Source organism: Bubalus bubalis, chromosome 3, assembly GCF_019923935.1.
Source record: "Bubalus bubalis isolate 160015118507 breed Murrah chromosome 3, NDDB_SH_1, whole genome shotgun sequence".
NCBI classification, from domain to species: Eukaryota; Metazoa; Chordata; class Mammalia; order Artiodactyla; family Bovidae; genus Bubalus; species Bubalus bubalis.
The window spans coordinates 81,993,424-82,519,733 of NC_059159.1; the positions used below are offsets into that span (position 1 = coordinate 81,993,424).

Below are 526,310 nucleotides of genomic sequence, written 5' to 3' on the forward strand. Positions count from 1 at the left end.
TATTCAAAAGCAGAGATATTACTTTGTCAATAAAGGTCCATCTCATCAAGGCTATGGTTTTTCCAATGGTCATGTATAGATGTGAGAGTTGGACTGTGAAGAAAGCTGAGTGCTGAAGAATTGATGCTTTGAAATTGTGGTGTTGGAGAAGAGTCTTGAGATTCCCTTGGATTGCAAGGAGATCCAACCAGTCCATTCTGAAGGAGATCAGCCCTGGGATTTCTTTGGAAGGAATGATGCTAAAGCTGAAACTCCAGTACTTTGGCCACCTCATGCGAAGAGTTGACTCATTGGAAAAGACTCTGATGCTGGGAGGGATTGGGGGCCGGAGGAGAATGGGAAGACAGAGGATGAGATGGCTGGATGGCATTACTGACTCGATGGACGTGAGTCTGAGTGAACTCCGGGAGTTGGTGATGGACAGGGAGGCCTGGTGTGCTGCAATTCATGGGGTCACAAAGAGTTGGACACGACTGAGCGACTGAACTGAACTGAACTGAACATAGCAGGGAAATTCTCTCAATAAGTAACAGAATTATGAATGGAAACTACAGATTAATCCATTTTGGTTAACAATGATTTTGTTGATTACAATATCTGCTATTTTTTGATGTATCAGAGCCAAGGAGATTATATTTGGATTCAGGATCAAAAAAATTTCCTTGATGCTTTTTATGTGATTCACTGTAGAACTGAGTTTGATAGTGACTTTAGAAATCTGTTATGAGAAAATATTAGAAACTTAGGCAGGGACTCTCAGCTATAGAGACTCTCATAGGTTCTACAGAACCTATGAATTTAATTCATAAATGTGCTCTTTAGATTTAGCATCAATGTATTTTCTGTCCTCTCAATAACCTCTCTGAACTTGGCTTTTCTTCCCTCTAAATCTTTCTACTTCTAATCGGAATACTGGCTCCTTCCGTCCTGTAGTTAAGAACTTATCCACCCTCCATCTTTTCACAGGAAGTTTTTCTTAGCTCTTGGTGTGACTGATCCTGACTTTGCTTCAGTTTCTATATTGGAAGAAGTCTTTAAATTCTGCCACCCTGGTGGCTCAGTGGTAAAGAATGCAGGAGACACAGGAGACGCAGGTTGAATCCCTGGGTCAGGAAGATCCCCTGGAAAAGGAAGTGGCAACCCACTCCAGTATTCTTGCCTGGAGAATCCCATGGACAGCAAGCCTGGTGGGCTATAGTCCATAGGGTTGCAAGGAGTTGGACATGAGTGAAGCGACTTAGCATAACATGCATGCATCTTCCTTTTATCTCAGGACCTAGATGTCATGTGAATATTCACTTGTTTCCTCATTGCCAATTCCAGGTCATTATTTTGCACCAACATGCCTATATGCCTCCTATTTTAAATTGCATGGTAACCTTATATTTATGTTTGTAACTCTCATATATCAATAATACCTTAGCAAAGTCTCTCAATTCACCAAGTGGGAACAGTTATACTTATCACTTTAAGCCTTCATTCTGAAAGTAAAACATGCTTCCAAACAACTCAAACAATGCGGTAGCTAAAAATTTCCCCTCCTGTGGGATGAACATAAGCCTTACCTCCTCAGCTATCAGCTTTCTAGTCCAAAGTGGACTTGAAATGGACCTGAAATGGACTTTTCAAGAATAAAATTCTAAAGCTCTACCATTTGTGCCAAGCTTCACATCCTTCCCTATGCATTACTTAGCCCTAGCACAGTGTTTCGTACCCTGTCACCGTGGTCTTTATCAACCCCTTTCCCTAGTTTCAGAAAAGAAAGAAGTTTGCTTTTATCCTTTTCAGAGCTGGACCCAGATATCAGCTCTATCTTAATTAATTATGTGACTAGGAAAAACATTTAGGTCTTTAAATTTTCAGTCTAGACTCTCATTTGTAAAATGGGGTTACTGAACCTTCATCAAATTAAATAATTAAATAAAACAAAACTCATGAAAGCTTAGCAAACTTCCTGGCATTTCAAGGATTCTAAAATGCAGTGACTATTTTATTTATTTTCTTTTTAGAGAAGCAATCAGATATGCCTGCAAAAATGTATGTCCTAGGACTGCAGCGAGGTGAATGAAGGCAATTACCATAAGGCCACACAGTGAAGGTTAAGGGACAGGCTTTCTTAGGAGATTCTGAGGGCCAGGCAATAGAAGAGCCATGGTTCATTGTATTAGCATCATCCTGCCCCCTGACACTTCATCAATTCATAGTGTAAACTTAGAAACATACTTTAGTAGGGATAAACAGGAAGGACTTAGGCATCAGGTAATCTACTGGTCAACTCTAGGTATAAAGAGAATTTTCTTGAATTCTTAAAGTTAGCATTTCAGATCTTTATTAAATTCAGATTCAAGCTTCTAAGAAGAAGGCACAATTTGGTCCTGTAGGAAACTGAGTTCATTCAAACATTCCTACTGAGGAAGAGGGAGCCCTCTCTTCTGTTCACTCTATTGCAAGGCAACTTGATATTCTGGGACCAGTCACTCTAACACTTCTTATTGCTCTACAAGAGGATATTTGGTGAAATTGTATACAAGGGTAAAATCAGACTCAATCTCCACTGGGTAACAGTTTAAATAAGATAAGTGATATCCATTTGGTGGAAAATTATAAAGTGAAGTCACTCAGTCATGTCTGACTCTTTGCGACCCCATGGACTGTAGCCTACCAGGCTTTTCCATCCATGAGATTCTCCAGGCAAGAATACTGAAGTGGGTTTCATTTCCTTCTCCAGGGGATCTTCCCGACCCAGGGATCAAACCCAGGTCTCCCACATTGGAGGTAGATGCTTTAACCTCTGCGCCACCATTAAAAATGTTTCTTACTGAGGATTTAAATTTTGACAAGGACAATAATTCAGAATTGTATCTTTTAAAATAGCCTATAAAACATGATAGGTAAGAGAATCTGGTATACATTTCAATTTTGCAGAAATCATAATGAGTTTTCTTCTAAAGAAAAAGAAACAATATTAAAAATATAATAATAAAATAGACAGAAAAAAGTAAGAACAATAAAATTAATATTATATAAAATACGTGCACTAATTAAGGCAATAAAGACTATTCTTAAAGAGAATTTAAGTACTTTTGATTAGTATTTTCAAATGCAAGGAAATTCTAAGATGAAGTTTATGTATGGTAGCAAAACTAAATTAGGTGGGAAAAGTACAAATATACAAGTAAGTAGTCAACTTAACATCACTGTCAGTCCTTTCAAATTATAAGATTTTGTGGAATTTTATTCATTCGCAAGTACATTATTCTATTTCTGTTCTTAAAGCCAATCTCAAATACCAACAGTATTGAGAAAACCACACACACCAGAACCGAGCATCAGCAGGAGTAGCAGCATTAACAATGAAAGCAGGAAAGAAAAAGCCATAAACATTAATTTAGTTCACTAGAAGCCCCATTATCATCACTGTAATCTTCAAAGTTGGATCACTCTGCAGTAGCTTCAGATTTAATGTTAGAATCTTCTGCGAGTAAATTGAAGAAATCAGTTGCTATCATCTTCTGAGCAGAGAAATTTATTCTGTGTAATTTAATGTAAAAGAGCTTTTTATATTTGTGACCATTATGCCCTTCCACATTAGAGCAATAGCAAGACACACTGAAAAGCCAAAGGAAGCTTTACAAGCTAGATTGCTTTATTGATGCCACAAAGAAATAGAGAAACTTGCAACCCAGGACACTGCATGCTGATGATATTTCGAAAGCACTTTTCCCCAGTCTGTACATTGATCCAAAATTGGATTTTTATACACTGAACTCAAACCAATGTTTATGCTGATAAGGGTCAAATGTGATGGTGAATTACAGACTCTCTTAAAGAGACTTGTTTGTACTTTGAGTTTGACCTTGGATGATTTTTACTCAAATAATCATTTTGACACAAATAACCATTCATAAAAAGTCTCATAATACTTATAATCTCCACAACAAGGACTGATAGGTAAGAACCAGTATCCCTTTATGCCTTACCTGCCGTTCATGTTGAGTGGGACCTAAGATCTCTACAGATGTTAGGTTTCATTAGCATTAAGACAAAATCAACATCTATAACATGGTCTCTAAAGTCTTGTAGGATCTGGGGTCTGCCTAATTCAAGAGCAATGTCTTAGGCTTTGCACTCTCTTCTTGTTCAATGGAAATTTGCCCACAGGAATTCCACCATAGTTCTTCAAACTTGCCAGGTTTTTTTTTTTTTTTTTTCCTGATTTAGGACCTTTCCTCTTCGTCTTATCTGTGCTTTATATTCTGACTCAGAATTTCTCTGCTGCCCTCCATTCCTCATTTGTTAGTTGTTATAGCATCCTGTATTTTTCCTTTGTAGCACTTCTCACAATTATATGTATTTAATTATGCAATTATGGCTAAATACCTTCTGTCTCTGTGCCAATCCACGGACATGCACATTTCAGGAAATTAGAGTCTATATACCTCTAAAGGTCTTTATGCTTCTCCCAGTAATTAGACAATAGCTCCACAAAGGCGCTCTGTATGCATTGGTTGATAAATTTGGGGATGCCACTGCCAAGCTCTTTACATATGTCAATTAAGGAATTTGGGCATTAACCTGACAGGGTTATGAAGTTAAGTGAAGTGATAGTCACTCAGTAGTGTCCGACTCTTTGCAATCCCATGGACTGTAGCCAGCCAGACTTCTCTGTTCACAAAATTCTCCAGGCAAGAACAGTGGAGTGGGTTGCCATGCCCTCCTCCAGGGAAGGGAATAGAAGTAGGAGCCAGTGTATGTGGCCTCTGATGGACTATCAGTCCCCATCATTTTGGAAAAGATTGATATCTCTCTTTGATTGATTGTCAGATTCTCTGAGGAAGGAAAAATAAACGTTCTGATTGAGTAAGCCCTGAAGATTTCTATATGCAGACTTCAGGTTCTTGTCATCTACTTGGGAGAAAAGGTAAATATCAGTCTACCTGGTGTTGTCCTGCCGTTAATCCATGTGTTCTCTCCATTCAAGCATTTTTACTGAGTGGGTTCTCCCTAATAATCTCTCAACTAACCTTAGGGTTTACACTCCATCAGGGCAATATAAAGTACAAGCATAAACACTTCCTAGAAGTACTACATTTAGGCACACAGAAGATTTGCCAAAATTCTTCCTTTCATATTCACTATGGGGCCTAGGGTCACTCGTAAATGGACACTGATGACCAGCTCTGAGTTTAGATTCCTAAAGATACATAATCAGCTGTATATATTAATATTCTTGGCATCTATCGGAGTGAGATGGAGCAATGGCCTTACCAACATTTTTTCTTTTTAGCCTTGAAACAAAATTTTTTTCTCACTCAAAGAGGTATAAATAATAAAACTGGGGTTCCCTGGTGGCTCAGACAGTAAAGAATCTACCTGCAATACAGGAGATCTGGGTTCAATCCCTGGGTTGGGAAGATTCCCTAGAAGAGGGCATGGCAACCCACTCCAGTATTCTTGCCTGAAGAATCCCCATGGACAGAGGAGTCTGGAAGGCTATAGTCCATGGGATTGCAAAGAGTCCAACATGACCAAGCAACTAACCACAGCACAAACAATAAAACTAATTAAGAAAGTGGTATTATAGGCACTGTAAACATACTACAATGAAGCTAATAAGGGAAGTATAAAAGTATTTATGATATGCTGTGTTCTATCACGACTCAATTGGAGAAGGCAATGGCACCCCACTCCAGTACTCTTGCCTGGAAAATCCCACGGACGGAGGAGCTTGGCAGGCTGCAGACCATGGGGTTGCGAAGAGTCAGACACGACTGAGCGACTTCACTTTCACTTTTCCCTTTCATGCATTGGAGAAGGAAATGGCAACCACTCCAGTGTTCTTGCCTGGAGAATCCCAGGGATGGCGGAGCCTGGGTGGGCTGCCGTCTATGGGGTCACACAGAGTTGGACACGACTGAAGCGACTTAGCAGCAGCAGCAGCATCATGACTCAATAGCAGAGTAATGACATAAAAAATGATCCAGTAATCTCAGGCAAACATTTAGCTAATATACTTGCTACACTACACAATATAAATCTTTGAATTAAAAAAGAGCATATATTTTATAATTTAAAGGACAAAAAAGCTAAGTTCATGACCAATAATGTAAGAAAGACTCCAGAATTTTAAATTTCAAAAATGCAATTTGGTTATTTCATGTACCATAAATCAATGTCCTGTGTAATCAAAAAAGGAAAAATGAAAGTCTGTCTAAATTAATAACAGTTGAACAGTCCATGTATATTAATCTAATCTAACAGGTTTTATTACTCTGCAGAAATTTTCTCAAGACTTAATATCTCTTATATAAAAGAGAAAGGATGATTGGGAATGATTAAAAAATATAATTGGGGAAAATGTTCATTTCAACTATAAATGAAAACTGGTAATGAATGAGCAATGAATGACCATGAGCTCTGTCATTGCTCAGTAATCATATTTAACAGAAAAATATAGTTCAGATTAAAATATGTTGAAATGGAGCTTGAAAGAAATTAAAAAAAAAAAAAACACCTAGGTATTTTAATTTCTAATTAGGTGCCTTGAAGCAGTGAGCAATTTCACTGAAACTAAATTGCCCTTGCTACTTAAAGCCTTATAGCCAGATGACATGGTCTAACAATCCTAACACCTTTACAATTGAACTATGCAGGTTTTTGTATGCTTTGAAATGTTTGAATAAAGTTTTAAAATACAGTGATATAAGCAATAATTATAAAGAATTTCCAAACTATAAAAAACATAGATATTAAAAAATAAAATACAGTTTTGTGTATACAAAGGTAGATATCTATGTGGTATATATTTAAAGTCTATAAAAATAATACAAAAAACAAATAAAACACAACTAAAATAGTTAATAAACATTAAGCAAAAGGAAAATATTCACCCTAAAAAATTTAAATCTGATCTATTAAATCACATATACATCAGTTGTTAGAAGAGGACCTCAAAATGGACTGAATTTCTTAGCCAATAAGAAAAAAATCATATCATATGATTCAAAAACATGTCAAAAAGTACACCAGATATTTAGAAGAATTAATAGTATGTAAAACACAAGGTTTAGTAGAGCAAAGTTCCCCCTACGGCTTATCACAGGGCATGGTCAAACAATGAACAATAACCACAGTGACTACGACACGCTTGAATTAATTAACTATTTATGAATTATGCTGTGCCCGGCAACATACTGGGTAGTAGATATTTTAAAAAGTAAGTAAAACAAAAAAAAATCTCCATTCACTAGATTTTTATTCCAACTAGGAATATCATAAAACAAAATTTAACTCAGCTTGGAAAATGGGTATGTTGGGGAAGCATCTGTTTACTACTGGAATGCACACCTACCATGATGAGGTTGAGTCTTTTGTTTATAAAGGTATAAGTGTGCCTGGTTTAGATTAAATGCATCATACCAGAACACATTTCAATAGAAGCAAGCCTTTTCTGGTACAGAAGAATGTGGTATCTGTGCAGAGTCTTTTAATGCTCTACTTTAATTAACTCATGTCCACCATGAAATAGACAGCTGCATAACCTTCAGCCAGCCATCCTTGTTTTAGACAGGATAGGCCAGGTTACAATGTAGTAACAAGGAGTCTCCATAACTTGATAGCTTAGAACAATAATGACTCATCTAACCCACATTACACATCAGGCATGCTTGGTGTACATACTCTACAATATGGATGATTACCACAACACAAAGATGGGGAGGCAATTTATATACTGGCTTTTAAATGCTTCTGTCCTGACAGAATGCATGTCACACATTTCTCTGACCAAAGTAAGTAAATGACAGTATCAAACTTCAAGGGAAAAGACAAAATCAATCCTATCCTGAATAAAAATTGGTAATGAAGACCATACCTCATAAGTAATGTCTACAAGGTCTAGAAGATGCTGAGAATAGCTGTGAAAGTCTATTACCCAAGAAAGGAAGACCTGTAATACCACTAGGGAACAACTAAAATCTTCCTATAAAATTTAAGGAGAAACAAAGTCATGTGAGAGGGGAAAGTGTCCATAAAATCTGACATTTTCTTCATAAATTTGGGGATAATCAATTTCAGTTCAGTCATTCAGTCATATCCGACTCTTTGTGACCCCATGGACTGCAGCACTCCAGGCTCCCTGTCCAGCACCAACTCCCAGAGATTGCTCAAACTCATGTCCATTGAGTCAGTGATGCCATCCAACCATCTCATTCTCTGTTTGTCCCCTTCTCTTCCTGCCTTCAATCTTTCCCAGCACCAGGGTCTTTTTCAATGAGTCAGTTCTTCCCATCAGGTGGCCAAAGTATTGGAGTTTCAGTTTCAACATCAGTCCTTCCAATGTATATTCAGGACTGATTTCCTTTAGGATGGACTGGTTGGATCTCCTTGCTGTCCAAGGGACTCTCAAGAGTCTTCTCTAACATCACAGTTCAAAAGCATCAATTCTGCGGTGCTCAGCTTTCTTAATAGTCCAACTTTCACATCCATACATGACTACTGGAAATAACCATAGCTTTGACTAGATGCATCTTTGTTGGCAAAATAAAGTCTTTGCTTTTTAGCATGCTGTCTAGGTTGGTCATAGCTTTTCTTCCAAGGAGCAAGTGTCTTTTAATTTCATGGCTGTAATCACCATCTGCAGTGATTTGGGAGCCCCCCAAAATAAAGTCTTCCACTGTTTCCACTGTTTCCCCATCTATTTGCCATGAAATGATGGGACCAGATGCCATGATCTTAGTTTTCTAAATGTTGAGGTTTAGCCAACTTTTTCACTCTCCTCTTTCACTTTCATCAAGAGACACTTTAGTTCTTCTTCACTTTCTGCCATAAGGGTGGTGTCATCTGCATATCTGATGTCATTGATATTTCTCTCAGCAATCTTGATTCTAGCTTTTACTTCACTCAGCCTGGCATTTCGCATGATGTATTCTGCATATAAGTTAAATAAACAGGATAACAATATACAGCTTTAATGTACTCCTTTCCTGATTTGGAACTACTCTGTTGTTCCATGTCTGGTTCTAACTGTTGCTTCTTGACCTGAATACAGATTTCTCAGGAGGCAGGTAAGGTGGTTTGGTATTCCCATTTCTTTAAGAATTTTAAGTTTGTTGTGATCCACACAGTCAAAGGCCTTTGCATAGTCAATAAAGCAAAAGTAGATGTTTTTCTGGAATTCTTGCTTTTTCAATGATCCAACAGATGTTGGCAATTTGATCTCTGATTCCTCTGCCTTTTCTAAATCCGCCTTTTATAAAAAATAATACTATCTGCCTTTTCTAAATACTAATAATAGAATATAAAGGCCTCAAAGTTCTGAGCCATATTGTATGGCCATGGTTCTTTAAGCCTGTTTTTTTTTTTTTTTTTTTTTTTTTTTCCCATATAGGTGATAACAGAAGTCTACCTGATCTACAGAAAAGTCTCAATAAAGCATCAGTGGGATTCCCAGAATGGTTACAAAAACAAACTAGTTACAAAATCTATGTCAAGGTAACAAAATGAGGATCTCATTGGATGGGTTTATTAGAGATAATTTACTTAAAAGTTGTGAAATGTGTAACCCACATGACTGATTTTAATTTGAGAACAGATTTAAAAATCCTTCTTTCTGGAAGTAGTTAGAATGGACAGAAACACCTCAAAAATCAACACAGATGAGGTTTACCTAATAAGTCAATAAATAACACATCTTTCATTCTTTTCACAAATCCAAGCATGCATGTATGCGCAAGCACTAAACACACACACACACACACGACCCTCAATTAAAGAAAATGCACTTAACACACTTGAAGATATTGGCAAACAGATTTAACATGTAGGTAGAATAATAGCTTGATTGAAAATATAGATTGCAGAGAATAAGTTCAATATTTCAGATTTCCTTTCCATGAAAGAGCATAAAGGCATATTTTCACTGAGCACTGCTAGATATTGCATACTAGTCGACTGTACCTTATATGGGACGATGATTCTCATCTTTGATTAACCTGATAATTACTCAATATGGTGAAGAACATCTTCATCCAAACTGAAGATGAGATAAAAATGAGATGTAGGTAAGGTTCAAGCTAAGATTATATTCTCAGTCTAATTTGTAAAGCCTCCATTTATTCCACTATACCCAGGTTAAAACTTGGCATATTCTCTCATTCTGGGAACAGGTATTGTAAACTCATTAATTAAGGTTATGTTGACACTTCTATTTTCAACTAAAACATCTGTTAATTTATACAGAGGTTTTCTTGGTTTAAACCAACTTGTCATTACTTCCTCTCAATGAGAGATAATGTGCTTAGGTTTTACAAATGCTTTAAGTGTGAATTGAAAAGATTAACACTTCTTGCCAATGGGTACTCTCTGTTCATATTTTTACATAATAGTTATCAAGAAGTCATAGGGTCTTAAGATAATAAATCATCATTCCTCATAACATATCTATAAACAGGATCAGGATTAATGAATTTCCTGGCAGTTTTTGGTTTCAGTTAGCCCAAATTCAACTACAGAAGAATCATAACTGTCCAAAAGATTTGGATTGTGCTAATACAGATCCCAAACAACCACTTCTGTCAATTTAATAAAGCAATTGGTCAGCAGTTTAAAGTCAGCAGTTCAAGCAAAAAAAATTTCAAAAAAAGAAAAAAAAACCTAAAACAAAAAACAATGTTTAAAATTTTCATATTTTCTGTTTATTTCACTGTGGTTTATATCTTTAATCAAATCTCTTACTCTACTTACCTGCCTTTTTAACTACTTTCAATGCAATATCATTTATCTTGTCTCTTTATGTGTGTGTGTGTGTGTGTGTATATATATATATATATATATATATATATATATATATATGTTTTTTCTTATGTGTTTTCTTACAGACTTGCCTGATTTTCCTATTACCTTTCTTATCCTGGACAATTGCAATCAGTTCTCAGCATGCTTTCTTATCTTGGCTGTCACCTCCTCTCAGTTCTCTCTTAACCTCACACTAGATTCTAACTTCCAATGATATTCCTAAATATCATTTGAGAAATTTTCTCTTGCTGGGCTGGAGTTGTATAACTGTTCATTATTTTTTCTAACTGGACTCTTGAAAAACTAACCTCTTGAAAAATTAATGGAACTTGCAGGGAAAGTATGTTTAATAGCCCACTCTTAATGAAGTATTAGCAGTCTAGCTATCAGATTTAAAGAGCCTTTATATCCTGTCTGCTCTTTAATTGAGAGATATAATATCTGTACCAATAAAAGAAATTTCCTCTGCTACTTGTGTGCTGTTTCATGCAGCTAGTTTATGCTGACGCCACTCGTTCATTCCTATTCAACTCTCTTCATTCCTTAAACTTCCCTCCCTGGTCTGAAGAAGCAAGCACCCAGAAATTTAGCAGGAATTTCAGGAAAGATTCCTGAAAGAATACAACGTCCCCTTAGAGATAGTGTCCCCAGAATTACAAAGTGGCTACATAGAGATTCTGCATTCTGAGGATTGGCATTTTGAAACAAAAGATCAGAAAAGTTCCTAAAAGTCAAGAAGATCCGGGTAGGAGCTGAGTATAACTTAGACAAGCAGAATCTCACCAGATGAAAACCTTTCAACAAAGGGAAATGAAAGGCATGTTAAAAGAGTCTTTTACTCACTTCTAGACTTGAGAAAAAGTGAGGATTAGAAATCTTGTTTGGGTCAGGGTGACAAGTTCTAGCGGTTAATGAAGGAAGGATAGGAAATGAATTTGCTTATGTTTGAGCAATAATTAAGTTGACTTACTTGTAAAGAATGATTGGAGGTAGATGAGGAGGCAAATCTTGACACTTCAGAGGTACTGAGATCTGGCTGTCTACGTCTTCCTCAAACTCTGTGCTTAGCCCCTGCAATATACAGCCAGTACTACCTAAAACGGAATCCCAGCATACTCTGTAGGAGAAGGCACTGGCAAGCCACTCCGGTACTCTTGCCTGGAAAATCCCACGGCCGCAGGAGCCTGGCAGGCTGCAGTCCATGGGGTCGTGAAGAGCCGGACACGACTGAGTGACTTCACTTTCACTTTTCACTTTCATGCATTGGAGAAGGAAATGGCAACCCACTCCATTGTTCTTGCCTGGAGAATCCCAGGGATGGGGGAGCATGGTGGCTGCCGTCTATGGGGTCGCACAGAGTCGGACACGACTGAAGCGACTGAGCAGCAGCAGCAGCAACATACTCTGTTGGATTTTTAGTTCCTATCCATGTTATGGTCCTTATGCTGAGGAGCTCCAATCCTCCAAGTATTTTATCTCATTACTGATGTTTTTCTTCTCTCTTCCCAAAGCTTTGATACTTAGTCCTGCCATTCCAGTTATAACTTTCTTGACCACAGTTTGGATTTTCCAGTTTACTGTCTAACTATAGAACTCAGGGGAATTCTCTTGGGAACTAGCTTTGCTTCAGGAACCCTCCTAATCAAGTCAATAGCTGTTTCGTTGTTGGTGTTGCTGTTTCTTTCTTTTGATTGTTTTCCTTCCTTAACAGATTGAAATGTTATTGAAATGTAAAAGTTAAGTAAATTGAGGTCCTTATTGACTAAAATCTTTTGACTCCCTACCAGTTTTAAAATCTACAGAAGGCAATAAAAGAGAGATAAGGTAAATTAATTTGTGACAGATCAGGGGTACTGATGTGTATGTTTCTGACACCAAATCTCCTTTTTTTCTTTTTTTTCTTTCCACTATGCTACTCTCTTTTCCTATGCTTATCATGTAGGATCATTAGAATTTGAATTCATACTATCAACAATTATATGCCAATAAATGGACAACGTGGAAGAAATGGACAAATTCTTAGAAAAGCACAACTTTCCAAAACTCGATCAGGAAGAAATAGAAAATCTTAACAGACCCATCACAAGCACGGAAATTGAAACTGTAATCAAAAATCTTCCAGCAAACAAAAGCCCAGGACCAGACGGTTTCACAGCTGAATTCTACCAAAAATTTAGAGAAGAGCTAACACCTATCCTGCTCAAACTCTTCCAGAAAATTGCAGAGGATGGTAAACTTCCAAACTCATTCTATGAGGCCACCATCACCCTAATACCAAAACCTGACAAAGATCCCACAAAAAAAGAAAACTACAGGCCAATATCACTGATGAACATAGATGCAAAAATCCTTAACAAAATTCTAGCAATCAGAATCCAACAACACATTAAAAAGATCATACACCATGACCAAGTGGGCTTTATCCCAGGGATGCAAAGATTCTTCAATATCCGCAAATCAATCAATGTAATACACCACATTAACAAATTGAAGAATAAAAACCATATGATTATCTCAACAGATGCAGAGAAAGCCTTTGACAAAATTCAACATCCATTTATGATAAAAACCCTCCAGAAAGCAGGAATAGAAGGAAATTACCTCAACATAATAAAAGCTATATATGACAAACCCACAGCAAACATTATCCTCAATGGTGAAAAATTGAAAGCATTTCCTCTAAAATCAGGAACAAGACAAAGGTGCCCACTTTCACCATTACTATTCAACATAGTTTTGGAAGTTTTGGCCACAGCAATCAGAGCAGAAAAAGAAATAAAAGGAATCCAAATTGGAAAAGAAGAAGTAAAGCTCTCACTGTTTGCAGATGACATGATCCTCTACATAGAAAACCCTAAACACTCCACCAGAAAATTACTAGAACTAATCAATGACTATAGTAAAGTTGCAGGATATAAAATCAACACACAGAAATCTCTTGCATTCCTATACACTAATAATGAGAAAACAGAAAGAGAAATTAAGGAAACAATTCCATTCACCATTGCAACGGAAAGAATAAAATACTTAGGAATATATCTACCTAAAGAAACTAAAGACCTATATATAGAAAACTATAAAACACTGGTGAAAGAAATCAAAGAGGACACTAACAGATGGAGAAATATACCATGTTCATGGATTGGAAGAATAAATATAGTGAAAATGAGTATACTACCCAAAGCAATCTATAGATTCAATGCAATCCCTATCAAGCTACCAACAGCATTCTTCACAGAGCTAGAACTAATAATTTCACAATTTGTATGGAAATACAAAAAACCTCGAATAGCCAAAGCGATCTTGAGAAAGAAGAATGGAACTGGAGGAATGAACCTACCTGACTTCAGGCTCTACTACAAAGCCACAGTTATCAAGACAGTATGGTACTGGCACAAAGACAGAAATATAGATCAATGGAACAAAATAGAAAGCCCAGAGATAAGTCCACGCACATATGGACACCTTATCTTTGACAAAGGAGGCAAGAATATACAATGGATTAAAGACAATCTCTTTAACAAGTGGTGCTGGGAACTCTGGTCAACCACTTGTAAAAGAATGAAACTAGAACACTTTCTAACACCATACACAAAAATAAACTCAAAATGGATTAAAGATCTAAACGTAAGACCAGAAACTATAAAACTCCTAGAGGAGAACATAGGCAAAACACTCTCTGACATACATCACAGCAGGATCCCCTATGACCCAACTCCCAGAATATTGGAAATAAAAGCAAAAATAAACAAATGGGACCTAATTAACCTTAAAAGCTTCTGCACATCAAAGGAAACTATTAGCAAGGTGAAAAGACAGCCTTCAGAATGGGAGAAGATAATAGCAAATGAAGCAACTGACAAACAACTAATCTCGAGAATATACAAGCAACTCCTACAGCTCAACTCCAGAAAAATAAATGACCCAATCAAAAAATGGGCCAAAGAACTAAATAGACATTTCTCCAAAGAAGACATACAGATGGCTAACAAACACATGAAAAGATGCTCAACATCACTCATTATCAGAGAAATGCAAATCAAAACCACTATGAGGTACCATTTCACACCAGTCAGAATGGCTGCGATCCAAAAGTCTACAAGTAAGAAATGCTGGAGAGGGTGTGGAGAAAAGGGAACCCTCTTACACTGTTGGTGGGAATGCAAACTAGTACAGCCACTATGGAGAACAGTGTGGAGATTCCTTAAAAAACTGGAAATAGACCTGCCTTATGATCCAGCAATCCCACTGCTGGGCATACACACTGAGGAAACCAGAAGGGAAAGAGACACGTGTACCCCAATGTTCATCACAGCACTGTTTATAATAGCCAGGACATGGAAGCAACCTAGATGTCCATCAGCAGATGAATGGATAAGAAATCGGTGGTACATATACACAATGGAGTATTACTCAGCCATTAAAAAGAATACATTTGAATCAGTTCTAATGAGGTGGATGAAACTGGAGCCTATTATACAGAGTGAAGTAAGCCAGAAAGAAAAACACCAATACAGTATACTAACACATATATATGGAATTTAGAAAGATGGTAACAATAACCCTGTGTACGAGGCAGCAAAAGAGACACTGATGTATAGAACAGTCTTATGGACTCTGTGAGAGAGGGAGAGGGCAGGAAGATTTGGGAGAATGGCATTGAAACATGTAAAATATCATGTATGAAACGAGTTGCGAGACCAGGTTTGATGCACGATACTGGATGCTTGGGGCTGGTGCACTGGGACGACCCAGAGGGATGGAATGGGGAGGGAGGAGGGAGGAGGGTTCAGGAGGGGGAACACATGTATACCTGTGGTGGATTCATTTTGATATTTGGCAAAACTAATACAATTATGTAAAGTTTAAAAATAAAATTAAATTAAAAAAAAAAGAATTTGAATCCAAAGACACCTTCATCTAAAATATAATTGTCAACACACATTTTTGTTCCAGTCTATTGCTATACTCCTCAAATTAGTCTTTGTTACATTTCTTACTTAATATAATCTAAATATTTTTGGATTACCCATGTGTCTACCATTTGCTGTGTGCATTCGCCTAATTTCTTCTAGGTTTTCTTCTTCCTTTAAATGTGGGCTTGTGAAAGGTAATTTTATTGAATATAGATATATAAGTTGATAATTATGTCCCATCATCACGTTGCAGATAGTATTCTGAATTCTTCAAGCCTCCATGATTGCCACTGAAAAGCCATTTACCTTTATGGGTCATGACTCATTTCATTCTGTTTTTTTTTTTTTTTTTCTTATTTTCCCTAGACTTTCTCTGTTCTGTTGCATTACTTGTGTTTAGAGATATATCTATCGCTACCAATCTAATACATGTCTACTTTTGCTTCTTCACATTGTGAATGTGAATGCATTTTTTATTATGATATATTATTAGCCGCAAACTCTTCAAATATTGCTTTTCCCCAAATTCAAAACATTCTCCAGTAAAAATTTTATTCAGCCTAAGTTGGAATCTCTCATTTAATTGTTGTACATAAAAGAATTCTCAATTTCTTAAGTTTCTTAAACACACTGACATATTTGTATATTTTATACCTATAAATATAGATGCACACATTTTATATTTATATATGCTACTGCATTCTGAATTGCTCTCAAGTTTATTTTCTGAGACTATGATTCTTGCTACACAGGTATAAAGTGTGGCTTGGCACAACTATTGAGTTGTTATTTTAATCATTCTCCTTTTATCATTCTCCTTTTATAATGTGTTTGCCTTCTATTTTGTTTTTTTATATTATATTTTCTTTTTATCCTAGTATAGTTTTCTTTCATTATATATTTTATAACAGTTTTACTGAGATATAATTCATATACCTTAGCACTCACCTTTTAAAGTGTATAATACGGTGGTTTTCAGTACATTCATAGTTAGGCAATCATTCTCACTAAGTTTAGAACACTTTTATTACTCCAAAAAGAAACCTTATATTCATTAGCAATAATGCTAGCAAGAAAGAGAATATCTAGATAATCTTGCCAAATATCATTTAACCATAAATGTAAGGGTTTATTTCTGGCCCCTATTCTGTTCTGTTGATCTCTGTCTATATGTTTACCCCTTTGCGGGTACTGCATGGTTTTGATTTCTGCCCTTTTATATTAAGTCTTGAAATTGGGAAATGTAAGTATTTCAAATTTCATATTTATTTTTTTCTTCAAGATCTTTTGGCTACTGAAGTTCTATTGCATTTCCATATAAATTTTAGGGAAAGCATGTCTATATCCCCCCAAAGTTAAGCAATAATTTGATAGGTACTGGGTAGAAATAAACTTGGGGAGTATTTCTCCCTTGACAACAAATTTAATATTCAAAAGCACAAGTATTCTTTGAATCTATAAATATGCAATGCCATTCCATTTATATACTATTTCCCTCGTTTCTTTCAATAATGTTTATAGTTTTCAGTGTACGGGTCTTTCACCTCTGTTAAATTTATTCCCTATTCTTATTCTTTAAATACTTTTGGTGCAATGGTAAATGAGATTGTTTTTCTAATTTCATTTTTGTAATTATTCATTGCTAGTGTAGAGAAATACAACTGAAATTTGATAATGTTCTTGTATCTACTTTGCTCACATATTAGTTTTAATAATTATTTATACATAACTTAGGATTTTCAAAATACCATGTCATCTGCAAATAGATATAGTTTTATTTATCATCATATTAGAATGTCTTTTATTTCATTTTGCTGTCCAGTTGTCCATACCAGCACCCCCTGAGCAATGTTGAAGGAGTAGGAACAGACAACCTTGTTATTCCTGATATTAAGGGGGAACCATCATGGTTTCGTTGTCTTCTTTTGTGTAATTATCAAAATCAACATTAACACTTTCTTTTTAGTAGTGAATAGTACTCTACTGCCTGGATGTACTACAGTTTATTTACACATTATCTACTGAAGGATATTGTGGTTTCTTCCAAGTTTTGGCAATTATGAGTAAAGCTGCTATAAACATCTATATGTAGTGTGTGAGTGTGTGTGTGTGTGTGTGTGTGTAGACATATATTTTCAACTTCTTTGAATAAATGCCAAGGTACAAAACTGTCAGAGCATATGGTAAGAATATGTTTAGTTTTGCAAGAAACTGCTGAAATGTCTTCCAAAGGGGCTATGCCTGCTTTGTATCCCTACCAACAAGGAATGAGTTTCGGTTGCTCCACATCTTCACCAGTATTTGGGATTGGCAGTATTCTGGATTTTAGCCATTTTTATACATGTATAGTGATATCCCATAGCTTTAATTTGCAATTCTCTGATGAAATGTGGCATACCTTTCATATGCTAATTTGCCATCTGTACATTCTTTTTTTTTTCAATTATTTATTTTTAATCCAAGGGTAATTGCTTTAATATTGTGTTGGTTTCTGCCATATATCAACATGAATCAGCCATAGGTATATACATGTGTCCCCTCCCTCTTGAACCTCCCTTCCTGACTTCCTCCCTCATCTCACCTCTCTAGGTTGTCATAGAGAGGATTGAGCTCCCTGAGAGATACAGCAAATTTCCGATGGCTATCTATTTTATATATGATAATGTATATGTTTCCTTGCTACTCCCTCCATTGGACTCACGCTCTCCTTCTTCCATTGTGTCCACAAGTCTGTTGTCTATGTCAGTGTCTTCATAGCTGCCTTACAAATGGGTTCACTTTCTTTGGTGAGGCATTTTTTGAGGTCTTGAGGTCATTTTATAATCAGGGTGTTCATTTTCTTATTGTTAAATTTTACAAGTTTTTATGTTTGCTTTTTTATATTAATAATTGTAGATGATAGTCCTTTATCAGATATGTCTTTTGGGAAGATTTTCACACAGTATGTGGTATCTTCTCTGTCTCTTGAAACATGTTTTAACAGAACAAATGTTTATAATTTTAATGAAATCTAGTTTATCAATTATTTCTTCCATGGATTGTGTGTTTGGTATTATATCTCAAAAGTCATCACCATACACAAGGTCATCTATATTTTCTCTTTTTTATCTTCTTGGAGATCTATATTTTTGTTTTATCATGAGGTCTTGATTCATTTTTAATTAATTTTAGCAAGAGGTGTTAAAGTCTACGTCTCTGTGAAGATTTTGTTGTTGTTGTTATTCTTGCTTTCTTTTGTGTGCATGTGGCTGTCCAGGTTTTCTAGAATTGTTTGTTGAAAAGATGACCTTTGCTGCATTAAACTGTCTTTGTTCCTTTATCAAAGATCAATTTACAATGTTTATGTGGACCTACTTCTGGGCTCTCTATCCTCTTTCATTTATTTATTTATTTATTCTTTTAACAATACTACCCTGTCTTCTTAAAATGGAGAAGACAATGGCAGCCCACTCCAGTACTCTTGCCTGGAAAATCCCATGGATGGAGGAGCCTGGTAGGCTGCAGTCTATGGGGTCGCGAAGAGTCGGACACGACCGAGCAACTTCACTTTCACTTTTCCCTTTCATGCATTGGAGAAGGCAATGGCAACCCACTCCAGTGTTCTTGCCTGGAGAATCCCAGGGACAGGGGAGCCTGGTGGGCTGCCATCTATGGGGTCGAAACAGCAGCAGCAGTCTTCTCAAAAAGACCCTATTATTCATTTTGACTAGTTCCTCCAAAATTGGCCAAAAATTTACCTCTTTAATTAATATTTGTCAACTTTGAAACTGAACAAGAACAAAAATATTCATCTCATGAGTTCATTCCCTTTCTCTTCTATAGAAGGGTCAATTTGCACATGTAACATAGGAAAATTCTTTCTATTAGTCAAGAAGACAGAGAACAAAACATTTATCCTACAGATCGGTTCAATAATCCTCTTGATATTCTTTTTTCTTTGTTGGTCTGATAGGCATTTTATAATTTCCCTAATGATTCTCTTATAAACTCCCATAACACAGAGACTCTTTAATTTTTCTACTCACCAAGCATCATTTAGTATGGTGATAGGAAACATTGTTTCATCTTACAACTCTCAAATATTTCCTTCTATTCCTCTTTTTAGTATAAAGCATTTGGAATTAAAGTAATTAATATTCTTGAAGTATTAACTCATACATTCAGGAGACATATACTATTCTTTGTAGCAGTAAGTTTTTTCTACATAAAAAAAAATCTTAAAACATTAAACAACAAGCATTTATAATTTCTAATAATTCTTCAGGCGGCCTAGCCAGCTTTTCTGATTTGGGCAAGATTTGATGGTATCGAATTGTCCAAGAAGGCATCCCTTGCATTTATACAAGTTGTCAGGCTGGTTGGTCTAGGCTAAAACAAGTAACAGACCCAAGCTGATATTCAAGAGATGGGGAAAAAAATATCCCATATCTTAATAGAAAGAATAACAAAGTTATATTCCAGCAGGAATGTAAAACAATCAGGAAAGCATGTGCATAACCCTTCTATGGCAATATTGAGACTCACAGTAAGTCATTTAGAGATAATATAGTTTCAGATATAATAAAGCATTCATAGAGTATAAAATAGATACCCATTATCCTGTTAGAATGGAAGGCCTCTCACATGTTATCGATAGTTAATGCAAGGCTCAGATTAATGAATTAATAACTAACTGTGATAAAAATTATAAGCTATATTTTTACTACTGTTTCTTACTAAATATGGCCATAACATGCAGTTCCAATGATCTTGTCTGCATTTTAAATGTGAATCAAAGCTTTAACCCAATAAAAGTTGAAAGTTACATTTTATATTCTTCAATATGTAACATTGTCCCATGTTATAAATGCCAAGCTAAAAATCTTTTCTTATGTTATAGAGTATATAAATAATTACAGAACTCCACTTTACTTTCACCACTGTGTTGTTGGTTAAAGCACAAAACTAACATGTATGCAAAAATATAAAATATCAGAAAACTTGCCTATGCTTCAGTCTAGGCAAAAGTATCAGGGACCCCTCTGCAAATCCCTTTTGATTTTAGGAAACAAAACCAGGGTTGAACCTAATTTTAAGACACTGATGGGTCTACCACAGACTGAATTAAGCAGTGCACAAGGCAGATTTTCTGGGTTATCTTGCTCTTGTCCAAGGCTTAAAATCTGTGAGGACTTTTAAAATGGACAGAGCCCTTTCAATCACTTTCTCTTTCAAAGACTTCTTATGAAGGTAGATGAGCTCATAATAAAAGAAAGACCATTCACTTTGTCTTTTAAAAGGAGTCTTGAAGGCAATGAGGCTTGATATCAAACTGGCATCAGATTGTACCCATTTCCATAATTTTCTGTCACCTTGCTACTAATCTCTCTCCTGGGTTCATTTAAACATCTAACTCCTAAATTCTTTGCTTGATTCCTTCTGTAAACTATATCCTAAAACCTCATATTGGATTCTGGCTTCACTCTCTCTTAAATTGAAGACTGCTTTTCAAGTTTGATGGTTGTCACCTCAGCTAACAGAACCCAGCCTAGTTTTATTTTTAGTTTACAACACCTGGTCTACGTATGATCCTTTTCTTCCTGCTCACTAACTTTTCTTCAGTCACTCTTTTTTATGTCCAACTAAGATGTTCATCTGTCCTTGAAATACTGATGAACAGTTTCAAACATATTTGATCCTGAGTAAACACATCTTTGGGAAATAATCTAAGGATATTACAAGCTACAAAGAACATAAAACAATCCCCACCCCCACACACAAGAAAAGAAAAACCACACAGCAAACCTCTGTGCCTATGAGACAGGCAAATGTGGCAGAAGAGATGAACCAAATGGAATGATTAATATGTGTAGTTTTATGGGTCAGTTAACTTGTCTAGGCCTAAGAATACCCAGATAGTGAAAAAACATTACTTCTGAGCATCTGTGAGGCTGTTTTTGGAAGCATGTGAACTGTAGACTGGATAAAATAGATCTCCCGTACTAAAGAAAGGGGTCTTCATCCAGTCTCTTAAGAGCTTGGATAAAACGAAAAGGTAGAGGAAGGGAGAATTTAATCTTTCCTTGACCTGGAACTTCCATCTTCTTCTGCCTTTATACATCAGTATTCTTGGCTCTTGGAATTGAATCTACACCATTACCCTTTCTGGCCCTGATTTTGGGGTCTTTGGACTATAACTGAGACACAATCAGCTCCCCTCATTCTCAGCCTTTAGGACTGAAACATACTACTGGCCTCTGGTTTTCCAGCTCACAGATGATAAATCACAGGACTTCACAGATTCCATAGTAGCGTGAACCAATTCTTGTAATAAATAAAGAATATATAATTGGAGCTCTAATTATATTTATCTATCTCCTATTTGTGCTGTTTCTCTGGCGAATGCTGACCAATACATGAAACTTTACAGAATGACTGGGCTGGACAAGGTAGTATATCTGGTCCTTTGCTTACACTGTCTTAGCTAATGCTCAGCAAAAGATGAATTATTATTATTTCTATTTTAAAGATAGTATTTAATTTCTATTTTAAAATATTATTATTTCTATTTTAAGGATAAGAAACAGTGACAGACTGTATTTTGGGGAGCACCAAAATCACTGCAGATAGTGACTGCAGCCATGAAATCAAAAAACATTTGCTCCTTGGAAGGAAAGTTAGGACCAATCTAGACAGAATATTACAAAGCAGAGACATTACTTTGCCAGCAAGGGTCCATCTAGTCAAAGCTATGGTTTTTCCAGTAGTCATGTATGGATGTGAGAGCTGGACTATAAAGAAAGCTGAGCGCCGCAGAATTGATGCTTTTGAATTGCAGTGTTGGAAAAGACTCTTGAGAGTGCGCTGGACTGCAAGGAGATCCAACCAGTTCATCCTAAAGGAAATCGGTTCTGAATATTCATTGGAAGGACTGATGCTGAAGCTGAAACTCCAATACTTTGGCCACCTGATGTGAAGAAATCACTGACTCAATGGACATGAGTTTGAGCAATCTCCAGGAGTTGGTGATGGACAGGGAACCTGGCGTGCTGCAGTCCATGGGGTCACAAAGAGTTGGACACAACTGAGCGACTGAATTGAACTCAAGTGAACTGTACTGAAAGACAAGAAAGTAGATCTAACAAGATGAAATACTCTTGTCCAGGAATGTAAATGGTGGACTGAATGTAAACTCAGATTTTATGACTTCATGGCCACTTTTTGCATTGGACCACGCAATATTTTTTTCATAAGAACACCTAGACTTATTATACTCCCTTAGACAATGCATTATAGGAAAAAAAACATTGAAAGATCAGGTGGGCAGAAATGTATTAATAGTGATAGCAAGAAGAAGTGGGAAAAAATAGGGTCCAAATAGTGTTAGATCATCTAACATGAAAATCATGGAAAGTCAAATGCTAATTTTTATCACATAATTTCTCTTTTAAACATTGAGTTTTTTAAAAGTCATAGAGTTTCATATTATAATATAGCCTATTTTTTTAAAGACAAAGCTTATTAAAATTAAATGTTCTATAATAAGAGAGATTTCAATAAAATAAGAATTTGCTGAACTACAAAAATGTAAATATGACACAAAAGCACCTTTCCTCTGTGAAGCAAACTATGGATATTATGGATGGGTAGTCTCACTAATTTCATTTTATCTGAAATACATTTTTGAGTAGACCAAACCGTTAAAATCAAAGCCAGCAATATGAAGTTCATGTTGATGAATTTGTATGGCAAAAGCCATCACAAATTGTAAAATAATTCCCCACCAATTAAAACAAATTATTTAAAAAATAAAATTAAAAAGAAGAGTTCCCACTACAGACACCTGAAGACTGGTGACAGTTACTTTCTCTATTTGTAACCCCCACCCCCCGCCCCCCCCGCCCAGCACCAACATTTAAAAGCTAAGACTTAACTAATGTCTTCATCCCTGAGGATAAACCAGACTTTAACTTAAATCTACAACTGGGAAACAGTTATTAAATAGTAATTATGACCCCTGTTTTATTGTCAAATAACATCATTTGTTTTAAATAAGTTCTTAGCTAATATAGTCAGTTGTTATTCTTCACAGCAAGAAGTCTTATGCTTATATTTTTAAAATATGAAATGTTAGATGTTAGCTAATGTTACATTTTATGAAGAAAGGATCCAAAGTAGGTGATATTTTCATAAACTGGTTTATCAATAAGGCAGATGTCTTATTTAAATGATGTCTTATTGCAAGTGATTATTATTTGCTATGAATTTGAAAAGCTGTACTGTAACTAATACTTGTATAAATACCTATTAGCAAATGATTAGCAGTTGAAAGATTGATATTGAGTTCATAATGTTTCAGTAGTCTTTCTGTATACCATCCCCAGATCTGAGAAGGAAATTTTTCTTAAACTTAATAAAGAAATACAAAGGTAAAGACATATTAAGACATCTCTATACTATAATAAGTCATCCTTTCTCGTTACCTTGGTTTATATCCATTACCTTAGAACTTAATTAAATATAAATACCATTTATAAGAAATGGAGACTGAAAGAAAGCAGCTACTGTTTCTGATACGTTCATACAGATATCACTTTGAATGACCTAAAGACAATTAGTCATTTTAAGATATCATGATTTTTAACCAAAATCTTTGAAAAAGATATGTCTCCTTACATAAAGCATATATCCCCATTACAAATTGAAAATGAAATACATTTTGCAAGTGGGCACATAATGTTTATAGATACCTTCTTGATGTGTTTAATGCATGTGAATACAGTTGATATCTAAGGGTAAAAAAAGGAAGACTATCTGATTTGAATAAGAACATGTAGTGGAGGCAGAAATGAACTGTGTAATATAGTTTATGGCATAAAATTCTATTCATATCTGGCTTTCACAGACTATGGACTTCTCAGAGAGAAATCTATCCAATACAATGCATTTTTAGGGAAGGTGTACTTTAATTCATAAAGGTGTAAAATGAATTACAGGGTTTTCAGAAGAAAAAAAGACTTGTTTTAACAATAGCCTTTGAAAAACTAAAAATACATTCATAAGAAAACTCCTTTTATAATAATCCTATTTTGAAAATAGCAATATAAACTCACATTTTCATCAAAATCACACAGATCAGTCCTACATTGGGTACATTCTTGTTTCACTGACAATTCAAAAAGAAAAATATACTTAACTTGCTGCTGAGTTGGAGAATTACAAATGTTATTGCAAAGACATACACTCCTTATTTACTACCAATGTTACCAACTTTTGAATATCTACTTAAAAATATCAGATTAAAGACACAGATAGCCCCCAAGCTAATGGATAATCTTACCAATATATTTGGCTATGAAATGTCTTCTACATCTGTATTTGGAGCATATTTCTAAATATATTTCCCTTATACAAATTTAAGCTGTATTGTATCTAATTCATATTGCTTTGGTAAAAACAAAAAAAACAAAAAGAAACCAATAAGACCTGTTAACTCTTCATCAAGTAGCATGGTAATTATCAAAAATTGTATCAGATGTCTTTTAGAATTCTAAAAGGGTCTACAGTACAAAACCACCTCAAGGACATCAAGACTGCATCTAGAGACCCACCAGAGTTCTCTGAATTTCTATGTCTATCAATATAACTCATGGATCTCTCAGATTCTATTTAACCATTTTTTAAAATTCCTTTCACATTTATTAAGCACCTATTTATTACATGCCAGGCATTCTTCTAGGAAGTTGAGTTTATGGTAGTCAACTAAACAAAGTCTTTTCCTTTGAATGCCTTATATTACAGTGGGAAGAGATAAAAATAAGTATCACATGTGTGTGTATTTTGAGAAGTAACATAAAGAAAAAGCAATCTGAGAAAGGAGGATAGAGTGCTGTGTATTTGTGGCACTGGTGATGAGTGGGTGCTTATTTAACACAGGGTGATCAGAAACAAGTTCTATGAAAATGTGGCATTTGAGCAGAAACATGAGGTAGTGAAATGATAAACGAGGATAATATATGAAAGACAACATTAAAAGAGAGAACAGCAAGAGTAAATTCCCTGAGTTGTGAACAACTTTTGTCTTTTTTTTTAACCCATTATCAACTAGATTCTTCACTGTCTATAAGTACTCTTTATATGATCTACTTATTTTAATTACTGCTTCCTCATTATGTCTGACTTCATAATGAGATAAGACCTTTAGTTTACCCCATTATCCCATTTCTCAATGTGTTCTTTTAGCTTCAACACCCACTGCTTAACTATGTGACTGCCCATGATTCCCAATTCAAATTATGAAAGGCAAAAATCTCATAAGCATAGTTTCTCTGGCTATTTATGATTCTTGCCTAGTTTATAAAGTGGATAGGAGAGTCAAGAGTTGAGTCATGTAATATCAAATATCAAGAATATGCCTCATCAAGAATTACAGATGAGCATTTGTCTTTAAAAGTGGCTAAAAACAAAGCAGAACTCAAACATTCAGTAACGTTACTTGTCTTTGCCTCATATTTAACATCTATTGAATAAGCCAGGAGAAATATCAATAACCTCAGAAATGCAGATGACACCACCCTTATAGTGGAAAGCAAAAAGAAACTAAAGAGCCTCTTCATGAAGGTGAAAGAGGAAATGAAAAAGCTGGCTTAAAACTCAGCATTCAAAAAATGAGTATCATGGCATCTGGTCCCATCACTTCATGGTAAACAGATGGGGAACAATGGAAATAGTGACAGACTTTATTTTCTTGGGTTCCAATATCATTGCAAATGGTGACCCCAGCCATGAAATTAAAAGACACTTGTTCCTTAGGAGAAAAACTATGAAAAACCTAGATAACGTTTTAAAAAGCAGAGCCATTACTTTGGTGACAAAGGTCTATATAGTCAAAGCTATGGTTTTTCCAGTAGTAATGTATGGATGTGACAGTTGGACCATAAAGAAGGCTGAAGGCCAAATAATTGATGCTTTGAACTGTGGTGTTGGAGACGCCTCTTGAGAGTCCCTTGGACTGCAAGGAGATCAAACCAGTCAATCCTAAAGGAAATCAATAAAATCCTAAAGGAAATAAATCCTGAATATTCATTAGAAGGACTGATGCAGGAGTTGAAGCTCCACTACTTTGGCCACCTGATGTGAAGAGCTGACTCATTAGAAAAGATCATGATGCTGGAGAAGATTGAAAGTAGGAAGAGAAGGGGATGACAGAAGACGAGATGGTTGGATGGCATCACTGACTAAGTGACATACGTTTGAGCAAGCTCCAGGAGTTGGTAAAGGACTGGGAAGCCTAGTTTGCTGCAGTCGAAGGGTTGCAAAGAGTCAGACATGACTGAGCAACTGAACAACAACAACTGAATAAGTCTGAATTTTCAGATTCTAAAATATTTAACATTCTCAACATATCTACATGTTATTACAGAATAGATGTATCAATATTTAGATTTTTGACCAGTTTCCTCAGATGCTGAAAGCTCTAATATAGAGAATTGAACAGTGTCTCCCAAAAATACATGATCACATGGAATCTCCAAATGTGACCTTATTTGGAATGAGTCTTTGCAGATATAAGTTAAAGTTCTTGAGACAAGATCATGCTGGATTTAGGGTGGGCTCTAAATCAAATGATGGTTTTGTTTATAAGAGAAAGCAAAGGGAGATTTCAAACCACAGACATGAATACACAGAGGGAAAATCATGTGAAGATAGAGGAAGCAACTGGAGTGAGGCATTTATAAGCCACACAATGTCAAGGATTGCCAGAGTCATCAGAGGCTAGGAGAGAGGCATGGAATAGCTTCTCTCTCAGAGGCTCCAGAAGGAATCAACACTATCAGTACCTTAATTTCAAACCTCTAACCTCCTGAAAGGGGAGGTAATAAATCTGTCTTGTTTTAAACCACCAAACTTGTGTTAATTTGTTAAGGCAGGCCTAGGAAACTAACACATCCGCACATGTATTAGGATATCTAAATCAATGCAGATACCCAAGACAAAATTTTCAGAAAAGAGAGAAATCAACACATAGGAAGAATAGATTTATTATCAAACTTTGCTGCACACCTGGACAACTAGTTCTAAGTAACACTTCATCTTTTTTGTTATTTGTTTTGCTTGTTTATTTTTCATTAACCACATGATGCTCATTTTCTCTCAGTTATACATATAATACATGCCTTATTTTAAAACATCGTCTTTTTTTCTAAAAGCATATAAAGGGAAATCAAGGTAAAGATAATAGTTTGAAGAGGTGTGTCAGAGAAGTACAAGGTAGTTTAAGAATCCAGTTCTTTAGTGATCTGAATGAATACAGAGAATTAGCCTTGAATATCAGGAAGAAGAGGGATAGACTCCATCCCCTTTAAGCATTAACTTCCTTGAATGATACTATCTCAACAAAGTTTTCAATAAATATTGAGTAACATAGCATTCAAGATTGCTGTTTCTGAATTATGACTATATTTCTGTTTTTCAATCCCAGTTGGAAAAAAAGGCCATACACTCTAATAAGCAAATGTACTGTAGGTAAAACTGTTTTCTTTTTTTTGAAAGCAGAAGAGTCTGATGAGGAATTTTAACCAATTATAATGCCATTCCACCTCTCTCTGAGTTGTGCCTGGAGTAAACAGGATTCTATTCTGATGATTGTTTTGGATTTGCTTTAAGTATAGATAAATGCATAATCAAAACACTAAAATTCTCTGCTATATAGAATGACTGACAGAGTTAAAGCATGAAAAAAATAAGGCAGATGTAATTATACATATATTTTGACTAAATTAAAATTTTAATAAAGTACTCATAGCATTGCACAGCTCTGAGGTATGCTGCTTCCATCTGTAAGATATACATTATTTATTAAGTGAAAAACAATATTATATGATGTATCATGTCTTTAAAAAATTGTTACATTAAATATCATTTAATAATAGGGGAGGTGATAACTCTACCAAAAATCACAACACCAACTTTGTAATGGTTTAGCTTTAGTTCTTCTTGGAGGCATTAATTTCCTTGTATAGTCTACTGACTATTCAATTTATAAAAATATATATTATGCATATAAATAATATTTTTTCCAAACTAAAAAGGAAGAACAAACACATCTACTTTTTAAAATCTAGTATCATGTCATACAGAAAAATAAAATTTAAAAGAAGATTCCTGAAGCAGTCATTATCAGTGACCTACCTACATTTCTTCTGAATTCACATCTATCTAAAAAAGCACTTACTGTGAATGCCTAGAACTCTCTGCTTGAAAGATTTTGCCACCAGATCATAGGAGGCCTAATAGTGAAGCAAGCCATAAATGCCAGAAAAGCCACGTATCTGAAAGTTTTCCCTAATAATGAGGTTCCTGAGCAAGATATATGCACAGAAAGAAGTGGAGAAAAAAGCAACAATTAGTTATTAGCCAATACACAGTATTGAGCAAAGTTCCCCCAAATCCACAACTACCTGGAACCTCACAATATGGTCTTTTTAGGGAATAGGTTTCTTTGCAGGTGTAATTGAGGCGAGGTCATACTGGATTAGGATGAACCCTAAATCCAATGGATAGTGGCTTTGTAAAAAGATGTATACCTGAAGGCATTCAGTAAAGAAACCCATAAAACAAGGGAGTCAAAGATTGGAGTAATGAAGCTACAGTTAAGGAATACCAAGGATTCTGAGCAGTCACCTGATGTTAGGAAGTTAGAAAGAGGCAAGGTAGGATTCTTGCTTAGCACTTTAAAGGGAGTATAAGCCTGCCTATATCATGATTTTGGATCTGTAGACTCCAGAACTAAGAAAATAAATTTCTATTCTTTTAAGCTATCAGTTTGTGATACACACACACACACACACACACACACACATACATATATATTTATGGCTAGGATATAAAAACACCAGGTAAAGCAAAAGAAGCATGAATGAAGCCTGCAGTCTCAGACAAATCTAAAGAACCTCCTCATTTTGTCACTCCCTTAAACATACCTACCCGTGTTCCCTTCTCTGTCCAAATCTTACTTTTAGCACCTTCCACAGCCCAGATAGTTGCCTGGAAGGAAGAGCTAAAGAAAAAAATAGACTCTAGGAAAAAGGTGGCCTGCACTGGCCTAAAAAGTAGATTCTGGGTCTGTTTACTTGAGTAGAAGAAGACAAGAAAAAGCACATCCACATTCAGGCTTTCAATGAAAATTGACTCTATTTACAAATGAATTATACCAATCAGTGCTTTGAAATTTAGCTGGTTAGATTATTAGATTGGCACAAAGATAATTGCAGTTTCGGACTGTGATTTTAAATAATTATAACTAGGCACAAACACATCTTTATTAATCAAAATAGGAATCATTTCAATCAACATATCTTTGCCAATGAGAAATAAGTTTTATTCCTGTAGTATAAAAATCTGTGTTTTGAGATTCAGTGAACTCTTGGAAAGCATTTTCTGCCTCCTGCTGTTTGTGGAAGCATTTTCCCTGCAAAAAGTTGTTGAGATGTTTAAAGAAGTGATAGTTGGTTGGCAAGAGGTCAGGTGAATATGGTGGATGAGGCAAAATTTTGTATTCCAATCTATTCAACTTTTGAAGCATTGGTGGGTGACATGTGGTCAGGCATTGTCCTGGAGAAAAATTGGGCCCTTTCTGTTGACCAATACTGGTTGCAGGCATTGTAGTTTTGAGTGCATCTCATTGATTACCTGAGCATACTTCTCAGATGTAATGGTTTCCCCAAGATTCTGAAAGCCATACTGGATCAGATTGGCAGCAGGCTACCAAACAGTGGCCATGACCCTAATTGGTGCAAGTTGCGCTTTGGGAAGTGCTTTGGAGCTTTTTCTCGATTCAACCACTGAGTCGGTTGTCACCAATTGCTGTATACAATCCACTTTTTGTCGCACATCACAACCCAATTGAAAAATGGTTCATTGTTGTTGTGTAGAATAAGAGAAGACAACACTTTAAAATGAATATTTTTTGATTTGCAGTCAGTTCATCAGGCACCCATCTATTGAACTTTTTCATCTTTCCAGTTGACTTCAAATGCCAAACAACCATAGAATGGTCCATGCTGAGTTCTTCAGCAACTTCTCATGTAGTTGTAAGAGGATCAGCTTCAATTATGGCTCTCAGTTTGTAGCTGTCAACTTCCAGTGGCCAGCCACTATGCTCATCTTCAAGGTTCTCATCTCCTTTGCAAAACTTTTTGAACCTCCACTGCACTGTATGTTTGTCAGCAGTTCCTGGGGCAAATGTGTTGTTGATTTTGCGAGTTGTCTTCCCTGCTTTATGACCCATTTTGAACTCAAATAAGAAAATCACTAAAATTTGCTTTTTGTCTAATATCATTTCCATAGTCTAAATAAATATAAAATAAACAGCAAGTAATAGTCATTAGCAAAAACATAAAGTAAGAAATGCACATTAAAATGATGTCTAATATAACCATATTTATTGGTAAGTATTCCAATATCAAACAATAAATTTCAACAATGCAAAAACTGCAGTTGCATCAACCTAATATTAACTTCTCCAAAGATAAGGGGAAAAAAGAGAGGATATTTCCTCAGATAGTCCTCTTCCACCAAAAGATGATTATTTCATATTTTGTTCTTTAATGGAGACTTTGAGCTTATTATTCAAACCTTTGGTTAACCAGAGCATAACTGAGACAGGGAAGACAAGAGTACAGCTATTTAGGAAAAGGATCAGGGACTGATTTGGGGCAAAACAGGCCTTGGAAGCTAAAGAACAAAGGTCCCGCGGGCCTGGGTCCCAAGAATAAAAACCAGGCTCCCAGGAATAAAAAAAAAATTAACTTTTATCTCTGTTACACAAGCAAGTATACTTAGTTGGCACAAGATAAGAAACTCAACTATAAATTTTAACCTTATCTCTTCCAGGGCTTTCTTGCAGAAAATTCTCATGGACTCCTTTTGAAACAGGAGGGGAGGGGGCAGGGCACAATTTTTAAAAGAATGCCACAGGACATGACAAAGACTTTTTGTGGCACTGGCTGTGTCATTTACCATGCTACTATATTACAATGAGTGTATAAAGAGGCTCAGCGTCTATTGGGTCCAAGATGGTAAAAGAGTTGACTTCCACTAGACCCTGAGCCTCATTATAACTCACTGTAACACAGTAGCATGGCAAATGACACAGCCACCAGCGCCACAACAGTTCTGAGCTAAATATAAAAGGCCAAAAAGGTGGGCAGGATGGCCCAATTTCTAGAAATCCCCATCCCTTCTTCCAAAATACCTGGAATAATTCTTCCATTCCTTAGCCTATGAAATTTCCTAGCCCATAAAAACTAACCACACTGTATTTTGAAGCTCTCTCAACTTCAGAGATGTCCCACACTCTGTGGAGTGGGTTTCTCTCTAAATAAGACCACTTCTTACCTATCGCTGCGTCCCTGAATTCTTTCACAGTGAAGCAAGAACCTTAAATTCACAAGCAACACACTTTCCCCTCACAGAAGAATTGCCTATTCCTGATAGCCACCATGGCGGCTACTGCAGATAATCAAATGAGTTTAACGATTTCTGGAAATAATCAGTGATCATGAGACAAACTCTTTTTTTTTTTTTTTTTTTTTTTCTTTTTAACAAAAGCAACTCGCCTCTTCCACTCAAGAAGCAGGCAGGCACTTTTTTCCACCTTCTCCCTTTGAAACTGAGCAGGAATCTGTGGGCCTCCAAGGCACAAAAGCCTTTCTCTGTCCCTAAATCTTCAGTGTAGGAAACAGGCTTCATTCAGCCTCCAAGACCATTCCCTGTTCCAAAGGGCAGGATCAAGCAGTTGCTAATCAGGGAACGAAGGGGATACGGAGACAAGGGGGAAACAGTCAAGAAAAAAAAGTGCAGCCTTCCTTCAGGGTCCTGATGGCCCCTGAAGAGATATGCATAACAATATCTTTGAGGCGTTTGGCAGATATTGAAACCCCTACCAGGTAAAAGTGATCTGCTGTCCACAACTATGTAGATCTCAGGCCAGACGGAAAAAAGTTGATGAAGTTGACTCCAAATTACCTCAGTTCAGTTCAGTCATGCAGTCATGTCTGACTCTTTGCAACCCCATGGACTGCAGCACACCAGGCTTCCCTGTCCATCACCAACTTCTGGAGCTTACTCAAACTCACGTCTGTCAAGTCAGTGATGCCATCCAACCACCTCATCCTCTGTCATCCCCTTTTCCTCGTGCCTTCATTCTTTCCAGCATCAGGATCTTTTCCAGTAAGTCAGTTCTTTGCATCAGGTGGCCAAAGTATTGGAGCTTCAGTTTCAGCATCAGTCCTTCCACTGAATATTCAGGACTGATCTCCTCTAGGATTGACTAGTTTGATCTCCTTCCAGTCCAAGGGACTCTCAAGAGTCTTCTCCAACACCACAGTTCAAAAGCATCAGTTCTTTGGTGTTCAGCTTTCTTAATGGTCCAACTCTCACATCCATACATTACTAATGGAAAAACCATAGCTTTGACTATACAGACCTTTGTCACCAAAGTAATGTCTTTGCTTTTTAATAGGCTGTCTAGGTTGGTCACAGCTTTTCTCTCAAGGAACAAGTGTTTTTGAATTTCATGGCTGCAGTCACCATCTGCAGTGATTTTGGAGCCCAAGAAAATAAAGTCTCTCACTCACTGTTTCCACCGTTTTCCCATCTGTTTACCATGAAGTGATGGGACCAGATGCCATGATCTTAGTTTTTTGAATGTTGAGTTTTAAGCCAGTTTTTCACTCTCCTCTTTCTTTTTTTTTTTTTTTATTTTTTAAATTTTATTTTATTTTTAAACTTTACATAACTGTATTAGATTTGCCAAATATCAAAATGAATCTGCCACAGGTACACATGTGTTTCCCATCCCGAACCCTCCTCCCTCCCCCCTCCCCATTCCATCCCTCTGGGTCGTCCCAGTGCACCAGCCCCAAGCATCCAGTATCGTGCATTGAACCTGGACTGGCAACTCATTTCATACATGATATTTTACATGTTTCAATGCCATTCTCCCAAATCTTCCCACCCTCTCCCTCTCCCACAGAGTCCATAAGACTGTTCTATACATCAGTGTCTCTTTTGCTGTCTCGTACACAGGGTTATTGTTATCATCTTTCTAAATTCCATATATATGTGTTAGTATACTGTATTGGTGCTTTTCTTTCCTGCTTACTTCACTCTCCTCTTTCATCTTCATCAAGAGGCTCTTTAGTTTCTCTTCACTTTCTGCCATTAGGGTGGTGTCATCTGCCTATCTGAAGTTATTGATATTTCTCCCAGGAATCTTGATTCCAGTTTGTGCCTCATCCAGCCTGGCATTTTGCATGATGTAATCTGCATAGAAGTTAAATAAGCAGGGTAACAATATACAGCCTTTACGTACTCCTTTCCCAATTTAGAATCAGTCCATTTTTCCATGTCTGGTTCTAAATGCTGCTTCTAGACCTGCAAACAGGTTTCTCAAGAGGCAGGTGAGCTGGTCTGGTATTTCCATTTCTTTTAGAATTTTCCACAATTTGTTGTGATCCACACAGTCAAAGGCTTTAGCGTAGTCAATAAAGCAGAAGTAGATGTTTTTCTGGTACTCTCTTGCTTTTTCAAAGTTCCGACAGATGTTAGCAATTTGATCTCTGGTTCCTCTGCCTTTTCTACATTTTATTTATTTATTTTTTATTTTATTTTATTTTTAAACTTTACATAATTGAAACATGTAAAATATCATGTATGAAACGAGTTGCCTCTGCCTTTTCTAAATCCAGCTTGAACATCTGGAAGTTCTCGGTTCATGTACTGTTGAAGCCAAGCTTGGAGAATTTGAGCATTACTTTGCTCACATGTGAAATGAGTGCATTGTGAGTAGTTTGAACATTTTTTGGCATTGTCCTTCTTTGGGATTTGAATTAAAACTGACCTTTTCCAGTCCTGTAGCCACTGCTGAGTTTTCCAAACTTGCTGGCATATTGATTTCAGCACTTTAACAGCATCATCTTTTAGTCTTTTGGCTTGATGTCCACCAAGAGGCAAACTCAATTTTTGGGTAGCGCTCCCTCTTAAGATACAGGGAAAGAACAGAGCCAATAAAAACCTTATCAAAATGAGAAATTAAAAACCAAATAGCCCCATCTCTAAATCTGAATCCCTTCTTTTCTGGCGTAACATGAAACCAACTGACAATGCTGAACTTTATCTAAGCCCTGAGTTCCCAGAAAGTAACAAAGTATGTTAAGAAATCTACCCCTATCTCCACATACATTTTTGTGTTCCAAGAAATATTATTACTGTTTAGTTGTTAAGTCATGTCCAACTCTGTGACCCCACAGCCCAACCAGACTCCTCTGTCCGTGGAATTTCCAGGCAAGAATATTGGATTGGGTTGCCATTTCCTTCTCCAGGGAATCTTCCCAATCCAGGCATCAAACCCACACCTTTTGCACTGGCAGGCAGATTCCTTACCACTGAGTTAGGGAAGCCGAGATCCAAGAAATATCTAACTACATAATATAATGGACCACTCTGCCCTCATATACATAATATCCAAAACGAGCCACGCATCCCTTCTCTCTCCATGCTTCAAAACTACTCACTTGTTTATCTGTCTCTTAAAACCTAAAGTTTTCTCTCTCTTTGACATGTTCCTCATGAATGAACACAATTCCTATTTTGACATCCTGAATAAAAGCATCTTTTTAATTACTGGGGCTATTTTGTCTTTGTTAGGCTCAGTCAAGAGCCTACCTTGGGTTTGAATCCCTTTAAGAGCAGGTTTAGGTTGAGTCATCACCACTACATGTGCTACTGCAGGTTCAACACTGAAAGTTGGATTCTCTATCTGATGGTTATTAAGTCCTTTCATGGCTTCCTCCTTCCTCTTTCTAACTATTCAGTGGTCACTAGGATTCATAAAAATATCATGTTATACATTTCACAGATACAAAATCCAAGAAACATAGGCAAGTCTTCTGGCACCAAAATAGTTGCTATCCTAAGTACCAACCTCCTTAAAAAACACACAAACATGTATTTTACAACAGAAAACAAAAGCTATGTTTCCTGAATTTAATACATATTCCATTCTCTACCCACATGTTTCCTCAATAACTCTGGAGGTCCAGGATCCCAATGTAGAAATGGACTAGAGAAGTTAATGAAGTCAATATATTTTGACAGAGACGAAAAGAGAAACTCAATACAGGTCAACTAAAAATGAAGTCTGCACAACCTTGCTTAGTCATCTCAGTTATTCTTTCCTGAAACCTCTTCTCATTCCTATAATTAATGATCAGTAGTTTTCTCATCAGCCTCTTATTTTAGCCAAGGCTTTTTCAAGGCAAGAAAATTTATAATTACCTTTGCATTTTATTTGATTTGAGAAACCATTTTCAAATTTTGTATAGAATAACTATCATCTTCATTAAAGTTTTATTAATTTATTTGGCTGCCTGGTCACACTCATCAAATACAACATTTGAAATAAGAGACTCATATTTCTTTATCATTTTAGAGTTAAAGCTGGATTTAAGATAAGGGAGGAGGGTTCAGGATGGGGAACACGTGTATACCTGTGGCGGATTCATGTTAATATATGGCAAAACCAATACAATATTGTAAAGTTAAAAAATAAAATATTAAAAAAAAAGATAACCAAAATCAGCAGATATGGGAAAATAAGGAAAACTTTAAAGAACTTCTCAAATAATAAGAAGCAGAGAAATAACTGAAATCAAGTCAATTCATTCTTTTTGCCCTCTGACCTTGATACATATATAATGTATGCAAACAGCCTCTGAAGGAAGGTAGTACCTGGTTAAAACAGGGGAAATGATACCTTCTAAATGATGTTAAGAAAGATGACAAGTATAAATATGCTAACAGAAATACAGTCTATAAAACTGACTCCAAAGCACAGATGGCCTTGTCCTCAGGATGTTCCTTTTTATTCTGGCTGTGCCATGTGGCATGTGGCATCTTAGGTCCCTGACCAGGGATGGAACCCCGGTCCCTTGCAGTAGAAGCATGATGTTCTTCTAACCTCTGGACTCTCAGGGAAGTCCCAAGGACACTCCTTATTTTATACCATGGAGTAGTTTCCCTTCATTCCTGTAAGTTTTCACTTCTGTGAGCACCACAAAAAACTCCTTACCATAGTTTAGTCAGTAAGTAATTTTCTACATTTCAAATATTCCTCATAGTATCTCACACTATACTGGTAACATGAATGATGTTGAAGAAATATTTATTTCAAAGGAAAGACAGGGGGAGGAAGGAAAGAGGAAAAATAGAATATTGGAGAATATTGTAATAATGCGCAATGAACAATTACATAAATACAAGAGGATGATGTACTGAACAATTACATTTGTATTCTTCACATTTTTAAATCTATACATGAATCAAAAAAAAGTTGAATTCACAGTTTTGGCAGATACCCTGCATCCTCAGTTATGCTGAACATGATGTTCCCAGTTGTCTTAGTTACAATGAGATCTTTAATTAGTTTTCTTTTGCTTTGGCATAGAGTACTCTTCTGCGGGAAAGCTATGGTATGTGGAACTGTTGTTACTTTTCCAGGCAATATAAGAATGAATTCGTAGTGATGATGGTGACAGTGGAGTGCCAAAGAGGAGTAAATAAAATTCTTCCTAGAGGCATAAAAGAAATAACATCCAGTGAAAAATGTGCAAAATGTATCCAAAAAGACATTAAAGAGCAATCAGGAAATATGCTTCATTGCAAACAAAAGAAAAAATAAATTCTGGTTAACTGAGCAGAAAGACCATTTTATTCAAGCTATTGGAGTGTTCATTAAATCAAGAATATGGCAAACCAGGCTCATAAAAGAAGCCATAAATACAGTCATGGGGAGAGTTTAGCTGTGGAAAAGATGTTATGAGTGCTGCCACCGTCAGACAGCATTGTCTAATAAGTCTGCTGGAATCTCAACTCCAACAGTACCTCCACCCATCCCAGTGGGCACTAGGCTCCAGATACTAAGACCAGAGTAAATTCTAAAGGTCCCAAGAGTAGTAGCCGATTGACCAAGCCCTTTATTACCTGCCTTCTTCAGACCAAGAAACATAGCCTCAAAATTTCCTTCAGTTTGACTAAACTTTAGATAGGTTTCTTCCTGACTAGAAGGCCCTGATATCCCTTTTCTTAAAGAATTTTCTTTAGAAAATTGCAATAGTAAATTCTCTGCCTCTTTGAGATGTAAATCTTCTCAGCCCCTTGCCAGTTTTACAACTCAGAAATGTCTTTTTCAAGGACTTGAGAGCCATCTCTTTGAAATATCATCATCAAAGAGGATAGCACCCCTATCTCCAAGTCTTTATGGAAAGGTAGAACTCTGATTTTGATGAGATAAGTGCCAATTAGCAAACACAAATGATCTAATTATTTTGTTAATTGACCCGCTCCCCAGTAACATCCTCTAGTATGTTTACTAGCTTATCCCATCTTTCATTTCAAGAGTCTTGAGTTTAATCTCTTTCCTCTATTTCTGGACTTCCCTGGTGGCTCAGATGGTAAAGCATCTGCCTACAATGCAGGAGACCCTGGGTTGGGAAGATCTCCTGGAGAAGGAAATGGCAACCCACTCCAGTATTCTTGTCTGGAAAATCCCATGGACGGAGAAGCCTGGTCAGTCCATGGGGTCACAAAGAGTTGGACACGACAGAGCAACTTCACTTTCACTTTTTTACCTCTTTTTCTATAGTATTGAATAAGATCTTCCTAGTCTGTTGAACTTTCCTGATGCAATTTTTCATTGATGTGCCCCTAGCTCCTATGAGTCTTGACAGAACAAATGTCTGGTCTTTGACAATTTTCATGGGTAGAGGCAGAATCATCTCTTACCTAGACTCAGACTGTAAACAAATCCTTGGAACATAAGCAGCAAGTGAGATGGCAAAAAAAACAGACTAATAGTCACTACTCCTTTAGAATATAATGTCTCTGTGTTCAGTACTTCAGTCGTGTCTGACTCTTTGCAATTCTATGGACTGTAGCCCACTAAACTCCTCTGTCCACAGAACTCTCCAAGCATGAATACTGGAGGGAGTTGCCATGCCCTTCTCCAGGGGATCTTCCCAAAGATTGCAGGCAGATTCTTTACCCACTGAACCACCTGGGAAGCCCAGAATATAATGTCTACAGGAGGAATAATGTCTTCAGGAGGATTATTCTTTCTTGCCTACATTGAATACTAACATACTTATAAAATGATCTCTAAGGCTGTTTCTCTGTTACACAGAATTTCTTGAATATCCTTAGCCTGGGTTCTGTGTCAGTAAGCAGCTTCCAAAACTATCTTAGCTAGCCGAAATTTCATATGTTTGGTTGAACGTGGTAAGTGGTTCTCAGCACAAAGGTAATTAACATCTACTGAGTGCTTATCAGACATTTAGAACTTTTAAAATCAACTCTTCAAAATCTTAGAATTTTTAAGATGTTATTTCATTAAGAACAGACATCAAACAATGAAAGGAAAAAGATCCATCAATTACTATCATCTCACAGGTTGAAGGTGACTCCATGTCTATACTTGTAACCAGAACGCTATAGAAATAATTCAAAAATTTAAACCTTGAATGTATAGATTTGAACTTGGGCCTTCCTAACTCCAAAATCCTTACTTTTACTGCAAAAATAAAAACTCTATTGAAAACATTAATAATGAATAGCCTATACAGTGCGCTCCTTTCCTAGACAGGTTTAGTTGTCATCTTTTTTACTTCAGAGAAAAGAACACACCTAATACTCCTGGCTGGACACCTTTATTATTCCTAATTCAGTTGAATATATAACTCATGTTAAAAAGGCTTTGAATGGCATACATACTACAAGCAATCTTTATCTAAGAAATATAGCTTTCCTTTGACCCAAGTCTGTCTCACATCTCTCTCTTCTTAACAGCTAAACCCTTCAATATAGTTATCTGCCCGTCATGTCTCCTCCTCTCTTGAATGCAATGCAATCAGGATTTATTACCACTCCAACCAAAATTGCTCTTTAGAATGTAAATTCTTATTTATTTGAGCTTTGGTGATACTTATTAAACTTTTCCTTTTCTTGATTTTGGGACAGTTTTGTTCTCTTGGTTCTCCTCTTACCTCCCTGGCTCCCCTTTCTTGGGTTCTTCTGGTTGTTATTCTCCACTATCCTGAAATCTGAATTAATTGAAAGTGTTAGCATTTAGTCTTCTGGTATCTTCTAAAATATATTACATTAACTCCACAGGAGTGTTCATCCAACCCAAGGTCTTTAAATGTTGCTGAAATTCTGGTAACCCACATATGTTTTTTTGTATACCAACCTCTGCTTTGAACTGTAAATGCATCAATATTATATACCATATTGGCTACCCACACCTCCATTATAGGAGGTAGTTGCAGTAAGATATAAATAAAATTAGACACTACTTTTAAAAAGACAAAAATGTGTATCCTGCTGCCTATTCCTTTTGCAACCCCATGGACTGTAGACAGCAGGCTCCTCTGTCCATGGGATTTCCCTGGCAAGAATATTGGAGTGGGTAGCTATTTCATTTTCCAAGGGATCTTCTCCACTCAGGGACTGAACCTGGGTCTCCCGCATTGCAAGCAGATTCTTTGCCATCTGAGACACCAGGGAAGCCAGACATAATTAAAACTAGACACTATTTTTAAAAAGACAAAAATGTGTATCATGTTTTCTACTCTCTCAATCAGAGTTGGTCTTAGTCTGTCCTGTTTCCCTGTACTAAACAATGTTGTATCTACTATACCGAGATGAGGGTGTACGTCAAAGCAGGATGTCTTTACATAAGCCACTTGTTATGAGGCTAAAGGTGACTAATTCATGGGTGTTTTTTCATGGTTTTGTTAAAGAGGACATCTGAGAAATGTTCTATAATGTTAAATAATGACCTACGAAACAAACCAGCAGGATGTGATTGTAGTAAAAACTTTCAGTATAGAAATGAACTTCTAAATTTAAGGAGTTGATGTTGAAACAATCTGACTAAATTTGAAATAAATTTAATATACTTCATGTATTTTTCCTTCAAATTGAACAGTCAGGAAGAATTGAAAATTATTTCCAATAGAAATAAGTTCCAGTAAATTCCAATAGAATATTTCCAATATTTTTGGTCTCTCAAGAAATATCAACAGTCAATTCATACATTGGTTTAACTATGTATTTTTTTATCAGTATTGAAAACTATATATGAAAAAGACTGACTTTTAAAATGCTGTCTAATAATTCTAGAGTACCTATTTTCACCCCTGCTTTTTCTTTTTAAATGTGGTTCATATTCAAAAATCTAACCTAGCCTTGGATAATTATACAGAAAACTATTAGGAAATGGAAAGTATAAGATAAGTATTTTCTGTCATTAATTAGCCAGGTTTGGCATACAGTAATAGAATTTATTAGGCATCAAAACAGCATGGAAATGAATTATACAACTTTGACTTTAAAAGTTAAGAAATCTTCTCCAGGGCTTCCCTGGTGGCCCAGTGGTAAAGAATCCACCTGCCAATGCAGGAGTCATGGGTTCCATCCCTGATCTGGGAAGATTCCACATTGAGGAGCAACTAAGCCCATGTACCACAACTATTGAGCCTGTTAGTTGCAAAGAGAATAGGCAGCAGGATACACAACTCTAGCCTGTTGGTTAGAGTCCACGAGCTGCAATTACTAAGCCCATGGGTCTCAACGACTGAAGCCCACACACCCTAGAGCTTGTGCTCTGCAACAAGAGAAGCCAGCATAGTGAGAAGCCCACACACAGCAACTAGCAGCAGCCCCTACTCACCCCAACTAGGAAAAGGTCCATGCAGTAATGAAGACCCAGAGAGGCCAAAACTAAATAAATTCAAGTTTAAATCTTGTCTAGTGGGTCAGCTATCCGTCACAATTCTCAAAATATGCCAGGAATTTTGGCCCCCATTCCTTCCTTTCCTTGAGTTAGAATTCCAGAGTTTGACTTTTAGACTAAGTATTCTACAACATGGAACCCATTTGCTGTCAGTCAGGAGGAATTCAAGAACCTCCAATTCAGTGCATATGAGATTTGGCATCTACATCATTTTCTGATACTCCCACGGGAAACGGGTGCTTCAGATCTAAAGGCAGAACATTTTCTTCTGTGATGCTGCAACTAAGGCTCTACCTTTTCACTTCATTTCTGGTAACTGGATTTCTACTTTGTCCCTTTATGCTTGAGCCCAGTCTTAAACTGTTTGCAAACTTTGGGGCTACCCAAAGCCCTTTCCAGTTCCCTTCTTTTCACCAAGAAACTGAGCCCTAAGCTCCCTTTCAAGCAAAATCTAATTCATCTGCAAGGATTTCCCAGATCCTAACTTCCTTTTTGCATATCTAACTGGATCTTAATCAATTTATTTGATTAAAAATAGTGACTATTTTGATAATAACCATGCCAGGGTTTTGTGATATTGAGCCAAACTGATCCTGTGCTCCAAGAATCTTTATGAAAGTGATTCAATATTGGATCAGAGTTCTTTAAAGAGGTTAACTGTGCTCACCTTGCACAATAATAAGTGATTAGCAGAAAAAGCACCACAGAATAATGAGTAGACTATGAACACAGCATGGAAATTCAAACAGTTGTCATGTCAAATATTTCATAGCCTTTATGAGAGGTGCTATTTGAAGAGATTTTTTTTTCCCTCCATGCTTATTTATTGAAGAATGCTAGACCATGGTATAGCTGAATATTTTAAAATAAATTCATAGAGATTCCCAAATACAGTTTTTGGGTAATAACTCTCTTAGAGTCCATAACATTTTTGCTGTACATACAGACATACACACACACATACACAAGTACACATACATACACACAAGCAGAGAGTTACTTGAAAGCATTTATGTTAGATCCACAATAGAGAGACCTAAATGACTTCCTATGAAGGCCATTTATTTTAATTCCCTGTCTTAAAAGTTCATGGTGAAAATTCATTGTAAAAAATAAATTTTGGATAAGACTGTGGTAATAACGGTCCACAGTCCCCCCTAAAAGAAATGTGAATTACTTTTCTTTCAAACAGTTTTATAATGAAAACTTTTACCTTCAAGTAAAAGATACTGGAGGTCCTTTATTAGAAACTCTCTTCTATCAAGACTGCTTTTTTGGTGTGGTTACATTACCTAAGAGATGCCAACTAGCTCTAACTAGTACTCACTGAATCAAAAGTGTTTTGATAACTATATGTACAAATCTAACTTCCCGCCCACAAAAGCTCTCTTTCAATTTGTAACTTCTCCATGATCTACCAAGTCACCGTATTCACTGTCATCTTTTGCTTCTCCATCTCCACCATTTTCTGACCCGTAACCAGGTTTTTCTCCATTGTATATTTAATGGATTGTATAGAAAATTCATCTCTGACACAAGAGTGAAATTCTTTCTAAAGAACTGTAGAAATTTATCAACATCTGACTTCCCAAGGTGCCAGGGAGGTAATACTTATTTCCAGAAATACCTGGCCTCCTTCGATTTAATCTAAAAGTGAAATAAGAAATTTGAATTAATAGCTCATTGTTACAGAGTTGAGCAAACCTAAGAGTACATCAATAAGCTGGAGACGAACCGGAATATAGAGTATGGAGAAAAGGCAAAGTAGAATTACTTGAAGAAAAAGAAAATGGGAAGCCAACAAGATATACTAAAGTTGAGATCAAACTCATAAAAGAGATCAAAAGAGCTACGAGTGAGAAACTGAAATCTAATTGTCTCTCCTCTTTACACGCCATCTTGTAATGTTTCTGCTGGGCATGGAATAAAGTCATGAGTAAAATTCAAAACTTAGAATTTGCTAACACAAAAAGTCATAACCTTCAAACCAAATCATCAATCTCATTAATCCAGATGAACAATACCAAGACTTCTTCCAAATCATTTTAGGGAATGTATCCTAAGATCCATCATTATATACATTCCACCTTAAACACTCTTCCAAACTTTAACAGTACCATAGTTAAGTAGTTAAAATAAATATTAAGAGATTCAATCATGCATTAGCTGAGTCTTCTAGGCAGCAGAAGAAAAAAATTACTAAACCTCCACAGAAATTATCCTCTAACATTAATAACTAATTTATAAACAGTTAATTTGACTTAGTATCTTTTTTTCTGATCAAACTTATTGTTGATCTCCAAGTGTCAACATGAGATTTCCCTCTTCCCAACTCAAGCTCAGAGTGTCTAGTCTTCTTAACCTCCATTCAGGTCTGACAATGGACTAATAATTGGACTCACAATTCTTTTATTTTGCTCAGTAATCTTGAATATTCTTGAAATTGTGATTAATTTTATGGTAATCTTATGATAGTTCTTCAATATAAAATTACACATAAGCCTAGTCAAAACAATGAGCATGACTCCTTTTAGTGAATAGCATAAAGTATTTTACTTCTGAACCAAAGTGTCAGAACTAATAGAGAAAGTCCAGGACATGGATACCACTTCAATAAATACAGAAATAGATCAGAAAAATAATTTTCCTATATTTTCTTCTATAAAGCCAGCCAATTACTTTATCATTCATGTGAGATGAAACATAAAATACTGCAAGGCAAATTTTATTTTTTGTATGGGATATTTCTGTTGGGCAAATATTTGATAAGACAGTTTGAGCAAAAAGCTGCATTTTTTCCAAAGCTGTCATTCAAAATTAGTGTTATGATATTGGGACTTGGCCTTTTTAATTATATCTTAGTGTTTATCATAATATATTTTATTAGAAAGTGATATTTACTGATTCTGAGATAATATTTTATTACCTTCAAAATAGTACATGCACTTTCAGAAAGTATGAGGGTCACTAGTAAACTCTTCCAACTTAATCCAGAATATCCTGGACCAGTGAAAGCAATGGGCATGTGTTTGTTTAGGAGTCTTTTCCTGTTACAATATCTATTGCTAAATATCTCTGTACTGCTTCTTCAGTTGATCAAATTATTATACCATTTTCTTTCAGCCATTTGAAAGAATTTCCCATTATAGAATTTTTCTATCAGTATCCACTGAAAGTGCCCCATCTGCCTGGCTTTATATTTGCTATTCTACAGGAGTGTCAAAAGCAATCTGAGGGCCAATGAATGATGAAGTCCACTGTGTGTAGTTATGACTTCTTCATTTTCTATCCTGCCAAATCTCTGTTTAGTTGTTTTGCATTCTCTTATCGTTCTCCTGGTATTTCTGGCTTTATTTCAGCTTATTCCTCTGTGGATGTTTTCAAAAGAGACATTCAATTAAATGGTTTTTATTTCATTCCAAATGGAGTTCATTTCATTCTTTTAGCTATTCTCTCATATTTTAAGTTTTATTTTAGTGATATACATTCCCAGAACTAGAACTAGATCAGCGATTTAAAATGTCTTTTTTTCTGTGGAATATATTTAATGTTTACTATTACTTTGTATATTTATTTATTTCTAAGAATAAAGTGCTATTTTAGTCTTTGAATCAAATGTAAAGACTGAGTTGGTAGTTTATGAATCTTGTGCATTAGGTAGCCTCACCTCTATGGAGCTAAAATTAAAGTCATAATAAGAGTAGCAAAATATTTTGTTCCTTTCATTCCATTCCTACCTACTACCAGAGAATTCCCTGGCACTCCAGTGGTTAAGACTCCACACTTCCAATATAGGGGGGCTGGGATCAATCTATTGTCAGAGAACTAAGATCCTCCATGCCACCTGATGCAGACAAATTTTTGTTTAAAAAAATCATCAAATCTCTAGTACATTTTCCATAATGTTCTAGTCCTCTCAAGAGAATTACGTTAGGTCAATTTTTGAAGAGGTCTTTTTGCATCTTCCATCTACCATCTACCACATGCCCATTGCCCACATGCCCATCTACCACAGTCTAGAACACCTATCCACTGATATTTTATTGTCTAATACTACTTTAAATTTAGCTGAAGTTTTCCAGTTGAGGTCACATGGAAATAATAAACAAGTGAAATAATCCATGTATTTTTTCAAAAGAGAGGGGTAAATTCACATTCCTTTCTAGCATTATGTTTAACATTGACTCTATTAGACCAGTGGGGAAATATCTTCAACAAAGAGGCAATCAATTTTTTAAGGTCCTATCTCCAAAAGAGAAGTATTTTATAAAATCTCTTCCACTGGTTTGACAGGGCAGATAAACTCATTAGTGCAAACATTAAGCTCTTCCAAGTGATGGTTTGTGCCCTCGTTTAATAGACTTAAATATACATTCTACCCCATTGACTGCTGAGCCAAAGAACAGGCCAGTCAAAATCACCAGGCCATTCAAAACAAGGTCATAATAGCAGATTCATCCTAAATCAAGCATAAAAGTATTAAATTTTAGGAATATCAGATACTGCAAAGGGGTCCTTTGGGAATGAAAGTAGACACCAAAGACCAAAATATACATGTTGGTGATTATTTTGTTTTTGGAATCTTCATTTTCAGGTCAATTTATTTCCTCACATAATGTAAGATGAGATTTCCTAAGGGAGGAGACAATCATTAGAGTACCAGATAATATTGCTTAATAAGCACTTGTCATTTGTGCTTCTAAATATAATCTGTGTACATAAATGTTCATCCTTTCAAGGAAAATCTCAGATCCTTTTAAAAAGTTCAGACTTTCATTTTCAGATTTTCATGCTTCAGATTCTAGGCTCAATGCTCCTTCTTGTTTAGAAGGATGGAGATATTTGTTCCTGTAGTCACTTCTCCCTGTTTCTTCCTGCCTGAAATTAACTTCTTTTCAAGACAGTTAAGAATAATGATTATTTTTTCATTAGAAACTACTGCAAAGTAAGCCCCATCATTTGGTTCTAACAAGGTAATCACTAAAAGTCCAACATTAGAACATTCCACAAAATTGGGTAATCATGAATATCCATAGTCCTGCCTACCACACAAGTACACCTCTGTTTAAGTGCATGTGCATTGTGGATATACATTGTAGATATCATAAAAATCAAAGCTGAAAGGTATCTCAAAAGATACTCAGATCTATTCTTAAGTCTCAAAAAATGCCTTCTAAGTGGTTATGCATTTATGCTTTAATATCTCCAATTACTGAAAGTTCAGTATTTCACTAAGACAATCCATTCCAATATTAGATATTTCTGACATAGAAATATCAATCATATACGAAGTCAAAATTTGTCCCTCAATAGTTTAAACTCAGTTCTATTCATTAAAGGCTATATTGTCCAAGTTTAATTCCTCTTGTGATAGTCTTTGCAGTATACACACACATATACACATACTAAGTTTCTAAAAATCACTGTTCTAACCCTTTCAAATAGGTGTCTTCATACCGCATATAAAGAAATCTAGTTGTTTTGGGAAAAGGAGGAGAAGGAGAGGTGAGGCCAGGGGTGAAATAAGAGAGTTGGGTATTTTTTTCAATGAAAAGGTTAAAAAATCTGTATGTGAAGAAAACAGTCTGGGGTACTGTTTGTTTTAATCACCATAATTAAAAGACATTATGGCCTATGTCAAGGTTGCAGAAATTTTCCTTAAGAACTTGTTCAATATCTACTCAGAAACCTGGTACAATAACTTTTTTGCCTCTCTTAGGAAGAGGAAAAACAAGTTATTTTCTTTACATAAGTGATGTTTTGTCATTGCTTTCAGTTTTCATCTATCATTTCCCTCACAAGCAATTGCTCGTAAATCTCCTTGATGTGGAGCACTAGTAAATTTTAGAAAAATAAAATCCAACAACTTTTGGATATTTTCACCTTTCATTTTTGGAATTTGTTTGAGTGACTTAGGGAAGCAGATGCTTCTTTACATCATGAATAGACCAAGCAGATTCAAAGCTCAGTGCAAATGGCCCTGCATATTCATCATACTCCCCAGTAATAAGTGGCAAAGCAACAGTGACCCTGTTTATCAGCACTAAGCGTCTGATACTCAGGATCATGGTGAACTTATGGGAATGTTCTAGGTGTCCTTGAGTCCAGAAAATTAAGAGATGGTGAAAATAGACACAAAAGTGTCTTGTAAACAAACAAAAAAAATCACCAAATGTTAATGCCAGCATCCATATTCATCTTAATCTCCTTTCATACACATTTATAAGATGTGATACAAATTAATGCATTTACCATGTGGTAACAAATTATTGCTAATATATTTCAGCAATATTATTGTGAAACAAATGTCCCCCTATTACAGGATCAGCCAACAAAACTTTGACATGATTCATAAAGATTGTTATGCTATTGACTGTGATGTCTAAAGAGCAAGCCATGGAATTTATCATCATCAAAATACATTTTACGCATTAGAGTTAGACAGTAGGACTGTATAAATAATCTTTAATATTTCATATATTATAACCAGCAAAGAAAGAATGAATTGATACCATTATTGCTTATTCTAGAAGATCTGAGGCACTGTAAAGAAATCTCTCCCAGATTACTTAAACGAAGGAAGATTTCAGAGAAACCTTAAGTCTTCTTTTATATGAGAAAAATATGAATTGTTGTATATAAAAGTGACCAAATCCACCATGGAATATGGGCATATAAAGGCAACAGTTGAGGGAAGGAGTATCTATGTGTCAGAGGAAAACTGCACTTTACTGCTCTTATATCCATGTTTTGAAATCAATGCTGAGACCACAGCTAAGCCAGTTTTGAATGTTCCTACACTTGTTGCTAACAGAATAAACATAATCAGGTTGATTATGTACCCTAAGAAGAGAGGGAAGACTCCTCATATCCCCACTACTCCAGACACTATTTACCATTCAGTCTTTTAAAGAGAAGAAAATCTATTCCTCTATTTTATCAAGAAATTATGAATTATAAAATTTCACTAGTTCCAATCTGAAGGAAGGTGAATCACTTTCAGAGATGCTGAGACTAGATGATAGTATCGATGGCCCAGCAGTTCTGTATTCTCTCCAGCGACCCAAAGTTTTGGTGACCCACCTAAACACTCACCTAATTCTGACCTTAATTTTAAGCTCTGTTTTCATTCTCAAGTTCTTAATACCCTGATGGTATTAATTTTCTTTACACTGTAAAATATTGTAAAAATTATGCTCTTGCATATGCCAAGCACTGTGCTTGAACATGTTTTTATATAGTCCTCACCACATCCTTGTGAGATAGGTATTATGAGCTCACTTACTATGAGAGGAAATAAAAGCTTTCAACTGGTGAACAATAGAATAAATATCCTACAAATTGTAAACAGGGGGGCCGGAATTCAAACATGGGACTGTACAACTCCAAGGTCCCAAGCAGTATCTATTAGAGATCAAAGTCAACAATGCAATTCATTTATTTTACTGGGCCCAGAAAAATAAGAGATGGTACATATCTTACATCAGGAGTAAATAAACTTTTCTCTGTAAAGGGATCTATTGTAAATATTTTCAACTTTGTGGGACAGATAGTCTTTGTTACAATTAAAACTGCCCTCACAGTAGGAAAGCAGCCATAAACAAATGAACATGACTGTGTTCCCATAAAACTTTATTTGCACAAATAAGCAATGAGCCAGCTTGGCCTATGGGATATAACTTGATGAACCCTTTCTCATACCATTTCATGAAATGTTCATCTTGATAAACAATCAAAAATTTATTACATGCAATAAAGTTTTCAATTAGAACATCATATACATAAATCATATAAGAGTTTTCATCACATTATCATATAAACATGACCCATATCAGGAGTCAACATGAAGGCCTCAATGCTGTCTGTAGAATTAGTCCTCAAACTTAAGTCAGAAGCCCCCACTCTTGGCATGGATGGGGTCAGTGGACGGAGGCCACACTCAAGATATCTAAGGGTAGGCTGCGAATCATTCTAAGGTCTTTTCTATATAATTATACCCATGTTTTCATATATAATATACTATAGTTGATCTCTTGAAATAAAACTTCTATATTTTAAAATATCAAGGTAGAATAATAGGTAAAATTTACTATTAGGCCTGGGCTAAAAAAGAGAGATACATAATATATATATGGATTAACATTTAGAAGAGACGTTAAACTGACCAGTTGTCACAACTGGAGAAGGTCATTATTCATTCCAATACCAAAGAAGGGCAATGCCAAAATTTGTTCAAACTACCACAAATTTGCACTCTTTTCACATGTTAGCCAGGTCATGATCAAAATTCTCCAAGCTAGGCTTCAACAGTACATGAACCAAGAACTTCCAGATGTTTAAGATGGATTTAGAAGTGGAGGATTAGAAGTGGCAGATGCTCAAGATGGATTTAGAGCTGCAGCTGCGAGGGTGCAGGAGCTACCCCTCGTCCAAGGTCAGGGGCTGCAGTTGAGAGGAGCTACCCCTCATCCAAGGTAAGGAGCAGCAGCTGCGCTTTGCTGGAGCAGCCCTGAAGAGATACCCCACGTCCAAGGTAAGAGAAACCCAAGTAAGATGCTAGGTGCAGAGACAGGGCAATTACAGGCAATGAGCCAATCAGATCACACGGACCACAGCCTTGTCTAACTCAGTGAAATGAAGCCATGCCATATGGGGCCACCCAAGACAGGCAGGTCATGCTGGAGAGGTCTGACAGATTGTGGTCCACTGAAGAAGGGAATTGCAAACCACTTCAGTATTCTTGCCTTGAAAACCCCATGAAAAGTATGAAAAGACAAAAAGATAGGATACTGAAAGATGAACTCCCCAGGTCAGTAGGTGCACAATATGCTCCTGGAGATCAGTGGAGAAATAACTCAAGAAAGAATGAAGGGATGGAGCCAAAGCAAAAAACACACCAAGTTGTAGATGTGACTGGTGATAGAAGCAAGGTCTGATGCTGTAAAGAGCAATATTGCATAGGAACCTGGAATGTTAGGTCCAAGAATTAAGGTAAATTGGAAGTGATCCAACAGGAGAAGGCAAGAGTGAACACTGCATTCTAGGAATCAGTGAACTAAAATGGACTGGAATGGGTGAATTTAACTCAGATGACCATTATATCTACTACTGTGTGCAAGAATCCCTTAGAAGAAATGGAGTAGCCATCATAGTCAACAAGAGAGTCCGAAAGGCAGTACTTGGATGCAATCTCAAAAACGACAAAATGATCTCTGTTCATTTCCAAGGCACATGCTTCAATATCACAGTAATCCAAGTCTATGCCCCAACCAGGAATGCTGAAGAAGCCGAACAGTTCTATGAAGACCTAAAAGACCTTCTAGAACTAACACCCCCAAAAGATGTCCTTTTCATTATAGGGGATGGGAACAAAAAAGTAGGAAGTCAAAAAAATACCTGGAGTAAGAGAAAAATTTGGCCTTGGAGTATAAAGTGAAGCAGGGCAAAGGTTAATAGAGTTCTGCCAAGAGAATGCACTGATCATAGCAAACACCCCTTCCAACAACACAAGAAAAGACTGTACACATGGACATCACTAGATAGTCAACACCAAAATCAGATTGGTTATATTCCTTTCAGTGAAAGATGGAGAAGCTCTATACAGTCAGCAAAAACAAGACCAGGAGCTGACTGTGGCTCAGATCATGAACTCCATATTGCCAAATTCAGACTTAAATTGAAGAAAGTAGGGAAAACCACTAGACCATTCAGGTATGACCTAAATCAAATTCCTTATGACTATACAGTGGAAGTGAGAAATAGATTTAAGGGACTGGATCTGATAGATAGAGTGCCTGATAAACTATGGACACAGGTTCATGACATGGTACAGGAGACAGGGATTAAGACCATCCCCAAGAAAAAGAAATGCAAAACAGTAAAATGGCTGCCTGAGGAGGTCTTGCAAATAGCTGTGAAAAGAAGAGAGGTGATAAACAAAGGAGAAAAAGAAAGATATACCCATTTGAATGCAGAGTTCCAAAGAATAGCAAGGAGAGATAAGAAAGCCTTCCTCAGTGATCAATGCAAAGAAATAAGGAAAACAATAGAATGGGAAAGACTAGAGATCTCTTCAAGAAAATTAGACATACCAAGGGAATATTTCATGCAAAGATGGGCTCAATAAAGGACAGAAGTGGTATGGACCAAACTGAAGCAGAAGACATTAAGAAGAGGTGGAAAGAATACACAGAAGAACTGTACAAAAAAGATCTTCACAAGCCAGATAATCACAATGGTGTGATCACTCACACTCACCTAGACCCAGACATCCTGGAATGTGAAGTCAAGTGGGCCTTAGGAAGTATCACTATGAACAAAGCTAGCAGAGGTGATGGAATTCCAGTTGAGCTATTAAAATCCTGAAAGATGATGCTGTAAAAGATCTGCACTCAATATGTCAGCAAATTTGGAAAACTGAGCAGTGGCCACAGGACTTGAAAAAGTCAGTTTTCATGCCAATCCCAAAGAAAGGCAATACCAAAGAATGCTCAAACTACCACACAATTGTACTCATCTCATACGCTAGGAAAGTAATGCTCAAAATTCTCCAAGCCAGTCATCAGCAAAACATGAACTGTGAACTTCCAGATGTTCAAGCAGGTTTTAGAAAAGGCAGAGGAACCAGAGATCAAATTGCCAACATCTGCTGGATCATGGAAAAAGCAAGAGAGTTCCAGAAAAACATCTAGTTCTGCTTTATTGACTATACCAAAGCCTTTGACTCTGTGGATCACAATAAACTGTGGCAAACTCTGAAAGAGATGGGAACGCTAGACCACCTGACCTGCCTCTTGAGAAACCTATATGCAGGTCAGGAAGCAACAGTTAGAACTGGCCATGGAAAAACAGACTGGTTCCAAATAGGAAAAGGAGTACATCAAAGCTGTATATTGTCACCCTGCTTATTGAACTTATATGCAGAGTACATCATGAGGAATGCTGGGCTGGAAGAAGCACAAGCTGGAATCAAGATTGCCGGGAGAAATATCAATAACCTCAGATTTGCAGATGACACCACCCTTATGGCAGAAAGTGAAGAGGAACTCAAAAGCCTGTTGATGAAAGTGAAAGTGGAGAGTGAAAAAGTTGGCTTAAAACTCAACATTCAGAAAACGAAGATCATGGCATCTGGTCCCATCACTTCATGGGAAATAGATGGGAAAACAGTGGAAACAGTGTCAGACTTTATTTTTGGGGGCTCCAAAATCACTGCAGATGGTGATTGCAGCCATGAAATTAAAAGACACTTACTCCTTGGAAGGAAAGTTATGACCAACCTAGACAGAATATTAAAAAGCAGAGACATTACTTTGCCAACAAAGATCTGTCTGGTCAAGGCTATGGTTTCTCCAGTAGTCATGTATGGATGTGGGAATCGGACTATAAAGAAAGCTGAACACTGAAGAATTGTTGCTTTTGAACTGTGGTGTTGAAGAAGACTCTTGAGAGTCCCTTGGACTGCAAGGAGATCCAACCAGTTCATCCTAAAGGAGATCAGTCCTGGGTGTTCATTGGAAGGACTGATGCTGAAGCTGAAACTCCAATATTTTGGCCACCTGATGTGAAGAGCTGACTCATTTGAAAAGACCCTGATGCTGGGAAAGACTGAAAGCAGGAGGAGAAGGGGACAATAGAGGATGAGATGTTTGGATGGCATCACAGACTCAGTGGTCATGGGTTTGAGTAGACTCCAGCAGTTGGTGATGGCAGGGATGCCTGGCTGCTGCGGTTCATGGGGTCGCAAAGAGTGGGACATGACTGAGCAACTGAACTGAACTGAACTGCTTTATTGACTATGCCAAAGCCTTTAACTGTATGGATCACAACAAACTGTGGAAAATTCTTAAAGTGATGGGAATACAAGACCACCTGACCTGCCTCCTGAGATATCTGTATGCAGGTTAAAAAGCAACAGTTAGAACTAGACATAGAACAACACACTGGTTCCAAGATAGGAAAGGAGTACATCAAGGCTGTATATTGTCACCTGCTTATTTAACTTATATGCAGAGTACTTCTTGAAAAATGTTGGGCTGGAATAAGATTGCCAAGAGAAATATCAATAACATTAGATATACAGAGAAAACCACCCTTATAGCAGAAAGCAAAGAAGAACTAAAAAGTATGTTGATGAAAATGAAAGAGGAGAGTGAAAAAGTTGGCTTATACCTCAACATTCAAAAAACTAAGATTATGGCACCTGGTCCCACCATTTCATGGCAAATAGATGGGGAAACAATGGAAACAGGGCAGACTTTATTTTCTTGGGCTTCAAAATCACTGCAGATGGTGACTGCAGCCATGAAATTAAAAGATGTTTACTCCTTGGAAGAAAAGTTATGACCAGCCTAGACAGCATATTAAAAGAAGAGATATTACTTTTCCAGCAAAGGTCCATCTTGTCAAAAGTATCGTTTTTCCAATAGTCATATATGGATGTGACAGCTGGACTATAAAGAAAGCTGAGTGCTGAAGAAATGATGCTTTTGAACTGTGGTGTTGGAGAAGACTCTTGAGAGTCCCTTGGACTGGAAAGAGATCCAACCAGTCCATCCTAAAGAAAATCAGTCCTGAATATGCATTGGAAGGACTGATGCAGAATCTGAAACTCCAGTATTTGGCCACCTGATGTAAAGAACAGACTCATTAGAAAAGCTCCTGATGCTGGGAAAGATTGAAAGCGGGAGGAGAAGGGGATGACAAAGATGGGATTTTTGGATGGCATCACTGACTCGATGGACATTTGTTTAAGTAAGCTCCAGTAGTTGGTGATAGACAGGAAGCCTGGCGTGCTGTAGTCCATGGGGTTGTAAACAGTCAGACACAACTGAGCGACTGAACTGAAATGAATGCAGAGTACAATATGCGAAATACTGGACTGGATGAAGCAAAAGCTGGAATCAAGATTGCCAGAAGAAATATTAATAACCTCAGATATGCATATGACTCCATCATTAAGGCAGAAAGCAAAGAGGAACTGAAGAGCCTCTTGATAAAGGTGAAAGAGGAGAATGAAAAAGCTGGCTTAAAACTCAACATTCAAAAATTGAAGATCAGGGCATCCAGTCCCCTCACTTCATGGCTAATAGATGGGGAAACAATGGAATCAGTCACATATTTTATTTGTGGGGGCTCCAAAATCACTGCAGACAGTGACTGCAGTCATGAAATTAAAATAAACTTCCTCCTTGTAAGGAAAGCTTTGACCAACCTAAACAGCCTATTAAAAAGCAGAAACATTACATTGTCAACAAAGGTCTGCATAGTGAAAGCTATGGTTTTTTCCAGTCGACATGTATGGATGTGAGAAGGCTGAGTGACAAAGAATTGATGCCTTTGAAATGTGGTGTTGGAGAAGACTCTCAAGACTGCAAGGAGATCAAACCAGTCAATCCTAAAGAAATCAATCCTGAATATTCTTTGGAAGTACTCATGCTGAAGCTGAAGCTCCAATACTTTGACCACCTGTTGCAAAGAACTGACTCATGGAAAAGACCCTGATGCTGGGAAAGATAGAAGGCTGGAGGAGAAGGGGACAACAGAGGATGAGATGGTTGGATGGTATCATTCAATGGACATAAGTTTGAGCATGTTCCAGGAGATGGTGAAGGACATGAACCCTGATGTACTGCTCCATGGGGTCACAAAGAGTTGGACACTACTGAGCGACTGAACAACAATAACAAACTATTATTAATTGGATAAAAAATTCATTTAAGAATTGTTAGTGATAGTTTTTGTCAAATAAAAGAGGCATCTTCATTTGATGACACTGATTTGGAAGCTTTGCCTTCAGATCTGAAATATTTTGTACAAGTATAGAGTAACTAGCCAAAGCAAGTGTTCAGCTTAAAGGAAGATAACCTCAAGAGAAAGGTCAAAGGTCCCTGCTTCTCTGTGATGACCTAACTTTATATTCCCTTTGTCTATTTATTACCAGCATGATACATAGCTACACACTTAGGCATGCATCATATTCATGTAATTCCTTTCTGTCTTCAGGTATTCCAAAGTCTTTATCAATGTTAATAAAAATATAATGATGTAACCTAACAAAGACTTTATCATTACAGTTTTATGAATTTTTTCAGTATTGCTTTTCTAAAATCAGTAAGGTTCTTATTGGTCAGTTGAATTTTTTATGCATACTTTTCTGAATTTGGGGTAAAAATCACATTTTAAAATTGACTTTATGGATTTATAAAATTAAGAATTCTTAGGGCACATTTCTCATGAGTGTGAAAAGGCATGTGTGTGTGTGTGTGTGTGTGTGTGTAAGTATTCAATGTACAAAGAAAGTTTCCATTGTGCTTCTTTCTTATACCTCGTTACATCATTTTGTACTGATTTGTGACATACTGAGGTGCCTAATGAAACATGAAATGTTTAATTAACTGTCTAATATTATTCTTCCATGATAGATTAGAAAATCCATGAAGGTAGGAACCATATTTTTCTTGTTTCCTGCTGTGTCCCCAGGCACAAGTACAATATCTGAGATGTAGTAACCACTTAATAAATTATTGTTGCCACAGTAAATTAAATCATATTTTATTTTATTTAGAAGAAATATAAAGAGAAAATTGTGTCTCACACACTCTTCACACAAATAATCTTCAATGGGTCTGTGAGGAGTGGATATCTCATTTTAAAGACTGAGGTTTACATTTATTTTCTAGAAGGTGCCGAAAACACCCTCACAGGCAAGCACCAGAGAGAAGAGAATGCCTTTGTCTAGTTCTTGGGCTTTGTCAGAGAGGAGAATCAGTCTTCAAATGCTGTCAGCTTAGATGTCTACACTGAAACTGTTCAATTAAGCCTCTGATAGAGGATCAGGCAGACTGCCACTCTGGGCTACTAGATCAATAATAATAATTCCCTGTATTTGTATAGCAAGCACTTAAACTTCCGAAAAGTACTTTCACATCTACTGTCTAATTTTATCTTTACAAGAACAGGGTCAGATATGAGGGTCAGATCACCTTTTCTGTCTCACAAATGGGAATAGTTCAGGACCTGAAAAGTTAACTACCATTGTCAGCAGAGATGAAACAAAGCATAAGACCCTAGCTTTCCTACATCTGAGTTAATTGCTCTGTTCACAGGACAACCCTGCCCCACGATATAACCACCTTTTACAATGTACACATACTTATATTTCAGTTCAGCAGCAGCAGCACAGTTAACCATATACCTGCCATTTCTGAGAAGATATAAATGATAAGGATTAAAGCCAGGAATCCAATGATCTGCTACCAGATCAGAGACAGCATCCCAATGGAAAGACTGTGGTGGTACAGTGCAAAGATCACAGCGTGCAAAGAACTTGTGTGTGCGTACTAAGCCGCTTCAGTTGCATATGATTCTTTGTGACCCTATGACTGTAGCCTGCCAGGCTCCTCTGTCCGTGGGATTCTCCATGAACACTGGAGTGGGTTTCCACACCCTCCTCCAGGGGATCTTCTCAACCCAAGGAGTGAACCCATATCTCTTATGTCTCCTGCATTGGCAGGCAGGTTCTTTAACACTAGCGCCATCTGGGAGGCCCTTCATAGAACTCGGAACCAGACAAATACAGACCGTATCTATTCACAGCATTGGGACATACTAACCTTTACCATCATCTGCAAATAGGACGATTTATGGCTACTAAAGGATTTGAAGAATTAAACCTAACAATGAGAGTGCGAGTAGGCAGTTTAGCATCAAATCCATTTTTCTATACTTTGTCTGAGATTACATTGTCCCAATGTCCATTTGTCTCTTCTATATTATCCATATTAACAACAAAAAATTTCATTTAATAGTGGTAACACTGTATTCACTAAAACTTTGTTTCCCAGACTCCTGATAGAGGATAATCTAAAGGGTTTTGACCAATGAGAGGTAAAAATAAGTTGCTTTTCAGGATTTACGTGGATGTCAGAAACAGCATGTGCCTTTTTTTTCTTTGCCCTTCCACCTCCTGCCTGGTACCTGAATAGGAAGGTGGAACAACAGACTTGTCACCACAGAGGGGCACAACCCCAGGCTGAGGATGGGCAAGCAGACAGGATAGATCTCAAGCCCCTAATGACATGATGGAGCTACAGCATGACCCCTTGACCACTATATGCAAATATTCATTTTGTGACAAAAAGTAAACACCCTAACTGTTTAAGTCACTGTTTGTGAGAATTTCTGTAAGAGCCAAACAAATTCCCATCTGATACAACAAATTTCCTTTTATTCAACTTCTTTAAAGGGTTTCATAATCCATCCTGAATAGCACTGCTAGGTTAACATTTGTAAAATAAAAACAAATAGCACATTGAAGACTCTGAGTCGGCTTCTATACTAAGAATACAAACATGCCTTAGTAGCAAAATAAGTTACTGGTGGAGCCAGAGTTCAAATCCAGGAGGTACGCAATCAGACTCAGACTACGCATTGTTCCCTGTGATTTAAGGGCCTGGTATGGTATGAGTCTTGGTTTCATGACTTGCCAATTGTGTGACATTGCCATACATACACTGAAAGACTTGATTTGCAAGGAGATCCAACCAGTCCATTCTGAAGGAGATCAGCCCTGGGATTTCTTTGGAAGGAATGATGCTAAAGATGAAACTTCAGTACTTTGGCCACCTCATGAAAAGAGTTAACTCATTGGAAAAGACTCGATGCTGGGAGGGATTGGGGGCAGGAGGAGAAGGGGACGACAGAGGATGAGATGGCTGGATGGCATCACTAACTCAATGGACGTGAGTCTGGGTGAACTTTGGGAGTTGGTGATGGACAGGGAGGCCTGGCGTGCTGTGATTCATGGGGTCGCAAAGAGTCGGACATGACTGAGCAACTGAACTGAACTGAATAAAACTAAATACATCCCATGAGGTAGGGACCACTATTATTACATATTACAGATGAGGAAAGAAAGGTTTGAAGAGAGGAATCAACTTCCCAGGAGTACATATCTAGTGATGAGCAGAGCCATGGAAGCAGCTCACTGATTCCAAAGCCACACTTTTAATGAATACACTCCGCTGTCTTAATTCCACGTATAGAATGTCAACATCCAATTTCTGCTATAAGAAATTTACTACTAAAAGCAGGAAACCTCTTCAGGAAAATCTGAAAGCTTATATGCATACAGAAGCCTTTTCTGGTTGGAAATGAGGCCACATCATGTTAGATTTTCACTCGGTTCAGCTGTGTTTTAGAGGGCTCATGCTGACTAAATCCATGAAACACGATATAGTCTGCTGTTAAGTCACTAATAATATGACAGATTTCATATGCTTAAAGAGTCAAATATATTCCTCAGAATATTTTGTTCTTGGTGGCAGGTATTTACATTTGTAGCAAAGTCTGAGAATTAACCCTTCAATGCCTAGGGATAGAGATAAATCAGTCTCTACTATCTAGTACAAAATTATCCACCTTCTTATTTCATTTGGTTTTTAAATTCTCTCATGTGAAGCCAGACACCAGCATTTCTGTTTCCTTCCCCTTAGCATCTGGAATATCTATGATCCAGGAAGTATTTCTGCGAATTTAGAGCCTAAAATGTCACCACATGCTGCTGCTAATAATAACACATCATAATAACTGCTGTGAAAGTTCTTTAGCTGTCAGCTCTATTTTTATTTCATTTAAAAAATAATAATTTCAGTGCCCATTCCTGTGCCTCTGAGTGCATTTACAAACCAAAAACATATTTTCCATTTTGAAAAAAGTAAAAGAGCAACATCCAGCTCATTCAGATCTTAAGCCTCAGGCGAAAGAACTGCCTAGGCTTCCTGCAGACAAAAAAAAAAAAAAAAAAAAGTGGTGATGTTTAAGTGGCCAAGAACTGAACTAGGGTAGCAACAGAAGTTAGATTCATGGAATCCAAAAAGCAGGTATCCTTCAAGGTTATCTGATTCAACTATCATCTGTTGTATTAACATTTCCCTCTTCATGACCACATATAAAAATGCAAATAAGATATCCCCGGAAATGACTGTTTACCGTAGTATTTCCCTTCATTGATGGGAAATTCATTCTGAATCAATCAATTCCATTTTAAGTCTTTAAGTCAATGGCAAAATGTTTTTTTGTTTTTTTGCTCTTATTTGTCTTTTCTATTTTGTTTTTCTATTAGGACTAAACTGTACTCCATAAGAAGGAAATGGCAACCCACTCCAGTATTCTTGCCTGGAAAATCCCATGGACAGAGGAGCCTGGTGGGTTACAGTCCATGGGGTCACAAAAGAGTCGAACAGGACTTACTGACTAAACAATAACAGTACTCCATGAAGCTTCTACTCTAACTCTGCTTCTGAGTCCTGTAGCCAACAGACTAGTCTATCCATAATCTTTCAGTTATTCAAAGATGGCAAGCATTTCTTTAAGTCCCAGGTTTTATATTATGCCAAACAACTTATATATAAATTTTAAATGACTCTAAAACATTTAGAATAGAACATATTCGGCTGACTCTAAAAAAAAAGTGTCTATATTCAAAATTAGCAAGAATTCCAGATGTGGTTTAAGGACGTATAGAACTGAAATGGATACTTGTAAGCCACAATGGTCTTTCCTATGAAACCTTTCCTCACTGAAGGCTATAAGGATGGTCTGGATAGCTTCAACTTCACTATCTTCAACACCAGTCATCACATAAATACTTCATCTTTTCTGAGAGTATGGTAGGTGTCCCATTTTCAACCTTATCTCTCCTTCTCACTCCTCGTCTCCTCTTTACCTTCCACCTCCCTGGAGTTGCAATCAGCAGATAACTGCTAAAGGACTTTGGCATGTGATTTCTCCTATTGCAATATATTCTTAATTCTTAGTTTTCTTTCAAATGAAAATGCATTCACTGTTTTCCTGACCTCGTAAGTCAGATTTCATGTTACACAGTCTCATAACACCATTGATCTCTACATCCACAACTTGTAAAACACATCAGCCATTGTGATTTTACATTTATTCAATAACCATCTGTCTACCCATTTAGATTATAAACTCCATAGGGAAGACAGATTGCTTTTGTCTTTGCTTATGTATCCTCAGCACTAAGCTCAAATCTTAGTTCATAGTGGATGATCAGTAAATGTTTGTTGAATAAAACATTGCAGAGATGATTGAAAGGAAAATGAAATAAAATTTTCATAGAGAGAAACTAGGTAGATTGGTGGCAATAAATTTAGTGGAATGAATAAGCTAAAGCCTCACTGACCCTGTGAATGCAAGTGTGCACACTCTGTTTCCAAGTATGTTTAGGAGTCAGGTTCACATGGTAGAATGGGGATGAAGATGAGCAATAAGAATCAAGCCGAATCTCAATACTTAAGCTGGTATGGGGGAGGGTGTCAACAAATCAGGAGAATCTGTGAATTAGACATTCTTAGACTCCTGGTCCTCTTCTTGACTTATACAGGGAGGCCACTTCTGTGAAAAACAGGTGGTTTTACTTTCTGGAGAGTAGAATAACAGAAGTCCACCTTTAGACACAATACTGAGAATGATGGTAAGAGTAGATGTGAAATGAAATGAGGGGAATAAAGGGAATGTCTACAGAACTGCCAGACAAGTGTTACTTCTCTAGAGTAAGGCAGTCACATTTATGCCATCCAGGTTGGTATTCAAATATCGCTGTGTTCAGTTCCTCAGAGAAGTAAAGATCAAGGCAAGATTAGACCCAAAGGTGATTTAATGGGGAAAGCATGTTAGAGGCTAGAGTGGAGAAAGGAGGAATAAATAGAGGAGCCTTCAGACCACATGTAGTGGGAGGAGAGGGGGAAAGAGGGAGTGGTGAGGAAGGGTTTCTGATCATATTGTAGATCTAAGAAAGTGCTGCCTAGACCAGTGAGGAGTCCTTGAACTAAAGTGGTCCATTAAAGGGATTCCACATGGTACACGAAACAACTGCATCGGTACCTCAGTGGGGACTCTAGGGGTTCAGTCATTGGCTGAGACAGTATTGCAAAAGAAAGGCCTCAACTTGGAGGCAGATCAAGTGGGCAGCAGCTGTGGACATCAGTCAACTATGTTCTCTGTGACAGAGATATGAGTGATGAATTTTCACAGTCACAATTCCCTTTTGGGAAAACTGAGCTGCCTCCTTAAGTATATATTGCCATTTGGGGTTCTCCATAAAGTACAGTTAATATTGTTCATAACTACTTAAATATGTAAACAGAGTCTAAAACACAAATGCAATTGACATGTACAGCATTCAGCTCGATTTGTAATATTTTACATCTGCAACAAAACAGAGATCTGAAAACAAATATGGTAAAATGTTACTAACTGTTTAGTCTCAGTAGTGGGTATACAGCTGTTATTATGTCTTTTGCATATATTTTAAATGCTCCAAAATGTTTCATATTAAAAATCAGACATGGAGGAATGTGAGAAACAATCTGTTGGGGAATACTATGCAGTTAGTATACCTGGAACACAAGTTTTATGTGTAAAAGGAGAGGAGATCAGGAAAGGATGCATGATTAGACTTGATTATGGTCAGCAAGTAAAGGAACTTATGTATTAGGATATAGATTTCAAGCAAAATGAACAGACATCTGGGAGCTAAAGAAAAATTGAAATCTGAGAAAAACAGTGTTCTAGACATTTGCGGATACCTACCAACCATCCTATCCTTTATCAGGCAATAATTATAATTTTGTATTTTATACAGCTCATGAAGTTCTCATGGCAAGTGTACTGGGGTAGTTTGCCATTCCCTCCTCCAGTGGATGGAAAGAATACAAGGAAGAACTGTACAAAAATATTTTAATGAACTGGATAACTATGATGGTGTGGGCAGTCACCCAGAGCCAGACATTCTGGAATGTGAAGTCTAGTGGACCTCAGGAAGCACTGCTGACAAAAAAAGCTGGTGGATGTGATAGAATTCCAGCAGAGCTGTCCAAAACCCTAAGTTGATGCTATCAAAGTGTTGCACTCAATATGTCACCAAATCTGGAAGACCCAGCAGTGGCCACAGGACTGGAAAAAATCAATCCTCATCCCAATTCCCAAGAAGGGTAGTACTAAATAATGTGTTGATCATCAGACAATTGCACTCATCTCACATGCTAGTAGTCATGCTTAAAATCTTGCATGCTAGGCTTCAGCATTATGCAAACCAAGAATTCCCAGATGTCCAACCTGGGTTTAGATAAGGCAGAGGAACCAGAGATCAAATCGCCAACATTCACTAGATCATAGAGAAATCAAGGGAATTCCAGAAAAAGCATCTACCTCTGTTTCATCAACTATGCTAAAGCCTTTGACTGTGTGAATCATAACAAACTGTGGAAAGCTCTTAAGGAGATGGGAATACCAGACCATCTTACCCGTCTCCTAATAAACCTGAATGAGGGTCAAGAAGCAACAGTTAGAACCCTGTATGAAAAAATTGATTGGTTCAGGATTGAGAAAGGATTTTGACTGGGCTGTCTGCTGTCACTTTGTTTATTTAACCTATACACTGAGCACATCATGAGAAATGCCAAGGTGGATGAGTTACAAGCTGGAATCAAGATAGGTGGGGAAAACCTAAACAATCTCAGATATGAGGTTGATACCACTGTAATGGAAAAAAGTGAAGAGGAACTACAGAACCTCTTGACGAGGGTGAAGGAGGAGATTTAAACAGCTGGCTTAAAACTAAATAATAAAAAAAAAAAAACTAAGATCATGGCATCTTGCCCATTACTTCATGGCAAAAAGAAGGGGAAAGTGTGGGTGTGGAAGTAGTGACAGATTTCCTCTTCTTGGGCTCTCAAATCACTATGGATGGTGACTGCAGCCATGAAATCAGAAGATGATTGCTTCTTGGCAGGAAAGCTATGACAAACCTAGTCAGTGTGTTGAAAAGCAGAGACATTACTCTCCCAAAAAAGGTCTCTATAGCTAAGGCTATGGTCTTCCCAGTCATCATGTATGCTTATGAGAGCTGGATCATACAGAAGGCAGAACACCAAAGAAATGATGCCTTCAAATTGTGGTGCTAGACAAGACTCCTGAGAATTCCTTGGGCAGCAAGGAGATCAAACTAGTTAATTTTAAGGGAAATGAACCCTGAATACACATTGGAAGGACTGATGCTGAAGCTGAAGCTCCAGTATTTTGGTCACCTAATGCAAACAGCTGACTCATTGGAAAAGTCCCTGATTCTGGGAAAGACTGAGGGCAGATGGAGAAGAGGGTGTCAGAGAATGAGATGGCTGGATGGTATCACTGATGCGATGGACATGAACTTGGGCAAACTTTAGGAGATGGTGAGGGACAGGGAGGCCTGGCATGCATGGGGTCATTCCACAGGGTCACAAAGAGATGGACATGGCTGGGCAACTGAACAAAACAACAATTATAACTTGGCATTAAAAATACCATTCCTCCCCTACTCTTAGTCCATGTGGATTCTGTGTGGCTGATACTATCCCCTTGCATAAGGTAATACATATGACCCAGATGCAGCAAATGAAGGCATTTAATACAATACGTGGTTTATTAATAGGACCCTAATCCAATGGATCCAACAAGATTGAAATATGAATCCATACAACTGCTAAACTCCTACACCATCAGCCTGGAAATTCTGCCACAATAAGCTGAGACACAATCAGAAAATGAAATTACCACAAGGAACATTAACCCCTGAGAAGGGGAAAGTTGATGACTGATAGTAATGTTTGGATCCAGAAGCACCTAGATTTGAAGCCAAAAGCCAATAAATTCTTTTTTGTTGTTGTTGTTTAGTGAAAGTGACTTAAGCAAAAAATTGGCTAAGGCTTTAGGCTACTGAACAGAAATATTTTGAATTCTGACAATGTTGGAATAATAGAATGAAGTCAGAAGTCAAAGAGAAGGGATACTTTATTTGTGCAAATTTATTTGTATTTTCAGTATAAGTGATAGACTTAAAATTTAAAGTTAATCAAGTAATAAAACATAAGTATATTGGAAGATACAAATGTGACTCAAGAGCCAATAGATATATTGTGGTGGCAGTATGTAAGTGAAGGGAAATTTTACCACCAAAATATAGTATGGTGGTAGAAGGGAGGCGAAGGAGAAAGTTGTAGCTATAGAAAAAGCTAATCAATATTATAAAAAAACTATCGATTAATACCAGAAAACTTCTCATTTATTGATTGTGGGAGTTTCTGTTACTCTAGCCTCTAAGGGGCAATTTGGAAATTTATCTATTTAAATTAAAAATGTGCATATACTTTGGTTCAGAAGTTCTGTTCCTAAAATTTATTATGTGAACTTAATTATACAAGAACATAATAAAGCCTGCAGAAAGATATTTAATGCAGGACTTTTATTTAAAAAAAAAAAAGAAACAGGTTAAATATGAATCTATCAGTTCAGTCATTCGGTCGTGTCTGACTCTGCGACACCATGAACCACAGCACGCCAGGCCTCCCTGTCCATCACCAACTGCCAGAGTCTACCCAAACTCATGTCCATTGAGTCGCTGATAAAACCTAACCATCTCATCCTCTTCCATAACCATCCATGTCGTCCCCTTCTCCTCCTGCCTTCAATATTTCCCAATATAAGGGTCTTTTCAAATGAGTCAGCTCTTCACATCAGGTGGCCAAAATATTGGAGTTTCAGCTTCAACATCAGTCCTTCCAATGAACACCCAGGACTGATCTCCTTTAGGATGGACTGGCTGGATCTCCTTGCAGTCCAAGGGACTCTCAAGAGTCTTCTCCAACACCACAGTTCAAAAGCATCAATTCTTCAGCGCAAAGCTTTCTTTATAGTCCAACTCTCACATCCATACATGAATACAGGAAAAACCATAGCCTCGACTAGACAGACCTTTGTTGGCAAAGTAATGTCTCTGCTTTTTAATATGCTGTCTAGGTTGGTCATAACTTTCCTTCCAAGGAGTAAGCTTCTTTTAATTTCATGGCTGCAATCATCATCTGTAGTGATTTTGGAGCCCCTCAAAATAAAGTCAGCCACTGTTTCCCCATCTATTTGCCATGAAGTGATGAGACCGGATGCCATGATCTTAGTTTTCTGAATGTTGAGTTTTAAGCCAACTTTTTCACTCTCCTCTTTCACTTTCATCAAGAGGCTCTTTAGTTCTTCTTCATTTTCTGCCATAAGGGTGGTGTCATCTGCATATCTGAGATTATTGATATTTCTCCCGGCAATCTTGATTCCAGCTTGTGCTTCCTCCAGCCCAGCATTTCCCATGATGTACTCTGCATATAAGTTAAATAAGCAGGGTGACAATATACAGCCTTGATGTACTCCTTTTCCTATTTGAAACCAGTCTATTGTTCCATGTCAAGTTCTAACTGTTGCTTCCTGACCTGCATACAGGTTTCTCAATTGGCAGGTCAGGTGGTCTGGCGTTCCCATCTCTTTCGAGTTTGCCACAGTTTATTGTGATCCACAGAGTCAAAGGCTTTGGCATAGTCAATAAAGCAGAAATAGATGTTTTTCTGGAACTCTCTTGCTTTTTCGATGATCCAGCAGATGTTCACAATTTGATCTCTGGTTCCTCTGCCTTTTCTAAAACCAACTTGAACACCTGGAAGTTCACGATTCACATATTGCTGAAGCCTGGCTTGGAGAATTTTGAGCATTACTTTATTAGCCTGTGAAATGCGTGCAACTGTGCAGTAGTTTGACCATTCTTCGGCATTGCCTTTCTTTGGGATTGGCATGAAAACTGACCTTTTCCAGTCCTGTGGCCACTGCTCAGTTTTCCAAATTTGCTGACATATTGAGTGCAGCACTTTCACAGCATCATCTTTCAGGATTTGAAATAGTTCAACTGGAATTCCATCACCTCCACTAGCTTTCTTCATAGTGATACTTCCTAAGGCCCACTTGGCTTCACATTCCAGGATGTCTGGCTCTAGGTGAGTGATCACACCATCGTGATTATCTGGGTCATGAAAATATTTTTTGTATAGTTCTTCTGTTGTATTCTTGCCACCTCTTCTTAATATCTTCTGCTTTGGCTTGGTCCATACCATTTCTGTCCTTTATTGAGCCCATCTTTGCTTGAAATGTTCCCTTGTTTTCTCTGACTTTTTTGAAGAGATCTCTAGTCATTGCTATTCTATTGTTTTCCTTTATATCTTTGCATTGATTGCTGAGGGAGGCGTTCTTATCTCTCCTTTCTATTCTTTGGAACTCTGCATTCGAATGGGTTTATCTTTCCTTTTCTCCTTTGCTTTTCACTTCTCTTCTTTTCACAGCTATTTGTAAGGCCTCCTCAGACAGCCATTTGCTTTTTTGCATTTCTTTTTCTTGGGGATGGTCTTGATCCCTGCCTCCTGTACAATGTCATGAACCTCCGACAATAGTTCATCAGGTACTCTATCAGATCCATCCCTTAAATCTATTTCTCACTTCCACTGTATAATCATAAGGATTCATAATCATAATTCATAATCATATGAATCTATATGACATATATTAAATGATGCTATGAGGTCACCACAAAGGATGAGATAGTTTTATAGGACTGGTATCTAAAATATATATTTTAAGTGGAAAAAATCAAAGTGAATAATATGTAGAATATGCTGTTAGTAGAAAAACTGAAACACAGATTCTTTCAAATGTAAAGAGCTTCTCTGCAATGAATTGCCAAGAAATTAGATTACTAGTAGACAAAGAATGGAGACTTATCTCACGCAATTATTTATTTCACCCATTTATTCTTTGGATCCTTATTTTTTTATAGTATATGAAAATATTATCTATTCAAAAATAAATGATCTTTTTTATTTTAAATTAGTAAAGCACAAGCAGAACCAGAAGACTATAAATGAGATTGAAAAGGAACCGCCAACCAAGATGGGGCAGAAACAATATGGATTGCTGCAGATCCAAAAGATTTTGAGGAAGAAGATGTGATCATTTCAAAGAGGTCCCATACACCCATTTTCAGGTTTTTTACACATGCATTTATCAAATCCCTGACACCCAGATAACTCAGTAATAGCTTGTAAAAAAAAAACTGTTGGTCTGGAGAACTATTTTATATCATGACTGAAAGATATATGCTGCAATTGCCCATGGAATACAGAAAGGTGAGTAAGCTGTCAGTCCTCTCCTGAGCAAGAAAGAAAAATCTGCCAGTTATGCAGAAGATGTGAATATATATTTTTTAATCTAAATGTATCCCTAAGCATCCTCTCAGGATAACACTAGTTATTAAATCTCAGGTTACATTTTACAATTGAGCAAGACTTTAAGTGAAGGAGCCAAAGGATCAGGAATTATAATGCCTTTCATTCTGAAAATGTAACTGCCTCCAGTGTGCTACACTCTTCATACTTGAACTGTAGGGGAAGAAACTACTGGGTATGCGTCAAACCTTCGGCTGAATATTGTTTTATTAGCTTTTACTATTAATACATTATGTCTGTTCATAGTCATTTGCCAAAGTTTCCAATAAATGTTTCATCTCAAATATTTCATAAAATGTTTCTATATCTTGAAGTCATCAGGAAGATGCCAAATGTGCAGAGGGAACAGTGGGGAGGGGACACCTGATGGGTTTATTTGTGAGAAAATCATATCCTTTACGTTTTTTGTCCAGAAACTTCTATCACAACGATGTTAAAGACATCAAAATATTTAAACCATTTGTTTAGAATTCTCCACTGTTCCATCTGTTTGACGAACTCTAGAATGCAAGCCACAGAAATCAAAATCAATGTTCCACATGCAAAAAATGTGGAAATATGATAAATTGATTAAAAACAGAATATCTCTCAAATATATCATTTTTCATCATGGGGACTATTCCTCCTTATGAATCTAAGACAGTGGTTTTACAGAAATGTAGGGCTTATTACATTAGAATGCTTGATAGCAAAACTCACCTCCCTGTACTGTCCTCTTTCTGACCCCCCCACCCACTGCCAAGGTCTAGTCCAGAGCTGGATTATATTTTGATAAAACCGACATTCCACTTTCTATTATCCTCTCAACCACTGATTGGAAAGGAAAAGCTGTTCCTATCTTACTCATTTTTCTCAGCTACCTGGAAATACTAAAATCCTGTCATACACACCTTTTTTTTTATTGACAAAAGTGTTCATCAGAACCTATTAGGATGATAGGGTCCCTTGAGACAGACGTTTGTAAGAAAAAAAAAAAAAATGTCGTGTGTCAAGTATAATGACCCCGTAATATGCATGCCACTAACAGAAAATAAATTGTGTGGCTCATTTAAAGTTGATACTGCCCAAGTTTTCTGGTTCCTTCTTTCATGTCCCAGAAGATGATCTGAAGGAAAAAAATCTAAATAAGCAGTTCAAATAAAATCCATGATACTTTATATGCATAGCAGAGAACAGTGTATGTAAGTTTTCTCAAGGGGGTACCAGGAAGAAATTTGTTAATAGCAATGAAGGCAGAAATCTTGATTATTATTTCTAACATTGATGTTGGGTTTGTTGTTTTAGTCACTAACTTGTGTCCAGCACTTTGAGACCCCATGGACTTGGCCCACCAGAATCCTCTGTCCATGGGATTTTCCAGGCAACAGTACTGGAGTGGGTTACCATTTCCTTCTCCAGAGGATCTTCCCAAACCAGGGATAGAATCAGTGTTTCCTACATTGGCAGGTGGATTCTTTCCCACTGAGCCAACAGGGATGTCCATGGTATTATATCAATGAAGAAGTTGGAAAACTTTGTAACCTACATGTGATAAGTATTTTGGTTACATAAACATCTATTAATCAAGTTCATAGTGTTTTACTGTTTTTTTTCTCAGTATTAAATTTGCTTTCTTGTAGCTCAGAACTTTTAGTAAAATTCAATAGAATCTTAAGGGTATTATATTCATATATGGTAGCTGTTAATGGAAGGGCAGGGTGGCAGGTGAGAGCAAAAGCAAATACAATGCTAGACAATCATTTGACAAAACATTTAAATATAACTTCTTTAAAAAACAATATAGGTGAGGTGGTTTTCATTGAAAATAAAGAATGGTATCTTCTAATAATTGTTGGCATTTATTAGCATTAAAAGTCATCAAATATTTCTACTTAGAAAAAATGCATATTAAGTCTTGGCTAGACAGTTTGAATTAAATAAAATAGGACCTTTTCTTTGGTTCAACATGCATTTTAATCAAAGGATTTTTTCATCTAGTTTCAGAATCTCTACTTGTTATCCTTTATCCTGACTACAGTTTTTTCAATTGGTTTGATAATGAAGATCATTTGAGCTTCATTTTCCCCCATAGTTGTCTCTTTTTTGTTCTGTAAAGAAAAGAAAAGAAAGTGAAGGAGCTTAGTTATGTTTGACTCTTTGAGACCCCATGGACTGTAGCCTGCCAGGCTCCTCTGTCCATGGGATTTTCCAGGCAAGAATACTGGAGTGGGTTGCCATTTCCTTATCCAGGGGATCTTCCCGACTCAGTGATTGAACCCAGGTCTCCTGCATTGCAGGAAGACGCTTTATTGTCTGACCAACCAGGGAAGCGTGGTGAAGCTAGTTAAAAAACATTTTTATATTTAGTTCATTTCAGTTCAGTTGCTCAGTTGTGTCTGATTCTTTGTTACTTCATAGTCCATAGCACACCAGCCTTCCCTGTCCATCACTAACTCCCAGAGCTTACTCAAACTCATGTCCGTAGCGTCTGTGTTGCCATCCAACCATCTCATCCTCTGTCATCCCCTTCTCCTCCTTTCTTCAATCTTTCCCAACATCAGGGTCTTTTCCAATGAGTCGGTTCTTCACATCAGATGGCCAAAGTATTGGAGTTTCAGCTTCTGCATCAGTCCTTCCAATGAATTCCTTTAGGATGGACTGGGTGGATCTCTTTGCAGTCCAAGGGACTCTTAAGAGTCTTCTCAAACACCACAGTTAAAAAGCATCAATTATTTGGCACTCAGCTTTCTTTATAGTTCAACTCTCACATCCATACATGACTACTGGAAAAACCATAGCTTAAACTAGACAGATCTTTTTGGTAAAGTAATGTCTCTGCTTTTTAATATGCTGACTAGGTTGGTCATAGCTTTCTTCCAAGGAGCAAATGTGTTTTAATTTCATGGCTGCAGTCACCATCTACAGTGACTTTGGAGCCCCCGAAAAAATAAAGTCTCTCACTGTTTCCATTGTTTCCCTACATCTATTTGCCTAGAACTAATGGGGTTGGATGCCATTATCTTAGTTTTCTGAATGTGAAGTTTTAAGCCAACTTTTTCACTCTCCTCTTTCACTTTCATCAAGGGAGTCTTTCATTCTTCTTTGCTTTCTGCCATAGGGGTGGTGTCATCTGCATATCTCAGGTAATTTTTTTATATTATATACATATATACATGCTTGTGTGCGTGTGTGTGTGTTTATAGAATATATAGTGGGAGTTGCTCAGTTATGTTCGACTCTGTAAATCCCTGGGACTGTAGTCCACCAGCTCCTCTTTCCATGGGATTTCCCTGGGCAAGAATACTGGAGTGGATTGCCATTCTCTTCTCCAGAGGATCTTCCCGACCCAGGTATTGAACTGGGTTTCCTGCATTGCAGGTAGATTCTTTACTGTTTCAGCTACAGGGAAGATCACCATAGTATATATAGTTGTATGGTAACTTTCTTCAGATTATGCAAATCATAGAAATTTTATGTTAAGAACTTACTTTTAGTTCCATTCAATCTTCAGTTTTTAAATCAAGGTTGTTTTATAAAATTCTTTGAAACTTACACTAACATCACATATAAAGGTTTGAAAATTATCAGTCAACACTTTCTGGAAAGCCAAAAAAAAAAAAAAAAAAAAGAATTCTAAAATAAAAAACTCAGAATTCAACCTAGGTTTTTTTCACCTTAGTCATTTGCTTATGAAGTTTGGTCAGAGGAAGGTCCCGTGCTCTTTTCCCCACTGTGAGTGGTGGGAAAATGTTCTTATCTTAGTTAATGCTTAGTTTACATATTATACAAGAGCACCATTGTAGACTATAGGCCAGCGAACCAGAAATGGCAAAACAAAACAAAAAAAAAGCCTGACCTGGGTTAACAGGAGAGTACTTACTAGACTTAAATTTACAAAGAATTTGATATGACATTCATGTTTCTACACAATACGGGATCTGTTTTCAGCCACATTTCACTCTGCCAATTAAACTTGCCATGAAAATTGATCCAAAAGTTTTATCCAAAACAGACACAGACATCACTGGTGATATTTTCAATATAGTGTGGGATGTAACCAACCTTTCTTGAAGATTATCTGGTTTTCTAGTGTGTGTATCATTTTGACAGCAAATGTACAATTCGTTACTGTTTTTATAATTCTATAATATTAGAGATTAATTTTTAGAAAACTGATAGCCATGCATACAATTTATGTCTAAAAGCATTGCAAATAGTCCTTGTCTAAGTGTATTTGTTGCAAGTGATTCTTCAACAACAGCAGTTCAAATGATTTCTGGTCATAAGGGATAGTAATGCAAGGATTACTACCTCTTATTTAGCACACATTAACCATTAACCAGTCATATATTCACTAGCAAATTTATTTCTGCATTTTTTAACTAACAAACTAGAAAAACCCCAATTCCTCATATTCCTTTCAAACCAGGTTTAATATCAAACCAGTTCTTTCATTAACATTAATAAAAACTTTGACATATTCATCTTATATTGTTATGAGGCTCATGTTTTTAACTTTTTGAAAATTATACTTTAGCACTCTAACAAAAGTCTTTGACTAATAAAATAGCCCTCCCGTGATGACTAAAGGAACAAAAGGCTGATCACAGAAACACAGAATAAACTGGCAGGCAAATAGAAAATACTCAAATTTGACAGCAAGTTAAAAATCTACAGAATTAAACAAAGAGGAAATAAGGAAATCTAGTTTCTTAGGGCAATACAAAAATCTTAGAGCTCCATGGCACCAATGCGGTGAGCAAGGCAAGCTTCTCATGGAGGAAACTAATAAAGAGCAGCAAGGTGGCTTACTGTGTACCTTCAAGTGTTGCTTCAAAAACAGACATAAAAGTGAATGTGGAAGAGGAACATGAGAGGACTACTTGTAAGTAAATGTGAAACATTTCCAGAAAATCGTGATTTTTTTTTTTTAAACTGTACCACATCACATATGGGACCTTAGTTTCCCAGCCAGAAATCGAACCCATGTTTCCTGGAAGCACAGAGTCTTAACCACTGGACCCCCACGGAAGTTCCAAAAATAGCATATTGAGAAATTAAAAGCATGGGTTCCTGGATTACAGAGCATTGGGTTCAAATTCTATCATCTCATTTACCAGATTTTTTATAAAATTTAACTAGTTACTTAAATTCTCTGTGCTTGTGCTTTCTTAGGGAAATCATTATTTCAAAGAGAGAATAATGATATTATCTATCTGAGATGAATATTAAATTTGAAAATGTACATAAAGCACTTAGCACAGTGTCACACACATACTAAAGTAATTTGATAAATGACTTATTACTTCTAATGACTTAGGAAGATTTTAAAAGGTGTAGATAATCTGCAGTGCCTTGAAGAAAAGAAGCCATCAAACTTCAAATATTAATGTTGTGATCTTATTGTCTGCTGAGGCTGGTGGATCCAGGGGAATAACTGGGTTTGCTGAAGCTAAGATAGATACAAATGCTGGATGCTAAGTCTGCCCTGAGTAATGGTATTTGACAAAGAATAATTATAATCCACAAAGGAGACTATAAACTACAACACAATTCAGATTATACAAGATTAGGGTGACACACATTAGAACAGATAGAGAAAAATATAACCAAGCAAAAAAGAAGTAAAATTGAACAAGACCAGATGTGAAGCATTCAGGTTCACTAAGGATATTTCTATTCCTAATAAATTAGAAGCTTGTATCTAAATCCTTCTAATTATTATTTTAAAAATTTAGCCTACAGTTGTGCTTACATTCACCATATAGAGAGAATATATGTCATCCTCTCATGCCTCTATCAGTTCAGTTGCATGCATGCATACTCAGTTGCTCAGTCGTGTCCAACTCTTTGCAACACTATGGACTGTAGCCTGCCAGGCTCCTCTGTCCATGGTATTTTCCAGGCAAGAATATTGGAATGGGTTGCCATTTCCTCCTCCAGGGGATCTTCTCAACCCAGGTATTAAACCCATGTCTACTTCGTATCCTGCATTGGCAGGTGGATTCTTTACCTTCAGTGATTTATTTCTAATTCTTGATATTCAGAAATACCACTCTGAACATAAATGGCTATCATAGTAGACAGACTAGTGAAAAGAATCCATTACAGAAAGGTGTGAGAAGTACCAAATACTGCAAAATATAAATTTCTCTTCTCACCACATATTCCACCCGTTTATCAATCATAAAATAGCAATGTTGGAAGCATCCCATTTATCCTTCTAATCTCAGTCAAAATCTGATCTCAAGAACAATAGAAGGAGATCAATTGTTCATTTCTAACTGAAGGAAATCTAGGATAAAAGAAAGAGTAAAATCTTCTGAAGATTCTTCCTATTGATGTCAGGCCACAAAATACACAGTTTTGAGTACAATGCTCCAAGGAAGTAAAAAACATAACTCACTGTCATTCCTCCGTATCTGTTCATAACCAATGGAAACACCAAGAGTCTTCCTTTGAATCTTCCTTACAATCTCTTGCTTATTTAGTTTAAGATAAAGTAGAAGAAAACATGTTAATCTTGACATCATTTGGCCCTTAAAGGAAAAAGGACTGTTATGTATTGTCACCAATGCATTGAATTTCTAATAGTCAATGTTTCTGAGAGCCAAGGGGCATAATGGAATCTCTATAGAATGAAAGGAGAATTTCTTTGAATGATCTAAGGGATTTCTATCTGAGGTCTTTTAGTATCAAATAGAGGAATATAAAATGCTTCTCCTTTTACATCTTTGAATATTGCTAGGTTTCATATTTCAACACATCATATTTTACAGTTCACTCATAGGATATTTTAAATATTTCTATGTGAAAACGGGGATAAAATGGTTATTGAGGTAAGGTCGGAAAAATAGATGTTAAAATAGTGTAACATTTATTTCACTCCTAATAGTAGAAACAATCAAAAGAAATAATAAAAGTTATCTATTTTGTAATCCAAAATAAATAGCACATTTGAAAAACCAACAATTCTGGTATCAGTTAAATCTAAAGAAAATACATAAGAAAATAAAAACTTAAAAAAAAAGAAAATTGATAACCATAAAATAAAATGGGTAGGAAATAACAGTCAATTTGATGATTTTTTTAAAAAAAATTCCATGCTTCACTTAAATATGAACCTTCCTTTCTTGACAACAAATTTTGGAGTTCAGTTCAGTTCAGTCCCTCAGTCATGTCTGACTCTTTGTGATCCCATGAACCACAGCACGTCAGGCCTCCCTGTCCATCACCAACTCCCGGGCCTACCCAAACTCATGTCCATTGAGTTGGTGATACCATCCAACCATCTCATCCTCTGTCATCCCCTTCTCCTCCTGTCCTCAATCTTTCCCAGCATCAGAGTCTTTTCAAATGAGTCAGCTTTTTGCATCAGGTGGCTAAAGTATTGGAGTTTCAGCTTCAACATCAATCCTTCCAATGAACACTCAGGACTGATCTCCTTTACGATGGACTGGTTGGATCTCCTTCCTGTCCAAGTGACTCTCAAGAGACTTCTCAAACACCACAGTTCAAAAGCATCAATTCTGCCCTCTGGTTTCTTTATAGTCCAACTCTCACATCCATACATGACTACCGGAAACACCATAGCCTTGACTATATGGACCTTTATTGACAAAGTAATGTCTCTGCTTTTTAATGTTCTGTCTAGGTTGGTCATAACTTTCCTTCCAAGGAGTAAGTTTCTTTTAATTTCATGGCTGCAGTTACCATCTGCAGTGATTTTGGAGCCCAAAAAATAAAGTCAGCCATTGTTTCCACTGTTTCCCCATCTATTTGCCATGAAGTGATGGGAGAGGATGTGATGATCTTTGTTTTCTGAATATTGAGTTTTAAGTCAACTTTTTCACTCTTCTGTTTCAGTTTCATCAAGAGGCTTTATAGTTCTTCTTCACTTTCTGCCATAAGGGTGGTGTCATCTGCATATCTGAGGTGATTGACATTTCTCCTGGCAATCTTGATTCCAGCTTGTACTTCTTCCAGTTCAGCATTTTTCATGATGCATTTTGCATATAAGTTAAATAAGCAGGGTGACAATATACAGCCTTGACGAACTCCTTTTCCTATTTGGAACCAGTCTGTTGTTTCATGTCCAGTTCTAACTGTTGCTTCCTGACCTGCATATAGGTTTCTCAAGAGGCAGGTCAGGTGGTCTGGCATCCCCATCTCTTTCAGAATTTTCCACAGTTTATTGTGATCCACACAGTCAAAGGCTTTGGCATAGTCAATAAAGCAGAAATAGATGTTTTTCTGGAACTCTCTTGCTTTTTCCATGATCCAGTGGATGTTGGCAATTTGATCTCTGGTTCCTCTGCCTTTTCTAAAACCATCGGAAGTTCACAGTTCACATATTGCTGAAGCCTGGCTTGGAGAATTTTGAGCATTACTTTCTTAGCTTGTGAGATGAGTGCAATTGTGAGGTAGTTTGAGCATTCTTTGGCATTGCCTTTCTTTGGGACTGGAAGGAAAACTGACCTTTTCCAGTCCAGGCACTGCTGAGTTTTCCAAATTTGCTGACATATTGGCTGCAGCTCTTTTACAGCATCATCTCTTAGGACTTGAAATAGCTCTACTGGAATTCCATCACCTCCACTAGCTTTCTTCATAGTGATACTTCCTAAGGCCCACTTGACTTCACATTCCAGGATGTCTGGCTCTAGGTGAGTGTAAGTGATCACACCATCATGATTATCTGGGTTGTGAAGATCTTTTTTGCACATTTCTTCTGTGTATTCTTGCCACCTCTTCTTAATATCTTCTGCTTCTGTTAGGTCCATACCATTTCTGTCCTTTATTGAGCCCATCTTTGCATGAAATGTTCCCTTGTTATCTCTAATTTTTTTGAAGAGATCTCTAGTCTTTGCTATTCTATTGTTTTCCTCTATTTCTTTGCATTAATCACTGAGGAAGGTTTTCTTTTCTCTCCTTGCTGTTCTTTGGAATTCTGCATTCAATTGGGTATACCTGTCCTTTTCTCCTTTGCTTTTCGCTTCCCTTCTTTTCACAGCGATTTGTAAGGCCTCTTCAGACAGCCATTTTGCTTTTTTGCATTTCTTTTTCTTGGGAATGTTCTTGATTCCTGTCTCCTGTACAATGTATGAACTTCCATCAATAGTTCATCAGGCACTCTATCAGATCTATGTCTCCCTTTTTTGACAACGAATTTTGGAGAGGAAGGTTAAAAGAATTTAAAATGGTCTCATTCTCAAATGTAAACTTTGAAGTGACTTTGAGAGTAATGCTTTTTAAATAAATAATAAATAAATAAAGCCCCCAACTACAATTGGCCAGGGAAAAAAACAGACATATAGGCTTTTTTGTGATTTAACTACATTATATTTCTTATTATGAGATCTGAAAGTAATATACCTGAGTAAAAATATTTGAGTATATTGTTCCTACACAGCCACCTTTGGACACTGTTTAAGCGGCAACATTCTCTGATGTTAGTGAGTGATTGAGGTTTTCTTTTGCTCTCTTAATGTATCTATTAAGTTTCTTAACAGGATAGAAAAAAAAAAAAATCAAGGATTTAAGGAGGGTGGGGAGGGGGAAATAATATCCAGACAGCAGCTGCAGAAGATAATGGATGACTAACTTTTTTCATTTTTAATCACATGGACTAGATAAATAATTTAAAAACCTTAAATATATAATGCTTTCAAAGAAGGGAAATGGACCAGGTTTCCAAAGATATTGACTTCCAAAGTGCTATACAGAGTGGCAAAGTATTAAATTTTTAAATATTCTGATCCTAATCTTTACATTACGGACTCTCTGTGTATTGATTGGAGCAGTACGTTTTCTTTCTTCTACCGAAGGCCATTTACAGATATCACTTGCTGTCATTCTGGGAAATGCATTATTGCACCATCATTATCTCCCCACATAATCAGAATCTCTCAGAGTTTGTTTTATAAGTTTTTTTTTTTAATACATAAAACTTGATGTGTGGTCTTCAGTTTCATGAAGAAAAGTTTCTTGTGTATTTATTTTTCACTGGAGTTACTTAAATACTATGATAACCATTCAATTCTGAATTTAAATACTGAAACTGGAAATCTGCTGTTGCTAAAACTTATTTTAAAATGCAATGCAAAATCTGTTAACTTTTAAAAGGACAGAGCTGTGACTAGCTGTCATTAGGTCAGCCTCCAACAAAATGGCATGAGCAACAAGCTCTCTCTCTCCATGTGATGCTATTAGAGAGTGGGGATTTACTATGAAAGCATTTATTGATTCATATGATAAATACTACATATACAATGCCTTCAACCACTTAGAAATTTCATTTTTTAAGAAGAGTTCAGTTAATGTATCTCTAATTATGTATTCAAAGCATTGTCTACCATGTCAGGTATGAGTCAGCTCTGTCAGTATTTCTACAAACAGGAAGGTTGGGGAATCAGCTTCTATTTCTTTTTTCCTTTGCATGAAACACAAGCATCATGCAACATGTCATCTGATTTATGATATTATCATCAATTCAAAATAGTTAGCATTAGTTCATCCCTGTCCAGTGTTAAAATAAGTGGTGTTTCAGTGAGTTCAGTTCAGTCGCTCAGTCGTGTCCGACTCTTTGTGACCCCATGAATCGCAGCACACCAGGCCTCCCTGTCCATCACCAACTCCTGGAGTTCACCCAGACTCATGTCCATCAAGTCAGTGATGCCATCCAGCCATCTCATCCTCTGTCATCCCCTTCTCCTCCTGCCCCTAATCCCTCCCCGCATCAGAGTCTTTTCCAATGAGTCAACTCTTCACATGAGGTGGCCAAAGTACTGGAGTTTCAGCTTTAGCATCATTCCTTCCAAAGAAATCCCAGGGCTGATCTCCTTCAGAATGGACTGTTTGGATCTCCTTGCAGTCCAAGGGACTCTCAAGTTTCAGTGAGTACCAACTGTTTAAAATGCTAAAAATAAATATTTAGATAAAAGGAAACAAACGTGAGAAGAACTGCTTTTTAACTTACAGTAACAATGAAATGGTTCCATAATTATCTCTGGAGTCAAGAACAAGGATCCTGTTGTTCAAAAAATACTTTGCTAATTTTGTCTTTTATTACATCATTATTATCCATCAAGATTATGCTCTTTCCTATTCAGGTCCTGACTCGAACTTGCTCACATCATTAACTCTGCCTCTCACCTCAGATCTCAAGTCTAATCTTGAGAAGCTCCAGGGAAGCTTTCATCATTCTTCTTAACTAACTAGCATGCAACTCCTAGCTCCATGTAATTCTTTGTGATGATATTCACCACAGTTTCAAAGCAAAGCTTACTTCTGTCATTCTTTTTAATTCTCTGCTTAGCTCACTAGATAGTGAGTGGAAGGAAAGTTAGAAAATGGCTCCCCCACCTTCTCCTGCCTCAGTCTCTTGTCACTGAGACTCTAGAACTAAAGAAAGTGCTTAACAGCAGTCAAGTAAAACTTGTTGGATAAATGAACAAATGAATGAATAAGTAAACCAATGAAACTGTGAACCCTGAAGATGGATCATGAACAATTAAGCCTTTCTACAGATCTTATAACCATAGAAAAATGTAACAGCTCATATGAAAGTGATCTCTCTTGGCCAACCCATAATTTTACATGAAAGTTTTTCAAACGACTAACGGCAAAGATTCTTTGCACGTTGTCCTGTGCATCGATACCAGTTTATTATTTAAGATTTTACTATTAATTCTTGTCATAAACACTATGTGCATAATGTCCTCAATTACTCAAAAGGATGTCATTTTTAAGGAGTATTCCCAGAAACATATCTCCCAAATGCTTATAGTGCTAATAATAAAATGAGATGTAAACAATCTTCTGCCTTGAAATGTGCATACAAGCTAAAGGTAAAGATACTTTTAACACTGTCTAATTTTTATCCAATGCATATGAAGATTCTTATTCATTAAGGCCCTAATATCTAAAAGTTGTGTTATCTTTGCAGTCTTCTTTCCTAGATGCTACTATGACTTTTAAAGAACAGCAGAGCAATGGCACCCCACTCCAGTACTCTTGCCTGGAAAATCCCATGGATGTAGGAGCCTGGTAGGCTGCAGTCCATGGGTCGCAAAGAGTCGGAGATGACTAAGTGACTTCACTTTCACTTTCATGCATCGGAGAAGGAAATGGCAACCCACTCCGGTGTTCTTGCCTGGAGAATCTCAGGGACGGTGGAGCCTGGTGGGCTGCCGTCTATGGGGTCGCACAGAGTTGGACACGACTGAAGCGACTTAGCAGCAGCAGTAGCAGCAGAGTACCCTGCTGCCAGATCTAAAAATTCCATATATTTTAATGCATGCTGCCACCTGATGTTGTGGCATATTATACATCTTAAAAAAAAATTTTCATCTTCTTTCTCTGCTAGGAGGTGATTTTTACCCTGAAGGGAACTATTTCATGAATTCAATATCAAATATTACAGTAGGCCTAGAAGGGGCCTTGGGGGCTTTTCTTGATCTATTCTTGAATCTTCAAACAGGAGAATATCTTAACCATTACATAAACACATACTTGCCCATGTGCTGATGCCTTAATGAATTCAGGACAGGACTAATGAGAGTTAAGCAGTAGATGTTAAATTTTAATCACATCTAACTCTTTAATTCCTTTCATTCTGATTTTTCAGTGGATGCTGAGTGTGGCAGAATGCCAAAGTATGCGTTGAACTGATTTAGAGATATAGAGAACAGTATAAAGAAACGTGAAAAGTTGTAATGGGAGCTTGAAGGTCCAGCAACCGCCCTTTACCTTGATAAGAGCAGGATGCTGCAAGCCTACTAGGGAAGCCATTGTCTCAGTTCACAAATTTAAAAAAAGAGAGCGAGAGAAATAAATATTATATTCTCTTTCAAATCAGTGTATTGACATCAGCCACATGTCCAAGCAAAATCTCATATTGCATTTTAAGGTCATTTTCTTGTCTAGTCTTTATCTGCATTTCCTGGATATTTTAATAATTATTTTCCATGAAGTGAAAGTGAAAGTTGCTCAGTCATGTCTGACTCTGTGTGACCCCAAGGACTATATAGTCCATGGAATTCTCCAGGCTAAAATACTGGAGTGGGTAGCCATTCCCTTCTCCAGGGGATCTTCCCAATCCAGGGATTGAACCCAGGTATCCCACATTACAGGTGGATTCTTTACCAGCCACCAGGGAAGCCCAAGAATACTGGAGTGGGTAGCCGATCCTTTTCTCCAGCGGATCTTCCTGGATCCAGGAAGATCCAGGAATTCCTTCGACTCAGGAATAGAACCAGGGTTTCCTGCTTTGCAGGTGAATTCTTTACCAGCTGAACTACCAGGGAAGCACTGACCAATTAAAATTTTGTGACTGACTTCCAATCCAAATATCAATTCAGTTCCTACTCTAGATATTTGAATACAAACATGGGGAATATGAAAGAATACCTTATCAACTATACTGAAAAAAAAAAAAAAAAGAAACAAAACCAAAAAAGCCACCCCACACACCAGTAGCTATGTATGCTGGGACATACTGGTTACTTGGAAGACAAAGTCAAACACAGTTATAAACACATCATAAAATATAACCAGGTTGGCTACATAATTTGAAAGCTCCAGTGTAAAATGAAAACATGAAGCCTCATATTCAAAAATTACAAATTTCAAGGTGGCAATAGCCAAATATTAACCAAGCATGGAACCCCTCTAAGTGCAGGACTCTGTGTGACTTCACAAGTTGCATACCCATGAAGCTGGTTCTGAACAACATAACTTCCATCTTTTATTAATTATTAAGGATGATACCTGTAATATGTGTTCTTTTTAAAGTGATGGAGTATCAATGACTCTAAAGGAAATTCTTCTCTTTGGTTAAGTTGGCCTTTATTTGTTTGATATTTAACCTGGTTCCGATGATACTCGCTCTGTTAAAACAATATTTGATTACTATTAGTCGATTGATTGAAATAGGCACAAGTAGTATTTAAAAAAAAAAAGGCTTAATACATAATGCTTACAATCTTTCTCAGAGAAGATAATAAAATTCCAGGGAAGTTTGAGGCCTTATGATACTTAGAAATGTCTAACACTGATAGACTAAGATCATTCAAAGCATCAGTGCACAATAAAAGCATAAATTAAATTTTTATCTTAGCCCAAATAATGAATTTTGTAAGAGCTGAAAATGATTTATGGCTAAATCTAAGTGGAAGCAAGGGAGGAAAAAAAAAAAAAAGAGAGAGTACAAATTTAAGTACAAATAAAAGTTAAGTTAGAAGCAAGGTGCCAATGTGTATTTAAGAAGTGGCTGTTCTTCTCTGTTCCTGTTATGCTTTGTGCTTTACACTTAGACATGAAGTTTGATCACTAATAGATTTGTTGCGTGAGCAAACATAATAGCGGTATGAGGTTGCCGAATGATACAGCCCTGCTCTGTCTCCTGTTTAATGATGACTTGAATGGACGTGAGGCTACTGTGCTTCTTCACTGAGACATCACACATCTGCTGCAGACTTCTGAAGGAAACAAATGGCATTTCCAAAGTTAAAACTGGGTCCTGGACCTTTCCTGAAAGCAGGATCTCAGAATTACCACAATGGAAAAGCTCACTGGGAGACTTACAGGAACAATGCACTTAAGTGTGCAGCATCTTAGAATTTCAGAAACTGTGATGTTAAAGCCATTTGCCATTTATTTAGGATTTTTAAAATCATTTTATAGAATAGATTTGACTTTCAATCAGAAGCATCTCAAAATTACATATAATAAAAGGTGCATTACTGCTTTAAATGAGAACTTGAGTATAAAACAAGCATGGCACATGCCTAGGAGAAGGAATGAATCAATATATTCAATCCATTTCTGGGAAAACTATGCTTGGAGGGGTGGGAGGAAGAAAGAAGTCTTATGAATTGTAACTGATTCCTTGAAATCCTTAAAACTGATCGGTAATAACTTTATCTAATAGAAGTAATAGGTTCTATTAGGGCGATTTACTAATAGGGCTCCATGTTCAAAGTTGTAAACTTCCGTGAGTCAGAAGATCCATTTAATTACCATCCTCTCTCAATTTATTCATCTGACCAAGAAACTGAAGTTAAATTTATCAATAATGTTCACTCACAAAACAGGTTGTGTTTCCAAAGATAGTTAAGTCTGTGAATTAAAACTGAATGAAGTCGCTCGCTCAGTCGTCTCCAACTCTTTGCGACTCCGTGGACTGTAGCCCACCAGGCTCCTCCGTCCATGGGATTCCCCAGGCAAGCATACTGGAGTGGGTTGCCGTTTCCTTCTCCAGGGCATCTTCCTGACCCAGTGATCGAACCCAGGTCTCCCTCATTGCAGGCAGACGCTTTAACCTCTGAGCCACCAGGGAAGCCCATAGACTGCTAGTTTAGCAATTTATTCATTAAACAACTCACTACTAAATACAGTAATATCCTGCTCACATTAATTCAATTATCCACTACAGTTATAATAGAAACAGAATTTCAATGAGAAACATGACATTTCAATAGTTACTATGTGATGACTAAAAGCTTCACCCCAAACCACATCTGGCCATTTTTCCTCTATATCCAGCTTTGCACTCTAGGGCCTGTGCATTTGCTGTTCATTCTGCCTCAGATGCTTTTCTCCAGGCTTTCAGTGGCTGACTTCTACTAGTCACTTTCCAACTGAAATGTTGTAGAAAAGGTTCATTTGAGGATGAATCCATCTAAACATACTTATCTAAAGCAATGAAAAATTACAGTATCATCTTTGATCTATCACTCATCATATCTTCATTATTTCATTCTGAAAGATATCTTATTTGTGTATTTGTTACTTATTAACTTCCTTTTTAAGGTCAGAGAACTTCCATATTGTGCGTTTCTATGTAACTGGGACATAGGACAATTCCTGACACATATTTGTTGAGTAAATGAATAAATGTATTAATTAAAACTTAACAGCAACCTTCAACCTTCAATACTTCAAACATGTACTAATTTTCTTTATTTTTAGATGAGGGAAATTAAGTTCAAAGACATTAAGTAAGATGCTCAAGTTCTCATAAACAGAAAATGCTAGAGCTATGATTAAAAGCCACATCCGATTAAGCTTGAGAGATTGTAGAGTTAACTTCTATTACTTCAAAAGTATCCCTCCTTCTGTAAATCAGAGCTCAATTTCTTTTCTTGTTCTCCAGATAGAATCTACTTTCATCTCTTACCAGTACTGAGAAATGGACTCAACAGAAGGATAGAGGGGAATTTTTTTTCTCACTTACCCTATAGTAAATTAATCAAACATCATAATAGACTTATAGTCTCCCATCTTCATTTGATGCAATTTCTCCTTCTCCGCCTCTGCTTTTCTTCTCTCCTTCCCTCTCTTATTTCCTCTTGCTCCTTCTCTGCTGCTTTTCTTAGCCGTCCCCTCCCTCTCATGCTCCTTCTTTCCTTCTTCAGAGAATTCAGGCCTTTTCAACATCTCTTCCAAATTAATATAAATATCCACTGAGGCAGTTAAGAAACAGCCCTCATAGAATCAGCACTTATCCCAATTCAAGTCCATGTGAGAATTATAAAGGGGAAAAAAAGTGCTTTTAATCACATCAGGTACGTCTTGCTTAGGTACCTTAATAAGTATATTAACTAACTCTTTTCACTGTGGCATTTTCATTCCAAAGTGTTCTGACTAAAAGAATAAGAGAAAAGGAGGCCTCCCTTCAGGTAGGCTCATAATATAGAAGCCGAGGGCAATACAAGTTTGGTGAGGTAATATCTTCAGTATCCAGGATAAAATTCTAGATATATTGAGAGGTTTTATGCTGAATATGCCCTAGCACATGCATCTTTTTGTCATAAGTGGCAAAATCCGGCTTTTAATTAAATCTTTCCCATGGACCCCTGGAGAAGTCACCTTAGCTTATGATCACACTGTAGATGATTCCAAAAGTACTTTCTCTTGAATAATATACAGTTTAACTTATTTTGCCCTTGTTTTTTGTTTTTCACTACCCAAAGAGGACAGTGTCTATTGTGTGGCTGAAGCTATTTTGAATTAATAGTCATGGTTCTGAATCTTGCCTCCACATATGAATACTACGAAATAGGATTCATTTTAGAGAAAACGAAACTCACTAAGATAAAAAAAAAAAAGAAAAGAAAATCAAGACCAACAAAATGATACATATATTTATAACTGCACAACCAGGCTTATGGCATAATGCATTACAGTTTTGCAAACAATCGATACAAATTATTGGATATAAAATTACTTTTTGATGACCACTGTGAAAATACAAGCTGTTCAAGTCATTCCTCACACTATTATTGATTTTACTCTACTTTTTCTATTGCATTTTTAAAGTACTTGGTGTCAATTTTTAAGTCTCTAGTCTCTAGTAAAATACTAAGCAAATTCATGTAGACTAGAAATTTCTATGGTATATCAAGAAAGAAGAGATGCTTGAGAAAACTTTTGCTTTGAATTTCACATTCCAACAAGTATCTCTTTTTTTAAGATTCAAAAATGTCTTCAAAGCCACCCTCTAATAAACATTTGAAACTGTTACAGCATTTTAAGGCTAGCAGTAATTCTATTTTTATCATTTTTTTCCATAGTGTAACACTTTGTTGTTGTTGTTGTTGCTTTTTACTTGCCAGGTCATGTCTAACTCTTTTGCAACCCTGTGGCCTGTAGCCCACGTTGAATGGAACTTGTGTTTCCTGCATTGATAGGCAGATTCTTTACCACCGAGTCAGCCAAGTGGTTTCCACGAAGATGGTAACGCTTTCTCTCAAACATGAAATCACAGGCAATTATCATGTTTAAATACAGGATTTTCTGTAATTAAATACTTATTTATCAATTAGTATTTAATATTAATTTAGGATCATTGAAAATTAGATGTAGCTACCTCTATGACCAAATTTTGATAAAGCTAGTAAGTTTCCAACAAAATGCTTTAGGCTGGGGTCCCAGAAAACAGGGCTTCCCAGGTGACTCAGCAGTAACGAATCTGCCTGCCAATGCAGGAGATGCAAGAGACTAGGATTTAAAACCTGGGTTGGGAAGATCACTGGGAGTAGGAAATGGCAACCTCTCCAGTATTTATGCCTGGAAAATTCCATGGACAGAGGAGCCTGGTGGGCTATAGTCCATGGATCTCAAAGACCTGGACACGACTGAGAGACAGCACACACATAAACATCTTCCAAGGAAACAGACTCAGATCAGTTCAGTTTAGTTCAGTCACTCAGTCGTGTCCGACTCTTTGCAACCCCATGAATCACAGCATGCCAGGCCTCCCTGTACATCACCAACTCCCAGAGTTCACCCAAACTCATGTGCATTGAGTCGGTGATGCCATCCAGCCATCTCATCCTCTGTCATCCCCTTCTCCTCCTCCTGCCCCCATTCCCTCCCAGCATCAGAGTCTTTTCCAATGCGTCAACCCTTCACATGAGGTGGCCAAAGTATTGGAGTTTCAGCTTCAGCATCAGTCCTTCCAATGAACACCCAGGACTGGTCTCCTTTAGGATGGACTAGTTGGATCTCTTTGTAGTCCAAGAGACCCGCAAGAGTCTTCTCCAGCACCACAGTTCAAAGCATCAATTCTTCGGCACTCAGCTTTCTTCACAGTCCAACTCTCACATCCATACATGACCACTGGAAAAGCCATAACCTTGACTAGATGGACCTTTGTTGACAAATAATATCTCTGCTTTTTAATATGCTATCTAGGTTGGTCATAACTTTCCTTCCAAGGAGTAAGCATCTTTTAATTTCATGGCTGCAGTCACCATCTGCAGTGATTTTGGAGCCCCCTCAAAATAAAGTCTGACACTGTTTCCACTGTTTCCCCATCTATTTCCCATGAAGTGATGGGACCAGATGCCATGATCTTCGTTTTCTCAATGTTGAGCTTTAAGCCAACTTTTTGACTCTCCTCTTTCACTTTCATCAAGAGGCTTTTTAGCTCCTCTTCACTTTCTGCCATAAGGGTGGTGTCATCTGCATATCTGAGGTGATTGATATTTTTCCCACCAATCTTGATTCCAGCTTGTGCTTCTTCCAGCCCAGAGTTTCTCATGATGTACTCTGCTTAGAAGTTAAATAAGCAGGGTGACATACATATACAGCCTTGACATACTCCTTTTCCTATTTGGAACCAGTCTGTTGTTCCATGTCCAGTTCTAATTGTTGCTTCCTGACCTGCATATAGGTTTCTCAAGAGGCAGGTCAGGTGGTCTGGTATTCCTATCTCTTTCAGAATTTTCCACAGTTTATTGTGATCCACACAGTCAAAGGCTTTGGCATAGTCAATAAAGCAGAAATAGATGTTTTTCTGGAAGTCTCTTGTTTTTTTTGATGATCCAGCAGATGTTGGCAATTTGATCTCTGTTTCCTCTGTCTGCACAAATTTTATCAGGGACGGCCCTTAATAATATCTTCAAAAGAGTTAAATAGGCAGAATTGGGCAAAGAGAGAATTTTCCAGGTCATTGCTAATTCCTAATTCCAGGTCAATTAGGTCAACTAATCCTAGAGGTCAGAGAAGGTGATGGGACCCCACTCCAGTACTCTTGCCTGGAAAATCCCATGAATGGAGGAGCCTGGTAGGCTGCAGTCCATGGGGTCGCTAAGAGTCCGACATGACTGAGCGACTTCACTTTCACTTTTCACTTTCATGCACTGGAGAAGGAAATGGCAACCCACTCCAGTGTTCTTGCCTGGAGAATCCAGGGACGGGGGAGCCTGGTGGGCTGCCGTCTATGGGGTCACACAGAGTCGGACATGATTGAAGCGACTTAGCAATCTTAGAGGTAGTTTGGCAGCTGGACAGAACCTCTGGACTTGTGCAAGTTAAGAAAAGGGGAGTCCATGCATTTGTATCATTGCTTTAATGACTCCTTAGATGCAAGTCAACCCAGGGAAGACAGAAGGTATGACCTCAGGGAGGACAACTACTTTCAAACAAAGCCAGTTTCCTTTAATAGCCTGTGAAGAAATGAATGCCTCTATCCCCAAAGAGACACCTGGATGCTATACCACAGTGCACACTCTGAGTGGTAAAGGGGTATTTTTATATTATGAGACCACAGTCTAGAATTATTTGCATATGAGCTTGGTAACTCGCTAGCCATTCATATCTTGCCTCTCTCTCGATGCCTACTTCTCTGAAAATAATTTTTACTTAGCTCTTTCATTCTACCCATTGTTCATCCCTCCTTGAGTTTCAATTTCTATCTGAACTTCTGTTGTTGTTGTTTTTACCTATTTCAGAATTTCAATTGAAAAACAGTGGTTTTTGCATATTTTGCTTGAGTAATGCTAAAATAATTTTCAAAATAACCATGGACCCCTCACACATTTTAAAGATGATTTTTATAATTTTATAATTTATTTAAAAGCATGTAAAGGATATAATGTGTGGTGAACTTTAAATATTGAATATTATACAAATACATTCCATGATATTAAAAATACTACATAGCATAAATATAAGAAATATTAATATAAGGCATACTTCTTAGCCTATGGTATCCCAAATTATTCTTAGATAATTGAGACATAAATTTTAAAAAAACAATTAGTTATGAAAGGAAGGATATGACACTAGGGAAATGAGTTAGTATGAATATCCAGTCTATTGTGAAATGAGATGGCCATTCTACTGCCTAAAACCTTTCAATTCCTTTCCAGTGTCATTGGGAAAAGATGTAACTTTTCGGCCACACATACTATACTCACTTTTCAGCTTTTATTTCTGCTGTATATTTCCTTATATTGAGAGAGTAAATTCTAGGCAGGTAGATAAGAAATCTGGGGTTTTCGAATAGGAGATCAGTTCAGTTGAGTTCAGTCGCTCAGTCATGTCCGACTCTTTGGAACCCATGGACTGCAGCTCACCAGGCCTCCCTGTCCATCACGAACTCCCACAGTTAACTCAAACTCATGTCCATTGAGTTGGTGATGCCGTCTAACCATCTCATTCTCTGCAGTCCTCTTCTCCTCCACCATCAATCTTTCCCAGTATCAGGGGCTTTTCCAACGAGTCCGTTCTTTGCATCAGGTGGCCAAAGTATTGGAGTTTCAGCTTCAGCATCAGTCCTTCCAATGAATATTCAGTACTGATTTCCTTTAGGATGGACTGGTTGGATCTCCTTGCAGTCCAAGGGACTCTCAAGAGTCTTCTCAAACACCACAGTTAAAAAGAATCAATTATTCCGTGCTCAGCTTTCTTTATAATCCAACTCTCACATCCATACATGACCACAGGAAAAACCACAGCTTTGACTAGATGGAACCTTGTTGGCAAAGTAATGTCTCCGCTTTTTAATATTCTATCTAGGTTGGTCATACCTTTCCTCCCAAGAAGCAAGTGTCTTTTAATTTCACGGGTGCAGTCACCATCTGCAGTGATTTTGGAGCCCCCCAAAATAAAGTCTGTCACTGTTCCATTGTTTCCCCATCTATTTCTCATGAAGTGATGGGACCAGATGCCATGATCTTCATTTTCTGAATGTTGAGCTTTAAGCCAATGTTTCACTCTCCTCTTTCACTTTCATCAAGAGGCTTTTAGTTCTTCTTCACTTTCTGCCATAAGGGTGGTGTCATCTGCATATCTGAGGTGATTGATATTTCTCCCTCCAATCTTGATTCCAGCTTGTGCTTCTTCCAGCCCTTAGTTTCTGTAATGTACTCTGCATATAAGTTACATAAGTTAAATAAGCAGGGTGACAATATACAGCCTTGACGTACTCCTTTTCCTATTTGGAACCAGTCTGTTGTTCCATGTCCAGTTCTAACTGTTGCTTCCTGACCTGCATATAGGTTTCTCAAGAGGCAGGTCAGGTGGTCTGGTATTCCCATCTCTTTCAGAAGCCAAGTTTTATTTAAAGATGGCTTTTGAAAGCCATTTCCATTTGGCACCTCAACATTGCCTTTGGGCTCTCAAAATGTTTTTCCAGCTTCCATCCTTCCTCCCTCCCTCCTCTCTCTTTCCTTTTTCTCTTCTCTTTCCCCTCCTTCTCGCTTTACCTGACTTTAACCAAGACACCAAAAGTTCTGTGAGATGCCACTTCTCTTGTTCCCCAGCATCCCATATGCTCTTCTCTCTTGGTCTTTACCACACCATGTGTCATTACCTCCCTGTATCTCACGTTGATTGCCAGGATCTCTGAAGCTAAGGGCCTTCTAACTTGTTCACTGTTATATATCCAACGATTAATACACCATCTGGTAAATAGTTCAAACATAATTAATATTTATTGAATAAATTAAATAGTTACTGAATGGTGAAATTAATAAAGATAACTATTAGAGGAGATAACCTTTACATTTTAAAGAATGTATGAGAATTGTACTGGAAGACAAAAACTAAAGGATTTCCGGTTTCATTTCTTGAAAGATGACTGTTTCTTTAGAAGCAGGCTACTTTTCTAGAACTACATCCTAAAACCTAGCACAATATTAGTAGAAAAATAGGAAGTTATGCTCTCCTGGAAAATTTGAGTAATATATCTTTACTGACAAAATATAAAGATTACATTTCTCTATCTCATCCCCCTCTTATCCCTCCCAATATAGGACTTCCAGAAGATGGAAATACGTTTTCTGTCTAGGAATTAAAACTTAAAACAAATACTAGATAAATAATAGATCAGAGTAGTGATAAGCAAATCCATTTTTAACCGAGTACTCTCTATGTTACAAGTAGGCTTGTTTCACACATTTATGCCACACTTAATCCTGTGGCTAAAAAAACAAAAATTCTAAATTTGCTCTATCTCTTGGGTTCTGTCTATAAAATGTAAATATGTCTGGCTGATTGAAGTGTCCAGATGTTTTGGTGTGATATAAAAACATCTTTAGACTACCAAGTACTTCACAGCAATAATTGTACTTTAAATAGCTGATAGAATTATTTTATTGTTGACAGTTTTTGAACCTAATTTTGGTGGAATATTGTTCTCTTGGAATAAAACTATATTCAGGGTCATTTTTCTTGCAGAATATAGTAAAATGCATTTGTGCCTCCAGCTGCTTCTTACTGAAACTGTTTGTAAGGTCTGCTGATATAAAACTTTCATATCTACACTGGCTATGAGACTACCAGAATTCTTTTTTATCTCTGCCACTGACCATTTGATTGACTCTGAACAAATCATCCTATGATCCTGGTCTCAGTTCTTTCATCTATAAAATTAAGACATCAGAGAGGTGATTGCTAAGGCCCTTTTTAGTACTAGTATTCAATGACATTATAATTTCAAACCCTACCTAAAAAGAGATATGTGACATTCTTAACTGAGTTAAGAATCTATGGCTTGTGCTACAGATTTTGATTCTCCCACAGGTGAAGGGAGAGGCTTCTGTAACACAATATAATCTGTTCCAGTACATCTAGACTTTGCCCCCTATTTTCAGGAGCCTCTTAAATTTGATTAAGTTTATGATAAAGAGGGTATGGATTATTTGAGCATAAAGCCCATTTATAGCTCCTTTATTTACCCATTTTTATTTCAGCCTGTATCATTTTCCTATAGGTATGACAGGTAAGCAAGAATGTAGTCACTCAAGGACACATATCTTAGCTATCATGTTGGTAACAAGAATAATGAAACAACAGCTGTAAGCATTTATGAAACAAATGATTATGTGTCAGACATTAGTACTGTAACAACCCTAAGAAATATGAACTATTATCTCCATTTTTATGATGAACAATCTAAGTCTAAGAGGTACTTATGAATACTGCTAAATAACAGGGTCAGTATTAGAAACTATTTGGAGACTTTTGACATATCCATTTCTAAGGGAAGCATAGAATTTAGGGCCAATGAACACCAATTATTCTGTGTGAACTCCATTCAATTTAACCCAATTCCACAACAGAAGTCAGAAGTAAGAACAACTGGTTCTTAATATGGAAAATATTAAATATTAAGAATCTGGAATTTTCAAGAAGGAGGAAAGGACATTTTCTTTTCCATATTCCTTAGGATTGAGTGAGTGAGTGAAGTCAGTCATGTCAGACTCTTTGTGACTGCATGGACTGTAGCCTGCCAGGTTCCTCCAGCCATGGGATTTTCCAGGGAAGAACACTGGAGTGGGTTGCCATTTCCTTCTCCAGGGGATCTTCCACACCCAGGGATCAAACCTGGGTCTCCAGCATTACAGGCAGACTCCTTACCCTCTGAGCCACCAGGAAGAACAGAGAAGAATCCTTTGTCTTAGTAAGAATTATATAACAACAATGTATTCTGCAAAGACGGGGTCGATAAAGGACAGAAATGGTATGGACCTAACAGAAGCAGAAGCTATTAAGAAGAGGTGGCAAGAATACACAGAAGAACTGTACAAAAAAGATCTTCACGACCAAGATAATCACGAGGGTATGATTACTCACCTAGAGCCAGACATCCTGGAATATGAAGTCAAGTGGGCCTTAGAAAGCATCACTACAAACAAAGCTAGTAGAGATGATGGAATTCCAGTTGAGCTATTTCAAATTCTGAAAGATGATGCTGTGAAAGTGCTGCACTCAATATGCCAGCAAATTTGGAAAACTCAGCAGTGGCCACAGGACTGGAAAATGTCAGTTTTCATTCCAATCCCAAAGAAAGGCAATGCCAAAGAATGCTCAAACTACCTCACAATTGCACTCATCTCACATGCTAGCAAAATAATGCTCAAAATTCTCCAAGCCAGGCTTCAGCAATACGTGAACCGTGAGCTTCCAGATGTTCAAGCTGGTTTTGGGAAGGGCAGAGGAAGCAGAGATCAAATTGCCAACATCCGCTGGATCATGGAAAAAGCAAGAGAGTTCCAGAAAAACATCTATTTCTGCTTTATTGACTATGCCAAAGCCTTTGACTGTGTGGGATCACAATAAACTGTGGAAAATTCTGAAAGAGATGGAATACCAGACCACCTGACCTGCCTCTTGAGAAACCTATACACAGGTCAGGAAGCAACAGTTAGAACTGGACATGGAACAACAGACTGGTTCAGATAGGAAAAGGAGGACGTCAAGGCTGTATATTGTCACCCTGCTTATTTAACTTCTATGCAGAGTACATCATGAGAAACTCTGGGCTGGAAGAAACACAAGCTGGAAGCAAGATTGCCGGGAGAAATATCAATCACCTCAGATATGCAGATGACACCACCCTTATGGCAGAAAGTGCAGAGGAACTAAAAAGCCTCTTGATGAAAGTGAAAGTGGAGAATGAAAAAGTTGGCTTAAAGCTCAACATTGAGAAAACGAAGATCATGGCATCTGGTCCCATCACTTCATGGGAAATAGATGGGAAAACAGTGGAAACAGTGTCAGATTTTATTTTTTGTGGGGGGGCTCCAAAATCACTGCAGATGGTGATTGCAGCCATGAAATTAAAAGACACTTACTCCTTAGAAGGAAAGTTATGACCAACCTAGATAGCATATTGAAAAGCAGAGACTTACTTTGCTAACAACGGTCCATCTAGTCAAGGCTATGGTTTTTCCTATGGTCATGTATGGATGTGAGAGTTGGACTGTGAAGAAAGCCGAGCGCCAAAGAATTGATGCTTTTGAACTGTGGTGTTGGAGAAGACTCTTGAGAGTCCCTTGGACTACAAGGAGATCCAACCAGTCCATTCTGAAGGAGATCAGCCCTGGGATTTCTTTGGAAGGACTGATGCTAAAGCTGAAACTCCAGTACTTTGGCCACCTCATGCAAAGAGTTGACTCATTGGAAAAGACTCTGATGCTGGGAGGGATTGGGGGCAGGAGGATAAGGGGACGACAGAGGATGAGATGGCTGGATGGCATCACTGACTCAATGGACGTGAGCCTGAGTGAACTCCGAGAGTTGGTGATGGACAGGGAGGCCTGGCCTGCTGTGATTCATGGGGTCCTAAAGAGTTGGACATGACTAAGCTATGGTACTGAACTGTACTGAATGTATTCTGCTTGAGGACATGTTTCTCCTTCTTGAGAACCTTTTCACTAATCCTGTTATCTTAAATTTTTATTATGGGAGTAGGTCCTGTAAGATCATTCTATTGCTAGGTACAATCCTGTCATCTTAAAATGTAAATTGCAGCAGTGGGTCTAGTAAGATCTTTACAACCTTGAGAGATTCTTTTCATTTATTGTAGTAATCAATTAAAAAAACTATAACTCTCTGGCTTACAGAGAAGACTGTATATTGTCATCCTGCTTATTTAACTTACATGCAGAGAACATCATGAGAAATGCTGGACTGAATGAAGCACAAGCTGGAATCAAGATTGCTGGGAGATATATACATAACCTCAGATATGCAGATGACATCACACTTATGGCAGAAAGCAAAAAAGAACTAAAGAGCCTCTTGATGAAAGTGAAAGAGGAGAGTGAAAACATTGGCTTAAAACTCAACATTCAGAAAAGTAAGATCATAGCATCTGGTCCAATCACTTCATGGCAATTAGGTGGGAAACAGTGGAAACAGTGACAGACTTTATCTTTTGGGGATCCAAAATCACTGCAGATGGTGACTGCAGCCATGAAATTAAAAGACGCTTGCTCCTTGGAATAAAAGTTATGACCAATCTAGACAGCATATTAAAAAGCAGAGACATTACTTTACCAACAAAGGTCCATCTCATCAAAGCTGTGGTTTTTCTAGTTGTCATGTATGGATGTGAGAGTTGGACTATAAAGAAAGCTGAGAGCTGAATAATTGATGCTTTTGGACTGCGGTGTTTGGGAAGACTGTTGAGAGTCCCTTGGACTTCAAGGAGATCAAACCAGTCCATCCTAAAGGAAATCAGTGCTGAATATTCATTGGAAGGACTTATGTTGAAGTTGAAACTCCAATACCTTGGCCACCTGATGCGAAGAACTGACTCTTTGGGAAAGACCCTGATGCTGGGAAAGATTGAAGGCAGTAGGAGAAGAAGATGACAGAGGATGAGATGGTTGGATGGCTTCACGGACTCAAAGGACATGAGTTTGAGTAAACTCCAAGAGTTGGTGATGGACAGGGAAGCCTGGCATGCTGCACTCTATGGGGTCACAGAGTCAGAAACAACTGAGTGATTGAACTGAACTGTTTTCCCACATGCTTTCTTGATAAAAAAAAAATAAAATAAAATAATAATAATAATAATAATAATGAAAGAAAATAGATTCAGAATTCAAGGATTTTCTGATATCTCAGTTCCTTTAGAAATATTGCCTCACTTCCCTTAGCTTCAGAAACTCCATGTATCAATATGAAAACCTACAATGCTGATATTCTCTCTACTGATTCCAGTTGTCTTGTTCTCTATCTCCATTTCAGTCATTTTCTCTAGGTCAAAAGTAAATGAATACTATAAGCTGCGAACATAATTATTCTTATATACCCAAATTATAGTATTAAATGACAGAAGAGGGGGCAGAAAATAATAGTGTTTTTAGATGACAGAATACAACCTGTTTTCTCCAAAACTATGAAAAACTTGACTTATGTGTATAAATAATATAAGACAGTAGACTTGGAAAACAGCAAAAATAAATCAATAAATAAAACAAAACATAAAACAGATCATTGCAGCTACCTACATCATTACTATCAACTTCTTGACTGAAACTCTTTCCAAAATATCAAAAACAATTTCTATAAATGTCTGTTCATTTCCATTACATTGAAATGTAGCATGCATAATTTTATTCCAAATTGAAATTTATTTAGCTTTGTGTAGATACATGCTTCACCTACAAAAATCAGGGATGTTAAATTTTACTTTAAAATACTAATTCTAAATAATTATATTTATTTATAAATAAACCAATATGCAAGTTGGGCTGAGACTTCATTTCATATTTATTGACAACCATATATCTCTCTGATATTTAATTAGTGTTGTTATTTATCTTATAGTCACAGATACCTGAACCAAGCAAATAACTGAACCAAGCAAATAACTGAAAAGCATACCTTTTCATTTAGCTAGCTAGACAGTTACTTTAATACAAGCTTACCTCCTCTGCTTTGTAAAATGCCAAGATCTATCTTTCTTGTTTTTCCTACCTGTTTCATTTCATACAGAGGTTTCATGTTTGAATTCTAATTTGCTAACCTTGAGATCTGGGGTCTTCCATATATTTAATGAAGTTGGTTAATAAATCTCAGTTCTCCTCGAGTAAGCAATCCTACTGCAGACTCAGCTCTCTCTCCCTTGACTTTTCTGGAGCCCAAATAAGATTTGTGCTCTGACAGGGTGAGCATTTACTTTATCAGAAAGCATATTAAGGTGGGCATGTCTCAGCATAATGTGCACCAGAATCAGAGAGGATGACTAATTTGTTCTGCTATTAAGCGGATAATAAAATGATTTAGGCATGTAGATATGAAACAGCCAGCACTTTAAGAATTATATGTAGCATATTTCATCTTATATCTGGCCAAGACTAAAAATATTTTATGTATTAAGTGACATTTACAGGAAAGACAAGGCTTACCCAGAACTTAGAAATGTTTACCTAAGATGAGTTAAAAAGATAATAACTAAAAATTTAAGTTAGGCTCAGCTATGTGCATTTTGCAAATTTTGTTTTATACTAGCTTAGATTTGCCAATTTCTTTCATGCCTAAATGTTTTTTAAAAACAGCACAATGTCAGGAAATATAAATCAATGCAGTATAAGAACATTAATTAGAATTTTATTCTAAATAGTAACCAGTTGATTACCAAGATAACTGCTAATGTGTATGCATGCATGTGGGTTTCTGTGTATATAGAAAACACTAATTATCTTTAAAAATCCAGCTTATGTTTATAAGACAGGCAGTCTCTGCTAGGACTGTAAACTGGTGTACTCCTTCTCAAAATAATTTGAAAGTACATATGAAGAGCCTATAAGATGCAAAAATTCTTTGAGATGGCAATTCTACAATGTCCAAGAAATATCCTGAAAAATCATCAGTGATCTTACAGTAAGATGTTCATCACAGACTTTTATCATAACAATACTTATGGAAATACTCAAAATATTTCACAAGGGAGGAATGATTAAATTTTAACATGTTCATAGAGTATCATGTTATCATTAAAAATTATATTTTTCAAAGTTTTAACTGTATACAGAGAAATATATACAGCAAAATTTTAAATAAAATGTCAGATACAAACATATGTATCTTATGAGAGCAGTACAGAAAACAAAATATTTAAAATAATTACTTTGTTTATATCTGGTTGAGAAACTTATTCTCTTCTTTAAATATTTCAGTATTTCCTATGCTACAATGAAAACATGCTTCTTAGTAATTAAAAAATAACAATAAAAATAACCATCACGTAAGTTGATTATACTATAAAACACTTTTTTACTGGTCACATTTCATTAAATCAAAGTATCTATTAAAGTTCCCAAATACTTTTTTGAAAAGTGATGAGTTACGTAGACTATGAGAGTCATAACTAAAACCAATGGTTTGAAAAATACACACAATTTACCTGTGGTGTTTATAAGAAGTTTTATAAAGAGTTAACACTCTATATTTCAAGAACAAATTATCTACATTCAATTTTTTTCAATGATTTGTTTTTTCTTTAGTTTTCATACAGTTGTTCATCACTGTGCAAGTAGTCATCATCTTTTTTTTTTTTTTTATGAAGTACAGTGGTTTCAAAGCAGTCTAAAGGGCCTATACACATAGGAATGAAACTTCATTTATAAGTCTAGCAAACTATGAAAAAGTGAAATCATGACTCTTGTACAATTATAAAAAGAAACTAGTCAAAGATTTTCTTCAGTGAACTAAGAAAACTAACAGGCTGTTGAAACTAGTTTAAATGAGAATTTGACTTACAGAGATAAATATTCTGTACCGGACAAAATTCATTTTCCTTGCTATGGTCAAGAATCATTTGCATTGCCCTCAGTTTTCTACAATTTACCCTCTACTCTTAAATAGTTTAAAATGAAGTGGACAACAGAAAGTCATTCAAAGAATCAGAATGTCCTATAATCTCCTTTGTCCATTTCTAAGCCCTCTACAACTTGTCCTGACAGCCTCAAGTATTATTTCTCATGAATTTTGGTGAAACATTAAAATTTTTCAGTTAAAAAAAAAATGAACTTTATATCAGAACCAAAATTTCTCTCTCACACAAAAGCATTAGAGTTACCTTCCACAGATCATATACCTATTTGTTACCAGCATGTGCCTCTGGGTTACTGTCTCCAACTTTGTTTCCCTTTTCCCTTTATTTAAGATTAACAGGGCATGGTTTAAATAACTGACTGAAAAATATGGAAAAATCTTCCATATTCATCTAGAATAAAAGCACAGACAGTGGTTGGTTTTGGGTGTGTCTGTTTTGCTTTTCAATGCCATTAACTGCTATAGTGGCTGGAGTACAGGACAAGCCAAATGAACATTTGGGGAATGAAAAAGGGAAGTCTAAGAAATCCTCTTTGTATCTGGACATCTTGATCCCTTAAGAAATAAAATGTAGAGGTTTTACATTTCCTGGAAACTGAGAACAATGCTCTTCATTTAAACTGGTGAGTAAAATACTATTCCAAAACGATTAGTCAATTATAGGGAAAGGTGTCACTAAGAAAACAGAAAACCTCCCCTGAGATAAAGAAGAACCAAAGCAGGGTAATCATATATCGAGGTTAGGATGGTTATCAAAAAGAATTCTGGTTATAAGACAAGTTTCCACTAACTTCCCCATATCCTAAGCTGTGAAAAATCAGGAGGAATTTTCTCAAAAAAGGAACCACTACAAAGCAAATAATTTAGGCAGGTTATGAGAAAGTGGTTTGAAAGTATGTCATCAGTAGTAAGACTATGTAGAATGGCAGGAAGCGCTCAGGGAAACAGTCTCCTTTTCTTTGGGAGCAAAAAGAACTGTGGCCCCCAGTGAAGTCAGTGATCTCGTGACCCCTGAAGAGTAGAAAACTCATTACTGTAACATCAGACAGGAGCATGGGCATAAAATTAGTAGTGCTATGAGTAACACTAGTGTACTAGGAGAGAGAAACAGCAAAACCAGCAGCATGCCACCCCGAAGCCTTGGAAAAGTGGCATCTTTCTCCCTCCAAACATCCCAGATAGAAATATGAATACAAAACTGGACATATGGAAGATGCTGGCCCATAGAGAAGTGGCTAATCCAATTTCATTTTAATGGTAGGGATCGTAGTCTCTATTTTGGGGGCCAAATTTTGATTTTCCCAGTGTTGGGTAGTGTAGAGGGATATAAGAGCTATAAGCATTCTCTTAGATGCTGTGGCCTATTTACTTTAAGTGACTGGGCCTGAGGATGTGTAGAGAACAGAGCAAAAATGCAGAGCAAGCCAGTGAGCCTGGGCCTTAAATGCTGCATAGGCAGCAGCCCGAGGGCCATAAGTGCTTGTCTTTATTTCTATTTCCAAATCTAAAACTAGCTAATATCCCAGCATCACTAAGCCTCCTGAGCAGTGAAGGAAGGAAATTAGAGACTGGAAACCTGAAGAACTGCTATTCAAAGTCTAATCATTTCGATAATGCATGAAAAACTGCATGTGTTGATTGTCGAGTGCTTTAAATGCTAACTCCTGTTCTCTGTATCCTTTTATTTTCATGGAGACAATTCCAGTGGACATGGGTTACACACTTTCCCTGTGTTGATCTCTCATCTTAAATTTGAAAAACATAGTCTAGGAAGGAACTATACACCAGAATCATGTTTATTATCCTCCAGATATTGAGGCAGATTGGCTAAAACACTTGTCAATATGACCAACTTTATGCTTCCTCTAGCATATATAGGCTGTTTCTCCATAGAGTAAAATTGCTGCTAAATACAAAGACGTAACATTATAGGATTTTTACAAATTCCCAATAAACTAAAAAATCACAATATCTTTTACTAATATGTATCAATTTCCCAAACATACACATCCAAAGCCTATCAAATCAAGCCTTATATTTTCACATCAGATGTTCAAAAATCTTTTCAAAGGGTCTTTTAAAATCATTCCAGTTTGTTATAATTGAATTGTTTCAATTAAGTTCTAATTAAGCTACTTTCCTTATGATTCTTATGGTTATGGTTGTTGAAAGAATGATGGCAAGTCAAGGAGTAGACAAGGTAGTCCTGGTTAAAAATGTTGAATAGCTAAACCAGGAAGTCTAGGCAGGTTAGGAAATTAACTGAAGCCAGAACCAGAATCAAGAATTAAAGAGAATGGGATGTGACTGCTGAGTAACAAGAAACCACAACAGAAATATTGCTTAAGATCAGAAGGAATGGAATAAGAAATCTTTTAGGGATGGACATTTTGTAAAAACCTAGGCATCTCCCAATAATTATTTTCATGTCCTATAAAACACACATTATTCTAGCTATTATAAAAAATAATATAAAAGATTGATTATAGTTTTTCATTCAAAGACTTTATCATGTATTGTGGGGAAAGAAAACAATGATCACTGAATTTTCAATAATGATAAAGCTTAAGTTTTAACCGTGATTGTAACTTAAATGATGATTAAAGTCACAGAAATCAAATTTCTGTAAATTCAGCAGCTGGGAAATACATGGTTGGCAAAACAGGATATTTGAGATCTTTCATAGCTCTGTTTCTCTTTAACATCTACTCTGAACTCAGGTGGTTGGTTACCAGAAACAATAAAATGGACAATGATATTGATTACAGATAGCATGTCGGAAGACTGAAAAGAAGACACTGGAGTTCTGACAGGGCAAATGATTTGCACTAAGACAAGTAAAAGCAGATTATAGGGAAGAAGTAAAGAAGATGCTTAGACATGGTGACCAGAGAGAGGGAAGCTTAGGAGAATCACCTGATGGAATAAATCACAGGATTCAGATTTAAGGACAGAAATTCAGATCTTGATCCTATTACTACAATCTAGGTCTGTAGTATTGAACATGATAGCTATTTCTCTGAACTTAATTGGTGCTTGGACCTACCTTACAGTGTGCTGTGTGCTAAGTCGCTTCAGTTGTGTCCGACTCTTTGTGACCCCATGGACCATAGCTGGCCAGACTCCTCTGTCCATGGGATTCTCCAGGAAAGAATACTGGAGTGGGTTGCCCTTTCCTTCTCCAGGGGATCCTTCCCAACTCAGAGATCAAACCTGAGTCTCTTCTTTCTCCTGCATTGGCAGGTGGGTTCTTTACCACTAGTGCCACCTGGGAAGTTATTTTCACAAACTTCTATGGCTCTACCTTACAGAACGTAGTGAAAACAAAATGATGTAAATATATATTAGTTACACTTGTGAAAGGGTGTCTTAATTAAACATTTCTTACTTATTAAGATAATTGTATATTTTCCTCAAGAATAAAAGATCAATTTCTTTAAGAAGATGATTCAACTTATTGAATTTACTCAATTCATCTTATCATTTTATTTGTCTACATATATGTGTGTATACATATATATATATATTTATCTTATAACTAGAAATGTCTGCTTGTTAAAAATGCTGATTCCATCTCATCACCACCAAATATTTTGATTCAAAACATTTAAGATTTGAGACTCAGTCCATAAATTTATTTATTAACATCTGAGGTGATTCTTAGAAAGGATCACTACGAACAAAGCTAGTGGAGGTGATGGAATTCCAGTTGAGCTATTTCAAATCCTGAAAGATGATGCTGTGAAAGTGCTGCACTCAATATGCCAGAAAATTTGGAAAACTCAGCAGTGGCCACAGGACTGGAAAAGGTCAGATTTCCTTCCAATCCCAAAGAAAGGCAATGCCAAAGAATGCACAAACTACTGCACAATTGAACTCATCTCACACGCTAGTAAAGTAATGCTCAAAATTCTCCAAGCCAGGCTTCAGCAATACGTGAACCGTGAACTTCCAGATGTTCAAGCTGGTTTTAGAAAAGGCAGAGGAACCAGAGATCAAATATCCAACATCTGCTGGATCATCGAAAAAGCAAGAAAGTTCCTGAAAAACATCTATTTCTGCTTTATTGACTATGCCAAAGCCTTTGACTCTGTGGATCACAATAAACTGTGGAAAATTCTGAAAGATATGGGAATACCAGACCACCCGACCTGCCTCTTGAGAAACCTTTATGCAGGTCAGGAAGCAACAGTTAGAACTGGACATGGAACAACAGACTGGTTCTAAATAGGAAAAGATGTACGTCAAGGCTGTATATTGTCACCCTGCTACAGAGCATATTGAAAAGCAGAGACATTACTTTGCCAACAAAGGTCCATTTAATCAAGGCTATGGTTTTTCCAGTGGTCATGTATAGATGTGAGAGTTGGACTGTGAAGAAAGCTGAGCACTGAAGAATTGATGCTTTTGAACTGTGGTGTTGGAGAAGACTCTTGAGAGTCCCTTGGACTGCAAGGAGATCCAACAAGTCCATTCTAAAGGAGATCAGTCCTGGGTGTTCTTTGTAAGGACTGATGCTGAAGCTGAAACTCCAATACTTTGGCCACTTCATGCGAAGAGTTGACTCAATGGAAAAGACTCTGATGCTGTGAGGGATTGGGGGCAGGAGGAGAAGGGGATGACAGAGGATGAGATGGCTGGATGGCATCACTGACTCGATGGACATGAGTTTGGGTGAAATCCAGGAGTTGGTGATGGACGGGGAGGACTGGTGTGCTGCAATTCATGGGGTTGCAAAGAGGTACACATGATTGAGCGACTGAACTGGACTGAACTGAACTGAGGTGATTCTAATGTAGGAAGTCTGAGTACCACACTTTGAGAATTACTGCTTTAGTGACCTTATTGCAAATGTGATCATATACTGGACTCATGTGGAGAACTTTAAAAAATACCAAAGACTGACTCTACATGGAAGCGTTCTTAAAAGACTGGGGTTTGGCTTGCACGTTGGAATTCCAAAATCTCCCCATGTGATAATGGGAAGCCAATGCAGAGATCCACTAATTTTTAGAGCCTATTAATTGTTTTCAAAACTTAACATAGCAGATTTTGAATAATACTTAATAGTATATAGAGCCTAGAATTTAAGAGTCCTCTAGGTTTTAGTATGATATGGATGTAGTGACTTCACTTTCACTTTCATGCATTGGAGAAGGAAATGGCAACCCACTCCAGTGTTCTTGCCTGGAGAATCCCAGGGACGGGGGAGCCTGGTGGGCTGCTGTCTATGGGGTCGCACAGAGTCAGACACGACTGAAGTGACTTAGTAGCAGCAGCAGCAGGACAGTAGAAAACATAACTCATCTTCACCCTTTAAATAAGAAACTTGCCAAGGAAATCAGCTTTGAATAGTCTTATTTGATTTTCTTTCCTTCCTGTATGTCTCTTATGCTGCAATTTACTACCTATTTTCTCTCCTCTGTTCATTTTCTATGACGTGCTACATCCAGTGCTTTCTTCACTATCCCAGATGCATTAACATTAATATTCATTAAGTTTAACCCCAAGACTCCATTGAACTTCCTCCATTCTCCAAATCTTCCTGTTTCTTATAGTTCTTACAACCTATTGTGGTGGAAGTGGTAAACTAAAAATTTTAGGTTATTTATAAGAAAACAAAATAAAAATAACTTTCCAAAATACACTTTCTCTTCAGAAGTTACAATCCTCAATTCTCACTCCACATAGTCAAATGAAATTCCTAAAAGACTAGATTTATAAAGCCAATATTAAAAATATCTACTGAATAAGAATACCCAAAAAGGTCAACAACAAATTGCATTATTCAAAACGCGTTCCTTCCAGCAAGTTGAACTCCCTTTGATTTAATAGTTCTACATTCACAAATATACACAATTACATTAAATGAACTATCAGTCTCTCATTAATACAACTAGTCAACCAAATGGTTTGTTTTGGATCTACCTTTTTAACTTCCAAGATTACTGGCAAACCACAAAAGCTGACTAGCTAGGATACAAAGCATTTAAGTTCTATCACAAAAGAAACAGTCCAACCATGTGAATTTTCATGGAATCTAGTCATTACTAGCATTAAACAATTAATTAATAGAAACACATCTCACATAATGGGCTTCCCTAGTGGCTCAGAGGTAAAAAATCCACCTGAAATGCAGGATATGCAGGAGACATGGGTTCAATCCCTGAGTAGGGAAGATTCCCTGGAGAAGAAAATAGCAACCCACTCCAATATTCTTGCTTAGGAAATCCCATGGACAGAGGAGCCTGGTGGGCTACAGTATATGAGGTTGCAAAGAGTCAGGCACAACTTAATGACTAAACAACAAAACCATCTCATCCAACAGAAAATTATATCATCTAAGTAAATTATGTACACATATATATGAATATACATGACACAAAAAATATGTCCTCTTAAAGGGAGTAATCAATCCTAACAAACAAGTTTTAAAAGACAAGGCCCCAGCTTTCTCTAAGTTTTCACTAATATCATCTCAGTCATTCTGACTAAACTAAATCAAATAGTTTTGAACTGAGTTTCTAAATAACTGATGAAACCACTCTTTGGCTAATGAATATTTCTAAGCACACAGGCATATTATCAATTAAGAAATTATTTTGTTTCTAAAAAACTCTAAGAATATCACCTAAATTTGAACTGATGTCTTCTGTAGGTAACTGAATGAGCAATTTTTAACTGCTTTATGATATTTATTTTTTGTTTCACAAACTGCCTACAGCACTATGTGTTACTTTTGCAAAAGAAAAATATAAATGTTACTCTTTAAAAAAGAAAACAAAGTAATTTTACTTTTTAAAATATAAATTAAATTAGTAGGAATACTGGCAATAAAGATACCTTACACCTAATCACAAATAAGATCCTTTTTTATATCTATCTATATAAAATTTTCACTAGGAGTTTATTTTTGAAAAGTCTTTCCAGGAATACAAACATGCCCTTTTATTTAAGGTTCTGAACATTTATAAAAATAATGCATTAAAATTAGTTCCAAGTTAAATTTCTATAATAGCTACATAGTCTCTTCACTTATTTCAAATATCAATTTTCATCAACAGTAAATAATGAAGGTGGGAGAAGGGGACGACAGAAGATGAGATGGTTGGATGACATCACTGACTCAATGGACATGAGTTTGAGTAAACTCCAGGAGTTGGTGATGGACAGGGAGGCTTGGTGTGCTGCGGTTCATTGGGTTGCAAAGAGTCAGACACGACTGAGTGACTGAACTGAACTGAGCATGGAACCATGAAGTATATAAACTTTTGAGACTGGTGGTTATCACTCTAAAGAAAGACTTTGAGATCCATCTAAATGGTAATGTGTTTATCAATAGTTTGTTCCTTTTACTGTATGGGTGTACCACAGTTTATCCACTCATCTATTGACAGTGAACTGAAGGCGAATTAAGTTCCTACTGGGCACTTTTGTATAGATCTGCCACCACCATCAATGTATAAGTTTTAGTGTAATCAGTTTTCATGTCTCTTGGATAAACACACAGGATTAAGATTATTGGATCCTTGATTGGTTGTGAGAAACTACTGTATCATAAAGATATCATGGAGAAGGGAATGGCAACCCACTCCAGTATTCTTGCATAGAGAATCCCATGGACGGAGGAGCTTGGTGGGCTACAGTCCACGGGTCGCAAAGAGTCGGACACGACTGAGCGACTTCACTCACTCACTCACTCACTGTATCATAGCTCAGTTGGGAAAGAATCCGCCTGCAATGCAGGAGACTCTGGTTTGATTCTTGTGTTGGGAAAATTTGCTAGAGAAGGGATAGGCCACCCACTCCAGTATTCTTGGGCTTCCACTGTGGCTCAGCTGATAAAGAATCTGCCTGCAATGTGGGAGACCTGGGTTTGATCCCTGGGTTGGGAAGATTCCTTGGAAAGGGAAAAGCTATCCACTCTAACATTCTGGCCTGGAGAATTTCTGGACTGTATAGGCCATAGGGTCGCAAAGAGTCAGACACGACTGAGAGACTTCCACTTTCATTGTGTAACAGAAGCATTCTGCTTTCTCATAAACAAAAGAATTGCCTATACTCCATACTCTAATCAGTCCTTAGCATGCTCAATATTTTTTATTTTATCCCTTTTAGAAGGTGTGCAGTAGTATCTTACTGTGGTTTTAATGTCCATTTTCTGATAGCTTATGACATTATATTTTTTCTTTTGTGAATATGCCATCCTTTTGTACTCTTGTAAAGTACATATTTGGCTTTAGCTTCCTTGCGATTTTCTACAGATATTTTGTGTCTGAGAACAAACAATATGTATTCCTTTTAAATTGCTTTTTCCTTTCCTCATTGCACTGACTAAAACTTCTAGTGAAGGAGTAGTGAGAAGAATACTTTTGACTTATTTCCAATCTTGGGGGAAAAACTTCACATATATATGGTTTTAAACAGTTTCACTTCCCCTAGTTTCCTGTAGTTTAATTTACTTTGAAGTTGTTTATGGAGTGATAATTGCTCTGACTTTTCATATGGATTCTTTTCTTAGAAAATCAAATGAATTTATGTGTTATTGTCATTAGACATCAAGACTACTACCAGAAATTATATGGACCCAAGTTTAAAAACTTTTAGTTCCAGACATAAGCTAGAAGGGAAAAGGCATGGTTTCCTGTGGAAATTGGACTGCTATTTACTGTTATGATGGACCAAAATTAGCAAGTGCGTGTGTGCTAAGTCACTTCAGTCTTATCCAACTCTTTGCAACCCTATGCATTATAACCCACAAGGTTCCTCTGTCCATGGGATTCTTCAAGCAAGAATACTGGAGTGGGTTGCCATGCCCTCCTTCAGGTTATATTCCTGACTCAGGGCTTGAATCCTCATATCTTATATCTCCTGCACTGGCAGGCATGTTCTTTACCACTAGTGCCACCTGGGAAGTCCAATATTAGCAAGGGTCAGTGCCAGTTATCTAAGTTGATTAACATACATGAACATTAACTATTTGTTTGTAATAATCAAATCAAATCAGCTGTTGGAAAGCCACCAGGAAGAACTATGCCAAATTTAACCCATACCTTAATCCATACCTATTTATTATAAGACTACGCTCAAATGGATATGAGAAACCACATCTGAGAGATACTTCTATTGATATCTGATCAGATATGAAAATTGAAAGAGAATGAGAATTATGTTATTGTGTATGAGTCTAGTTCAGTTCAGTTCAGTTGCTCAGTCATGTTCGACTCTTTGCGACCCCATGAATCACAGCATGCCAGACCTCCCTGTCCATCACCAACTCCCGGATTTCACCCAGACACACGTCCATTGAGTCCGTGATGCCATCCAGCCATCTCATCCTCTGTCGTCCCCTTCTCCTCCTGCCCCCAATCCCTCCCAGCATCAGAGTCTTTTCCAATGAGTCAACCCTTCGCATGAGGTGGCCAAAGTACTGGAGTTTCAGCTTCAGCATCATTCCTTCCAAAGAAATCCCAGGGCTGATCTCTTCCAGAATGAACTGGTTGGATCTCCTTGTGTATCAGTAGCACTATATAATTCACAGTTAGACAAGGCCATAGGATAAACATTAGTTTGTGTTATTTTGCTTCAATGGTCAGCTCATCACAACACTATGCAATTAATTTTTAGATAACTCTTAATAGAAATGACAATGATACACTAATGAGAATTTTCTTAGTATCTCACCTGATACTATAGTATAAATATAAATTTATATTTATAAGATATATAATTTTTAAAATGTATTCCTTGAAAAAAAACAATAAAATGACAATTGCCTGTTATAGCTGTGTGTTGAATACAAAAGTTTATTATTTTATTCCCTTTATTTTGTGTATATTTGTTAATTTTCAAAATAAATTAAAAAACAATTTTCATGAAATCCCAAGATCCCAATAAAATCTTTCCATAAACACCATATGTGTAGACTTTTATGAAATTCTAATATGCTTGTGTAAGTGGAATAATAAAATGTTACCCAAGAAATAATTAAGAATTTCACATGATGCAGCCTTGAAAGATTTGGCTCAAAAATGGGACAAATGAAAAATACCCACCAGAAAAATAAGTAAAAATGAGATTGACATAAAAATTTTAAAAAAGCATGAAAGTGATAAATTAAAAATTTGTAAACAATGAGCAATAATAGAGCCATAGTATTTTTAAAGTCAGATGTTTGTTTTCTGTGTTATTCACTTTATAAATGCACGTGGATGAACAAAAGTGAAAGTGTTAGTCACTCAGTCATGCCTGGATCTTTCTAACCCCATGGACTATAGGCCACCAGGCTTCTCTGTTCATGGAATTCTCCAGGTAAGAATACTAGAGAAGGTAGCCATTCCCTTCTCCAGGGGGTCTTCCCAATCCAGAGATTGAACCTTGGTCTCTCACACTGCAGGCAGATTTCTACCATCTGAGTCACCAAGGAAGCAATCGCATGTGGGTTGTAGAGACTAAAGTAACTAAAATGGCTAGAGTCTACTTTTAATTCATTTAAAGAGCCAAACAATTTATCCATGGTATTATTTGCTAAGTTTCACACTCAACCAACTGCTTTTTGGCACGATTCACTGTAATGACCTATTTATTTGCAAGGGGATTTGACATAAATTGGTGATCAATCTCCAAATAGCCAGTTTAACAGACAATATAGATCATTGTCTGTGCTTAGAGTCAGTCTGATAATAACAACTAAAATGTATTGAATACTTGTTCTAAGTCAGGAACTCTAATACATGACAGGAGCTGGGATTCCATTTAATCCTCACCACAGAAACAGCAATGTAGGTGTTATTATTCCCATTTATAACATAAATGAGAAAACCCAGGTTTAGATATCTTGCCTTCCATGTAGTTTTAGAAATTTGTGTGAGTGTGTGCTAAGTTGCTTTAGTCATGTCTAACTCTCTGTGATCCTAGAGACTATAGCCCATTAAGCTCCTCTGTCCATAGGATTCTCCAGGCAAGAATACTGGATTGGGTTGCCATTCCCTCCTTCAGGGGATTTTCCCAACCCAGGACTCAAACAGCATCACTTGCATCTCCTACACTGTCAGGAAGAGTCTTTTCAACTGAGCCCTTCAGAAGCTTGCTGCTGCTGCCAAGTTGCTTCAGTCGTTACCGACTATGTGCGACCCCATAGACGGCAGCCCACCAGGCTCCCCCGTCCCTAGGATTCTCCAGGCAAGAACACTGGAGTGGGTTGCCATTTCCTTCTCCAATGCATGAAAGTGAAAAGTGAAAGTGAAGTCGCTCAGTCATGTCCAACTCTTGGCAACCCCATGGACTGCAGCCCACCAGGCTCCTCCGTCCATGGGATTTTCCAGGCAAGAGTACTAGAGTGGGGTGCCATTGCCTTCCCCCTTCAGAAGTTTACCTTTGTTTAAATACAGAAATTAAAGTATGGAAGACTGACAAAGGAATGTAACGATAGTTTAACACTTATTGGTAAAAGCACTCATATTTTCTTATTCCTAAAGTATACTGTAATCTTTGAAAGTATTGCAGTAAAAAGCAAAATTCTAACGAAGTTATTAAAAATTGAGTACTCTCTGCTCATGTGGGAGTATAGATTCCACCTTCTGAAGGGAGTATTATGCATATCTCTAAAATAAAATGCAAATATCACACAGAGTGGGCTGGATAGCCCAGTTGGGTTTCCATAAAAGTTATTACCTTGAAATCTTAAATACAAGAGTAAATGTATATTCAAGCAAATGTACAATTTTAAAGGAACATCTTAATGCAAGTTAGCAGAATTATGAAACTAAGTAATTAGCTGAATATGGTAAAACAAAGTGAGATGAGTGCAAGGTGGTAGAAAGATAAGTATAAAAAAATGGAGGAGGGATAACTAACAAAGCAGAAAATGGCAATATTCCTTGGGTACAGGATTTATCTGGAAAAGGCTGAGGTCTTTCGTTATATGGGAAACAGAATCCTTTCACTTAAATTTATATTTTAAATGGAAGAGTAGATAATTTCTAATTTCTATCAACTCCAAAACCTACCTTCATTTAAGACCTGCTTTGATCTAAGAACTTTAGTGCTAAGTTCCATTAAGCAGCTTAAAGCATATCATATCTGGTGTTCAAGTGCATTTTTTTCTGAAATTTTAACTCGGAAAATAATTTCAAAGATAAAAATTGATGACACAAATCAATAGCCTAAGAACAGCAAAAAGGGAATTATTTGTACTTATGTAAGTCATATGTATACTATACAAAAATGTGCATTTTAGCAAAGTGACTAATATTATAATAAAGATTTTCATATAGTTTGACAAATTCTTTACCTAATTAGATAAAATGAGCAGTTATCAATATTAATCTATCTCTTAGTTAATTTCAATTTAAAGAAAATTTACCCATCAGACTCAGTAGCTGCTCGACACATTAAAAATTTAAAACAATTTAAGATTAAAGTCAAAAATTTTACATATAATGTTCAAGCATTATATAAAATTATATGATAAATTATTTCCATAAAATATTTTAATGTTATCAGCATAAAATCACTATCAATTATATTATGGTTTACTCACACTTGAAGAAAGTTTTGCCATGTGCAAACAGTATTTAATTTTAATTGTCTCTCCAATTTTTCAATGCTAAAAGATTATATAAAGAAAACTGAAAAATAGCATGATATTGCTCAGTTTGTTTAAGGTCTATTCAATTTAAACTATATTTGCAATCTATAGTGAAAAAAAAACAGGATTATATTAACATTATCAGATCAGATCAGTCACTCAGTCATGTCCGACTCTTTGCGACCCCATGAATCACAGCACTCCAGGCCTCCCTGTCCATCACCAACTCCCGGAGTTCACTCAGACTCACGTCCATCGAGTCAGTGATGCCATCCAGCCATCTCATCCTCTGTCGTCCCCTTCTCCTCCTGCCCCCAATCCCTCCCAGCATCAGAGTCTTTTCCAATGAGTCAACTCTTCGCATGAGGTGGCCAAAGTACTGGAGTTTCAGCTTCAGCATCAGTCCTTCCAAAGAACACCCAGGACTGATCTCCTCTAGAATGGACTGGTTGGCTCTCCTTTCAGTCCAAGGGACTCTCAAGAGTCTTCTCCAACACCACAGTTCAAAAGCATCAATTCTTCAGCGCCCAGCCTTCTTCACAGTCCAACTCTCACATCCATACATGACCACAGGAAAAACCATAGCCTTGACTAGACGAGCCTTTGTTGGCAAAGTAATGTCTCTGCTTTTCAATATGCTAGTGCACTCATCTCACACGCTAGTAAAGTAATGCTCAAAATTCTCCAAGCCAGGCTTCAGCAATATGTGAACCGTGAACTTCCTGATGTTCAAGCTGGTTTTAGAAAAGGCAGAGGAACCAGAGATCAAATTGCCAACATCCGCTGGATTATAGAAAAAGCAACAGAATTCCAGAAAAACATCTATTTCTGCTTTATTGACTATGCCAAAGCCTTTGACTGTGTGGATCACAATCAACTGTGGGAAATTCTGAAAGAGATGGGAATACCAGACCACCTGATCTGGCTCTTGAGAAATCTGTATGCAGGTCAGGAAACAACAGTTAGAACTGGACATGGAACAACAGACTGGTTCCAAATAGGAAAAGGAGTTCGTCAAGGCTGTATATTGTCACTCTGTTTATTTAACTTCTATGCAGAGTACATCATGAGAAACGCTGGACTGGAAGAAACACAAGCTGGAATCAAGATTGCCAGGAGAAATATCAATAACCTCAGATATGCAGATGACACCACCCTTATGGCAGAAAGTGAAGAGGAACTAAAAAGCCTCTTGATGAAAGTGAACGAGGAGAGTGAAAAAGTTGGCTTAAAGCTCAACATTCACAAAACGAAGATAATGGCATCCAGTCCCATCACTTCATGGGAAATAGATGGGGAAACAGTGGAAACAGTGTCAGACTTTATTTTTCTGGGCTCCAAAATCACTGCAGATGGTGACTGCAGCCATGAAATTAAAAGACACTTACTCCTTGGAAGGAAAGTTATGACCAACCTAGATAGTATATTGAAAAGCAGAGACATTACTTTGCCAACAAAGGCTCGTCTAGTCAAGGCTATGGTTTCTCTTGTGGTCATGTATGGATGTGAGAGTTGGATTGTGAAGAAGGCTGAACGCCGAAAAATTGATGCTTTTGAACTGTGGTGTTGAAGAAGACTCTTGAGAGTCCCTTGGACTGCAAGGAGATCCAACCAGTCCATTCTGAAGGAGATCAGCCCTGGGATTTCTTTGGAAGGAATGATGCTAAAGCTGAAACTCCAGTACGTTGGCCACCTCATGCGAAGAGTTGCCTCATTGGAAAAGACTCTGATGCTGGGAGGGATTGGGGGCAGGAGGAGAAGGGGACGACAGAGGATGAGATGGCTGGATGGCATCACTGACTCGATGGACGTGAGTCTGAGTGAACTCCGGGAGTTGGTGATGGACAGGGAGGCCTGGCGTGCTGTGATTCATGGGGTCGCAAAGAGTCGGACACAACTGAGCAACTGATCTGATCTGATCTTATCTAGGTTGGTCATAACTTTCCTTCCAAGGAGTAAGCGTCTTTTAATTTCATGGCTGCAGTAAATGTTCTTCTCAATTATACACTTTTGCTTCCTTGTTATGATTTTCTTATATGAATGAAATGTCATATTTTATATTCATATACAATTAGGTTTAAATTTAACAAATCTCTAAAATGTATATGCATGCAATCATTTAATACTTCAAAAATAGAACAGTAAACCAATTTTTTAACTGTTATGAGATTTTACTCATAACATTAATTATAAGCAACATTAATGCCAAATAAGAATGAATAGTGCCACTTAAAAATGCTGCTTTTCTGTCAAAAACATGATTGGCTTCTTCTGAGAATTTGCTGTGGTTCACCTTAATTCTTCTATTATATTTCATAAAACCTAATATACATCTAATTGCTTTGCCAGTATCCATTTAGAATTCCTGTAGAGTATCCAACAGTGGTTGTAAGGTCAAATTCTATATAAGTTTCATCAAGAAATGTCATCTTTAGGAAGATCTAGGAATTACTGAATATTATTTTCCACTTGTCTGTAGGATGCAATTGCTATCACTATAATTGAAACCATTATATTTCTTGGTAAAAATGTATTGCTCTATATTACACATAAAACTCATGACGTTTTGGGCAAAGTTCTGTCTTACATACTTTTTTCTTCATCAACTTTGTTACCTCCATTTTCATGGACTTTTCCTTAATAATGTTTTAAAATCAGTGCTTAAAATTGAAAACGTTTTTCATCACTCATATTAGTCTAAATCTGTACTTTAAAAAAACAAGTGTAAAACCAATAAAATATTCATTAATTTTGATGTCTTTTTTTCCTGTTTAATCAAGTGTGGGGTAAGAAAATTTTTTAGCATGATTTTTATTTCTGCCACATCACAGTTAAAAGACTTTTGTCTTTGGTCTAATTTAGTTGAAGAGAAATTACTCCTTATTTTATGGATAATTTCTTTCACAAATTATTACCTACAAATTAATGTATATTTGAGCTCATACCTTTTATAGCAATTATTTTATTATTTCTATTTTATTTTCCAAGTAAAAATAACTCAATGGTATCTACTTTATCTATAAATTTGAAACACTGTGCTAATACCATGAATATGAAAACACATTTGGTGAAAAATGCTTGAAACAAAGAATATACTGAGAATAAATAAGGCTATTAAATAGTGACAGTAAAGTTATTTCATCAATTAGACATAATTAGAAACTTTTTGAACCAAATAGCAGAACTTCAAGTACAAGAGTCAAAAACTTTAAAAATTTTGAGGGAAAGTAGACAAATTCACAGTTTTAGTTGAAAATTGCTCTTAGTAATAGAGAAAACATACAAAATCAGTAAGAATCTAGAACACATCAGTAAGAATGAAAAACACTAGCAAGTAACTTAACCTAATTCGACATTTATAGAACACTTCAGTCAAATGTAACAGGATACACATTCTTTTCAAGAGTACATGAAATATCTACCAAGGCAAAACATACTATGGACTATAAAACAAGAATCTCTAAATTCAAAAGGATTCAAGTCACATCAAGTATGTTCTTTGGTCACAGTGGAATTAACCAAGTCAGTTGGATAAAGGTCACAGGAAAATCTTCCAAATGGTTGGAAACAGTGTTCTAAAAATTAATGAGTCAATGAAAGAACCATTAGCATAACCTAGATACTAGAAATATAAAACAAATTTCTTTAAGAATACCTGGGTACCGGTGTCACTGTGGATCCTGCACTTAACTCCACAAAACTCCACCCATATCCTAAAATTTCTATTACTGCAGAAAGCAATACTCAGGCATCTATAGAATGCTGCTCCACCTGATTTGTTCCATGTCCTCAAAGCAAAAGATAACTGGACTAAAATATCATGTTAGGGTAGTAGTTTGCTATAGTTTAAATTGGAGAATACTGCAGAGTACACCTTCCTTAAGACTACATTATGATATATTATTTTCTGGTATTGTTCTGTATCCATTTACTTGCTTCTTTCTGGATTTCTATTTATTCATGGTTCTGGAGCTACATATGAATTAATAGAAGACCTAAACAGACATTTCTCCAAAGAACGCACAGAGATGGCCAAAAAATACATGAAAACATGATCAATATTGCTCATTATTAGAAAAATACAAATCAAAACTAAAATGAGATATCACCTCACACTGGTCAGAATGGCCATCATTAAAAAAATCTATCAACAATAAATGCTGGAGAGGATGTGGAGAAAAGGGAATCCTCTTGCACTATTGGTGGGAATGTAAATTGATACAAGCACTATGGAGAACAGTATGGCAATCCCTTAAAAAACTAGGAACAGAATTACCATAAGACCCAGCAATCCCACTACTGGGCATACTCCCTGATAAAACCATAACTGAAAGAGACACATGTACCCTCAATGTTCCAATGTTTGTTGTAGCCCTTTTTCACAATCGCTAGGACACGGAAGCAGCCTAAATGTCCACTGACAGATGAAAGGACACAGAAATTGTGGTACACATACACAATGCAGTGTTCCTCAGCTTTAAAAAAAGAACACATTTGGAATTTAGAAAGATGGTAACAATAACCCTGTGTACGAGACAGCAAAAGAGACACTGATGTATAGAACAGTCTTATGGACTCTGTGAGAGAGGGAGAGGGTGGGAAGATTTGGGAGAATGGCATTGAAACATGTAAAATATCATGTATGAAACGAGTTGCCAGTCCAGGTTCGATGCACGATACTGGATGCTTGGGGCTGGTGCACTGGGACAACCCAGAGGGATGGAATGGGGAGGGAGGAGGGAGGAGGGTTCAGGATGGGGAAAACATTTATACCTGTGGCGGATTCATTTTGATATTTGGCAAAACTAATACAATTATGTAAAGTTTAAAAACAAAATAAAATTAAAAAAAGAAAAAAAAAAAAAAGAATGCATTTGAGACAGTGCTAATGAGGTGGATGAACCTAGAGCCTATTGTACAGAGAGAAGTAAGTCAGAAAGAAAGTGAAGTCGCTCAGTCGTGTCTGACTCTTTGTGACCCCATGGACTGTAGCCTACCAGGTTCCTCCATCCATGGGATTTTCCAGGCAAGAATACTGAAGTGGGTTGCCATTTCCTTCTCCAGGAGATCTTCCTGACCCAGGGATTGAACCTGGGTCTCCTGTATTGTAGGCAGACCCTTTACTGTCTGAGCCCCCAGGGAAGCAATAAGTCAGAAAGGGAAAGACAAATATTATATATTAACGCATGTGTATGGAATCTAGGAAGATGGTATTGATGAACCTATTTGCAGGGCAGCAGTGGAGACGCAGATGTAGAGAACAGATTTGTGGACACAGTTTGGAAGGAAGAGGGTGGGACGAATTGAAAGAATAGCATGGAAATATACATTACTATATGTAAAATAGAGAGTGGGAATTTGCTGTGTAACACAGGGAACTCAACTCAGTGCTCTCTGACAACCTAGATTTGTTGGGGATGGGGAAGGAGGTGGAGGGAGGTTCAAGAAGGAGGGGACATATGTATACCAGTGGCTGATTCATGTTGATATATGGCAGAAACCAGCACAATATTATACAGCAAATATCATTAATAAAATTTTTTTAAATGTACCTTTTATAGTGTTCCAGTTTCTTTAATGACTATTAACATTGTGTATCCTTTTCCATTACTTTACTTTTTAATCCATTTGAGTCTTCATTTAAAGAGTATTTGTTATAGACACCATATAGTTGTCCCACTTTTTATCTACTCACAAAATCTGGCTTTCACTTTAATTTACTTTTACATTTCATATGATTGATATGCTTTGGTTTATGTCTATTATCTTACTGTTGTATATTTGTCGCATTTATTTCTTTGTTCCCTCTGAATATTTTTATGATTCCATCATATCTTCTTTGTTAGCTAATTAGATATAACTCTTTGCTTTTTACTGCTTTTGCTCTTTCTTTTTTTTTTTTTTTTTAATTTTGGCCTCACCACCAGAATGTTCCTTGACCAGGGACTGAACCCAGTCACAGCCATGAAAGCACTGAATCCTAATCACTAGACCTCTAGGGAACTCCCTCTATCTGTTCTGTTTTTAATTGTTGGGGTACATTTTTACTTATCATTATCTTTAAGCAATATTATACCACTTCACATATATTATGAGGAACTTACAGTAATATATTTCCATTCCCCCACCAACTGTTATACTCTGTCATTCAGTATATTACATGTATACATAAGTACATAATATGTTGCCACTATTTTATATTTAAATCGTTATTTTTAAAAGAGATTGAAATAGGAAAAAGTTGGCTTTACTGTAGATTTTCAATATAAAACAGTGGGGAAAATAAACCTAGCTACCTATAGAAACGGCACATTTGACTGACTATGCAGTAAGCATATTAAAGACACTCAGATAACTTCTCATTATTAAAGTATAGCTCTTAGTTCTTTGCTTCCCGAAATCATAATTTCTTGCATATTATTATCTTAATAAAAATTCATATTTGTGTGTGTTTCCAATTTTCAATAGCTTGATCCCAAATTTCACACTTTTATTTTCAAGTTGTCAGATGGTTCACACCTCCAGATTTAATATTCAGTTTTATCCAATAGCTCTTCTAATGTTGATAAGTATGCAAACTGAAAAAAGAAAAATTCATCCATATGCTCTTATTTTAATTGTCTTAATGGGTTGGTTAATACAGCTTTTCCATTCATTTATTTTGATATTTCCCGCCAGATTCTCAATAACTCTCAAATAAATCATTAACAGATTAGGATCAAGAACATAATATGAGATAAATCACTTATTTTTTAAAAACTATAATAAAGATTTGTTGTCAGCTTTCCAGATACACATTTCACATTTTAGAAGGCTGCAATATAATTCAATTTTTAATTCCATAAAGATGAAGTCTCAACTCAAGCTATAATTATAGCTTTGAGGAGATAAAAGAAGTTCACATTTCATACAGAAAGACTCCTAGACATAGACACTATAAAGATTTATTCATATGTGTCAATAAATTGAGATGGTCAAAATATTCCTTATAGTTAGAAGTCAAGCCTATATCAGAAAATATTAAAATTTTGAACTATATAAATTGCATATTATCAATTAATTAACATTTACTAAAATTAAAGATATAACAAGACCAAAAAATTAAATACTACAGTAGGAAATAGGGTAAAAATTTAAAATCTTTTAAATCTCAGTGATGTGTTTATGTATGTTGGTATATTTAATTATCCATTATATAATTCTCTGAAATTTTGCTTAAAGATTGAAATATTTAATAATTTAAAATGCAAAAACAAAAATACCTTGCTTTATGGAAAGAATAATACTAATAGGAATCCCCAAAAAGTATTCTCATTATTAAACTCTCTGTCTTTTTAAAGATTTATCATGATGAGGTTGAAGATTTTGCTTTGGAAAATGTAACTTTGCTTCAGTAAAACTCTTCTTATGGTATATGGGATATTAATCATTGGTTCCTATGATGATTAAACCACCAATTAAAAATAATCAAAAGTTGAAGGGCAGCAACTTAATTGACAGATTAGGTCCTACCCTACAGGAGAATATCTGCAATAGTTAAGGCAAAGGAAGAGAGAAGTGCTTTTCATTTAGACCTGATTCAAAAAATACAAAAGTACACTCTACTCTAGACCTAGACATGGAGTATGCTCCTCTCTTAGCATGGAACCTTAAGCAGAGTAGCCATTGCTCAAGTCCCAGAAACGCTCTTTCAAACTGTCTTTTCCATCTGCAACTTTGGGTCCTATCTTGTTCCTTGATTCCTCCTCATAGGTTAGGTATCCAGACCCACAGTGTTAATAGAATTATATTCTTTACCTGTGGCTAAAAGGAAAAATCTTTTTTTTTTTTTCCTTAATGGATCCAGGTTTATAACTATTAACTCTTGCAAAAATCTAGTTATGATAGATGATATAATGGTTTTCCAACACTTTAAGACCTTAAGATGCTACTATTATGACATAAAGATTGCATGCTTTTGTAATGAGAAAACAAAAATACTATGTTACATTTGTTTAGAACTACAGTTTTATAAATATAGTCACACATTTTAGTTTTTTCATTTTACCCTGGAAATAAGAGTATGAGATTGGAAAAAAAGCAATTCATTTTATTCATATTTTGCTGAAGAGAAATATGTCATGTAAGAGAGGTTAAAGGATTTGGTTGAACAAAATTCATAAAAGAATAAAATAAACTTGAATGTGAAAATTTTGGCTCATTGACAGAGGGGGACAGTAGAATCCAGAAAATATAGGTCAGACAGTGTCATAAGCTCTTAGAAGCAAGGTAGACTCAAATATTACAAAGCAGCTGCAAGTTTTGAATGATATCCATGGGAATCTGACCTATCTATGGGGATAATTATAAGAAATCAACATCCTTAGGGACAAGAGAGATGGACAGCCAACAGGGTACTGTTCATTCTATACAATCAAAAGAAATCAAGGACAGACAGTCAAGAAAGTAAGGCACCAGTCTCAATATAAACACAGTCCTTGACTCTTTTCCAGCTCCTAGCTAGAAACTATTGACTGAGGAGAAGACAGTCCAAGGAAGGAACAGCCTTGCAAAACTTCAGAAGGTGTACATGATAGGGACTGCCCTATTCCTTTCCCAAAAGGACCCATAACCATTTACTTGGCTAAATATACCAGTTATATTTTATGGCTAAAGGGGAATACATAGATGTTTTGAGTGTGTGACTGCATATTTTAATTCAAGAAAACTCAGAGAGGCCATCCAATACCTAAACCTGGGGAATCATCTCATAGCTCAGTTCAGTCGCTTACTTGTGCCTGACTCTGTGACACCATGGACTGCAGCACCGTAGGCTTCCCTGTCCTTCGCCATTTCCCGGAGCTTGCTCAAACTCATGTCCAGTCATCTCGTAACCTCACCTACAACAGCTTTGAAGTTCTACTCCTTCTGTCCAGCTCTACCCACTCCCTTACAGTTGCTTCTATAGGCATTCCCCAATAAACTTTCTGCATGCAAGTCATCTCAGAGTCCGTTTCCCAACTTAAGACAGATGCTAAACTTGGGTATTATTACAATGACTTCATGAAAATGCAAAAGCACTATTGTTTGTTTCTATCCGAGTGTCAAGGTTAAAAGGTTAATGTGAGCTAGTATTGTAAAGGATGTGAAAACAGCCATCACGTTAAGGTGAGCTTAAATTGATACTAAATTTCTAAAGGCCCAGTTAGAAAAATATATCTATTCCAAGTGTATACACATTGATTCTAGGAATTCTTCTTTTAGGAATATGTTCAGAAAATTATGAGTAAGAGTACAGATATTATGCATATAATTTTTCATGTCAGCACTGTTCATAACAATAGATTATAATTCTATATAAAAAAATAAAGTTTTATTATATCAATATTCTTAAATAGTAAGAATTACACTGTCACATGGTGTACATGTATATATATTTAAATGTTAATTCAAATAGTATAAATATATTAAGTAATTGGTTATACATATTTGGATATACTATGAACCCAAATGTATCTATAACACAAAAAATAAATACATATTACAGTATCATTTATAGTCTTACCATGCTTATGTGTTCTCTTCTACATTTTCTGCATTTCATGACTTTTTAAATAAAAATTAATAATAAAGTTATCTTATTTAAAAATGATGACAAATCTGGGTCAGAATTTGGTTCTAAGTGAACTGATCTAAGTGACAAATTATGTTTATCCTTATATTTTTTATGTGAGATAACTTCCTAGCCTTGATGGAGTAGAAGAAAAAATCAAAGCAAGTATAAATGCATTATCTTTAGAGAGAACAATAAATTAAGATGTTGTTTACACTGTCTTCATCCATAATTTTTTTCCCCAATTGAGTTGTATAGGTTACAGGTAACAATAAATACCAAAATGGGCACATTTCTCTTTTCATAATCTTTCTCTTGTTCTCATTAAGGGAAAAGCCCTTTAATCTTTTTTTCCCCTTTAACTTGAATTTGGACTTTTGCCTATCATTATCAGATCAAAGCTTCTACATTGATAAATTGAGATAATTGGCATAGCACAGAAGCGGCACATAGGAAAGTTGTAATATATACTAATTATGTGGATTACAGGCATCGTTAGCATTGTTTAATCTGGTTGGTGGGAAACAGGATAGTCTTTTCGAAAGCCAGTAACATTTCCATGTCACTGTCCAATTATTTCTTCAGATATAGAAGTGCAATATAGGGCTTGGTGTTCCTCAGAATAATGCTCTCCTAAATCTTCCTGGCACTAACAACATAAGTGCATACTATAAAAGTCCCAGTCTGGGACTTTTATGCTGTGGGAAGCCCACAGCAGTCCAGCAAGAAAATTGCTTAATGCATATATCCTTTGTATATGTTGCTTGCCATGACAGATGGGAACAAGAAAAAAAAGGAAGTTTCAACTACATCAAATTATGGCAGATATTGACAGTATAGAATACACACACATAGTAAGGGTGATGAAAAAAATGCCTCAGCAGTTTCAGAAGGAAATTCACCCTTAGTCAGACAAGCAGAGGGAGAATGTGAGTCCCCAGAGGTTATAAGACCTTAGAAGAAATGGATAGCTTGAAGAAAAAAGAGTAGTGACATAAGGAAATAAAGAATATTTCAGTCTCAGAAAGAAAATCAATGAAAATGATGAACTGCTATTCAAAGGAAATAAACTGATTATTCCAGTTTCCACAAGAAGGAAGGTGCTGTAGGTAATCCATCAGGATGAGCAGGATTTTGGAAGGTAAGGGAGAAAGCCTACATGCAATCATCTAACTATCTCTATTCTCATCTCCCTGAAAAGAGAATTAGTTAAATGTTGGAAGCAATTTAAAATTAATTTCTTTAGTTCAATGAAGCTTATATTGGTACATATATATTCTTTATTTCTTTTCTATGCTTTTCTTTTATACTTTTTAAATAAAATGTTGCAAAAGTATTAAAGATATAATAATGTTCATGAAAAGTTTAAGAAATAATAATAAAACAAAGCGCCCATGAACCCTCCAAACAACTTAAGAGAATTTATATCTGTATCTTAAAAGATGCCCAGATTTCCCATCCTGGCAATATTTCTCCTTTATGCCACCAAGAGAAAATAACCACTGTCCTGAGTTCTGATTTAATCATGTGTTTGATTTTCTATCAACTGTAAATACACACATAACCAACATATTAGCCAATGAAATCAAATCATATACATATATACTTACTTTGCTATTTTCATTCAACTTTATGGTTTGGGATCTAATTATGTTTATTGTATATAGTCGTACTGGGGCTTCCCCGGTTGTTGAGTTGTAAAGAATCTGCCCGCCAATGCAGGAGACACAGGTTCAATCCCTGGGTCAGGAAGACCCTGGAGAAAGAAATGGCAACCCACTCCAGTATTCTTGCCTGGAAAACCCCATGGACAGAGGAGCCAAGTGGGCTACAGTCATGGGGTCACAAAAGAATAAGACATGACTTAGCAACTAAATAACAAATATAGTCTTATTGTATGATATACCATAATTTATCTGTTTAATTGATTTTTGAAAGCTTGTTGCATTGTTTCAATGTTATTACAAATGAGGATACCTTTGAACACAGGGATCCCGAGTATGTACATGTTCAAATGTATTACATAGTAAAAGTTTTTTATAGAGATTTTTAAAATCAAAATTTGAACCCCATTACACTGCATCACATAACACATGTATACCTGTGGCGGATTCATTTTGATATTTGGCAAAACTAATACAGTTATGTAAAGTTTAAAAATAAAATAAAATTTAAAAAAAAAATAAAAAAAAAAAAAAAAAAAAAAAAAGAGTTCTCTTTGTTTTTCATCCTTGGCAAACCTAGTGTCATTCTATCTTCTAACTCTTGCCAATTAAGTATTCTCCAATATGGTTTTTATTTATATTTTCTTGAAGATTAATAAGGTTGGACACTTCCTCATAAGATATTCAATATCTATCTCTTTTGTGAACTTCCCTCTCATGACTTTGCCACTATTTTGGTATGAAGGTTACCTTTTGCTTATAGTTTTGAGCAAATCCTTCACATATACTGGGTATTAAAACTATAAGTTGCTGTAACTTTTTTTTAGATTCTAACTTATTTTTTAATTCTTTTTTTCTGGTTTTCCTGTATGCAGAGACATCCTTAATTTTAAGGTCACCAAACTTATCAACTGTTTCCCATATGGGTTTGTATTTGGTGGTCTTGTATTATTTTAAAAGAATTTTTGTAAAAAAATACTTCTAACATCAGATAAAAAGAATAAATCTTCACTATTAACCTTTAAAATTTTAGATTCTTTACTTTTACATTAAAATTTTTAAGCCAAGTGCAAACCAGGAAGAGTTCCCCAGACTGGATCTGCTAAAGACTTGGTTTTGAACTTCTCGGTCAAGAGAACTTTGACAACCATATGTGTACTGTTTAAGCCACTCAGTCTGTGATATTCTGTTATAGCAAGTCATACGAGTAGAGGAATTTTTAAATATACTCTGCACTTTCCTCTTATACTCAAATGCACTTTTACAGTAGTAAGGAATACAACATTTCCTCCTTTATTTACTTAAACAAACATTAGCTAGTACTTCTAAGTTGAGTACTAAGTCTCTTGAAAGCAAATTGGAGGTATACTCTTTCAGCTGCACATATTAATATATAATAATAATTCATTTTAGGAGGTATAACAAAGTAAAAAAGATATTTCAAATCTGAAAAACTTACAGGTTCATTGCTGCTTTTTGAAAGAAGTCCCAGAAATCCAGGACTATGTACAGAAAATGTCTTAGATGTCAAAGTACTTTGCATGTGTAGAATTAAATAACCTAGATTGCCCTAGCATTACTCTCTGTAAGACAGGTTTGAGGCAAATATTTCATAGAGCAGGTACCATGGGTGAAGGGTATCTCTCAGATTCACTTAGTGCTATAAATTTGGTTAATATACTTGCTGTCCATTTGGCTGAATTCCCCAAATAATAACAATAACAACATCAATAATGATAATAATGGCTAAGATTTAACCACTTTCTATGTGTCAAACACTGTTTTAAATGATTTATGTGTATCAGCATGCTTAATACTTAAAACTATATTGCAGACTATTAGATAGCAAAGTGTATGCTTTCTTATCAAAATAATCTATAAATATTTCTGAGTTTAAAAGTACACATAAATAATATTTAAGAATAATTGCTTCCAAACTCCCGAGTTATTTACTTATTTTTTCAGCCCAAAGGCCATATATATATTGAAAGTGAAGTGAAGTCGCTCAGTCGTGTCCGACTCTTTGCGACCCCATGGACTATAGCCTATCAGGCTCCTCCGTTCAAGAGATTTTCCAGGTAAGAATGCTGGAGTGGATTGCCATTTCTTTCTCGAGGGGATCTTCCTGACCCAGGAATCGAACCAGGGTCTCCCGCATTGCGGGCAGACGCTTTACCATCTGAGCCACCAGGGAAGCCTAATTAAGCATTCAAATTAGAACAATTCAGACATGACTTAGTGGCTAATAATAACAACAAGCATTTAAAATTTTAGAAATTAGTATTAAACTACCTTTAGTATAGCTTAAAATGTAAGTAAAAATGCTGTTATCCAAAGTACTTTTGCCTAGAAAATCCCATGGACGGAGGAGCCTGGTAGGCTGCAGTCCATGGGGTCGCTACGAGTCGGACACGACTGAGCGACTTCACTTTCCCTTTTCACTTTCATACATTGGAGAAGGAAATGGCAACCCACTCCAGTGTTCTTGCCTGGAGAATCCCAGGGACGGGGAAGCCTGGTGGGCTGCCGTCTATGGGATCGCAAAGACTTGGACAGACTGAAGCGACTTAGCAGCAGCAGAGTCAGAACAGAGACAGTTGATTAAAAAAAAGTGAAAAATTCAGCACTCCCCTAGTCACCAGTCATCAATTATGACCTTACCGGGAAGGAAAGACCCTAATCCATTGATCTTAGTGTAGATTATAGACTTAGTGTCCACAACTTATAGACACACTCAAATCTAAATTCACATTTCTAAAATCAAAGGTTGAGGAAACTGGTAGGGCTAATAATTCCTCATCTGATTTGTTAGCTTCTCTATATTTAATGAATAAAATCAAATATCATCAAATTATTCACTTAAGGAATCTTTACATAAAAGAACAAAATTTCTTAAAATAAAAACATTCAGAAAAATGGAGACTGTATAGTTAATGTGATTATAAGTCATATCAATGAAACAATAATTTGGAATAAATCTTCAGTCTTTACTAAATTTGCTGGGATCATTAAAAGAAACACTATAAAAGGCTATCTGGAGGGAAAGGGTGAATTGGCTATCATTTATTCAGTTTTGCAAGATGAAAAGAGCTCTGGATACTGGCTGTGCAGCAGTGTAAATTATCTAACACTACTAAACTGTACACTTAAGATTGATTAAGATGGTAAATTTTATATGTGCATTTTACCATTTTTTTAAATGAAAAAAAAAAAAAGAAAGAAAGAAAAAAGTTGCCTTTTACCTCCATTGCTAGTAAGTGCTACTTTCTCCCAACTTTCAAGAGTAAGAAATAATAAAGTAAGACAGAAGAATAGAAACTGGAAAATTAAATCAACATTTGTTGACTGACTAATCAGAGCTTGCAATGGCAAGTACTATTAGCCTCTCCTTTTTAGATACAAATTTAAAGTCAATAATATTTGTCCAATCTAATTCAACAAGTGTTGAAACTAATACATAAACACAATTCTGGGAAGATCGAGTTCTTTTTTATGCTAGATTACTTTTCAAAATATCACACCAAATGCAAGTCTATCAGGCCAACAAAGGCTTTTATTGAGTAAGTGCTCAAAAAGAAAATACCTAGTCAGAAATTCAATGAACTTCAGATAACATTGATCTTACTGGCAGTAATTATAAATGTCATAAATTTAAAGTCTATAAAGAGCTTATACACACACACACACACACACACACACACATATATATATATAAACAGCCTTCCTTTATTTTCCAGGTTAACAATTTAATTCAATTCATCCTAATAAAAATATATCCCACACCAAGAGTAGGAAACAGATCATGACAAATTAAAACCTTCACTTCAGAGATGATAGGTTTAAAAGTAAAGATGAGTCTTCTCAGAGAAGACTATCTTTGTCTTAAATATTGGGTTAGCCAAAAGGTTCATTTGGGCTATGCCATAATATTTTACAGGAAAACGTGAATGAATATTTTTGCCAATCCAATACATGTAACATGATAAGAATGCCATATAAAACTGTGATAACATCTTCAATGAAAAAAAATGGGGAGAAAAAAAAGATCAAAGAGGGATATATATACACATGTCTTATTACCATGTTCCCTTTGTATTTGGGTCAAAGACTAGCCAGAGAGAAGAATTATTGAGATGACTGCTGTTTTCTAATGTTTACCAAGGGGAGAACAATAAACTACAGGGCAATTTTTCACTGAGTAAAACAGCAAGGAAGTCACTCTTTATCCAACCTCAGAATGGAGCTAAGGAGATAGACATGTGACTGATGAAGTGAAAAATTAATCATGGAACTCAAGATAGCCCTAGAAGCTAAAATATCCTACAATTTCTCACATTGCAGTGGGAAAAGAATTTCTTGATTAACAATGAAGTTTCTCTTGCAAGGAACCTTTTGGATTATGAATGTATCAGATCTAGCTTGTGAAACATAGACTGGCTCCAAATCACGAAAGGAGTACGTCAAGGCTGTATACTGTAACCCTGCTTATTTTACTTATATGCAGAGGGAATCATGTGAAATGCTGGGCTGGATGAAACACAAGCTGGAATCAAGATTGCTGGGAGAAATATCAATAACCTCAGATATGCAGATGACACCAACCTTATGGCAGAAAGTGAAGATGAACTAAAGAGCCTTTTAATGAAAGTGAAAGAGGAGGGTGAAAAAGTTGGCTTAAAACTCACATTCAGAAAACTAAGATCATGGCATCTGGTTCTATCATTTCATGGCAAATAGATGGGGAAACAATGAAAATGGTGAGATACTTTTTTGGGGGCTCCAAAATCACTGCAGATGGTGACTGCAGCCATGGAATTAAAAGATGCTTGCTCCTTGGAAGAAAAGTTATGACCAAACTCTACAGCATATTAAAAAGGAGAGACATTACTTTACCAACAAAGATCCATTTAGTCAAAGCTATGGTTTTTCCAGTAGTCATGTATGGATGTGAAAGTTGGACTATAAAGCAAGTTGAGACTCAAAGAATTGATGCTTTTGAACTGTGGTGTTGGAGAAGACTCTTGAGAGTCCCTTGGACAGCAAGGAGATCCAATCTGTCAGTACTAAAGGAAATCAGTCCTGAATAGAGCTAAACTTGAAACTCCAATACTTTGGCCTCCTGATGTGAAGAATCCATTTGAAAAGACCCTTATGCCGGGAAAGATTGAAGGCAGGAGGAGAAGGGGATGACAGAGGATGAGATCATTGGATGGCATCACCTACTCAGTGGACATGAGTTTGAGTAAACTTCAGGAGTTGGTAATGGACAGGGAAGCCTAGCATGCTGAAGTCCATGGGGTCACAGAGTCAGACACGACTGAGAGACTGAACTGAGTTTGTGAAAGTTAATAAAGAAAAAAACTTCACTAAAATAGTCAGGAGGCCAGAGGGGGAGCTCTCATGCATATAACACTTGAGGTCAATACAGATCCAAAGAGGAAGAGGAAGAGATGGACTTTGCTACTCCAGCAGGAAGGGACACTGCTGCTGCTGCTGCTGCTGCTGTGTCACTTCAGTCGTGTCCGACTCTGTGCGACCCCACAGACGGCAGCCCACCAGGCTCCCCCGTCCCTGGGATTCTCTAGGCAAGAACACTGGAGGGGGTTGCCATTTCCTTCTCCAATGCATGAAAGTGAAAAGTGAAAGTGAAGTCGCTTAATTGTGTCTGACTCCTCGAGATCCCATGGACTGTAGCCCACCAGGCTCCTCTGTCCATGGGATTTGCCAGGCAAGAGTGCTGGAGTGGGTTGCCATTGCCTTCTCCCCAAGAGTACTGGAGTGGGTTGCTAATACCATTAAGAGAAAGATTTTCTCCTTGCTCTGTAACAGCTCAGCCAACTAAAGACTATCACAACTCAGCCAGTGAAAAGCCACTGTACTTTGAACTCCTAGTTTCCTCCCATGGGACTTTTGTTTATAACAGTCTCTCCCAACTTCCCTTTCTCCTCTCAAGAGTTTTCTCTCCTTTGTTTTACCCACACTTGCATGTCATCCACCATAATCACACAAAGAATTGTGTTGCAATTCTTGGCTGCTCCCAGATAAACCTGTTTTACTGGTGAAATAATGAGTCATTTTATTGTTTTAGGTTAATTAATTTACATTTTAAACTATATATGTGTATATACACTAATTATTAAAACTGTAGATCAAAAATATCCTTGATTAAATACACATAAATTGATAATACTAAAGTAAAGCTAACAGTAGTTAAAATTTAAAAGTCAAAACTAGTAGAAATAAGATCACAATTTTAAGTAAAACTGAGTATAAACTCACAAAATAGCCTTAAAATTTAATCTAGCTCTCAATTCCATTCTGGAAAAGGGGGAAAACCATATATTTAGAAAAGTGTGTGTGTGCATGCATAAAGTGAAAGTGAAAGTGAAGTCGCTCAGTCGTGTCCGACTCTTTGCGACCCCATAGACTGTAGCCTACCAGTCTCCTCTGTCCATGGGATTTTCCAGGCAGTAGTACTGGAGTAGATTGCCATTTCCTTCTCCAGGGATCTTCCCAACCCAGGGCTTGAACCCGGGTCTCCTGCATTGTGGACAGACGCTTTACTGTCTGAGCCAGCAGGGAAGTATATAGGCCAGGTGCATGCATATGTATTTAGCAAATTTAGGAAAATATAAATTTCTAGATGTGGATTTATATTGGGATATAGAGTATCTCTTAATAAATCAGCCATAATAAATAATTATTTGTCTAAGTTCAAGCCACAATAAATGTAATTATTTAACTAAGTTAAAGTCCCAGTAAGAAACATGACACATTTGTTAGGTATAGAATAGCGAAAAGGAGTCCAAAATGGTGGTGGCTAAAAGAGAAGGAAGGGAAAAGCCCACGAAAATAGAACAAAAGAAGGTCTGAGAACCGAGTGAGGACCTCAGGTAAAACAAACAACACTCCTGGCTGGCCCAATTTACATAGGACAGGCCCAGGGAGAGACAAACATATAAATAGAGGAGCCAAAGCGAGCTCTCTCTCCCTCTCCTGCGTGCTGGGTCGCTCTTCTCCTCTTGTCTTTGTATCGACGTGCCCTCACACCTCGAAGATGGATTTTCCTGCTATCTTCTAAATAAAATAGAGCTGTAACACTGAGCTGTAACACTGATTTGTCTAAAAGCTATAACATGGTCCTTTCGAGACCTGAGAGCTATAACACGGTCTATCCAAGACCCAAGAGCTGTGACATGCCGAGGGGGCTTTAATGTCTGTCATTCCAAACCCTTGTTGTGATGAGACAAAGAACTGAGGAGCATACACTCGTGTGACACATTCAAAATAAATAATGTGCTAAAGGGATTATTTAGAAGAAGTGGTGGGGGAGTGGGGGGGTGGTCAAAGCAGAGTACCATGAAGTACCCTTGGGCCATGATCCGCAAGAAGAAACCAACTCTCTTGGGCCTAAAGGGTCCAGGGAGGGAATATACCCATTATGACCAACAGCTATAGGCAAAGGAACATTCAAAGGAGTTGTAGATATTTGTAGAGAAAAAGAGCGGAAAATAGAGTTGTTGGCAAACTGCAGACAGGCAAGGAGGAAGCCTGGGAGAGAGACCCCTTGACATTTCCACCTTCCCTCTCTCTTACCTGTGACTGGTGCTTCCACCAGCGGGCTGGGGATCACAGGGCAAAAGAGCCTTGTTGAAGCAGTGCCTGTGACTCAGCTCCTCTGGCACAAAGCAGGGTGGAGAAAGGCAGATTATGCCTCGGGAGGGGCAAAAGCAGGACATTCAGCACACATTTACACTCTAATTTCAGATTTTCAACAGCCATTTCCAGAAGCCCATTTAACTCAAACCATTTTCAAAGATAAGTAGAATGCTTTGCTTTGTTTTTTAAATTGAAGATTTTTAGAGTTTCTCAACACTGTCCATTTATATGGGTAACAGAGTCAGTAATTAAACTGTCTTCCAATTCCATACCCAGTATTTCTCAGGGTACTTGGATAAATCTAAATGTAAAAGAACTAAAGGGCTTAGAGAGATGCTTTTAACTCTCTTTTCTTCCATGCTGGGCCTTGAAAATGTTAATGTATAGCTGGAGTATGGACTAGAGATATGGAGTCCCAATAAATCTTCACAGTTATGCACATTTTTTAATGGCCTAGAAGAATCACAGATGCTCCAGGAGTTCTGTGTCAATCTTTAAAGAGACCCATTACTGAAGTTCATGTATATGATAAAGAATACAGCACAAGATCTAATGAAACCTTTTCACAAAGAAACAACAGAAGCTGCAGTGGAATGTTAAAACCCACATTTTGCTAGGTTAAGGAAAGTAACTGAGGAAGTTTACAGGACCAGAAAGCAAGCCCTCTGTTTACACACAGTGAGAATTCTAGCTTCCTGTACAACCCTGTGGCCTTAAAAGGTTTAGAGAGCTCTTTGATTCAAAAGAATTACACTACCTAAAGAAAGAAAGCAAAATTAACAGATCAATGGGAATCAAAATAGCCAGTACTTCTAAATTAGGCTGTGCTGTATGTTTTAAAACAGCATTAGGAGAAAGAAATGGTAATCCCAGAAAGATAACGGAGTTCAAATAAACCAAGTCCTTCAGCAAGAGTTCTGATTTGTTTTAAGAAAGCATGGTGTGTGTGATGTATAATGCTTTGAAGGTGTGCATTTGAGACACAAAGTGTGAGGAGTCTGAGGCAGACACAGAGAGTTTGAATGATAAGCCAAGGCTACTTCATAAATAATAGCAAATGAAAATTACCCTCCGCCCATATATTCTAAAACTGAATCCTAAGTGTAAATCTCTTCCGAGACAGTTCTGCAAGCATTTTGCAACCTTAGAAACACTGAGCAGCATATACATTGCATTAACAGAGGTAGAGAACTGCTGTTTTTTAACTGTACAAGCTGCATGCCATAAAGGTGCTGTATCATTCATATGATTTGTAATAAATCTTTTGTATTCTTTCCTCACAATAATTTATCTGAAATAGAAGCCAACACCTTCCAGGTTACTAAGCCTAGCTATTGAATTAATTCATGAGCTGGACTAAAAAAACGGGCCATTCTTCACCACCAGGATCATGAATATTTTAATGTCTGAATAAAGTTAAAGCAACTCAACTTTGTGGAGATGCCACCAGGAGAGAAACACCTGTACCTCTACGCTCAGAATTCCACCAATTCAATAACAAAAAATATGTGTAGAACAATTCCCCAGACTAGAATTAGACATCTTTAGTATACAGGACCAGAACTGGATATGTGAAGAAATAAGTGAAAAATCCCAGAAAAAAACAATGACTTTTCAAAACTTTTGGGCTTCTGCCAACCAAAATGATCTGCCAACACAAAGAGGAAATTGGAGAGTAGTTGATATAATTTTTCTCTGTTCTCCAACAACTTTGTCAGTTTATTTTTACCAAAATCAGAAAACATAAAGGAAAATAAACATTCACAGAAGATTGATGAGAAAGATGTATATGTGAAAGTGTGTGTAATATTTTAATAAACTATTGCTTGCATCATTGTTTTCCTTGGTCAAGGAAGCAAATGGGTGATTGTATCTAACCTAATCTGAACGTGGCAGTAAACAGTCCTTATTTCTGACAAATATTATACTATCTACAAATCCTCAAATCACCACTGCCAGAAAGCGATTAAGTTAACCCTCTAACTTTGTGATTCTCAACATCGACTGCATATTAGAGTTACTTGAAGCAGTTTGAATCAGAATTTCTGGGGATAGAAATGGGCCATCAGCATTTTTTAAAGGTTCCTGCAACAGTTAACTGTTATCCTATGCAAAGATGTTGCAAGGGGAATGTGAATTTGTTTGCAGTACTTTTATGACTTGAACATCATCAGTGCTAACTGAGTTCCCTTACTTTGTTTGATCACCAGTACAAATCACGCCATTCTTATAATTACATCATAGGAACTTGCTGAGAATTCTTTAGTGAAAATGAACAAATAAAAATTTTACCATTTTGGTATTTTAAAGCAAATTTCTATTCCTATGTGACCATAAGCACACTAATTCTTAGTGCTTGTTAACACACTTGTAAAATGAGGATGACTGCATCTACTTTCTAGGGTTATGAAAGTAGAAACCTATCATGAAACAAAATGGGTTACTACATCAGAAAAAAACTAATAAAATCTTTGCAGAAAATAGATATTTCATTATATAGTAGCTATCAACAAATAACTATAAATTGCAAGTCTGAATATGTTATTTTAGTTATAATTGCAATTATAAGCTTAACTTTTTATAAATTTTAAAATTTATGCAACGAATATTTATTAAACACTTACTACAGCTAGCAAGCAGATATACAGGAAAACAAAAGTCCTTAGTATGAGTTATGTATGAGTCAGGATACTTTATACGCTGTGACAAACAACTCAGGATCCTAATGATTTAAACTACACTGCAAGCAGATATACAGGAAAACAAAATCCCTAGTTTTCATTAAATTTACTTTTAAAGGAGATAGCAACAATATACTATATAATATAATAATAAGGACTAAGGAGAAAAAAAAAAGCATGTAATGTGTTGGAGAAGCATTTGTGTTACATAGGATAACAGGGGTAGTTCTCATTGAGATAGTTATATTTGAGCAGACTGGAGGAAAGTGGTGAGGAAGATAACCACGGAGATAGCTAGCGGAAAGGCATTTTAGGATGGGGTAAGAACATACTTGGGGTGCTCAGGTAGCTGCAAGGAAGCTATTGTGGCAGAATTTAAATCAAGCCAGGGGAAAGTAATAGGCGATGAGGTCAGAGAGGTAATGTGGATATGGGAGGTAAGTTGACTGGATAAGGCCTTATGGATTGTGATTCTACCCCCCTTCCAATAGTCTTTTAGGTAGATTTCCATGTCCTGCTCCTCATGAAATCCCATGGACAGAGGAGCCTGGTGGGCTACAGCCCATGGGGTTGCAAAAGAATCAGACATGACTTGACAGCTAAACAACATTTCAGTGTAACCATTAAAAGAGTACTGGACAAAGAGTTGTGATGAAAATGTGAGATGCAGTTCTTATAGACAAGAGCATACAGTTGCCTCACCATGGTAATAAGCATATTTGAGGTCTGCTCCACTGGTGTTTGTCCTTGGATACCCATGAAGGGTAGAACTCACAGCCTCCACAATGAACAGAAGAAGGCCAAAATGAACTGTGGTTGTTTAAATCATTAGGATCCTGAGTTGTTTGTCACAGCATATAAAGTATCCTGACTCATACATAACTCATACTAAGGACTTTTGCTTTCATTCTGAGTAAAATGGGAAAATGTGGTAATTTTTAAGACAGGTGCAAAATGATTTGACTTATTTTAGACAAGATCACTCCCATCTACTTTGGAATAGGCTGCAAGACGTGGCCAAGGGTAGAAGCTTACCTGGGCTTCCCAGGTGGTACTAGTGGCAGAAAACCACCTGCCAGTTCAGTAGACAGAAGAGACATGGGTTCATTCCCTGGGTTGGGAAGATTCCCTGGAGGAGGGCACGGCAACCCACTCCAGTATTCGTACCTGAAGAATCTCATGAACACGGGAGCCTGGCAGGCTGCAGTCCATGGGGTTGTACACAGAGTTGGACATGATTGAAGTGATTTAATATGTATGCAGAAGCTCTAGATAAAAAGAGAGACTATTGAGAACATTCATGTTCGGAGGACATGGGTTAGCAACAGACATCTCTTTAATCAAACCAGAGGTGAAGTGAGGCAGCTATCCCGCTTTAGGGCCCACACTGTTCCCACCAGTTTACCTTCTATTCTCTTTTGGGATGCTATCTTTTCAGTTTTTTCCTATGTTCAACTTCCTACAGTTTAATCCTTACACAAATATTAATTATAACTAAAGGTAAATGATTCATTTAAAAATGCAGCAATATATATCCACATCTTCTTTGTGATAGAGAATAGAAATTTAAACAGATACAAATCCTTTCTCTTGCCCTTGAAGTCTCTTAATCTAGTTGGAACCTCGAGACAAATACAATGAGAGTGCATATAATATTAATAGTAAAAGTACACAAATGATTTTTAAGAATATGTGTGTCATGCTAGTTTAAGAAAAAAAATACAGTGCTGATTTCATAAGGCATACAATATGGGCTTTAGACAAAACATGAGGCTGTCATGGATGAAAAGTTGGGAAGTCATTTCAATAAAAAATAAATATATAAATATGTTAGGAAGTGGTATATTATGGCAGTCATTTTCTGAATATATATAGAGATCATTTATAAAGGAGTAAAAAATTTTAAAGGAAAAAATGGTAATTTAGAGAAGTAAAGAAGTAACAAATTATAAAAGGCCTTTATTAACAGAATGAAGAAAGCATAGGATAGCCAAAGAGATATTTTTTTTAGTATTAATATAGATTCAACATGACCAAAGGGTGTTTATAATTTTAATATACATAGATGAAATGGCTGATTTAAAATATGATTATTACAACATTCCTGATTCAATTATTCAACATACCTGATACAATTTTGCCCCCACTTAAAAAAACAAACAAACAGAATTTTGACTATTCACTATACACAATATTATGTTACTCTCAATCCAGGAATTACAGTGAATGTCTACGGCAATGAAACAGTTAAACAAGTTGTTATATATTTGCTAGTCAGGGAGAAAAATTAAAGTAAGTAAGAAATTGTATTGAGGGTTAACAAAAATAATTTACTCTTAAAATAGTACAAATAATGCTTACAAAACATTACATTATTCATTTACTGCTGCTACTGCTGCTGCTAAGTCGCTTCAGTCGTGTCCGACTCTGTGCGACCCCATAGACGGCAGCCCACCAGGCTCCCCCGTCCCTGGGATTCTCCAGGCAAGAACACTGGAGTGGGTTGCCATTTCCTTCTCCAATGTGTGAAAGTGAAAAGTGAAAGTGAAGTCGCTCAGTCATGTCTGACTCTTTGCGACCCCATGGACTGCAGCCTACCAGGCTCCTCCATCCATGGGATTTTCCAGGCAAGAGTACTGGAGTGGGGTGCCATTGCCTTCTCCGACATTATTCATTTAGCTAAAAGTAATTCTGTGTAAGAAAAGAACTTTTGAATATTTACTAATACACTACTATTTTCAAACAAATTTCTAAAGTCTTAGAACAAATCTTATCATTTTTATTGGTGTAGTGTTCAGTTATAATTCCAGTCCTCAGTAAACGTCAAAGAATTTCTAGGGGAAAGAAAAGATTTGATCTAGTAAATAATTATTCAAAGGAAAATTGAATTAGAGGATATTTTAGAAAGGAGCCCATATGACCTACCAGTGCACAAAAGGATGCGAATAAAAGGTTCATGTGTCCTTTGGGACCTATTACACTGCCACTGTGAAATATAAAATATTGTAATTGTGTTAGTATAGTCATCAATGACAGACAATATAGAAGATTGTGATTCTCAAGCAAGCACTCATATTTCAACCTGATCAGTGACAGTCTGGATTATTTAATTGTTTACATTTGAGGGTGTTTCATTCTGATGGGAAAAAAGTATTTAATTTCGTTTAACATTTAAAAAAAAATTCTAGTTACTAATGATAAAATTTCAAGCCTCAAGACAAATTTAGAATCAACCAAAGCCTTGTTTAAAGATGAGCAGTGATTTCAGTTTCATGTGGAAGTATTTTAAAATAATTATTTTACCAAAAAAAAAAAAAAGTAATTTTGTGCTGAGAATTCAAAACTTGTATTTTTTGATGTGAGTTCCAATTGGAAAACATTAATTAGAAAAAAAAAAAAAAAAGGCACTGAATAACAGGAGAGAGAAATTAAGAGATACCATGTATATAAACCTGTATTTTTACTTATTATTTAGGACTTGATAGTAGAACTGTTACTTGATTCTCTAATAAGGGTAGAAAGATAGACAGAAAGGGTAGCTAAGTGGGGAGTACAAAGCACCATCCAATGCTGATCACCAAAGGAGAAAGTTTACTGTTACATCAAGACCCTAATGATTTCAGCTCTTTGGAGGATATAGATAACATAAAATGAGTCAAGCAAAAGCTAATTAAATAGCTTGATACATAAAGGTATTATGTCAATAGTGAGGGTTCATACTTGGACTACAATGTCAGAATGGGTGCTACTTTTGTACAGTTCATCCAACTCTACTCTTTTCTACTCAAATAACCCATTGCCCCAGATTGGTGATTTGTTTTCTAATATAAATTCTTACCCTAGGCCAGTCTGTCTTCCTATATCTAGTACAATCTAGTGATTTTCTTTTATCATTCTTGGTGAGTACCATCCAATATACAGTAATGAAGCCTCCTTAGACATCATCAAGGAGTAAAGGAATGCACCATCCCCCAAAATATTTCCTATGGTACATAGTTGACGTGTGCGCATGCACATGTGCTCAGTTGCTTCAATTTTGTCTAACCCTTTACAACCCAATGTACTCTCTTCATGGGATTCTCCAGGCAAGAATACTGGGGTGGGTTGCCATGTCCTCCTCCAGGGTGTCTTCCCAACCCAGGGATCAAACGCTCATCTCCTGCATTTCCTGCATTGCAGGCAGATTCTTTACCACTGAGCCATCTGGGAAGCCCACACATTCTACTTAGGACTTTTCAACTATAGTTAGTTTTTCCTCATACATGTTCAAGGAATCATATTCTAACTTCCTTCCATCTCCCACACGTCAGAGATTTTATATTAAGCACAAAATAACGAACAGGATTTCGTTTTTTAAAAAACACTGGCTTGTGCATTTGCTTTGTTTTCTCCTGCCCCCTTTCACTACATCAGATAAAATAGAAGCCTTATGTGTGTACAGTCTTACACTCAGCTTTAAAACCCATGTTCCAGAATAGGTGAAGATGGTTTTGAATACAAGTCATTATGAGTTAGAGGTCAGTAAACTTTTTTCATAAATGGTCATATATTAAATATTTTAAGCTTTCCAGCCACACAGTCCTCTTTCTCATATTCTCCTTTGTTTTCTTAAACAATACTTTAAAATGTAACAAAAATTCTTAGCACAGTAGGGAAAGTAGGGACTGGGATGGATATGGTCTCTAAGCAGGAGTAGATATGTGTTTCAATTGCCAAATGTTACTTAGGAAAAAAAAAAATGGCATTGAATGAAGCTCACAACAACAATTTACTTCATCTATGAGACAAGTATGAGAATTGAATAAGATATATAAAAAGCCTTGGCCCCGTTAAGTGCTTACAAATTGCTGGCTATTATTGATGGTAATTTTCTTATTAGGATGCCTAGAAGTACTGAGTTAGTTAGGAAAGAATAATGTACCTACTGCCATTTGAAGTATTTGAATGTTTATAGATACACTGATTACAGATATTCTGAGAAGGAATTAAGTAAGTAAGTGTTAGTCACTCAGTTGCGCCCAACTCTTTGCGACCCCATGGACTGCAGCCCACCAGGCTCCTCTGTCCATGAGATTTTCCAGGCAAGGATACTGGAGTGGGTTGCCATTGCCTTCTCCAGGGGATCTTCCCAACCCAGGGATTGAACCCAGGTCTCCTGCACTGCAGGCAGATTCTTTACCAACTGAGCTACAAGGGAAGGCCCCTATAAAAGTATATCTATTGCCATTACTGAAATGCAAAATGAAAACACATAAGATATCAACCTCTTTACACCACTAGGGTTGCTATAGTCAAGAAGATAATAACAAATGGTAATATTTAATAGCAATGAGTGTTTACAGTTCAGTTCAGTCGCTCAGTTGTGTCCAACTCTTTGCAACCCCATGGACTGCAGCAACCCAGGCCTCCCTGTCCATCACCAACTCCCAAAGTTTACTCAAACTCATGTCCATTGAGTCGGTGATGCCATCCAACCATCTCATCCTCTGTCATCCCCTTCTCCTCCTGACTTCAATCTTTCCCAGCATCAGGGGCTTTCCGAATGAGTAAGTTCTTCAAGTCAGGTAGCCAAAGGATTGGAGTTTCAGCTTCAGTATCAGTCTTTCCAATGAATATTCAGGACTGATTTCCCTTAGGATGGACTGGTTAGATCTCCTTGCAGTCCAAGGGACTCTCAAGAGTCTTATCCAACACCAAAGTTCAAAAGCATCAATTCTTCAGAGCTCAGCTTTCTTTATAGTCCAACTCTCACATCCATACATGACAGAGATGTGGGTAGACTATAAAAATAATAGCAAATTAAATCCAAAGTAACCAGAAGAAAGAAGTGATAAAGATCGGAATGTAAAACAAATAAAATAGACAAAGGAAAAATAACAAAGATATTAAGTCAAAAGTCAGTTATGTGAGAATATACAAACATCAATAAACTACTAGCTAGAATGATCAGAAAATTTAAAAAGTCATAAATTACAAGTATCAATACCAGTAATGAAAGAGGTGATAGCATTGGCTATTCTATAGCCATTAAAAGGATAATAAGAGAATATTAGGAAAAACTTCATGCCAATATTGTTGACATCATAGGTGAAATGAACAAATGCATTTAAATACTAAAATTACCAAAGCTCACTAAAGAAGAACTATATTAACTGAACAGTCCATGTCTATTTTAAAATTTTGATTTTGTACTTAAAATCTTCACAAAGAATATTTAAGACCTATGTGACTTTATCAATGAATTTTAGCAAATATCACATAAAAATAATAATAATAACATCAATTCCATAAAAATTCTTTCTGAAAAATTAAGAGAATGAAGTAATTTCTAACTCATTCTATGAGATAAAGCATCCTGATAACAAAAGCAAACAAAGATATTACAGGAAAATTACTGATCAATATCTATAAACAAAGATGCAAATATTCTGAATAAAATTTAGCAAGCAGAAACCAGCAATATATAAATTGTAATTATCCTGTTAAAGTAAAACAGAAAAATTTTGTTAATTATCCAACATTCACTGATGGCAAAAAAAAAAAAAAAAAAAAAATCAAGAAATGTGTAGGAAAAACCTGTGCTAAATGGCACAGACCTAAAAAATAGAGACCTAACATTGCAATTAATGGAGAAAACTGAATTGCTTTCCCTTTAAGATCAGGAATAAAAAAGGATGTCTGTCTTCCCTCCCTCAACATCATACTGAACCACCTAGTCAGTATAGTAAGGGAAGAAAAAGAAATAAAAAGCATTCAAGTAGTAAAAGAAAATTAAAGCTGTCATTATTCACAGACAATATGACTGTCTATATAGAAAATTCATTGGGATCTGCAAAAAAGCCACTAGAATTAATCATTAAATGTTACAAAGTCAATTAGATTTGTTACTGGTAATAGAAAAAATTAATAATTGAAGAATATAAGTTACACTAGTATACAAATATAAAATATGAATAAATAAATCTGCCTAATCTTAAAATTATAAAATAATGCTTCAAAAGATTTTAAAGCATCTAAATAAATACAGTAATATCATGTATTTATGGATTGGAAGACTTAGACTATATAGATGTCAATTCTTCCCAAACTGATTTATAGCTTCAATACAATCTCAATCAAAGCACCAGTGATTTTTTTTATAGAAACTGGCAAGCTTACTGTATAAAATTTATATGCAAATGCAAAGGATCTAGAACAGCAAAATCAACTTTGAAAACAACTAAGGCAGAAGACATAAACTGACCAATTTCAATATTTAATTTAAAGCTACAATGGTCAAATAATGCAGCTGGCATCAAGACAGGCAAACAGATCAATGAAATACATAACAAACAGAGACTAGAAATATATTCAAATGGTCAATTGATCTTTTTTTCCAATGGGTAAAGTGCAAAGTGTTGAAATGTTTATCTTTTCAACAGACGCCACAGCAACAACTGGATACCTATCTTACAAAATAACTGCTTTGATAGATAATTCACAAAATTATACACACACACACACACACACACACACACACACCTCAAAGTGGATACAGTCCAAAGTACAAATCCTAAATTTCTAAAAAAAATATCTAGAATATAGGAGAAAGTCTTTGTCACCTTGAGTTAGTCAAAGATTTCTTAACCATGACTCCTAAACCATGCTCCCTTCAAAAAGCATACACTAGATCTCAGAAAATTTACTAATTTCTGCTCTTTCAAAGGTATTACTAAAAGAATAAGAAACACAGTGAAAATACATATAGATCCTATATCTGATGAAATGGATAAAAGGTTTATATCCAGAGTATCTAAACATGTTTCAAAACTCAATAAGAAAACAAACAACCCAAACTTAAAAATTAGTCACAAACTGGTATTTTAGCCAGGAAATCTCAGACTAATTTTGGAGCTAAACTTGGATTTGAAACTTATGTGAGAATTAAAACTACTTTTTTGTACTTGCTTTACAAATTTGTTATCAAATTTGTGTTGTTTGTTTTTTGGTTTTTTTTTCTTTGCCCATACCTACTCCCTTCTAAAACCTGTTCCAGGAGAGATAAAAGTTAAAGCCAAATAATAAAAAAGTTATGACATATGTATTAATTTACATATATTTCCTCCTCGTAATATATTACATTGGGGTTCACCAGATGAAAAGACAGAATTTACATGCTTTTTATTTAGAATATGAAAATAAGAAGTTTATAACTCCTATGGAATTTTTAAGAGATAAGTACATTTCAGTAGGAAATTGATAGTTGGATTTGTTTGAGAATATATAAGGAATGATTCCTGATAGGAGATGATTACATCATATAAGGTTATGTATATTTTTTCTAGATTTTATAATACTTGGATATGCCTTCAGACATACATGGGCAATTATACTTTCTTCTGAAGAGTACAGGTAATTTACTGAAAGAAAATGTGTGTGTGTGTGTGTGTGTACATAACCCGCCACTTTCTGACTTTCTGTTTTTTCCTTTTTTTTTTAGCAAAGAAAATAATGGAATGAACTTTGAGCAAAGATCTAGGATCGTATTCAAGATTTAATGACCTTTTAAAATAATGGGTAAGTTTCTTTATAAAAACTCTTCTTCAAAAGTAGCATGGGGATATTAATCCCTAACATGTTCGTGAAAATTAAATTAGTGTATGTAAAGCACAAACACATGCCTGAGACTTGATAAATGTTAATTATATTCCTACTTTTACCCCTTTCCTTAACTCCATTGTTTATACCTACTTACATATGTTCAGACAAATATAAAGGAAATGAATGCAAATTAATATTTATAAAAATAAAAATACTTCTTAAAATTGTTCCATTTATGCTTTCTTAGTTTATTAGTTGAGACACTAAGGATACCTAATTTCTTTCCATAATACTTGACACCATGAATATGTATTTTAATAATACACACCTGATCCATTCTCAAAGATTTTTATGCTGGAAATGAAAAAGAGGGTGATTTGTATTTAATCAATTATTTGGGAAAAATAGAAAAGTATTCAAAGTTATTAATAGAGATCTATATTATCTTAACATAATTAATTATGGCACCAATAACAGCAATCTGAGGAGAAATAAAAGATATCCAAATTGGAAAAAAAGTAAAATTGTCATTGTTTGCAGATTACATGATACTATACACAGAAAATCCTAAAGCTGTCACCAGAAAACTATTTGAGCTCATCAATGAATTTGATAAAGTTGCAGGATACAAAATTTAATGCACAGAAATCTCCTGCATTCCAATACACTAACAATGAAAGATCAGAAAGAGAAATCAAGGAAAAAATCCCATTCGCCACAACAATAAAAAGTATAAAATATCTAGGAATGAACCTACCTAAGGAAGTAAAAGACCTGTACTCAGGAAACTGTAAGAACTTGATGAAAGAAATAACAATACAGATGGAGATATACACCTCATTCTTGGATTGGAAGAATCAATATTCTGAAAATGACTATACAACCCAAAGCAATCTACAGATTCAGTGCAGTTCCTATCAAACTACCAATAGCATTCTTAGCAGATTTAGAACAAAAGTTTTTTACAATTTGTGGAAACACAAAGACTCTGAATAACCAAAGCAATCTTGAGAAAGAAAAACAGAGCTGGAGGAATCAGGCTCCCTGACATCAGAATAAACTACAAGTCTACAGTAATCAAGACAGTATGGTACTGGCACAAAAACAGAAATATAGATCAGTGGAAAAGGGTAGAAAGCTCAGAGATAAGCTCATGCACCTTTGGTCACCTAATCTATAACAGAGGAGGCAAGAATATACAATGGAGAAAAGACAGTCTCTTCAATGAGTGGTGCTGGGGAAATGGAACAGCTACATGTAAAAGAGTGAAATTAGAAATTTTCCTAACATCATATATAAAATTAAACTCAAATAGATTAAAGACCTAAATATAAGACTGGACACAATAAAATTCTTTGAGGGAAACATAGGCAGAACACTCTTGGACATAAATTGCAGCAAGATCCTTTTTGACCTCCTAGAGTAATGAATATAAAAACAAACAAATGGGATATAATTAAGCTTAAAAGTTTCACACAGCAAAGAAAACCATAAACAAAATGAAAACACAACCCTCAGAATGGGAGAAAATATTTGCTAATGAAGCAACTGACAGGGATTAATCTCCAAAATATACAAAAAGTTCATGCAGCTCAATATCAAAAACAAACAAATAAGCAAACAACCCAATAAAAAGAGGGCAGAAGATGTAAAATATCATGTATGAAATGAGTTGCTAGTCCAGGTTCGATGCAAGATACTGGATGCTTGGGGCTAGTGCACTGGGACGACCCAGAGGGATGGTATGGGGAGGGAGGAGGGTTCAGGATGGGGAACACATGTATACCTGTGGCAGATTCATTAGGTTATTTGGCATAACTAATACAATTTTGTAAAGTTTAAAAATAAAATAAAATTAAAAAAAAATAAATAAAAAGAGGGCAGAAGATCTAAATACATTTTTCTCCAAAGAAGATATACAGATAGCCAATAGACACACAAAAAGATGCTCAACATCATTATTTACTAGAGAAATGCAGATCAAAACTACAATGAGGTTTCGTTTCGCACCAGTCAGAATGGCCATCATCAAGAAATCTACAAACAATAAATGATGGAGACGGTGCGGTGAAAAGGGTACCCTCTTGTACTGTTGGTGGGAATGTAAATTGATACAGCTATTATAGAGAATAGCATGAAGACTCCTTAAAAAAAAAAAAAAAACTAAACTAAAAACAGAACTACCATATGACCCAGCAATGCCAGTACTGGGCATATATCCTGAGGTAAACATAATTCAAAAAGATATATGCACCCCAATGTTCATTGTAGGACCATTTACAATATCCAGGACATGAAACAATCTAAATATCCATCAACAGATGAATGGATAAGAAGCTGTAGTACATATATATAAGGAAATATTACCCAGCCATAAAAAGGAAAGAAATTGGGTCACTTGTAGAGACGTGGTTAGACCCAGAGTCTGTCATTAAGAGTGAAGTAAGTCAGAAAGAGAAAAACAAATATTGTATATTAATGCATATATATGGAATCTAGAAAAATAGTACAGATGAACCTACTGGCAGGACAGGAATAGGGACACAGATATAGAGAACAAATGTGTTGAGATAGCGAGAGCGAGGCAGGGTCAGCAGTGAGAGGTGGGATGAATTTGGGAGATTGTAAATGATATATAAAATAGATAGATAGTGGGGACCTACTGTATAGCAGAGGAAGCTCAGCTTGGTGCTCTATGATGACCTAGACTGGGTGGGAGGGAGGCTCCAGAGGGAGGGATTATTTACATACATATGGCTGATTCACTTTGTTGTAAGGCAGAAATGAACACATCATAGTAAAGCATATCACAATAAATTTAAATAAATATAGAAAAAAATGTATTGCTAGTCTAACAACAGACTTTTGTTGATGTCATAGTATTCATCTCAGCCTACATAAAATAACCTATGTTGTTAAATTGTGTGTGTGTGTGTGTGTGTGTAGAGAGAGAGACAGAACAGCTTGAAATAAAATAATCAGGTTTTGAGTAGAAAGTAGTTTTGTGGAAAAGAGTCAAGGAAGAGAAATCAGCATTTCTATGGTCTCAGGGCCACATCTAACTAGGATGAAACAAATCTCAAAATGAATATAATGTAAAAAACATATCTAACTAAGTGGATGTGCATAGAGATACATAGAAAATAGAGGAAGAAAGAAAAAATAAAAAGCTCCCTGGTGGCTAAGAGAGTAAAGCATCTGCCTGCAATGCAAGAGGCCCCGGTTCAATTCCTGGGTCAGCAAGATCCCCTGGAGAAGGAAATGGCAACCCACTCCAGTACGCTTGCCTGGAAAATCCCATGGATGGAGAAGCCTGGTAGGCTACAGTCCATGGAGTCGCAAAGAGTTGGACACGACTGAGCGACTTCACTTCACTTCACTTCACTTCTGCATTATTCCTCATATAACATCACCCTGTAACTCACACTATGGGATGTAAGTATATTTTTTGTCATTTAAAAATTACTTCAAAGTGGATAAAAAAAGATAAACATTTAGCTGGTATATTCAGAGTAAAGATGATCTTTAAAAACAATTCCGGAAGATAGTGATTTCTCATTTTCCCATCTGTTTACTAATAAGTATGGATTAGCAGACTACACAGTACAACCTATTTCCAGCTCACTCTGAAGCGCTATAAGCCAGTAACATTTACCGACAGAATAGCAATTACAGCCTACACAATTCATTACTCTTTTTAACAGAGTTCCTTGGTTTCGTAGCAAAAAGGAAAAAGAAACCATGAATTGGTACCTAGTCCTGTATTGCTAAAGCTATAAATTCTGTAGAATTATATACCAAGCTACCATTTGGTGCTACGACTTGAGGGTTCTGTTTATTTGTTTGCTGCTCTGTTTTGACTAAGGGAATAAGGACTCTTCCAGAGAAACAGCTTGCCTGCCTCCCCCTAAAGCTTACTTTGTTCTTTGAAACCACAGACTTATTTTTGTTTGGTCATGTTTTAAAAACCATGTCAAATCTGACTTTAAATTTGGAACTAAACATGAATTTTCAAGTTTTTTTTTCCCCCCATCTCTTGATTCTTGGTGAAATAAATTGTTCTCTAAGAATAATACAAATATAAAAGGCTTTCCCAATATCTAATTTTTAAAACATTTGAATAAATCAATACCATATGGATTTTCTTTCCCTTACAATATATGTTTTAAGAAATCTGTAGAAGAAAATGTCTTACATTTTTACCTAAAACAAAATCCGTCAAGAGACGTCCTCAGCTGCTCAATACAGCACATTTATGCCCCTCTCCACGTGTCTAAGAGCTCTTTTTGGCCTGCTATGAAGCATTTATCAAGGATGGTTGACTATTTACTCCAGGTTAGAAAAACCTGGAAGCTGTGACAAGGACTCTAGAGCTACCAACTACTTTGAATAAAGTTTCTGAAATACTAGAGAGAGAACATGTGGGTAAAAATCGATGGCCTCTACACTATGCTTTGTTGTTGTTTTTTATAAAGACTGGAAAAAATGCTTTACTCTAGCATGCTTCTCTTAGGTGTTCAACATAAATTTAAACATGATGCTAAGCCAGGAAGATGGCACGGGAACCACCTTTCGAGAAATGTCTTGAAATAGAGTGGCAATGGGGATCTTGACAAAATTCACCTATGCTCTCTTTCCTTTTCAGTTTTACAGAAAAAGAGAATTATGTGGATGGTACTTTCTTGGTTGCATGAGACAAGACTCCTGCATTATTTCCAAAATTATGCTTCTGCTAAAAACAATCACACTGACTATATTTGTGTACTGTACTTATATGTCTTTTTAATTTCCATTTTATTCATTGCATCTTCTATTAATTAAAAAATAAAGGTAGAAAAACTTTCCTCTATAGCAGAAAAATCCACTGTGTACAACTGACGGTGGTGATAGAAATGATAACTTCAAAAACTGTCCAATTTCAGCCCTCCTGGCTCTGTCATTCTAAACTCTATTATGGATACTAAATAAAACTTTTTTTTTGGTATTTAAATCAGATAATTCATGAAAAATCCTTAGCATAATGTCTGACCCACAATGACCATACATTATCATTAAATGGTGCTGTGCTTAGTCATGCAGTCATGTCTGACTCTTTGCAACTCCATAGACTGTAGCCTGCCAAGTTCCTCTGTCCAGAAGTTTTCTCCAGGCAAGAATACTGGAGTAGGGTGCCATGCCCTCCTCCAGGGGATCTTCCCAACCAGGGTTCTAAGCCAGGTCTCCTGATTGCAGGCAGACTCTTGTCTGAGCCACCAGGGAATTGTTAATGTTAATTTGTATTTGTTGATACTTTTATTCTTTCAGTTACAAAACTGCTGTCTGCTGAAGTGAAATATGTAAACACCATCTAATATTCCACTAAAAGTATCAATATAGTAGTATAATAAAATGTACTCTAGGAAAAGAGCATTCCAGAGCATCTGGTGCAATTCTATTATTTTATACCTCAGGCAGCTAAGAATCGGAGTGATTTAGTGTGTTGATTAATATCATTCACACACAGTTTGCAGTAGAGACAGTCTACATGGAAGGCTGGTGTGCTGGTATCTGTGCATCTCTCTTTTGCTTTATTCTACCTAAGGCTACAGAATGCGAGAGTCTTCAAGTTTTACTGGCCCTCCAAATTGAAAATTCTTGGTTTTCTGAGTGCTCTAGTTTGAGGACGTGTTAATAATGTGTTTTCCTAAATGTTCCCACATTGACACGTGGTAAACAACAATGACACCATGGTCCCACCATCATTCTGAACTTTCCAAACCAGCTCCTATCAACAGCTGAGAATACAATCTGTTGGCATAGATCCAGTAAAAGAGCAATTACAGTCTTGAACCAAAACACAGAATTCCTGAACTCCTTCAGATCCTAATTTTGCCCTGCTTATGTCCCTACTGTACCAAGTATAACCATATTTCCTGTGTCACAACAGTCTAAGGCAAACTCTAAACTTGAAAATAAGACTCGTAAAGTAATGTTTCTGACCTCAAGTATCTGCTCTGCAGGAACCATTGAATATTTCAAAGAACCCTTACATTTCATTCCTGGATTAGTCTTCCAGGGCACTTTCTGAGATTCGTTTTGCTTCTCTCTTCCTCCAGCAGCTTTCACTAGAAGCTCCATGTCCATTGCCAGCACTCAGCAGAAGAAAGCGTTGCATCCACCACCACCAGTCGTTCCTAAACAAGTGCTCAGGAACACCAGTCTACACTGACTAGCAGGATCTCTTGTGACTACAACTCTTACACCCCAAGAAGCAGGTTAGCTAGTATCTTAAATGACGTCAAGATTCTTATACCAAACAGCTCATTAGTTGAAATAAATGAAATAATAAATTCCTGATCATTTATGACCAATTATGTATGGTTCAATCTAATGGAGACGAGGCCAAAATACAATCTGAATGAAGTTCTGAGCTCAGAAGTCACCTCCTCCAATTCTGACCCATTGTCTACAATGCCCTGAGTCCCTTCACTTAGGAAGAATTGTTTTTCAGAACACTGCTTGTTCCCTCATATTTTTTGTTGTTGTTTAGTCACTCAGTAATGTCTTACTCTTTGCAACCACAAGGACTGCAGCATGCCTAGCTTCCCTGTCCTTCAATGTCTCCCAGAGTTTGCTCAAACTCATGTCCATTGAATCAAGGATGCCATCCAATCATCTCATCCTCTGCCACCTCTTCTCCTCTTACCCTCAGTCTTTCCCAGCATAAGGGCATTTTCCAATGAGTAAGCTCTTCGCATCAGGTGGCCGAAGTATTGGAGCTTCAGCTTCTGCATCAGTCCTTCCAATGAATATTCAGGGTTAATTTCCTTTAGGACTGACTGGCTTCCTCATATGGGCCACTCCCATGTAATATCCTGACACATATTTAAATACAAATATAATTATAGTTTAGAAATAAGAATTGTCTTTTGCTACATATAGGATCTCTGTGATCGGTTATTGTGCATAATGGCAGTGGTTGAGCCACTTGTGATGAGTCAGAATTCAGCCACAAGATATTACTCTCCATTTAAATATGCCCCACATATTTAAATCTGAATTTGTCTTACAGATGAAACTCTTAACAGTCCCTCTATTCTGACACCTCTAAATCCTTTTTTTTTTTCTTCTTTAGTGTCACTGGCACTTCCCAATTTAGTAAACCAGTGAATTTAAGTAATGAACATCTCACTCCTCCTTCTAGATCATTAACAAAGGCATGAAATAAAAACAAACATCACACATATCTCCACATCTTCTCACTGGTGGCCCCCTCCCAACAGTACACACTGCTGTACATTATCACTAATAACTTAAAATTGTTTAGCCAAAGCAGTCACAAATGGGCCCACTGATACGAATTTACTTCAGCACACAATCAGTGTGTTAGTAAATTTCCATCACTATGTTCGTCATCCTATGCTGATGTATGAAACTAGAGAAAATATGGCTTATATTTAAGAACTATACAAAAATTGCAAACCAATATTCTCATCAATAAAAACCTAAGAAAAATTATGGGAAAAAATATCTCTTCCAGTCATCCTCTCTTTGTTTATAAAATCCTAAACCTAACCTTATTATTTATTTTTCTTCTCTCTTTTCAATACTAGCATGATCTCATATTTTCCCTATCAAAATTCAGTCCTGGGAAAAGATTTTGAAATCTTGTTTATCCATTCAACAAATTTTATGCCATTTCGAATGTATCTAGTACTGGTATAGGCACTGGACATACAAAAGTGATCAAGAGTCAAAATACCTATAGCAAAATAACTTATGTTCCAGAAATAAACTTACTAGTAAACAGATAAATATATAGTACATCAGACCATGATAAGAGCTATGTAGAAAACTAAAGCAGGTTAAGAAATAAATGGAGTGTTAGGTTAGAGAGGAGATCTATTGTCATCAGATATTTGGTAAAAGGGTCCTCGCTGATAAAGAGGCCTTCAAGCAGAGTGCCAAAGGAAGTGAGGGAATAAGCCACGTGGTTACTGAGGAAAGAGCATCCAGGCTGGGAGAAGGTTAAGTATCAAGGCACTGAGTCAGACCATAGCTGAGGTTCATGGAAGAGCAAGGAGACCACTGCAGCAGGAAGACAGTGAAAGAGATGCATGGTAAGAGAGAAAGAGGCTTTCACAGGAGGGGAGATGATGCAGAACTTTCTAAACCTGGTTAGTATTTACAGTTGTATGTCTATTGAGATAGAAATCCATTTTTGAGTAAAGGAATAATATGTGACTTGAAATGTAAAAAGAATATTTTTCTTCAGTGTTTTCATGACTGTCGTATATAGAAGAATCACCCTGGTATCATGGTAATACGAGCATTCTGATTCTGATTCTGTGGGTCTAAGTGCAGCCTGAAATTCTGCATTTCTGACAGGCTCTCCAGTCATATTGATATTGTTGGTCAGCGGAGGATACCTTAAGTTCTATATCACAGGCTCTCAAGGAATAGTCCTCAAACAATCAGCAGTTATACCACCTGGGGACTTATGGGAAGTACAATTTCTGTGACCCTGCTAACTGAATCATAAGCTCCAGAAGAGGAGCCCTAAAATCTATACTTGAAGACTTTAAGGTAATTTTGATTCATAGTGAAGTTTGAGAACCACAACTGAATGATATATTAAAATTGATGTAATGAGAGGGGGTTGAGTTGTGGATGTAATTTGAAAGTAGAGCAGATAGGATAGGTAGAGTATATGAGATTGAAAATAATATAGGGTGACCCTGAGGCTTCTGTTTCAATAATTGGAAAAGTGGAATTGCCATTTACTGACTAAACAGATTGAAGATAGAATGGATCCAAGATAGGATAGAGTCAGCAGTGTGGTTTGGACTTCTTAAGTTTGAGATATACTTGAGATATATCATATGCAAGCTGAGATGATGAGTAGGTACTGAAGATACAATTCTAGAGGTCAAGGCAGAAGAGTAGGCAAGAGATGTGAAATTGACAGTTGAGGGTTGATGTCATTACAGCCATTGGGATGAATGAAATGACCTGGTAATTGACACAAAGAGAAAAGGCCCAGTTTTAGGGGTCTGGCAGATATGGAGCAACCAGGCAAATGAGCCTCAGAAGAAGTAATCTACAAATTAGGAGGAGAAATCAAGAAAGATAAATGAGGATGGCCATGCCTAAGCTGAGTTGTTCCACTCTGAAAAGTACAAAAGCTTTTTGGACTATCAGGCAACGTATCTCAGACTGTGCATTTCAGATGAAGAGGTATGAGGCTCAGGTCAGTGGACAGAGTTCTGGAGGTGATTGCCACATAGGTCACTGCATGACTGTGGTCACTGCTGTGCTTTGTTCTGATAATCTTTTAGATGTTATAATTAAACATGAGGAAGAGGACTAGACTTATATATCTCCATTGTTATAAATTAGATCATCCGTTCAGAAGGACTACCAGTCCCAGGGGTCCTCCTTTTAATGTACTAATTAAGATATTCATTGCCAGAATATACCCGGCTCAGTGGACTCATCATTAATATCTGCTTCTTATATAGATTCACCATATGTCCGCAGCCTTCTCTATACATGTCCTTCATGTGTCAGTCATGTGTGCTCTCTGTAGTAAAAGACATTCAATAAATACATTTTAATACATTTAATGTTAAATAAGCTGATTAAAGGGCAAGTCCACTAAACTATTTCTATCAGAAGGATATGCTTTTATGCATTTTCTTTAGCTTCATAATTATATAACTGATACTTGAAAAATGCTTTAAAGCAATAGCTTCACATATATTGTTACATATGTTGTGTGTTTGTCACAACCTTCAAACATCCCTGTGATAAAGGCCAGGCATGCAACATTATTGCTACCTTATAACTGAGAAAAGTTAAGCTTCAAGGTCAGACATGTATTTAATGAAAAAACTAAGGCTACAATTCAGGGTCCCTCGGGTCTGTGCCATGTTCTCCAGCATAATACTCTACTGTTTCACATATTTTCCATACACAAATGGGAAAATCAAAGTTCAAGTCTGATTTCCTTCTAAAATGTCAACAGATATGATTTTAAATATTTTCTCATTGTACATTATTTTTTCACCAAAGTTAGGCAATTTGCATTATTTGAAGCTACAAATTAAAAAAATAAGATACAACTGTGTTTTCAATATATATGTATATGATCATATTAATTATATCAGTATGGGGGAACAGTTCTAGCAAATTTGCCCCCTCAAAGGGTGTTTTAAAGATTAATTAGAATTAATCAAGTGAGCTATTTGGACGCAAAAAAGCATTGTAGAATACTAAGCTCTGTTATCACTTCCCTTTACGATGAGTTTTTAGTTAAAAGGCAATCATGGTCAGTAAAACATTTCTGAAAATAATTCACTCTAAAGATACATGCATTTCAGATTTGTTTGTAAAGAAGATTTTAAATAGTAATCTCTTTGGTTTGATCAAATACAGTGAATGGAAAAACATTTGCTATGATAACATATTATAGATGACTGATTTATACTGTTAAAGGATATATTTGCATGCTATTTGTTTCATCATTTTCCACTTCCAATATGCAGGCATTTAATTCATATTATTATTCTCAGTATAAATTTTTCTTGTAATATACAAAAAATGTCCCTTGACAAAATCCCTATCTGTAAGAAAAACAAACAAGCAAAAAACATTCACCACATTAGGTAGCATTTAAAATGTTTAAGTCCTTTTCTTGAAATGTGGTTTTGTTAAAATAGCTTTCATTTTAAAATGTCAAAACTTATCGAAAAAATTTGGCATGACTATAGATATTTCACCTCGAGATAAGGAAAGTTGCTTTTATGTAACACATTTCTTAATGCATGTTGTTACCAGTTAAGGCAATTCTATATAAACATTTCCAGATATCGTCTTCCTTTGGCTAAATTTGTTTTCAAATCTACATACCTTACTTATCTGGAAGAATTCATTTTAATAAGAAAAAGAGATGTTAGTGAAGAATAAAGTCGATGTTAGTGACCGTTAAGATATTGACAATGGAAAATTTTGAAGTGGTTGTGGTGGTTTAGTCACCAAGTCATGCCTGACACTTGCAACCCCGGCTCCTCCGTCCACGCGACTCTCCAGGCAAGAGTACTGGAGTGGGCTGCCCTTTCCTTCTCCAGGGCATCTTCCCAACCCAGGAATCGAACCCAGGTCTCCTACATTTTAGGCAGATTCTTTACCAACTAAGCTACAAGGGAAGCCTCCCCCTAATGTTTATTAATAACAGGGCTGTAAGACAATAGTCAATAATTTCAAACACAAATCCCCAAAAGTATAATTCTATACATAACAGATATGGAAGGCACAATCAATTTCACTGAATACAGTAAATGAAACAAATCAAGAATTTTCTTGGGTAAAGAAGAGTTCTGTATTTCTCTGATGTCAGAATCCTCAGTTTAGTTCACCAGCTCATCACACTCTATGAGAAACTAATCAATGGTGAGTTAATTTGTTTAATAGATTTTGAATAAATGGTTTGCTGACTGATTATCTTCCTCCAATTACTTCTAAAAGGCAAAGCAGAGCAGTTTTTGTGAAATATTAAAATGTATTCTCTACTTTCTTTCCTTAAAAAAAAAAATGCTTTAATAGGGCATTTCTGGAAAAGACAGTGCCAACTAGTGTTTCTTTATATAGATCAAATCATTTTCAAAGTTGAGACAATATCTGACAGTCCTTACACATGTATATTATTTAATCAATTCATTCCTTATCTTTTGCAATATTTAAAATCATTGCTCACCATTGCTTAACTGGTTTTCTGAGAATTAAGAAAAGTTAAAAAATTGGAAATCTTGCTCATGTGTATTAGTTTCCATTAACTGCTATTTAAAAATTAGGGAAATATATAGTATGATTCTTTGCAGAACACATGTATACCTGTGGTGGATTCATTTTGATGTTTGGCAAAACTAATACAATTATGTAAAGTTTAAAAATAAAATTAAAAAAAAATGTAACTCTATGGGAGAGTATTAACTGCTATGGAAATGGATCATTCCACTCTCCCCCTTGCTTTTTTTTTTTTTTTTTTTTAAAACATGCTTTCCATGTTTAAGAAGTGCCAGGCAATGGAAAGACTGCAGACTGTGGAATCATTCAACCCAATAATCAAAATTGAGCTCTATCACTTACTGATTTTCTAACTGAATATAACTCTCAGAGCTTCAGTTGCTAGGTTTTTAAAGGACAATAATCGAACTCACCTTACAAAGTTGCTTTGCAGAATATGTGCAAAGCTCTTACTGAAGTACAACACTAAGTAGGCACTTAGCATACAATAGCCAGTACTCTTATTATTACTCTCTTGAAATGGGAAGTGATAGCAGCTCAAGGTTCACTTAACCTGAAAGCACACAAACTCTTCTTAAACATGCCGTTTACCAGTGGGCATCACTGATAATTGAATTGAATATAAATATACAAGTTTCAGACGCAAGTGAACAGCTGAGCAGGAACAGGGAATTACTGTAAAGGAACCAAGCCAACGCTTAACAGGAAATACATTTACTATTTCCTATAATGTTGTCAGTCTGCTTCAAATACATCACAGAATTATTTAAGTTCTAGATGAATCATTATTCAATACCCTTTTCTTGATTAATGTATTTATATAAGCTTAATGCAATATTTGTTGGCATAACCCCATAGAGAAGTTTAAACATCTTCAGACACTAATATTCTTAAATTTTGCCTGTTTCTCTGAAAAAAACTGCAGTTTCAGCATTGTGTATCCTTTGCCACATGTAATAGCTAAAATACTTAATATGCCAGTAATTTTATATTCTTTCATTTTTCTATATCTTTCAAAAAACAGAATTTATGGTTCAAACTGTACTTTCATTTTTAGCATCTTGCTTCACATAATGTATTTAATGAAGTAATTGGATCCCTACCAGTTAAAGATGAAATCATTCACAGTCTCATCCATCTCCCAGAAGCTTCATACAGCCTGATGACTTTAACATCTTTATCTTTCCTGAGACTTTTTTTTTTTTAATGTTCCAAACCTATTTGCAGCTTCCAGTGGAAAAAAATCAACCTGGATGAATTCCAAGTATTTCCAGCCAACTGTCCAAAAGTTAACTTCTTGCATTTACCCTAGTAATTCCTCTTTCTGATGTTTCTTTGTCAAGTAATGATATCACTGTTTAACCAATCACTCTAGTCAGACCTGGTAGTGTGACTCTTCCTTTTTATCTACTGGTCACTATATCAGCAGATCCATTCTATCCTGGGCATCAGCTATTATCCCCAGAGTCTATCCCATTCTTTGGCCTTAGGGCAGGCCCTAACTATCTCTTACCTAAATTATTTCAAATTCCTCTTAATCTATTTTTCTTCTAAAAATCCTTTCCAACTGGGTAAGTACCTCTCTATTGTGGCTTTGGATATGTATTTAGCACAGTGTTTTCCAATGTGAATTCTATTCTAGATGTTACTAATAGGTATCATATGAAAGGGAAGTTTTGCAGTCAAATAAATTTGGAGAGACCCTTTCCAAAATATACAAACAACTCATACAGCTTAATGCCCCCCCTTAAAAAATAAATAAATAAAAATTAAAAAAAATGTGCAGACTGAAATACATTTTTTTCAAAGAAGACACACAGATAGTCAACAAGCACATGAAAAAGAGGTTCAATATTGCTAATTAATCAGTTCAGTTGCTCAGTCATGTCCAACTCTTTGTGACCCCATGGACTGCAGCATGCCAGGCTTCCCTGTTCATCATCAACTTCCAAAGCTTATTCAAACTCATATCCATTGAGTCAGTGATGCCATCCAACCATCTTATCCTCTGTCATCCCCTTCTCCTCCTGCCTTCAATCTTTCCCAGCATCAGGGTCTTTTCCATTGAGTCAGTTCTTTGCATCAGGTGAAAAAAGTATTGGAGTTTCAGCTTCAGTCCTATAGGATGGATGGGTTGGATCTCCTTACAGTCCAAGGGACTCTCAACAGTCTTCTCCAACACCACAGTTCAAAAGCATCAATGAGGATGAGATGGCTGGATGGCATCACTGACTCGATGGACGTGAGTCTGAGTGAACTCTGGGAGTTGGTGATGGACAGGGAGATCTGGCGTGCTGCGATTCATGGGGTCGCAGAGTTGGACACGACTGAGTGACTGAACTGAACTGAAGGAGAAGTAATACTAATTTGAGGCTTCCCTGGTGGCTCAGACAGTAAAGAATCTGCCTGCAATGCGGGAGACCTGGGTTCAATCCCTATATTAGAAAGATTCCTTGGAGATGGAAATGATAACCCACTCCAGTATCCTGGCCTGAAGAATTCCGTGGAGACCTGAAACCTGGAAGGCTACAGTCAATGGAGTTGCAAAGAGTCAGACATGATTGAGCAACTTTCACTCACTTTACTCACTCACTCATTCCTATTACCCACCTGAGCTTACCAATTTTACCTGAGTTTAACATGGCAATGAAAGAGAAACACCCCCAGCATAGTCATTGGCATATAACAGATGTTCAAAAAATTTTCTTTCTCTGAATCTTCTGTTATTTCTACCTGACCATTTAATTAAAGAGCAGAGGGCACAGAATAACAGACTCTCAGACAATACATATCTCATTGTTGTTCAGTCACTAAGTCGTGTCTGACTCTGCGATCCTATGAACTGCAGCATGCCAGGCTTCCCTGTCTGTCATTATCTCCGAGTTTGCTCAGACTCATGTCCATTGAGTCAGTGATGCCATCCAACCATCTCATCCTCTGTCATCCCCTTCTCATCCTGCCCTCAATCTTTCCCAGCATCAGGGGCTTTTCCAATGAGTTGGCTCTTTGCATCAGGTGGCCAAAGTACTGAGCTTCAGCATCAGTCTTTACAATGAATTCAGTTTTCTAAATTTCACACCATTCAAAATCAAGTGAGTCTCTTGCTTACTGTTGGATATTTTTTAAAGTCATTCTCAATTTTTTCATAAAAGTAATAACCAACACACTCCTTTTTAATTATTACGCTCTTTATAGGATAGTGATCATATTCATGGGATGTGTATAGCTTTTAACTCTACAAGTCTAAACTTGAAGAAAAAGAACTTCTCTTTGAAAGTATTACATTTATGCCATAATATTTATTACAAATGAAACATTTTATTTGTCTAATTTTACAAAGGACATTCTTAAAACCAACAGTATCAAAAAGCATCCACTAGACTGTTACGGTTTTTTTCTGATCAAAGTAGAAGTCTAGTTTCAGGTAATTAATATTTACCCAGTTAACATTAGTGAAAAACCAAACATTCAAGCATATTAAATAATTAAGAACAAAGCAGCAGAGAACAGTCGGCTTTGAAAACATGAAACAATGAAGTTCATATTGGTTTGGTGGGAAGAACACAGGTTTTAACTCCAAAGAGAACTGGTGTAACTTCTGACTATACTACATACTAGCTATGAAAGCTGAACCAAATTAATCAGCCTTTTCAGCTTCACCTTCTCAGTTATAAATTGTAGATGGTCAATTTCATGTTTTGTGTATATGTGAGAGTCAAATGAGTGATGTAGTTCCTGTCACATTGCTTGGTAGATGAGAGTCTCCCAGATACTATACAAATAAATATATATAAATTGTACAATATTTCAAGTAAAACATGAAAATAATACTCTTAGTACTTCATTGATTTCTCATGCACTCCCCAAATCCATTTTAGTACTCAAAATCTTAGTTTTGAACTACTGCATTTCAATTCTGTCATCCCAGCATCCCACATCCAAGACACTTGCTGCAATCAAGATACAGAAAAAAGAATCTGACCCTCTGCCCGTTGGATAGATTTAACAAAGATTTGTTTTTACTCAGTTGGTTAAATTCAGTATTTGACTTTTTTTGGCCAGAAATATGACTGACTCCTGCATTTCTTGTATATGTGGAATCTAACTCTGTATTCAGGCCTGAGGGAGGTGTACTATATCACTTCACAGGTTGAAGAAGACGAGAAGAGTGCCTGGTACTCTCCAGTGAGCCTACTGGCAACAGACCAGTTACCTACTAGGGACATCTGCAGGCACAGGGGGCACAGGTCCTACTAATTAGCAGGGTTACACAGTCTTTTGGAGAAGGAAATGGCAACCCACTCCAGTACTATTGCCTGGAAAATCCCATGGACGGAGGAGCTTGGTCGGCTACAGTCCATGGGGTTGCAAAGAGTTGGACACGACTGAGCGACTTCACTTTCACTTTCACTTTTCACACAGTCTTTTAATCCTGTAAATACTAATATAAATAATTTGTGAATTTTTTTTTCTTTCACCTTTTCCTTCTTGTGCATTCCTCTTTCACAGTTAAGGAACAACCTTAAGACGACTCACATTTCTTTATGGAAAAGTCAGTGCCTTGATCAGCTGAAGCGATTACTTAAGACATACATTTGTGTTTTTTTAAGCTGAAAACTTCATACTCAACCTTTTTAAGAAGTGTTCAAGATTATGCTTCTCTTTCTTTGTCAAATTCCAGGTGGAAAATATTTGAGAGAGGTAAGTAATCATGAGTTGACTTAATAGAGTCTGCTTTGAAACAACACAAAGGAAATTTTACATAAAAAAAAAGTGTGTGTGTGTAAGCTTTGATTTTTTGGAAGCACACAACACTGATAATATTTTAAAGTTCTAAAAGTTGTCCAGTTTAAAACAAAATATCATGGGGTTCTATAGGCAAGAATACTGGAGTGGGTTGCCATTTGCTTCTCCAGGGGATTTTCCTGACCCAGGGATCAAAACCAGGTCTCCTGCTTTGCAGCCAGATGCTTTAACCAGGGAAGCCACTACAAAACATCTAGTCTACTGAATATTTCTAACCAACTTCCCAAAGCAACTTTATTTGATGTTTACTGAATTTGATTATCTGTCTTCCAGTCTTCAAAGGCTGGAAGCCATTTGTCATAAGGGCTGAGCCCATTCTTAGGAAATCACAAACCTGCCAGGTATTCCAACACTTTGCATTCCCTCTCCCAAACCCTGATATGAAGCTGTGTGTTCTCAGCCTTTCTTTTGCTACTTCTCAAGAATGGAGGGGATTCAGCCACCAAAGGGAGAAACAAACAGACCCACAAACTAATTATAGGTGTCAGTCAATGGAGCTTGCATCATTGAGAAAAGCACCACGATCCCCCTCAGGATTTTTCTCAGGTCTTCCTTAATTACTGCAGGATGACATATACATAAGAAAAAAGGGCCTCTTTTCAAGTAGTGACAATTTGGATTTTCCAGTTTCTTGGGCAACTGATGTCTCCTCCCTTATTTTCAGTTCAGTTGCTCAGTCATGTCCGACTCTTTGTGACCCCATGGACTGCAGCACGCCAGGCCTCCTTGTCCATCGCCCACTCCTGGAGTATACTCAAGCTCCTATCCATTGAGACGGTGATGCCATCCAACCATCTCATCCTCTGTCTACCCCTTCTCCTCCTGCCTTCAATCTTTCCCAGCATCAGGGTCTTTTCAAATGAGTCGGCTCTTCGCACCAGGTGGCCTAAGTATTGGAGTTTCAGCTTCAGCATCAATTCTTCCAATGAACACCCAGGACTGATCTCCTTTAGAATGGACTGGTTGGATCTCCTTGCACTCCAAGGGACTCTCAAGAGTCTTCTCCAACACCACAGTTCAAAAGCATCAATTCTTTAGCACTCAGCTTTCTTCATAGTCCAACTCTCACATCCATACATGACCACTGGAAAAACCATAGCCTTGACTAGATGGACCTTTGTTGGCAAAGTAGTGTCTCTGCTTCTTAATATGCTGTCTAGGTTGGTCATAACTTTTCTTCCAAGGAGTAAGCATCTTTTAATTTCATGGCTGCAATCACCATCTGAAGTGATTTTGGGGCCCCCCAAAATAAAGTCTGACACTGTTTCCACTGTTTCCCCATTTCCCATGAAGTGATGGGACTGGATGCCATGATCTTCCTTTTCTGAATGTTGAGCTTTAAGCCAACTTTTTCACTCTCCTCTTTCACTTTCATCAAGAGGCTCTTTAGTTCTTCTTCACTTTCTGCCATAAGGGTGGTGTCATCTGCATATCTGAGGTTAATAATATTTCTTCCAGCAACCTTGATTCCAGCTTGTGGATCTTGATTCCACCCTTATTTTGGTGAGTTTTATTTATTCAAATTTTCAAGAAGTTGACTCTGTTTTGTATTATAGAATCATCAGGCCTAGATTAGCAGTATTTAGAAGAGTGTTCAATATGCTTCTACTCTCCATGTCAAATTGGTTTGAAAACTGTAATTTGAAGTCTCAAATTTTTTATTGCTATTTTTTCCTATTTTAAGCAATATGACTGATGGTATTTACTCATATGTATCACCTGGGAAAAAATGCTCAGAAAAAAAAAATTTAATGTAGTATCTAAATCAGTTCTCCTCCACACACACAAAAAATAAATAAATAAAATGCAATAATACATTGAGAATATATTTTAGAAAACTGTGTCTCCTCTAAATTTCCAACTGTAGAAGTAGAAATTCTAGAATTTCCAAATATTTAATAGTCCACTTTATTGTAATAGTTTTTTATTTTACATGCTACTAAAAAGTTTATTTTTTCTGGAGCATTCCTCAGAAATAATAATTATATACATTGCTAAAGAATATTTCCTTAGAAATATCTTAGGAATAATTTCTTAGCAATAGTGATCCTTTGATAAAAACCCTCTGATAAGCTCTTGATAGCTCCTAAATGTCAATATTCTTTATTTATACAATTTTATATTGAAATTAATCAGTTGTAATAGGTTTTACATCTACAGGTTAATTCGAGGTCTCCAATATGTTTGGATTTTAGAATTTATAATGCATTCCAATTTAGTTAACCCATTAGAAACTGTTCAAAACTCAGTCCACAAATCCAGTCATAAAAACAAGATTATTTCACAGAAAGCCTTTGTTAAAAAGAAACACAGAGAAGAACAGAGACTGGCTTTTGGCTCATGCTACTTTAAGGGAGAGGCTTCTCTGTCAGTTTCTAGCCCACATGGGGTAGAAATTAAGGATCCGGCAGGTGATGGTTCACCTCTTCCCCCTTGCTGGTTCAGTAGATTGATAACAGGTAAATAACCAAGTGTTGCAACTTCCACTGGGATGCTTCCTCGCTGTCCATTTGAATTCATATTTGTTATAGTAAAAGATACGGTTTACCAGCACAAAACAGCACTTTTTTCAAAGGCACAGTCACCACATTGATTTCCCAACTCAAAAAAAAAAAAAAAAAATTCTCATCAGCAGAAGGAAGAGACACACAACCGACTGATTGCAGAAGGGAAAAGGTCAAGGAATTTTCTAGCTCACAGATCTTTTCAAGATTCCTTTCCTTATTAAAGTTTTATAATATTTTCCTTGTGCATTTGTTTCAAAAAAGAGAATTAAAAGATTTTTTTTTCAGTTTGAATGTGTGTGTCTTTGTGTTTCTCTGTGTTTCAAGTTTTCTTCATACAAACCAATGACTTTTCTTCTTGGATAGAAATTAGAAGATTTTTTTAAACCTATTTTGTAGAGTCATTTTTATTCCCATAAGTGCTTTATACAGGAAAGATGCTTTTAAATAAATTTCATTTACGAACCTCCCAAGGGTGAATATACAAGCTTACCTTCTGTATTTGCTATAGAACTGTAGCTGAAGCTAGAATTCTTCTCTCTCTTGCCCTCTAGTGCAGCTTGTCAATATAACATTGCTTATCCCTCATGCCTCCTTCAGAGTTTACCTATTTGATGCAACTGCTGTGTCTTTTGGTGGTGCTTTTCTATTCCGCCCACAGCATCCAAGGGCCCGAGAGATAATGAGATGCGATTGTGAGGGAGGGAGATTGCACTGTGTAAAGGCACTGAGGACTCAGGCGAGTAGACAACGCTGCTTAAAGAAAGTTTGTGCCACTCTCTGTTTCTAACACTAATGCCTAGAGGAAAATAAGAAAGGCACACAAAGTAAGAAATGTCTGTCTGGGTCCACTTTAGGGATAAAGCGAATAAAAGAGCATATGCTCACAGAGAAACAGGACCTTCCACATGTCCCATTCACACCCACAACAGACACATTTTAACTGCCAAATGTTATTTTTTTTTCTTGTGAGTTTAAAAAGCCATGTTGTTATAAATATGAATATCTTGGAAAGTGTTGAATTTGAATAAAGGTAAGTAAATACATGATTTTCAAAGAATTCTCTGTTTTTCTTTGATTTTCATGTCTATTATCTCTGTCCTCTTATATTTAATATCTGTCATCTCTGGGGCATTGCTGAACTATGTGCACATTCAGTGACAACATGAAGATACTTTTTATCTTCCTTAAAAGGAAGGAAAAAAAAAAACCCACCATCAATTTAGATGGCATTAGGTCCTTGTCTCGTCTGTGTCCCAACCTAATCAATCATTTATAATGCCCTTGACTACATCCCAAATTGAACTGATATGAATAAAATACATGAGATTATATAATGAATAATATAAACTCAGAACTAATGCTAGCAAAGAAAGTTGTGCTAAGCTAAAGTAATTATGCTTTTAGTCATCCACTGCAGCATTGATTCTCCATAATCCCTCTCATTTCCTGAAAATAGCTAAGTCAAAAGGTGGTGCGACACACACACCACAGAATAACTAATTCAGGTCAATGGGAGCTTCAGTTCTTAACTACTTGGCCAATTTGATCAGGAGGCAATTATCATCCACAGACGCTTATCTGTCTTAAAACCTGGAAAATCTTGAGATATTTCTGCTATGTTACATTAAGGGCAGAGGTAATTTCTTTCAGTATAAGACCAAGGTAAACAAAATGGAAAGGAAACTGAGGCCATTTGGTATAGTTATATCATAGCTTAAATTCTTGGAGTCTGAAGCAGTTAACTTAAATTACAACTTGCATATCTTCCAGAGAGTGGTTTGACTTAAATCATCTAAGCCAAGGTTTCTCAATCTAAGCATTATTGAAAATTTGCGCAAATACTTCCTTGTTATGGAAGACTGTTGTTTTGTACTGTAAGATGTTCAGCAATATCTCTGAGAAAGGGGTGACAGAGGATGAGATGGTTGAATGGCATCACTGACTCAATGGACATGAGTTTGAGCAAACTCCAGGAAATAGTGAAGGACAGGGAAGCCTGGCTTGCTGCAGTCCATGGGGTCACAAAGAGTCAGACATGACTGAGCGACTGAACAACAGCTGGACTCTACATAGTAAATTCCAATAGCACCGTCACTCAACTTGTGACAACCACAAATGTCTCCAGATATTGACAAATGTCTCTGAGGGGTGGTGGGCATAGCAAACCTCACCCCATTCTCATTTGAGAACCACTATCTAGGCCAGTCGGAGAAGGCAATGGCACCCCACTCCAGTACTCTTGCCTGGAAAATCCCATGGACGGAGGAGTCTGGAAGGCTGCAGTCCATGGGGTCGTTAAGAGTCGGGCACGACTGAGCGACTTCACTTTCACTTTCATGCATTGGAGAAGGAAATGGCAACCCACTCCAGTGTTCTTGCCTGGAGAATCCCAAGGACGGGGGAGCCTGGTGGGCCACCGTCTATGGGGTCGCACAGAGTCAGACATGACTGAAGTGACTTAGCAGCAGCAGCAGCAGCAGCATCTAGGCCAGTATTTTCATTTATATTAATTACAAGAAATATTCTAACAGTAATAAGGGAGGCAGAATCTTGAATAAACACAATAGGGAATAATAATAGTTCTTATTATCTCTAATCCTTTATGCAATCTAATGTGGAGTTTTATGCCATTTTATAGATAAGCAATCAAGTGTATGAGACAGCATTCCAATATCATATGACAACTGGAAAAGACAAGACTTGAATCCAGGTCAAATAGATTGCAAAGCCAGTATTTTTCCACTGCTACTTTTTAATACTTGATGTTTGTCAATCCCCTAGTACCAAACATTATGATTATCTCCAACTCTAAATGTACCTGATACTCTCACTTTATTTTTGGGGAAAATGCACAAAAGCATATAAGCAATTCCAAATGACTTATACAAAGTCATATATAATACGTAACACTTTATCCTGATTATATCCAAATACATCACCAATTACCCAAAGATATGAGATATAACATTAATCTGGAGGGATACAGTGGGTCTGGAAGATCCCCTGGAAAAGAAAATGGCAATCCACGCCAGTATTTTTGCTTGGGAAATCCCATGGACAGAGGAGTCTGGCAGGCTACAGTCCATAAGGTCGCAAAGGTTGGACATGACTCAGTGACTAAACAATACCAGTGGTGTCTATTTAACTGATCCCTTTACTGCACTAATATCCAAACTCTCAGAAGCTAATGTAGGACATACTTACTCTGCAAATAAAATGATCAGTGTAAGAGGCTTAAAATAAAACATGATCCCAACAGTTTTATGTAAAAATATTCCATCACCTCTGCCTCATGACCCAGAATTGGTGATGTAAATAATTTACAATAATATAAGTGAGATATCACCTGGTGTGTGTAGACCACACATAAATTTAGGTTCAAAAATGAGTGTCAAAACCTATAATGAGTTTCAGAGGAGAAAGGTTATTGTAACTAGGGAAAAGCATATTCGATTTCTGACTCCTCTTTCCTATGACTCTTCACTAGTCCCAATAAATAAAAGTATTTGAAGTATTTGATTGATACTAACATACAGAAAAAAGCAAGCTTTTTAAGAGTCAGCTTTTTTTTTTTTTAGTTGTTGGAATTACATACAATAATATATAGGTAAGCAGTATATGGGCTTACCTGGTAGCTCAGCTGGTAAAGAATCTGCCTATGATGCAGGAGACCTGATTCGATTCCTGTGTCAGAAAGTTCCCCTGGAGAAGGGAAATGCTACCCACTCCAGTATTCTTGGGCTTCACTAGTGGCTCAGATGGTAAAGAATCTGCCTGCAATATGGGAGACCTGGGTTCGATCCTTGGGTTGGGAAGATCCCCTGAAGGAAGGCATGTCAATCCACTCCAGTATTCTTGCCTGGAGAATCCCCATGGACAAAGAGGCCTGGTGGGCTACAGTCCATGGGGTTGCAAAGAGTCAGACGTGACTGGATGACTAAGCACAGCACAGCACAGAAGAAGCAGTACATGTACATTTGTTCATTGTTTTTTATTATGTTTGTTATAAAGAATTCAAAGTATAGAATATCACCTCTATGTACCATTCACCTTATCTTATGTGTCAGTCCAAACACACAATTATATATATTATTCTTTCATTAATTTATGTATTCAAACATTTACTGGGCATCAGCTATGAGTTATGAAACATATTAAGTGATCAGACTGCAAAGAAAACTAAGACAATTTATCACTTACAAGGAGACTACAGTATTCATTCAAGACTTTGTATTTTTCAAAAGCTTTCATTGTATAATTGCTCTAGTCCTTAGAGCAAAAGTGAGAAAGGAATGGGATGAGTTACTGTTCAGAGATATACGGTAATGAGCATCCTTCCTATCACATTAGCCTCTATTTCCACTGTATAAAGGAAACAGTTTTATTTGCCTACTGAACCAGAAATAAAGATCTGCTTCTAGAGACTACCTGATATCAACAGGGACACAAATGAGACAAGGACCAAATGTCATTATCATTAATACTATGAGTTTATTCTTTTTTTCTAAGTGTGATAAAACTATCTTCACATTTCCACTGAGCAACTATCCATCTGCATTGACCTGAAGATTTCAAACTATAAATATACAGGGATGAAGATGGCAAACATGAAATCAAAGAAAAACATAAGACCCATTACTCACCTGAGCTTTAGAGATTCTGCCTGCTATATAAAGGATTCTACTTTTTCAAAATGTAGAGGCACAAAGTGGCATACACTTTAAAACTACACACACACACACACACACACACACACCCCTTTAATGCAAAGGAATTTGCTGATGCTCATTCCTATACTGTCTATTATTCAAATCAATGGCAGAACAAGTGGAAAAAAGGCAGAGTAATTGTTTCTAAATGCCATGTTTCATATATTCAGAACTAGCTCATGTGAAATTAGGGGCATGCTTTTATATATATATACACATACACACATATAGATTTCTCACTGAAAGAAACCTTAGCAAGTATTTAGTCTTATTGTTCTGAATAATTTTATCCATGTGGACATGTATTCAAAAGAACTGCTCAAAGGAAATCCTCGATGAAACACAAATACAAAAACAATATCAAAATTGCTCTGAGAATAGTGTCCCCCTGTTCTATATTCTCCTTCCTTCATCCTTACCCTATCCATAGTAGGGGTTCTGCAGAACCCCTAATCTTCAAGGGAACACAGTTTGAGTATCACTGATTCTAGTTCTGATCTCTCAGTTTAAAAGGGAAAACACAATGATGCTCAGAAAAGTGGTGAAACACCCAAGATCATTCATTAGCCACACGCAGACCACATACCAAGGTGTGTTGACCATCATCATTGAAGGACCAGCATCAGCATAATGCTGACATTATTTACTCTGTTGCAAACCTAACTCTGGGCTTCCCTCATGGCTCAGCTGGTAAAGAATCAGCCTGTAATGCGGGAGACCTGGGTTTGATCCCTGCGTTGGGAAGATCTCCTGAAGAAGGTAAAGGCTCCCCACTTCAGTATTCTGGCCTGAGGAATTCTATGGGGTGTATAGTCCATGGGGTCGCAAAGAGTCAGACATGACTGAGCGACTTTCACTTTCAAACCTACTCTTGGGGATTATGTGCCTACCAGATCGCTCACCAGAATGTTTTGTATCTCGCCAGGGACCAAATGAGAATGGTCAAAATCATGAGAATCTTCTATTCTCCTTTATATCCAATTCCAAGTGTCTCCCGGGTCTAGAACTGGTTTAACAATTGTTTCTTAAAAGTGTAAGTACTCAGTAATGGAACCAGAGATAATATTGATATCAAAAAGGTCTCAGAACATGGTTGTTTTCCCTTGCATTATATCATCTCTTGTGTGGACTACTATTTGTCTTATTATTTTAGGATTGGTTCATATAACTGACACAAATATTAAAGTTACTCTCTCACCAGTGAGGATAAATCACTCCAGAGGAATAAACATCTATATATAGCTAAGGAAAAGAATACAAAATACAAAAAGACACACAAAATACACAAAGCTAGCCAGCTAAGATATAACTTAAACACCTATTCCATGATTTTGATATATTTGTTTTAACCTTTTCCAAACACAATGTAACTTGCTTATTGTTTAGTTTGTTCTGTTTGGCTCTAAGCAAACCTCCAAAACTAGAATTGATGTGTAGGAAATGAATATGAAGTTCAAGCTACTCCCTAAAGCATTTTCTTAGGGCAAGAGAAAAAATGCTAGGAGTTCACATCCTCGCATAGCATAAAACTTTCACTTTACAAATTGTTAATAACATCAAACCAAGTTATAAAGTGAGTAAAAACCCAATCCTTTTTACTACTACAGGATATTCTGAGTTGTTGCAATTGTGCAAAAAAGAAGAAAGCTCCATGACTCTGTGTGTGTGTCCCATCTGAAGCTTACATATTTTTCCTTTTAATTAAAACTCTCTTCTGAAGGTTTATTAAATTGCATCAGCAGTTAGACATACATTTTCTTTCCCAACGTTAATGTTAAGCAAAGTGCTTTAAAGCCCTCTAAAACAATAATTTCCCATTACAGCCAGCACATCAAACTCTGACCAAATTCCAAATAAGCCAGGAAATACAGCCATTTTAGACAAAACAGTAAAGTAAGGAGAAAAACAATTGTTCCTTTGCACCCAAGAGGGAAGACAAAATGAGACAGTATGAGAGAGTGAGAGGAGAAGAGAGAAAGGAAAGGAGGATTGAAGGGGGAGGGAGAGGGGGAAAAAAAGGCAATTAAGCTAATGCAAGTTGGGTGTCACAAGGTTATAGATATTTCAAGAGCTGAGCAATTTACCGTCTGGAAAAGGAGAAGAGCTCTTGCATAAAACGTCCCCCAGTTCAGATTTATTATGCTTTTAGTTGTGTTATATGTGATACAATTAGCAGGAGGTGCCAATAAGGCGTTCTCTCAAGGACGTGGTCATCCCGTGCCATCTGTTATTAATTGCATTGTCCTTTCTACATCCAGCTAGAGGGGAAAAAGTTCTCTGAGAAACACCTGCAAATTCTCTCTGCAAACGACTAGAATTTAAAAATAGTTAAAGAAAAAAGGATAGGTCAGATCTCCTAAATCTGCCCACCTTGAAATGAAAAAGAAAAATATATAATGAATCCTGATGCAACAGAATTCTGTTACTGGGACTGTTCCTCTGTCGTTGTATTCTGCTACACTGATAGCTTTTTAGGCAACATAATACACTACACAAATGAAAATGAATAATTAGAACATTCTCCTAGAAATATAGCAATCCTCTGTACAGCTTAGTGAAGATTCAGTTTGTATATATAAAATCAGAAAACAAAGGTAATGAAAATTGACTGGAAGGTTTCTTTTAGATTTTGGCATTTGGGGTGATTCATATCAGTCTTAAGAATCCAGTTCTGAAAATTAATACTCTTATAAATACACAAATATTTTCTCAATTTGGCATCTATTTTCATAGATATAATTTCAAAATGTGAATAATTAAAGAATGCTGTTAAAACACAAATATCTATTAAAACAATTTAAACTAATTTCAGAAACACTAACTTACTTTTAACCATCTGTGCTGCCTGTTCTTTTCTCTGATTTCCACTCGACTTGAATCTCTGAAGCAGGCAACAGCTACAGCCAGTCTTGTTCGAACAGGAATGGATACTCCCGATGCTACAGGGAGAAGCTCTAATGCACTTCACAGGAATGTTTTAAAACTCCTTTATGACCAATAATTCAAAATACTTTTAACAACAGCATTGAAATTCTTTTGAAGAGCTGAGCTAAGGAAGTACTTTGAAAGAAATTAATGTTATTTGACTGATACCTTCCTGGTTAAAGAACAAAAATGTTATGTAGCCTAACTACCTACAGTTTGCTTGACAGTTAAATTACCTACTTCATCTTATGCATCTAGCTGTATCAAATTCAACTAAATTCAATTTACTATAACTTGGCAAGGGAAAATAAAACCTTCCTCAATAGAGTATCATAAGTTATGGCTAATTTAAGAATACATATATATATAAAGGAAAGCATTTTCTTCACACAAGGTTTCAAATACTAAATTAGGAAAGTGTTCTATGCCTGTAACATATTGTTATTGTTTTAATATTGTTATGTTAAAAACTTGCAGAAGAATTAATTTCATGTATCAAAAAAATCAACTAGTATAAGATTATTTTGAAATGCAGTTACAATTGATTCATTTTATTGAAAGAGGTAATTCTCTTGCACCAGCATCCTTAGAAACTGCTCACTTTGTGTCCTAAGCATACTTTTCTGTTTGAGCCTATTGATTATCTTCTCTAATTTATTGGTTCCTTTGAGATATGCTTTGCTTTGTCCTCACTTAAAAAAAATATCCATTTTCTGCTGTAATTCCCATCATGTATTTCATTTTTTAAATTTAAAGCATGTAATTTTATGGTTATATTACTAAATTAATTCAAAGATCTAGAATAACCATCTTCCAATGAATATGAGAGATGTAAAATTTCCCATTCTCTTAACCTGCACCCTAGATATATTTAATTGAACTGCATATGACCAACCTTCTTTATATTGTTATTGTCTGTCTTTCAAAAAAAAAAAAAAGAGTGTATCTGTTCCTTACCATTATTCTTTTAAAAGATATCAAAATAAAATATTGCATGCATGAATAAATTTCTTGAGTCAGTAACTACATTAGTACTGTCTAAACAGTGATTTTTATTGACAAGAATCCTGCAGCTATCAATCAAAATATCAAACCACTGAAAATCCTTTCCTTTTCTTCACTTTCAAGCTTATATCCTGTTGCTATTTCAGGCTACTTTTAATTGACAACAGAGCCAAGCAAGTAACTTTAGGGTCCCAGAAGTGAATTAGTATAGACTGAGCATGATTCTTTCCTAGGGGGAAGATTCACATTAGAGCAATGATCTGATAAATTCTTCCCTTAAGAATCTAGCCTTTGGGTTCTTAGTCACCAAGGTATCAGATCTTAGCATGTCCACTGAATAGATCATCTGGAAAAAGATGTGTTTTAGTCAGCAAAGCTTAACATGAGATAATAGCATGCCATGTCAAAAATACTAATGCAATCTTAAATGGGACATACTCATAAAGGTGGAAAAAACCTTTAACAGAATGCAAATTCAATATCCTTGCACTAGCAATTCATGTGTGAACCAGAGAAGTACATGATATGTATTAATTTACATGGCTATAATAACACTCTCATCGTAATTAAGACTTAAATGAAATAATATATTTAAAGCCCCAACTCTGGATTGATAGCCTCTCTAGTATATAGGAGTCTAATCAACTACTGAAATTCTAATACTTAGGGGATTTCTTTTCAACTGTCAGTAAATCCCTAAGGTTTTAACCATATCTTTCAGGAATACAAAGATTTTTAGCATGGTGTACAAAAAAAAAAAAAAAAAAAAAAGGCAGAAAATAGAGCAACAAAGTAGAGAGGTGAAAGCTCAATTTTTTTCTGACAGAGAAGACCAAGGTTTGAGATCTCTCTCTCAGTGACTATAGTAATACAGAAGTAAAAATCACTCAATCGTAACCGACTCTTTGTGACTCCATGGACTATACAGTCCATGGAATTCTCCAGGCTGGAATACTGAAGTGGGTAGCCTTTACCTTCTCCTGGGGATCTTCCCAACCCAGGGATCAAAGCCAGGTCTCCTGCATTGCAGGCAGATTCTTCACCAGCTGAGCCACAAGGGAAGCCCTTGGTGACTATATTCAAACCTTAACACTGGTTATATGACTGGCTGCACCCCAGTTTCTAAGTAGATGATGGTAATGAAATCTGTCTTCTGAGTGTTCTTGACAAAAAGAGAATCATTGACAGCCTTACTATAGCATATAACAAATGATAAATCCTTGTTAGCTGAGGTGATAATAATGTGTGTGTGTGTGTGTGTGTGTGTGTGTGTGTGTGTGTGTATGTGTGTGTGTGTTAGTCACTCAGTCATGTCCAACTCTTTGTGATCCCAAGGACTGGAGTCTACCTGGGTCCTCTGTCCATGGAATTCTCCAGGAAAGAATATTGGAGTGGGTTGCCATTTCCTACTCCAATAATGTAAGATAATAATGTAAGAGCAGTCATTAATAATTCTATTGGGCACAACTCAAACCTTTCTGGAATCTCTATTTTGTCCTGCCCAAAATACATACAGGGATACATCAAATTGAAATGGCTGAATAATGAGTTCTTGAGAAAATCAAGTCAATTGAGAACAAATGAATGTTTTACCCAGAAAGTAGTCTATTTAAGACTCTTAATATACCCGAAAGCTAATGTTTAGTGTTACTGTACAACAGAAACTGTAGACCAGTTCTGTGAAGCATCAGAGCTTAATACCAAAGAGCAAAAGCTAAACCTAGTCACATTTTTTATTTTAAGGAAAATATATTGCAATAAGACAATATAAATCTATCTGTACAAGTAAAGAACTGCCTGATTAGGTGAGAGTATACTAATTAACTTCCAATTCTAAATTTCTAAAATTTCCTTGAATCTTATCCTTTTATATTGCTATGGACAGTGTAGTCATTTGCTAATTCATTGAGCATATGCTAAGAAAAGGCCTGATGCTAGATGTGTGTCATGTTAGAAAATATTAATAATTCTATTAACATTAAACAATATTTACTGTGCACTTACTATCAGGTATGTCTCAATGTGTTACATGAATTGCTTCCCTAATTATCACAATATTCCTATTACTACGCCCATTATAAAGCATTCTAGGTATTTTTGCCATAAGCATCTTTACTGTAGACATCTTTGTCACAAGGTTTTTGCCACAAATATTTTTGTCATATGACTAATTGACTGTAAGGCAATTTTGCTATGAAATGTAAAATAACTGATTGGCAGTCTGATTTCAACTGGTTGAAATGAGTTAGCATTTTCTCCAGTAGCAATATTATAGATAGCTTTATTGATCTGACAGATAACGATGATTTGCCCCAAGAGTTAGTTCCTCATTCTGAAACACACCACACTGGAGGAGGAAGAGGTCTCCATGGTCTTGAAGGCACACAGTAGAGCTCACATTTCCTATAGAACTTTGAAATATCTGTTAATGAACATGTGACAATATGGCAACAATGTAGAGGCTTTCATGATGCAATACAAAGCTCAGTTACAACATGCACCTCAGTATTTGGAAACTGATACCTCTCTTAACAAAGGAAGTAATTTTAGCAAGATAGAAAAAGTGCAATGCTGAATGAGAAAAAGAATCAACAAGCAAAAATAAAAACACAAAGATATAAGATGCTATGAATGAAAGACTTGGAAGAAAAGTACTTAGGTACAACTCATGAAATAAAATCAGTTACTTGCACAGTACTCCCATGAATCTGTAACATTTTAAAAGTATTCAAATATTTTGTGTTTCATAATATAGCTTTTAGTTATTTAGTTTCTATGTTTAATTATACCTTTCTAATGTGTCTCTTTCACTTTTTAAAAAATTTATTTTTAATTGGAGGATAATTGCTTTACAATGTTGTGTTGACTTCTGTCCTACAGACACATAAATCAGCCACAGGTATACATATGTCCCCTCCCTTGTGAACCTACTTCCCACCAATTTTCTTTTTTTTTTAAATCGGAGAATTTCCCTAAGGTTGATCAATTATGTGGTAAAAATGTTTGTGACAAAGATTTCTATGGCAAAGACACTTCCAATGAAAACACTGAACATGATATTAAAGATGCAGACTCTTAGGCACAAAAAGGTTAAGTAGCACCTCGCCCAAGCTAGGTGATCCCAGACTGGGATATTTTATTGAAAAAAAAAAAGAAGACCCTTGTCTCAAAGTTAATGTATAGTAATCTGAACAGAAAATACCAGTTCTCCTAGCCTCAACCTACACTTAATATGGAATCCTCATAATTAATTTCAATTTTCTTCTAATTTAGTTTCACTTTTCCCCATAGATGTTCACTAAAGAAATACTTTTGGTGTTAAGTAATATCTTAATGCACAAAACCACATTGTTAAAAAATCTTTTTTAAAAACAGTTTTCTAAGACTGTGTTAAAGTTCCATTTTCTTTACTGCATGAAATGTCATGATCCCATGGACACAATGGCTTCAGACACTTCATTACAAACATCAAGGAAACAAAGTACAGAATATAGTTAAGACCCTCAAAGGTTTTTGAAAATTTTTCCTGAATTTTCAAGATTTTGGTGACTTTATACTTGGTTTTTCAGTTGAAGCACAATAGAAATAGAGGATTTTGATTGAGCTTTTATTTGAAATGCTGAAAAGTCTCAGTATCCTTTGCTTTTCCAGTTAAGTCACTTTCTGAATCTTTGGGCCTCTTTTGTCATATTAATAGTAAGTAGGTTACAAAACTTTCATTCCTCTCTTCATATAAACTGTATGCAAACTTAACTTTTTACTTCTTCCATACAAGTTAAATGTTGAAGCCAACTAGAAAAAGGGAATAAAATAATCTCTATGTCTGAATAGCATCAAAAACTTTATGAAATTTTCTCAATTCTCAGGATTCAATTCATAAAAATTTTAGACAGTTTTGGAACAAATCTGTATATTTTAACCTTTTCCTCCAAAAATTAAAAAAAAAAGAAAAAAACTTGAAAAAAAGATATGCTTCTGTCCCAAATGAAAAGATCAATTAAGGACAAGGTAAGGACTAAGAGAGGAGAAGAAAAAGAGATCAATCAGTCCATTAACATAGAAGGAGCAAGTGCAATAATGTACCACAGAGAACGTGCCACAAGGGAACAGAGGGGAAGACCTCTCTGTTAACACAAAATAGAGCAAGCAGCTTGACAACAGAAATACACTGAGATGAACAGAAATGAAACAGATCATGTCCCTATCCTAATCTTAACCATACACAAAACCCTAATCATAATTCCTTATACAATAACCCCTCATTCTAACCCCGACAGAAATGCCAGCTTCCTGACTTGGAACACTGATTTCCCAAACAGATGTCAGACATTAGCCACTGGCCTTAGCTGCTATCAATATTAATCAGCTAATCTTAACATTAGCAAAACATATGCATCTTAAGGCTGAACCTGTGCTGCTATCATGTACAAGAAAATTATTAGCAAATTTAAATAATTAGGATGATGTCAGCACACATATTGTCAATTACAATAAACTTTAAAAAGAAAACACAGATGTCTTTCCTTGTTTTATTAAGGACATTATTGTCACTTAGAGTTTAAATGCTTGAATTTACCAAAGACAGGGTAATATGTAACATTTCTTTCCCTCAATCAGTAAGGCTACCTTTTTAAGTTATTAATCATCTATCATAATCAAGGTTTTAAATTACTAATTTGCTAATGGTGATTATTTGTGTATTGATTTCCAAGATTGTAGCCAGTAGACATACATTGGCATAAAATTTTCTAAATCGTTTATGCATAAATTGGGTTTTTCTATCTTTTTTTAATAGTTGGACAACTACATAAAAATTGTTATAAACTTTCAAGTAAAATATTATTTTCTAAAGTGAAATTTTGTGGTACATCGAAATTTTTTTCTTAATTATGATGTAAAAAAATGGCCAAAATTCTGCTTTTTGTCTGGTTTAGCATGTTTGAGTCTACAACTCAGGGATTTATCAAACCCATTAAATTTTGTGCTTTTTCATCTCTTCATACACCCACCACATTTATCTCCATGGACAATTAAGCATTACCAAGCACTTTTGTGGTTATGGCTTTAAGGCAACAACAATCATAGCAAATTATTTCCTTTCAAGATGCACCATGCATCAGATCCTGGTGCAATTCTCAGACACACCCCTTAGGGACTGGACTCAAGAAACAGCCTTTGTTATCTGGAAGTTCAATATGTCATGAAATCACAAACAGTTACACTCATTCAACGGCAAATATATACCAAATGCCTACTGGGTGCTAGATACTGTGCTGGGCTCTGGAGATACGCTGTTTATTAGGACAAAGCTGCTCCCTTTACAAGACAGTCTGTGTACAGAGTAGAGATTAAGCACAAATACAGCCCAGATATCTCCCATTCTAAATCGATCTCTATTAGGAATAATACAAGAAAAAGCAGATATAGAAGGAATGTGAAGAAAGCTTGTATACTGGGAAGTAAAAATGAAGAAAGGGGGTAATAGCTCAAAATTTAAAAAAAAAAAAAAAGAAGAAGATAGTGGTAAATTAGTGTATATTCATGAATCTATTCCAGGCATGGAGTCTGCTGCTCAAATTAAAGCAAGGTCTTGGAATAAAATGAAGGTCAAGTTATAAGAGAAAGGACAGACTGAGGAGGCTTTGGGGTTCTCTGCCACAATGAAGTTTTGGGCCTCCTATGGTTTTCACTTATGCTAAAAATGCAGCCTCAATTACCAGAGTGATAATTGAGAATTGGTTTTATCCATAAGCATTGCAAGAGTCATTAAGAATGGTCATAGTCACAGGATGGTAGCAATACTAATTTTGGTCCCAGGTATATAGCAAAAGCTAATGGGCTATCTCTAGAGTATGTCACCTACATCTGTGTACCTAAGTTGAATTTTTAGAAATGAAATAGATAAACTTCATTACTGTGGCTTCAGTACTGCTTTATTCTGTTTCCTTTATCAGGAATTTGATTTCAAACTGGAGTTCAAAGAAGGTAAAAAAAAAAAAAAAGGATCAATGGGATATTCCAGGCAATAAAAAAACATAGGTTTATATAACAGTGTTCCAATTTATTACAAATATACCAATAAATTTTCTACTCCTGAGGTATTTTCACTTGCAACATGTATAATATTTATACATATTATTTACTTTTACTCCCAAACTGGTAACATTTCCTGCAGGAAAATACTTAGAATATTTGTCTTGTATAATTGTTTTGATGTATCAAGGGTATAATAATAAGTACATACCTATAAGGGCAGATTTTCTAAGTCATGCTGGGTTATATGGACATTAGTTAAAAGACCTAAATCAAATTAGAATTCAGAAGTTCTTCTTTCAAAAATAGAGACTAAAGTAATCTTACAACTTTTCTGAGAAGCGCACATTCATCATGCCAATGTTCTCGTAAAAGTGCCCGACTAAGGATGCTGAGAAATTCTAATCCTACAAGAAAGACAAAAAGAATATCCAGATCTGTTTCTGAATTCTTTATGAAGTATTTCATAATCATCTGTCTATGTTTTTCAAGAATGCAAGTATACAGACCTACCTGACAGTAGATTTGTTCAAATAAAAGATGGCTAACTATCTTCTACCAGCGCATACAGAGTGTGACTTCTTAATTCACCACTACATATTTAAGAGACACAGAAATAAAAATACAGTTGACTTTCCAAATCTTCAGGATAGAGAAAAATAATTACCTCAAAATACTTACCAGTGGCACAGAAATGTGATCTAGATACCCTAGAAGTGGATAAAGAAGTATTCTTTGGAAAGACTTATGTGTTGACATAAACAGCCTGCCAAATCTGGTAAATCAGTTTTGAGTGAGGTTAATGGCTTCCCTGGTGGCTCAGAGGTTAAAGCGTCTGCCTGCAGTGCAGGAGACCTGGGTTCGATCCCTGGGTCGGGAAGATCCCCTGGAGAAGGAAAAGGCAAGCCATTCCAGTATTCCTGCCTGGAGAATCCCATGGACGGAGGAGCCTGGCGGGCTATGGTCCATGGGTTTGCAGAGTCGGACACGACTTAGCAACTTCACTTTAATGGAACTGAAGTTGGTGAGTAACAACTGTCCATTTGTCTGTGCACCCTGCCAGATCAACAGAAGAGTCTGCCATGCTTCTCTCTGTACCTCTGTGATTTCTATCTTTTAGATTAGAAACATAAGAGCTGTTAGACATCTAAATACTTCATGAGTATTTCATTTTGAAGGATTCATTCATTCATCAGTTCAGTTCAGTCACTCAGTTGTGTCCAACTCTTTGCAACCCCATGAATCACAGCATGCCAGGCCTCCCTGTCCATCACCAACTCCCGGAGTTTACCCAAACTCATGTGCATCGAGTCGGTGATGCCATCCAGCCATCTCATCCTCTGTCATCCCCTTCTCCTCCTGACCCCAATCCCTCCCAGCATCAGACTCTTTTCCAATGAGTCAACTCTTCACATCAGGTGGCCAAAGTATTGGAGTCTCAGCTTCAGCATCAGTCCTTCCAATGAGCACCCAGGACTGATCTCCTTTAGGATGGACTGGTTGGATCTCCTTGCAGTCCAAGGGACTCTCAAGAGTCTTCTCCAACACCACAGCTCAAAAGCATCAATTCTTCGGTGCTCAGCTTTTTTCACAGACCAACTCTCACATCCATACATGACCACTGGAAAAACCATAGCCTTGACTAGATGGACCTTTGTTGGCAAAGTAATGTCTCTACTTTTGAATAGGCTATCTAGGTTGGTCATAACTTTCCTTCCAAGGAGTGTCTTTTAATTTCATGGCTGCAATCACCATCTGCAGTGATTTTGGAGCCCCCCAAAATAAAGTCTGATACTGTTTCCACTGTTTCCCCATCTATTTCCCATGAAGTGATGAGACCAGATGCCATGATCCTTCTTTTCTGAATGTTGAGTTTTAAGCCAACTTTTTCACTGTCCTCTTTAACTTTCATCAAGAGGCTTTTTAGTTCCTCTTCACCTTCAAAACATATTTAATAAGTGCTAACTATATGCCTGGCACTGTGCTAAACCATAGGTATAGAACTATGATGAAGACAGCCACACTCCTCCCTTCTTTGACATTACACTCTACTTAACAGAATCAACAAATTATACTTCTAGTAAAACATGGCTAAATGTCTACCTGAATTTATCTCATCACTCATCCAAGGTTTCACCAAAGTGATGGTAAATGATTATAAACCCGAAGACAGAAAATGAGAATAGAAAGCAGCAGACAGTCTAGTTCACTTGTTGGACAGCAGGAAGCAAGTGGAGAAGTGATAACTGGCTTTTTAAAGGCACAAGACAAAATTATATCAGTGCCTATGGAGCAAGGAAATCCATGTGCCCACCTCTTCTCTTTGAGGAAATGAGCCAGAGCCTCCAGATTTGTGGTCATTGGTCCAGTAAAGGCAGATTTCAGGAGCAGGGCAGAAGACAGAGATAAAATGTATAGCGACATTTTGAATTGCAGAATGCTAGTTTCTTTTTCCCTAACCTATCAGAATCCTTGCAGCCAGTTGTTAATTCCCTCTCCCTAATACCTAATCAGGTTCACCAAAGCAACACACACCCAGGAGGAAGACTGAAAATTTATTTGACAAGAAATTAATGGCACATGGGAAATAACAAAAACAAACTTACAGAGAATTTCAGTTTCCTCCATAAAAAGGATGACGCAACAGCTTGCCATTCTACCAAAAAGCTCCACTGTCACAAAGACCCATTTCATCTAAACAAAACTTCCATCAGTAAAATGCCCAATTTGAAAGAAAAGATCCCCAAATAAACAAACAGAATTTTAAAAATCCATAACATGAAGAATAAAAGTTTATAGATAGCTAGAGCCTCACTGTTCTCAGAAGAAGCGATGAAAATGAAGCCACAAAATAAAAACATGGTGATTTATAAGACACATTCAAATAAGAAGGAATACTGGAAAAATTAAGACAAAACTGTCTTTAAATTAAAAAGTAGTGGCAAGTTTAGAAGATAAAGTCAAGAAAATGTTCCAGAACTAAAAATAAAATATATGAGAAAAAAAAAAAAAACTGAAAAAGTATAACATTCAAATGACAGGATTTCCAAAAAGAACAAATAAAATAGAATGAGGTCATTACACAAGACAAAAAAATAATAATGCAGAAAGTTCCTGGAAATAAATAATTTGGATCTCCAGAATAAAAAGGTCCTTTCATGAACTTAATACAAGAGAAAAGATTCCTAAAAATGTACATCATTGCAAAATTTCAAGGACTTGAGTTTAAAGAGAAGTTTCTAAAATGTCCCATGTGCTGTGCTGTGCTTAGTCACACAGTCATGTCTGACTCTTTGTGACCCCATGGACTGTTGCCCACCAGGCTCCTCTGTCCATGGGGATTGTCCAGGCAAGTATACAGGAGTGGGTTGACATGCCCTCCTTCAGGGGATCTTTCCAACCCAGGGATTGAACCAAGGTCTCCCACATTGCAAGAGTATTCTTTACTGGCTGAGCCACCAGGGAAAGCAGGAAAATTGTATGCTCTCAAACAAATGAACATTCTGAGGAAAAACAATTTTTAACCTAAACTTTCTCTTATGTTTCAACTATTTTCACAATAATGTCCCATTACAAGCTTTGCCATAATTCAGCAGCTTATAGAAACAAGTATTTTTCACCTATGATTTTAAGGAAACAGGGAATCAGAAGCTAGCAATCTATGTTTTAACAATATCTCCAAGTGATTCTGAGACACACTAAAGATTGAGGAAACACTATGCTAGAAGATGTGCTTTGGAAAACATACAGAAGAGGCAGAATTCAGAAAGGAAAGAATACAAGATAGGAGAGAGGAGAGAGATGCATAAATACCATCTTGACATCAGACCTAGACTCCAACCAACGCCTACTGAAAACACTTGTGCAAAAATATATCTAGGAAGAGGAAATCTGGTAGAGTGACCCACTGATACGTTTAGAGGAAAATGTGTGCATACATGCCAAGTCGCTTCAGTCGTGTCCAATTCTTTGTGCCCCTATGGACTGTAGCCCAACAGGCTCCTCTGTCCACGGGATTCTCCTGGCAAGAATGCTGGAGTGGGTTGCCATGTCCTCCTCCAGGGGATCTTCCCAACCAAGGGATCAAACCCACATCTACTGTGGCTCCTGTATTGCAGGTGGGTACATTACCACTGAGCCACCAAGGGAAGACCTTAAAGGAAAATACTCATTTATATATAGAAAACTAATATAAAGAACCAATTACTAACTACAGTGTGTAAGAGATGAAGGGAGTAATGGGACAGAAAAGGTCTTCAAAGCATACCACATCATTTGGAAGTGAACTGTATTTATAGTTATAACAATGAGAATAGATTCTGTTTATCTACTAATAAATTTAGAGATATTGAGATCAAAAAGACAAGAGATGATAAAGTAGAGACGTGAGTGTGGGTTGAAAGCTAAATCTTCATCTATGGTAACAGGAAATCAATAGTTACTAAAATTAGTAAATAGAGTGATTGAAATATAATCCTATTATTTAGAAATATGTAATTAAATTCTACCAAAAAAAAAAGAGATGGAAAAGTGATATATTCTGGGGAATAACGAGTAACTCTAGAAGATAAAAAGATAAAATGCTGATGACTGACCATTTTTGACATAAAACCATGTAATATAATTTCATGGTTTTTCATAATTTTCATATAATATAAAAAATAAGTACTTGTATGGCTTTGTCAAAATTAGAAATTAATTTAAAATGATGACCAATGAATTATATGTACAAAATAAGTTCAGCACACTATGAGATTGAAGAAAATTCCAATCAGGGTTGGGTTCCAAACTTTACAGTGGTCCCAAACACTCTCATATTCCGTACATATGCTATGCTATGCTATGCTAAGTCACTTCAGTCGTGTCCAACTCTGTGCGACCCCATAGATGGCAGCCCATCAGGCTCCCCCATCTCTGGGATTCTCCAGGAAAGAACACTGGAATTTTGTACATAATCCATCAGCAATTCCTACTGACTTAAAGTTCAAAGTATATCCAGAAGGTAACCATTTCTTCACTGTGGCCATCCACCCACAGATCTCACCCAGATTTTTTTCAATACACTTGGAACTAATAACCCTAAGTCTCTTAACTCTGTTTTGCAAGTTCTCTCCTCCCAGGCACACTTCTGCCTCTTCTACTGTCTCTCCCCCATGTGCCCCTCTGAGAACAGAAAAGGCAGAGGGCTCATGTGGCTTTATTCATCCTCTTTGGGGTTCACTCTCTGGGCCGTTCTGCTTGCCATTCTCCCTTTTCTTCCTGATCCCACTCTACCCTTAGAACCCACTTTCCAGAAATCATTCTATGATCTGTTTTTTCTGTCAGTGCTTATAAAACTCAAAAATATGAGTAAAAATCCTGCTTTTGCCTGAATGGGTAAATGTTTGGAAGTCTTATATTCTTTCTTAGCTAGATTATCCCAAAGTATACACTCAGTGGGGGTGCAAAAGGGAGTTCCTTTGAACACAGGGTAAGCCGATTTAACAGCATAAATCGCATCCATATTTTTGTCTCCATTGTTCTGATTCCTTTGTCCACCTCTGTTCCAAACATGTGTGATGAATTATCACTGCTAAACCTCAATAGATATTAATTGTGATGCTCACCAGTTAAACTACCATGTTGTCTGTATTCTAAATAAAGCAGAGCCAGAAGAAGTAACGACTGAAAACAATATCCAAAAGACCTCATAAAGGTAGAACTTTTATTTAAGAGGTTATTTTACGTGGTAATTTTCTTCTGTTCAATAAATTTAAGTTTTGAAACATTATATAGTTTATCCACTTTATGCTTTGCTAAGGAATGGAGGTAAAATTTAATTATAATTAATTTATAGATACTAATAAATAACACTAGCTAAATAACCATTTAATTCCCAAAACACAAGTATAGTAGAACATGTAAAGCAAGAAGGAATCTGATGCCTGACTCTGAAGTATTTACAACTTACTGATGATAATAATGGCAATTTATTAAAATTCAACAATATACCAGACTGTTTTAAATGATAGAAATTATGTTATTTTGTGAAGTTCTTACAACCAAGTGCATAATTACCATGAAAAACCTACCTCCAAAAATATCAATTTTGGAGTTTGATAACTGTTTGAAATTCTAAAGTAGCTAATAGTAAATTTCAAGACTATAATATTCAGGAAAGAATAAGAGAAGAGATGAAGACATTGAATCAAAAATGACAGAGACATAATGCGAAGACGTGGAGAGAAATTATGCAGAAAAGTAAACCAACTGCAAGGGAAATCTTTTGCCTTCATGGCATTTTTTATCTAGTCAGTCCCTAGCTATGTCCTGTGTAAAAAATTTGGGGAAAAATGGAGAGAAAAATAGGAAGAGCCCATAGGAGATTTCCAGATAATGTAAAAGAAACTATCTTTAAATCACCACATTGCAAACATAGTATAATAACTGCTTTAAAATATGATTGACAAACGATATAAAACCATCTGATGAACAATTATTAGAGGAGGCAAGAGCTGGGAAGACTACTCATATTTTTCAAAATGATATGAACAAACAGATTTGGCAGTTACCATCCCCAAGCAAGTGGCCTAACATCACCACCACCACCCATGTTGAGTCTAACATGATCTACTGCTAAGAAACAACCAGAACTATACAATAGTTTTGCAATAATCTTACAGAGGGAAAAAGCCTAATTGGAAAACAAAAACAGATTAAAAAACAAAATCAGAATATTTCACAAGTCAATTAGCCCAGACTCCTCAAAATAAAGATCATGTAAAGATCATGAAAAGTAAAGATCATGAAAAACATAAAAAAGGCAAGAAGAACCTTCTTGATTAAAAGACAGTAAAGAGACATAACTATCTGAAGCAATATGTAAACCTTGACTGGACTCTGGATTAGAAGAAAAAAGGCAGTTATAAATTAATGCAACTTTTCTTTAGGTTTAAAATGTAATTAAAGACTGGGGAACTGATTTATTTTAAATTGGTTGAAAAACTTTCAAATTTACTGATAACAATTATTAAAAATTAGGTTAGTTATTAAAAATCAATTTTTCTAAAGACAGAGTTGAAAAAGTCCATGAGAATCCCAGCAATTCTACATTTAACACTTTGGCTTCCAGTGTCAAACCACAATAGGAGTTAGAAGAAAATGAAGTGTTAAAACACTCTGAAGGTAAGTCATTAAAATTTCTGAAAGCAATTTGGGGCATATATTTGATTTACTGACTTTGAAATTCACAGGATTACAAAGAAGTATATTCACTATGCTGTGAAGATCTAACTCAGGATTTCAGGTGACATTTTGCCTTTCTTACCCTCAAGAAACTTCAGTTTAGGTAAGACTATCTACTGTACATCCAACTGTGTCCTCTATTTCAGCAGTCCCCAACCGTTTTGCCACCAGGGACTTGTTTTGCAGAAGACAATTGTTCCACGGATAGGGGTAGGGGGATAGTTTTGGATTATTCAGGCACATTACATTCATTGTGTACTTTATTACTATTATTACATCAGCTCCACCTCAGATCATCAGACATTAGATCCTGGATGCTGGGGACCCCAGCTATAGTCTGTATCTTCCCTAAAGGCGATGAGGTAACTGTGCCATAGTTAAAAAGTCCATTCCTGGAGCAAGAGATTCTGGCTATGATACTTTAAATTATGATACATTTAAGAGATTTTGATAATGACTTTAATTCTGTGTAGACAGAATTAGACAAACCAATTATTTTTAATATTGAATACTCAAGATTATAAAACAAGTACAAAGAATTTTAGAAGCAAAAAACAAAATAACCTGGGTATCTATTTAAGGACCATGCCAACCCCCTCACCTCAACAACCTTGCCCTTTTTCAACACTGCCTATGACCAGGCCCCACCTTGGCTTTAGTCTTAAAAATTGAGAGCTGTCATGCCCGTTTATTTCTTTAGTGTAATATTCTGAATGACATTTCTAGCCTCAGCAGTTAGTGGACCAACAAAGACCCAAGTTAACTCCCTAGACATTGATATCCTATCTCCATTTCCTTACTGCTCCCATACTCCCTTATTCTTTACTACAATCTGGCTTCTATTTCCTGCTTTCTTAAAATTTTCTTTATGTTCAAAAATATCCTCAACCTGCCAAAAAGAATAAGTATTCTTATCTTACTACACTTCCCAAATTGCCTATTCTACTTTGACCACATACTTATTGAAATAAGCACCTGTGGCATCACATTCTTTGATGATGAAAATAGTTCAAATCTCTGCCACAATTGGCTGGCAATGAAGAGACAATCAAAAAGCCCAGTTTACATGATTTAGATAGAACTTTACAGGACATGCTAAGCAAATTAAGATACTTATTTCCCCCCTCTTATTGCTTAAGGACATTGCATAACTATAGTTATGACTAATCAACAAGTTACATTTGACATGATAGGATTTCTGTCTGGAGCAGATTTTAGAAGAACTGGAGGAATAATCTAATTACTTGGAAATCATGGACTCCGAGAAAAGTACACCATGGCTGTATATTGTCAGCCTGTTTATTTAACTTATATGTAGAGTACATATGTGAAATGCCAGGCTGGATGAAGCACAAGCTGGAATCAAGACTATCAGGAGAAATGTCAATAACTTCACATATGCAGATAATGCAACCCTTATGGCAGAAAGCAAAGAGGAACTAAAGAGCCTCTTAATGAAAATGAAAGAGGAGAGTGAAAAAGCTGGCATAAAGCCCAACATTCAAAAAGCTAAGATCATGGCATCCAGTCCCATCACTTCATGGCAAATAGATGGGAAGCAATGGAAACAGTGACAGACTTTACTTTCTTGGGCTCCAAAATCACTGCAGATGATGCCTACAGCCATGAAATTAAAAGACGTTGGCTCCTTGGAAGAAAAGCTACGACAGACCTAGGCAGCATATTAAAAAGCAGAGACAAGTGACTGATGCACTGAACTACAGATTAGGACACTAGCCAAAGAGGCTTCTCTACGTGCCTGATGTGCTGAACAACAGAGAGGACCCCAGGCAAGGGAGTCCTCTAAGTGCCTGAACGGGTGAAGCTACAAAGAAAGACTGGCCAAAGAGGCCTTCTGACAGCCAGCTATAAGATGCTCAAAAACAGACTCTGAGAGGGCCATAACTCCTGCACTGGAGGCAGTCCATGTCCCTACAGACTTGGCGCTGCCAGGGTCCCCAAAAGTCAAGCATCCGCATCACCTTCTTGCTCAACTCTCACTGCAGCAGAGCTGCCACAGGCAAAAAAAAAATGTCTTGCATCTATGCATGCAGAGTCACTTCGATACTTTCCAACTCTTTGTGACCCTGTAGACTGTGGCCTGCCAGGCTTCTTTGTCAGACAGGGGGCTCTCCAGGCAAGAATACTTGAGCATATTGGCCAATACTGGTTGCCATATCCTTCTAGAGAACTATATTTCTTGCTTCCCTAGCCACCAACCCCCCTGAGTACCTGGTGCTGCCAGAACCCCTGTGACCCAAGCAGCTGCACCACCTCCACACCTGGCCCTCACAGAAGCAAACCCAAGGCCTTCAGGGCAGCCCCAGGAGCTAAACCCCAGTGGAAGACCCACATGTAGAGGTGGAAATAAAACCACAATTGAAACACAGGGGCATATGTGGCTAAGGAAGAAGACCCTAAACCTTCCCACCAGCTGTACAAGCTTCAGATTAAATCCACACAATCAACTAAGAAGACTCTGTGTCTATGAAATATATAAAAGGCCATTGAGAGCTCCCACAAAAGAAAATGCACTAGCTCTGATAGCTGTGGATGTTGGAAGCAAGAACACCCAGGAGTGGGACAATATTATAATCTGACCTACCCCAACAGCAGGTCCAGAGATCAGCACAGTGTTGGAGGGCATCCTAAGGAGAGGTCAAGCCCTGAGCCTTTGGAGTAGGAGCACTGATTCCAAGATCCTATACTACCAAAGAACTAACCCTAGGGAGTATCAAATAGTGAGAATTCACAGAAAGGAAACCACTTGAATACAAGACCCTGCATCACCCAACCACCAGCAGCACCCTGTGCAGGATGCCTCATCTAAACAACAAATAAAACAAACATACCAACCCAATCATCAGCAGACAGGATTATCACCTCACTCAGCCATGCCCAACAGAGGAAAAACAAACAAAAACTCAACACAAATCTCATACTATACAAAGCTCACACAAACCAGTGGACCAACCTTAAGAGGGCAGAAACAAAAATGAAGAAAGAATTCAACCTTCTTCAAGGAAAGAATTCAACTTTCCTTGAAGCCTTGGAAAAGAGACCTCAAACAGAGTAACTTAAAAAGAAAATAACCAAGAGGCAGGGAAATACTACACAAATAAAGGAAAAAACTAGAAACACAGAAGTCCAAATAAATGAAGAGGAAATAGGCAAATTACTTGAAAAAGAATTCAGAATAAGGATAGTAAAGATAATCAAAAACCTTGAAAACAAAATGAAGAAAATGCAAGAATCAATTAACAAAGACCTAGAAGAATTAAAGAATAAACATACAGAAATAAACAACACAATTACTGAAATTAAAAATACTCTAGATGGAATCAATAGCAGAATATCTGAAGCAGAAGAATGAATCAGTGAGCTAGAAGATAAAATGGTGGAAATAACTTCTGAAGAGCAGAATAAAGTAGAAAGAATGAAAAGAGCTGAGGACAGTCTCAGAGACCTCTGGGACCATATGAAACATACCAACATTCAAATTATAGGGGTCCCAGAAGAAGAGAAAAAGAAAGGGTATGAGAAAATTTTTAAAGAGATTATAGTTGAAAATTTCCCCAACGTGGAAAAGGAAATAGTCAATCAAGTCCAAGAGGCACAAAGAATCCCATACAGGATAACTCAAGGGGAAACACACCAAGACACATACTAATCAAACTAACAAAGACTAAACACAAAGAAAGAATATTAAAAGCAGCAAGGGAGAAACAACAAGTAACATACACCAGAAACCCCATGTGCTTAACAGCTGATTGTTCAGCAGAAACTCTGCAAGCCAGAAGGGAATGGCAAGATATATTTAAAGTACTGAGAAGGAAGAATTTTCAACCAAGATTACTGTAGCCAGCAAGCATTTCATTCAAAATTAATGGTGAAATAAAAAGCTTTCAGACAAACAAAAGTTAAGAAAATTCAGTACCACCAAACAAGCTTTACAACAAATGTTAAACAGACTTACATAGTCAAGAAATACAAGAGAAGAAAAAAGATCTACAAAATCAACCCCCAAAAATTAAGAAAATGGCAATAGGAACATATATATCAATAATTACTTTAAATGTAAATGGATTAAAGCTCCAAACAAAAGACACAGACTGGCTGAATGGATCCAAAAAAAGACCCATATATATGCTGTCTACAAGAAACCCACTTCAGACCTCAAGACACATATAGGCTAAAAGTGAGAGGATGGAAAAATACATTCCATGCAAATGGGAAGCAAAAGAAATCTGAAGTAGCAATCCTCATTTCAGACAAAATAGATCTTAAAGGTTACAAGAGATAAGGAAGGACACTACATAATGGTCAAGGGATCAATCCAAGAGGAAGACATAACAATTTTAAATATTTATGCATCCAACATAGGATACATACATACATATCTATGTATGCTCAATATATAAGACAAACACTAACAGATATAAAAGGAGAAATTGTCAGTAACACAATAATAATAGTATAAGACTTTAACACCCCACACACACCAATGGACAGATCTTCAAAACAAAAAAATTAATAAGGAAACACAAGTCTTAAATGATACATTAGATGAGATGTATCTCATTGATATCTTCAGGACATTCCATCCAAATGCAGAAAAATACACCTTCTCAAGTGCACATAGAACATTCTCCAAGATAGACCACATCTTGGGTCACAAATCAAACCTCAGTAAATTTAAGAAAACTGAAACTGTATCAAGCATCTTCTCTGATCACAGTGCTATGAGACTAGATATCAATTACAAGAAAAAACTGTAAGAAACACAAACACATGGAGATTAAACAACACGTTTCTAAATAACCAAGAAGTTACTGAAGAAATCAAATGGGAAATCAAAAAACTTCTAGAAACAAATGACAATGAAAACATGACAACTCAAAACCTATGGGATGCAGCAAAAGCAATCCTAAGAGGGAAGTTTATAGCAATACAATCCTACCTCAAGAAACAAGAAAAACATCAATAGACAACCTAACTCTACACCTAAAACAACTGGAAAAAGAAGAACAAAACAAACAAACAAAAAAAAAATTGGTAGAAGGAAAGAAATCATAAAGATCTGAGCAGAAATAAATGAAAAAGAAATGAAAGAACCAATAGTAAATATTAATAAAACTAAAAGCTGGCTCTTGGAGAAGAAAAACAAAATTGACAAACCTTTAGCCAGATTAATTAAGAAAAAAAAGAGAGAAGAATCAAATAAAAAAATTAGAAATGAAAAAGGAGAGGTTACAACAGACAAGGCAAAAATACAAAGGATTATAAGAGACTAATATGAATAACTATATGGCAATAAAATGGATAACCTGGAAGAAATGGACAGATTCTTAGAAAAGTTCAATCTCCTAAGACTGAATCAGGAAAAATAGAAATTATGAACAACCCAATTACAAGCACTGAAATTGAAGCTGTGATCAAAAATCCCCACCCGCCCATAAAAAAGCTCAGGACCAGATGGCTCCACAGAAGAATTCTATCAAACATTTAGAGAAGAGCTATGCCTATCCTTCTAAAACTCTTTCAAAAAATTTGAGAGGAAGGAACACTTCTAAACTCATTCTACAAGGCCACCATCTCCCTGATACCAAAACCAGACAAAGACAACACATAATACAGAAAACTACAGGCCAATATCACTGATAAACATAGATGCAAATATCCTCAACAAAATTTTAGCTAACAGAATTCAGCAAAACATCAAAAAGCTCATATAACATGATCAAGGTGGGATGCAAGGATTCTTCAATATATGCAAATCAATCGATGTGATACACCATATTAATAAATTGAAAGATAAAAGCCAGATGATCATCTCAATAGATTCAGAAAAGGCCTTTGACAAAAGTCAGCACACATTTATGATTAAAACTCTTAAAAAAAGGGGGCACAGAAGGAACTTACCTCAACATAGTGAAGGCCATATATAATAAGCCTACAGCAAACATAATTCTCAATGGTGAAAAACTGAAAGCATTCCGCCTAAGATCAGGAACAAGACAAGACTGTCCACTTTTGCCATTATTATTCAACATAGGTCTGGAAGTCCAAGCTACAGCAATCAGAAAAGAAGAAATAAAAGGAATCCAGATTGGAAAAGAAGAAATAAAGCTCTCACTATTTGCAGATGACATGATACTGTACATAGAAAACCCTAAAGATAGAATCAGAAAATTACTGAGGCTAATCAGTGAATTTAGCAAAGGTGCAGGATACAAAATTAATACACAGAAATCACTTGCACTTCTATGTATTTCATAGCTGCATTTCACTAACAATGAAAAATCAGAAAGAGAAATTAATGAATCAATCCCATTCACCATTGCAACAATAAGAATTAAATATCTGGGAATAAACCTAACTAAGGAGACAAAAGAACTATACACAGAAAATTATAAGACACTAATGAAAGAAATCAAAGATGACATAAACAGATGGAGAAATATTCCATGTTCTTGGGTAGGAAGAATCAATATTGTGAAAATAACTATACTACCAAGCACAATCTACAGATACAATGCGATCTCTATCAAATTACCAATGGCAATTTTCACAGAACTAGAACAAAAAATTTCACAATTCATATGGAAACATGAAAGACCCAGAATAGCCAAAGCAGTCTTGAGAAAGAAGAACAAAGCTGGAGGAATCAACCTTCCTGACTTCAGATTATACTACAAAGCTACAGTCATCAAGACAGTATGTTACTGGCACAAAAACAGAAATATAGACAAATGGAACAAGACAGAAAATGCGGAAATAAACCAATGCAACTATGGGTACCTTGTATTTGACAAAGGAGGCAAGAATATACAATGGGGCAAAGACAGTCTCTTCAGTGAATGGTGCTGGGAAAACTGGATAGCTACATGTAAAAGAATGAATTAGAACACTTCCTAGTACCATACACAAAGATAAACTCAAAATTGGTTAAAGACCTAAATCTAAGACCAGAAACTATAAAACTGTTAGAGGAAAACATAGGCAGAACACTTGATGACATAAATCAAAGCAAGATCCTCTATGACCCACCTGCAAGAGCAATGGAAATAAAAACAAAAGTAAACAAGTGGGACCTGATTAAACTTAAAAGCTTTTGCACAGCAAAGGAAACTAACTATAAGCAATGTGAAAAGACAACCTTCAGAATGGGAGAACATAATAGCAAATGAAACAACTGACATAGGATTAATTTCCAAAATATACAAGCAGCTGGTACAACTCAATACAGGAATACCAATACCAATCAAAAAGTGGGAAAAAGACCTAAACAGACATTTCTCCAAAGAAGACATACAGATGGCTAACAAACACATGAAAAGATGCTCAACATCACTCATTATTAGAGAAATACAAATCAAAACTACAATGAGTTATCACCTCACACCGGTCAGAATAACCATCATCAAAAGTCTCCAAACAATAAATGCTGGAGAGTGTGTGGAGGAAAGGGAACACTCTTGCACTGTTGGTGGGAATGTAAATTCACATAGCCACTATGGAAGATGGTATGGAGATTCCTTAAAACACTAGGAATAAAACCACCATATGACCCAGCAATCCCACTCCTAAGCATATACTCTGAAAAAGACACATGTATCCCATTGTTCATTGCAGCACTATTTACAATAGCTAGAACATGGAAGGAACCTAGATGTCCATCAACAGATGAATGGATAAAGAAGTTGTGATACACAATGTACACAATGGATTATTACTCAGCCATAAAAGGAATGCATTTGAGTCAGTTCTAATGAGGTGGATCAATCTAGAACCTATTATACAGAGTGAAGTGAGTCAGAAAGAGAAAGATAAATTACCGTATTCTAATGCATATATACAGAATCTAGAAAAATGGTTCTGAAAAACTTATTTACAGAGTACCAATGGAAAAACAGACACAGAGAATAGACATATGGAGGTGTGGAGAAGGGAGGAGAGGGGGGAAAGAGTAACATGGAAATTTACATTACCATATGTAAAATAGATAGCCAATAGGAATTTGCTGTATGGCTCAGGAAACTCAAAAAGGGGCTCTGTATCAGCCTAGAGGAGTGGGATGGGGAGGGAGATGGGAGGAAGGTTCAAAAGGGAGGGGATATATGTATACCTACAGATGATTCATGTTGAGGTTTGACTGAAAAGAGCAAAATTCTGTAAAGTAATTATCCTTCAATAAAAAACAAATAAAACAAGCAGAGACATCACTTTGCCAACAACAGTCCCTCTAGTTAAAACTATGGTTTTTGCAGTAGTCACATATGGATGTGAGAGTTGGACTATAAAGAAAGCTGAGCACTGAAGAATTGATGTTTCTGAACTGTGGTGTTGGAGAAGACTCTTGAGAGTCCCTTGAACTGGAAGGAGGTCCAACCTGTCCATCCTAAAGGAAATCAATCCTGAATACTCATTGGAAGAACTGATGCTGAAGCTGAAGCTCCAATACTTTGACCACCTGAGGAGAAGAACTGAGTCATTGGAAAAGACCCTATGCTGGGAAAGATTGAAGGAAGGAGGAGATGGGGACAACAGACATAAGATGGTTGGATGCATCACTGACTCAATGGACATGAGTTTGAGCAAGCTCCAGGAGTTGGTGTCCCAAAGTCGTTGGACATGACTGAGTGACTGAACTGAACTGAGAAGTCATCCTGTGGTATCAAATTTGGATGTAAATTCTGGGAGTCAGTCACATATACCTCCTTTTGTGAATGAAGTTAATGTATGTGTGTCTTAGTCATGTTAGGCAGGAACATGAATTTGGAACTGAGGGGTTCATATTATTTATTTCAGCTAAAGCATGGTATGTTTGAATTAGTACAATCATTGTGAAAATCAGGTTTCTTAAATTGGTTTAAAAAGACAGTTTACTATCAACTGCTTAAGTTGGATAAACCCACACTTTTTGACCTACCTATTCTAGTCCCCCAAATATAGTACCTGAGAAAAACATATACATATGTATATCAATAAACAGAATAAAAATGTTCTTAGCAGCATTATTTGTGTTAGTTTCAAAAGTCAAACAACGTAATGTCTATCAATATTAATATAGTACACTCATACAATGGAATATTATAATAAAAATGAATAAATTGTAATGAATTAAAATAATATGTATTAATATGAAAAATACTGTTGTGTAGAAGAAACCAAACCAAGAAAATATATGTTTCCATTTATATATTCTTCAAACTAGACAAAACTATAATAAATACAGAGTTTGTAGATACATACACTTTGGTGGTAAAACTTGGAGGGAAAGCAAATAACTTACTGGCACAAAAGTGAGGATAGAGAGTGCCTTCTAGTCAGCAAAAGAGATAGGAAGAGGCACAGTGGAGGCTTCTAGATGCTAAAGATGTTTTATTTCCTGATCTAGAGTTTATCTGATTGTTCATTTAGTGACAACTTATTAAATGTGACATCACATTTCTATAAATGTGTTATATTTCACAACTCAAGAAAAACTTTAAAACATGGTTCCACTTACTCTTTTCCCTTTTTTTCATAGAAAGATTTAAAAGAGTTGACTAAAGATAAGATTTATTCATGATTCATAATGTACATGCCTTAAGAACTCTATTTGAATTAGAAAAAAAAGCCAATGGAATACATCTTTGGTTACTTCTATATAGTTATTTGAAATCTCAACAGTTATTTCTATATTCCAAAGGAAAGTGAAAGTGATGTCGCTCAGTTGTGTCTGACTCTTTGTGACCCCATGGACTGTAGCCTACCAGCTTCCTCCGTCCATGGGATTTTCCAGGCAAGAATACTGGAGTGTGTTGCCATTTCCTTCTCCAGGAGATCTTCCCAACCCAGGGATTGAACCCGGGTCCCCCACATTGTAGGCAGACGCTTTACCATCTGAGCAACAGGGAAGTCCAAATGAAGACATTTTCAAAATTTTCAAATATATTCACTATTTATAGAATATGTTATTTTAGCTATTTCTAGACTTCTCAAAGTATTTTAACCATGTTTTAAAAGATGTAATAGGTTTGCAACAAATTTTTTTTTATCAAAATATAAGCAGCCTCACACATAAATGCAAACTTGGGGAAAATACAGCTTGTAATTGAAGAACATGAATTTATTATATTTTTAAAAATTTAGGTTCTTTATTTAAGTCAACTTGATATGAGACTGAAATACTTTTAACAGACTAAATTGAATCACTTGGTATATATGTAAGAAATTATATATGTAGAAAACTGTACCCTTTGGATAAATATTCCTCTAAAAGTATGAAATTTTAAAACAAACAAAAAAAAGTATGAAATTTTACATTGATTTTTAGCAAAGTTATGAGTAGGCAAATGCCTACATGAAATACGAATTACTGGCATTCAAATTAATACTTTGACTCATCAAGGAATGTATTCCTCATCACCATAGAATTTGATTACACTACAGAGAACAATATGGAGAGTCCTTTAAAATACATTAGGAAAAAAATTACCATCTGACCCAACAATCCCACTACTAGGCTTATACTCTAAAAAAATTTTAATTGAAAAAGATACATGCAACCAAATGTTCACAACAGCACTATTTACAGTAGCTAGGACGTGGAAACAACCCAGATGTCCATTTATAGACGAATGGATAAAGAAGATGTGTTACATATTTACAATTGAATATTACTCGGTCGTAAAATAGAATGAACTTGAGTCACTTCTAGTGAGGTGGATGAACCTAGAGCCTGTTATACATAGTGAAGCAAGTCATAAAGAGCAAAACAAATATCATATATTAATATATGCAAATATATGGAATCTAGAAAAATGGTATTGATGAATCTATTTGCAGGGAAGGAACAGAGAGTCAGATATTGAGAATGGACTTGTGAACACAGTGGAGGAAGAAGAAAGTGGATGAGTGGAGAAAGTAGCATCGATATACAAACACACACACACACACGACCATGTGTAAAATAGAAAGCTGGTGAGAAGTTGCTATATAACACAGGGAGCCCAGACTGGTGTTTTTTAACGACCTAGAGGAGTGGGGTAGGAGGAAGGGAGGGAGGCTTAAAAGGGAGGTGCTGCTGCTGCTGCTGCTGCTAAGTCACTTCAGTCGTGTCCGACTCTGTGTGACCCCATAGACGGCAGCCTACCAGACTCCCCCATCCCTGGGATTCTCCAGGCAAGAACACTGGAGTGGGTTGCCATTTCCTTCTCCAATGCATAAAAGTGAAAAGTGAAAGTGAAGTCGCTCAGTCGTGTCCGACTCTTAGTGACCCCATGGATTGCAGCCTACCAGGCTCCTCCGTCCATGGGATTTTCCAGTCAAGAGTACTGGAGTGGGGTGCCATTGTCTTCTCCAAAAGGGAGGTGATATATGTATAATTATGACTGATTTGCATTATACAGCAGAAACCAACACAACCTTGAAAAGCAATTTTCCCCCAGTTTTTAAAAAAATAAAGCCCAAAAAAAAGCACAATGTACAACAATGCTTTACTTTGAGATAGTAAATGCAGTCAGCAAGCAATTAACCAATAAGAATTCATGGGTAATAAGGGTAATAACCATCTGTGTCTAAATATGCACAACACTTGAGTAACTATATATGTACACATACACACACACACACATATATATTTGGGTAACCATAAATAAACAAATTGTAAGCTGGAGATAGTTAAAAAAAAGCTTGTCTTTTTAAAGTTGATATCCCTCACTAGAAGTAATTCAATAAAAATTAACTTTTTCTTATTACATTAGGAAGAAAACCTCCAACAAAGTGATGAATATTTTCTTGACTAGAATTATTATTCTTGGTAATGAGCAGTGTTCTGTGAAAATGAGGATTTAATATGTAACTGATTATTTAAAAAATTAAGCCAATTACCAAACACAATTTTCCTTGTTAAACATTAATTAAATTCTGTAGTATTTTTAAAAATGTAATAAAGAAAAAATGAATTAAAAGAAAAGGTCAATTTAACCTATTAATCAAAATAGAATTTATCATTATATATAGATATAGTTTTATCAGAAAAGTGATACACAGGATAAATTACTTATGTATTATTTTAAGGGCTAATTTCCTATTTTAAGTTTTAGTCATATTTTATACAACAGAGAAACTGATGGTTTAGTTGACATACAACTAAATATTATATGCAGTAAAACAGCAAGGTGATTAGTGAAGACTGGAGGAACATGAATACTAAATCAAAATTGTACACTCAGGTTAGTGAAAAATATGACATAATTATAAAGGTCAAAGATACATTTTTGGAATAAAGCGTATGAATATAGCCATACACAAACATGTACATAATACAAATACATATACACATTCCCAGGTGATGCTAGTGGTAAAGAACCCACCTGCCAATGCAGGAGACATAAGAGATACAGGTTCAATCCCTGGGTCGGGAAGATCCCCTGGAGGAGGGCACAGCAACCTACTCCAGTATTTTGCCTGGAGAATCCCATGGACAGAGGAGCCTGGCAGGCTACAGTCCATAGGGTCACAAAGAGTCGGACATGACTGAAGCAACTTGGAATGCACATACACAAATTCACATATATGCATCCAGAAATTAGTCTATGAAAAATATTTTAAAAATCTATGATCAGAATCAGTGGTTCCCAGTTCTAACCATTAGAAACAATTCGGGAGTTAAATAGCATGAGTCTCATACTGTTTAATTGATCTCGAGGAGGGCCTGGTGAATTGGTATGTTTTGGAAGACCCCATCTCACATATTCAAATTCACAGGATAAAGATTATGACTGAGTCAATGGGTCAGCTGCTCATCTCTAGTCCATTAAACTGGAGCCTAGGGTAGCCTGACTCTTGGTTGCCCACCCAGCAGAAGTAGCGGGAGAGAGAATATGAATAATGCAGTTATCTTCTGTCTGTTATATCGTCAAAAAAGAAAAATCATGTTACCTACATGTGAGAAAAGCAAAAATAAAGAGAAACACATATTTGATTATAGATAGCACAAATAAACTAGAATAAACCTTTGCACTGTGCCTACTTCTGAAGTAATTAGACAGATGACCTTAAAGCAACACCTAGATGTACCTCAGTTATTTTGTGTAGAAAACAGATCTCCAGAGAGACGGCTAAGGCGATCACCCCCTGAAAATTCCACTGATTTTATAATCCTATGGCAGAGAATGATGAAAATGTTCACAAACTGATGACTTTTGAAAAGAAGGAAACTGAAGCTCTCTGTATATAAAAGAACAAGATAAACTATTCTCTATCAACTTGCTTTTCTGCACCGTACCTGTTGCACAACGGGATTGAAAGGACAATATTTTGGAGGAGAGAGGCTTTGATTTTGGAAACATATACATTTCATTTTATAGCTCAATGATATAACTATTCCCCAGCAGTTTTAATATTATATTTCTGTTTCTCAGGTTTAATTCCTAGTAGTGAGTTGTTTCTCAGCAGATTTGAATCACTTTCAGTATTAGTAGCTTTTACAGGCAGATGAATGACAATTATTTTGTTCTGAGACCAAATTAATATGGAAAAATGGCTGATTTCAGTAAAATAAAAAACAAATTAATCTGTCAAAAATGGGACTGATTCAATACACAATGGGAATGTTATGGAGAATATTATCTTAGATGTTAATAAAGTGAAAGTGAAGTGAAAGTGAAGCCACTCAGTCGTGTCCGACTCTTTGCGACCCCATGGACTGTAGCCTACCAGGCTCCTCTTGTCCATGGGATTTTCCAGGCAAGAGTACTGGAGTGGGTTGCCATTTCCTTCTCCAGGGGATCTTCCCAACCCAGGGATCAAACCCAGGTCTCCCACATTGCAAGCAGACGCTTTACCATCTAAGCCACCAGGGAAGTCTGGTGGCTTCCCTAGATGTTAATAAGCGATATTCAAATACTATGCAATACTTTGCTAATAAGAACTTTAAGAACAGGAATTAAAGTGTGATGAGATCTACCTATAATTGGCATAAAAAAACATTAAGAGTAAGTGAAGGAATGGCTGGAAACTTTTGAGTCAATTAAGATTAAATATTTACATCTCACTGAATGCTAACATTTTGGAATACTAAATGTTTGCTTACTATATAAGAAAGAGTGCATTTATAAGAGAATAACTTGTAAGTTAACTTTTGAACCAATAACTGAGTGATAGAGGTAAGAGAGGTAGAGGTAGCATACTGCAAAGATCATACTCTTAATTTCCTGAATGTGATTATTGAATACAAGAAACATTATAATTAATTTTGAATTTATTGCAGATATCAATATGGAAGCAGAAATGGGGATGAGTCAATTATGAGAGACAAATGGTTTCTTTTTTTTTTTTTTCCCAAGGATTTTACTCTTTGAAAGTTTGGACCATGTTATTATTTTCCATTAATAATGTTTATATTTTAAAGAAACACAAAAGCAATTAAAATTTAAAATCTCCATCTGTATTTCATATAATCGTTAGTAATCATTTATATGTGTAAATTAGGTAACCTTTCTGCTACAGTTAGAGGAAAAATATAGATTTTGGTATTCAAATGTAATTAAGATTAAGACTGAAAATTGTTGGTATAAATCTTACCAAAAGAATTAAAACATTAGGCCAATTTGCACTATAGAAATTCTGAGGTAACTACATATGGAATATGAACTGGAAAACAACTTCTAAAAAGAACCTGATTAAATGTTATTTCTGGGTTAATCAATGGAGTATATTTAGAAGCAAAGTGCTTGTTGAGTGAAAAGACAGAAAATATATAGTCAACTGTTCTCTTTTATTTACCAACAATCTCTAAAATCCCCCTGCCAGCCTGTGGCTTACCTGGTAGGTGTTCTTTGTAGAAGTTTGCCCCATCAACAAGCTATGGTCAAGACATGACAAAACAGGTTAATCTATACAGGAATTCAGCAGAGCCGGTAAATAACTTGCATGTGCAAAGTGCTGGCTTCCCCACCACAAGGAGTACCCCATTTTATCTCTATCCTGTATTATTCACTCAGTCATGTCCAACTCTTTGAGTCCCCTGGACTGTCCTGCCAGGCTCCTCTGTCCATGGAATTCTCCAGGCAAGAATACTTGAATGGGTAGCCATTCCCTTATCTAGGAGGTCTTCCTGACTCAGGGATCAAACACCAAGACTTCTGAGTGCAAGCAGATTCTTTACCGACTGAGCCACCAGGGAAGCCTATATTATCAAATATTATCTTCTAAAAGATTTAAATCTAAAAACGACCTGGCTTCTTATGCTTGGTATTAGATTTCTCTGTTTTCACATGGAAATTCCATTATCCTAAACATAATTCGTTAAAAAAGATCAACTTTTCCCTGTGGTTCTGCAGTGCCAACATTGTAACCAAATGTCCAAAAAAACCTGGCTTTATTTCTGGACTTTTATTTATTTTGATCTATCTTCCAATTCTCATAGTATCAGTGTCTTAATGTAGAAATAGCAGTATTTTAATACCTGATAGAGCAAGTCCTTCCTATCTATTCTTCAAATGTCTTTGTTGTTTTGGGAATTTTTATATCTACATAAATTTTATAACCAATCTGTACTCCAACAAAAGTAGTTGTTATGATTTGGACTGAGATAATTTAGATTTTTTCAATACTGAATCCTCCAACTCATGAACTAGATTTTCCTCCATTTTTTTAGTTGACTCCTTTTTTACTTTCTCTCAACACTGTTTTTACAGTTTTCTATATACAAGTCTTACACATATTCCAATACATTTCACATTATTTACATTATTAAAATGTATCCTTTTATTTCATTTTCCAGATTTTCATTGCTGCTATGTGAAAATATACTTGTTAAACTCATTTGTTAATTCTAATTGTTTATATTTAGATTCTTTGGGATTTTCTATGTACACAGTTATATTAAATGCAAATAAGCACAATTTTATAGTTTCCTTCTCAATATCTATATTTTATTTCTTTTTTTCATCTTAATATTCTATAGTGACTTCCAAAATAATGTTGACTATAAGGGAAAATAATTAAAAGAAAAGCTTCTAAATTTCCTCTTTATCTTGTTATCAGCCTAAGGTCTTTGGAAATACATTTCCTTTTATTCCTAGTGAACTAATAGTTTCATTTTAATAAATTTAAATTCTATTCAAAGCTTTCTTTCCCTGTGTCTACTGAGTAGATCATTTTATTTTTCTCATTTATTCTATTAATGTGGTGAATTTCAATCTCATTTGGAATTTTTGTTTCAAAATTTGTGATTGATCTGCACTTAAAATGCTATCAAATTTGTCAAATTTATGCTTATTTCATGAAACAAGTTGGAAGTCATTTCAGTTTTTAGCAAAATTTACTCATTTGAGACTGAAAGGTTTGTATATTAAATTGTATAAAGAAAGATAATTACTTCATTAGTAATTATTCAGATTTTCTACCTCTGTTAGCTTTAGCAGTTTTAGTTTATTAAGAATTTTCTTATTTCTTCACCATTTTCCAATAATGATCATAAAGTTGTTCATGATATTCTCTTGTTACCTTTTTAGAGTCTCTAGATATATAGTAATAATTCTGTCTTAGATTTTGGCTATTTGTGTTTTTTTCTTTTTAAAAATTTAACCACATCCATATGGTTTTTTTTTTAATTGAAGTATACTTGTGAAGTGAAGTGAAGTCGCTCAGTCGTGTCCAACTCTTGCGACCCCATGGACTGTAGCCTACCAGGCTCCTCCCATGGGATTTTCCAGGCAAGAGTACTGCAGTGGGTTGCCATTTCCTTCTCCAGAGGCTCTTCCCCATCCGGGGATCGAACCCAGGTCTCCCACATTGTAGGCAAACGCTTTACTGTCTGAGCCACCAGGGAAATCTTAAGTATAGTTGATATACAGTATTATTTAAGCTACAGGTATATAATTTCTAAAGGCTATACTCCATTTATGAAGTGAAGTGAAGTGAAAGTCACTCAGTTGTGTCTGACTTTTTGCAATTGCCATGAACTATACAGTCCATGGAATTCTCCAGGCCAGAATACTGGAGTGAGTAGACCTTCCCTTTTCCAGGGGATCTTCCCAACCAAGGGATTGAACCCAGGTTTCCCATATTGCAGGCATATTCTTTACCAGCTGACACACCAGGGAAGCCCTTTCCATTTATAATTATTGTAAAAACTGGCTATATTCCCTTTGTTATACAATATATATCCTTCAGGAGAAGGCAATGACACCCCACTCCAGTACTCTTGCCTGGAAAATCCCATGGACGGAGGAGCCTGGTGGGCTGCAGTCCATGGGGTCGCTAGAGTCAGACACAACTGAGCGACTTCACTTTCACTTTTCACTTTCATGCATTGGAGAAGGAAATGGCAACCCACTCCAGTGTTCTTGCCTGGAGAATCCCAGGGATGGGAAGCCTAGTGGGCTGCTGTCTATGCGGTCGCACAGAGTCGGACATGACTGAAGTGACTTAGCAGCAGCAGCAGCAGCATATATCCTTCAAGTTTATTTTATATGTAATAGTTTGTACCTCTTAATGCCCTCCTCCTATACTGCCTTTCCTACTTCCCTCTTCCTACTGGTAGCTACTAGTTTGTTCTCTGTATCTTTGAGGCTGTTTCTTATTTGGCTATATATACTAGTTTGTTGTATTTTTATATCAGTGCCATATAATATTTGCCTTTCTCTAAATTATTTCACTTAGCAAAATACCCTCTAAGTCCATCCATGTTCTTTCAAATGGCAAATTTTCTTTTTTCTTTTTTTGGTCTGAGTAGTATTCTGTACCACATTATACCACAGTATATATATACCACATCTCCTTTAGCCATTCATCTGCTGACAGTTAGGTTGCTTCCATAACTTGGCAATTGTAAATGATGCTACTATGCCATTGGGGTCATATGGGGTGCATGTTTAAGTAGTTCTGGGAACATTGAATCGCTACATGTAAAAGAAGGCAATTAGAACATTCTCTAATATCAAAGACAAAAAGTAACTCAAAATGGATTAAAGACCTAAATGTAAGGCAGGAAACCATAAAACTCCTAGAGGAAAACAGAACACTTTAACATAAATCATAACAGAATTTTTTTGGATCTGTCTCTAAAGCAAAGGAAAAAGAAAAAGTAAAACTGGGATCTAATCAAACTTAAAAGCTTTTGCACAGCAAAAGAAGTAATCAACAGAACCTACTGAATGGGAGAAGATATTTGCAAATGATAAGACTGATAGAGGTTTTGTTGTTCAGTCGCTCAGACATGTCCAGACATTTGCAACCCCATGGACTTCAGTGGTTAATGTCTAAAATATATGAACAATGCATACAATTCAACACCAAAACAACAACAATCTTATTTTAAAATGGGCAGAAAACCTGAACAGACATTTTTGCAAAAAGGACATATAGATGCCCAACAGGCACATAAAAAGAAGCTCCTCGATATCACTAACCATCAGGGAAATGAAAATCAAACCACAATGAAACATCACCTCACCCCTGTCAGAATGGCTATCATCAAAATGATCTCAAATAACAAATGTTGGCGAGGATGTGGAGAAAAGGGAACTTTTGTACACAGTTGGTAGCAATGAGTTGGTGCAGTGACTACTGAACACAGTATGACAGTTCCTCAAAAACCTAAAAATAGAACTACGGTATGTCCCAACAATTCCACTCCTGGGTATACTCTCTCTCCTTTTTCTTAATTTATCTTGCCAAGGGTTTACTATTCTATTGTATTTTTTAAAATATTCTAATTTGCTAACCCTCTCCACTGCTTATTATATCATTCTTTTAATTTCTACCTTTTCTTTGTCATGTCCTCCATTTGACTTTCTTTATTTTTATTTTATTTTTTAACCTTACAATATTGTATTGGTTTTGCCATATATCAAAATGAATCCGCCACAGGTATACATGTGTTCCCCATCCTGAACCCTCCTCCTTCCTGCCTCCCCATACCATTCCTCTGGGTCGTCCCAGTGCACCAGCCCCAAGCATCCAGTATTGTGCATCGAACCTGGACTGGCAACTCGTTTCATATATGATATTATACATGTTTCAATGCCATTCTCCCAAATCATCCCACCCTCTCCCTCTCCCACAGAGTCCAAAAGACTGTTCTATACATCAGTGTCTCTTTTGCTGTCTCGTATACAGGGTATTGTTACCATCTTTCTAAATTCCATATATATGCATTAGTATACTGTATTGGTGTTTTTCTTTCTGGCTTACTTCACTCTGTATAATAGTCTCCAGTTTCATCCACCTCATTAGATATACTATAGTTTACTATTCATTTTCTAGATGCCTTAAGATACCTAGTTACAGATTTTTCAGCCTTTTTTCCCTTAATATATACATGTAAGTCTATAGAAGACCCTCTAAGCATGACTTTTCTGTCATTATACAAGTTTTGATTTCTAGCATTTTTATCATCCTTTAGTACAACATATCTTTCAATTTCTATTGAGATTCATTATTTGAACTATGGGTCATGAAGCTTTGGGTTTATAAAATATAATGGTTTCAAGAGAATCTGAAAACTTTCAAACATTATTTCTGCAAATATAAGTTTGGCATCCTTCCTTTTCTCCTCTTCTTTTGACACTCCAATTAAACACACACACACAGAGACACATCCAGACAAATAGATAAATATGAGAACTTTATACTATATTCTCTATTTGTCATATCTATTTTTTTATTTTTCATCTTTTTGAACTTTTGACTTCATTTTGAATAATTCATTTATTCTTGTATCATCTATATTTCTTCATTGATAAGTTCATTTTTTTCTAAATGCTATTAACTGTATTTAACTACTGTCTATCAAGGAAAGAAGAGCTTTCAGACTCTCAAAAAGCATGACCTCCTGCCAAAATAGGAATACATTACTAGGACAAATTCCATGCTCATTTCCCTAGACTTCTGTCTTCTTAACATCTTAGTTCTCAAATTCTTCATACATGGTTAGATTTGTGATATCAGATGTACTTCATATATTGTCCTGACTTTACAGCTACACTCTGCAAGAGGTATCCTCTGAATTTTAAGAAACAGAAACAAACCATTTTTGAAGGGTCTTATATGCCAGGCTGAGGAAATTAAAGTTAATCCTATAGGTACTGGTAGGCTGCAGTCCATGGGGTAGCGAAGAGTCAGACATGACTGAGCGACTTCACTTTCCCTTTTCACTTTCATGCATTGGAGAAGGAAATGGCAACCCACTCCAGTGTTCTTGCCTGGAGAATCCCAGGGACAGGGGAGCCTGGTGGGCTGCCGTCTATGGGGTCGCACAGAGTCGGACACGACTGAAGCGACTTAGTAGTAGTAGTAGTATAGGTACTGTGTAGCCAAAATATGGCCTGTAATTTTCTAGATAAAATATGTATACAAAATGATTTCAGAAAAGGACTAGGACAGCAACTGTATTTTAACATTATCAACAATAATGGTTTAGGTGGTAAGTGCAAAGGACAGACCAAAATCAACACTCCAGAAGGAGATCCTATAGATTGTGGATCTAGATGAAGTGAAATTTAACAAATTTTGAATTTCTGTGACCAAGAGAATGAGAAATCAAGGTGAATTGCTAATAAATGTGTGGGGCACTGATATTTTAATGTTTATTAAAAATATTTTAATATATTATGTTTTTAATACTACTGTAAATGTCTCTGTAGCTATGTCAGCAAGCAATTGAAAAATAGAATTTAGAACTGGGTTCTCAGATCCAAAAATTATTACCTTAGACACAAGAGTTAGAACCATAGAAATGAGAATCTAGTTTTAGCTGCAGCTATGCCTCTGAACCTGGAGAAGGCAATGGCACCCCACTCCAGTACTCTTGCCTGGAAAAATCCCATGGACAAAGGATCCTGGTAGGCTGCAGTACATGAGGTCGCTAAGAGTTGGACACGACTGAGCGACTTCATTTTCACTTTTAACTTTTATGCATTGGAGAAGGAAATGGCAACCCACTCCAGTGTTCTTGCCTGGAGAATACCAGGGACAGGGGAGCCTGGTGGGCTGCTGTCTATGGGGTCGCACAGAGTTGGACACGACTGAAGCGACTTAGCAGCAGCATGCCTCTGAACCACCATAGAACAAATTTTCCACAATAATTAAGTCCATGATAAAAGTGGGTTCCATTATTCTAATTCTTATTAACTCACCTATAAAGCAGAATTTGTGACTCTAATCCACAAGTAATATGCTTTCCTTAGTATATCAGAGCCAATAAAAATCAATATTACTATTGTACAAATCATAAGCAATAGGAAACATTTCTATTTCAAATCATGTAATTAATTCTGTGTTGTGTTGTGAGACTATGTAGATTTGGCATCATAGATCCTATCATGCCTTATAATCTCTTTTCCATCTACATTTGGCTTTATAGCTTAACCACAGCATATATCAAATAACAGATTTCTCTCTCCTTCAAAGAGCTCCTGTCTCTTTTTCACAGAAAGGTAGCTACTATTTCAACAAAATTCTATTTTTAAATGAGGGACTGACTTTCACAATGGTTAAGGGACTTGGTCAATGTCCTTAATTGATGAAAATTTCAGCCCCTTGCCTTGTAAGTTTATGTATTTTCTATAGTATCAGTATAACAGGGGGTGAGGTGATAATAAACATTAATCAAATAATTAAGATTTCTTGGGAACTTTGTACATCTTATTTATTTCATCTTTTAAAAATGCTATTTTCTCATTATTAGTGTATAGGAATGCAAGGGATTTCTGTGTGTTGATTTTATATCCTGCAACTTTACTATAATCATTGATTAGTTCTAGTAATTTTCTGGTGGCATTGAAACATGTGTAATATCATGTATAAAAAATAAATAAAAGTTATTGAAGAGAAAAAAAAAACTCATCAAACTCCTAAAAAATAAAAATAAATAAATAAAAAATAAAAATAAAAATGCTATTAACATTTTTTATCTCTAGAAAGTTCATTGGAAGGACTGATGTTGAAGCTGAAACTCCAGCACTTTGGCTACCTGATGCAAAGAGCTGACTCATTTGAAAAGACCCTGATGCTGAGAAAGATTGAGGGCAGGAGGAGAAGGGGACAACAGAGGATGAGATGGTTGGATGATGTCACCGACTCAATGGACATGAGTTTGGGTAAACTCTGGGAGTTGGTGATGGACTGGGAGGCCTGGTGTGCTGCGGTTCATGGGGTCACAAAGAGTCAGACAAGACTTAGTGACTGAATTGAACTGATCTCTAGAAAAAAAATAAAAACTTTAGAAACTTTACCAAAAGGAATGAAGTAACATGGTTAAATGTATATATTATGATAGGGAGAAGAATTAGAATTCAAATCGTGATTTAAATGATTAGAAAGCCCAAGCTCTTCTAATGATTTATGTTCACAAAAACAAACTGACAGGGACTTCCCTGGTGGTCCAGTACGTAAGACTCCTTGCCTCCCAGTGCAGGGGTATGAGTTCAATCCCTGGTAGGAGACCTAAGATCCCACATGCCATATGGCATGGCCGAAAAATTAAAATTGAGCTTTAAATAAAAATTAGACAACAACAACAAAAATGAAATAAAAAACACAAACTGATAAAAACACTTAAAGAAAATTAAAGAGTCTACAAATTTCAAAACTAAAATTGTGAGATAAAATTTTAAAAACTGAATATGCTATTTATATGTATTAATTTTTTTAGTTTCATGCACATGTATGGTATATATCACATAAATTTTATATATAGTGGCACACAGTATACTGCATAGTAACATACATATCACTGTAAACCTGTGGCGGATTCATTTTGATATTTGGCAAATCTAATACAGTTATGTAAAGTTTAAAAAATAAAATAAAATTTAAAAAAAAAAAAAAAAAAAGACAAAGAGCAAATATAAAAATGTCACCCTATGGTACTGGCACAAAGACAGAAATATAGATCAATGGACAAAATAGAAAGCCCAGAGATAAACCCAGGCACCTATGGACACCTTATCTTTGACAGAGGAGCAAAAATATGCAATGGATTAAAGACAATCTCTTTAACAAGTGGTGCTGGGAAAACTGGTCAACCACTTGTAAGGGAATGAAACTAGAACACTTTCTAACACCATACACAAAAATAAACTCAAAATGGATTAAAGATCTAAACAAAAGACCAGAAACTATAAAACTCTTAGAGGAGAACATAGGCAAAACACTCTCTGACATACATCACAGCAGGATCCTCTATGACCCACCTCCCAGAATATTGGAAATAAAAGCAAAAATAAACAAATAGGACCTAATTAAAATTAAATGCTTCTGCACAACAAAGGAAACTATAAGCAAGGTGAAAAGACAGCCTTCAGAATGAGAGAAGATAATAGCAAATGAAGCAACTGACAAACAACTAATCTCAAAAATATACAAGCAATTCCTACAGCTCAATTCCAAAAAAATAAATGACCCAATCAAAAAATGAGCCAAAGAATTAAATAGACATTTCTCCAAAGAAGACATATAGATGGCTAACAAACACATGAAAAGATGCTCAACATCACTCATTATCAGAGAAATGCAAATCAAAACCACAATGAGGTACCATTTCACGCCAGTCAGAATGGCTGCGATCCAAAAGCCTACAAGCAATAAATGCTGGAGAGGGTGTGGAGAAAAGGGAACCCTCTTACACTGTTGGTGGGAATGCAGACTAGTACAGCCACTATGGAGAACAGTGTGGAGATTCCTTAAAAAACTGGAAATAGAACTGCCAGCAATCCCACTGCTGGGCATACACACTGAGGAAACCAGAATTGAAAGAGACACATGTACCCCAATGTTCATCACAGCAGTGTTTCTAATAGCCAGGACATGGAATCAACCTAGATGTCCATCAGCAGATGAATGGATAAGAAAGTGGTGGTACATATACACAATGGAGTATTACTCAGCCATTAAAAAGAATACATTTGAATCAGTTCTAATGAGGTGGATGAAACTGGAGCCAGAGTGAAGTAAGCCAGAGAGAAAAACACCAATACAGTATACTAACGCATATATATGGAATTTAGAAAGATGGTAACAATAACCCTGTATGCAAGACAGCAAGAGAGACACAGATGTATAGAACAGTCTTTTGGACTCTGTGGAAAAGGGAGGGGGGGATGATTTGGGAGAATGGCATTGAAACATGTATAATATCATATAAGAAATGAATCGCCAGTCCAGGTTCGATGCAGGATACAGGAAGCTTGGGGCTGGTGCACTGGGATGACCCAGAGGGATGGTATGGGGAGGGAGTTGGGAGGGGGGTTCAGGATTGGGAACACGTGTACACCTGTGGCAGATTCATGTTGATGTATGGCAAAACCAATACAATATTGTAAAAAACAAACAAACAAATAAATAAATAATGAAGCACTCCCCCCAAAATATGTCACCATAAAAAGTACCATTTATTAACTAGAAAACCATGAAGGTTCATTCAAAATTTGATCAACTTTAACTAGTAACTACTGAAAGATGTTCTTTGTTCTGGACAATCCACTAAGCAATGGAGAAATAAAAATGAGTAAGAATTTACGTGTAGGCAGAGAAAGAGGCCTTTAGGCAATGGGATAAGTGTGACTTAAAGTGCTCTGGGAGCACAGAAGTACTGGGAGGAACAAAAGCTTCAGAAAGGAGATAAGATTTGAACAGCACTTTAAAGCTGCCAACGGGTTTATCATATGGAGGGACCAGAGCAGTGGTCATCACAATGGAGGAGACTACACGAGCAAAGGTGGGCATGCCTGCATGAGCACAGCACGCTTGGGGGCGAGGGGCCGTCCTCAAAGTGCAGGCCCATAAAATGCATAAAAGCAACACTTGCAGGACTTACCTTACTGCCTACTTTAAACTGTAGGTTGAAACATACATGGTAACTAAAAACAATGGAAGTAACCTTAAAAGAGCAGGAGGGAAACATGGATCTACTTTAGCTAAGCTGTATATCTCACTTACTTCAACCTTCTTAAACATAAATTTCAAATTCAACTTTTACATGTATACTCAAGAAGAGGCAATAATGGAGAAATCAATCACTTCCTCTAATTTTTTTATTTCATCTCATTTTCATCCTAGAATTAGCAGATTAGTGTTCATGATTCTTCAATTCTCTTTCCTTCCTGACATTTGATAGCAACGTACCGTTCTTGTTCAAAAGGTGGTGAGCAGTTAGACTTCTCATCTGTTTACTTCTGACCCCCAACTCTGACTCTGAATTGCAGAAGTATGCCAGGTCAACAAACTTTCTCCAGCCTTCATTCTCACAGATCTGAAATGGTTTGGAGGCCTGTGTTTCTCTTTCCTTTATCCTCTTTGGGTTTACTTTGGAGGATAAATCACAGTTTCTCATACCTTCTGGCAGTGTGTCATTATAAAATATTTCATACCTGATGACCTTTGAGCATTTCTTATTCAAGATTCATGAAAGCTTAGCATGAGATATGTCTAATGATCTCTGTGTAAACACACTGAAAGCTCCCTCCTACAAAGACGCAGGCAGGTGGAAGACATATTTTCGACTCTGTCTTCAACCTGAGTGTCACTGGCAGTGGCTGACAGGTCTCATTTGCTAAATAAAGTACAATGTGTCAATTTGAAATAAATGTAAATTATCACCTTTCTTCCTTGTTAATTAACATCTGATTAATGCAATGCAGGCAGTTGTTGCGAGTATAGTAAGAGAATGGCTTTTGTTGCAAAAACAAAACAAAACCCCTCAAATATAAATCATGGTCTGCCTCATCCATTGAACTTTGGGTTAGAAAGGTTATTTGGAATGATTTGTTCAGTTCGAACCTGGGCAGATGTTCACATCTCAGGCTCTTGATAAATGAATCCCAACAAGTGAATAGTAAAAGGTACTGATGCTTTAGAGGTAAGAGATAGCAGTGGAAGGACCTAGACTCATGATAAATCATGAAGGACTAAATTCTAGGCTCTGTTTCATGAATATCCAAGAAAACAAACTCAAGAACTATGCATGTTACTTAAGGAACAATTTGGTAGGCTAAAAGATGAACTTTCACATGGACCTCCCTCTTCTAGAGATTTAAGAAATGATGTATGGGTACCATTAAAGGTTTACAGGATAAAAAGAGTGATGGGGATAATTTATAAGGAATATCATACAATGACAAAACTTAATTCATTATAACCTAGAACTTCATTTGGTTAGTTGAGCAATTCCAGTTGAGCTATTTCAAATCCTGAAAGATGATGCTGTGAAAGTGCTGCACTCAATATGCCAGCTCATTTGGAAAAATCAGCAGTGGCCATAGGACTGGAAAAGGTCAGATTTCCTTCCAATCCCAAAGAAAGGCAATGCCAAAGAATGTTCAAACTACTGCACAATTGCACTCATTTCACACACTAGTAAAGTAATGCTCAAAATTCTCCAAGCCAGGCTTCAGCAGTATGTGAACCATGAACGTCCAGATTTTCAAGCTGGTTTTCGAAAAGGCAGAGGAACCAGAGATCAAATTGCCAGCATCTGCTGGATCATGGAAAAAGCAAGAGAGTTCCAGAAAAACATCTATTTCTGCTTTATTGACTATGCCAAAGCCTTTGACTGTGTGGATCACAATAAACTGTGGAAAATGCTGAAAGAGATGGGAATGCCAGACCACCTGACCTGCCTCTTGAGAAACCTGTATGCAGGTCAGGAAGCAACAGTTAGAACTGGACATGGAACAACAGACTGGTTCCAAATAGGAAAAGGAGTACGTCAAAGCTGTATATTGTCACCCTGCTTATTTAACTTCTATGCAGAGTACATCATGAGAAATGCTGGGCTGGAAGAAGCACAAGCTGGAACCAAGATTGCCGGGAGAAATATCAATAACCTCATATGCAGATGACACCGCCCTTATGGCAGAAAGTGAAGAGGAACTAAAAAGCCTCTTGATGAAAGTGAACGAGGAGAGTGAAAAAGTTGGCTTAAAGCTCAACATTCAGAAAACGAAGATGATGGCATCTGGTCCCATCATTTCATGGCAAATAGATGGGGAAACAGTGGAAACAATGTCAGACTTTATTTTTGGGGGCTCCAAAATCACTGCAGATGGTGAATGCAGTCATGAAATTAAAAGACACTTACTCCTTGGAAGGAAAGTTATGACCAACCTAGATAGCATATTGAAAAGCAGAGACTTACTTTGCTAACAAAGGTCCGTCTAGTCAAGGCTATGGTTTTTCCTGTGGTCATGTATGGATGTGAGAGTTGAACTGTGAAGAAAGCTGAGCGCCGAAGAATTGATGCTTTTGAACTGTGGTGTTGGAGAAGACTCTTGAGAGTCCCTTGGACTGCAAGGAGATCCAACCAGTCCATTCTAAAGGAGATCAGCCCTGGGTGTTCTTTGGAAGGAATGATGCTAAAGCTGAAACTCCAGTACTTTGGCCACCTCATGCAAAGAGTTGACTCATTGGAAAAGACTCTGATGCTGGGAGGGATCAGGGGCAGGAGGAAAAGGGAACAACAGAGGTTGAGACGGTTGGATGGCATCACCAACTCAATGGACGTGAGTTTGAGTGAACTCCGGGAGTTGGTGATGGACAGGGAGGCCTGGCGTGCTGCAGTTCATGGGGTCACAGAGTTGGACACGACTGAGCCACTGAACTGAAAGTAGCTACCAATACTTAAAGAATCTGTTAAGTAATGGAGTTTTTAGAATTAAAAGGAATATGGATATTATATACACACGTAGTTGAGATTATAAGAGGTAAAGTTATTTTCATAAAGAACACAGCTACTTAATGGCATAGTCAGGTATAGAATACAAGCTTTCAGACTCACAAGTACAGTGTTCTAATTTATTTCTAATTTTTCTTCCCCCTCTTTTATAAATGTTCTTCATATCTGTTGATTTCCTAAAATAATACTTTTGAAAAACTGGAAATTTTCTAACCTTTCACAAAAATATCTTCTTTGTAAATACATGAGTCCATTTTTTTAAATGCAATAAATGGTGTTTTAAATGCAATAGTTAACTGATTCTTTCATTTGTCAATATTTTTGAGGGGGTAAAAATGTGAATTTTGACACCACAAAACTATTAAGTATCATTTCTAACAAGATTTGGTTGCTATTTTTTCTGTGTATATTTCATATAAATTCTGGGAATTATACTCATATAATTTTGAAAGTGGCAAAGACAGTTTTTAAGATTCAGATCTGTTTGAATTCAAAGGTGATAAAACAAATGGTCTCACTACAACTAGAATGGATCATACTTTTGCAATGTGTGAATAAGAATTGTATTCATTTATTTATTCAACAAATAGGGCTCTAATAACCAGATAATAAAAAGGGCCTAAAGTTCTAGAAAACAATCAGTTGCAAAGTTAGACAGTATGCAAAGTGTAAATACTTTTACTCTCTAAAACAATATCAAATACACCCTTGTCTGCTTTCCTTAAGGCAGTCAGAAGTAGTGAACACAAAAGACAGTTGTCATCCGTTCCACAAAGCGGTATGTACATGATGATGGTGACCCTGTAATGAGCCCTCCATTTAATCTGATTGCCTCTTATTAGGTGTGTGGATATAAGATGAAAAAAAAAAAATCACAGATGCAGAATCTTCTAAACTTAAAGCTGATTCTCTTTTTTTTTCTAAGATAATTTTATTAAGATAAATCCAATAAAATGTTGTGAATACACATATTATCAGAACTTCCGTTCTGAAATAAACATTTGTATTTCTTTTAAAAATGGAATTTCAATTGCATTTTTCCCAAGTAATATCACAGTTATATTTGGGAAAGATAATTCTCTTACCATTACATGAAAATAGTTCACTTTCTTTATAAAAGCAACCTAGAGAACCACAAGAATTTTTGAGGAAATTCTTTTGGGATCTCTCCAATTTTTGAAATTATTACATATAGAAGTAAAATTAAAAGATTTAACATATAAATTACAGAAAAGGGTATTCACTGACAAAGCATATTTTAAAAGCATATTTTTCCTATATATTCCACCATTATAATCACAAAGTTTATAGATAATAATTCAATGTTAGGAACTTTGTGACTAATGAACAGTATGAAGATGAAACTAAATTGAAACTAAATTGATGTTAAAGAAAAGCTGTGTCTATAAAATATTTTATAAAATATTCATCTGTATTAACATTATAACATAGAGGTATATATTACCAAACTATGAAACCATATAGGGCAGCTTTAAGCAATACTCTTTCTATAATGGCACTAGATTCAATAAGTAAGAAAGTTGATAAAGTTAGTAAAGTGTCTACTAACAATGATGTTTGGAAGTGGTAGACACTTCAGTCAGTAATCCTAAAAACCCATAACTTCACAGGCATAAGTACCAGAGAATGTTTTGAATGACCCAGTGATGTATAGTCAACAAACCCATCCTATGCCTATTCTTATAAATCATTTAGAAAATATCATGGTGCTCTGAAAAGTGTACAGACTATAAGATAATTGACACTGATGAAGTATTAATGTTGTAGCCATGCATTCTGAGAAACAAACTCACTCAGAAGGACAATGCAGATAGTGGAATGCAGTTTATTACACCAGCGGGCCCAAGGCAGAGTCTCCTCTTAGCCAAGGACCTGGACCAGTTTTTGTGAAAACCTTACATACCCTAAGTGTAGGTGCACAAACCCACCTCCCCAAATTCCCTGAAACTAGTATGAACAAAGGAAAAAGAAAGATACAATCAAAGTTAACCCATGATTCATGTGCCTTAAGCATAGGTAGATAACAGTGGACAATTATCAATAGGCCTGTGGTCATACCCCAATTAGCATAATAGAATGTATGATTCTATTCAGTTACACAGATAATTAGGGTATTCTTTTAGGCAATGGAGAGCACTGGGGCTCTTCCTTCCAGGGGGCTGGTTTTCCAGTTAGTATGTCGTTTCCATAGATACTGGGCATTTAGCTCAAAGTCCACAGTCCAGCCCAAGATGGATTCCTGCTTTCAATATAGAGTCTGTACTGTTTCCTCCTTCAATGACTCAAAAATTCATTTCTACCATTCATAAACTGAATCTACAAGAAAATTTCCTGGAGGAAAAACTCATCAGATGAATGCCTAGAACTCTGCATTTATTAAAATGTTTAATGCTCTAAAATAATCTGCGAGGCTGGTAGTACTATTAAAACTTTAACAACAGTACTAAGGTTCAAAGGAAGTTTAACAAATCCAGTTAAGAGAGTTGAGAAGGAAGATACTATGAGTTCAGGGCCTATCTCTTCTACTACACTTGTCTTTACATAAGAAGGGGATGATTTGGGAGAATGGCATTGAAACATGTATAATATCATATAAGAAACGAATCGCCAGTCCAGGTTCAATGCAGGATACAGAAAGCTTGGGGCTGGTGCACTGGGATGACCCAGAGGGATGGTATGGGGAGGGGTGTGGGAGGGGGGTTCAGGATTGGGAACACGTGTACATCTGTGGCAGATTCATGTTGATGTATGGCAAAACCAATACAATATTGTAAAGTAATTAGCCTCTAATTAAAATAAATAAATTTAAATTAAAAAAAAGAAGGACAATACTATATAACTATATAACTCTGGAGTTTGCTACAGGACTACATTAAAAAATTTTTTTTTAATTTTTAATTGGAGGATAATTGCTTTACAATGTTGCATTGATTTCTGCCATACAACAATATGAATCAGCCAGGACTACATTTTTCAAAATGCAAATGACAAATGTTAACATCTTTCTCCTCTTCCTCAATCCATACTCAGATCCACTCATCTTGAAAATACATACACTGCAATAAAATCTGATATAACAAGTGAACAGTTGTTTCTTCCCTGAGGACAGAATGTGTGGATTGAAGAATTAAGTAAGAAAGAATATAATGCTAGAAATTATCAAGATACTAAGGTAAAAGGAGAAAAATAAATGTTTCACAGTAGCCAAGATTCTTAATATGGTTGAAAAATTCTGTATTGAGGATCTAAAACACAGGGGACTGAGACAGAGTCTCTTGGATGAAGAACAATAAAAGTAGGCTGGATTTTATCTAATATGCTGGGCTTTTCTTCAATTATCTAATTCAGATTTTTAACTTATCATTATGCCTTAAGCCTAGGTAGTTCAGTTCAGTTCAGTTCAGTCGCTCAGTCATGTTCAACTCTTTGCAACCCCATGAATCGCAGCACGTCAGGCCTCCCTGTCCATCACCAACTCCCGGAGTTCACTCAGACTCACGTCCATCGAGTCAGTGATGCCATCCAGCCATCTCATCCTCTGTCGTCCCCTTCTCCTCCTACCCCCAATCCCTCCCAGCATCAGAGTCTTTTCCAATGAGTCAACTCTTCGCATGAGGTGGTCAAAGTACTGGAGTTTCAGCTTCAGCATCATTCCCTCCAAAGAAATCCCAGGGCTGATCTCCTTCAGAATGGACTGGTTGGATCTCCTTTCAGTGCAAGGGACTCTCAAGAGTCTTCTCCAACACAGTGGACAAGTATCAGTAGGCCTGTGGTCATACCCCAATAAGCATAATACAATGTATGATTCTATTTGGTTACACAGATAATTAGAGTATTCTTTTAGGCAATGGAGAGCCCTGTTTTTTGTTTTATTTTTTTAATAGAAAACCAATAGAGATTTATTATGCCCCATATACGTGATAAACATTTTTTAAAGAGGAAAAAGATATGTCTCTTTGCTAAAAAGTCCATATTAGAAGCCAAAAGTAAGTCAAAATGAATCTATAAGAAGATAATGAGCCCAATTCTGGCTATTATGAAATAATTTATATTGGATATGGACTTCTACTGACTGTAAAAAAGAACACAACATCAGACACAACTGTTTTTAGGCACTGAACATCAAACAGAATGATAACCTTAGAGACAGAAAAAAAAAAAGTGCACATTCATCCAATTTTTCTAACTGGAAGTACCTTCTCTACAAAAGAAGGGAGGTGGAGCCCATGAAGAATTCCGTCTTGTTAAGCTAAGGAGAAAGTTATTGAATTTGCTGGAATTTGTAAGTGAAAGAGAAGAGAAAGTTGGCAGCGATAAGGAGCGTGGAAAACTTTTAGGGTTAATGACATGTCATTTGTCCACGTTTGGGTTGCAAATGTGTAAGTGAAAACACTATGAAAACTATCAAAGGGACATTCTTTCAGTGATAGAAACTGGAAAAAGATTCTTGAAGTCTCAGTGCTGGGAGATATTGAAATCCCAGTTTTGCAAGAATAAAGTGATCCCTGTGAGCCCTTTGTGCATTCAATGCCATCGGAACCTGGAATTGATGAGCCTTTGTGTATTCAAGGACATCAGACCACGTCCTAAAGTAAGGGACACACTAGTACTAAAGACAAAAACAAAATATACTCATTTTCATATAGAGTAAAACCAAACCTACCAGAATTAAAAAAAAAAAAAAAGCGGGGGCGGGAGGGGGGAACCTCATAAGATGTTAATATCTTTTCAGAATCAAATTCAAAAGTTTCTAAACGAAGGTAGCATAATTCAGACTACCTACATCAAACCATTAACAACAACCGTTATATAATAAGTACTCATACATGATGCAGCAGAGAAAAGAAAGCCGAAGTCAAAAATGAAAGCTATCAATAAAGAAAAAGCATAGAAAAGAAATCCAGAACAATTAATATAAATCTGTTCAAGGGTGTAAAGGAAACTCATTATTCACAACTGGTTCTTTTAATATATTTTATGCTTATATATTTATTAATAACTGTAGTCTGGGACAGCCAATACCAGCAGGTTTGCATTGTAAGAAAAATAGTGGTTAATTCTTCAGGCTGAAATAAAATAAAATCCAGATAAATATGTAAACCCACTGAGAAAAGTAAAGGGGCATTTATTCTCTTAGTTAATTAAAACTAAAATATCAACAACATATTTTGAAATTTATAACATGTACAATAACATAGAAGTAGAGAATCAGCCTGCCAATGCGAGAGACATGGGTTTGATCCTTGGGTCTGGAAAATCCCCTGGAGAAGGAAGTGGCAACCCACTCCAGTATTCTTGCCTGGAGAATTCAATGTACAGAGGGACCTGGTGGGCTACAGTCCATGGAGTCTCAAAGAGTCGGACACGACTTAGCAACCAAAACAACAATAACAGAAAAGGAGAAGTGGCTAATGAAATTAAACTGTTGTATGATTCTTAAATCTTACAAGTATTGCAATGCAAATTGTAAGTAGAGTGTGATAAATTAAGTTGCATATTACGCTGCTGAGTCAACAATCACACAGACACGCCTACAGAGTTGTAAATTTTAAAAAGAGCAGAATAATTAAAACTGAGGACTAATAATATAAAAGTACTCCATTAATCTGAAAGAGGGTGGAGAGACATAGGATATGTAGAAAGTAATAGCCTGACGGTTGATATAATCACAAAAATATCAATAATTATTGCATATTTTAAATTGCCCAAATTCTCAGTGAAAGCTAAATTATAAAATTGAAAAGTGATACCTAGTTTTATGCTGACTACAAGAGAAGTATAAAGACAACCATAGCTTGAATTAAAGGGATGTTAGACTTATGCCCTGCAGACATGAAATATAAGATCTGGACAGACTATAGTAATAGTGGACAAGGTAGGCATTTCAAGCGATGGAGAAGGAAACGTTATAATGCCGAAAGGGTAAATATTTCTGGAAGACATGAAAATAACAAATGTGCATGCAGCATAAATAAGGTTTCAAAATAAATGAAGTAAAACCTGACAGAATTAAATGGAGAAATAGACAAATCTTTAATCACAATAAGAGTTTTTAGCAATTCTTTCTCAGTAATTGATAGGAAAATGAGACAAAAGTACAGAAAGGATGTGTAAGATTTGAATAATAATGCCAATTAATTTGAACTAACAGACACTTACAGGAAAACATCCTCAATAACTGCCAAATACATATTAGATGAGGCTGTTAAAGTGCTGCACTCAAATAAGCCAGCAAATATGGAAAATTCAGCAGTAGACACATGACTAAAAAAGGTCAGTTTTCATTCCAATCCCAAGGAAGGGCAATGTCAACCAATGTTCAAACTACTGCACAGTTGTACTCATTTCACATGCTAGCAAAGTAATGTTCAAAATTCTCCAAGCCAAACTTCAACAGTACATGAAATTAGAACTTCCAGATGTTCAAGCTGGATTTAGGAAAGGCAGAGGAACCAGAGATCAAATTGCCAACATTTGATGTATCATAGAAAAAGCAAGAGAATTCCAGAAAAATGTCTACTTCTGCTTCATTGACTACTCAAAAGTCTTTGACTGTGTGGATCACAACAAACTGGAAATTCTTAGAGATGGAAATACCAGACCACCTTACCTGCCTCCTGAGAAACCAGTACGCAAGCCAAGAAGCAACAGTTAGAACCGGACAAGGAACAATGACTGACTCCAAATTGGGAAAGGAGCACATCAAAGCTATATATTGTCACCCTGCTTATTTAACTTATATGCAGAGTACCTCACGCGAAATGCCAGGCTGGATAAAGCACAAACTGGAATCAAACTTGTCAGGAGTAATATCAATAACCTCAGATATGCAGAAGATACCACAATTATGGCAAGGGTGTTATCAGCCAAGAGAAATTAAAGAGCCTGTTGATGAAGGTGAAAGAGCAGAGTGAAAAAGCTGGCTTAAAACTCAACATTCAAAAAATGAAGATCATGGCATCCAGTTCCATCGCTTCATGACAAATAGGTGGGGAAACAATGGAAACAGTGACAGGCTTTATTTTCTTGGAGAAAGGATTCATTTAAACAAATCATGCTGCAACATCAAAATAAATACATGGAGAAAAATGTACTTTGACCTCTACCAAACACCAAAATTTGAGATCAGGAAAAAAAAAAACAGAGCTAAATTTTGATTTTTTAGAAGAAAACTAGAATAGTTTAATGACCATCAAGTAGGCAAATATTTCTTAAAAGGTGACAAAATATATCTGAAAATGATTAATTGTATTTCATCAATATTAAAAACTTATTATCAAAATATGATCATTTAGAAAGTAGAGAAGGGGTACAGACCCAGAGGAAATACTTAAGATGTGTACATCTGACAAAGGGTTTTTCTGGATTATATAAAAATAAATCTTACAAGTCAATAATGAAAAGACAACTCAGTAAGAAAACAGATAAATAGGAATAACAGAAGAAGCAAACAGATGATGTATATATCTTCACAAAAGAAAATATAGGAAATGCCAATAAATATAAGAAAAGACATTCAGCAATATTAGTCCCAGGGAAATGCAAAATAAAACCAGAATGAGATTCCCCTTCACACTAGCAAGGCTAACATTCCAAAGATTGTCAACACCAATGCTAGAGTTGCTAAAGATCTGGAGGAAATAGCATATATCCAGGATGAGATATAAAATTATACAAAAACTTTTGGCAACAGTTTATAGGTGTTGTCATGCACCTAACACACAACCCAGCAATTTTCTTTCCTGATATTTATCCAAGAGAAATAAAAACATGTGTCCACAAAAACACATATCCAAAAATACATAACTGCTACAATCTAGAAATAATCCAAAAGTCTACCAATAGAATGGAGACTCAGCATGTAATAATATATTCACACAAATATTGTGCTGTGCTTAGTCACTCAGTCATGTCTGACTCTTTGCGACCCCATGGACTATAGCCCACTAGACTACTACTGCTGCTGCTGCTAAGTCGCTTCAGTCGTGTCCAACTCTCTGCGACCCCATAGACGGCAGCCCACCAGGCTCCCCCGTCCCTGGGATTCTCCAGGCAAGAACACTGGAGTGGGCTGCCATTTCCTTTTCCAATGCAGGAAAGTGAAAAGTGAAAGGAAAGTCGCTCAGTCGTGTCCGACTCTTCGCAACCCCATGGACTGCAGCCTACCAGGCTCCTCCACCCATGGGATTTTCCAGGCAAGAGTACTGGAGTGGGGTGCCATTGCCTTCACTCAGACCAAAAAAATGAACTACTGAGATATGCAACAATATGTATGAATTTCAAAACCATGCTCAGCAAAAGAAACCAGATACAAAAAAAAAAAAAGTCTGTAACCCCTGATTGTGTTCAGATAAAGTTCAGTAACAGGCAAAACTAACCTATGATGATGCGAATCAGACCAGTGGCTGTCTCAGCATTCGGGTGAGGTACAAATTAGAAAGGACACAAAGGCACTTTCTAAAGAAATGAACATATTCTATATCTTGAATGAGGTACAGCTACATTTGTGTAGAGATGCATACTTAAGAAATAAACACTTAAGATCTGTTATTTTTTTCCACCTCTGTGTTCCATGATAACATTTTGGTAGCTTGAAATTGGATGTGATGGACTTATACATGGAAATCAGGAAATTCCACAAATCAAGGTTTATTTTTCAACAAACCACTGCCAAAATCCCTTCCTTTCAAAGTGATTCATGATATAACAAATAAAAGTCTGAGACTATTGGTATCCAGCTATTCTGTGGACTGAGCCAAAGAAATCCTACCTGCAGCAAGTGAGAGAAGAGAAATAAAGGAGATACTCAAAGAAAACCAAAGAGGCCGAATCAAATATCCAACAGATCAGAAGAAGGATGGCACCACTGATAGAAAGAGGATGAACAGGGAATTCCAGTTCAATGACTTTGGCTAGCTGCTATACTTCTGAACTCACTGAACTACCTCTGAAGAGGTAGTAAAAGGTAAATTTCAAAAGAAGTAAAAAATGCTGGCAATATAAAGTTATCAAATTCCATTATCAAAATAGCAAAGAAGCTAATTTTATTCTGGTCATGTCCTTCACAGCACCTACCATTTCCTAACATAATATCACGTATTTGCTCATTTTATAGCTGTCACCTAGTTATAATGAAGGCTGAATCTTTGTCAGACCTTTCAGTATAATAACGCCAGCACCTAGACCATCTAACATGCTGTAGGTGTGTGTGTGTGCATGCTAAGTCACTTCAGTCATGTCTAACTCTTTTGCAATCCCAAGGACTGTAGGCCACCAGCCTCCTCTGTCCATAGGATTCTCCAGACAAGAATACTGGAAGGTTGCCATGGCATCTTCCCGACCCGGGGATCGAACTCATGTCTCTTACATCTCCTGCATTGGCAGATGGGTTCTTTACCACTAGCACCAACTGGAAGCCCAACACGCTGTAGATAGACAATAAATATTAGAGGAATAAATAAATAAACAAAAAGAAACAAATTTCTACGGAAGATGGGGTTAATGTTCTACTTTCCAATAGGTCAGTAACTATAGGAAGAAGAAATCTAATCATTGACAAGGGACTCACTCTCTTTCCTGCTGACTTTGAGATGTAGGCAGGATAAGTCTGGCACAAATGTATAGAATACAGCTGACTCTGGGTTTGACTTTTCAGAGGTAACAGAGTATAGACACATACATCTTCAGTAAAGGTAGTAGTTATTGCCTAAAAGAAGCTTTAGGCCAACGTTTTAGTTTATTTTTACTTGTCCTTTTATCCCTATGCCACTTGAGCATAAGTTCATTATTTTATCCAATTAAAGAGAAAACATTATGAGCATATACTGATGTGAGAAAAGAGCTATCAAGTGGTTCATAGAAGAAAAAATTTTAACAACAAAAAACAGGATCAAGCACACACATTCACAGAATTACTCATCTTCTGTGAAGTCTGGTGAACACAGACCACAACAGAATCACTGGTTCTGCAAACTTGAGCTTATGTTAAAAGTCGTAATGGAGGAGCCTGGTGGGCTGCAGTCCATGGGGTTGCTAAGAGTCGGACACGACTGAACAACTTCACTTTCACTTTTCACTTTCATGCATTGGAGAAGGAAATGACAACCCACTGCAGTGTTCTTGCCTGGAGAATCCCAGGGACTGGGGAGCCTGGTGGGCTGCCGTCTATGGGGTCACACAGAGTTGGACACTACTGAAGCGACTTAGCAGCAGCAGCAGCAGCAGCAGCATTTTCATTAGTCTCAAGTGAAGCTATCAACGTTCACTTCAAGCATAACTTCATTTCTTTACAAAGAGAAAAACAAACCAAAAAAAAAAAAAAGTGAAGCTTCCAAGTTTTCAAACAATGTGGAACAAGTTCAGTGTTTCCTATTCCTCACATCCAATGTGATCACCTTCACAGAAAATCCCTCAATAAAAAGAAGTCTACCCTCCCCCCAAAGATCTCATTGATCACAAATTATGTTCTTGGTGTAATTTGTTCGTTTTCAGTAAAGATGTCAAGTTCTGCCGAAGGAAAACTGTCTCAAGAAAAAAATTAGAGGAAAAAAAAAAAAACTTAGAATGGAATCTTTTCATCATGAATAAATAATCTTATATTGAAAACACCATAACTTTCCTGGGCAATGTACAGATTTTATTTAATGGTACGCTTGTGCTTTTCATAAAAACTCAGTGGAGATGGGAGAAAAAGTACATCTAAGGCTTCATTCCCCCACATGTCCCCACATTTACAATGGTGATAAGTGAAAGGCAATTCAGATCCTATATATCCTTTCCCTTTATCCCATTCAGTAAGACAGGTCAGAATGAATGGACATTACCAACCATCTCTGAGTCGACTTCATAGGAAATTTCACAGATGATAGCTCAATTCAATCCTCACAGTAAGCATCTGAGGTAGTTCATCAGAGATCATGTCAAAATGGTGGTGTCTTTTGATATATTTTTACAAAGGGAGATGGCAGAGACCCAGAAGCCCTGGAACAGAGCTTGGTCCACAAGCAGCTACCCCTGCTACCACTGGAAAAGCATAAACATACTGTCATACCATCAGTAAATAACAAAAAGAATATGCTATTAATAGCTGGACCTTGGATTCCTACTCCAGTATATATACGCTAGCTGATCTAAACTAGTTTCATGTAGGCAGGCATTTTTGCCTAGACTAAATGCAGAGAAAGAACAAGCCAGAAGGAAAGATTCTTTACAATCCTGAGCATATAAATATGCCCCTTGACCTATGAGTTACATCAGACTCCCTTTATCTATATATTAAAACATGAAAAAAATGCAAAGAAAGTCAAAGATGCCCGGACTTCTATCCAGGAAGAACTGGGTATTCCTCTGGCTCACCTTTTGAATCTCTTAAATATAAGAGCAACAGAGAGGGAAATGGCTGTGCCATTTCTAAAAAACAGAGATTTCTTACATTCAATTTCTTAAAAATAAGAGGCTTGGAAAATTGGCACTCACTTACAAGCTAAATTTTAACTCTTTCCATTAACACAAAGGTATAAATAGTTAGGATTGTTTTCATTTTTATTACAAGCAGCACAATCACTGGATTGCTGAAATTAAGAACATGTGTTTGGGCTTCCCTGGTGGCTCAGATGGTCAAGAATCTGCCTGCAATGCAGGAACCTAGGTTCAATCCCTGGGTCAAAAAGATCCCCTGGAGAAGGGAATGGCAACCCATTCCAGTATTCTTACCTGGAGAATTCCATGGACAGAATCTGATGGGCTGCAGTCCAAGGAGCTACAAGAATCGGAGATGACTGAGCAACTAACACACACACACCCCACATATTAATTCATTGGAAGAACATTCCAGTATCACATAACACATAGCCAAGACTCAAGAAAAGATGAAATAGGTGGTTTGCCAGTACCCTAGTCCCACACAAGTTGCTCCATAGTTTGACTTTCCCACATCCACACTTTAATATTTTTCCCCAAATACATGGAATTTTTTGTAGCATACCAAATATTCATTCGGAGAAGGCAATGGCATCCCACTCCAGTACTCTTGCCTGGAAAATCCCATGGACGGAGGAGTCTGGAAGGCTGCAGTCCATGGGGTCGCTGAGGGTTGGACACGACTGAGCGAATTCACTTTCACTTTTCACTTTTGTGCATTGGAGAAGGAAATGGCAACCCACTCCAGTGTTCTTGCCTGGAGAATCCCAGGGACAGGGGAGCCTGGTGGGCTGCCGTCTACAGGGCCGCACAGAGTCGGACACGAGTGAAGCGACTTAGCAAATGTTCATTGTGCACTTCCAGCCATTGCACTAACCCTTGGCTTTTATTTCCCAATTTTTCTTGATTTTCTAATCCATATTCATCTTTCAAGCATCAATATATAGACTATGTTTCTATTTACAAAGTCTTCTGTGACATTTCACATCCAATGTCCTTTCTCTTGTTGTATCACCATGTGAATACCTTTATCATATAATGAAAAAGTGAAAGTGTGAGTTGCTTAGTCATGTCTGACTGTGACCCCATGGACTGTAGCCCACCAGATTCTTCTGTCCATGAAATTCTCCAGGCAAGAATACTGGAGTGGGTAGCCATTCTCTTCTCCTGGGGATCTTCCCGACCCATAGACTAAGCCCGGTCTCCATCATTAGAGGCAGATTCTTTACCATCTGAGCCACCAGGGAAGCCCACATAATTACAAACACCTACATCAATGAGAGTGCAGGTTAATCTATCATATGCCAGTCTCTGTGATAGTTTATTAAATCATTTTATCTCATCTTTGCAGCATCTCTGTTTGTTGCTGTGAGATGGAAATACTCATTTGATTATTTCTTCCTAACAAAACCTTTCTTATTTATTCCACAAAATTAAAGACCAGGTAAGTATCACATCTTCAAGCTTTTCATCTACCTTACCCATATTTTCCAAGTACCAGTTCACACCAAAGAACAAACTTCCAAATTCCTATCAGCACTGTCATAAAATGTTGCTTTATAACTCAACTTAAATACATGTGAGAATTAGTTCACCCATCTCAGTGGTGTACCCTTTTGTTTCATATTCTCCATCATCCACATGAAAGTAAAAGTGCTTTCCCCTCCACTTTTCATTCCTCCTGCATCCATTTATCCTTTTGATTGGGTTAAGATTAAATCTGCATCAAGATATTTATTTATGTAATCTAATGCAGCTAGGTATGGAGGCCAGAATTAGACCCCACCTCTTGCCCTCACAGGACACATAAGCTTTGACAGGTCATTTTTCTTTACTTAATACACGCAGAACATCAGACTTTTGTCTATCAGATTGTCATGAAAATGAAAGTGTTTGACACAAATCAGGACTTTATTAAATACTTAAGATCTAACTCCATTGCTAATATTGCCAACAAATATACAGAAAAATCGAACAAAAATTAGCTTGAGGGAGTATACAAGGGTTTCCCTATTTATAATCTGTTGTATCATACTTTAAGTATAGTTTCTTTACTTCTGACTTTTAATTAGTTAGCAAAAATGTGATAGAAGTTATTTGTTCATTATTGAGACTCACTAAATATTTTCTTTTAGCCTGGGTAGAATCAAGTGATTCCACTGCTTCCTGGTCATATTAAAATGGAAATTTTAATTTAACCACCCTACTATTTATATTTTTCTGTTCCTTTAGTTTCAGCTCTTCAATACACTGCCTAGACAGACAGTAATTAGTGCATAGTTACAGATGCGGATTTGAAAATTGTACCTGAGTAATACTTAACAAATGTAACTTACAAATTTTAGTGGAGTAGATATGATCATTGAAATCAGTGCTAATTAGGTCATTAACACATATTGTTTAATTACTTGACCTTTACCTCTGCAGACAACACATGTCTTCAACACTTAAACTGTCTCTTCCAAATTATCAACCTCCTGAGCTTACTGGGTGTATCTTAAGAAGTAGAGTTACATATTCAAATTTTTCAACTCCTCTCTGAAGTGTCGCAGTATGCATTTTCCATTTTTATGAAATCTCAATTAGCATCTAAGAACATCCTTTGAATAATGTTAATTTAGAATGCTCTACTTTCAGAAAGTAATATACTATGCACTGACCACGAAAAAAGTTTCGTGGTCCAAAAGAAAAAAGTTTCTTTGCTATTTTGTGGGCATGTTATGAGCTTCCCTAGTGGCTTTTTACCTCAAAACTCCAAAAGTACGGTAGGTTTCAAGTAAAGCTTGATCTATAGTTCAAATTATATCACCAGCACTCATTTTCTCTCAGCTCTCCACTGGCCTCAGACTGTCTCCCTGTCTCTACACTATCGACCCTCTGAAGCTACCTCTGGAAAAAAAGAGAAAGAAAGGAAGGGAGGGAGTGAAGAGAAGGGTGAGCAAAGAAGGGGAAAGAAGGGGAGAGAAAGGAGGAAGGAATAAAGGGAGATATTAAAGGAAAAGAGAGAGAAAAAAGAAAACCCTTTATTTGTATTTGTGATATCTATGGTATAAACACTCCCAAGAGGGCCATGGCCATTTCAAGCTATCAGTGTGATGTCACTGAATGCAGGTTGGGTTATACAATCAGTTATCAAAAGGGCCAGGGCCATCTCCCCTCTGTTAGTTGTAGTTCAGTATTCACATTTTTATATCACTAAGTCTTGGGGTATAAAGTTTCTTCAGGTAGTTCTTGAGAAAAAAGAAAGTCTTTCTCCCCAAAGCCTTACACTAGCTTGCTAGTATCTCATGAACTCTGATTGGTTTATTTACCCATGACATTTCTAGGGGACTGAAATATATTAATTAGCTGAAGCTAGTCTGGAGCTCACTGCTCTGTGAACCATACCACCCAAATGTTTCTCCATTTGGACACAGAAGAGTGAAATCCTCATTCAGAAACAAGGGAATCATTAATTGAAAAAAAAAAAAAAAAAAAAAAAAGATGGTAAGATAGATGGAAGGAAGAAAACCAAAATAAATAAATAAATAATGCCAACAGGGAACATAAAAGAAAATCCCTTTAGACTAAAACATCAGCACTATACTTGAATGCAAGCTCTATGAATACAGAGGCATTTCTGTCCTCACTTTAGTTTTGTTGATACTACTGATAAGTGTTCAATGAACACTTGTTGAATGAAAGTTAAATTGGAGGAACTCCAATATTTTTGACTGTATGAAGGAGAAAAGTTAAAATCTTAATACAAATAACTTGGCTTTTCTCTATTAAAATATTTCTTGGACTTTGATACATGCAGTTGTATCAATGTCACTAGTTTTGTAAATGGTCCTGTCACTTAGAGTAATTCATATCTTCCTAAATGATTCAGTTGTATTAAATTCTAGCCCTTGAAGGGTTATGCTGAGGTACTAGTGTATTTTTCTCATTTTAACCATGAAAACTGGCCCCATTATCACACACCAAACAATGCTGTTGTCATAAAGGAACCCATTTTAGGATGTTAATAGGTAATTCACTACTGTACCATCCCAACTAATGGAGCATATAGGAGGACTATACAGGATGTTGGAGAATATAAAGATCTGCCAGATAAAGACCCATCTGTGTTCATCCATAGGTACTGCTACAACATCAGCAGGTCATTGGTGACTAATTTTAGGGCATTCTCTATCTTTTTGAGGAGAACTGAAATATTTTACAAGCAGCAAATAGACAAGCATCTTCTTTCTATTTTCTCTTCATACAGTACTTTTGCAAATATTAAAATAACTAGTCAATTGCTTTCTCCCTAGTGTCCTGTATATTTTGTGGACTATGCAGAGATTAATAGCAGCCTGCAATAATCTGTTGTCCTTTGTGGAAAAAAAAAAAAAACACTATGCTGCTGTTTCTGGAAAGAAATAATTGGTACATAGCTTATAGAGTCAACGTCTGAATTTAATGGAGCATAAAGGGGTGGTATTTCTCATGAAGGAGGCATATTATCTGTTTAAACAGCTTTCAGTCTTGCACATAAATTAGGCCTTCGACAAGCTTTGGAAAAAGAGAAACCACAGAGTAATGAATTAACATGCTTGCATATTCCTAACAAAGAAACCATCTCTTCTGAAAAGAAGAGAAAGAAAGCTCCAGCGTCTTGGCTACATTTGGAAATCTAAAATTAATTATTGACATTTCCATATTGTTTGCAGCCACTTTGCTTGCTCATTTATTGTAAAATGTATATATGCTAATTGTTTTACAGGAGCTCATAAAACTCAAACTATAAATGAGATAATGTATGACCAATTTATTGCGTTTGCCCTTCAGACATAGAGCTAAACCTGGCATAAATGAAAAGTGGTCAATGCACATTTTGTCAAGGTCTTTCCTTACTCCAGAAAGAAAATGAAATGGTAAAATACTCAAATAGCTGCAGTTGAAAAACATTTTATATTTCTCTCTAAACTATTTCCTTTACCAGCTAAAAACCAATTTGGGGTAGTTTCTAGAATCCATCCTGGTGAATATACTTATGCCAAAAAATGATAAGAATTTATAGACTACAGAATCCAACACTCTTTTCCCATTTATTACAGGTAATACTATACTTCCTATTCTTTGAAAAATAAACTGAACAAATATCTGCTGTTAAACTTGCACTAAACTTAAGGAAAAATTAATATGAACTGTACTATTCAAGTGATCATTCTCTGTTTATGATAGCAGCTATGTCAGCTTGAAGAACCCATTCAGTTAAGCCCAAACCCCTAGGCCAGACTGCCAGTATAAACAAAGGTGACCACTAATCTCTAGGAAAGAAGATTCCAACCTTCTTTGGTAGCTCATTTCCATAGCTAAAGTTAATAACTATTTCACAAAGTTCTTCTTTCTTCCACTGAATTAAAACTTTCCTGCCTTAGGTCAGACACATTCAGTTTCCTTTTATGTCAGTTAAGTTCAGTCACTCAGTTGTGTCTGACTCTGTGATCCCGTGGACTGCAGCACGGCAGGCCTCCCTGTCCATCACCAACTCCCAGAGTTTACTGAAACTCAAGTCCATTGAGTTGGTGATGCCATCCAATCATCTCAATCTGGTGTCCCCTTTTCCTCCCACCTTCAGTCTTTTCCAGCATCAGGGTCTTTTCAAATGGGTCAGTTCTTCGCATCAGGTAGCCAAAGTACTGGAGCTTCAACTTCAATATCAGTCCTTCCAATGAATATTCAGGACTGATCTCCTTTAGGATGGACTGGTTGGATTTCCTTGCTATCCAAGGGACTCTCAAGAGTCTTCTCTAACATCACAGTGCAAAAGTATCAATTCTTTGGCACTCATCTTTTTTTATAGTCCAACTCTCATATCCAAACACCATTACTAGAAACATCACAGCTTTGACTAGATGGACCTTTGTTGGCAAAGTAATGTCCCTGCTTTTTAATATTCTGCCTAGGTTGGTCATCACTTTTCTTCCAAGAAGAAAGCATCTTTTAATTTCATGGCTGCAGTCACCATCTTCAGTGATTTTGGAGCCCCCCAAAATAAAGTCTGTCCCTGTTTCCACTATTTCCCCATCTCTTTGTCATGAAGTGATGGGACCAAATGCCATGATCTTAGTTTTCTGAATGTTGAGTTTTAAGCCAACTTTTTCACTCTCCTCTTTCACTTTCATCAAGAGGCTCTTTAGTTCTTCTTTACTTTCTGCCATAAAGGTGGTGTCATCTGCATATCTGAGATTATTGAAATTTCTCCTGGCAATCTTGATTCCAGCTTGTGCTTCATCCAGGCCAGCATTTCCCATGATGTACTCTGCATATAAGTTAAATAAGCAGGGTGACAATATACAGGTCCCTTGACATACTCCTTTCCTGATTTGAAACCAGTCTGTTGTTCCATGTCCAGTCCTGACTGTTGCTTCCTGACCTGCATACAGATTTCTCAAGAGGCAGGTCAGATGATCTGGTATTCCCGTCTCTTTAAGAATTTTCCAGTTTGTTCTGATCCATATAAAGGCTTTGGCATAGTCAATAAAGTAGATGTTTTCTGGAACTCTCTTGCTTTTTCGATGACCCAATGGATGTTGGCAATTTGATGTCTGGTTACTCTGGTTTTCTAAATCCAGCTGGAACATCTGGAAGTTCACAGTTCACAGACTATTGAAGACTGGCTTGGAGAATTTTGAGCATTACTTTGCTAGCGTGTGAGATGAATGCAATTGTGCAGTAGTTTGACCATTCTTTGGCATTGCCTTTCGTTGGAATTGGAATGAAAACTAACCTTTTCCAGTCCTGTGGCCACTGCTAAGTTTTCCCAATTTGCTGGCATATTGAGTGTAGCACTTTCACAGCATCATCTTTTAGGATTTGAAATAGCTCAACTGGAATCCCATCACATCCACCAGTTTTTTTTTTTGTAATGATGCTTTCTAAGGTCCACTTAACTTCGCATTCCAGCATGTCTGGCTCTAGGCGAGTGATCATACCATCATGATTATCTGGGTCATGAAGATCTTTTCTGTATATTTCTGTGTATTCTTGCTACTTCTTCTTAATATCTTCTGCTTCTGTTGTGTCCATAGCACTTCTGTCTTTTATTGTGCCCATCTTTGCGTGAAATGGTCCCTTGGGATCTTTACTTTTCTTGAAGAGATCTCTAGTGTTTCCCATTCTATTGTTTTCCTCTATCTATTTGCATTGTTCACTTAAGAAGGTTGTAATTCTGCATTCAAATGGGTATATCTTTCCTTTTCTCCTTTGCCTGTTGCTTCTCTTCACAGCTATTTGTAAGGCCACCTCAAAAACCATTTTGCCTTTTGCATTTCTTTTCTTGGGGATGGTCTTGATCCCTGCCTCCTGTTCAATGTCACGAATCTCCATTCATATTCTTCAGGCACTCTGTCTATCAGATCTAATCCCTTGAATTTATTTCTCACTTCCACTGTATAATCATTATGGATTTGATTAAGGTCATATCTGAATGGTCTAGTGGTTTTCCCTACCTTCTTCAATTTAAGTCTGAACTTTGCAATAAGGAGTTCACAATGTGAGCCACAGTCAGCTCCTGGTCTTGTTTTTGCTGACTGTATAGAGCTATTCCATCTTTGGCTGCAAAGAATATAATCAATCTGATTTTCGTATTTATCTTCTGATGATGTCCACGTGTAGAGTCTTCTCTTGTGGAAGAGGATGTTTGCTATGACCAGTGCCTTCTCTTGGCAACACTCTATTAGCCTTTGCCCTGCTTCATTCTGTACTCCAAGGCTAAATTTGCCTGTTACTCCAGGTATTTCTTGACTTCCTACTTTTGCATTCCAGTCCCTTAAAATGAAAAGGACATGTTTTTTGGGTGTTAGTTCTAGAAGGTCTTATAGGTCTTCATAGAACCATTCAACTTAGCTTCTTCATCATTCCTGGTTGGGGCATAGACTTGGATTACTGTGATATTGAATGGTTTGCCTAGGAAACAAACAGAGATCATTCTGTGGTTTTTGAGATAGCATCCAAGTACTGCATTTTGGATTATTTTGTTGACTATGATGGCTACTCCATTTTTTCTAAGGGATCCGTGCCCACACTAGTAGATATAATGGTCATCTGAGTTAAATTCACCCATTCCAGTCCATTTTATTTTGCTGATTCCCTAAAATGTTGATGTTTACTCTTGCCATCTCCTTTTGACCACTTCCAATCTGCCTTGATTCATGAACCCAACATTCCAGGTTCCTATGCAATCTTGCCCTTTACAGCATCAGACCTTACTTCCATCACCAGTCACATCCACAACTGGGTATTGTTTTTGCTTTGGCTTCATCTCTTCAGTCTTCTTGGAGTTATTTCTCCACTGATCTCCAGTAGCGTATTAGGCACCTACTGACCTGGGAGTTCATCTTTCAGTGTCCTATAATTTTGCTTTTTCATACTGTTCACGGGGCTCTCAAGGCAAGAATACTGAAATGGTTTGCCATTCCCTTCTCCAGTGGACCATGTTTTGTCAGAACTCTCCACCATGACCCATCCGTCTTGGATGAACCTACATGGCATGGCTCATAGTTTCATTGAGTTAGACAAGGCTGTGGTCTATGTGATCAGATTGGTTACTTTTCTCTGATCATAGTTTTAGGTAGTCAATAAGTGGACAGTAAACTTTTTGAGACTCTTTTTCAGAAGACCCTGCCAGATATAACAGAACTTATTAAATTTCTGGTAAGAGAATCAAGAACTAAAGTAGTTAAGTGAGGCTGCGTTTAAGCAGAAAATAATTACTTAGCATATTATTAAAAAATTAAGAGAAACTCACTCATTTCAAGATGACAAACAGTGCTGTGCAAATAGTTGCTGCTGCTACTGCTAAGTCACTTCAGTCGTGTCCGACTCCATATGACCCCATAGATGGCAGCCTACCAGGCTCCTCCATCCCTGGATTCTCCAGACAAGAACACTGGAGTGGGTTGCCCCTTCCTTCTCCAATAGTGCAAACTGAGAAAGGTTCAAATGCAATTTTGATATTAATTAGAGGGAGTTTAATGAAAAGGAATTATCAACAATAAGATTAAAGGATAGTGATCATGTAGGTAAAGTCACTAAGAGTTGCCCCCTTCCTTATACTTTTAAGAGAAATCTGTTTCTATGAATGTCAGAATTAGACCTGAGCATGGTGTCATACATTAGGTCACAAGGCCTCATCCACAAAATGTTAGTAATTTTGTCAGTAGACTCTGCCTGTCAGTAGTTCAGCAATAATTCCAATACCTAGCTTCTCCCATTAGTAAGCAGGAAACAACTCTAGAGTCTTCTGGACCCTGACTCCACCCAGCGAACCAGCACTAGCCCCAGTGCTCCACGGGCTTCTGCAGTGAGCCGTCTCATGACTAGACCCTGCCAAACAGTGGCGAGCAGTGTCCACACAAGGCAGAGTCTGGCAACCAGCCAGACTGGAAGTCAAACGAGCCTACCAGACGATCTAAATAGCATGTTCGTTACAACAAACAGACCAATGCAGCCCTTGATAGTAGAACCCCTAGAGTACATAGCCCTAGTGAACAAAGAAAGGAGTCCCCTGCAAAAACACATAGGATGACTCCTAGATAAAACCATTTCTCCAAGTTCAGGAAACGTAACTAACATACCAAAGATGGAAAAATACAAAACCAACTTAGTCAAAATGAGGCAGAAGAGAAACATGTTCCAGACAAAGGAACAGGATAAAACTAAGTGAAATGGAGACAGACAATCTACCTGAGAAAGAGTTCAGGGTAATGATAAGATAACCAAAGAACTCAAGAGAAGAAAACATGCAAACATTCAAAACATGCATGAGAAGTTAAAAGTTTCTAACAAAGAGTTAGAAAATATAAAGAACAACCAAAACAGAGATGAAGAATACAATAAATGAAATGAGGAATCAAGACTAAAGTAAATGATAAAGAGGAATGATCAATGACCTAAATGATAGAGTAGTAGTAAATCACTGAAGCTGAAAGGAGAAAAAAAAGAATGAACAGAAATGAAGACAGCTTAAGGGACCTCTACAACAATATCAAGACCACACCAATATTCACATTACAGGGGTCTCAGAAGTCAGAAGAGAAAAAGGGTCTGAGAACATACTGAAGATATAATAGCTGAAAATATCCCTAATCTGGAAAAGGAAACAGTCAAGTCCAGGAAGCATAGAGAGTCCCATATAGGATTAACCTAAAGAGGAACACACCAAAACACATTGTAATTAAAAGGAAAAAAATTAACAATAAAGAGAGACTATTAAAGGCATCAGTGAAAAATCAACAAATAACATAAAAGAAAGCTCCCATAAGGCTATCAGCTGACTTTTCAGCAGAAATTCTGCAGACCAGAGCAAACTGGAACAATGTATTTAAAATGATGGAAGGGGGAAACCTACAACCTAGAATACTCTACACAGCAAGGTTCTCATTCATTTTGGTGGAGAGAGAAAAAGTTTTATAGAAAAGCACAAGCTGAAACAGTTCAGCACTACCAAATGCACTTTAAAACAAATGCTAAAGGAACTTCAACATGAAAAAGAAAAGGCAACAACAAGAAACAATTAGAAAATAAAAATCCTCATCAGTAAAGGCAAATCTTTACTTCACTTCCTTTTCACATGCTAGCAAGGTCATGCTCAAAATCCTCCAAGCTAGGCTTCAACAGTACATGTACTGAGAACTTCCAGATGTAGAAGCTGGATTTAGAAAAAGCAGAGGAACCAGAGATCAAATTTCCAACATCCATTCAATCACAGAAAAACAAGAGAATTAAAAAAAAAAATCTAGTTCTGCTTCATTGACTATGTTAGAGCCTTTGACTGTGTGTATCACAACAAACTGTGGAAGATTCTTAAAGAATTCTTAAGAATTTCTCTTAAGAGAATGGAATACCAGATCACATTACCTGCCTTCTGAAAAACCTGTATGCAGGTCAAGAAACAACAGTTAGAACTGAACGTGGAACAACAGACTGGTGCAAAATTGGGAAAGGAGTCCATCAAGGCTGTATACTCTCACCCAGTTTATTCAACTTACATGCATAGTTAATCATGCGAAATGGCATGCTGGATGAAGCACAAGCTGGAATCAAGATTGCCAGAAGCCTCTTGATGAAGGTGAAAAAGGAGAGTGAAAAAGCTGGCTTAAAACTCAATGTTCAAGAAACTAAGTTCATAGTATCCAGTTCCATCAATTCATGGCATATAGATGGGGAAACAGTGGAAACAGTGACAGACTTTACTTTCTTTGGCTCCAAAATGGGCAGATGGTGCTTATAGCCATGAAATTAAAAGATGCTTGCTCCTTGGAAGAAAAGTTGTGACCAACCTAGACAGCATATTAAAAAGCAGAGATATTACTTCGCCAACAAAAGTCTACATAGTCAAAGCTATGGTTTCTCCAGTAGTCATGTATGGATATGAGAGTTGGACCATAAAGAAAGCTGAGCACTGAAGAATTGTTGCTTTTCAACTGTGTGTTGGAGAAGACTCTTCAGAATCCCATGGGTTGTGAGGAGATCAAACCAGTCGATCCTAAAGAAAAATCAACCCTGAATATTCATTGGAAGGACTGATGCTGAAGCTAGAGCTCCAATACTTTGGCCATCTGATGTAGAAAAGACCCTGATTCTGGGAAACATAGAAGGCAGGAGAAGACAGGGATGACAGAGGATGAGATTGTTGGATGGCATCACTGACTCAATGGACATGAGTTTGAGCAAGCTCTGTGAGATGGTGAAGGACAGGGAAGCCTGGCATGCTGCAGTCCATGGGGTTGCAAAGAATAGGAAATGACTGAGCAACTGAATGACAACAACATACATAAAGGCAAACCTATACTAAAGGTAGAAAGTCATCCACATACAAAGCTAACAGAAAGTATAAAGACAAAAGTAGTAAAATTATCTATATCCACAATAAGCAATTAAGGGATACATAAAACAAGTAGAGTAATAGATGACAGAAAAAGACAGTAATGACAAGGGGAGGATAGTGTAAATTGAGGGTTTTGAAAATGAATTTGAAATTAAGAGATAAGCAATTTAAAACAATCACATTTACAGAGAGAATGCTACATAAAAACCTCATGGTACTCAAAAACAAAATTTATAATATAGATATAGATACACACACACACACACACACACAGTAAAAAGGAAAAGGAATCCAAACATAACATTAAAGATAGTTATCAAATCACAAGGGAAGAGAATAAGAGGGGAAAAAAAGAGTAGCTAGATGAATACAAAAACAAGACCCATATACAGGCTGCCTACAAGAGATTCACTTCAGATGTAAAAACACACATAGACTGAAAGTGAGGTGATGAAAAAAGTTATTCAGTACAAATGGATATCAAAAGAAAGCCTGAAGAGCAATACTTCAGTTCAGTTCAGTTCAGTTCAGTCGCTCAGTCATGTCTGACTGAGTCTTTGCGACCCCATGAATCACAGCATGCCAGGCCTCCCTATCCATCACCAACTCTTGGAGTTTACCCAAACTCATGTCCATCAAGTCGGTGATGCCATCCAGCCATCTCATCCTCTGTCGTCCCCTTCTTCTCTTGCCCCCAATCCCTCCCAGCATCAGGGTCTTTTTCAATGAGTCAACTCTTCGCATGAGGTGGCCATTATATCACAGGAAATAGATATTAAAACAAAGACTTAAAAGAGACAAAGGACACTAAATGTGATCAAGGGATCAATCCAAGAAGATACAACAATTATAAATATTTTTGCACCCAACACAAGAGCATCTGAATATATAATATAAATATTAACAGAAATAAAAGGAGATATTAACAGTAACATCATAATAGTGGTAGACTTTAACATCCCATTTATATCAAAGGACTGATCATCCAGACAGAAAATCAGTATGAAAATATTGGCCTTAAATGACACATTAGAGCAGGGGGCTTAATTGACATACAGAGAGCATTCCACCTGAAAGCAGCAGATGACACCTTCTTTTCAAGTGTACATGGGACAATGCACATACTTATCTTCAATTAATCTACAACAATGGAAGCAAGACTATACAGTGGGGAAAAGATAGTCTCTTCAATAAGTGGTGCTAGGAAAACTGGACAGCTACATGTAAAAGAATACAATTAGAACATTGTCTCACACCATATACAATAAACTCCAAGTGGATTAAAGGCCTAAATGTAAAGCCGCAAACCATAAAATTCCTAGAAGAAAACATAGACAGAACACTTTTTGATATAAATCATAGAAATATTTTTTTGAATCTGTCTCCTAAAGCAAAGGAAATAGAAGCAAAAATAAATAAGTAGGACCTAATTAAACTTAAAAGCTTTTGCTCAACAATGGAAACCATTGACAACATTAAAAGTCCTACTGAATGGAAGAAAGTATTTGCAAATAATACGACCTATAAGGGGTTAATATATATAAACAGCTCATACAAGTTGACGTCAAAGAAAAAAAAAAAAACCTGATTGAAAAACAGATCTGAAAGAAAATTTTCCTAAAGAGGTCATGCAGATGCCCAACAGATGGTCATGTGAAAATATACTTAACACTGCTAATCATCAGGGAAATGCAAATCAAAACCACAATAAGATGTCACCTCTCACTTGTCAGAATGGCTATCATCAAAAAGACTACAAATAACAAATATTGGTGAGGATGTGGACTCTTCTGTTGGTAGGAATGCCAACTGGTGCAGTCACCGTAAAAAACAGTATGGAGGTTTTTCAAAAAAAAAAAAAAACTAAAAGAAGAATTACCATATGACTCTGCAGGCAATTCTACTCCTGGGTACATATCCAAAAAAACCAAAAGCACTAATTTGAAAAGATACATGCACCCCAGTGTTCATGTGTGTGCTTAGTCGTGTCTGACTCTTTGCAACCCTGTGGAATGTAGCCTGCCAGGTTCCTCTGTCCATGCGGATTCTCCAGGCAAGAATACTGGAGTGGGTTTCTATGCCATCCTCCAGGGGATCTTCCCAACCCAGGGATCAAACCCAGGGCTCCCACGTGGCAGGTGGATTCTTTACTGTCTGATACACCAAGGAAATCCAAGAATACTGGAGTGGGTATCCTATCCCTTCTCCAGGGGAACTTACCAACCCAGGAATTGAACCAGGGTCTCCTGCATTATAGGCAGGTTCTTTACCAGCTGAGCTACCCAGGAAGCTATGCCAATGTTCATAGCAGCACTATTTACAATAATCAGGACATGTAGGTAACTTAGATGTCCATCAACAGATGAATAGATAAAGAAGTTGTGGTACAGATATACAGTGGAATATTACTAAGCCTTAAGAATGAAATTGGGTCATTTGTAGTGATGTAGATGAATCTAGAGTCTATCAAACATAGTGAAGAGGTCATAAAAAGAAAAATAAATCTTGTATGCTAGCAAACATATATGGAATCTTGAAAAATGGTACTGATGAACCTATTTGCAGGGTAAGAATGGAGATACAGATGTAGAGAATGGACTTATGGACACAGCAGGGTAAGGAGTCGGGGGACGAACTGAGAGAGTATCATTGACATATACACACTATCATGTGCGAAACAGACAGCTAGCGGGAAGCTGCTATAAAGCGCACGAAGCTCAACTGGATGCTCTCTGATGACCTAGACGGGTGGGACGAGGAGCTGAGGGAGGTTCAAGAGGGAAGGGAAGTATGTGCACTTATAGTTGATTCCTATTGTTGTACAGGTGGCTCAGAGGTTAAAGCATCTGTCTCCAATGCGGGAGACCCGGGTTCGATCCCTGGGTCGGGAAGATCCAACTAACACAACGTTGTAAGGCAATTATCCTCCATGTAAAAAAATAAGCTGAAAAATACCTTCCTAATCATTGAAGATCCAGCTTGTTTTAACAAACTATGAGTTTAACTATGGACTCAATCCATCTTGCCCAATACATTAAAATGAACTATTTCTAGTACTTAAAATCCCTGCATTTTCCTTCTTAGTGAAGTAGACACTAACTTTCTTCTCTGATGTGTATTCTCTTGCATCATTTTCTTTTTTTTTGAACTTGGAGGATATCTAGTCCATTCTCTGACAATGTTTTGGTATCTTTATGTAAGGTTGGTACCACCCCACTTCTGATCTGCTTGTAGTGTTTGCTGAGAAACTGCATGTGGAACACTTTGAGTCTGTTCTCTATTTCCTCGGGGTCCAGTGGCTTTTCCTAACAATTTGGTCCCAGCAAGGCCAGAGGGCTTGGTGCAGATTCTTCTTTCTTTCCTGACCTGGTAGCTTGCTCTCCAGATCTTAGATGAGGGACCCTTTACCTAGAGCTTTAATGATACTAACAGATTCCCCCAGATCCTGAGTTCACTTATATACCCTTGCCTAGTAGCCAGTAGGAACATACTCCTTTTTGCATGCCATATGGGAAATGGCATTGTCCCAGGAGTACCTTCTATTACCCAGTCCTACAGGCTTTTCCTTAGCGACTACTGTCCACATGTGGGCAATGGTATAGCTTTCAGAGCCCCTAAAGGGTGCTGGGGAAAGACTCCTCTCCTCTCATTATTTCCTTTAACCGAACATAGCTTCCCTTCTGGGACCTGCCCAGAGAGAAGACATTGTGACAGACATCCTCTGCTTCCTTTACTTCTCTCCCCTCCTTCTTCCCACAATCCCTATTAATCAGATCAACTATATTTTAGTTTGATTTCCTACCAAGTAGAGATTTCTTCAAAGACTTCTAGGCTCAAACCTTATGACTCTTCCTAAATGATGAGCGGAATATGGAAACATTGGCTTAATAACAATGGAATATAAATGAACAGGAATACAGAAAATAATGAAATTATTTTACTGTGAAATATGTGGCACATAGTAATTATTAAACATTTAAACCTATGATTATTACACTACCTAGAAAGATACTTTACAACATAGCCAAATAGCAATTAATAGCTTCCAAGTCTCAGTTTTCAGTCAGGAAAGAGGTTAATATTGCCTGACAGTGAGAAATACCCAGGTCATTTGCCAAACTTGTAAAAAGTCCTGTGAAGTGATAAGAAAAGCAATGCAGCAGGGCACAGCTGGACAGATAAACTCTGCAGGAAGCTTGAGCCACAGAGATTTGTTATTTTTTTTTTTTCTTTGCAAAATGCCATTGTCCAATTTTATTTTTTAAATATACTCTATGCTGCTAAGTCACTTCAGTCGTGTCCAACTCTGTGCAACCCCATAGACGGCAGCCCACCAGGCTCCCCCGACCCTGGGATTCTCCAGGCAATAATACTGGAGTGGGTAGCCATTTCCTTCTCCAATGCACAAAAGTGAAAAGTGAAAGTGAAGTCGCTCAGTCGTGTCTGACCCTCAGCGATCCCATGGACTGCAGCCTTCCAGGCTCCTCCATCCATGGGATTTTCCAGGCAAGAGTACTGGAGTGGGGTGCCATTGCCTTCTCCGGAAATGTGTTATTTTTATTTTTTGTATGGATCTGGGATCTACCAGAGAATGTGGGCAAATTACTGTAACAGCTTCTTGCTCTTCTTTATGCAACTTGTTCTTCAGATTTTAAACCTCAGGACATTATGTTACAACACCAATGCCAAATGTTACAACACCACTGATCCTAGCCCTTACAAGAGGGACTGTCCAATTCATGGGCCCCCCAGCCCCAAGCCTCAGACAGGAAGTGGTCTGCAGCTTGTTAGGAACCATGCCACACAGCAGGAGATAAACAGCATGCTACGGAGGGAAGCTTCATCTGCTGCTCCTCATCGCACCCATTACCACCTAAATCTCCCTCTCCCAGGTTCCATGGAAAAATTGTCATCTATGAAACCAGTCTCTGGTGCCAAACAGGTTGGGACCACAGCTCCAACTGATAGTGCTGTGTGATCAAAAACAAAAAACACACAACACTGATCATGAATACTTCATCTGTGTAAGAACCACCAAGAGGCAAATATATATTTGGTAAATTATTATGAATGCATATGCTATTATGCATCTGGACTCAGTCTCTCTATAAAAAATTGCTCCAGACTTAGTGCCGTTCTGTCTTCCCCTGACCTTTGTATGTAATCTTCACCTTTAGCACACACTGTTTTCATCTGCCTACTGTTTACTTCATGAGGGTGATACTTCCTCCACTGTTTTCCCTTTTATATTTACCCTTCAATTACAATCACTGCCCATCTTTTTTAGGAAATGGCTTGCTATTTCCAGACTTCCCAAGACTACACAAAAGCCAAATTATTTTTTTCTCTCATCCTAAAAGTCTTAGATTGCAAATTAAGCTGGAAAGGTAAAGCAAAAATAAAATGGTAGATGGGCTACTAGGTCAGAGTCAAGAAAATATGCCATGGAATGAGGTAGAATTATTCAGTAGTATGATAGAGCATTACAAATCCAATCCAAAATGAAAAGCCTGTAATGTTAACTGGAAGATAACTATAATATATATTTTTCTCTTTTGAATAATAGCTTTTTCTTGGCCACCTGCCTGCCAAGTTTCTTAACCTTTTTAGTCTCCAACTTTGGTTTCCAAAGTTACTTTAATCCCATTAACACACATACCTTCAGACCTCAGCCTTTGAAAATCTTTTGTGGGTCATCGAAAGATGAGATCATTGAGCCAAGGGAACATAAAGCCAGATCAAAGAAGGGCCAGTTTTTGAACATGAAAGAATTTGAATTAAACACCCCCCATCTTCCAATTTATCAAATTCCAAGAGACTGCTTTCTGTATTATTCCAGAATATTTTGAGAGGTGATAGTTAATGTATATAGAGTTTGAAGTTAAGCAGACACGAGTTTGAATCCAGATCCCTAATCACTCAATTATTTTGATCCTCAGTTTCTTATCTATAAAATGGGAATAATCTTTCAGAGTCTTGCTGGGCCATGAGGACTTGGGAGATTCTATCTAAAGAGTTTCCAGCACAAAGTTGGGCACATGGAAGGCACATTATTAGTAGTAGTTCTTTTAACTTCCTTCACAATCTTCTACTCCAGGACTTTGCCATACCTTAGGTTTCAAGTCTGCCACCAACCCTTGAGGATCCCAGGGTTTCCTAGTTTCCAGGGAGTCACAGCCATACATGCAATATATTAGAAGAGGTAACTAGTCTGGAAAGTCTGCAAAGTAACATTAATTTCTTCATATAAGAAAGAAAATTCTTATTCAAAAAGCTTTAAACCAAAGGAGAAACATGTTTATTAGGTCATTTTCCATGGAAATGGCTGGAGAACACAGCCCATGGTAATTGTGGTTGTATTCTTATAAGTTACACGCTTTATCACGAGCACATTCAAAAGGTGCCTGTTAAAGGACCATGAATTTTACTGGAGTCTCACTTATCACCATGTATTCATCAACTGATGTTTCTAGTCTTCTGGTTCCAGGTTCTCTAAAGAACAATATCTAAATAGGTTATATAGCGAGTCTGGAGAAATATTCCTGCTGACAAATGTAGTCTAAATTTCTGAGATTATCAATTGTATCAAAACCATCATTATCTATAATTATATGTAGACTCCCATTTCAATTTTCAACAATATTTTTCAACAATACTGCTACCATAAAGGATTGGGGCCCTAAGCACATCAATATTCTGGGTTTTCTCACTCTTCTATTAAAGCAGAGCTTGGGTTAAACAAACTAAGGTCCTAAGATATCTCTTTCAACATCCACTGATATTATGATACTACTTAAATGATCAGGAGGGGTGTGGGCATTTACTAAGAATACAAGTAAGAGAAAGGGTTAACGACTGTTTTCTGAGCTGTCTCCCTACACAGAACTCTGCTTGTGTGAGCTCAAGACTTCTCTCTCTCATTCTGGGTTCCACACTCAGAACTCAGGTATCTACTCCCCAGCTGGTAGTTCCCTTTCTCTAAAATGAAGGACAAAAGTCAGAAAACAACCAAAGATCTTTAGAAAAATGAGATTGCCTAGAAGTGGGATGGAAACAGAGGGAAAGGTGGAGTCAGACTACCCAAGACAAGGCTCTCACTGCTGGAGTTTTGAAGGAAGGGGAACTAGGTGAACCAGTTGCCAGGACAACCTGCTGTTGGGGCAAGGGCAGTCGGGGCAAGGATATGGGAGACCTGTGGCTGCTCCTGCTCCTGCCCCTGTCCCTGGCAGCCTTCCATGGGGTCAAAGGCTGTTTGGAATGTGATCCCAAATTCATCGAGGAAGTTAAATCCTTGCTTGGAAAGCTGGTACCCCCAGAAGTCCCTGGCCGAACTCATATGCTTGAACGGCAGATGAAGGAGATGATCCGTTTAAGCTTCAAGGTCTCCCACAGGGACAAGATGCTTCGGGTGTTGGGTGAGGGAAGCCTAAGCCCCTAAGAATTTTGGGAGCTAAAGGGAGAAGGGAGGTAGGGAAGAGAGTACCTGGGGCCACGTAATTTGCTCTGTAAATGTAATTAACCCCCACATGTTCCTTTACCTCTCCTCTCTAGCTGTTCAAAAGGTTGTCAATTTGAGAACATGGCTGAAGATCGAACTTGATAAACTGAGCAAGGAAACATGGAAAGGTGAGGTACTGTTTCAATGTTAAAAGAATGCATTGCCCAAGCAAGTTTGAGAACAATTCACTGGGGGAAACAAGGCAAAACAATTAGGATTAAATTATGAAGGGAAAGGCCACCTCTCTTTTCTGATGTCCATTCTACCCCTTTTCAGGTGTCTTTATCCTTCAAGGCAGGCTTCTCGATATCCGCAAAAACCTGGACTCCAAACTGGAAAAACTATTAAAGAAATTCTCTGAAGTTGGTAATATCAGATGTATATCTAACACCACTGAAATTATGTGAAAGAAATAGGAAATGAGGGGTGAGAGGAGGAATAGGGATTCATATTAAAATAATCCAGAATGGTTGGAGGGGTGGCTGGAAGGTAATGGGTAACCAAATAAAGACAACTTGAGTATAAATATGACGCACTTTAAGTTGATTCTAAGCTCATTAGATCTTTCTGATTCTCTTTTAGCTTGTTCTGAAGATTGTGGTAAGTACAGCATATATAGTGCCTGGAGGTTTCAGAGCATATTTTCCCATCTCCTTTATCTCCTCTACTTGTCACACTGAGAACATAATTCCTAAAGCTCTCAGCTACAAGGGGGAATGTCAACGATCTGTGACAACAAAATCTAGCTTATGAAATCTCAATCACTCCATATAATTTGACTTGCTCAGAGGCCTTCTATACCAGAGTTTTTAATCCATAGCCCCAAAATAAGCTGAGGCATCATTTTCCCACTTCTTCCCAGAGATTGGGCTTAAAGTTTTGATCAATCTCTAAAATTGATGCTAGGGGAAGAAGAAAGTTACAACAATGTAACCAGTGGAAATGCCCAAGATCTAATTCATACTGGTGTCTAAGCTAAGGAAACTCCATGCTGTGGCCCCCTTCCAACTATCTTTCTTCTCTCCGTCAGTCGTGACTGAAGGTCCTATCCTGGATTGTTGGACATGTCTTCGCATCACCTCTCGATGTTTCAGAGGAGAATATTGTGAAGGTATCAAAGATTGTTGTGTAGCACTTTGAAAGGCCAGGGATCAAGGAGTTTCTCATTGATCTAGTCAACAAATATTTGTTGATCATTTTCTATGTAGGTCATGCTAATTCTACAAATAAGAGCTAAGATGCTGGACAAAATTTGTGCCAGAATGAATTATTGGGCACTGAAATGAAATGAAATATTGGGTCACTGAAGAGCTTAGAAATGAAAAAGTGTACTAAAGGTAGACAAATTAGGCTAGGGGTAGTAGGGGAAAATGTTTTGTAGAGCCTAGGAGTCTAAGAAAGAGCAGAATAACCAGGGAACAGGATATAAATGGTGAACAGTGCAATTTTTAAGGTTAAAAAGAGTCTTATGGATAAAGCTCTCAAGTTACTAATATTCCCCTCCAGCTCATGTTTTCCCCCTTTTTCCTCCAGAGGATGATCCAAAGAAGGCTGAGAATCGAGAAATTGGACTATTTCTGATATTATTAGCAGAAGGTGTAATATTGGGAGGTGTTTTGCTGCTGTGAGTTTTCCTGCTTTCAAACACACACTGGGTCAAGCATTTCTTTGGCAAAGAGACTGCCCAATCTTCCCCCTTCTTCCAATGGAAATAAGGGGAAAGAAGTCATCTCAAACTTTGGGATATCTTACTAATAGGTATGAAACATAAAAGTTTGATGGGATAAAAGTTGGAACATAGGAAATGGAGGAAATGTGATGAAGTATGAGAAAAACGCTTGTAGAGGAATTCAAAAAAGGAAGAAAAAAATAGTTAAAATTTTTCAAAGAATTGGGCTACTAATATTTAAGTTGGGATTATCTTATTTCTCTAGATTCCATTTTTGCATCTCTCACCGGAGGAAAATGAAGGCAATACGAAGGTCATTAAAGACATACTTGGAGAAGAAACTTGAAGAATTAATGGGGATAAAGGATGAGAAGGAGAAAGATTTCAGAGGCAGAGAATAAATACATAGACACAGGCAGGAGGTCTTTCTTAATTCTCTTATATGTTGACTCCAAGTAGAAAATCAGGAATTAAGCTCTTTTGCAGTCATAAAGTCAAAGTATTCTAAAACTGAACTTAGTTTCTCTGGTAAAGATCCTTTCTGATATGCTGAGGGCAATGGAAGCAAACATTTTACTGGAAGTTGGACAGAAAGCAATGCTGGTATGTAGCAACACACATGAAAGATGATACCCTGCATAATAACAAAGAGTGGATGGTAATCTAAGATTCCACAGAAAAGGTAATAAAGATGTAGTTTTATTTCTCATTCTATCAGTCTAAGCATCCAAACAATGGACTTAATTTGTGTAACTATTACCAACAAAATTTTAAGTATGGTTTTGGTTCTTTTGTTAAAAAAAAGGCAAAATAAAAGAAGTGGAATCAATTTTCTGATAGTGTAGATTCCATTTAGGATAATGATGAAATAGATGAAAAATTTATGCTTGCAGAACAGAACTTGTCATTTTTCTAAACTTGTTTTTTCCTATGATGTCAACCCATGTTCAACTTATTATAAATAAAGTTCTTTGTAATCACATTTTTCAAAAGAATGCATGGTTGGTAACTCTCATTAATGTCTTTAATTAAGATCACTTTCAAATGTCTAGGGCTGTTTTATTTCCATCTTTCATTTAGTAACTGTTTCTATATTTATCAGTAGGTTCAATGCAGGAAATTTTCTTTGACATTACATAGCATTTAATCTTCATCATGATATCACACACACACACACACACAAAAGTCCAAAATATGAGTTCTGAGTTGAGATTTGTCCCATTTTCCATAAATCTATGTTCTATGATTGAGTTGGATATTGCCTTAGTCTAGCTGTTCTTATTAAACACTTCTAATGTGTATATTAAATCTTAATTAGTGTTTTACATCTATCAAATTGAACTCTCACAATAATCTTTTGAGTAATATTGTTATTGACCTCAGCACTATGAATGAGGAAACAGGAAAATATCTAACTCAAGGTCCCACAACAAGTAATTTAGGCTATGACAAACTCCCCTGGTGGCTAACCTTACTCATACCATCTGATTGAAACTGACATCTATAATCATGGAGATAAATGGAAAGATGGTTAAGTGTGGGTTTACTGTCAACATATTCTTGATTACAGACAGTGGTGGCAAAACCTGGAATAAAACTGCTGCTGCTGCTGCTAAGTCACTTCAGTCGTGTCCGACTCTGTGCGATCCCATAGATGGCAGCCCACCAGGCTCCCCATCCCTGGGATTCTCCAGGCAAGAACACTGGAGTGGGTTGCCATTTCCTTCTCCAATGCATGAAACTGAAAAGTGAAAGCGAAGTCGCTCAGTCGTATCAGAATAAAACTGAGGCCTGGCTAACTCTAAAACACATGCACTTTCCACTCTATTTTGTTTTGTTCTATTCTGGAAGCTTATTCTGAAAGAATAACACCACAGTTTATTGGTAGGAAAATAGGCCCTGCTTCAGTGGCACATGTGTGCATGCTCAGTTTCTCAGCTGTGTCCGCTTCTCTGTGACTCTCTGGTCTATAGCCCACCAGGCTCCTTTGTCCATGGGATTTTCCAGGCAAGAATATTGGAATGGGTTGCCATTTACTCCTCCAGGAGATCTTACTTACACAGGGATTGAACCTGTGCCTCCTGTCTCTCCCACACTGGCAGGTTGATTCCTTAATGGTAGGGAGAAATAATTTGCAAATTTTTCACCCACTGTAGATCTCTGAGTGCTTGTTTGTTGTTGCTGCTATAATAATGAAATATTGAATGAATCTGAATATATTTCAGGAAGACCTGAACATTAATATCTCTCAGTTTCACAATTTGAACTTCTTGTTAAAAATTACAGGATAAGCGTATCATTGGCATCTATCATTTCCCAATAACTTAAGCTTTATCTCACCAGAAATTCTTGAAACATACTAACTTCATTCATGGTCTTTATTAAATTACTGTGTTTATATTGCTTTCAGTTCAGTTCAATTCAGTTGGTCAGTTGTGTCCGACTCTTTGTGACCCCATGGAGTACAGCACTTCAGGGTTCCTGTCCACCACCAACTCTCTGTCCACCACCAACTCTCGGAGTTTACTCAAACTCATATCCATAAATTCAGTGATGCCATCCAACCATCTCAATCTCTATCGTCTGCTTCTCCTCCCGCCTTTAATCTTTCCCAGCATCTAGGTCTTTTCAAAAGTCAGTTTTTCACATCAGGTGGCCAAAGTATTGGAGTTTCAGCTTCAGCATCAGTCCTTCCAATGAATGCTCCAGATTGATTTCCTTTAGGATGGACTGGTTGAATCTCCTTGCAGTCCAAGGGACTCTCAAGAGTCTTCTGCAACACCACAGTTCAAATTTAGCAATTCTTCAGCCCTCAGCTTTCTTTATAGTCCAACTCTCATATCCATACATGACTACTGGGAAAACTATAGCCTCGACCAGACAGACCTTTGTTAGCAAAATAATGTGTCTGCTTTTTAAAATGCTTTGGTAATCACTTTTCTTCCAAGGACTAAGCATCTTTTAATTTCATGGCTGCAGTCACCATCTGCAGTGATTTTGGAACCAAAAAATTAGTCTCACTGTTTCCACTGCTTCCCCATCTATTTGCCATGAAGTGATGGGACAAGATGCCATGTCTTAGTTTTCTGAATGTTGAGTTTTAAGCCAACTTTTTCACTCTTCTCTTTCACTTTCATCAAGAGGCTCTTTAGTTCTTCTTCACTTTCTGCCATAAGGGTGGTGTCATCTGTATATCTAAGGTTATTGATATTTCTCCTGGTAGTCTTGATTCCAGCTTGTGCTTTATCCAGCCAGGCATTTCACATGATGTACTGTGCATATAAGTTAAATAATTAGAGTGACAATATACAGCCTTGACTTACTCCTTTCCTGATTTGGAACCAGTCTTGTGTTCCATGTCCAGTTCTAACTGTTGCTTCCTGACCTGCATATAGATTTCTCAAGAGGCAGGTCAGATGGTCTGGTATTCCCATCTCTTTCAGAATTTTCCACAGTTTGTTCTGATCCACATAGTCAAAGACTTTGGCATAGTCAGTAAATCAGAAGTAGATGTTTTTTTCTGGAATTCTCTTGCTTTTTAAATAATCCAATGGATGTTGTCAATTTGGTCTCTAATTCCTCTGCCTATCTAAATCCAGCTTGAACATCTGGAAGTTCACAGTTCACAGACTGTTGAAGCCTGGCTTGGAGAATTTTGAGCATTACTTTACTATTGTGTGAGATGAGTGCAACTATGAGGTAGTTTAAACATTAATCCCTTTCTTTGGGATTGGAATGAAAACTGACCTTTTCCAGTCCTGTGGCCACTGCTGAGTTTTCCAAATAAGCTTGCATATTGATTGCAGCACTTTCACAGCATCATCTTTAAGCATTTGAAATAGCTTAACTGGAATTTCATCACCTCCACTAGCTTTGTTCGTAGTGATGCTTCCTAAGGCCCACTGACGGCATTCCAGGATGTCTGGCTCTAGGCAAGTGATCACACCATCATGATTATCTGGGTTGTGAAGATCATTTTTTGATAGTTCTGTATAGTCTTGCCTCCTCCTCTTAATATCTTCTGCTTTTGTTAGGTCCATACCATTTCTGTCCTTTATTGTGCCCATCTTTGCATGAAATGTTCCCTTGGTATCTCTAGTTTTGTTGAAGAAATCTCTAGTCTTTCACATTCTATTGTTTTCCTCTATTTTTTTGCATAGATCACTGAAGAAGGCTTTTCATTATAGAAAATTATATTAATAGGATCACATATTTGCCAGATTTTGTGTGTTGCTTTCATGCAGCCTTTTGAATTTCTTGTTGTTTCCTCCCACTCCTCTTCTACTCCATTCTCATTACTCTCTTTTAGAAAACCTTGGTTAACAAGGATATATCTTTCATTATTTTATCAAAACCTAATTGGTTATAAGCAAACAGATACACACACATACATATAAATACATTTATACACGTAGTTGCTTGCTATTAAGAATTATGCACAGTTTTGCATATTGATTTTCATAGTTACATATTTTGGGACAATTAAGCTAACCGATATCAAAGTCTATTCACGTTTTGGTGGTTGTGCACAATACCATAGCGTGATGGTGCCATAATTATTCTAACATTCCTCTACTTGGGTATTCTTTTCATCAGCTTTTTTTTAGTCACTGTAAATAATGCCATCATATACAGTCTACAAGTTGGAGACCCAGTGTCATAATTCACTTAGAGTCGAATGTCTGAGAACCAGGAGGAATCTGGTATGAGTTCAAGAGTTCTACAGCCCAAGAACCTAGGAGATCCCCTGGCTGAGGGCAGGAAATAACAGATGTCACGGTCTGTTGATTGTTTGTGTGTGTGTGTGTGTGTGTGTGACACATGGAAAGAGAGGGGAGGGAAACAGGAAGGGAGAAAATGTGCCTTTCTTCCAACAGCCCTCAATGGAGTGAATGATGCCACATACTTTGGTGAGGACAGATATTCTTTACTTAGTCTACTGATTTAAATGTTAATCTCTTCCAAAAACACCCTGTCAGACAAACCCAGGTACAATGTTTTGCCAGCTATCTGGGCTTCCCTTAGTCCAGTAAGGTTGAACACATAACAATAACAATCACAAAACAGTACTTATCAAATCTTGTGAAGAGTGGCTAATTATATGCATTTGAGACTGTCTAATCATATATCATAAAGAATATAAAAACACTGAATAGGGCATTCTAAGTAGCTAGGAAAATAATATAGTAAACTCAAAACATATACAAAGAGGGAAGTTAGACTGTATCTGAATGAAACAAAAGGCAGAAATTAAAGAGACAATAGCAAATGCTAATAAAAGTCTTCATCCAAACACTTAACAAAATTTTTAGAAGATACATTAAAAAGTTAGAAATAAGAGAATCAAAGCTACAGCAGAATTTATTTTTATCTTAAGAGACTCTTTAAAACAACTAAATGGCAATAACATACAAAACTTGGATAAAATAGATATTTTAATAAAAGCACAAATTAACAATATTGACAAAGGAAGGAAAAAATAACCAGGTTGCCAAAGTTCTTTAAAGAAATTTTAAAACAGTATGAACACTACAGAAAAATGCTTAAGGAAAAACCTGAAATGAGATATAACATGCTGCCTTCAATTTTTTTTTAATTTTATTTTATTTTTAAACTTTACATAATTGTATTAGTTTTGCCAAATATCAAAATGAATCCGCCACAGGTACACATGTGCCTTTGATTTTTACCCAAATGGTGAAACTCTGGTTTCCTCCCACCTTAAGTGAATGGTGCTTGGTTTTTCCCTTCACTAAAGTAAGTAAGTGGTTGTTGCTGCTTAGTCGCTAAGTCATGTCCAGCTTTTTTGCAACCCCATGGACTGTAGCCCGCCAAGCTCCTCTGTCCATGGGATTTCCAAGGCAAGAATACTGGAGTGGATTGGCGTTTCCTTCCCCAAGGGATCTTCACCAGGGATTGAACCTTCATCTCCTGCATTAACAGGTGGATTCTTTACTGCTGAATCCCCAGGGAAATTCAAAGAAATACAGAAGGAAAAACAGTTTTGAAGAAAAGGGCTGAAATTTAGTTTTGAAAGTAAGTATCAGCTTTGTTGGGGCCAAAAACAGACATCTATTCAAGTGTTTGGATTTATATATATGAACATAGCAATAAGATCAAAGCTAATGAAACACATTTTAAAGCACTTGAACAAAGTAAGTAGTGAACCTGAAAATATGACTGAGAAGATCATTCAGATAAAAAGGTAGAGAAGTGATAAAAAACCAAGGATAGAATACCAAAGATCCCTGCATGATAGTAAAATTAAAATACAGCTTTAAGTGGGCTAAGAGAAGCAGCCAGCAATTATGTTATTAAGACATCTATAATCTTGAGAGTCCCTTGGACTGCAAGGAGATCCAACCAGTCCATTCTGAAGGAGATCAGCCCTGGGATTTCTTTGGAAGGAATGATGCTAAAGCTGAAACTCCAGTACTTTGGCCACCTCATGCGAAGAGTTGACTCATTGGAAAATACTCTGATGCTAGGAGGGATTGGGGGCAGGAGGAGAAGGGGACGACAGAGGATGAGATGGCTGGATGGCATCACTGACTCAATGGAAGTGAGTCTGAGTGAACGCCAGGAGTTGGTGATGGACAGGGAGGTCTGGCGTGCTGCGATTCATGGGGTCGCAAAGAGTCGGACACGACTGAGCGACTGAACTGAACTGAATTGAATATTCAGATACAATATTAAAATGCCTCAGAATCCAACCTGTTTTCTATAGTCTTACTCCTTGGAAAACTTTTGAGATGCTGACTTTGGGCTTAATTCCCATCATCTATGACTATGTGTTTCAAATTTCTGACACTTCCATGTGCACAATTTACTGAAACTACTTTATAATATAGATCCACAGTCTGTTCTCATTTCTAGAATCATGAACACAAGGAGAGGTTGGTTGTTTGTGATTTTATGTGTTTACAATATGATGAAATGAAGATTATCTAATTGAATTATATGTTCATCTACTAGGAAAGGTCCTATGGTACTTGATTTCAAGTGTAAAATACAAAATTAATTGCTTACAATCCTAATCTAAGCTTCTTGTTGTTCAGTGTCTAAGTGTGTCTGACTCGTTGTAACTTCATGGACTGCAGCACACCAGGCCTCCCTGTCCCTTACTATCTTCTGGAGTTTGCCCAAGTTCATGCCCATTCCATCAGTGAGAGGTCAATTTAAGTTTGAGCTAACCATTAATATATATTTTTTAAAGGATCTGTAAAATCACCTTTTCAACAAGCAAACTCTCATCTCAAACCTCATTTATAGCTTAGTGAAAGAATACAAATAATTAGGTTACTGCAACAATTATACTTTAAGAACTAACACATAGTCCAATGTCCTAATGTCAGCCCTACATGAGTTTATTTTGAACATTTCCCTAGGATATACAAATCATAGGAGAACGTATTTCTTTGAGTCTGCCAACCTGATGCAAATGGTACAATTTCTGACGCTTCACTATTCTTGTTCAGTTCAGTTCAGTTCAGTTACTCAGTCATCTTCGATTCTTTGTGACCCCATGAATCATAGCACACCAGGCCTCCCTGTCCATCACCAACTCCTGGAGTTGACCCAAACCCATGTCCATTGAGTCGGTGATGCCATTCAACCATCTTATCCTCTGTTGTCCCCTTCTCCTCCTGCCCTCAATCTTTTCCAGCATCAGGGTCTTTTCAAATGAGTCAGCTCTTTGCATCAGGTGGCCAAAGTATTGGAGTTTCAGCTTCAACATCAGTCCTTCCAACGAACACCCAGGACTGATCTCCTTTAGGATGGACTGGTTGGATCTCCTTGCAGTCCAAGGGACTCTCAATAGTCTTCTCCAACACCACAGTTCAAAAGCATCAATTCTTCAGCGCTCAGCCTTCTTCACAGTCCAACTCTCACATCCATACATGACCACTGGAAAAACCATAGCCTTGACTAGATGGACCTTTGTTGACAAAGTAATGTCTCTGCTTTTTAATATGCTGTCTAGGTTGGTCATAACTTTCCTTCCAAGGAGTAAGCGTCTTAATTTCATGGCTGCAATCACCATCTGCAGTGATTTTGAAGCCCAGAAAAATAAAGTCAGCCTAAGTTTCTACTGTTTCCCCATCTATTTGCCATGCAGTGATGGGACTGGATGCCATGATCTTAGTTTTCTGAATGTTGGGGGTTCCCTTATTAAGACTCAGTATTTTCTGAGTTTTTTTTTTTTTTTCAGGAAAAAGAGGTCAGAACTTTTGCTGAATGAAAATTCAATAATTTATTTTATCTGGCGATAACATTAAAAGATGGTGGCCAATCAAATTAAGTTACTTAAAACATAAATTATTAGAATATAAAAAATAAAAGCCAACTAACAGGATCTAACAGGATAAAACAGTAGCTGGGTTAACACCAGAAGTTTCTTAATTTCCATTTGTTAATAGTCTTTCTAACTTCACTCGCTTACTTCCTGACTCAAAGGGAGGTTGTACCTTCTTCCACCTGAGGCAAATGCTTTCTTTTGGATTTACATTTCCTGATCTGCAGCCTCTTCTGGAATATTCCTTCATTATTTATCTCCCATCATTTATTTCCCTTCTCTTCTTCAATACTACGTCTTTACTCTTAGTGTCTATTACTATATATTAAAGCTTCTTCATCCTTTGTCCACTTTTAACCTCCATGCCAAACTTCTTAAAAAAGCATTATTTCTTTATTCTTGTCTTCCTTTCAATTCACCACAATCTATATTTTGCTCCTCACCACCAAATGGAAATTGCTCTACGGTTGTCACTGAACCCTCATTTGTTACAGTCAGTTTTCTTTAGTCTCCAATGGAATAATTTGTTTCTAGAGAATTAAGAAAATCTTAATAGAAAAACAAAATGCATGACTCAGGTCATCAAGTACAAGTACAAACTTGTTTGGGTTTAGACCAAAAGGAAAAAGAGAACTCATCTTTGTAGCCCCAGAAAAATAAAAATAAAATCTACCAAAAAAGAGTGCTCTTTATTCCTCAAGTTGCTCGTCAATTCTAAGACTTACCAGAGTGCTAATGATGTCCTTCTTAAACTACCCCTCTGTACTTGGCAGGTTTTGTTATGTCAAAGGTTTTGTTCCTATTTTTCAAACCATGTTTTAGTAGCTTTGGTGGGAAAGGGAGGGCTCCTCTTCCTCATCTGCCTACTTATTTAGAAATTGAACACCAGAGAACTGACTTCAATTTTTTTCTTACTCCATACCTATAGAATCTCATCCACCCATGTGACTTTAACCATCATTTAGTAATTGCATCTCCAAATTCTTAGACAGTTATTTGCCCTCCCCAAGTCCTGCAAGTTAATTTCTGAATACATACTGGATATATCTATCTAGACATAAAATATTAATTTTAAACTCAGGATGGCTAAAGCTGAACTAATTATCTTGAACCATTTCTGATTCTATGCAATTTATCCTTATCCAGAGTGTCCTTTAGTCCTCCTGAAGAAAATATGTGTTGCATGTAGGTTATACACAAACTAGATTACTGAGCATTTTTATAATTACCTTCCCACAAAATTACTTTAAATCATTTTTTGTTTAGAGGAGGCTCTGCTGCTGCTAAGTTGCTTCAGTTGTGTCCAACTATGTGCGACCCCATAGACGGCAGCCCACCAGGCTCCCTCATTCCTGGGATTCTCCAGGCAAGAACATTGGAGTGGGTTGCCATTTCCTTCTCCAATGCATTTAAGTGAAAAGTGAAAGTGAAGTCGCTCAGTCATGTCTGGCTCTTCACGACCCCATGGACTGCAGCCTACCAAGGCTCCTCCGTCCATGAGACTCTCCAGGCAAGAGTACTGGAGTGGGATGCCATTGCCTCAGCAAGTTTAATTTCTTCCAAGTGGTGACTTGGTAGGTGAAGGAGCCAGGATTCAAAACCCAATCTGAAGCTTTTCCGCTAGCCAGCACTGGCTCCATGGATACCGTATATTACCCAAAAGGTAGAAATCTCAGTGTATTCTGGGATCCTCTCTCTTTCATCTATTCCAGGCAGTCTCTTCAATTAGCATTGATTTTTACTCCTAAATATCTCTTAAATCACCCTAGCTACTGCTGCAGTTGAAGCCCTTCCCTCCTTTCTAAGGGCTTATGGCCATGGCTTTCTAATTAGCCTCCTGAGTCCAGCCTCTTGAAAAGCCAAAGCCATCCTTCCTTTTGCAATCAGAACAATCAGTCTTGAAACACAAATTTATTTCAAACTCCTAAGTAAAGTACTCCAATGACTCCTAAAAGTGTAAACTTCTTCATACAACATTCTGCATGGCTAAAATTTTACCATCAGACTCTATATAATCTCACCTTTGGCAAAATGCATTCCTAGGCCTTCCTCTTTACCTAGGGTCTGCCAAACATACTTGGCTTTTTCATACTCCTAGCCAATACTTGCTCAATTCTTTTCTTGATTGCCTGGTAGTCTTCCCCAGCCTTCAAAACCAACATCTAAAATCATCTCATAAAGTCTTTTCTGAGATGGTCAGACAGCATTAATCACTCACAACCTTCAGGAGCCATTAAAACTCTTTTACTTCTATAAAGCACTTTTCACAAAGGACAGCTATTATAGGTTTGCATGTCTCTTTCCTAGACATGAAATCCCCAGGAACAGGGACTATGCTATCTTCATATACCCATGCTATCTTCATATTCTTTACTCCTAACAATGTATCACAAAATTGCATCAGCTTAAATGCCCCTTAATTGAGGAATTTCATATAAGTATGAATCAATGTCTGATTCCAAGAGGTTAGAAATCATGTATATTTGTTCACAGAGATCATTGTTAATAAGTGGTACTAAAACTAAGTATTAGTTAGATGAAAATATAAATATGTAAATTGATGAATGCTGTTATTTGAAACTGCATAAAGCTGGCTTAAGACTCAACATTTAAAAAACTAAGATCATGGCATTGGGTCCCATCACTTCATGACAAACAGAAGGGGAAAAGGTGGAAGCTCTGACAAATTTCCTCTTCTCGGGCTCTAAATACACTGTGGATAGTGACTGCAGCCATGAAGTTAGAAGACAATTGCTTCTTGGCAGAAAAGCCATGATAAACCTTGACTGTGTATTAAAAAGCAGAGACATTACGTTGCTGACAAAGGTCAGTACAGTCAAGGCTATAGTTTTTCCAGTAGTCATGTACAGATGTGAGAACTGGACCCTAAAGAAGGCAGAACACCAAAGAATTGATGCTTTTGAACTGTGGTCCTGTAGAAGACTCTTGAGAGTCCCTTAGACAGCAAGGAGATAAAACCACCAGTCAATTCTAAAGGAAATCTACCCTGAATACTCAAGGAAATATACCCTGAATACTCAATGGAAGGACTGATGCTGAAGCTGAAGATCCAAAACTTTGGCCACCTGATGTGAACAGCTGACTCATTGGAAAAGACCCTGATGCTGGGAAAGATTGAAGACGGAAGGAGGGCAACAGAGGATGAGATGGTTGGATAACATCACTGATTCAATGGACATGAATTTAGGCAAACTCTGGAAGGTGGGGGAGAAGGCAATGGCAACCCACTCCAGTGTTCTTGCCTGGAGAATCCCAGGGACAGAGGAGCCTGGTGGGCTGCCATCTATGGGGTTGCACAGAGTCGGACACGACAGAAGTGACTTAGCAGCAGCAGCTGGGAGGTGGTGAAGGACAGGGAAACCTGGTGTGCTACAGTCCATGGGGTCGTGAAGAGTCAGACATGACTTGGTAACTAAATGACAACAACAAGACACTAGGTATTCTTAATACTAGCATATATACTTAGTCTGTTACATTGCCTGTGGAAGACAATGCATATGTTTCAAAGCCCTTGCAGCTTGATGGCCAACACTGCCATGGAATACTGGCTATATGAACACTGTTTGGAGTTAATAAATTCCATGGAACTTAGGTCAAATTGGAGTAAGCGCTAAGTTCCCAAATCAAGTGCACAGGTTCCTAGAATGAAACTGAGCTCAAGGGCACCTATAGGAAGTTCACAGCAGTTCCATTTATACCTAAGGGCAGTTCAATAGGCTTTGTCCCACCAGCCTGTCTTAATGCCGACTGGACCAGAAATCTGAAGAACTCTCAAACTTTCTAATAGTCTTCATGACTTTTGGTATTGATCTAAATTGGGAACTTATCTCAGAGATCAGAAGACTGCAGCATATTCCCCTGAGTTATCCTGATTATAGGGATAAGGTGGGAGTTGGGTAAGGGGCAGTAGAGATATTAATATTTAATTACCTAATTATATTAGTGTTAATGAACACAGAAGGTTCTGGAACATTACCCTGAGCATTTGCTTTTCCTAACTTCAACATGCATATTTTAATTTTTCAACTCACCTAAAAATAGGTTGCAGAAAGACTGAGTGAAACTATAGTAGTGAGAGTAAAGCCAGAGAATGGAAGTAAATTTCTGAGGAATAGAAGAACGACACTTTGCCCTCCACTTCATCTCAAGGAGCTTACATAACTTCAGGTTCTTGGGTTTGCATTCCCAGATTCAGCACTACTAAAATCACCAAGCAATATTACATCTGCTAGCACACCTTCCCCTTACAGAGAAAACAAATACAAATGACTTCCAATCACAGGGCAGCACTGGCAGGTAGGCATGTTTGTCAAGCATCCACTTTGGACCATTATGGGCTTTCTGTGAGGCAGAGGTATTCCCACCTAATGAGGCTTCATCATTCTGCCTGATGAGATAGCCCTTCATGATTTCTGCTGAAAGTACTAATAATCATGGACTCTTTAGACTCAGAATTCATATTTTCTTTTTCATCCACACTCTCTTTATCTTACTAACAGTGTCAGAAAATGTTCAACAAGATTTTTCTAGTGAATAAAACACTTCCTGGCTTTATCTTTGGCACTTAGGAAATCTATGTGAATAATACTTTCAGGCCAATAGGGCATCATTTATTAAGTTGTTGTTTCTATACCTGATAACCTCAGTTATCAGTTCTGGGCTATGAAAACAGTCTAAAGAGAGTTCAAATAAAAGGTTGAAAAATATTAAACACAGAGTTTGTGATGCAGAGCTTATTAAGACATACTGAACCCTGTATAAAAACTGGCTGCATTTTCTTGAAAGAATGCAAGGGAAATTTACAGTCATTATCTCTGGGTGGTGTAGGTTACCAGTGATTATTATTTTTTCTCTCTCTCTTTTTTTTTTTTTTTTTGCTTGTTGGTGTTTCTGATTTTTCCACAATGAGCTTGCATCTTACTTATGTAGGAGAAAGGCTATTTGACTTAAACTTGAGGGCAATAGGACTTCCAAAGCAAATATGGTTTAATACAATTTGTTACAAACTGTCCAATGAAATAATTTAATCCAGTACTTATTTGATGAAATAGATTTTACATAACAAAGTAGCCTGGGTTACTGCTTCATTAAATTTCTACCCATGGAAATGAAATTTGGTTTAACATTCTTTTTCTTATCCTATAATTCTAGTATATTTTGTCTCAAAAGCTTAATGGGGCAAAATCCTTCCAATGACTGTATGTAATGTACTCAATACCATGTGGGAGACTTAAAAGGAGATGGAGTGCAGTGACATTTAAAAAAATAAAAATGGTACTAAAATTATTATTACTAAAGCAACAACCTATTTATCACTGATGTGCGTGCTTAGTCACTCAGTCACGTCTGACTTTTTGCAACCCTGTGGAATGCAGCCCACCAGGTTTCTCCATTTTTTCAAGAGGGAATACTAGACTGGGTTGCCATTTACTCCTACAGAGGATCTTTCCAACCCATGGGTTGAATCTGCATCACCTGTATCTCCTGCACTGCAGGGGATTCTTTACCTGCTGAGCCACAAGGGAGGCCCTTATGTTGATAGTAAGGCTACAAAAAATTGAAGTCATGTTTTTAATTCTAAGCTATGAGCCAGCTCAGGCATTACTCACTACTCATCTGCCAACACTAAAGTCAGTAAGGACCTGCTTCTCTTTTATTTGCCACCTACTCTTACGATCTTGTCATTAGATTCTCACTTTTGTAACCCGATCCCATTATGATCTCAATATCACAAGGTAATTCCCATGTGTTTTCCTCTTTGTTTTAGACAGCACTGTCTAATAGAAATAGAATGTAAATAAGTGAATATCAGCATTTTAGGAATCAGTGAACTAAAATGGATGGGAATGGGTAAATTTAATACAGATGACCAATATATCTACAACTGTGGACGGAGCAGCCCTCATAGTCAACAAAAGAGCCTGAAATGCAGTACTAGGATGCAGTCTCAAAAATGACATAATGATCTCAGTTCATTTCCAAGACAAACCATTCAGCATCACAATAATCCACATCTGTGCCCCAACCACTAATGTGGAAGAAGCTGAAATCTACTGGTTCTATGAAGACCTACAACACCTTATAGAACTAACACCAGAAAAATATGTCCTTTTCATCACAGGGGACTGAAAAAAAAAAAAAAAAAGGCAAGAGACACCTGGAGTAACAGGCAAGTTTGGCCTTGGAGTACAAAATGAAGCAGGGCAAAGGCTAACAGTTTTGCCAAGAGAATGCACTGACCATAGCAAAAAAAACCCTCTTCCAACAACACAAGAGACAACTCTACACATGGACATCACCAGATGGTCAATACTGAAATCAGATCAATTATATTCTTTGTAGTCAAAGATAGAGAAGCTCTATACAGTCAGCAAAAACAAGACCAGGAGCTGACTGTGGCTCAGATCATGAACTGCTTATTGCAAAATTCAGACAAATTGAAGAAAATAGGGAAAAGCAGTAGACCATTCAGGTATGCCCCAAATCAAATCCCTTATGATTATATAGCAGAAGTGACAAATAGATTCAAGGGATTAGATCTGATGGACACAGTGCCTGAAGAACTGTGGATGGAGGTTCATAACATTGTACAGGAGGCAGTGATCAAAACCATCCCCAAGAAGAAGAAATGCAAAAAGACAAAATGGTAGTCCGAGGAGGCCTTACAAATAGCTGAGAAGAGGAGAGAAGTGAAAAGCAAAGGAGAAAAAGAAAGATACACCCATCTGAATGCAGAGTTCCAGAGAATAGCAAGGAGAGATAAGAAAGCCTGCTTATGTGAACAATGTAAAGAAATAGAGGAAAAAGATAGAATGGGAAAGATTAGAGATTCTCGCCAAGAAAATAGCAAGAGAACATTTCATGCGAAGAGGGGCACAATAAAGGACAGAAATGGTATGAACATAACAGAAGCAGAAGAACTTTAAAAAAGGTGGCAAGAATACACAGAAAAACTGTACAAAAAAGGACTTAATGACCTGGATAAACACAATGGTGTGGGGTCACTCACCAAGAACCAGACATTCTGGAGTGTGAAGTCAAGTTGGCCTTAGGAAATATTACTGCAAACAAAGCTTGAGAAGGTGATAGAATTCCAGCTGAGCTATTTCAAATCCTAACAGATGATGCTGTTAAAGTGCTGCATTCAATATGCCAGCAAATTTGGAAAGCTCAGCAATGGCCACAGGACTAGAAAAGGTCAGCTTTCACTCCAATCCCAAATAAGGATAATGCCAAAGAATGTTCAAACTACCATACAATTGTGCAGGACATGAACTGGAAATTCCAGATATACAAGCTGGATTTAGAAAAGGCAGAGGAACCAGAAATCAAATTGTCAACATTTGTTGGATCATAGAAAAAGCAAGAGAATGCCAGAAAAAAAATATTTACTTCTGCTTCACTAACTACACTAAAGCCTTTAATTGTGTGGACCACAAAAACTGTGGAAAAGTCTTAAAGAGATGGGAATACCAGACCACCTTACCTGACTCCTGAGAAACCTATATGCAGGTCAAAAAGCAACAGCTAGAATCAGGTATGGAAAAATGGACTGGTTTAAAATTGGGAAAGGAATATGTCAAGGCTGTATATTGTCACCCTGCTTATTTAATTTATATGTAGAATACATCATGCAAAATGCCAGGCTGGATGAAGCACAAGCTGGAATCAAGACTACCAGGAGAAATATCAACAAATTTGGATATGCAGATGATACCACCCTAAAGGCAGAAAGCGAAGAACTAAAGAGCTTCTTGATGAAGGTAAAAGAGGAGAGTTACAAAGCTGAATTAAAACTCAACATTCAAAAAACTAAGATCATGGCATATTGTTCCATCATTCCATGGCAAATAGATGTGGCAAAAAGGGCAACAGTAGCAGACTTTATTTTCTTGGGCTCCAAAATCACTGAGGATGGTGACCGCAGCCATGAAACTAAAAGGCGCTTGCTCCTTAGAAGAAAAGTTACGACAAAACCTAGACTGAGTATTAAAAAGCCTAGACCTCACTTTGCCGACAAAGCTCCGTACAGTCAAAGCTATGGTTCTTCCAGTGGTCGTGTATGGATGTGAGAACTGTACCCTAAAGAAGGCTGAGTGCCAAAGAATTGATGCTTTCAAACTGTGGTGCTGGAGAAGACTCTTGAGAGCCTCTTGGGCAGCAACGAGATCAAACCAGTCAATCCTAAAGGAAATCAACCTTGAATATTCATTGGAAGGACTGATGTTGAAACTGAAGCTCCAATACTTTGGCCACCTGATGCAAAGGGCCAATTCGATGGAAAAGACCCTGATGCTGGGAAAGATTGAAGGCAGGAGGAGAAGGGGACAACAGAGGATGAGATGGTTGGATGACATCACGGATTCAATGGAAATGAGTTTAGGCAAACTCTAGGAGATAGTGACAGACAGGGAAGTCTGGCATACTGCAGTCCATGGGTTCACAAAGACAGACACAATTTAGTGACTGAACAACAATACATAATTTTAAACTTTATACTAGCCACATTAAGAAAAGTTTTAAAATAGATGAAATTAATTTAATTAATGTATTCCAACCCAAATATCCAAACTGACGTCATTTCAATGTATAAGCTATATATATATATATATATAGCTATTTTATTTTATTTTCATATATATTTATATGAGCTATTTTAATTATTCTTTTAGGTACTAAGTACTCAAAATTTGTCTGGTATTGAATACTTTATACCTTCAGTACATCTCAAATTGAAATTTTTTAATTGGAGATACCTGATCTGCATTTATATATCATAAAGTGTACAGTTGAAAAAGAAGACCCAAAATTGTTCCAAGCATGCTTAAAACTTTTCCAATCACATAATCCAGTGTCAGCTTTTAAATTTATTGTAAAGTTGAAGACAATTAAAAGTCTCATTCTCAGTCACATTGGCTATATTCCAAGTGCTAACCAGTCCACACAGGGCAAGTGGCAACCATATTGGTGAGCACAGGTTTAGCTTTCACTAATTGTTTCTGCTTAAGGCTTTCAAAAATTGAACTTTTTTCCAGAATTTTGAAGATCAAACCTCATATCTGACCCATACCGAAAGCCCAAAGGTGGCCCTTAGAGACACCTTTCACAGGAGACCTTTTTAGGCAACAGGCACCCCCAACATACACACCTATACAGGAGAAACACTTCAGGACACATTCCCATCTGATGGTGACTCCTGCTATGTGAGAGCTCCCTGCTCAGGGAATAAGTATGGCATTCTGAATTTGGAGATAATTTTTAGAAAAGACATAGTATTTTAAAAATACAAATGAAGGGCTAATCTTGGAAAATGCAAATTTAAGCATAAATGACTTACTTCAGAATACACATAAATTATTTCAGGCAATAAAGATTGATTTAGTAAAAAGAAGATTGATTTATTAACTTATTAACTCAAAGGTAGACTGTTGTAGTACCCTGAAGCAATCAATCCTGAGAGTCACTTATTGTGTTGCTCTAGCTTATGACTGCATTTGGGGCTTTCTCCCCTCTTATGGATCCTATTTGATGACAAATATATGCCTTAAAAGAAAAGAAGGAGGTGGTTTATATGGCCTTTTTGTGGAAGGAGTACTGTTTTGTCTTATTGCAAGGTGAATATAAGAGCTTGGGCAAAGATTCTTGTACAATTTTGCATAAGTCAATTATAATGTAATTGATGTCAATAAAAAGGCTTTAGTGAGAAAATAAATTTCCAGAAACTTTCAGATTACCAAGAGGAAGAGCTTCCTCTGTAATTACATCTATATTAATATGGTTGCAGAGAGTACATGTGGGATCTACTCCACAGATAAGAAATGGGTAACAAAATGGGTATTTTGACATTTTATCTTGTGCAATATTATCTTCCACACATACATAATTGTAGTCTATTTTTCTGGTGCCTTTTTCTAACGCATAATGTATTTTGAATTACATGGTTTATATACAACCATATACCCACGACTTAAAACAACTAATTTTATGCTCAGAATGTGAGCCAATTTAATATAGTTCTGAACAGGTCAAAATTCTTTGTTTAGAATTTTATTTTCTTCATCAGTGGTTTCTTTCATGGGTCCCCTAAAACACTACCGTCCAACAGATAAACAATGCAAACCATAAATATAATTTAAAATTTTCATATCTCCATATGAGAAAAGTAAAAAAAGGCATAATTCATATATTTTTATTAAACCTGAAATATCCCAATGAGATATTGTACCATCTTTTATTTTTTATTTAAGGCATTGCATCTGGTGTGTTTTTGGTACTTTTAGTCTCTATTGATTCAGACTAGCCACAGTTTCAAGTACTCAATAGCCACATATGGCTAGTGGCTGCCATTATTGAACAGCACCAGCAAAGATAATATTCACAGTGAAATTTTGGTATAAGTTACTGAATATATGTTACCCTGTCCAGCAAGATGGAAACCCAAGACCTAGTCAAAATTATGTTTAATAATCAGTTAAATGTTTAATTTTCATATTAAAATAAAATTCAAAGAAATCTGTTATGATCGTCTGTAAAAAGTATTACTTCACCTACAGAATACAGCACTTTTATTTTTTTCCTATTTGTGCTGTTGGCAAATTTTCAGGCTAGGTTCAGCACAGACGGTTAAAAATCCTTGATTACAGTTTAAACTAGTCTCAAAATTAGTTCACATAATTACCTGTCAGTGGAATCTGTCACTGGTTTTTCCTTTTTCAAAACATTTTTTTAATCTAACATCTTCAGAGTTTCTTTAGAAAATTGAATGAAATATTAGAATGACTCAGTCTGAGTGAAAAAAGTTAATTTATATCTCACCCTTTCATTCAAATGTATGATGTATTTTACAGTGCTGAAAAATCTGTAGCATTAATCCCTGTGACTTAAAGAATTACAGTACAGTTCAGTAAGATACTAGGAAAACTGCAGACATATTTACAAAAAGAAATATCCACAAGCTATTACATTGTCATACACTGGTGCACTTGTCTGCCTATGTGATATTTTTCTCCATGTTCAATGGTGCATATCAAGTTAACAACCAAAATGTATTATCTAATGTATTGTGTGATTAATAGGATAGCTCATATTTTAATCAGCCACAGATTTCTTCTCAATGAGGTCTACTTGCCTTAAGCACAATATATTCATTCAGTCTTAACTTTTTACAGTAGGTTTTATTCTACTTTCCTTTCTATTTGTTTTTAACAAAAAATTTCATGTGGATGCTTCTAACAGACTTAATAAATCATTTTGTGATACCATTGTATTTTTAAAAACCTATTTGTTTGACTCTGCAAGAGTGCTCTGTATTTAGTTATTTTAAATACAATAACTATATAGTCTATTGATCACCTCCCACTAAGTCAGCAGTATCTCCCTTTGTATCCCCTGCTTGACTATAAGCTACTTAAGAAAAATGATATCATATCAATTTTCCTATTTTATAAAAATAGTACCTTACCTGTAATAGATGCTTCATAAAACATGTGGACTTTATGAATTACTATAAAGCTGTAACCTCAGTATTAGTCTAACAAATGACTTAACCAGTCCAAAACAAAACATGAGTCATAATAGCTATATTAGCCATTATATATTATACTATAATAGGAATATTCAACAGTTGCTCTGTTCTAGGCACTATATACATTAGTTGTGATGTTTTAATTATCCTATAGGTAAAGGATCTGCCTGAGATGCAGAAAACTCAGTAGATGCTGTGGGGTTTGATCGCTGGGTGGGGAAGATGCGCTGGAGGACAGCATAGCAACCCACTCCATATTCTTGCCTTGAAGAATCCTATGGACAGAGAAGCCTGGCAGGCTACAGTCCATGGGGTTGCAGAGTTGGACATGACTGAAGTGATGAGAAAGCAAGCACACAGTCCTTAAAGTTATGACCAACCTAGATAGCATATTGAAAAGCAGAGACATTACTTTGCCAACAAAGGTCTGTCTAGTCAAGGCTATGGTTTTTCCTGTGGTCATGTATGGATGTGAGAGTTGGACTGTGAAGAAAGCTGAGTGCTGAAGAATTGATGTTTTTGAACTGTGGTGTTGGAGAAGACTCTTGAGAGTCCCTTCGACTGCAAGGAGATCCAACCAATCCATTCTAAAGGAGGATCAGTCCCGGGTGTTCATTGGAAGGAATGATGCTGAAGCTGAAACTCCAGTACTTTGGCCACCTCATGTGAAGAGTTGACTCATTGGAAAAGACTCTGATGCTGGGAGGGATTGGGGGCAGGAGGAAAAGGGGATGACAGAGGATGAGATGGCTGGATGGCATCACTGACTTGATGGACGTGAGTCTGGGTGAACTCCAGGAATTGGTGATGGACAGGGAGGCCTGGTGTGCTGCAATTCATGGGGTCACAAAGAGTCGGACATGACTGAGCGACTGAACTGATAAGGATAATTATCATACAAGAATAATTAAATACTAATATGAAGTATATACTATGAATAGCCCCATTGCAAACCAGTAAAATTGAGGTTCTAAAAGAAAAGGATGCTTGTCTTAGAGCAGAGTGACTGAGTCAGGGTTTGGATATACACTGCCTGATGGCAAAATTCGAGTTTTTAACCACTGACATGGCCTCTAGAGGCCTCTGGTTCTGAGGATCTTAGATGACAACACCTTTAAACAATGGAGTTCCTATACCAGGGATGATTCCCACTGAATGATACACATTTAGATACAATAGGCAAATACAAAACAAATATATCATTTGTAAGTATAGGAATATTGAGACCAACTTACTGAATAGCTGTAATCCTTTGTTACTGTTATTTATTAACTTTTTCATTATTTTTTCTGAGTAAGCTTTATGTACCTACCATGTAACATCCTAATTCTCTTTGAGGTTTTGATTCATTTTTTTTCTCCTAGATTCTGACATATTTATGTTCAACTGAAAGACTTTCTGATCTTAAGAATATGTTCAAGTGTGTTGGTTTATATCTACACTAAAATTTAGAGTGACCACTACATATTTTTAAACTTGACTAGATAATTGAATTTTCTCACTGACCAGAAGCTATTAAGAGTTTATTTGATTAGAGGTACCTGCTTCATTTTTGTTCTGGGTTAAAAGATCACTTACTATCAACCCGCTATGACATCTGTTAAAATGTGTTTCTTAGGGAAATAAATTTTTTAAAAAGGTAAGAGTACACAAACACACAGAAAGTAATTCTCCAATATTTTCATCTTAACATATATCTCAAACTTGTTTCCTTTAGAAACTGCAAAATGTCCTTTTCCTACAACTGCATTTTTAGTTTTATATGTGTGTGTGTATAAACTAAATATATTTTTATATGTTTGCTATATAATAATAGTATAAACAAATAAATATACCCACACTACAAAGCTACTTACGAACATAGGTTAAAAGTTAAGGATAGACACTAGGCCAAATTGGCAGAGTATGAAGATCCCGAGCTCACCTCCTTCCGTGGGCACACCAAAATTACAATTATTTACAGAGACACTATTGATGAGATAGACTGGAAAATGAGCAGAAAGATTTTCTACAACTAAATATATAAAGAAAAACCAGTAATGAAATGGGTAGGAGGGGTAGAATCAAGGTACAATCAAGACCCCATACATTCAGGGTGACCCACAAACAAGAAGATAATTACAATTAAGGAGGTTTACCCCAAGGAGCAATGAGTCCAAGCCCCATCTTGGGCTCCCCAGCCCACCTATCTCACATTGGAAAGAACCCCCAAGCATCTGGCTTTGAAGGCCAGTGGGGCTTACTTTCCAGAGAGCCAGAGTACTGTGGGAAATGGATACTCCACTTTTACAGGGCATACACAAAACATTACATGCTCCAGGACCCAGGGTAGAAGCAATAATTTGAAAGACCCATTTGCTGATCTTTGAATGCTTCCTGAAGAAGCAGGAGGCTACAGGAGATCACCCTGGGACATAGAGACTAATGACAGCCACCTGGGGAGCTTGTTGTACCATGGACACTGGTGCTGGAAGAGCCACTTTGAAGTATTCCATCTAGTTCATCACCACTGGGACTCACCTCCAACTACCAACCTGTAGGCAGAAGTAGCAGGACACCTACCTGCCTGTGAGCACAAGTACCAGGACCCATCCAGCAACTAGCCAGATGGGGACAGAACCCCAGCCACCAGCAAGCAGGCTGCCTTAAGACCCTCTGAGACCACAGCCATCTCAGGATACATCCCAGTCCAGTGGGCCCAAGTCCAGGCCCCCCACACCAGCACACCACACTAGCCCCAAGCCCCAAGCCCCAGGACCTTGCAGCCAGAGACTCTGGGATTCAATTCTGCCCACTGGTGACAGGAATCAGTCCCCAAACCCCTGGACTCCAGTCCTGCCCACCAGAATGCAGTTGCATGAACTCTGGGATCCAGCTCCACAGACAAGAGGACCAGCCCCAGCCCTGGAATAGCCTCACACATGAGTGGGCAGGTACTATCCCCAAGAACCCTTAGGCCATGGCTCTACAGATCACAGATGGACACCAGCCCCAAGATCACTGCAGCCCCACACCTGTCATAGAAGAACCCAGCCCCACTCATGAACAGTCCAATACCAGCTCTTAGACCCAGGGTCCCTGCAGTCATAGACCCCAGGACCTGGCTGTGTCCACCAGTGGGTAGGCCCAGCTCTAGAATCCCCTGGGCCCCAACCCTGTCTTCCAGCAGGCACACACAGCTCTGGAACAACTTGGGCCTCAAAGCCAGCAAACTCAGGACCTATTCCCATTCATCAGGGGCCAAATTCCGATCAAAGACCCCTTGGACCCTTCACCACACTGGGATCCAATCTCATTCACCACTGGGCCAACATGAGCTTTGGCACACATCAGAACCCACAGCCAGTTATGTCAGAAACTGACCCTTACCCATGAGGAGACCAACACCAGATCCAAAAACTTCAGCCACATAACTGCCCAGCAACTGCATACAGCTTTGCCCATGGTTGGTGATCACTAGCCTTGGGATTCCCCCCAGGATTCCACAACCAGCCAGCCTGTGACACAGTGACACCCACCAACCAGTGGCAGGCACCTCCACACAAGGCAGCCTGGCAACCAACCAGACCAGGGGTCAGCCACACCTCCAAGACTGCACATAGTGGTCAACTAGCCACAAGAGGACCCACACAGCCCACAGAGGAGGCACCCTGAGAGCAGACAACTCCAGTATCCAGAGGGGAGTGTACGGCTGGGACACAGAGGACATCTTCTACAAAAGGACACTTTTCCAAGGTTGGGAAACAAACAACCTACTAGATACACAGAAATTAAAACAGCAAAGTAGGCAAAATGGAGCACAGGACATGTTCCAAATAAAGGAACAAGATCAAACCCCAGAAGAACTATCTTTTTAATCTGTTGGATTCTTATACAGTAGAACCAATCCCATTTACCACTGCATGAAAAAGAATAAGATATCTAGGAATAAATCTACCTAAAGAGGTAAAAGACAAGTATTGAAGATGACATAAACAGATGGAAAAATATACCATGTTCATGGATCTAAAACATTAATGTTACTAATATTACCCAAAGTAATGTGTAGATTCAATACAATCCTTACAAAATATATATGGTGTTTTTCACAGAATTAGAAAAATAATTCTAAAATTTGTATGGAAATATAAAAGACCCTAAATAGCTAAAACAATCTTGTATAAGAAGAATAAAGCTGATGGAATCATGCTCCCTGACTTCAGACTATACTACAAAAGTTCAGCAATCAAAACAGAATAGAACGGGCGCAAAACAACACACAGATCAATGGAACAGAAAAGAGAACCTAGAGAAAAACTCATAAACTTACGGGAAGTTCAGTCAGTTCACTCGCTCAGTCATGCCTGACTCTTTGTGACGCCATGGACCGCAGCATGCCAGGCCTCCCTGTCCATCACCAACTCTTGGAGTTTACCCAAATTCATATCCATCAAGTCAGTGATGACATCCAACCATCTCATCCTCTCTTGTCCCCTTCTCCTCCTGCCCTCAATCTTTCCCAGAATCAGGGATTTTTCAAATGAGTCAGTTCTTCACACCAGGTAGCCAAAGTATTGGAGTTTCAGCTTCAACATCAGTCCTTTCAATGAACACTCAGGACTGATCTCCTTTAAGATGGATTGGTTGGATCTCCTTGCAGTCCAAGGGACTCTCAAGAGTCTTCAGCACCACAGTTCAAAAGCATCAATTCTTCAGCACTCAGCTTTCTTTTTTTTTTTTTTTTATTTTTAAACTTTACATAATTGTATTAGTTTTGCCAAATATCAAAATGAATCTGCCACATGTATACATGTGTTCCCCATCCTGAACCCTCCTCCCTCCTCCCTCCCCATTCCATCCCTCTGCTTTCTTCACTTCACAGTCCAACTCTCACCTCCATCCATGACTAGATGGACCTTTGTTGACAAAATAATGTCTTTGCTTTTTAATAGGCTGTCTAGGTTGGTCATAACTTTTCTTCCAAGGAGCAAGCATCTTTTAATTTCACGGCTGCAGTCACCATCTGCAGTGATTTTGGAGCCCAAAAAAATAAAGTCAGCCACTGTTTCCACTCTTTCCCCATCTATTTGCCATGAAGTGATGGGACCAGATGCCATAAACTTGGTTTTCTGAATGTTGAGCCTTAAGCCAACTTTTTCACTCTCCTCTTTCACTTTCATCAAGAGGCTCTTTAGTTCTTCTTCACTTTCTGCCATGAGGGTGGTGTCATCTGCATATCTCAGGTTATTGATATTTCTCCCAGCAATCTTGATTCCAGCTTGTGCTTCTTCCAGCCCAGCGTTTCTCATGATGTACTCTGCATAGAAGTTAAATAAGCAGGGTGACAGTATACAGCTTTGACGTACTCCTTTTCCTATTTGGAACCAGTCTGTTGTTCCATGTCCAATTCTAACTGTTGCTTACTGACCTGCATACAGGTTTCTCAAAAGGCAGGTGGCCTGGTATTTGCATCTCTTTCAGAATTTTCCACAGTTTATTGTGATCCACACAGTCAAAGGCTTTGGCATAGTCAATAAAGCAAAAATAGATGTTTTTCTGGAACTCTCTTGCTTTTTCAATGATCCAGTGGATGTTGGCAATTTGATCTCTGGTTCTTCTGCCTTTTCTAAAACCAACTTGAACATCAGGAAGTTCACAGTTCACATATTGCTGAAGCCTGGCCTGGAGAATTTTGAGCATTACTTTACTAGCATGTGAGTTAGTATGATAAGTTAACCTCCAACAACAAAAAAATAAGAATAGATGATTGAGCAAAGATTGTCTCTTCAATAAGTGGTGCTGGGAAAACTGGATAGTTACATGAAAAAAAATTAAATTAGAACATTTCCCACACAATTAAAAAAAATACTGGAATAGATTAAGGACCTACACGTAAGAATGGATACTATAAAACACCTAGAGAAAAATATAGGCAGAACACTCTTTGCCTAAGTTAAAGCAACACTTTTTTGGATCTGTCTCCTAAAGAAAAGAAAATAAAAGGAAAAATAAACAAATGGAACTTACCTAAACTGAAAAGCTTTTGCACACCCAAGGAAATCATGAAAATGAAAAGATGGTCTACTAAATGGTAGAAATACTGGAAAATGATATCAACAATAACCTAAAATGTATAAAAAATAAGCTCATAAAAATCAACATCAAAAACAAGCAGTTCAATTAAAAATGGGCAGAACCTGAATTAATATTTTCCATAGAGAAATGGAAATGGCCAACAGGCACACAAAAAGATGCTCAACACTGCTAATCACAAGGGAAATGCAAATCAAAATCACAATGAAATTTCACCTCACACCTGTCAGAATGGCTATAATCAAAAGATACAAATAATAAATGTTTGCAATGATACGGAGAAAAAGGAACCCATGTATACTGTAGGGATGTAAAGTGGTGAAGCCACTATGAAAAACAGTATGGAGTTTCCTCAAAAACTAAAAATAGAACTACCACAGCTACATGATCCAGTAATTCCATTTCTGGCTATATATCTAAAGGATATGAAACCACTCAAAAAGATACATACACCCCAGTGTTCACAGCAAAATAAGATTTACAAAAGCCAAAATATGAAAGCAACCTAACTCAGACATAAAAAGAATAAAATTTGGCCATTTGAAACAACATAGATGAAACTGGACTGTACTAAGTGGAATTAAACAAATCAGAGAATGACAAATATAGTATATTATCACTTATATGTGGAATCTAAAATATAAAACGAATATAACAAAACTGAAAAAAGGTCACAGATACTGAAAACAAATTAGCGGTTTCCAGTGGAGAAATGGAAGGGAGGAGAAGCAAGATAGGAGTAAGAGAGGGAATATTAGGGTAGGGGATTAAAAGGTAAAAACTGCTATGTACTATGGGCTTCCTTTGTGTCTCAGCTGTTAAAGAATCCACCTGCAATGCTGGAGACATGCGTTCAATCCCTGGGTTGGGAAGATCCCCTGGAGAAGGGAAAGGTTGCTACTTCAGCAGTACATGAACCGGGAACCTGCAGATGTATAAGCTTGGTTTTAGAAAAGGCCAAGGAACCAGAGATCAAATTGCCAACATTCGTTGGATCATAGAGAAAGCAGGGAATTCCAGAAAAACATCTACTTCTAATTAATTGACCATGCTAAATATTAGACTGTGTGGATCACATCAAACTATGGAAAATTCTTAGAGATATGAGAGTACCAGACCACCTTACCTGTCTCCTGAGAATCCTGTATGCAGATCAAGAAGCGAAGTTAGGACCAGACATGGAACAATGGAATGGTTCAAAACTGGGAGAGGAGTACAACAAAGCTGGATATTGTCACCCCATTTATTTAACTTATACACAGAGTACATCATGTGAAATGCCAGGCTGGATGAATCACAAGCTAGAATCAAGATTGTCAGGAGAAATATCAACATCCTCAGATATGCAGATGACATCACTCTAATAGCAGAAAGCAAAGAGGAACTGAACAGCCTCTTGATGAAGGGTAAAAGAAGAGAGTGAAAAATCTGGCTTGAAACTGAACATTCAAAAACCTAAGATCATGGCAACTGCATGGCAAATAGAAGGGGAAAAAGTGGAAACAGTGGCTGCTTTATTTTCTTGGGCTGCAAAATCACTGCAGATGGTGACTGCAGTCATGAAATTAAAAGACGCTTACTGCTTGGAAGAAAAGCTATGACAAACCTAGACAGAATATTAAAAAAACAGAGACACCACTTTGCTGACAAAGGTCCGTATAGTCAAAGATATGGTTTTTCCACTAGTCATATATGGATGTGAGAGGACCATAAAGAACACTGAGTGTAGAAGAACTGATGCTTTTGAACTGTGGCTTTGGAGAAGACTCTTGAAAGTCCCTTGGACAGCCAGGAGATCAAACTAGTCAATCCTAAAGGAAATCAACCCTGAATATTCTTTGGAACAACCAATGCTGAAGCTCCAATACTCTGTCCACCTGATGAGAAGAGCCAACTCACTGGAAAAGACCCTGATGCTGAGAAAGACTGAAGGCAAAAAGATAAGGGGGTGGTAGAGGAAGAGATAGTTAGATAACATCACTGACTCAATGGATGTGAATGTGAACAAACTCCAGGTGACAGCAGAGGACAGAGGAGTCTGGCATGCTACAATCCGTGGGGTCGCATAGAGTGGGACACTACTTAGTGACTAAGCAACAACAACTATGTATAAAGTCAATAAGCTACAAGGACACATCATACAGTATAAGGAATGTGGCCAATATTTCATAATAACTTTAAATGGAGTATAATCTATAAAAATTTTGAATTACTAAGTGCAGTTCTAAACTGAATAATGCACTTGAATTCTGGAATCAAAGAGGTTTTCAAGTACTTTGAGTTCCTTTCTATAATGTAGATGGAAAACTGGGTATGGAACATATTTTAAGCTTTGTGACTTAATCTGCCTCCACAAACTGAATGGACAAATGGTTTTAACCAAAGAAGTATTTCCAAGTGAGCATAAAACAGATTGTCTGCCAAAGTTCAAATTTCTTTCAAATGGGGCTTTTAGATTAATTATTACCCACACTCTTGATTGACTAGGCCTGCAAAAAAATAAAGAAAAGAAAAATATGTGTGATTTACTTTTCTGATTAGGAAACTCTGAAATCTCCCTTTTAGTAATGATGTCTTCAGTATGCAAGTAAGATGAGATGGAGGCTCAAAGGTCCGGGGGAAAAGCACAAATTTTTCCTGAGAAGAATTATTTTTACCAAAAATGCCATCTTGTCATCCTCTGCAGCCGTTCAGTCAGGCTCATAAGTTAGTTCAGCTGCACATGCGGCTCATTCCTTATCTAATGGAAAATGATCTTAGTCTGACTGCACTGCTCAGCAGTTGAGAAGCTCTAATTGTTTCCTGTGCAGTCAAAGTTTCGTGTTTTTAAAATGTCTACTCGTTTTTCTTTCCCACTGTATACCCCTTTAATTAAACATCGTCAGCAACTTCAGCATTGAGATATAAAGAATTCTTGGGAGAAACAGATTCCATATGTACTCATTCCAGTCATCTTCTGGGCAGTGTTTCTGCTCCAGTGACCCTCTTTTATTATACTGCCACTTGGAATAGCCACCACTTTTATTATACTGTCACTTGGAAGAGCAACACTACAGTGTTCTTGGCTAGCTGTCTTACGTACACGGTCTTGAATCTCCACCAAAAATCTGTGCCAAGAATTTAGTGTGACTTTACTTGTACAAGCGAGAACAAAGGATCATACTGTTTGACTAGCTAAAAATCATGATGCTCGTGAGTGAAAGATCTAAGGTAAATGTCCCTTTAAATATTAACAGACACATCTATTAACCCTTTTATAATCAGAGACAGACAAGGAATTGACTATTCTAGATTTTACATATACTTCCTTGTTTTAGACTGAGCCCCTCCACTGGATTGTTGGGATGTAACGCTGTTTGAAATATATTCCAGCATCACTCTGCAACTGATGACTTTAAACAAATATCTCAGAAACATTAAACTGACTTCCAAGTAGTTCATGTGACCCAACCTCCATGCCAGAGGATACAATGACACACACATGATTTGCCCCATTTCCTAAAGGTGAGATTAATTTGATAGAAACAAACAAAAAATAATCCTGAAGGGGAAAAAAATCACCACCACCACAACAAACCAACCCACTTAATCTGAATTCAGAGGTTCTGGCTAGTTCAAACAATGAATAAAGAAAATGGGAAGAATACAATTTGCAGCAATTTTGCAAAAGAGAACAACAACAAAAAAACCCCTTACTTTACAAATAGCTCTGGCTTCATATCTAACCAAGCAAGCAGCTAGGCAGAGGCAGATAATAATGTGATTACTCTGGTAATGATATGCATTAGATACATTATGGGAAACAATAGTGCTCCCTACTGAATGCAGTCAATCCAGTTATTGATTTTTCTTAATGTTAAAAGCGCTACTCTAAAACTGAAAAGAGATATCCTTTATTTATTCTCTTTCCCTTTCAGTTTCCAAGTCCATAGATCCTTTGATGCGAAGTAGTATACCAAGATAATGGAGTAATGTATATCTAATCTGACACCTACTGGGCCAGGCTAATGTTTCAGATAAAAACTGCTAGGATACTGCTGCTCATGAAAGAAGCAATCCATGATAGGAAAAAATCTGAACTTCCTTTTAATTTTTCTTTAGGTTTGTTTTCTAAATCATCCTTGGAAATCAAGCATACTTTTTCCTTTCAAATCATAATTGTAATATACTGATTAGTCCACAGATCAGGTAAAGCTCGCAGGTCTACATTAAAATGCTCTCTCCAGCATAAGTTTCATCTATTTAAGCTTTCAATACATTATTATTGTATAGTAAACAGGGACATATGTACCTGGATACACTTCCCTTTTAAGCCTCTACAACTGCAGTTTAAATCACTTGCTTCTACAAACATAACACACACAGACATACTCATCTCCTACCTTGCCCTCTTCTTAATGCTTCCTCTTAAATTAATATTCAGTATCCATAGGGTTGCAAAGTATCCACAGTTGCAGAGTCAAACACAACTGAAGTAACTCAGCACAGCATACATACACACACACATACCTGTAGCTAAGCATGTCTAATAAACATGAGAACAAATATTTCAATAAATAGAAAACAATTGGCAAATTTCAACTTTCCTTTTCACTTAGCAGAATATAGTATTTTTTCATCTTTATTAAATATGATTTCACACTGTCTTTGTCAAGAGAATAATTAAGTAAAATAGTAGACTGGTGCCAAAAGCTCCTTTTATGACTGATTTGTTCCATCAGAAAAGCCACACAGTGCATTTGTACCCATCCTCTGCCTGATGCTTGATACTCATTTCCTTCATTCATCTCATGCCTCTATCACTTTTTTTTAATAACTCTAGAGGATAGTAAGAAATTTTTCCTCTTGTCATTTTCACTTGGCCAATTTCATTTAAACTGCCCCCAGAGGATCTGAAACAGCATGTCCAAGGTGACAGACCTAAGATCAGTAACAAAGGAACTAAAAAGCATTTCAATACCCTCAATTTAATCAATGCAAATCATATGTGCATTTCTATTGAACTTTTCCATACATTTTTTTAAATTTTATTTTATTTTTAAACTTTACATAATTGTATTAGTTTAACAGTGGAGAATCAAAACTAAAAAGTAATTCAGTTTTATCAATCTACCTAAAACAAATCTTCCCTACGTCTGTTAAAATTACTAAGATGAGAAAAATTGCTTAATTTTTAAAGATTTTTCCACATGACAAACTTTTCGTTTAGTATATTGCTTACTTGGCCTAAAGCCATGTAGGTGAATGCAGTAAAACATTTTGGCCTGGTATAGAAAAGCAAACAATGTCAGAAATTAATTATTCAATTTTTCTAAATGGCTCTAAACCCAGTTAAGATTATTTCCTCCAATTATTAACATGGAGACGTAAAGTACAAAGCACTTAGGATGAGAAATCTGTTTTTCTTTTCCCTATTTTCCCTTTTCTATCCAATAATCCTTTGGGAGAGACTAATTCAGATAGCTTGTTATTCAAATGGCTTCCCAAGGATAAATCTTTTTTTCATGTTTTCTCTTCCACTTTACACTAAAATTTTCTTCCAATGAGAGCTTTCTATGACTTCTTCTTTGGCTAAAAGAATTTTGAGACCTCTTATGTACCTGAGTTGGCCAAAAAGGCTTTCTTGAACATTTGCCAAATCTTATGCTATAGATATTAGAAGGCTTTTAAGTTACTACAAGAGGCCTTTACATCAATATGTTTATCAAAGGTTATCTGTACCCTGAATATAGTTTATGTCCTACACTATACATTCTAATTTTTATTTTAGTTATGCAGTAATGTACAAAATAGAAACTAATTTCAAAGCACTATCAAATTAAAAACGGTATTTGATCCTACTTTCTTCTTTGCTGAAAAAAAATATTAAGTAGGTCTGAAAAAATATCTATTATAAAAAAGTCTGAAATGTTTAGGGAATAACTGCGCTGGAGTTGGTATAGACCTGTATAAAAAGTAGAAACCATAAACCTTTTAGCAGAAAGTGTCAATGGTAATATATCCAAATGAATTACTTTTGCTTTACTTACTCCTTGTCCATGCTTAAAGTTTTCATAAAATGGAGAAACTAACATAACCATAAATTATTTCCATCTAGAAAAGCATATAATGATGATTTTATTAAAAATAGGTATTCCAGGAGTTCCTTGGTGGCTTAATGGTTAGGATTCCAGGTTTTCACTGCCATGGCCCACATTCCACCCGAGTCAGGGAATATCCCACAAGCGGTGTGGCACACGGAGAAGGCGATGGCAACCCACTCCAGTACTCTTGCCTGGAAAATCCCATGGATGGAGGAGCCGGGTGGGCTGCGGTCCACGGGGTCGCTGCAAGTCGGGCCCGACTGAGTGACTTCCCTTTCACTTTTCACTTTCCTGCATTGGAGAAGGAAATGACAAGCCATTCCAGTGTTCTTGCCTGGAGAATCCCAGGGAAGGGGGAGGCTGGTGGGCTGCTGTCTATGGGGTTGCACAGAGTTGGACACGACTGAAGCAACAGCAGCAGCAGCAGCAGCAGCAGCAGCAGCAGCAGCAGTGTGGCATAACCAAAATAAAAATAGTTATTCATTAGTTTGTTAGTTTGAGGAGTACAAATACAATATATTGCATTATACTTTAATGTTCCTTTCACACACTTGTATTGTATTGATGCTTTTGAACTGTGGTGTTGGAGAAGACTCTTGAGAGTCCCTTGGACAGCAAGGAGATCAAACCAGTCAATCCTAAAGGAAATCAACCCTGAATATTCTTTGGAAGGACTGATGCTGAAGCTCCAATACTTTGGCCACCTGATACAAAGAGCTGACTCATTGGAAAAGACCCTGATGCTGGGAAAGATTGAGGGTGGGAGGAGAAGGATATGACAGAGGACGAGATAGCTGGATGATATCACCAACTCAACGGACATGAATTTAAGCAAACTACAGGAGATAGCTGCAGTATATGGGATCACAAAGAGTCAGACATGACCTAGTGACTAAACAACATTACACTGAATTTTTACAAGAGTCACAAACTTTTTCAGCCTTGATTTCTTAATTGTAAAATAATAATATCTATCAAGTTGGCCTGGGGTTTAGACAATTTATGCAAATTACCTGTAGCAATGCATGCCCCAGTAGGAGGTTTCATAAGTAAAAGCTTCTTCCACTAAATATCACAACTCTTGAGTGAAAAATAAAAGGGTCATCAGCCGCTACCGTACAAGCAACAAAAATGAAATGCAAAAATAACAGAGAAGATGTTCCCTGTTAACACAGTGAGTAAGGACTAGGACCCAGGCATTCTGCCCCTAGCCTAATTTATTCATTCACTTACAATCATATTTTACAGGTTATGGGGATGTAGCAATAAAACAAACAAAATTCTAGCTCTCATGGATCTTATGCTTCAATGAGAAGAAAATAAACGATAAGCATGTCATGTGACAGTAAAGCAAAATAAAGCAGACCAAAGGAATGAAAACTGATGGAGTTGACAAGGGTGGGTCATTTCATGTTGGATCTTGGGAATAAACCTCTTTGATGAAATCTTATTTGAGCAGAGATCTGAAGGAAATAAGGGAGTGAGGCATGTAGGTATCTGGAAGGTCATTGCAAGGATGATTGCTGTATTTTAGAGACAGCATGGCAGTCAGTGGGTCTAGAGGAGGTAGGGTATAAAGATGAAATCAAATAGTCTAAGCAGACAGCAGAAACTTTTGGTGCCGTGTAGTCCTTTGTTCAGAGAAGGCAATGGCACCCCACTCCAGTGCTCTTGCCTGGAAAATCCCATGGATGGAGGAGCCTGGAAGGCCGCAGCCCATGATGTCACGAAGAGTTGGACACGACTGAGCGACTTCACTTTCACCTTTCACTTTCATGCACTGGAGAAGGAAATGGCAATCCACTCCAGGGTTCTTGCCTGGAGAATCCCAGGGACAGCGGAGCCTGGTGGGCTGCCGTCTATGGGGTCACACAGAGTCGGACATGACTGAAGCAACTTAGCAGCAGCAGTCCTTTGTTCTTATCACACTGCATCACGCTTTTCAGTGAATCACTGTTGTTTCGACTGTGGTACACGAACTCTTTTCTAGTATCTCTCTTCTTTCTCTTCCCACCATTAATTAGTAGGCTTTGTCAATACTCCAACAATAACGTTGCAAAAACTAAAGTTTACAATGCCTCTCTAAATACACTGCTTGTCAGTCATCGCGGTGAAGGTGTTGTCAATTACAATTCACAGATGAGGGAATGGAGACACAGAAGCCCTGGCTTGTTTCTACAGAGCCATAATTTCATAAAGCAATATGCTTAATTTTGAAATGCTAATCCCATTGCACCATGCCTCTAACCCCACTATTCTACTTCTCAATATGCTCCTAGAATAAAAGCTCCATTTAGAGTTTTCTCTGACAGTAGGAAGGTTTGGTTCAGAAAGAGGTAATATCTCAAAATCACAAAATGCACTTAAATGTAACATGTGTGAAATATTTTGTATCAAGATGCTGAAAAGAATAGGATTTGCTCAGAAGAGAAAATCAGCTATTTACTAGAGCAAAGTTTTCAACAGAAAATAGTCAAGTATGATGTCTTAGTAAAAATGTAGTTTATTGCATGGATTGAATGTGGTTCTTCTTAAGTTTACTTTGGGGAACATGATTCCTAACTTTGTATACATATATATACACAGAGAGAGAGAAATACATTAAATTAAAAAATAAGTAAAATTTCCATCTAAGTTTTATATATCAAGTTTGCTTGAAATCAAACATCTTTAAAAGTACATTTTATGAAATATCTTCAGTAACTTGACCATACCTTTGTTGTTATTTAGTTGCTAATTTGTGTCCAACTCTTTTGCAACCCCATGGACTGCATCCCACTAGGCTCCTGTTCATGGGATTTCCCAGGCAAAAATACCGGAGTGGGTTACCATTTCCTACTCCAGGGGATCTGCTTGACCCAGCAACTGAATCCTCATCTCCTGAGTCTTCTGCAATGGTAGGAAGAATCTCTACCACTGAGCCACCTGGGAAGCCCCAACCATACCTTCAGTTCAGTTCAGTTCAGTCACTCTGTTGTGTCTGACTCTATGCGACCCCATGAATCACAGCATACCAGGCCTCCCTGTCCATCACCAACTCCCGGAGTTCACTCAAACCCATGTCCATCGAGTCTATTCCATTTTTCTGATTAACCATTAATAGATATGCATCACATAACATCAAGGAAACAAAAATAATTTATCCCTCAACTCCACACCTAAAGTTAGAAAATTTGGGTGAGTGACATAAATTAACAGGAACTTCCATAGATATTTTGTTCATAGCCAGAAAACATTCAAGATTTCTCCATGGCAGAATTAATCTACATGCTGGCCAGCCATCATACTTAATTAAATTTGTAAGGGTCACATCAGAGGTAAAGAATATTATCCACATGGGTAATGCAATAGGAATACTAATTCACTCAAAGGAGTCTCAGTTGCCCTTTCAGCTTCACCTTTTCGTATAGAAATTCTTATTGTGAGAATAAAAATACCAAGCTAAGCACATCTACTAACTCACACCCTTGTTTGGGCCCAATTTAAATGTCTCATAAAACCATCCATTACTATGGGCAATAAGTATTTATATTGAGGCTTCATCCATCTGTTCTCATTCAAATAAAGGAGGATATTATTTATATACAGGAAAAAATTCTGTCTCAAGGAAATGTGTCTTAGCTGTTTGCTCACCATGGTGATACTCAGAGTACAGTAGTTTTTGTGTGTCATTCCTACTGGGCATAAGTTACTGATTTAAATATTACAATTAGCAAAGCTAAAGATCATTATCAAAATTCGCCACCTTACTCTCATAATTCCTTCAAGCAGATTGCCATTTTATGGTACCTTCTTCCCATCAACCAGCTATAGACAAGCTGCTTCTTGATGATTAAAGCTCAGATTCTATCAAGGACTAAGACTGTTCATAATTTTCTAACCAACAGATTAAGCTCATATATATTTGCCAGTTGCTTATTAATATGCCAGAATCCTTCTGAGTTGCTTGATTTATTAAACAGAAAGTCAATGAAAAAGAGCACAGAACTTTGGGAATAAGCAGACATCAGCTAAAATCCTGAATCTTACAAATGGTGTGAAATCACGCAGGTTGTTTAATCTCATTGAGCTTCAGTTTCCTTAAGGATAACATGCTGATAATACTCTACCTCAGAGCATTGTTTTTGATTCAAATGAGATAATGCTTAGAAAGTATTCAATAAGTATGTATAAGTATTATAACTATATAATACTTATTTAATTATAAAAGTATTATATGTGCATATGCGTTTATATATGCCATTCTATTTCCCTTGGGTACATATCATCTGTAAACACTACACAAAAACTAACTTTATGTTCACAAACTTCAAATGTATTGACTTAATATAACCCTAAATCATTAAAGCTAAGTTATATTGGTGAGTTGAAAAAGTTACTACATCAGTCAGCTATTTCAGCATTAAGTACTACATGCATTAAAAAACTTGGTTTAGTCTTGTCCCATATCTTCAACCCATATCATTCATAACCCTGACTTCCATCCCATACCATTCATAAAAAGCATTTCTTAGGTCCAAATTAATTTGACTCAATAAATACAAATTGAGAATCGATTTTACACAAGATAGTCCTAAGTGCTGAAGAATGGAGAAAATTTAAGAAAATATTTCCTGCTAAAAAATAAATGACTCTACTTTGGAACTGGGCATTCACGTTATACCATATCACTAATATCAAAGGATTATTCATATGAACAGATGCTTATCAAAATTTATCATCTAACTCCTTCATAATGATTTGAAACCCATGCTGCAATAATAAAACAATAAATAGGATAATTAACATGGTTTAGAAGAATGAACAATACCTTAACATAAGAGAATTATAGACTCTACTATTCTACTGCTCTAGATCTCAATTCACCTATTTGAAAAACAATGAGTTTGGAGTATCCAATTTGTCTTACAATTATTTTCCCCTGATTTCAAATATTTATCCAATTAAAAATGTAAATTTTTTAGCCCTTGGCTAGTTAAATGTTGTAGTTATCACGATCAAACATGTTGACCAGTTGTGACATTTATAGCTACTTTTATTATAAAATTAATGTCAACTCATTAAAAACTTAAGGAAGTCAAATTAAACTGGAAACAAGGGCAATATAAGATTTTTCCACAAAAATATTCAAGATAAGTATGCTGAAGTTTCTCCTATCTAAGTGTGTTAGGAAATGTGGGTGCATCCTCACACGCACAATTTTTTCCTAAATGGTTATAATCATAACTATTTTATGCAAAAGATTTCTTAAAATTCACTTTGTGATCATCTGGTACTGGGAGTTGGAATGGAAAATGTTTGCTGGGAATTTTCTTAGAACACATATAGGATAAAAAAAATACTGAACACATTTTAAATGTAAATAAGTCAATTTACTGAACTTAATTTGGATTGCAACTCAGATAAAAGATGTGCTAGAATAACTTCATCATTTTCATTTTCAGAATAGACAATACAAAATCCTACTACACAGTTTAGGGTAAACCTGGCCAAGATTAGGTTCCATTTAAAGATAAATTCTTTCCCAACTGCTAAATCTACCACACACACATACCATATATATGCCTCAAAATTGTAAGAGAGACAGAGAAAAGGTGTTTGCATATGTATGTGTGTGTTTATAGGGTGTGTGTGTAGAGTGTGTGTTTGGCTGGTGGTTAATATAAAGATAAAACTGCCAGGGAAATATTTTTTACTCATAAGCTTTGGGTAGAGTGACTGTTTCATTATACTTGCAATTGTCATTTCAAAGCTCTGTCTCTAGTTTCTTACAGCTCTGCTAGCTCTGTGATATAACTAGATGGAGATCATTCTACTGTGACCAAGTTACATCTCAATATAGAACCCTCATTTTTCATGTCTCCTGCTAAAAACAAACAGCAAGCTCCAGAGAAAGACATGCAGCTAACTGATATGAACCTGAACTAGAACAGTGGCATTTTCAGAAATGAAATGAACAGTTCTCAAAGGATTCATATCTTAAATTTTTATCTGCAAAGACCTTTCTAAAATCTTGCTCTTTGAGATATGAACTAGTCTTTCATCTCCCAAGGCAGGTCAGCACTAAGCTGTGTGCGATAGTGGTTGCATGGTAATTTGGGGGGCAAGAATTATTTTCTTCTGAATTTCTCACCTAATAGCTACATTTCTTGCCTCTCACAGGAACATTTGTGCTTAAGATTTTTATATTCAGCAAGAAAAATTTCAGAAGCCATGCTTTATAATAAGCTAATGATTCACATGTAACCAAAACATTGAAAAGAAATGACATATAGGATTTAGTCTAACTGTAAGTTTATTTTTGCCTCATACTGTCCATATAAAAATGTATCCAGTGGAGAAAGAAGCTCCCTATACATTTTCATATGGAGAATTCTATAAAAACTTTAACTTACAAAGCCTTGTCTTACTTCAGTAATTAAACATGCCCAATTCAATTTATCAACAGTTTAATGATTTTTTACATATTTTCTTTCTCTGGAGCTAAGACCTGTAGTTAGCCTGCTTGCTTCAGGGCAAGGGTATAGTTGATGGACTCCTTTCTTTTTCTGCTTTGTTTTTCCACCTCTTCCTCAAATCCACTGCTGTATTTTGAAGCTCCCTAAGGTCAAACACTGGCGGCCAAGAGAAGTCAGGGCAGGAAAATGCTTTCTTGCTTGTTCTCTGGGACAGGAAGATAGCAGAGCCATGCATATTCCTCCAAGGGCCCCTCAGTGTCCCCTGGTCTGCCTCCCTGGCTACTCCTTCAGGCTCAACCCTGGTTCCTGGGTTGTCTGCAACCTCCACATGCTATTGGAGTGCTCTGGTGCCCTGGGCAAGACTAAACTTCAGTTCACATCCCTCTCTACTGTACTCAGTATAAATTTGGCTACTTTCTGACAGCAGCCTCCTACTTTGTTGGCTTCCCTGGTGGCTCAGCTGGTAAAGAATCTACCTGCAATGTGGGAGACCCGGGTTTGATCCCTGGGTTGGGAAGATCCCCTGGAGAAGGGAAAGGCTACCCACGCCAGTATTATGGCCTGGAGAACGCCATGGGTTGTATAGTCCATGGGGTCGCAAAGAGTCAAACACGAATGAGGGATTTTCACTCCCTACTTCCTTACTTTGCTCAGCCAGATTCGGCTTTATCCCTCCCCCATGTGGTCCTTCAACTGCAGGGAATGAATATCAAGGGAAGTTCAGTTGATATATTTAAAGTCCAGTTGAAACTCTATACCTTTCAAGGTAGAGAGATGATTTGCTCTAAACCCTTTGCTATAGGAAGAAATGTTCACCAGAGCCATGGAAGCAATTCTCATATATCTAATTTTATGATTTCTCTAAGGTGGTCTCATTTACCAGAGGACTCAACAATTTTGGTGTTTGGTGCCTAAGCTGAAAGCTTAATTTTATTTTGTTACACATGTAAAACATATCTGATACATACAATATGACACAATATCTTGTATGTAACATATTTACTTAATGGTAGTTGTCATTATTACTGCCACCACCATCAATATAATGCTTACCACCAATGCAGAAGTGTATCTTACTCACCCAAGTCTTAAGTTTTCACTTGTATTCAAATGTTTAAAGCCATTTTATTTATCAGTCAAAATCTGGAAACAATCTAGATGTCTATTAACAGGTAACGGATAAACAAATTTTGCCATATTCTTAAAGTGCAATACTACTCAGCAATAACAGAATGAACTACTGATATATACAACACGTGTTTAGTTGCTCAGTCATGTCCGATTCTTTGCAACCCCAGGGACTGTAGCCTGTCAGGCTCCTCTGTCCATGGGGATTCTCCAGGCAAGAACACTGGAGTAGGTTGCCATCTCCTCCTCCAGGGGATCTTTCCAACCCAGGGATTGAACCCAGGTCTCCACATCTAAGCCTTCAAACAACATAGTTGAGTCTTAAAATAATTATGGTGAGTGACAGAAGCCATATTCACAAAAGAGTTCATGGTGTATCATTCTGTTTATATAGAATTCCAGAAAATAAAAAGTATTCAAAAGATAGATAAGTTTTTGCTTGGGGAAGTGGGTGATGGCAGAGAAATAAGGGTGTAAGCATTACAAAAGGCATGGGAAACCGGGGTTTGATGAATGTGTTTACTATCTTGACTCTGGTGATGGTCATATTTGTGTATATATACATACACACACACACACACATATATATAATATATATATACAGGAAAACATAAAATTATACACTAAATATATTCAGCTTATTGTATGTTATTTATACTTCAATGAAGCTCTTTATAAAATACTTAAACAACAGAAGTATGGACATCCCACTAAGTTATCAAAATATTAATGAGCTTTCATCACAGTCTTCTCAGACTAGTTTGTGATCATTGCATTTCTAATTTATATCAGGAACTTTGTTTATTTCTCAATTGATCCACATAGTCAAGATTAATATCTTGTGAAAGGTTTAGGTTATTCACTGGACTTCTAGCCACTTTTACATTTTTCTGTCAATTTGAATATAATACTTTTTCTAAATATATTAATCTGTTTCGATTTACATATTATATATGAATACTACTAACATTATGTATTTATTTTTAAATTTGTCATTTGCTGGAAATTCATATAAATTCTATTAGCTTTTCAGTGTTCTCTCTTGGGTTTCACGGCAATCTGTTTGGAATTTGTAACTTCTAATATATTTAATTGGGTATTTTCATTGAAATATAGAAAGAGGAATGTCTGCCATCACCATATCATCAAACTTTGACCCAAAATCTGCCATGTTTTTAATCACAATATTTATATTCCTACAGATAAGCTGATAGAAAATAATTTGCCCTACATGATATTGTATACTATTTTTAAGACCAACTGTCTAAATTCCCTATAAGTACCTCTCTGTTACATGGATATTAAAACACAAACACCTACCTTGCATAAAAGCTGTGAAATCTGCAATGCTGTTTTTAGGAGCTCTGAGTTCCTTTCAAGAAATTTTAAGTAACTTTTCACTTAGTTTTTAGATTGAAGCACAGTGCATCAGACAGAAAATCTGGTTAGTCTTTGTTTTGAAAGCCTTTATGGCTTAGAGTCTTAGGCCACAGAAAACCTGTGTGAAAGGTAGAGAGATTTCCCAAACGCCCCCGCCCCAGTAGACGTATGGCCTCCACCATTATTAACATCCTTCTCCAGAGGGACATCTGTTAAAAACTGATGAACCTACATTGACCGCATTGTCAGCCAAAGTCTACAGTTTACATTAGGGTTCACTCTTAATAGGCAATGCACATTCTATAGGTTTGGATAAATGTATGACAGGTATCTGTCATCACAGTATCATAAAGACTAGTTTCACCACCCTATAAATCCTCTCTACTTGCCTTTTATACTATTTATCTCTTGTCTCTACACCCTCCCTCAGCCTCTGACAACCACTGATGTTTGTACTGTTTCTATAGTTTTGCCTTACTGCTGCTGCTGCTGCTAAGTCGCTTCAGTCGTGTCCGACTCTGTGCGACCCCATAGACGGCAGCCCACCAGGCTCCCCCGTCCCTGGGATTCTCCAGGCAAGAACACCAGAGTGGGTTGCCATTTCCTTCTCCAATAGTTTTGCCTTACTAGCAACTAACAATTAAGAAATTGTATTTAAGGAAAGAATAAGTTATGTTTATTTGGGTAGTATCAAAATTTTGAAAGCACTTTCACATATACTGTACAATTTTTTCCACAGAACATCCCTGCATTATGAGTCAAAGTTAACAAAATATGAAACCATGTAGGCACTAAAACAATGAACTTATAAACTTTCAATTTCATGTTTTTTCTACTAATCTCTGGAAGTATAGATGGTATGGTAGGTAAGTGTAAGTCCTGGAGTTGGCCTGCTTAAATCTTAAACCCACCCCTAGTTACATAACTTTAAGCAAGTTTTCTTGTCTGATCAAGCCATATTTTTTACCATCTTTAACACAGGCACAGTGACAGTATCTTCACTACTAGACTGTCATGATGATGAAGTGATACGATGTACACAAAGCTCTTCACATCAAATTTTATCATAGCATGTTCTCAGTAATTACTAGATTTTTAGTATATTTTAAACGTATGAACAGTAATAATTTTGTAAATCCCATTTTTTAAAAAGATGAGAAAAATGTAATGATAAGTGCATTCATTGGCTGTCCAACTATGATTATGGTCTATTTTTCTAGTGATCTTGATTAGCAAACAAGCAATTTTAAAATAGGATTGCTTGAACCTATAAATTTACTGCAGAATAAAGATTAATAGATAGTGTGAAAGAGAATTTTATTTTATGCTGCACAAAGCTTGTTATTTTCTGTGAAAAGTTATTCAACATTCCATTGATACCAGAACATAATAGCAAATTCAAACATTTCAATGAGAACTTTAAAAATAAAAACTGGAATATAGTGTATTAAGAAAGGTCCTACCATTATACCCTTTGTCATCTGCGATGTAACCGTGACATACAGGCACACCCACGTACGCAGGAGCACACACCATGAAAGTCCAGAAAAATAAAATTAGGTGCCTGAGGGCTTGATACCTGAAACTGAACGATTCCAATCACCCTTCAGAATGCTGCATTTGGAGGAAGACTGCTCATTTCAGCTTCAATCACTTCACTAGTAAAATAAGGACAACATTACTTCCACTGAGAGTCTTATGTCAGGTACATGGCTTATAGGCATATGACTCCAGTCTCCTAACTATTCTGAAGGCTCAAGCTCCATGCTTGCCTGTTCATCAAATAAAAAGCACTCGTACAACATGCTTTACACATTCCTGACCAAAGAACAAATTCCTACAAAACTTGAAATCATTTAATCATTTATGAGGAGATTATGTTATTTCTTATAGACATGGATAAAGAAAGTGATCCTATGTTTTAATTATAGGGAAAATAGACAAAAATGCTTCGGAGAGGGGCAGGGAACGTGGAGAATACTAGCCTGGTAACTCCACAACTTGGCACTGAATTTGAAATAATTGATGCCACAACATGTCAGACCTTGCTGAAACAGTAGGTAGGCCAAGCAGAAGATGGAGGGAATGAGACACTGTGAGTTAGAATGACAGAGAGAGGAATCCCGTGTTTCATTCATCTTCTCATGTAAAATACTTCCTAACTGGAATAACATCTTTAATCAGAAGTAACCTTCTCAATGAGGCCCTCTCTGACACTCTATCTAAATTACAGTTATCTTCCCTTCCTGATATATTTTCACCATTGTAACTATCAATTCTACTTTTTTAGATCATTATCTGTCTACTCCTACTAAAATGTGAGCTCTGTTGAAGGCATGGATTTCATGCTTTGCTCCTGATTGTGGTCCTACCACCTATACCAATGCCTTACAAGAGGAAGCTCCTCTGTGAATCGTGAACTAGCCATGAATCATGACACTGCGGTGAGCCTGGGGGAGCTGAGGAAAGAGTAATGCAGCTAGATTTGTGTTCACTCACAGTTTTCTGTGTCTGACTGCTAATTAAAGAAAGAAAAGTCTAATTATGGCACTTCATACAAAGATGATCTCTGGGATGCTATTTCCAAAAGAAACAGACATTTGCACCTAGATTTTTTTTTAACTTTTAATTTTGTATTGGGGTATCACTGATTAACAATGTTATGATTGTGTCAGGTGGAGAGAAAAGGGACTCAGCCATATATATATATATATATATATATATATATATATATATATATATGTACACACATGTATCCATTCTCTGCTCTTAGATTTTATCAAGTCTTAATTCTAATGCAGTCCCCTTTTCTGGGCAAACTTCAAACTCATGGCAGGAGCTCCACAACTGACGTACTTCTGAATGTTTCCTGTTAGAAGGGTACTCAGAAGTTCCACATTTTGCTGGTGTAATGTCAAAGCAGTTTTTCATTAACATCATTTTTAAATGCTTTGTGAAAAAACTATGTACAGCTTCCAAATACTTACTAAGTTCTGGAGCTAGCAGTGGTTGACTATAGATCTTGGAACTGGGATTCCATTTTCTCTTCCCTAATCTCTGGAAATGGTATCTGAATGCTGTGGCTTTCTGTACAGTATGGATTCACACTGCCTCAGTCTTCATTCTAGATTTGACACTTATTAGACCTATTGAGGCAAGTTACTTAATATTTCCAGCCTTAGTTCTCTCACCATAGACATGATAACAGTATCTCCTTCATAGAGCTGCAATTCACATAAATGGTGTGATGCAGTCTGAACCTCTTGGCATGATGATTGGCAATTGTGTGTGCTCCATAAACATTGGGCTTCCCTGGTAGCTCAAGTGGTAAAGCATCTGCCTGCAATGTGGGAGACCTGGGTTTGATCCCTGGATCTGGAAGACCCCCTGGAGAAGGAACTGGCAACCCTTTCCAGTATTCTTGCCTGGAAAATCCCATGGATGGAGGAGTCTGGCAGGCTACAGTCAATGGGGTTGCAAAGAGTCAGACACAACTGAGTGACTAACATTTCCACTTTTCAATGAACATTAGGTATTGATGTCATCAAATTTTAAATGTATGAAAGGTAATAATTTATTTTTTCTGCAGGCTGGGTAATCAGTAAGAGGAATGCAATGATAAATGTGTGCATTATCTGCCCAATTCTGATTGCTGGCAGTTTTCTGATAATCTTGATCAGCAAGCCTGTAATTTAAAAATGGAATAATTTGGCCACATGTTAAAGGTATCTCAGTGGTGTGAAGTTTATTTTTTAATGTGTTTCTTGAAATGTCTACATCTAAAGGATACCATGGATTTCATTTTCATTCTCTTTCCTTCCCACTCCCAACTGTGAAGAAAGTAGGTGGGCAAAACTAGAGAGTGATCAGGGAATGACAGGACTGGTCAGGGGAGATTTCCCTGAGGGAGGGCACACTGTACTGAATTCTATAAAGAATGACTGTTGCATCTACCTGAGAGAGAGGGGAGGAGAAAGCATAGAGAACGGGCAAAGGAGAGGTCAAAATCTCTCAAGAATCCCAAAGGCAATATTGCTTCTGAGCTAAATGGGGTGACAGCAAAATCCATTCTGCCTTTCTTCAATCATGTGAATTATTCTGAAACTCAGTCTTCCCAAGTATTTCCTTTATCAAATATAATCACCTGGTGACAGGTTTCCATGTTCAAGGCTGCATCTCTCAAAGTCATCCCATATTGGACAGATGAGAGAAAGAGGCCACATCCCGTCACTTTGTGAGATGTCATTCTAGTCTTTATAAAGTAATAGAGGTTACCTATTTCCATATTCCTCAAGGTCTAATCATTCACATAAGAATAGTAAGCATTTAGCCTGTAACCCTTTACCTCTAATGCCACCTGAGCTCTCATCACCACGTATAAAACAGCAGCCCCATCCACCATCGCTCACCTTTCCCACCACCCTGCTTTGTATTCATCCATGGCGCTTATTACTACCAGACATATTATGTAATAATTTGGTTGCATTTATTTTCTACCTTCTCACACTAAAAGACCGTCTTCATAAAAGCATGACTTGCTATGTTGTTCACTCTTCCACTTCCAGCCACTAGAAGTATACCTGGTACAGAGCAGGCATTCAACAGATATATAAACATGAATTAAAAATTTCAGGAAACATGAGAAAATTACTCCAATCTTTCCCTTCATAAAGAAACAATTCTTATGCTTTTCAATGTTAGATAGTTCTGCCAAAGAATTATTTTAGTATAAGGCAGAAAAAGTAATGAAAATACTTAGGAAAAGTTTTTAAAGAATCAAAAATACCAAACTATAGTGCATGGCTCCCTATCAGTATCATCACTCAAATCATCATTAATGAAATTAATGATTAAATAAATTGTCATTGTCTGTAAAAAATAATAATAATAAAGTTAGATAATAAAAAAAAAAGATTTTAAAAATCTAGTCATCTTGCTTGCTTTCTTGCAAGAAATAAGACATTTAGAAACATCTGGAGAGTTTATTAAATTTCTCTCTTTTACCTGAATAAATGAGATCATGCACAGATAATGACTAGAACAACAATTAACAATACTTGTGTATTTTGAAAAATGCCTTTTACTAATGATGGTAGTAAATCACCACCAACACCTATTTTTTTTCCCTACATCTTTCCTTTTCCAACAAACACCAGTGGGGGTGGGGAGAAAGGCCAATTTGTCTTGTGAAAGGTCCTGGATTGTAATTTTAGCAAAATCAATCCCAACTTGCTTTTCACTGAAGTGTCACACTCAGCACTTGAATCCATCCTTTGTCAGTGCGACAGAATTGAATACATGCCGCTCCATTAGCATTACAGGTTGTCTTGCACACATCAATCCCCCGGCTGTCAATGACAGAGCAGACCCGATAGAAGACACTTGTTGAACAGCTGAAAGGATTGTGTCAAAGTTGTCCTCTACAGCATGCCTGTTATCCTCTCATTAGTCCCTTTTGTGCTCAGAAAGTAAAAAGATCTTCTCGACCAAGATAATCACAATGGTGTGATCACTGACCTAGAGCCAGACATCCTGGAATGTGAAGTCAAGTGGGCCTTAGAAAGCATCATTACGAACAAAGCTAGTGGAGGTGATGGCATTCCAGTTGAGCTATTTCAAATCCTGAAAGATGATGCTGTGAAAATGCTGCACTCAATATGCCAGCAAATTTGGAAAACTCAGCAGTGGCCTCAGGACTGGAAAAGGTCAGTTTTCATTCCAATCCCAAGGAAAGGCAATGCCAAAGAATGCCCAAACTACCGCATAATTGCACTTATCTCACACGCTAGTAAAGTAATGCTCAAAATTCTCCAAGCCAGGCTTCAGCAATACGTGAACCGTGAACTTCCTGATCTTCAAGCTGGTTTTAGAAAAGGCAGAGGAACCAGAGATCAAATTGCCAACATCCGCTGGATCATGGAAAAAGCAGGAGAGTTCCAGAATCTATTTCTGCTTTATTGACTATGTCAAAGCCTTTGACTGTGTGGATCACAATAGACTGTGGAAAATTCTTCAAGAGATGGGAATATCAGACCACCTGACCTGCCTCTTGAGAAACCTATATGCAGGTCAGTAAGCAACAGTTAGAACTGGACATGGAACAACAGACTGGTTCCAAATAGGAAAAGGAGTACGTCAAGGCTGTATATTGTCACCCTGCTCATTGAACTTATATGCAGAGTACATCATGAGAAACGCTGGGCTGGAAGAAGCACAAGCTGGAATCAAGATTGCCAGGAGAAATCTCAATAACCTCAGATATGCAGATGACACCACCCTTATGGCAGAAAGGGTGAAGAGGAACTCAAAAGCCTCTTGATGAAAGTGAAAGTGGAGAGTGAAAAAGTTGGCTTAAAGCTCAACATTCAGAAAACGAAGATCATGGCATCTGGTCCTATCACTTCATGGGAAATAGATGGGGAAACAGTGGAAACAGTGGCAGACTTTATTTTTGGGGGCTCCAAAATCACTGCAGATAGTGACTACATCCATGAAATTAAAAGACACTTACTCCTTGGAAGAAAAGTTACAACTGAAAAGCAGAGACATTACTTTGCCAACAAAGGTCCGTCTAATCAAGGCTATGGTTTTTCCAGTGGTCATGTATGGATGTGAGAGTTGGACTGTGAAGAAAGCTGAGCACCGAAGAATTGATGCTTTTGAACTATGGCGTTGGCAAAGACTCTTGAGAGTCCCTTGGACTGCAAGGAGATCCAACCAGTCCATTCTGAAGGAGATCAGCCCTGGGATTTCTTTGGATGGAATGATGCTAAAGCTGAAACTCCAGTACTTTGGCCAACTCATGCAAAGAGTTGACTCATTGGAAGAGACTCTGATGCTGGGAGGGATTGGGGGCAGGAGGAAAAGGGAACTACAGAGGATGAGATGGCTGGATGGCATCACCGACTCAATGGACGTGAGTTTAAGTGAACTCCGGGAGTTGGTGATGGACAGGGAGGCCTGGTGTGCTGCAATTCATGGGGTCGCAAAGAGCCGGACATGACTTAGCGACTGAACTGAACTGAACTGAACTGCACAACAGAGCTTCACTGCAACGAGCATCAAGTAGTGGGGTCTGAGCCCATCTGAAGTCTCCCAAGATACATCTTCTAGATTTGGGAGAGCTCTATTAATCATATAAGTGTGAGGCTACATGGGACCTTAACAATGGACTTTTTCAGAGGAGTCTTTGTTTTTATAAATATTAAATATTTGTAGTGTAGATTTTACCTCAGGTCCTTCTACCAACAAAGAAAAAAATGCCACCTGCCTCACAGGAGAGCAGCATCATATGGAGATGCTATATGGAAGAGACCCAAATCCTATTCTCCACTAATGATAGCAAAGAAACCAAAGAGTGTCTTGAAACTATGTTTCTAATATCAAAATTTTGAGGCTAAACTTAAAACATGACTGTAAACCATATAAAAGAGACAAACTTCAAGAGATGAATGCACTAAAGAAATCTTCTGATCCCTGAACAAAGAGGGACTTGAGCCATCCTGGCCATGTGAATTTAAAATTGACCAATGTCCCTACTAGTCCTTGTTATGCTATATTGATGATGCCTATGATTATTCCATGTACTGTCAATTGTCTAACCTGTTTTGTCTCTGCCCAGGTCAACCAGCTACAACATGCAGTGACAGTTCAACAAAGATATAAAACTACAGCTGACCACGGAAAATATCACACACCCTTGGACACCGCTATAAGGACTCTGAGGATTGAGACTAGCAAGAGGGGGAGGCCCAATACCCCTCGCCGGCCCAGTTCAGCAGGAAGTAGCCAGAAAGACCTCGACACCCCTATTCCCAAAGAATTGGGCCTCCCATCTCTTGAGGGGGGAATGTTAGGTAGGTAGAATAGGGAAAAGGAGTGCAAAATGGTGGTGGCTAGAAGACAAGGAAGGTCAAAGGAAGGTCCGAGGACCAGAGTGAAAACTTCAGGCAGAACAAACAGCACTCCTGGCTAAGCCCAATTTGCACAGGGCAGGCCCAGGTGGAAGAAAAAACATATAAAAGGAGGAGCCAAAGCGCTTTCTCTCGGACTCTATCTCCCGCGTGCGCTCACGCTCTCTCTTTCTCTCTCTCTCTCTCTCACTCTCCTGCTATCTTCTAAATAAAATGGAGCTGTAACACTGAAAAAAAAAAGAAAACAAGAATATGTTTCATCTCTTCTTTGGCCAAGAAAACCAGATTTTAACATGGCCTACATTAGAAATCTGCCTTACAATATTAATTCATTAAATTAATGTTCAACAGAAAAATTTCAAGAATATTTATACATAATAGCCATTTTGTAGAATATGCTGAAATATACTTCCAGCATTTACCTTGAAATAGTTATTCAACAAGAGAAGATGCATAGCAGTATTCAGAGACTTGTGACCTAGGTTAAAATTCTTGGCTCTGTCATTTATGAGCTTTGTAACCTTGGAAAATTACCTAACTTCTCTGAATCAGCTTTATCACTAAGAAAATGGAGCTAATGGCATTATTCAAGCTTCAAGTTTCAATGTCTGTCAGAGAGGCTACTCCATGAGAAATTTTAACATTCATTACTTGGTCATCACTAAAGTCATGATAAATAAAATTTAAGTGTTTTAGAGAGAAGAGTAAAGAAACAACTGTGTTTGTGCATAAATATGTGTCTCTATGAATCACAAAGATATGTGTATGTGTGTGCAAATGTAGAAGTATATACATAACTATGTAGCATGAAAAACTAGTTTTTAAAATATTTTAAAGACTCATCATATTTATAGGGCCAAAATTATTAAATAAAATATGAAGAAATCATAAATATGCAACAACCTCAAACTATGACTCCTTCAAAAACTAAACAGTATAAATATTGAAACTTTTTAAAATTAAACATCATTTACAATAATTTGAAATAAAGTTGTTAATTCCATGAGTAAGAAAAATCACTTGGAGTCACTGCATATATTTTTTTATCCACATTTATTTCTATTAATCCTAGGAGACTTCAAATCTGGGGGTGGGGAAGTCTCTACTAAATCACCTGGCCAGGTAGTTTCTCACTTTGTAAATCAGCTATTTAGCTCTTCCTAACTCTTTGTTCTAAGACTTTTCCCCATCCTGACCCCCATCATGGTAAGCATTTCATTCAAAATCAGTATACTCCCAGAGCTCATTTCCCAGGGAGCAATTCTCACGAAAGCCATGAATTCCCAATGTGACTTGAACTCTGAGTAGCAAAGTGCAATATCTACCATGTAGTTAAGCCTCATGACTGAAGCCTGCAATCCTGTCCATGGTATTGGCCACCCTTCTGTAATTAACTCGGTGCAGGCTGATTTCCTGTGTTTGTCTTTCAACAGAAGGGGATAGAATGCAATAGCTTGAAAAATGAAAGACCTTCTCATTTACACATGAAAAACCATCGTATGTGGTAGCTCCACAGGGCTGTCTGCAGAGCTCTGCGTATACATTGCATTTAAGGGCTTAGATCTCTCCACACCTGCTGTGTCACTACAGACCCCCACTAGTTTGAAGCCTGTTAGAGCAGGAGACTTTTCAGGCTGTGTCTACAGGACGCCAATACAGTTGGTCAATTCAATTCATTTGATGAGGGGGAAAAAAAATCAGTCATTCTAGTACGGGAAAATTCATCAAGCCATTTCTTTGGTGTTATGTAGACAAATAAACTGGTTACCTTCATTTTCCACTTGCCAACTGTTCTATAGGGCTGTATAGACCCTGCTCCAGGCTCATCATTTGTTTTAACCACACTAAATGCAGCAGTGAATCAAGTTTCCAATCTGAAAGCTGCCATCTGCTCAACTGCAGAGAAGAGATTTAGAAGATGCTACCTAGTTGCAGCCCCACAGAGGCCTGAGGCAGCTTTTGCCAATGAAAGATGCAGTACTGGTTATTTTTTCTGTGAGACTGCCCTTAAGAGACAAAGTATTTTGTGTATTACTATATAAAGAGGTTTATGTCACTGATCAGTTGTTTATAATGCAGACATAGTGTTACTGAGTTGATAAAAGGACAGTAACCATTATCCAGTTAATAGAGTTATTAACTAGAGCCAAATTGGTTCGATAATCTGAAAGCAATAAGGATTAGCTCAGAAATTCTTTGACCACCCACACACTATGAAGGATTTTAAGGGTAGTCACATAAATGGTCTACAGGAAAGCAGAGAATTTTAATAGGACAACACATAGCATATTTAGATCTATGCATTGGATTGACTACAAGTCACTTGTAGTGTATTTCTCTCTTGGAAGATTTCTCCTCAGCAGCCTCCTACTAGCATCAGCTCCTAGGAGCTGGGAACTTAGGTTGAATACTAACACATTAACAAAAGTGTATTATTATTTAATATAAAATCTAAATATGTATTATCTATATTTCATGAATTTCTTATATTACAGTATTTAATATTTGCATAAAAACTATTTTACAACATATCTAATGTTTATATCAATCATATTTTCTACAAGAACCTATGTTTAAGATCTAACCATTTGTTTCCAGTAAATAAGATCTTGCTGCTGCTAAGTCGCTTCAGTCATGTCCGACTCTGTGCGACCCTAGAGACAGCAGCCCACCTGTCCCTGGGATTCTCCAGGCAAGAACACTGGAGTGGGTTATGTGTCCCTAAATATGCTATTGTTTATCATTATATAAGATAGGAGAGAATCAACACTAAACACCTGTCATTTAAAAAATCATGTAGCACTAAGCTTATGGTTTGGATGGTAATAATACCATCCCACAGCCAGAGCAATAGGGACGTTATGCTGCAGAATTTCCACATTAAAAGACAATAACTGACTAAAGCTGCAAGTTGTCTAAAGTTAGCTTTCAAACTGGAGTTCTTTATTTTGTTCTCAAGATACCCTGCTATGTTAAGATGAAAGTTTATTTTCACCTTCAATTTGAAGCAACCTAGACCAGAGAGTGACTGTGAGAGAAAAAGCAAGAGCATATTGTCCAGCTGGTATAACAAAGCACCTCCCCCCAAAACAGACTTAAATAGCAATTCAGGAGATTTAACTGAGACATAAAAGAAGACATTCTTAGTAGTGGAGAACTGTTAAGTGTTAGGATGGGTCAGGTAGGAAAGAATAAATTTTCTTGTAAAAAGCAGATTTTAATTTGTCTAGAATGTTTAAGCACAATCCTGCCAGAAGGTAAGAGGGTGAATTCTCAGAGTCTTGCTGACTAATTAATTTGCTCTAACATAGCTGGCAAGTAACTAAGAACTATAAACATGCAATATTTATTAAACATGAGGTATACTGCATTTTTTTAAAAAAACAGATATTCTAAAGACCAAGTCCCTGCTTTCAGTAAGCATGTGTCCTTCAAACATGAGGGATGTTGGGGTGGGGTAAGGTGACATGCCCCTGCTTTGTGATAGTTTAAACAAATACCTACTTAACAAAATGAATGAATGCTCTATGCAATAAAAACACCAAAACGATTTAGTAGGTGCATGGATCTGGGCTAAAAGTCAAATAGAGAGAAGTCTTTACACAAAAAGAATTAAAGGGACTATAACCAGATAGATACATGAATCGAGATCCTTTGCTGGACATTGAACTGAGTCACATAGGCTGATAACAATTTTCATTGTAGGAATGAATGATAACAGTTTTCAGAGTAGGTGATGTTGATGATTGTTGGTTTAAATCTTTCATTTTTCTAGGTAGGCATCAACACTCCCTCCCAATCCCTTTAACAGAACTATAAAAGTTCTCCACAATACTCTGCTACTGCTAAGTCGCTTCAGTCGGGTCCGACTCTGTGTGACCCCAGAGACTGCAGCCCACCAGGCTCCCCCGTCCCTGGGACTCTCCAGGCAAGAACACTGGAGTGAGTTGCCATTTCCTTCTCCAATGCATGAAAGTGAAAAGTGAAAGGAAAGTCGCTCAGTCGTGTCCGACTCTTCGCAACCCCATGGACTGCAGCCTACCAGGCTCCTCCATCCATGGGATTTTCCAGGCAAGAGTACTGGAGTGGGATGCCATTGCCTTTTCCACCACAATACTCTACTCCACCAATATAAGTTGTCAATTCTTTTGCTTCTCAGGAGTTGTCCTTCCCAATACACTCTGTCTAGTATTCTGGACTGATTTCTCTCTTTTAAGATGCACACCTGTCTTCCTGGGACTTCCTCATTCTTATGTGTATCAAAACTCCTGTTTTCTCAACCTGATCTGTTGTTATTGTTTGTTCCCCAGTGGTAGGAGAGCTTAACTTCAGAAGTTTTCTAATAAAAGATACATGGAAAGTAAATTTTGAGTCACGTTTGTTGAGAAATGCCTTTATTCTATACTCAGACTTATTGAAAGCTTGGCTGCATATAGAACTATATGTGGAAAATGCTTTATTTCAAAATTTTAAAGAATTATCTTCAAGCTCCCAGTTTTGCTATTGGGAAGTCCTATGACAGTCTTTTTATGAGCCATCACATACAAGTCATTTTTCTAAGAAATCTAGATCCATCTCTTTATTTCTGACATCTGGATATGTGGTACTGCCTTGGAGTGAGTGTTTTCTCAGCCACTTGGTTAAGTGCTTCTCGGACTTTTCATTTTAGGAACTCATACCCTTCACCTTCCTAAAAAAAGTCCTCTCATTTCTTTGACATTTATCCTCAACTGATTCTTTGCTCCTTTGTCTTTTTATGAACCTATTAGCCGAATATTGAAATTTGTCTCTTTTTTCCTATCAAAGTTACATCACTTTTTGTTTTAATACTTCAATTTTAACTACTATATATTTAATTAAAAAAAGAACTCATCCTCATTCCCTTATTGTTTCTTTGATTTATATAATACTATTTCTGTTTGATGAGCATAACATTTTCTATCTCACTGAGAATATTATAGTTTTATGCTGCATCTTCCATTCCATGGACTCTGTTTCCACTGATTTTTGTTTGTATATCCTTCTCTTATTTGAAGTTTTCATCCAATTTCTAGTGGTCCTCATGTTCACACATAGTGAAAAATTCAAAAACTAAACTAAAACTCAGTACATGGGCTGGGCTCATGAATTCATGGGCTGACCTACAAGTCAATAGAGTTTCAAGCCATATTATTATAAGGATATTACTCTCAAATGTTTGTTAAAGAGATGGGAATACCAGACCACCATACCTGCCTCCTGACAGGCAGGTCAAGAAGCAACAATTAGAACCAGACATGGAACAATGGACTGGTTAAAAATTGGGAAAGGAGTACAACAAGGCTATATGTTGTCACCCTGCTTATTTAACTTCTATACAGAGTGCCCCATGTGAAATGCTGGGCTGGATAAATGACAAGCTGGAATTAAGATTGCCTGGAGAAATATCAACAACATCAGATATGCAGATGACACCACTTTAATGGCAGAAAGTGAAGAGAAACTAAAGAGCCTCTTGATGAAGGGGAAAGAGGAGAGTGAAAAGCTGGTTTGAAATGCAATATCCAAAAAACTAAGATCATGGCATCTTGTCCTATCACCTCATGGCAAATAGAAGGAGAAAAAGTGGAAACAGTAGCAGCTTTTATTTTCTTGGGCTCCAAAATCATTGTGGACCATGACCATAAGGAAGGCTGAGCACCAAAGAATCGATGATTTTGAACTGTGGTGCTGGAGAAGACTCTTGAGAGTCCCTTGAATTTCAAGGAGATCAAACTAGTCAATCCTGAAGGAAATCAAACCTGAATATTCATTAGAAGGACTGATGCTGAAGTTCCAATACTTTTGCCATCTGATGCAAAGAGTTGACTCATTGGAAAAGATCCTGATGCTGGGAAAGATTGAAGGCCAAAGGAGAAGGGGTTGGCAGAGGATGAGATGATTAGATAGCATCACCAACTAGATGGACATGAATGTGAGCAAACTCCGGGAGACAGTGAAATACAGGGAAGCCTGGCATGCTAGTCCATGGGGTTGCAAAGAGTCAGACATGACTTAGCAACTGAACAACAACAACAAATTATCAAATGTTTGATTCAAGAATGTCAATGCCTCCACTACAGGAGCTAGACAAACTAAAAAGATGGCCATTCTCATGATTAAATATACAGATATTTACTTAAGGGCTCTGTTTTCAGGAAAGAAGCTCATCCCACCTCTACTTTTGCGTGATTCAAAATTCCTTTTAAGTCAATTTCTCTGTAAAATAGATGTAATTAGTCCTTCTGGGAAAGGACTGGGAAAGCAGAAACTGCCTTGCTGTTAGAGATGGGAGGGCATCTGATGCTTCCAAAGGCTTCTTTTACAAAAATAAACAACGTGCTTGATTTTGTCTCCCCCAGATTTTGCCTTTCAGAGAACCTGGTGCCTCTAATCCCTTAAAATACCTGGGACTTCACAAGGTCCAGTGGGAACAAAGTAACTTTCTCCTTTCTGGTTTCCTTCTCTATAGGTTCCTAGGGTTCCATGTCTGCTCTGCCAAATCATTTACTCATCCATCTGCTTTGATCTGAATGTTGATGTCATCTGTCAACTGCTGTTGTCTTCACTCCTGTAGATTTCACACCCTCCGCCTCCCCAACACCCTCACCCACACTTATTCCTCTTATCTTAGTTGGGTTTCAGGAGGTAGTGAACACTTTCAATGCACCAAATTTAACCCGACTCCAATTCATCTTTGTTCAAGTGTGAAATGATGAAGAAAAATGGTTATCTACAGACTTTCAGATGCCAGAATGAAAATCTCAGAGGTAAGAGGACCTTATATGCAGGGAAAGCTTGAGTAGTGATTTCAGATGGGGACAGACAGAAAGGGGAAATCTATAGAAATGATCACTGTTTTCCTACCTCTGAGAAAGGAGCAACTAAAGTCAAAGAAGTTTGACCTCCAGGAATGTAAGCTACTCACACAGAGACAGTGCCAGCAGGCAGAAAGCAAGGGGAAAGATTCAAGGAAAGCCAAGAAGACAACTTTGAATGCATTAGCATTTACAGTGTTCTCTCCAGCCCAGGTTCAAGGACAAAGGCAGATTTAAGAGCAGAGGAAACACATGATCTGACTAAAGAAAATAACAGAAATGAAGAGGTCAGGAGCAGAGATGGTATACAGAAATAGTTGTGGCAGGACACTGGAACTCTGGAAAAAATAAAAACAAACAAAACTAAAGGAGACATCAATAAAGATCAGGAACAACCAATTCTAAGTATGTTAAAACCCAAAGGTAGCCATTCAATTTTTAAGAGAAAGTCAAGGAATATTTTTTTTATTCTAGAATCTAAACAGCTAATGAGAAGGAGATTTGACAATACTCCAAGGGTCTGCATTTGGAAGAGTTCCACATGCTTATTTTAATTGCATTTTCCCTTATTTTACATTACAAAACATGCTCGATTTTGAAAACTCTAGATGGAAGCATAAAATCTTCTATGTAGTGCATTTTTCTGCCAACATATGTAACAATCAACAAAACTTTGGAAAGGCAGAATTATAAAAGATAGCTACTGCCACAGATTCGGGATTGTTTTATTTATTAATTCATTCATTCCATCACACAACTATTATTTCTGAGTGCCTACTTATGTGCAAGGAACCTAGAGATTAAAACATTAACAGAAAAGTTTCAAAAGAATGCATCAGAATTTTGATAGTAGGGGGAAAAATACAATTTTAAGTTATTCTATGAAACAGTTATTTTCAAGAAAACAAACAACTTGAAATATAATGTTTCTTGTACCTAAAAATCAGATATTGCTATAAAACTCCCTGAAGCATAACTGTATATATACCTTATAAGGAGGTATTTTGCAGGAATCCTTTTAAAACATTTTCAAAATGTATATACTAGGCACTTTTGCATTTGAAAAGAGCCATGAATTTCACAGCCCCTGCACAGACACAAGTTTATACAATAGCAAACTGATAGAGAAATAGCCAGAGAAATACAAATTCAAAAGATGAAACTGTGCATATCAGATCAAAAAGCTTCAAAAATGGAATATTTGGCAATTGCAAACAAACAGGATGACTCTGTAAATTAGTACTTTATCTCTAATACAAAAAACTGACCATCACCTAGCCCACTGACTTCCTATATCAAATATCCAGGAATTTGTTGCGTGAACTGATGAATTAAATACCAACAAATCTGTGTGGATCACTGTGGGATAAAGAAGCACATCTAGGAATCATGCAAATCCAAAAACATGAAAGATTACAGGTACTACCAAAGCTACTTGTCTCTAAATTGTTACCATAACATTAAACCCACATTATTTACAGTTGCTGCACACCTTCTAAGACTTAAACAATTAAATAAATAATTTATCTGTTTCATGGTTTGAGTTCCCTTCTTTTTAACAAATTTTCTTGTCATCTTTATAAATGCTCCAGTTAAAACTATTCTTTAAGTTAATGCTAAGAGGAGCCATCTAAGTGCATAGGCTTGCAGACATTTGCAATCATAATCAGGTGGACTAGAAATTTTGATTCCGTTTGATTGTCATGGAGTCTAGAAATTTGCCCCTTACAAGGAATGAAGAATGAGAAATAACTTTTAAGAACAGCACCCTTCAGCAGCAGCAATCTTTTCCAGGGAACTTTCCTTTTAAAGTTATAAGCTCAGTTCAGTCGCTCAGTTGTGTCTGACTCTTTGCGACCCCTTGGACTGCAGCACGCCAGGCCTTCCTGTCCATCACCAACTCCTGGAGTTTACTCAGACTCATGTCTGTTGAGTCGGTGATGCCATCCAACCATCTCATCCTCTGTCATCACCTTCTCCTCTCACCTTCAATCTTTCCCAGCATCAGGGTCTTTTCAAATGAGTCAGCTCTTCGCATCAGGTGGCCAAAGTATTGGAGTTTCAGCCTCAGCATCAGTTCTTTTTTTTTTTTTTTAATTTTTATTTTATTTTTAAATGTTACATAATTGTATTAGTTTTGCCAAATATATTCAGGACTGATTTCCTTTAGGATGGACTGGTTGGATCTCCTTGAAGTCCAAGGGACTCTCAAGAGTCTTTTCCAACACCACAGTTCAAAAGCATCAATTCTTCTGTGTTCAGCTTTCTTTATAGTCCAACTCTCACATCCATACATGACTGCTGGAAAAACCATAGCTTTGACTACACGGACCTTTTCTTCCAAGGAGCAAGCGTCTTTTAAGTTACAAACTGCTCCCCAAATTATGAAATGGAAATGCTGGCTCAGCCAAAATAAAAAAAATTTTTTTAATGAATTTAGTTTTAAATTTTGCTTATAATAGCATGGAGATACAATTGATAGATAAAAGAAATAGACAATGACCAAATTCCTGGTGGTGGAACCAGAGTAGCATTCAATTTTAACCACGCAAAAGGAACTTATTTTATCATCGTTCGTCCATATATTATCATGATGTCATTCCTAACCATTTCAGCATAGTATTTGATACCGTTTTGTATCTATGGACTTGATTTCCAGTTTTTCCCTTCTGAGCATTATAACGTCATTTTTCTTGTCTATAAATTTTAAGTATAGGGTGAATTAAATAAATATGTATGCAAAATATTTAGCAGAGTACTAATACCAGGTGAAAGGGGAAAATGAAAGCAACCTATTGAGTTCCTTTTATAAAAAAGAAAGCAACAGATATGGAATGTGAAGGAAAAGGGATTTCCTTAAATCAAAATGTTAAAGAGAAAAATTATCTTTAAAGTCAGAAAATAATTATTGGATTGGGTGATGAAGATTTAGCATTGTCTCAATAAAAAATAAATCAGTGTTAAGGATCAGTAAAGTATTAATATCATTTCTGAAATCCCACCAAGAATAGATCAATATTTTTTAATGTATCAGTTTATTAAAATAATCTGAACTACCTCATTCCCCTGATACCTCACTACTCACTTTATAACTTCAGCCATTAAATCAAGCTTCATTCATTCAATGATTTTTGTTTTTTTCTGATACACGGAATACCTATAATTCCCTGCTGTTATCTGGGGATGCAATGAAGATACACGTCTCTGCCTTCATGAGAGACTAATTCTAGCAAGTGATTAAATGAATGATTATCAAAATGTTGTAAATTATGACAAGTAGAAACATAAATACTTAAGCTAGCAAGAGAGAGGAGAGAGCAAGACTATACAGGATGATCAAAGAATTTCTCCCAAAGAAAATAATTTTGAGCTGAGAATTCAATAAGGAGAATCTATCAGATACATGTCTTCCCTGATAGCTCAATTGGTAAAGAATTCACCTGCAATGCAGGAGACCCCAATTCGATTCCCAGGTTGGTAAGATCCACTGGAGAAGGGATAGGCCACCACTCCAATGTTATTGGGCTTCCTGTGTGGCTCAGCTGGTAAAGAATCTGATATTTTAAGAATAAGAAAAACAGAGCATTCCAGGCCCAGGCCTACAGGCAAGAAAGGGTAAGGACAAAAAGAAAGCCATAAAGATGGGCACACAAGAAGGGAAAATGAAAGTGGTCATGACCTGGTTGTAGAGATAAACTAGAAGCAGAGTACATGGGGGTATACAGGTCATATGAAACAATATGAATTTTATTCTAAAAGTATAGGCAGTAAATGCTTTAGAAATTGAATGCAGAGCTCCAAAATAGCAGTGAAAGATAAGAAAGATCTCCTGAGCCACCAATGCAAAGAAATAGAGGAAAACAATAAAATGGGAAACACTAGAGATCGCTTCAAGAAAATCAGAGAGACCAAGGGGACATTTCATGCAAAGATGGACACAGTAAAGGACAGAAATGGTATGGACCTAACAGAAGCAGAAGATATTAAGAAGAGGTGGCAAGAACACACAGAAGAATGGGACAAAAAAGAGCTTCACGACTCAGATGATCACGATGGTGTGATCACTCACCTAGAGCCAGACATCCTGGAATGTGAAGTCAAGTGGGCCTTAGGAAGAATCACTATGAACAAATTTGGTGGAGGTGATGGAATTCCAGCTGAGCTATTTCAAATCCTAAAAGATGCTGTGAAAGTGCTACACTCAATATGTCAGCAAATTTGGAAAACTCAGCAGTGGCCAGAAGACTGGAAAAGGTTAGTTTTCATTCCAATTCCAAAGAAAGGCAATGCCAAAAAATGTTCAAACTACCTCACAACTGCACTCATTTCACATGCTACCAAAGTAATGCTCAAAATTCTCCAAGGTAGGCTTCAACAGTACATGAAACAAGAATTTCCAGATATTCCAGCTGGATTTAGAAAAGGTAGAAGAACTGGAGATCAAATTGCCAACATCCATTGGATCATAGAAAAAGAAACAGAATTCCAGAAGAATATCTACCTCTGCTTCATGGACTATGCTAAAGCCTTTGATTGTGTGGATCACAACAAACTGTGGAAAATTCTTAAAGAGATAGGAATACCAGACTACCTTTCCTGCTCTCCTGCGAAACCTAAGCAAGTTAAGAAGCAACAATTAAAACCTAACATGGAACAATGGACTGGTTTCAAATTTGGAAAGGAGTATGTCAGGGTTGTATATTGTAACCCTGCTTATTTAACTTATGTGCAGAATGCATCATGCAAAATGCTGGACTGGATGAATAATAAGCCAGAATCAAGACTGCCAGGAGAAATATCAATAACCTCAGATATGCAGATGATACCACCCTATGACAGAAAGCAAAGAAGAACTAAAGAGCTGCTTACTGAAGGTGAAAGAAGAGTGAAAAAGATGGCTTAAAACTCAACATTCAAAACATGAAGATCATGGCATCTGGTCCCAATGGCATGGCAACTTCAATGGCAAATGGATGGGGAAACAATGGAAACAGTGACAGGCTTTATTTTCTTGGGCTCCAAAATCACTTCAGATGGTTACTACAGCCATGAAATTAAAAGATGCTTGCTCCTTGGAAGAAAAGCTATGACAAACCTAGACAGCATATTAAAAAGCAGAGACATCAGTTGCCAACAAAGGTCCCTATAGTAAAAGCTTGAACCATAAAGAAAGCTGAGTGCTGAAGAATTGATGCTTTTGAGCTGTGATGTTGGAAAAGACTATAGAGTGTCCTCTTGAGAGTCCCTTGGACAGCAAGGAGATCAAACCTGTCCATCCTAAAGGAAATCAATCCTGAATATTCATTGGAAGGACTGATGCTGAAGCTGAAGCTATAATACTTTGGCTACCTGATGTGAAGAGCTGACTAATTAGGAAAGACCCTGATGCTGGGAAAGATTGAAGGCAGGAGGAGAAGGGGATGAAAGAGGATAAGACAGTTGAATGGCATCACTGACTCAATAGACATGAGTTTGAGCCAGCTGCAGGAGATGCTGAAGGACAGGGAAGCCTGGTATACTGCAGTCCACTCAGTGACAACGAGTCAGACACGACTGAGTGACTGAATAACATCAATAGGTAGTGTTGGCATGCATATGTGTTGTGTGGTAGTGGTGGTTATGATTTCACTAACCTTATGGAATAAAATTACTCTAACTGCTATATGGTAACAAACTGGAGCAGCACACTAGAAGAAGCAGTACCAGATAAAAGCCATCTGAATTAGCTCAGATATGAGATAGTTGTTTAAACCAAAGTTGAAGAGTGGATATCAATATAGTAGACAGATTCAAGTTATATCCCAGATACAGAGCCAATAAATTCTGTTAAATTCTATTAAGGGGGTTTAGGAAAAGGTAATAGTCAAGCATGGGTTTCCCAGATTGCACAGTGGTGAAGAATCTGCCAACCAATGCTGGAGATGCAAGAGACACAGATTCAATCCCTGGGTCAGGAAGATCCTCTGGAGGAGGAAATGGCAGCCCACCGCTGTATTCATGCCTGGACAATTCCATAGAAAAAAATAAGCCTGGTGTGCTACAGTCCATGAGCTCACAAAGAGTCCAACATGACTGAGTGACTGAACATGCATACACAATAATCAAGGATACCTGTTACAATTCTGGCTTGATTAACTGAGTAAATATTAGTGACAGTTACTGACATGGAAAAGACTAGAAGGAATAATTTGAGCGGAAAGTATCAAATGTTCTATTTTTAATCCATAAAATTTTAAGTACTTACTAATTGAGATACCAAATTAGAAGTTAGATATATTAATATCAGTTTGAATTGAGGAGAAAGTTCTTGGCCAAAGGTATACAATTGAGGGTCATCATTTTATAAGTAGTATTTAAAACCATGAGGATGGATGAAATCTCCTAGCGAACACGAGTAGAGAGGAAAGAAGAACCACGACCAAGGCCTAGGACAAGTGAATCTTTACAGAATCTACAGAGGAGGAACGAACATCAGAGGAACAGGGAAGGAGTGGTCAGTTCAGGAGGGGAAAAAAAAAAAAAACAAAAAAACAGCAGAGAGTGGCATTTAGTTTGTCACTAAGTAACTTCCTTGAGATTTTCAATGGCTTTTTTCTATGACTTAGACTTTCATTTCACTGTTCCTGCTCCTCACAATCCCAAATACAGAGTCTGGACTGATAGAAAAGCATGAATTTTAGTTTAGACTACATTAGAAAAAGGCATTTAAGTACTCTTTATCATTGTAGCTGAATTTTGGCAGTCTACTTAAATTCTCTGAAGCCACACTCTTCATCTACAAGATAGATGGGGAAAAGCAGATGATTGAGACGATTAAAACAGGTAATATATGACAAGCCCTTAAAACAGTGCTTGGAATAGGAAAAGCACTATTTATCATTGAGTAAAGATAATGTTACCTGAATTTTTATCGTTTCTCAAAACCTCTCTTCCACACTACTGACCATAACTGTTTGAACTTGATCACTGTCACAGGGAAAAATACTAATATGATAACAAAAATAAAATAATTTATTGAAATAAAGGACCAAGATATACAAATAAGAGAAGCATATATAAAGTTTACATAAAAGAATATGAAGGGGCATTTACTTATGGATCATGCATAAACCTATTAAAATGTTTCCAAAAGAAAATAAAGAGGCATAAAAGGAGGAGGAAGAAGACAAGAGAAAAATTACATTGAATTTTCAGGGAACTGTATCTCAAAATATTTGAAATAAAACCTTTTATTTTTTCCATGAAAAAGAAAACAAAGATAAGTAAAAAATTTAAAGAAGACATAAAAGGCTACCTTTGTAACTTTAGATAAAACAAATTTTGAAAGGTTGTGGTATAAGTGGCAATCTAAGTATAGAGTGACTCAAGAAAGATGGCACTCAAGGAATGTGTCTATTATTGGCACAAACAGATTTATCACAAAATTTAGGTTTTATAGGAAGACTTTGGCAATAGTCATCAACACAGTTCTATAAGTGAAGAAAAGAGATTGACTCAATGACAAAAGGTCTATTGATTATTGTGTTTAAGAAAGAGCAGGGCAGGACTCCAGAAATTGAAAGCTGTTAACACTGTTGAATTGAGACCATAAAATATTTGTGGGGATTCTAATGCAAAGACAAATGGTTACATCCACCACAGTGATATGTGAGATCCAAATCTGCGCAATAAAAGGAAAATGGCTGAGTGCCTAGTCTCTTCCATAGAGTTAGTAAAACACATTGCAAGGGTAAGCTGGTTCAGTTACCAAGTGATCCCACATTAGGTAATTGCTTTTTACTAAAGACAACAGCCTATATATTCAGTGATAATATACATATAAGGGTAGCCATCTGAATGTAGGAGATATATGAGAATAGTATTTACAATGTGATTGGTAATCCAATGAAAAATGGGTGGAACTGACAAGATATAAATATGAGCATGTCTGTGACAGATACATATGCATTGCTATAGGCTTCTACTGTACAGCGTGTCAATAGGTGGAGATACATATCTACATGGCATCATTCTTAAATGATTACAGAATGCCATTGATAAAGACATCATAATACTGAAGTCTATTATAGACATTTGGTTGCCACTATTCTCTTTGAATTATAGCTATTCTCTATGACCTCAATTGCTTATCCAGAGGTGGGTTCATAATCATTACTTGCAATTCTTTAATGCCCAGATGAATCCTAGTCTAAAAAACAAGGTCCATTACTAGCCTACAGTGTGAATTCCAATGTTCTCCTATAGTCAGAAAGACTGGATCTCTAGATTCTAGTGAGAGGCCCTGAGAAACACACCTCAGAGATCACTTCTAACTCAGAACTTTATCAGTTAAATTAAGGAACCCCAAATCTAGATTCTAGCACAGGACATAGGAAAATAATAGCAGGCTTCAGGTTTCTACAACATGCCTGACTCCAGAGAAGAAAATCTTGGCAAGAATAAAGCCTCCCAGCCCAACTTGCTTCAAATGCAAACAATCAGAATCCATTTAAGAAATGCTTGTTGAACATGTGTTTTGCTTGAAATACAATGGTGAACAAGATAACATTGTCTGTGGCTTAGGTCTAGTCTTGTGAAGGAAATGGAGACACGATGAAGAATCCTCAATGCAATGTAAAAGGACCCATGACATAGGTGATCATAGACTGAGATGCACAGAGCAAGTGTTCTAAAGCCAGAGTTGAAGAAAAGGCTTTTCTTGTGTAAAAATACTGAGGCTGGAAACAAAAGATTGAAGAGGAAAGCAGACATGACAACTGAAGCAGTGAGAAGAGTATTTCAGGCAAAGAGGGCAGCATGTGCGAAGACCTGGGAGGAAGAAAGAGCAAGGCATTTAAAGAGACCTGGAGTTAGTTCAGGAGAGCTGGAGCACAGCCTCCGACAGCAGCTGCAGTAACGTGAGGACCATGAGGAGCCATGCAAGATTTCTGAATTCAAGTGAGAAATACTGGTTTTAATTAATTAATAATAAAATAAAATATATACCCTAAAAATAAATCACCTCTATTTCCAAATCTCTCTCTCTTTACAATATTTTGAAGTTGTCATGTAGATTCAGAATACAATGATGAAAAGTAAAGTATGATATCAGATAAACATCAAAACTGCACAGAAAATACTTAGAAGTTAAATTCATCAAGTCATGTCTAAGACTGTTGCCTCAAGTAAATTACTTTACAATGCTTTGAGGTACATATACCTTGCTACCAACTATTAAATATCATATCTGTTTTGAGCCTATTTTTACAGACTCAATTTAGTTCAATTTCATAAACTTATTGACCATTTCATATGGCCAGTTGTGGTGGAAAATAGAAGGAATACTTTAAAATATAAGTCAAGTTAAACTGTTATTACCCTTGTTAAAGAGGGAACATTAGAAATGAACCAAAGGAAGGACAGATTTTGGCAGTTTTGGAATGGACAGAACTCATAAGATGACCAACTGTTCATGTTTTATGTTTCATTTTATTTGCTTTATTTTCCTGTTTGTTTTTATGTCAGAGATTCTTAAAGTTGTCAGTATAATAATATGTACAAATACCCTGAAGCTCCCATGTGGGGTTACAGTCTGATTTGATCATGAAACCATAGATACTTTCTCTCTGTGAATATTTTATGAAGTAAATTTTCTCTAGAGCTTTGTTTCTCAAACTATGATCTGTAGTCCAAGAGCATTTGCATCATGGGAGCTTATCAAAAATTCAGAATCACAGACCTAACCTGAGACATACTCAATTATTAAACTTTCAAAAGCACTGATCTAGAGAAGGAGTCAGCAAGCTTTAACTACAGAGGGCCAGAAAGTAAATATCTGCAGCTTCATGGGACACACAGTGTCTGTCACAACCATTCAGCTCTGCTATTTTATCACGAAAGCATCCAGAGACAACCGTGAAAGACTGGAACTGGCTATGTTCCAATACAACCTTTTTTAACAGAAACAGGTGGCAACACAAATTTGATTCTAGGTAATTTGCCAAACCCTAGTTTAGAGCATACAGTATGTATAAATGAAGAAAGGGTTCAAAAATGGGAAAAAAAATAAAAAAACAACATGTAAATAATCCATTAACAAAGCCCGAGAAAGCAGCTTTTAAAGGAGTGTGGCCAATGTCTCAGTCTAATTTTGCAGCAGTTCAGATAGAAGTAGAAATGGGGTGCACTTGAAGATCTTTAGAGTCACTTGGGCTGTAAGCATCATGGCCTGAATTAGAGTGATGGCAATGAAAACATAAAGGTGAGTGGAAAAAAAGGAGAAATCCTATAGGTCAAAGGTTCTGATTAGATGTAGAGTTAAGTCAAAATCACTGGATATAAGGAGTCAACATTCTTTTTGAGCACCTGGGAGAACAGGAGTACCATTGTGAAGAACTGGACTACTCAAAGAAAATGCTTGTATTGGATTGAAAAAACTGATGTTTTATATGTTGAGTATAATTGGCTAATATTTTATCTAAAGAAAGATGTCTTGGAGGCAGTCTGTTGCTAGGTCAAGGGACATATGTCAAAGAGAGCTGGAAATTATTCATGAAAATAAAAGGAAGAAAATACCTACTGAGCCAGATCTACAAAAGAATTTGGGGGATGGGGGCGGGGGGAAGCAAAGGAAGCTTAAAGAGAGACCCTTAAGTAAGGCCTTCATTTAAAAGGAGATGACTGAGAAAGCAAGCAAGTAGAAATAGTTCAGGAAAGCACAAACCAACAGAGTAACTACATTTGAGAACAAAGGAGAAAATAAACATAGCAGATACTTTGAGATCCTAAGGTTCTTATATACAATACATTTAAAATACTAACAAATGAATGCCATCAGTAAGGTTTTCCTATATATTGCCACAGAGTAAATATTCTAACACTATAGTGCCAGGATTGACCAAGGCAGGAGCCAGACAGCATGGCTCTACATTTCTGGAAAAATCAAATTTGCTTCTATTTGCTCAAAAAGCACTGCTTTTTTTTTTTTTTTTTTTTAAACATATGCTTGCCATTAACTATCCTGCTGTTTTCCTTGAATCTTGTTAATACAATTCAAAATATTCAGAATAGGAAAGTTGAGCAAGGACTCGAGATTGTATGACAGATAAATGACAGGAACAGAACATCTTAGATCAACTTAGGTAAATACTACAAACATTGCTCAATAAATTTCTATGAATTCATTTCAATCTCTAAACCAACAGGTTTACAATATGCAACAGGTTCTGGGAATTAAAAAGAATTAGAATAAAGATGATCTTAGCTGTATTTTCTGTTTTGAGTTTATACTGAAAATGACATAACCATTTTTTTTTTCACTAAATACTTTCGCTTTCTTAGCATCATAATGTATTGTACATATCAACAGGTGGGCTGTGACTAGTCGATACTAAGTAAGGTGAAAGCGTGGGCTTTCTGGCTTGACATTTTCAATGGAATAACTTGGATATCATAAATAGCTGCATTCACATTTCCTTTGCTTTCTGCACGCAGATACAATTTCACTCTCTGGTTGACAACTGAATCCTACGTTTACTGTAGAAACTGTAGAGAGAGTAATAATAGTAGTTAACATTAATTACGGAGAAGGCAATGGCACTCCACTCCAGTACTCTCGCCTGGAAAATCCCATGGACAGAGGAGCCTGGTGGGCTGCAGTCCATGGGGTCGCTAAGAATCCGACATGACTGAGCGACTTCACTTTCACTTTTCACTTTCATGCATTGGAGAAGGAAATGGCAACCCACTCCAGTGTTCTTGCCTGGAGAATCCCAGGGACGAGGGAGCCTGGTGGGCTGCCGTCTATGGGGTCGCACAGAGTTGGACACGACTGAAGCAACTTAGTAGCAGCAGCAGCAGCAGCAACAACATTAATTAAGAGCTTATTATGTGGCAGGAGCTCTTAGACAAGATCTAGATGTATCAACTCACTCTTGCCTGGAAAATCCCATGGATGGAGGAGCCTGGTAGGCTGCAGTCCATGGGGTCGATAAGAGTCAGATACGACTGAGCAACTTCACTTTCACTTTTCACTTTCATGCATCCAGTGTTCTTGCCTGAAGAGTCCCAGGGACGGGGGAGCCTGGTGGGCTGCAGTCTCTGGGGTCACACAGAGTCGGACACGACTGAAGTGACTTAGCAGCAGCAGCAGCAGCAGATGTATCAACTCACTTAGACCTTTCCAGTTTTGCAGATAGTAATTATTACCTGGAAAGTGTCTTAAAGATTAAGTCCCCAGCTGCCTCGATTTTTTTTCCCATGCTGTATTTCTGTGCATTGCCACTGGTCAGTAGATTCAGCCAAAGCAGCTTGACATCAGAGGCATGGCTTTTGCTCGATAGGTCTGGCCAGCAACACAAATGTTGTGCTGCATGTATTTTGATCACCTCAACCCCATGGAGCACACATGTAATTGGCCAGATTGGCTTAAGGAGTAATCAGTTCATTTTCCCAGTCTGACATGATTCAGGGGCAACAGCTATACCATTAAGGGGTATGGAAAGATGCCCAGAAGCAGCCAATTGAATGGTGGCAAATACACTGTTGTTGTTGTTTAGTCACTAAGTCATTTTCAACTCTTTGCAACCTCATGGACTGTAGCCCCCCAGGCTCCTCTGTTCATGGGACTGCATAAAATTTAGTTTTACCTGTGCTTAACTTAACTGTTTTACTGAGTACTCACTGTTTCAGAAATCAGCACAGTGTAAAGTAATTCTGACAGGTAGAGATTAACAAACATGCCTAACGCTGCTTGTGGCTGGAATTTTAGAATAACTAAGCCCCATCACTACTTTAAAACTGTTAAAAAGATTTATTCTGTTTGTATTTTGTGTTTGTAACTAGTCCTTACTCCCAACAGTTTGTGTTCTTTTTTTTTCTTGTTAAGATCAGACAGCGAGCTTACAGCTCCCGTTCCTCAACCAGATAGTGCCTACGTCACTGACACCTGTTTCCTTGCTTCTTTATGCACATACATCAGAACCCGTAGTTGACAGGATCAGACTTTTGAAAAAAATCACTGATCCCAAAATAAAACGCAGGTGATTTCTGCCCCTATATGATCCCTTACATCTGTGATCTATCATTTCCCAGGTGTCAGTTACTGACTGAAGAAATAAAAATAACATTTAAATGATGGCTTTCAGACTTAATTAATTCATAGTGGCAAATAAAAAATATATGGTTAAAAGATAAGTTTCAATTTATATAGAACTTCGCTTTTCAACCATATTAAAGATACAAAAACAAAAACAAATGATCTATGCATAATAAATGCAGTTTTTATCCTTCCAGATACAAAACTGTCAGGGAAATTCAATTTGCTCCATAAATCATGACACAGTATGTAATGCCTATAATTTCTGGTTTTCTTTAAAGATTAAAAGGAGAGAAACCAACATTAAAATGCTGGGTACTACACTAGGGGTATCTGCATATATTAGTTCACTTAATGCTCACATAAACCTTGGAACACTGACATTATAATCCTCAATTTACAAATGGAGAGAGTGAGTTTCACAGAAGCAAAATAACTTGCTCAAAACCATAAAGTCAGAAAATGGCATGGACAGAATTTGAACATAAATCTTCTGGCTTCATTTTTCCCCTTTGCCATTCTTCCTGAAAGAAATAACTCGCTATGAGTTGTACTTGAGTATGTAAAGAAAAGATGGAAGAGGGAAGAGTGACAGAGAGTTAGAAATGGACAAAAGATCGAGACATGAAAATGGGAACCAGGTCCTTGAACAAACAATATATTCATTTTCCATTTTCTGCACTATTTAAATACAAACTAATCTCACTGGTTTCATGGGCAAAATTTAGTTTGGATGATTACAAAAATGTTTCTGTGGGGACTGAGTAAGACAGCTGCTGTAATTCTAAACTGCTTTCTACTATTTCTACTTTGTAGCAGATATTAGAGTAAAGTTAAGTATACAGCAGTCACTGACTTCAAATTAAGTGGTAATGAATGCAGATTTCCATGAAGATTCCACGAGTTAGTAATTACAGTTTTATTGCAATTTGAAATGGTGAAATAAACTCAGTCTCCACTGTCCCATACATGTAATTGATGAGTTAATTTGTCTTCAGCACTCTCGCTGTTCTAATATTTCTCCACTGATGCCATGAAAATTAATAGGATGCAAAATGTATAAAACTACACCCACTAAAAAAAAAAAAAAAAAACACTGTACAGTACCAGGGAGGCATATTTATTTCATCTGTGGATGGTACAGGGTCACCATCTTTTTTTCCCCTTTCCCAGTGACATTTTCAGATTTGACATTCTGTGACATTTTCAGTTTAATATTGCTAATACCCTGGCTGCAGAATTAAAAGTACACCCCGAGGAAGGGTTGAATGCAGACACATCAGAAAAAGTATAACTACTTGTTCCCCTCTAAGAAATGTTTACTTGTAAACAATATACTATACAGATTAAGAAGCACAGAACAACTATATTTATCCTCATTTCTTTTTGCAGGGAGTGGGGGCATGAATGGTCAGTTCTAGGTTCCTAGGGGTTGACTCTGTTGGTATAGTGATGCATGATAACACAATGTGAGACCCTGTGCCTGGTCGCTCAGTTGTGTCTGACTCTTTATGACTCTATGGACTGCAGGCCACCAGGCTCCTCTGTCCATAGGGATTCTCCAGGCAAGAATACTGAAGTGGGCTGCCATGCCCTCTTCCCAACCCAGGGATCGAACCCAGGTCTCTCACATTGCAGGCAAATTCTTGACCAGCAGAGCCATCAGGGAAGCCCTAACAGCATGTTGCCCAGGAACTATGCAACAAATGTCTAAAATAAAGATTGTATGACAGGTGCTCGACATACAGTAGGTGAGGCATCCTCATCTAAAGACAGCTCAAGAAAGGTATTTACAATTAGGATTCAGGAGCCCTTACACTATGTGTCCCTAACTGATGAAAAACCACAATGTTAATTCAATGTTATCAACATCGAATAACAGGGTTCTGGTTGATGAATGAAAGATATGACTCATTTGCTTAAATGTAGTTGATAAGTTGTCTGATTGTCCCATGACAATACCTATTATGGGCTCCTACTGCATTCCAAGGATGCCACTCATCTCCCTAGCCCAGGTACTGCTTACTTCCCTTCATCCAAGTAGGACACTTTTTATGGGGAAGGAGAATATCCTAGTAAGATTCAACCATGGCAACTGAGTAAAACAAAAACACAGGTGATCTGAGCTATATGCTGCTCTAATTATCATTTACTTCCCTGGTGGCTCAGATGGTAAAGTGTCTGCCTACAATCATGGTCATGGTGGAGAGGTCTGACAGAATGTGGTCCACTGGAGAAGGGAATGGCAAACCACTTGAGCATTCTTGCCTTGAGAACGCCATGAACAGTATGAAAAGGCAAAATGATAGGATACTGAAAGAGGAACTCCCTGGGTCGGTAGGTGCCCAATATGCTACAGGAGATCAGTGGAGAAATAACTCCAGAAAGAATGAAGGGATGGAGCCAAAGCAAAAACAATACCCAGTTGTGGATGGGACTGGTGATAGAAGCAAGGTTCGATGCTCTAAAGAACAATATTGCATAGGAACCTGGAATGTCAGGTCCATGAATCAAGACAAATTGGAAGTGGTCAAACAAGAGATGGCAAGAGTGAATGTCGACATTCTAGGAATCAGCGAACTGAAATGGACTGGAATGGGTGAATTTAACTCAGATGACCATTATATCTACTACTGCGGGCAGGAATCCCTCAGAAGAAATGGAGTGGCCATCATGGTCAACAAGAGTCCGAAATGCAATACTTGGATGCAATCTCAAAAACGACAGAATGATCTCTGTTCGTTTCCAAGTCAAACCATTCAATATCACAGTAATCCAAGTCTATGCCCCGACCAGTAACACTGAAGAAGCTGAAGTTGAACAGTTCTATGAAGACGTACAAGACCTTATAGAACTAACACCCAAAAAAGATGTCCTTTTCATTATAGGGGACTGGAATGCAAAAGTAGGAAGTCAAGAAACACCTGGGGTAACAGGCAAATTTGGCCTTGGAATATGGAATGAAGCAGGGCGAAGGCTAATAGAGTTTTGCCAAGTGAACACACTGGTCATAGCAAACACCCTCTTCCAACAACACAAGAGAAGACTCTACACATGGACATCACCAGATGGTCAACACCGAAATCAGGTTGATTATATACTTTGCAGCCAAAGATGGAGAAGCTCTATACAGTCAGCAAAAACAAGACCAGGAGCTGACTGTGGCTCAGATCATGAACTCCTTATTGCCAAATTCAGACTGAAATTGAAGAAAGTAGGGAAAACCACGAGACCATTAAGGTATGACCTAAATCAAATTCCTTATGATTATACAGTGGAAGTGAGAAATAGATTTAAGGGACAAGATCTGATAGAGTGCCTGATGAACTATGGATGGAGGTTCGTGACATTGTACAGGAGACAGGGATCAAAACCATCCCCATGGAAAAGAAATGAGAAAAAGCAAAATGGCTGTCTGGGGAGGCCTTACAAATAGCTGTGAAAAGAAGAGAAGAAAAAAGCAAAGAAGAAAAGAAGGATATAAGCATCTGAATGCAGAGTTCAAAAGAATAGCAAGGAGAGATAAGAAAGCCTTCCTCAGCAATCAATGCAAAGAAGTAGAGGAAAACCATAGAATGGAAAAGACTAGAGATCTCTTCAAGAAAATTAGAGATACCAAGGGAACATTTCATGCAAAGATGGGCTCGATAAAAGACAGAAATGGTATGGACCTACCAGAAGCAGAAGATATTAAGAAGAGATGGCAAGAATACACAGAAGAACTGTACAAAAAAGATCTTCATGACCCAGATAATCACGATGGTGTGATCACTCACTTAGAGCCAGATATCCTGGAATGTGAAGTCAAGTGGACCTTAGAAAGCATAACTAAGAACAAAGCTAGTGGAGGTGATGGAAATCCAGTTGAGCTATTTCAAATCCTGAAAGATGATATTGTGAAAGTGCTGTACTCAGTATGCTGTACTCAGTATGCTGGAGAACTCAGCAGTGGCCACAGGACTGGAAAAGGTCAGTTTTCATTTCAATCCCAAAGAAAGGCAATGCCAAAGGATTCTCAACTACCGCACAATTGCACTCATCTCACACGCTAGTAATGTAATGCTCAAAATTCTCCAAGCCAGGCTTCAGCAATATGTGAACCCTGAACTACCTGATGTTCAAGCTGGTTTTAGAAAAGGCAGAGGAACCAGATATCAAATTGCCAACATCTGCTGGATCACCAAACAAAGCAAGAGAGTTCCAGAAAAACATTTATTTCTGTTTTATTGAGTATGCCAAAGCCTTTGTGTGGATCACAATAAACTGTGGAAAATTCTGAAAGAGATGGGAATACCAGACCACCTGACCTGCCTCTTGAGAAACCTATATGCAGGTCAGGAAGCAACACTTAGAACTGGACATGGAACAACAGACTGGTTCCAATTAGGAAAAGGAGGACGTCAAGGCTATATTTTGTCACCCTGCTTATTTAACTTCTATGCAGAGTACATCATAAGAAACCCTGGGCTGGAAGAAGCACAAGCTGGAATCAATATGCCAGGAGAAATATCAATCACCTCAGATATGCAGATGACACCACCCTTATGGCAGAAAGTGAAGAGGAACTCAAAAGCCTCTTGATGAAAGTGAAAGTGGAGATGCAAAAGTTGACCTAAAGCTCAACATTCAGAAAACAAAGATCATGGCATCCGGTCCCATCACTTCATGGCAAATAGATGGGGAAACAGTGAAAACAGTGTCAGACTTTATTTTTCTGGGCTCCAAAATCACTGCAGATGGTGACTGCAGCCATGAAATTAAAAGATGCTTACTCCTTGGAAGGAAAGTTATGACCAACCTAGATAGCATATCGAAAAGCAGAGACATTACTTTGCCAACAAAGGTCAGTCTAGTCAAGGCTATGGTTTTTCCGGTGGTCATGTATGGATGTGAAGAAAGCTTTGCACCAAAGAATTGATGCTTTTGAACTCTGATGTTGGAGAAGACTCTTGAGAGTCCCTTGGACTGCAAGGAGATCCAACTCGTCCATTCTAAAGGAGATCAGCCCTGGGTGTTCTTTGGAAGGACTGATGCTAAAGCTGAAATTCCAATACTTTGGCCACCTCATGCGAAGAGTTGACTCATTGGAAAAGACTCTGATGCCTGGAGGGATTGGGGGCAGGAGGAGAAGGGGACGACAGAGGATGAGATGGCTGGATGGCATCACTGACTCGATGGACATGAGTCTCAGTGAACTCTGGGAGTTGGTGATGGACAGGGAGGCCTGGTGTGCTGCAATTCATGGGGTCACAAAGAGTCGGACACGACTGAGCGACTGAACTGAACTGAACTGTCATTTTCTAATGCCAAGTAAGATCCAACTGATCCAATCTTTGTTTTCTCCACTACCACTAGCACACGATCTGTCTTAAGAACTGAATCCTTCCCCATCCTCCAAATACGGATACATTTTAGGTGGTATTTGATATGATATTTGAACATGAGATGAAGACAAAGGGCCTGGAGTAAACCCAGAGGCCAACTGGATCTTCTAGGTCAAGTGAAAAAATGAAACAGCTTCTGGGTTTTGCTTTTTTTTTTTTCAGATTTATTGAGATATAATTGACAAACAAAAGTGTATATATTTAAGGTATACAATGTGATGATTTAATATAAGTATATGTGAAATGACAACCAAAATTAAGCTAATTAATACACCCATTCCCTCACATGGTTACCTTTTCGTGTGTATGGTTAGAACACTTAAGATCTACTCTACTAATAAATTTCAAGTATATAGTACACAGTATTATTAACTATAGTTACCACACTGTTCATTAGATACTCAGAACTTAGTAATCTTATAGCTCAAGGTTTTTACCCTTTGACCAACTTTGGAAATAAGAACTTGTACCTAAATCCACTTTGATGCTAGTTCTAAGTGTCCCTGGCTGGTCTGAGTGCTCTGCTATGGGTCTTCAAATTACACTATGGAGCAGACACAAGTTCCTCCCAATAGTCCAACTTATATAAATATACATGAAATAATTTAAAGCAGGAACACATATATTTGTACATCCATGTTCACAGAAGCATTATTCCAATGGTCCAAAAGCAGAAGCAACTCAAGTGTCCACTGATGAATGGATAAACAAAATGTGGTATATGCCTACACTGGAATATTATTCAACCTTAAAAAGAAAGGAAATTCTGACTCATGCTACAACATGGATGAATTTTGAGGATTATATACTAAGTGAGATGAACCAGACATAAAAGGACAAATTCTCTGTCACTCCACTTATATGAAGAGCCTCAAGTAGTCAAACTAAGAGTGATAGAAAGTAGAAAAATGGCTGCAACAGATTCAGGGGAATAAGGGTATGGGGATTCACTGTTTAATTGGTACAGAGTTTTAGTTTTAAAGGATGAAAAAGAGTTCTGGAGACCGACAGTGGTGATGGTTCTATTAATACAATAATGTGAATATACTTATGAGCATACTTAAAACAGTAAACTGTATGCTGCATTTCACAAGTTTTTAAAAAAATTTAATAGTTGAAAAAATGCTTAGTAAACTGATAATGAGAAGAATTCACTTTATTGATAAAACATATACAAAAACACCTAAAAAACATTTTATTTAATAGTGAAATGTTGAAAGATTCACAAAAAATTGAGCCTATTGCTTGAATTGAAATGGGAAAATAAAACATTGTTCATATGACTTAACTGTGTTTAAAGAAAAACTTGCAGATTTTAGGACTAAATTATTAGCATAAATTAGCTTACAAAAGTTGTGTGACAATGCCAACATGCAAAAATCAATTACATTTTTATATATCAACTATTAAGACATAAAAGATGTCATTTATAACATCATAAAAATTCAAATGACTAGAATTAATCCACCAAAAGATATATGATACATCTATATAGAGAATTACAAAACACTATTGAGAAATAAGACCAAATAAATAGAATGATGAACTGTGTTCATTGACAGAAAATTCAAACCGTAAATATATAAATTCTAGTGCTAATATATGGATTCTATCTCAGTCAAAATCCCAACAGGTTGTGTATATTTATACATTGGTATGTAGATTCCAAAATTATTTGGAAATACCAATGTTCAGAATAACCAACATAATCTTTAAGAAGTTTGATGGGCTTATTGCACTAGATGTTGCAGCTTATTTTAAAGCTACCATAATTTAAAAGTTATGGTGTTTGGGAAGAGATATAATTGTAGAAAAACAGAGTAGACAGCCCAGAAACAAACCCATGAAAATATTGCTATCCATTGCTGATGAGAGTGAAAACTGGAAAATGGTTTGGTCTCACCTAGTAAAGTTTAAGATATGGGGACTCTAATATCCAGTGATTACACACCTGATTATACCCAACCACTTTGGAAAATGGTTTGGTCTCACTTAATAAAGTTTAAGATATGGAGACTCTATTATCCAGTGATCACACACCTGGTTATATACCCAACAGATATTTATGCAGTGGTTCCCCACAGGACACGAATGAGAATGCACACTGCTGCCCTGTTGGTAAGAGTCCAAAACAAGAAGCATGTCAAATGTTAATCAATAGTATAAATGTTTTTATAACCATACAAAGGAATATTATACATCAATGAAAATAAACAGTCATATGTGACATCTTGGACAATCTCACAAAGTAACAAAGAAAATTAAGCCAGACATAAACAAATTCATATTGTATAATTTCACTTAAGTTCAGAAAATCGGTAAAACTAAACTAGTGTTTAGCTAGATGATGAAATCATAAACAAAATTAAGGAAATTATTAATATTATGAGGAGACACGATTAATGACTGGAAAGAGCTGTGAGGGGGTCTCCTGCCACTTTGGCAGCGCTCTATTACTTATCAGTGTTGTGTAAAGGGAGACAGCTTTGTGAAAAACAAAGCTATACATTTGTTTAATTTTGCTATCATCAACAATAAAATCGCTAAAAATTAATTGTAGAAAAATACATGTTATTCAAGTCAAATGAATGTCAAAAGAATGCCTAACTAGTGTCTAAATAATACAGGGAAATATCAGATTCTTCTACTAAAACCCTTTGTTATGTTTTATTACTGGTCCTCCTGGCTAGTAGAGAAGCTGAGAGACACTGGTAGAAATTTATTGATAACTGAAAAATACTAACCTCCTAAAATGCCATCAATTTTGCTCCAGGAATACAGTTAGATTTCACAGTAAATGACTGGGAATGAAGATTTAAATATCTTCTGCTGCTGCTTCCTTTCAGTTTCTTAATTGTGAACAAACACTTCTGTTTCAACGTACAAAAAGATGATTTTGACAGCCCCTTATTTGTTTTGTGTAGGGTTTAGCCTTCATACCCTGAGCCACTTGAAGTGGGAGACCGCTGTTCTTGGTTTACAGAGTTTACAGCATTGAGTGGTACTCAGTGAGGGAACTTAGCTTACACATAAGCATACAAGTCTTCCAGTTACACACTCAGCTGGCAGAAATGGGACAAGCAATGAACAGCAGGAAAGTTGTCAGAAACACAGAGCATTATGCTGCTACTGCTAAGTCGCTTCAGTCGTGTCCAACTCTGTGCAACCCCAGAGACGGCAGCCCACCAGGATCCCCTGTCCCTAGGATTCTCCAGGCAAGAACACTGGAGTGGGTTGCCATTTCCTTCTCCAGAGCATTATGCTTCCACTCAATATATCCACTTTATCACAATCTCCCCTGTCAATGTGAAAGAACATGGATTGCAAAGCAGATATGCTGCCCTACTATCTCTCCTCAGGCCTTATCCCTTCTGATATTATTTATATGAGTCATACTCTGTTTAGTACAAGTCCAAGACTTAGCGCTACTCATACTTCATGGCACAAGTCTGCTCAAATAGATGTTCAGATATGCTGCTCCCCAAATGAAGACAAGGCAAAGACTTCAGGCCCAAGCCAACCACTGCCTCCAACACAGAAAGATTCACTGATGCCATCCTAAGCTGTGATGATAAGTAGGAATGGAAAACTCAGCTTTCAGTCAATTAGAATAAATTTATAAAAACAAAATGAATGTGTGTGTGTGTGTGTAGATACTATATGAGATGATGTGTGGTATGGTGAGGGAGGAAGCACAAAAACAGAATTGATCACAGACAACCAACCATATGGAAGTCAGTGGGTTATAATAATAGAAATCATTTTCTACAAGGTAGAGTGATGTGTGACTCAATATTACAAACCCCCTGGTCTACAATGTATTCTGAAACAATAAGAGGGGTAAAATCAAGTTAAGAATGCCTTCATTTGTTCAACAACCAGAAATATGTTCCTTTCTTTGGGGCAACCCTATGGAGGGTTAAGCTGATCTGCTGTGCTGAGCAAACAGAGGGCTGCTCACCAACAGCATCTGCTGGGGACTTGAGAAAGCTTTTCTCTCTTAATAGATACCATCTTCCATTTTTATTTCTTCTGGTGTGTAAACTCTTAAAGAAATGATGCATTGCATGGAAATTCATCCACAGCTGAGAGTGCAAATAAGGGAAGAAAAACAAATTATAAAAGACATTAAAAGGTACATTTCAGAAAGCAAGTTTACTCAGTTTCTTAGGCAATGAAGCATTCATGTTTTCAATTTTAACAGAAAGGCAGAAAATATAAAAACAAAGTGATTCCCAGGGAAAAGATGCGCTTAACACGGTTGAGAAAAGTTGGTTATTTTTAAACTTTTCCCCTTAAGAAAAAGGGAAATTGTATAACTGCGGATTTCAGTTGTCTTCTAAGAGTGTTGGCATTCCTACATTTGTGTGTGGGAGGCAAATATTTGCTAAACTATTTGGGAAAGAAAGTGCACATACGGTAAGGCAGCAGGAAGTATGTATTGATACTGTATTGCGTTTACCAATCTTATAACCAAGAGTACCTTGTTATACTGTAGCACCTCCTCTGTCATGCACTGGCTGATGATGGCGAAATATATTTTGAGAAATCAGCAGCTATGGTTCAAAACTAATTCTCTGAAATCCAGACTATGTTGCTGAAAATGCACACCTTTTTTTGTGTTTAGGTATATTTAGATGTTGGACGTGTAATTATAGCATGTTGGTCTTGAGAACACTCATCTAAGCGATTTCTTTTTTGCCAGGGGAATGAGGTTCATGAAATTTCCAGACATTAAAGCATTTTCTCTGCACCTACTAACTGATGCGTACTGATTGAGAATTCATTGATCTCCGCAAAGCTTAAACATAAAATGAAGAATGATAAAGCGATCTTTGGTTTCAATCTTTTAAGTACATAGGTGACCTTGTTTTTTTCAACTGAAAGTATTTTAAACACGCATTTATGGCATAAAGAACTAACTGGAAGTCATCAATTTTTAAATTGGTTTTACTTGCATTAGTTCTGAGAATCTAGAAATATATGCTGAGGCAAATATTCCTTGTATGTAGCCTTTACAAAAATTATATTTTCTAGTGAATAAAGTTTCCTATTACACAAAAGTGTATTGGATTTATTTACATGAATAATTAATAATATATCACTTAGAGTACTTTGTTGGGTCCACTTTATTTCTCTTAATTTGTGTGCCTGGGTCAGTTGAGTTAATGCGGTACCTTGTTGCATGTGAAAGCATCATGTATTCAAGTAATAATAATAGCTATTAACACCTGACAGATAATGTTCATTGAAAGCTTATTTTGGGGCAGATACTGTGCTAGAAGTTTATATGCATTGCCTCAACAAATCTGTACATCTATAGACTATCACTGCCCCAAGTTTAATTTTCCAAGGTCAGCATATAAATAGAGGTAAAGATGGAATCTGAACCTAGATTTGTTTGATTCTAGAGCCTATGCTCTTAAATTATATAATATTATCCATGCTTTTATCAGGAAAAAAAAAAAAAAACAACTCATGCTTATCATGAGAAGAGACTGAACCTTGAGTTGGGTGTGCCCAAGCACCAGTGAGACTAAAGCCAGCTTCATGTCAGTCAGATCGCCTGAATTCACTGAGGGCACCCTCTGCTCCAAGGACACCAACGACATGTACAGTGAGGATGTAGATCTATTTTCAGTGACCAGCTGTTTACTTCCAAAAAAGTTACAATGTTTATTGTTCCAGCAACTAAATCAAGTGTCAAAGTTGAGAGATCGTATTCAGGGACTTGGTGAGTGGTCCCCTAAATGTCTGATCTTGGCACAAATTATGAAACAATTGGAACTTCCACAATATTCTAATTCCTTACTTGACATGAAAAATCTCCACAAAATCAAACCAAATTGCCAGAGTGATTGGATAATCTTTCCTACTCCAAAAGAAAACAGTGGTAAGGAATCCAATGAATATTAGAGATACACGTTTGGCTGAACGTTCCATATTGTCTCTATCTTCTACTTTTGTAATCTTTATCAAACAAAAAATTCAAACATTCAAAGGAAGCTATATTATCTGTGCATTTTGTACTTAAAGGCAAGTAAAATAACTTGTCTTGAAAAAGATTATCAAGCCAGTTACAAGAGCTGTACATAATTTTTTTCTTGTGGCCATTATTGTTATTAACTTAATCTTTACAAAGAATATTTAGTTAACCAGAATATCTCCCTTCTCACAAATGATGGCTATTAGGTTTAACTTTTTAGTGAGGTCAAAATATGCCTAGAAAGTATACAATTCATAGGTCACAGTTGAATGAATATACATAAAAGGAATATATCCATGTAACTACCACATAAATCAAGAAATAGTACACCAACAATGATCCACAGCTACTAAACCCTATGTTACTAATATTTTGCTTATTTTAAAATTTTTCTATAAATGGAATCATATAATATGTATTTATTTGCTATATCTGTCTCTTTTGGTTTAATATGGTAGGATAACAACATAGTACTGCATGTTGTTCATACGTTTTTATTGCCATGTCTTATTTCACTTCCATGATTATACCCAAATCTCCTTACCCATTCTGCTGATTGAAAATCTGAGTGGTTTCCAGTTTGGGGATATTACGAGCAATGTTGATATAGCTGTTATTATACATGTCCTTGGTATACAAAAACACTCACTTAAAATGGATACACAAGAAAGCAAAACTGTTAGGCAATGGGATAACTGTTTTACCAATTTTGGAAGATAATGCCAGTCTTCCAAAACTTGTGTACCAATTTGCACTCCCACAAAACTTCATGAAAGTTTCAGTTGTTTTATGTTCTTACTTCAGGTTGTTAGTCTTTTTAAAGCAGTTTAAATTGTATGCTGTTTTTAATGAGTATGAACAAAAAGGTAAATTTGGGATTAGCATTTTAGTGCATTAATTTATACTGACAATCACTATGATAAAGAAAGAAATCCTAATGCTTAGAGGTGCATATTTGAGAGTCTAATGCTGTTTGACCAGTCCCTGCTGCTTCTTATCTTTGTGATGGTAAACATATGTCTTTGCCTTGCTAAACCTTAGTTTTCTCATCTGAATAATATATAACATAAAAGGGTTATTATTAATTAAAACAGGCGAGCTTGGTATAGTACCAGGAACTCAGAAATCATTCTAAAGGCATCTGATATTGCTACCTAAGAGCACTATGACACTGGCTGAAACCAACAAGCTACCATAACATTGCCTTTTGCCAGCCTATACTGATTTTTTTCAAAATTCAAATTCAAATCCTTTTGTCTTCCTCTGCTCATGATTCATAAAATCAGATCTATATGTAATTTAAACAGTCCTCAAGTTCCTGGACCCATTTCCTTAACTTTGAGTAGATAAATATTTATATCACTTAAGAAAAGCAGTTTTTTCTTTCTCTCATCACTTTATCTATAAATATACCCTCTTTCTCTGCTAGATTTTAACTCTTTCTTTTCTCTTCCCTACCCAACATATAGACTTCAAAGAATCTTTCATATAAGAAATTATCAAAAATTATTAATCAAATTGCCCTCATTTGTTCATATCAGAAAGCCTAAAGCCACAAAATATACCCAGTATACCACACATATTACTTTAATACATAAGACGTATATAAAATTTTCTAAAAATGCCAATGAGAAGTATGCTAATAACAACAGCAATCAAAGTTACAACATTCAAGAACCACTAGACTGCTGAGTCTTTTACAAATCTTTCATAGTTTCCCAAATTTCTTTATTTTCCTAAAGCTTGGAAATTGTGTTTTGCCTAAGATAAGCCAACATATTTGGGCGTGTTTCATAATTCTGTACACATGAATTACAAGTAACTCAAAACTGGCAGAACACATCCTTCTGTGCCTGATGTATCACTCCTGTTCTATGAATGAAGATTAAAAAAGTGAAGATCCAAATAACCAATGGAGATACTTGTGCTTTGCATAACAGCAAAATGAGGAAGAAATAAAACAACATAAAGTTCCTTTTTCTTCAGTTTTATTCCTACCCATCTCTCTATAATAAATATTTTATATAATTATTACATTATTCATGCTTTCAACAAGCATTTAGCAAAGAAGTATCTACTCTGTCCAAGGTACTAACCCAAGTAAGCACCGTAAGGATGGATCAAAGAACTTCATGCAATTAAAAAAGCCCTGCATTTTAGTGGGTAGAAAAGGCATGTGTTTAAACCTAAGACAAGGAGTATCATATACAGAAAAACCACAGTTAAGATGTTATGACAAATCAGAGAGATCATATTTTACCGAGGGGATGAAGAAAGATTGTGTGGAGCAGAAAACATTAGCATGGGTCAAGAAATAGAGGGAAGGTTTTACATCCACACTCTTTCCCTAACTATGTGGATGACTCTAAGCTTTCCTATTCAAGTAAGTTGGGATTTCATTTTCCAGCAATGATCATAGTGATGCAATGATCTGTGTGGGATTTTAATTTGACCCTGATGCCCACTATTCAAGGAAATGTGTATTTCACTTAATAACTAGGCTTGTGTTTGGTGACTCTCGTCACGCATAGTAAATGCACAAATGAGTGTTTGGAACAAGACTATACTTGTGGAAAAATTACTTACTTAGCAATTAATGAACCTATTTTCATTGATGCCCAAGGCACTTCGAAAAATGATGGAAATAAATTGAAGCAATTTATTTAGAAAATGCAAAATTGTACACATGGATAGTATTTGTTATCTACCACCATTCATAATGAGACTCTCTCAATATACTTTAGAATATAGTGGAGGTGACTATTTATAGAATGAAAACATCATCAAAGATACTTAGGAGGAACTATTACCCCCCAAAAAAACCCCAAAACCTATTTGACCTAATACTTCAAACCCAGAAGCTATGATGTGGTGTGTCTAAAAAAAGAACTGTCCTGCATGTGAAGATATAATGAAGAATGGACTGGGAAGAAGCGGGAGAGCTTGTTCCTACACAAATCAAAATATGGAATGGTATACAATATAAAGAAGAATAATAAATAACAACAATATTCTTGATTATATTTTAGAAATATCCACAGATATTGACAGGATAGATTAAAAATAAAAAGATTAAGATAATGGAACTAAGCCACTGCTTTGTAAATTCCCTAACAACTCACATACATTTCAGATATAAAAATGGTTTTAAGAGAATCATTCCCATTATCTAATGTAAAATCTAATACATATTTTTTTTTCTTTTTAAGTACACAATATTCTTTCCAGAAGAGGTTATGAGATGCTAAATTACACAATCCAGTTCCAGGCCACAGTAGCCAGGAATAGATGTTGCTGAATGTATCTCAGGAGGGAATCATGGCTTTGCATGTTTATGTTTTTGTTTTGATACATTTAGTAATGGAATATAACTTTCAACATTCAAAGGTAAAGTCAGAAGTTAAGGTTGAAGTATTCTCACCAATCTCAAGGTGTTGACAAAAAAAGAGTTCACAGATTCCAGCAGCACAGGCAGAAAGTCCTTTCCTAAATATTAGCCAAAAATTCTACAGAACAGTGTCAAAGAAGTATTCACCTCTTTAGAATCATCTGTTTAACTTTTAGCACTGCCTGAATCCAGGCTCTAAGCAATCTAAAAAGAAATAACTAAAGCTCTTAAAAGAGAGTAGACAAAATCTCTTAAATTTGAAATACTACAAGGAAATTACTTGAAAGTTCTCCTGGCTCTGATTCAAGAAACTGTTTCAACACAGATTACAAAAAAACATGGAAAAGTTTGACACAAAAGGGGATCGACAATCAAATTCCAAAACTAGACTCTTAAAAGCAGAGAATTAAGATAAAAGTACTGAACTAACTCTAGTCAGACACATTTCTATTATTCTAGATTAAGAACTTTACAAATTCCTAGGACATACTGGTAAAATAATGTATCACACTGTTAACATATCTACAATGAATTTTAATCCATTGGGGATGTACATATGCAAGTATAAAGATACACCCAAGAGACTAATTTAGAAAGGAAATATCTCAGTTTCACTGTCAAGATTCTCAAACACTAAGTCACTGCAAGTCTATTGGAGAAAACTGTGATTCATGGGTCTCTGATTCATTTGCAGGAAAATTACAAGGATGATAAAAGGGTTTTCCTCTTACATAGGCAAGTACCTTTGCAAATTCTTAGTCTCATTTGGTTGAAGCCGAAATATTTAAACCTGTATTTTGAAGCTAAGTTATATACTATTATTAAAGGTCCAAGATTCCTAGAAATTTGTCATTACTTCCAGACACAATTATAAATTTAACATACCGCTATCATTTATGCAAGAGCCTTTAGTTATATTTTAGCTATATTTTAGTAATGTTATAGGAGTTATATTTCACAGTGACATTTACAAATTTGTATATTTACAAATGTTTAAAGCACATACTGTTCAAAAATGTCAAAATGGCAAGAGTTGTACAAGAGGGCTTATAGGTTTTGTAAAATGCAAAATTATGTTTGTAACCAAGATTATGGTTCCTAGACCTGGCTGACTAAGTTATCAAAAACCTTTAAGCGGTATGGCTAAACTAGGCTCAAGTTCACAACATTGTTCCTTAAATTTTACTCAGATTTAAAACAATCTTCAGTATCTTGAACCCAACCACTTTGTAGCCAAAGCAAGGAGTATATGTCAACTTTGCCCATACTATTCTTTGTGCCTAAAAGTCTGGCACAGATCATATATCTGGTGCTGTGAACTTCAAACTCTGTGTAAGAATGACCAGCTTCTGGGAAATTATCAGATAATGCAGTGATATCACAGCTTAATGCCTGCTTGTCCACTTAATATCATAGATTTGAATTTTTATATCCAGAAATAAATGATATAATGGAGGCACTGGGCAAGAAATGTTGATTCTCCAGCAGCTACAGAATTTGATGGTCCATTTCAATTTTCCCATAAGGTTTTCATCCCAGCTTTTCACTGTGAGAAAGCTGAGCAAAAGGCACATCCAGTCTATGCCATAACTGTGCCAAAAATGCAAAATCAGTTAGTTAGTTTCTATTCAATTTAGAATAATTAGTTTTAGAATATGGGAAATATTTATTGTGGGTGGCAGTTGGTACTCCTTGCCTTTTCTTCTATAATCTTTCTTTTATCCTTTTGATCTGTTAGGAAGAAAAAAGAAAATGCTCAAGGATATTCAGAGGTGTGTGTATATGTCCCCTGTATTTTGAAGTTAAGTTACATACTATTATTAAAGGTCCAAGATTCCTAGAAATTTGTCATTACTTCCAGACACAATTATAAATTTAACATACTGCTATCATTTATGCAAGAGCCTTTAGTTATATTTTAGCTATATTTTAGTTATGTTATAGGAGTTATATTTCACAGTGACATTTACAAATTTGTATATTTACAAATGTTTAAAGCACATACTGTTCAAAAATGTCAAAATGGCAAGAGTTGTACAAGAGGGCTTATAGGTTTTGTAAAATGCAAAATTATGTTGGTAATCAAGATTATGGTTCCTAGACCTGGATGACTAGGTTATCAAAAACCTTTAAGCAGTATGGTTAAACTAGGCTCATGTTCATGCATGAAGGGTTGGTTGCTCATGTCACAGGGTTGCCAATGGTCACAGAAGTGGGTCCTGGCAGGGTCACTCAAAGGCACAATTCATTTGGACCAATTTCCCTCCATTAATGGTAAGAGGAGCCATAGTTGGCAAACAACAGATTTCCATGCAACTCCAATGATCTGACTAGTGTGGAAATTTTTCATAAGCAATCAGTGTGTTTCAATTTCATAATGTGCCTACTGAGGCTCTATGGCTACATTCTCTGTTAGGGAGTACCTAGTGTCATAGAACACAGGTCCCTGAAAGGTGAAAGATTCATTTCCAACCCTCAAGAAAACCTGCTTATTCACCTCTGTTTACAAATGCAGGCACAGACATGCTCAAAGTATATTTGCTTATTTTTCTTTCCTGATGTAGATAGAACATCTGTTTTCTAAAACATCATTTTATTTTCAGTAACATTTGGTCCTGAAAGTATTATCAAGGAATTCCCTTCAAGCTTACATCCTAGCTGTCAACATCACCCAGAAAACTTGCCATCTAGGTGCATGTGAGAAGATGAAAAAGAAAGCATCTGGTTTATTGCTCAGATTCTTCCTTATAATACATAAATAAAACAGAACTCCAATAAATAGTTCAAATAAGTAACCATCACAAGACAAGAGTTTTAACTGATTTTAAAAGTTTTCATATAGCTTAAGATAAAAAACACAAAAGAAATGAACCTTCAGTTAATAACAATTTTATTTCACTATTTATCCTACCATATTTCAAAATCACAAATTGAAATTATATCTGAATTCATTTGGCAAGGCTCAGAAAATTAATGTGCATATTCATAACTGTAAAACCAAATCTATTGTCTACATGCAATCTAACTTTCATTTTATCTATAAAATTATCAGCCTTACAAAGAATAGACATATAATGAAATTACTTTTTTCATACTAAAAGTAGACAGTTTTATCATGCTGAAAACAAAGAAACCTACTACCATACTTAAGAAAGATACTAATTAAATCAATGCTAAATTATAAAAAATTCTATCTTAATCCATTATCTAAATTACATAACACTCTAAAAATGTGATAAAGACTTCTAACTGTTTATGAACATACTTCTGCAAAACAGCCTTTAAAACACAGTAGGAAAACTTCAACTGCCTACTAGTTTTTAATTAAATAATCTATAATATGAAAGACAATAGCTTGCAAATATTACACTTGCTTCCAATGCATATTAATCCATCTTACCAACAGAAACTATATATCTATAAAAGTTTGTAATATCTATTTTATTTAATCTGAAAAGATTTAAAATTTTCTATTTTTAGTTCAATGTACAATCAAACCTCTTTATTGGTTTACTTTATCAAAAAATTAAGACAGAGGTAATCTGTCAATCCTCAGAGCATTTTATTATGACAGGTAACAAGTAATTATTTACTTTCTAATTGAAAAAGGAATTTTATAAATATGTGCACAAAAGATGTTTCCATTACTGCAATCATAGCTAAACATTTTCCTTAGATAAATTCAATTACAGGATGTGATGAAGAATATATCCAGTAATGCTTTTACCAATGTGATAGACCAGTTTTGCAAAGAAACCATCTCTCCAAGCACACAGCAAATAATTCTGGTTAAACATAGAAAACATTTTTTTTTTTTAAAGTATGGATACACTGAGAATGAAGAAAGGAAAACTGTAAGGCCTCAAATTATGCAAAAGTTTGAATTTATATGAATAAGCAATCAATGGAGATAGTACTTGCCTTAAAGGCATGCAGAAATTTCTTGTGGTCTACAATTTGACTTCAACTGGCCACAGGCATACAGAGTTAAGAGACAAAGTATGAGTCTTTAGGGCCTCCCAGGTGGCACTAGGGATAAAGAACCTGCCTGCCAAGGCAGGAGATGCAAGAGACCTGGTTTGATTGCCGGGTCAGGAAGATCCCCTGGAGGAGGGCATGGCAACCCTTTCCAGTATTCTTGCCTGAAAAATCCCATGGACAGAGGAGCCTAGTGGGCTACAGTCCAAGGGGTCATAAAGAGCAGACACAACTGAAGTGACTTAGAACACACACAAAGAGGAAAACACTCACAGCTTTGGCATAAAATTAAAGTAGACTTCTATGAGAATTTCTAAATATAGGAGCATACTAATGATGGTATTTGAATCAGAAATCATACTTCTTATTTTAAGTAAAAAGTTTCAAGGTGAAATTTTACTTTAGAGTATTCTTAGGTTGATAATGCACTCAGGTGCCCATGAGAAGTAAACATATTTCCTTGTACCAGGAAAACACTTTCAAATACAGGCCTCAAAAGCTCCCAGAAAAGTATTTCCAAACAATGTAATTGCACTTTCTGCTTTTGAAATAACTAAACAAATCCTCTATAAGCAAGAGCTAGTGGAAACTAATTGCAAAAGTAAAGACCCATGAAGAAAATAAATACTGAAAATATATGGAAGAATAGATGGCTATAAAAATTAACCAGGCAGATTGGGAAAAAGTAACAGAGAAAAATGCATTAAAAATAAAATTTTAATTGATGAGATAAAATGGAGATTAGACACACCTGAAAACATAGTGACCTGAAAATTAGATCTGAAGAAGTTACTCAGAGGGAGAATATAAGACATACAGACAAAAAGACAGAAAATCTGAAAGGTTAGAACATATAAAAGACAGAGTGGGGAGGTCCAATAACATGTAACAGGAGTTTGAAAATAAAAGGAATATTTAAATGTGTAATATGAAAGAGAAGTTTCCAAAATTGTTGAAAGATATCAATCCTTTGATTGGAAGACCAACAAATCAATCAGGACACAATTTTTAAAAAAAACTTGTATATATCATGGTCAAACTATAGATAGATGGACAGACAGACAGACAAAGCAGAAGCCAGGTGGCGGAAAGGAAAAAAGAAGACTGCCTACTACAAAAGAATGACAATTTGAGTGATGCTGGCTTCTCAAAAAATGGAATAACAATGAAACAGAATCTTCAAAACAGGAGAAAATTTTATATCCAGTGACATTGTTTTCGAATACTAAGGTCTAAGTAACAATTTTTAAACAATTTCAAGAGTTTACCAAAGAACAAATGGGTGGGACAATCTGCTCTACCAGGTATCAAAACATACAAATAAGTCAGATAATTAAAGAATGTGGTACTAGCACAGGAATAGAAAATTAGACAAATGAGACAGAAATGATACCTCAGAAACAGACCCACCCATACATGGTATGAAGATTCAAACAGCTATGCTGGAGTTAATTGTAATTCATATGACGAAAAGTGAAATTTGATCCCTGCCTTATTACACCATATACAAAATCAATTCCACATGAATACAAGACTTATTGTAATAGGTAAAATTTTTAAATATTTAAACACACTATTAGAGCCTTTCATTTATCAAAGTAGAGATGTATGCCTTAAAGAAAATATAAAAATCACTAACCCCTAAGATTTTAAATATTCAAAAACATTTAAATTAAGAACTTCTATTCTCCAAAATACTCAATTTAAGACAAGCTACAAAGGCAAAAATAATAATAATAATCACAACTTATATAATGAATATAGGTCTATTATCCTTTTTATATAAAGAACTTCAACTCAGTAAGACACAGACGCTCCAATAAAAAAGTGGGATAAAGTATTTCACAGAAGAGGAAATACAAAGGATCTATAAGCATATGGAGAAATATTCAACCCATTTAGGAATGGAGGATATTACAAAAGAAATAAAATGTAACTCACCACAATATTACTTTGAAAGTCTAAAAGAAAAGTTTACCCACTCCTGTGGCGAGATTGTAGAGCAAGAGGAATCTTTAACATTGTTCATGACAGTGCCAATTGGTTCAATCATAGTTTTGCATTATCTAGTAATGTTGGGAATAGCCAGACCTGGCAATTTTACTCCTAGATATAGGCTCTTAGAGAAATTTCTATACGTGTGTATTCAGAAATATATATAAAAATCTTCAGAGCATCATTGGTCATAATAAGAAAATCTAGAAACAACCCAAGTATTCTATGATGCATGTATGTATACAAAGCATCTTATAGAAAAATCCAAACAAACTTTTTGGCAAGGCCAATAAATTAACATATATGTGTGTGGGCTGCCCTGATGGGTCAGATGGTAAAGAATCTGCCTGCAATGTAGGAGACCTGGGTTCAATCTGTAGGTCAGGAAGATCCCCTGGAGAAGGGAATGGCTACCCATTCCAGTAATCTTGACTTGAGAATTCCACGGATAGAGGAGCCTGGTGGGCTATAGTTCATGGGGTTGCCATCTGCATGAACTTTTTGGCCAGCCCAATATATTATATATATATATAAAATATATATTATGCATTATATATATAATATATTATATATAATATATATTATATATACACACACAATGGAATACTATACAGGCAATGAAAATAAATTGCTACAGATAAACAAATCAAAATGGACAAATCACAAACATGTTATGTTGAATAAAAGAAGCAAATTACAGAAAAGTACAAGTACTATGATACTATTTAGGTCAAATTTTAACACAGAAAAATTAAATACTATATTACTTAAGGAGATATGCATATATGGTTAATTTACAGATAAAAACTACTAAATCATTATTGTAAAGATAAGGTAATTATTACTTCTAACAGGGAAGAGGGAAACTTTGATCAGGAAGTTCACAGGAATATCAAAATTTTTCATATTGTTTTATATCTTAAGTTGGGTAGGAGGTATAGAGATATTTGCTATTAAATATTAAACTAGATATATTACATACAACTATATATATATGTGAACCACGAACTTCCTGATGTTCAAGCTGGTTTTAGAAAAGGCAGAGGAACCAGAGATCAAATTGCCAACATCCGCTGGATCATGGAAAAAGCAAGAGAGTTCCAGAAAAACATCTATTTCTGCTTTATTGACTATGCCAAAGCCTTTGACTGTGTGGATCAGAATAAACTGTAGAAAATTCTGAAAGAGATGGGAATACCAGACCACCTGATCTGCCTCTTGAGAAATTTGTATGCAGGTCGGGAAGCAACAGTTAGAAGTAGACATGGAACAACAGACTGGTTCCAAATAGGAAAAGGAGTACGTCAAGGCTGTATATTGTCACCCTGTTTATTTAACTTATATGCAGAGTACATCATGAGAAACGCTGGACTGAAAGAAACACAAGCTGGAATCAAGATTGCCGAGAGAAATATCAATAACCTCAGATATGCAGATGACACCACCCTTATGGCAGAAAGTGAAGAGGAACTCAAAAGCCTCTTGATGAAAGTGAAAGTGGAGATGCAAAAGTTGGCTTAAAGCTCAACATTCAGAAAACGAAGATCATGGTATCCAGTCCCATCACTTCATGGCAAATAGATGGGGAAACAGTGGAAACAGTGTCAGACTTTATTTTTCTGGGCTCCAAAATCACTGCAGATGGTGACTGCCGCCATGAAATTAAAAGACGCTTACTCCTTGGAAGGAAAGTTATGACCAACCTAGATAGCATATTCAAAAGCAGAGACATTACTCTGCCAACAAAGGTTCGTCTAGTCAAGGCTATAGTTTTTCCTGTGGTCATGTATGGATGTGAGAGTTGGACTGTGAAGAAGGCTGAGCACCGAAGAATTGATGCTTTTGAACTGTGGTGTTGGAGAAGACTCTTGAGAGTCCCTTGGACTGCAAGGAGATCCAACCAGTCCATTCTGAAGGAGATCAGTCCTGGGATTTCTTTGGAAGGAATGATGCTAAAGCTGAAACTCCAGTACTTTGGCCACCTCATGGGAAGAGTTGACTCATTGGAAAAGACTCTGATGCTGGGAGGGATTGGGGGCAGGAGGAAAAGGGGACGACAGGGATGAGATGGCTAGATGGCATCACTGACTCGAAGGACATGAGTCTGGGTGAACTCCGGGAGTTGGTGATGGACAGGGAGGCCTGGCGTGCTGCGGTTCATGGGGTCGCAAAGAGTCGGACACGACTGAGCGACTGATCTGATCTGATGTGATATATATATATATACACACACACACATTTATAGTAGTGGTGAGAGTGGGGACCCTTGTCTTGTTCCTGACTTTAGGGGAAATGCTTTCAATTTTTCACCATTGAGGATAATGTTTGCTGTGGGTTTGTCATATATAGCTTTTATTATGTTGAGGTATGTTCCTTCTATTCCTGCTTTCTGGAGGGTTTTAATCATTAATGGATGTTGAATTTTGTCAAAGGCTTTCTCTGTATCTATTGAGATAATCATATGGTTTTTATTTTTCAATTTGTTAATGTGGTGTATTACATTAACTGATTTGTGGATATTGAAGAATCTTTGCATCCCTGGGATAAAGCCCACTTGGTCATGATGTATGATCTTTTTAATGTGTTGTTGGATTCTGTTTGCTAGAATTTTGTTAAGGATTTTTGCATCTATGTTCATCAGTGATATTGGCCTGTAGTTTTCTTTTTGTGTGGCATCTTTGTCAGGTTTTGGTATTAGGATGATGGTGGCCTCATAGCATGAGTTTGGAAGTTTACCTTCCTCTTCAATATTCTGGAAGAGTTTTGAGTAGGATAGGTGTCAGCTCTTCTCTAAATTTTTGGTAGAATTCAGCTGTGAAGCCGCCTGGTCCTGGGCTTTTGTTTGCAGGAAGATTTCTGATTACAGTTTCAATTTCCATGTTTGTGATGGGTCTGTTAAGATTTTCTATTTCTTCCTGGTTCAGTTTTGGAAAGTTGTACTTTTCTAAGAATTTGTTCATTTCTTCTAAGTTGTCCAAAGCAAAAATAAACAAATGGGACCTAATTAAAATTAAAAGCTTCTGCACAACAAAGGAAACTATAAGCAAGGTGAAAAGACAGCCTTCAGAATGGGAGAAAATAATAGCAAATGAAACAACTGACAAACAACTAATCTCAAAAATATACAAGCAACTCCTGCAGCTCAGTTCCAGAAAAATAAATGACCCAATCAAAAAATGGGCCAAAGAACTAAACAGACATTTCTTCACAGAAGACATACAGATGGCTAACAAACACATGAAAAGCTCAACATCACTCATTATCAGACAAATGCAAATCAAAACCACAATGAGGTACCATTTCACGCCAGTCAGAATGGCTGCTATCAAAAGTCTACAAGCAATAAATGCTGGAGAGGGTGTGGAGAAAAGGGAACCCTCTTACACTGTTGGTGGGAATGCAAACTAGTACAGCCACTATGGAGAATAGTGTGGAGATTCCTTAAAAAACTGGAAATAGAACTGCCTTATGATCCAGCAATCCCACTGCTGGGTATACACACCAAGGAAACCAGAATTGAAAGAGACACATGTACCCCAATGTTCATCACAGCACTGTTTATAATAGCCAGGACATGGAAGCAACCTAGATGTCCATCAGCAGATGAACGGATAAGAAAGCTGTGGTACATACACACAATGGAGTATTACTCAGCCATTAAAAAGAATACATTTGAATCAGTCCTAATGAGGTGGATGAAACTGGAGCCTATTATACAGAGTGAAGTAAGCCAGAAAGAAAAACACCAATAAAGTATAATAATGCATATATATGGAATTTAGAAAGATAGTAATGATAACCCTGTATGCAAGACAGCAAAAGAGACACAGATGTATAGAACAGTCTTTTGGACTCTGTGGGAGAGGGCGAGGGTGGAATGATTTGGGAGAATGGCATTGAAATATGTATATTATCATATATGAAATGAATCGCCAGTCCAGGTTTGATAAATGATACAGGATGCTCGGGGCTGGTGCACTGGGATGACCCAGAGGGATGGTATGGGGAGGGAGGTGGGAGGGGTGTTCAGGATGGGGAACACGTGTACACCCATGGCAGATTCATGTTAATGTATGGCAAAACCAATACAATATTGTAATTAGCCTCCAATTAAAATAAATAAATTTATTAAAAAATAAAAAATAATATATATACATTTATAATTCTAAAATAATATTTAAAGACTGTACCATTTGTTTTGAGTTGTCCTTGTCTCTTCTATTCCTTCCTATTTGGGGACTGCAAATCATAATGTGGCATCTAAAGATAAAAATAGATACATTTTATATTACTTCTCAAACATATTGGCATTATGCATTTCCACTTATATTCAAGGGACACTATTTTATAAAGCACTTAAAATACATACTGCTTGAAATGTTACTGCACCTTGAGCTATATTGCCTTATTAATGACAAAGTATGCCCTAATACAAGTAATCTTACATTTCCAATTCTAAAATCCTGTTCATTATACATGGTAATGCACCATATACTATTTTAATTTTAAAAAGCAGAATATATTTTGTTTTTGAAGTTAAATATGAGGATGATTTTTTTGTAAAAGTCATTTTATAATCACACATATCATAAGGCATATTTAACTAGCAACCCTGAATTTTTTCCATATGGTCTATACTTTTCTGTTTCCCTTGATCATAATCCTTGAAGAAACACAGCTTTCCTTTACCAGGTACTCACATAACCACAGAAATATTTCAACAAATTGGATTGTAATGATAGTGGAGGATGCACTCATACCAATCAGGATTTAGATATTCATGCCTATATTCATGGAAATTATTATTGAAGCAAGACTTTTGTGTTTGTGTGCACATTTGTGTGTACGTGTGTCTATGTGTGTGTTTACTTTATATTAAACTATAAGGATCTAGATCAGAACTCAACTTTTTCTGTAAAAAGACAATAAATATTTCAGGCTTCGCGGCCTTGGAGTCTCTTTCATGAGTTAACTGGTGTTGTAGCACAAATCAAGCATAGAAAAGAGTAACTGACTGACTGTACATGGCTGTCTTCTGACAAAACATTATTTACAAAACCAAACAATGGGCCAGGTTTGACCTGCAGGTCATATTCTGCCCACCCTGATCTAGATAATTATCTAAACTTATCACTTGGCTGAAAACATAAAAATGTTACATGTGAATTGTGCATTGGATGCTAAATAATTTCAATTAAGCTTTTTTGAGGTAGTTGAACCCCTCCCTCATCCACTCTACTACAAGAATGCTGGCCTCTTATTCTCAAACAAAGCTAGTTCTTTCCTGATCCTGGCTGTCACTCACTGACACTGTTACTTTTAATGGAAAACCTTTCCCCAACTCTTTACCTAATTAATTCTGAATACTCATTCTTAAAGTTTTGATTTGAATGTTACCTGGTTAGAGAGGGCATCACAGCACTCACTCTGTTTTTGTGTGTGTATACATCATTTACTTATTGCCTAATATGTTCTTCCTTACTAGATTTTAAGCTCTGTGAGGGCAGGAGCCATACGTATTTTCTTAACCACTGTGTGTCAAGTACCTAGGATAATTCTTAGGAAAACTTAGACAGTAAATATTTATGGAATGAAAAATAAACTCCTTTCAGAATGATTTGTTCTAGAATTATAAATATATCATCAGTTTTCCACTTACAATCTCCCCCTACCTTGAATTCTTTATACAATAATGTATAAATTCCTTAGAGTGGCAAAGAAAACCAATCTGACAATCTTCTAGCCTCATCTCTCACAACAACAGAGTCTCATTTCCCAGCCTTAACACCACATTCTACTTCGGTGTGCAAAAGCTTATAGAATCTGGAGTTTTTACCCACTTTGTACCATAAGGTCAGCTTCCTCGGTGGCTCAGCAGTAAAGAATCTGCCTGCAATGCTGGAGACATGGGTTCTACCCAGGAAGAACCCCTAGAGAAGGAAATAGCCACTCCCTCCAGTATTCTTCTTTGCAAAATCCAACGGAGCCTAGTGGCCTATAGTCCATGGGGTCGCAAGAATCAGACATGACTGAGTGACTCAGCAACCACAATAAAGGATAAGGTCATCTCTCTACTTCCTCCAACTCCCCCAATGTTTATCCTATTCCCCTAAAAAAAACTTTAAAAATTCTGTCAAAACTCAATTCCAAGAAGAGTTTTCATACAGCTGACCAACTGCCCAGACCCCTCTTCCACAGTTTCCCACTCTCTCCTACAGAATCACTTTGGAAACCATTATGGGTTGCTTTTTACTGCTCTCACGTATCTGCTTCTCCATGCATTCAGACCATACTCTACGTTATTCAAGGGCATGAGACTTTGATTCACACATCTCTGTATACTTAGTACATACATAGTGTTTGTCACATATAAAAGAAAAATTGTTCCTAAACCTCTTTTAAGGGAGAAACAATTTCATGATGAACGTTAGCCAAATATAATTCCATTAAACACATCTTATTAGGACTTGTTCTGGGAGATGAACTGTAACTAGTGAATTACCAGTAGTCACCCCCAAACTCTATAATCATCTTTGGACATATTCTTATTTTTGCGCTTAGCTTAAATATTACTTGGAGAAGGAAATGGCAACCCACTCCAGTACTCTTGCCTGGAAAATCCCATGGACGGAGGAGCCTGGTATGCTACAGTTCATGGGATCACCAAGAGTTGAACACGACTGAGCAACTTCACTTAAATATCACTATGTAGTCATGCTATTTTCTTAGCAAAATTTCTACTAAGAATGAAATTTTGAACTGGCCTACTAGAGGCCTTTATCCCCACAGCAAGACTGCAATGATGTGATTGCAACATATATATTCATAATTAAATTTTCCGAAGAGTTTCTTAGTAGAAAATCTTGATAGGGCCTCAATAAATATTTGTTGACCAAATGAATAACCTTCTCACAAGTAGAACTTTTCTGAAGTTACACATGTTCTCCCAAACCAAAGCCTGGGAAACACACACAAAACTGTAAAAACATTGCTAAACCCGCAAAGTCACATCCTGCAGTCTCTCTCAGGATGACAAAAGGCTCTTCTTCCTGACAGACTGAAGTATTTATGCAAAAATTACCCATGCTCAATAGCACATACCATACGAAAACCACTTGTGGACAAAACTGAAAAGTCAACTTAACTTCAGAAAGCACACCAATTCCAATTCCTCTACTAACTTCCTCATCTTGTGAAATTATTCTTATTGATATTTTAATTTCATAAGTCTAAAAGAGAGAGAGAAACCTAGCTACTTGAGCAGATGGCAGTCACAGACTGCATACCACAATTAAGAACTAGTGTACAAGCGGCAGCAGCCTGATACAGTATAAACAGTTCCTGAATACCAGTGCCACCTAAGTTTGTCTTAAAGGAACACCCAAGACCAGTTGAGGAAATAATAGTTCTGTCATTTTCTGTGGTCACCTGAAAATCTGGCATGAGGGTTCCAGATAAGGGGAAACTGCTTGCTTCCTTTGCTTTCAAGTTTTGCCCATCTGTGCTGCCTGTGGTATCACCAACTATGTAACCGTGTAGGGGCCCCCAAGGGTTGTCAAATGTTCCAGCATATGCAACGATTGATATATCCAAGGAAGGGCATTCCACTGACACAGCATGGGCTCCAATCAATACAGACAAGGTGTCCATAGGATACCCCTGAGCTAAACTGCAGTCTAAGTGAAGTACATTATCCATACCACCTGAGTCACTGTTCTTCACTCTTAGCCTTCCTTTCAAGGGTAAAACCTCTGCCAACACAACCTGTCTCCCTCCTCAATTAACATGCTTTTACAGAAAAAGATCTGAAATCAGGCCTTAGCAGAAATCTCAGCTATTGTGTCATCTCCATGAGAAGTCATTGTTTTTAAGTCTTTTCTCTAATATGAAATGAAAGAAGGGAAAATTCCTCCATGAACACACGGTAGGATTAATTGATGAGTAATAGAAGGAATTTTTCTGATATTCTCAAAATATTATTGTATCTGCACTGGTCAGAGTAAGTTCTAAATTTTATTCTAGACTTTATTATTTTTAAGATTGAAGTTTTAAAGGCTCTCAGACACCCTGTTTTTCTTTAGGTTAAGATTCACAGATTTCTTGAAATAGTTATATGATGAAAACTGGTGGCGGGGGGTGGCTGCAAAAGACCTTGGAGGCTTCGAATGTGCAGTGTCTCTTTCTGAGGTTCCAGTTTACTCATCTACAAAATGGGAAGAAAAATACCCATCCTAATTATATCATAAGCTTGTGTTGTACTGCTCAAACAGAGAAAATTCATGGGAGTGGATACTGAAAGTAATTAAACACTGAGTATGAATGAAATGCAATTACCATAGTGTCTCATTAAAAAAAAAAAAAGTGAAAATTCAAGCTTGAAATTCAACAGTCATGCCCCTGGCTCCCATGCTCATCTTTCTGTAATGCAAGGTTTTCTAAAAAATCCAACTGAATACCTTTCATCTTTCTTATTTTCAAGTGAGATCTATGCTTTGGGGCTAAGGTGCATTTTTCTTGCTGTGACCTTATGCCATTATGTGCCTTCACAACACAGCAACACACCATTAAGAACATCTCAAGAAAGTCAGAGGTGGTAGCAGTCTTTTGGCCCTTAACAAAATTTCTGTATCTGTGTCACAGAAGTTGGTGACTAGAGGGCCTTCCTTCTGGCTGTACCATTTTTAACCCTGTTAAAGATCCGAGCAAGTGAGGTGGGTTTGGATGACAGTAGAGGAGACAGAAGAAAAAAAAAAAAAAGTTGCTAAGGAAGTACATTTTCTAGAAACAGAAAAGAGATCTTGAGAATATAGGTTCAATGAAGTGATAACCTTTAGATATGGCCTGGCATGTAAGTTTGGGCCTACCCACTACACATTTACAGTGGGCCCAATGTCCAAATGTAGAATTCCTGAAAAACAATTCTAACTTATAAAATTAGAGGGCCTTACAGAAAGGATCCTCACAGGACATTCATTTCCTCCTCTTGCATAATATGATTTGGTATTTAATTTCCAAAAATTTAAGAGGCATGTGAAGGGATGGGTTGGGAGGGATAATCTTACTCTATTACAAAACATGAATCCAACAGACCAGGTAATCATTTGCTAAAGCCTCTCTCTGTAGGAGATGCTATTCACAAAACTACCTAGGCTCTCTTATCCAAATATTCGCTCTGATAGACAGCATTATCATTGCTATTTAGCATATATATTGCTCTTCACAATCATATATTGCCTAATCTTAGCAACACATCCCCAGTGAGCATTATCATTTCTATTTGCAGATGAAAAGAATACAACATACAAAGGTTAAGTGACTTACCCATCATGAAACAACCATTCAGTGCTGAACAAGAAACAGAGCTAAGGACTGGACTATAAAACAACAGGCACTCCAGCTATTAAATTGTAAACAGAAGACTCACTTCTTGAACATATGAGAAAGAGCTTAAGTTCACGTTTTTAATGCCTTGTCTCAAAGGGAGAATTAAATCATTAAATCTTGGCTTATCCTTTCCACTTTTTCAAGGTATCTCCTTTTATCTCAGGCTGAGTAGAGCAGTAATTCTTTCAAATCTGCCACAGAATCATCTGCAGGTTTAGATCAGACCTGTTTCTAAAAGCAAAGTTTTTCTCCAGTCACTGCAAAACCTACCACTCGTGCCCTTTCTGCGAGGCACAGTATTCCCCTCAGTCCTACGTTGCAACTGAATAATACCATTCATATCAAATTGCTTCAGAACCCAAACACCCTTACGTTTGAGGATCACCACGAATATACTTGCATGTATGTGTATGCACCTGTTATCTGTTACTTGCAGGGAAAGGATAAGGATAGAAGTCCTTTGTCTCTTATTTAACTCTCCCGTAAGATTGTACAATTAGAAAAGGCAGGAATTATACTTCTAATTCACATTAAACCCTTTTCTAGAAGGCATATTATGGATATTTAAAAAATGAAAATTTCCAATTTCTATTCAAGTTATTCTGAGGACTTATTTTCATGCTTCCTTTTTAATAGTCCTTAAATAATGCCTAATAGATAGGTTCAAACTCATAACTAAGGTCACCATACCTGGTGGTTTTTACCTGACCTGATACATTTTGGCAAACACAAATTTCCAGCTGTTTAATTTGTTTGAAAAAGTGATTCTTGGGAATCATGAAGTTAAAGGAAATTCACAGGGCATCTAGTCTATCTAAGTTGATTAAGGCAGGATACAGATGAATTTTATTACCTTTAGCTTATCACTGGGCTAGTATACATTTTAATCTCACAAGCGTTATCCTCCAATCCCTTTAATAATCTCAGTGAAAAGAAATAGTTCTTTTAATAAGTCTAGACAGCATATAGGGTGATATAGTTTGCAACATGCATTTGTGGTTTATACTTTTAAAATTCAGCCAACAGTTGTTGTGATATTTGACATTATCTTTCTAAATGGTTTCCACAAATATATGGCTTTGCAATTTTCCATGAAAAACCCCAGTCATGTTGGTGTATTTTTGGCAGGAAGCCTCATTCCAAATCTGAGACACCATATACATGCTTTTAAGAGATGCCGTTAGATGGGTAAGTATTATGTCCCATGAGAAATGGCTGTTTCAGTATCTGCCTATCTCTGAGTTTCAAGTAACAGAAATATAATGCTACATTAGAAAAAAGATATTACTTTTTTTTTAAACCAAGTGAGAGGCTTCTGAATTTTCAATAGCAATGGAAAATGTACTATCCCTCTGATAGTATCAAGGAAACAATTTTAGTCTGTATCTATTGGTGAATCCCAGAATCAGGAGAAGAGCAAAATAAATATTTTAGAACCAGCCATTAGTATAACAAGCCCACAATGTGTACATCAAGGATGATCAAACCTCTCTCATAAAAGTACTCCAGTATCTTTCTTCCTCAGCGTATCATACTCAGCGTATCATAACAGCTGATTTACCTGATTCCAACATTTCCACCGCATCCTGATGAGCCTTGGAGAAGTTTTGTGAAAGGATCTTTTCCCTTAATACACAAATGGAGATTGGCCAGAGGACAGAAACAATCTGTTAAATCTTACTGGCAATGCTTTCTCTACTCCTTAATTTCATAAAGGTCAAAGACACTACTCTGAACAAAGGCCTATTAAAATTCTGAAGGATGGAGCCTGCCCATCACAAATACCAAGGTGGTGGGTGAGCAAAAGGAGAGAAGGACAAAAAAAAAAAAAAAAAGAAATCCCACCACTTTGTACAAGGTTAGATCAGGCCTTGTGTACACAGAGCTATCTGAGGGGAGGATCAAGCTCTAAAGATTTTAATTTCAGCAAAGTCATACAGAGCTAATGGAGCCACTGGCGATCAATAGCTCCCACTCTCCTGTGAGAGAGAGAGATTTATTGAGCTCTCCCCACTGATCCTGCATCAAGTAGAACCAGCAGTGTTGATCACTGCACCCCCAATTCCTGCAGTGTGAGAATGGCTGATTCCATTCCTAGCAGCAGCTCAGCTTTCACAGCCAGCGGAGTTCTCTGATAATCTCTTAATATGTCCACTGTTATAATATCTTTATGATGTTCAGGCTGAGAGATAAGGGAACCAATAAATCACTCAATTCTCTTCAAGTTCAGACCCAATTTTGGAAAAGACACAGGAAAAGGATAACAGCAATCAAAATAGCAGTTTTATTGCTAGGAACCTAAAGCTGTTGGTCCTACCCCTTCTCCAGTCCCCTGGACTCGAACCTACAATAACATTTGGTCAGCACCACACTCACCCAGCAAGGTGCCTCATGCTCAATGCAAAACTCGAACAATGGCTGTTAGACCCTCACTTCACCAATAAGACAAAGCTATGCTCTCTGAATGAAAGTAACAAGAAAAACCAAAACTACCTCTTCTAATACTGGAAGTTCTCACACAGAACAGGGTTTTCCCAAACACTGCAATCAAACTGACATGCTTTGTCTTACCGGACATTTAGGAGACATCTATATTTGGAATTATTAATTTATCAAATGATAATCACTTACAGGCATTAGAGAAAATAGTAAGGCTTGTTCCTGACTACTTCATTTCAGAGTGATTATCTCTGCTGGGAGCAGACACAACTGCTGTTTTATTCATTGCTTCCAAAATCAGGAATCCCTCTTGTCCTCCACAGAGAGAAGCATTACATGCTGGCAGACATTCAAGTGGCAGGCACCAAGTGTTATGCACGGTTCACAGGCAATGGGATAGGCTGTTGCCCTTTGCACATGAAGAAGTCAGCTTGGGTGTTTGCCACTCCCATTAAATCAGATAACAGTTTTCAAGAGTGAAGCTGGACTTTGACAGTTGGACACGACTGAAGTGACTTAGCAGCAGCAGCAGCAGCAATTAAAACACTACTGCAACTAATGTCCACTAAACCACCAGAGAAGGGCCATGGAAGAATCCATCAGCAACCAGATGGTTCTCAGATCCATATATATTTGCACCATATATCTCTATTCCTTCCCTTATATATACACCCTTTCCTACTGCTTCTGAAGTCATATACTCAATGCTATGTAATCAGCTCTATTAAAATCTTCACATCCCAGGTGACTCAGTAGTAAAGAATACACCTGCCAATGCAGGAGATGCAGGTTCTATCCCTGGGTTGGGAATATCCCCTGGAGAAGGAAACGGCAACCCACTCCAGGATTCTTGCCCAGAAAATCCATGTATGGAGGAGCCTGGCAGGCTACAGTCCATAGGGTCACAAAAGGGTCAGACACAACTTAGTCACTAAACAACAACAACAATTAAAATTTTATTCCAGATTTGTACATCTAGAATGCTTAATTAACTTGAACTTACTAGTAAAATAAAACCAGTGTTCCTAACTTTCTCAGAATCACAGATCTCTGAAACAAAGGATAAAAGCAAGTTTCTTAGGTTGCATTCAAAATGATTACTTTCATTTCTTTTTATCTTTTGCATTTATTAAAAGTGCAAGATCAAATTGATGTTTTAAAAGATCAGAGAAAGATCAGATAGTCACCTTATGCTGTTCCAAGCAATTAAAAACATTAGATCAATGTGCTATCTATTTCTGAAACAAAATCTTCAGATCAAGGGCAAGTTCACTGAACAGAAGACTCATCACATCCCAGGTGTGACAGCCTACAAAGACCACATAATCAGGTATATGAACAGTGTCTTTTTTCTGTTTGTTTAATTTATACATAAATACATGAAACATTGACAGGAATTTGCTAGTAAAGCAGAAGATAAAGAACAGACTTAATTCCCAATCTTCTAAGAAAGTAGAGAGTTTCAATAAAAACTCATTATTTAATGGGTGACTGTACTGTGTTTAGACATTGAGCTAGCTACTATAATCCCTATTTTGTAGATTTAGAAATTGAAATTCAAGTATGTTACATAGCTGTAATAATAGTAGTAAGTGATGGAGCCAAGATTTAACTCCACATACTTTGATTTCAAAGGCCATGTTATACTGACCATTATACAAGGTTGACCATTATCAAGTTGCTGCATGGCTCATTAAGTCAGATTCTGTCTCTGTTTAAATTACTCCAAAGGAGGAGTAAGAAAGACACTCTTATAAATGGTATGGTGTTCCTGTTCAGGCGTTAAGTCGTGTCTGACTCTTTTTGACCCCATGGACAGCAGAGTTAAAACATATTTTTAACATAGAATTATGCATACTGAAACACATAGTAATATATGATTAAGCAAATAATCTATGGAAGTAATTTAATTTTTGAAAAAGATACATTAATTCACTTAGTTTTCAATCAAGGTCAAGGAAAAAAAGTCTACAGATGAAAATTACCAGTTATTGAAGACCTACAATGTGACAGGATCATAATAGTCATTATCTTATTTAATCCTTGTGTAACTTTATGCTACAATGCATTATAATCCTTGTTTAACAAAAAAGAAAACAGACTCATAGCGATTAAATGACTTGACCAAAATTAACACAGTGAGGGGAATCAAAGGTATTCAGATCCAGTCTGTTAACTCCATTGTTTAAGCTTTCTTCACTCTAACATAACAACATTTTTTTTTTGAGATAAAATTTGTATACAACATTATATAAGTTTCACGTATACTCCAACATATAAATTCTTAATAATTAACAAGCACCAAATACACAAAAATACATAAGCATGCATGTGCTTACTTATATAACACCATCACTGGCTTAAAAGTTAAAAAAAAAAAAAAGTTTGTGGCAAATAGCCAGTTTAAAATTTGCCTACACTAAGTATTTCTTAAATATAATACTGATAGGTAAGGCTTTTTACTAAACAGCATTTTAATGACACAAATGCTATGCAAAACAATAATATAATACTTTTGCCATTTTTAAGAAAGTATATAAATTCATCCTATTTCAAAAATGGAAACAGCTCCCAATGCAACATAAGAAGATTAGATAGCATATAATTAATTATTAATAAGTGGCATAGACTTGCATTACCCAAAGAATCATATCCACACATGCTATAGTAATAAAAATTAAGCTAGTGGCACAAATGTAAGAGTTTTTCTTTAAATTATGCTTTAATCTTATGATCAATTTTCTAATTATGGTCAGCAATATTAATTTTTTATAAAAGCATTTGTTCCCTTTTAAAAGCAATTTCTCCCTGATTTATAATTTTGGAATACAGTATTTACTAAATCTGAACATCTTCTGACCTAGCAATTCTATTCCTAGGTATATGCCCAACAGAAACATATTCACATATGCACCAAAAATAAACATAAGAATATATTCACTGTAGTAGTATTTGAAATAGGCCTAAGTTTTAAACTAACCAAGTGGCTATTAACAGTTAAATAAATAAATCCTGATATAGTCATAAAATGAGATATAATCCAGTAATGAAAATGACTATATCTCACAAATATTTAGAGAAACAAGCCAGACATAATACCTAAAAAAGGTTTTTGAGTAGTAATTTTAGTGGTATTGCTATTATTTTTATTCATTTCTTTAGCACTCCTGGGAAAATCCTTCCTTTCTTAAAAGCAGTATAATATTGTCCTCTTGGGACACTTCATTACACTCTCCTACAAATAGGAATACTACTGTCTTGATGGTTAATGAATTTATATCAGACATTGTATAGAGTGAAAGACCAAGTCTGCATATGCACAAGTATGGCTTCTTTAAAAAAAAAAAAAAGGAAAATCCCATTAGACTCATAAGATAGGCAAAGAAGCTCTCTCTTTCTCTACTATGTACTCCTTGCATTCCTTACATTGGACAAAATCCAACATGCAAATGGAAATCACAAAAAAAAACCAATTAATCCAAAGTGGAAAGAAGATAATCATAAAGCAAGGTAAGAAAAGAAACACAATGACCACATCAGGAATATTAGAGGAGATAACATTACAAAACCTACAGATATTTCAAAGGATAATGAGGGAATGTTATCAATAAATTTATGCAATAACTCAAAAACATAGAACATTAATTAGATCCATCATTGAAAATCTTTTACAAAAAAAAAAAAAAAAACAAAAAACAAAGAAAATACCAGGCACACATTGTTTCACAAATGAAACCAAACACTTAAATAAATAATACAAATTCTATACCAAGGCATAAATTAAAGAGGAGAAAATATACCCAGAATAATTTGATAAAACCAGAGAAAGCCTGACAAAACCTGACAAATATATTACAGGAAAAGAAAATTAAAAATCAATACTCAGCATACACCTAGACTCAATGATACTTCAGTTCAGTTCAGTTGCTCAGTCATGTTCGACTCTTTGTGACCCCATGAATCACAGCACGCCAGGCCTTCCTGTCCATCACCAACTCATGGAGTTCACCCAAACTCATGTCTATCGAGTCGGTGATGCCATCCAGCCATCTCATCCTCTGTCGTCCCCTTCTCCTCCTGCCCCCAATCCCTCACAGCATCAGGGTCTTTTCCAATGAGTCACCTCTTCGCATGAGGTGGCCAAAGTATTGGAGTTTCAGCTTTAGCATCAGTCCTTCCAATGAACACCCAGAACTGATCTTTAGGATGGACTGGTTAGATCTCCTTGCAGTCCAAGGGAGTCTCAAGTGTCTTCTCCAACACCACAGTTCAAAAGCATCAATTCTTCAGCGCTTAGCTTTCTTCACAGTCCAACTCTCACATCCACACATGACCACTGGAAAAACCATAGCCTTGACTAGACAGACCTTTGTTGGCAAAGTAATATCTCTGCTTTTCAATATGCTATCTAGGTTAGTCATAATTTTCTTTCCAAGGAGTAAGCGTCTTTTAATTTCATGGCTGCAATCACCATCCGCAGTGATTTTGGAGCCCAAAAAAATAAGGTCTGACACTGTTTCCACTGTTTCCCCATCTATTTCCCATGAAGTGATGGGACCAGATAGCATGATCTTCGTTTTCTGAATGTTGAGCTTTAAACCAACTTTTTCACTCGCCTCTTTCACTTTCATCAAGAGGCTTTGTAGTTCCTCTTCACTTTATGCCATAAGGATGGTGTCATCTGCATATCTGAGGTGATTGATATTTCTCCCGGCAATCTTAATTCCAGCTTGTGTTTCTTCCAGTCCAGCATTTCTCATGATGTACTCTGCATGTAAGTTAAATAAGCAGGGTGACAATATACAGCCTTGACGTCCTCCTTTTCCTATTTGGAACCAGTCTGTTGTTCCATGTCCAGTTCTAACTGTTGCTTCCTGACCTGCATACAGGTTTCTCAAGAGGCAGGTCAGGTGGTCTGGTATTCCCATCTCTTTCAGCATTTTCCACAGTTTATTGTGATCCACACAGTCAAAGGCTTTGGCATAGTCAATAAAGCAGAAATAGATGTTTTTCTGGAACTCTCTTGCTTTTTTGATGATCCAGTGGATGTTGGCAATTTGATCTCTGGTTCCTCTGCCTTTTCTAAAACCTGCTTGAACATCTGGAAGTTCACAGTTTATGTATTGCTGAAGCCTGGCTTGGAGAATTTTGAGCATTACTTTACTAGTGTGTGAGATGAGTGCAATTGTGTGGTAGTTTGAGTATTCTTTGGCATTGCCTTTCTTTGGGATTGGAATGAAAACTGACCTTTTCCAGTCCTGTGGCCACTGCTGAGAATGATACTTAGTGAACAGCAAACTGAATGAGCAAAGTACAACACCATTTCATCAAGTGGCATTTACCCAAGAATACAAGATTGGTTTATCATTCAAAAAATCAGTCAGAATAATTCTCCATAGCAACAGAATAATTACAAAGCCTTATGATTATGTTGCTGTTCAGTCGCTAAGCTGTGTCTGACTCTGCAACCCCATGAACTGTAGCACGCCAGGCTTCCCTGTCCTGCTGAGTTTGCTCAGACTCATGTGCACTGAGTCCATAATGGCTTCCCTCATGGCTCAAATGATAAACAATCTGCCTGCAATGCAGGAGACCAGGTTCAGTCCCTGAGTTGGGAAGATCTCCTGGGGAAGGGAACAGCTACACATTCCAGTATTCTTGCCTGGAGAATTACATGAACAGAGGAGCCTGGTGGGCTACAGTGCATTGGGTTGCAAAGAGTCGAAAATGACTGAGTGACTAACACTTTCACTCTCACTATGATTATGTAAGTTCATAAAAAAGCATTTGACAAAAATTAACTCCTATTCACAATAAACCTCTCAGCATACCAGAAAGAGAAGAAAATTTCTTCAAACTCAAAAAGGTTATCTATGAAAAATAGTAAAAGACTAGATAACTTAACACCTAAGACTGGGAACAAAACAAAAACATACTATCCTACTACCTGTATTCAATTATATTGGGAGTTCCTATGTAGTGCCTTAAGCAGGGAAATAAAGTCAAAAACTTGGAGAGGAAGAAAAAACTACTATTGTACATAGTACATAGAATATAAAAGAGTTGGTATAGAAAATCCTAAAAAATATACAAAATAATTATTAGAATTAAATGTATTTATGAGGGTCACAGGATTCAAGATCAATACACAAAAAACAACTGTATTTGTAAATATATGGTGGTAGCAAACGAAAATACTGACTTTTTAACATACCTCATTTACAAGTGTTAAATAGTTAAATAATAAGTAGCTGGAAACATAAATCATGTAAAAGCTTTGCTTGCTATTGCTGTTGCTAAGTCGCTTCAGTCGTGTCTGACTCTGTGCGACCCCATAGACAGCAGCCCACCAGGCTCCCCCGTCCCTGGGATTCTCCACTCTAGAACACTAGAGTGGGTTGCCATTTCCTTCTCCAATGCATGAACGTGAAAAGTGAAAGTGAAGTCGCTCAGTCGTGTCTGACTCTTAGTGACCCCATGGACTGCAGCCCACCAGGCTCCTCCGTCCATGTGATTTTCCAGGCAAGAGTACTGGAGTGGGGTGCCATTGCCTTCTCCAATGTAAAAGCTTAAAAATACACAAATGAAAAGACATCAACACTAAAAAGTGTACATTACTGAAAGCAAATAAAGACCTAAATAAATGAAGAGATATATCATGATTATAGTACAAGACTCCATATTATAAATATTCCCCAATTTATCTATAGTTATATGACAATCACAATTCAAATCAACAGCCATTTTGACAAATGGTCAAGTTGATTGTAAACAGTATATGGAGAAACAAGGATCTACATTAGACCAAATAAACTTATTCAAAAACAAAGTTGGAAAATCCACTGATTAAAAAATATAGAATACAGAATATATAGAGAGAGAGAAAATAAAGTTACAGTAATCAAGATAATGTGTTGTTTTGTTGTTCTTTAGTCGCTCAGTCATGTCCAGCTCTCTGTGACCCCATGGACTATAGCCATGGGATTCTGTCCATGGGATTCTCCAAGCAAGAATACTGGAGTGGTTGCCATTTCCATATTCAGGAAGATAATGTGTTATTGATAAAAATGGACATCGAAGAGTGAAACAGAGTTCAGGGGAAAAAACTTACAAAAATATTGCACTAATTTTCACCTAATAATCTCAGGCTATCAAAATGAGAAAAAGTTTTGCTTTTTTATTGGTACTAGAACAATGCAATAAATACATAGAAGAAAATTGAACCTTGACTCCAACCTCAGATCATATATAAATATTAACTCAAGATGGATCTAAATACAAAAAGTAGAACTATACATTTATAAATTTTCTAAAAGGAAACACAGAGGATGGTTACTGTAACTTTGTTACAGGCAGGAATTTCTTAGGAAGATCTCATGCATGTGTGCGCTCAGTTGCTAAGTCATGTCTGACTCTCTGCAACCTCATGGACTGTAGCACACCAGACTCCTCTGTCCATGGAATTCTCCAGGCAAGAATACTGGAGCGGTTCCCATTTCCTTCTCCAGGGGATCTTCCTGACCGAGGGATCAAAACTGCATCTCCTGCATTGGCAGCTGGCTTCTTTACCACTGAGCCACCAGGGAAGTCCCCTCATACACGTAAATCTGACAATTCCACTCCCAGGTATACGGTTCACAGAATCAACTCAAGATGTTCACCAAATATATGTACAAAATTCTCAGAACATTATCTACAATATTCTAAACTAGAAACAATCCATATGCCCATTAACAACAGAAGAGGAAAATAAACTGTGGCTTATTTACATAAAAGTATTCAAAATATCAATGAGAATAAATAAACTACAGGCATACCTAGAGACACTGAAGATTTGGTTCCAGACCACCACAGTAAGCAAATATTGCAATAAAGTGAGTCACACAAAATTTTTCCCTGTGTGTGTAAGTGATGTTGACATTATACTATAGTCTACTAAATGCGTTAATATCATTATGCCTAAAAAATAATGTAGATACATTAATTAAAAATACTTTACTTACAAGCACGCTAACCATCATGTAAGCCTTCAATGATTTATAGCAATAATATCCAAGATCACTGACCATAGATCTCCATAATAAATATAGTAACGAGCAACTTTAAAATATAGTGAGAATCACCAAAATGTGACTCAGAGACACAAAGTGAGCAAATACTGTTGGAAAAATGGCACCAATAGACTTAGTCCATGCAAGTTTGTGACAAACTTTAAATTCGTTAAAAAAATAAAGAGTATATTTTAAGCAAAACGCAAATAAACAAAGCACAATAACATGAGGTATGCCTGTAGTATGAATAGATTATGAATGGATCTCATAATGTGAGTGAAAGAAGACTAAAAAGGTCTAAGACTAGAGGTAAGATTTCATTTCCAAAATAGACAAAATTAATGCCTAGTGTTAGGAATCAAAAGTGGTTATCTTTTGAGATAAGTGTCTAGGAAGGCCAAAAGAGTGCCTCCTGAACTTGCAATATGCTGTTATATATCTTCATCTGGGCTTTTATTACATAGACACATTTATTTGTGAAAATTCTTTGAGTTATACACTGCTGCTTTGAACTTTTTATGTATGCTACATGTCAACTCCAAAAGTTTATTTTTTAAAAAAATCTATGGTAAACCAGGGAAATACATTTCACACTTTGGTCATGAGATGTCATTCAAAACTGCCATGAAACAATGGAGCATGCATTGACAGGCCTAATGGTAAAAGTGATAGAAGAGATGTGTGAGTTTTAAAACCCTATTTGCCATGTACTTCAGAAATAAGTTTATTTTCATTTGAGCATCTGGTTATTTCAGGTGCCCCTGGGGCAAGACCAAAATTTATAGTTCTGTGGTTATATAGGCCACTTGTTTATATTGAGAATTTTATGGCTTAGTTCCCCAGGCTTATGTCAGTATTGCTGCTGGAGTTTTCTCTGTTAATTACCCTCCGGGACTTCAGTGTGCACACAGATGTCAATTCAGATGGGCCAGCGTGTATCTTTCTGGAAGCAATGGACTCTGAGTTTTAACCAGATGGTTGAGGCAAGTTCCCTTAAGACCCAGCTCATTCTAAACTTTGTCTACGGACTTAATTTGTGAAGAGGGTTCCATTTTCAATGTCTAATCTGATTTACCCAGTCATTAGCTCTTTAAATTTCTTTCTTATAAAATAACATTTTAAAATTTCATGATAAATGCCTAGATATAAAGGCAAACATTTTTAAGAATTTACTGTGTGCCAAGCAAGGTCTTAAACCTTCTATATATAATTAATTCATCTAATCACTACAACTAATTTATACAATAGGAACTATTAAAATCATCCTCGTTTAAAAGAAAGAAAATGAAGTACAGAGAGATAAAAAGCTTGGCCAAGTGACATAGAAGGTGCAAGATTTAGTGCCAGGTAGGTAAGTTTCAGCTTGAATCCATGGGCCTTAATGATGAGTACAAGCTACAGAAGGAAGGTGTGGTTTTTAAAATCTTGTTTGCCATGTACTATGGAGCTTTTAGTTCTGTGCACCCAAGTCCACCAACCATGAGAACTCCATACGATCACTGTGACTATATGTTAAGCAAAATGGAAAATGCCAGCATCTATATTCTTAACCATTCTCAAGGCAAGGATTAAATACTTGTAAATGTGTAGAATTCTCCACTCTCATTGCTGCAAATCTGTATTCCATCTTGGTCAACTTATTTCTACCTACGTAAGTCTCAGATTCCTTATAGATAGTGTGCATAATACCTACCTAAACAACAGCATCAGCATAAAAATTACATGCATTTAAAGTACATGCATTTATGGTATTACTGTTCCTGGGAACTATTAATAAAACCTCTACGTTATTTACAAATGAGGCAGTTACAAAGAAATTGGAGGGTGCAGCCCCAACAAAATTTCCTCAGGCATTAAACATCATTAAAATTACGGCTATGCTTCTCATTGGCAAGCTTACCCACTGCCAGATCAACATCAGCCAAGAGATGATGGAGCCTTTGGTTCTGTACATCCACGTCCTCCAACCATGAAAAGTCCATACTATCTTGTGACCGTGTGTTAAAAAAATGGAAAAATCTCAGGAAACTTTTTCCAGAATTCACACTTTTTTTACTTTACTTTTGCCCTTTGGATTGCTTTTCAACTTCAGCAGAAATTAAAGCCAAAGGACTACTTTTTTTTGTCACAACTTAAATTCCACCTTCTGCAGAAAAAAATAATTCAACATGTAAGTTTATGTGTAAACATGACGTTCCAAATCATCTTCACATTAACATTTACTTCACTGAAAAATAAACACAAATACATGGTACTTTTTCTTGGGAATAAGAGAGACTGGGGATTCTCTTTTACTAGCTGTAAATGTGCTCTGGGGAAATTCTCTGCCAACTTTATGGATAATACAAACAGGTCTGTTAGTAACGCTGGTGTACTGTAGACAGAATGTAGAATTCACCTTGCAGGCTCAGGAGCCCGCTGCAATTCATACATGCGCAGCAGCTATTAAAGGGCAATGTCAATGCTATGGGTGGTTAACACTTTCCTCTTTCTGCCTTTCCTTTCTTGTTATCTTAAATTTCTCTGAAAAGGATAACAAGGCAAATAAATATATTTTCTTTTAAATACCTTCTTCAAATAGTTTCCATGAATGAGGTCAAAAATGGTATCCCTCACTCCCCCTACAGGGCTGGGAGTCAAAGAAGCACCTCACCATTTTTGCCCTTGTGGTCATTATTATTACCACCTGGAGGGAAAATACAATAATCTGGAAACTGTTGCAGGTCTATTTTATACACTTGTCTATTGTATCATCACAGTAACCTTACTAACTTACTGTCATTAAACATTTCAAGTAACCAATACTCAGAAAAGATGTATGACTTCCTCAGATGACACAGCAGAAACTGGAAGATATGGGATATGGACCTAGCACTGCTTGATTTCAAAGAAAATGTTCGCTTTTCCTCACTGACAAACCTAAGTTCTTCAAAACTAAAGTTCAAGTGAGTGGCAATAATATTGTTTGCTTTAGAATATAGGATTCCAAACTGTGATCAATATAGTAAGAAATAAATTTCTGTCTTATCTCTTCTGTTCGTCACTGTCGTGAGTTCAAAGCACCCCAGTACAATTTTCCTTCTTCTTACTTATGTTCCATAAAGAAGGCTATTAGCCATGAGATGCCAGAGCAGTACTGTACAGAACCATGAAGCAGGGAATCCCTTTGCTCCAACCATATCACACTTCACTATCAGAGGCTTTAATCCATGTTGTTACTCTACTCTTATCCCAGAGTCTGGATTTTATAGAGCTTCCCACGCAAACCTTCTCTCTAGAGGTTATACATTTAACTATTCTTTCGAAAAAGAATCCAAACCCACAAAAGAGGCTCATGAGTGCAGAGACTACCCTTCATAATGTCTTTGCCACTGACCTTAGATCCTCACTCTTTTTAGGTTCTCTCCCTGAGGTCCCTATAACAGAAGAGACCATACCAATCAGCGCAGTTAGTCCCTTTCTGGTTCAACCAAACAAGTCCAGTTGTGTTTTAGGCTCAGCAAGAATTTCTTCCACTCCATCCATGTTCCCAAAACTTAACATGATGTCTGATATATAGGGGTTCATTGGGCTGATTTAAAACAATTTCTCTAAAAACGAAACCGTAAGTTGAGAGTTACTTTTGTAAACAACATGTGGATGTGAGAGATAAGGAAAGGTGCAAACAGGATGTCCACACTTTGGACACTTGGACATTACATCAGTAAGTTTAACTATGATACCCTCAAACAAGATTGAGATTTCAGGAAAAAGATCATGTGTAAAGAGAAGTAAATGGTAGTGAGTTCATATTTGGAAATGCTGGTTTCTGAGATGCCTGTGGGACATCCAGGGGAGGAAATCCAATGTACTTTGGAGCCTAGAATATAAACCTGATCTGGAGAAGTAAATTGGGAACCATTACCTCTCAAACACTATTAGAAGTCACGGCTGTAAGTACATGTTCAAGAGAGAGGAAAAAGTGTTGAAATCAAGAGCAAAAGAAGTAAAGCTAGGATCTAGATTTCTCAGTGTGCTTTCTACTAAAACTTCAGAAGGGAACCTTATTTCAAGACTCAAGTAAAGAACATGTAAGTATTAAATGATTAATGATGGCACATCGGACATCATCAAGCAGTCAAGCCTTTAAAACATACTTTGCCTCCCTGTCATGTATTCCATTGAAATACAAGCCAGTTAATTATCCTTCCTGCTTTATTTTCCTCCATAATATTTATAATATTTATCACCATCTGATGTGCTATATATCCTCAGTTCAGTTCAGTTGCTCAGTTGTGTCCGACTATTTGCGACCCCGTGAATTGCAGCACGCCAGGCCTCCCTGTCCATCACCAAGTCCCGGAGTTCACTCAGACTCACATCCATCGAGTTGGTGATGCCATCCAGCCATCTCATCCTCTGTCGTCCCCTTCTCCTCCTGCCCCCAATCCCTCCCAGCATCAGAGTCTTTTCCAATGAGTCAACTCTTCGCATGAGGTGGCCAAAGTATTGGAGTTTCAGCTTTAGCATCAGTCCTTCCAAAGAAATCCCAGGGCTGATCTCCTTTAGGATGGACTGGTTGGACCTCCTTGCAGTCCAATGGACTCTCAAGAGTCTTCTCCAACACCACAGTTCAAAAGCATCAATTCTTCGGTGCTCAGCTTTCTTCACAGTCCAACTCTCACATCCATACATGACCACTGGAAAAACTATAGCCTTAACTAGACGGACCTTTGTTGGCAAAGTAATGTCTCTGCTTTTGAATATGCTATCTAGGTTGGTCATAACTTTCCCTCCAATGAGTAAGCGTCTTTTAATTTCATGGCTGCAGTCACCATCTGCAGTGATTCTGGAGCCCAGAAAAATAAAGTCTGACACTGTTTCCACTGTTTCCCCATCTATTTCCATGAAATGATGGGACCAGATGCCATGATCTTTGTTTTCTGAATGTTGAGCTTTAAGCCAACTTTTTCACTCTCTTCACTTTCATCAAGAGGCTTTTGAGTTCCTCTTCACTTTCCGCCATAAGGGTGGTGTCATCTGCATATCTGAGGTGATTGATATTTCTCCTGGAAATCTTGATTACAGCTTGTGCTTCTTCCAGCCCAGTGTTTCTCATGATGTACTCTGCATAGAAGTTAAATAAGCAGGGTGACAATATACAGCCTTGATGTACTGCTTTTCCTATTTGGAACCAGTCAGTTGTTCCATGTCCAGTTCTAACTGTTGCTTCCTGACCTGCATACAGGTTTCTCAAGAGGCAGGTCAGGTGGTCTGGTATTCCCATCTCTTTCAGAATTTTCCACAGTTTATTGTGATCCACACAGTCAAAGGCTTTGGCATAGTCAATAAAGCAGAAGTAGATGTTTTTCTGAAACTCTCTTGCTTTTTAGATGATCCATTGGATGCTGACAATTTGATCTCTGGTTCCTCTGCCTTTTCTAAATCCAGCTTGAATATCTCGAAGTTCATGGTTCACATATTGCTGAAGCCTGGCTTGGAGAATTTTGAGCATTACTTTACTAGCGTGTGAGATGAGTGCAATTGTGTGGTAGTTTGAGCATTCTTTGGCATTGCCTTTCTTTGGGATTGGAATAAAAACTGACCTTTTCCAGTTCTGTGGCCACTGCTGAGTTTTCCAAATTGGCTGGCATATTGAGTGCAGCACTTTCACAGCATTATCTTTTAGATTTTGAAAGAGCGCAACTGGAATTCCATCACCTCCACTAGCTTTGTTCGTAGTGATGCTTTCTAAGGCCCACTTGACTTCACATTCCAGGATGTCTGGCTCTAGATGAGTGACCACACCATCGTGATTATCTGGGTCATGAAGATCTTTTTTGTACAGTTCTTCTGTGTATTCTTGCCACCTCTTCTTAATATCTTCTGCTTCTGTTAGGTCCATACTATTTCTGTCCTTTATTGAGCCCATCCTTGCATGAAATGTTCCCTTGGTATCTCTAATTTTCTTGAAGAGATCTCTAGTCTTTCCCATTCTGTTTTCCTCTATTTCTTTGCATTGATTGCTGAGGTAGGCTTTCTTATCTCTCCTTGATGTTCTTTGGAACTCTGCATTCAGATGCTTATATCTTTCCTTTTCTCCTTTGCTTTTCACTTCTCTTCCTTTCACAGCTATTTGTAAGGACTCCTCAGACACCAATTTTGCTTTTTTGCATTTCTTTTCCATGGGGATGGTCTTGATCCCTGTCTCCTGTACAATGTCACGAACCTCCATCCATATTCCATCAGGCACTGTATCTATCAGATCTCGTCCCTTAAATCTATTTCTCATTTGCACTGTATAATCATAAGGAATTTGATTTAGGCCATACCTGAATGGTCTAGTGGTTTTCCCTACTTTCTTCCATTTAAGTCTGAATTTGGCAATAAGGAGTTCATGATCTGAGCATATCTTATTTAATGCTTTTTGCAATCTCTATCTCTCCATTTGAATAAGTGCATACCACAGGAGAAAGGAATTTGTTCTACTTTGTTCACTGCTTAGAACACTGTAAGTGCTCATCAAGTATTTGTTATTAAAAAAAAGGAAAAAAGGAAAATGATAATAAATGCTTGCTATCTTTGGGTGGTAAGTAGTACTGAAATGTTATATGAAATTTATCAAAACTTATTTGTCCTGTCTTATTTCAACTAGAGTATTAGAAAAGAGACAAGCTTGTGGAAACAATTAAATCCCATCTTATTAGCATTGAAGCACACAGTCAAAAGTCATTCTATTACACATTTTCTTTATTCTAATAGAGAAGCTATCAGAACATAGATAAAGAGAATTAGCTGGCTTGTAATTAGACTCCTGGGACAACTACATAATAACTGTTTCATTTCCACAGCCTATACTGGATACACTAAATATACTGCATTGCACTGATAAATGAAAAAAAAAATGGAATTAGCATGCACTTAGAGCAGTACATGTTTGTTAAAAAGTTCCCTGTTCATCAGTGCTACAAGCTGTTTACATAGTACTTCTGCAAAATATCCCATCATAATTCACAGCACAGATGAGAGACATTCCTTGAAGGAATTGGCATTCTAGAAGCAATGTTTCTAATTGGTGATTATCCACAGTATTGACCCATGTACTGAAATGTTGAGAAGCTGTTTCAGGTAATTCTAATAAACTAATTTGTTTTTGATGATGCTGTTCCTTAGTTCAATATGCTTTTCTTTGAAAGGGGCTGGGTGTGAGGATGATCAGACTGTATTCTCTGACACAGCACTCCCCAGGGTTCTCTGATTCTCTCTCCAAGCTCAGAGCTCCAAGACCAGTCTTCCAGAAGCTTCAGGCATGTATCTGATGCATTAGTAGATAAAGAGCCATTCTTAGAATACCCACAAAGAGCTAAGAACACTGGATTCCTCCTAGCTTTTGCTGAGAAATTGTTAATGTTATGCCAATACAGCTACATTTTGACCACCTCCATGGTTGCCAGGCCTGCCCAAGACTTTAGTATCTCCTTCTTGGGCTAGTGTGCTTCCCAGCATCTGTTCTGTCTCCAATGGTCTTTCCTCCACACATGCAGAAGCCAGACGTTACTATGTTTGATAAAACCCTATGTGATCAAGTCTGATTCTACCTCTCCCACCTAATTCTCCAACAGCAACATGATCCTCACCCATTCCTAGCCTTCTTGCTATTCCTCAAATTTTGAAAAACTCATTCTGGCTTCAGACATTTCTGCAGTTACTGTTGCTTCTCCCTGAATACACAAAATTATCACTGCTATTCTCCAACAGATCGTATTCCATAAATTACCCTTTGTCCATCATGCTTGCTTTGCCTTTCATACTCTTATCTCTGTATAACTCAACTCTGGGCTGAGGTCTTTCACTGTTGCTTCCCAGAGAGAAAGAGAAAGAAAAACAGAAGTAGAGAGGAGAGAGATAAAAGGAGGGAAGAAGAGAAGAAAGAAGGAGCCATTCCCTCTTTGAGAATATTTTTTAAGTATTGTGTATTTCTTCATACATTTGGATATTAAGCTCCAACTCTCTTATACCTCCCCTGAGATACACACTTTCTACCCTCCACCTTCCCAGTATAGTTATATGGTCTTTTATATGGTTTTATTTTTAAAATTAGGATTTGGTATCCACACTAATATAATTACATGAATAAAATTTATTGGTGAGCTACAAGGTACACTTGAACTATATAGAAAGCTGAGTGATGAAGAATTGATACCTCTGAACCAAGGTTCTGGAAAAGACTCTTGAGAGTCCCTTGGACTGCAAGGAGACCAAACCAGTCAATTCTAAAGGAAATCAGCCCTGAACATTCATTGGAAGGACTGATGCTGAAACTCCAATACTTTGGCCACCTGATGTGAAGAACTGACTCCTTGGAACAGACCTTGATACTGGGAAAGATTGAAGGAGGGGGAGAAGGGGATGACAGAGGATAAAATGGTTGGATGGCATCACTGACTCGATGTACATGAGTTTGAGCAAGCCCTGGGAGTTGGTGATAGGGAAGCCTGGCATACTGCAGTGCATGGGGTCACAAAAAATTGGACACAACTGAGCGACTGAACTGTCAAGGTACACTAGGAGTATATTCATTTTCTTATAAAATTACTTTCTCTTGGGGGACAATAATCATCTTGTTTTCTGTCTTCTTAGTTTTCTATGTACTTGTCTCCAATTTATCCCCAGGCTCCAAACAAAACACTGAGACTCATTTACATTTAGTCAAATACCTTGAGAATACATTTACCATCTTGAAGCATCCACCCTGCAGTCTTTCCACATCCAGTCAGGATCGCTTTCTTTTCAGATATTCCATATAACCATTATCCTGGTAGTCATCCTCGGGAAATTAAAATTCCCAGGGAGGTGGGAGGGGGGTTCAGGATGGGGAACACGTGTATACCCGTGGTGGATTCATGTTGACGTATGGCAAAACCAATACAATATTGTAAAGTAATTAGCCTCCAATTAAAATAAATAAATTTAAATTAAAAAAAAATTTTAAAATGCCTAAAAAAATAAATACATTTATTTTTTAAAAAAATAAATAAAATTCCCTTCCCTCTCTCCTTTGTTAGACCCCAGTTTCTTGGGCCAGCTTCAGGGAATTTACATTAAAATTCTCAGTTTTTAAAGACATTGGTTCATCATGTTCCAGTTTCCAATATTGCCACTGAGAAGTCCAATGTCACCATGACGTTAATTCTTTACATGACACTATTTTGTTTGTCTGATTGTTAGACAGAGCTCTCTAGAATCTTTTAGGACCTCTTTCTCTCTTGTTTTCTAAGAATTCACAATAATGAAACTTGTTTGAATATCCACTGTGCAAGGCATTTGGTTGGCCCTTAAAGTCCTAGAAACACATACCCTTCAGTTCTGGGAAATGTTATCTATTTTTGTTTTAACTTGTTTTTATTTGGAATTTAATTCAATCTTTATCATTAGTTTGATTGCATTACCTTCTAAGCCAAATCCCTATATACACAATGCTGGAAAATTAATTTCCTCTGTACATGGCTCACCCTGTTGAGAATAAACAAAAACTCCATCCTGCAAGAATTCTACATTTCACCCCTTCCTAAAATATTGAGATGTCCACACATAGTACCATCAATACAACATGCCTGACTTTGAGCTCACAGACAGCAAATGCACGTGACATCGAGGGCTGGGCCTTGCCCCCCGGCTGCCAAGAGCTCTGGGAAGGCGGAGACAAGTTTAAAGGCAACCACACACCACTGGTTCACAGTGCCCTCCTTCCTGGTACCAGTGAGCACCACCATCTGGGGCCCTTGTGTTCTTTATTCATGCTTTTCTCTCTTTAATAAACACCTGTATATATTAAAGGAGCTGAATACTTTTAAGCAGAGTGCATCATGTGAAATGCCAGGCTGAGTGAAGCAAAGCTGGAAACAAGACTGCTGGGTCCATTTAGTCAAAGCTATGGTTTTTCCAATTAGTCATGTATGGATGTGAGAGTTGGACCATAAAGAAGGCTGAGCACTGAAGAATTGATGCTTTTGAATTGTGTTGTTGGAGAAGATTCTTGAGAGTTCCTTGAATCAAGGAGATCAAACCAGTCAATCCTAAAGGAAATCAGTCCTGAATATTCATTGGAAGGACTGATGCTGAAGCTAAAGTTAAAATACTTTGACTACCTGATGAGAAGAGCTGATTCACTGGAAAAGACCTTGATGCTGAGAAAGACTGAGAGCAGGAGGAGAAGTGGACAACAGAGGATGAGATGGTTGGATAGCATCACTGACTCAATAGACATGAGTTTGAACAAACTCCAGGAGATAGTGAAGGATAGGGAAGCCCAGCATGCTGCAGTCCTTGGGGTCACAGAGTCAGACAAAATTGAGTGACTGAACAACGACTCACTATGTAATTTTATATATTTTCATTACTCTGGTATTTATATCCACCTATCAAAATATTGTTTCTTAGAATTGTACTATCCTGTCTTTAGTTATTATACCTAAAATTATTCAGTTCAGTTGCTCAGTTGTGTCCAGTTCTTTGTGACCCCATGGACTGCAGCACACCAGGCCTCCCTGTCCATCACCAACTCCTGGAGCTTATTCAAACTCATGTCCACTGAGTCAGTGATGCCATCCAACCATCTCATCCTCTGTCATCCCCTTCTCCTCCCACCTTCAATCTTTCCCAACATCAGGGTCTTTTCAAATGAGTCAGCTCTTTGCATCAGGTGGCCAAAGTATTGGAGTTTCAGCTTCAGCATTAGTCCTTCCAATGAATATTCAAGACTGATTTCCTTTAGGATGGACTGATTGGATCTCCTTGCAGTCCAAGGGACTCTCAAGAGTCTTCTCCAACACCACAGTTCAAAAGCATCAATTATCCAGCACTCAGCTTTCTGTATAGTCCAACTCTCATATCCATACATGACTACTAGCCTTGACTATGCAGATGTTGGCAAAGTAATGTCTCTGCTTTTTAATATGCTGTCTAGGTTGATCATAACTTTTCTTCCAAAGAGTAAGCGTCTTTTAATTTCATGGCTGCAGTCACCATCTGCAGTGATTTTGGAGCCCAGAAAAATAAAGTCTGTCAGTGTTTCCATTGTTCCCCCATCTATTTGCCATGAAATGATAGGACCAGATGCTATGATCTTAGTTTTCTGAATGTTTAGTTTTAAGCCAACTTTTTCACTCTCCTCTTTCACATTTATCAAGAGGCTTTTTAGTTCTTCTTTGCTTTCTGCCATAAGGGTGATTGTCATCTGCATATCTGAGGTTATTGATATTGTTAGTAAAATTTATCTATTATGCTACTTTTCCCCAAGATTCTTAGCTGTTTTTAACTTTCTGTATTCCCAGATAAACAATAGCAAAACTTTTTCAGCTTCCAAAATAAACTACATTCACTTTTATTTGAATATGTTACAACTTAAACTAATTTAGAAGGTACTCACATTGTCCAAACTCAGTGTACCCCAAATATGTTTCACAATGTACTCAAGTCTTGATGAAGTCCCTCATTAGTTTAGCTTTTAATTTTCCTCATATAAGTGACAAATCTTTTTAAAGCTGTCTGTATGTTATCATTAATAGAAGTTTACTATTATATTTAATAATAACACATTAAGCAACATGTTGTTCCATCCTAAGTTTATGTCGTATTTCCATATGGATTGCTAGAACTTCCAGAGTAACATTTAACAAAGGGTATATTGGTAAGAATGTTTAACTGGTATAATGTTTCACAATTCAGGTAATACTGTCTTTTGAAGGGACCTTATAAGGCAAGTGCCATTACTTTGGTTTTACTTTTGAGTAAAGAGACTTATTTTGTGACAATTATACACATCTGTCAATATGACACATTGGTCACATTTTTGTTGATTTTTACTCTATCTGCTTTTTGTTATGATTAAATTCTATACTTGTTTTAGCGATCTACAGTGATTTAAGTGAGATAAATCATGCTTTTTCCTACTCTCAAGTATCTTCAAAATTATCAAATATATATCTAAAATTGTATTACTTAATCTAAAAATACAGTTACTATTAATTAAGCATTTACCACTTGCTACTAACATAATAGATATCAATTTATCTCATAATCTTTGCTAAGCATCATTGCTATAATTTTTAGCAGGAAAAAATAAGTTTAAAGAATGAAAGTTACAGATCTCAAACTATCTAAGAACTACAGGTCAAATTCTTATTGGTCAGACCCCAATATGCAACATGGGAAAGTTATGAATTCTTATATATTCATTCTATTCTCAGACAACTCTAAAATTTTTTGTACTAACTGTTCAATTTTTTTTTCAGTTTTCAGGTAATAATAAAATTATCTTCTAATAATGGTCATTTTATCTTCCTTTCCAAATATTTACTCATGCTTTTCCTGTTTTATTAAGTAAAATAATATTATATATTAATTCCAATAGCAGGAATTGTTGTTATAAACTTGATTTAATAGGGCTTTCTTAGTGTTTCATTGTTAAACAGCTCTTGCTGAAAGTTTGACAAAGAGATAATGTATCATATTGAGAAAATATCCTGTATTATAAGTTTCATAAGAGATTTTATTTTTAATGAGATGAATATTGAATTTTACTAATTGCCCTTTGGATGCTTTCAAAAAGTGATATATATTTCTTTTACATTTTAATGTTATTAAAGCTTAATAGATTGATGAATATGACTATCATTACATTCTTAAAACATTCAAAAGTCAATATGCTGTTGACCAACATGTTTCAAAATGTGTCAAATGAGACAGTAATTTTTACCTTTAATTTCTTTTGCTGAATTTTGGGATTATTATGCTGGTTTATTAATTGTACAGTTTTACATGTACTTTTTACTTTTACTTTTTTGGTTTTTTACTTTTAACTTTTCTGTTAAACAGTTCAGATAAAGCAAGGCATTGTCTATTACTGTAAAATTTGAAAGAACTTCATGATTTTAAAATATCTAGGTTTAAAAAAATATCATACTCTCCAAGCAGGAAAATAAAAAATATCAACAAAAGAAATATATTGATCCAGAATTTGTTAGGAGGTATTTCCCTGATAATTTCTTAATTTTTCATTTACCTTATTATTCTGATAAGCTTCACACCTTCTTTTTGAGAGAAGTTTGAGTATTTGTGTCTCCTATGAAATTATAACCTATTACATAGCAATATTCCAAATTGTGTGCTAACTACCTAGCTTATAAAGTTTCCTCGATGGCCCAGAGGTGAAGAATCCGCCTACAATGCAGGAGATGCCGAACTTCCTAGGTCAGGAAGCTCCCTTGGAGAAGGAAACGACAACCTGCTCCAGTATTCTTGCCTGGAAAATCCCATGGACAGAGGAGCCTGGTGGGCTACAGTCCATGGAGTCCCAAAGAATTAAACACAACTTAGTGAGTAAACAACAACACAGAAACAACATAGCTTGTATATATTTTTTAAAACACCCTGTATCTGTAGTAAAATTCCTTTTCTCTTCCTCTTCCCTAGTATTAAATATATATATTTTATCTATATTCTTAAAATGATTAGGAAGATTTTCTTTTTCTCCCCCAAGAACATACCCTTAAATCTGTATTGTTTTCCTTATAAATTTTTTGTCCTGCTCTTATATAATTGCCCCTTCCTTCATTGAGTTGATTATACTAATTAATAGTTGTTTTTTTCATGATAGTAGCCAGCTAATGAAAGTGATAAATTAGTGTCTAATATAAAACTTTTATATTTTAAAGATAACCTTTATATAAGATGATCCATTTTATGTTTTACCTTAAACAGCCTTTGTTATTATATTTTTATTTTTGTCTTATATTTAACCAGTAATTTTCCCATTCTTTTATTTTTAAGCTATCTTGCTCAATTGATTTTTGTTCTATATCTCTCAGACAGTACACAATTCGATCCAATCTGAAAGTCTTTTTTTTTCCAATTGGGAGAACTTAACATATTCATATTCTTTGCAAGGTAAGTACATGTATTTTTCTTACATCATATTTTATTTGCCTTTTTTAGTGCTTTCTATATTTCCTGTTTTAGTTTCGATTCTCCTTAAGTAGCTCCCAGTCAAGTTTATTTGGGAGGTGATCACAGGAAGCACAAGTGAGAAAGTGAGACTAGAACATTTTTTTTTTTTTTTTAAGGCAGTTAAGAGTCACATGAATTCAAGCAGTACCTGTGTGAGCAAATGAGACTCCATGTCACTGAAAATCCTCTGAGGAACACACAGAGGACCTTGGGACTGTTCCATTGAAGGACAGGAAAGCTGGAGATTTTATCAACTGATTCCCTATCCTCACTGGAGAAGATCTGCTTCCAAGGTTTTTAAATTCCTGGCACTCTTAGGCTGTCTTCTGAGTGGGCTGATGAGGTCCCTGTAGTTCCAGAGAAGGCACTCAGGCAAAGATGGAGGAAGTCGAGACACAAGAGTGTTTGTGGTGGAAAGCTGTCAGTGGGTGAGGGGACTACCCACTGAAGATATGGTAAACCCAGCAGTAGGCCAGGGGAATATGGGGCATTAACAGTATCTAGTACACAGGATTATGGAGGGTGCCCCACATTTCACTCTGCTAATATAAAATATATACATCTTATCTTTAATTCTAAAAATATTTATCAACATTTTAAAATACTTGACTGTGTACATTTCCAGTTGTCACCATTAACAATAAAGTACACACTTTGGATTTACCAGAATATAACCACAACATGAAGGGCACATATTTTAACACTGCTCACCCTGCTCTCTACTGCTATGCCTCCCTTTTTGGAAGAAACAGAGACTATAACCTAAATTTTTAATATAACCCACTTACTATTAGTATAATTTTATTTTTATAATATCTTTCTCTTTCATTATAATTACTTAAAATATGGGCAGCAGGTTAGATAAACCATAATTGCAACAATTCAACCTAATTCTTTATGCTCATTTAGTTTTTCAGTAGGTAAAAATGTACCTATAAACATTTAAATTAAGTACATGTATTTTTCTTTATCATATTTTATTTTCCTTTTTCTAGTGCTTTCCATATTTTATTCCCTGTTTTAGTTTAGATTCTCCCTAAGTATCTCTGAGCCAATTTTATTTGGGAGGTGATCACAGGAAGTACAAGTGAGAAAGTAAGACTGGCTTACATGGTCTACAAGTGGCTTATATGGTTTATAAATGTCCTTATACTTTAACATATTAATGACACTTTAGTTATTTTTTGTTGCTGTGAGTGAGTGAGTGAAGTCACTCAGTTGTGTCCGACTCTTTGCGACCCTGTGGACTGTACCCTACCAGGATTCTCCATCCGTGGGTTTCTCCAGGCAACTGGAGTGGGTTACCGTTTCCTTCTCCAGGGGATCTTCCCGACCCAGGGATCGAACCTGGGTCTCCTGCATTGGAGGCAGACACTTTAACCTCTGAGCTACCAGGGAAGCCCTTTTGTTGCTGTAGATAATCCTATTCCTTAATTATTTACATATTATTGTTATCACTCATAGTTCAGAATAGTTATTAGACCAAAAATACAATTCTGATTTTCCTTTTTGATTTTCTTCCCTTACTGAATATCAGATTTTTTTAAACCCAGAAATCTATCCTTCTCCACAAAATAGATGACAGTCTAATAAGTACCTTTTTAAAAATTAATATTGCTTGCCATATGATGACTGCTTTCAAATTCAGAGCCAGGGTATTTTTTTGCTCTGTTTGAATGTCTATAAAGTTTTCTTTTAGTACATCTTTTTATATTATTTCTATTAATTTTATTTTGGCCTGTTCTTCAAAATTATTATCCAACTTTCAGGTCTTTATTGACTGTCCTTTCCCTGTCTTTCCTATTTCCATCCCTTTCTTCCTTTCCATATACATTCTATCAAAGCTTATTAAGCTTTTACCACATATAACTCATCAGAATTTCTGTTCTTATTTTGTTTCTATTACATAGTTCATTTGGCTACAATATTTTTTCCCACAGTAGCAGAATGAACTAGTGGGTATGAGTTCTTCAGAGTCCATATTCCTTTGACTTTCATAAGAGGTTTATATACGTTTTAAAAAATATTTCACTCCAGTATTTCTTTTCTCAAAATTACTGTCTTCGTATATCTTGTGTTACATTTATCTTCTTTTATATGGAAGACTCTTTTTAGGGTTTTACTCTGTTTACACATATTGAAAAGAAGGCACATTCTAGACCAGTAGTTACAAACTACTTCTACTTTTATCATCTGAGTTTTTCTGTAAACTATTTAAAACTCTTATAGATCTCAGGCTAAAAACTGGTTTCATTAAAGTTTATATCATCTCTTTTATAATTTAATTGCCTGCCTAATTTATAGCCATAATAGCTGTATTGTTACTAGTGAATCTCCTATGAAAGGAGCTAACTTTTACAATTATTTTTCTATGGCTTATTTTCCTTATTCCCCATGGTGTTCTGTCCTTTCTGGGACTCCTCCTCCTCTGTCTGCCACTCCTACTCCTTCCAAATATGAAAATATCCTGCACTCATTTCCTGTTTCAAATGAGTTTCAAAAAACTCATATCCTGTTTCTAACAGGTGTGCTTACTCTAGATATTCCTAAGCAAACTAATTCTGAATTCAACTGATATATTTAGTAAATACTTTCGAACATATTTCACTCCAATATATCTTCAAATATAGCCTTAATATAACAGACTAAGGAAGTATTAGTTTCTTTCTTAATCGTCTTCGCTTAGCTCTTATAAACCCATAATACTTTCTCTGGAAAACATTTGTAAGGAATTCCCCACTGCTTTCATTTAATATCCCATGCTTGATTTTTCTGGCATATGGATAGCATCCTCCCATATTTTCCATCAAAAATGCTAAATTTTCCTTCTGTTTTTATAGTTTTTTGTTCATTTCACAGTGATCTGGAAAAGAGAGTGTCAGATTTATGTACTGATGCTCCAGTCGTTTCTCACCCATGATTCCTGTCTAGTCCATATTTTAGATGTCACCACACAGATGTCTCCTAAAGTTTCCAGCTGCTTCTTATAAAAAGTCATTTTCAGATTTTTCTTTTTTTTCTCTCTATGTCTTCAGGAAAATGTTCTCTTTCCCTTTTGTTACCATATTATTTTCCTTTCTTAGGCTCTGACCCCACACCTTTTAATGGGAAAAATCTGTATCAGTCATGTCTGATGGCAACAGTGTGAATGAAGTGTTATTTGTCCACTTTACTCTCCATGTGAGAGACATTCCAAAAGCTTCCCCATCTCATTTCTCATCTGAATATCAGGTTGCTCTGCACTCATCTATTGCAGTTTGTGAAACCTAACAAACATTCATCAACTCTGATCCACAGGACTAAAATTAGATCCTCTCTTGCTCAAAATGGCACTTTTTCTGACTAAGTTAAAGAGTAAGATGCAGTTGTTCCATCTTGCAGCAGGAGAAAGCACAAAGACCTCATGGCACATAATCCCAGCCCTCTTCTGTCCCATCTGCTTCTGAAGCTTTTCTACATGTTATTAAGCACCCACGTGCCCAGCAAGCTTTCACCTATCCCCTTCTCTTAGTTCTCATTCTCGAAAGCTAGTCTCTGAATGGGTACAGAAAGAGATGAACCATCCGTGATAAGGATAATGAACTAGAAATCTTGGTTCTAACCAAAGTACGTTTTTACTGAATTAAAAGTTTGCCTAGTTTACCGGGTACAGTTACTCTGCATCTTGGGTTTTTCCAGACCTCAGAATAGAGTGATGAAACATATAGTTCTATCTTCTTTTTAAATAGATCATTCAGTTCAGTTGCTTAGTTGTATCTGACTCTTTATGACTCCATGGACTGCAGCACACCAGGCCTCCCTGTCCATCACCAACTCCTAGAGTTTACCCAAACTCATGTCCATTGAGTCGGTGATGCCATTCAACCATCTCATTCCCTGTCATCCCCTTCTCCTCCTGCCTTCAATCTTTCCCAGGATCAGGATCTTTTCCAATGAGTCAGTTCTTTGCATCACGTGGCCCAAGTTTCAGCTTCAACATCAGTCCTTCCAATGAACACTGAGGACTGATCTCCTTAGGATGGACTGGTTGGATCTTGTTGCAGTCCAAGGGACTCTCAAGAGACTTTTCCAACACCACAGTTCAAAAGCATCAATTCTTCGGTGTTCAGTTTTCTTTATAGTCCAACTCTCACATCCATACATGACTACTGGAAAAACCATAGCCTTGACTATACGGACCTTTGTTGGCAAAGTAATGTCTCTGCTTTTTAATATGCTGCAACCATTGGATTTAGATTTAAGTGTTGCTTCCATGTTTTGCTTATTTACATAATATAATGAAAGTCAAAAATAATTATACCAATTACCTCTAGTCTGGTCTATGGAACCCAGAATAGTTCAACCAATTTCTTACCATTTCAGATTTGCCCTTTAGCCATTTTTACAGTCACCTGAAAAATGTATTATATAACCACCACATATCCTTAGTATGTGATGTTCTGGACATAATAGGATAACTAGTATCATTTTCTTTAAAAGACTTAGTCTAGGAGGAGGAAAGAACCTATATATAAACAAGCTGCATGATCTTGTATGGCTGTTACAGTACAATCCATTATGCTAGATTTTCAAAAGAAAAAATAGTCACTTCATGAAGGTAAAATTTAGAAAAGAGAGGCAACACTTGAGCTAAGTTTAAAAAGAGAAACAAGTGCTTAAAAATGTCACAGTGGGGACAACTGTAGTCAGAGTCAGATATTTCAGGTAATAAGAACAATGTCTGGCATGATATTGCCTGGCATACTGGATGAACCAAGAGTAACTTGACATAGCTGAATTATACTATGGGAGAATAACCTAGCTGTCATTAAGACAGCAAAAACATGGTCCAATAAAAATGTGAACCCATAAGTCCAATATATAATTATTATGATCTATGTATAGTACTATCAGTTTATTTTTACACTTCCCCTCCAAGATTGGTCTGTTGTAATAGTTTCTACCTCCTTTTTTGTAATTATCACTTAGGAGGTACTCGCTGTATAAATCATATTTATGAAACATTCTAAATGTTCCCAGTTTGTTATTTCAGTTTGAATGACTAAAATTCCCTCTTTTACACTGCCCTTCTGTAACCATACAAAAATCTAGAAATACAAAAATATCCTAGCTCATTTTTAGGTAAAATAAGTCACAGATATTTAACACAAATATACAGCTATGTATTTTCTAGACCTTAAATAGCACAGATCACAATTTTTCCTACATTGAGAGACAAATGTTATGCACTGGCTGAAGTAGCAAAGCACAAATGTATGGCATATGGTACACAGTTAAGAAAATTAAAAATGCTTACACTGAGAAGAGGTCATAACCTAGTGGGCATAACCAGAACCTAGAGGGTTCATTGCATTACTGGAATGTCAAGCAAGAGCATGGCAAGAGAGTGTATCATACATCAAAAGTATTTACAATGCCAGAGAGAGACAATTTGACAATGAAGAGTGAAATGGTAAAGTACTTCAGCCTAAAAATGCAAGGAACAAAAACTAAAGAAAAAATTATGATGGTTACCTGCAACAGACCATTAGCATGAAAGGTGAGTGACATTGAAAAACTGTGAGTCAACACTTTGTGCACTAAATTGCTCTCTTATTCAAAGGGGATTTTCAATTCTCCTATCTTCTTCTGAGGTGAAGATAAATAATAATAGAAAACAAGCTTTCCTAAATTATGTAGAAGACAACTTTATGACTCATAAAACAAAGGATCCTAGAAAAAAAGACTGTATTATATCTCTTACATACCTGGAAAATAATATTTGGGCTAGTATCATAGGCATGACTGAGTGACTTCACTTTCACTTCTCACTTTCATGCATTGGAGAAGGGAATGGCAACCCACTCCAGTGTTCTTGCCTGGAGAATCCCAGGGATGGGGGAGCCTGGTGGGCTGCCGTCTATGGGGTCGCACAGAGTCAGACACGACTGAAGCGACTTAGCAGCAGCAGCAGTATCATAGGCAGCTATAATTGAGAATGGTTTTAACAAAATCTCATGCCACATTTTTGCTGCATGCCCAGAAGCCAGGCACCATCCGAGGCACTTGTCATCATACACCAGTGACCAAAACAGATGAAGTTTACCCAAATAGAAGTTAATAAACATAATAATTAGGTAAATCATATTTTGTATTAGTAGTGATAAATGCTACATAAAAAAGTAGTTTGGGGGAGTGGTTTAGATGTCAGGGTGGAGACAGAGGTAGGTTACAATACTAGATAGGTTAGTCAGAGTATGTTTTGTTAGGAAAATTGGACCTGAGTAAATATTTGAAGGAGGTGAAGGAATAAAAGTGATCTTTTGTGAATGGGTAATGGTTCAGGGAGAGAGTAGCTATGGAGTTTGTGTTCAGATTTCACACATATTTTGACGGTTTAGTCAACATGATTTGCTGGTAATTTGGAGTGTAAGAGAAAGAGATTAATTAGGATGACAAGGTTTTGGACAGAATGATAGGAAGGATGGTGGTGCCATCACATGAAATGGGGAAGGCTCCAGTTAAGCTGAATTGAGGGGAAGCTTACAAGTAAATTACCAAAAGGAGTTTAGGATATGTTGGTTTTGAAAGGATTATTAGATATCCTAGTGAATGTATTTGGAGAAGGCAATGGCACCCCACTCCAGTACTCTTGCCTGGAAAATCCCATGGATGGAGGAGCCTGGTAGGCTGCAGTCCATGGGGTCACTAAGAGTCAGACACGACTGAGCGACTTCACTTCCACTTTTCACTTTCATGCATTGGAGAAGGAAATGGCAACCCACTCCAGTGTTCTTGCCTGGAGAATCCCAGGGACGGGGAGCCTGGTGGGCTGTCATCTCTGGGGTCGCACAGAGTCGAACATGACTGAAGCGACTTAGCAGCAGCAGTGAATGTATTAAATATATAGTTTGGTATAATAGTCTGAATTATGAGATATAGTTGGTTGAATGTACAAATTCAGGCATATCAATAAGTAGATAGCAATGAGACAAAATTAGATCAGTAAAGGAATGATTGTCCACATAGAAGATGACCAAAGACTGAGCCTTGAGATACCAAATATTAAGAGGGTATAGAGAAGAGAAGAACCCAGGAAAGGAGAGTGAGGGTACCAAGAAGTAAGAGAAAAACAAAAACAAAAAAGTGTGATATCCTAGCTGATAAGTGAAGAAAGGGTGCCAAGGAGGAGTGATCAACTTTACCAAATGCTTCTAAAAGTTCCAGTAATACTAGGGCTTCAAGCTGACCATTTGATTTAGAAATGTGGATACCATTTTATACTCTGACTCAGTTATTCTGTGACGTGATAGAGATGAAAGTATGACTGGAGGGGATTAAGAAAGAATAGAAGATCTGGAGAAAGCAAGAGATGAAAGTATGACTGGAGGAGATTAAGAAAGAATAGAAGATCTGGAGAAAGCAATTATTGACAAGTCTTTCAAAGAATTTTGATTCCAAAGAAAAGCAATGATATATGGTGGTAGCTGATAGAATTCTTTTTTCCACCTTCTTATTAAGAGTAAAATCCTGGTGGCTCTGACAGTAAAGAATTCGTCTGCAATGTGGGAGACCTGGATTTGCTCCCTGAGTTGGGAAGATCCCCCGGAGAAGGGAACAGCTACCTACTCCAGTATTCTGGCCTGGAGAATTCCATGGACAGAGGAGCCTGGCAGGCTACAGTCCATGGGGTTGCAAAGTGTCAGACACGACTGAGCGACTTCACACTTTCAATCATATATTCCATCAGTCAAGATTCAAACAGGGAAGCAAAACCATTAAAAGTATAATAGATAAGTGATTTTAAGGATAAGATCATTGACCATTTGTGTACCAACCTGACTTTACCTAGATAGCTGATAAACCATTTCTGAAAAGAGTACTCTCTGAGAGTACTTCCACAGGAGACTAGCATTTGGATTGGTAGACTAAGTAAAGAAGACTGCCTCCACCAATGCAGATGGGCCTCAGCCAATCTGCTGAAGGCCTGAGTAGAATAAAAAGCAGGAGGATGAAAGAATTTTCTCTCTGCTTCATTTGTGACACCCATATTCTCCTGTTCTCAGTCATCAGTGCTCCTGGCTGTCAGGCCTTCAAACTACACCAGACTCTCCTTGTTATGCAACTTGCAGATGGCAGGTCATGGGACTTCTCAGCTTCCATAATCATGTGAGCCAATTCCTATAATATATATTTAAATGTGTGTGTGTGTGTGTGTGTGTGTGTAGTATCTGTGTATGTGTATCAAACAAAATAGGATACATATATTTATCTATGTATAGCTATATCACATGTACATAATAAATATTATATATAAATATCATTTACATATGGATAGATAATAGGATAGATAACATTTTAATATATTATATGTATATTATATATATGCTATTATATTGGTTTTATTTCTCTGGAAAAACCTGATATAACTTTATACATTTGTGGGAGGAGCTCAGAAAGTAACTACAAAAGCCAAAAGGCAGAGTTGGAAGATCAGATAATAAGAAACTAAATTACTAACCAGATATCCTAAAACACTGAGGCGGTTAGGTATTTGGAGCTTGAGAGGACATCTGGAAAACCAAGCATGACCAGGTATCAGAATGGGACCATTATAAAGCTAATGGAGAAGATCATGACATTCACGGTTTATGAATCTAAATTTGGGCCTGCAGTTACTATTGGTCAGTAGGGAGGACACTCAGGGAGCCATGCCAAGAAGAGGGAAGAAAGCTGAAATCTGGCAAAACCTCTGTTCTGTTCCACATCACTAGGGAAATAAAAGAAAATCTAGAACCTATTGGTTTCTATGTACCTGTCTTACACCACATCTGTCCCCACTGACCTTCAGAGAAAAATGTCTGCTGCTACACTTGAACCTGCCAAATCTCCTGCAAATTTCTCTTTTGGCCAACTCTAACCTGGAGCTACACAAGAAGAGGTTTCTGGGAAACTTAGTACAGCTAAGAAGAGAAGGGAGCAGCAGAGCATGAGACGGCTAGATCACATCACCAACTCAATGGATATGAATTTGAGCAAGCTCCAGCAGACGGTGAAGGACAGGGAAATCTGTTATGCTGCAGTTCATGGGGTCGCAAAGAGTCAGACACAACTTAGCAACTGAACGACGACAACAAAAACAACACATATGCTGATCCAGGAGAGAGGAAAAAAACTGATGATGCAGGCAACAGAGAGGAGTAGATCTGTAGTTATAACCTTGAGTAGGCAAGAGGGTACATAATAGCTCATATACAAGGTGAGGAACTACATTTAGAACAGAGCAAAGGTATTTGGGTTAACAAAAATATATTTCCAGGAAACGACAATCATCTCTGAATGCACTGATAACAAACATTTTTTAAATTTATTTTATTTTTTTTTTCCTCTGAGACTATTTTATTTTATTTTTTTAAATTTTATTTCATTTTTAAACTTTACATAATTGTATTAGTGTTGCCAAATATCAAAATGAATCTGCCACAGGTATACTTTATTTTAATTGGAGGCTAAATTTATTTAAAAAATAAAATAAATTAATTTCAAAAATGTTTGTTATCAGTGCATTCAGAGATGATTGTCATTTCCTGGAAATACATTAAAATAAAACATTAAAATCATCAAGTTAGAAAAATTTTGGTATCTTTTAGGAGGTAATCACTACTTGCTGCTGCTGCTAAGTCGCTTCAGTCGTGTCCGACTCTGTGCGACCTCATAGACAGCAGCCCATCAGGCTCCCCCGTCCCTGGGATTCTCCAGGCAAGAATACCAGAGTGGGTTGCCATTTCCGTCTCCAATGTATGAAAGTGAAAAGTGAAAGTGAAGTCGCTCAGTCGTGTCCGACTCTTAGGGACCCCAAGGACCGCAGCTTACCAGGCTCCTCCGTCCATGGGATTTTCCAGGCAAGAGTACTGGAGTGGGGTGCCATTGCCTTCTCCAATTACTACTTAGCTGAATACAAATCTTCATACGTTAAGTCACTAATAGTGAAAAATGTGTTTGTTAGTGTAGCTCAATAACTTTATGTTGTATGAAATGAAAATGAAGATACAAAATGAAAAATATAACAGATTTATTTACTTCTAAATATTAATTGACCTCACACTTGGCCTTGATTTCTTTTTTTTTTTAATTTTATTTTTAAACTTTACATTATTGTATAGTTTTGCCAAATATCAAAATGAATCCGCCACAGGTATCATTAGCCATATATAGTCTCATGAATTCAATCTGTTTTCCCTTTGTCTCTATGTAGATCACTCTTTTGGTCAGTCTGCCCAACTGCCTATTTGACAACTCCACCCTAAATTTTCAAGGCAACTCTGATTCAACCTGGCCAAAACTTAATCCATGGTTTTCTGTATCCCATACCTCCGCCAATTTTGGTCCTTCTCTAATCATAAAAACCAATTTTTCAAGCTGGAAATATAGTATCTCTCCTACCTTTGTCTCTCTCATCTTGCTCAATCACCCTTTAACTGCCTTGCCCTGTTCCTTTGTTTCTAGTAACCGCCACTTGTCTCAGTTTACAACAAATTATCTAATCCACGCAACCTAAACTTATCTCCTGGAGAATTAAAAGAGCCTTGTTGTTAATCACCATCATATTTCTTCACTCTCACCCTAGTCCGTGCTCCTGAAAGTGCTGTATTCAAGTGCTTACTTGCTCAGTTATGTCTGACTCTTGGCCACCCTATGGACTCTGGCCCTCCAGGCTCCTTTGTCCATGGAATTTTCCAGGCAAGAATACAGGAGTAGGTTTCCATTTCCTTCTCCAAGGGATCTTCCTCATCTAAGGATTCAACTTTTGTCTCCTGTGTCTTTTGTACTGCAGGCGGGTTCTTTACCAATTGAGCCATCAGGGAAGCCCCCTCTCTATCTAATACATTAGTTTGGCGTTTTGTTTAAGTGACTGAATCACTTTTCAATGCTTGTTTTTTATAATTCCTCTCAAAATAATTACCACACTCTTTAACAAGAACTACCAATTTATGTGTGCTCTGCCTCTTTTATCTCTTCAAACAGGAACAGTGGGAGAAAAATGAAGGTACTATGTTTTTATGTAGTAAGGATATATTTTTATATTAGTAGAAGAGGGAAACATTATCTTTTAAAACATATATGTGAAACCTTCAATTTAATGATTGACAAAATTTCTGTATAGAAGTCAAAACTAGTAGATTCTAGAGTCTACAAAAGGCATCATTGGATTCCTTGAAAACCAAAGAAAATGGTTAGAAAAACATTAAACAAAGGTTTGCAAAGTTAATGGGTTTATTGCAGAGTGTCTCAGATCTTATAATATACTAATATTAGTTATAAATGTCAAGTGTGTGGCACTGGACAGACTTACTGAGCCTTGAACCTTTTTGTTACGAGTGCCCCACAGAACAACTGCTCTGCAGAACAGTTTTGGGAATGCTGCCTTTTCCATTTAAGAAGAAAATGGAGGGCTGAAGAAGTTGGGGTTGAAGAAGTCGAGAGAATATATCAAACAGAGCTTGAATCGCTCTGTGGGTTTCAAGAAGGGGAATCTCACATAGTTAAGGAAATTTTGTTGGACAGAAATAAAGTAAGACAAACGGGAGTGGAACACTGGACAGAGGAGCTGAAGATGTGCAAAATCATTGAACCAATTATGGAAGGGGAAGAAAGTTAAAAAGACCTCCAAGTATTCCCTAAAGTATCTGGGTACTTATGAAAAGAAAGTCAAGAGTTGTGTTTCCTGGCATAAATAGTTTGACACTTGGTTTTATGACTTATGCATCTGTATAAGTCCTAGCCATCATATTCATTATCTTATTATTAGTTTGACCAAATCCAGATTATCCAAACTAACTGAAACACCAGAAGACATTTTTTTAAAGAGGCAAAGCAATGCAATACACATTTTTTAAAAAGGACAAGCATTGCAAATAGCAAATTATAATACTGAATTAAAAACAGGAAAATAAAAAAAGAACCTTGGTCTTTTGAGGACATTGTTTTGAATATATCTGAAAGGAAAAGAGCAAAACTACTTTTCATCTAAGCAATACATTACCAAAATATTGTTGAAAAATAATTTGAGAACTTTGTGTTTTCAATTCCATATATCTGGAACAACAAAAATATACATTGACTTTTAATGAGAAGTATGGGCCTTGTTAAATTTCAGTGACCCTATTAGAGTAATGAGTTGGATGGCCTTCTAGAAATTCTCTGATCACTTCTTTTTGATAAGAATTTTATACTGTAATGTATAATTATGAAAAAAATGAACTTAAATAGGACAAAGACAATTCAAAAAAATCTTCTTTACACTATAGCAATTTTTGATTCAGGATCTAAGAACAACAACAAAAAAAAGGTTTGCCCCTTTTTCTTGTTTCACATATGTCTTAATGCCCCAAAAATGTAGGCACTGCTTTCCACACTCTCTTCTTGAATTATCTCATGAATCATAAATTACACCCTCCACCAGTGTTCAAATCCCATTTTCTCTGCATATAGAAATATACCAGCCGCCAATCATTTATATCAGAATATAAGAAAGATCTACAGGAAGTCTCCCCAATCAAAATACAGAAATAAAGGTACATGGGTTTTTTAAAAATATTATTTAAGCATACTGTTTATGTGTATACAAATCAAATTTCAGAACATATTTTATCTATATTGATTACAACAGGAGAAGAAGAATGAGTTATAATAGGGTCAGCCAAAGATGAAATAAAAATGTCTTGAAGTAAAGGACAGATATTTGGGTAAAAATTCCAAGAAGGGCAGCTCTATTTAGCTCACCGTTGCCCCTACCCTTCTCACCAACCAGGTAGTCCTACCACAAACAACAGTATTTTGTAACTTATCAAACAGCATGAACTCAGCTGTACCTGATATTTTAAAAGGCACATCTACATGTTTTTAAGTTATTTTTATGAAAGAAAAATCAAAGATAGATTTTGTTTCCTTAGCCAGCTTTCTCTATGAGAAAACCCTAAATGTTCCAAGATAAATGATACAAGAAACAATGAGTAGTAAAACCCACATATAGACAGCATAGTCCAGACTGCATCCCACCAGTTTTTACTTATCACACTTCCCATGAAACTTTTTATCAGGACTACTAACAAGTACAAAATGACAAACCTGAGTTTCACCTTTGTTGTCTCCTCAAAGTACTTTTCTTTTTTTTTTCTCCAGACGCTCTAATGAGCAGTGAAATGGTCCAAAAGTAGACATCAAGAAGTAAGAAGAGAAGGGGTAATGGCCTGTATAACCCGAAAACTATAGAATCAGTTCCTGGGTAATTGAGTGTTGGTGGGACTTGGCAAAAAGAGAGCCACCAGCTATAATTCATTCAGACTTAAAAGAAGCTCTCTTTCCAGTATCAAAGCATAATGAAGAACTGAGTGCAAAATGCACTGCCAATTTATGATTATAGCATTCAGTGATCCATCCAAGGACTAATGCTATATAATCATGAATATGAGGGAAGGGCATATGATGGGTACAAAGAGCTATTCTAAAGGCAGATCTGCAGGAGACAATTACAATTAGATTGTATGAACTGACACCAAAAACACTTTTGCTTTAGTTTTTAATAATTATGTATCAATTCAATAGAGTCTTTCCTTTTAAGTAGGTGGTGTGGTTTGGTGGGTACAAAGATATATTTCTGCCTTTGAAATTTTAAAACAGAGTGGGGAATAGGACCATACTCTTAAATAACTTCAGTTAAGGGAACACTGTGGAAGTTCAGAAGAGTGAGCAATTAATTCAGAAAAACCCTTCCTATGTACTTTGCCATGATTGTTTGAAGGTCCAATAGTATATAATGCATGTTAAAGTCCTTGTATAAAAGCAGGAAAAAGTCATAAGGAGAAAAATTACCAATCCATTCATTTAAAAATAATTTTAGTTGGAAACCTACTATGTGCCACGCATTCTGCTAGATATGAGGATAAAAAGCAATGAGATATTACCCCTATTAACAATCCACTTACTGTGTAACAGAAAAAGGAAATGAGTAGAAGAAATACACACCATTATACAAATAGAAAGATTACAAATCTAAAGGACTTCTCACATAATGTTTGTTTTATTTAGCTGAATTTTCTAAATGGATTGATAAAGATATAATTCTCTCTGCTATAAACTGATAGAAGCATAAACAAAATAATTCACAAATGGTGTAGGCTAAGTGATGCAAATATACTGCAATTCTCAGGAATATCTCTGTCATTGCCCAAGAACTCAGTCTGTAATATACAATCTTCCCAGATTGTATAGTCAACGATTCCCAAATGTGGCTGCAAATTAGAGCTGTTTCAGTCAGTTCAGTCATTCAGTCGTGTCCGACTCTTTGCGACCCCATGAATTGCAGCCCACCAGGCCTCCCTGTCCATCACCAACTCCTGGAATTCACTCAGACTCATGTCCTTCAAGTCGGTGATGCCATCCAGCCATCTCATCCTCTGTCGTCCCCTTTTCCTCCTGCCCCTAATCCCTCCCAGCATCAGAGTCTTTTCCAATGAGTCAACTCTTCTCATGAGGTGGCCAAAGTACTGGAGTTTCAGCTTTAGCATCATTCCTTCCAAAGAACACCCAGGACTGATCTCCTTTAAAATGGACTGGTTGGATCTTCTTAAGCTGTTTAGACAACTTTAAACAATTACAGATACCTAACTCTAGCTACAGTCACTCTGCAAACCACTTTGCAAACCACTGGCCTTGACCATGGGGAACATCTAAATTTTGGCAAGAGCCAAGAGTGACTACTGAAAGATAAGCTAGCTTATGGGTTAGAGAGGATCAGGAATCACAGGGAAAGAAAGGGTATCTTTGCACATCATCATCTAAATTCTCTCACTCAACTCTCTCCCCACGCTTCTACCTTATTCTGTATTTCCTCTATTTGGCTTCTCCTCCCCTGTGGGAGATCTGAGAGCCATACTTCATTGACAATTAAAGGAACAAAATGACAGTTCAGGTTAACATTATTTCTGTACACTAAGAAATATCCCTTATATGAAAACACAGACTATAGAAATTCTTTGGGAAAAAACAGATGTAAAGATTATTCTATAGTTCCATTAAGTTCATTTGGAAAAGTATAGACTTATTAAGCATAAACAGGGTAGGTGGATGGAGGGAGAGAACAGGACTGGTTAATGGATTAAGTGGAAAAATTCAGCAACATCATCCATGAGTTCTAGATTTTTAAAAAATTCAATAATTCAAAGAATTTTTAGCATCAATCTATGCTTAATATTATTGAGGATTACAAAAATAGGAAAAGCGATATCTCAATGTTAGCATGATTATATTCATCACTCTATATTTGATTTAAGATTTGGTTTCATTTTCATTTCTTGGTTAAATAAATAATGGGTAAGCATTAACCATGGGCCAGGTATTGCACTAGAGATAATATATTGCAGGCTGAGTCCTTGCTGTCTTGGATAATACTTTCTAGTAAGATAAAGACAACCAACGAAACTATATCATAAGGTGATAAAAATAGAGAATAGGATCATTACGAGGACACACAAAGCCAACTTCATGAGGCTTGCAGTCAGCAAAGAATTTCTGGAATTTAGCATTCAAGGTAAGGCTTGAAGTACATGTAAGAGCTTTCCAGTTGGAAAATAAACAACAAATTCTCTCAGAAATGTACATGCACAGTTTTGAAGGTAAGGTATACGTTCAGGCAAGTGCCAAATAGTTCACGGCAACGTACATTGTGGAAGATGGAGAGATGTGAAGAAGACTAGAAGGGCCAGATTTTAAATTGTGAAGTCATGTTAAAAAAGGTGGACTATATATTAATAAGAAGCACTGAAAATATTTTAGCCATGAGGACTCTAACTCAGGTTTGTCTTTCAGTAAATTCACTCAGCCTTCCAGTTTAAAAAGACTCAAAATTTAGACAGAATCAAGACTAGCACTAGAGAACTGAATCAGTTAGGAAGCCAATCAAGTACTTCGGGTGACATGATGAAGGGTATGGCCTGGATAATGAATAAGAAAATGTAATGAAGTGCTGAAACTGAGCAACATGAAAGTGATAACACAGAGGGACTTGGTGATGTTTTAGATGTGAGTGTAGAACAGGGCAAGGTGATGGTTCTAGATAAACACATAAAAGGAGGAAGAGGTTACAGAAAATATTTGGGTCTTTTGACTTTTCCATGATAAGGCAGATGTCCAAATCAGGTATCAAATAACTAGCTGAAAGTGTGGGTCTAGACTGAAGTTTAGGAGGGAGAACGAACTGCAGAAAAAAGTTTGGGTAACTTTAATCTATGAGCTTCCCTGGTGGCTCAGACAGTAAAGAATCTGCCTGCAACACAGGAGACACAGGTTCAATCCATGGGTTGGGAAGATCCCTTGGAGAAGGGAATGGCTACCCATTCCAGTATTCTTGCCTGAAAAATCCCATGGACAGAGGAGCCTGGCAGGCTGCGGTCCATGGGGTCAAAATGAGTCAGACATGGCTCAGTGACTAACACTTTAACTTTCAATCTATAGATTGTAATTGGAGTCATGGAAGTTAACAGTATTGTTCAGTTTTAGTTTGTAAATGCTGTATAATAGAAACAAAACCAACCAAGGAAGAGGACCCTAAAACCAATTAAGGAGTAGCCAGAGAGGGAAGAAAATTCAAGAATGTGGTTGAGAGGAAGCCAAGGAAAGTTTATCAGGGACAGAGTACTCAGTTTTGCCGTAGACTGGTAGAATGTCAAATTAAAAGACATTGAGGGGTCTTTGTTTGCTTAACCTCCTACAAAACACACTCTCTCTTCTCATATCTTGAGATATTTATCTATGCCCATTCTAGTCAGAAAATATGTTTTTTTTAAACTTCACGTGGGTTATTTGCATGTTTCCTCTTCCACAGTAAAGAGGAAAATTGTTACTGCCTACCAATTAAAATTGAGTTTTTAGTAATGCCTATTCTATAACCAACTTAAAGGAATGATCATGGTCTTGCTGCTGCTGCTGCTAAGTCACTTCAGTTGTGTCTGACTCTGTGCGACCCCATAGACAGCCTCCCACCAGGCTCCCCCATCCCTGGGATTCTCCAGGCAAGAACACTGGAGTGGGTTGCCATTTCCATCTCAAAGTGAAAAGTGAAAGTGAAGTCATTCAGTCATATCCGACTCTTAGTGATCCCATGGACTGCAGCCTACCAGGCTCCTCCATCCATGGGATTTGCCAGGCAAGAGTACTGGAATGGGGTGCCATTGCCTTCTTCGTGATCATGGTCTTAGGTACCATGCAATTATTTCTCTGAAAAAGTATTCATTTGTCATCAATTAGACATGCCAAGCTATGCTGAAATCCTGATATGACTTTATAGCTATAAGCTCTATGAGGGCATGAAATGAACTTAGTTTCTCCATCATTGTACTCACCATTATTACTGGCACAAATTAGATGCTCAAAACACATTTCTGAATGAATGAATAAATAGATTAATGAACAGAGTACCTGAGTCGAAAGCCAGAATGATCTGATATTTACATTATATAGTCTGCAAAACGGAGATGATGAATTCTGGGGAAGGAATCAACTGAAATGCACAAAATAAATATTAACTGATCTTCTGGGAAAAACCCAAGTATAGTTTCACACTAATTAGCAGAAATAAAAATCCTCTGTCCAACCCTTAGATGCATCCATGCATATATTAGCCAACAAAAGTATTTAGCTCGCTAAACTCTGTTAAGGGTTATTAGAAAATACGAGAGCCAAAAATAACTGAACAAGTGACTAATGTGACAACATCAAAATCAGCACTGACAAGGGCAAAACAGTGCCATGTGGAAGCAGCAGTGTAAACGCCTCATTCATGATAACATGTCATGGATTAATACCAGGTGCTCAGTAAATCATTTTTAGTCACTTTCTTTAAAGCACTGGTTACTAACCACTACAGTGAGCATCATTCCACTCCCTCTCGTTTTTTCCACTACAAAACACTAAAGATAATAACGCTATGCTATGATCACAACCATTGTATGTCTTCCATTTCCTGTTTCTTTTTACAGTATATTCAATTAAGTGATTTGAGTTAATGCATATTCTGAGTAGACAGAACTACTGCTCTGATCATTCACAGGAAATAAAACTTGGAACTAAAAGTTACCACCCATGCCCACCAGCCAGGTCCCTCAACCCAAAACAACCTTACATAAGCAACGGCAAGCATGTTGGAGGGGTCTCTAGGAATAAATAAAACAATGCCAAAGGTCAGTGGGTAGCTAAGGATGGACAAGGTACAACCTTTTCTCCCACTAGCACCAAAGGAGTCAACCAGGACACTTTAAACAATAAGTAAAATTATCTCCCTCCACACAGATCCAAAGACAGGCATTTCAGGAATTGGTTCAGTGCCTAGGGATTCAGGTTTTTCATTTCCCTACTCTGCCATCCCACTGGATTAGTGTCTTCATCCTTTGCCTTCCCTACCCATGTTGAAAGACAACCGCCACCATTTCAGAGATCTCACGTAGATAAAATAAAACTTAAGGGAAATTTTTCTCTTCTGCTTCTCCCTTTTTGGGAGATAAACATTTCCCAAAAGTCTTCCAAAAGACTTTCCTTCAAAGTTCATTATTCAGGGGTAGGTCACATGAACATATCTAAGTGCCCTCTAAACTCAGGCTCAGCCAACAGGGCAGAGGGAGATGAGAAATGGCAACCAACAGTGTAATTCCTTTCTGTTGGCATTCTTCACACTTGGCACTTTCTTTCCTCAACCTTATTTCTCCCATTCCACTTTTCTAAGCTGACTTCATTGCCTTTTACATAAGCCTGACTGAAGGTAGTATTTTGTCTCATGTTGAGCTTATGTATCAGTAGTACTGCAATTTCTCTGTGTAAAATACTTGGTCTTTTGGATTTTTAGATTGTGATTGATTACATTTAAAAATAACATATGAAAGTCAGAAAACTTAATTGGAAAAGCAAGAGAAAAGTTATTCTTGTACACAGAAAACTGATTTCTTTTGTTGGCTAAATGGACCATAAATATTTTCAGTGGTTTTAATAATAGTTTACTTACAAAGCACTAAATTTGGGGTAAAAGAAAAGCAAAGTTTAATGTGTCTTGATTGGGGAAAAAAAAAATCTTATCTATAGGCTTACTACTTTAAATTAATGACAAAAAAAGAACTACTCTACTTTTTTGGTACATTAGCATTGCTCTCTACACTCAATACTGAAGACTCCCTCAAGTCTACTCTTAAAAAGGATCCAGGCTATAAAGCAGAAAAGCCTTGTAATGCAAAAAACAGGATGTCCGAGGTACTATAAAATCATATAATTTTAAACTCAGAAGAGATGACTAATTTAAACTCCTTGTTTCACAGATAAGAAAATGGAAACTCTGAAGTATGAAGCCCAGGGTCATCAATAACTGGGAAACAGAGCTGAGAATTCAAGTTGTCTAACTGAAATTTCTACTTCTTTCCTATTTTAAAATTGCCCTTTCCACTAATATTTAAGTATATTCTCAAATTTCAGTCTAAAAACTAAATGATCATAGACTAAGTCAATTTGATTAACAGAAAGTTAATCAGAATATCCTTTTTGTTTCAATTTTGATTACCAAAACTTCCTAAAATACATTTGCTTTCTTCCTTGCCTTATTAAATAGGTTGAGTACTACTTAATGAGTCCTGAATTGTTTTTGATCTGGAAGATCTAGATAACTTCACAATAAATATCATATTTTTATTGTTTTATGACCAGATTTCATGTTTATAAAATTAAGCTGGATTTTTTTTTATTATTGGCCCTATATCATTTCCTGAGAACAATGCTAAGTTGATCAGTTTTATGTTCACATAGTTATTTTGCTTCTAAAACAAAGATATAAGCTCTTTTATTTAGATGTCCAGCACAGAAAATAATTCTGACTTGTATTTTTATGTATTTTTATTTTGACTTTCCATAGTTTTAATATCATCCAGCATGAGGAAGTGGCAGATCAATGATGAATGAATTGAGGATATGAAAGATTTAGTCACTGTTCTCATTCTCTGACCTGATAATCCAAGACCAGCATTAATAAATGGCATCAGGAAGCCTCCCAAGGGTTTATTGAGGGAAGAAAAAGAGCTGTTCTTTTCTTTTCCTCGGAAAAGCATAAAGCCCTTCTACTTTGCCTCCTTAATTAAATTAAGCCAGTTGTGGGAAACTTTGAGCATTCTTCTAGAGGTGGAACAATTATTCTTGTACACATGTGCATCATTTTCTGTGCTTCTTAGTGAACCAACTGTGGAAACACCTAAACTGGGAGCTTCAAGGACTGCAGATTCAGAAACAGCTTCTCTTCTCTAACTCCACTCATACCTGGAGTTAGGCTGGAACAAGAAAAAATAGTGCAGAGCAGGGCACAACATAATAAGACTTGATAAACTAGGAAGTATTCCAAAACTGTGCTCTCCAAATACTTGGGAAAATATCTCCTCAAAATGTATAATTTAGTCAATAAATAATATTTAAAATAATCATGAATATACTTATTTTAAAATAGCAATTCCTAGTTAAATTTTTGCCCTCCATGCTTCCACTATGAGACTTACCTATAGAAAAGACAGAGTTAAAATTAAATCCTCTTCTTATTTTGGCTACAAAACATAAATAAGGTATAAGATGCATCTGTTTCAGATTAATTACAGCATAAGTTGAACACTGTTTTAGAAACAATTTAGCATATCTCAGCAAAGTGAAAATGAAAGATGATAGTATCATCATTCCCAAACTATACGCAATGTGACTAAGTACCAGTGTGGCTGAATCATAACCATCAACTGATGACTGAAAACACATTGAGCTCTTAATATCATTCAACATATCATGAGTTCCATAAACTACGACTTCTAAGATACTGCCTGAAATGAACTCAATAGGATTCACCAATATAGAACATGCATTAGCTCTGAGTATTTTTGGAAATTTTGTTATACTTCATAAAAAGTTCTAATTTTCCATTTCTAAAAGCATGTGTTAACTCAGTAGTTTGCTCTGCGATTACTAGAGCATTATGTGTATTTTCTAGCTTTATAGCTATATCTTAATTTCTATATATTTACATATTTGCCCCATATTTATTGCACATTCCCAAAGACATGATTGATTTTTAGGTGTACATCAATAAGAGCCATGGTAAAAATTAAATATATATATTTTTTTTTCACACACACAGTAGTATATTAATATACTACTGCCAATCTTAATATTCTTTAAAACTTTCTTTTTAACATCCTTTAAAATACATATTAAGTGCATGTTAGGAAAAGGACATATTATACATATTTATGCCTTCCTACTCTACCTCTATACCTGGAACAATTTATTTCTGCAACAATGGCTGAAAGAGTAGTAATTTATAAATGAGTTTCATTTTAAAACTTTAACAAATCAATTCCTAAAGGAACAATTTCTTCTCATAATAGATATCAATAACTATCAAGCCAAAGACTGATAATAGGCTTTTATCAACAACTTGAGGAGTGACATCAGCAAGATGGTGGCACAGGAGGTTCCAGCCCTTGCCATCATGTACAGACACTGATTGTGGCAACCTCCTTAAGATAAGCATGCCTTCTTAAATAGTGTTGGGAAAACAGGATATCCACAGGTGAAAATATAAAAATGGATCCTTATCGTATACCATACATGAAGTCAACTCAAAGGTTTAAATTTGGGGACTGAAACCATAAAGTTCCTAAATGAGAGGGGAAAATCTCCATGACACTGGTCTAGGCAATAATTTTTTAGATATTGCACCAAAAGCCTAGACAACAAAAGCAAAAACAAATATCTGAGATTACATCAAACTAAGCATCTTCTGCATAGCAAAGAAATCCATGGACAAAATGGAAAGGCAATCTACACAATGGTAGAAAGCATTTTTATGAACTAAATGACATATTTCTATGGCAAATCACATAGCTGATAAGGGGTTAAGATCCAAAATATATACAAAAGTCATACAACTCAATAGTAAAACTAAGATAAAAATAAAAAATAACCTGATTTAGACATTTTTCCAACAAGGGCCATGAAAAACTATTCAATACCACTAATCATCAGAGAAATTCAAGTCAAAACCACAATGAAACATTCTCTCTCACTTACATGAGGATGTCTATTATCTAAAAAGAACAAATCTTGCCAAAGAGGAGAAGAAAAAAGAACCCTGACACACCAATACATGTTGGCAGGAATATAATTTGGTGCAGCCATTACAAAAAACTGTATGGAGATTCCCAAAAATATTAAAAACAGAACATTATTAATTAGTAATCCCACTTCTGTATACTTATCCATCCCCATGTTTATTGAAGAATTATTCACATTATTAAGCATTACCCAGAGCCAAAATGTGGCAACAACCTAAATGCCCATCACTGGATGAATACATAAAGAAAATGTGGTATATACCTATGATGGAATACTAGTCAACCTTTAAAGAGAAGAAACTCTTGCTGTTTGTGGCTTCATGGGTGGTCATTATACTAACTGAAATAAGCTAGACATAGAAAGACATCACCAGATGGTCGATACCAAAATCAGATTGATTATATTCTTTGCAGCCAAAGATGGAAAAGCTCTATACTGTCAGCAAAAATAAGACCAGGAGCTGACTGTGGCTTGGATCATGAACTCCTTATTGCCAAATTCAGACTGAAATTGAAGAAAGTAGAGAAAACCACTAGATCATTCAGGTATGACCTAAATCAAATCCCTTATGAGTATACTGTGGAAGTGAGAAATAGTTTTAAGGGACTAGATCTGATAGACAGAGTGCCTGAAGAACTATGGACAGAGGTTCATGACATTGTACAGGAAGAAGGGATCAAGACTATCCCCAAGAAAAGAAATGCAAAAAAGCAAAATGGCTGTCTGAGGAGGCCTTACAAATAGCTGTGAAAAGAAGGGAAGCAAAAAGCAAAGGAGAAAAGGAAAGATATACCCATTGAATGCAGAGTTCCAAAGAATAGCATGGAGAGATAAGAAAGCCTTCCTCAGCAATTAGTGCAAAGAAATAGAGGAAAACAACAGAATGGGAAAGACTAGAGATCTATTCAAGAAAATTAGAGATAGGGAATATTTCATACAAAGATGGCCTTGATAAAGGATAGAAATGGCAAGGACCTAACAGAAGCAGAAGATATTAAGAAGAGGTGGCAAGAATAGAAAGAAGAACTGTACAAAAAAGATCTTCATGACCCAGATAATCACGATGGTGTGATCACTCACCTACAGCCAGACATCCTGGAATGTGAAGTCAAGTGGGCCGTAGGAAGCATCACTACGAACAAAGCTAGTGGAGGTGATGGAATTCCAGTTGAGCTATTCCAAATCCTGAAAGATGATGCTGTGAAAGTGCTGCACTCAATATGCCAGCAAATTTGGAAAACTCAGCAATGGCCACAGGACTGGAAAAGGTCAGTTTTCATTCCAATCCCAAAGAAAGGCAATGCCAAAGAATACTCAAACTACCACACAATTGTACTCATCTCACACGCTAGTAAAGTAATGCTTAAAATTCTCCAAGTCAGGCTTCAGCAATACGTGGACCGTGAACTTCCAGATGTTCAAGCTGGATTTAGAAAAGGCAGAGGAACCATGGATCAAATTGCCAACATCCGATGGATCATGGAAAAAGCAAGAGAGTTCCAGAATAACATCTATTTCTGCTTTATTGACTATGCCAAAGCCTTTGACTGTGTGGATCACAATAAACTGTGGAAAATTCTGAAAGAGATGGGAATACCAGACTACCTGACCTGCCTCTTGAGAAATTTGTATGCATGTCAGGAAGCAACAGTTAGACTGGTTCCAAATAGGAAAAGGAGTACGTCAAGGCTGTATATTGTCATCTTGCTTATTTAACTTCTATGCAGAGTACATCATGAGAAACGCTGGGCTGGAAGAAGCACAAGCTGGAATCAAGATTGCCGGGAGAAATATCAATAACCTCAGATATGCAAATGACACCACTCTTATGGCATAAAGTGAAGAAGAATTAAAGAGGCTCTTGATGAAAGTGAAAGAGGAGAGTGAAAAATTTGGCTTAAAGCTCAACATTCAGAAAACTAAGATCATGGCATCTGGTCCCATCACTTCATGGCAAATAGATGGGAAAACAGTGGAAACAGTGGCTGACTTTATTTTGGGGGGGCTCCAAAATCACTGCAGATGGTGATTGCTGCCATGAAATTAAAAGACATTTACTCCTTGGAAGAAAAGTTATGACCAAGCTTGACAGCATATTAAAAAGCAAAGACATTACTTTGCCAACAAAGGTCTGTCTAGTCAAGGCTATGTTTTTTCCAGTAGTCATGTATGGATGTGAGAGTTGGACTGTGAAGAAAGCTGGGCGCCAAAGAACTGATGCTTTTGAACTGTGGTGTTGGAAAAGACTCTTGAGAGTCCCTTGGACTACAAGGAGATCCAACCAGCCCTAAAGGAAATTTCCTAAAGGAAATCAGTCCTGGGTGTTCATTGGAAGGACTGATGCTAAAGCTGAAACTCCAATACTTTAGCCACCTGATGCGAAGAGCTGACTCATTTGAAAAGACCCTGATTGAGGGCAGGGAAAGATTGAGGGCAGGAGGAGAAGGGGACGACAGAGGGTGAGATGGTTGGATGGCATCACGCACTCAATGGACATGAGTTTGAGTAAACTCCGGGAGTTGATGATGGACAGAGAGGCCCGGCATGCTGCAGTTCATGGGGTCACAATGAGTCAGACATGACTGAGTGACTAAACTGAAATGAGAAAGACAAATACTTCATGATTTCAATTACATGTTGCATCTAAATATTCAAACTCACAGAAGTAGAAATTAAAATGGTAGTTACTAGGGGATGCAGGAGAAGAAAATGAAGAGGTGAGGCTTCAAAGATACAAAGTTTCAGTTATGTAAAATAAAGATACTCTGGAATTTCTACAATATAGCGGGACACATTTTTTTTTTTTTGACAACTGGCATCATAACTGTATCTCACAATAAAGACCTTATGCTGTGCTTTGAATCTATTCAGTCTTGTCTGACTCTTTGAGACCCTATGGACTGTAGCCCACCAGACTCCTCTACTCATGGGATTCTCTAGGCAAGAATTTTGGAGTGGGTTGCCATTTTCTCCTCCAAGGGATCTTCCTGACCCAGGGATCCAAACCTGCATCCCTTCTGTCTCCTGCATTTGCAGGCAGGTTAGGCCCAAACACCTGAAGGCAGAGGAGTGTATGCTGCTTCAGTTAAAAGGATATTCATCTAAATCAAGCATAACAATTCATTTTATACTACTTCCACTACGTATTCAAGTTCATTGCTACTAAAGTTAAGGGTAAGGACACTGAGGGAAAAGGAGTTAGGAAATTAGAAAAATGACTACGAATAAAACAAAATTATAGCATTTTCATTTTGATATGATTATAAGCAACAATTGGTGCTTCCATATATTATAATAATACTGGGCATATGTTTTGAGAGCAATTCAGATTCTTAGCATAAAACCTAGAACAGTGAGAAACTTCATTAGTGCAGGAAAGCCTATCTTAGTGAAATGGCTATTTTAGTATATTTATGTTACTGTTGAAAGCATAAACTTGATCCAAATCATTACAATTAATAGAGATTTAGACTAAATTTCTTATCCAATGGTTATATGAGGTCCAGAAATAATATTTTATGCAGTATTACTAACAAGTAGTAGTGAGTATACTGATAATAATAATTTTCAAAAGCAGCTAAAACACTGGAAGAAGTATATATGCCAGGTACTGCTTAAGCACTTTAAGAATCTTCCTGACCAGGGATCGGATCCCAGTCTCCAGGATTGCAGGCAGACTCTTTATCATCTGAGCCACCACGGAAGTCTACTAACCCATTATCATTCACCATTTCATGATGTAGGCTCCATGAGTACCACACCACCACTTAATGGATGAAGGAGATGAAAGTATATACTATTTTTATCACTGTTTTACACACAAGGAAATTGAGATCACACAACTAGTAATTTGTAAGATACAGGTATGATCTAATAATGATTTTCAGCCTAACAAATGTTTAAACAGCCTGTAGAACATATTTTCTTTCTCAATCAAAGTCACTACAGAAATCTCATTAAGACTTTTACTGTTGTTAGTAAGATATTTTGGGAGGTGACAAGAGTAACTAAATTTCAGACAAATCCCTTGGAAACAATCCCAAATCAAGAATAAGCAGGTCTGGGCTAATGAAACATTATTGCATTTGCAACCACCACTTCAAGCATCAACAGCACCAGAAGAGTCCTAAGAATGGGTCACAGATAGCAATACTGTCAGCTGATACCATAAATCAGTTCAAAGAAAGAATATAAAATTGCCAAGAAAGTTTTCTTCTAGTTTACATAACAGAATCTTTTAAATACCACTGAGTCATCTTTTTAAAAGGGGGTTTCATCTGAGTCATCCCAGCTAACAAATCACAACATCCTCAGTAAAATTTAGAAGTCTAAGGGTAATTGCATGCCCTCCTGAAAACCTGGTTCCAAGTGGGGCTGAGAAAGCAGCTATGAACTGTCATTCACTGGAGCTGATAGTGGTTGAATTTTTGAAACAAACTTTTTTTTTTTTTTTTTTGCAAAAGTTCAGGAAATAAAATTGTCCAGAATGTCATTGCATAGTATCTGGTTTTGAAGTAAGAAACTTGTACAGCTTAATGACCCTCAAGTAATGCTTCTTAGAATAATACTCTCTTAGTAGGATCTTCAGAGAAGGCAATGACAACCTACTCCAGTTCTCTTGCCTGGAAAATCCCACGGACAAAGGAGCCTGGTAGGCTGCAGACCATGGGGTCTCGAAGAGTCGGACACAAATGAGCAACTTCACTCTTACTTTTCACTTTCTAGCATTGGAGAAGGAAATGGCAACCCACTCCAGTGTTCTTGCCTGGAGAATCCCAGGGACCAGGGAGCCTGGTGGGCTGCCGTCTATGGGGTCACATAGAGTCGGACACGACTGAAGCAACTTAGCAGCAGCAGCAGCAGCAGCAGGAGGATCTTCATGGCCAATAGTTTCAGGTTTCAAGCCATTAGCCAGTGAATAAAGTATTGAATATCAATTATTTACCATGGTACTAGTATCATTGGCAAAGCAAAGGACATGATTGCTTTACAGAAATAACTCATCCCACCCATTAAAAGCTTTCCAGTATACAACTGTGTAGGCTGAATTTCACTTCACATATCTAGTGAATAAAATGTCCAGCAGAAACCTGTATGCAGGTCAGGAAGCAACAGTTAGAACTGGACATGGAACAACAGACTGGTTCCAAATAGGAAAAGGAGGACGTCAAGGCTGTATATTGTCACCCTGCTTATTTAACTTCTATGCAGAGTACATCATGAGAAACGTTGGGCTGGAAGAAGCACAAGCTGGAATCAAGATTACTGGGAGAAATATCAATAACCTGAGATATGCAAATGACACCACTCTTATGGCAGAAAGTGAAGAAGAACTAAAGAAACTCTTGATGAAAGTGAAAGAGGAGAGTGAAAAAGTTGGCTTAAAGCTCGACATTCAGAAAACTAAGATCATGTCATCTGGTCCCATCACTTCATGGGAAATAGATGGGAAAACAGTGGAAACAGTGGCTGTCTTTATTTTGGGGGGCTCCAAAATCACTGCAGATGGTGATTGCTGCCATGAAATTAAAAGACATTTACTCCTTGGAAGAAAAGTTATGACCAAGCTTGACAGCATATTAAAAAGCAAAGACATTACTTTGCCAACAAAGGTCCGTCTAGTCAAGGCTATGGTTTTTCCAGTAGTCATGTATGAATGTGAGAGTTGGACCATAAAGAAAGCTGAGCACTGAAGAATTGATGCTTTGGAACTGTGGTGTTGGAGAACACTCTTGAGAGTCCCTTGGACTGCAAGGAGATCCAACCAAGTCCATCCTAAAGGAGATCAGTCCTGGGTGTTCATTGGAAGGACTGATGTTGAAGCTGAAACTCCAATACTCTGGCCACCTGATGCGAAGAGCTGACTCATTTGAAAAGATCCTGATGCTGGGAAAGATTGAAGGTGGGAGGAGAAGGGGATGACAGAGGATGAGATGGTTGGATGGCATCACCAACTCAATGGACATGAGTTTGGGTAAACTCCAGGTGTTGGTGATGGACAGGGAGGCCTGGCGTACTGCAGTTCATGGGGTCACAAAAAGTCAGACCCAACTGAGCAACTGAACTGAACTGAACTGAGTTTCTTGAGAAATACTCATAAAACATCTCTCATATAGGATTCTCTTAATTCAACCTAATTTTCTTTTTGTATTTAAGACCACTACCACTATTAAGAGACAGATGAAAGATACTGGTAAATAATATATATCATTTAATCTATATAAATTACATAAGTATAGAAAATAATTGGTTATTGTCTCACCAAAAATCAGTCCCTGAAAATTTTCAGGTAGGAACTACCACATGTTTAAAAGTACACATCATTAAATCAGTGAGAATTATTAAAGCAATCATATTGTAACAGCCTTTTCTGATAATTCTAGCAAACTTGAAAGTGAAATATGACTTTCACTGCCAAAATGCACTTGTCCTTTTTAATTGTAACTATTTCATGTAAAATAAGTTGTATAATTTCTGCGAGTGCCAAAAACCTAGACCTTGTCTTTTTTTCTTTTTCTTTCTTCAAGCCCTCAGTCTAGTCCTTGTGTGCAAGTAGGTTTTAAAAACAATTTCTTTGTTGATGTATAGCAAAACCAATACAAAATTGTAAAGTAAAAAAAAAATAATAATAAAATTAAAAAAAAAAAAGACACAGCTTTGAGCTATGAAAAAAATAAATGCAATTGCAGTATAAGCTTTCCCTAAAAAAATAAAAACTATTTCTTGAATAAATAACAATAGATGGACACAAGTGATTATGCAAAGTTAAAATATTTAAACATTGTAAAACTATTATGCTTAGGTCAGCATCTAGTGCAGAGAGGGGATGAAGGTAAGTCACTTCAGTCGTGTCCGACTCTGTGTGACCCCATAGACAGCAGCCCACCAGGGTCCCCTGTCCCTGGGATTCTCCAGGCAAGAACACTGGAGTGGGTTGCCATTTCCTTCTCCAATGCATGAAAGTGAAAAGTGAAAGTGAAGTCGCTCAGTCGTGTCTGACTCTTCAGGACCCCATGGACTTCAGCCTACCAGGCTTCTCCATCCATGGGATTTTCCAGGCAAGAGTACTGGAGTGGGGTGCCACTGCCTTCTCCCGAGAGGGGATGATTGTATCTTAATTTCTACCCACTCCTCGTTAAGAGATTATTGAATGGCTAAAGAACCTGCATGTATTAGTGGGATGCTTCATTATAATGGCTGAGTAGTATTGTCTTTTTCTCCCCAAATCAAAATGTGTAATAGAAAACAGGAAGTTAATTTGGACATGGTAAGTCTGTGTTATGGAGAACAAGTTAGTGAAGACCACATCCATCCCCCTTTTTACCAGCAAATAAGAGTTGGAGAATTCAGCTTCTAAATCAGCAGTTTCCAAACAGTGTTCCATGGACCCCTAGGGGGTTGCTAGGGTTCATGGCATCTGGGTTTCTCAACATTACCATTCCCTCCACCAAATTTCAGCAAGAAAAAGTGTTTTTCTCTAAAATGATCTTTGGAATAAAAAAAATTGGATATTAAAAATTGGAGATCACTTATCTAAATGAGTTCTGTTTCCTCTAAAGTAGTGAGATTCAATGATTATACATTTATTGCAGTGCTGCAGCCATTCAAAACATTTTGGAAACTTCTCTGGAAAGTGCCTTTAGACAAGACAGTCCAAACCTTTTAGCTTCTTCTTTGACAGAAAATATTCAACTCTTAAAAGCTGACCTTCTTACAAAGCAGTCAATTTATTCAGACCAGTTCTGATGTTCAAGATAAGAGTTTAAGCTGGATAATTAATATCATGTTTGATCAAATGTGACTGTAAAGCAATGAAATGTTCAATTCCCACGTGGATGAGGGCCAGAGAGGTGCTGGAAGATGGAAAGGATGTCATTCAGCATTGCTCATATACTTATACAGATGGAAATCCTGGATGGGAGAGTTTAGTTATAATGTTAACACACCAATTATTCTAAATCTTCTGCTGGCCCAACATGTGTGTGTGTGCCCATGAGTATGAGAAAGAGAGATGAAGAGGGAAGGATGTTCATATTTCCTTCTAAAGAACCAGTAAGAATTTAGCAAATGTTTGTTAGCTATCCCCTCATTATAGATTTCACTAATTCATACTGAACTGTGATTGGTCCTTAAAATATACTGCTTTCTGCCAATGGAATCTTTTAACTTCATTGTATATGATCAAGAGCATGACTAATGACCTTCACTTATAAAAACAAAGTGATTATGATTTGCTACAGGAGTTTGCTGCCCACCCAGAAATTTTCAGCAAATTAAAAGCAACTTTAGCAACAGTAAAGTTAGATATGTTTAAGCAGAATTCTAATTACAAACAGATTTATTAATAACGTGTGTTTTTAGTAATAGCAGTTCCCGTTTTTGAGTCCCTATTCAATTACATGTAATAGGTCCCTTCCCCAATCTCTACAACAAATCTTGCCCACAATCACATGGCTTATAAGTGGTAGAGACTAAGTAAATACACTTGAATTCTCCATTCAGATCTCCACTCAAATCTTGCCTTCCTAGCCTCTGACATTTTCTAACCCAGAACAGTGTTGTTTTCACTTACAGTGTTTATCCTCTCCTAACAAATCAAATAGGTTTGTCTCCTCCATTCCCCAAATATAAGGGCAGTATTTCTTCTATTTTGTTTACTACTAAATTTCTAGTTCACTATAACGGTTTTGGGCCCATCAGAGGTCCCTGATAAATTTCATTAAATAAAAAACAGTTGCATGAACATTTGATGAATGAAAAAAAAAAAAAAAAAAAAAGGCAAATGGACATAGGTTCCTCTGTCCTTCAATTTTGTGTTTTTTACTATTTCATACTACTTCACAAATTCAAAGGCACCACTATATATAAATTAGATAACTAATAGGATCTACTGCATAGATAGGAAAGTCTACTCAATACTCTGCAGTAATGATCTATATGGGAAAAGAATCTAAAAAAGAGTCAATACATGTACATGTACAACTGATTCATTTTGCTGTTCAGCAAAGTGCACAGTACATGCCACATTGTAAATCAACCATACTCCAAAAAAATCAATTTTTTAAAAAGGCCAAAAAAGTGAAAATAAAAAAAAAACAAAGATAGCAAACTCACTTCTCCCTATCACCTTGAAATCCTTATTTCCCACTCACTGCCCACCATGTAATAACATAGGACAGGAAGGCTAGATTTCTAGCTGGAGTTTGTAGGATAACATCAAGGACGTCAGCCATGTTCTGCTGGCATAGAGAGCCACAACAAGGACTGGGGCAGTCGATGCCCGCCGAGAGTCCTCCTCACATTTCCTGGGACTAATGAATTAGAACAGAAGGTTGCTACTTGAGGACAAGAGCTAAGCCTGAGTTCAGAGATCAGAAAGTACTCTGTGATAGATGAAATAAGGGAGCAGTGAGCATAGCCCCAAACTTGCCAGTATTGTCAATTTAACCCACCCAAGAGTTGATAGGCAGGCCATCTGTTGTTTCCTTTCTTTTCAGGAAATAAAGTTTGCCATACAGAGAAAAATTAAGAGACACTTAAGGAACATGAGAACTATTTTAGAAAACAGCAAACGGAAAGTTCTTAATGGAGGAAAATGAACTAAAGGGAAGGACAGTACAGAGACTGCAAACAAGTTTTTAAAAACAAAATATACTCAAACCAAAAAATAAAGAACATATTTGCAACATGTGGCAGGACAATCAGATATTTATAAAATAGAATTATTGGACATGAAGGATAATATTTTTGAAATAAATAATCCTGTGAGGTAGCAGAATGAATACATATAAAATTGCATTACTTAACTGAAAGACTGGGTCAGGGAACTCTCCCAAAAGCCATGAGAAAAAGACAGAGAAATAGAAGGGGGAAAATAAGGGGAAAAGACAAGAATGCTGGAGAAAAGAAATAGAGATGTCAAAATCCACTGAGTTGGAAAACCAAAAGAGAAAATAAAGACTGCAGGCAGGGGATAAAATAGTGATAAGATTATAATGAAAAGTCTTTCAAAAACTGAAAAAGTCTTTACATTAAGCTTCACTCTGATAGCATTTTATGACAGAGACAAATCTTTGTATCAAATTGTTTCACTGACCTCCTGGGCACACAGAAGAATATATTTTCCTTCCCTTCCCCTTGTATTTAGGTGGAGCTAAATGACCAATTCTAGATCAAAGAAGCCAGAGTATAAATGACCGTATGGAACAACTACCTGCTAAACAGCTGCGACTGTGAGGAGAGTGAAAACCATATCTTTACTGATTTTTAAGCACCTAGATTTTAGTGTTGTTTTTCATAGTTGTTAGTATAGTCTAAGAGTAATAGTGTACTGAGATAGATAATCAAAAGATAAAAGTCACACCAAGACATATCCCTACAAAGATGCCAAAACCAGATCACATACAAAGGAATTTTTTTTAAATTCATAGTAACCTACCTCTTCAATAGCACCATAAAATGAAAATATTGAAGGAAAACAAAATTGAACCATTATTTTAATATTTATCTGAGTTAATATACACATTTATTGGTAAAGTAAGGTTTTAACATAAAAATTCTCAGAAATGTTTACTATACATGTATTCTTTTTGAAAGATTTTTTAAAGATACAGTACTGTAAGAAGAAAAATGAATAGAAAAATAATTAAGTGTTATATTGCAAATAAGAATAAAAAATCTGCATTGTAACTAAAAAAGGGATGACACTACAATCCTAAAATTCCTTACAATAGCAATATGTGCAAAAGAATTCCTTTGGGTGAAACAATAGATATGGAGAGAAAAAACATATAATTATGGATCTCAAAACTAACAGGTAATTTTCTGGCTGGCATAAATATTTGTTATAGCTAACAGCAGAAAAATTTAAAAACCAGAAGCATGGTAAATAAAGGTGATCAAAAATTACAGAAACAAGTCATAGAAAAACTGAAATTACAGCAAATAGGTTAAACAAACTTACTCAGTTTGAATTTTTAAAAAACAAATCAAATCTGAAAAAACATAGAAGAACCTTAAATGAGCTCACTGCAGCTCTTCCTCTGTCCCACAGATGTGATCATCATTCTTCAATCACCAATGCCATGGTCACTCTGATACCATTTATACTATTGGCCAGATACTTATCTTTCTACTCTTCTTTCTTCCACTTTCTTTCCACTTTTCCTTTAAATTTCTTCCCCTTTTGAATCCTAGATCCTGTATCACCTTTCATTCTCTAAATTTTCTCTTATAGTCCCATGCTTTTATTTCAAGTGAATCTACTTTCAGAGCCAGCAATGGCCAATTTGGTCAGGAAACCAATTGGGTTTTTCTGGGAGTGGCTATCAGGTTTTGGTCTTACCTAAGGAAACAACCATTCAGAGCACCAGAATTGGAATTAGAAAAGAAATAGACATTTCAGTCCTACAACTTAATAGATAGATAAAACTAATCAAAGTAACTGCTTTAAAGTTTCATTTTTCTTTCATATTTAAAAGTGATTAATAATAACAAATTTCATGAGTCAACTGCATGTAAAACACTTATCTCAGTGCCTAGATTATCAAATATCTAATATTCCCAATAACTTTAATCTTTAACTTCAAACATAAACTATCAAAACAACAGACTGGTTCCACACTGGGAAAGGAGTTCGTCAAGGCTGTATATTGTCACCCTGCTTATTTAACATATATGCAGAGTACATCATGAGAAATGCCTGTCAGGAGAAATATCAATCACCTCAGATATGCAGATGACACCACCCTATGGCAGAAAGTGAAGAAGAGCTAAAGAGCCTCTTGATGAAAGTGAAAGAGGAGAGTGAAAATATTGGCTTAAAACTCAACATTCAGAAAACTAAGATCATAGCATCTGATTCTATCACTTCATGGCAAATAGAAGGGGAAACAATGGAAACAGTGAAAGACTTTATTTTCCTGGGCTCCAAAATCACTGCAGATGGTGACTGCAGCCATGAAATTAAAAGACCCTTGCTCCTTGGAAGAAAAGCTATGACCAACCTAGTCAGCACATTAAAAAGCAGAGACATTACTTTGCTGACAAAAGTCCATCTATTAAAAGCTATGGTTTCTCCGGTAGTCATGTATGGATATGAGAATTAGACCATAAAGAAGGCTGAGCACTGAAGAACTGATGCTTTTGAACTGCAGTGTTGGAGAAGATTCTTGAGACCTTTGAGTCTCAAGAAGATTCTTGAGTCCTTTGGACTGCAAGGAGCTCAAACCAATAAATCCTAAAGGAAATCAGTACTGAATATTCATTGAAAGGACTGATGCTGAAGCTGAAACTTCAATACTTGGCCACCTGATGCAAAGAACTGACTCATTGGAAAAGACCCTGATGCTGGAGAAGATTGATGCAGGAAGAGAAAGGGATGGTGGTAGATGAGATGGTTGGATGGCATCACTGACTTGATGGACATGAGTCTGAGCAAGCTCCGGGAGTTGGTGATGGACAGGAAAGCCTGGCATGCTGCAATCCATGGGGTCACAAAGAGTCAGACACAACTGAGCAACTGAACTGACCGACTGATTTTTTTTCTGGATTCTATAATGCTTCAAGTTTCTAAAACAGTCAGAAATCTTTCCAACCAATAAACTGAGATGTTCAAATGTAAATGGTTGGTTTTTAGCCTTAAACTTTAAAATACTTTTTATCTTTTAATAAAATTGCTGCTGCTGCTGCGTTGCTTCAGTCGTGTCCGACTCTGTGTGACCCCATAGACGGAAGCCCACCAGATTCCCCTGTCCCTGGGATTCTCCAGGCAAGAACACTAGAGTGGGTTGCCATTTCCTTCTCCAATGTATGAAAGTGAAAAGTGAAAGGGAAGTCGCTCAGTCCTGTCTGACTCCTAGCGACCCCATGGACTGCAACCTATCAGGTTCCTCCATCCATGGGATTTGCCAGGCAAGAGTACTGGAGTGGGGTGCCATTGAAATTAGACAATGTATAATGACCTTAAACTATTTTTGAAGCCTCCTAAAATTTAACCAACATAAATATGATATTTTAAAAATGAATAAGCAAAATAAAATGTTATTCTACACAGATTTCATTATGGTGACCAATATATATTTTCAAAAACAATATAATTTTGAATAGTATAGTTTAGAATGCTATAAAGCTTTACTCCAGTGAGATGTATATATGTCTCCCAGCTTATACACCCAGAACTATCTTTAATACTAGAACAATATTTGAGAAAAAATTAAATTATAAGACATAAATCTAATCTCAACAAATTCACGACTGAGTCTGAGAAAGAATGTGTGATGATTTATAAAGTTGGGGACTGCATAATCTTCAAGTTAAACTGTGGATCCTTTCAAGTTTACTTCTCCACTATATAATATTTGCAGACCTAGTGGTTCAGACGGTAAAGAGTCTGTGTGCAATGCTGGAGACCTTGGTTTGATCCCTGGGTCAGGAAGATCCCCTGGAGAAGGAAATGGCAACCCACTGCATTATTCTTGACTGGAGAATTTCTTGGACAGAGAAGCCTGGTGGGCTACAGTCCATACGATCACGAAGAGTTGGACACGACTGAGTGACTAACACACTATATAATATTTAGAATTCACGGAGGAGAAAACATGGTATGATTTTTACCAGACTCGATGCCATTCTACTCTTTGGGAGAGAAAATTAAAATTGATTAAAATTTTCATGAAAACTTACAGACATCTGAAATTTGGAATATCTCTAAAATTTAACTTCATAAGCAGACAGAGCTTGTCCAAAAGTTCTTGTCTGAGTGCCAGGAGAACAAAGGTCATAGATGTAACAGCAGAAAGAAGAGTGAAACAAGATAAAGATGGTTACTGAAGTGTGCTGAACACAAAGTCTCATATACTGGGATATTCTCGGTTCCAATTTGGAGGAAACATCCCCTAATTAAATCCCAACACCTTACTGATAATTTAAGTGAAAGAAACAAGTTTTACAGGGCTTGTCTCAGCTCTGGTTTACCCCCCAAAACAGATCTAACACAAAGGTGTCTGTGTTTGCAATTTATTTGGGAATGTGATCCCAAGTAACAGGAGAGTGCAATAGGGAAATGAAACAAGGAAGAAAAGAAAGAGAGCCAACACAAGGATATAGTTGTTTACTATAAAGGAAAACAGCTTAATGCCTTAGTGGTCATCTGAGAAGCTTAAGCAGTATGTCAAGGAACCCCCTGTTCGGTTGTGGAAAAAAAGTGGGGAGACACCTATATGCACTTATATGCTTCTACTGCCACATACTTCTAGTTTGTACATGCAAGAGTACAAAGGAGTTCCCATAAGTCTCCTGTGATGTGGGATCAGAGAAGATCTGAACCAGGAAGTCAGAGACACTCAGTTCAGGTCAGAGACTCAGAGATGTCCTGGCAAGGTGCTATTAGGTTCACCTGCACGAAAACACTGAAAGCCTACAGACTACTTCTGCAGCCATGGTTGGAATAGAAAGTACGGTCAGAGGATTTTAAATGATGCATGAAAGGCATCCATATTAATCATCTTCCACAGAGGAAATACATGATATTCCCATAAGCAAATTACTTTGCCAATCTGTCAAGTCGGGAACAGTGTTATGTTTGGAGAGTTCGATTTGGAGCTGGGAGGTGGATGTTTTAAGACATAACTCTAAGTACTTGGATTCTTAGTATTATCATTTTTGGAGAATACCAATATAATGGATTTCATTCTCTAGTCTTTAACTGAACAACATAAAACTTTAAGCAATTTTATTAAACCAATCTTCAGTTTGAGTTGGTCCCACATGTTAATTTACTAAATGCCTTTGTATTTTCATTGAAACTCTCTTCCACGCTGTTAATTTACATCAACATACTTGATACTGAATAGTCTATGTCAATTTCATTTCTGAATCACCCAGCAGCTTGGAGCAAAGTAGTAACCAACACCTAGCATGAGGAAAAGATACATAAATAAAAAGAAAGACAAACAAAACCAAACATTTATCCCAAATGCCTCAGTTTCACAATTAATATAAATAAAAACATGTTAATCTGTTCTCAAGTATAAATAACACCAATAGATCATTCAATAGCTCACAAATGCAATTTAACAACAATAGAGGAGGAAAACAAGTTTATCACAGCAATGTTTCATGTTTCAAAATGAGTAAGTTGTTAAGACTTTAAGAAAGGCAATTCAAAAACTAAAGTCTACATGGGAGAAATGAAATCAGTTCAGCTCTCCAAGAAAAATAATAGTGATCCTATTTATTAGGCTTTATGATACCTTTGAGTAGGCAATGGCACCCCACTCCAGTACTCTTGCCTGGAAAACCCATGGGCGGTGGAGCCTGGTAGGCTCCAGTCCATGGGGTCACTAAGAGTCGGGCACGACTGAGCGACTTCACTTTCACTTTTCACTTTCATGCATTGGAGAAGGAAATGGCAACCCACTCCAGTATTCTTGCCTGGAGAATCCCAGGGACAGGGGAGCCTAGTGGGCTGCCATCTATGGGGTTGCACAGAGTCGGACATGACTGAAGCAACTTAGCAGTAGCATGATACCTTTTAAAAATCAAAAGGAATTCTAAATATTTCTCCTCACTCCCCATCTTAGTAAAAAGACAAAGATTGTTTAAATGCAAAAAATGCATATATTCATATTAACTTGAAAAGCAAAATGAATTCAGTGAAATAATAGTTACTATCATTATTACTGATGATTGACAACATTGACTGGCATACTTTTGGTGAGAATTCAGCAAATATTACCTATTTCCAATCCAAAAATATGTCTACAAATCCTTTATTAACTCTTCTTTAATGGAGAGAAGAGGTTTATTTTCCCTCCCCTGGAATTTGTGCTAGCTTATGTCTACTTTAACCAATGAAGAACAGAAGTGGCTTTTGACAGATCTAGGCCTACCATTTAAAGGGGATTGCCAGTTTCTGCCTTGCATATGAGAGGAGGTTCAGGACATTGTACAGGAGGCAGGGATCAAGACCATCCCCAAGAAAAAGAAATGCAAAAAGGCAAAATGATTGTCTGAGGAGGCCTTACAAACAGCTGAGAAAAGAAGACAAGTGAAAGGCAAAGGAGAAAAGGAAAGATATACCCATTTGAATGCAGAGTTTCAAAGAATAGTGAGGAGAGCTAAGAAAGCCTTCCTCAGTGATCAGTGCAAAGAAATAGAGGAAAACAACAGAATAGGAAAGACTAGAGATCTCTTCAAGAAACTTATAGATACCAAGGGAACATTTCATGCAAAGATGGGCACAATAAAGGACAGAAATGGTATGGACCTAACAGAAGCAGAAGATATTAACAAGAGGTAGCAAGAATACACAGAAGAACTATACAGAAAAGATATTCATGACTCAGATAACCATGATGGTGTGATCATTCACCTAGAGCCAGACATCCTGGAATGTGAAGTCAAATGGGCCTTAGGAAGTATCACTACAAACAAAGCTAGTGGAGGTGATGGAATTCCAGTTGAGCTACTTCAAATCCTAAAAGATGATGTTATGAAAGTGCTGCAATAAATATGCCAGCAAATTTGGAAAACTCAGCAGTGGCCACAGAACTGGAAAAGGTCAGTTTTCATTCCAATCCCAAAGAAAGTCAATGCCAAAGAATGTGCAAACTACTGCACAATAGCACTCATCTCACATGCTAGCAAAGTAATGCTCAAAATTCCCCAAGCCAAGCTTCAACAGTACATGAATGGTGAACTTCCAGATGTTTAAGCTGGATTTAGAAAAGGTGGAGGAACCAGAGATCAAATTTCCAACATCCTTTGATGCATCAAAAAAGCGAGAGTTCCAAAAAAACATCTATTTCTGCTTTATTGACTATGCCAAAATCTTGGACTGTGTGGATCATAACAAACTGGAAAATTCTTAAAGAGATGGGAATACCAGATTACCTTTCCTGCCTTCTGATAAATCTGTATTCAGGTCAAGAAGCAACAGTTAGAACTGGACATGGAACAACAGACTGGTTCCAAATAGGAAAAGGAGTATGTCAAGGCTGTATATTGTCACCCTGCTTATTTAACTCATATGCAGAGTACATCATGAGAAATGCCAGGCTGGATGAAGCACAGTTGGAATCAAGATTGCCAGGAAAAATATCAATCACCTCAGATATGCAGATGACACCACCCTAATGGCAGAAAGTGAAGAACTAAAGAGCCTCTTGATGAAAGTGAAAGAGGAGAGTGAAAAAGTTGGCTTAAAACTCAACATTTAGAAAACTAAGATCATGGCATCTGATCCTATCACTTCATGGCAAATAGACGGGGAAATAGTGGAAACAGTGTCAGACTTTATCTTTTGGGGCTCCAAAATGAATGCAGATGGTGACTGCAGCCATGAAGTTAAGACACTTGCTCCTTGGATGAAAAGTGATGACCAACCTAGACAGCATATTAAATAGCAGAGACATTACTTTGCCAACAAAGGTCCATCTAGTCAAAGCTATGGTTTTTCCAGTAGTCATGTACGGATGTGAGAGTTGGACTGTGAAGAAAACTGAGTGCTGAAGAATTGATGCTTTTGAACTGTGGTGTTGGAGAGACTCTTGAGAGTCCCTTGGACAGCAAGGAAATCCAACCAGTCCATCATAAAGGAAATCAGTCCTGAATATTCATTGGAAGGACTGATGCTGAAGCTGAAACTCCAATACTTTGGCCACCTCATGCGAAGAGTTGACTCATTTGCAAAGGCCCTGATGCTGGGAAAGATTGAGGGCAGGAGAAAAAGGGGATGACAGAGGATGAGATGGTTGGATGGCATCACCGACTCAATGAACATGAGTTTGAGTAAGTTCTGGGAGCTGGTGATGGACAGGGAGGCGTAGAATGCTCCAGTCCATGCAGTCGCAAAGAGTTGGACACGACTGAACAAACTGAATGATGCCAGATCCAGACCTACCATTTAAACTGGACCTCCAGTTTCTGCCTTGCATATGAGAGCACTGAGTCACCACACAAGATGTTCAATTGACTTGCTTGAAAAACTACAGGGAGGAGTCCTGAACTGTAGAAGAGAAAGAGGGGTTCAGTTGTCCCCACCAAGACACCAATGAAGCCATCCTGCATGCTCCAGATAGACCGAGTCTCCAGTTAAGTATCACTAGGTAGCTCTCGCTTGGAAAATCCCATGGACGGAGGAGCCTATTAGGCTGCAATCCATGGGGTCGCTAAGAGTCAGACATGACTGAGCGACTCCACTTTCACTTTTCACTTTCATGCATCCGAGAAGGAAATGGCAGCCCACTCCAGTGTTCTTGCCTCGGGGGAGCCTGGTAGGCTGCCGTCTATGGGGTCACACAGAGTCGGACACGACTGAAGTGACTTAGCATAGCATAGCATAGGTAGCTCTCATCAATCTAGATGGTACAAAAGAATGCCCTGCAGAGTGCTTGATTTTTTGATCCACAGAGTCATAAGATATAATAAAAGTCGTCAGCCAGTAAGTGTTGGGATAGTCTGTCATTCAGCAATAGATATCGAGAACAAACAGATAGCCCTTTTCTTCCTACATCTGACTAATCTACAAAACTAGCTACTTCAACATAACACAGCAGAAGTTAGTTCCATTGTTACTGTATGTTTAATGTGCATGACTTGCCTCCATTCTTTGGATATTCTTATTCAAGGGATCTAGAACAGAGTCTAGAAGTACAAGCACATCTTATATTTTAACATGAAAAACCTCCCTTGAAGAAATTCCCTCTGAAACAAACGTGATAGTTACCTAGTCTCTGCTTGAACATTCAAATGATAGGGATACAGTCATCTCAAAAAGCAAACCCAGTGTTAATTATGGAAATGCTTTTGCTGAGGGCAGAGGAGAATGATTCATAGGTCAAATGTCTCTGGAAAACTCTATGGCAGGAATTCATGAGCCACTTAGGCTCTTCTATTAATCGATTCAACTGCATCACATGCTTCTTTTGATCCAGCTTTGAACTGAGACTTTTGATTAAAAGTCATAAAAGAAAGAATCCATTTGGCTCAGTTTATCTATCTTTGGGCAGAACAATTTAGGCTAAACCTTGTTGTAGGTAACTGACTAGCCCAGAATCTGTTGTCCCTAGGTAAAGTGCCCACCCTGGTCCAATCAGCTGTGGCCATGGAATTAGGTCACATACTTCAGAACATGACTATGTATGGTGGTATAGGGTCAGACAATCTCCAAGAAGGAAATATAAGGAAACCAGTCATGTGAAGCATAGCTAATGTATTTTCTTTTTGCATGCAATTCTTTCATGTTTGAAAAGTTGCATTCATCAACCATATTCCATCATCTACTCATCTCCAGTTGTTATCATCAGGATTCAGGCAGAAGATAAAAACCACACAAGTTATTTTAATAGAATTTAATTAAAAGAATCATTATCCAGGCATTAGAAAACTGAAAAGGCAAAAGGTACACTGAGGTCTTTGCTGCTACTGATACCCCAAGAACTTGAAAGAGAGAACTTAAGAGACTAGGGCACACACATCTGACAACGAGGTGCTCTGAGTATTGCTAAATTAGTGCAACAACAGAACTAAAACAAATAAATAAAATCTCACAGAGCTATTACTTCATTTGTTCAGGCCACTATCCCTATCACAGACATGGTGACAACCATGAAACACTGTAAATTTCTGTTCAGTGAACAACAGGAGATGATTTTTTCATATGAACTTACTGTACTAGGTTTTACCCAACATTTGCTTAGCTGGTTGACTATTTAAACTCAGATGTTAGATTACAGTTTATCACAAAAATGTTATGCTTTGTCTTGATCATTTTACTGAGTTTTTTTCCCTTTGTTTTCATCTCTGTTATCCAAAATACTTACTGTCTTCCCCAACTTAATTCAGAGCAACATCTCAAGTCACCCTTTACAGAAAACCACTTTTCCATATCTAATCTCAAAAACTATTTAATAACTTAAGAAAAACAGATTCTATCCAGTCAAATGATTCTAAATAAACACTTCCATCTTGGATAATTAACAAAACTTGTTACTGAGAATTTCCTACTAGATAAAGTATTAAAGTAGAATTATTTTTGTTACCAAAGTGACTGTATTCTTGATTTTTTGGTTTTAACAATTCAAAAATTAATGAGGGCCTATCTGTACTGGAATGGGTTGCCATTTCCTTCTCCAATGCATGAAAGTGAAAAGTGAAAGGGAAGTCGCTCAGTCGTGTCCGAGTCTTAGCGACACCATGGACTACAGACTACCAGGCTCCTCCATCCATGGGATTTTGTAAGTATGTGCAAGTGATTTGAGTTTCAGTTTATTAATCTGTAAAAAAAAAAAAAATAAATAAAAAGGAAGCAGCACTTCTCACAATTTAGGTACTGAAGTATGGATGAAATGTTCAAGTTTGTAGTAGATATACAATTTCCTGTTTTTATTACTTAATACTATGATCATATGGAGAAGGCAATGGCACCCCACTCCAGTACTCTTGCCTGGAAAATCCCATGGATGGAGGAGCCTGGTAGTCTGTAGTCTATGGGGTCGCTAAGAGTCGGACACAACTGAATGACTTCACTTTCATGCATTGGAGAAAGAAATGGCAACCCATTCCAGTGTTCTTGCCTGGAGAATCCCAGGGACAGGGGAGCCTGGTGGGCTGCCATCTATGGGGTTGCACAGAGTCAGACACGACTGAAGCGACTTAGCAGCAGCAGCAGCAGCATGATCATATATTAAGTAATAGTCATTGCAGAAACAAAACTGGGTATGATGTGATTCTTGTCCCCAAAGAGTACAGTCTTATGTAAAATGAAAGACTGTTCCCTTCTCTGAGTCATACTCTCACGAACTCCTTAGAAGTCTACAACTTAGGCATTTTAATTCATACTACCGTAGTAATCACTCTCCATCACTAGAACAACCATAACACCTTATTTTCCCAGTCATATTGGGATGAGACTGAGGACAACTGCTCTCTGATCCACTCACCTATGAAATCACTGGCCTGACCCTGAGAAACAGCTATCAACAATTAGAATAGGAGTTTGGGGGTGCAACGTAATGATTCGATATTTGTATATATTGCAAAACGATCACCACAATACACATCCCCAAACACACGTGCAGGAAGGAGAATCTGTACCTGAAGCTGATTCAGAAAACTACCCCTTTAATGGGTTGTTACCTAGAGTCCAAGGAGAATGTGCCTTGAGAAACATCATCCTGAACCTGCTGAGCATCCACACTCACAAAGGCAGGAATCATCACCACCTCAGAGCACATCCACTTCAGGCAGGTGATGAAACTCCGGAGGAGCTGGGTCCAGTTCACAGGATTTTATTATGGAGGCGAACAACCCGGCCTACCCACCAAACCAAACTGGATGGAGGAGGGGTGGAAGCACTGGCCAAGTCGGATCTCAAGTTCACTGAATCCTTGAGGAGAGGGGACCAAGTCCATATTCCATCAGGAAATCCAACAGCCCTCTGGTACTGTGAGGTCACCAGGGAGTAAAGCATGCTCTACTTGTCTAAGTCCCCTAACAAGCACAGTCGGCTGTACCTGAGGATGCAGTCTTTCACTGATGGCCAAACAGAGGACACTGACAACGGTGAGGTGCCTGCCCGCCAAGAGCTGGATTAGTGGGCCAGCTCCCCCGCCAAGAAGTACAAGTGGGATACGGCCGAGGTCCACACACTGTGGTGCTCTGGGCTGGCCAGCACTGATCCCATCACCCTCACAAAGTCACCAAGGGTCACTACCTAAGAAGGTCAAGGACAGCAAGGTGGCTGGCTTCCAGTGGGCCAGCAAAGAGAGGGCACAGCGCAAGGAGAACACGTGCAGCTTGTGCCTCCACATTCGGATGTGACGCTGCAGGCGGACAACATGCAGAGCCACCTGACGCCTGGCCCTGCCTCCACGCTCGGCGCTGAGCCGCTGCGCCAACTCCCAGAGCCCAACTTCCGGATCCAGAGCCCGCAAAAGGATGACGGCGTCTCTAATTTCCTGAACAGGAGGCGAGTCTAACACATTAACGAGTCTTTGGCTTCATGGCCAAGGGACCACCATGTGGGTGGCTAGGCTTTCCCTTGGAGCAAGTCTGACCCCTCGTGGATCCAGTCCACAGATCCCCTCGACACCAGTAGCAGCCCTGACCAGGTCATGGGGTTGATCCACAAGCATAAAGTCCTGATGGATGGCATCCCAGCCCCGGAAAAGTGACAGAACAGATTGCAGGCGATCTCCTGCAGCCTCTCCCCGCAGGCAGGACCGGGCGCAGCACCCACGTGCAACTGACTGATCACTGCCCGGAGCCCTGCGTTCCCCTCAAAACACCTCCCTAGGCTGTTCTGACCCCACGATGCTCCGCCTGACAGGTTTCTCGGGCCCACTCTGTGCCATCACTCAAAGTGAACACCTGATGTCAGTTCTTCTTATATTAATTTCAAAATTACAGGGAGAAGAGAAATGTACTTGCAGCATGGACTTATTTGGCCAGGTCAGAATGAGGGAGTGGGGATGTGATGCTCAACATTATTTTTTTTTTTTTCATATCTTCAGAGTTAAACTCAAATATCTCCTCAAATTTTAGAGTAACTACATTACAAGGTTAAAAAAAAAAGTTTCATAGAAATAATGTTCATTATTACAGGATATAACCTATAACACAATATATTTTTCCTCAGTCCTCTTTGTTTTAATGCATTCTTTAGCATGTCTATAACTTTTGTCTTTAAGATCATAAGCATTATTTTGCTCTCTTCAACAATTTAAGAAACAAATAAGGTGTCTTCATAGAAGCAATTTTGTTTTTTTAATTCTTGCACTTTGCTTTTTTTAATGATTCAGATAACTTGTGAGCTCTGTCACTAATCCTCTAAAACCTTTAAATAGAATATAATAATTGTGGTTAAAAAAAAAAAAGACACATAACTAACTACAGAGTTAACTTGAATATTCCAGATTTGCATCTGTTGTGGGCCCTACTAGCAAAATGTGAGCCTGTAAGTCACAATCATTAAATGTAGGAAATACCTAACCTGCAGATGACTGGGGAATTCTTTAAGCGCATGTGAAATATGTATTTACAGCTTGTTTTTTGTGAGGAATTAGACAAAACATAATAATAAAAGTAGCCATGGGTAGTACTTCAGCATTTAGTTTTTCCTTTAACTCAGTCTTTTAGTTTTCATCAAAATGAAGTAGGAGTTTAAAATAGTACAGCCACTTTGGAAACAGTTTGGCAGTTTTACAAAATGTTAAACAGAGTTACCATATGAAGGCAAAATTTCTATATGAAGCAATTTCACTCCTAGAATTCTGCTCAAGAGAAATGAAAACATATGTCCACATAAAAACTTGTACACAAATGTTCATAGCAGAATTATTCATAGTAGTTAAAATGTGGAAACAATCCAAATGTCCATCAATTGATGAATATATAAACAAAATGTAATTTATGTATGCAATGGAATATTATTTGGCTACAAAAAGGAATGAAATATTGATGTCATAACATAGGAGAACCTTGAAAACATTACAATGAGTAAAATAAACCGGTCACAAAAGACCATACTGATGTATGATTCCATTTATAGGAAATGTATATCATAAGCAAATCTATATTGAAAGGTAGCAGATCAGGGTTTTAGGGTTGGGGGTGAGGAGAGAAAAGACAGGGGTGGTGAACAGTGACTGCTAATAGCTACAGTGTTTCTTGGAGGTAATAAAAATGTCCTAAAATGAGATTAAGGGGTCATCCTTGCACAGTACTATAGATATACTAAAAACTATCCAACTGTGTATTTTAGATGGGTGAATTTTGGTATATGTATGTAAAAGAAACACAAATACAACTGCTTAAAAAAAAAAAAAAAAAAAACCTTTGACTAAGGTGCTATTCTCCTTTATAAATGGAGACTCAGAAGATAATTGTCTGTTGAAGTTTCAAATTCTAGAATTTGCTAAAACAGAACTCAACCTCTTTGTTCAAGTCTAATGCTACTTAAAGTCTAATCCTACTTCCACTATATGAGCATTTGCCTCATAAAATGGGAACTAAAGCTTATTACAGAGGCTTCTTGGGTATTGGAGGGGCTTACAAACATTATCTGTGAGGAAAACTTAAGGGGGTTAAAGATGATAGAAAGACAATTACAGTAACATGTAATGATTTGTAATAATGTTCTGTGGGTAAAAAGGTAGAATCATTTTGTTTTACTGCAAAAGACAAAACTAGATTCAAAGAGCATAAAGCTTGGGACTAGAATACCATAGGGTCTAAAACAAACTTTATAGTAATAAAAATCTGATGTAAAACAGCCTACCTAACACTGGGAGTCATACATCTTTAATCCTCAGTGGATTTGTCTGATATAATATTCTGCCTGATTCTAAAATAAATAGAGATGTTCCTTGGGTGTGTGTGTGTGCTCAGTCACTCCAGTTGTGTCTGACTCTTTGTGACCCCATGAATTCTAACTGCCAGGTTCCTCTGTCCATGGGGATTCTCCAGGCAAAAATACTGGAGTGGGTTGCTGTGTCCTCCTCCAGGGGAGCTTCCCAACCCAGGGATTGAGCCAGCGTCTCTTCTGTCTCTTGCAGCGGCAGGCGGGTTCTTTACTGTAGCACCACTGGGTCCTTTAGCAAACATCTAGTAGATATGAAGAATGACAGGCACCACACTTGCCCTGCCAAGACTCTAAGTGAAAGAGTCCGGACTAGAGATACTGCTAACCCCAAATATCAGAGGTCATTTTTTTCCTGCTAATATGCTCAAGAGAGCACACAGGTGACCCTGACCAAAATAATGACATGATGGTTAGCTCTTACAGAGATCTGTGCAGCCCCTCAATTTATAATAGAATTCAAAGAGACATAGTGGAAACTATCTTACTGCTACATTTCAACTGATAAAGCTTCAATAGAAAAAAGCTACATACATTAAGTCTAGGAGATAACAAGAAACCCACAGGAACTGCAGAATCCTTAAAATACATGTTATTTATTTTACTGTTCAGTTTCTGGAAGGACTTAGACAAAAAAAAATAATCATGAGGGAAAGAAGAGAGAAAACTTTGACTACAACATGAAGATGACCTCACCTTCTATTTTACAAATAGAAATGAAGCCACTCTAATTCCTGTTGCAGGCACAAACAACATATCCTCATTCATTCCATTCTTGCCTCCCATATATATGAATCAAATTTCTTCGTCTTGTTAAAAACGAATCCTTTTATGTTCTGATGAGATGAATCATTCCCTCTCAAAGGAATTCTTTATTTCCTCTATTTCCATCTTCTCTTCTGGTGACTTTTTCCCCATCATATACAAAAATTCTAAAGTTTGTTTCCCTAAGGAGGAAGAAAATCCTCTTCATTTCTATGCCCCTTCTCAGCTGAGCTACTTGACAATAGTCTTTACTTGTCTTCTCTTCATTTTATTTCATCTCTTATACCATTGGAATATATTAATGAGATCACCAATAAATTCTGAATTTTGTTAACAAATCTCTTTTCTAACAATTGTTTCTTCCTTTGATTCTATAACATCTGATTCTGTCTCTACTTCTGGTATATTTCCTATGTCTTTTTTCTGGTTTTCTTCTTCTCCACCAGCCCATGAGAAGGTGATGATTGCTTCCAGTTTTATCCCCACCCAGCAGACTGCCTCTGTCCTGCCCATCAAATCTGCTCCTTATCTTTACCAAGAGCATGGTCATCCACCCAACTGGCCCAAACTTCAACTTGAACATCATCCTGGACCCCTCTAGTCCTCCTTTCCAGATAAATGATCCTCCAGCACTGTCAATTCTTTCTCTTAACTGTATCTCAAATGTGTTCCTCCTTTTCCATTTCCATAGTGACAGTCTTAAGGATATAATCAAGTTCTCAAGTCACCAATTACAAAAATCTACAGTGGAAGTGAGAAATAGATTTAAGGGACTAGATCTGATAGATAGAGTGCCTGATGAACTATGGACTGAGGTTCGTGACATTGTACAGGAGACAGGGATCAAGACCAACCCCATGGAAAAGAAATGCAAAAAAGCAAAATGGCTGTCTGAGGAGGCCTTACAAATAGCTGTGAAAAGAAGAGAAGTGAAAAGCAAAGGAGAAAAGGAAATATATAAGCATCTGAATGCAGAGTTCCAAAGAATAGCAAGGCGAGATAAGAAAGCCTTCCTCAGCGATCAACGCAAAGAAATAGAGGAAAACCACAGAATGGGAAAGACTAGAGATCTCTTCAAGAAAATTAGATATACCAAGGGAACATTTCATGCAAAGATGGGCTTGATAAAGGACAGAAAAGGTATAGACCTAACAGAAGCAGAAGATATTAAGAAGAGATGGCAAGAATACACAGAAGAACTGTACAAAAAAGATCTTCACGACCAAGATGATCATGATGGTGTGATCACTTACCTAGAGCCAGACATCCTGGAATGTGAAGTCAAGTGGGCCTTAGAAAGCATCACTACGAACAAAGCTAGTGGAGGTGATGGAATTCCAGTTGAGCTATTCCAAATCCTGAAAGATGATGCTGTGAAAGTGCTGCACTCAATATGCCAGCAAATTTGGAAAACTCAGCAGTGGCCACAGGACTGGAAAAGGTCAGTTTTCATTCCAATCCCAAAGAAAGGTAATGCCAAAGAATGCTCAAACTACTGCACAATTGTACTCATCTCACACGCTAGTAAAGTAATGTTTAAAATTCTTCAAGCCAGGCTTCAGCAATACGTGAACTGTGAACTTCCAGATGTTCAAGCTGGTTTTAGAAAAAGGTAGAGGAACCAGAGATCAAATTGCCAACATCCACTGGATCATCAACAAAGCAAGAGAGTCCCATAAAAGCATCTACTTCTGCTTTATTGACTATGCCAAAGCCTTTGACTGTGTGGATCACAATAAACTGTGGAAAATTCTGAAAGAGATGGGAATACCAGACCATCTGACCTGCTTCTTGAGAAACCTATATGCAGGTCAGGAAGCAACAGTTAAAAGTGGACATGGAACAATAGACTGGTTCCAAATAGGAAAAGGAGTACGTCAAAGCTGTATATTGTCACCCTGCTTATTTAACTTAAATGCAGAGTACATCATGAGAAACGCTGTGCTGGAAGAAGCACAAGCTGGAATTAAGATTGCCGGGAGAAATATCAATAACCTCAGATATGCAAATGACACAACCCTTATGGCAGAAAGTGAAGAGGAACTAAAAAGACTCTTGAAGAAAGTGAAAGAAGAGAGTGAAAAAGTTGGCTTAAAGCTCAACACTCAGAAAACGAAGATCATGGCATCTGGTCCCATCACTTCATGGGAAATAGATGGGCAAACAGTGGAAACAATGTCAGACTTTATTTTGGGGGGCTCCAAAATCACTGCAGATGGTGATTGCAGCCATGAAATCAAAACATGCTTACTTCTTGGAAGGAAAGTTATGACCAACCTAGATAGCATATTCAAAAGCAGAGACATTACTTTGCCAACAAATATCCATGTAGTCAAGGCTCTTGTTTTTCCAGTGGTCATGTATGGATGTGAGAGTTGGACTATGAAGAAAGCTGAGTGTGAAGAATTGATGCTTTTGAACTGTGGTGTTGGAGAAGACGCTTGAGAGTCCCTTGGACTGTAAGGAGATCCAACCAGTCCATTCTAAAGGAGATCAGTCCTGGGTGTTCATTGGAAGGACTGATGCTAAAGCTGAAACTCCAATACTTTGGCCACCTCATGGTAAGAGTTGATTCATTGGGAAAGACTCTGATGCTGGCAAGGATTGGGGGCAGGAGGAGAAGGGGACAACAGAGGATGAGATGGCTGGATGGCATCACCGACTGGATGGACGTGAGTCTGAGTGAACTCTGGGAGTTGGTGATGGACAGGCAGGCCTGGTGTGCTGTGATTCATGGGGTCGCAAAGAGTTGGACTCGACTGAGTGACTGAACTGGACTGAGTCTCACGTCTTACCTTCCTCTAGCTAGCATTCTAATCTATCCTCTACATTGAGTAGTGTATTTCTAAAATGTAAATCTAACCACATTAGTTTTCTTTTAAAAAATTATTTAATCATTTTCAATACCAATGTGATTAACGTCTAAATACTTAAGTCTCTCACCCAGGGCTCTTTGCGACCTTACGCTTTACTTTATTCCTAACTACATACATGGCCCCACCAACAGTTTGCTGAATGGGCAAACTATCTCAAGGCTTTCTACTTTTCAAATGCTATTTTTGCTGCCTGAGACGTTTTGACACTCTTTATAAGTCTAGTGAAATACTGTTTCTTCTTTTAGTCCTTCTTCAAATCTCAAGTTGCAAAACACAAAAATTAGATATATGTAAGTCTCATTTCTCCTATGAAAACTTCCTTGGCAGCTCATGATGGAGTTCTGTAGTCACTCCTGTTAAACAAATTTCTAATTTATACTTATGGCAAACAATATTTAGTGGTTTGTAACTCATATAATAATAATAGTAATATCAATAACAAAGTACCCAGAATTTCTTGAGATGTATGTGCCCGGCACCCCTCTATTGCCTTAGAGGCATTGCTGCTGCTGCTGCTGCTGCTGCTGCTAAGTCACTTCAGTCATGTCCGACTCTTTGCGACCCCATAGATGGCAGCCCACCAGGCTCCCCTGTCCCTGGGATTCTCCAGGCAAGAACACTGGAGTGGGTTGCCATTTCCTTCTCCAATGCATGAAAGTGAAAAGTGAAAGGGAAGTCGCTCAGTCGTGTCCGACTCCTAGCAACCCCATGGACTGCAGCCTACCAGGCTTCTCCGTCCATGGGATTTTCCAGGCAAGAGTACTGGAATGGGCTGCCGTTGCCTTCTCATTTAATAACCACATAAATCTTAAGGTAACATTTACCATGACTCTCATTTTACAGATGAGATCATTAAGACATAAAAAGTGAAATAATTTGTCTAACAACTAACAAGTTGTAAGGGAAAGATTCAAAGTAAGGCAGAGCGGTGACAAAATCCACACTCTTAAGTAGCATTTCAAGCCTGAAGCTTGTGAACTCTGAATAGTCAGGGTCCATGTTTCACTCATCTGAGTAACCAGGGCCTAGCATACTGTCTGCCACATAGGTAACACCCTATTACTGTGTGTTGAATTAAAGGTCAAGCCCAAGAGAAGTTACTTGAAATTCCAAATATAGATTCAAGTGAAACTGATTTATGTATTTGTCTCCAGTGAAATCAAGGGAAAGCTGTTTTATATAAATAAACTTAAGAACTTGTAAAAATATTTAAAAAATAATTTACAGCTGGCAAGAGACAAAAATATATACACGTAGGTATTAGTCATTGCACATCGACACAGTAAGAATGTATCACAAGACAGATAGCAACTTCGAAAAGTCATAGGATTATTGATCAGGTAGGCACTGAAGCAGAAACTCTGTTACCCCACTGGCCTTCAAGGACATGAAATAGGAGTTTGTGCCATGAAGCATTTCTGCAAATACACTATGAAATATGGTGTTCCTCTAAGTAGCAAGATGCTTCAGTCCAGAATCATCATCTTAAATCACTCCTGGGTCTTTCTTTCTCTCTTTTTTTTTCCCCCATCTTATAAGCATTAAAATTTCAGAAAAGAGAAACTGCTTCAATGGACACAGCATGAAAGGGGTGACACACCTTATAGGAAGGAGCTGCTGCTGCTGCTAAGTCGCTTCAGTCGTGTCCGACTCTGTGCAACCTCAGAGACGGCAGCCCACCAGGCTCCCCTGTCCCTGGGATTCTCCAGGCAAGAACACTGGAGTGGGTTGCCATTTCCTTCTCCATTGCATGAAAGTGAAAAGTGAAAGCGAAGTTGCTCAGTCGTGTCAGACTCCTAGCGACCCCATGGACTGCAGCCTACCAGGCTCCTCCATCCATGGGATTTTCCAGGCAAGAGTACTAGAGTGGGGTGCCATTGCCTTCTCCGATAGGAAGGAGCAAATAATGTTAAAGAAAAGAGTGTTCCAGCCTTCACAGACCAGCCAATGGGGACCAAAGCAATTGCCAGCCCTGGAAATGCTTTATTCGAAAAGTAAAATTGTATAAAGTTCTGTTTCATTTGGAGAAACTGTATCAGTGAGGAAAAAGGCATTGACTATATGAATTGTAACTAATCAAATTTCAACTTACTTTGGTGGGGGTGGGAGGCAATCTTTGAATTCAAAGTCCTGTCAACACTGGTTTTCGAGCACTGCAAAAATTTTCTGGAAGTCAGCCACGGTTTTTAAAAATGTATGTATAGATAGAAAAACTGAGAAATGTACCTTCCCTCTGTCTCTCTTACTCAGCATAGGACAGTGGAGAGGGCACAGGCAAGAAAGGCACATGGATTCTCATCCACCTCTTTCATCTGCTAAATTACATGGTTAGTTACTTTGTCTCTGTTTCCTTTTTTCTTTTTTTTTCATTTTAACATGAAAGTACTTTCCTCACAGAATTATTTTGAAAATTAGAGGCATTTATAAAGTGTCTTTCCTCATAAAGAATCTTATGTGCTTAAACATTGGTGTTATTATTCTTAATGAAGAATATTCAACATTAATGCTGATGGGCATGAAGATCCTAAAAGAAGGCCCCTGCAAGAAAGATAACTAAAAATGAAAACCATGCATGACAGAATAAGAGAAAGGAGAAGGGCAGACATAAGAAAGGGGGCAGAGGTGGAGTGAGAGGTCCCACAGTGTTAACAGCAGCATGTGACAAAGCAGTGAGGTAGGAAGGCTGGCCTTAGACCCCAGCCCAGGCCTTTCTAGAGACCTGCTGAGAGAGACCTTGGGCCTTTTCTTCTATCCCTATCACACTGGATTCACACAGACATGTAGATAACTGATAAAGGTTCTACCTGCTCTGCGGTCTTTGCATTTTATTGTGGATCAGAGCTTTGGATCCCTGTGCTAACAGTCCAAAGATCCTTTGTGTTGGCAGAATAAAAACAGACAAGCATCAGGCTGCAAAGAGTGCATTATAATATTATTATTTTAATGTTATAAAAAGACTGCTGAGCTCACTCTCACATTCAAAACGGTCACCTATCACTCCAGGAACACAAAAACTTCATCAGGTGTTCCTAAGGAAATAATGCCATAAGCATCACAACCCACTTAAGACATTCCACACAGGGATTTGAGTTCTAGACATGGCCCTATGATGTTTTTGAAAAATTAAATAATAAAACAGCCATTAGATAAACCAAGCAAGAAACAGGTCAGTCTACTGACTGAGATTATGTGGGGAAAAAGAAAATCTAGACATTCAAGCAAAAGATGAAAGGAATTATAAAGAATTAAAGCCAGGAAGTACAGTGAACTTAAATGTTATGCACCAATAAGTTAATAACCATGCATATTTGAAAATGCCCTGGCTAATTCCTTAGAAAGGTGCCATAGAAGAGAGAAACAAGCCATCTCTCAATAAGTCTCACAAAATCATTTTCCTCCAGCATTGGAACTAATCAGTGTTTATTTGAGTGAGCTTGAATTTGGGATCACATAATATAAAAAATATATATGTCTTTAAAACAATATGAGTGAACTCAGTGTGGGGAGATGCTCCCAAGATGAGTCAGGTAGAAGTATTCCTTGAATGGAAATGCATGTATAATCAGCTATGCAATTTAAACTTTTTAAATTCATGTTCAGTCCCTTTCTTTCTTGCTCCCTACTGTGTATTTACAGTTAGAATTTATTTAAGTTAAAAATTCCCATGATAGAAATCCATTACATCTAAGAGAAAATTGAAAGAGAAGAGAAATCAGTCTGTAATTTACCAAATCTTCCAAGAAATCACAAAACACATTATTGTGTCTGCATTAATATGACATATTTGACCCTCTATTATTATTAAAGTTTTTACTCATTTACATATACACTAGATTTTAGATCCTAGGAAAGGCACTGACAATGATCACTTATTAAGGGAGCCCTAAAATAGGTGTAGGACTATGAAACTATGAAACAGACCATGCAGGGCCACCCAAGATGGACGGGTCATCGTGGAGAGTTCTGACAAAACATGGTCCACTGGAAAAGGCAATGGAAAACCACTTCAGTATTCTTGCCTTGAGAACCCCATGAATAGTATGAAAAGGCAAAAGATAGGACACTGAAAGATGAGCTCCCTAGGTCGGTAGGTGCCCAATATGCTACTGGAGAACAGTGGAGAAATAACTCCAGAAAGAATGAAGAGACAGAGCCAAAGCAAAAACAGCACATAGTTGTGGATGTGACTGGTGATAGAAGCAAGGTCCAATGCTGTAAAGAACAATCTTGCATAGGAACCTGGAATGTTAGGTTTATGAATCAAAGTAAATTGGAAGTGGTCAAACAGGAGATGGCAAGAGTGAACATCGACATTTTAGGAATCAGTGAACTAAAATGGACTGGAATGAGTGAACTACTGTGGGCAAGAATCCCTTAGAAAAATGGAGTAGCCCTCATAATCAACAAAAGAGTCATAAATGCAGTTCTTGGGTGCCATCTCAAAAATGACAGAACGACCTCCGTTTGTTTCCAAGGAAAACCATTCAATATCACAGTAATCTAAGTCTATGCCCCAACAAGTAATGCTGAAGAAGGTGAAGTTGAATGGTTCTATGAAGATCTACAAGACTTTCTAGAACTAACACCCAGAAAAGATGTCCTTTTCATTATAGGGGACTGGAATGCAAAAGTAGGAAGTCAAGAGATACCTGTAGTAATAGGCAAGTTTGGCCTTGGAGTACATATTGAAGCAGGGCAAAGGCTAACAGAGTTTTGCCAAGAAAATGCACTGGTCATAGCAAACACCCTCTTCTGACAACACAAGAGAAGACTCTACACATGGACATCACCAGACAGGCAATACCAAAATCAGATTATATTCTTTGTAGCCAAAGATGAAGAAGCCCAATACAGTCAGCAAAAACAAGACTGGGAGCAGACTGTGGCTCAGATCATGAACTCCTTATTGTCAAATTCAGACTGAAATGGAAGAAAGTAGGGAAAACCACTAGACCATTCAGGTATGACCTAAATCAAATCCCTTATGATTATACAGTGAAAGTGACAAATAGATTCAAGGGATTAGATATGAATGGAGGTTTGTGACATTATACAGAAGGCAGTGATCAAGACCATCCCCAAGAAAAAGAAATGCAAAAAGGCAAAATGGTTGTCTGAGGAGGCCTTACAAATTGCTGAGAAAAGAAGTGAAAGGCAAAGGAGAAAATGAAAGACACACCCATTTGAATGCAGAGTTCCAAAGAATAGCAAGGAAAGATAAGAAAGCCTTCCTCAGTGAACAATGCAAAGAAATAAAGGAAAACAATAGAATGGGAAAGACTAGACATCTTTCCAAGGAAAGTAGAGATACCAACAGAACATTTCATGCAAAGATGGGCTCGATAAAGGACAAATGGTATGGACCTAACAGAAGCAGAAGATATTAAGAAGAGGTGGCAAGAATACACAGAAGAACTGTACAAAAAATATTTTCATGACCCAGATGATCACGATGGTGTGAAAACTCACCTAGAGCCAGACACCCTGGAATGTGAAGTCAAGTGGGCCTTAGAAAGCATCACTACGAACAAAGCTAGTGGAGGTGATGGAATTTCAGTTGAGCTGTTTCAAATCCTGAAAGATGATGTTGTGAAAGTGCTGCACTCAATATGCCAGCAAATTTGGAAAACTCAGCAGTGGCCACAGGACTGGAAAAGGTCAGTTTTCATTCCAATCCCAAAGAAAGGCAATGCCAAAGAATGTTCAAACTACCGCACAATTGCACTCATCTCGCACACTGGCGAAGTGATGACCAAAACTCTCCAAGCCAGGCTTCAAGAGTACATGAATCGTGAACTTCCAGATGTTCAAGCTGGATTTAGAAAAGGCTAGGAACCAGAGATCAAATTGCCAACATCGGTTGGATCATGCTGCAGTCCATGGGGTCACAAAGAATCAGACGTGACTGAGCAACTGAACTGGGCTAAATAGGCATAGATAGGCTCTCCAGCTGGCTCAATGGTAAAGGATCCACCTGCCAATGTAGAAGACACGTGTTTGATCCCTGGGTCAAGAAAAGCCCCTAAAGAAAGAAATGGCAATGCACTGTTTCTGGAGAATCCCATAGAAAAGAGGACTTAGTGGGCTATAGTAGGTACATGGGGTCTCAAAAGGAGTCGGACATAACTTAGCAACTAAAACAACAACTAGATGTAGACACTCTGGTAACTCATTTAACCACATTATAGGAGGCATTTGTAAAAGGAGGCATTCTCCTTTTACAAAAAAGGAAACTCACTCAGAATGAGAGCTAACATTCCAGGTCAGAGCTTGCAAGGAGCAGAGCAACTGAGGGAATTCCTATCAGTCTGACTCCCAAGTGTACACCCCCACTCCCTGAGTCAGGAAAGCAATGAGCCCCCAAATCATGCTCAGAGCAGTCACACATAATTGAGCAAATCATTGCCTTCATCACAGATGTGGCCTTAAGAAATCTTTAGCATTCTCTAATGATGTAACTAAAAAGGCATAAAAAATGAAACCTGTGGGTCATGCTGACTACCATGCTGGGACAAGACTATTCATTCTGGTGCCTCAATCAGGCCTAGGGATGCTACAAATATTTGTTGAAAGAATGAATAAAGTACGAATACTGAAAGAAAGAAAACCAAGTTTGGGAACAAAAATGGAATAGAAAACTTAACAATACATACAAATAGAAAGGAACTCTTTTGTTCATTTCATGCACATTGGGATTTGCATGAAATGAATAAGCTGAATAGACCAGAAAACTGAATTTTAGCAGTGGTTTAGATTCACAACAGAAACACGATGAATATTTCAAACTAAAGGCTCAACACATTTACTTGGAATATTGCTCTTCTTAGATGACCTCACTTCCATGCTTTAAAAAAAAAAAAATAGAAAAGGTCAGAGTATTTCTGAAAACATTTTCCTCTAGGGAAACAACATTTCTTAAAATGACAGCCTTGCCAGGCTGCATAGCATCCTGAAAGTCTGGTGGCACCTGCAAGTCTCTTTTTGGCAATAGGTTATTATAATTTTCTTTTCAGCTATCTCTATAAATTTGCTCACCTATTCAGGAAAAATCTTTCTGAAAACAATACAGTTCTTTCATTCTTTCTAACAATCTAGATTGATGTGAAGTTTACTGGAAGTTGGCAGGGGGCAGGTAGATTGAGATAAAGGATTAAAATAGGTTGGGTATAATTTTTGTGTATAACTAAAGTGAAACAGTGATAATCATCTTTGCCACTAGTATCTACCTTGTAGCTGATGTGTTAACATTGATGAGTTTCAGGGTCAACATGAGTTAAGTGTATATCCAGAAAAATGGAGTATATAGTAAAATTTCTTTTTTCTTTCATTAGTTCAGTTCAGTTGCTCAGTCGTGTCCAACTCTTTGGGACCCCATGAACCGCAGCACGCCAGGCCTCCCTGTCCATCACCAACTCCTGGAGTCCACTCAAACTCATGTCCATTGTGTCGGTAATGCCATCCACCCATCTCATCCTCTGTCGTCCCCTTCTCCTCCTGCCCTCAATCTTTCCCAGCATCAGAGTCTTTTCAAATGAATTAAACAGTCTCTAAAATCAGTTCAGTCAAGTTCAGTTGATCAGTCATGTCCAACTCTTTGTGACCCCATAGACTGTAGCACACCAGGCTTCTCTGTCTATCACCAACTCCAGGAGCTTGCTCAAACTCATGTCCATTGAGTCAGTGATGCCATCCAAGCATCTCTTCCTCTTTTATCCCCTTCTCTTCCCGTCTTCAATCTTTCCCAGCATCAGGGTCTTTTCAAATGAGTCAATTCTTCACATTGGGTGGCCTAGGTATCAGAGTTTCAGCTTCAGCATCAGTCCTTCCAATGAATATTCAGGACTGACTTCTTTTAGGATGGACTGGTTAGATCTCCTTGCAGTCCAAGGGACTCACAAGAGTCTTCTCCAGCATCACAGTTCAAAAGCATCAATTCGGCACTCAGCTTTCTTTATAGTCCAACTCTCACATCCATACATAACTACTGAAAAGACCATAGCTTTGACTAGATGGACCTTTGTTGGTAAAGTAATGTCTCTGCTTTCTAATATGCTGTCTAGGTTGGTCAAAAGAAAAATTTTGGAAGAAAGTTATTTCTCTTAAATAACCTCCCCCAATGCATACCTCAGTCTTTTGCTTTAGACAGTTTTTAATCAATTGCAACCATTACCTATCATAATAATCAAAAAAGCTTAATACATATTCTAAAGTGCTAGCTTTTCTCCAGGTCCTGGGCAGGTATGGAAGACACATAAAATGCAAGCATGAAAACCATGAATTTGGTTTTCAAAGATGTGGTAAACATATTGCCTAATGCAATGAAAGAAAATATTCTCCTCTGTGGTTAACATCCCAGGGTATGGAGTGGAGGAGCAGGGAACAGTCAAGTATGGTATTCTGGCCCCTTCCTCTGATAGTAGCCATCTTCTTCCCTCTCCACTCACACTGTGCAATTAGCCACAACAGCATCCATATCACCACTATGTTTATTTGCTAATGTGTCTTTCTTCCTTTATTGTAAACACTTGAAAGACAAGAGCTTATCTCAGGCATCCTTTTATTCCCAAGAGAGTCACTGGTTCACAGTCTCTTCTCAGAAAGTATCAGTGCAACGTTCTTTGTGGGATGGCTGCAGCACCATCGAGGTCACTAAGTGACCTGTGAATGGAAAGGACTGAATAAAAGCCTCAAGCGTTCTCTGTCCCAGGGTATTTATACTGCACCAGATCCCTAGGTCCTACCTTATTCCAACCTAACATGGTGGTTGAGGTTTAGTTGCTAAGTTATATCCAACTCTTGCAACCCATGGACTGTAGCCCACCAGATTCCTCTGTCCATGGGATGCTCCAGGCAAGAATATTGGAATGGGTTGTCATTTCCTTCTCCAGGAAATCTTCCAGATCTAGGGATCAAACTCAGGTCTCCTGTGCTTCAGGCAGTCTCCTGCATTGCAGGTAGATTCTTTACAAACGAGCCACCAGGGAAACCCCAACTTAGCATAATCTCCCCAAAACTCATTTCTGCCTTAGAAACTCAAAGAGAGGAGGAGGAAGAGGAGTACAGCAACAGGGAAGTACATGTTCCTCTGGTGTCCGGGTTTGGGGGACCAGGGTGGATGGGGCAATGTTAGAGCTGCCTCAGCAGTCGCCTCTCTTCTATGACTTATTCTATCAGGACTTAACCTTGACACCCTCCAGTGTCAGACTTCTGTGACAGAAACTACAGACAAGTCACTAAAGTCCTGTCTCTACAGAGACAGGAGAGACACCTGTCTCTCCAGGTGTCAAGCAGCATCTTTCTCTTCTGCTATTCCTTTCTTTCTATATGCTCATCCTTCATACACAGGGAACACGAAGTCCAAAGATCTCTTAAATTACTGCCCCATCCCATCACTGCACAGCATTTTAACACTGAAAGGAGCAATGTAACCTGAAACTGCTTTATTGAAAAAAATAAATATTCTGTCATTAAATTTCCTTAAAACCCCAATCATTCTATCTCCAGGAATCTATTCCCATTCATGAATATTCTATATTTATTATATCACAAATATCACATTTATACTTCAATACACAATGGAATGTTCCTTTGTGGGGTGGGGGTGGGGGTGGGGGTGAAAGGGAAATACTTCTGTCTTTCTGGTTTTATTGTTTTTCTACCAGATGATTAGAAAGCAAAAGTATGAGCTTTATAGATGTCAGAGGCAATCCTTTTCTGTCATTTTTATGCACATGCTGACTCAATGTCATAGAATAACTGTGTTGCTCTCTGCTTTCCCTGACAGTCCAAAGAAAGAGTAATGCATACAAATCATTTTACTGTTTAAAAGTTTTGAATAAAACATGCTAACCTTGTCATACTAAGTGACAGACAGAAATGTCACCATTGTTTGCCAGGGACAAATAATCCATATATTTCATGTATAATTCATTTGATCTTTAAGAATGTTTAACAATATTGAATTTAGATAAATTTCAATGTTATGATGCACCAAACTTCCTTTATCAATTTACACATGTGCCTCATCAATTTAAGTCTTCATTTGTATTACTCTCGTTTTGTATTAAGTATGACAGATCAAGAGGCTATTCTTATTTCCAAGAAAAATTTATAGGTGCATTGTCCATATTATAGCTGCCTCCCTACATCCCTTGCTCCATCAAGTCTTAACTTGGAAATCTCAAATAACCCAAGGGTTTTAAATCTGCCACAGAAGCCCCAGTTCCAAATACAGGTTTCTACAAGTCTTTTGACATAGATTCTTTGGTCTCCAAACAGAGATTGAAAAACTCAAAAAGGTAAGGTTTCAATCCCTTCTAAAATAAGATTTCAATGGTTTCCCAAGCCTTTCTGTCAGTCAAAGCTAACCAAGGGCAGGTCTAAAAAATGAGTTGGATTGGGAGTAAAATAGATGGACAAGGATATTTTGAACACACTTCCAAGTGAACTGGAATTCCCTTTATGCTGTGAATCAAGAAAATGATGTTGGTGGTCCACTGCTAAATACGATCTTATGAGCAGCTACCAATGCACATAATCTTGTGGTTTCCCTGAGTCTGAAAGGACTTCTCTCTGCCATCACCATGTAAACATAATGGCTTGAAGAGGAAAAGAAACCATTTGGTTGATGGCGCCCTCCACATGGTTAGAAAATAACATACTACAGAACCATTTAAGAAATGATTCACTGATCTTAGGAATGAATTGAGAAAGTAAATGTAAACCAGCTTGAAGTCTCCAGAAGCATCTTCTGAGCAAGCCTAGTTCCTGTTCTAGGAAGAGCTACCAATCATTTCAGAACAATTTGATTTTGCCTAAGTATCATCCCGTTGTCCCCATCTCCCCTGTCAGAATATTTTCCTCCTCTGAAAGCCTCAGAAAGTTCTTTCTGCCCTTGGAAATCATTTTACTTCTACTAAGAACATCTGATAAAATAAAAACTGTCATGATTCAGAAGTTAAGAGTTTTGTTATTGCTGCTATTGTTTTCAAAGGGAAGTAGAAAGCAGGGAGCTGGCATATCCATACATGTTGCATCTTATCAATTAACAATCCATATAGTCTCTTTGGGGTCTTACCTACATACCTATGGATAAGCCAAGTCACCTTCTCTGAATTACAGCTAGGGGTGCACACGGAACACACAATTTAGTTATGCTTTTTCTTTTCTTGGTACCTTGGACCAAGGCAAACCATTTTTTACTAGTTGAGCTAACTCCTTTGTGACCCATTCACAGAGTAAAGAAAATTATATGAGAAACTCACTTAAATCTTCAAAGGGGGATAAGTCAGTAATATAAACAGAGCTGGGTAAATAAACCTATGGGAAATTATTTAAATTTATACATTAGACTTAAGAAAAGAGCTTCCTTTTGAGAAATACTAAAAAGCATTAAGGGAGTGAGGAACTCCTCTTTCAAAAACTATTTGGAATAGGTCCTTTTTTTTTTTAACTGTTCCAACTGCTTCTAATCTTTGCATAGTATCTTGTTTTTCTGGGGTGAGTGTCTGTAGTTTTCATTTGATCTTTCAGAGGGTCATGACATACACCAAAGACATTTAAGAATCACTGTTTGTCAGGGTGGGGGCTCTTATTTCTGTAGAAGGGTTTGAGTTACCTCTACTAGGAGGTAGGAAATTACACCAGCTATAATATAGAAAATCAAGCTTTACTGGTCTAGAAGATTTAACGTTGATCTTTAAATAAGTAATTTACACCAGATATTACTGACAAATTCACATTTCAGTCACAGTATACATATGTCCATAGATTTCCATTATTTTCCAACAGTTCTAATTTCATTGTGGAACATTTATCAGATGGAAAGGGGCCATTTTATGGGCTTTTGGCAGGTAAAATGAAGTTGGATCTGCTAAATGAAACTCCCGTGTTTGAGGAGCCCATGAAATTGGCAATAATTGACTTTTGAACAGAGAGAATCTTAAACCTGCTTTTATTTGCAACAAGACAATAGATTCCTTTGAAGAGATTTTTGTTAACCCTAAATTTTTTTGTTGTTTAATCTGGACTTTTAACTAGCATCAGTTTGTATTAAAAAACGTATTAAATGAGTTCCAATTCTCATTCTCATCACTAAAACCACCATTATGATCATTCATTACTTTGTTTATGCTATTAAGTGATTATTTAAAGGATGGAAACTGTAATTCATCAAGTGATACCTTGGAAAGCTGTTTTCCAGAGTACTTTACAGAAGTGGCAAATGAAATGCTCTGATATAAATATATATATGTGTGTGTGTGTATGCATATATATATATATATATATATATATATATATATCAGTTGGATGGCATCATAGACTCAATGGACATGAGTATGAGTAAATTCCGGGAGATAGTTAAGGACAGGGAAGCCTGGAGTGCTGCAGTCCATTATGTCATAAAGAGTCAGACACGACTGAGCAACTGAACAACAACAATGTGTATATGTGTGTGTGTGTACACACACACACACGTATATCCTATATGTGTAATGAGTTCTTGCTAAAGTTATTTATCCCCACTTCATAGAATTATTATTTCTTCTCACTGACAACAATTTTCTTTCCTTTCTGCAAGTTTTTGAAGGGTTTTATAAATCCTTGTGTTACGTTAAACCTCCCTCTTCCTCTACTGTCTTCTTATTTTGGAGATTCAGTAAAATCTTTACTATTTTTTAAGACAGATTTAGGGTTAAGACTGGTGTATTATCCTTATGGAATCTTCCCCACTACTTTCTATTTACACAGTTGTTTGTATTTCTTTTTCCACTTAAAGCCAGCTGGCTAAAAAAAAAAAAAAAAGAGTAGGGGAAAAATAATATTAACCTCTAAATGGAAAGAAAACTTTAACCAGGCCAGTGCCAACAGTTCAACAAGAAGCTGACTGACTTTGACTATGGGTTCTGTGCATGTATGTACTGTGTGTAATCAACAGGGCAGTGTGGAGAAAAATGTACTGCAGTTATAATTCTGATAAATATAAGCAAGTTTATCACTTTTTAAGATATGAAAGAGTCAGGAGGATAAAAGGTGATAACAAAAGACGCATACTCCTTGGAAGGAAAGTTATGACCAACCTAGATAGCATATTCAGAAGCAGAGACATTACTTTGCCAACAAAGGTTTGTCTACTCAAGGCTATGGTTTTTCCTGTGGTCATGTATGGATGTGAGAGTTGGACTGTGAAGAAGGCTGAGCACCAAAGAATTGATGCTTTTGAACTGTGGTGTTGGAGAAGACTCTTGAGAGTCCCTTGGACTGCAAGGAGATGCAACCAGTCCATTCTGAAGGAGATCAGCCCTGGGATTTCTTTGGAAGGAATGATGCTAAAGCTGAAACTCCAGTACTTTGGCCACCTCATGCGAAGAGTTGACTCATTGGAGAAGACTGATGCTGGGAGGGATTGGGGGCAGGAGGAGAAGGGGAAGACAGAGGATGAGATGGCTGGATGGCATCACTGACTCGATGGATGTGAGTCTGAGTGAACTCTGGGAGTTGGTGATGGACAGGGAGGCCTGGCGTGCTGCGATTCATAGGGTCGCAAAGAGTCGGACATGACTGAGTGACTGATCTGATCTGATCTGATGGTGAAATAAAGAAATAAAATAATGAAACTTCTCCTTTCACTTGAAGGCATACTTCCTATTAACCAAATTCTAAGAGAAATGTTCACAGGAATGGTTATATCAAGAGTTTGCCTTTCATCTACAATGATTAAAATAAAGTGTTTTTCAAAACTGTAAGCCCCATGCATGTCAACAAAATTTATAATATGAATTTATTTAAAACTCCTCATTGTTCATGCTGTTCCAACAGCATGATGAGATCAATTCACTTAGTGCATTTTACAAAATGAGCTATGTTGGCCAAGAAACACTAAGCAGGCTGCTTTGCTTTTCTTTCTCAACTCCATCCTGAAAGTCCAAGTGTTGAAGCTACATTTCCTGTGCTCACAATGGTATGTGGGGGTGTGGGGAGAGGTGGCGGAGGGGGTGGCACTGAGGTTGGTTCAGAAAGTGTTTCTTAATAAGGACTTCAGATCTTACAGATAAGAATACTTAAAGAGGAGAAAAAAAAAAAAAGAATACTTAAATAGGATAGGAAAGGCTAAAAAGTAAATAATCAAGAGGAGAATGAGAAGAAGGAAGAGGCAGTTTACAACTAATGTAAAAACATGGTCCATGGGTGACTGCCCTTTCCAAGGTGAACATGCATTGCAGCGTAGCATGACCCTGTACCACTGAGGGGAACAGTGTTATTTCTAGAAAGTCACATAATGAATCAAATGGTGAGAATTTTAGTTTCACAAAACACCTTGATGGGTGGTTTTAATGTGGAAAGATTAGCCCACAGAAAGGACTGGGAAGTAATAAAGAAATGAGGGAGATCTGAATTATTTTGCAGATAAAAATAAGCTAGACTTGGGAGTTTGAGGCTTGGGGGAAGTTTCAGGGTTTCTCAGCTAAATATCAGAGCAGATTTCTCCTTGTCAATGCCCTCTATAATTAGTTGGCTCCTCTAAATAAGAGATTTAGAATTTTAAGACACAGATAACCAGTCAAAAACATTTTTCATTAAAGTCTTTTTAATATTTTACTGAAGGACTATTAAAGTATAATCAGATATTACCAATAAAGCTATCCGAGTAATGTGCCAGGAAGATTCCTTCCTTTTGTTTACAAAAGTCCAAATAGGGACAATCCCTGCCTTCTGAATTAAGATGGGCAAAGAGAGATCCTCCATGGTCAAAGTCCATGAACATAACTTTCCCTGATGGTGAGGTGATTCAATATTTTGCTTTATAACCAAGATAAATGTACAGAGCATCTTTCAATTATAGCTTTTCATTTCTCATGTGGGCCACTGAGAGACTTGCTGCTTTTATTTCCTAAAGAAATAATTCAAAATAGCAAGCCTACATAATTTCTCATATCCTAGAGGAAGATGTAAACATTTTCCAGGACACTTTGTGTTTTCACTCTCAACTGGAACTTACATAAGCTTATCTTTTGGAAATGGAACCATCCTAGTTCTATGAGCATTAATGATAGTAGATCAAGTTGTATATTGGAGAAAGATTGTCATATTATGACCTCACAGCCTGGTTTTTTTTTTCCAAGAATCCACACAAAGGACATGGAAAAAACTTGAGGACAAACTAAGAATTTGGGTAGCTGTGGCATAATCTAAGAAGAATGCAAACTCCCTGTCCTTCAAGCAAAAGGCTGAAGACCCTGTGATAAAGTTAATCACTAGGAAATACTGGTGAGGGTAAAGCCTAAGGATTTTAAAAACAGGGACATCTAAAATACAAATGCAGTTTGTTGACAGTGCTGGGAGGCAACATAACAAACTCCTGATGCCCCCAAACCCTCAATAAAATCTTCAAGTACAGAATGCCTTTGCTAATGTTATCTTGGCAAAAGTGCAAAAATAGTCTTGATAAACATAAAAAGAAACATTGAAGGAAATGAGATGCACAAAAGAGATTTTACTATTCAGAGGAAAATCAGAAACCAAGGCAAAAACTTAAATTATCCATGAATTCTCAGGGGTGGGTGAAGAATGGGATTTCCACCAAAACAGGTAGGTTGGCAGTTCATGATTGTGGTGGTAGGATGTCTGTCTGCTGGTTCATTTTGATTGCTTCTTTATAATATTAAAGGCCATACGATCTCTAGCCAGCTGATATTTGGGTAATGTATATAAAACAGATTTATCCCTTACTCTGATGATCAGAACAATCTCACAATAGCATAAGAGAGATGAGCAAACTCGAGATGGTAAAAGGAAATATATAATATGCCATAAAGAATAAATAAAAAAGGACTCCTCTGTTACATTGTTGTCACTCGATGTCACAGAGTGCTTATTTTTTGTTTGTTTGACCTTTTTATATTTTTCCTGGAGGTGATAGGTAGAAAAATTGCATTTAGAAAGGGTAAATCCAACAAGAAATCCAAATGTCTAAAGGGAGAAACATATATAGGATAAAAATGAAGAATGATAAATTTTGAGGCTAATAAATTTAATGCACTGACATCACAGTTAAATAAGATTCTTGTGATTCTATCCACTATGAATATTGTAATTTTTTTGCCCATACCCTTGCTTTAAGAAAAAAAAAAGATTAGTTGAGAGGCACACTAACGAGTAACGTGAGCATCGATGTCCTGAACAACATATTTTCCTCAGAAAGCAATTCGATCTTTCTTTCCTCCATCTAGACACAAATTACAGAGCCTTTCCTTCAGTCCATTTTTGAGGGAAAGCTATTGAAAGCAGGGACTCTGGAAAAGTACAGTTCTAGGCTGAGTACAAAATGAAGCAGTACAAAGGCTAACAGAGTTTTGACAAGAGAAGGCACCAGTCATAGCAAAACCCTCTTCCAACAACACAAGAGAAGACTCTACAAATGGACATCACCAGATGGTCAATACCAAAATCAGATTGATTACATTCTTTGCAGCCAAAGGTAGAGAAGCTCTACACAGTCAGCAAAAACAAGACCAGGAGCTGACTGTGGCTCAGATCATGAACTCCTTATGCCAAATTGAAGAAAGTGGGGAAAACCACTAGACCATTCAGGTATGACCTAAATCAAATCCCTTATAATTATACAGTAGAAGTGACAAACAGATTCAAAGGATTAGTCTGATAGAGTGCCTGAAGAACTATGGATGGTGGTTCGTGACATTGTATAGGAGAGACTGATCAAGACCATCCCCAAGAAAGAGAAATGCAAAAAGGCAAAACAGTTGTCTGAGGAGGCCTTACAAATAGCTGAAAAGAGAAGAGAAGTGAAAGGCAAAGGAGAAAAGGTAAGATATACTCACTTGAACACAGAGTTCCAAAGAATAGCATGGAGAGATAAGAAAGCCTTCCTCAGTGATCAGTGCAAAGAAATAGATGAAAACTAATGCAATTATGTAAAGTTTAAAAAATTAAATTAAATTAAAAAACAAACAAACAAAAAAAAAAAACAATAGAATGGAAAAGACTAGAGATCTCTTCAAGAAAATTAGAGATACAAAGGGAACATTGCATGCAAAGATGGGCACAATAAAGGACAGAAATGGTATGGACCTAAGAGAAGCAGAAGATATTAAAAAGAAGTGGCAAGAATACACAAAAGATCTGTACAAGAAAGATCTTCATGACCCAGATAACCATGACTGTGTGATCACTCACCTAGAGCCAGACATCCTGGAATGTGAAGTCAAGTGGGCCTTAGAAAGCATCACTATGAACAAAGCTAGTGGAGGTGATAGAATTCCAGTTGAGCTATTTCAAATCCTGAAAGATGATACTGTGAAAGTACTGCACTCAGCATGCCAGCAAATTTGGAAAACTTAGCAGTGGCCACAGGACTGGAAAAGGTCAGTTTTCATTCCAATCCCACAGAAAGGCAATGTCAAAGAATGCTCAAACTACCACACAATTGCACTCATCTCACATGCTAGCAAAGTAATGCTCAAAATTCTCCAAGCCAGGCTTCAACTGTACATGAATCGTGAACTTTCATATGTGCAAGATGGATTTAAAAAGGCGGAGGAACCAGAGGTCAAATTGCCAACATCCGTTGGATCATCAAAAAAGCAAGAGTTTCAGAAAAACATCTACTTCTGCTTTATCAACTACACCAAAGCATTTGACTGTGTGGATCACAACAAACTGTGAAAAATTCTTCAAGGAATAGGAATACCAGACCATCTGACCTGCCTCCTGAGAAATCTTCATGCAGTCAAAAAGCAACAGTTAGAACTGCACGTGGAACAACAGACTGGTTGCAAATTGGAAACGGAGTACGTCAAGGTTGTATGTTGTCACCCTGCTTATTTATCTTATATGCAGGTACATCATACAAAATGCTGGACTGGATGAAGCACAAGCTGGAATCAAGATTGCTGGGAGAAATATCAATAACCTCACATATTCAAATTATACCACCCTTATGGCAGAAAGTGAAGAAGAATTAAAGAGCCTCTTGATGAAAGTGAAAGAGGAGAGTGAAAAACTTGGCTTAAAAATCAATATTCAGAAAACTAAGATCATGGCATTCAGTTCCATCACTTCATGGCAAATAGATGTGGAAACAATGGAAACAGTGACACACTTTATTTTTTGGGGCTCCAAAATCACTGTTGTTTGTGACTGCAGCCATGAAATTAAAAGACACTTTCTCCTTGGAAGAAAAGCTATGACAACCTAGACAGCATATTAACAGAGACATTGCTTTGCCAACAAACATCTGTCTAGCCAAAGCTATGATTTTTCCAGTAGTCATGTATGGAGATGAGAGTTGGGCTATAAAGAAAGCTGAAAGCTGAGCGCCAAAGAATTGATGCTTTTGAACTGTGGTATTGGAGAAGACTCTTGAGAGTCCCTTGGACAGCAAGGAGATCCAACCAGTCCATCCTAAAGGAAATCAGTCCTGAATATTCATTGGAAGGACTGATGCTGAAGCTGAAACTCCAATACTTTGGCCACCTGATGCGAAGAACTGACTCATTAGAAAAGTCCCTGTTGCTGGGAAAGATTGAAGGCAGGAGGAGAAGGGGATGACAGAAGATGAGATGGTTGGATGGAGAAGGGGATGACAGAAGATGACATGGTTGGATGGCATCACCAACTCAATGGACATGAGTTTGAGTAAGCTCCGGGAGTTGGTGATGTACAGGGAAGCCTGGTGTGCTGCAGTCCATGGGGTCACAAAGAGTTGGACACCACTGAATGACTGAACTGAACTGAACTGAGGTTTAATCTAAATGTGAAAGTGAAAGCTGCTCAGTCGTGTCCACCTCTTTGTGACCCCATGAACTGTACCATCCATGGAATTCTCCATGCCAGAATGCTGGAGTGGGTAGCCTTTCCCTTCTCCAGGGTATCTTCCCAACGCAGGAATCAAACCAGGGTGTCCCACATTGCAGGCAGATTCTTTACCAGCTAAGCCACAAGGGAAGCCCAAGAATACTGGAGTGGGTAGCCTATCCCTTCTCCAGCAGATATTCCCAACCCAGGAATCGAACCGGGGTCTCCTGCATTGTAGGTGTATTCTTTACCAACTGAACTATCAGGGGCTACTGTTTAATTCTGTGACACTGGAGTAAGTTGCAGAGTCTATCCGGGCCTCAGTTGCTACTCCTACAGATGCTCCTCATCTGTAAATGGGGAACATAACAGTCTCAAATTTTAAGATTATTTTTAAGGACTCAAGGTTAACACATATAAACTACTTAAGAACAATGCTTGACAGATTAAAAGACCATGGACGTGTTGGCTGCTACTATGATTTTTACTCATATAAAGGCAGCAAAATATTTGTCACATAGTAGTTACTAAGTAAAAGAGAGTTCTATCTTTCTCATCTTTGGGTATGAGGTACCACTCTCCCTCATTTTTAGATAAATATGGTCACTACCTAGCCTTCTTTTCCATCTCCACAGTGACTGGCGCTCTCCTTATCTCTAACAACCACACTAGTATTAGTTTTGTTTGTTTTTTTTTCATTTATAGTGTTAGTTGCTCAGTCACATCTGACTCTTTGCAACCACATGAATTGCAGCCCACAAGGCTCCTCTGTCCATGGAATTCTCCAGGCAAGAATACTGGAGTGGATTGCCATTCCCCTCTCCAAGAGATCTTCCCAACCCAGGGGTTGAACCCGGGTCTCCTGCATCACAAGCAGATTCTTTACCATCTGAGCCACCAAGGAAGCCCTATGAGAATGCAAATGTACATCACAGATTGGAGACAAGCCATAAATGAAATACTGTAGGGTTATAAATCTCAGTGCTTTGAGCCTTAGAATTTTAAAGACAAAAAGGGCTTCAGACATCACTGATTCCAAATCTGTTATCTTCTTTTTATTGTCTTCAAGTATCTCTGTTTAGTTGATTTCAATACTCTATACCCATCTATACTTTTCCCCTGCATCTGAGCTCCCCAATGGTGTACAGTAGTTCTCTTTCCTGACCACACAGTAGAATGATGTGAAACTTTAAAAATACCAAATTCTTGATATTAGTTTTCTAAAAATGGCTGATCATTAAAATCCCTAGGTAAGTTCTTTAAAACTACATATTCCACCACTGACCAAGAAAATCAATACATATGGGGTGGGGCCCTGGAAATTTATTTATTTTTTTTGGAAGCACCTAAAATAGTTCTAATATGCATCTTAGTGTATATACCTCTATTGTACTGAGACATATGATGCTGTCCTTCATCTCATCTCATCCAATCACACCTCACTTGAACTGGAGTTAGGGAAAAGAGGAGCAAAAAGCCATCGTACTAAGAGGGGGGAAAAGGTGTATTTTTTCTTCTTTTTTTTAACTTTGATATTCATTTTATGTTTTAGATATGATGACTAGAGTTTTATACATAGGCCCTACTTGCTTGGGAAGGATTTCTATCCCTGCTAGGGTAGCTTTTGTAATAATTCGGACTTCTCAGAGATTCTAACTAGTCTCACTTCTATTCCTAGGATATCACCAAGTGTTTTTTGTGCTGCCATTTCTCAGAAATCTATTAAACAAAGAGAATTCCCCTCTTTCTTGAAAGAACATTTATGGACAGAAATGTGACTGAGTGTGAACATTTATGGACTGAGTGTGAAAATTGCAAATCAACATGCCTATAGCCATAATAAACATGCAAGCTAATAGTATAAAAAGCAAAAGCGCACATGACAAGCACTGAAGGATGCACCCATACTAAATAAGATCTTTTCTCCTTCAGCCTATTTCCCATCTCTCACATCCTCCTTCAAGGCTTATTTTTGTACAAATCGCATTCTGAAAGGAAATCAGCTATTCTGCCAAGTGGGTACTTTGTAGCTGGCTAGTTGCCAGGAAAGTGTGTGTGTGTGTGTGTGTGTGTGTGTGTGTGTGTGTGTAAGATTTTATTTTAAATTAGACTGGATAAGTGCTATTGGAATATATTTATTTGTGTGTGTATTCACTCCCTATTACTTTGGGGATAATTACTGGGGATAGAGTGGTGAAAAACCTTAATATGAACCACTGAAGACGTCCAATTCTGGGGCACAGGGTCTCATATCTACATGGCTATTTCCCACACCTGGTTTGGGAATATTCAACCTAGGACACAAGAACAAAGAGTAAGATTTGCTCACCCACATTTTGTTTCAAGCACAGGTAGACTTCTTCACTAGGGTCTTCATGTGAGTGTACAAAAACTGTCTTTCTTAAGGTTTCATTTGATTTATAGACCAAAGTCCATGAAGCAGCCCATCTGATTTTCAAAAGTCAAAGAACTAAGCAACAGAAAAAAAAGATATTAATGAGGCCTTGAGAATCATAGACTATTTAGGGCCTAGAATTCTAAACCTCATATTAGGATTTCTCTAAATCATTTAAGTATTACGACATCAAGAACAGAAAAGAGACATTTCCCTTGTAAAGGACACTCTTAGAAAATAAAAACCTGAGCAATGAGAAAGTATTTTTGTCCTCAGAGCATGCTGTGAATACTGCTACCACAGGCCTTGTCAAACTGCTTACCTAGTGTCTACCTCTCCCATGACACTGAGACAGCTGAGGGCCAGAGACCACAGCCTGCCTGGAACACTGACATCCACAAGCACTTGCTGGATCATTGACTATAATAATCCCTCTGTCGAGTCATAGCAAGGAGAAATGAAGTAAGAGGGCAACGTGTGCTTTCTAGAGCCTGACTGCCTGCGTTCAAATCCCAACTCTTCCACTTATTAGCTGGGTAACCGTGGCCAAGACGCTTAATTCCTCTTTGCCTCAGGCTGCTCATTCTAAAAACAAGATAATAGCACTCACTTCACAGGGCTATTATAAGGATTAAATGAATCAATATATGTAAAGCACTAGGAGCAAGCATATACTGAAGTGTTAGCTCTTGGCATATGCTACTTCAATCTTTCCAACAATTATCTGAGATAGACACTATTATCCCACTTTATGGATATGAACACTGAGGCCTAATTAAGCTCTCAATTGGCAGATGTATTATTTAAATTGGTTTTACCTGCTTCCTAAGCTTCTGCTCTTTGACTCCACGGTGTCTCCTTTTTGAACTTGTTTAATTCAGTTGATCCTAGTTCTACTGGATATAAGGTATCGTATGTGGTGCTACTTAGAACGTGGAAAGACAAGCTAGGCATGGTGTCTCTTTTCAAAGGGATTACATTTTTTTGACTTAATAAAATTAACACTGGAGGAAGATGTGGGTACAACTAATATTAGTAAAAGGAAAACTTTATAAGTAATTTAACAGAATATCAAATAGGGATGAAAGACAGAGGGAAGATTCTGATTAAAGGTAGGAAAGGCATCATGCAAGAGGTGGTTTTCAAGTGGCTTTGTGGGTGGAAATGACAGGCTGCAGTGGGAGCAGGGAGGGGAAGGAAGGGAAGACCTATCAGATGGAAATCATCAAATGTGTAATACTAGAGAGGCCAAAAATTAGACAGATACACACTCTGCTCAAGGAAAGTGAGATTAGTTAGGTTTGCAGCTGTGAAGTGTAACAAAGCTTGGAGAAGTAGTACGTGTCCACTTTGGAAAGGGCCTAAAAGTTGTGCCAAGAATTAAAACTGCTTTATAAGTCATGAGGAGTTAGTCTAGGTTTCTGAAAAGGCTTACAAGGAGAAGGGTATAGAGGTTGTCAAATGACTGAAATGCTATCTTAGAATATTTCTTAGGATATGTTGTTAAAGGAAAGTAGATAAAATGCTAAGAAGCAGGGCCAGGGAAAACAATGCAAAGGAAAAAAAAATGATATCATGAAATAGGACAGTAATATTGAGAAAAAGAAGAGGGAAAAGAAGGCTAAAAGATATAAAAAGCAGGAATTAGAAAATGACTAGAAGTAGAGAAAAAAAAAGAAGGCTAAATATGATTTTAAAATGTAGAGCATATACACAATGCCTGGAAATATACTACATCATCTCATTAAATTCTCACAACAACCTTGCAAGAGAATATAATGCCACTTTTCACAAAGGGAAATAGAGGTCTGAGTTTGAATATTGACTCTTGGCACTTACTGAATGAAATGGGAAGAATTACTTAGCCCAGGACTTTATTTTCTCATATGTAATATGTAAATAATAATAGCTGTCCTATGGTGGTATTGTGAAAATTAAACTAGATTATGTTTATAATTTGTCTTACAGGAATTAGCATATATTATCTAGCTATTGCTAATTGCAATATTACCTATTGCTGTTATAGTAATATTGGTGAGAAAAATTTTACTCTGTAAGAGTTGTTAAATTGCCCACAATCATGTCCCTAGTAAGAATCAAAGATAAAATTCAACCTCATATCCTTATAATTCCAAAGTCTATCCATTTCCTAACACTCTATGTTTCACCTCTCAGTGTAGAGGAATGACTTATGTCTATGGAGTGGGGGATAGGAACAAAAATAATAAATAGAAAAATGAGATCACTGAAGTCCTCAAATGAGTCCCAAATCAGTATTTTATTAAAAGATTGTTTTGTTCTCAATCTGAGTACGAATGCCATTTACCAAATAGACTCTTTATAAATTATATACCATTCCATATATAAAAATTATCATTCTAATACAGAATTAGAAAATTAGGATTCACTACTTAATATGTAACTTGCCAATAAAAGTTTCATGAAGCATAGAGCACTTTGGGGAAATCTTTTTAATTGGCAATATCCATTCATCAGAGGTTGCCTTATTTTTCAACCCCATTAGCTATGTAAAATTATATGGAAATATTTGACAAAAATTTTAACTATTCAATCCAAGGTTTTATTAAAATAGTAAAGCTGGTATTCACTGCATACATCAAATCTTAAAAGGGAACACCTGTCCTTTAATGGGTGAAATGACATCTGGAATTTTCTTTTTTGCAGACATGCAACATTCAATCTGATTAATTTTTAATTTTCTAATTTCTAAAAGGGCAAATTTTAAAACTGGATTTTTTCCTCACAATACTGAAAACGCAAAAATGTCAAGATCATTTATCAAATAGCCATAATTACAGAGGGGTATGACTTCTGCTTTAAATCTAAATCACTTCAGGCTGAGTAATTGATGTTTGGATAACAGAAAGCTACGTAACCACTTGGACACCAGAAGGTAAGGACAACCATAGTTTTAGGCAATTATGATTAAAAGGCATAACTTTTCTGTTTCAGCTTACTTGGCCTCATTCCATTTTCGTTTTTTTAAAAGAAGGTAGCCAGTTGGAGCCACAATTTCAGCTCTATCTTTGATAGTATACTAAGGGTTATTAGATGGCAGAAAAGGTCCCACGGGTAGCTAAATAGCACACCATATGTTGCATAGAACCATAGTTGTACTTTCTTCCTTCGTAAGAGCACTGGAAATAAGATATACAAATGAATCTAAGAGGAAAATCATTATTTCTTTTCAGAAGAAGCCAAGCACCAAATAAGAACAAGAGTAAAAATATTCTACTCCCACAAACATATCAACCAACTGATAAATCCACCGTCAATGGATGACCAAAAAATAAATAAATAAAGGAGGAAAAAGCCAAGAAAGTGGTTTCATTATTTAATAAAGCTTTCCTTCATACCAAGGTGATGTTACTGACCTTCCATCAGAAGCACTGTTCACATGCGTGTTACATTCAAATTCAATCCTATTCTCTGGCCTGTTCCCACTGAAATATACCACACATATTTATAGGATGACTGGCCAGAGTCAAGACCGAAGTCTCCAACTCCAGAAAAAAAAAAAAAAGCAAACCACCGTAACCAACATTAGTAACTGTCTAACCAGATACTGGGTCTTCCTTAGTGGTTTTCCACCTGCCGACGCAGGAGATGTGGATTTGATCCCTGCATCAGGAAGATCCTTGGAGAAGGAAATGGCAACTCACTGCAGTATTCTTGCCTGAAAAGTCCCTTGGAGAATGGAGCCTGGTGGGCTACCGTCCATGGGTTAAAAAAGAGTTGGACACAACTTAGCGACTGAACGACAACCACAAGAAACTAGATAGTGAGCAGAGGAGGAAGCAACTTCTCCAAGAGAAAGCAAGGCAAGTTGAGGCATTATGGTCGAGAAGCAGTAAGAGGGGGAAAAGTCACTGAAGGAACTTTCTTAAAGTTCAACCTGAGATGGAAAATATTTTTAAAAATAAAAGTTTCCATGTTGAAATCTGTATGATTCTTCTCCAATAAGTTATATACCTTAGTAATTAAGACACCACACCTCCCCCCACACTCCAAAAAATGAAAAAGCATCCATTTTCATCCTGACTCCATTTGCCTGAAACCAAAAATTTCTACACAGAATAAAGGAGAAAGTTAAGGTGAAGATTGTCTTGGAAAAAAAAAAAATCTGTTTCACCATGCTTTTAAATAACAAAACTACAAATGCATTTGCTTAATATTATTACTCACTGTTTCTGCTTCTCACGTAGCTCAACTGTATATCATTCCCTTTTGCTTCAGGATCGGGGACTTCGTCAGTGTCACAAGTGGCCAGCCTGGAGGAGGCTGGACACAGACGTTAGGCTATCCCTCGGAGGCCAAGCCAGACAAACCAAAAGAAAATTTCTCGGCTTTTGTGAGGAAAAGCCTAGAAGCAAACTGAAGACTTCGGGGACAGTAAAGTTCGGGCAGACACTTGTCAAGCATTAAAGAGTTCGAGAAGTAAACAACACCTGCAGGTGAACAGAGTTTATCATTAGTAGACTCTGATGGCCGGCGTTCAGCCAAGGGTCAATCAATCTGATAGATGGCATCTGGGGATCTAGCCATCATGGTGGAAACCCAACCATAGCAACCAAAGATGAGTAGCAAAGCCCAGCTCAGAGATCCAGAACCAAGCCCCAAACCAGAATTGACTCAAGGCAGAACCTAACGCTTCTGGATGGAGAAAGTCTAATAGTTTCCACACCAGGGTAAACTTTTTCCACAGGAAAGGGTAAGGATCCAAATGCGGAGGATAGTCTCCGTGAAGTTCATGAGGTATCTGATACCTCATCATAATCCCTTAAGCAGAAAACAATTTCATGAAGTATAAATGCATGCACATATTTGACCAAATAAAATTAAAAAAGGTAAAGACTATACTAGGCTCTATTGGGATTTAACTGAAGATAGGAAGCCCATGTTATTTCATGAGGCTCATCAACTCCTGACCTCCAACCACTAGCAGCAAGAAAGACTTACACCTGTTCTTCTGGAATCTGGCCATCAACAAATAAGGACAGAGCTAATGAGCTGTCTTTTACTCAAACCAAGTAGCAATGCTACAGTGTGTTGCAACTTTTGCAGCTGTGGGAACTCTTAATATTGGAGGCGCCACCCCACGTCATTTTAAATGTGATAAAACACACTCATATATAACCAAAAATAAATGTATAACAGTTTAAGAAATGAGTGGAATTGCATTTGACTACACAGCACTGTTACATTTTCTATATCTACTTAAATATTCATTAATTTTTATTCTATAGGTTTACAATTATTTTCAGCTGTGTGTTCCCCCAACCCCACCCCGCCGCCCCCCATCCCCATGCAAGCATCATGGCATGCTCTAGGCCTGCTGGCACCATGTTTTGTTTCTTTTTTCTTTTTTTTTTTTTTTTGCTTTGTTTTGCTTTTCTAACTGGCAGATTTTTGCAGTTTCCCAAAAAATGTATTTTAGTTTTATATGAAAAAAAGGATTTAATGTATAAAAAAGGATCCTGAGCAACTTACAGGCACATTTGGTCAAGACTCAGTAAATGGCTCAGATGCTGTGGGTAGTAATTGCTTTGAAAGAACTAGTTAGCATGTGTAGTTCAGTACTTATTCATTCAAAATACAGAGAGTGTGCACTCTTCCTGAATACTGTGCTTAAGATAAGGAGTGTAGGGGTGAACAATGAGACATGGTTTTCTGGTTATGAAGTTTTCAATCTATCCACTCAGATATCCAGAAATACATGGCCCATGACTTAATTATATCCAGTGTTTCTCCTTAAGTGACTATTGTTTCTGCAGAGTCCTTATTCACCTGGTAAAATAGCATATATTAACTTGAATCAACACTTGGAGTGGCATTAAAATGTACATAGCATAAAGTTTCGGTTCTTCTTTGGGACACTCTGAAAAACTGTGTCCATAATTTTAGGGAATCCATATACTGAAGCCATGATATATGTCACCAGAGTAGGGCTTGAATCCCAGTTCTACCATTTACCTGATATGCCCTTAGGTAAGTTATCTAACCATCTTGAACCTTCCTTTCTTCTTCTAAAAAGTAGGTATCTACTTTATGGGATTGTTGTGATTATTAGTTCAGTTCAGTTCAGTTCAGTCGCTCAGTCATGTCTGACTCTTTGTGACCCCATGAATTGCAGCACGCCAGGCCTCCCTGTCCATCACCAACTCCCAGAGTTCATCCAAACTCATGTCCATTGTGTCAGTGATGCTATCCAGCCATCTCATCCTCTGTCATCCCCTTCTTCTCCTGCCCTCAATCTTTCCCAGCATCAGGGTCTTTTCAAATGAGTCAGCTCTTCACATGAGGAGGCCAAAGTATTGGAGTTTCAGCTTCAACATCAGTCCTTCCAAAGAACACCCAGGCCTGATCTCCTTTAGAATGGACTGGTTGGATCTCCTTGCAGTCCAAGGGACTCTTTAGAGTCTTCTCCAACACCACGGTTCAAAAGCATCAATTCTTCAGCACTCAGCTTTCTTCACAGTCCAACTTTCACATCCATACATGACCACTGGAAAAACCATAGCCTTGACTAGACGGACCTTTGTTGGCAAAGTAATGTCTCTGCTTTTGAATATACTATCTAGGTTGGTCATAACTTTCCTTCCAAGGAGTAAGCGTCTTTTAATTTCATGGCTGCAGTCACCATCTGCAGTGATTTTGGAGCCCAAAAAAATAAAGTCTGACACTGTTTCCCCATATATTTCCTGCCATGATCTTTGTTTTCTGAATTTTGAGCTTTAAGCCAACTTTTTCACTCTCCTCTTTCACTTTCATCAAGAGGCTTTTTAGTTCCTCTTCACTTTCTGCCATAAGGGTGGTGTCATCTGCATATCTGAGGTTACTGATATTTCTCCTGGCAATCTTGATTCCAGCTTGTGCTTCTTCCAGCCCAGCATTTTTCATGATGTATTCTGCATATAAGTTAAATAAGCAAGGTGACAATATACAGCCTTGATGTACTCCTTTTCCTATTTGGAACCAGTCTGTTGTTCCATGTCCAGTTCTAACTGTTGCTTCCTGACCTGCATATAGGTTTCTCAAGTGGCAGGTCAGGTGGTCTGGTATTCCCATCTCTTTCAGAATTTTCCATAGTTTATTGTGATTCACACAAAGATTATGAATTAGCATAATGTAAAAATGGCGTGGAACATTGGCATAAGTATTCAGTTTGGAGTTGCTGCTGCTGTTGTTGATATCTCCACAAATGAAGATGATTCACCTTATTCCAAGAAAAGGAAAATAAGAAAGACCATTGAAAGGGCATTTGAAACTATTCGGTTGAATAAAGCTCTTATAGAATTATTATGTAAATACACATTTCTCTCCTATTGAGAGTCTATGGCAATTCAAAAAGAATAATAATGTTATTAATCTCAACCTTTCAAAAGTCAAGCAGTGATAATACCACTTTGTGGAGCTCTTTTAAGAAAAATAAATCAAAATATCTATGCACAAAACAAATCATTACAATGTTATTTAAAATGTTGAGAAGTTGCAAACAGTCAATAACCAACAATAAGACATGTTTAGCAAATAATTCCATATATATTAGCAAGATAATATTGATACTTTGAAAACTTTAAATTGTGGAAGTATTTCTGAAATAGTATCAAGGAAAAATAAGTATGTTAAATTATGAATGCAACTATTTTAAAATACATGCAAAAAATAATTTAGAAGAGTTCACATCAAAATGATATTAGATGTGTTACTGCAGTGGTATAGTAGTAATTTCATTTTTCTTCTTCTTTTTTTTTTTTTGCCATTCCATAATGTCTCTTGGGTATTTCTACACTTAATACAATAAAACTCATATTTTAAAAGTAGCACGTGTACATTATTGTCCTAACATTAAAATTTGGCAAAATTTAAGAGGGCTAAGGAATCTTCTGAGCATTTGAAGGGCTGAGGAGGATGGAATTATTTCCAACATCACCTCATCTATAGTTATTGTGATCTTCTTAGCATCGATGGAAGGTAAAACCAACATATTACCCAGACTTGGCTCTGTAAATTACACCTATGCCAGTTAGCCGAGTAGGCTAGAAACAATCAGGTTATCTACATAATGAACAGACATATTCAGTCTCCAATAAGATTCTCATCCACAGTGAATTCATATTAGCAGAAGTGCAACTGATTTGCCAATATCCTGAAGATTAATTTTATTCTGGTCCACATTTTGTTAATTATTAATTGACTGATGACACACATGCCAAATTTGTCAAACGAAATTCTCCCTGCAAAAGAGAAAAGGAGAGATCGTGGAATAACCTTTTTACATTTTTTGAGGATGTATTCCTCCTCTGAGTTAACTGGAGTGGCAAGAAGAAAGTGAGGGGTGTAAGCTCAGAGCACTTTGGAGCTGAAGGTGCAGAGCTGAGCAGATTTGGAAAACAAATGCATGTGTTAATTACTAAAGTGATTTTAAGAGCAGAATCCTGGAAGGACAACCAAATAAAATTAATCCTTTAAAGTGATAATGCAAAATTTTAAATTACAATGGCGAGCTCTAAGAGAATGTTTCAATATTGCATGTGTTGTTGTTGTTGAGTCTCTAAGTAGCATCTGACTCTTTGGCGACTGCATGGACTGTAGCCCTCCAGGCTCCTGGGTCTGTAGGATTTTCCAGGCAAGAAAACTGAAGTGGATTGCCATTTCATTATCCAGGAGATCTTCTCAACCCAGGGCTGGAACTTGCATTTCCTGCATTGCAGGCAGATTCTTTACCACTGAGCCATGAGGGAAGTCCCAATATTGCATTTATCTTGAAGCTAACATGGACCAGTGCTTCCATGATTTCTGACAATTATAAGTTCACATCAGGAAGTGTGTGTGTGTGAGAGGGAGAGGGACAGAGACAGAGAGACAGAAACAGATGGAGGGGAGAGGAGGAAAACAGGGAAGACAGAGAAAGAAGGAAATAGGAGAAGGAAGATTTCTACCATCCATGATTAATATCATCCTAAAGCAATAAAGTGACGGACACGACTGATCGACTTCACTTTCACTTTTCATTTTCATGCATTGGAGAAGGAAATGGCAACCCACTCCAGTGCTCTTGCTTGGAGAATCCCAGGGACAGGGGAGCCTGGTTGGCTGCCGTCTATGGGGTCGCACAGAGTTGGACACGACTGAAGCGACTTAGCAGCAGCAGCAGCAGCAAAGCAATAAATCGTCACATCACTTCATGGCAAATAGATGGGGAAACAGTGGAAACAGTGGCTGACTTTATATTTTGGGGCTCCAAAATCACTTCAGATGGTGATTGCAGCCATGAAATTAAAAGACGCTTACTCCTTGGAAGGGAAGTTATGACCAATCTCGATAGCATATTCAAAAGCAGAGACATTACTTTGCCAACAAAGGTCCATCAAGTCAAGGCTATGGTCTTTCCAGTGGTCATGTATGGATGTGAGAGTTGGACTGTGAAGAAAGCTGAGCACCGAAGAATTGATGCTTTTGAACCATCGTGTTGGAGAAGACTCTTAAGAGTCCCTTGGACTGCAAGGAGATCCAACCAGTCCATCCTAAAGGAGATCAGTCCTGAATATTCATTGGAAGGACTGACGTTGAAGCTGAAACTCCAATACTTTGGCCACCTGATACGAAGAGCTGACTCATTTGAAAAGACCCTGGTGCTGGGAAAGATTGAGGGCAGGAAGAGAAGGGGACGACAGAGGATGAGATGGTTGGATGACATCAATGACTCAGTGGACATGGGTTTGGGTGGACTCCAGGAGTTGGTGATGGACAGGGAGGCCTGGCGTGCTGCAGTTCATGGGGTTGCAAAGATTCGGACATGACTGAGTGACTGAACTGACCGAAAGCAATAAAGGAATTTATTATCCATCTTTGTGTGTATGTGTGTGTGTACATGCAGAGCTGTAAATCAATATGTAAGCTTACAATGTTTTATCAAAAGATCACTTCTAAATACCAATAGTTTGCAATAAACAGTGTAGACAACAGAAAGCAGTAGTGACTAATTCCTATGCTTGGTCAATGAATGTAACAGGAAAACCCAAACATGAAAACTGTTCTTCAGCTATAACATAATTAATAATAGATTACTGCATAGTTGCTGTCCTTTGCAGATTTAAAAACCTTAAAATTAAGAGCAAATATTAAAAGGCAGTAAGGTACTACAGTCGTGTCCAACTCTGCACGACCCCATAGATGGCAGCCCACCAGGCTCCCCTGTCCCTGGGATTCTCCAGGCAAGAACACTGGAGTGGGTTGCCATTTCCTTCTCCAGTGCATGAAAGTGAAAAATGAAAGTGAAGTCGCTCAGTTGTGTCCGACTCAGCGACCCCACGGACTGCAGCCTACCAGGCTCCCCCATCCATGGGATTTTCCAGGCAAGAGTACTGGAGTGGGTCTACAGACAATATGAATTCTCAGTGCTCACGAAAAATTAGCTATCAAGTATTTATTGTTACTACATGCCAAGCACCCTGTTAATTTCACCAATTTCTGTCTTTACAGATATGGTCCCTACCCACCTAGAGCTTTCAGTCTGGTGAGAGACAGGTACCATATCTACATTTAAAGAAAAATCATTATAAACTGTGAGATGTGAAGAACTGACTCATTTGAAAAGACCCCGATGCTGGGAAAGATTGAAGGCGGGAGGAGAAGGGGACGACAGAGGATGAGATGGTTGGATGGCATCACTGACTCAATGGACATGAGTTTGAGTAAGCTCTGGGAGTTGGAGGTGGATAGGGAAGCCTGGTGTGCTGCAGTCCATGGGGTCTCAAAGAGTCAGACACAACTGAGAGACTGAACTGAACTGATACATATACATATGTATAAATGTATGAATATATCCATTCTCCCCCAAACAACTCTCCCTTCCAGGCTGCCATATAACATTGAGCAGAATTCCCTGTGCTATACAATAGGTCCTTGTTAGTTATCCATTTTAAATATAGCAGTGTATATGTGTCCATCCCAAACTTCCTAACTATCCCTTCCCCACATCCATCCCTCCTAGTAACCATAAGTTCCTTCTCCAAGTCTGTGAGTCTGTTTCCATTTTGCAGTTAAGTTCATTTGTATCATTTCTTTTTAGATTCTGCAATAACTTTGATCTGAGATATGAAGGACCAGTAGAAATTCACCAGGTAAAGAGAGGAAGAGCATGGGTACAGTATGAGCATAGGCTCTGTGCCAGGATGGAACTCAGCCTCAATGGATTACTCTATCAAGGTCACTGCCGTGGTAAGCACTGAGTTTGGGATAACAAGAAAGGTTACTAAGACAAAAAAAAAAAAGTTTCTCCTTTCCCATCCTGACATAAGGAAAGAGGGGCCCAGAATTATTTATTCAAAGGACTAAGTAGTCTTTTTATCTCCACCTCCTTGCCCTTTCCCTACACCTCCACACCACCATCAGGTCCATGACGAGGGGTTAGAGTAGAGAAGGGAACACATTATGGGTAGAGGTTGATAGCCTTGCATGAGAGCAGAGTCCCAGGTCTTGATTTTTCACTGTAGGACATCTATAGGAGGTGGACAATATGAATCATGCCAGGAAAACCACAGTGAGAGCTCCTGTGGGTGTGGCCAAACACTGCTGGCCCAGAGGCTTGTGTGTGTGTGTGTGTTTGTATTAGTCACTCAGCATCTGACTCTTTGTGACCCTCATAAACTGTAGGCCACTAAGCTCCTCTGTGCATGGAATTCTCCAAAAAGGAATACTGGCGTGGGTTGCCATTTCCTCCTCCACAGAGGCTTCTGTGGGTGTGGCCAAACACTGCCTGCTCAGAGGCTGGGGGAAGGTAGTGGGGGAGGGCAGCGAGGCCTGCCATGGCAGCCAGGCCATCTTCACTACCTCATGGCCAGTACTGTACTTAAAGCTCTACTAGGATTACCTCATTATGACTATCTGTAAGTTGAAGACTATTATTATCCAATTATCCAAGAAAGAGTATGAGAGTTTAAGAGATAAGTAGTTGCTTAACAGCATATGTCTTATAAATTCATTGTTTGAGCTCAGAGAGTCTAACTCTGGCCTTCCTGGTCTAAATCCACTGTGCTGTCTGAGGTTGAATGTCCCAAGGCCCAGGGTAGCTGGGTCCTGAAGCAGATTCAATTTGTTTATAGAAATAAAAGTTCCTAACACTCCAGTATTGGGGAGAAGAATCTATACCAGCTTCACTAAAAAGATTCATTTTGAGGAATGAATAGGAGAGAGGAAAAATTAAGTGAAAGAAGAAAATCAGTTATGACTCCATTAAAAGCCTAAGGAGAGATTGGTAGCTTGGCCTAAGCTTAAGCCTAAAGTTGCTACTAGTAAAGCCAGAGTGATACAGTCAGATTTTGGAGATATTTAGGAAGTAAAATCATGGTACATGGTGATGAGTTTTTATAGGGGGGCCAGGGATAAGCAAGTATCAGAGATGATGTCTACATTTATTGCTTAACTCCACTTCAAATATCCTTTTGTATTAGTATCATATGTTCTGGAATTCAAAGAAGACATAAATTTTGAAGCTGATCATCCAATGATGAATTCCAATTCATATTTTCAAATGGTCCTTTTCAACTATAAAAATGTGTTACAGCTAATTTTATAAAAATTTCATTGCTAAAACCTTCTGGTGGAAGAAACAAAATAGCAGGTAGTATAGTTCTAAATCTAACTTTAAGGCAAGAATATGGAAATACCTTTTTCACACTAGAGTTATCTATGTATTTTTCAAAGCCAAGTTTGAAAGTGTAACTGGATGACTCATCACTAAAGTGGGTCAATTGTCTGCAAACTGAATGGAAAATATCAGGACAGTTATGCACCCAGTGGTAGTCGGCTTCAAACATAATTTTAACTATATGAGTCTTTTATCATTTTCTTAAAAGCCAAAAGTCATGTCTTCTGACATATCTTTTTCTTTAAAAGGATATTTCCTGTGGTTGATAGGACTAAATTATTTATCATAATATTAATGCCATTCCAAAGTAACTTACTCCAGCAATCAATGCTCTCCTTACCAATACCAAAAATAGACTGTCATCTACCTGATATAATACTAGGAGACTAGAATGCTCTACCATATTACTTCTATTTCAAAAGATCTCCCCCACATTCTCCTTCATATTACCAATGAATATTTAGAAAGAAGTGTGTTCGTCACCATCCTTACATTCTCATCCATTAGCTTTTCTAAAATGGATTTCACCTAATCCAAGCACTGCCTAAGTTTCTAAAGGATCAGGAGGAGCTTTTGTGATAATAAGCAAACAAACAAACAACAAATAAGACTAAGAGAAAGATCAAAGAAATACATACCTATGCTATAATCATCTGCCACGTTTCAAAATCATAAATCTAGACAAATAGTAGTTAAGTTAATTTCTTCTAGATCAAGAAGCTACGTTTGCATTCCATGGCTAACTAACAGGCTCAGTCCTTGCCTGGACTTCCAATTGTTTAGAGAGAACCTGTTTTACTTGAGTACTATAGAGACAAATTGATTATTCAAAAAACACTTTTTAAAAAAAACCACTATCTTAGTCAATTCAGGCTGCTATAACAAAGCTCCATTGACTTCATGGTGTACAAGCAACAGAAATTTATGTCTCACAGTACTACAGGCTGGAAGTCCAAGGTCAAGGTACCAGTATGACCACACTCTAATGAGTGATCTCCTCTCTTCTACAGAGGGTCATCTTCTTGCCCTGTCCTTGTATAATGGAAAAAGCAGCTAGTTTTCTGGTCTTGTCTTCTAAGGCATTAATCTTGTTTATGAGGGCTAGCCCCCTCAGGATCTAATTATCTCCCAAATGCCCAACCTCTAAATACCATTATATTAAGGACTAGATTTTAACAAAGAAATTTGGTTGGGGGAAATTTTAATCCATAACACCCACATTATAGTACATTTCTGGGTTGGCAGGTATGCATTACTCATGACCCAGGTCTATGCCCACATACAGAGCAGACATCACTAATCAATTACTGCTCTCTTTCCCTCAGGTACAGAATATAGCCTAAAAATCCTAAGCAAAGCACTACAGACAGTCACTACTTGTTAATCAGATTATGAGATGTGTGATAAAACTCACTTGCCATCCCTGGAAATGTGGGAAAGTACTGAAGATGTTTATTCTAATTTACATATTACCACTTAACAGAGGGGTGTTTTGACAAGTTACATAACCTTTCTGAGCACACAGGCCTTTCCTACATCGCAAGGTTGTTGGAGAGAAAGAAATGAAATAATGTTTGTAAAACTGTTCTTCAAACATTTAAAAGTGTTGTATAAAATTATTTCTTTTTATTACTTTTTTTTTTCCAGAACTGCAGAAAAAATGGGAACATAATGAAGTAAAATTTAAATAGACCTAACAAACACTTGATTCAATGTTCCTGGGATACAATCTCTTCACTTGAAAATACATATTCCAAAATTCAGTTCCACCTGAGATGGCAGAGGTTCTGAGAACCATCTGGGGGTTTGATGTGATGTGAACATTTCTTTCATACTGTTCCTTTTTCCTATTTGCATTTATGTGATTGACCATGTGTGCACTAAGTAAACAAATCTTTCTGCAAGTGTATTCCTTGATTGGTGTATGCATGCTCAAAAGAAAATGGCACTGAGTAAATAGGCATTTTAGCTTCTGAAATGAAGATACAGGAAGGAATCAAGGAGAAAAATCTCTGCTTTGAAGAGATAAAGAAAGCCTATAATCAGAGTTATCCAGGCAAAGGCATTACCTGTGGGAGGCTGCTCTACTTTGTACTCACGTAGCACCTTTCATCCAGAAAGCTCAAATCACATACCATTTAGTAAGCCCCTTCATGTACAGGGACCTCATTGATCCTCCCAGCAGGGTTATAAAAGCACATTGTGGACCCCACCATGTGAATATGAAAACTAAGGCACTGGGAAGTGAAGCGCCTCATCAAAATGCAGAGAAGTAAACAAATGAAAACAATTAAGAATATAAGGATAATTATGGGTGTGATTCACTTTCTTTAGTGTCAGCCCAGATTTTTAACTATTTATTTCCATTAAAAGGCAAATACTTCCAACAGCAGCCATCCGTGCAACAGAGCATCTCTGTGGGTTAGGGACACCTTTTATTAAAACAATCTGTTACCCAGAACACCCTTCACCTCTTTTCCATTCAACTGAGAAGCCTATAAAATGTCTAAGGCTTTCAATCAAGGGGGAAAAGTCTACCAGACCCCTCCCCAAAATTTAAAAATTAAATTTATTTACTTAAACACAGAGGTAAAACAAGGACAAATGTCCACAAAACACACTCTGGCCAGCTTTGCAAATAGCAATTGGCTCTTCTGACATAATATGCTTAAAAACCCAGCAGGTACATTAAATCAAAACACAAACAAAGCAGGCTCTGCTGCTGCTATATGTCAAACCTTTCCCACCTCAGAGTTTCTGCTATTTCCCAAAACATTCCTGACACCTTCAATCAAACTCATATAGTTATTCTTCTTTCACAGCAAACAAGATCTATAACACTATGCCCACCTTTTCTTAAGCAAGAAAAGGGACAAAAACAAGTCTTCCTTCCTCATAGAAACTGATAAAAGAGGATAAATATAGTTCTCTTCAGTTATTTTTGTCTCTTTTGGTCAAAGGCAAAAGGTCTCAGTGTGGCAAGTTGAGTGATAAAAAACTTTTGAGAAGGAAAGGGAATTCAAAATTAGGGTTATTTCATGTCTATATTGACTGCTGACTTGAGAAATTCGCGTTTTCCCTTCATTTAGACTCCCATTGTGATCAATAACCTCAGTGACAAAACCCTGAGCTAATTGTCTATTCCTTGCACTTTAAAAACAGTGTGTACTAGAGTTTCTCATAAACATTTAATAAATCTTTTTTCTTCTTTCTACATACATGACTTATAAATTAAACAACAAAAAGGCACATTTACAAAACAGACCTCAAAGCCTGTTGATCCATACCAGCCAATTTTTCTTGTGATACAATTTCCAATTCTGCTGAAATATGTTTTGGCAGGATTTATAAAGTTTTCATAAATAATATATATGCAAAATAAAATTAAACACTGTCAACAGCAACATATTCTGAGGTACTCTTGCTACTGATTTCCTGGATGGTAATTATATCTCTTTTTATACATAAATATACCACAAAAACATACACAATGACATACCAAAAAAAAGAAAGCAGTTCATAACCCAAAGAGAAGCCTCCACTACATAAAAAATAATATTATAATCACTAATCATATGGACACATGTAACTTGAAAAAAAAAGAAGTTAAAAAAATCAATACATCATTGGAACAAAATCTACTTATGCCAAGTACTTCTCAAATCAAGCTAATGTTTTTCAACAATAAGACAGCATGCTTGGCTTTCAGAATGATGTTGCTAGAAATTAATAAAAGCCAGAAAGTTTATTTTGGATTAGAAGATTCACCTGAATGAGAAAAACTCACAAAAAGACTGCAACAGCTCTTCATGCTCAAATTTAAAATCTTGATCTTATAGACAAAGCCGAAAGAAAGGCAAAAGTGGAAGGGGAATAAAAAACTGCTCGGTCTATTTCTGGCAATTCCCGTGGGTGGCTTGATTTCTCCACCTAGATTCATCCACTCCTACTTGTTTCTACCTAGTTATGACTCAGCACCCTCCTCTCCCCATACCTTAGCACCACAGAAGTTAAAGTTTTAGTGTTTTAAAATGTCAAAACTCAGAATTATGTGCTTCAACATGAATACTTTATTGTACACAGGCATAGGTTTTTGTAGGGAAACAGATACATGGGGTCAAGATTGGAGATCAATAAAAATGGGTTATTATCTGTCTGGAAATAGCAGAGCTACTTAGAAATTTTGAATATACACAAGATGAAGCCACTCACGGGCAAATGGAAGTGATGAGATGGATAAGCCAAGGTCTCCATAATGCTCTAGGATTACAAGAGTAATGTTTGCACGTAGATAAACGTGAAACCATTCTTCCACTTTAAAGAAAAATGGAAATCACAAGAAAAATGCTTGAACTTCTTTGAAAGAAAAAAAAGAAGCTGAACATATATCAACTTCCATAGTTCAGTTTTAGAGTACAAACTCGACCTCTATAAGAAAGGAAAGGATTCAGAAGAGAGTGATCTCTTTGTGGATAACTAAAGGTCCTTGATTTTTTTTTCCCCACTGTCTCCATTAACCTTGTCCATATTTATTGCTTATCATCCACTCTACACAAGAGTAAAGTACAATTTTCTCAGTTAAGATTTTGATAGAATGCTACATTGTTTGAGGAGGTTGGAACTTAGAAACACAAATTACACTTTAAAGTTGTGTAGAAATTCATTTCATCTGAGGCACTATTTACTATTATATTTTTCCTTTAAAATTGCTTACTTTTCAACTAAATAGCTACACCCTGTTATCAGATTTATAACACCTGCATGCCCTTCTCACTCAACCTGTGGAATTTCCCTTCTCTCTCACTAAGAGAAGGGAGGCAACCAAAAAAGAACTTCTACAAGTGCCCACCACCACATCCTGTACCTGCACCTGTCCTTCCTGACTTCCTGCTTTTACATAAACTGTCTATGGATAGCAACCACTACCTCTACATATCTGGGCTTCCAGGTGGCGCTAGTGGTAAAGACCCTGCCTGCCAGCGCAGGTGACGAAAGAGATGCGGTTTCAATCCCTGGGTTGGAAAAGTCCCCTGGAAGAGCACATGGCAACCCACTCCAGTATTCTTGCCCAGAGAATCCCCAAGGACGGAGGAGCCTGGCAGGTCACACTCCATGGAGTCGCAAAGATTCGGACACGACTGAAGCAACCTGGCACGCTTACACTCATGCACCTTTCAGTTAGCTAAGAATATGGTACCCTTACAGAATCACCAATTTTCCTTCCTACTAGAGCATTCTAATTTATATATACACATATATAAGGAATTGGCTCGCATGGTTATGGAGGCTGAGAAGTCCAAAAGACCTGTATTCAAAAGGCTTGAGTCCCAGGAGAGCCAGTCGTGTAAGTTCCAGTCCAAGTTCAAGTCTGAGGGCAAAAGCAGACTGATGTCCCAGCTCAAAGACAGGCAGAAGAAGAATGAATTCTTCCTTACTCAGGTTCTATCCAGGCCTTCAGTGGACTGAATGAGGCCACCCAAATTTGGAGTGCCATCTGCTTTACTCAGTCTACAGATTCAAAAGTTAATCTCATCCAGAAACACCTTCACAGACACACCCAGAATAATGTTTAATCAAGTATCTGGACCCCATGGCACAGTCAAGCTGACCATTAATAAAATTAACCATCACAATCTTCCACCTGAAAAAAAAAAAAAAAAAAAAAAAACCTCTCTCCCTTGACCTCCACATCCTCTCCAATTACTCTTCCATCTCACTCTCTTTTACAGTGAAATTTCTCAGAAGACCTTTGCCTATCTCCCATGCTTCCCCCCTCTGAAGCCTGTCCACTCAGCAGGCCAATGAAATGCCAAACTCTCCCTCAATGCCCTTACTCTACTTAATTTATCTCCACATAAATTATCACCATCTGACATATTTACCTGTTTTTTTCCACCTATACTAGAATTCAATACATGTGGTGGATGCTCAATATGTTCAATGAATGAATGAATAAATACAGAAAGTACTTGGAGGTACTCATGACTATATTAGGGCACATAGTTATTTTAGAGCACAGAGTAGGTGCTCAATGTTTCAAAATTTTTATAAAAATAAAAATTCTGAAACAGGCACAAAGCAATGAACCCTGCAGGGCCCTTCAGGGTACAAAAGCCTCTCCCTGTCCCCATTTCCTGCTTGTTGAAAAGGCTTTTGCCTCCTAGGCCTTCCCTGAGTTCCAAAGAGCAGGCACAGGCAATGACTAATGAGGAGAATAAGTGAAGGAATGCAGAAACAAAGGAAAAGCAGTTAGATAAGAAAAGTAAATCTAAATAAGTAAAAAGTAAGGCAGTTAAATAAGATAAGAAAAATATAAAGAAAGCTGAGCACCGAAGAATTGATGCTTTTGAATGGTGATGTTGGAGAAGACTCTTGAGAGTCCCTTAAACTGCAAGGAGATCCCACCAGTCCATCCTAAAGGAGATCAGTCCTGAGTGTTCATTGGAAAGACTGATGCTGAAGCTGAAACTCCAATACTTTGGCCACCTGATGCAAAGAACTGACTCCTTGGAAAAGACCCTGATGCTGGGAAAGATTGAGGGCAGGAGGAGAAGGGGATGACAGAGGATGAAATGGTTGGATGGCATCACTGACTCAATGGACATGAGTTTGAGCATGTTTCGGGAGCTGGTGATGGACAGGGAAGCCTGGCGTGCTGCAGTCCATGGGGTTGCAAAGAGTCGGACATGACTGAGCGACTGAAATAAACTGAACTGAAGAAGAGTAATGCCAATAGTTTCAAAATAAAGCAGAGTTCTAGTTCCTACTCAAGGAATATATGTAACAATCTGTTGGATAAGTCGTTCTTTAAGAACTAAGACCCACCCCACTTTCCCACTATGTTCCCTACCAGCCTCTTGTTTGTAGAAGAAGCTTGCCATCTCTGCCTCTATATTTCATCTATCTTTTTCTGCTGCTTTAACCTGAGTCATAAGACTCAGCTTAGCCCTACACATAGATATGTTAGCCACTAAAGGAGATCCAACCAGTCCATTCTGAAGGAGATCAGCCCTGGGATTTCTTTGGAAGGACTGATGCTAAAGCTGAAACTCCAGTACTTTGGCCACCTCATGCGAAGAGTTGACTCATTGGAAAAGACTCTGATGCTGGGAGGGATTGGGGACAGGAGGAGAAGGGGACGACAGAGGATGAGATGGCTGGATGGCATCACTGACTCTATGGATGTGAGTCTGAGTGACCTCCGGGAGTTGGTGATGGACAGGGAGGCCTGGCGTGCTGCGATTCATGGGGTCGCAAAGAGTCTGATACGACTGAGCGACTGAACTGAACTGAAAGGAATTTTGTTCCACTTTGGGGTATAGGCGGTAGCCTCCTTCCAAAGAAAGTGTCTCCCCTGCAATGACAAGGAAATGTGAACAAGAAAAATTAACATTTGTCTTATTGAGTTCTGCAGGACTATCATGATCAGACTCACCTCAATCAAAGTCAACTTACCAAGAACAAAGTGTTTTCACAAACCTCCTTGGGTCCCTGCTGGCACCCAGATGTTTGTGATCATCTGTCACTTCCTGACCTTAAACTCCTCCTGCTTCCCCCTTCCCTGACATAAAAGAAGCTTGAATTCTACCTTGAATTAAGATGAATCTTTAGGCCATTAGTCTGCCATCTTCTCACTTTGGTGGCTTTCTGTAAGAAGTCTTTGTCCCAAAACCTTGTCTCTCAACACACTGCCTGCTATGCAGTGTTTGGATTTGGTAATAAGCACTCATTCATTACTTGTATTTTCACTCCTAAAATAAAGCCAAATAACAAGACAGTGCTGCTAAATGTATCAGACCACCTTGACAGTGCCTCTTAGGAGCAAGCATACTTCACCCAGAATTTCCAGAGATGAGTAAGTTTCACAGAGAAAGCAAATTTTTGCCTCTCAGAAACTGAGGCATAGGAGAAAACCACTAGAGCTGAGAAGGAAGTTGTGTGGGAAGTCTAGTTTTATTGCTGCCTAGCTATGGAAATGTATCAAATTTATTTAATTTTTTTGTGAGCATTGTGTTTCATTTCTATATGAGAGTGTCACTATCTTGAAAACTGCTTTACTCATTTTCCCATACTCTGGGAATTTTGTTTAATGCTTTCCCCTTCTTTCTCAGTTTTCCAACAATCTGTCTCCCCATAGTATACCCAGCCAATAACTTCAAACATCACAGAAAAAAGTAAAAGCAAACAAGGAACTGCCTCACCCTACTACCACCTCATGTACAACTCGCAGAAGTACACAACCACCTGTTTCCCATCTGTCTGCTCCTAAAGCCAACTTGCACACATGAGCTTTTGATCTCATTTCTTCTTGCCATCTCAGGAGCTTTATTTCTACTCTTATTTTCTCTCTATGCTGTATCATCAACTCAGCACTTTCTTTTCAACTGTTTACACCAGCATGCTAGAATCTTCTTATACCACTAATCTTAAAACAAAAAAAAAAGGAAGAAAAGCAAAACGCCGACACTGCAACGCTGTAGCAACGACAGCAGTACAATGAGAAGCTTTCCATTGCATGAACATATTACAGTTCATTTCATCTTTCCCTTATCAACAAAGCAAATATTGGGGCTATTTCCAGATTTGGGTTTTTGTGGTTTTTTTTTTTTTCATTGTTTAACCTATAAACATTTCAGATATGTCTTCTAGTAAACATGCATCAAAGTTTTCCTAGATCAAATACTTAGTAGTGATATTACTGAAGCCTAGGTCATTTTACTAGGTAACACCAAAACATTTTCCTAAGTAACTATACTAGCTTGCATCCTAAAAACACGATACATTGCTCCATATTCTCCCCAAAGCTTATTATTGTCAGACATTCTAATGTTTGCTAATCTACTGAGTATCAAGTGGCTACTTATTATGATTATAATTGGTATTTTCATAATTATTAAGAAGACTGAGTAACTTTTAGTAAGCTTAGAGATGACTTATGTTTTCCTTCTGCGATAGATGGCTGTTGAGGTCTTTTGCCCTTTTTTCCTATGAAATTCTTTGTGATTTTCTTTCTTTTTAAGATCTGCCTATATATTCTGTATATATTCAGGGCTTCCCTGATAGCTCAGTTGGTAAAGAATCTGCCTGCAATGCAGGACTGGTTCAATTCCTGTGTTGGGAAGATCTGCTGGAGAAGGGATAGGCTACCCATTCCAGTATTCTTGGGCTTCCCTTGTGGCTTAGTTGGTAAAGAATCTGCTTGCAGTGTGGGAGACCTGGGTTTTATCCTTGGGTTGGGAAGATCCCCTAGAGAAGGGAAAGGCTACTCTAGTATTCTGGCCTGGAGATTTCCATTGACTGTATAGTCCATGGGATCACAAAGAGTCAGACAAGACTGAGTGACTTTTACTTTCATATATTCTGTATACTAATCATTTGGTTTCATGCATTATATATATATATATATATATATATAAAATGCACACACACACACACACACACACTCCTGGTTTGCGGTTTGTGTTTTTTTTATCTATGATTACTTTTGATGAAAAATTTAAACTGTGTACTCCAGTCAATTAGTATTTTGCTTTGTGGAATGTACATTTGTTATGGCTTAGACTAAGGAAGGGATGGATGCTGGTTAAGTGCATGGTTTCAAGAGCTGGACTGCTGGGGTTGGGTCCTGGGTCCACATCTTACCAGCTGTACAACCTAGATTCAAAATCTAATTTATTCAAAACTGTTTACTGGTATGTTATTTAACGTCTCTGTGTCTCTGCTCCCCATCAGTAAAACTAATATAGTAACATTTCTTAGAGTTATGCATGTGTGCATGCTAAGTCACTTCAGTCATGTCCAACTCTTTGCAACCCTATGAACTGTAGCCTGGAAGCCTCCTCTGTCCATAGGATTCTCCAGGCAAGAATACTGGAGTGGATAGCCATTCCCTTCTCCAGAGGATCTTCCCAACCCAGGGACTGAACCTGGGTCTCTTGCATTGCAGGCAGATTCTTTACCATCTGAGCCACCAGGGAAGCCTGTTGGGCTGTGGTCCATGAGGTCACAATGAGTCGGACATGACTTAGCAACTGAGCACAGCACACTTCTAATTGATTATCATTTTATTGTGTTGTATTTATTGTATTTTCCTCATTGCACTTTTTTTTTTTTTTGGTATTTTGGATTTTTGTATGTTTCTGCACTATTTATCTGCTACTACTAGAAGTAAGCTCTTTGAGGACAGTAGCATTGTATTACTCTCATACTCCCTAGAGCAGTGCCTGACACACACAATCAGTTCTCAATGCCTCATTATTGACTAACTGTCAGATATTGTTCTAAGACATTTATACGCACTACTTCATTTCACTTCCCACAGGACATATGTAATTTCCATGTTACAGATAATGAAACCCAGACACAAAGTTGTTTTTTGTTTGTTTAGTCACTAAGTCATGTCTCTTTTTTTTTTTTTTTAATTTTTAAACTTTACATAATTGTATTAGTTTTGCCAAATATCAAAATGAATCCGCCACAGGTATACATGTGTTCCCCATCCTGAACCCTCCTCCCTCCTCCCTCCCCATTCCATCCCTCTGGGTCGTCCCAGTGCACCAGCCCCAAGCATCCAGTATCGTGCATCGAACCTGGACTGGCAACTCATTTCATACATGATATTTTACATGTTTCAATGCCATTCTCCCAAATCTTCCCACCCTCTCCCTCTCTCACTATGTCTGACTCTTTTGCAACCCCATGGACTGTAGCCTGCCAGGCTCCTTTATCCATGGGATTTCCTTGGCAAGAATACCAGAATGGGTTGCCATTTCATTCTCCAGGGGATCTTCCCCACCCAGGGATCAAACCTGCATCTCCTGCTTGGCAGGCAATTCTTTACCACAGAGCCTCCTGGGAAGCTCAGACACAAAGTAAGTGGAAAAAGTGAAATTCAAAATTATCTCATTTGCCATTTCATCCCCATTGTTTAGTATATTGCAAGATAATGAATAAAATTTATTTAAAAGAGAGATGCATAAAAATATCAAAGAGAAACATTCAAAGGAATGTAACAAAAAAAGGAAAGAGGAAAAAAAGCCAGAGAGTGCCATTTTTAGAGTCTCTCGCACCATCAAATGAACCATAGAAGGTCAGAACTGGGTTTCAGAATTCACACTCCAATAGGATCTATAGAAGTTGCTGTTGCTACTTCCTGTGAAGTGCCTCAGGATACAATGGTTGTGAAAAATGCTATAAAAATGTAAAATTGTTCTTCACACCTTTACTTAGTGCTATTGTCTCTGTTTGTCAAGGTGCAGCCAACACAAGACCACAAAGCTTTACATAATTCAAGCTTAGAGAAACATAAATCTGATTTGTCAGAGAAAAAGAAAGGAGACTTTCAGAAAGAAAAATCCAAAATTCAGAGATCCCATCTGTTATTTTCTATGCATTCATATGTCAGAAATCCTCATGGTATCTGGACCCTACGGCAGTTGGTGACTTATCTTTGTCCAGAACCCACTCCCACCAGGGAGTACAAGTAATCCAAGCTGGAACTTCAATGCAGTGAAATCCAGAAAAAGGAAGGCCCCCAAAGTACTCACAAAAGGAATCAATGCTCTGAAAGACAGAGATCTGGCTGGCATGTAAGAGGCTCAGTTTTATTTTTATCACTGTTAAATTTTTTCATAAGGTTTAAAAGTGTTTTTTCATAAGTTTAAAAATGTTTAAAAGTTTCATCAATTACAACATATGAGGTCACTTTCCCAAATTCCTGGTTCTGAAGTTCTAATTCTAGAAGGCTATTAAACCTTCTAGGAAATGGAACTGAGTCTATCAGTTCTCTTGCTGCCTTACATGCCTTTCTTGCTGCCAAGCTGCAGGGCAACTCAGCCCTGAGATCTGAGGCTGCTAAATGAGTCAAGAGTCATCAGAGGCAGACTAGTGTAAGGGAAACAAAAAGAGGCAGAATGGGGTGGTAGGAAAAGCACCCAGGCATCAGAGAAATCTCTCTCCGAACTCTACCCTTCATAACATCATGGCTCCACCCAGATCCCCCTAGATTCTTTTACCATCCTCTGAACCCCTCTCCAGCTGTGATGTTGGTTTCGTCTCCTTCCTGCCCACACATGCAACTCTTCTTCCTCAGGCTGCCCTCAGTTGCCTTGAGGCTCTTGTCCCTAAACACAAGGCTTCATAAAGTGCCTGGAAGTTTATATCCCCCCTTCTCCAAGGATGGAGAATGAATGGTGAGGCAAAGTGTAGCTTCTATGCCTCAGACTTGGATAAACCCTGAGGTATGCCTTACACTCCAGAGATCCCCTGTAGGACCAAGCTGAAGTTACTTTCTCTGAGCCCTTACCCAAATCTTCAGTCTTGCTTGCTTTCTTTCCCTGACCAGAATTGCTTTCCTCACATGCTTATTGTTTCTCCTGGGAGTATTACCTTAAAAAATCATTTGCATTTGAATTCTTACATTACAGATTCTTACATCTCTGCTTCTGAGAAACCCAGTCTAAGAAAATAAACTGCCTCAAAAGTTTGCATTGAAGATTAAATGATATATTATTGCACCCAGGAATGAACATATAATAGGTCCTCCCTAAGTGGTAACTACCTTTGTTATTTCAGGAAGGGACCTGAAAGTCTTCTCTACCTCTGTAGCCTTTTGTAGATCTAACTGGGGGCTCTTATGATGATATACCTAACAAAAGCAGCTATTCTCCAGAAAAAGTAATAGTTCTGGTTGTTTCCTAGAAGTCCTTTTCTGTAGGTAACATTCTCCCCTCCAAAATAAACTACATGGAAGAAATGCAGTAAGTCTGAAAAATAAAATACCACTGACTTCGGAGCCATGTTTATCTGAATTGTGAATTTGTGGGTGACATTTACTCATTTCCCTTGTAGCTCAGTCGGTAAAGAATCTGCCTGCAATGCAGGAAACCCAGGTTCGATTCCTGGGTCAGGAAGATCCCCTGGAGAAAGAAATGGCAACCCACTCCAGTATTCTTGCCTGGAGAACCCCATGGACAGAGGAGCCTGGCAGGCTACAGTCCATGGGGTTGCAAGAGTCAGACATGACTTAGTGACTAAACCACCACCACCATTTACTAGCTTAACTATTTAATCACAAGTAAATTGCTTAACCTCTCCTAGTTTTGGGTTCCTCTAAGTCTATAAACTTCCCTGGTGGCTCAGATGGTAAAGCATCTGCCTGCAATGCAGGAGACCTGGGTTCAATCCCTGGGTCAGGAAGATCCCCTGGAGAAGGAAATGGCAACCCACTCCAGTATTCTTGCCTGGAAAATCCCATGGATGGAGGAGCCTGGTAGGCTACAGAACATGGGGTTGCAAAGGGTCGGATATGACTGAGCAACTTCACTTCACTTCACTAAGTCTATAAAATGGAGAGAAAAACATCCCATTGACTTTGCTGTACTGTGAAGGTTATACAATATTTACTGAATCAGAGACAGCTTATTGTATTAAGCTGTCTTAATACAATTAGTTAAGAGCAAGAATACTAAAGGGAAAATGCCCTGACTCCAAGCTCTGCCTCTTGTGCTAGTCAGGATTCTCCAGAGAAATAAAACCAACTGGAGATAGATGACAGATAGATAGATAAGATGGATGATAGGTAGGGAGACAGATAGGTAGGTGAGTAGGTAGATATATAGATAGATAGACAGAGGGACAGATAGATGATAGAGATTTGTTATAAAGAATTGGCTCACATAGGAGGTTGACAAAACCAGACCCAAGAGAGCAGATGGTGTTACCTCCAGTCCGAGTTTAAGTCTGAAAACAGGAGAGAACTGATGTCCCAACTGAGAGACAGTCAGGCAGAGAAAGAATTCTTTGTTATTCATCTCTTTGTTCTATTCAGGCCTTCAAATGATTGGATGAGCCCCACTCACAATGGAGAAGACAATCTGCTTTACTCAGTGTATTAGCCCATTCATGTTCCTTTAGCAAAAATACTATAGACTAGGTAGTTTATTAACTATAGAAATTTATTTCTGGAGGCTAGAGAGACCAAGATCATGCTTGAGAAGCTTCTGGTGTCTGGTGAAACCTCAGTTCCTAGTTAATAGATGGCTGTCTATTAACAAGTGGTAGAGGGGGCAAGGGAGCTCTATGGAGTCTCTTTTATAAGGGCAATAATTCCATTCATAAGGGCTCCACACTCTTGACTCACTTCCCCAAAATCCTATCTCTAAGTACCATCACATTAGACATTAGGATTTAGCATATGAATTTTGGCAGAGTCACAAATATTGTTTATAGTGTTCAGTCTATTAATTCAAATGTATATTAACCTGACCTAACAACACCCTCACAAATACATCTAGAAATAATATTTAAATAAATAATATTATTTAAACAAATATCTGGGCATCCCATGCTTATCAAGTTAACACATAAAGTTAACTATTATGCTAATTGTGCCAACTTCAAGAAATAATCCATCCACGTGATTTTTATTAAGAGATTGAAAACAGAGGGTAGCTCTGGAAACTGAATAAGTTCAAACATGTTAAGTACAGGTAACAGTCTTTGCCATATCAGATTAAATCAGATCAGTCGCTCAGTCGTGTCCGACTCTTTGTGACCCCATGAATCGCAGCACACCAGGCCTCCCTGTCCATCACCAACTCCCGGAGTTCATTCAGACTCACGTCCATCGAGTCGGTGATGCCATCCAGCCATCTCATCCTCTGTCGTCCCCTTCTCTTCTTGCCCCCAATCCCTCCCATCATCAGAGTCTTTTCCAATGAGTCAACTCTTCACATGAGGTGGCCAAAGTACTGGAGTTTCAGCTTTAGCATCATTCCCTCCAAAGAAATCCCAGGGCTGATCTCCTTCAGAATGGACTGGTTGGATCTCCTTGCAGTCCAAGGGACTCTAAATACTAAAAGAATGTTAGTAAAATTTCCTCTCTAGAAATTTAGGAAATGGTAGGTCACTTCCCTTTGGAAGTAGAGACTACGTATATTAAGTGACCAGAAATTTGAACACTACTCTTTTACAGACACTTTGGAGAGAACATGACCAGAATTTTAATTTTCTTTGAGTACAGAACAAGAAGAGAGGGTTTAATCTCCAAGTAGGCCACAGTACTCATGGAAACACAGAATTTCAGGCAGTAAGTATAAGTAGATGTCAAAATGGACTATTCTATCCCATAGAAGGCTATGGGATCTCCTATTTCAGGAGGTCTTTAAACTAAGAAATAATATCATGTGTCTAGAATAGCTTGAATCTAATTTTCCCTGAGGTAGGAAGAAGAACTAAATTACAACCCACTCACCCCATATTTCCTTCTGGTAATTTCATTTCTTCAGCTTCCTGAAAATCTGAGCAAAAACTTTAGAATCTACATAATGGAGAAGAGACAGTCTCTACAGGAAGTGCTGTCAGGAAAGCTCAACAGCCACATGTTAAGCAATGAACACACTTTCACACCATACAAAAGAATCAACTAAAAATGGTTTAAAGATTTACATGTAAGATATGACACCATAAAACTCCTAGAAAATAGTCTCTGACATAAATTTTGCCAATGTTTTCTTAGGTCAATCCCCCTAAGATAGTAGAGATAAAAGCAAAAATTGGTTTGGGCTGAATCAAGCCTATAAGCTTTTGCACAGCAAAGGAAAACATAAGCAAAATGAAAAGACAACCTAGAGGTTAGGAGAAACTATTTGCAGATGATGGGACCTACAAGGCCTTAATTTCCAAAATAGACAAACAGCTCATACAGCTCAATAACAAAATTATCAAACAACCCAATCAAAAAAAAAAAAAAAAAGGACTGAGTACCTAAATAGACATTTCTCCAAAGACATACAGATGACCAATAAGCATATAAAAAGATGCTCAACATTGGTAATTATTAGAGAAACACCATTCAAAACTACAATGAGTACCACCTCACAGCAATCAGAATGGCCATCATTATAAAGTCTACCAAATGCTGGAGATGCTGTGGTGGAAAGGGAACCCTCCTTCACTGTTAGTGGAAATGCAAATTGGCACAGTCACTATGGAAAACAGTATGGAGGTACCTCAAAAGACTAAAACTAAAGTTGTCATATGATCCAACAATTGTACTCTTGGGCATATATCTAGAGAAAACTTTATTTTAAAAAGATGCACTCACTCCAATGTTTATAGCAACACATGGAAGCAATCTAAATGTCCACCAACAGAGGAATGTATAAAGAAGATGTGGTATATAAATATACAATGGAATACTACTCAGCTATAAAAAAGAAATAATGACATTTACAGCAACATGGATGAACCTAGAGATATTCGTGCTTGGTACAGGAAGTCAGAAAAAGAAAGCCAAATAGCATATATCATTTATTTGTAGAATCTAAAATATGACAAAAATGAACTTACTTATGAAACAGAGGCAGACTCACAGATACAGAAAACAAACTTATAGTTACCAAAGGGGAAAGCGGGGGGAAGGATAAATTAGGAGTTTAGGATTACCAGATACACAACCTGTATAAAATAGATAAATAACGTGGTCCTACTATAGCACAAGGAAATATATTCATATCCTCTAATAAATGATACTAGAAAAATAATATATATACATTATATACATACAACTGAATCACTTTTCTGTACATGAGAAGTTAACACAAGATTGTAAAATAACTATACTTCAATTTTTTTTAATATTAGAATTCTATTTGGGTAACTATGCCCTTACTTCTTTATGGGGGTTAATATTTTTGGAAACAAGTAATAAACTTCATTAAAAAAAATCAGAGGGTTATCCCAGCCTCCCACCTATGAATAGAGCAAACAACACTTTAGGTTATTGCTCCAGTGCTTGCTATCACAGACACCTCCTACAGGTGTTGCATCCTCCGTAATGAGGTGGTTGGTTCTTCAGGTATTTTATAATAGCTTTGTGTTATTGCAAACCACAGTCTGGATCTCTATTCTGAGATGTCTGAAAATGCCCTTACCCAATGTATACTTTTTTGATGTGATATACTGATACAACATAAAGCTTTCTTTTAAATTATAAAATGGTATTATATCATTGCAAGGATGTTAAGAAAATGGGCTCTCATCTAGAAGGGGCTTTCATTCTCCACTAGCAAATATGGGACAATTTGAACATCTAAGTAAATAAAGAGAGAAACAGATTATAGACCACTGAATAAAGAAGAAAACCATGTCTCTAAGTGACTTGCAATTTTAATCTTTAAAGCACCTTCTTAAGATATTAGTATCTCCATTTTACACACAGGGAAACAGAACTCAGACTGATTGTTGAAGTGACTTTCCCAAGTTAAACAGCTAAAAGTAATTCTTTTCTTCTATTAAAAAAATCAAATTTACAGAGAAAATGTACATACAATACAAAGAACTGTTTTCTTCCTGAACAATTTGAGTTGTTGACCTGATGTCCCATCACACTCAAATACTTTAAAACAGGAATGCTTTTACACATAACCACAAGATGACCATCAGTATCACTGGCTATATTAGGCTAATGTAAAGAAGCACCTTCACAGAGTAGACATTCAGGAAACCAATGTAGTAAACTGCATGCAAATATTTCATCCATTATACCTCAAAATTAAGCTCTAATGATATAATATGTTGCTATTTATTCTATGGACTGTTATACATGCTAGGCTGGAAGAAGCACAAGCTGGAATTAAGATTGCCAGGAGAAATATCAATAACCTCAGATATGCAGATGACACCACCCTTATGGCAGAAAGTGAAGATGAAAGTGAAAGAGGAGAGTGAAAAAGTGGGCTTAAAGCTCAACATTCAGAAAATGAAGATCATGGCATCTGGTCCCATCACTTCATGGGAAATAGATGGGGAAACAGTGGAAACAGTGTCAGACTTTATTTTGGGGGGCTCCAAAATCACTGCAGATGGTGACTGCAGCCATGAAATTAAAAGACGTGTACTCCTTGAAAGGAAAGCTACGACCAACCTAGATAGCATATTGAAAAGCAGAGACATTACTTTGCCAACAAAGGTCCGTCTAGTCAAGGCTATGGTTTTTCCAGTGGTCATGTATGCATGTGAGAGTTGGACTGTGAAGAAGCTGAGCACCAAAGAATTGATGCTTTTGAACTGTAGTGTTGGAGAAGACTCTTGAGAGTCCCTTGGACTGCAAGGAGATCCAACCAGTCCATTTTAAAGGAGGTCAGTCTTGGGTGTTCATTGGAATGACTCATGCTAAAGCTGAAATTCCAATACTTCGGCCACCTCATGCAAAGAGTTGACTAGTCCAGGTTCGATGCACGATACTGGATGCTTGGGGCTGGTGCACTGGGACGACCCAGAGGGATGGTATGGGGAGGGAGGAGGGAGGAGGGTTCAGGATGGGGAACTCATGTATACCTGTGGCAGATTCATTTTGATATTTGGCAAAACAAATACAATTATGTAAAGTTTAAAAATAAAATAAAATTTAAAAATAAAAGAAAAAAAAAGGAAAGAAAAGACTCTGATGCTGGGAGGGATTGGGGGCAGGAGGAGAAGGGGACAACAGAGGATGAGATGGCTGGATGGCATCACCGACTCAATGGATGTGAGTTTGAGTGAACTCCGGGAGTTGGTGATGGACAGGGAGGCCTGGTGTGCTGCAATTCATGGGGTCGCAAAGAGTCGGACACGACTGAGTGACTGAACTGAACTGATACACATATAGAAGCACATAGGCTAAATTTAAGTGATTATAAATTGTGACTATATTTTCATCTAAAGTGCATAAGTAGAGTGTAAGAACCTTATCATTCCCGGATATTTAGCAGACCCTTCTGCATTTATAAACTAACTTACATATTACATTTATTGGGTTACTTTAATTTTGTATTTTTGTATAAGTATATAAAAATTTTTTGTAATAAGACCTCAATCTATAGAAAAAATATATAAACCATCAAAAAATGTCCATTCAATTATACAACTTTTACTTAACTTTTGCAATGGTTTCAGAGATATAGAAATAACTACATAATTCTAAGCTTATGGAAATTTCTACTGGGCATGGGCCAAAGCAATTTTTCAGACATGTATAACCTCATTGCTCTTTAATATTTAAATTTATATGCAGTGAATTTGCTGCATTTCCAAGTATCAACTTCATTCATGTCATCAGTACTAGGTGCTACTTAATTTCAAATATAACAGGGTTCCTGACTGATATTCAACAAAATCCTCTACTGTAGTATTTGTCTGATAATGTGTTCCTTATTAAAGCTTTTACATTAGATTAGTTTTCATTCTTAAACAGCATACAGTCTGAAAATATACAAAATCCAAAGTGCCTATGCACACACAACACAAGAAGGTGAAGGGAGGGAGGGAGAAGATGTGGGTGTTGAGAGACATAATTGCAATGCTCAGGGGAGGGCTATGAATGGAAAGCTATAAATAACTCAGCAGTGAGAAACAGAGACTCAACTTTAGAATGATAGTTTCTCAATGGATCCTCAGAACTTATTGTGGAGTGTCATAGATGGGTCATTTTCAAAGCCTTGAAACTGGTCAGAGATAAGAAAATGAAAGGGAGGAGAGGTGTACCAAAAATCAAAGAAAAATTCTATAAATCCAATTGTTTACTAGAAAAAAAGAAGCTGAAAAAAAATTGTAAGAAATAAGATTCTAAGTCAGAATGAGAATAAATCTCTAAATGTATCTAATCTAAGAAGTATGGATTGCACTTTAGATCATATAATCTCTCTTAAATATCTACATGTGTGTGTTCTTTCTATATTACTAAAATTAATATTTCCTATTTTTTCAAATAATCATCTTTATTTATGGTCTGAATAGTCTAGAACAGTACTGTCCAACAGAGATATAATTTAAGTTGCATTTATAATTTTAAATTTCTGGTACATACATCAAAAGGAAGCAAAAGAAACCAGTGAAATTGAGTTTAATAATGTATTTTTAAATATATATCCATTGAGTCAGTGATGCTATCCCACCATCTCATCCTCTGTCACCCCTTCTTCTCCTGCCCTCAATCTTTCCATCATCAGAGTCTCTTCCAATAAGTCAGTTCTTCGCATCAGGTGGCCAAAATATTGGAGCTTCAGCTTCAGCATCAGTCCACCAATGAAGATTCAGGATTGATTTCCTTTCAGATTGACTGGTCTGATCTCCCTGCTGTCCAGGGGACTCTCAAGAGTCTTCTCCAGCACCACAATTTGAAAGCATCAATTCTTCAGTGCTCAGCCTTCTTTATGGTCTAACTTTCATATCTAAACATGACTATTGTAAAAACTATAGCTTTGACTACATGGATCTTTGTCAGCAAAATGATTACTCTGCATTTTAATACACTGTCTAGGTTTGTCATAGCTTTTCTTCCAAGGAGCAAGTGTCTTTTAATTTCATAGCTGCAGTTACTGTCCACAGTGATTTTGAAGTTCAAGAAAAAGAAATCTGTCACTGTTTCCATTTTTTCCCCATCTATTTGCCATGAAGTGATTGGACTGAATGTCATGATCTTAGTTTTTTGAATGTTGAGTTTCAGGCCAACATTTTTACTCTCCTTTTTCACCCTCATCAAGAGGCTTTCTAGTTCCTCTTCTGCCATAAGAGTGGCATCATCTGCATATCTGAGGTTGTTGATATTTCTCCTGGCAATCTTGATTCCAACTTGTAATTCATCCAGCCTGGCATTTTTTCATGATGTACTCTGCATAGATGTTAAATAAGCAGGTGACAATATACAGTCTTGACATACTCTTTTCCCAATTTGGAACCCATCTGTCTTTCCATGTCCAGTTCTAACTGTTGCTTCTTGTCCTGCATACATGTTTCTTAGGAGACAGTAAATTGGTCTGGCATTTCCAACTCTTGAAGAATTTTCCACAGTTTGTTGTGATCCACACAGTTGAAAGTTTTAGCATAGTCAGTGAAGCAGATGTTTTTCTGGAATTCCTTTGCTTTTTCTACTATCCAGAAGATTTGACAATTTGATCTCTGGTTCCTCTGCCTTTTCTAAATCCAGATTGTTCATCTGGTTTCTCAGTTCACGTACTGCTGAATCCTAGTTTGAAGGATTTTGAGCATTACTTTGCTAGCATGTGAAATGAGAGCAATTGAATGGTAGTATGAACATTCCTTAGCATTGCCCTTCTTTGGGGTTAGAATGAAAACAGACTTTTTCCAGTACTGTGACCACTGCTGAGCTTTACAAATTTGCTGACATAAATTGAGTGCAGCACTTTAACAGCAACATATTTTAGGATTTGAAATAGCTCAGCTGGAATTTTATCATCTCCACTAGCTTTGTTTGTAGTGATACTAACACTTTCTAGTTCCATGTGAGTGATAGTCACTCATTCTTGTCTGAATCTTTGCAACCCTATGGACTTTAGCCTGTCAGACTGTCCATGGAATTCTCCAGGCAAGAATACTGGAATGGGTTGCCATTTTCTTCTCCAGGGGATCTTCCCAAACCAGGGACTGAACCCAGGTTTCCTGCATTGCAGGCAGATTCTTTACCACCTGAGCCACCAGGGAAACCCTCCTAGTTCCATGACCTAGGATCAAACCTGGGCCCCCTGCTTTGTGAGTGCAGTCTTAGCCACTGGACCACCAGGGAAGTCCCTCTTCCAATCATTCTAATTGCCTACTGTCATACATGATCAGGTCCCTGCATAACTCTAAGGGTCATCTTGTACCACTATATCTTTTTCTCACTTTTTCTCCCTGTAATATTGTGATTTATAATATGAAATACATATACTTGGTGTTCCCCTCTTTTTCTGGCACTGCTGCTGCTGAGTCACTTCAGTCGTGTCTGATTCTGTGTGACCCCATAGACGGCAGCCCACCAGGATGCCCAGTCCCTAGGATTCTCCAGGCAAGAACACTGGAGTGGGTTGCCATTTCCTTCTCCAATGCATGAAAGTGAAAAGTGAAAGTGAAGTCGCTCAGTCGTGTCCTACCCTCAGCGACCCCATGGACTGCAGCCTTCCAGACTCCTCCATCCATGGGATTTTCCAGGCTAGAGTACTGGAGTGGGGTACCATTGCTTTCTCCTTAAACCTTTGAAATTTTCTAAGTGAGAAGAACAATAAAAGTAGCTTTTGTTATGTTAATGAGGTGACTTTTGGAAAGACCCTAGGTCACCTAAGGACACAAGCTGTTACCAGAGAAACCAGAGGATTAGAGAGTTTTAACTTTCAGTTCTACTCCCCTGACCTCTGGGGAGGGATGAAGGGCTGGAGGTTGAATTAATTGCCAGTGGCCAATGATTTAATCAATTGTACTTGTGTAATGAAGTCTTCATAAAAACCCAGAAGGACAGGATTGGAGAGCTTCTGGATTGGTGAACACTTGGAGATTTGGGGACGTGACCTGCTTAGAGAAGATACAGAAGCTCTGCATCTGTTCTCCATAACTTGCTCTATGTATCCTCCCATATTCTTTGTAATAAACTGGCTTGTAATTTACTGTCTAGTAAATAAACTGGTTTCCTGAGTTCTGTGAGACCTTCTAGCAAACTAATCAAATGCAAAGATGGGGAAATAGGAAGCACCGATTAATAGCCAGTGAATGAGAAGCGCAGGTAACAATCTGAAGTGGGGAACAGTCTGATGCTTTCTTTGGGTAGAGAGTGTCAAATTCTGGGACACACAGCTAGTGTTGGAGAATTGTTTGAAGGCATGGGGGAAAACACACATGTTGGAATGCGTGACCAGAATCTTAGCCCCCCTTCCCTCAATCAGTCTAATTCGGTGGTTCCTTCCCTTTGTTCCTTCAGTCTGGAATGGTCTTCCTTTACCTCTGATCTTTACATGTAAGATCCATCTCACCATGTAGGTTTTAGGTCAAATGTCAGCTCATCAGAGAAGACTTTCCTGACCACCATCTCTAATGTTGCTCCCTTATACCACCTTTCTAGTCAATGTCTATAGAGTCACTGCTTTATTTCCTTTGGAATATTTGTCTTTATCTATAACTATTTATCTTTCTTGTGTGATTTCCTCACCTGTTACTTGCAATCATCTCTAAGTTTCAGGAAATCAGGGATCTTGTCTGTCCCACTCATGACATAACCCAAGGGTGAGAGAAGTTCCTGGTATAAAATAGGTACTCAATAAGAAACAGCTGTTATATAAATGAATATCTTGGCAGCATGTAAAAAAAAAACACCAGAATGAAGAACCTTTTCTCAGCCCATGTAAGAGAGAACCTGGTGTCATTTCCAGAAATAATTAGGGCATGATTTAAGGAGATCCATCATGCTACTATTAACTCACACCACTGTAACAAGGGTAGTAAAGGAAATAGACATCATTTTACATTACAGACAGCCAAAACCTAACTATACTGGTTGTATTTGCAACAATTTGAGCAGGTGGATGTTATTATCTCCACTTTAAAATATCAATATGAGGCCCAGAGAGATATAATAATTGGCCCAAATCCACACAGCAAATAAATGATGAAGGTGGGATTCCAACCCTTGTGTGTTTGAGTCCGAGGTCCATGTCTTTCTTTGCATTCTAGAAATAATAGACTGTGAAGCCTTATGGGGAAGTATTTTCTTTTCTGCAAACATTATTGCTATTCATGAGCCCAAAGGGAAGTTGGTCCACAGGGTTAAGAGGAAGAGGGAAGGAAGAAGCTATATGTATAAAAAATGCAGCTGGTGGGTGTCTTTTCAAATACTCTGGTGTTTCAATAGGGCCTGTTGAATCACACATACACATAATCAGTGTAATTCCAGGAGCAAGCCCGCTTGGCTCAGCAGTTTTAATATACAGATCAATTTTGCATTACCTCCTTCTGGCTGTGAGTGCTCATAGAGGGAGGTCATAAAACATTTATTGGGCCAAGGATGCAAATTGAGCAAAGAGTGAATCTTCAGTCTGTGGACAGGTTCTTGAAAGAGACTTGTCAGATAAGTTTGTGATGAGCATTTGCTCTGCCCTACACCCTATGAAAATTTTATTTTCATTTCCTTTAAAGAATTCACCTCTTTAGGGGGAGGAAATATGCACACACACATAAACACACACACACACACACACAGACATACATTTCACAATACACAGGAATGTAGCACAATAAACTGTGTACCATTTATATTTGTAAAATAAAAATGCATGTGACATTTAGACTATTAGGAAACCAAAAGCTGAACTTGAAATACTATGACAGAATTACGACAGAAATTCTCCAATTATATCCTATGGGTGAAACAACATTTGAAGACATCAAGGCAAAGTACAGAATGACCGTTCATTTCTACCATGAACTAGGACTCTAAGCCAAAAGTCTACATTGTGGCACAACATCCAGATAACCAGTTAGCTAATCATTGGCATAGGGGGATTTCAAGGCCTGAATTGGAACTTGGGGAAGTGAAGCACCCAGGATTATTTCCATACTTGCTCTGTTACATTTAATTACTCTCAGGATGGCATGAAGGCTGCTGCTGCCCATCTTAATCCATCTCAACCATTTTTCCTAATTCAGCTAACAAGAAATGAACAATGGGTCACCATATGACTTCACCAAATGCAGTCACCTTGGCACACAGAAGGCAAGAAGTAAAAGAAAAAGGCCAGAAAAGGAAGGGAAGGCAATTCAACAAACTTGGCTAGTCTAATTCCACCCTTGAAAACCCTGTGCACATGTAAGGCTTTATTTCTGGACATAACTAGAAGCTTTCCTCCACCAAGCCTCACCTGCCAGTTCCAGGTAGGGGTGATTGCCTCATTTTCTAATCTCCTAGAGAATTTAGATCTGAAATATTCTTTAGAACTAATTGAGACTACCTTGTATCATCATTTTTTGTTTTAGGAAATATCCTGAGTAACAAGGTAAGAAAGGGTGGTAACGTTGTCTTATATTATTTGCCTAATTAATGGCTGGAAAATGTGCTACAGAGAGCAAGAACTTAATGGATATTTGTTAATGAAGGTGATACTTTGTGTTTGTGTCACTTTCTTAGCAGATAATCACATTTTTGACGATGGTCATATCACCCATTGCTGGATATCTCCTGCCCTGCCAGATAAAATATAGTACAAATTGGAGGAAAAGAAACAGTAAAGGAAAACTAGTTAGGTTATATACATGTAAGATCATCGCCACCCAGGCCATAAACTTCTTGGGGATAAGAACATGGTTTTCTTTAATCAGTATCTCTAGTAATTAACACAGTGTCTGGTCCATAGGTAGTTGCTCACTATAACTCAGACACACACACGCCTTCAGAACATTTATAGAGATAAACTTTATATTTTAAGAAGGTAAAGTATATATATATATATATATATATATATGACTTTATGACCATCAACCATAATTTCTTTGGACACGTTAATGGTTTTACATGTTTTCAAGTTGATAGTTGTTTTATTTCATTCTGCTCTATCCAATATGATTTTTATTTCTTCCCTATTTGAGAGCCTCACCTAAATGCCTACTACCCAGATTTTCAGTTTTGCCTGAATTCAGCTTCTGTCCCATAGAGCCTCACAGGAGCAACTACCCTAGCCTACTCTTTCTCAGCAAAGACTTCAGTAAAAGAAGACTCAGGCTACCCTGATTTGTCCTCTTACTATGGAGTTCCCAAAACGCCAAAGGCAAAAGCTGATACAATGCAAAAAAAAAAGTTTGTCCCTAATCACACCCCTTTCAAATCATTTGATCAGGACACACCTAGACAATACTGCAATTAATTGTCAGCCAAGCAACTAATTGTCACAAGCTCTCTGCAAAAGAGGAGACAAACGTATTGTCTGGGGAGTGTGTACCTTGGACCTTTCTTTGTTCGATTTTCTCAGGGTTTTCCCTTCTTTGTCTTTCAGTCAGCACCATTCTGGACTCCTTTTTCCTATTGTAACTACCCAACAGTACTATAGTAATGTAAAATGTAAACAATAGAGAAAACTTGGTGAGGTGTATAATGAGAACTCTGTACATGTTTTACAATTTTCACTAAATCCCTGCCCACAACTGCAGACCAAATGGAGACCTGATAGAGAAAGGACAACGGTGCCGCTCAGTCAGACTCAGGGGGACAAGACAGCACTCTAAGGGATAATCACTGAGAGGTGAGAAGTGAGATTCACTAGGCCTTACCAGGGCTTGGGATGGAAGCAAAGTTAAATTGAACTTGAACTTAACCAGTCTCTCCCCTTCCTGTCTCCAGACTGCTTACACACCTTTGACAGGAGAGAGTCACTCCATTGAGATAATTCTATTCAAGAGAGCTGAATAATAAAATTAAATCATCTGTATTACATCCTGTAAAAGAAATATGTCCAGAAAGAGAAAGGCTTCTCCATAAAGGTCCAAACGATAGATGAATAATGGCAATCCTAGGGACAGTGGAGAGAGTGCCAGGCGAAAAGAGATGGTGAAGAGGGATGACACACCTCAGGAAGATAGAGGGTGAGGGCGAGTCAGAATCCTAGTTGGAGAGGAACCTCAGACAGGCAAACTGGTCCTGGAAGAATGGGCATTACGGGACATGATATCCAGGGTCTGTGCAAAGAATAAAAGAGCACTGCAATGACAGAGGACAAGAACAGTCATCAGTCTTGGTGAGAAACTCCTCAAGTGACCTTACCTAGGATCCTATGGTTTTGGGGACCGAGAGGAAGTTTGGGTTATTTTGAGATATTTAATGAGGGGATTTTGGAAGTCTTAGAACTCCAGCAGTTATAGCAGCATTAGTAAGAAGTCATGAAATTTAGGAATAATGCTAATGGACATGTTTATTCAACTTCAAGTGAAACTGGGCTATTTCAAGTTTCATTATATATCTGAATGAAGCTTATACACAGCCAAACCATGACAAACAAGGCTGCCTATTGGCCTAAGGGAATCCTAGATTTTTACAGACCTTGTGGAGCCCCAGTTAATCTATAATGTAAGGAGAAGGTGACTGCTGCTGCTGCTGCTAAGTCGCGTCAGTCGTGTCCGACTCCGTGCGACCCCATAGACGGCAGCCCACCAGGCTCCCCTGTCCCTGGGGTTCTCCAGGCAGGAATACTGGAGTGGGTTGCCATTTCCATCTCCAGTGCATGCATGCATGCTAAGTTGCCTCAGTCGTGTCCAACTCTGTGCGACCCTTTGGACAGCAGCCCACCAGGCTCCTGCATCCACAGGATTCTCCAGGCAAGAATACTGGAGTGGGCTGCCATTTCCTTCTCCAGAGAAGGTGACTAACTATGCCTTTAATTTCTTATTAGTTACAGACAGAATTTCAATAACAGCCTACAATAACAGAAGTGTTGGGTTCCTGAGGTTAGACTAAGCTATCCATGAATTTGAATTCAGGGACAAAAGAGACTCCAGAAGGACATGCAAGTGGTGGAATCTTCCCCACATGAGACATGAGAAAATGATATCCTAATGTAAAGACATTTATGGATGTGAGAGATGGACTATGAAGAAAGCTGAGCACCAAAGAATTGATGCTTTTGAACTGTGGTGTTGGAGAAGACTCTTGAGAGTCCCTTGGACTGCAAGGAGATCCAGCCAGTCCATTCTAGAGATCAGTCCTGGATGTTCTTTAGAAGGAATGATGCTAAAGCTGAAACTCCAGTACTTTGGCCACTTCATGCGAAGAGTTGACTCATTGGAAAAGACCCTGATGCTGGGAGGGATTGGGGGCAGGAGGAGAAGGGGACGACAGAGGATGAGATGGCTGGATGGCATCACCGACTCAATAGACATGAGTTTGAGTGAACTCCGGGAGTTGGTGATGGACAGGGAGGCCTGGCATGCTGCAATTCATGGGGTCGCAAAGAGTTGGACACGACTGAGCAACTGAACTGAACTGAATGTGAAGACACCCTATCTTGCCAGATAGTTAGAGGCTAAACCCGGAAATGAATTAGTGAGTCTTGTTTCCCTTTTAGAAGTCAAGATGTCAAAGCTGTTAAATTATAAAATACATTTTAAAACACTGCATGTTTATTCTCCTAAAAAAATCTGAGCTTAATGCTGTTCCAATCCACAAATTAGAATCAGCTATCTGGAGAATCTTTCTCCCTTCTTTAAGGAGCAAGAAAGGATTGACACTTGGCCTATCCCTACTGTACGCCAAAAACTTTTAAATTACCATTAGGTGACAATTAACAAAGTAGTGCCTTATAAAAGTTTTCACACAGAACTATACAGAATAAAGAGTAAACATCTTTATTTTATTCTCACTCTCCAGGATTTGCCTGCCACTGTTAACAATTCAGAGGCTATGTTCCCAGGCATTTTTCATGTGATTATAATCATAAAAACAAACATTTTTAAGACTAAGAGATTATACCCAATATTCTACTTTGCAATCTGCTTTTGGCACTTAAAACTCTCTTTACATATAGAATCCTCTGACTATATTATGACATAGGTAATATTATATTTATTTCAAGAATGAGTAACGGTGCCTCAAAAACATTGTGTATTCTGCCCAAGTTCACACAAGCAGTAAATAGGATTCAAGCCCAAATCTATTGTTTCTCTAAGGCAAGCTACATGGAATAGAATTGATATATGTTCAGATAGCTTAACCTCCACTGTTTAGTTCAGAAATAGGCAAACTTTAATGTAAATAGGCAGAGAGCAAACATTTGGAGACTTTGAGTGCCACGTAAGATCTCTCACATATTCTTTGTTTTTGGAGATTTTTGTTTGTTTTGTTTACAACCCTCTAAAATGTAAAGGTCATTCTTAACTTGGAGGGACTATATAAAAACAGATCTCAGATGATGGAGATTTGGTCCAAGGGGCTGTGGTTTGCTAATTCCTGATATAATTCCAATTGCACTATTTAATAATACAGACTTTTAAAATGCCAAAATCTGCTTCCTTACCACTGAATGTATCTTTCCTTTCAGCTAGACATATGCATTCTTAAAATACAAATCAAGCTTTGGAAAGTTTGGGATCACTGACTCCATCCTTGTACATGCCACTCACCACGACATCATCCATCAGGCAGTAAGTTACAAGGCTTCACAGATTCCATTTAGGTCAAACTGAAGTGGAGATTTGATTTTCCTGAAATTAACACTTTGGGAAAATAAAAAGACAGAAAGTATAATTCCCTCACATAGAAGTAACAGTAGAAGCATACTTCAAAGTGTTCGTATTTTGCTTCTTTCTTGCCAAGAATTTGCCACCACCAGAACAGAATTTTTTATTTTCAGACGCTAATGAGCAGGCCACCAGAAGATTGGCTGCCATTTTTTATTACAATGAGGTCTTACTGCTTCATGTTGTCAAGGCACTGCTCCTCCTTGCTCATCCTCCTACCCTTAGTAGAAAAAGGAAAATAATTTGGTGTGACATTTATCTCTATAAAAAAGCAGCAGGATGTGTTAGGAAAAAATAGGCTCTTTGGAGACAGACTTAAATTTGAATATCAATGTCTTTATTTATAGGTGGTTGATATTGGGCAAGTTATTTAAACTCTCTGGGCCACAGTCACTTTATCTTTAAACTGCATGGTTGTTAAAGGAAAGAGAATTATAAATACATATATCCATAATATTAAAAACAATATAATATTATTCTATTATTACAAAGCAATAATTAAGCTGCAGATAAATATAGCAACATCATACCAAATAACAATGCTTAGTTGGCCTATGAGACACAAACTCCAGTGTATCCTTTATATCACAAAAATTCATCAGCATAATTGCTTTTATAAGTCACTAAAATTCCCAGGGAACAGGAGAAAGATTTTAAAGAATTTGTGACATCATTCTTTGCAATCTAGTGTTAAGATATACATTTTCTTACCTAAAACCAACCAAAAGTACAAAGTATCTTATTAGAAATCTTGTTCTATTTGTTCTAATTATAATTAGAAAATACAACTTCTTCTAACTATATCTAACACATTTTTTTTTCTCCATCAACCTGAGCAAGAACGAACAAGGGGAACACAATGTCTATTCTCTGATTAATAATGGATTCAGCAAAGGAAGAATACATCCTAAAAGATTAATAAGAAGCAAATATCCAGGACAAAGACAAACAGCAGAGTAGCTGTTTTGCTTAACCGCCTGTCAGTAAACATTCATGTCTGGCTTTGGTCTTTCTCAGGGCCCATGCTACTAAGCTTGGCCTTGGTCTCAAATTTCTGTCAATAGCCTAAAAGCTGTATTCAAACAAACATTCAAATGTGCTCCAGCTTTGTCACACAAACTGACACAATGGGTTTCCATTTTAATTAGGGAGGCTTCTGAAATGATTTCCATCAGAACTGTCCAGGGCGCAGTAGCAAATGATAAAGTTGAGGACTTCCTTATATATTTATATTGATGTATTCTTAAATTGTGGGGCAACAAGGTTTGAGGGATTCAAAAAGCAAAAGGTCAGAACATAGAATGCATTAAGTAATGTGAAAATTATCTAAAGAACTCAAATTATTCAAACAGATCAATTCTCCTAAAAGTGAGGGTTTTCAAACCATTAGTATTTCTCAATCCATTCAGATTCATTAAAATTCCCATTTGTTGGACTTTTTCCAAAAGCAAACAAACAAAAACAAAGAGATGACTTTTAATCAGAGGTGATATTTCTGAAACACTTGAGCGTCACCTCTTAGCAGACTGAGAATGTGCTCCAACCTGTCTCACAGTCTTGAGCGTTCCTCTTTTCAATCTCCTTTCTGAGGTTTCTCAGAGCAATTTTACCAAATAACAGATATTTTCCCTGACACATACACGCAACCATTTCAGTGGCTCCCCCACTACCTATCAATTTTTTGCAAGGTACCCCTCAACCCATAATCTGGTACAATCTATTTTTTCTACTCCATTCTGCCTCTCTTCCACATCTTGGTCATGCTTGCCATTCCCTGAGAATACTACACACATTTATGCCTCCATTCCTTTTTTTCATAGCACTTCCTTGGCAAAACTGCAAGAGTAAAATTAGTAGCATTTCAAACGAAAATAATGTCTGCAGGAATTCTCTTCTGAGATAGTCAACTTTCACCATTTTTGCATATGCATGGAAATTTATGCCCAAGGACCAGGAGTAAATGTGACTTGCCCTGAAAAAAATATTAGTACATCCTTCCTTCCCTCTATCAGCACCAACCTGGAACATAAATGAAATTTTAAAATAATACACTGAATACTTAGTACTATGTAACAAAGAACTCTCTTTTTTTCTCTATCCCTATGCCACCCACCTATGCCATTAAATAGAACAATTCTTAAAATAAAGGACATCCTACCCACATACTATATAGTCTTGTGGGATACCTCCTACACACTGGAATTTTATTATTGTGATCTTGTGATTATTAGAAATTTTGTCCTACATTCAGAAAAAAAGCTTTGACTTCAGTTGTAACTGAAAATCATTCACCTTGCTGATTATTTAGGGTAATGACAGAAATTACATGTTACTTTAGGTAAAATCTCAACATAATGAGGCTTTGTTTGGCAACTCCCAGACAATATGTGATCCCTCTATGCTCTCACAGAGGTGCACATTTACTTTTCAACAATTTTCACAATTTGTAGTTTCTATTTTTATGCCATTTTATTAATATCTGTTCCTACCCTAGAACCGTAGGCTTCATGGAGACAGTGACCACATGCATTTTGCTCACCATAGTATGCCTAGAATAGCATAGAATCTGGCATGGAGTTAGTATTCGACAGATACTTGTTGAATGAATGAACAGCTCTTATACATTGAGAATCTGTTTATGTGTTTAGTCACTCAGTCCTGTCCGTATTTTTGCAACTCTTTGGACTATAGTTCACCAGGCTTCTCTGTCCATGGGAATATTCAGGCAAGAATACTGAAGTGGGTTGCCATTTCCTCCTCCAGAGGATCTTCCCAATCCAGAGGTCGAACACAGGTCTCCTGCATTTCGTGCAGATTCTTTACCTGCTAAGCCATCAGGGAAGCCCAAGAATCTGTTTAAATGATGGCATCTAGGTAAATCTACAGCATTAGCCTAAGAAGTAAAATGGAAGAGGATCTTAGGCTTAAATGGGTGAAATTTTTCATTTTTACTTTAATTTTCTTGAAATTTTTATTGTATTTATTTAAAGTCTGTCTAGTATCTCCAGTATCTGTCTTACCAAAGGCTCTGTTTTATGTTTTTCATTTGGCTTTTGATTACATGCTCTTTAATTTCAGTATACCTTTTGACTGGATGCTGGACACTGTGTACAAGCATTTAGGTGATATCTTTCTTCAGAAAGGATTCAGTTTTCTTCTCACAGACAAAAAAGGAAGGACCAGTCATTGCTAAAGTAAAGTCTTGGTTTCACCCATTCTTAGGGCATTTACCTTTTACCTATGCGATAGCCTTTCGGGGACTCATGTGAAATTCTGGAGTTTTACCAAGAATGTTTATATGTATGTATGTATTTTTAAACATTTTAAAATAAACAAATGTAAAATAAGTATTTTTAATTGTTACGGTTGACTTCTAAATAAAGAATTGATACTATAATACGACTATTGCCCATTTAAACCTAGGATCCTCTTCTATTTTATTTCTTAGGCTAATGCTGTGGATTTACACAGGAGACATATCTTACATTAGTTCTAGAATTGAAACAGCAACAAAAACAATTGAGATTAAAATTTTAATAGATGGCTTTAATAAGGAAATCTAAATAAAGTATGGATTTCTGTTAATAATGTATCAATATTGGTTCAGGAATTGTAACCAGTGTACCACACTAATGTAGCATGTTAACTGGAAACTGGGGAAAGGGAATATGAAAATTCTCGGAATTGTCTTCCCAACTCCTCTGTTAATCTAAAGCCATCCTAAAAAATTTTTTTAAGAAAATGGCAGGCAGAAGGGGGAAAAAAATGAAACAAAAATTAAAATTCTCTTCAAAGGGGGTAACTACTGCTAACTTTTCATCAGAAACAATGAGAGCAAACAGCAACAACAACAAAAACCCATTTCTTGAAAACAATTTGAAACTTAAAGAAAAGAAACCTGCCCATCTAGGATTCACTACATCAGCAAATAAGTGCTTCACAAATGAAGGCAAAGATAAACATATTTTAGACAACAAAATGTCCAAAATAAATCTGAGATGCATCTTTTTAAGATGTATACACTGAAATTAAAAAGGAAAGGAAACTTTTCAAGTATAAGAAAAATCCTAGATAAATTTTGATAATATACATATGTATGAATGATGTCAGAAAGATCAAGATTACTGAAGAAATATCTTTTAAAAAATATAATTTTAAAGGGAATACAATATAATTTTAAAGGAAATATAGTTTTAAAATATAATTTTAAAGGGAATACACACCCAGATATTAAGGTTTCTACTGTAACTATAGTAAAACTAACACATTGTAGTAATGGTACAAGGTTAACAGGAAAGAGAGCCCAGAATCATGCTAACACAGTCGCTTGCTTTTCCACAAACATGCTGTGGGTGAAACAATGTTCATTTTAAATCTGCTGCTAGAACAACTGGAATAATGAGAAAAAATTAAGCATGTAGAAGAAAACAAAAGAGAGTATATCCATACCCATGAGTTAAAGATTTCTCAAAGAGGAAAATGTACTCTAACAATTAACAAAATGCTGATAAATTAAATTGCATTAAAATTAAAGGTTTTGCCACTCAAAGACACCATTAAGAGAATGAAACTGCAAGCCTTAATAGGATAAAGATATGTGCTGAATAATAATAAAGATATTATTCACATATGAATAATAGGTGAGTATTAAAGATGTGTACTGAGAACTACTATACATTAATAAGAAAAGACTTCTACAAAGCAATAAGGAAAAAAGATGAACAGGTAATTCAACAAGGATATCAACATAACCAATAAGCATATGAAAAGGTACTTTAAATCATTATTATTCAGGAAAATGTGAATGAAAATCACTATGAAGTACCATTGAATCCACTAGAAGAGCTATATTTCTTTTTTTAAGTAATGACAATGACCTCACCAAATATGAGAAGAATGTGGAATTCTGGTTCTATCATCCTACTGGGAGCGTGACTTAGTCTAAACACTCTAGAAAACTGTCAGGATTTGTTTACTAAACTTAACTTTACTAAAGTTAAGTTAATGTGCATGTTAACTTTATTAAAGTTAACATGCACATTATTTCAATTATAATTAGTTATAATCAAGTAATCCCACCCTAGGTATAAAACAAGCAGGAATCAGTTCATATGTGCACCAAGAATGTTCATAGAAGCTTCATCTGTACTAGCTGAAATTAGAAATGACCCAACAGTATTGTCCCTAAACAAGTAGTGCCCTATCTAGCAATGCCTCAAGAAGCCTCATGCTTTGGAGTGTCATCCTTAAAACTTTCATCTCTTTCTAGTGGGTAGGATCAGCTGGAGTTGGAAATGCCACCCATGTGGTGTGTCTGAGCCCAGACTAGGACTCACATGGGTGCTGGTCCTATTTTCTCCCTCTAGGTACCTTCCAACCCTCTATACCACTCATGAGGTTGACCAGTCACTCCAAGGAGATCAAGAACTTCTTGGCTGGCAAATGTTTGATTTGTTGTTGTTTTATTGTGTCAAATGAGGCTGAATCACCAGAATAGTACCAATACACTAATTTTGGGTGACACATGATAGATTCCAGCTCCGCTACCAATAGTCTACTCTCAACCCTTGAACTCGAGTCACCTTTGTATGTTCATGCACCAGCTCTTACCTCAGTGACACCTCTAAGCTATTATACTTTGCAATGATGGGTTTTGCAGCACACATTCCACCCGGGACACATAGTAGAACCTCTCCACAGAACGTAAATGACATAACAGCCAGTCCTCTAGGACTAGTCATGCCTATGTCCTCCATAGGCTATCCAGGCCGATACTATGTAACGCTCACTGGTCCCCTCGATCTGTATCTCTTCTTGCTTCAACAGGTGGGACAACATAATGCTTCCCTGGATGGGTCTTGAGATGTACTTAACAAGGCAAAGACATTCCTCATGTATGTGAGACCACACTGTTTGCTCTGCTGACAGATTCCTAGCCTGTCTTTCCCAATGGTGAGAGGATGCAGAAGGCATTGAAAGATACCACATTCTAAGATCACAGTCAAAAGAGTTCAAGGTAAGATACAGTTATAAGATGTGTTGATTTATGTTTATCTTATAAAATGATAAATGGTAAATTTAACATGACTAGAAAACGAGTTATTGTCAACTGTTTTCTACATATTATGGACAAGACTTACATTTGTGATCATAATCAACGAAGTGAAGTTACATTCTTTGAGTCATTGGAAGCCAGTATTCACAGATGGCACAGTGGATGATGAAAATCATGAGTAATGAGGTAACCAGCATTTAATAAAAGCTACTAGGGTAATGCAAAAGCAAGAAGATCTATATTGCTTCAATACCAACAGGTTCTGAAGAGCCAAGACATTATGGATAGTAACAGTGCTGCTATCTTTTCCTTATGTCATGAATAAGGATACTACTAGCCAGGAATAGGAAATTTGATGATAAAGAATATGAAGATACAGTTCCTAGGCCTGAACATTATGAGGAATCTTTATGTCTACTGCTTGAACAATAGACAGGTAAGTACCTCTTCTCTATTTATGATTTAAAACATTTATTGGTAAATCATCATATGCATATGGGCCCACAAATTTGTAATTAGTTTTTAACTGAATCACTTATACAGGCAAAAAACAAACATTTTCCAGAATTCTTCATACCTGGGGGTGGCCCAGCAAACCGAATCCCTTCAAAAGTAAAATTAATAAAAATTGATTAGTATAGTCACACAATGAATAGTACGAAGACTATTATCAGTGAGAATGAATATACTAAAACTAAATGTAATGACATGGGTAAATCTCGTGGATGAAAAAGGAAAGATATAAAAGAATATATACTGTATGATTCCACATGCATAAGTTTCCAAAACTAACCTATGATGGTGCAGCTATCAAGATAATAGTAACCCATGGGTATGGATGTGTGTGCGCGTGTGTGTGTGTGTGTGTGTGTGTGCATGACAGAGTAGTCATTAACTAGAAGAGGGTTTGAAATTTAAAAAATTATTGCAAGCAAACAAAGTTGGTTGAATGGACTGATATTCTTTTCTCTATCCTTAAAAGGCCATTTCACTGTCTTAAAAAATATTCTAGGCCATCTCCTTATTTTGTTTTTGTCCTACAGAAGACATGTAAAGGTAACTCACAAAAATATTTTTCAGTGTTTTCAAGTTGTGTGAGAGAAGACTTCACACACTGATCAGCTCTTCCAGAGATAGTATAGTTACTGTATGCTTGTTGAAAGATACATTATGAAAAACACAGAGATCAACTTTCTGCAGTCTCTCATGCTACATTATGTTGAGATCATATATTTGAATCTCTAAGTGGCTTGATTCTCCAGTGATGGTCTACGATCTAACAGTCTCCTTTATGAGACAGTACTAACCTTTTGGAACTCTCCTAGGCTGTTGGTGGGAATATAGATTGGTGCAGCCATTATGGAAAACACTATGGAAATTCCTTAACAAACTAAAAATACAGCTACAACACAATCCAGCAATCCCACTCCCAGGCATATATCCAGAAGAGACAACAACTCTAATTCAAAATGATGCATGCACACCAATGTTCATAGCAGCACTTTTTATAATAGCCATGTAAGCAACCTAACTGTCTATCAACAGATGAATGGATAAAGAAGATGCAGTATATATACCCTATGGAATATTACTCAGGCATAAAAAGAATGAAATATTTCCATTTGCAATAACATGGGTAGACCTAGAGATTATCATACTAAAGGAAGTAAGTCAGACAATGACAAATGTTATATATCACTTATGTGTGGAATATAAAAAATAATACAAGTGAATTTACAAAACAGAAACAGACTCACAGACATAGAAAAGAAACTCATGATTACCAAAGTGGAAAGTGGTAGGGAGAGGGATAAATTAGGATTAGAGATTAACAGATATATATTCTTAAATATAAAATAGAGAACAAAGATTTACTATATAACACAGGGAATTATGGGGAAGGAAATGGCAATCCATTCCAGTATTCTTGCCTGGAGAATCCCAGGAGCTTGGTGGGCTACAGTCCATGGGGTCACAAAAAACTGGACATGACTGAGCACACACGCATACACAGGGATCGATATTCAATATTTTGTAATAATTTACAGTGGTAAAAAAAAATCTTGTACAACATATTTGTAACTGAACCAATTTTCTGTACACTGGAAACATGCAGTATTGTAAATCAACTGTAGTTCCATAAAAAAAATTTTTAAGTACTAACTTTCTACCTCTCTCTACCATTGCCAATTTAAAAACTGGCGGGGGGTGGGGGGGGGGTGGAACAGAAAATAGAGAAGGAAATGCTGAAACAGTAACACTGGAAACATTCTAGTGGTTCAGTCACCTACATTGCTCATTTTTCACCTCAAACTAATTATAATCTGTAAACATGCCTACTGGTATAACATTGTTTAGAATTATGCATTTTTTACTTAATTATCTTAAAAACATAAACATTTTAAATCAATTGCAGTATTTGCAACTGCTAAAGTGAAACCTTTAAGTCTTCTGCAATAAAACCCCCATTTTCTACTACTTATCAGTCGAGATAAAATTGTCCTTCTGGGGACTCAATCAACTCCATGTTGGCCTCAGGCTCAGGGCAAATATTTGGCAAAATTAAAGCAAGACAAAGTCCTCTAAGTACAAATATATTCTGAAAAAGCAATTGAGGACATTATGAAGTTACAGAAAACCTAAAAATCAATTGGATTTTAAGAGATAAAAACTTTCCAGTTGTTCAATTCAGGATAAGGAATAGTCTCTTGGGAATTTCTGGGCAGAAAAAAATATGTTTTCTAAAGAGTACCATAAAGTACCAACTTAAAAATGCAATTAGAAGTTTCCAGAGCCTATCTGTAGTTTATTTAAAGCTTCCAAACTTGCCCTCCACTTCTTTGATATTCACAAACATAATATTAATAAATACATAACAGGGCCATAAGACGCCTCAAAGACCCACGTTGCCTCTGAAGCACTAGGAGGATTTGGGCAGCAGGTGCAAGCTGACTGCAGTGTTCTGGGCCAGGCTTAACCACTTCAGTTGGAAAGGCAATCTCAGCTGGCTACTGTTGAATTGTCAGTACTTCTCAACCCGAATCAATCAGAATGGTCCTACTGCTTCTTAGAAGGAAATATTTCTGCTTGGGCCATTTGATTTTTTTTCTGGCATACAACTGAAAGAGATATATTTAAAAAGTCAGAGATGTGATTGTTACTAGGTCTAATATAAACAAAATGTATTGGGGCTGCTTTGTTGTCTAAAGGAAGTACATGAAATGGCCCTGGCTGGTTCTTCTGATGTGGTTCTTCTGAAGTGGATCCAAATCCCCTGTTACCTGCAAGCTTGAAATCATAATCAACTTTGTTTAAACGTACTGGAACTCAGTCTACCCATCTGTAAAGTGAGAAGAATTATAATTAACTCAACAGAGATTTAGAGATTGGAACTTAATCAGGATAGTACACATTTAAAATTTAGCACATTATCAGCCACACAGTAGGTGCTAGAAATTATCAAAGTGTGATTTAAATGATTATGTCTATATTTATGTATGTGCACATTTAATTAAATCTCTTAATCAGATTTTAATTACTTTAAAGTTATAGTTTTCTATTTACCTTTATCAGTGGCAGTTTGATTAGCTTTTTCCAATAATCTGGACCACTTCTTTCCACTTATTTCCCTTCCAATTAACTTCAATTTGAGTACTGAACATCTCATTAATATCACCATCATTAGATAGATCTGTGATAATATGGAAAAGAAGCTCTCAACTCCAGCTTGCCACTAAAATTTAATTAGATGGTATGTATGAAGGTGCTTCACACTGTGAATTATATATATTTTAAATATTCTTGTGGGGATGGTCAGTTTCTGAAAATGGAGGGCATGTCTAGCAGAATTCAACCAAGGTTTTCTGTAAAAAGCTAAATATAAGTGTTAAGGTTCTGATGGCCCCTAATGGGCTTCCCCAGTGACTCAGCGGTAAAGCATCTGCTGGCAATGCAGCAGACCTGGGTTCGATCCTTGGGTTGGGAAGATCCCCTGGAAGAGGAAATGGCACCCACTTCAGTATTCTGTCCATAGGATTTTCCTGGCATTATTCTTGCCAGGAAAATCCTATGGACAGAGGACCCTGGCCTGGGGTCGCAAAGAGTCAGACACAACAGAGCACAGCATGGATTGTCGTTATCACAATTATTCAACTCTGACTTGCAGAATGAAAGCAGCCATCAACAATATGTTAATAATAGCTGAGGTTTTTTTTTTTCCTAATAAAACTTCATTTACAAAAACAAGCATTGGGCAGGATATGTCCCATGGGTCATAGTTTGCAAAACCCTGTCCAACCCTCTTACTGAAGACAAACAAAATAGTTAGGTTGCCCATATCTCCCTCCAAAATTTCTAGAAAAAACATTAAAGGGAGTGGGTCAAACACTAAAAGGAGGAAGTCAAAGAATATTAGAGCTGAGCCTTGATTCTGTGCTGGAGGTTTTACACATTGACTGACAGAAGCTGAAAGGTAGAACTTTGCTTTGAGTGGACTCACTGAGCAGAGGGTAGCATAGAGTACCCACCAAGACAGAAAATTTGGGCAAGTCATCATTCCTCTGGGTTGAGGTCTGGAGATTCTCCATCCTGACAGTAAGTGACTGGACTATATTTCTCATGTTCCACAAAAAACTCAAGCCTTGGCCCCAGCAAGGAGCCTAAGAGAAGAGAAAAATACATCAACTATAGTTGCTATCCCTATTTGCTCCCCAGAGCTACTTTCTACCCTTATCTTCCCGCTCTTTGCAGTATCACTGACCCATAACAAACTGCATTGTCCAGACTTCCTTGTCCTCTGGCTTCTGGTTGGTTTTAGACAAAGGGAAACAGGGGCAGACGATCAGAGGGTGCGAGGACAGAGACATTAGGACACTGCCTTCTCCACGCCCATTCCTGCTTTGGGGCTGCAGTTCTGGCAATGGCTGCCTCCACCTACAAGTGAAGGCCTTCAGTTGGCCTCCCTCCACTGAACCAGCCTGTGTCCCTTCAAACTCAGACTAGGCGACTCAACACCCTTTGTTGGTTTTCTAGGCCACAACGCTTTGTAAATAATCCTCAGTCCTTTCGAGGGAACATTGTTTTTGCCGTGGCCCTGACCATTCTATCCTCTCTGGAAAACAAATGCTATTTTAGGCCTCAAATTATGTCCAAAAGTAATTTTTGAATATAATGCCCAACAAAGAAAGAGAATGAGACACATAAGACAAAATGAGTCAGATCAGGAGGAACAATAGAAAACCAAAAGAGACAACTGGGAATCCAGATGCTGGAATCAGCAGGTATAGACAATAAAATTACCATTCTCACTACATTCATGGAGATTTAACCTCAGAAATGCAGGGAGGCGTGATGAGCAAGGAAAATGGTACATATGTGGTAAATTTAAACGAACACTGATTATAGAAAATAAAATTAAAAGTCTCTTGTGGGACTTAATATATAGAAAAATAATTAAAATACATAAAATAATAGCATATAAATTGGGAAGAAGTAATTGAATATTAAAGTGTGCTAAAATCCTCATTTTCTGAAAGATAAAGATAATTATCTTTTTTTTGGGTAAAGATAATTATTAATCCTTGATAAATTATCAGTGCATAAATGGAAGCCCTTCAAACTTTGTCAGTTAAAAAATTTATAACTTATAAGCTCTTAAATATTTGTGTGTGTATGTGTGTGTATGTGTGTGTGTGTGTGTGTGTGCACAACAACAAAGAAAACATGAGAATATAGAACAGGCAAAACAATTACTAATCACATAAGAATATAATCAATTTAAAACCAAATATTTTGGTAATTTCATTAAATGTAAACTAACTACACACAGGTTTGAAAGTACTGGCTGTTATACCGATTTTTAAAAAATAATAACTAGCCCCAGCCCTTTATAATATACACATTTGAAGTTGACATTTACAAAAATTTTGAATGTAAAATGATTTTTGAAAACTCAATGAATCAAACAAATTTCTTCCAAAGCTCAAATGCAACTATAGTAATATTAAAGGATGAACCTGGAACCTATTATACAGACTGAAATAAATCAGAGAGAGAAAGACAAATATTGTATGTTAATGCATATATATGGAATTTAGAAAGGTGGTACCGACAGTCCTACATGACGGGAAGCAAAGGAGACATAGACATAAAGCACAGACTTTTGGACTCAGTGGGAGAAGGCAAGGATGGGATGATTTGAGAGAATAGCATTGAGACATACACAGTACCACATGTAAAATAGATGACAGGTGTGAGTTCAATGTACAAAGCAAAGAAAACAAATCTTAAGGTAAGAAAAATGATTAGAGAAATGGTCTGAACCAATAAAAAATGTTAAATTCACCAAAAATATGTATTAACAAACACCGATACTTTTGACCTAGCAATTCTACACCTAAGAATGCATTCTACAGCTGTGCTTCCCCAAACGTGGACCCCAGATTGGCAGCATCAGCATCATCTGGGGCAAATGATAGGATTCAAATCTCCACCAAGACCCTCTGAAACAGAAACTCTATGGTTGGGTCCCAGAATCTGAGTTTTAACAAGGCCACTGAATAATTCTGAAGTGTGCTAAAGTTTGAGAAGCACAGTTTCACAGAGAAGTGAGATTATATGCATCAGGAAATATGCACTATTATTTTCATAATTGCATAATTTGCTATAGCAAAAAACAAAATGGAAACAATTCAACAACATGTCTAACAATAGTAGAATGAAAAAATAATTCACTGGTTTTCATTAAATACAATATTACATAGAAATAAAAAATGAGTAAACCACAACCACATGCAAAATGCAGATAAATCTTAAAAATACAGTTAATGATTTGAGGAAAGTGAGTATGCATATAAACAGAAAAGAGGGAAAAAATAAAATAGACACAATAAATATACAATGTGCAATCCTGAATATATAAGTTCAAGAACAGGCAAAAATAGTCTAAATTGCCTAGGGGGGATGTGTGGCAGGCAGATTCCTAAGGTAGCCCCCATAATTCACAGCTCCTGAGATTCCCACTCTTGTGTGATCTGCATCTCTGGAATCTAGGCTGAACTTGTGACTCTATTAACCAAAAGGATACAGCAAAAGCAATGAGATATACTCAATTATGTATATATGACTATGTTACATAAGACTAACGTCTGTCCTTCTAGAGTCTCTCTTTTCCTTTCAAGTTTTGATGAAGCAGGTTGCCATGTTGGGGGACCCATGCAGCAAGGATTTACAGTTGAATTCTTGCAAGTGTTCCTAGCTGACAGCAATAAGATGAAGCTCTTATTCCTACTGGAAGGACGTGAATTTCATCACAACCCAAGTGAGCTTGGAAGTAGATCTTTGTGGAGTCAAACTTTCAGATGAGACCCCCACTTCAGCCAGCATCTTGATGGGAGCCTTGCAAAGGACCTGCTTAAGCCACATCTGGAAGTTCTTGACTTCCAGAAACTATGAGATTAAATATGAATGTTGTTTTAAGACACAAAATCTGTTGTAATATATGATACAACAACAGGAAACTAATACTGGAGGTGTCCTAACTCCAGTTCCCTAGCATCAGAGCTTGAGACGGAGATTCTTGTTCAAGGATTCATTTATGGGACAAGTGCTGTCAGGACAAGGGGAATAAAGAAAGCAGGATAAGGCAGGGAAAAGAAGTCTGCAAGAACAAGGTCTCAGGTAGAAAGTAGCATTAGTCAATTCCAAAATGATATCCCAGAGCATCACACAATTAGAACCTTGAGTTCCAGGGTTGCCCTTGGGGGCCATACTGCCAGTCAGTCGGCACTGGGGCTGCACAGAAGAGACACAGTTTCCCAGGTAGCAGTTCCCATTTGGCCCAGGGCAGTTCTCCAAATAAGTGGGCAGCTGTGAATTCTTGCCATGCAAAACTCACAGGATCTGCTAAAGGAGATGTGAGAGGTAGGGTAGAGAACAAACAGCATCCACTACAGACTGCATGACTGATATGAAATTTAAAGGAAAGTTAGGAAGTGGATAGCATAAATGCCACCAAAGTTGGGACAGATAATACAGAGATTTTTCTGGGATTCTGGCAATGTTCTGTTTCTTAACCTAGGTGGTAGTGACATGGATATAATTTTTGCACCCATATTATTTGTTTTATGCATTCTTCCATATGTCCATTACATTCATAATAAAATAGACTTTTATAAATTCTGGTTGGGTACAAATAGAATCTCTAAACTAAGGAAATTTGGGGGATATCTGAGAATTTCATATACCTCTGATACAGTGTTCTCTTATATTGCATGGTCTGTGGCACATCTGATACATTTAAAATTTTTTCTACCCCCATTCTTTCCAGGACAAGAATTCAGTAATGTTGTCACAATAACTATCAGGGAAACAAAGTACAGATCATATCCTATTTCGGAGGATGGAGAACTGGATGTAGAGTAAAGATGCACCAAATATAAACGTTAATTAGAAAACAAAAGATAATTCATGATCATGCAAACTGCTGAACAAGGACAGATGATTGAAATTGCTGGCACTCATCAAAAAGGTTTTTTGGGGAAGTTATTCTTTACATCTTATTTTAATTCTCTAATAATAAAATGGGAGAAAGCACAGAAATAAAAATTAGACAAAATAAAGCTCAAGTTTTCAGCTGGAAGTTCTTCACAAAATAAAATTTAAATCACAAATCCCAGTCTTCATATTAAAAGTGAAAAATATCCCACAGGATCCAGAGAAAGCCTCTCAGGTCACTTTAGGTTGAAATTCTTAGTCGTTTCCTACTATTCCTCACAGTTTTCCAAATAGTACGATGGAACCCCATGAGACAGATTCTAATGTGATGACCAGCCATAATCCACTAGTCCCTGGAAAATTCTGAGTAGTTACCATCAATTATAGGCAGATAATTATCTCTCAGTGACTTTCATAAACCATGATTTTTCTCCAAACACAGAAAAGGAATTAAAATGGTAAAAGATAATGAATATCTAAGATAATGAATATATGAAAAAGCTTCAACATATACAGCAAATAATCAAGGAGATTTTGCATCCTTATAATGTTTTCAACTGGATCATCAAGTTAGAATGAGTAGATAAAACAGAAACATATTTTAAATGAGAGAAAAAAACAAAGAATATTAGAGGTAGTCAGTTCTCATAGAAAGATTCCAAACTTGGAATCACACAGTACATCTTGGGACACATAAGAGTTGAGCCAGTGTAGACAAGTTACCTCTTACATCTCTTTATGGAACCACCATCCATCAAATAAAATTATCTGTATTTTATGGAACCACCATCCATTTTCTGAACTCTTCTAGTCTATAAAAGCCAAAGGCATTTTTTTAGATTTCCTGAACTCACTTTTAGTTTATAATTTGAAAAGAAAACAGATTTTTCTAAACTTGTAAGTCTTATTTCAAACTATTTTAAATAAGAATACTAAACAACAACAACAAAATTAATTGTGAAGCTAAGTCAAAAATTAAGTTTATGGACAGCACTAGCTTTTCACCCAAAGGCATCAACCACAATACTGAAAGCATGGGGAAAATATTTCTACTTCAGAATATAGTGAAATTATTCCAAACCACAACCCAGGACAAAATGTTACAGGAAAAGATAAGTCTCCCAGGTAAAAACTTTTTTTTCTCCCCTAACTGGATCATGAATCAGTTTTAGCCTCTGGTGTTCTACTCCATTGAGCCCAGAACATCCAGCAGCTTCCAAAATCTGCCAAACCATCAAGCACAGCAGACAATTCCCTTTAAGCCGATTCAAGTGCCGAAAAGTAGTGGGCTAGAACCTTTCCCCAAATCTGGAGTTCAATGATGTGAAGGTCTCATTTTTCTTAAGAAAAATAATTCAGACTCTATAGTACTTTTGCAGGGTTCAGTTAAGATGTATTTTTAATTTAGGTACTTTTTATTCTTTTATTTCTAGGTGAATATAGAACATACTGTTGAAATTCTGACGGTGACATTTTTGTTCTTCGCTTTCTAATTTCCCTTCAATTTTATATTTGTAAACCAATTTCTCTGTTTTATTTGAACAAGGTATCGGGAAATAGAAAAGAAGTAAAAAGGTGATAGTCTAAAGAGTTTAAATTAAGAAAAATGTCAAATTAGGCGCAGTGCTAGGCAGTAATTATCAAATACCCAGTGATTATACATCACACTAGTGATACACTACCTATACACATTGTGTGTGTGTGTGTGTGTGTGTGTGTGTGTGTGTGAGTATATATATACTCATACGTACCAAGAGACAGAAGGATAAAGAGAGAACTCAATATTCATGGAAGGAATAGTGGATTTAGTGGAATTCAAATAATAATATAGGGGAACACATGTATACCTGTGGCGGATTCATTTTGATATTTGGCAAAACTAATACAGTTATGTAAAGTTTAAAAATAAAATAAAATTAAAAAAAAAAAGAAAGAAATATAACTGCAGTATGGTTCTAACAGAATATCATACCATAGAGGAGGGATGGTCATTAGCTGAATGGGAAGTGTAACCCTAAGAGAGATTAGAACTCACTCTATACCCAGCTAAGAAAAAGAAAAAAAAATGCTACAAGCCACACATGGAATAATCAACATTTTTTGGCTGATATATAAGAATTGCTGTTATCTATTATCACCATTTCATTTTATAGTGGATATCCAACATCAAAAATGAGATAAAACATCTCAAATTTTTATAAAAACTGAATTTAAAGTTATGGAGAACATAGCACATTGCTTTTATTTTTCTAATATCTTGGCTGACCAGAAACGTCAGACTCTCATCTTTGAGTTATCATTTTATTTTGGAAACAACCATCATTAACTATATGAGATATAAGGTCTTTAATATAAGAGTTAATCAGTGACTTCCCTAGTGGTCCAGTGGTTAAGAATCCACCTGCCAATGCAGGGGACACAGTTTCAATCCATGGTCCTGGAAGATCACATATGCCATGGGGCAACTAAGCCCATGAGCCTGAATTCTGAGCCCACATTCTAGAGCCCATGCTCTTCAACAAGAGAAGCCACCACGCCCTGGGGGATGAGTGGAATAGATGAAGGGGATTAAGAGGTACAAACTTCCAGTTATGAAGTAAATAAGTCACGGAGATATAATGTACAGCACAGGGAATAGAGTCAACAACATTGTAATACCTTTGTATGGTGACAGATGGTCACCAAAGTTACCACAGTGGTCATTTTGTAGTGATAAAATATCAAATTACTGTGCCATAACCTCAAACTCTGAAGGCAATGGCACCCCACTCCAGTACTCTTGCCTGGAAAATCCCATGGACGGAGGAGTCTGGTAGGCTGCAGTCCATGCGGTCCCTAAGAGTCGGACACGACTGAGTGACTTCACTTTCACTTTTCACTTTCATGCTTTGGAGAAGGAAATGGCAACCCACTCCAGTGTTCCTGCCTGGAGAATCCCAGGGACGGGGGAGCCTGGTGGGCTGCCGTCTATGGGGTCGCACAGAGTTGGACACGACTGAAGCGACTTAGCAGCAGCAACCTCAAACTAATATACTATTGTAAGCCAATTACACGTCAATTAAAATATTAAATACATAAATAACCAAATAATTAAAACATTTCATGAATTAAATAAATTTCTGTTTAAATTTATCTTGGAAAGTGTAAAAATCAAATATAAGATGAATCTTATTTCCTGTCGTTTTTCTTTCCTTTTCTGCCAACAAATAATGTCAAATCTCAAACAAAAAAAAGAAAAGAGAAGCCTGAGCACCACAACAAAGCAGGCCCCCACCCACCCACAGCCACAACTAATGAAAGCCTGCAGGTAGCAATGAAGACTTATTGCTGCCAAAAATAAATAAATTATTTTGTTTTTAAGAAAAGAGCTAATCATGCCAGCTGAGATTCAAGAACTCATCTGTGAAATAGTCCTTCTGTTTCAAATACATGGCCGGGCTGAAATGTATCAATAGATTAGAATTTTAGAGGTATAGAGAATTTAGACTTCCCTATGAAAAGATTTATTTTATGCTTGTCATATGCCATTTTTAATTATTAGTAAGTTTCTAATCAGATAGTTACTTAGCTTAGTATGCTCAAATTTTATTTTATATATGCCCAGTTTTCTAGAAGGGTACACTAGGTTAAAATGGTCAAAGTCCATGAAAAAAGTACTGGGGAAATCTAAGAGTGCATTGACATGTGTAAGATACCTATAATCTTCAAGTCAGTTTTGAATGAAACCCACTCAACAGTGCAGTTTCTTTCAACACTAATGATACAGATAAAGTAGTGCAAGTTAAGTCCTTTCAGTCATGTCTGACTCTTTGCTACTCTCTCGGCTAGAGCCCTCCAGACTCCTCTATCCATGGGATTCTCCAGGCAAGAATACTGGAGTGGATAGCCACTCCCTTCTTCAGGAGTTCTTCCCAACCCAGGGATCGAACCTGCATCTCCTGCATTGGCAGGTGGGTTCTTTACCACTAGCATCATCTGGGGAGCCCAGATAAAGTGTAGCCGTGACTAAATGACTTAATATTCAAGGTGCCATTTTGGCAACCAATATTAACTACAACACTTGGCAAAGCAAATGAAAATTATTTGGTCGTCTTTGAAGAAAATTGTTGTTAAAAATCCCTGACTTATTCAATAAAATGTTATTTCCCCTTTATACTATGAATGAAAGTCCTAATGAAAGTTATGAAATTTTCTCCTTCATTATAAAGAAAACCATCATCATAACAGTTAATATTTACAGAACTTTTACTATGTGCTTGGCAAGGTATAGGATACCTTGCCTGCATTTTACAATGTAATCCTCACAATTATTATAAGGTAAGTAATACTGTCTCCATCTTATACATGATGAAACCAAAGATCAGAGCAGTTAACAGCTTGCCCAAAGCATTCCATATGTCATTTTTTGCTTTATATAATTATTTCATTTATTTGACAAATATTTATTGACCACCTAGTAAGTATAAGGCCTTGCATTGCCGTGGGTATTTCTAACAGCGTTTAAGGAAGTATCTGCCCAAACTAGATAATCTGTTCCTCTGCAGACCACCTGCCTCCACTCCCATTAGCAACTGAAGCATAGGGATATTCATAAATTTTCAAAGAAATGACATTCGCTCTGAAATTCCACTCCCAAATCAAACTGCTAACTATATAGAGAAGTAAATTTGTAGGAACTGTGGGAAGCTTGACCTACCAGAAACAAATCCTTCTGACCTGACATTGAGAAGCCACAAGGGCCACAAAGCAACAAAATTACTTTTGTGCAGCATTTGCGCTGAATGTCATTTCTTAAATCTGACCCCTATCTCCTTTCATATGATCTTCAATTTGTTTTTAAGTTTAAAATGTTTTCATATGCTTGATTTAGAAGGAAACATATTTGTCACATCTAAATCTACCAAATGCTTATCTAAACCAATGTGAATCATCAACTTATATTCATCATTATTTTATCCAGAAATGTACCTTTCTTCTCACCACACATATATATGGGAAATAAGCCTTTTTCAATTCTTCTTGGGTGGCATTGGGTTTGACCCCCGTCTTAAAATATTCTTAGTGATACGATAAAGACTGAGCACAATTTGGCATTTGCAAATATGCCCAGCAAACAATAAGAGAAAAAACTTATGTCTGAGAGCAACAACTGTATAAATTTATCTCTTTGTTGATTACCAGCAACTGTTGCAGTAACCTTTTTATAACTGCAAATAATCAACCTTCGTTTCAAGAGAGTAGCTTTGGTACTTCAGATTTCCCTGATAAGTTGCCATTTATTTGAAATTGCCCTTAAAGTTATTCTTCTGTAAAAATAGTAATAAAGTGAAACTTTCCAGAACGCTCAGTGAGAGGCAGAGGATCGGCAGCTGCCCGAGCTGCGCACAGCAGCACACTCCTTCCAGGTCCCCCACACCGGCATCGGCCTGCTCACCAGCTGTAGAAAATGGTTAAAGAAACCACTTACTATGATGTTTTGGGGGTCAAACCCAATGCCACCCAAGAAGAATTGAAAAGGCTTACAGGAACTTGGCCTTAAGTACCACCCTGTTAAGAATCCAAATGAAGGCTAGAAGTTTAAACAATTTCTCAAGCTTACGAAGTGCTCTCTGATGCAAAGAAAAGGGAATTATATGACAAAGGAGGAGAACAGGCAATTAAAGACGGTGGAGCAGTCATTAGTTTTGGCTCCCCCATGGACATCTTTGATATGTTTTTCGGAGCAGGAGGAAGGAGGCAGAGAGAGAGGAGAGGCAAAAACCTTGTGTGCCAACTTACAGTAACCTTAGAAGATTTATATAATGGTGCAACAGAAAACTAGCTCTGCAAAAGAATGTGATTTGTGACAAATGTGAAGGCCGAGGTGGTAAGAAAGGAGCAGTAGAATGCTGTCCCAATTACCAAGGTACTGGAATGCAAATAATAATTCATCAAATAGGACCTGGAATGGTTTAGCAAATTCAGTCTGTATGCATGGGGTGCCAGGGCCATGGGGAGCAGATCAGTCCTAAGGATGGATGTAAAAGCTGCAATGGAAGGAAGATAGTTTGAGAAAAGAAAATTATAAAAGTTCATATTGAAAAATGCATGAAAGATGGCCAGAAGATAACATTCCATGGTGAAAGAGACCAAGAACCAGGACTGGAGCCAGGAGATATTATCATTGCTTTAGATCAGAAGGACCATGCTGTTTTTACTACACGAGGAGAAGACCTTTTCATGTGTATGGACATACAGCTGGTTGAGGCACTGTGTGGCTCCAGAAGCCAATATCTACTCTTGACAACCGAACCATAGTCATCACTTCTCATCCAGGTCAGATTGTCCAGCAGGGAGATATCAAGTGTTTGTTAAAGGAAGGCATGCCAATTTATCGTAGGCCATATGAAAAGGGTCACCTAATCATTGAATTTAAGGTAAGCTTTCCTGAGAATGGCTTTCTCTCTCCTGATAAACTCTGCTGGAAAAACTTCTGCCTGAGAGGAAGGAAGTAGAAGAGACTGATGAAATGGACCAGGAAGAATTAGTGGACTTTGATCCAAATCAGGAAAGATAGCGCCATTACAATGCGGAAGCCCATGAAGATGATAAATGTCATCCTTGGGGTGGTGTTCAGCGTCAGACCTCTTAGTAGGGCCCGTGAATAACACTCACTGCTGGTGTTTTATTTACAGTACTGATTGAGTGAAGGACTATAATCATAATATGCTCACTACTTGCTATTGTTTTGCTTTAATATTCAACTATAGTAGTGTTTTAAAAGTTAAATGAAGAATAAACTCAAATATAAAAGCTCTGACTTTGCTCTGTATATATGATGACTTCAGTGTGGAAGATAAGTTTAATACTTGTAAAAACTACTTTTAAAAAATGTCCCCTAGCATTTGTTAGGCCATACTTTGTCATTGATTTCATCTATGTACCTGGTATAGCTTAGACCAAAATGCCAGATATGTGTATTGACTTCAGTATATGACCCTTAATTGTTAAGCTATGAAATTAAAACTGTATTTAACTGGCAGTCAGACAAAGAACTTAATTTGTAGAGAAGTGTTGGTCTGTATAGTTGTATTAAGTGGGATTCATTGTGATGCTTCTGCATTTATTCTATTGCCTCAACTGTTATTGAAGATGGCGTGCTGTATAACTTAATTTAGCCTGTGATATCAGTGATAGAAATGATAACTTTAAAGAAGGGGTTTACATAACATGCTGCTTCTTGAGGGTTTGCACTTGTAGAATTGCATTCCCTTCTCCTGTGCCATCTTTTATTAATATATATAGCTCTTGGTCCTGATTACTCTTTTCTCCCCCTTCTCTTTGGACCACAGTAAGCCTCAGAGCAATGACTACTGGAGCAGGGAAACTTAGAGGTTAGAGTGATGAGACCTTTACATGGAGAAGTAATTTGCATGTATGAGATAGGAAGGTGTTTTTGTAGGTACATTATAGACTTACTTTAAACCATTTAACTTGTGCTCCAGAGTAACTGTAATTTAATGTAGGTAGTACAGCAAATTATGATGAATAGTTTTAATTGTATGTTTAAAGTCATATGTTCACAAGCTTAAATCTGGGTATCAGAATTTAAGCAATTCTTGACATGTATGAATGTCTCTTTAATATACTGATTACAAAGCAAAAAAATAGTAATAAAAATAAGTGAAATATTAGCTTAACTGCAATTAGTATAGGAAGATCAGGTTAAAAATTGTATTCTTGTTGATGAAGTCATCGAGAAAGAGATAGTTTCAGATGTTGCTAGTGGAATTGTGAATTGATGCAACATCGACAGACAGTAACCTGTCTATATTTATCAACAATTGTAATACATATATACTCTTATATATAATTACATTTCCAGGAAACTATCGGATATACTCACAAACATGTGCAATGATAAGTGATTAGATTGTACTGGCAATAATGGCTGCTTTGAGGAAAGATAACTGGGTTGGAGGAGAGTTAGGTGATTGTGAATTAATTTTCCCTACATCTTTCTGTGCTTTTATTTATTTCATGTGTGTTCATTATTTATTAAAAATAATTTAGTTTAAATAAATAAGTACATATATTTTTTAAAAGCAAAGAGAAGATTACTATACTGATAATTATTTAGAAGTTTGCCACTAACCAGTACTCCTTTATTCTCAACACATCCTCACATGTAACCAGTCATAAAAAGGAAGCATCTGGATATATTTTTTTACCATTATTTGTCACTACTGCCAACATATGCTATTTAGTAATGTGAACAGCATTACTACTGTTACATTTTTATTATTTTGAAACAGGTCAAAAGATGTATAATTGTTTATATTTATGGAGTGCCTATTTTATGCTGAACGGTTATGCTTAGAAGCATGTGTAAAATTTAATACTCACAATAAATCTATATGGAAGGTAATATGACCTATGATTTTGGATGAGAAAATTGAGGTGCATAACACTAGTGAGGATCTAGGATTTGAATCAAGGTCTCTCTGTCCGCTAAGCTTTATTACCACTGTTGTGCACATTTCATTTAGAATATATTAATTTGATTATGTTCCATGATTCCTATTGCAAATATATATATCAGCCCATCAATGATTCAATGTCACACAACCGTCAGTTCTCTATGGTATGGTGTGGAAGGCAGCAGATAAGCAAGTAAAATTGTTACAGGTATTTCACCTTTATACTACCAGAGCAGGATTTATTCTGCACTACCAGGGTACAAAATTACCCAGAGTTGAATAATATAATTCTGAATACAGAAGGTTCGTGCTTAGTCACTCAGTCGAGTCTGACTCTTTGTGACCCCGTGAACAGTAGCCCACCAGGCTCTTGTGTCCATGGGACTCTCTAGGCAAGAATACTGGAGTGAGTTGCCATTTCCTTCTCCACGTAAACAGAAAGTTTACCTGTAGCCTAAACCCTATCCCTCAATTCAAGATTGGCACATCTAACTACCTCATCAATATCCCCAAGTGGGTGTGGAATACACATCTCAGACACAACATATTCAAAACTCATCTCCTCTGAGCATGCCCACCTAACCTGTTGCACTCAGAGTCCTCCTCACCTCTGTCAAGGGCAGCTGTATTCTTCCAGTGCCTCAGCGATAGCTTTCTTCTCTTTTCAATCTCCCTTTCTCTACTTTCCTTTCCTTTTCTCTCCTGTCTTTTCCTTGTCCTATATCCAATCCATCAGCAAATGCTATTTTCTCTATTATCAAAATATACACAGAATCTAACCTTTTCTCACAAATTCATCATTAGTTTCTCATCTGGTTCCAGTCACCACCAATTCTTGCCTGCGTTACTTTAAAAAAACTTTTAGGAAGTCTTCTTGCTTTAATCCACACCCCGTACTATCTATTCTCTGTTCAGCATCCAGAGTTATCTACCTTAAATATGTCAGATAGTACACTACTCCCATGTCTGAAAACCCCCTAATGGCACAGGACAAAGCCCAAAAGCTTACAATTATCTACATAACTTGACTTCACTATCTCTTCAACTTTATCTCTGCAATCTACCCTTCCCCTAACATCTAGCCATCCTGCTCTCTTTGCCAGTCTTAAAATCTCTCCAACCTTAGGACACTTGATCTTTCTTCTGCAGGGAGTGCCTCCCAGTACCCAAGTATCTACATGGTTTTCTCCATCACCTTATTCAAATCTCTGTTCAAACATTCCTCTCTCCACAAATTTTTCCAAGACCACCTATTTCAAACTCTAGCCCTGTTCCTGGAGCTCTCTGTCTCTTCTCTGGTTTATTTCACACCACAGCTCCTATTACCTTTTAATATACTTTATAATTTTTTGTTATTATGTTTATTGACTATCTTCATCAAAATGTAATTTCCATGAGGGTAGGGATCTTTTTTCTTATTGTTTTAACTTCTGTTGTATTATTAGTAACTGACAGATAAACATTTGTTGGTAGACTGGATAAATAAATGACATCTTCCAAACCATATTCGATGAAACACTATTCCTGTGAGATGCTCTGCTAAAAAGCAGGGTAGGACAGATTTGCGATAAAATAAATTTGGAAAATTCTGCACACTATAATCCCTTTTATATGTCTGCTCCCTCTATAAATATAAATAAATATACATATAACAAACATTTATAAATATTAATATTATATTGTTCTGTAACAATATAAGCAAACATATATAATATATATAAACAAATATATATATTGTCTGTTTAAATATATATCTATGCATATTTTTGTGCAAGTGCTAAAACAGTGTTAATGGTTGAAAAGACAGATAACTGCCTGAAGGAATAACTGAAATTAATTATGAAAGGTAGGAAAGAAAACTAAAGATTGTGAATGTGCTGACAGATTGCAAATAAAGTACTCAACTAATTGAACAGGACATAAAAAATGAGGAATTACTAAAGACATTAGAGATGGAAAAGGGAATATTTAACAAAATTGAGTAATCAAAAGACATGATGGTCAAAAAAGTTTGAAACTATACAGAAAACATTTTAAGAAAAAAAGTAAAAGGAAAACACAGATAACAGACACCTAGAATTACAAAGTTCTAGGAAGTACTCTAAATTTTTCTTTGCTTTTCATGAAAATTGTTATTTAGTTACTTTTAATAAATTTGCTATTTAGAATGTAAAATTAGAGAAAATAGATTGCATACTCTGCTTGTCAGTTCAAGAAAATTTGCTATTTTCAAAATTAGACATACATAGGCATAGAATACAGGTAGATTAGCACATTACCCAGGGGAATTTAGGGATTTATATTCTTTCCAAATTATGCTATCACTTTAAGATACTAGGCATATGAAGTGATAACCGTCTTGCTTTACAACTTATCCCAAACCTAACCTGTCTTAGATGCATTTCCCTTAACATTAGTAATTTTCATTTGCCTTGAATGAAAACTGTTAGTCACTCAGTTGTATCTGACTCCTTTGTGACCCCATGGACTGTAGCCCACCAGGTTCCTCTATCAGTGGAATTCTCCAGGCAAGAATATAGGAATGGGTAGCCATTCCCTTCTCCAGGGGATCTTCCTGACCCAGGGATAGATTCCAGGTCTCCTGCATTGCAAGCAGATTCTTTACCGTCTGAGCCACCAGGAAAGCTCCTTGAGTAAAAAGGCCTTGTGGTGGCTCAGACAGTAAAGAATCCACCCGCAATGCAGGAGACCGGGGTTCAATCCCTCGGTCAGGAAGATCCCTTTGAGGAGGGCATGGCAACCCACTCCGGTATTCTTGCCTGGAAAATCCCCATGGAGAGAGAAGCCTGCTGGGCTACAGATCATGGGGTCATAAAGGAGTCAGATGTATCTGAGTGACTAAGCACAAATAGATTAGAAACCAAAAAGCAAGAAACTTTTCACTCTCCATTCCCCATTTAGTTCAAAGGGAGACATGAAAGCTTCCTTGCTCTTGACAGAAATCTTGACCTGATGCTAAACATACCACAGTATGCAATTATTCTATTCTATATCTATATAGATAGTAAGTGTTTATCAAGGCTATAAAATGAACTCTATCTACCACCTGGGGGTTTAACAGTGGATTTATAAAAATTGTTCACTTCAAGACCAAATAGTACTTTAATAGTAAAAAAGAGCTTCAGTTCAGTTCAGTTCAGTTCAGTCGCTCAGTCGTGTCCGAATTTTTGCAACCCCATGAAATGCATCACACCAGGCCTCCCGGTCCATCACCAACTCTCGGAGTTCACTCAAACTCACGTCTGTCGAGTCGGTGATGCCATCCAGCCATCTCATCCTCTGTCTTCCCCTTCTTTTCCCGCCTCCAATCCCTCCCAGCATCAGAGTCTTTTCCAATGAGTCAACTCTTCGCATGAGGTGGCCAAAGTATTGGAGTTTCAGCTTTAGCATCGTTCCTTCCAAAGAAATCCCAGGGCTGATCTCCTTTAGAATGGACTGGTTGGATCTCCTTGCAGTTCAAGGGACTCTCAAGAATCTAAGCATCGATTCTTTGGTACTCAGCTTTCTTCACAGTCCAACTCTCACATCCATACATGACCACTGGAAAAACCATAGCCTTGACTAGACAGACTTTGTTGGCAAAGTAATGTCTCTGCTTTTGATTATGCTATATAGGTTGGTCATAACTTTTCTTCCAAGGAGTAAGCATCTTTTAATTTCATGGCTGCAGTCACCATCTGCAGTGATTTTGGAGCTCAAAAATATAAAGTCTGACACTATTTCCACTGTTTCTCCATCTATTTCCCATGAAGTGATGGGACCAGATACCATGATCTTCATTACCTTAAGCTAAATCATAGGATCAGTTCAGTTCAGTTCAGTCACTCAGTCATGACCAACTCTTTGTGACCCCATGAACCGCAGCACGTCAGGCCTCCCTGTCCATCACCAACTCCTGGAGTTTACCCAAAGTCATGTCCATTGAGTTGGTGATGCCATCCAACCATCTCATCCTCTGTCATCCCCTTCTCCTCCCACTTTCAATCTTTCCCAGCAACAGGGTCTTTCCAGATGAGTTAGTTCTTCACATCAGGTGGCCAAAGTATTGGAGTCTCAGGTTCAACATCAGTCCTTCCAATGAACACCCAAGACTGATCTCCTTTAGGATGGACTGGTTGGATCTCCTTGCAGTCCAAGGGACTCTCAAGAATCTTCTCCAACACCACAGTTCAAAAGCATTAGTTCTTCGGTGTTCAGCTGTCTTTATAGTCCAACTCTCACATCCATACCTGACTACTGGAAAAAGCATAGCCTTGACTAGACGGACCTTTGTTGACAAAGTAATGTCTCTGCTTTTGAATATGCTCTCTAGGTTGGTCATAACTTTCCTTCCAAGGAGTAAGTGTCTTTTAATTTCATGGCAGCAATCACCATCTGCAGTGATTTTAGAGACCTAAAAAATAAAGTCAGCCACTGTTTCCACTGTTTCTCCATCTATTTACCATGAAGTGATGGGACCGGATACCATGATCTTAGTTTTCTGAATGTTAAGCTTTAACTCCAAATCAAAGCCCTTACGATTATACACTGGAAGCGAGAAATAGATTTAAGGGACTAGATCTGATAGACAGAGTGCCTGATGAACTATGGACAGAGGTTCATGACATTGTACAGGAGACAGGAATCAAGACCATCCCTAAGAAATAGAAATGCAAAAACAAAAAATGGCTGTCTGAGAAGGCCTTACAAATAGCTGAGAAAAGAAGCAAAAAGGAAAGGAGAAAAGGAAAGATATATGCATTTGAATGCATAGTTCCAAAGAATAGCAAGGACAGATAAGAAAGCCTTCCTCAGCGATCAATGAAAGGAAATAGAGGAAACAATAGAACAGGAAAGACTAAAGATCTCTTCAAGAAAATTAGAGATACCAAGGGAACATTTCATGCAAAGATGGGCTCAATAAAGGACAGACATGGTATGGACCTAACAGCAGCAGAAGATATTAAGAAGAGGTGGCAAGAATACACAGAGGAACTGTACAAAAAAGATCTTCATGACCCAGATAATCACGATGGTATGATCACTCAACTAGAGCCAGACATCCTGGAATGTGAAGTCAAGTGGGCCTTAGAGAGCATCACTATGAACAAAGCTAGTTGAGGTGATGGAATTCCAGTTGAACTATTTCAAATCCTGAAAGATGATGCTGTGAAAGTGCTGCACTCAGTATGCCAGCTCATTCGGAAAACTCAGCAGTGGCCACAGGACTGGAAAAGGTCAGTTTTCATTCCAATCCTAAAGAAAGGCAATGCCAAAGAATGCTCAAACTACTGCACAATTGCACTCATCTCACACGCTAGTAAAGTAAAGCTCAAAATTCTACAAGCCAGGTTTCAACAATATGTGAACTGTGAACTTCCAGATGTTCAAGCTGGTTTTAGAAAAGGCAAAGGAACCAGAGATCAAATTGCCAACATCTTCAGGATCATCAAAAAAGCAAGAGTGTTCCAGAAAAACCTCTATTTCTGCTTTATTGACTATGCCAAAGCCTTTGACTGTGTGGATCACAATAAACTGTGGAAAATTCTGAAAGAGATGGGAATACCAGACCACCTGACCTGCCTCTTGAGAAATCTGTATGCAGGTCAGGAAGCAACAGTTAGAACTGCACATGGAACAACAGACTGGTTCCAAACATGAAAACGAGTATCAAGGCTGTATATTGTCACTCTTCTTATTTAACTTATATTCAGAGTACACCATGAGAAACACTAGGCTGGAGGAAGCACAAGCTGGAAACAAGACTGATGGGAGAAATATCAATAACCTCAGATATGCGGATGACACCACCCTTATGGCAGAAAGTGAAGAGGAACTAAAGAGCCTCTTGATGAAAGTGAAAGAGGAGAGTGAAAAAGCTGGCTTAAAGCTCAACATTCAGAAAACTAAGATCATGGCTTGGGTATGATTTACTACTATATGGTTTACTACATATATTAAACTATATATACTATGGTTTGTGTGCATGCTAAGCAGCTTCAGTTGTGTTGAATTCTTTGCATCCCTATGTACTATAGCCCTCCAGGCTCCTCTGTCCATGGGGATTCTCCAGTCAAGAATACTGGAGTCGGTTGCCATGCCCTTCTCCAGGGAATCTTCCCAAACGAGGAATTGAACCAGCATGTCTTACATCTCCTGCATTTCAGGTAAGTTCTTTACTAGTAGCGCCACCTGGAAAGCCCAGGGTATGGTTTACTACTGTATTAAATACTATGTTACTACTATTCAAAAACAAAAACTACTATTTGCCACACTTTTGTTATAGAATTGAGTATTAATTTTTAAAGGGAGAAGATAAACATTAAGTGTCCACATTTGCCAGAAATAAAAACAGAACTATGTCACAAAAAATAATCCAGATTTAGAGGTCATGGCATTGATCACATGACTCACTTTCTTAAAGACTTTGAAAAAAACTGCAGAACTCAGTTCAGTTCAGTTCAGTTCAGTCGCTCAGTCGGACTCAGTTAGAAGGGCAATTTATTCTCCCAGTAAACCCCCCCAACAGTGTACTGAGAAATGCCGAAATAGAAAGGCACATAAACTATGTCCTTGAAACAATATCAGGGCTTGAGGACAAAACAAACAGACAAAAAGGAAAACCCAATATGTACAAATCATCAGTTAGCTTGAATCCCCTACCAATGAAAATACATTTGGACTCATTTATTCATTGAGGACCTTCTATACGGTAGTGACCTGAATACAATAAGAAAAATGGATGGAAAAAATAATGACTGTTTTAAGAGAAGTAGGCTGGACAAGATTTAATAATGACATAGAACATATAGAAGAAGAATGAGTCTCCTTCATGAGTTGCTAGACCAATAGCTGACTGCTGGCCTCATTCACTGACAGTGAAGACCCAGGAGAAAGAGCTCACTTGAAGGGAATCAGGGTAAGAGGGTAAGTTCATTATTGGAAACACTGAGATTTGGGTTTCTGTGAGATATCCAAGTGGAGATGTCAAGAAAATATATATTAAGAGTCTGACCCTAACAAAAAATCCAGCTTCCAACATTACTTGAGGGTTAATCTTCATTGATAGTAATTAAAATAATGAAAATGGATGAGTTTACTCAAAAAGTATGTTTGAAGATAGAAAAGAGCCTGAGATAGTGAAGAGAAACAGCTATGAAAACACAAAAATAGGAGAATCCACAAAGCAGAACTGAGCCAACTTAAATTGTGCATGGGAAGAGAAAAATCATTTTTCTGCTTTTCCAAAAATAGAATTATAGAAATTATCTCACTGTCTTGCCACTATGGGTGGCCTTAAGTGTGTACTTAAGTGTGTGAGGCAAGGGTCATTTAACCAGGGTTTTAGGTGGCTTAGAGAAATCCTTTGTACACATCCGTAGACAGCTTGAGAAGCAGTGGCAGATAGCTGCAGTGCTTGCTACCAGAGAGTTAACTGGTTGTAGAAGGGAGATTTTTCAAGTTGCTCTCAGCTCTCAAGGTTAAATGATGAGAGGGCTTTCTTCATTGCACCTTCTCAAGAAGGTGAAATTGGGAGATTTAACCTGAATAATTCACATGAAAATAAAACCATTTGGGGCTTGTCATTGCTTAATGTAGAAATCCATCATTATTTTACACAACTGAATACACTTAGTTCTTCACTTTTATCACAGAAAATCAGGAGGCATGTAACTACATATTCATTCTCAGTAAAACTCTTTGTTGCCAAGATGAAGTACACAAGTGGAGAGGTCAGAAAAAGAGTGTGCGTTCTCCCAGTATGTTTCAGTTTGGAGGTGACCTCACTGAACTGCAGAACACTTGACCCTGATCACAACTGGCCTTCACAATAGGGCAGTGTGAGGCTTCAGATGTACTGAAGTGATTTCCCAGAAGTTTCCCATAGTCCTTTGGGATTTGAAAGAAACCTAACCTTTGAATGAAGTGAAACATCCTGTGCCAGAAAATTAGCATCATCATCAGGGGTAGCATTGTAAGAATGCAGTACCATTGTAAGAATTCAGGTACCAAAAGATGCACAATCTAACTGGAGTGAAAGACATCGACAGTTCCTCTGTTATGGTTTTCCAGTAGTCATGTATGGGTATGAGAATTGGACCATAAGGAAGGCTAAGCACCAAAGAATTGATGCTTTTGAAATACGGTGCTGGAGAATACTCTTGAGAGTCCCTTGGACTTGAATCCCCTACCAAAGAAAATGGTAGCAAGGAGATCAAACTGGTCAACCTTAAAGGAAATCAACCCTGAATACTCATTCGAAGGACTGATGCTGAAGCTGAAGCTCCAATACTTTGGCCACCTGATGCAAGGAGCCAACTCATTGGAAAAGTCCCTGATGCTGAAAATGATTGAGGGCAGGAGGAGAAGGGGATGACAGAGGATGAGATAGTTGGATGGCATCACTGACTGAATGGACATAAGTTTGAGCAAACTCAGGGAGATAGTCACAGACAGGGAAGCCTGGCATGCTACAGTCCACGGAGTTGCAAAGAGCTGGACATGACTGAGTGACTGAACAACAGCTACAGTTCCTCTGCAAGGGGGAAACTTGTCCTGAAAGGTCCATGACCTCCTAGAAAATGCTCCAGCAACTGACATTTTCCTTTGGTTACAAGATGGTCTCCTAATCCACAAGAATTGAAGTCTATTTGAGGTTCTACATACTAAGATAAATATTATTTAGTTATAAAGAAATAATTTGAATTTAGGCCCAAATGCTGTGTCTGAATCATAAGAGAATGATATAGTTGATGGATATTACATCAGAGGACCCTGGATTACCTGCATGCATCTGTAGTCCATCTCTGAAATCTCTCTCTGCTCTCTAAAGAGCAAAAATTATACTCAACTTCAGAATGTGAACAGCCCCTGGTCTTCTCCCTAGAGCTACTGAACACAGCAGGACATGTTTCTTTCCTTGCTATCATTATTTGAATCTGCAGGGATGTGCTAAAAGAAGGCCTCTCCCGGCTCTGCCTGGAAAACATTCTAATATCAGCATGTACCCGCCTGTGTGGTGGGAAGCTGAGCCCTCTTCCCCTCTGAGATGGATGAGAAGCGGGAGTTGATCGCTCCCTATTTAGCTCTTAGGGTGTAAGTCTCTGTTCTTTGTCTCTTCATTTGGAGGAAAAGACCTGTTCTTAGTTTCATCTTCAGACTTAGGAAATGAAGTTTCATCTTCAGTTTTCAATCAGACCAAAAATGGTAGTGCCACACCAGAAGCATGCACGAAGTACATGAAGGCAGAGAGGAGGTAGGGAACTTCTCTGCATGGGACAGGCAGAGAACACTTCATGGAATAAGTGACTGAATCTGCTCTTGAGAGTAAGTAGATGTTTTCCATGAGGGCAAGATAGCAAGAGTATATTTGGCAAAGGAAGTAGCATGTGTAAAGTCATAAGTAAAATGGTGATATTTTCTGGATAACTGCCAAAAAATTAATGAAGTCTGAGGTATAAGAGGGGCTTTCCTGGTGGCTCACAAAAGTATAAGTAGATGATGAGTCTAGTACATAAGAACCTCAATTGTGAGCTGCATGCATTGCAAACAGTCCTGGATTTTATTCTCTAAAGGTGATGAGTTTCAATGAAAAGTTATAGGCAGGGAAGGGCATGATTTGATTAGTGTGTACCCTGACTGTGAAGACAGTCTCAATCATCGGGCTCAGGGAACAGTTTCTCAGAACCTAGGGCCAACTGTGTTAAACAACTCTTTGCCTTGCCATCTACTTTACACAGAAAAGTGCAATGATTATATCACTTACAATATCAAAAATAGTCTAGACTTACATACACATGTCCTTTGGTCTCACTTCAGCAGCTAGAGAAAGAAGCAATCTATAAGAAATGCCAGCAAGCAGATTTTTTTGGACAGAGAGGGGTGACATTTGTGCACAAGAAAATGCCAGGGTAAATAAATTAGCACCATCTCCTCCTGTGAGCAGAAAATCACAGAACATATATTCACTTTAAAGTGATAGAAAGTCAAGAGATTTTAATTTTATACTAGGCACCATTCTCTCCTTAATTAACAACAATAATAATATCACATGTTTCTTGGATATTTATAAATTATAAACTATTTTCAAATTTAGTATTTCATATAATCAACACAGCATCTCTGTAAGGAGCTGGAGAGCTAGGCAGGACCTATCCTTTTATCTCCCATTTATATATATCAAAAGGAGTAGTTCCAGAATCCAAATGCTATAGCATTGGGCTTATTCTTTTTTCCATTATATTCAATACTACATATGTAGGAGATAATAGGCATGTGTACATTTTTGCTATAATAAAATTCCAGAAAGCCAAGCTAACTAGTTCCTAATGGATTGGGCAAGGTCATCCTAAACTCTCCAATCTGTTCTTGTACTCAGCAATTGAGGAGAGTCAGGTAAAGTAGGACATGACAAAGATAAATCCCATGGGCGCCCCCTTTGATCTCATAGCACTTTTCCTTGCAACTTTCCCCTTTCCATCCCATCATCTCTTAACAGGCTAATTATACATTTCAGAGTTTGAGCACAGAAATTAACAACAACCTTCGGTTTATATAGCTTTGTTTTTTCTCATTCTGTTTTCAGAAGCCCAGAGTACTGTTTTAATTGCTTAAAGGGTAGGGAGGTCTTGTGGTGAGCCTGACTGTCCCTTTATGTTAAGTTGTTTGACTCCACAGTAATTTCCCTTTTTGACCACCTGCCTCTACCAAAAGGTAAAAGATGAAATGGAAGAAAAATAGAGGATGGCATATGATCACCACAGAATTAAAATCCCCCCTTTTTCTTCTATCATACATGGCTTATGAGCGAGGAATGCCTAAAGAGCTGGATATGAATTCAAAAATGGAGTAAAAGTAAAACACTGAGCAGTTCAGTTCTCTGAGTTTGCCTATGGGGAGGTAACCATCACTCTTCTGTCTGCCACTAACACCACTGTGTCGTATAAAAGAGCCACGATAGCTAGTGTTTGATTTACACAGTAGTCAAGCTAGATAATTAAATTTCCCTTCCAGAAAGAATATGTCCCTGCTGAGGAAACCTTATTGCATACTGGCGTTCATGGTGGCCATTATTAAATTTGTAGGACATGTCTTTGTATTATAACGATTCATGTAAAAGTTATCATTACACAACCCAAAATGGTCAGAAAAAGGAGCAAAATTCCAGCATGGTTTGAAAGAGGATCTGAAATCTCTTCCAAAATTTACTTAACAAAGTGCATCCTAGCTCTGCATCAATAGCAAAGAGAACAACTGGCCAAAGTGTTCTTGCTTTTCCTTGATGGATGGTAAATGGGAAAGCTTCTGCTATAGGAAAACTACATCCAATCCCTCAAAAACTTCTTCTAGACTGTTCTTTGAGGATATTTCAGTGTCCTAATTTGATGTGATATAGGAGGAAGGTGTGATGATGACCTACCAATATGAAAATATGTTCTGTTCATTGTTAAGGGATTCCAGTTCTAATACTGATTCCAATTTTGTGTATATGTTGTTGCAAAGGTTTCCCTCAGATATTAATTGGGCATATTGATGTATTTTTTAATAAAGTTTAAGAATGCACCACATAAGACACAAATATAATTTCATTAGACTCACAACAATCTCTCCTAAAAATCTGTGCTATTGTGAATATCCCTTGTGTTTTCTTTAGAGAGACAAAAAGAAACAGATGTTACTATTATACTATTATGTGATCCTAAAGGGCATATATGTCTCTCATTTCTATCTGGTTTGAATTCAGTGTAACATGTATGAAACAGTTATCTCTATCTTATGCCTTTTTCAACCCCCCATAGTACCTAGCTCAGAGTTAGTACTCAAAAAATTTTGCAAATAATTTGTCAATCATCAAGTAATTATTGAAAATCTGTGTATCATTCATGATGTTTTTGCTCTATGGAAAATAAAAGTATGAACTTTGCCTTAAAATAACATAAACTTTTTGGAAAAACAATAATATTGACATTTCAAATGTTCCACTATTTTTTAAACATAAGTTTCAATCCTGAACATAATCATACATGTAATATGGGTCTTTAAGGGTCTTTACTTCTTCCTTTGAGTTTATCATATCAAACATTTATTTCTCATTCATCTTTTCTACTCCTCCATGTCCTTCTAGAAAACAGGTGTTTCCGCCCCCCCCCCATCAGTGAAATTGATTTAAATGAGTGTAGAATAAAGTGAAAGATAGAAAGGTACTATTCATTTAATCAATATAGGTCTTCAATAAAATTTGTGTTCTCAAGTATTTTTCCTACTCTATAGTCAAATACCTGTTATTGATGGAAGAAAGGGTATCATATGTTTAAAGTGCTAATATATATTACTGACAAATTTGCGGATGGGAATTCAGATACGGTATATTTTCAGTCACTGAGGAAACCTCAGTTGGCTACTTCAAACAGCTGCTTTTTGGTTTTATCATTGCAATTTTGTACTCTACCAGAAATGCATCATATCAGTCCCTTCTTAAACATCTCACCTAGCTCACCATCATAAAGGACAGGATCCATGCATTCTCTCTTGGTAAAATAAGGCCTTTCATAAATGAACTCTTGTCTGCCTTTCCAGTCTCATTTTGGGTGGAGGTAGATGGCAATTTTCTAGGTTGACTTTGAGAAAGCAGCCAAAGAGGGTAACTTCTATTTCAGATTAGAAAGCATTCTCAACATTTTGGAAATTTATTTTTAAAAGGGCTTATATCTATACTTGATTCAAAAAAGAGCATTTTAACATTACAATAAGCAAGGAAGCTTAGGTGTTAGAATTGAGCAAATTCTATAAGCAATTGCTTTTTATTAGAATATAACATATATCAAAGGAGTAGAAATTCCAGACAGCTCATTATTAAATAGAAAGATGAATAAAAGCAGACTGCATTTTATCTAAGTTATCCAGCTGATCAATCAATTCAAATGAGTCTTTATATTACAGGGATATCAGCCAAACTGGCACCCCAATCTCTGATTGATAGCTGAGAGTAGGATTAATTTGGGGTCATAAGAAAAAAATGAAACAACCATTCCCTTTTTTTATTTATAAATCTCATAAAGAGATGATAGGTCCTTAGACAGTTAGATAAATAAGCAAGCATATCTAGGGTATTCTTTTTTAAAATTCCAGACCACTGTTTGTGCTATTTAGGTGATAATAAGCTGTCATTTAACACTCTTTTAATCATCCAAAAGAATTTAAACTCTCAAAGACTCAGTCCTAGGATTTACAATCCATGCCAGAATCTATGCTGGTAGCCTCTGCCTTCACTTGTCATACTGGATACTCACAAGCCATGCAATGATCTTTGGGCTACCCAAGATTTTGGCTAGCTTTGTGCCTCCTTATACGTTCTCTTGCCCCTTTGACTAGCTTGAAGGTCCCAGGGATGTTATGTTGCTCTTAAATGGGCATTTTGAAATGTGCTGCAAGTGACAGGTTATGGTCAGGAGCCAGCTGTTCACATATTTGATCAGCCAGCAGGAAATCTTTCAGCAGTTCTTAAATAAAAAATACAGGATGGTGTCGGTGTTTGGTGACACTGTTTTTAATCTTCACATTTCTCACTGACAGGAGGTAATGGTTACCCATGGGAGACCTGTCACATGGCAGCAGCTTCTTTACCACCAGGAGAGTCACAGTATGGCCTACGAAACTACCTTAGCAGTCAGAGCATTTGGTGCTGCTCTTTCTGGAAAGGCTATGTTAGGCCAGAGAGGTTTAAAAAAGAAAGACTGTATTATCACTAGAATTTCTTTTATTTCTAATTTTCTAAATTAGTATAAAATGCCTTCTCTAATAATATTAATATAATCACAGAAATTAAGGTAGGGCATAAAATTGCATTTTAATTCTAATATTCTTAAAGTTAGACCATAACTTGAATTGATTTACTGACAGGTCAAATTGATCAAAGAACTATCAGCACAAGACTGACATCTAGCATTCCCGTCATCATCTATGGCAAGTAAAACTTTTACTTTGCTGCTGATCGGAGTGAAAGACAGGGATGGGTTTCATTAGAAGGTCATGTTCTAAGGAATGTTTTATCTCAAATTCTGGAATTGTTCCAGGAATGCTGCTGCTGCTGCTGCTGCTAAGTCGCTTCAGTCGTGTCCGACTCTGTGCGACCCCATAGACAGCAGCCCACCAGGCTCCCCCATCCCTGGGATTCTCCAGGCAAGAACACTGGAGCGGGTTGCCATTTCCTTCTCCAATGCGTGAAAGTGAAAAGTGAAAGTGAAGTCGCTCAGTCGTGTCCGACTCTTGCGACCCCATGGACTCGAGCCTACCAGGCTCCTCTGCCCAGGGGATTTTCCAGGCAAGAGGACTGGAGTGGAGTGCCATTGCGAATCTATCACCAATTTATAGAAGGGCCAGAGAACATTTCATCGTATTCTACAGTCAATCACTAAAAATTAGTATGTATAATAATAACACAAAGTATCCAGGTACAGAGGAAATACAAAGACAAAATTTGATCAATAATTTTTTAAAAGAAAACTTCAAGGCAAAGTAAAGCATTAACTTCAGTCAAGATCATAAGAAGCAACAGTCCTTTTCTTTGTGACCACAAACTTGAGCCTTGCTGATTTCTCTTCATGCAGTGATGATGGACTATTAGATACAACATAATTACAAAGGTGTTTGCCATGTTTATGATAGAGAAGGTAATGCAGGAAAGCTTATTTCTGATACATGTGTGTTCATTGGAAGGACTGATGTTGAAGCTGAAATTCCAATACTTTGGCCACCTGATGCAGAGAGCTGACTCATTTGAAAAGACCCTGATGCTGGGGAAGATTGAGGGCAGGAAGGGAAAGGGACGACAGAGAATGAGATGGTTGGATGGCGTCACTGACAGAATGGACATGGTTTGGGTGGACTCCAGGAGTTGGTGATGGACAGGGAGGCCTGGCATGCTGCAGTTCATGGGGTCGCAAAGAGTTGGACACAACTGAGAAACTGAACTGAACTGATGCACACATATTCATAGGCTCCACAGTGTAACTGCAACATGCAGACTAAATGTGGAATATAATCCTTTTTCCCTGGTGGCTCAGATGTTAAAGAATCTGCCTGCAATGTGAGAGACCCAGGTTCAATCCTGGGGTTGGGAAGATTCCCTGGAGAAGGGAATGGCTACCTACTCCAGTATTCTGGTCTGAAAAATCCCATAGACAGAGGAGCCTGGCAGGCTACAATCCATAGGATCACAAAGAGCTGGACATGACTGAGCACACGTGCATATGCCCACACAGGAATTCCTTCAAAATATCTAAAATTCATGGTTTCTCAATCTCAGCACTATGGACTTAGACCAGATCATCCTTTGTTATAAAAAGTTGTCCAGTGCTTTGTAAGAGATTGAGCAACACCCCTAACCACTACCAATTAAATCCTTCCTCCACCCATGTTGTGACAACCAAAAATGTCTCCAGTCATAGCCAGACATCCATGGAGGGCAAAAATTACTCCCATTGAGAATCACTAGTCTAAATTGTTAAAAATTATTTCCTTCCCTTCTTCTACCCAATATAGGGCAAGCCTTGTCCTTAATTCTTCACATAAAAACTAAGACATCATTCTTAAAGAAGCATCTTTGAAAGTTTGTAAGTTTAAAATAAAAGCAGCTCAAGAATAACTTAGGACGATTATATGTAGCATTTCATGGTCCTCTGATTCCCTTACTGGGAGTCATCCTGATAGGCTCCTCCTGTGTATTTTTCACAAAGGAACCACCTACTCTCCTACCACTACCAGTGTTATGAACACATTTACCCTCAGAAACCAGCCTTGCAAAATGCTCAAAGGGAGGAAGAATTTCTTATCCACCCATCGACCCCCACACCATTCAGGGCTGCCCTTTCTCTTCTGGGCAGCTAACTGACATCAATGACACCAAGAAGGTGCTAAAGACAGACATCCCAGCTGACGCTCTCTAAACCCTTTCATTAGTTGTGAATTGAGTCCTGAGTTTAGCGACTATAAAAGGAGTTCTATGACTTCTCAGAAGTACATGAATAAAGATAACTATATTATAAGCTGTTTATCACCTTCGACCTACCCATTTAGTTACGGCCTAAGTCTGTGGACATAATATCCAAACCAACAGACTATCATTACTCTGTGATGGATTATCCACTCGTTACTAACACTATGTGTAGGATTTTAACATCCCAATTCCTTTCTTAGTTTTTAATTCAGCATGAGTGAGTGGCACCTCCAGTTCTCTCCACCTGTACTCATCATCGTTCATCAAACTGAGACAAATGAAAAATATCCAAAACTCTGCTTGACTAAGTCATGCTTTGCATATGGCACAGTGCATTCTAAATACATAGAAAGCCAAAAAAAAAAAAATTTTTTTTTTAAATATCTCCACCAAAAAAAAATGAATTGAGGGAGCTGACATGTATAGCACACCAGCACAGTTAACCTCTTAGTGTGAACTGGAGGCATCAGCACTGGTACTTTCCACTCAGGATGAATTGAAGGCTTCAGTTCTGAAAGATCAAAACTGCTTAGAGATTTGAAAAGGTGGCTTGTAGAGCCCTAACTTTTCAGATTTCAAAAATCCTCAGGGCTGATTTCAGTCAAGGTGCCCCATTCTGTCTGTGTGTTGCAGAAGGTTATCAGTCAAGCTTCATTCAAAGTATTTATTCACTATTAATGTACATCGTGCAGGTAGCAAACAAAACTTTTAGCATATCAATATTGTGTAGATACCTTTGTTTCTGAGCAATAGGAAACATGAAAAATAAATGCAATGAGGAAAAGAAAGACGTTGAAATTTCTAGAATAATGTAAATAGAGAATTAACTTCTAAATTTTTTAAAACCTGAAATGTGGATATTTACCCACATTATGTGGTTGACCCCCAGCTCTAAATGCAACTTTATTTTGGTTATTTTTGCCTATAAGTTTTAAATTACTTATATTTACTAGGATTTTTTTGCTTTTAATATATATATAGTGCTTAGAAATAGAAGAGTATAACAGAAAGCTAAAACTACTGGAAAAGTAGAAAAATTAATCATATTTGATAAATATGTAAATCTTATTATTCTGTCATTTGAACTGTATTGCTTTGTTCACACTCCAACTTTTTCATTTATAGTGGTCCATAACTGCGGTGTTGGAGAAGACTCTTGAGAGTCCCTTGGAGTGCAAGGAGATCCAACCAGTCCATTCTAAAGGAGATCAGTCCTGGGTGTTCTTTGGAAGGAATGATGCTAAAGCTGAAACTCCAGTACTTTGGCCACCTCATGCAAAGAGCTGACTCACTGGAAAAGACTCTGATGCTGGGAGGGATTGGGGGCAGGAGGAGAAAGGGAGGACAGAGGATGAGATGGCTGGATGACATCACCGACTCGATGGACGTGAGTCTGAGTGAACTCCGGGAGTTGGTGATGGACAGGGAGGCCTGGCATACTGCAATTCATGGGGTCGCAAAGAGTCGGACACAACTGAGCGACTGAACTGAACTGAAGTGAAAGTGAAGTCTCTCAGTCATGCCCGACTCTTTGTGACCCCGTGGAATTCTCCAGGCAAGAATACTGGAGTGGATTGCCATTTCCTTCTCCAGGGGATCTTCCAGACCCAGGGATTGAAACCAGGTCTCCCACATTGCAGGCAGATGCTTTAACCTCTGAGTCACCAGGGCAGACCACATAGTGGTCGCTAAGTCCTGTTTAAAATGAGATAGTAATACAGAGATAGATTAGACTGATAGATAGATTTAAAAGCTTGCTATTTTCTCTTTTGCATTTCCAGGACACGTGCTTTCCACTATGATACTTGCACTAGTGAAAGGGCATTAAAAAGGCAAGGAAATAGTTCTGACCCTCAGTTCAGAAAAATCATGGACAACTATTAGCAGCTAATTAGATTTTTAAAAAAGAGATGATCCACTTCCATTTTTCCACTTCAACATGTAAAGAGCTTAGAAGTCATGACTTTTAGTTATATAAGTAAAGTTGAACAAACTGAAAATAAATGCATGATAGCAATATCATGAGGGAGAGGAGTAAGACATTGGACATATTGGATTGGCCAAAAAGTCATTAGAGTTTTTCCATACCTAAATGAACTTTTGGGCCAACCCAATAATTTCTTATAAATTACTGCACTACATATTAAGCAATTTGATATTATTTGAATATGAATTAGAGATACCAAGGGAACATTTCATGCAAAGATGGACATAATTAAGGACAGAAATGGTATGGACTTAACAGAAGCAGAAGATATTAAGAAGAGGTAGCAAGAATACACAGAAGAACTATACAAAAAACATCTTCATGATGCAGATAACCACAATGGTTTGATCACTCACCTAGAGCCAGACATCCTGGAATGTGAAGTCAAATGGGCCTTAGGAAGCATCACTATGAACAAAGCTAGTGGAGGTGATGGAATTTCAGTTGAACTATTTCAAATCCTAAACGATGATGCTGTGAAAGTGCTGCAATCAATGTGCCAGCAAATTTGGAAAATTCAGCAGTGGCCACAGGACTGGAAAAGGTCAGTTTTCATTCCAATCCCAAAGAAAGGCAATGCCAAAGATTGTTCAAACTACTGCACAATTGCACTCATCTCACACACTACCAAAGTAAGGCTCAAAATTCTCCAAGCCAGGCTTCAACAGTACACTGAGAACTTCCAGGTGTTCAAGCTGGATTTAGAAAAGGCAGAGGAACCAGAGATCAAATTGCCAACATCCATTGGATCATCAAAAAAGCAAGAGAGTTCCAGAAGAACATCTATCTCTGCTTTATTGACTATGCCAAAGCCTTTGACTGTGTGGATCACAACAAACTATGGGAAATTCTAAAAGAGATGGGAATACCAGACACCTGATCTGCCTCCTAAGAATCTATATTCAGGTCAAGAAGCAACAGTTAAAACTGGACATGGAACAACAGATTGGTTCCAAATCAGGAAAGTAGTACATCAAAGCTGTATATTGTCACCCTGCTTATTTAACTTATACGCAGAGTACATCATGAGAAATGCCAGGCTGGATGAAGCACAAGCTGAAATCAAGATTGCTGGGAGAAATATCAATAACCTCAGATATGCACAGGACACCACCCTTATGGCAGAAAGTGAAGAAGAACTAAAGAGTCTCTAGATGAAAGTGAAAGAGGAGAGTGAAAAAGTTGGCGTAAAAGTCAACATTCAAAAACTAAGATCATGGCATCTCGTCCCATCACTTCATGGGAAATAGATGGGGAAATAATGGAAACAGGGAGAGACTTTATTTTTTGGAGCTCCAAAATCACTGCCAATGGTGAATGCAACCATTCAATTAAAAGACGCTTACTCCTTGGAAGAAAAACTAACCAACCTAGACAGCATATTAAAAAGCATAGACAGTACTTTATCAACAAAGGTCCATCTAGTCAAGACTATGGTCTTTCCAGTAGTCATGTATGGATGTAAGAATTGGACTATAAAGAAAGCTGAGCACTGAAGAACTGATGCTTTTGAACTGTGGTGTTGGAGAAGACTCTTGAGAGTCTCTTGGACTGCAAGGAGATCCAACCAGTCCATCCTAAAGGAAATCAGTCCTAAATATTCATTGGAAGGACTGATGCTGAAGCTGAAACTCCAATACTTTGGCCACCTGATGCAAAGAACTGACTCATTGGAAAAGATCGTGATTCTGGGAAAGATTGAAGGCAGGAGGAGAAGGGGATGACAGAGGATGAGATGGTTGGATGGCATCACTGACTCAATGAACCTGAGTTTGAGTAAACTCTGGGAGTTGGTGATGGACAGGGAGGCTTGGTGTGCTGCAGTCCATGGGGTTGCAAAGAGTCGGACACAACTGAGTGACTGAACTGAACTGAATATGCACTTAGATTAGATTAAAATGTGTATTGCAATCCTAGAATAGCTACTAAAAATCTTTTTTACAGTAGTATAATTGATATGCAAAGAGAAGAGACAAAATTAAATAGGGTAAAATACCCAATTTTAAGGAGAAAAAGCATAAAAAGAGGAAAAATAACAGAAACAAATCTGAATGCCATAAATAAGAAAACGGTTTCAAATATAAGTTATATAATCTGTGTTAATAATCCTTCTAAATATCAAAGATCTAAATATGCCAATTAAAAGGCAGAGATTATCAGAACACCTAGAAGTAAAAGATAAGACCGAACTATTTGTTATGTAGTTGTATATGTAGTTGTTATACATATAGTTGTATAACATAGTTGTTATGTAGTCTGTATGTAGACTCAGAGAGGTTTAAAGTAACGGGATAGAGAAAGTTGTAGCAGGCTTACATGAAATAAAAGAAAGCTGGATTTATTATAATTATAGACAAATATATTTTGAAACAAGAAAAATTACCAAGGATAAAGAGTGGCATAATATATGATATAGGGGCCAGTTATCCAAGAAAACAGAACGCTCTTTAACATATGTGCACCAAACAGTACTACAGCAAAATATGTGAGGCAAACTCTCATAGGACTGCAATGATAAAAAGACAAATGTACTCTTACTTTTTTCAACTTCAACAGCTCTCCTTCAAAAAAATCGGTAGATCAAACAGGCATAAAACCAGTAAGGACATAGTTGTCTTAAACAGCACTATCAATCCATTTGATCTAATTTACATTTATAGAATAGCCCATTCAATAAGAGAAGAATGCACATTCTTCTCACATTGAACATCCACTAATATATACCACATTCTGGGGCCATAAAACACCTTAACAAATTTAAAAGAATAGAAATCATACAAAGCATGTTCACAGACCATCATGGGCTTTAACTAGCATTAGAAAAGACAGCTGGAAAATCCAAATACTTGGGTACTAAATAGCATAGTTCTATAAATATAAGGTCAAAGGAGAAGTTTCTAGGAAAATGTTTTTTTTAATTGAACTAAATGAAAATAAAAATAGAATATATGAAAATTTGTGAAATATACTGAAAGTATTGCTTAGATGGAAATTTATAGCATTAAATGCATATATAATAACTAGAACATGGAAGCAACGTAGATGTCCATCAACAGATGAATGGATAAAGAAGTTGTGGTACATATACACAATGGAATATTAGCCATAAAGATGAATGCATTTGAGTCAGTTCTAATGAGGTGGATGAACCTAGAACCTATTATACAGAGTGAAGTAAGTCAGAAAGAGAAAGATAAATATCATATTCTAACCCATACATATGGAATCTAGAAAAATGGTATTGAAGAATTTATTTATAGCAGCAATGGAGAAACAGACTTAGAGAATAGACTTAGGACATGGGGAGAGGGGAGGAGAGAGTGAGATGTATGGAAAGAGTAACATGGAAACATATTATCATATGTAAGATAGATAGCCAATGGGAATTTGCTGTATGGCTCAGGAAACTCAAAAGGGGGCTCTGTATCAACCTAGAGGGGTGGGACAGGGAGGGAAATGGGAGGGAGGTTCAAAAGGAGGGAGATATATGTATACAAATGGCTGGTTCACATTGAGGTTTGACAGAAAACAACAATATTCTATAAAGCAATTATCCTTCAATATTTAAAAAAGTAATTTAAGCCTAAGGCTTGCAGAAGAAAAGAAATAATAAAAAACAGATCAGAAATCAATGAAATTTAAAACAAGAAAACAATAGAGAAAATCAGCAAAACAAAATACTGTTATTTGAAAACACCAATAAAGTTGCTAAACACCTAGCCAGGCTAGCCAAAAAAGGAAAGAAAGAAGATGCAAATTATCAATATTAGAAATGAAAGAGGGGTCATCACTACTAATTACATGGACACTAAAAGTAAAATAAATTAACACTGGAAACATTATAGCCCAAAACATCGATAACATGGATAAAATAAACCAATTCCTTGAAAAACACAATCTACCAAAACATACAGGAAGAGAAACAGATAACTTCAATGAGCTTTATATCAGATTTAGAAGTCAAACCAGTAATAATCTCCCATAAATAAAAGACTAAGCCCAGATGGTTTTCCTTGTGAATTCTATCAAATGTTTAAGAAAGAAATGATGCCAATTTCCCACTATCTCCTCCAGAAAATAGAAGCAGAAGGAATACTTTCTAATTTATTCTTTAAATTATGTTACACCAGCCACGTTGGTCTTCTTGGTTTTACTTAACTAAACTAGGAATATTTCTACCTCTGGGTCTTTGCACCTTCTGGCCCTTCTATCAGGACACTCTACCTCAAAAGTTCCTATGGTCCATTTCTTTACCCCTTTGAAGTTTTTATTCCATGAGATCTGGCATCTATTTAAAAGAGCAACACCATTGCACCTCTACCATAACTACTTACTCTCTTTCTCTGCTTCATTTTTTACCTCAGCACTTAATTGTATCTGGCATAATATATATTCTACTAGTCATTTTCTATCTCTCCTAATGGAAAATTCCATAAAGATAAGAGTTCTTGCGTATTTTTTCCACTGTTGCATCTTCAGTAGAAAAGTACCCCATCATAATAGTTGCTCAATATATAACCATAATTGCTGAGTAAATGAATGGTTGAATTATGCAAAACAATGTTTGACTTTTTTCAAAGCCTGGTTTACACTGAAAAGCATAACTCAAGAGCTGCAAATAACTCCTTTTTTCTTTAGGAGAGAAAACAACATATCCTACAACAGAATTGATTCCACATTTTCTCCTGATGAACAGGTGATATAAATGCATATGCATTTTAGGCAAAAGGAAGAGTGCAATTCATTAACCTATTGAAATCACCAGACTTTTTTTTTTTTCCTTTTGTCCTTAGAATTTTTCTTTTTTTAATTTGGTTATTTTTAATTGGAGGATAACTGGTTTACAACATGGAAATCCAAACTGAAAAAGACACTTGTACCCCAGTGTTCACTTCAGCACTATTTACAATAGCTAGGACATAGAAGCAACCTAAAATCATAACACTTTTTAATTTAAATCATTCATGTGCCATGCAATTATACAATTTCTTTATATCTAATATTATCTTATATTGCCATTTAAAATCCAGTATGCTTTAGAGTGTTAATAAATGTGATGCCATATAATTGCTTAGCACAGATTCCAAGCACTTATAATTTCTCAGGAAATGTTAGTTATTATAAGTTTGTCCTCAGGGAACATGTGCCTGCTATTTTTATAAATAGTCACCAGATGGCATTCTGGTTCACTTTGGGTGAACACTATTCATGAATTTCTCTTGGAAATATCTAGAAAATTAAGAAATCTTAACTACCATCTTTTGCTAGTCAAGCTCTTTACAGTCAAACACTGAACATCAAAATTTACATAACTTATCATTTATAAGTACTAGAAACAAGAATCCATGACCATCATAACCATTTCAAATGGTCACACAAAATTCCTACATTCTTCAATGCTGAAAAACCATTTAGTATTTTTTTTTTACTTTACAATATTGTATTGGTTTTGCCATATATCAACATGCATCCACCACAGGTGTACACGTGTTCCCCATCCTGAGCCCCCCTTCCACATCCATCCCCATACCATCCCTCTGGGTCATCCCAGTGCACCAGCCCCAAGCTTCCTGTATCCTGCATCAAACCTGGACTGGCGATTCATTTCTTACATGATGTTACACATGTTTTAATGCCATTCTCCCAAATCATCCCCCCCATCCCTCTCCCACAGAGTCCAAAAGATTGTTCTATATATCTGTGTCTCTTATGCTGTCTCACATACAGGGTTGTCGTTACCATCTTTCTAAATTCCATATATATGCGTTAGTATACTGTATTGGTGTTTTTCTTTCTGGCTTACTTCACTCTGTATAATCAGCTCCAGTTTCATCCACCTCATTAGAACTGATTCAAATGTATTCTTTTTAATGGCTGAGTAATACTCCATTGTGTATATGTACCACCACTTTCTTATCCATTCATCTGCTGATGGACATCTAGGTTGCTTCCATGTCCTGGCTATTAGAAACAGTGCTGCGATGAACACTGGGGTACACGTGTCTCTTTCAATTCTGGTTTCCTCGGTGTATATGCCCAGCAGTGGGATTGCTGGGTCATAAGGCAGTTCTATTTCCAGTTTTTTAAGGAATCTCCACACTGTTTTCCATAGTGGCTGTACTAGTTTGCATTCCCACCAACAGTGTAAGAGGGTTCCCATTTCTCCACACCCTCTCCAGCATTTATTGCCTGTAGACTTTTGGATCGCAGCCATTCTGATTGGCGTGAAGTGGTACCTCATTGTGGTTTTGATTTGCATTTCTCTGATAATGAGTGATGTTGAGCATCTTTTCATGTGTTTGTTAGCCATCTGTATGTCTTCTTTGGAGAAATGTCTGTTTAGTTCTTTGGCCCATTTTTTGATTGGGTTGTTTATTTTTCTGGAATTGAGCTACAGGAGTTGCTTGTATATTTTTGAGATTAGTTTTTTGTCAGTTGCTAAATCTTTTTATCTCTAATTCTGCATGCTAAATATCTAGAAATCATACTTGACACCTTTTTCTTACATAAATAAGAAAATCATACTTGACACCTTTTTCTTATACCACATAAATTCTATCACCAAATTCTGTTGACTTTATTTCCTATATATTTCTCAAAGCCATCCATTTCTCTTCCTACTCTATTGCTCTTGTCATAGAAAACTAACATCCACTCTTCCCTGGAGTAAATCTGATGACAAACATGATTATATTAGCTATGTGATGAAAAACATTCAATTGAATGCTTCCTACTCATGCCTTAGATCCTCTACCACGCTGCTGCCTCTTCCTGAAATGTCTCATTCTCAACCACATCCACCATTTTCACCTATTTAACACTCTTTGTAAATTAAATGACTTTTATTTCTTTGCAGAAGCCTTCTCAATCTTTCTCCACTCCAGGTTCTACCGTTATTTGCTATCAGAAAGCTATATTCCATTTCTTCATTTATATCACTTTATAGTTTTAATTAACTTTATGAGTATTTGATTATAGTCTTCCTCTCTCAGTAATCCATAAGTGTTTAAGAGTAGAGATTATGTCTGATTTTGTTTCATTTAATCGCCAACCTCTCCTTGGTGTCTGGAACATTTAAAGTATTCAATATATATTTGTTGAATGAATGAAGGAAGGAAATTTCTCTGTTGATTATATGACTCAGTTCCAACAATTCTCAGTCTCTTTCTGTCTCACATTCCAGTTTCTGAAAGATAAAATCTGACTATCCCTGCCTAGATCATATCCAAATCCTGGATCAACAAACTACGGCCAGAGGTTTAGAGTTAAGAGTAGAAATGTCGTCACAGAGAGCTCATATGTATTTCTCTAGAAAAAGGGAGATTACTTTGAGTCAGCAGCTCACTAAGAATTATCTACTGTAAATCCCTACCTCACTGGGTTGTTACAAGGAGTAAATTAGAAGTCATATTTACAGCATAGTGTCCTGCCCTGTCTGGACTATATGTTTGGCACTTCAAAG

At 37.2% G+C, this 526,310-nt stretch overlaps 1 protein-coding gene, 2 long non-coding RNA genes, 1 other non-coding gene and 1 pseudogene across 9 annotated transcripts; 3 read left to right on the top strand and 2 right to left on the bottom strand.

Annotated features, from left to right (window-relative positions):
• Positions 1–36,908: 36,908 nt before the first annotated feature.
• LOC123332766 lies at positions 36,909–441,309 on the bottom strand. Of its 6 annotated transcripts, none has more exons than XR_006549795.2 (6): positions 440,375–441,309; positions 335,131–335,200; positions 132,885–132,985; positions 81,438–81,556; positions 74,077–74,209; positions 36,909–37,321 (listed from the first exon to the last, which is right to left on the bottom strand). It is a non-coding gene; the product is annotated as an uncharacterized LOC123332766 (long non-coding RNA). The 6 variants fall into 6 exon arrangements; XR_006549794.2 differs by having other exon boundaries at positions 74,077–74,152; positions 440,375–441,302; XR_006549793.2 differs by lacking the exon at positions 74,077–74,209 and having other exon boundaries at positions 440,375–441,248.
• IZUMO3 (IZUMO family member 3) lies at positions 239,110–243,350 on the top strand. Its single transcript, XM_025279274.2, has 7 exons — positions 239,110–239,671; positions 239,808–239,882; positions 240,031–240,120; positions 240,337–240,354; positions 240,785–240,865; positions 241,288–241,378; positions 241,689–243,350. Exons 1-7 carry the CDS (start codon positions 239,440–239,442, stop codon positions 241,822–241,824), a joined length of 723 nt encoding a protein of 240 aa, XP_025135059.1. The 5' UTR covers positions 239,110–239,439; the 3' UTR covers positions 241,825–243,350.
• Positions 366,127–366,198, bottom strand: TRNAW-CCA. Its single transcript has one exon. It is a non-coding gene; the product is annotated as a tRNA-Trp (tRNA).
• On the top strand, positions 438,914–450,721 carry LOC123332767. The gene is made up of 3 exons (XR_006549799.2): positions 438,914–439,082; positions 447,264–447,412; positions 450,489–450,721. It is a non-coding gene; the product is annotated as an uncharacterized LOC123332767 (long non-coding RNA).
• A 47,133-nt stretch (positions 450,722–497,854) lies between these two features.
• Positions 497,855–499,039, top strand: LOC102393704 (annotated as a pseudogene).
• Positions 499,040–526,310: the final 27,271 nt, after the last annotated feature.

Excerpts from the sequence above, each read along its gene's own strand:
- IZUMO3 (XM_025279274.2), top strand. The coding sequence starts at position 239,440 with ATGGGAGACCTGTGGCTGCTCCTGCTCCTGCCCCTGTCCCTGGCAGCC. Across the intron at positions 240,866-241,287 it reads CAGAGGAGAATATTGTGAAG|AGGATGATCCAAAGAAGGCT; the intron begins GTATCAAAGATT and ends TTTTTCCTCCAG. Across the intron at positions 241,379-241,688 it reads TTGGGAGGTGTTTTGCTGCT|ATTCCATTTTTGCATCTCTC; the intron begins GTGAGTTTTCCT and ends TTATTTCTCTAG.